The sequence below is a fragment of the Sarcophilus harrisii genome, chromosome 4 (genome assembly GCF_902635505.1).
Source record: "Sarcophilus harrisii chromosome 4, mSarHar1.11, whole genome shotgun sequence".
Lineage (NCBI taxonomy): Eukaryota > Metazoa > Chordata > Mammalia > Dasyuromorphia > Dasyuridae > Sarcophilus > Sarcophilus harrisii.
This window is the reverse complement of record NC_045429.1, coordinates 72,062,183-72,552,197: the sequence shown is the minus strand read 5'-3', so window position 1 is coordinate 72,552,197 and position 490,015 is coordinate 72,062,183. Positions and strand designations below refer to the sequence as shown.

Sequence of the window (490,015 nt, the reverse complement as noted above, 5' to 3'; positions counted from 1 at the left end):
AAAAATTGAGGAAATATAAATAGGTTAAGAAGAAACACAATTCTTACTTTTGCAAATGATATGGTTTATTTGTAAAACTCTGGAAGGTCAATTAAAATCTAATAGAAACAATAACATAATACAAAATAAATCCACAAAATAATCAGTATTTCTATATAATATTAATAAAATCCAACAGGAAGATAGATAGAAATTCAATTTAAAATAACCAGAAACTGTAAAATACTTGTGGGTCTACTTACTGAGAAAAATACAAGAATTATTTGAGTACAGTTATAAAACTTTGCAGAAATAAAGATCAATCAAAATAGAGAAATACCAATTGGTCACTGATAGGAGGAGCCAATACAATAAAAATGACAGAACTACCTAAATTAATTTATTCAGTGTTCTATCAAGCTATTAAAGAATTTCTTTATTATTTAGAATTAAAAAAACAATAATGAAATTCATTTAAAGGCATAAAAGGTAAAAAAAGAAAAACTCCCAAGGGAAATAAAGAAATAATGTGAAAAGGAAAGAGTCCCAGTTTTAAATCTCAAATTATATTACAAAGTAGCAATTCTCAAAAAAATTTAGTACTGGTCTAAAAGTGCGATCTATCAGTAGAGCAGTGAAACATAACATCTAGAAGCAAACCAGCTTGGTAGTTTAGTTATATAAACCCAAAGACCTCACCTACTGGGTTTAGGATTATTTGGGTTTTTTTTTAACCACTCCATTGGCCCTTTTCCAATATCATTGTTTCTTTTTTAAAATAAGGAAAAGTGAAATTCTTCTTAGTATTCAAAGCACAAAAATTCTATAGATATTCTGGAATTATTTCATACTGGCTCTTAAAAACTGGTTGTTAAATTTTCACTGTAAATATTTATACCTTGGAACCAGACCTTAATTTATTGTTTTGTTGATTATCTAAACTTAAGAAAGTGACAAGAGAAAATATTAATAATACAGATTGAACTTTAAAAGTGTGTTGTGGATACATTTCCCCCCAGACAGCTGGTTATGACATTTACCAATACAACTCTGAATTTAACTGCCATCATACAAATTCATCATTACTATGCTACTTATTAATTATGAGAAAGACTGGACCAAATTCTTCCTTGTCTACATATGTTTTGAGCTTCTCCATAAGTTCAAAATAATGTCTAATGTTTACTTCAGCGAAAAAGAAATCATCTCTGTTGAACTCCTGATGTAGAAAGAGGAAATAAATACAAAAGACTTATCTAAAAGTAAATGTATATAGATAGATGATTTATGAATATGGGGGCAGGGTGAGGGTTGAATTTCCTAGTTTAAAAAAGAAGTTTGTTCAAAATGAAGTTTTTAAAGAACCTTTTGAAAAATTCTAGTAAGTTCTCTGACCTAGCATATGGTGTACAGAGCTGCTAGTGATGAAATAAAACACCAGGCAGAATGTTGGATCTGCTTTATTCTGTTAAGTGATTTAATACTAATGGGTTTGGGAGGTCACAGAGTACAGAAATATAGAACCGGAAAAGAATTTAAGAAGTTATTTAATCCACTCTCCCTCCTCCCCTTATAAAGAAGCTTTCACCAAGCATTCCAGACAGATGGGTATTGATCCCAGAATTCAATCCTAGCATCACCTTCTCTCTGTGTCCTCAAATAACTACCTGATTCCAACCCTTCTAAAGAGTGATCACTTGCTCTTGCATGAATGTGTAATGTATGCAATCCAAATTGGATTCTTCAGTCTGGCATTCAAGGCTTTCCATTAAATAGGTCCACCCTAAAAATCCAGATTCCTTTCTTGATATTCCCCAGCCTCACCCCTTCATTCCACTGAATCGCTGAGTTGGAAGAGACCCCAGAAACCATTTAGTTCAGCTGCTAAAGAAATGAGCCTTCCATCAGGCAGTCCTCTTGCTGTCCCCCTCCACACAGCCTGTTCATTTCTACTTCAATGACCTTACTCAAGCCTTTCTCCTTGATTAGAATGACCTTATAGCCCCTCTCCACAAAACCAAATCATATAATTTCACTACACACCATCATGAAATTCATCCCCTTCATAATACCTACCTAGAAGCCTACTCCATAACAAGTATTCTATTAACTCCAAATTTCCTCTAGTATAGTGATCTTTATACAGCTTTCTTACCTTTGTTTATGTATTGCCTTAGAATCATGGTCAAATGAGGACCACAAGACTGCCAGCTAGTACAGTGGCTAAAGGACTGGACTTGGAGTCGGGAGAAAACACTTAATCCTCCTCAGACATTCATTCTCATTTCCTCTTACCTGTGGCACCAAGAAGCTGTGGTAGGCGCAACAACCAAATCCCAGTAAAAATGCCTCAATAGATGAGCTAAAGCAAGTTGAGAACAACTCAGCCTGAAGAAACTTCACAAGTGAACTGGGGAACTGTCTATCCCAAGGACATGAAGTATTCCTTCCCCAGAGGAAAAAGTAGATGAGAACAATGTATTCCAAAGACTACAAAGGTGACTGAAACAGACGTGGTGAGAGCTTGGTCAGACATCAAAGATGCCAGTCATACACTGCAGCCAGGGCCATCACCAATCGTCCCGACTTTTGTCCTGCCACTGGACTTTGATGACTCTAGAAGAAACAGGGAGGCTGACAATTTTTGCAAGTTTGTCTCATATAAATCCAATTCACAAATCAAATGAGCCAAGAGTCAAGATATAACCCATGATGTCACTGATCCTCTTCAAAAACAAAGGACAACAATTAACTGGGTGATCCTGGGCAAGTTACCTATCCTAACGCCTCCATTTCCTTATATGTAAAAATGGGGACAATAATAACACCTCCCTTTGAGGATTGTTACAACATAACATATGTTATGAGAATAAAATGCTATATAAATATTATCTCATCTTATTCTAATAAATACTAACAAGGCAAGGGTATGTATTCAATGATCCCTTGAATTCCATGCCCAATCCACAATTCTATGATTTTATGCAAAGCTCATTTATTTACTCGCTGTAATTGATGCTCTGTGTAGAGATGACTATTGCTTTTTCAGCTTTTATTTAAAAAGCACCTACAATATGTCCAATTTGTTAATGTTCTTTGGAGGATACAGGAAAAAAATTATCAAATCAATCTTCCTAAAACTGAGATCTAACCAGACCACTTTTCCCCAACCCTCACCTTCAGTAAACTCCAGTTGCTTCCTATACAAATACAAATCCTTCATAAGTCGGTCCCTTCCCATCTTCTCAGTTTTCTTTACCTTATACCCTTCCACATAATCCAGAGATCTGGATTCCTTGCTTTTCTTCAAATAAGACACTCCACCTCTCAGTATTTTCACTGCTTATTCCCTGTGTCTGGAATTCTCTCTGCCTCTTGGGTTACCTAAGTGTCAGCTCAAATCTTACCTTCTATATGAAGCCTTTTTCAGTGTTTTTAATTTTAGTGTCTTCCTTCTGAGATAATCTTTACTTTTCCTATACATGTCATGACATAAATATGCATAATAGGCATCAAACATATGTAATATATATTATTTATATACACATCTGTGTGAGTATATAAATGCATATAAATATGCCTATATCTATATCCAAATCTCTGTTTCTTGTCTCTGTCTCTGCTTTCCAAAGTTCTTTGGGATGGGATTTCCTCCTCACTGATGGAGATGAATACCTTATTCCTCACCCAAGTCAAGGCATTCATTTCCACCTATGAGAAGTTCTCTATAAATTCCAATGATTATTATCAAGTTGTAGCATTATCTTCCAATTAAATTATAGGCCATGAAGTTAGCAGATATTAAATTTCTCTAGCATATGAAAAGCACTGTGCTAAATAGCTAGGGATACTAATAAAGAAAATGGACAGTCCTTGCCTTCAAAAAATTTACAATCTGATGGAGATACAGCATTCAGATAACCCTATCTGATATTAATATATGTGTATGTGGGAGTACATATATTATTATGTGGCATGTGTATATTATTTATACATATGGGTGTGTATACATACATACTTAAGGATATAACCCCCATCCCTAAGTCCACTGGGATGGGACTCTCTCCTCATCGTCCAACACTTTGTGTCCCTATTTGGGGTTTTCTTGGCAATGATACTGGAGAGGTTTGCCATTGCCTTCTCCAGTTCATTTTACAGATGAAGAAATTGAGGCAAAAGGGTTAAATGACTTGACCAGATCTGAACTCAGGAAAATGAATCTTCCTGACTCCAGGAGCAGCACTCTACTCTGCCACCTGGCTGCCCAGGTGCTATTATTATCTCTATTTTTCAGAGGAGGAAAGTGATCAGTATTGTCACCTCCCTGGTTCTGGATATTCTGCCTCTCAATGCAATCTAAGGTCATATTGACTTTTTTTTGATTGCCATATTCTATGACTGATTACTTTTTTACTCTAATAAGACTTTCTGACCTTTTTTTCATATAAACTGTATGTTTAGCCAAACCTCTCTCATCCTTTACTTGTGAATTTGATTTTTTTCAAGCTGGTTAAGACTTAACATTTAATATTATTAATTATGACTCATATTTAGCCATTCAACATATTTTTAAATCCTGTCATCCAATGCATTAACTATCCCTCCCAACTTTATTTCATCTTTAAATTTGATACTCAATGACGTCTATATCCAAGTTCTTGGTAAGATTTCAAGTAGCATAGCTCTAGGCATAGTCCCCTGAAGTATTCTACTCTAGACCTCTTTTTAAGTTAGCCTTTCAACCATTAATGAATGCTCTTTGGTTTTGACCATTCAAAAAGTTCTAAGGTTACCTAATTTATCCGTTATTGAACAAGTTTCAACTGGAATTTCTCTCTCTAAAACTGCCAATGATCTGTTAATTGCCGGATCTAATAGCCTCTTCTTTATCCTCATCCTTCTTGACCTAGGGGGATTTAAAAGGAGACACTCCTGCAAATACTAGTCTAGGGATAACTACCCTTGCTGAAAGATCATAGTAATACCCTAGCGGAAGAAAGCTCTATAATACTCCAGCTAAAGAAAACCATAACATACCATACATACCATGTCATGTAGACAAGCTGTAGGTTGAAAGTGGTGAAGAGTACAGCTGTTCAAGAGAGAACAAGTCAAGGGCATCTGGCGAACCACCTGTGAAGCTGGTAAAAAGGCAGCAGCTGAACGACTTACCGGGGCTAGTCTCTGAGAATCCCAGAAGCAGGTTCACCTTCTTGGCCCCAATTTGGCAGCAAAGGGGAGAGAAAGAAGGGAATAAGCATTTATATAGCACCTACTATATCCCAAATGCTGTGCTTTTGCTTTTGTTATTATTATTTTTTAACAAAAATGATTTCATTTGAGCTTCACAACAACTCTTTGAGGCAATGCTATTTATACATAAGGTAACTGAAGAAGACAAAGGTTGAGTAATTAGCCAGCTGATAAATATCTAAAGCAGTGGATTGGGAGATCAAGCTCAGCTAAACCATCTATTCATCAGAAACCAGTAAGGACCCAGGGATTCATCTCTCACTGATCCTGATGCTTTTGGGAGGTATCTTTGGGAGGACTTTCTGAAGAATGGACATGAAGATGCTACTATTCCAGAGTTGTGAGTTACCTTGGCCATATGTTTTCCCTAATTGTGTGCCTCAATATTACTGTACTTTCCACTTGTGGAGTTTGTGTGCCTTTGTGAAAGAGTACACCCCAACTTTTGGGAGGGGGATTTTTTGTAATTAGTGCTCTTGATCTGTAGATACTATTCCCAAAAGTTAATTAAGTTCAATGGTTGATTGTTAAGTGGCAAACCAGTAGGTATTTATGAGCTATATAGTATTAGGAGTAGTGACTCATGAAGATACCCCTAAAACTCCAGGTAACAGTTTCCTCTCTCCTCAAGACCCAACTTTTTAAAGCCAGTGTAAGTTAGGGAATTGGGACCAGAAAGGGTGCTGTATATATCTCTATATATGTTTGTATTTATACAAACACACACAAGTACGTACATTATACAGATTGTATATTTTACATATGCATATGTATATATACAAATATATGTATATATATTTCTACATCTATATATCTATTGCTCTATATAGTATCTCCAAAGTCTTAGTGCAGTTTTAGCTTTATCATCCTATATATGTATTTTTCTCCCCCTATATAATACGGACTCCTTAACAGCAGGAATTATTTCATTTTTGTACTTATACCCTTAGTACCTAGAATAATATCCTATTGTTTAAGAGCAAAATCTTTGTTCATCCTAAGCAGCTAACCTAGGGATTTTATATATAGTAGTCACCTAATTAGCTGAATGAGGTAGCTTTAAAAGCTGCTCAGTTTTATGTAAATAACAACTCAATATAATTAGTAAATTGATTTTCTGTCACCTTTCCAATTTCTTAGTCTTTTTAATAGCCTTTATGAATCTTTAGGGCTTATTTTTCCTACCCTTTCTCAGATAAAAGGTTCACAACCTTCTGCATCTATGAAGTACCTTTGTTCCAAAGTTTCTTCTAATAATTACCCAATCAACCCTTAGGAAAAGGAAAAGCACCATTATTTGTCATTTTGGTCTGACAAATGGGACAACTGAAGCCCAGGTCTAAGGGTGAGTTTATAAATCTCTACCCAAGATGTCCAGACCTTTGCTGGGTAATGTAAGGAGAAATATAAGATACAGTTCCTACTCTCAAGTACCTCACTGAAGAGATGACTAAATATGTGAAATAGTAAGAGACCAGTACAAGATGACTATTGAGTGGAGATTTGTCTTCAGATATGAGTTGAAGTAAATGGTATTGAAATCTTTTCTGACTCTGCTGAGGTCAGAGTCAACTTTAAATTATCCAGATTAAGATGAGTACATAACTAAATGCTAAATCGAGAGGGAATATTCAATATGTGTTTATACAATAGTTCTCAAACTTTTGGTTTCAGGACTCCTTTATATTTTTAACAATTATTGAGAATTCCCCCCAGGAGTTTTTGTTTATTTATTCATCCTATAATTTAATTGGCATAGGGAACTCCCAGTAATAAAATTCCCTCAAATGATGCAAATAAGCTGGTTCTTTTAATTTACCATTTTAGAAAGCTGAATTAGATTATCACTGAGAAGGCAGACCTATATGAGATCTCATAAATGACTATGGGGGTTATGAAATTATGATTTTTTATCAGTAAAGTTTGATTTGTGTATCTATTTTAAATACCTCTATACCCAGGATCATATAAAGATTTTTTGGGCAAAAAGAAGTTACAATGAAAGCGTTTAAGAAGCCCTGTGGAGAGATAGGAGACTGGAAAGATTGGCAGTTACTTCAGTATAAAGAACTTTAAATGACAAATAAAAAAAGGATTTTATATTTGATCCTAAAGAAAAGTAGCAAAGGCTTTGGGTAGAAGGTAGCACTTGAGCGCATTAAAGGAAAAAAGATTCTACAAAAGAAGAAGGAAAATATTCTGGGAATTGGGGATAGCAAGTCCAAAGACACACAAGATACATAGAGGAGAGAGGGAATGTTGTATGTAAATAATAATACTAATAACACATTCACATGAGAATTTTAATATTTGCAAAATGTTGTATAAATATTAGCTCATTTTGTACTCACAGTGGCCTACAAGGCCATTATTGCCAAGTTTGAAAAATGAGCACACATACAGGAGGTATCTGAGACTAGATTTGAACACCATATGCTGTACCATCTAGCAACATCAACAGCAAGAATAACAACAATCCAAATTTAAATAGAAGATTAAGATTTCCAAAATTACCTCACTCCATGAGCCTCAGTTTCCTCATCTGTAAAATGGGGAGTTTGGACTAAATGGTTTCTGAGTTTCTTTCCAATTCTAGATCAATAGTCCTATATTTTTGTGCTCCATTTTACTCATAAAAGCCCCAGAGAAAGGTAGTTTAAACATTTTTGTCCACTTCTTAGTGACCCTTTTTTCCTTTAAAACTTAACTCAAGCACCTGCTCCTACACAACACCTTTCTTGACTCCTCCAGAGGCTGGTGCCTTGCTCTCTCTGCAATCCATAATGGTTCTCCCTGGACAAACTGTTCCAAAGTGAGGAAGGCTCCATCTCCCTTGCAGCCTTCTAGGAATACCCTCTGAAGGTTTGGGGTAGCTTTCTCTAATATTATTGACATGAGACCCCATTCCAACATGTTTCCCCCACCGTTAACCTTCAGCAATCAGTGCCCAACTTCCTTTTATCTAAGAAATAAAAAGATTTCCTTTAATAGAAAAATATTGACTTAACAGACATAGCAAGAACAGAAATATAAACATTTTGCCCCAACATCTGGGGAAATACTCTCCTTTATTTCACCCAGGACCCTGGGAAGAGGAAGTCCAGACTGAATTAACTCCCTTGTAGCATTTGCTCCTCCAAGTTCATTTCCAAGTATGGAATAGCCTCTGGCCAAGTTCAAATTTCAGCTATTGCTGAACCGGACCCTAAAGGTGATTCCCTGGGGGCCTCAGTACAGAAAAGTAAGGAGGTTGGACCAGAGAGCCTCTGGGGCATGGCCAGGGTCCTGCCTTGGAGTCTACAGCTACAGTCCCCGCTGGCTCCTTCTCTGGATCTTCGAAATTCACAGGGTCATGGTTACTGCTAGTCTTGTTCCCATAAAACAGGAAAGTCAAGCAGAGTTGCATTGTAGCGGGCACTTCGGAGGCCTGAAGCATCTCTCCTCCTACTGAAGGCTGGTCCTCGTTTGTCCCCATAGAAGCCAGTCCAGAAAAACAACAAGCACAAGAGTGGCCCCCACCAAGCCTGGCCCCGGCTAAGCCTGACCCTGACTCTCGCTCTTGAAAGTATCCCCGTTCCTAAGTTTCTCTTTGCCCTGTGGTGAGCAGACTGGAACCATCCTCAGAAGGTCTGGGCAGGCTCTAAACCAGGGCACTTCAATCGCATGTCATCAAGCCCCAGCCTCTTTCCTTTAGAGAATCATCAGCCCCTGTTACAAATTATTTTCTATATGCATAAATGTATACATTATATCATCTGATAAGCTACAAGCTCACTGAGGGCAGAGGCTTGTGGTTTGATGTCTGTATTCCTGGTAGAGTACCAGGCATTCACCTAGGTGTGGGCACATGGGTACATGCGTATGCACACGGAACTTAATAATAATGATTGCTGATTGAGTCATTCATTGATTTTACAGAAGTGAAAAATGAGCTGAAATAGTTTTCCCGTGGTTCTGTAATGGTAGGTGTCAGAACTGGGACTCATGCCAGGTCTTCTGACTCCTGCAATAGTCTTTCAATGACACCATTTCTGGGGAGTCACAGTCAGTTGAACACACTTTCACTCTCAGTTCTCATGAATTAAAAAAAAATAAATCCTTCTCAAGACACATGGTGTCTTGAGACAAGAATGTCTTCCTGTTTGTGAACCCCACACTGCCACAACCTCTGCCCGGAGGCAGGTTCATTGGTTCTCCCCCTCTGTGATTGTCTAGGTGTCCAGGTTGCTACAAAAGATTCTGGAAGAAAGAGTAAAAGTTGGACACTTATTCAAGGAGTCTCACCTTGTAGTCTAAGAGCATCTCAGTAGAAGACAAATTTTCAAACTGGATTAATATTATATCCCCAGCCCTGATCTCTCTGGAGAACACAGGTTCACCAGGTCAATAAAATCAACCACCACATGAATGAATACTCCAAGTAATAATAATATAAGAAGAAGAAATAATAATAATATATTAATATTATATTAATAAGAAGAAGAAAAATGCAAATCAAAACAATCCTGAAGTTTCACTTCATGCCGTGCAAATCGGCAAAAATGACCCCAAAATTGCCAATAGTTAATGTTGTTGGATGGGGTTATACAATAATAAATGCACTAATACATTATTGGTGGAGTGGTGAAATGGTACAGTCTTTATAGAACATAATTGAAATTATACAAAATGATTAAGAGATTCCATTACTAGGCTTTTACAGCAAGGAAGTCTCCATATACACCAAAATATTTATTATACAGCAGTTTTTGTAATAGTAAAGAATGAGAAACCAAGTAGATGCCCCTCAATTGAGGAACAGCTAAACAAATTGTGCTACATGAATGTAATAGAATATTACTTTGTTATAAGAAATTATGTGTAGAATGAAAAGAAACAAGCATAGAAATGTCTAAATGAACTATAGAGAAACCACAACATAAATGGAAAGAATAACTATCCTTTCCCCTCAAAAATCAAAAGTAAATGTAACAAAATTATAAAGATCAAGAAGAATTTGAATAAAGAAATGTGAGAAAATACTCCCAAATCCACTTCTTTGTGAAGGTAGGAAATTCACAGTTGTTACACATTGCACATATATTTGAACTTTGTCAAGATATCAATTAGTTGTGCTGATTTTTTTTTCTCTTTAAAAATACTATTTGCAATATGGAATGGCTTTCTGGAAAGGGGAAGAAAAGACTTGGAATAATTGTAATGATGTAAAAAACAGAAGATTTGACTTTAAAACTTATTTTTAAAAATCAAAAGAATAGAACCAAACCATCCCTTACAGGCTTGCCCTTCAGGCGGTTTTGGCTGAAAGGAAGGAAAGTCTCAAAGGAAAGTCTCCTTGGCATTTCCTGGTTTATTAAGATTTTGTAATTAACCTTGATGGTACCAAAAGAGGACAAATCCACAATCCCATGTTCTCACTATCAGAGCAGTGCCAGCTCAACCTAGGGTCAAGCATCTCACAACCTTCAAAACCAGGTAAAAACCCATAAAAATGGTGTGTCCAGGACTGGCCTGTTTGGCTTTTTCCTACTTACTATATTCAAGTGAGAAGCCAAGAATTAAGCCCTTGCTGAGAAACACCTTAGTTATTTATGTGCCAATCAGGACTGGAACCATTGGCTCATTATTTTATAGTCTCACTATTGCTTCTGTCCTTGATATGTCCATTATTCCTGATTTTGGGTAATGGATGTTAGACCAGGCTATGACCCTGTGAGCTTTAAAGGATCAAGAGAGCAAGCAACCAGAAGGTCTGAGTACAGAACCTAGGCCATTTTTGTAGCCATACAGTCCATCTTGAAGATCCCAAGGAACAACCTTCAACCTTTGGGATCTAATCCATAGTATCTCCCAAGCAGTGAGAAGTGAACTTAGTCAAGTCAAGATTTATTTTCTAAGGGACTGAGGACAGAGTACATAATGATCTCTGGGTATGGGGCAACAAATGTTTATAATGCTTCCTCTTCTACATATCTACATAACAACTTTATGAAAACTAATCGATGTAAAATGATTAGTTGAAACTAGGCCAGTAATCACTAGAGGTTAACACACCAAATGTATTGGGGGAACACACCAAAATGCGGGTTCAATGTGAAACCACATCTGATACCTCTCAAGGGAAAGATGTAACTGTCCCAATGAAGTCTGAACTTGTTTACCGTAGCCTTCCTGTAGAAACAAAAGGAAATCCTGGTACCCACATCATGCTGCACCAGGGTGTCTGAATGCACAGAAATCCTGGACTAAACCTGTTCAAGAAACTCTGCCATTGAGGGAAGGATAGGAGTTGCCCCACTACATTGATTCAGATTCCAGCAGATGCTTGAAAAAATAAAATGTTTCCAGTGCTTAGACTTATGTTATTTCTTCTACTTAAGGACTGGGAGCTGAGGGGAGAAGAGGATGGGAGGGTGAGAAGTGGGAGTTAAGAGAAGAAGTCAACTCCTAATGCAGATGGCCCCTCCAGGGCCAACTAGCCCTTTGTGCAATATGGGAGGGGAACCCTAAATAATTATCTTGGAGACTAATTTCCCAGAATTCCCTGAATTCCAAATTATGTTATCATGGGGACTGACAATTTCCCAGGTCTCTTTCTTTGTTTTTTTTCTTTTTAAAATTATTTTATTGGTGCTTTTTCAGTATATAGAGTATCATAGTCATTTCCTACTCCCTTCAGAATGAGTTGTCCCTAGTGACAAAGGAAGCAATTAAGCAAAAACATCTGCTACAGAGGCAAAGTCTGATAATATATTCAATATGTCATCCTAGGAATCCCTCTGCACCTCAGCTGGGGAGGGCAGAGATGGACTACATTATCTCTTCTGCAGAACATTCATTCTTTGTTTTCCATTACTCATAGTTCAACTTCCTCTTAGTGATCTATTCATTTCCATTGTGTTGCTGTCATTGTACGTCATCTGCTTTTGGTTCTGATTATTTCTCTTCATCAGTTCATGCACATCTTCTCATGGTCCTCATGTTCACTCCCTCTTCCTACTCAGTCGGATTCCATTGTATAACAGAGTTTTTTTTAGCTGTTTTCCAATCAATGGGCACCCACTGTTTCCACTTCTATACTAACACAAAGAATGCTGTGACCTTTGTTCTTAAAGTCTGGCTATTTATCTATTGATTTTAGAAGAAACATGCTCTTAGGCAGTGGGTGGGGACACATTATTAGTCAGCTATTTTTGAAAAATAAGGATCAAAAGAATAATGGTGTCCAGGATTGAGGCTTCAGCTATGCTGCAGGTTCAAGGCTACCAAACACTGTCTGCCCAAATCTTCAAACTGCCCTTGCCAGGTACCCCCTGCTTTACAAACATTCACTCTTTTGATCCTCCACAGAGGGCTCATGGAGCCTTTTTTTCCTTTAAGGTATAGTTCAGGCATTATCTTGTACCTGAAACCTCCTGATTCTCCCCGCCCCTACAAAAAAAAACCTTGCATTTAACTACTTTATTTTATTGTTGTTTTTCAGTTGTTTTAGTTGTGTACAACTTTTCATGACCCCATTTGGGGTTTTCTTGGCAATGATATTGAAGTGATTTGTCACTTCCTTTTCCAGCTCATTTTACAGATGAGGAAACTAAGTCATACAGGCTTAAGTGACTTGTCCAGGGTCACATAGTCAATATCGGAAACTGAAATTGCAGATTTATATTTATTAACTTCACATTTTGCTGAATGTATTCATATGCACATGCACACATATATATGTATATTCATAGATGTTTCCATAGTAGAATATAAATTCATTAAAACAGGGATTGTTTCATTCTTTATATTTGTATTTCCAGCACAAATATTTGTGTTAGTAGTAATAGTAGGCACTTAATTAATATTGGTTTATTCATTGATTGAGGAATGAGTAAGGAGTCCAACAATTGTTTCTAAAGGGCCTAAAGTGAAGGGGGCTTGTCTATGCAACATAGAAAAGCAGATGAGGAAACTGGGCAAAATGGAATCTAGGAGCAGTAGATTGGTCATTAGGTTTTGTAGTTGAATTACAACAATGGTTTTTCATGCCTTAGGCTATGGTTAGAATCCATACTAAAACTATTATGGAAATGATGATAAATTTTTTATTGTCTTTGTTATTGATTTTTGGGTTTGTTGCTTTTGCTTCTAAGCCTTCTTCTTATTGAAAGGACTACCCCATACTGGAAGTACTCCCAGACAGCTAAAGCATTTGGTTTTGGTAGAGCATAGTTCCCTGTCCCCTGTGTACTATTTCTCCCAAGTACCTATGGAGTCCTTCAGACTTCTAGCTCTAAATTAAGGCAAAGAGGGGTGGTCTCCAATGGTTATGCAGAGGTAAGTACCCAGGACATCCTGTTTAAAAAATGAATTAAATTTGAGGATGCTAGCTAGCTGGGACTGAACTATGTAAGAAATTGTTTGGTGTCTTGGGCCAAGAAATTCTTTCTGAAACAGAAAAAGTCCATTCCAGCTAAGTCTTAGAGGACAGACTTGCTTAGGGAAAAAGGCTGAGGAAGGCTTCTCTTTAGGAAAGTCTCTCCCCCCAGTGTGCTGTCCAGGGCTGTTAAGGGTTTTCTTGAGGATTTTAAACCAAAAAAATGATCATAGATACCTGAGCTTATAATGAAAAGATAAGATTCATTGGAAGAATCATTGGAAAAATCATTGATGTTGGGAAAGACTTAAAGGAAAAATAAAAGGGGGTGGCAGAGAATGAGATGGAGAGAGTGTCATGGGAACAATGAATATGAGCTTGGACAGACTGTGAGAGATGGTCAAGGATAGAAGAGGTCTGTGGAGTCACAAAAAGTTAGACACAAACTGAATGATTAAACAATGACAAAAAAAAAAAAAATCTCAGCTCACTGATGATGAAATGGTATCCAGCTGACTTATGGAGATAAAGTCAGAAAGCTAAAAGAAGGGAAAAACACTACAAGCTTGTCCCCTGGACCTTCATGAACTAGGAGGACAATGCTGAAGGGCAGTCAGATTGACCTGCTAGAGACCTATGCTTCTGGTGGTTATTACACATCTGGCCAAGGCTAATTATTGAGTGGAGACCAGCCCATGAAAGCTCCACAGGGAGCAGCCCTGGGGCATTGGAGAAATGAGTTGTCCTTCCACATGAATACCTTGATTATGTATGTTTCATGGCTCTAGAACCAGTATGTCTTTAGCTCTGATCCATTAAGCATTTTAAATGAATAATTTAAAGACATCAAATTTGTGGAGGGGCAGTTAATGCGGATGCAAAACCAAACAAAAAAATATTTAGACTAGAATGATGCACTGAGTTGAAAATGAAATTTCATAGAGATACATTTAAACTCCTGTACCTGTGTTCAAAACAATAAATTGCAAAAGCACAGGATCATTGGCTCAATAAGTTTATTCAAAAAGACCTAGGAGTTTTAGCTGACTATAGACTCAATGTCTATAGTGGGATTTGGCTACCATAAAAAGGGAAAGGAAAGGATAAGCATTAATTAAGCACTTACTAAATGCCAGGCACTATACTGAGGGCTTTATAAATATCATTTCATTTGATCTTTACATCAACCCTGAAAGGTAGGTACTGTTATTATCCCAACTTTGCAGTTGAGGAAACTTAGGCAAATAGAGGTCACATCGCTAGCAAGTGTTTGAGAAAAGATCTGAATGCACATCTTCCTATTTCTGGGTCCAACACTCTCTCCACTGCACCACCAGTGACCAGCAAAAAGCCAATGCAAAGTTAGGCTGCATTAGCTTCCATTAGAATATCCATGCTGCCTTCACTCAGGCCATTCCTTGGGGAAATTTGAACTCCAACCCAGGAATAATCATGATCAAGGTTTTGCTTTATGCCTCCTAGAACCAATCAATATTCTGCTTTGCTTTCTGGCCGTCAGCTCCAAGCCATTCTCCTTGGGTGTAGCTTCCTCCTCTCCCCAAGTTCCTTCTTTTATGTTCTCTTACACTATTACAGTGTTAGCTGCTTAAGGAGAGAGCCTCCCAGCTTGCTTGCTTGCATTCATATCCTCAGGGCCTGGCCCTTTAAAAAATACATAATAAATGCTTTACCTAATGATCAATTAAAAGATGCAACGGTGTCCAGGACTATGGTGATGAAAGTTCTGACATAATCCAACCATTATAAGAGCCCTTTCCCTAGAAGAAGCCAAAGTCTGAACTGACCTGTACATTTTATGAAAGCTCTTGGTATTTGGAGAATATCCAGAAAATAGTGAACTAGGTCATGAAGACTTTTAAAATCATTCTCACATGAGTGAGCATCCATGGAGAGAACCAGGACTATTCTGACTCAGAAGAGAAAATTTAGGTGGGATGTAGCCTCAATCCCCAGATATTTTTGGACCGTCACTTGAAGGAAAGATTAAACTTATTTGCTCAGTCTCAAAGAACAGAACTAGGAACAATAGGTGGGAGTTATGGAGAGAGAGTTTTAAGTCTGAGATCAGGAAAGATTTCCTAATAATAAGGACTGACTAAAGTAGAAAGAGCAGTCCTGAAGGGCAGTAATTTCTCTCTCTCGAGATGCCTGATGGAAGGCCTGATGACCAGTAGGCAAAAATATTCTAGAGGGATGTCTTGCTTAGGTAAGGAGTACATTGGAATACTTTCCCAGGCAAGATTTTTAGAATTTCTCAACCCAAGGATGGAGCCTGGGGGATTATTCCACCCTCCTTCAGCCACATCCTTTAGGCAATGTGTTTTCCTTTATGATTTAGGTTTTCCTCTTGGATGTTCTTTTAAACCTGATTTCATCTGTATTAAAGTATTGGGTACTGGGAGAAATAATCACAATCTGATTTCTCCGTCCATACTGCAGTTAAAATATGTAAAGAATTATATAGAATTTAAAGTGTGATATAAATTATTATTATTAATTCAAACCCTTCTGAGGACAGTCTTAATCTCTGCAGCCCTGATTAGCACAAATCTAGTCCCATCAAATACTTGATGATTTTTTGATTGAATCTTAAGCCACCAGTGGGATTTGTAGGTTTTTCACCTATTTATTGGAACAATAAGATTGTTGTAGTTGTTTTCTTCTCCTTCGTTTTCCAAGAGGGCCAATGACAGCAGGAAGGTCATTTTTGGCTTGTAAGTTAATTGGATTTAAGTGAGGCAAAGCTGTGCACTCTCTTCTCTACAGTCATTGGATTCTAGTGGCAAGACAAGATGTGGTGGGAGACCCTAAACTTTTTAAGGAGCAATAAAGAAATGAAGGGGAAAGGCCTAATGTAATGAGCTGCTATCAGAATCAGGAAGAAGGCAAACCAGCACTTACACAGAAAAGAGAAGAATGGCTTGTTTCATCATTGGAAAATCTTACTACAGACTGACCCAAGTTTTAGAAAGACTCGAGTCTGAGCAGATCTTAAGGTTTGGAGTTCAGAGGAGCGTAGATTAAAACCTGGAAAAGACTTTTAAGGTCAGTTAGTCATAGGATCATATATTGAGAGTTAAAAGGGACTTTTGAGGTCAGCTTTATTGTGATTCATCTACAGTAACACAGCTAGGAAATGGAAGAACCAGGCTTCAGAATGATGTTCTCTGACTGCAAATCTCATGCTTTTCACACACCATGTGGTCATATAGGTAAAAAGCACAGATAGAAATCAGGTGAAAAGCTATGACTCCAAAAGTAATTGTCCCAATTCATGTTATTTCTATCTCCTTTAATATTGAGCCTAATCAGAATGTTTTCAGCCCTATGTGATGTGAATCCAGAAATCAGCTTATTCTCTCTTCTTTTTTAGAAAGTGCTAAAGCACTCATCCTGGGTACTTAGTTGCCCAGACTGTTATTACTGCCTTGATTAACATCTTTAGCATACCTATAATAGGAACCTAGGATCTCCCAAACTGAGTATCTCAAAGCAGTCTCAACATCCTTGTTCCCATCTTTATTTACCCTCATCCCCTGAAAAACCCCCATAGCTATATTTCCCCTATAAAAGATGTGTTTATGATGAAGATTTTTAATAAATCCTTTTCAGGACTAAGCCCTCTATAAGATGCTCTCTCCCTCCTCACAGTGTCTTCTCTTTAATGGCATCTTTGTCCTTACTAAAGCTAACTCTGGTTAGTCTGCCAAACTCTTCTATAGATTTAGCCTGCCAGTCGTGTCATACTCACACCTCATGGCATATTCCTTTAAAGGCTTCTTCCAAACCCCTCTAACTCTATTGTTCTCCCAAATGTATTTCATAGTTATCACTCCTTGTGCCTATTTTATCTTTTCATTTTTGTCTGTAACCTCTTCTCTTAAATAAAGTTACCTATTGTTAAGGAGAAAGTCATTGTGACTTTGTTACATGTGTATTTTGAACTAGAAATTACCACTCTGATTCATCACCATGGGTACCTTTAGAAGAATATAAAATATATCTACCATATGTAAAAATGGATGTGAGAAGGTATGTTTAGATAGGTAATATTTAGATCTAAGATTAGTGAATAATAATAATAATAAATACAATCACACAGTCTTATAGCCATCACAAAATACTCTACTTGGTAACAACACTGTAAGAAGAGGAATTAAAGTATTTGTGTCCCCATCTTACAGATAAAGAAATATAGAAATAATTTGCCTGTGACAAATCACATAGCTGATCTGTCAGAATTGAGATTAGTACCTAGATATGCTGTTTACAACTCCAGGACTTTTTCCACTACAATATGCTGGTTCCATTTCTGTATGGAAAATCTTGAATCTTGAGGAAGTAAATTCTGAGCAGAGCAAAAGCTAGCAATTGTGATGTCTTGGGCAAATAGTGCTAAATTAAGTAGTATTTAGTTTCGTAATTCAGGATTGAAAAAGAATATAAAAAAGTAATTTCAGCAAGTTTTGTTAAGTGGGAGGGATGATTTTCTTAAAGGCTTCACAGATGAGTGTTATTAACAATTCAAGAATGTGGCAGTTTCCTGTATCACTGATTATTTTTGTAAACTAAGTATTGGCCTCCTACTTACTAACCAGTTACCACGCTTCTTGGTATATCTCTTAAGTTTTTGCAATTAATTTCAGTGCCCAGAAACAAAAGTCCAGTCATTATGTCCCCATTATAATTCTATGAATGAGATATACTTTTGATCTCTTACTCATATAAGTCCCCAGATGCCAGAGCTACTGTAATAAAATCATCTCTTAGAGCAAGACCTAAGTTAAATTAGATTTTAAGATTCCTGAATAGAATTTTTCTACTCCTTATGGTTCTGTTATTTGGGTGTTGGGCCCTGCCATGCTTATAGAAAAATGTTGTTGCTCTAAAAAGAGCAACATATATATTTTTCTATATATATTATATATAATATATATTTTTCTATATGCTTATAGAAAGCTTACTTCCCTGCTCCTGCCACTAAAGAAAATGTTTAAAAGTCGTTGACCATTTTTACCTGTCTCAAAGTTTTCGCAGCCTCTTCATTCAGTGTACTAGAAACCACAGAATCTTAGAAACTATATGGTTACATTTCCTACCCAGTGTGTAATTCTTTTTTGCAATAAGCCTGGAGATAATCTAGCCTGTTACCTGATACCTCCAGTGATGGGGAACTCATTACTTAAAGAGTAGATTTTACTCTTAGACAACTATGTCTGTTAGAAAGTTCTTTCTAATGCTAGTCTGGAATCAGTCTTCTTGTAACTTCTATCCATTTGACCTAGTTTTATTCTTTGGAGCAACAAACTATTCCTTTCTACATAATTGTCCTCCAGATACTTAAAAGACTGTAATCATTTCTTTTCTTAGTCTTCTCTTATTTAGGCTGAACATTTCTAATTCTTCCAACTGTGAGTCAAGTGGTCAGTAAACATTTATTAAATACCTACTCTGTAAGGCTAATTGTACAATATTTCAGAGTCTGATTCTTTTTGTACAGCAAAATAACTGTTTGGACATGTATACTTATTTTTTATTTAATTTATACTTTAACATATTTAACATGTATTGGTCAACCTGCTATCTGGGGGAGGGGATGGGGAGAAGGAGGGAAAAAATTGGAACAAAAGGTTTGGCGATTGTCAATGCTGTAAAATTACCCATGCATATAACTTGTAAAAAAAAAAAGCTATAATAATAATAAAAAAGAAGAAGTAGTACTAAACCCCCCCCAAAAAAAAAGCCTACTGTGTGCCAGAAGCCATGCTAGAAGCACTGACTCCCACCCCAGCACTCAAACTGCTTAGCATCATAATTGCCCTTCTGTGAATATTTCCTGATTTGTCACCATATTATTTAAAGGACATCATAAAGAACTGAGAGAGGCAATATGTAGATAGAGAATTGACATATGTGTTTTGAATTTGACACATGATAGTTGTGTGACTCCGGGCAAAGTACTTCAAATTCTCAGGTCAATTCCCTAAGATTGTTCATGACAGAAAAGGGAGCAATCTGCATTGCTGGAGTTTCCTCCTGGGAAGTCCCTTATGCCAGTGAGAATGCAAGTCTCATTCCTATAACTTCACATATTCAACTGAACATAATACTCCATATGTGGTTTAACCACAACAGAATACAGTGGGAATATTACTTCTCTTGACCTGTTCACTATACTTTTTATTGATGCTGTTTTAGAATGTTAGGTCTCTTAGCAACTATATCATGTCATTGGCTCATATTAAGCTTGTGGTCAACTACAACTTACCACCTCATAGATCTTTTTTTCATATGAACTCCTGCCAACTTCTCTAGGTTTATGACCCTAGAGGGATGGCAGAATTATTAGAAAGAGCCTCAAAATGAACATGTTATCAGCCACAATCATTTTGATCTTTAAAAAAATAAGCATTCTGTTGACTGAATATGTCTCACATGCATATGTATATGTTCTTTTTAAAAATTATAATTAATCTTTTTATATCAACTATCTTGTATTATGCTTTTTAAATGTGTGTACATGCTATTGTGATAAAATACAAATTTATTAAAAGCTATTGTGTCTTTTCTCAATTAATTGATTCTAAGAGTACATCTTTTATCAAAGGGATCCTCAAACTTGAAGAGATTGAGAACCACCTTACTAGGCTTTAAAAGTTTCCTAACATGTTCCCTTATTCAGTGTCTCTGTGCCATTTATGGGCAAGGACTGGGAAAGAGTGGAGAGAAAAGAGATTCCAGATAGGAGGAGAGCTGACTAAAAAGAAGATCTCAATCTTCTGGGTCAATCAACCAATCAAAAAGAGTTGGGGGAGAGGGAAAGGAAGAGGAGAGGAGAAGAAAGAAGAGAGAAAGAGAAAAAGGGGGTAGAGAAAGAGAGACAAACAGAAAGAGACAAAGATAGATAGAGACAGAAAGATAGAGGGAGGGAGGGAGGAAGAGAGGGAGAGGGGGAGAGAGACAGAGACAGAGAGAGTCAGTGAGCAGAGAGCAGAGAGAGACAGAGACAGACAGAGACAGAGACAGAGAGACAGAGACAGACAGAGACAGAGAGACAGACAGAGACAGAGACACAGAGAGAGACAGAGACAGTGACAGAAAGACAGAGGGTGGGGGAGATAGAGACAGAAAGACTGAGAAAGAAAGAGAGGGACAGACAGAAAAGCAAAGGGAGACAGAGACAGAGATAGAGACAGAAAGACAGGGTGGGAGAGACAGAGACAGAGGGAGAGGGAGAGAGAGGAGGGAGGGAAAAAGGGAAGGAGAGAGAAGGAGAGGAAGAGGGAGATGTGTAGTATCTGGTGGAGAACAAAGACAGACTCTTAAAGTAGGAAGCCTTGTGTCCTGTGTGAAAGGGTTTCTGCAGTAGTTCCTGATCCCGGACAGGCAGCCAACTATTTGAAAGCCCAGGTTGAATTGTGTCTGGGTACAATGGAAGGCAGCCTTGAGGCTCATGAGGAGGAATTGCCTTATTGAGAACAGCTGCTCCAGCACTCGGAGATGCAATGAAGGGCCTGCTCCTTTAGCCCTCTGGCCAGATCCCATTGGCTCAGGTCCTTGGGAGCTCTAGCCAAGTCCAGTTCCATGAGGGATGCTTGTGTTTCTGGCCCACCAATGATGACCTTGGTGTATTGCTCCCTTTCTGGCTCCATGAGTAATGTTATAACACATTGCATTGGTATAAGCAACTACCATGCTTCTGAAAAGTCCCAGGAATGGAATGTCTTTTAATTCAATTAATTAATCAACCAGCAAATCAATCAATTAGCTAATAAATATTTATTAAGCACCTACTGAATGCTAAGAAGTATGCTAAGTACTAGGTATTTTTGAGTACAGTGTGCCATAATTATGCTAAACACATGACATATGAAACATAGCCTCTGTATTGATAGAATGGCCCTCAATAATCTTCTATTTTATCTATGGAGACAGAATTCCCCACACAAATGTAATGCTAAATACTATAATAATGAATATAAGGAAAAAAGAATCAGAGAACCATGGATATAGAGGTAGAAGGGACCTTAGAGACATCTTCTATAGGGGTTCTTAACTCAGGGGTCTGTGAACTAATTTTAAAAATATTTTGATAGCTATATTTTAATATAGGGGCAGCTAGTTAAGTGGCACAGTAGATGGAGCGCCAGTTCTGGGTCAAGAAGATTCATCTTTCTGAGTTCAAATCTGACCTCAGACATTTACTAGCTGTGTGACCCTGGGCAAGTCACTTTACCTTGTCTATCTCAATTTCCTCATCTCTTGAATGAACTGAAGAAGACAATGGAAAACCACTCCAGTATCTTTGTCAAGAAAACCCCAAATCAGCTCATAAAGAGCTGGACATAACTGAAACAATTTAACAAGAACAAATTTCCCATTATTTTAATTTAGTAGAGTTTTGCAATATTGATATTTTAAGGACAATAGGGGAAGGATTCAGATTTTCAGGAGAGAGATATCCTCGTTAGCTCTCAACACATATGGCTCCAGTTGCCTTCTCCAGTTGTTCCAATTTTTCTCAGTAGGGATAAGATGGGAAATTTTATAGTTATTATTCCCTTAACCTTGGCCACCCAATGATCACACTTTTAAGACTTCTCAAAAATTTCCCAGAAAAGGAAATGTTAGAGATTGAATAAGGGAAGTGATTTCAGAAGTTATGAATAATCCTATGATCTACAACATAAATTATGGATGCCCTTTGGCATGAACTAATCATTCCCTGATATTACAACTTGGATCCAGTCCTTAGGTAGCATAATCAAACACACAGGACAGAGATTAGATAGAAAGATAGAATCATGTCTTTCTCACCTCTTCTTCTTTCTCCCCCAAGTATCCTATGATTCTGTTAATGCAGTGTTTGGAAAGCTAATTTCTGAAATACTAGTAGCAAATATTCTGCATCTTCCCATTTCAATGTGTTGGTTGTCTTTTCTCATGCCTGTGGTCCAGTTTTCCTTATTTTCCATAAACATTCTGAGTTTTCATAAAAGAGAGCAGACTCTGAAAAACTCTAATGTCATTTTATGGAGAGAAATAAAGAAAATATTCCTCCTTGAAACAAAGAATGACTGGAAATGAACATCCCAAGCTGAGAGAATGAGACTCTAGAAACTTGAGGAAATTACTTTAGAAGCATAAATTATTTTTTAAAATTAAATTTCATTTTATTTTCAGGTCTTCATGCTCTGTCTCTCATCTGGCCACTCCTCCCCATCCCACTGAGAAAGCAAGAAAACTAAAATCCCCATTATAAACATATAAATCAAGAAAAAGAAATTTTCATTTTGGCCATGATCAAAAAGAAAAAAAAAGTCTCAATCCACTTTCTCAGTCTATCATCTCTCTACCATAAGATTAACAAGCAGGTTTCATCATCAATCCTTTGGACTTTAGTTGATTACTCAATCTTTCAAAGTAGTTTGTCTTTACAATATCATTGTCCATGTATAAATTGCTCTCCTGGTTCTACCCATTTCACTGTGTATCAATTTATATGAGCCTTCTCAGATTTCTCTGAAATCATTCTTTTCTTCAGTTTTTACAATACTATATAACATTCCATCACATTCCCATACCATAACTTGTTTAATCAGTTCCTCGTTGATTTGCATCCCCTCAAGTTACCAATTCTTTGTCAATCCCCTCCCAAAGAGTTATAAATATTTCATAAACTAGACTTTTATTTTTTCTTTATTAAAACTTTTTGTTTTTCAAAATATGCGTGGACAGTTCTTCAACATTAGCCTTTGCAAAACCTTGTGTTCCAACTTTCCCCCCCTTCTACCACTCCCTCGTCTAGATGGCAAGTAGTTCAATATATGTTAAACATGGTAGAAATATGTTAAATCCAATATATGCATACATATTCATACAATTATCTTGTCATACAAGAAAAATCAAATCAAAGCAGAAAAAAAAGAGAAGCAAAATAAAATGCAAGCAAATAACAACAAAAAGAGTGAAAATGCTATGTTGTGAACCACATTCATGAACTGGACTTTTTAAAAAAGCTCAGGAGAATTTTTGATTGAAGCCCCACATCCACTTCCCTCCTTTTACAGATGGAGAAACTATGATGTGACTGATCCAAGATCATACAAAATGTGACCAACCTGGCCCAGAAGTGCTCCTAAGGAGGCTGTGACTTGGTGGGAGGGACTGATCATGACCAAGCACAATCATTTAGAGGAACTGATCCATTGCAGGCAGCATTTGTTGTACTTCCTCTCTTTCTCCACCCCCACCTCCCTTCTTCCCCCCTTCTCTCAATAGGGTTACTAAAAGGTGAGGACACTTCCTGACAAGTTTACAACACAGAGAAGTCAGCTTGAAGAAGACTAGATCTCCTTAGGAGACCCACTTGAAAGAAAGGAAAAAAAAAAAAGCACTTGCTGTACAGGAGGAGACTCGGGGCATCAAGGAGAAACAGGAGGGAGCAGCCTTCCTCTGTGTCTTGTGCCCCTGCTCTGCCCTCTCAGAGTTATTCTTCAGGCACAGTTTGTGGTACCAGCCTCCCGGTCCTCGTCTGGCCATGTCCTTAGCCGAGGCAATCCGCCTTTGGAATGAAGGGGTGCTGGCAGCAGACAAGAAGGATTGGAGGGGGGCCTTGGAAGCCTTCACTGGAGTCCAGGACCCCCATTCCCGGATCTCCTTCAACATCGGCTGCGTCTACATGATTCTGGAAAACATCCAGGAGGCAGAAAAGGTGCGTAAAGGTGCTTCTGCTTTTGTGTTGACCGTGTGCAAGAGCTTGACTCGATGTAGGATGTCTCTTGTCCATCTCCAAACTGATTCCATCCACTGAGATCTGCCCTTTCTGGGAAGTCACCTTTTTCTGTTCCCACTTTTCTCAACTCCTCTTGTGCCACTTGGACCAGACCACATTTTACACTATCTCACATTAGTCTCTAATTCATCCAGCAATTATTAAGTTCCTATTGTGTACCGAACATCCTAGTAGGATGGGGGACTCATAAAAGTTGCCGGCAGATCCAGGTTGTCATGGAGTGGTGGAAAGAGTATAGTCAGAAAAGATCTGGTATTTATAAATAGTAAAAATGACGTGTTGGTATGGATGAGTCCATTTAACTTCTCTCATTTGTAAGCTCAAAAAACTTAACTAGGATAGGTCCCTTGGGCATTTGTCCCAAGTTACTATCATCCAGGAAAACATACTTTTGTGAGGCAGGGCACACATATTTTTTTTCTCTACACTGCAACCTGGAGACAAATATCCCTATATCTCATGGAGACTTGTGTTTGAGATTTTTATTGACTTTAGTACAAGGTGGGATTCCACCCCCTCACCTAGGACTACCTTTAGGAGCACATGAGAACTGGTGATCCTCTCGAGTTTCATAGCCACTGACTTAGAAAATCCCCATGGGGATGGAAGGGCAAAATGATCACCAACTTGGGGAGAGGGTTTGGAAAGCTGGAATCAGCAAAGCCTTTATGAAGGAGGTATCTCAGTGACTTCAAGCATTAAATTCATGCACAGATTGATGTGTGTAGATAGACAGCTCAGGTAGTCAAACAGGTGATCCAGAGGTACTCCAAAAATAGATTCTAGCTGTGAGATCTGTATATATTGTTTGGAGATTAGAGTGTTAACAGGCACGTTTGCTTCAAGATGAAAAATGGGTTTCTTCGATCAGTAGGATGATTTCTGAGAGGTCTGGAGAGACTTACATGAATTGATGATGCTGAGTGAAATGAGCAGAACCAGGAGATCATTATATACTTCAACAATAATACTATATGATGATCAATTCTGGTAGACATGGCTCTTCTCAACAATGAGATGATTCAGACAGTTCCAATGATCTTGTGAGGAAGAGAGCCATCTACACCCAGAAAAAGGACTGTGGGAACTGAGATCACAACATAGCATTTTCACTTTTTTTGTTGTTGTTTGCTTCATTTTGTTTTCTTTCTCATTTTTACTCCTTTTTGATCTGATTTTTCTTGTACAGCAAGATAATTTAAAAATTGTATAAAAAAGATAAAACAAAATTGCATTTTATTTTCTTTCTCATTTTTACTCCTTTTTGATTTGATTTTTCTTGTGCAGCAAGATAAATTTGTATAAAAATAATATATGTATACATATGTTAGATTTAACATATATATTTTACTATGTTTAACATATATTGGATTACTTGCCATCAAGGGGAGAGGGGAGCCGGATAGAAGGGAAATTTGGGACACAAGGTTTTGCAAGGGTCAATGTTGAAAAATTATCCATGCATATGTTTTGAAAATAAAAAGCTTTTAATAAAAAAAAAAAGAAAAGGGGGCCACTCAGAACAACAAAAAAAGTGGGGTTTTAGTAAATAGCAGTTGGTTCAAAGGACAAATAGTATGCAAAGGAAATGGTGAGTCCTTCTAGAAAGGAAATGTGTCAACCAGGAGAAAGTAGGAAGTTACGTAGAGAATATTTGGGTATCTATACTTATTGGTAATATTTTTAATTTAACCCCATGAGATACTTTTCATCAAAAGTTCAATAATGAAGAAGGTTATAATGTAAGTTTTTTTCTATGTGAGCATGTATGCATACATTCATTCATAGACAATACGCATTTTTGTATATGTGATTTTATGTATATATCCCTATTTTCCTTCTATTCCTAATTTTAAAAAATCTTCTTGAACTTCATTTTTCCTTCTCATTCACCTCTCTTATTGTCCTTTTAACCTATTGTCCTTCTTGAGTGTCCATTCTAACTTTATGCCTTTGTCTTCCTCAGAGGTAGCCATAAAAAAGCTGGCTACCTTTGCCCAGCCTCTAGATATCTTTCTTCCAGGTACCAGCCATCCTCAGTTCTCAGCCTAAAAGCCAGCTTGGCTCTTATCACCAGCTTCTTACTCTTGCATATCTATACATGAAACTATTTTCTCTCTCTTACAGGCCTTTACCAAGAGCATAAACCGAGACAAACATTTAGCAGTGGCTTATTTCCAACGAGGGATAGTCTTGTATAAGATGGAGAAGTAAGTCTTTGAGATCACACAATATTTGGAATGACATGAGGGTACTGATGTGGGTTTTACTCCATATCCATTAAAATTTTTTCCTATTTTCTATCAGTAAGTCTGCCTCTAGACTGCCTGAAATATGAGCACTTAATTATAGTTCACATTTCTATAGCTTTCTTTCCAAAGTCCTTTCCTCAATCATAATCCTCTGGAAGTATAGATGGTACAAGTGTTATTCCCATTTTACAAATAGAGTCACAGACTCACATAAGTTAGATCAAGATGACATAGCTAACAAGTATCAGAGCTGGGGCTAAAAACCAGGTTCTCTAAATCCAAATTCAGGGTCCATTTTACTACCAGCTGTTGCCTTTCTTGTCATGCAGCAAACTCAGCCATGGCAAATCCTGGAAGGAGCAGATTGTGATAAAGCCTGCTGCCTCAGAGATAGGAAGACTTGAATCCAAGTCTCACTGGAGCCACATATTTAGCTGAACCTAATTCAGTTCTCTAAGATTGTAAATTAGAGAAAGTGGCATCTCTGCAATATTAGAGGGAATTTTCTTACCAGAATTCTTTATGCCAATGAAATTATAGGACCAATAAAATGAACAAAATACTAGTATAATATTTAATCTAAATACAGGAAAGGAGAGAGGGAGGAGACATATTTGGAGCACAAGGTTTTGTAAAGGTTAATGTTGAAAACTATCTTTGTATGAATTTGGAAAAGCAAAATTTTATTAAAAAAAAAAAAGTACTGGTGTAGGGCTAATACCAGTGCTATGTTAACTATATTTTTATCTAGTCTGATTATATATTTAGGGTAGCTAGTCAGGCAGTGGACAGAACATTGAATATGGATTCAGGAAGACCTGATTTCAAATATCTATTAGCTGTGTAATCCTGGGCAGTCATTTTATTGCTCTTTGCCTCAATTTTCTCATCTGTAAAATGGAGATAATACTAGCACCTATCTTCCAGGGTCGTTGTGAAGACTGAATGATATAATATTTGGAAAATGCTCTGAAAACTCTAAAGTATTATATAAATGCAGCTATTATTATTGTTTGGAGGAATGTTTAGGGGAATGTTTTAGCTACATCTCTAATAGAGCTCTGTTTTAATGAGCCTTGCCATTAAAATCGCTTGAAAATCATGTCTCATTTCTGTCAAAATTTGCCTTTAGAACTTAAAGTTCTAAAAAAAGTTTTCTTAATTGTTCTGAAAGGGTTTGTTTCAGAAGCAGTCTGTAAAAGGCAGCTGTTGCTAGAGGCAACATCATCTGCTAAAGCAATTCCTATAACAATGCAGACCTTGAAGGAGCTTTTTGTGGGAGAGAAGTCTTTTTAAAAAAAATTAATGAAGACATAGAAGACAATCTTCATGTACAAAGAAACTTTTGAGTGGAGCTAGCAGGTGACAGACATGAGAGCTTCTGCCTCCATATGCCTGGTTTTCTCTGTTCTTTGACTAACCCAGAGGGAATCTTCAATTTTTAATGGGGGAAGTATGGGCTTGTACTCAGACAGATCTCTGGCATAAGGCCACATGTTCCAGTCCTAGCTCTGCCTTGTGTGACCTTGGGCATTTTTCTCAAAAGGAGGGTTGGATCTGATGCTCCGTAAAGTCTTCACTAGTTCAAACCGTCTCTAAGCTTTTACTGCTTTGGACCACATGACTGAGGTTCCATGTGGATTTATTTATACACTTTTGACATTTGGTTCATAAGATTAGGTTTGGGAATTTGTCGTTCAATGAGGTAAATTTCTTCCTCTCTTCCCTATTATGACATAATAGCAAATGTTCTTGCTCTGGGTACAGTAATTAAGTCAACACTACCCCTGCTCCTGAAAAGGGCATGTTCTTCAATTATTCTATACTTCTACTTAGCATCCCTGAGACTTTCCAGACCAAAACATCCTTCCCTAACCTTTCCTCTATGTGATGATTCCCATTATTAGTATGGAAACTTCTTGACCATCTCACTTCTGTATCTGTACCCCCAGTCCTTAAACTCAGAGTCTACACAGGATAATAATACTAACAATAGCCAACATTTATATAGGACTTTAAGGTTTTCAGCACCTTATACATCTTATCTAATTTGATCCTCATAATAACCCTGAGAAATGGGTACTTTTATTATCCCCATTTTATAGCTGAGGGAACTGAGACTAAGAGAGTAACTTGCCTAGGATCATAAAGTGTCTGGGTCGGAACTCGAACTCCTCTCTTCCTGGTTCTAAGTCCAACACCCTCTCCACTATGCCCCCAGTGACCACCTGCCCCTTGGAGCTTTTGCTCTGATGCCCCTGCTGAGGGTGTGCTGGCAGTATGGGTAGCACGGGACCAGCTGATTGGCTAAAGCAATTATCATAACCCCCTCATGGATGAAGGATTTCTTAGCCAGACACACTTTGGATTTGGGTACAGAAGAAAAAGAATGAGCTCACTGGGGTAGCAGGAGCCCAGCTTGGAGCCGTCAGCTCCCCAGCAGTTTTGTAAGGGAAGGAGGAGAGGAAGTATTAGAAGGGGGCGGGGGCGAGGTAGGGAGGAGCATCCTTCTTGTCTGCCTTTTGGATACAATGCTGGGATATATACAGTAGCAACGCCACCCGGGCTGCTGGGACACAGTCCGCCCACACACGTAGCATCTGAGTTCTATTTAGGAGCCTTTTATCGAGCTCCCTCAGACAGAGAACATCAGGAAACACAGATGTATGTCAATGCTGAGACCAAAGGGAAGAGGAGGAGAGAGGGAAGAAGAGGGCCCAGGAGAGGGAAGGGGAGAAGCTGGGTTGGGATGAGAAACGGAATGGTGGGGTCCCACAGAGCCAGCCTTCCAGAGGAAGGGCTACTTTGCCACCTGATAGGGACATTTATACGAGGGGATGACTAGGATGAATTGGGTTGGACATGAGAAAACTCTAGTTACTTTCTGTATTCCCTACCAGGGTGGGATGGCAATTGGTGATGGATCTCTGAGGAAATTGAAGTAAGCAGGGGAAAGTGACTCGGCCAGAGGCACACAGCTAGAAAGTCAGATCTGGTCAGATTTGAACTCGGGAAGCGGTGTCTGACTTCAGGTCTGGCACTCTATCCATGGCACCGCCTTGCTGCCCCACTGTTTGGTATATCTGGATTTCATAGTAAAGCACTTCAAGTCTGTCAGGTCAAACTGGCCGGGGAAATGGAGAAGCAGAGATTGGATACTAGTACATCAAAGTGGATCGAAAAGTAGCTAAATAGGAAGCGCTAGTACAGAAGTGGGGAACCTTTCTTTCTGCCAAGGGCAGATTTGGATATTTAGAATGTCATTCACAATACAAAAGTACCAGTTTAAAAATTCAAGCAGTGGGAGATGGCTGTATCTAGCTTCCGGCTCATCATCGCCTTTGGTTGCCCTGACAGGGTCAGACCGAGTGATTTCATGGGCCTTATGTGGTCTCCAGAGGTCTGGGCTGGGACTTGGGTTTTTTTTTTTTTTTTTCATTTTGAATGAAGAGTTAGAGGGACACACTCATGTGGCCAGGAATGATGCAAAGCCTGGAGAACAGAGAAAATTCAGTGGATGCTAGAGACAGGATGGGTCAAGCTGCAAGTCATCCCTTCAATTTAACACATACTTATAAATTAAGAGCTTTTTGAGGATTTGTCTTTTGTCTCTTTTTGTATTATTTGTGCTTACTTAGCACAGTGCTTGGCACATAGTATTTACTTAATAATGTTTATTGAAAGACCGATTCAATAAGCACCTACTATCTGCAATGAACAATTGAATATAGTTCTGAGAATATAAAGAACTAATGATATAAAGATGAAAAAGATGAGCTTCTACCCTTGAGGAACTTGCAATGTAGTAGGAAGGATGAAGAAAACACATGATGTCATATTGTATAAATGGATAGGAGAGATCAAAGCAGAGATATGGGATGGGAAAGAACACTTTTCATGTATCAGGGAGAACACTTTCCACATATCAAAGACTGGGAAAGTAAGTTTTCCATGTGTCAGAGATCTGGGATGGGAGAAGCAGCTTTATGGGGGAATCAACAAAGATTCATGGGATGGGTGCCATGAGCTGAAGGAAGAGAAAGAGTCCAACAGGTGGAGGTGTGGAGACAAGTCATTGCAGACAAATGACAGAATTACTAGAAAGGTAAAGGGGTTACAAAGGGCAGGCTAAGGTCCAAGAATTGCAAAGACGAGTTTGGCTCAAATGTAGACTGTGTTCAAAGAGCAGTATATGATAAGGCTGGACAGGGATTTTAGAGTCATACAGAGGGTGGGAAGGGGGAAATGTAGCAGCTAGAACTTCCTGGATTAGGAGTTTTGATTTGTTTTGCATTTGGTAGCCAGTAAGGGAATTCATTGCTGGAGACTTTGGAGCAAAAGCGTGATCTGGTATCTTTGTGATCTTTGTATGAGATGAACAGAAGAGTGATCTGGTAAAAAAAAAATTTTTTTTTGTATGAGATTAGGATTATATATGTACTGGAGAAGGAAGAGATTCAAGGCTGGGGTTCCAGTCAGGAGGCTACTATATTTATCTAGAGGAGGGGTAAGGAGATCCTGAACTAAGGAATCGGAACTTACCAACCTGGTCTTGCTGATAAGGAGAGGGGAAAGGCAGAGGTGCCTAAGTAGCAGCCTGACACAGTGGATAAAACCTGGAACATGCAGTCACAAAGAACTGGGTCCAGATCTTGCCTCACACACATTTCCTACTTGCATAACCCAGTTAAGTCACTTAACTGATCTAAGCCTCAGTTCCTTCATCTATAAAATGGTGATAAGAATAGTATATACTCTACAGGATTATTTTGGAGTCTATAAAGTCAAGTGTTGATGAGGATGATTGGGAGAAATACTGGCAAAGGAGAATAGACACAACTGATTGCCACCAAGTGGGAAAAGGGAATTTTGAATAGAGGGGAAAGTTGGATATCATGAAGTTGTTTGTTATTCAGGTTTTGGGGATATTTTTTAAAGTTATGTCCAACTCTCTGTGTCCTGTTTGAGGGTTTCTTGGCAGAAATACTGGAGTAGTTTGCCATTTCCTTCTCCAGCTTATTTTACAGATAAGGAAATCGAGGCAAACAGGATTAAGTGATTTGCCCAGCAATTTGCTAGTGTCAGAGACCAGATTTAAATTCAGGAAGCTGAGACTTCATAACTCCACTGTACCATCTAGCTGCCCATGAATTGTATTAAAAAGGTATAAAACAAAGTACTGTGTGATAATCTGAAGGGAAGCTCATTACCAAAGAGTGTAGTGGGTGGGGAAATCCAGAAAAGCTTCCTGCTTTCAACAGGAAACATGATTGAAGAACCTAGTTAAGAGCAAGTGCAAATACACCATCAGGGCATTGGGTGTGGATTGGTGGGAGAGGCTAGATTAAGACCAGACTAAAGTCTGAAGCAAAATAAACAATAATAACTGGCAAATATTAGTTAATATTTGTAAAAAGCACTGAGCATAGTGTTTGACATACAGTTGGTGCTATAGAAATGCTTATTCTTTCCCTCTCTCCTTTTATATAATATTTTAAAGTTTGCAAAAAGATGAACAAATGCCATCTTATTTTATCCTCACAACAAACCTGTGAAGTGTTATTATTATTATCCCATTTGAAAGATGAGGAAACTGAGGCAGATAGAATTTAAGTGACTTGCCAGAGTATCCTAGCTAGTAAAGGTCTGAGCTGAATTTGAAGTCAGGTTTTTCTGAGTTCTATATTTGCTGTGCTACCTACTTGCCCCAAACCAGTGAATGACTGGCTTAAGGCTTTCCCTGAGGTTCGCCTGGAAGGGGTACATATCTGTCCTGACTTTCAAAGTGGAGACATGGGCTGGCTCCCTTAGGGCACACAGGAATCTTCCATGTTGGATGCAGGAGGCAATGCTAACTACATCCATAGAGCAGATGATCCACTGAAGCCAGGATGGGTGTGTGACCTTCTTCCCAAGGTCTTGAAGTTGTCACTGTTCAAATAATTTCCCAGGGTTGGGGACTGGGAGACAAATAGCAGGATTTGGCCCAGAGTTATGATGGAAGCATTTTTATCAAGAATTTTCTCATTTTTTAAAAAGATATAAAGCAGACTTCTTACTTGGGTGGTTCATTAATCCAGTCTTTCCTTCTTTCACTTGGCACAGATCTGTGGATGTCCTGATGTGCCGGGGAATTGGATATAAGGATAGCTTACTGGGCTAATTCAATATCTCCATAAAGATAGGGACCCTGACACAGCAGAATTTGACTCACAGCTGAAATTAATTTGCCCACTAGGGAGAAAAAAAGAATTTTATTTGTAGGTTAATGATGAGAGTTTTCCCTCAGAGGACCCTTAGCTGTCTTATAAACAGTGACTGTAATATAGTAGAAATTGTATAGGACAAAGAATCAGGACACTCAGCTTCTAATCTAGGCTGTTGTTGTCTGTTCCCCTGTCCCCCACCCACCCTCGGTATTTCTGCCCCACTATCTTGGCTTGGTGATCCTGAACAGTTTACCCAATTTTTCTGAACTTGAAAGATGGTGAGAATGATAACTTCCTTCTTCTTACCTTAAGGTACACATAATGAGAGTAAATTCTATCATACTCTATGTATACACACAACTGCAGCTGATTTCACTGCTATAAGGACACCTGATCTGCAATTAATAGTTTGAGAGTTTCCTGGACATTGAATAGTCAAGGGTTTTGCTCCCAGAATCCCACAGCCAGAGGTCTACACTGACTCTGAGTCTGGCTCTGTAGCCGTTATGCTGCATTGCCTTATATTGAGGCTGAGGGATTAGACTTGGGGTTCCATTGGTATAAGGAACTCCAAGATAAAGAAAATCTTTCTACAGATGCATTTGACTCCTTCTGTGCAACTTCGAGTCTTAGAAAGTTGACTGAAAGTCTGTGAGATTAAATGATTTGCACAAGATCCCACAGCCAATGTGTCTCAGAAGTGAGACCTGAATTCACATCTTCCTGGCTGCAAGATCAGCTCTCTCTCCACTAAAATTCTATCAACTCTGTTATGTAATAATAACTAGCTTTCATATAGTGCTTTAAGCTTTGCAAAGTGCTTTATGAATATTATTAGATTTTTATCTTCACCACAGCCCTGGGAGGTAAAGGGCTTTTGTTATCACCATCTAACAAATGAGTAAATTGAGGCAAGCACATTGATTAGTTGCTTATTATGTATACATTTCAGGAAAGAACAAAGACACAATCTTAGGCACAATCTTATTAAAATTGCTTAATCAAAGAGCACTAGCCCTGGAATCAAGAGTCTCTTAATCCCAATTGCCTTGCCAAAAAAAAAAAAAAAAAGTTGCTTAATGAAAACATGAACAATCTTTATAACATTACTCATAAGACCTATCTTTATTTAACATCACAAAATCTTAGAATCAGAAGGGAATGATTTTTTGGGGGGAGGGGAGCCACAGGTTCAGCCTTTGAACCAATTCCAAATCTACCTAACTAGGTGATTGTCTAAGCCAAAGCTTTTTAAACTGTCATGTAAATGAATGTGAGGATTGTCAAATTATGATTTATTATTAGTAAATGTTTGACTTGTACCTATTTTATATACTTACATACCTGGGGTTGAGTAAAAATTTCTTGTGTGAAAAGGAGTCTCCAGTAGAAAAAGTTTAAGAAGCCTTGCTCTAGATTACATCTCTCCATCTTGTACATAAGAAAGACAGGAGAGCTGTTGTTAAATGTTTTACAAAAATCTAGCTTAACCATAAATATAGTATTTCCCTGATCCACCAGTCTAGTCAGTGCAACAAAAAAAGGAAATAATGTTAGTATTACATGATCTGTCCTTGAGAAGTCATGCTGGCTCTTTGTTATCCCCACTTCCTTTTTTCCAGATTTTTACCAACTACCCTTTAATATATTCTAAAGTTTTGCCAGGAGTCAAAGTTGAATTCAACACATGACAATTAACAGACTCCATTTTCTTCCCCTTTTTGAAAATTGAAGTCATGCTTGACTTTTCTCTGGGCCGGCAGCACCTCCCCTGTTTTATGTGATGTTTCAAAGGTGAGTTATAGGATGTTAGCAATTGTGACTCAGTCCTTTCAGGACCTCAGCTGGTGTTTGACCGAGCCGATCCCTGAGGTCTCCAAGGGCAGTTAAGTATCTTTCTCCTTACTGCCTTAATATTTCTGGTTATCTACTTCCCTTTAGTCATTCTTGGTCTGCCCTGTCCAGTCCAAAGATCATTTTCCTCAGTAAAGAAAACAGAAGTCACAGAAGAAAGAGGTATTTGTGGCTTTTTTCAGTCAGTTTTCAGTTATCTTGCTCTTCCTGAGCAATAATCCTTCCTATATCCTTTATTTTTGCCAATAAAACTAAAAACCCACCACTTTTTGTAATTGTCACAATGTGGTTTATTGTTGTTACTATTTCAGAAGATCTATGACTTTTTTTTTTATTAGTTTGGGAGCTCTTTCTGCTGAATTAGATTGCAGCCTTAGCACTCCATAGTAAAATGTCTTCATAAGGTGATATGGTCAAAAATATTCATTACTTGATCAGCTGTGAAGAACTTGGATCTTTTCGACAATGAGTGATTCAAGGCAATACACTTGTGATGGAAAGTGCCATCTAAATGCAGAGAGAAAACTATGGAGACTGAATGTGGATCAAAGCATAGTATTTTCACTTTTTGTTGTTGTTTGCTTGCTTGTTTTTTTCTTTCTTGTGTTTTTTGATTTGATTTTTTTTGCATAGCATGACAAATATGAAAATATGTTTAGAAGAAGTGCATATGTTTAACCTATATTAGATTGCTTGCTGTCTTGGGGAGAAGATAGAGAGGAGGAGAAGGAGAAAAATTTGGAACACAAGGTTTTGCAAAGATGAATTTTGAAAACTATCTTTGCATATATTTGGAAAAATAAAATACTATTAAATTTTTAAAAAAATTAATTCCCTCAGACAACCTTATTAAAAGTTAGCTGAATTGTCATTAGATAATAATTACAGGTCCCATACTGGAAGCTTTTCCAATTTGAGAGCATCTTCCAGGATTTGCATTTTTCCAACCTAATCTTTGAGGATCCAAGGCCATTTCCATGCCAAAATTGGAGATTAAAGTGTTCATGATGATAATTATGACAATACTGATATTAATAATAGTCACAAAAAGTAGAAAAAAATAATTCTGCTTCCTAGTTCCAAAAGTCAAATTCTTCCCACATTTAATTTTAGCACAAACTGACATGTATGCTACTTGATGAGTTACCTCCTACTTCTTCATGAACCACAAGGGACCTGCCTTCCTAACATAGTGGTTAATCAGGCAGAAGTGTACCTTGAGATTGGGATCCTATCTCTTGTTTCTTTTATATCCTTGATAAGACAGAAGTTATTGTTGTCCAGTCATTTCAGTCCTGTCTAATCCTTTGTGATCCCATTTGGGATTTTCTTGACAAAGATACTGGTTTGTCATTTCCTTCTCCAGCTCATTTTACAGATGAAGAAACTGAGGTAAACAGAGCTAAGTGACTTGCCCAGAGTCACATTGATAGTAAATGTCTGCTGCTACCAGTCTTACTGACCGAAGGCTCAGCACTCTATGTACCGTACCACCGAGCTGCCTCATAAAAGATTATATTTAAAAGTTACAACATTATCCTTGGATGAGTTATCATGTCATATTTAAAATACTTAAGATCTTACATTTGTGGTATTCCCACCCAACAGAGATTGTCCCTTGATGGGGATGGAGCCAGGGTTAGAACTTGGGGTTTCCTGACTCCTGGAGTTCTTGAAACCCACACTGCTACACTTTGATCCTAAACTAGCTGCCAAGTCCCTCTCAAAAGGGTCTCTTAGAAGGGCACATTTGACAGTTACCAAAAATATTGGCAAGGCCCATAGAGCAACCAGACTCCCGCCATGTTAGGCCATGAGATAAAATTTTGGGGAGAACTCTAGTAGTTGACAACATAGAAAAGGGCAGGTCATCTATTTCCCACTGTTTCAGATTGTAAAACACCCCATGTACTGGGCAGGGGCTAAAAAGGGACATTCTTAAACTTCTTGGGTGAGAAACATAGGAAATTCCACAGAAGACCCTGAGGCATCATAAAATCATCCGATTTTAGAACTGAAAGAGAATTTAAAGTTACGTCATCTAATCTAACCCACATGTTTTACAGATGAAAGAACTGATCATAAGATGATAGGTTAAAGGAATCTAGTCCTCCCATTATATAGATGAGGAACTGAGACCCAGAAAAGTTAATTCACCTTCCCAGCTTTACACAGATCATAAGAATTAGAGACAGGATTATAAGAAGGCTTGTTTCACTCCATTATATTCCCAGAAAAAAGGTAAAAAAGGGAATTGATTTGTCCAGGTCACACAGTAAGCAGAAGAGCCAAGATTCCTTTGGAAAAATCTAATAGAGTTGACAAAACTCAGCTCTCTGCTGTGACTCCAATCAGAGTAACCCAATAAATTGTCTTCGATTCGAGATGTCACTGAACAAAGACACAGACATAATAACTGTAAGCTTACTCTAGGGGTTACTGAATAACCTACATGTTACAGGGCCCCCATGTTTGACAATCCTGATACTTCAGGGTCCCAGGAAATTGGGTCTACCTGTATATCCTGGACCCCAGCAGCCCATAAGGGAGCCGGATGTTTCAATATAAGACTAAGCCATTCCTGAGTATTTAGGGATGCTGCAGTCATGAGCAGGGTCAGGTAAGGCTAGACACAGGGATTCCTTTGGAGTCAGGGGCTGAGGTATTCTGCGAGTGTCTCCAGCTTCATATCCCTCTTCCTCCTTCCAGATGAGGGAACCTGATCTTGTCAGCCCACATCCCTGATATTAATTCAATAATGATTGTAATAATAAGTGAGACTCTCCCATCCCCCAGATCATAGAGACCCATTCTCTAACACAGAAGCAAAGAACTTTGTTCTTTCTCCTTGTAAAGAACATATGCAAGAGGAAAGGAACAAAAATCAAGAGTCAAATAGATTACAGAATCCTTATTAAAAAGGCGGCGATGGTTGGTTGGTTGGTTGGTTGGTTGGTTTTTATAGAGAAAGCACAAAAAGGCTTCAAAGGCGGAGAAATGAGTGGGATCCAACAGAGGGAAAAAGCCCTGGGCAGGAGGGGGCTGTCTTTGCAACTTGGGTGCGCTGTCAGAGGGAGTGAGTGTGGGTGTCCACAGCCTTGGAGCTAAATCAGGCTGTGACATTTCTTGCTTGGCAAGGAGGCTCACTCTGACTCAGCTCTTTGACTCAGAGCACTAAGAAGGAAGATGGAAACAGTAGGGGAAGGGCGTGGGGAGGGGAGAAAGCTGCTGCCCCTTGACTTACAGTGAGTGGAGCCTCCAGCCAGCTTTGTGTAAGGGAGCCAAAATCAGGGCTGCTGGAAAGGGAGAAGCGTTTGTGCTGACAGGGAAAGACAGACTGACCTTGGGGTAACTTGAGACCCAAGAACAGCTTGAGAGGAAGGGAAGGAGCGAGCCCGGTGGGGGTGGGATGGGGGTGTTGTATAGCATCGCTGCTCGGCTTTGGTGAATAGGCCAGTCCAGAGCCAAGACATTCCTCCCTCTGGAGACCAGTGGGGATGACACGGGGAGGGACCTTCCCCTTGAATCCATGTTTGTTGGATCCAGTTCATATATTCAGTGTCATTATGACATAGCGGGTATAAGGAAGGGGGAAGGGAATAAGCATTTATTAAGTGTTTTTACAAATATATTTCCCCCGTATTACAGATGGGGAAACTGGGGCAGATAGGGGTTTGTTTTGTTTTGTTTTGTTTTATTTTGTTTTGTTTTTGCCCGGGGTCAAGCAGCTAGGAAGTGTCCGAAGGGACATCTGGCTTCAGGTTTTCCTGAGTCAGGAAAAGAAGAAGACTATAAATGTGAGGAAGGTGCTAATCTAGCTTGGAAGAGGGGATTTTCACACTAGGTTTATCAGTTGTTTGAGTCTTCGCGTCCCCATTTGGAGTTTTCTTGGCTAAGATACTGAAGTGGTTTACTGTTTCCTTCCCCGGCTCATTTTACAGATGAGGAAACAAACAGGGTTACACAGCTAGTAAGGGTCTGAGGATAGAATTTGAACTCAGGTCCTCACATCAGCGCTCTATCCATTGCATCCCCTAACAGGGGTCCTCAAACTTTTTAAATAGGGGCCCAGTTCACTGTCCCTCAGACTGTTGGAGGGCTGGACTATAGTAAAAACAAAAACTTTGTTTTGTGGGCCTTTAAATAAAGAAACTTCATAGCCCTGGGTGAGGGGGATAAACATCCTCAGCTGCTGCATCTGGCTGTGAGCTGTAGTTTGAGGACCCCTGCCCTAGAAATTCACTATGCCAGTGAAATGATAGGTTCAGTTCCCCCCCCCCCAGTTTGTTTTCAAATCACAGCAGGAAGGTGATGCCATGAGTTGCAAGTGAATTGGATTGAAGTGCGGGGGGCTGGGCCAGGTCCCCTGCCACACTTTCCCCTCCAGAGCCATCAGGGTCCAGTGGCAGATAGATGGCCCTGGGTGCAGTGGGACACCTTTGCCGTTTTTTCTCTACTCCTAAATGAATAGATGACACTGTATTCAATGCAAAGGGAGACCGAGGTTAAAAGATCCATTTCTGACCTTGAATTTAGAACCTGCTGGGAATGGAGGGTGGAATTCCAGGTCACGCAAATGAGCCTTGCTCCAGTTAGAATGTGATAGAGACCAAGGGCAGATCTAAATGAGTAAAGAGAAACTGGAGGAGGAAAAGGGGGGCTTGTGTGAGCACATACACACACTGGAAAAAGTGGGGAGAACATCCAAGAAGGTAAAGTGCCTTGAATTTGCTGACTAACCTTCTCTACTTGCAGATATGACTCAGCTCTTCAAGACTTGAAAGAAGCTTTGAGTCAGCTCCGAGGGAACCAGCTGATAGATTATAAGATCCTGGGGCTGCAGTTCAAGCTGTTTGCCTGTGAGGTAAGGGAGGGCAGTGGAAGGAAAAGACCTGAGGAGGGTAACAGCTACAATCTGTAAGAACTCTCTCTGGATCTCCCAGGGAACCCCTGCAGCAGTGTCTCCATAAAGAATAAAACTGTTTATACTTCACATAGGCTCCTAAGTGACTTTCCTCCACCCAAGAGTTTTCAGTGGCTATTGACAGCCCCTTGAAAAGAAAAACAAAAATAGATATGAAAAACAAGGTAAGTAGGCTGCTCAGGGGTTAGAGCACAAAGCCTGCCATTAGGAAAACCTGAGTTCAAATCCAGCTCCAGACAATGCACAGATAATCATTGCTGAAATCAGGATTTGAATTCAGGTCTCCATACTCTAGAGCAGCTAAGTAGCTCAGTGGATAGAATACCAGGTCTAGAGTCAGGAAAACTTGAATTCAAAGTTAACCTCAGAAACCCCAGGCATTTCACTTCATTCTGTCTGCCTCAGTTTCCTCATCTATAAAATGAGCTGGAGAAGAAAATGGCAAATCTTTCCAGTATCTTCACCAAGAAAATCCCAAATAGGGTCACAAAGAATCAGAAAAACAACTGAACAGCAACAAGAAACTCTAGTTTCATTGGATCAAGTATTGTTCTACAATCCATAGTCACAGCCCATGACTCCAACCCCGAATCTCCCTGTGTATCAAACACTTGGGGCTGTGTGACTACTACCTGTGCAAATCATCTCATCTGCTACCTCAGTTTCCTCAACTGTAAGATGACTATTGTGAGAGTCAATTGATATGATTTGTAAAGCACATAACACAGAAATAGGCACAAAGTAGGTAGTATATAAATGCTAGTTGTTAAAAAAAAGAAATATTCTTCAATTTGGAATTTAGAGGCATTCCCGATCTGGCTCCAGCCTGTATTTCAAGACTTTTTCCTTATTACTACCCTTCACTTTGCAGTCTGGTCAAACTGGGAAAAGGAAAGAGGAAAATAACAAGCTTTTATTAAGTGCTACTATGTGTTAAGGTGCTGTGTTAAGGTCTTTACAAGTATTAAAAAAATGTAATTTGCTTTTCCCAGATTTGGGCCCTTCATTTCCAGCTTCCATGTCCTTGCACAGGCTCCCTTCCTCCTATGCTTTGAATGCTCACTTCTGCTTCTTGGGTCTCCACACACACACACATACACACACACACACACACACACACACACACACACACACACACACACATCTTCCTTTAAGGCTCAGTTCAAATGGTACCATCTTCAATTTGTCTTTTCTAATTCTCCTACTGATTAGTGTCCTGTCCTCCTACCCCCAACAGAATCACTTTGTCTTTATTTTCTAAACATTGTGTATAGTCTTAATTGTGAACATGTGCTATTTCTACCTCCTTCCCCTTTCCTCTCCAAAAAAAAAATGGAAGGATCCTATCTTTTGTATCTGTGTCCCCAGTGTTTGGTGCATAATAGATGCTTGGCGAGTGTTTTACTAGTGAATGCAAAATATCTCTCTCTTCAAACAGGAAGAGTCAGGAAAAAGGTGTTGTTTTTAACTGAAAAAGAGGTTCAGGGAATCAGATCATTGTTCTGAGAGTAACTCACATCTATACAGATGTTTTTCACACCAGATCTGCGAGGATAGTAATGGGAATTGTATTGTCCACACTTTACAAATGAGGAAATCAAGCTTCCCAGACATGATGATGCTGATGCTGACTTGTCCCCCATGATAGCACAGTTAGTCACTTTTGGAATCAGGATTTGAACTCAGGTTTCCATATTGTAAGTCTAGTTCTATTGGGATTCCTTCCCCCATCTGGATAAGATATTATACTTTTTATACAGGTGAGAGTTTATTTTACTTTCTTTTTCAAATTAAACCTTTATACTTTCAAAACATATATATGTATAATTTTTAACATTTACCCTTGCAAAACCTTGTTCTAAATTTTTTTCCTTCCCTTCCCTCCCCCAGATGGCAAGAAATCCAATATATGTTAAACATGTGCAGTTCTTCTATACATATTTCCACAAATATCATGCTGCACAAGAAAAATCAGATTAAGAAGGAAAAAATGAGAAAGCAAATAAAATTCAAACAAACGACAACATGATTTTACATTCTTGCAAGGATGGGTGCCTAGCTGAAACTCCAAAGGCAACATTTTATTTCCTATAAAATAATGGGTTGTTCTAAAGTCACAGCCCATATAATCTCAATCCTAGTTCTCTAGTGTGTTTTCAAATCTGTACCATTGGTCAGAAGGATCCCTGTGGATCACTTAGCATCTCCCCACCTCTCCCCACTGCTGAAAGGACTCAAAGCACCCGCCTTTATGGAGGGTTTAACAATAGCCTTGTGCTCATTCATGAAGATCATGTCATCATATTTATCAGGAAGAGCTAAATGGTTTTGCTTCCCCGTGATCATGTGCTTTCTTCAGCCCACTCATCAACATGACACATACAGTTTTCTTTAAGACAGTCTACATCGTACGCAGTAACAGCAACATAGTGGGATGATCAGATTTGATAGACTTAGCTCTTCTCGGCAATACAAGGAGCTAAGACAGTTCCAAAAGATTCATGATGGAAAATGCCATCTGCATGCAAAGAAAGAACTATGGACTCTGAATACAGATCAAAGCATACAATTTTCACCTTTTTTCTTACTTGTGGTTTTCCCCTTTTGTTCTGATTCTTCTTTCACAACATGACTTGCGTGAAAATATGTTTTAATACCATTGTACATGTATAAACTTCTGTCAGATTGCTCGCTATCTTGTGGAGGGGGGAAGAAAAGAAATTGAAACTCAAAATCTTATAAAAGTGAAAGTTGAAAACAATCTTCATATGTAATTGAAAATAATAAAATACTATTGAGTGTGTGTGGGGGGGGGGGAGGGGAGACAGGTCTTTGAGAGACAGTATAGTATAATAAAAAAGAAGCCTGAAAATGGAGTCAAAGGACTGTGTTCAAATTTTGATTCTACTACTTTTACCTGATTGACCTTGTCGAGTTAATTAATCCCATCTGTAAAATGAGGAGGTCAGACAAGCTCATCTCTAAAGTCCTTTCCAGTTTTCTCTGTAGGATACTATGATCTTTATTTAGAAGAATCTCCAAGAAAAGCTTTTTCTTTTGTTTCTCAGGCATGAGAAACTGAGCTTTCCCATGTCTGATTCTAACCAGCCCTAAAAATAGAGCCTTCAGTGTCCTCCAAGAGCAGCCTGAGCTCCTGGGAATGTGTGTTTTGGATCAAGCTTTGCTGTTGGAGCTGGGAAGCTCACTTCACCACTCCATGGCCAAGGAGACTCAACTTCTCAGTTGGAATCAGTAGCTTTGGGAATGATTAGGCTAACAGAGCAACAAAACTGAACTCCATGGAAACACTATTCCACTGGGTTGGAGAAAACAACCAAATGGTATTTGATTTCTTAAAACCCAAGTTCTCCTTCCTTTGCAGATGTAGAGTAAAGGTTGGTCCCAGTGATTTCCCTGGAGCATATGTCAAATTAGGAGAGGGCAGCTGCTCCCCAGACTTGGCAGAAATGGACCCTGAAAGAGAGCTCAGAGCTCCACCATGACAGCCCATCCTCCTCCTATCCCTCCACTCTCCCCTCAAACTTTGCCCAGAGCTCCACCATACTGGTTGTACTGTTCCACAGGCATTTGCACAAGGCACCCAGCAACCTAGGAGGGGAAGCTCTCCAAGTCCTGAGACCCGCCATTGATAGACAACATTGATGTTGCAGGAGTTTTAAGTCCTTTACTCACTTATTTTCACGTACTCTCTTCCCAGTCCTATGAAGTCAAGAGGGGCCAAATATCCTGATTCATTTATAAATCAGACAGCTGAAGGGCTAAGAGAGCAATTAGGAATAAAAACCTTGTCTTTGAGTCCAACTCCTTGACTATTATGAAGGTACAGTGAGGATGAAAGGTAGTGAAGGGCTGCCTTGTAAAAGTGGGGTTTGACTTAATTAGACTTTTTGGGTCCAAAGGATGGAAGGAGCAGGAGCAATGAATTAAAACTGACTTTATGGGCCAATTTAGACTTGATCTCCAGAAAAACATCCTAACAATTTTAAACATCCTAAAGTGGAATCACCTCAAGAGTGATGGGTTCTCCCTCTGTGGAGATTTTCAAGCAGAGGCCAGTCAGTTATTGATATGTCAACCAATAGGTTGGGGCAGCTAGGTGGTGCAGTGGATAGAGCCCCGCAGGAAAACCTGAGTTCAAATTTGACCTCAGATACCTGCTGTGCGACTAAACAAGTTAGTTAATCTCTGTCTGACTCAGTTTCCTCATTTTAAAATGAACTAGAGAAGGAAATGGCAAAATGGTAATAATAACAGCATTTATCTCATAGGGATGTTGTGAGGATCAAATTAAATAACAATTGTATAGTGCTTGTGTCTGGTATATAATAAGTGCTTTACAAATATTAATTTTTATTGTTTTATGTCATAATGGGAATTTGTTTTGGTAGAATAAGTAGGAGAAAATAATCTGGAACCAGATTGTAAATGGCTTTAAATGCCGAGTGGTGAATTCTAGGATTCCAAGTATGGAAGGCAGCACCCCCATCTTTTCCAATAAATGCCTCAAAAGCATCTCTACCAAGTAGATATCCAGCCTATGCTGGATGAGGAATGTGAAAATGAAAGGGAGTTGAAGCCTGTGGTGATGGAGGAAAGGGAACAAGGATGAGATGGTGAAAAGGGTGAAGGAGACTAAGACTCCCAGCCATGGGGATGATCAAAAGGCCAGGTCAGGAGCAATTGCTCCTGATAGAGCCTGGACTTTTGAAAAGTCCCTGTGCTGGGGCTGGGGCTGGATTTGGGCATGGACATTTCTCTTTGACTTTTCACTTGTCATTCACAAGAATGACCCAAATCAGTAGTAATGACAAAAAAATTAGGGAAGACAATAGGCCAAAAGACGGTCCTTCTGCAAGCCACACGTCCTCTCAATGTGATCAATAAAAGGGCACGAGTAAGATCCAGAACTCAGCCACATTTCCTCTCCCAAGCAGTTTCCCCAGTCTATTGCACTAGTAGGTTTTTTGGACATTGTAAATGCAGACTTGGAGCGACCCGTGGCCATCTTTTGGCCAAGATGCCAAAGAGCAAAATTAGTCACTAGGAGCTTTAGCTTCCTTTCAACATTTTTTTTTGCTGAGGCAATTGAGGTGAAATGACTTGCCCAGGGTCACACAGCCAGGAAGTGTTAAGTGTCTGAGGTCAGATTTGAACTCAGGTTCTCCTGACTTCAAGGCTGGTACTCTATCCATTGTACCACCCAGCTGCCCTCTCTTTCAATGTCTTTAATGAAATTTATCATTAAGGCAATTCTTTTGACTTCCTGCATATTGGATTTTTCTACTCCATATTTTTGGATTAACATACCCCAAATTGACAGCATCTCTACACCCTTCTGTCCTCCCTTTGTAATTATGGCTCTGATCTTCAAGCTGATTCTGCTCATTTCTGGAAGTGATGTTGTTCCTCCCACAGGTGACCTCCATGGTCTTAAGTGCGGTACTGAGAACAACAAATGATGTACTTTTTCCTCCAATGGAGATCAAAATTCCATAATGGGATCCATGGGATGGACTCTGCCTTTTTTTTAAAAAAACAATATGGGCTACTCTCTGTTGCAAAATTCCCATTTCTATGGTTTCTATGTCTAAAGTACCCCCAAACTTAATGGAGACACTTCATGGTTTTCTAGGTGTTGTATAACATCGCTTTCATTCATGCGAAGAAAGAAGAATGGAAGAAAGCGGAGGAGCATTTGGCATTGGCCATGAGCATGAAGACAGAAGCTAGACACTCTAAAATTGACAAAGCTATGGAAGCTGTCTGGGTAAGGGTCCCTCTCGGCAAGACTGTGAATGGGCTTTTCAATGAATCTTCTTTCCTACCCTGGGAAAGGTGAAGACCAAATAATTTTGAAGGTGGTGACTTGAGTTCTTGGACCAAGGAATTTGTCTAACCAGAATGATTTCACAAAAAAAGTATTGAGTTTTAAAATGAAAATGAATCCTTCATTTAAGAGGAAGGAACAAGTCCTGTGATTTTATTGGCATAGACAGCTTCCTAGAGAGGAAACGCTTATCTATCAATGTAGGTTAGTACTCACACACTTGGGGAACTGCCCAGAGAAATTAAGTGATTTGCTCTGGTTCACATAGCCAGTTTGTGTTAGAGATAAGACTTAAACTTTGATTTTCTTGATTATGAGATCAACTATCTCACAAGTCACTAAAGAGTGAGGGGAGGGGGGGAATCCATAGCACTTCACTGTTCTCTCCAGATTTTCAGAAGAAAATCTTGAGTTTTGGAAAAGTAAATCCACCTCTGAATGTTGGGGTAAGTTCTTTCTGGCTGCCTCTACAACCGTTAAAAAAAATTGTGGTTGAGAATAGAGAGATCAAATCTGGATGAGAAGATGAATAGGGTGAAGGAAGGTCTTAGAGCTTAAAGTAAGGCTATTTAGCCTGTTTTGAATAGGTATAATTAGAATATTTAGGTATTAGGGTGGGGGGAGATGGTAGAAATAACCCAGATTTGGGTTTAAAGATGGCATAAAAATTTTAATTTCATTTATAAGGAATTGCCCTTAATAATTGCTCGTAGGGTAGTTTAGGATTATTAAGGAATGAAATCAATAAAAGTGTTGGGATCAGGTTAAAAGGTCTCTAAGACTTGGGGAGAGAGTTTAGTGTTATGTCTGGGTTCTGCCTCTGAATGAGAATGAGGAGAGCCTGGGGCCTTTCTGCATCCCTGAATCCCCCTGCAAAGAGAAGCTCAGCCACCTGATCATGTCAACAACACATATGATTTCTGTCCCATAGAAACAGAAGCTGTTTGATCCAGTGGTGATTCCTGTGGGAAAACTGTTCAGACCTAATGAGAAGCAGGTGGCTCAGCTGGCCAAGAAGGATTACTTGGGAAAAGCTACGGTAAGTCAGGGCAAGGACTCTGCTATAGGTCTTCTGTAGCCTGAATCACACAACAAGGTAGAACAGGCTCTGGAGGAAGCAGACATTTTCCTTGTGGTCATTGTCCTGGAGAAGGGACTAAGGGATGGGATGGGAAGTGAGGACTCATAGGATCACAGAATCAGAATTTCAGAGCTAGGATGGATCCCAGGACCTGCCCGCTGGGTTCCTTTTAGTTATACCTCCCAATCTGAGTTTGGGAGAAAATCAAATAAAGGACATTGAAAAGCCCAAGGAGGGCAACCAGAATGTGGACAGGTCTTAAGTCCATGCTACATAAGGACCAGCTCAAGGGAATCATAAGAGCTCTTCAGTTACTACACCATGTGAGAGAGGGGATAGACTTATGCTGTTCAATCCTAGGGCGTAATACTAGAAGTAACACGTACAAATTCTAAAGGAGCACATTTAGAGAGGAGAAAGTGAGGAAGGCTTTCCAAACATCCAGTGAACCCCCTGAGATAAACTCTTGGGAGAATATGGACAAGAGTCACAAAGGATGGACAGGTATGGGTGAATTGCTGGCTCTGTTATTAAATAGAACTCCCAATTCTTGTAATCATGGATTAAGTTGAGTAATTGAGTTAAAAAAAAAAAAAACTTTTTAATGATAATTAGAATTATCCAAAAGCGGAATGGGCTATCTCATTAGGCAGTAGTTTCCCTATCATTCTGTATGTCTTCAAGCACAAGCTGGATGATTATTTATTGTATATATTGTAGTAGGGTTTGTTTTAGTGTATTGTTGGACTAGAAGGGACTGTGATCCCGCCAAGCCTGTTATTCTCTAAAATTATGTAAAAATTAGTTACCCGTGGCTATTTGATTAGCTAAAAGGAAGACCAACTACGGCTGTGGCTGAAGAATGATAATGAATAGTTTTCTGAAATTCCTTTAACAAATACCTTGATGCTTTCATCTTCCCAACCTTCGGGTTACAATATTCACTTAATTGGTAGTAATCACAATTGAACACTAGAAACCAGCCCTTTCAGCTTTTTAAATCCCTTGAAATTTAGCTATGGTGAGCCTTTGGCCAGAACACTTGCATTATATAACTGGGCAGACCCAAGAATTTCTGACTTTGGCAGATTTGACTAAAATATTGATTGCTCTGATTTAGCTCTGAGTCCCCATCCCTGCCTGTGCAGCTTTTCCATGATACCATGAAAAAAGGTAGTCTTGGTCCCAAGGGGAATTTGTTTTAACTACTGAAATATATATCTGTGTGGCCAGTGACCCAAATCCTTGTTGTGAGAGCTGAATATCCAAGGGAGCTATATTTGAAGATTAATCCAGAGTAGCGAAAAAGAAGGAAAAACAATGTGAAGTCGGGGAGAGTAGAATCTTTATATATCCCTCTTCTCTGTTTCAGGTTGTAGCATCTGTGGTGGATCAAGACAGTTTCTCAGGATTTGCCCCTCTGCAACCCCAGGTGAGGTTCCCCTAAACTTTGTTCATTTGTATGGAGTTGTCCAAAATGGATATTTCTTGATTCAAAGCTCCAACAAGATGACATCTTGATGTTTTTGGTTACTCTCTGATCTTCATAATTTTTAAATGTCACTTGGCAAAGGGATTATAGCATCTAAATTCTTAATATGAAATCTTTCTGAAGCTGGATTTACTACTTAAGAGAAACTTAGCTTTGCTTTTCTTTGCCATCTATTTCTTGCCTCCCCTAAAAGCCCTTTCTTATTATCTATTCTCTCTAGAAAATTACCTGTTGAATAAAAAAGACTTTTCCTAGAAATCTCTTTTTCCTGATTTCTTCCCTGTCAGAGAATGATTAAGGGAATCTATTGGACACTTTGGATGAATAAAGTTCTCGGATATTTGGTCTCACTCATCTACAAAGCACAGAAGACACTGTGCAGATAATTTTTTTTTTGTTGTTTTTAAATTAAAATTTTTCCTTGAACAAAAATTTACCCTCTTTCCCTCCTACTCTTCCTACCACACCACAGAACACAAAAAAAATTAAATCTTTATAACAAATTTTTGCGTTGACCCTAATTTTTTTTAAAGTCTCAATCTCTATCCTGAGTCTATCACCTCTCTGCCAGGAGGTGGATAATTGTATGTTCCATTGATGACATGGTTGATCATTGTGTTAATCAGAGTTCTTAAGTTTTTCAAGGTTTTTTTTTTTTTTTTAACAATGTTGTTTTTAAATTGTTCTTCTGGTTGTTGTGTAGTTGATTTAACAAGCACACATCCAGGACTCCAAAGAAGAATAATTTCTATTCTCACTCAGGTAAAATAGAAGAGTTGGTTATGAACTGAACAACCTGAGTTTGGAATGTATACCACTGTTGTGTAGGGAAGAGACTTTGAATGGGAAATGAGACAAGTTAAGTGAATGTCAGGAGTAGGAAGACCCTCATTCTAAACTGGCATCTGAATCCATAGAATATTACTCTAGAGGCCAGAGTATTACTAACATGGAAAGTAGCCAAATACGTGGTGACTGAGAGAAGGGGAAAGAGAAGCAACAAGAGGCTTTTTTAATGTTTCTTTTTACAACTTATAAATGAAGTTTAAAAAAAAAAAAGAAATGCCCCATGGCATAGTTGAGAAAGTGTTTGACTTGGAATCATTTTCAAATCTTGACATTTGATAGCCACATCATGGCTATCATCCCTTAATTTCTTTGTCTTCAATTTCTTCATGTGTAAAAGAGGATGAATAAGAGCTGTGATAGCTACCTCTCAAGTTTGCTGTCAGGTTCAAAAATACAACTTAAAACAATATGCAAACTTTAGATCAAGCAAATCAACAAGTGCTTAATTAAAAACTAAATTTTTTTAAGTTGAAAGAGCTACAACTATTATTTTATAAAGCCAAATAAGAATAAAGGAGAAACTCTTAAGAGTAATGCCTCAGAGAAACATACCTAGCACAGACAAAGGAGTCATTAGGCAGTGGGAAAAATGTACCTGAAGCAGGGAGTTTCATGCTGTTGAATCAGGAATTGTCATATTTACCCTGGAGAAGAAAAGACTTGGATAGTGAGGGAGGAATTGGGCTTTTTCAGTTTGGTCCCAGAAGGTAGAACCCATAGCAATGGGTGAAAATTGCAAATAAGACAATTAGGCTCATTCATGACCATAAGAATGATCCCAAAGTGGAATGAGTTTAGAAGGTTGGTGGGTTCTCCCTTAGATGTGCCCAAGCACTACTTATGAGTATGTTCCTTTCATGGAGATTCTTTTCATGTGTTGTTGGACTACATAAAAGCCAAGTCTCTTCCAAATCTCAAATTCTGTGATTCTGTGACTGTTCTTTCCAAGAATTATTTTGAATACTTGGGAATGGTGTAAGCTGATGTCTTTAGAAGAAAATTCCTGGGACTTACCCCAAAAAAGGAACAAAGGTTAACTAACAAAATAACATTTCTAGGGAATCATGCAGGTTTTGACAAATGACTTAGCTAGAAGTTGAACTTGGCTTCAAATTGGTTTCAGCTTGGGTTAAACCTTTACTAAGAAAAGTTCGTGGGAGGTAATGCTTTCCAGTGTACATTGAGATTGCTGTTCTCTTCCCTAGGGAATTTCCTGATAGTCAGAAATACATTCTGTGGATTCCTGAGACTGGAAAAAAACTTGCATTATCATTAATAGTTTGCTCTCTCTTTTTCTTTCCCTCTCTCCCTTCCCTCTCTCTTTTTTAGTCTAACTCACAGAGTTGTTAAGAGGGAAGCAATTTGTAAATTTAGATGAATGAATTTTTATTAATTTAAATAATTTTGTTTCTTATTGTTTTTCCTTTCCTTTATTTATTATTATTCCTTTCTCTTCAACTCTCAATAGACAAATGAACCTCCCCCAAGACCCAAAACACCAGAAATCTTCAAGTAAGTACTATCAATAATACTTAAACCTAGAGAATAAATCAGTTCAAAGTCTCAAAGTAGACTTTATACTGTACTGTTGGAGAGCAAAAATGATTAATTTAAGAGCAATATTAAAATTAACTGGAATTTTGTTGGAGTTCAGACAAAACAGTTATGGAAATTCTTACACTTGGAATGGAAAGAAAGGAGACCTCAACTGGAGTCTAAGCATGCTCTAAATTTCAATATCTTAGGGGTAAAGCCCCAGCTACTCTACCCTAGGTATGACTGATCCTAGATTCAACACAACTGTGGGAAAACTGGACAACATTGTGGAGAAGGGAGGTTTGTATCTAGCACTAGCATCCAGTGGAAAGGATATTGGATGAAGATGTTGTCAAAACATAGCTGAACATTGAGCAAAAAACAATTGTCATCAACCACAAACCTACTGGGTGAACGTTCTTAGTACATATGAGAAGAGACGAGTACCTATGAGAAGATCTCCTTGCAACCCTCTTTTACCCCAGGAAAGTTTTCCCCAGCAAAGACAGGGTATCTGTCTATGGCAGGCCAGTGTCCCTAGTTCTCTCCTCTCCTACAGGGCCTTTTATCCCGAAGTCCAAGGTCCCTCCACTGTCTTCTCTCAATTGCTTGCCCCAAGGACCAGAGGTTTTAGTTGTGTTTCTGGTCTCTCTTCAGGGCCCTGGAAGGAGAGGCACACCGGGTGCTGTTTGAGTTTACACCCGAGACGTCAGAGGAGCTCCAAGTCTTGCCGGGAAACATTGTCTTTGTGCTGAAGAAAGGGAATGATAACTGGGCCACGGTTATGTTCAATGGGAAGGTACACAGTGTGACAGGGAGCTGGTTGTGTTGTTTGCATGGGCTCCTGTTGTCTGCCGCTCCACCTTGATCCTGGACAACCCAAAGGGCAATTTCCTGGATTTCCTTCTATTTTGTGGTGTATGGCTGTGTCGGCTCTGATCTCTCTTCTCTCTTTCATGTTTGCATTGTTATATTGCAGAAGGGACTTGTCCCCTGTAACTACCTGGAACCTGTTGAACTCCGGATCAGTTCTCAACTTCAAAACCAGGTAAAAGCATATTTGGGCTCAAAAGACTTAACTCTTGTCCCTCTTCCATCCAAAAATAGCTGCATGGGAAGGGGAGAGGAGATAGGATTCACATTGGACCTAATAGACACAATAAATACAAAACTGGGGGCATTGGTGGAATTTGTTACCGACTTTGTCGCTAATCTTACTGATTCACACTCGTAGTATAAATGTCAAATAGTGCTTTGGTGCCCACATGAATTCTCACCAAAATGTGGCTTTGCATTACTAGTCTTAGAGATTTATAACATGGCCTTTCCTAGACTTCCCTGTGATTGTGATGGGTTTTTTTTTTCAGGACTTCAAGAATGTGTGATGAATTAGATGTTCTTTGTGAATTATTGGACTAGAAAATTCATTATCTGATAGATGACTTGTAGAGGAACACCTTCAAATCTGCTCAATATAGTCTTGTTGCCAGCTCTATGCTGGAAATCTTTCTAGTTTTGTTGGATCTACCAGAGATGGCATTGTATTGATATGATCCCAGATCTTCTACATGCCGGGAGGTATCATCAGAGTAGGATTTTGGTGAAGGGAATATTGTGATTCTTACTTGGAAAAAATGAGTAGCCTATTTCCTTTCTCATTTGTCCTCTCTCTATTTAAGTCTTCCACAAAGCTGTCAAATTTATATTCCTAAATACATGTTGATCAAGAAACTCCAGTACATACCTTTAGGAATGAAATCAAAACTTGTCTGGTAATTAAAACTCTTCACAATAAGGCTCTTGCTTACCTGTCTGTGGTTATTGTGCATGGCTCACCTTTATACATTCTATATTTCAGCCAAACTGGTCTATTTGCTCCCCATTCCCTAGCTCCAACACATACATCAGCTCTCTGCCTTTGAAGTGGCTGTCTTCCATTCCTGAAAAGCTCCTCTTCTTCACCTCCATTTCTGAGAACCTCCAGTTTCCTTTAAGGCTGAAGCATAAGTGCTTCTTCCTACATAAGCTCCTTTCTTAACCCCTGTCCCATTAGTTACAGATGTACTATCTCCTGAAGTAATTGTAATTACTTCAATCCTCTTCAAAAATGAAGGACAGGCAAAAATAAGAACCAAACCAATTCCCTACAGTTATCTGTATCTGCATTGTTTCCATCCAATAGAAAGCAAGATTTTTAAGGAAAAGGACTATTCCCTTTTTGTCTGTTTCTCCAGGACCAGGGACAGTGCTTGTCACATATAGGTGGTTAATACATGTTTGTTGTCTGAAAGATACTAGAATAAAAAGAGAGACCAGAGGGAGAGGAAGGGCGAGAGGGAGAGATGGGGAGAGAGGGAGGGAAAGACAAAGAGAGACAGAGGGAGGGAAAGAGAGACACAAAAAGAGAAAAAGATAGTGAGTAAAGGGAGGATATAGAGAGAGAAATTTGACTCACCGTATTATATTGGAAGCCCCAATGAAAAAAGTGTTATTTTCCCCATTCTCTGAGACAAGCCTGCTCTCCCATTCTTCCCTGACTTCCCCTCTAGCTTTACTTGATCTCTCAGTGATTCTTCAAGCCCGTCTGACATAGAGTGCATTCTGATTTTTTAAGAGCATGCAATAAATTTGTTTTTTCTCAATTCAATTCAATAAGCACTTACTATATTGAAGGCATTTCTCAGATGCTAGGGATAGAAAGACAAAACAAAAGACCACTTGAGTCTTTCAATACTCTGCCATCCCCCTCAGAATCAGTTGGTCTCTGAATACTAGATTATGTGAAAATACTTTGACCGATTGTGCACCCTCTGAGAATGTGTGGAAATGTCTCCTTTTGCAAAGGATCGGAGCTCTGCTCCTGAGCTTGTGGGTATAGCCCCCATGGTACAGGGGTGGAATAAGTTGCACATCAAATGTCTCTGGCTGTAGTTGAAGGACGGGGAGCAATAGGGGTGCATTTGGTGGAGTTTCTAGTACTTGTTTCAGCCTCATTTACATTTTCCCCAGTTCAAACCTGCTCATCTCCATTCCAAATTTTTGTCCTCCTATCATTATTTCAACTATTCACTGAAATCACTTCTAGTTGGTCTCATCACTTAGAATTTTATTACAGAACTGACTGTCACTCACTTTCATGTCCAGGAGGAAACGTCTCCAAATTCTGACATCCCAGCACCACCCAATTCCAGAGCTCCTGTAAAGCCTCACCCAGCCTCAGGTTAGTGACTTTCTTAGAAAATTCCTTTCTGGGGCAGCTGGGTGGTGCAGTGGATAGAACACCAGTCCTGAAGTGAGGACCTGAGTGCAAATCTAGTCTCAGATACTTAACACTTCCTAGCTGTGTGACCCTGGGTCACTTAACCCCATTTGCCTGAGGGGAAAAAAAGAAGATTCCTTTCTATCCAAGAACTGAAGTCACCTGCAGCCAATAATTACACATCCTCTCTGCACGACTTTGAGTCAGCCCATGCATCCAATGTACTTTCTTATCTGGGAGGTGATCCCAGGTGATGTTTATAATATTCTATGAATATCCAGAACCAGCATCTTCATTTCTTGGACAATGTAGTTCCCCACAAGCCCCAAATCACTTGATGGAGGCCGTCATTCCTATCGCCCTACCACGCTTGACAAAGAATTCCAGCAAATACTTGGTTAATTTCCAGATCCTGAGTGTTAGGAAGTTACAACCCGGCATAATAGAGAACATTGGTTTTGGAGTTGGGAAAATCTGGCATCAAAATGTGATCTTGGGCAGGTTACCTCTGAGCTTTTATAAAAAATAAGATGATTGGACTAGTCATTTAGTCAAGTACAGACTAAAAAATGACTAGTGAAATCAATCTCAAATAGCAGGCTTTGGTTTTATATAATTCCACGAATTCCAAAGCCACTCTGATGTTAAATATCAGTTACTGGTTAAGTTTTTTGAGAGCAGAGGCTGGATCTATTTGAATATTGAGTGTGAAATTCTTGCATTTTAGGGATGTCAAAGGGCTTACTGCTTTCTGTGGGAAACTTGAGGAGCAAACAGAGTTTTTGAACTCTGAAGGGCTGCAAGAGTCCCTTAATGCTCATCAATATGATTCTATGTTCCTGGACAGAAGAATAGATTTGTATTACTTTGAAAAACTTTTCTAACAAAATAAAGCAAAAAAAGGGAGAATTTTAAGTAGATTGCTGGGGGAACCAAAATCCCCTGTTTAAAAAGCATCCTTAGATATAATAGACGATGGGGCAGCTAGATGGCTCAGTAGATGAAGCACTGGCTCTGGAGTCAAGAAGATCTTAATTCATATCTGATCTCAGATATATATAACACTTCCTAGCTGTATGACCCTGTGCAAGTCACTTAATCCCAATTACCTTGCAGAAAGAAAGAAAAGAAAGAAAGAAAGAGAGAGGGAGAAAGAAAGAAAAAAAAGAAAGAAAGAAGAGAGAAAGAAAGAAAGAAAGAAAGAAAGAAAGAAAGAAAGAAAGAAAGAAAGAAAGAGGGAGGGAGAAAGGGAGGGAGGAAGGGAGGGAGGAAGGAGAGGAGGAAAGGAGGAAGGGAGGGAGGGAGAAAGGAAAGAAGGAAAGGAGGAAGGGAGGGAGGGAGAAAGAAAGGAAGAAACAAAGGAAGGAAGGAAGGAAGAGTATGTTACAGATTAGCATATGGTCACACAGAAACCCTGACCCTGTGATTTTAAATCCAAAATTCTTTCAATACCACTGTGGCTAGCTAGCTAATTTCTAAAATTCTTTGGACTAAGTCAGGAAGAGATTGGAAGTAGGGCAGCTGTTGTCTGGGGAAGAAAAAGTCACCTAATTCAACTCTCTCATTTTTATAAATGAGGAAACAGATGACTTACGGGAAGTTAGCAGAATAACAGGGAATTGAGCCCACTTTATTTAACTCTCAGTTGAGTGTTTATGCTGAAGCAGGTCTCATGGTGACTTAAGCTTCAAAAACAATTGTCTTCTACATTTACCATTGACGGGAAAATAGAGAGGAAGTATTTTATTGGAAATAAAGACTGCGGCCTTTCTGAACAAATAGCCAGGGCTCCCTGAAGGCCCCATTGTGCATGGGATAGATGCTAGCCAGGTACAATTCACTGACTTGAGTTTTCTTATTTCTTTCCCTCCTGCATTTAGGCACGAAGCAACCAGAAGAGCAGATGGTAAAGTTTTTCTTTCTGGTTTCATCTGGGAGAACAGATCTGTTTGTTTGCCATAGGAACCAGTACTGAATGAGAGGAAGAAGCCAGTCCTAGGCTCCTAGAATATTACAGCTGGAAAGGAGCTTAGTCTACTTTTTTTTGCTTTTTTACCTTTTAGTCTTCTCCAATGATTTTTCAGATGAGGAAAGTGGAGTCAGGAGAAAAATGTCTTTCTTAAAAATGTCAAATAATGACAGTGTCAGACATAGAATTAGAACTCAGCTTCTTGGTTCCCACTCAGTATTCCTTGCATTACACCAACCAAATCAAGTCTTTGGATTGGGGGTTTCCCCAGCCCTTTGCAAACACATGTCCCAAAGGAATAGGTTTGGGATTCTTGGATGCTCAATAAACATTTATTAAGTAAATACTGACGATGTACCTGATTCTAACAGAGAGAATTCCTACACGAGATGGGAGATGAGAGATGAGTGCTAAGTTCCAAAACCACAATTCCAAGACATCTGATATTAAAACCTGGAATTCCCGAGGGCATTGTCAAGAGATCTATCTCTGGTAAAAACCTCTTGTTTTGACCTCCTCACAGGATCTAAAGCTCCGTGTCCCCACGTTGTACACCCTCAAAGTGCACTACAAGTACACAGTGGCCATGGAGGTTCGTCCTGGGCTTCCCTACAGTGAGATCTTGGACCTGGTGTGCAAGAAACTGGAGCTGCTCCCCAAGCACACCAAGCTGAGGTGCGTCCCTGTGCGGGGATGGAGGGAGATAGTGGCAGGGCAACCTGGCTGATGACCCTTTCTGGTGCCATTATGTCCTCTCACTTTACTTCTGACCCCTTAACAGCTATCGGCCTGGGGACGACAAGGACCTTGTCACCCTTTCAGAGGAAAACATGAAAACCGCATGGAGTGATGCAAAGAACTATTGCCTGACCCTCTGGTGTGAACACACAGTGGTAAGTAAAACATCATTCGATTCCATCATTCCACTTCCATCATTCTATTCACTCATCCTTCCTTTTAACCAAGATCATCATTCTTGATCTATTGCTTTCCACTAGAAATAACCCACCAGAATAACCTGTCCACTGACTTTTTATTTTAGCAGCTAGTAGCTAAAGGCCTGAGCCTGGAGTTAGGAAAATCTGAGTTCAAACTTGGGCTCAGACACTATTGGGTAATTTAACCTTTGTGCCTCAGTTTCCACAAATGTAAAATGAAGATAGCAAGATGATATGTTTGTAAAGCATTTAACATGGTGCCTAGCTCACAGTAGGTGCTATATAAATGCTTATTTCTTCTTTCCTACTTTTGAGATTGGGTCTCCCTATGTCACCCAGGTTTGAAATGCAGCGAGTGCTCATGAGTTGATTGATCTGCATGGATGGAAGCTTTTATTTGATTTTTCCAGCATGGCTGAGTTTGTTTCTCCTTAGGCAACATGGTGTAGGGGCAGTTAAGGGGTACAGTGGAAGTCAGGAAAACTCATGTTCCTGAGTTTAAATCTGGCCATAGAATACTTACTATCTGGGTGTAACCATGAACAAATCACTTAATTCTGTTTGCCTGTTTCCTCCTCTGTAAAATGATCTGGTGAAGTAAATGACAAACCAGTATTTTTACCAAAAAAACCCCAAATAGGGTCCTGAAGAGTCGGACATGATTAAAAAATTATTGAAAGACAACATGGTGGCCCTCTCTTCTAAGGGTCTTAGCATATTAATGGTGAATCCAACAAGCAGATTCAACTTAACCCTTTGCAGCTCAGGATCCTCACTTTCAAGGGCTTGACCGGATCATTCCTCGCTTCTCTTGAAATCTTAAGTTTATTGAAAACGCAATATCCCATGATGTCAGTTGCCACATTTGACTTTTTGTGTTTTAAAATCACTACCATATTTCATGGCCATGAATAATAATTTGAACATGACTTTAAAGACAAGAATTTCTTTTAAATTTAAAAAAAATTTCACTTAGAAGTATATTATTTTTTCCAATTACATATAATGATAGTTTTCTCAATACTCATTTTTGTAAGATTTTGAGTTACAAATTTTTTCCCTCTCTTCTTTATCTCTTCCCTCCCAAGATAATAAGCAATCTAAGTTATACATGTATATATACATTTCAAACACATTTCCATATTAGTCATGTTGTGAAAGAAAAAACAAAAGGGAAAAACCAAGAAAAAGAAAAAAACACACACAAAAAAAAGAATCAAAATAGTAAGCTTTGATCTGCATTCAGTCTCCATAGTTCTTTCTCTGGGTATGGATGGCATTTCCATGACAAGTGTTTTGTAATAATCTTGGATCACTGTATTGCTGAGAAGAGCTAAGTCTATTATAACCATCACACAATCTCGCTGTTACTGTGTACAATGTTCTCCTGGTTCTGTTCACATCACTCAGCACCAGTTCATGTTAAGTCTTTCCAAGCTTTTCTGAAAGCAGCCGGCTCATCGTTTCTTAAAGAACAATAGTATTCCATTACACTAAAATGCCACAACTTATTCAGCCATTCAAGTCAATAATTTCATCCCCTTTTACAGGGGATCACAGGCGTGCAGCATAAAAGGGAATCCCTGCTCCCTTTTACAGATCAGGAAACTGGAGCCCAAACAAATCTGGCCGTCTCCCCTAGGTCTTCCAAGTAATAAATAAGAAGATTGGGATTGGATTCTGCGTCCTGATTCCAACTTCTCTGATGTTTTCTTCTTCCTCCCGGGACATGACTATGACTATTCCCTGGCAAGGCCAGACCCGAGGACAAAACTCTCTGAAGAAGAAAGAACACAGTGAGCTCTTCCCAGCCAAAGATGTCACTGACCTCAGAGGGCAGGGGCAAGTTGCTCTATGACTTTAAGATAAACTGATACCTACAATTACCCTGAATCTGCAGCAGAGTCAAGAACTGAAGATTGGAGAAATCTCCATTTTTGTCCTTTGCTATGTGTCCAAGAAAGAGTTAATAAGGCTAGGCAGTAGGGAAATTGAGACTGAGAGAGATGAACTCATTTACCCAAGGTGAAAGGAAGGACTTTGCCTTCAACTGGCCATTACCCAAAATCCATCTGTCCTTCCTTCCTTCCTTCCTTCCTTCCTTCCTTCCTTTTTTTCCTTCCTTCCTTCCTTCCTTCCTTCTTTCCTTTTCTTCCTTCCTTCCTTCTTTCCTTTTCTTCCTTCCTTCCTTTTTTTCCTTTTCTTCCTTCCTTTTTTCCTTTTCTTCCTTCCTTTTTTCCTTTTCTTCCTTCCTCTTTTCCTTCCTTCCTTTTCTTCCTCCCTTCCCTCTATTCCTTTTTTCTTTCCATCCCTCCCTTCTTTCCTTACTTCTTCCCTCTCTTCTTTCTTTCTTCCTTTTCCCCCTTCCTCCCTCCCTTTCTCATACTTTGATGGATCTGTGTTTTCAATACTAGGGATACTTACCCCATTGGGACAGAACAAAATTCTTTTATCCACATGTTCTCCTGTTCTGTGACTCTTGTCTGTATTCTCCTTTGGATCTCCAGGGGTTAGAAAAATGGGATTTCTGACAGGGTCCAATATTTTGACCCTCTGGTGTTTCCAGTGTTGATGTAATCCTGTAACTCATATGTTTGGAAACCCTAAATCCCCTATAACCAGATTCTAGCTTATTTTCTTTGTGGAAGTGACAAGAACCAAATCCCTGAAAGAGATTTTTTTAAGAAAAGATTCTACAACCTTTAATCCATTTCCTTTCAATTAAAGCCAACTTGCTATTTCGACTAGATGAACCAAGCACAGACATTTTGAGGTTCTTCCATGGGACAGTTTCCTTTCTGATGACATCTCTCCAATATTGGAGAGAACTGACATCTCCAGCTCAAGCACAATTGTGAGAAACCCACCCAGGACTGTAACGCCTACTATGGAGTTATATTGGCCTACTATCCATTGATACCCACAGCTCTTCAATCTAGAAGCCTGAAATTGCTATTGAAAACTTAAGCAAATCTCTTCCCACTGTCTATTCTGCTTTTTGCTGCATTTTTAACCTATGGAACTTGCATTTATTCTTGCCTAGAAAAATTGCAATATGTGAACAAGTCTTCTGAAGAGCTTTGACTTGAAAGATATAGCTGGGACTAAAAATAAGTGTAGAAAACTAGGCAGGGGAGAATATTAATATACTCCACCAGCTTTATGCCAGCCAAAGAGTTGAGAAAACGTTTCTAGTGTTAAAGGAAATTTCCTTTCTCAGGTCCTTTTTTTCTTTTCCTTTCTCCATCCTTCACCCCCTATCCCCAAGATGAAGGAAGAGTTGATTTGGTGACATTTAACAGACAGAAATCTTTTGCAAAGAATATAGAGTGCGAAGAAATAGATTAAACACGAGATTGCAAAGGAGGAAGTTTTGTGAGGATAAAGGTAGAAAATGATAGTCCAATATTTGAATGAATCTGTGAATCATGGATATTGGTTGCTCTTTCCCATGATGCAAATAGCAATTATTCCATGGCCACCAATTCCAGCTGGCCCTCGTCTGTGTTTTCCTATAAGTTTGCTACACTGGGGGTAGGGGATAAGGGGGCACCCAATGTGTATGGAGGCTTTGTTCACTCTTCCTTGATGTAAAAGATACCAGAATGGTACACAAACCATTCATTTTGATGGATCTGTGTTTTCGATCCTGGGAATAGGGCAGATCACAATTCTTTTATCCACATGTTCTCCTATTCTGTAACTCATCTGTATTCTCTTTTGGATCTCCAAGAGTTATAAAAATGGAATTTCTGTCAGGGTCCAACATTTTAGCCCCATTGATGTTGATGAACCTGTGACTTGTTTTGGACACCTTACCTGCCCCACAACCAGGTCCTAGCTCACATGAGCTTGGAAAATTTTATTTATTAAATTTATTATAAATTAAATTATTATTTATTATGTTATATTAATATATAATATTATTATTTTATATTAATTATTATTTATTATAAATTAAATTTATTCATGAGCTTGGAAAATTGGCCTGATAAAATCAATATTATTATTTGGATCCAGTTTCCTTCCCCAGCTGAATGTAAATGGCACAAGCAAGGTCCCAGGTATAAGCAAATCCCTCTCTTCTAAAATTGAGGAGACTTTTACTTAGGCTTTTTCATCACCTGTCTTTTGACTGCAAACCCCCAGTTGTAATAAAATAATAGACTTTCTGACTCCCAGTTTCTTCATCTATAAACTGAGGATATAATAATGGCAACTACTTCACAAGTCAAAGGAAACCAGGCATGTGAAGCATTTTATAAACCTTAAAATATTTCATAAATGTAAGTAATTATCTGTGTTTTTATTGGTCAATACTCCCTCCATCGGTAGATAGCAGCCCATCCACACCTTCTCATTCTATATTACATGCTCACATCTATCTATGAATCCTTCAGGACTAGGAACAGTCCAAGAGTCAGGACAAAGTCAAACATTTTTAGCCCTACTGGTGTTTCTAATGTTTATTGAAATGATGTCTCAAGAAACTACCTGTCACTTTGACCATTTATCACACACAGACGACTGATATTTTGTGAAATGGTGACAGGAACTAAATTATTTTCAATAACTTTTTTTAATATTCCTGCTCTTTAATATTCCTTAAATATTTAATATTTTAAAAAATATTTTTTTAATATTCCTTAATATTCCTAAAGTCACTTCCCTTCAATTATAACCAACTTGCCATTTTGATTTGGTGTACTGAGTATTGCCACTAGTTCTATGGTCGGTTTTCTTTCTGGTGAGGTACAAGCTGGGGTAAATGGAACCTTTGGTCTTGCAGGGTGACCAAGGCTTTCTAGAAACAGCAGAAGAAGAAGAGACAGTAAATGGCAATATCCAAGTGACAGAATCTCAACAGAGAGAAGGAAAACAAGTTTTAGCACTCTTCAATTATGAATCTTCCCAACCAGAAGACCTGGAATTTCTGGCCGGAGATGTGATTATGGTATTGTCAAAAGGTAAGCTGGCTTTGTGTCCCCAATGGCTTGATTGAAAGTTCTTTTTCCATGATTAATTATATAATTTACTACCCATATTAGACCCCTAACCAAGTGCCCAAACAGTACAGGACAGATCATCTGCAAGCTTCCAGTTATATAAACTCCTACAAGAGTTAGAAGCCCAGATCAATAGACAAAAGCTTAGGAAATTTTGGGACAGACAAAAAAGTCCAAAAAAAGGAGCAGGAACAGCGATTTAGAATATACAGAGCCAAGGCTGAAGCTACTCAACCTCAGTTTCCCCATCTGTAAAATGGAGACAATAATGTCTGTAGTATCTACCTCAAGGGTGGTTGTAAGGCTGAAAGATATGTATCACTTGGTAATCTCAGAGGGACTTTGTCTAAAAATAAAAATTCTTGGGAGAGAAGGCTGATGGACTAAAAGGTCTGACAGTATTTTTGTTCTTCGTAGTAGGCGATTCCTATCTGAGGACCAACTTAGCTAAACTCAGAGGTTCATCACAAGGTTGGCTTCTGGTGATAAACTTTTGTGACTTATGTTTAGGGAGAATGGACCCATAGGGATGAAATAATGGAGCTAGAGGCAGTCTCAGCAAGTAGCAAAGACACCAAAACTGCACTCAGGAGGCCAAAGTTCAAATTTTGTCTGCTATTTATTGGCTTATGTGAATGAGCAAAAACAATCCCTCTGAATGTTTTTTTTTTTTTTTAATTTCCTGTAAAGTGGGAATGCTACTCAGATTTCCTGTACTGAAAGGCTATTGTGGGGGAAATAGTTTACATGTCTTAATATATTATATAAATGTGTTTGGGGGCTGTAGTCGTCAAGTTATTGGGGCTGTGGAGGCTGACTGCATGAGGAAGCTCTGGTCCCGAGACCGCCACCATGATCCATCCCCGTTCAAAGCCCCTCTTGCTTGCTTGAACCTTTGAGGAAGTGCACAAAGTCACCTCCAGGCCACAATATGGCTTCAGAAGAGGAGGATTTTAGTACTATGTAAATAAACACTATTTAGACCAGACAGCTCCAAGGGAGGTAACTGCTGGAAAAGCAAGAGAGTTGGAGGAGATCATCTCAAAGTTCCTGTTACCATTTTTTAATCCTTTGATAGATTCTCCTTCTCTCTTATATGCACATTCTAAATTCTTCAGATAGGAGTTAAGAGTTGAAGAATAGGGGAAAGGGGTGAAAAGAAACTGTAGAAATTAGTTCATACTACAATGATCTACATTTTCAATAAATAAGACTATTGTCTGCAGAGAAAATATCAGATCAGGGCTCTTAATGTTTGTCTGTCTTGGACCACTTTGGCAGTTCTGGGGAAACCCGAGCCCATTCTTTGAATTTTTAAGTACAATAACTAGAATTGTAGGGAAACCTGATTGTATAGAAAGTCATCAATTAAAAGGAACACAAGTGCCCTATTCCTGTTTACACCTTAATTTTTCCCTCTTAATCTCAAAACTTTTATCTGGGTAGTTATTCAAAATTAAAATTAGTCCTCTATCTACACAGAAGCATAGAGTTCATTTTTAAATTGGTGATGAGATCCCAGACCTATTTCACAGAGCTAAGTTTTAATAAACATAAACTGACTAGTTAATTTAGTTAAACTTTATTCGACATAAAAACATATTGGTCAGGAAATATATTCTCAGAAAAGATGTGTTTGATCGGTATCAAGGGCAAAGGATAACAAGCAGACATCCTGAGGGCTGTGCCAGTATCCTTGGAATATTAAGACCTCTAGGCCACTGGGTGACTCCTTTCTGAAGGTTTTATGGGAAGGTATAGTCACGAATTAAACAGGATAATGGGGATGGACTCAGCCCTTAGAACTCCGGGAAGCAGTAGCCACACGGAAAGATTATAATTGATAGAAATATCGAAATTGCTAATGTTCTTTTTATATGCACTAAAAACCATTGAACAATGCAAGGTTGTGAAGCTATTATTTCTTGGAGCAACTAGCACAACTTGTGAAGTTTTAAGAGTCTGTAACTATTTTCATTAATTTTGGGAATGAGTGGGGAAACTCCTACTAAATAAGCAGATCAATGATTTATGGGAGGAAGGCAGAGAACACTGAAAGATTAATAGTTGGTGTTTACATCATATTCGAAGATTTGCAAAGCTCATGTATTATCTCATTTCATCCTCACACCAGCCTTTTGCAATAGGTGTTATTGTCCTATTACAGATGAGGAAAAACTAGGACAGAAGTTAAAGTAGGCTAGTGACCTGCTAGAAGTCAGATACTGCCCGAGGCAGGATTTGAACTTGGGTATTTGTGCCACCAAATCCGGTCTCCGTCCCCACTCTGCCAGTTCACTGCTTGGGACTGTGGCTGGTTCTCTGTGTCATTATCTTCTACAGGGAAGGTTGCTAAATGTATAAATCCAAACAAAAAGTCAGTAACTTTGAATAAAACATCTTGAATGTTGCTCCTGAGGAAAAATCGTCTTAAATTGATACTTTTGTGGAAGCTAAAGGCTTCTATTTCTCCATTTCTAATTTTCCTTTTTCTTTTTTGGGGAAGGGCATGTCATCATGAAGTAATTTATTAATTTATTTAATGACCCGGCAGCATGTGATGCTCTTTGAGATGCTCATGATGTACTCCAAGTTGTCCACTAAGACTTTTTTTTTATCGTAATAAAGCAAGCTAAAGAGGGAGGTAGAAATGGACAGGTTTCCTCAAGGCAAATGAATAAATTTAGCTGGGAGAACATTCAGGAGAGGAAAAGTATGATATAAAGTGATTGAGCTTATTCTGTTGAGCTTGAAGGGAGAACTAGGAATAATGAGGAAAAACTGCAAAAAAAAAAACCATTTTAGTCAGAGCTGTCCACAAATGGACTGGTTCACCTTGAAAGATCATAAGGGTTTTCCCCTTGTTGGAGTTCTTGCAGCAAAAGCTGTATCAGCATTTGTTGAGCATGTTATAAATGGGGATTCTTTTTATGTGTGGACTGATCTAGGTGATTTCAGGGATCCCTGGCTTATTTTAAAATACTGGACTTCTGGGATGTGAAAAATGGATGGAGAGGACTAGGAAGTAATAATAAAGAGAAAGAGTGGATACTGTACATAAATACAGCCCCAGAGACAAGATGGTAGGGAAGGTATCTGGGGACACTTCTTGGAGCCGTGTTAGTTTGATGAGATGGATCAAGATCGCTTAGCTGCTGCCTTGTTTTAGTTGGCAATGGTGATAATCAGAAGACAGAACTTAAAAACAGTAGTACTAGGGCAGGGGAAAAACTGTCCAACCAACTGCTTCACATGTGAAGGTAGAAATGGCAGGAATTGCTGTCAAGGAAGTACCTGTATTGGATAGGGGAACTTTGGGAGATAATCATTAAGAAGAATTCAACAGTGAGAAGTCCATCCCTTTGGTACATGGCATATATTTTCAGTTTTTATATATATTCATCAGTTCTGTTGGTACTTTATCTTCCTCTAAAAGTATTTTTATATGGGATGGCTTCTGGGAAGATGAGGAAAAGGGGAAAATACTGGTGATAGAAAAAACGATAGCCATGTTTGTTTTCGGCATGAGGCAGATCTAAAAAAACCTACATTGATTTAATAAGCACCAAAAGAATACTTATTAGGGGATCCTACAGTCTACATCCCAAAGGTAGCATTATAATGAAGGATAAGTTACCATTGATTTTTAAGGGGAGTATTTCTTACCTAACTAAATCAAAACTTTTTTGGCATCTGGCTGAAATAAAATGTAATTTTTTCTAATATAAACATGACTAGTAATCTATTCTTCACTAAATTCTTCTTCAGTGTTGGTTAAGAACCCACGTTTTCCCTTTGAAAAGTAATTTCTTGAACTCCTAAATTTAAATCTTGGTAAAGCTAGGAACACCTTATTACTCAAACACTATGTCACACAGGCTTTTAACAATACACTTAAAAATTTGTTGCTCACTTCATAAAGGACTTCAGAGAATATCTAGTCTAACAGCCATATTTATAGCTGAAGAAACAGGCTCACAGAGAAGGGCAGCTTGTCCAAGGTTATCCACAAGGTAACTGAACCTATTTTCTATCCAATTTGCATTATTTTTCATCTTATCCCCTATTATTAAGTTTGTGGCATCTTGAATTCTGTTCCCATGGGTTTCCTACGTGTTCTCACATCTGGGCCATCTTTGTATTGCTATAAGTCAAGACATACTTCAGACCAAAACACATGTAAAAAACTTGAATGTGGCAATTGCTCCACCCTGTTTCTATTCAATGATATGTTTTTTCCACCTTTTTTCCCTAGTGAATGATGAATGGCTGGAAGGAGAATGCAATGGGAAAGTGGGCATTTTCCCAAAAGCTTTTGTTGAAGAATGTGCAGCTACAGGTCCAGAAGGCCAGGCTGTAAAAGCCTAGGCAAAGAAGTTGGAAAAGGAGTTCTGAGCATTTCCAAGATGTGTGATAACCGTTGTCCAGAGGAACGATGCCAGTTGGAGAATGTTAACCTGTTTTCCTTGTCAAGCTTTATCTGTTGTTTTTCTCCATTAAAATTCCTGTTACTTTAGCACTTGGGAACCTGGATAACGAGTGGAATTTCCAGGGAACAAGGCATTTGATCTGATCAAAACACACGGAGTCCTTGTTTCACAACATCAATTGCTAGCATCTCTTAGTCCACGAGGGTGTTAAGTATCAAGCCAGGTTCCTGAAGGTTCAAATATATGGAAGGCTCTATTAGTCAAGCAGTAAAAAGAAAGCAATTCTCAGGAAGCCAGAGTAATCGAGGTTAAAATCCTTATATTAAAATGTACAAAGCACCTTCTTCAGAAGTAGCTTGTACAAGCATGAGATAGGGAATTGAACACTTGTGTTGTCAATGTCACAGGGAATCCTAGGTGAGGAAAATCTATTAGTGCAAGTTGGCACCCCCTCTGCCACCTAAGAGTCTTAGAGGTCACCACACCATGAAGAGATTAAGTAACCAGCTCAGGTTCACAAAACCAGCATGTTTCTAGTGAAAGACCTGAAATAACCCTCGCCTTCTGGTTCTATGGACTCTCTCTTGATAAACATTTGTGCCTAGTCTCACAGCTGGCAAAAATACTGGGGAGGTGAGGGGTTGGAGGAGAGGAGAGGGGATTTCAGTCCACACCTTCCCAGTCATTTCACACTTTTCCATGTGACCACAATGCTTCTCTATTACCTTCATTTTAGTGATGAGCAAAGAAGTCTCAGAGAGACTGACTGATGTCCCACTCTTAAGAAACATCCAGAGCTCCTTCCAGCAGTCACTCTTTCTGCCATACCCATAAAGCTTTATTTTAGTTTCCTTGGTTTTGTTAAGAAAGTCAAAATGTTCATCTTTTAAATGTTATTTGTTTTCCCTTGCTGAGTTCATTCAAATCTGTTAAGCTCATCCCATTGAAAATTTTTCATGTTCAATGAACTACAATGGTAAAACATTGGTTTCCTAACAGTTTTAAAATAAATGAAGTGAAGCACTATAAACTGGAGCAGAAGGCCTGGGCCTACTGATCTCTTTTCATTTATTTCTTCTGATTGAGGTCTGAAGCTATCATCAACTTTTTTTTCTGAGTTACAAAGGTGTTTGTAATCTAAGAAGCAAATTCAGAAGTAAATCAACAGTGCCAAAAAAGGGAGGCATTCACGTTATTGTGATTCAATCATTAGGCTAGGAAAAAAGGGTAATTCTGGTTCAAACTACATGTCATCTTGGCTTGAAAAGTGAGATCCTAACTGTAAGAACAACTCAAAGCTTCTACACTAACATTGTGCCGTAGATCTTATTTAGGGAAATAGAGAGGCATATTTCTGTTTAAAAAAATAAAAATAAAAAAGGTAATTTTTAAAATTGGCAAAGACTTTGGAGACATAAATAGTTTCAATCCCTTCTTAAAAAAACAAAGTCCCATAGGGGTTAAGTATCTTGACCTAATCAGACACAGAAGTCTCCCCTTTAAACTTTAAAGCAAGAACATGGATCTAATTTGTGGATTCCTGACTTTTACTTAAGTCATCCCAAAGGGAATTAGTTGAAAAAAAAAAAAAAACAGTCTTTTACACATCCATTATGCTCCTTGGATTTAGTTAAAGCAGGTCCAACATTTGTGTACATTCAGGCTGTGACCCTTTTTGTTTTCCCCCAGAAAAACCACCTCATGGCATTTTATTTTGCTCTTTTTAAAGTCTATGTTAATGGTAGATGATTAGAAATGTTGGCTTTAAATATACTTAATTTCTAAGGTAGAAAAAAATGCAATCTACACACAGGTCTGGTTGGAGAGAACATGGTTTAATTAAAGGCAAAGCTGATTTTCAGCAGCTGCATGTCTTGCACAGACAGACAAAAACACAAAAGAAAGCTTACTACACAAACCAGTTTCTGCTGGGGGTCCCCTCCCCTTCTCATTACTCCACAATGAGTATGGTAGGATGGGGAACCCCACCCCAAGAACCAGAAAACATTCCGAACACCAGATTCTCATGCAGAAATGGGACTGTGGCTAGGACTTAGGGCACTGGCGGGAGTGAGATGGTGAACCTGGTTAGCTTGTCTAGGGTGCAAGAGTCAGTGACATTTCAAACACTGGAATGTTGCAGCTGCCTGGATGCACAGCTCAAACACACAAACTGGGGTAAGGTGGGCAGGGGGAAGAGAAAAGGAAGAGGCAGAGAGAGGGAAGGGCTGGAGAGAAGCACGGAAGGTTTTCATACTGCCACTGGGGTAGGGGCTTTTACCCTTTTGGAGACCTTTCAAAAATAAAAACAAAACACCATGTCAAACTCAGAGAGTGCTAATGCTGCAAGTGCCAGGGGAATCCAACCGTTCCCAGGGATGAGCGCTGTGCACCCCGCCCCTCTGCTCAGGCACGCGTGATGCCCGGGCTCCTGGCTGTGCTCTGCTCTGCAGCTATGTCCCAGCTCCGAGGTCCTGAATTACCTCATACCTACACGAGTGTGAGTGTGCAAGCACACAGACACCCTCACACACTGAAAAAAGGAAAAAAAAAAACAAAAAAAAAAAAACCCAGAAAAAAAAATCTTATCACCAGCACAGCAATTGGACATTTAGATTGTTTCCATAATTTTCCCATAAAATATTACTTTTCCAGGAAATGACTGACAGAATTGTTGTCCTTTTTTTTTCCTACATGAGAAAATTTCCAGTCTTCTTTCCCCCGAATAAATATCAAATAAAAAGTTTATTTCCCTTTCTTTGCGCCTTTTCCAAAATGGACTGCGTTGTTCTCTTCTGTGCACCCGAGATGCATGTGTCCATGGTGCCTTGAATTTCACTCTGGAGCTGGAAGGTTGGGGAGTGGCGCTGTGCAGGGGCCTGGGCAGCTGGGCCTGTGCCCCTTGGTTGGCTGTGCATATGCTGCTGCTTCCTGCCTATCTGGACCGTCTTCTGGGGTGGGCCCCCAACTGCTGGACCCCATGCTGCTTCTTGGTGAGATGTTGTACGTTAGGAATAAAAACTACTAGCATCCAGCATAGGGTAAAGGGAGAAATTCGGGGGGTGGGAGGAAGAGTAGGTGAATAGGATGGGGAAACAAAAACAAAACGGGAAAAAAAACCACACTGAAAGCTTCTACTACCTATTAAAATGGGTCAGGCCATGAATGGACAGACTAGCCTGGCTTCGGTGAGATTGCTTGCTATGCTACTGTAAAATGTACAGGAATCAAAAACGTTAATTTAAAACCCTACAGCAGTCACCTGCTTGCCCAGCACAGCCCCAGTACACACACTGTGTCCCCGATTGAAACTCGGAGTACCAACAGAGTGAAGGGCATTTCCTGCTGGATCCTCCAGGCCACGAAAGGGCCAGCCAGAGCTTTCTGAGTGAAAGGTGAGGTCATGTACTCTCCTTCTGGAAACACTTCCCCTGGCTGAGGAGACACGTTCCCCCATCCTGTCACCACCTACCTCGGACACGAGCAGTGAACGAGGTTTTCATTGCTACACACTGACTACAAGCACATCTGTGTATGGAAGAATTCAGTGTGATCTTTTACTACTGAGAGTAATAATAATAAAGATGTTTAGGAATAATTTTAACTACATTCTCAGTCAGCAAAGCAATCATTAATGGATTCCTATTTTATTCCCCAAAGAGGAAAAAAGGATTGAGAAGTTCCCATTGGCTTCTCCCTTCTGCCTTTCGTTCTCAGCTTTCCCTTCCCATGTGGCTGGGGACATGCACGATGGAGAAGGTGAGAGGCGGTGATATCAGGTAACCGAGTGAGACAAACAGCAGTTCCTCTCTCCCTCCCGGTGGGCCCCAGGGGAACGGGAGAGTTCCTGATGTTTTTTGTTGTTGCACTGCGAACATTTCGTGCACACTCAGCGGGCTGGTGGAACACTTACACCCTCTCCACAGCGAGAAACAGAAAAGAGGGCTGCCACCCGCAGGTTCCTGTGTGGGCCAGTCCTGCAAACCCAACATGCCACGGTTCATGGAGCCTTGGTTCACCAGGGTCACCAACTTGGCCTCAGTGCGGCGGGTTCAGGGTGCCTTGTCCACGCTGCTGCTTCTGCTTCTGCTGCATCAACAGCTGCTCCAGGGCGGAAGGTCCAGGGTGCATCATGGAACTGGACCAGATAGACTGAAAAACACAGCCCTCATTAGCCAAACAGGAAACCCCCAAGGCTCAGGCCCACTGTGATTTACAGTGACCAAGGAAAAGACCACCTGACAGCCCCATCCAGCAGCAGAGAATGATCTTTGGGAGTGCTGATCCAAAGAGAAAACTCCCTCAGGAGCCTCAGAACTGCCCTTGGATAACAACAGGAGGATTTTAGACAAAATGTTCCCCCTCAAACTTGGGATGAGAGGAAAACCTTTACTGTTTCTCTCCTCATCCCACCTCGCCACTAATGACATTTCCCAACAGGAAACTTGCCCGTTCAAGAGACTCATGAAACGTCACCAGTTCCCCCAACATTTCCATACATGTGCTTTACATCAACTCCTCCAGTATCTGTCTGCAAAAAATCCACCAGATCAATTTGCATTCCTCAAATCTACTCACCTTTAAGCTTTCCATAAGAACAGCGGAAGAATCCTCCATAGAAGGGCCATGGCCTGTCCAGGTTCCACTCGGAGTGCTGGCCTGGTGCCAGCTTGTCTCAGAGGCTGAGGATGTGGCTGGAAGATAATCAAAGCCAAATCCACCCATAGCTAGAGTGAAAAAAGAATTGAGTTCAAGAGTTTTATTTTTTGCCAGAAGGTGAGGAAGATCACAATCATGGTTCTTTAGTTATGTCATTAGCAATGAAAATCAGTTCTAACCTGGTTTATCTGTTTTCCAACGATCTGCAATCCTCCTATCCCTATTATCTGGAGTTCCGATGGGTCCAAAATTGGAGAATGGAACAGAATTATGGTTGTGTGTTGGAGGAGAACTTGGCAGACTACTCGGGTTAGAAGAGTGAGGAGACTGGCTGGCTGGTGTTGAATGATCTATTAAAAAATAATAATAAAGGAAACTACAGAATTTAAGTATTTCACAAACATAACATGATCTAAATTTTCCCACATATCTGAGCACTTAAATCATTGCATAAATACCCACAGGTCTTGGGGGACTAGGAATAAGGAAAGGAGCAGGTTAAACCCGATTACTTCATTTCAAAAGCAAGGAAATGATCAGATGCAACTGGTCCTATTCTCAAGGACATCCTAGAGGTATTACACTCTTGTATCTTCCACTCTTTGGGTGGAACAACTTTCACTTAGAAACCTCCAGAACACATCCTACCTAAATAATTTGACTGATTCTGAAGAAGTGGTCTAAGAAAACATCAAACAAGCTTGTCTTACCAGAAATCTATAGATAGATTGAAATATGTCCTATGTAGATATAATATAAACATCAACACACACACACACACACACTCTCTCTCTCTCACACACAATATGAATATAATAGAAATGTTAGATTAGAATAGATTTGGTATTTCTTTAGTTTTAAGAGCAATTCTTTATGTAAAGCACTCAGTATTCACAACCACAAAAGAGGAATGACATCTGAAATGCCCTATTATTCAAACTGTGTACAAATAACTCAAAATATGAGTAATTTATCTTTAACTACATGTCTAGCCAATCACTCCCTTGGCTATCAGGAAAGACAGGACCAGGGAGTCAAACAATTCTCCTGACTTTATACCTTCTAGAGATTTAATAAATTCTTGGCTAGTCCTGAGAAGTCAGTAGGAGTATCTACGTTTCTCTCTTTTATTCAGTTGTTTTGTGAGTCCATTTGGGATTTTCTTTGTAAAGATTGTGAAGTGGTTGGCTATTTCCTTTTCCAGCTCATTTCACAGAGGAAGAAATTAAGGCCAACAGAATTAAATGACTTGCCCAGGATGATCACGATCACACAGCTATGAAATGTCTTGAGTCCAGATTTAAACTTTGGTCTCCCTGACTCCAGGTCTAGAGCTCTAGCCACTGAACCAGTTAGGCTCAGCTCCAATCTGACTTTCTATTTGAGCTCTTTCCCAATTTCCCCCAGCTGTAGGAGCCTCCCTCCAAAAAAAAAAAAAAAAAAAAAAAAAAAAAAAAAAATCCTCAATTTATTTTGTAAATATTTAGAAATGGAGATTCTGTCTCCTTCAATTACATACTGGTTCTCTGAAAGCAGGCAATGGGTCCTACTCTCCCCTCCTCCCTGCCCCCTCTTTTTTGATCTGTGTATTCCCAGACTTAAGTACTGTCTGAATAATAGGAGATGCTTAAAAAAATGCATTGCTGGCTTTCACTTGATTTTGCTATGTAAGAGAACCTATCAGGTACCTTTCAGTTTCAGGGAGACTTCTTTTAAAATGACCCCATCTTACTTGAATCTCGTAACTATTTTTGTATAAAACTACAAAACAGTTTAATTATGTAATAAATACAGTTTCTAAATAGCTCAATGTGTACATGAAATACAAGATCTCTGTAATAAAATCATATTTCTTACCTGAACTGGCAGGAAGGGATGGAGACCACGGTGTCCCTTCAAAGAGAGAGTACAATGATGTTTCTTGATGGGTCATTGAGGGATTAACTTCTGCTTTTCCACTGGTACTTAGGTTTTTACCATATACTTCATTGAACATGCTGCTATTTGGGTATCTTTCCTGTGATTAAAAACAGAGACTAAATTATGAAAACACTATAAGATTTTCAAGATATAATATTAATTTCCTTGAAAGCCATTTCTAAGTTTTAAAAAAAATACACTTTCTTGAATGAATATATTTATCGTATGTTCAAAAACCCTGACACACTGGTCCCCACAAATTTAACTATTTTTCTGGATAATTATATTTTTCCTTTTTTTTTTTCATATCCCTGGCTTCCATCATGAGAAGAACCATCCAGCCACAAGAGTCAATTAAGTGAATTCTTTGACTGTGGAAAAAAGCCATAATTACAAGTGTGACATTAATGAGAACTGCCAAAGTACTCTCAGAAGTTCAATGAGAATCTCTAACTTGGTCCAAACAGGGAAGGTATAGAGAAGGTTGAGAAGCTAGAATAAACTTCTAGAAGATGATCAAACGAAGAAGGAAAAAATATGAAAAATGAAAAATTGAATAAACAAAAGTTAGGATTCTAAATTGTACTACAATGGTTTGAAATCTATCATCCTAAATTACAAGCTGTTATCTAGAGCATGCAAACAGATTTCTTAACTGTTAGCTTACCTGATTGAGAGAGAAGCCAGTGAGGGATAGGAAAGAAGAAGAATGAGACATGAGCTCTGAGGGTTTCTCCAACAGGGACTTCTTCAGAGACCAAAAAAGGAAAGATTTCATCAAGTTAGTTCTTGCATTTTTTCCCCTTATTAGTCTTACAATGTTACTGAGCGGAAGTCAAAAGCTACCACATCATCACAATATGGATATCCCATCTATCTTACCATAGGCCTAATGTCCACAAAGAAAAATTGTGAACAATTAGAAGATCTTACCATAAAGAACTAAATCAATGATTTGACACCAACATATGCAATAATATCATAGCTGAAGACTAACTCAAAGACAGACTGTTTCCTCCCACTACTTGAAAGCAAAATATAACTTCACACTTCAGATGATTTAATCTAGCACTAAGTTCTTGGCAAATATCAAAGTCATACTTCAAATATGGGTACCTCATCAGGTACCTAAAAGAGGACAATATGGAATATTTTCAAGAAAACAACCACCCCTTTTTAATTAATACTTTAGTCTACAATGAATTACTCCATAACTTTTTGGTTCACTTGAGTTTTTAGCAAATAGCATTATTATTAATGACTGAAAAAAAGGATCACCTTCATTAAATTTGCCAGTGTCTCTTTAGAGGTTAACTAAATAAGCTCAACAAATAAAAACAAGAGCTAAAAATTAGGCCAAACCTGACAGTCATATTTTTAATAAAATAAAAAAATAATCCAATTTCACTGGATATATACCAAGTCAATATTTATCAAGCACCTATATGCAAGGTATTTTCAGATTGAAAGCATCATCAAGTAACAAGTACAGAATAAACTGGTAAAGACTTTTGGGTTCCAAAAGTATTTGTTTCAAATGTCATGGAAAGGATGCATTAAAAGGTGATCAAGTAGGGACTCAACAAAATAAATTAAGAACACATTCATCTCAACCCTTCCTGATTACTTGGCTAAAAAAGGATGACAACCACTACGAAACAAATGAACAGAAAGGTCTGGTATTTAGAGAAAGAATAGGAAAACAAAAGTAGAGGAAAAAGAATGGAGAATCTCATGACAGGACATCTCCTAACCTTACTCTCTAGGTTATGGGGTGCATACATATTTGCTTCATGGCTAATTGCTTTTTCTTGCTATCCTAAAAACTGCTACCATAACAACAGACAAACAAAGAGGAACTGAAAATACTCTATCACTTCAGTGAGAATAATTCTTTAGCAGTTTTCAGGGTGAGGAGCAGAACCAATGGTATGAAGTCTCACCTTTAATGGGATCAAAATCATTTGTTTAAATAGCCCTTGCCTTTATTGTTCCTGGCCTATGGGAAAGGCAAACAAGTAGGGCTCAATCTTTTACTTAAAACTGTCATTTTTATATGGGTGAATATGGAGATTTGTGCTTTACACTCCCAACTCTCCAAAATGACAACAAACATTAAGAAGTTTAATGAGTGTTTAGAACCATATATTGTCCCTGAATATACATCTATTTGACAAATAACTCTACAACTCTTTCCCCTAGAAACTGTGTGGAGATAAACTTTTGAAAAATAAAGATCTCATGAATTGATTAAATTGATTTTAATCTACAGCTGTTTACCATTATAGAAGCTTGCCATGTACCCAATTATACTTAGTATTTACAAATAGAACTATTTCACATGTTTGTGCCTCGCCACACAGTGCCTCCCCCTGTCCCCCGATTCTGTTTAGGAATGAGTCTGACTTGAGTCCTTCTTCCCTCTCTCCTCCTCCCCCCCCCCCCCCCCCCCAAAAAAAATTAAGCAGCTAGATAGGAAGAAAATCCTCACATATGCAACTACTGTAGACTTCTCTATTCCAAACATTCTAAATTCATACCCTTTTTGGTCCAGAATAAATCACAAATTTCCTGTGACATATGAGTACATTTCAAGAATATTACTTTCCCTCAATAAGAGTAAAAAAATAAACTTTGAGTTTCTGGGAATCCAAGGTATAATTGCCAACTAAATAGTGAAACTGCTTTGCAATGTCATGCCTGCATGTGAAGGACTATAATAATTCTTTGTGGATGTCATGCCCACTTTAAATATTTCCTTATTCAAGCTACAGGTGAATTGAATATTTAGGGGGGATTTTGAGTTAGAAACTTGTTTCCATGCTTTCTCTCCTTCCTAGGTATAAGGATAATAAAGAAGTGCTGTTTAGAAACCCAAGGAAGAAGAAATCTCAATCTTTATGGATTTCAAATAAAGTCTCAGAAAAGGAGTCAGCGTTAGAGCAAGCAGCAGCAGAATTATGTCAAATACATACAAAGAGGCTTCGTCCAGGAAGAGAGGCGAGAGGCCCCAGCAGAGCTGGGTAAAGATCAGGAGGATTAGAAAAAATCAGCTCTTCCTCTTCCTCCAAGGCAGCCAGACTCTTTAACAGGTCCGGAGGAAGCAGAGGGGAGCTCTTGGGGTCCTAGTGACAGAAAGGAGCACAGTGAGATGCAGTAAGGGAGAAGGAGAAAAGCAGAGAAGAGGAGTGGTTTGAGCAAGAACATTGGTTGAAATGGAGACAGGATTAAGGGGAAAGAAAGAAGAAACTGAAAACAAGGTTTTTAGGCAAGGGAGAAGAAGAGGGTTCTAGTGGGTGGGAAACATGGTGATGCAGAGATGGTAAGCAGAGAACAAGACAACAGCCCAAACAGGAAGAGAGATGACAACAAGCACTGAGCAGAAACCCAGGCCATTGCCTTGATGGTGTGAGGAAAGGGACTGCAACTGTAAAATTAAAAACATGCTATAGATCCAGGGGCCTGGCAGCAAGTGAACTAGCAGGGGCACAAGCAGCTCCCCTTTACTCATGTCTGTGCAGGAGATGGGGCAAAGACAGGCAGTCATAAATAACCAGTTGACCCTGTTCCTATCAAGAAAACTTCTGGTTTAAAAAATGGAGTGATCCTATAATCCTGTTTTTACATAATACTCAAGTCAGCCCTATTGGGTTAGTCCCATGTCACTTATTTGTTGTTCTAAGATGCCATGTGCTACAAACGGATTTTCTGCCAGAACATCTTTACTATGGCAATAAAAATTGGTAAGGAATCATCACAACACTCCAACCTATCAGTTCTTTGGCACCAAATAATAGAACTGGATCCAAGTCCATGGTCCTAGGCCTTGGTTCTGCGGCTTTTGGTACAGCAGTTCCAAAGAGCTCTCCACAAACCAGGGCCTCTGACTGTGGAGATAAAAGCATGCTCACCTCGAATGGCATCCTGGGCACAGGGTCCTGCTCCGAAGGAAAGACTCCGGGGGGCCTTTTGCTGCGACGGTCCACATTGGCTTGCTGGGTCATCACTGCTCGGTTATCGGCCATGTTGTAACTGGGATCCCAGTAAAATTCTGGGACTTTGACTTCGGAGGAATTCTGGTTATATGGCTCCATGGTGAAAGGCTTCATTTTTTTCTCTAGAGGCTGCTGTTGCATTACAGGAGGTTGCAAGGACGGCTCAAACAGTTTCAGGGAGTCTTGGGTCTGCAGGTAGTAGGGCTGCTTCACAGGCATGATCTTCCCTAACGGACCTTGGACCTGAGGTGGATTCCACAGCTGTTTGGAAGCATCTGCCTGATACTGAAAATGAAATGGATTTTACCCAAGATAACTCTATCATGTTAATGTTGCTTCATGACAAAAAGGAAACTACAGAATCCATGGCATTTTAGACTACTGTAGATTCTTTTCAATGAATTACCTTATTGGTTTTTCAGTAGGGCTGAGCTTCCCAGAAACTGGGGAAGAGGGGGAAGGAGAATACTCTAGCTAGAAGGGACCAGAATTATACAGAAGAGCAAGCTGAGAGGCCTGGCCAAGGGGGAGGGCCTCACCAAAGGCACAGCCCAGACTTCTGGGCCTTCTCTTTCTATTCTGTCATGCTTACGTGTCTTTAGAGCATGAAGCTCCAAGGTGTTTAAGATCTCCCTCATGACCCCACCATCCCGGAGGTCGAGCTGTCTTGCCCCTCGTACAGACAGCACTGACAAAGTTGGCAGCTGTCAACCTCACTCATTCGACACCCTGAGATCAGGAAAGGTGCCATTTCTCCTGTTTCATGTAAACATATGCAAATATTAAGAGAAAACTCAAAAAAAAAAAAAAAAAGGCTTTAAAAGCAAAAGGGAAACAAGAAGAGACAGGAGTAGCAGGAAAAAACAGGAGCCAAGACTAAAGAATTCTTCCAGCATGAGGCCAAGCCCAGTTGGTCAGAAACTTTCTTAGATGAAATATGGCCTCTCTGTTGACTATCTCCCATTGACTCTGACCAGCTTATTTGTGCATCTTTGCAGGCTGTGCAGGGAGTGGCTTTTGCCTCCCTCCGTATCTTCAGTGCTTTGTCCGGTGCCTGCTATGAAGCAGACACTTAATAAACATTTCCTGACAAATTGTCGAATCCACGTCAGTGATGGGAAACATAGTATACAAATTAGTTTTAGTTAACTATTTCTTCCCTGTCACAGGTGTGCTGATGTAACTACTGCACTTTCCATTTAAATTTTACCTGTTGGAATCCAGAGTGATGAGGAGGGCTTTTCCCCAAAGCCTGCACAGCCTTTGTGGGAGACTGCTGTTGCTGAGCCAGGGCCTGGACCTGCAATTGGCCTGAAGACTGTGCTGTTGGCTGAGCTGGTAAAGATGAAAGGGATTGTTGAGAAGGTGGCTGTGACTGTTGAGGTCCCTGGTTCATTGGCCCTGGTCCAGAGGGCCGTTGCTGGCTGTAAGGAATGTGGGACTGTTTCCCAGCTTGCACCTGGTTTCCTGCTGGAGAGTGAGCTGTAGGCTGAAGATAGGTTCCTGGGACAGAAACACCAGCTGGGAAGGTGTAACCTGAGCCCATAGGGAATGCCACAGGAGGGGGGATAACATATGCTGGGGGTGGGAACCCTTTAAAATAGAAAAAAAGAAGATCGCTTAGCTCAAGGGAGCGAGTCCTCCAGAATGGCATGCAGAACAACATAAGAGAGGGCAGTTTGCCATTTTTCATCTCTAGCATCCAACAGATGAAATGATTTGATGAGATGAAGGCACAATGTATAATCAATTTTCATCTTATTCTCAAACATTACATAAAGAGTATGGGCAATTCTTCAGGAAACCTACTTTCTGAGAGTTTACTTATTGTTCAATTTTGACAATGATAAGCAGGAAATGCTCTTATGCTTTTTAAAGAAGTTTCTGCTGTCCATTGGTAGCAAAACTTAAATACTACATACAGATATTAGTACACAGAAAGGAATGTTACAAAACAAAGCTCCAAAGTATAAAGAAGATACTTTCTGACTTTGACATTTGGTGATAAAGAATTGACCCTGCATTTGTTCTCAAGAATACCCTTTCATACAATAAGAATTAGATAAAAAGATAAGCTGTATCACAGGACAAATATTTAATAACCACCTAGTATTATCTAAGGGATGATGCTAACTGACCCAGGGAGAAATTCAAGGATAAAGAAGATAATATTCCTTGCCCTCAAAAGAAGAGATTTCAGAGAATAAATGGTTTTACCTGGTCGACTGGGAAGGGGAGGGAAGGCTCCTGGGTGATGTATAGGGATGAACTGGGAATTGCTTGCCTGACTTGGGGTCTGAGTTACAGGTGTTTTTCTAGCTTCAGACACTGGGGTCTTCCTTAATTCAGTTTGAGATTTTACCTAAAACAGAAAGAAGCAACAGGACAATTTTTCTAAAATGCCGTTTAAAAATGCAAACTGGCAACTAACACTTAAAAGAAACTAAAAGTTAGGGTTGAAAAAGAAGGACCTACTTTTGAAGAAGGCATTTCAACTATCATTGCTCTAACATTTAAAATCAACAAACATTTAAATGTTTACCATAGGCAATGCATTATACAGTAGAATTATTTTTTAATCTAATTCACAGGCACTCAGAATGAGAAAACAATTAATGTTCCCCCCAAAATTACATGCTATCTGGACATAAATTTACATGCTATCTGGACATAAATTTACCCAACAAAAATTATCTACTTTTATACAAATCATTTTACTCATTCAGAGCATATAAAAATAACTATTTGATTTAGCCTCGGGTCAGTAAACTTCTACCCTTCAGACTGATTTGAAAGACCGCAAATTTGGTGATGGAAGGCAATGCAGAAATCTAGTCCAACTTGTTCATTTTGCAAATGAGGAAACTGAGGTTCAGAGAAGTGCCCTGCCTTGCCCAAAGGCACAGCTGGTGGGTGGCTCAGAGCCACACGGTTGGTTTTACATCCAGCACGTTCTGCTTCCCCACTGCTGCCTCTCACATGGCTCAGGCAAATTTTGTACCATCAAGCTCTGACCACCAGTCATTCCCCCTCACCTTCCCACCCTGACACCAACCTCCTCCAGACTGATGTCACAACTGTGTGCACACACAACTGGAGGGGTTCAGGTCTCAACAGCCAGAGCTGGGGTCCTTGACTCAACCCCTCGATTCAAAGTGGCACTTTAGATTCTCGGCAGTTTGGTTTATCAGTGGCAGGAGACTGATAGTAGCAGTGACAACAGAGTGCACAGGAGACTTGCAGAGATTCAGGGGGTGTTAAGTTTGACAAACATAAGCCACAGGCTGGGCAGGCAGGTTTGGGTTGGCTAGGAAATAAAAAAGGATAATCTCAAGCCTGGACCTGGGGGAGGAAAGTTGTAATAAAAGGCTGGCAAGTCAGATGCTTGTCTTTACTCCCAATTCTTGGCTCTCTAGTGCTTTGGTTGGCTGGTTCTTTCCCTTATTCCCACCTTACACCAAATCTCAAGGTTCCTGTTCTTACTTTAAGCTTGCAACAAAAGTTAACAAACCAGCATCAGAAAGAGTTAATTCAACAAATGAGAAGATTTATATGAACTGAAGCAAAGTGAAGTAAAAGCAGGAAGGGAAAATAAATATACAGTGCTCCAACAATGAAAATGGAAAAATAAAACATATATAAATAACTGAATTAAGTACAATCATAGTGATACAGGTTGGCTCTAAAGAAAACATTAAAAAAAAATGTACTTCCACATATGACATACTATCCAGTTTGATTGATCTTTTTTATTAGTTTTGCTGACATGGTTGGGGGTCAAAAACTCTGTTACAAAGTATAGCTGGGGTGGGTGGGGTAAAGGGGGTTGCATAAAGAGAAGAAAGAGGTAGAAGCATGTATGTATGTATGTATGTATGTATGTATATATATGAGTATATATCGCCTTCACATGTACACATGCAGAAATGAACATGATTTAAAAAAAAAAAAAAAACCCTTAAGATTATCAACAAAAATGGCAGAAAAAGCAAAAGATTTAGCTCAAGAACTAGCAATAAGGGTGTTCAGTTTAAATTGATTAAAGCTTAAAACTATATCTATGTTAAGAAAATTCAAGATTAATCTAGCAGTGATATTATACTCCCACATAAAACATTATGTCCTCCCAAGCTGTATTAAGTGAGGATGGATGTGTCAAGAATTCTCATGTCCGTCAACAAACTCTTTAAACAGTTAAGTGTAAAGAGACTATTAGAACTTTAATTTTATTTTTATAGGGATTTGGTGGTTCTATCTGGGAATCAGAGAAAAAAACTTCCACCATAATAGCACTTACAATTAGGATTTATACTTTCCAAGAAGACTACTCTATAGCTGCTAGTATAATAGACAACTAAGTCTATACCAAGTCTAAATTGTTGGCTAATTCATTGAAACCCAACAACTAGACTCAAATGGGGCCAAAAATCAGTGCTATTTGTATCCTTCTATAAACACAGACTGAATCAGAATCATACTCAAATTCTAAGCCCTACAAGGTTACTAAAGCAACCTCCTCCCACAGCTTTCCCTCTAGCTCCAATGTACCTTAGCCCTGAGTGGAAGACTGCAGATCGTCCTTTGGCCACCAGGCAGGATTGGGGCACAACTAAAGCTCTGGTTCCTGACAAGTCCTTCTTCTACATTTTATTCAAATGCATCTTACCTGCACCGCCACACTCTGCTTTCCCGTTTCCTGCAACTTCTCTAAGGTGCATTTCTTGGTCTCATTTTTCCTCTTGTTGTTGTCCTTCTTTCCATCACTTTTAGTAACTGCTATGCCTTTGCTATAGTCCCTTCTCACCTCTTTGGGTGGGTAGCTTCTTCCTTGTTCTCTGTTCACCTCTCGAGGCTTAATGTTCTCCTTGAAGGTGACCATGGGCTTCTCCGTGGTGTCACAGTTGGTGCTCACACTTCTGCCCGTAGATAGCACGGATTTTAGCCCTGGGCTCCCTTCCACAGGCAGGGACTCCACGAGGGATGCTTCTTGAAGAACAAGGTTCTCTTTGGCTTCACTGGAATCTTCTAGTAATAACTCTGGGATCTCTGTGATAAACAACAATTTCCCTACCTCATTTTCACATTGAATCAGCCTAAAAGAGAAGTAAAGATAAATCCATACATGAAAACTGCAAACCTACCAAGTCATAACTGAATTGTGTATAAAATTTAATAGCCAGTCAATGTAGCCCTACTATATATCCATGCTGCAAAGACCCAAATACAAGAATGTCTGGTTGAGTTAGCAAGTAAGTTCCAGTCACCCTGTGGCTTGAAGTATTCTTCTTCATCCTCCAGAGCTTTATACACCCACCCCACCCCCAGTCTGTTTTCTTTACTATACACACCCACAGCCCCACGTGTGTGTGTGTGTGTGTGTGTGTGTGTGTGTGTGTGTGTGTGTGACTGCATTGTGCATCAGGGGGAATATAAACTGGTCCCTGGTTAAATCTGGTATTATCATAAAAGTCAATTTCGATTTTGGTCTTTTCATTACAACTATAACCAGGCTAAAAACCATCTTCAACAAGGAGACAGGTAAAAAGGACACCAAAACCCTGGGGATAGATAGATACCTTGGCTGATTATCAGCAATCCATTTGCCTATGGAGATCAAACGTTGTTGGCGAATTCGCCACTGTTGTCCCTCTTTGTCTCCTGTAATCCCTTGGTGGCCTTTGGAGAAATCTAAGTTCCTAAAAAAACAGCGTAAGCAAACAGAAAACAAAATGAGCTGCAGACCTCATTTTGATCTTTTGCACAACATTTGTTGGGGAAACCTAATTTAAATGACTTCCGATTAAAAAAAAAAAAATGGTAACTATTTTTAGGAGATTCCTTATTCTGCTACAAACTGGCTGTATGACATGGGGCAAACTGCTTTAGCCCTGTATCATTAAGCTTCCTATAAAATGAGGTGATAGAACTAAATGACATCTTAAGTTCCTTTTATTTCTAAAATTCTGTGCTCTGCCCAAGGCGATGAACTCTCAGAATTTACTGAAGTTAATCAACTACACAACGTACAAATGATTAATTAGTGCAGAAAGAATTAAACTTTAATAATCCATTATATTAAAGCAATAGTTTTACTTCTCTCTTAGAGAAGTGCATGGAGCTGTAAGATTGCACTTCCATACCTTTTAATTTAACAAAGCTTTTTCCTGCATGCTAGTAATCTGGGATTTTGTATAACCCAATCAGATTATAACTCCCTTAGATTATACCTAGAGTATATAATCATGTAACTATGTAACTTGTTATTATGAGCCTCATTTTTAAGAAATACTGCTGATACTTCACAAGTATGAACACAGAAAGTATATAGAAATAACAAATGTGGGAGATAAATATATTATGAAAAAGAAAATCTTAATGACTATGCAACATCTATTAAGTAGATAGCTAAATATTTTTCTGGTCTTTGTCAACTCTAACATATGTTTGTTGTTTTTATCATTCAATCTTTTTCACCCACATCTAACTCTCTGTGACCTTGGTGTTTTCTTGAAAGAGATCCTAGAGTGGTTTTCCATTTTCTTCTCCAGCTCATTTTATAGATGAGGAAATTGAGGCAAACATTGAAGTGACTTGTCCAATGTCATATAGGTAGTGTCTGAAGCCAGTTTATAACTGAGAAAGATGAGTCTTCCCAAACCCCAGACCTGGCGCCCTATCTACTATGTCACTTAGCCTCCCAATTGTAATAAGTCGCCAAGAGCTAAAAATTGGATAGGAAAACCTTTAACATATACCTCACATAGGTAGTTATTTCCCTCTTACATGGTTTTGGTGAGTAAAAATCATAAACTTTGTGCAAATATTGGTAATTGAGAAGTCAAGTCTATACTTGTGGATTAATAGTACTAGTAAATCAGGAAAGAGGAGAGAGAGGATTCTCCCTTGGCTAAACCACTTTCATGAACAGATGAATAAATGAAAGAAAAGGCATTTTTTAAGCGATAACAATGTGCCAAACAATAAGCACTAATAAGGACCGGGAATACCAAAAACAAACAAAAAACAAACAAAAAACCAAGTTTTTGCTCCCTTGGAACTCATACTCTAATTGTGATAAGACAAGAAATAAAAGATGAGAATGATTTTTAATTTCCATGTCAATCATTTGTACCACATACTCCATAATATGTGAAAAATTTTTATTTTGACATTTCTCAAAAACTTTACTAACTTCCCTCTCGTCAGATCTAAATTTTCACTTTATCCAAGAAACCTTTCCCCATCCATATATATCTCTCAATTTTAGGATTTTCCCAAATCATCCTGTATATAATTTGTTTGTAAGGAGTCATTTGCATCTTAGCTCTCCTATCTGTAAACTCCTTAAAGTAAGGCTTTCTGCCTATCTATCCCCTTATGGGAATAAGGAGGAATAAAGAGAAGAGGAGAAAAACTGCATTTAGTACAGTTCTTAGCCCACCTATGGCAGGTGCTGAATAAACCTTTATTATCTATAAGAATGTTTAGTAAACTTCTCTTAAATAAAAGTAAATTTGTGGTTAATCCTTTGCCTGCCTATGCAAGTGGAATCTGAATGAATTAAGTTTTATTGTGTATAATACAGAACCAGATATCATGCATTTAAATTTTTAAAAAGAAAAAGGAAAGGGATGGGGAAAATAGCTGATGGAAAATATTAAGAACACTTCAAAACAACCAGGATACTAAGATATATTGTATTTACATTAAATGAATTATATTTTCTCATCTATACCCCTCTCTGAATAAAAATTTCCCATATTGCTCATTTTGCATACACGTTTTCCCATTTATGTTTACTAAATAGCTTTAATACTTGACTTTTAGAAGCTTCTTATTTCACAGTCAAGTTAATGCAGAGACAAAAGATAAAACCTGCCCTCAGAGGCTTAATTAAAACTAGACTAAATAAAATCCTTTAAAATTTCATGCTGTGCTTGCAGTATGCTTTACCACTATTACTGAAATTACCATGCTTTTATTATTATTACTGAAATTACATGAGAAATATAGCAAACAGATAATTCTCAAATGTATAATTTTTAATATTTATATTTCCTCAGTTTCTAGAAAAGCATAAAAATTATGCTCAATGTGAATTGCTTGTGATAAAACCAAACTATTTTCTCTTACATTCTATACTATATAATTGAGTATTTTCTATTTGTGTTATACTCCTGTTGTCATGTGTCATATATATAATCATAGTGTCATATAGTCATGTGTCAATGACCATGAGTCCTCACTATTAGGCTGCATCTATATAGTTTATAGTAGGGAGGCACATCAAAGTCCTCTCCCTCTCCACCAGAAATGATTTTTTCCTCTTCATTTTAATAATATCAACATTAATAACAATGCCACCTACCTGAAAGAAGGTCTTAGTGCTAAGAATCCCTGTAGCTCAAACTCTTCTGGAAGTGGAGTAGCTAAAAAGCAAATAAACAAATGAAAAAACTGACACAGGAAATTTATATTAATTCACTCTTATTAAAGAAACAAAAAAATTCAGAACATAGTATAGCTTGAGAAGTAAACAAATGATGAACTTCTTTTCAAAGGTTATATATAGTTATGGGTCTTTGCTCTAAAAAAAGAAAAAGAAAAAAGAAAAAACAGAACAATTTTCAAACACGTCAAAATGGTATTTACAAACACTATGCCTAACCTGAGAAGTTGGTAAATGGGAAACTAGAATTCTAGGTAACTAAAATGATTTCTCCAAACCAACATTTGCTACATCATAATGTATGGTGATTAAGTGGAAAGAATGAGAGAAGTATATGGATAATAAGTGAAGATCCATGGGATAACACTGGAGAACAATTTGTACCTGCTCAGAGCAAAGGATACACCTCTTGAGAAACTAAAGATTCAATTTAATAATTATTTATTCAAGCCTTTATTATTTACATGGCATCTGTAAAAGGCCTTATCCTCAAAGCTGAGCACACAAAAGGTGAAAATCAAAGACCTAGGTCTTTCAGGAGGTTACAAACAAACATATGAACCATACAGACAAAAACCCAAAATACAAATTAGAACATGACTCCTACAACTAAATTAGAGTAACCCCTAAGATTCATCAATTTGGCTTTAAAACTGTTATTATTTATTGAAAAACAGAAAAAAGTAGAAAAATTCTCACCATTTGTGCTGGAGAGATCTTCTTCATGGGGTTGGAAGCTGTTTAGAAGAGAGATCAGCCAGGGCCAAATGCTGGAAATCAAAGATATCATTTTTATATTTCTTGGAACTATATCCTGATCAACCATACAATTATCTCTATAGACCTTAGTTTCACATATTTCCCCCCCTCAATATAAAGCTTCTAATTCTCTAAAACAATATTTACAAGATCGTCTAGAAATAAGATGAATTTAAATGGTCCAATTTTCATAGTGGAAGCCTAAAAGACAAATGAAGAAACTAATCATTTTGGTTCAAATATTGAAAGCTGAATTTCACATGGAAAATTCTGCTTTATGACATCTCATTTAAGACTTTTAAAGCACTTTTTTCATATCATTTTTGAGCAATAAAGTTCTAATATCCTATGGATGTGATCATATAGGGCATGTGTTATTGCTTGTATAAATAAATATGCAATTTCTTCTTTAAATAATAATATCATTAGAGAACTAGAGTTGGAAGGAAATCCAAGTGCCAAACATTCGCATACTCTTATTGTACATAGGAAGAAAAACTCAGACCCCCCAGAGAAGTCACAACTTGCTCAAAGCCATAGAGGGTTATCAGCTGTTAGAGATGAAATTGAATCTCTGGCTATTAAAGTTATTGGTATTCTTCAAACACACACCAATATTTGAGTAGTGAGGAAAAAATGAAAATTTGACCAGAGCCCCTCCCTTGCTCCTGTGGCGCCCTGCCCCCTCCCTTCTCTTCCCTCCCCAGTGGCTCTTTTCTGGATTCTATTAAATGCCTATCTTGAAAAATGGGCATGAGGCAAATGATTAAACATCTTAAAGAATATACTCTGCTACTATAGTTAGTTTTCAAAACATCTTTCAATGTGAGTTTCTGCTGAAGATACTTGGGATGTAAGGTACCATAAAAACAAGAAACAGTTGCAAAACTTAATGGCTTTAAAAAGAATTTTCAGACTGCAATGAGGGACACAATGTTTTTATGGAAGAAAAATGAGTTCTCAAGAGAAAAAAATTATAGAAAACAGATTAATTTATTTGTGGGTACATTGCCTTGGAGTACTAATATTAATTTGCTTTCTACAAAGAAAAAAAAAATCTGCATAACATCAGTGTTCCTTGGGACAGAATTTATTCTCCCTAAGGGTGGGAATGGGGGAGAGAATCTATAAATTGAAAATGTATGGCCTAAATTATTTGAAGTCAAAGATACTTCGACTATGTACATGATTTTAATTCTCAAAACACAATTCAAAGTTATTTTCTCATCATTTCAAGCTGAAGTACATAAAGGGCTCTTCTGTTTAGTCTACTACCCTTTTATACAAGTTTAGCATAGTAGAGCTTGGATGAAAGGCATCAGCTACTTTACAGGGGAAAAAAAAAAGTCATTTTAGAAAAAAACTCTAAATTCCAGCTCACAAACACCAGACAATTCCCTGACAAATCACAGAATTCCAAACATTATTAATTACAGTTGCAAGAAGATTAAGTAGTTAAGTTGGAGAGAAGAGAGAACTGTATAAATCAGGATAGTAGAAAAAACAATTATATAGAAGAAGAGAACATACTCTATGAATGCCAATGAAGACAAAATTATCAAATTCACAGAATTATATACTACTAAGGCCTGCCTGTGAATCTGTCCAAAATGATAAAGACTAAAACTGCAAGCTTGAAAGATATAAAAGAATATAAATAGAATGACAATGGGATCTTAATCTTGGCTAGGTCAATTTTAGTAACTGAACACTGGTAAAGAGGTTTAAATTTTAGGTTACCAAACAAAAATCTATTTCCCAATCCTGTAAGAAAGAAAAGCTCGTTTTCATAATTTTTTTCCCCCTAAGAGTCTCCCATCACTTTGTATATAACCTTTAAATATTGGGGCTTCCTGGGAAAAATGACCAGGGGGCAAATCATATTTTAATTTATCACAATAAATTCAACAAAACTTAAATGTAGAAATGCTCTAAAGCTAGCAAGTAGGCAATCAGTCAACAATGACTTTACATTAAGTTTCTCTCCAAGCTACTTTTGAATATTAATAATAGTAACAGCAACAGCTTTTTGTGAACGATAAAGGGAAAAAATACACTTTTTCTATTTTCTGTAACTTCCAAATAGACATACTCAGGTGTTTTGTAAATGTTTAAGAAATAAACTTGAAAAATGGAAGTACTTCCCGCACCTTCCCCCAAGCTGGCAACAAGATGAATCATCTTTGAGGATAAAAGGGGGTAGGAGTGGGTCACATATTCTTAGGATGTTTTTACATCAGAAATTTTAAAAAAATATAAAAATAAAGTGTTCACTCCTCTTTTCCAAGAATATCCAAAACATTCAACACCATTTATTATTTAACCATTGTGGTGTTTTAGAATATTTATGAATATCATACAAATCAGAATTTCTCTTCACACCAACTTTTATTACACTTACTACTGTCTTTCATCAACCACAGCCTCCTGAAAGACACTGGGTCTAAGTTTGAGCCAGTCCATTGAGACCTTGACAGCAGGAAGGGGATATGCACTGCATGATTCCTCCTGATACTCATTCTGAAGAGGGCACTTGCACAGGATGCCAAGAAAAGAGACTTGGGGGGAGGGGAGAGAAAAAGAACACAAAGAGATGTGAAACAGTATGTCAATCCAAATAAATAAAGTAATTATTATTAACCTTTTGCTATATTCTGTTAAACTACAGAGAAAACACTAATGAGAGGCTAATGGAACCAATTGTGTTTCATGAGCATGAACATTGTTTAAAAAAAAAAACTTATTTAAAAGAAGTCACTCACTGCCACTATAATGAAAAAGACTAGCAACATTCCGTTTCTGATGTGTCCAACATAAGAGCTAGGAAAGGAACATACCAAATTTAGATATTTTAATACTCACTAAAGAGGGCCAATAGCTGCGTCCAACACAGTTGCTCATCCTGGCTATAACTGTGTTGTTCAGTTTCATTGCTAAAGTCACGTAGATGATGAAGTTGAAACAGGTTAATGACAGTGACGTGAACTAGCTGTTGAGAGTTGAATGCTTTTTGGAATAGCAATCTCTGAAAAACAGACAGGAATACTTGTATATGTAAAATCAAGAATAAGATCCATCTTTAACACAAGCAATTAAATTGGTTAAAATGTACTTATGGCTGCATAAATATGGCCAGAGAAGAAAATGGTTTCATTTTAAATCCTATTGCTGTAACTTTTAAAACTCAGTATTTTGATTTACACTGAAAGGGCTCATGCTGATTCTTGGCTGAAGAAATAAACTGTCAGAGAAGTGAAATTATATGAGAGGTTGATAATTAAACTGCCCTATAATACTTGCAGAAAAGGTGAGATTTTTAATATACATCTGAGAAGAAAATATAAGGGAAAATTTAGCATGGTTTTTTAGAGCTCAGGACCAATAAATAATTAAACAAACAAAGAAATATCCAAGAAACAATATTACAAGTTAATCAATAAAAACAGTACTCTCTTTTCTCCCACCCCTACCTCCAGGGTCTCAAAAGCCCACACCATAATCAATTTGCACAGGACTGTGACAACTTTGTATTTAGTACTAGAATTCATTATTTTTAAATTTAATCTTTAATTTTGGCAAAAATAATATAGTAAGGTGGGTTCCCCAAAACCTCACTTTGAAAATGTTTAAAAAATGATTTGAAATTCAACAATTCAACTTAAACGCTTTATAATGTTTATTGTCTTATAAACTATTTGCATATGGTTTTAGGAAAAGTGGAAATTTAGGAAAAGTGGAAAAAGAGGTGAGAAAAACATGGCTTCTTCACACAAGTCTGAGAATCAAGTCATTTAATGATCTGTAACCAAAATTTGAAAGCCAAAAAACCCAAAATAAGCAAAAGAAATCTTACTGTTAAGACTATCTCTAAGAGAAATTCTTTTAATGCTTCAATAACTAATCCCTCTCCTTCCCTTTTCTTCCCTCCCAATTCTTATGGTTTAAGATAGGCCTATCTTATGCAATGAGATTCACGTGAACAGGAATGTTTTTCATAGATTCAAAGCTGAATGGGACCTTCATAATCTATGAGAACTAAATTTCTAAAAATTTTTCCAAAAGAAGACTCCATGATCTCTCATTACAACCTACTTTAGTAATAGAAATAATGTTAAAATTTGGTTGGGCAGGGATTAGCCCACTAAAAATTAGCAGAAAAAGTAGGAGATGCTAAAAGCTTTGGTACAAATTTTAGTACTGAATGTATCCATCCCAATCAGCTTAGCATGGCACTTGTCCCAAAATTAGTTCTCTATCAATGTTTGTTGAATGATCATCATACACAATTTTGTGTGAATTGTCTTTGACCCTAAGACACTTGGAAGATAGGTAAGTTCTTCAGCCAGCTTTCAAGATCTTTGACATAAAAGACTATAATTAAATGTTTTTGTAGTTATATCAGAAGAAATAATTATGCAGCATTTCCCCAGACTTATTAAAAATATTCAGAATAAATATACACATGTAAAGAGGGGCAATATTGTACAAGACTGAATTTGGTTATTCTCTCAATAAATGCAAGAGATTGCATGCTAATTTCCTTCCCAATAAATTCATTCTACATCAAGTGAATATGTAAGTCGAACAAAGATCATTTAGCAAATGAGACAATTTGTATTTCCTCCTTACACACAAATCATGAACACTAGGACAGTCAAAAGCAATTCTTTAGAATGGTGGAACAGCCATATTCGTGGGATTAAGAAAGAAACTGTCCTTTGCATATATCTGTTATTTGGCAGTTCCCCAGTAAAAGAATTGCTTTCTTCCATGTTGGAACAAGAGGCTGTAATACTTTGTTATTGTGGGTCAGGATGAAATATTAAAATTAGGAGACCTTTCTTCAAGCTTAACCCAATCTCATATTTTTGGATTTAAAAATAATAAAAAATTTTGCTTCCTTGTGCTCTGACCTTAAACTGTTCCTCCAATTTCTCTCGAAGAGGGCTTAGCTTCTCTAAACTCTTGCTCAGATACACGTGACCATGGAATTTAATAAAGGCTTTGATGAAGTCAGAAACACCCCATCTAGTTTTCACCTCATCCCGGCTGTAACATAAAGGGGAAAAAGAAAACAAACAACAAACTTTTTTTAGTCTTAAATAGCAAAAATGACCATCTCTTAAAGGTTTCCAACACAAATTAGATCTTTATAAGCAAATGAAACAGTAGAGTCCTTTGTGGAACTGAGTGTATTTCTCAATAAAAACAGTATAAAATATGACCGAATGTACCTATATATCCCAATAGATGAAGTTTAGACATTTCTCTAATTTTCCCCTCCTTATCTACTCTACTGAACACATACAAATCGATTACACCGACACTTCATGCTAAAACAAAAACGTTAAGCAGATCAGATGAAGTTGTCTTATTTGTAAGCCTGAAAGTGCCATATGAATGTGAGATGTGAAAATGTAGCAAAGACAAAAATGTACAGCTAGGCCAACAATAGAGGAAAACAAAATGTGTCCCAAAAGAAGTTGGGCAAACCTTTCCAGTGCTTTAGAAAGTGCTTTTTGAAGATTAGTGGAGGCAGCTGGGAAAGGAAACTTCACAGCAATGCTTCTGCAGTAGTAGAAAATTGTGGTCAGATGGTCTCCTTTGGAAGAAGCTAAAATAGCCAATTGATTGTAAGGCTGACCTAAGGGAAGAAATATATCCTTAATTTATGAAGCTGTCAAGTATCTACCAGATATCAAGTATCTACAAGAAAGCAATCTTATAATTCAAACCCCAAATCTAGAAATTCCAAACTTATTATTCAACATGCAAATAAAGAATTTCATGAGCTAAGCATGGCCCTGTACAAGTGGCCTTGAAGAACATACATATGGAAAAGGTGTAGTCCAGAAAAAGAAAGTTGGATTTGGAACAAACAGGACAATTTGGCCCTCAGATATAGCTAGCTCTGCCACTTACTGTCCATGTGTGACCTTGAACAAGGCCCTTCATTTCTGGAGCCCTCAATGTTCTCACCTATAAAGAGGTGATTATGAATGCATTAGAAAATAAATGTTTGTGGACATAGCTTATGTGGAAATTTGTTTTGAGTATACAGGCTTGTAATGGGTTCTGTTTTTCTCATATTTTCAACTGGCACATTCCTGAATGATTAAAATAAAATTCTGCTAACTGGGGGAAAACAGAAGTTTAATTACAAATAAATAAATGGGTAGATAGTAGAGCTGAACTAGATAGCTTCCAGCCCTAAATTTAGGTTCCCAAAAAGCAGATTATACTTTCCTGCTTGTTATCTAACTGAAGTAGAGCAAATTATAAAGGACCCCAAAGTCTCAAAAGACCCTTTTTGGAGGAGCTAATTTGGTTAAGATGTAACTTAACAAGAACTGATAAAAAATGAGTAGTACTTAATTCTTGTTAAAACTTTCTTAATTCAAAAACCCTTAATTAAAAGGAATGTCATGATAAACAAAAACAATTTTACAGGCTTATAGTGGCAAGTACTTTAAAATTTCCAGGAGGAAAAAAAAAAAGAGAGAATTAAAACTAAAAGAAAATAATCCTTTCAGAGACCAAGGAAGTTAAAAGTTTTTAGAAACAGTTTGAGAACTGACTGAGGAACATCTACTTTATAACTTGTTTGATCAAAAATAAAATCCACCATTTGTTAATATGGTTAATAGTGACACAAATTTAGAAAGAAAAGTCATACAAGACCATAGGTTTAGAACTGAAAGAAACTTTAGATATTAATTAGTTCAATTCACACATTTTACAAATGAGGAAAACTGAGTCAAGAGAAAGGTGGGAATTTATGTAAAGCCACAAAAGCAAATGGAAAAGAGAGGATTTGAAACTAGGTGCATATCCAATATTTGTTTTCACTGTGCCACACACCCACATGTTAAGAAGAGGAACCAGATCTGTCTTCAGTAATAGAGAGAACTCCCTCTATCAATATAAGCTGACACCTTCTCTAAATTACAGTGTCAGAAAGTTATCCACAGCACTTGGAGTTTCAATGATTTGTCCAAGTCTTCCTGGCTTCAAGAATAGTTCTCTGTTCTCCAATACACAATGTCTCTCATAAATTATTGCTATGAAATTGAAAATAAGCCTTTAAAAATATTCAGGAGTAATTTCTTCATATGGAACAGGAATCCAACTGCTTTTTTAGTCTTAACAAGATGCAGACTCACCATTGGAGGGGACAAGCTGAGCTGCATGCCTATAGTAGGACTCTGCCTGGCTGGTCTGGTTTCTATAGCGGGCTAAAAGCAGGGGAAAAAAATATATATATTGAACAAACAAAACACTAAAACTTCCTTTCCTTTCCGAATTTCCCCAAATTGCCTGCCTAGTAGTTTAAAATTCTACAGACTATTAATATAATACAATTTACTTACGACTTATTACAGAGAGAGCATATAAATAGTTTAAAATAAATTAACTGTAGGATTATGTGTGAAGTGTCCATTTTCTTCTATTATTTGGGACATTCAGCATGTAACCAATTTTAAAGCTTACCTAGCCCCCATTTTCAGGTCCTCCAGTGTCATGCATCACCAGCTCCCATTATGGACTATGCTGGTGACCTGGAGCCGGCCCACAAGAAGGGGTGATTTTATATGGCACTTAAAAACAAAACAAAACAAAAAACACTATACAATATGATCTGGCAAATAGTTTATTTCTTTAAAATCTCAACGTGATTTTTAAAATGCCTCCAAATCCCTTTTGGGATATAAAGGATGTGTGTGCAAAAAATACAATTAAAGCAAGAACAACTCACAAACACACCACTTCTTTAGCCTCTCCTACAGATAGCAGAATCTCATGCTAATTTTTACATGACTCTTCATCGAGCCAATGCTATGGACATCAAAAGACCTTAAAAAAAATGCTAACTTAAATTCAATCTTTCCCTCACTTGCTATTTTAGGACAGCTAATACATAATCCTATAGTTAATTTATTTTATAACCATTTTAGGTCACCTTTAAAGGAATAGACAAGTTGCAGAAAAACAAGAGGAGTAAAGCACTCGGCTAAAATAAACACATAAGAAACAAATTCTTTTCTAAATGATATTTTGAAGGAAATAAAACTTTAAAAATTACTAATTCCTAGTGAATCAATAAATAGGAATAATAACCTAAGTTAGTTTCTAAAAGAAATAATAGAATGAGAAAAATCCTTTACTAGTCATAAAAGTGTAGCTTACTTAGACTATCTTAGGATATTTTGAAAAGTCTAACATTAACTTTTTTCTATTTACTATATACTTAAGAGCAACTCTGTCCCTTTGCTTAGTCTGCATAAGATTTTTATTGATGTGGAAGTTGCGTTTTTCAAGGACTTCTAGTTTAAGCCTATTCCGAAGTACTAAGAGATTCTACATTCCTTAAACACATTTCACATCACCCTCAATTCAGAATGCCTGGCTAAGTTGCCAGTTGGTTGAAGTAGACAGGTTTCTTTCTAGGATTATACTCCAAGGGAAAAAAAACGAGCATCTCAACGATCTTTTTACTTCAATGGCTCACCAATGTCTCCAAGGTGAACGAGGCAGTGCTGGCAGATATATGAGCAGGAGCTAGACTGTGGCTTCACTATGGCGCTGGTATGCGTCTGTTTATTGCTGATAATTCCCAACTGGGAAGACTTCACACGGCAAGGTAAATCTACATTAAATACTGTGCACAGCTCCTGTAACAACTAAAAGAGAGATAAAAATGACAGATTTAAAAGATGAAACATTTTTCCATAAAAGTTTCTACAAGTAATTATACAGTTTAAATATGACATACCTAGTAGAACACTGATTAAAAATCAGAAGAAAAACAGAAGAACCTGTATTTACTCATCAAAAACTAATTCTTCGTTCATTAATTTTTCAGAAATCCAGGAAAATATCCAAAGACATGAGTTCATGAAAAAAATGGCTTTCTGCAATTGTTAAAATTCTAAAATATCTATCTGCATACTTTTAATGAGTTTTGAAATCTTCCATAAAATTAAACTTAACCTCAGTAAACCACTAAGACATTTAAATAAAAATGATATAACAAAAAAATAAATCTAAGGCTTTTTGGAAAAAGCAAAAATCCTGGGAAAACATTTAGGTATGTATCTAGCTCATTGGAAACCACTTTTATTTATCACAAGTTATAAGCTGTCAGAGTGAATGGCATCTAATGATCTGTAGTATTCAGGAATTCATCGTACTTATAGACAGCACTTGCATTTAATACCCACCAAGTACCCAAAGACAAGGAATAAAAACAAAACAAAACTGAAATGAGATAGTTATGAGTTACGTTTAATAAAAACAGAAATCCAGAGGCAGTAAGAAAGGAAGATAATTATAGTGTCCATAGCAAACTGATAATAAAGCTGAAAAAAAAGCTAATATGATGAAAAGATTTAAAGCTGGAAGAGACTTTCTAAGTCACTGAGTTAAGGGCCCTCAGTTTTATACGTGAGCTACCACAAAGACAGGAACAAGTCATGGGATTTGTTCAAAGCCATCTAGTAAGCAGTGGGAAAACTAGGATTACATCCAATCTCATTTCCCACCTGGCTCAAGTCCTTTGGGACTTTTCTGACTCCATGACCTAAGAACTTGATGACTGCAAAACTTCATCACCAACTGACTCAATCTTGGTATTCATACTTCAACACTATTTACTGTCCCCCTAAAATGAGGGCAGAGGCATGAACTTCCAGAGACAAAGAGTTCATTTCCCCCTGGCTGCACTATGACAGAAAATCTCTCACTTCTCGACCTTCCTCCCATCCTTTCAGCTTACCTTTTGTGTATTTTCCCCAATTAGATTGTAAGCTCCTCAAGTGCAGGGACTCTCTCAGCCACAATTTTTATTTTCAGCACTTAGTACATTTCTTAGCATTTAGGCACACAATAAAGTTTTCTAACTTCAAATTCAGCACACTTTCACTGTATCATATTATCTCCTCAAGATATAAGGTTTCAAAAATCATCTCTCTTTGGCAGCTATCAATTATTCATGCCATTAAATTTATATGTATTTCTCTTAACTAATAGTCCCAGAAAAATCTATGTGGAAGTAATTTGGGATTTTATCCATAGAATGAAGCCTTAACCATAGACAATGCTGATTTTTACCAATACACATCACTTTCATGACATTTCTAGATTAATCTATACTTATTAAATGAACTTAAATTAAATGAATATTAAATGAACAAACTATATCATTAATAGAGAATAACTACAGTTGTTTTCTGTGATAACATTTGGAATTACAACTAATTCTGATAATGAAAAGTGGCATCCTCTTTAAAAATCCCACAATTTAATTATATTCAATTCAATAAACATTAAGTGTCTACCTCCTGGGTCCTGTTTATTCTGCTTTTTACTTATTAATGTTTCCTGGCTAGTAGTAGTAGTTCCTTCACAGAAAATAATCTGGGAGATTCTAAGTGGCCAGTCAATATAGAAAATTAGATGAATGCAGAGATGAATGGTAAAGATGATCTAAATAATCTGTCTACAACAAACATAAGACACACCATGCTAGGGAAATAGAAAATAAACCACAGTGCTTTTTTTCACGAAGCTTAACTAGAGATGTTATAATTGGGCAATCTTTTATACCATAAATAAAAATACAGTATAGTTCATAATGCTAATTGGAGGTTTCCTAAATCATTATGCTGTGGGCAAATTCCTGTTTCTATTTGAGTCTGACACCCATTGTTCTAGTGTGATAATGTGATTTGGGAGAAAGGTCCATAATTGATTTACCAGAGCAGGAACAGGAACAAAGAAAAGTATATAGAGAGTGTTATAGTATTCAGAAAATGCTGGAAAGATTATTTGAATTGGTTTGAAATGGAGAAGAAAAAAGAAGCATTTATGACTATATGAGTTTAAGATGACAGTAAAATATCCAATTAAAAATGAGAATCTAGTGGTTCAGGATTAATCTAAGGGCAGGAAAAAGATTTGTATTATTTCTAAGTCATCTGCATACTGGTGGTAATACAGCCTATTCTTTCTACATCACAACTTTCCCCACCATGGTTCCTATATATCCTAGGTCAGCATAAGAAATCAAAAGGGAATTTTATGGGAGTTCTATAGAAGCCACAAATGTGGAAAACAACAGATAACAGCCTATAACCAAATAGCTAACCCAAACTTACAATAAAATACTATACATACCCCATAGAAAAGAAAAAGAAATTTGAACAACTTCTCTGGAAAGGATGGCCAAAAAATTTTACATGGATTTTCCAGATGTGAGGGGAGTGTCTGGGGAAGATCAGGGAGAAATAAAAACTGACCCCCAAAATGGGGAAAAGCTCACTGTACAAGCTATGGGAAATGAAAGTAATGGTACCTTGATAGTACAGAAAAGTTAAGGGGGTTCGGACAAGGAAAAGTGAAGGAATGAGTAGTTGTCAGAACAGGAAAACATGCGACTCTGAAACCAAAGGAAGAAAGTATCTAGTAAGTGAAGTCAACAAGAAGGATACAGACTGGTAAAAGCCATAGTCTGTGACCATTGGCAAGCCAAGAGTGGACCTCTGAATGGGCAGCTCCAGGAGAATGATGGAGGCAAAAGTCTGACAAAAACAGAAGACAGGGTAAGCAGAAAAGTGCAATTAGGTATGGACAACTTGAGAAATGAAGAAGATAGATAAATGGGCCAAAATAAAATATCACACAGCTTTTTAGCACTGGAATGAGCGAGGAAGTCTCTAGGAAATGTAATTATAACCAGCTTGCAGGTTATCTAAGCACCTAATGAAACCATTATGTCACATACTGGGATACAGGAAAGAAACACTGGAAGAGATGATAAAAGGAATAACAGTGAAAGCAAATACTAGAGAAAAGAGGAAGAAACAGGAACTACCAGTGAAGGGTACAAATCACTTACCTCCTCTTCTATAATAAGAAACGGACAAGAATGGTGATATTTTAGGAATGTAATAGGGGAGGCAAGTAACACAGTAGATGTTCTTTAGTTCACTAAGAAACTTAAGATCACCTACTTCAGATTTGAGTAATAAGGGGCATTTTAAGGGGGATAGAGAGGGAGAGAGAGAAGGGAGAAGGAAAAGAAAGGAAGGGAAGAAAGGGTTTGAAATAACCACAGCAAAGAATGAGACATAGATGGGTATGTTCAACATGTATGATCAACTTGACTTCATGAGTCATAATTATTTGCTAGTTCTAGAGCAGGACCAGAAAAATCCAGTACCAAGAATTGGAAATCCATATGCTGAAAATAAAGAAAAGTAAAGGAAACTAGGGATTCTAGGGCAGCAATTGGTGAAATATTAAAGGGGCAGGTTATAGGGGTCAATGACAGAAGTGAAGGCAAACTGATAGAAACTGAAGTGGAATAAAGTAATGACTGCCAGGGGCCTAGAATTCACAATATGAGCAATAAGTACATATAACAGAGTATAATGGAATTTTAAACATTCTAGTTCTTAGAGGTAATACTTTTCTGTGAGATGATGATTTCTGTGGTGTAACTGTATCTATAAAAAGCTCAAGTAGAATTATAAGGCAACTTTTAGGATGAGAAAAGTTGAATAATTGTCTTTTTTTTTTTTTTTTTAAGAAGAATATTCAAGCTCTGAGAAGGTTGAGAAAGTTGGGGAAAATAATATGGAAATGGTAACAGCAATTATAATGCATTGGTGGGTAAATGGAAGGAACTGAAGATCAGATATTCTGAGTCTCTCAGTACATTGTTAAGAAATTAAGACCTTTGGCAATTGTTAATGCTGTAAAGTTACCCATGTATATATCCTGTAAATAAAAGGCTATTAAAAAAAAAAAAAAAGAAAAGAAAAGAAATTAAGACCTGGAAAAACCAGAGATTTGCCTTTGAAATCACATGAATAATCAGTAGCAAAACTGGAATTGGAACCCAGATCTCCCTAATCCCATCGATTATGCTACCCACTCCAACATAATGTCATCTATATAAAACCCCACCCCCCAAAAACTGCTAAGAACAAAGCCAAAAGCAAAAGCCTGAGTTGTGAAAGAGCTGTCATAGAGCTTTGCTATCACTCAGACTCTCCTTCAAGAAATTTCTCATTTTGAAAAGAATTACTTTATCTGATTTCTCAGCCTAGAACAGAATAAAAACCTCAAATTAGAAGATAGAAAAGAAGGTGAGTAGATTGGAAATCTCAAACTGGAAATAGGAAATAAGAGTTTAAAAAGCAAAAATATTCTACACTTAGGTATACTGACAAATATAAGTGTAGTAAGAGTTAACAGTAATCAAAGAAACACAAAAACTGCAACATATACAAGAACTCCACTCCACCCACTTCCCAGGATTTTAGGCTTTAGAAATTTAGGTTTATTTTGATCTGATTTTTCTTGCACAGCACAATGAATATGAAAATATGTTTAGAAGAATTATACATGTTTAACCTATACTGGATTGCTTGCTGTCTATGGCAAGGGGTAGAAGGAAGGTAGGGAGAAAAAAGGTATAATACAAGATTTTGCAACTTACTTTGCAAACTATCTTTGCACATATTTTGAAAAATAAAAAGCTATTAAAAAAAATGCAACCAAGAAAATATGGGCTTAAAAGTTCCATATATCATATTTTAATATTCTTAGAAGCTACTACCACCTAATAAAACAGTGTATTAAATGATATTCCCAATGGCGACTTGAAATCATCAAGATACACTAAAAGTAAGTTTATTGCCATCTGCTGAAGAAAGCATTGAATGGTCGGTCATAAGAAATAAACAGGGAATGCTATAAATATTATTTGTTTAGCAAAGCAATTGACACTCTTGTGGAAATAATGAAGAATTACACAGTATCCATAGAAAAAAATATAATTAGATAATTTGTAATTGGTTGAACAGCTTCTGACTCAAAGCAAAATATTAAATGGCTCAATGTCAATTTGGCAGGCAGTCTCCAGTGGACTGCTGCCTTAGGAGATTTGGGCTTAGACACAATACAGCTTAATATTTTTTTTATTAACAATGAATATGAAGATAGACATGCCATACTCATCAAGTCTGTAAATGACACAAAGCAAAGAGGATGAACTAATACATTAAAATGACTGTCAAAATAAGTCAAGATGTTCAAAGAGCACCAGACTGGACTCCCTAATATCAAATGCAACAGGTATAACATAAAATCTTATATATAGGTTCAAAAAAATTCTCTTTATAAGGTAAAGATGGAAAACCCATATTTAGATGACTATTTGTCTGTGTGTTTAAGCAACACAATACAGTATCCATAAGACTTATAAAGCCACCTCAGGTCCCAATGAAAGAAATGTAACTTCCAAGAATAGGTAATGATCATTTCTCTGTACTCGCATGTATAGTCAGACCATTTCTGAATTAGTGTTCAGTTCTGGGCATCACCATCTAAAACATTTATATGCTGGTGATTTTACAGAGGAAAGCTATAAGAATGGGAAAGAACCCCGATTCTATTCCATATGGACCTGTTAAAACAACTGGGGCTGTTTAGCATGCAGTAAAGATAATTATTTTCAAATTTTTTGATGGGTTGACGTGAAATATAGATGGAAGAACTAGAATATTAGATGGAAAAAGCATAGAGGAAAATGTAGGCTTGCTGTACTGAAAACTTTTCTATAAATTAGAGCCCTTTACGAATTAAATGGGCTGCCTCTCTTACTCAATAGAAGTCTTCAAAACAACCTGCCAGGTATTTTAGAGTAAAGAATAATATCAGATGTAGTTTGGACTAGAGGGTTATTGAGGCCCTTTCTAATTCTCAAATTCTGTGCTTCTGAGAAGAATACATTGAACTATAATTAGTTTTCATAAATGGATATAAAGTAATGGAAGTAGAACTAGGAAACACACACACAAACAAACACACACACACACACACAATGAATGGAAAGAAAAAAAAATTAAATAAAACTGAAACTATATAATACTAATGATCAAGTTTGATCAAGAATAATTTAAAGAAACAAACTATACTCTTTCCCTTTACTGCAGAACTGGAAAACTATGGAAATAAAACATCCCATAAATATTATTCTTGATTTATGTATTAGTTGATTTTGTTGAACTTTGTTACAATAGGAGAAAAAAGAAAATATTCATAAACATGATAGAAAAACACAAAAGAAATCAGTAAAAATTAATTAGAAGGTGGAATTACATAAAATATATTTTTTTCAATTCCACCAAAACCAACTTCAATTTTCGTTACTCAAGGTAAGTTGTAATTACACAAAAAATTCATTTCAACAGAACATCTGGTTCCTCAAAGATACCAGATAAAGTCTTATTTAAAAGTCAGTTTGGTAAATTATTTAGAAACAGCTGTTCCTGACATAGTTAAAGATATGGGGTGCGTGTGTGTGTGTAGAGAGAGATACACATACACACAAATATATAAAAGAGAAAGTGCTCACCTGCGCAAGAGTATTTTAATAATATTTGTACACTGTACAAGTTAACATAAAAAGATATTAAATTTCAAATACATCTACACAAAAACTGATTATATATTAAGGCATAAAAATCTCACAACTAAATGCAGAAAAGCAGATATATTAAATGCATCCTTTTCAGATCATGATGCAATAAATTAATAAAGGGCTGTGGAAACAAAAAACAAATCCTAAAAAATGAGAATTACTCGTAGAAACAATAATTTCATTAAAGAGAATGACAACAATTAAACAATACACCAAAATTTATAGGATGGAGCCAATACAACAACAACAGAGAAAATTTGAATCTTTAAATGCTTATATCAACAAAAGAAGGAAAGAATAGATCAATGAATTGGGGATGAAACTAAAAAAAACTTTTAGAAAAAGGGCAAATTAAAAACCCCAAATTAAATGACAAAATCCCCCCCAAAATCAAAGATATTAATAAAAATGAAAGAAAACCACTGAACTAATAAACCTAAGAGTTGCTTTGGGGAGGGGGACCAAATAAAACACACAAAAAATAGATAAAACCAATGGTTAAATCAATATTAAAAAAACTAAAGAGGAAAACCAAAATAACTATTAAAAATGACAAGGGTGACCACCACCAATAAAAAGGAAATTAGAGCAATCATCGGAAGCTATTTTGTCTAATTATATGCCAACAAATCTAACAATCTATATAAAATGGATATTTACAAAAATATAAATCACCCAAATTAACAGAAGAGGAAATAGAATTCTTAAATAATTCTATCTTAGAAGAAGAAATTGAACAAGTTCTCAATGCGAAAAAAATCCCCAGTACCAAAAGGATTCATAAATGAATTCTACCGAAACATTTAAAGAACAATTAGGAAAATTAGGTAAAAAGCCCCACCAAATTCCTTTTACAACACAAACATGATGCTAATACTTAAACCCAGAAGAGCAAAAACAGAGAAAAGACAGGTATAAACCAATTTCCTCAGTGAATATTAATGTAAAAACCTTAAATAAAATATAAGCAAGGAGATTAGAGCAACATATCACAAAGATCATACACCATGACCAGGTGGGATTTATACCAGAAATGTAGGGCTGGTTTAATAATAGGAAAAACATGAGAATAACTGACTTCATCAACAACACCCCTGCCCCCCCCCCCCCAAAAAAAAACCTAAAACTCAACAGTTATCAAATGCAGAAAAAGCTTTTAAAATTTAACTCATTCCTATTAAAAACATTAGAAAGCACAGGAATAAATGAAACTTTACTTAACATGATAAGTTATATGCATATAAACCATCATCAAGTATGTAAGTGCTAGAAGTCTTCCCAATAAGATCTAAGTTTACCCCTGAAGCAAGGATGCCCATCAATCACCAATATTGTACTAGAAATACTAGCTATGGCAATAAGACAATAAAAAGAGACTGAAGAAATTAAAAGACAATGAGGAATATTTTTTTGCAGATGAGATGATGGTATACTTAAAGAATCAATCAAAAAATTAGTTGAAATAGTTAACAAACTTAATTAAGTATTTATTTTAGTCAGAGTGAAAAGTAGCATGGAATAAGACAGGAAGACTTGAATTTAAGCTATGTCTGATACACAATGCCTAGAGAACTAGGTCTAAGTTACTTAGCCTTTCATTACTCTGCACAAGTCTCCAGGACCAAGTTACAGAGAAGATGCTGACCTGCATTCATAGAAGGAATATCCTAATGCAAAAGCTCTGCATGCCAATGAAAAATTATAGGTCCAGGCCCTATATCCCTATATTCACATAAGAAACAAACATTTAAGAAAACATAAGGAATGCTATAAGGCAATATTACACAAATAAATGTAAAGTGTTATATGAGGCTTGAGGAAAAAAGATCATTCCAGAAATTAAGAGGTAAGAAATCAACCATAGTTTCATGAAGAAAGTCACAAAGACACAGAAAGCTTTTGAGGTGGGGCAAGTGATCTAGATTGTATAGATTATAGAACAGGAGAAATGATATAACATGAAATAAGCCTAGAGATTTTCTAAAGCACTGAATAGCCAGCTAAAGTAGCAGGGATTTTATTCACTAGGTATGTTCTGAAGATTAATTTGGCAGCAACAATTAAGATAGACTAGAAAGATGAGACTGGAGGAAAGTTAAAAAACAAGTAAACTAAGAAGGTGATAAGATTTTATGCCATTAATGGTGGCAGTGGCAAAAGAAAGGAGATAATGCGATACAGGTGATATTGGGGATGGAGAACTGAAGCAACTGGCAGGGAGGGAAGAAAAAGAACCAAAGGTATCAACTTAGGTTTCAAAACTGAACGAGGGATGACTGGTGCTACTATCAAAATTAATAGTGAAATCACAAAGGAACAGATAGGGGAGGAAAAAGACATCCAATTTTGGACATGATGATTAATTTGAGACACCCAAACCAATGAAAACAGCTGCGTCATAGACCTATGTCCTTGTTCATAAGCTTGTACATCAATTTACAGTCTTACACTTTAGCAACTGTATGCTTCAAAAGGTTAGCTTACTGAAAAGGTCCTAATATTCTGGAAGGTAACTGGAATTATGCTAAATAATTAATGTACATATTCTTTGCTCTTAACTTTAACATTAAGTTAAGAGAACTTAATGTTCTCTATTAAGCCTATAATCTGAGAAGGTTAAAGAAACAAAATATTTACATATATATATAAATAAAACCCAAAATATTCCTATTTGTGTTATGAATGAAAACAAAAGTAACATTTCCTTTGATTGGGGAATAGTTAAAATAATTTGTGGTGCATGATAAATACTGTTTGATTAAGAAGTGTTTAAAAGGAAGCATAGAGAGAAGCATGAGAAGACTTCTGTGAACTGATACAAAGTCAACTAAGTAGAACCAGGAAAAATAATATGGACATTATTTATATAAACAATAGGAAATAAAATAATAAACACTGGCTGCTGTGTAATTAGAATGATGAGGGCAAGCTTGGCCCCAAAAAAAGAAATGAGGAAATTGGTAGGAGGAAGTAACTATGGGTGTGGAGCACGACATAAGCTGTGAGTCTTGGTTGATATGCTGGTTGGTTTTGCTAAACTGCTTTTTCTTCTCTTTCCTTTTACTGTTTGTTGCAAAAGACAAATAGCTTAGGGGAAGGGAGGGGCTAAAAGATTTACTTTAGAAATGAGGGTAATGAAAATAAAAACTCCAAAAAATATAGATCCTTTAGATGTTTAGCTAAAAGTGGGATTGTATAAAATTCATTTGAGAAAAATACTAAGTAGGACTATATTCTTAAAAGTGAAGAGTAAAGCCCACAAAATTTAAAGATTAAAGAATCAGATCTACCTCGTTAGCAACAATGCTAATAAATATTATCCATTTATTCTTAAGTGGAAAGATTTAATAAAATGATGGAAAACTATCTTCAAGGATTTGATACTAATTCCCCTTCCTCCAACAATTTCCAATTTAAAAACGATAGGGATCATATTTCAGCCCTGAAGTTAGAAGGCCCCGAGTTTAAATCTGGTCTCAGACACTTTTAACACTTCCTAGCTGTGTGACCTTGGGCAAGTCACTTAACTCCCAATTGCCAAGAAAAGAAAAATCTGGTCTCAGACACTTAACACTTCCTAGCTGTGTGACCTTGGGCAAGTCACTTAAACTCCAATTGCCGAGAAGAGAAGAGAAGAGAAGAGAAGAGAAGAGAAGAGAAGAGAAGAGAAGAGAAGAGAAGAGGAGAAAAAGATAGGAATCAAAGAAAATGTATCAGAGATAAACAGAAGCACAGGGATGACGTCATCAAAGAGCTTTCAGGACATGAATTTTATGCCCCTTATTGTGTCCAAAGCTACGTGAATGCATGCAAAAAGATACTAAATTATAAGAGAAATTATACATGAGACAAATACTTACTCTAAAGAATTCTTCTGATAATTTGAAATTCCATAGTCAAAAGTAAAAGAAGAATTTAAAGCACAAGCAAAATCTGGTGTTTTTCCCCCAAGACACTAAGGCTTACTAGAGAGAGAATTATAGAGGCTAAGGAAAGGTGAAGAACTAAAGATTATATATAATATATATTAATAAAATATATATAATTATAAACAAAAATATAGATAGAGTGAAGAAAAGGGAACACTTTTCCAATTCAAGACAATGGAAGGAGAACTACAATGAACTCATAAGAAAAGTTAGTTTACTAACTTGGGATTTAGTCTCCCAAATAAGAGACTGAACAGGTCACTAAGATATCTTCCAGTTCTAAAAACCTATATAGTCTAACTTGTAAAAAATGAATTTCATTGAAGAAATTCTATAGGAATTCACATGTTACAAGTTTCACTCTCTTGTACCATCACATGGCTCTACTTTCAGAGAACCATATCCACAATTTCACACTAACCATACTATTGTGGGGGAAGAGAGAAGGGAGATAATTACCTAAAGAAATGTTCTTAATCTATGCCCATTAGTTCTTTTCCACTGAAAAGCTATCTTACTATCCTTTTAGTGCAGTTATACACCTTTTTAAAAGTATATATCTATACAAATATCTGCATGCATCCACACAAGTATACATATTAATAAAAAGGTCTTTGCTTGTATTTCTTGTAGTTCATGTGATAAACTCATATATATCCTCACCTATACATTGTGTGATCCTTGTTCCGTTTAAAGTAACTTTGTAAATTCTGCTAAATATGATGGAAAGGGGGCACAGAGAACACAGTAAGTGAAAACTTTTAAAATATTTTATTTAGCAATTCCATGATCAAATTTAAAGGTTACAAAATAGAACTCACCTGAGTATAGAAGCCACTAGCTGCCTCTAAAAACAGAGAAAGATTTGCTTGAACTTCACTCCGATTAGGATTTGCTCGATTCTTTGCCTGGCCCTGTAGTGTTGTGATCTGATTCTTAAAGGCATGATTCCAGCTGAAAACAAAACGTAATTCTATTTGCTATAGCAGTGACTCACTGGGCAGACACTGGTCCCCCTGAGAACAAGAAAGAACTATTTGTTATAATTATAACATCCTTAACAGTGAAATTATATTAAAATTGTTCATTTGCTAAATAACTACCTAGTCTTCTTTGATCTAGTACAGAAATTACTGTGGAATATGAATAACACTAGTTAACTTTCAAAAACAGATTGTGGTATCAATTACTCATTATCTGTGGACAACACAACTAGTAATCCTTGGACAATTCTTTGTCCAAGGATATTCTTATAAAAGCTTGTTCCCAGGACTACAAGACCTCATTAGTGTTTTCCCCACAACATTCAAAGACTTAAATATTTCATCATGAAATTAATGATGAGCTACTCAAATCAAAGCGATTACTGCATTAATTCAGTTACACTAAGAATCAGAGTTAAGTGGGTTAAGAGCCTATTGAAGCCAAGATCTCTAAAAACAAGCCATGCCTTCAAGCAGAAGACTCACCAGGCACTCGTTGATCACATATGAAAGGCCAAAAGGATCAATAACATCATAAAGTTTTACTTAGAGAATCACACTAAAGATGGATTCTGCTAAGATATTCAGAGCATCTTTCATTTACTCTCTCCTCATCAATCTAAATCTGTAGGTCATGCATAGTGCACAAAACACCTGGGCACAGATATTTACAGTCTATCATGTTACCTCCTACTTCTACTGCTAAAAGGATCTGTCTTAATAAAAGTGTTCTGCAGGCTCTAAACAACTGTTCCCAAGAGCCTGGTAGGAAGACTTGGATGGTCCATTTCCTAAATCTCTTCATTCTATCCTTGAGTTCTATTTATGACTTTGATATAATGGCCAAAGATTTTTGTTGAAAGAATAAAAAAAATCAGCCCCTAATGTAGGTTTATTTTGACAGTTTAAAAAAAAAAAAAGTTTCTTCTACTAAACAGTACCCCAAATTTGAATACTTACAGATCCTGTTCCACTTTCTTGTCTAAAGCATACTCCAGATCAGTAACTAGCATTTTCTGGTACAGGTCCTGCAGAGCCTGCCTAGATGTCCAGACCTCAGCTGGACCCAGCTTGGAATCTGAGTAACAAAAATAAAAACAAAATCAGGTTGTTTAACTTGGTGTATAATAGCAATCATTTCATTCTCTTCCCCTTAGCAAGAAAAACTACCATTTATAATACACTATCACAAAAGAATAAGGATTTTTAACGAAATTTGTAAACTACTTTTAAAAAAATTCTAATAACTATATTACAATATAAATTGTGGGTGGTTGGAGAAGGTAGTAATCCCATTCATTTTATTTGACATGTTTAAAAACATTATTCTAAGGAGCCCAGAAGCTTTGCCAGAAAGTCTAAGGTATTTATAATATTAAAAAAATTTGAAATCTCTGCATCTCTATTCTTATACCACTAAATTTCCAAATTCTCAAGATAGAGGCTTAATCTAAACAATAACTGTAGGAAGTGGATAATGGATAAAGCTGACTTTAAAAGTTCTCCAGTTTGACTAGATAAGGTACAAATACCAAAACCTGAACTGCAGATCAGATAAGTTTCCATAAAAAGGCAAGAGAAGCTATATATACCCAAACTGAAGCTAAATGACACTTTAATTTACTGCTTTAAAGAATCATATGGCGAGAGAGACAGAGAGAGATGTGACTAACAAATGAAGAATAATCTCTGATTCTCACAAAATATCAAAACATCTCCAAAATAGGAATCAGCTGGCTATAATTCTGAAAATTCTAGCAATAACAAAGAAGAAAAAGAAATTAAAGGTTTAAGGATTGATAAAGAGGCAATAAAACCATACCTATTTGCTAATGGCAAGTTAGTTTACTCAGAAAAGCTTTCAGACTAATAAGTAATTAAGCTTCAACAAAAGCACAGACTACAAAATAAATCCTAAAAAAAAAAAATCAATAAATATGTGGAATAACAAAATTCTTGAGAAAGTTACAGAAAGAGAAATCTCTATCTAAAAGACTAAAAATGTGCAAAATATTTTGGGTTCAATTTATTTAAGTGCACAAAACATTGGGATGGATTCAATTACAAAATGCTTCTTTAAAACTAAAGGAATATTACATAGCTCTAATACTCATGGTTAAGCCATACCAATATGGCAAAAATAATAATAATATCAAAATTAACTTTCAATTTAATGCTACATCAAATTATCAATTTTCTAGAACTCGAGTAAATGTTAATCTTTTACAGAACTTGAGAACAAGTTCTATAAAAATTTATATAAAATATACCAAGCATATACCAAAGTATACCCAAAAACATATATTAAAATATACCACGTTCTACAAAATATATAATTCTATAAAAATTTTATAGAAATGGGACCCTTTTATAGAGCTTGATTAAATGTTAACATTTCATTTGGAAAGGAACCAAAGATCTATAAAATAAAAGGAAATTCTGAAATGGGGTAGGATCAAAGAGTGATAGAATTCCCATATTTCAGAAGTAGTCATCAAAACTATTTGATATTGGTTTAAAAAAAGGGGTGGCAGATCAATGAAATATCAGAAAAAAGAAAATTAAAAACAAGACATCTTCACCAAACCACCATATCTCATCTCAAACCAAATCTCATACTACAGTATCAGAGCCTTGATACAAACATCTCATCAGTTCCTTCTGTCCCTGGGATTTCTCTAACTGGAAAGCAAGTAGAAATCTCTTCCCAAAAAATCTCCATTTAAGAAGGGAGGGGTCCAGAAACATTCTTGGGATTCTACACTAAGTCAATTCCCTTTCACTTCACACCAAGCTCCCTGTAAATTTCTTCTTCCTTTTAGATGATAAGCTTCCTGAGGGCATAGACTATCTTTTCTGTATTTGTATCTCCAGCATATACAATATTATCAGTTAATAGATTCTTAATAAATGTTTATTGGATGACAATGTACCTAGTCTTGGATAAACTAAAAATGAAGCTATTTAAGAAAGAATTCTCTATTTGATAAACATTTCTGGAAAAACTGGAAAGTCATATGATAGAAATTAAGTTTAGATCAGCACTTTATACCTTATTCCATAAGGTACACCATACATTCTGATAGTGACCTTAATATTAAGAACATAACACTAAAAATTAGAATAGAAGCAAATGTTATGTCTCTTGCTGCTAAGGTAACAGACATATTCTTAACCAAAGAATAGGGGCAATTACAAAAGAAGAAATAACTTTGATTCCATGAAACTTATGCACAAATAAAATGGATGCACCCAAGACAAAGTTAAATGGGGGAGGGGAGAGGGAGAGAGGAGGGAGGAGGGAACCCCCCCCTGCCCACAAAAAAAAAAACTTTTCATCAACTTTCTCTAGTAAGGTTGGTATCCAAGATACATATGTAAAACATTAACAGTATGCTTGTGTGTATATATTTGTGTTCATCCTCCTTCTCTCTGTCTCTCCAAGTCATTCCCCAAAAGATGAGTGATCAAAGGATAATACTCTCAAAAGAATTGCAAACTATTAACACCCATAAGAAAGAATGCTGCAAATCACTAATAATAACAGAAACACACATCAAAATAACTCTGAGGGTTTTTTTTACCTCTCACCTGATAAAACCTGTCAAGGATGATAAAAGATGTGAATAGTAAATATTCACATAGGACCGTGGGAAGGATGGAGCACACTGGTACACTACTGTTGAAGTTGTGAATTGATACAACTATTGTGAAATACAATTTGGAATTATATAAAGTGATCATATAACTATACCTTTGACTCATGATTCCACTCTAGGCTTAAACCCTATGAGATCTTTGATAATAAAGTTCTCATATATGCTACAATATTTACGGCAATATTTTTTTACAAGATAAAAGAATCAGAGAACAATTAATCTGAATTTAAAATCTGAATTTATTAAAATATTTACTATGCTGTAAGAAATAATGATGAATTAAGAAAAATATGGAAAGATATAGCAAATGATAAAGAGATAAATAAGAAGAATCAAGAGGATAGGCACAATGAGCAAAATGATGTAACTGGAAAGACCCAATACATACATACATACGCATGCACATGCTAAATGAATGTTATAAAATGGCTCCAAAGAAATATAAGAACACACTCCATCCCATCCTACCTCTTTGCAGAAACGGGAGGTCCATGAGTATGGCACATCATAGATATTTTCACATTTTTTTGATGTACCAATCACTTTCACTCATTTTTTCCCCTTTTCTTTATTTGACTTTAAGTCTTATTTAGTATATGGGGGAAGAGAAGATACTGGGGGAAATTTTAATGATGGAAAAACATGAACGACATGAATAAAAACTGAATTTTAAAAATAAAAATTGGATTTAGCATTGCACGAGTGTTTCAAGTATATAATGAAATTATGTAAAATTCCCTGAAAGATGTAACAGATCTAAATTCAAAACAAGGCATGATGTATGGGAGACATTTAGTCCCCAAAGGTATCTGCCATAGTTCAAACTTAAGAGGTATTCCCTATAAATAGCAAACTCCTCTACATTCCCTGTTTGTAATTGATTGCATGAAGTTCCAGAACACTCCAAGTTCTGTTAAATGAATGTAGAAATATTCCAAAGAGTTAAGCCTAACTATCCAACAGCAAAAGGTAACAGAAAAAAGGAGTGGCAAGACTAACAACTTAGGCTAGTTTATAATAGTAGCAATTCTTCATGACATGTATTTTGGAGAAACTACACCTAGACAAATAACCAAGCCCAGAATTAAAAGGTACATAGGTCAGGCTGTAGTGCAGAGTTCTTTTAATGACCTCAAAATTTGTCCCTGAAGGAAAAACTTCCCTTTTTTTTTAATCACCACTATTCTCCACCAAAGCTATATAATTGAATGTGATATTATATCATCCTATGAAGAATTAAAGTTGTGAGTCATTCAAAAAGCAATATAAGGACAGAAAGGATATTGCCAGAGAGGTCAGACACCGCCCCTCCCCCTCCCCCCAAAAAAGAAAAAGAAAAAGATGGTCACATAATTACCAAATTGATTCATTGAAAGCACAGATCTGACCATGGAAGTCTCTACAAAATAAATTAATGGGTTTCCTACTACCTTAGGAATAAAACACACACACACACACAAAACCAACAACAACAACAAAAAACAAAAACAAATAAAACACAACAAAAACTTCCACTTGCCATTTAAAGGTCTGTGCCCCAATCTACTGTTTTGCTTTAATTCTTCAAAATATATCAAAAGTGGCATCTCTGAAAGAAGGATTTTTAGGATGCTACCAATTGTTAAACTTATTTCTTTCTCTCTCGAAACTACTCTATACCATTTTTGTATGTTTTCTATTTTTTTTTTTTTTTAATATAGTTGTTGTGTGTCCTCCTAGTTAAAGGTAAGTTCTTTGTAAACAAGGACAGTTTGGCTTTTTGCATCCTCTGCACAAAGTCCTACAGAATAGGCAATTAATAATTTTGAATTGAATGAAGCCAAAGTGAAGAATAAGAGTCCATGGACAGTTTAGGTATCCACATAATATCAAGAAGCCTAGAAGAAAGCCCTCAGCATGCTAGGTAAATCTAGTTGGAGGAAATGGACAAGAGTTATAAGGACAAGAAAGCTTAGACCTGGATAGGTTATGATGGTCAAATAAATGAAATCATAAACTTACTCAAGTCCATTTGACAGTGTATGCCTAAAAGTTTCTTGGTGTACTGGCTTTGCCCAGCAATAAAGATTACAAATGTCAAAATTTGGTTAGCAATGAAAAACACTGTGATGCCCTCATAATTATCATAGCTAACTTAGCTTTCTGCTCTAATGCTGCTGAATGCTTGAATGAAACCCTTCAAAAATGAGGAAGACATCTTAGCAGTCTTTTATGATGGAAAAATCTGCAATAGTCTATTCACAAATGATAAAGATTTTATATTCTTTCACGCATGTGATATTAAATGGACTTCTGGAATAGTTGAAAATTTTGTTTTCAGAATAAAATATAGCCCTGCCTCTCTCTTTCCCACCCTCCCAACTCTTGCTCTCCAGTAGAGTAATTATTTACTACACTCCAATTATTATTTAGGGAAATTTGAAAGACACAACAAACACAAGGATAGGATACTTCCTTCCTTCTTTCTTTCTTTCTTTCTTTCTTTCTTTCTTTCTTTCTTTCTTTCTTCTCATCAAGATTTTCTTTCCTTAATGTGGATAATAAAGGAACAACCACTTTCTAAGTAAGAGTACAACAAAGTACCGTATTATTTTTTTTTAATGCCTAGAATCTCTTTGACTATTCATACCTTTTATAGAAGTTTTAAATTGACTTACCAACAAGAATTCAAATTAAAATGAAACAAAATATTTAAAGAACAGCACGTTATATTTTTTTACTTTTGTAGAAGACTTAAATATTTCTTAATATCAATAATCAAAGAAAAGCGACACTTGAGTTAAGCTACAAAATAAAGACAAGCAATTACCTGTCATGTCAGCCTTCAGGACTTCTGCCTGCCTGCAAGAGAGAAAACAGTATAAGTTAGTAGGAAGCCAAAATTGACCAGTATAAATTAGAGAAAATTAAATTAAGTTAAATCACATAAGGAAACATTTTAAAAGCTGTGGGGAATAAAATTTTTTCAGGAGGAATATGAAAGAATAACAAAACTACTGTATATTTCTGAGTATAATTCCTGCAAAACCATGTGATTCCCCTCCCTGCTTTTTCCACCACCAAAAAATCAACACAAAATTCAAATCAATAAAATAAAGATCCTTAACATTGGAGCTAGCTGGTTGTTGTCTTTTGTTTCTGAAGAAGATCAAAATGACATCACTATGATAAAGTTAAGTTTGACTGTGGCTGATCAGACCAACATAAACTCAAGAATGCTCTGCCCCAGGTAGAGCACAAATAGTACCTATAAACATTTGGGGTGAATTCTCTAACTTCATGCATCTTACATTTTTTCTGGGCTTCTTCAATTCTGCTTTGCTCACAGAGCATCTTCTTTGATGAGCGTACATCACACTGGGCAGTCCTTTACCAGTGTCACCCATATCATATTGTCAATCGAGTGTCCTTGGTGGCTTTTTCTGACTACCGTGTGAGCTCTTGCCCTAGGAATTCTCCGTAAAATGTAGCTATATCACAGAAATACAGAGCTGAAAGTGACTTAAGTTGGAGAAGAGAAGTATTAGATTGTCTATCAAACTGGAGGTCTAATAGCATTGTGCTGACCTCATTGTTGTATGCTTGTAAGGCATTTAGACATAAGGTAGCAAGTAACTTGTGAAGACAAGGCTAGCTAACTTGTCTCAAGATCCTCTGAAAACAAAGTCCTCACCATTCCTGTACTTTGTGCAAATAGTTTAACATGAGAAGCAAGGTTTTGTCAATAAAAATACTGGTTAAATTCCCCCCTTCTTAACTATATTCCAACAAAACTAAGCTATTTGGTATGTGGATTCCAGGATTTTTTTTTTATCTGCTCTGGTGTATTAGCTGAACCTACCTATATGGGTTGGTCGGAGCTCCCTAAGAACTGTCTAACTTTTCTATTTGCATTCTAAACACTTAGCCTAATGCTTCATACCTAGTAAGCACTTAATACTTTTCATTCACTTAAGGGGAAAATGCTAGGTAACATAGTGGATGGAGAGCTGAGTTGGGACTCAAGTCAGTAAAACTTCAAATTCAACTTCAGACACTAACTTATTACTTGAGTGACCCAAGGCACCTCTGCCTGCCTCAATTTTCTCAACTGTAAAAATGAGGATAATAATAGCATCAACCTCCCAAGGTAAGTTCTATTATTATTGTGAGAATTAAATGAGATAGTTTGTAAAGTACTTAGCACAGTATCTGGCATATAGTAGATGGCTACATAAATACTAATTATTGTTACTGTTGTTTTCCATCTTACAAGGAATGCAACACAGTGATGATTTCCTATGATATGTGCAAGTCAAATATTGGCTTTTATAAGTCAAATTTCAACATGGTCAGGGTCTCCCAGTTTCAGTTAACTGAGGCTTACAAAACAGATGAGTTATCTTGTATTGCTTTAATGAACTTCAATATGAAGTATATTAATTCAATTTCAAAGTGGAAAAAAAAAAACTATTAAGTACCTACTTTTTTGGGTGGGCACCAGCAGACTGACAGACATGAGGAGTGGAATCCTAAAGGTTTCATGCAGAAGCCTGAACTTATCTTAAAGGAAGAGGTGGATTTTCTGAAGCAGAGGCTAAGGAGGGAATACATTTCAGACACAAAGAAAATCTTTGCAAAAAGAGACAGGAGATGGAATGTCATGAAGTACTACATTAAGTTGTATGTAGGATTCTAAAAACTAATCATATTTTATGCTTGAGGCAACAGGAGTAGACAGATATGACCAGATCTTTATTTAAAGATGACTGTGGTAACAGTGTTAAGATGGATGGACTAGAGTAGGGAGGGATCTAAGGCAGGGAAGCCAATTAGAAGAAGACTTTTGCAATATCTAGGTGGGAGGTGATAAGAATCTAAACCTTGTTAGTAATAGTAGGACTGTGTAAATAGAAATAAGTGTCCAAAGGGAGAGATGTTGTAAAGGTAGAAACAGCCAAGATCTAGCAAATGACTAGATAGAATAATCCTGTGGTTATATAAGTACCATATGGGAAAAAGGAGGGTTTTTCGTGAAAAAAAGAGTTCCATTTTAGACATAAAGAGTTCTGAGGCTTCCAAGACATTCAGTCTGTAATGTCCAATAGGCAAACGGTAATGCAGCTCTGAAGCTCAAGGTAAATGGAGATGGAGATATACAGTGTCCCAAAAATCTTAGCTCAGTTTGTAAGCCACATGACGTCTTGCACATATGGGAACATTCTGCACACAAATGAATAGTTAAACTGTTTCAAAGAGAAAACAGAGGAATAAAAAATTGGCCAGGCAGGACAAAACAGTGGGAAATATCCAGTTTGATGTGGCAAGCATGAAAAGACAGCAAAAGAGGATAAGACAGTCAGGTAGAAGGTGAACCAAGAGAGAAGGGGTTATTCTAGGAGAAAAGAGTGGTAACAGTATCAAAAGCTGCAGATAAACCGACAATTATGGTTATATTACTACAAAAGACTGCTTTTTAAGATTACTTACAGAAGTGCTCTCCTAAGAGACACTGGTGCAACTAAAGCTATTGATATAGTTAAAATATGCTCATTAAACCACATGCAAGGAAGTTTCTAACAGATAGCAAGGTGGGAGAATTGCCCATAGGTCTAAAGAACTTTTGATCAATCAACTGAAACTCTAACAGCTTCATCTTTGTATTACAATTGGGCAAGGTAAGAGGCAGCTACTCTGAAAAACCTATTAATGGCAATTTCATTATCAAAAAAAAAAAAAATTTTGATGAAAACAGTTTGTGGAAGAACTGTACTGGAATCTGAAATATGTACACATCCCATGTTTCATAGACAATAACAACTTCTATCAAAACACATTAAAAAATGAAAAACTTTTTTCCAATTATGTTTTGGCTATCAATGAATCAAGAGTTCTTCAGTTTATCAAAAGAATGCACATTTTATTATTATTCCTTATAAAGACAAAATATTGATCTTAATAAAAAGTTGGGGGGGAAAATGCTAAAAAAAAAAAAAAAAAAATTAGCAAATAACATTATCAATGGGCAGCTAGGCAGCACAGCAGATAGAGAGAGCATAAGGCCTGGAGTCAAAAACTGAGTTCAAATCTAACCTCACACACTATGTATCTTTGCCAAGAAAAGCTATTTAATGAAGTCACAAAGAGTTGGATATGATTAAAATGACTGAACAGCAGCAATATCAATGACATTATATTCCTTAGAACAATCCACCCATGAGAATGACATTATTACAGTTAATAATTCTAATTCTAAAAATTCTGAAGATGTATAAGTATCAGCACATGTAACACTTTATTATTACTCAGATGACATAAATTATAATTACATTTGAAAAACAAATAAGGTAAAAAATTATATGCCAAGATGCTTCATTGGAAGTGTCCGAAAAAGACTAAAACATTAAGAGGAAAGTGACAAATATTGGAATGACTATGGGAAACCAAATGTCATTTGTGCAAAGCAGTTGTGCAATTTACAACTATGCCCCAAAAGGTTACTAAACTATGCAAACTCTTTGAACAAAAAAAAATAGGGGAGGATATGGTAGTAGACAGAAACTGATTTTCAAAGCAGTTTTTCTGAAGATACCAAAAACTGGAAACTAAGAAGATGATCATCAATTGAGGAATACAGTATAATCAATGTAAAAGATTGCACTTTGCTGTAAAAAAAAAAAAAAAATAATGGAAATCAAGCCCCACCAGCCTTCCTCCTTGAGCTTGACTTCCCCAATTATGGTCCCAGGAAAGTCATCACGAAGAAACTCATCATCTGGCAAGATTGCATCAATAACCTTCTCGTCACTTCTTCAGTATTTTCAATACCCTTCACCCCTCTGACTGACCCTTCCCAAAGCCTCCATTTAAAAGAATTCCCAGGCCAGCAATCCTTCATTTTATCAAGCAGCTTCATTCTTACCCAGTCTCTCCTTCCCCTTCCCAACTTTTCAGCTTTCTTTTGTGTGATAACTTCTCTCACTAGAATGTGTAAAAGCTCCAGCAAGGCAGAGGTTATCTTTCTTTTTCTTATCACTATCTCTGGTCCTTAAAATGGCATATAACACATAATAGGTACTTAATAAATGTTTAATAAGACTTGTTTTTCTTTTAAAAATTGTTCATTTTGGGAAAGGAATGGGGACAGGGGAAAAGTAACAAATGCATGTTAAAAAAATTAAGTAGAGAATATATTATTTTGGTTTTGATAATTTTTTTAAAATGAAACCTTCCTTGATTTTATATTAGTTGGAAATGATTTTTCCTTTTGTACCAGGGATCCTTCACTTCCATGTATATTTCATAATTTAACCATTAATTAATATCTTGTTGGTGTGAATGGATACTACCATTCTAGAAAGTAACTGAAATGATTCAGAGAAAGGGATTAAAATGACCATATCCTTTGACAGAGATTCTACTATTAAATATATAACTCTCCTAAGGAATGCAATGATAAAAAAAAAAAAAAATTCCATATATATTTATATCCTATGGTACCAGATATGCCCATTAATTATGTAATAACTAAGTAAATTATATTATATAAATATAATACCATATTCCTTTGCTGTAAGGATTAACAAAATATGATCAATACAAAGGGTGGAAAATCTTATTATGAATTGATGCAAAGAGAATTAAGAGCCAAAAAAACAGTTACTATAACATACATGTACGTACAAACAGTAAGAAAAAAAATACTGAAAGTAAATGTTGCTTTGTCTAAACAAATCAAAGCAGCTAAAACAAAAAGAAACAGGGAAAAAAATCTTTGCATAATGTTTCTCTCTCACTTAAGGTCACATTTCTAAGATAATAGGAAGCCATTTTCCAATTAAGATGGTCAGAGGATAATAGTTAATTTTCAGAGGAAAAAAATCCCAGTTATCAAAAACCATATTAAAAAATGTTTAAAATCACAAATAAATATAGTGGCAGTTATATGATACCAGTAGAGCAGGGCCTTGAGTCAGAAGCCTCAGACTTTGACTGACTGTGGGCAAATCACTACTCCATCTGCCTCAGTTTCAACTGTAAAAATGGTAAGATAATAGCACTTACTTTTCAAAGTTGTGAGAATCAAATAAAATAGTTGTACAGCGTTTAGCAGAACAGCTGGAATAAAGACAGGAAGACTCATTTTCCTGAGTTCAAATCTGGCCCCAGACACATTAATTATCTCAGGAATTCCCCAGTCTAGGAGGAGCAGAAAAGGAACTTGAAAATAATCCATTCCTCATTCACTTTCATTATATCTAGCACCTAAACAAAAGCATACATTAGTTACTTATTGCCAAGTCAAGTGGGTAGTACAATGACTGCATTATACTGCGTAGTGGGCCTCCAGTCAGGAAGACTTGAGTTCAAATCTAGCTTCAGACACCAAGTAGGTATATGACCTGGACAAGTCACTCCACCCTGTTTGCTTCAGTTCCTCATCTGTAAAAAGAGCTGGAGAAGGCAATGTCAAAACTACTTCAGTAGTTTCAGTTAAGAAAACTCCAAATAGCTTCATGAAGAGTCAAACATAACTAAAATGACAGACAAAGCCCTTAACACAGTGCCTGGCACATAGTAGAAACTTAAATGCTTATTCCCTTTCCTAATTAGAAAAATGCAAATTTTAAAAAAACTTTGATCTTCTGTCTTACAGCTAGACAAAGCTGACCCAAAAAAGAAAATTAACAATTGCCTGAAAGACTGAGAGAAAACACATCTCACTGTTGGTAGACCTGTAAAAAATGGCCTATCAACTGTAGTGAGCAATTTGGGATTCTCATAAATGTTATTAAAATGAGCATATCTTTTAACCAAGTGAAACTACAAATAAATCTATCCTAAAGAGGTAGAAGAAAAAGGAAAAGAACTTATGTGTACAAAAATGCTCATAGTAGTTCTTTTGATGTAGCAACAAATTAGAAATATGATATGATACAGAAATGTGATGGAACATTACTGTGCTATAAATGATGAAAAGAGAAACCTGGCAATTGATGCAAACTGAAGAGAGCAAAACCAGGAGAACATCTTGTTCAATAACAATACTGTAAAAACAAACACTTCTGAAAGACTTTGAAATCATGATCAACACAATGACCAATACAAAATCCATTTCCTGATAAACATAGGAAAAAACGTAAGTGATGTTAAAAGATTTTTAAAATCTACTAAAAAATAAAAAGTAACTGAAATTAAATGACCTCTAAGGTTTCATTCTGGGAAAGAGTTGTGATGTTTGTGTAAATTTGTTTTTAGCAGCTCTGGCATCCCTCCATTACTGTTTTGCAGCCATGTATGGAGTCATATCTTTTTCTAATTCCCCTGTGGGTATCTCTTGTGTCAAACTGACTTTCAAGAAGGTCACTTTATTTATTCCAAATGAAATCAGAAATGAAAAAGCTACATACAGGTTCCTTTTGTGTTTTCTAGCTTCAGTATCATATACAACAATCACCACCAATAATAAAAAATCTCTATTCTCAGGAAAACACTAAAAGTTGCATGTATATTTCATTAGTAAAAAACATGAATTTCATGCTTGATTAAATATTCACTATAAAATATTTTAAAAATCTGATAGAACTCACAACAGGAATTGAAAATAATGCTATTTCTGCAAAAGTCTTTATTTTGTCACTTGCAACATCACCTGGGGTTTATTGCCTACATCCATAATTGAAGGAAAGGCTAAGTTTCTCTTAGAATTTGGTAAAAATAAATATTTCCCCTTCCTCCAAGTAGATGGACTCCCTGAAATCTATCCCTAGAACTTTAGAAATCTATAGATGCCAAGTAAAGAACCTCTGACATAAGTGGAAATTTCTTTTGGTAGCACTGCTTTAAGAGGTGTATGTGCGTGAATGTTTGCCTATGTGTGCATGTGTGTGTGCGTGTGTGCATGTGTGTGCATGCATGTGTGTTTAGTAACAATGACATGTAGGAAAAACAAAAATCAAATTTACAAGCAATGTAGGAAAGGTTTCTTTCAGAACAAGATTTTTTTTTTCCCCATGAGCACCTGGCAACCACCATATTGAAGCTTGGAAGAACTGATAGACTATTTATACCCTCCTCCAATGAAATACTAAGATGTAAAAGACTTCCTCCTGTAGAGCAATCAGAATATGGAATATTTAAATCTATAAAACTAGTTCATTTCAAAGAGGACTATTGTTGCTACATGTAGCAAGTACTGCATGCTCAGGCTAAGATACATATCCACAAAGTCTTAGCCAGCACCTTATTGTGCTGTGTAGCTGACACAAGGGTTTTTAAAGAACAAGAGTTTTAAAGAACAGAAAAGTTTAAGCAGAGCATAAATTTTGATGGGCTCTGCCATGCTGTAAAAGGGTTTGAGTGTAGTCTCCAAAACAGACTAAGTCAGTATTGTGAAGAGCCCAGCTGTGTTTAGAGAGGCTCATCATCAGTAGATTGGCTTGGTGAATTTTAATTTTGTCCATGGTAACCTATAAAACAAAGTTCTATAAAAATAGCCTTTGGCTATTTGCAGGATTTTCACCTCTGCAATGATAATGGCAAAGTACTATGAAAGAGGCAGAAAGTACTAAATCATATTGTCTGTACATAGTTTATAAACCTTCAATTTCAATACATGCTTCATTCACTTCTTTTTTCTGTTTTTATTTTTCTCTTTCTTCCATGGTTTTTCACTTTTATTTTGATTTTTCTTTCCTAACATGACTCATAAAGCAATGTGTATTAAAAAAAATTATTTTCAAAAACCATTTAATTTGACTGTACACCAAATGTGAGATCCTTGTTCACTAAGTGGATATGTTTTTGGATTTTATCTCAATAGATGCATTAAAAAAAAAAATCCCAAGAGTGATTTCATGAAAATGTAAAAACAGAGGGAAAAAATTGACAATCATATGATTTCTGTTAGTTTGGTTATTGATATAGTCATTATGCTAATTTTTTCCTAATATTGAACCAGTCTTGCATTCCTGGTACAAATCCTACTTGGTTCATGGTATATCATTCTGGTGATAATTTGCTGCCATCTTTTTGCTAATATTTTATTTAAGATTTTTTCATCAATATTCATTAAGAAAATTGGTCTATAATTTTTTCTGTCTTCATTGTACCTGGTTTAGTTATCAGCCCTATATTTGTGTCATAAAAGCAATTTGGTAGGACTCCTTTATCTATTTTCCCAAATTCCCAACTGCTGAAAAAGCTGAATCTTATCAATATTGACATTTTTTCCTTAACCAAAACAGAAGAGAGGAAAAAAAAAAAAAAGAGTTGTATCTGAATGGAAGGATAAGTCATTAATACTTCATCATACACTCTAGTGATTTCAATAAAGAGTTGAAAAATGTGAGGACAGCAAGAATTATATGGGAAATACTTGGAGAAAAAAGGGATAAGAGCTCAAAGCTTGCAAAATAGAAAATTCTCACACTCTTACATCATGAGCACTTTCTCTGAGAAAAGAATTGTTAAGCCTTGGACAACATGAGTACCAAAATAATATCACAAAAAATTTAAAATCCTAATTAATGGACAGGAAGATTTAATTGATGTGGGACTTATCCTTGAATAATCTATGTAGTCAGACCAATGAATTTTCAAAGTAAAGATCCCAATTAATAAAAAGCAAGAATAGTGAGAAGCTATATTATACCACTGAAACAACTCATCCTTGAATTAAATAGCCAAAGAGCACTGAGAAATGGGAAATGAACATCAGATGATAGCCACACAAATAACAATAACTTTATACATCAACTTAATATCTATAAATCTGTTACATGAGCATTAGAGTCCAGGAACTGCTTTAGCCAGCAAATATTTGATTGCTAGGTGAAAACAGGTAGCAACCATGGTTATCAATGGTTTACTACAAATATAAATTTGCTTGAAAATTTTTACAAAGAAGAATAATGAACTAACAAACAATATAATCTCATAAAGCAGAAACAGAGAAAGATAAAACCAGTTTATAAAAAGTTTGGCAAAGTATTCAATTATGCGAAATAATCCCAGACTTTATCTTTAACAAAAATAACTTATCAATAAGAAACCAACAACCCTGTTAACACAGTCTTCCATTTACATAAGTTCTTTGAGAGTCAATCTGGGAAATAAGAAGACTTTCATAGGTGATATTCAACAAGATTTTATCATCTCATTTACTTGATGATACAAAGTTAAGAACTCATTTTGCTTAATGATGATTATGAAAAAGGATTCAGTTCAGTAAAACAAACTATTACCTTATGGGCTCTTTCCCAACAGCCCTTCCCACAAATCAAAATGATTCAAAAAAATCCTTGAATGACCTAACAGGAAAAAACAAAAAACCTAACCCTATTCAACAGTCCTCTCATCATAAAATATCAGGTGAGGCATAAAACAGGAAGATGTATGCTCACCAAAGTTGTTCACCACCATAGTGGAGGATTTGCAACATAAAAGTCCAAGTTGAATAAGGTTTCTCTAGAGACGGGAAGTCCTCCAGATGCTCATACATGCAGATGACACTGTGTTGATTGCATCAAAGTCCAGAACACTGTAGAACTTCCTGGAAAAGATCTGTAAACCACTCAAAAGTTTAGCCCTAAGTATCACACAAGAATGACTAAATAAATGATCAATGCTGAAGTTACTGCATTTTCCAAGATGAATTGTCCAGTTTATGGCATATATTTAGATGAACTGCTTAAGAGTTTGTCTGCTAGTATGTATGTATGTACAGGACAGAAAGTACAAATAAACAAGAAGTGGGTCAAAGAATTGAAGAAAAGGATCAAAGTGCTATATAGAATATAATAGCCACTGAGCCATTAAAAATTAACACTATAGAGAGCAATGGAAGAATGAACACATGGTGGGTGTGAAACAGGCAGTCATATAAAATCAATAAGGAACTTCAAATAAGAAAATAAACTATTAAAGAATTTTATGCTAGTACTATCACAGTAACAGAATAATAAGATTTTCAACAGGCTGGGTGTGCTCCCTGTGGTAAACTTAGGGCAAAGCCAGTAGTCACAAAGGATGGGTCGTGTGTAATCTGCATTTTTGAAGGAAGCTCCAAAATCAATAGGATCACAGAATTATTTGAGCAAGTATACTTGTTAATGTGTACACATGACTTCTGCATATAAACACAAATCTAAAACTTTATATTATATTTAATGTCAACAGACAAGTCTATTTTTTCATGTTAAATGTTGGTGCTAAATAGTAATATATATGCCAAGGTTCAAATAAGCCACTGACCATTTTTAAAGAACTTAACTCATTGCTTATCCTTTATTTTGGCCAATAACAAATGCTTCAACAAGTCTACAAAATATTCATTAAGTTGTATCCAGACTCTCTTCTCATAAAGACCCAGAAGATACAAACTCACCTAATCAAAATTATATGAAGTCTTCCAATTTTAATTTTATTTAATCACAGATGCTCCTTTAACTTCAAATTTGTCATCTGTGGCTTAAATCCCCATCCACTTAGTCAACCTTAGGAGATTTAAATAAAAGGTGGTAGGGGAAATTGTGTGTTAGGTAGTTCTATGATATCGGTGTGAATACTCTTGTCAGTGAAAATCCTAATAGCATCACATCTTCACAGTCTGTATAATTTTCTCAGCTTTCTAAATTAATCCTCCATAAAGGACTTATACCTCAATCAACATGGAGAACTTTCTCATGTTCTAATAGTGAGGGTACTTGGGTTCTTCTACTTTCTTTAAATCTTAATGCACTGACCACACCACCTACTTTTCCACATGTCTTTTTTTCTCCACCTGTTTTCAGGTAGGTCATCTTTGGTTAACAGACTATGCAACAAATTTATATTTAACCTGGCATCTTTCTATTTCCTTTTGGCTCATCTTTAATTCTGACTGTTGTAAGGTCAAAGGATTTCATGATTACCAGTCATACAGCTTCATTAGGAGGAAAAATTGCACAAAGATATGCACTTTTTACAGCTAGTTAGGCATTTTTTTTTACACCTTCTCAAGTCTGATATTAAGATTAAATTCTTTCCCTCACTTTTCTAATTTTCCATCTATGGAGCCTAAAACACTCCCTCCCTCCCTCCCTAATTGTTTTAAAATTACTGGCTCTTAAGCTGTTGTCATGTGAACAATGGGTCTTGTTCAACCACTTTGTTTTTTTCTCATTATAATTGAATCATACTCTTTCAAATCTTTAAAGAATCTTAGGTGGAAAAAATTTAAAGTACTTAACATTTTAAAATTCTGCTAAGGAAAAAAAAAGAGGGAAGGGATGCAAAAGCAAAACCAATCTCCCCTCTCTCTCTTTTTTTTCCTTCTTCTTCCTTATGAGTATATTCTTTCAGTTTCACACTGTTCTAACAGAGACAAAGTCTAACAAGATAACAGCCTATCTCATTTTAATTCTCCGTTAGTGTTCAGTGTTCCTGGTACTTGAATATTTTCAACATGTATAAAGGTGTATATTACACAGCAGGATCCTTGTAGCAGGAGTAGTATCCTGTAAAAACAGATTGCTAGTTGCAACAATGACTCATGATTTACTTGGATTCAAGTGACTTTTAAAAATAGCAAATAAGAATATTAAAAACAAAAGCAATGCTGGAATGACAAAAGAAGATACATAAAATTCCAGAACAACAGAAAATGGTTTTGTTTCACAAAAGTAACTTCTGATGAAAGAGTTTAAAATAAAAAAGATGCTCTGTTAAGGTATGTTTTGGCCCTTGAATTCTATGGCATTAAGTCCATATTGATCCAATTTAATTCAGCAAATATTCAATTAAGGTTGTAAAAATTAGAAAACAATTTTTTTTTTTCAGGACTTTCTTTCAACTTTAATGGAACTCAATAGAAAATTTTACATAGAAGAGCCAATATCAAAGATGAATTTCAAGGAACTATATGTGGACAAATTATTTATCTTTTTCTTACATAGAAATGTATATCATATATTTCAGATTGACATCTGTAGAAAACAATTTTTAACTTCATAAATGTTAGTTATTATTATTAATCTATGTGAAAAGCTAGGTATTTACAAAATAAAAAACATAATCCCTGTCCTCAAGGAGTTTACAATCCAGCAAACATTTATTAAGGGACCACCAAAAGTAAACGGTGAACAGTGTTCCAGCTCTGTCACACAGAGGTGGAAGCCATGACATCACACAAATAATTAAACTGCAAGTGCCTTAACAAAACAAAGTGTCACTTCGTAACTATATATTTATATTTGAATTAATTCAAGCTAGAGATATACAGCCAATAAGAAAACAAATTTAATCTGACTATAACTAAATGTTAGGCTTCCACTAAATATAAGACTTGGAGATTTTTTTTATAACTTTACCAGTCAAAATTCTGATATAACAACTTTGAATATAAATGGTCTATCAGTGCTAAAAAGAGAATTATCCAAATAAATAGCTAAATGTCTTGCAAAATTATTATTTTGTTTTCCAAGGTAATAAATTACAAAACAAAAAATTAAGCAAAAACATCATAAAAGTATTGTAAAAATAATGTCAATATTGGACAAAATATCAGCTTCATATAGCAATTATCTAGCTAAAATAGTCACTGTCATCCCAATTAATATTTTCTTTTCTTATTCTAAGCCTAACATTCTACATTATACCATGTAAGAATATAAAATAAATACCAAACAGAATATACATAGAATTAGCTGAATACATTGGATTTAGAATCAAAATACTAGCGGTTCAAATAACTGGCTGTTTCTTACCTAAGGACTATTTACCATACTGCAAACCAGTTTCCTCATCTTTAAATGAAGGGGATTAAAAATTCTCTATGGACTAAATCCCAAGCTCCTGTCACTTACCAATATCTCTTAAAACAGGGCAAACCAACTACTATTAATTCTAATTTATTAATTCTAATTTTTCTTATTGTAATTTCTCAAGAAAATTGTTTCAAAAACAAATCTGAAACATGATCAAAAATTCCTTTTTAGTATAAATTGATTAATCAAACCAGAACAATGTGGATCAATCTCTTGTACACAATAGGCACAATATTCCAAGAACAAACATTACACTAGAAATTATATTACTGATTTTTATTCAAGATCCTATTTACTCCACGTTTTATCCTGGTGAAAATCTGGGACTATAAATTTTAGGTCCACCTCAATAGCACTATGTCAAAATGATTCTTGGTGCTCCCTCAAGTAGCAAATATGACTGCTAATAGGGAATCAGGCCAAACTTATTTGGTGGCACAATAACAAAAGGAAAAATGCTGGAATCAATAGCCCACATGCTGGCACTGAAAGAAAATGTACACAATTTTATTTCAAAAGATAGAGTATGTATATGCATATTTTTAAATTCATACAATTTCTTCCACATTTATTATAGCCTAGAATATGCTTCTTAAGCATGAGTTCAGCCAAGAAGCCCATCTTATAACTAAACTGAAACTTTAGGGTTCATCATGTCAATTATTTCTGTAATTATTCAACTTTTTTTAATAATTAAAATGGATTTGGGATGGAAAATGCCATCCCCATACAGAGAATAGAACTATGGAGACTGAATGCAAATTGAAGTAAATTATTTTTAGTTTTTTGTTGCTTTTTCTTTCTTATGGTTTTCCCCTTTTCATTATGACTTCTTTTACAACATGACTAATATGGAAATATGCTTAAAATGACTGCACGAGTAATAACCTATATCAGATTGCTTGCTATCTTGGGAAGGAGAAGATAAAATAAGGAAGGGAATATTTTGGGACTCAAAATCTTACAAAAAAAAAAAAAAAAAAGACTGTTGAAACCTATCTTTACATATAATTAGGAAAAAACTTAATAAAGTTTTTTTAAAAAATCTGTACTACCTCTCTAATTATGCACAATCTATTCAAGTTTTATGTGATCCTATAAAAATCCTTGTTCTTAGAAACGTTTTCTACAGAGGATTCATTCAATGTATTAGGAGATCATTCCTGCTTTCTCCTCATATTGTGAATGAAGATACTTTGCAGTGCTGTGGTTATGCCTTTAACCTCTCTTAAGCTAACCAATTTACCTTTTCTTCCTAGCACACATTTCCTTGATCACATCTTTTACTTCTATTGTTCCTTCAAAGCTCTCTTATCACCAATGTTGAAATCAGTTCATATCCACAAGGTTTCTCTCCATTGCATTTTATGTGGCACCTTAAATTCTTTGGAGAGCCCTATATGCCTCATCCAACTGACATATAACACCACCAGTAATTGTTATTTTTTTTTAAAAAGATACCATATGGTTTTGGAAATGCATTAGCAATGAGAAAAGAATTTCAAAGATATTGGAACAATAGCTTCAGCAAAATTGTAGACAATAAAATAAATCCTCAAAAAATCAATAGCATTTCCATATAATAATAAAACACAAGAAGCAATGTGCTTCCCCCCTCCCAAAATACTATATGTCATGTGGGATGGCTCTTAGAGAGGGGAAGGAAGACATTAGGTACTATGGTAATGTAAGAAACAGAAATCAAAACATGATAATTATACAAAGGACTCATGATGAAAACTGCTATCTACCTCCAGAGAAAAAGAAGAGAGTTTGAGATGCTATTAAAAAAATTATGTACTGTAATTGTGGACTTTTTAAAATTGCAGTGTTTGTTTTTAATACACATTGCTAGATGAATCATGTTGGAAGAGAAAAATCAGAGCAAAAGAGAAAAAGAGATAAACAGAAAAAAAGAAGTGAACAGGGGCAGCTAAGTGGCGCAGTGGATAGAACACCAGCCCTGAAATCAGGAGGACCTGAGTTTAAATCTAATCTCAGACACTTAACACTTCCTAGCTGTGTGACCCTAGGCAAGTCACTTAACCCCAATTGCCTCAGTTAAAAAAAAAAAAAGTGAATATAACATATGTTGATTTACATTCAGTTTCCATAGTTCTCTATGGATGCAGATGGCATTTTCTGTCCAAAGTCTATTGGGATTACTTTGGATCACAGAACCACTGAGAAGAACCAAGTTTTCATAGTTGATCATCACACATTATTGCTGTTAGTGTGTATAATATATTCCTGGCTCTGTTTGTTTCACTCAGCATCAGTTCATGTAAATCTTTCCAGGCCTTTTCATAATCAGCTTGAGCATCATTTTTTATAGAACAATAAGATTTCATTACCTTCATGTACCCATGTACTACAACTTGTTCAGTTATTTCCCAGTTGATGGGCATCCCCTCCTTTAACAATTCTTTGCTACCCCAAAAAAGAGCTGCTACAAACCTTTTTGCACATGTGGGTCCTTTTCCCTCCTTTATGATTTCCTTGGGATACAGACTCAGTAATGGCACTGCTGAGTCAAAGGATATACACACAGTTTTATAGCCCTTTGGACATAATTCCAGACTGCTCGCCAGAATGGTTGGATCATTGCACAACTTCACCAACAATGTATTACTGTATCAGTTTTCCCACATCCCCTATAATATTTATCATTATCTTTTTCTGTCATCTTAGCCAATCTGAGAGGTGTGGGGTGGTACCACAGAGTTGTTTTAATTTGCATTTCTCTGATCAATAATGATTCAGAGTATTTTTTTTCACATGACAACAGGTGGATTTAATTTCTTCATCTGAAAATTGTCTATTCATATCTTCTGACCATTTGTCAACTAAAGAATCATTTATATTCTTATAAATTTGACACAATTCTTTATATATTTTAGTTCACAATTACATTCCATCAAAGAAAAAGACACTAAGGGAATGTAATTGTGGACTAATTTTTTTTTTTTGCCCAAACAACCTTATTATTTCAGGATTGTGACCTAATAAAATACCTTACTAATATTATAATATATTGAATTTGAATGAATAGAGATTACTTATTGACATTTTTCAACATTCTTTTTTCATATGCTTCCAGTATTTATCCAGTGACCCACTGGGCTGCTATTATTTTAAAAAATAAATCAAAATATTTCTACAAAAATTTCATTTTTATATAAAACACTTTTTTTTTTACTTTGAAAATATTTTTTAAAATTCTGAACTCTGGGTAAAGATTGATACATTTTTTTTCACTTTATTTTTCTTGAAATTTTTTATTTGAAAGATTTGAAGGGAGCTAGAGGGGAGGGGACAACATAACTAATAGATATTTTGTGTGACTTCACATGTACAATGGGCATATTGCTTGCTTTTTCAATGGTTGGGGAGAAGCTTGTAGTTAACTTGTAGTTATTGTGTATACTGTTTTCTTGGCTGTTTACTCTATATCAGCTCATTTCTTTCCATGCTTCTCTGTATTCATCACATATTTCTTACAGTGCCGTAATATTTCATTACATTCCAGTACTACAATTTGTTTAACCAAAATTGCCCAATTGATGGGCATTTACTTTGTTTTGAATTTGAATCCTATAACAAAAAGGACTCCAATTATTTGAGTGTATAGGACTTTGTTCTTACTGATGGCTTCCTCAGGATATTTAGTAATACAATCTCTGATTCAAAGGACATGGACATTTTACTCATCTTCTTTGCATAATTTCAAATTGCTTTCCAAAATGGCTCTATCATTTCGTAGTTCCATCAACAATGTATTAATATGTTTATCATTCCACAATTCTTCCAACACTGACTTGCCATTTTTGGTCATTTCTGCAAATCTGCAGGTTTTATAAGGTCAAACTTTAAGTGTTGTTTTTGATTTACAAATCAATTTGGCTGATGGTTGTGAACGGCAACTCTTTTCTGAGAATTCTTAAATCATTGATTTGTACACACACATGTACAGATAATTCTTATAGACATTTTGTAAAGGTTGAAGGGAAATCATATAAGTTGATAATTATTGATGCTGCCTTAAGCACTCTTTTTTGTTATTATTAAGATTCAAAAAGTTTTCCATATATTTTATCTTTTTTTATTTCCAGTCACCATCATTTATCTCTTCCTCATTGTCCTAAAAATTGATCAGCAGACATCTCTTCTATATACACTTGGTTCAATCTGGTTATTCTTCCAATTTTTGTTCTCTTTAATATCACTTATACTTCAATATCTGGAACTCAGATTTAAAATTCTCTTCTCTACAGAGTAACAAATTGAAATTCATGGACAATGAACAGAACATCCTCAAGTAGGTTTAGGTTTGGTAACTAAGGAAAATACTTTTCTACCAGTCCCCAGCAGATGAACATGACATAGGTCTATTAACTACAACTAATCCTTCTCTTCTCTCAATGTTATGACCACCTTATAAACATTTTTTTTATAAGATTGAGGTCATCTAAAGTTAAGTTTCACAACTTCTCAGCCTCTACTCTTTCAAATCTCTTTGTAGCCCAGGGGTTCTTAATTAGGGTCTTTGAACTTAAATATTTGGCATCCTTTGTAATTTTGTGTATTTTATTAATTTTAAAAGATTGCTCTAAAGAATCCTTGGAAAACACAAAAAGGTTAAAATACCTCGATACATTCTCAAATTCATCTTTCCATCTATGACTTTGATACTATCCCCATTCTTGTCCTACATACTTGCTTTGTTAAACATCTCTTTATTTTGACTTCAATTTTTCCCAGAGCACTAAATTTTAAATGAAATTGAGTATTGTATCTAAAGAGGGCAACAAAGATGAGAATGAGACTCAAAATCATCTTATGTACATAAGGATCTTCTTGGTAGGGTCAAAGGAAGATCACAGAACGTAAAAAGGAGCCATGGCAATCATATGGTACAAATCCTTTTTAATGAGGAAACTGAGGGCCAACGAGAGGAAGAGATTTGTCCAAACTTAGTTACACAGGTACTAAATAACATCACTGGGCTTCAAGGAAATCCAAAAGTTTGTTCCCTACCTACCTCATAAAGTTGTGCTGTAGGACTCAAACATTCAAATCACTCAATGCATAGAAACTGGGGGAAAAACTAAGACATGATCCTTGCACTCAAATTAATTCCATAAAACAAAACCCACAATATTGCATAAATGAATTAGAAAGGTGCAAAACAAATGCTAAGACTGTGGGAGGATTGAGTGATGGAGGAAGTGATTATGGCTACAAGAGCTTCATGAAAGATTTAGAAAAGTGTTTCAATATACAGAAGCAGGGAAATAAGTCATTTTAGGAATAAAGAAAAAAAATGAGGCATTTGAAGTAGTCCAGTCTCAGAAGAAGGTAGAATAAATCTTAGGCATACTATATTTGTTTCTCTCTCCTAAACACTGAGCACAATGTACTGCACTTAATATCTGCTAAATAAATTAATTCATGTGGAAAGTATAATTATGAGGTAATATTAGTACTTCTCTATCAAGGTATTCTGATAAATCATTCTTGCTCCAGAGAAAAATCCGGACTGAAAAATAAACATTTTTGTAGCAACCAATTCATAGAGAGAAGGGAAAGGGAAAAAGATACAAAAAACAATCAGTTCTTGTATAATAAGGAGACAACAAAAATGAGAGAAGAAAACATAGATGATCAACTAAATGTTAAAATTATCTACTGAAAAAGTCTTCAAAATTCTGAATGAATTCATGCATAAAACACCAAGAAGTTCTATTTTAAAGGCCTGGAGAGACCTACATGAACTGATGCTGAGTGAAATGAGCAGGACCAGGAGATCATTATATACTTCAACAAACAATACTATTTGATGATCAATTCTGATGGACATGGCCCTCTTCAACAATAAGATGAACCAAATCAGTTCCAATAGAGCAGTAATGAATTGAACCAGCTACTTCCAGCGAAAAAACGCTGGGAAACGGGTATGAACCACTACATAGAATTCCCAATCCCTCTAATTTTGTCCACCTGCATTTTTGATTTCCTTCACAGATTAATTGTACATTATTTCAAAGTCCGATTCTTTTTGTACAGAAAAATAATTGTATGGACATGTATACATATATTGTATTTAATTTATACTCTAACATATTTAACATGTATTGGTCAACCTGCCATCTGGGGGTGAAGTGGGGAAAAATTGGAACAAAAGGTTTTGCAACTGTTAACGCTGAAAAATTACCCATGCATATATCTTGTAAATAAAAAGCTATAATAAAAAAAAAATTCTATCTAAAGCCAAAAGTTATATTGATATATGATATATTTCTCCCACAAAATTTTTCTAGCACCCTACATTTCCAACACTATCTCCTTTAAAACTATGTTTCAGCCATACAGGATTATCCTGAAATTTACTCCCACTGCATTCCATATTTTCCCACCTCTGTACCTTTGATCATTCTATTTCCTAAAAACTGGAATATTCATTGCTCATTTCACCACCAGAATACATAGGCCTATTCTCTAAAGTCCAACTCGGTTATCACTTCTTCCAAAAAGCCTCCAATGTTATCCCCCAATAACCTTTACCATCTAATACACCACTTGTTAATGATCTTTCTTCAGTGACCTCATCTAGCACATGGCCTTCAGCTTTGATAATAGTATTATTTGTTATTATGCTTGATAATGCAATGGACAAATTCTAAATTCTTAACAGCATGATCTACCTCTCTCTCTTCACCTCTACCTCTATCTGGCTCCCTTCAAAATAGCTCAAATCCCTCCTAATGCAGGAGGCATTTTCTAACCTGGTCCAGGCCAGCTCCCACCTTCCTACTTGTAGCTTTTTCTCCAAGATATATACAAATACTCTGTATATATCTCCTATTTCATAGTTCTTTGCATGTCTCCCAAACAAGGACATCAACTTTCTTTTAGGACAGTGACACCGTTTTTGTTTTTATTTGTCTCTCCAAAGCTTAGCCCACAGTGCCTGGCACATAGTGAGAAGTCAATGCTTATTGAATGACTATTCCAGGAACCAGTAGAATAACAGAGCTCTCATGCACTTATATCATACTTTACAGTAAAGTTAATTGTACATGTGTCATTCTTTCAGATAGTCAGGTGGCACGGGGAGAATAAAGCCCTGGGCACAAAATCAAAAGATGCATCTTTTTGAGTTCGTAGACACCTTATTAGTTGCATGATCCTGAGCAAATCACTTAGACTTGTTTGCTAAAGCTGTACAATGTAAAATGAGCTAGAGAAGGCAATGGCAAACCACTCCAGTGTCTTTGCCAAGAAAATTCCAAATGGGGTCATAGAGAACGAGACTTGACTGGAATCCTGAACAGCAACAACATTGTTCCTTATTCAATTTTAAAATTCTTGAGTATGCTATTCCTTACTTATTTGTATTTACATCTTTGCTAAGTGTACAGTCCAGGATGATACCTAGATTTTAAACCTGGGGTGAAATGAGAGAATACTGGTACTCCTAACAGTAATAGAGAAATTGGGGGTGAGGGTAGAAGGGTAATGAATTCAATTTTAAACATATTGAGTTTACGATTTCTATGGGACATTCACTTCAAGATAGCTAATGAGCAGTTAGAATTTGGTCAGGAGAGAAATTAGGGCTAGAGTAGATCTGGGTCATTTGCAAAGATAAGAGCAAATAATGAGATCACCAAGTGAAATAACAGAATGAAGAAGCCCAGAACTGAGTCTTGGGAGACACCCACCATAAGCAGGTATAAATGAACTGATAGAGGATCCATTAAAAGAGACTGAGAAGGACATAGAGCTCAAATCCAACTTAAGACACCATTTAATACTTCAGAGCTGTGTGACCCTGGGCAAGTCTTTTAACTCCAAATGCCTCAGGCAAAAAATGGGGTGTTGTGGGAGGGGAGAGACTGAGGACAGTCATAGAGGAAAATCAGTTCAAGATTGCAGAGATAACAAAAAAGGTGGGGGGGGGGGGGGGGGGAAGAACTGAGATATTGATATTTTTCTAATTTCTGGAGTGCATAGATACACTCTTACCTTTCCCCCCTGATATCTGCATTCCATCTTTTGTTTTTTAATGTGAGTAGCCTCATCCCCAAAATATATTCTTCACTTCCACCTCTTTGACTTCTCTCCAAAGTTACTAATGATTTCTTAACTGCCAAATTTAATGATTCTAGGGACAGCTAGGAGGTGCATCTGACCTCAGGCACTTTAACACTTCCTTCCTAGCTGTGTGACCCTGGGCAAGTCACTTAACCCCAATTGCCTGGGGGGTAGGGGGAGAATGGACAACTTTTTTTATATTACTTTAGCATATAGAAATTTTCATTTTATTTGATATTAAGTTCAAACTTTTTTAAAATTAAAAAAAGTTTTTTTAGATAAAAGGGAAATTTTTGTAGAAATATTTTGATTTTTTTTTTTTAATTATAGCAGTCCCAGTGGATTACTAGATAAAGACTGGAAACATGAAAAAAGAATGATGAAAAATGTATCAATAAATAATCTCAATATATTAGTTCAAATTGAATATAATGTAATCAGAAAATTAGTAAAAATAATTCATTAGTAATTCAAAACTTCAATAAAGTTATTTGCTGCTGGAGAAAGAACGAAACATGATGAGAGATATTAAATCCACAAATATAAACACAATAGCAACTCAAAATATTTTTTCTTCAACATTTATGATCAAAATGTGAAAACTGTGATGTAAAAAATATGAAAGCTGTGTGGTAAACCTGTTGATTTTTTTAAAGAGAAATAAGATCTAAAAATATTGATTCATTTATTTCTATTAATAAACAGAAAAGTAAACAAAACTTCATATTTAATAAATTATTACACTGCAAAAAAAAAAAAGGGGGGGGGGGAGTTCATACTATTCCAGAAACTTAATTTTGACATGCCAAAACAATTGTCAGGTGTGAGGAGATAATTACATTAAGTTAAAAATTATATTCATTTTAAACAACAGTTGTTGGTTGTCCATCTTGAAGAGGCCATGACTCCATGACATCAGGGAGTGACATATGTTATACAAGTGAATTAGATTTAAGTGAGGGAAGGCTGTGCAAAGTCACCAACTTCTCTCTCTCCTCTGGAGTTACATGAGTCCAGTGACTGGATGTAGAACAGGACAAGTGCGGATGACTCTGGATACAATGGGTGACTTGGCCTTTTCCCCCTTTAAAACACTTAGTCTCATTGGATACATAATATGTTTCTGATATTATTGCAGTTTTTTTTTAAACAAGTTACATTTTTTGCATTTAGATGAGACAATGTATATAATTTAGCAATTTTATTTGTAAGATATATACATAATGGTAAAGTGAAAGAATGAATATGCTTTTTTATAATGTTCCTCAAATGACCAATCTCCAAGATATATACAAATATACTGTATGTATCTCCTATTTCAGAGTTCTTTGCATGTCTCCCAAACAAGGACATCAACTTTCTTTTAGGAATAGTGACACTGTTTCTGTTTTTCTTTGTCTCTCCAAAGCTTAGCCCACAGTGCCTGGCACACAGTGAGAAGTCGATGTGGAAAGTATAATTATGAGGTGATATTAGTACTTCTCTATCAAGGATTCTTATAAATCATTGCTCCAGAGAAAATTCCGGATTGAAAAATAAACATTTTTGTAGCAACCAATTCATAGAGAGAAGGGAAAGGGAAAAAAGATACAAAAAAACAATCAGCTCTTGTATAATAAGGAGACAACAAAAATGAGAGAAGAAAATATAGCTGATCAACTAAGATGTCAAAATTATCTACTGAAAAAGTCTTCAAAATTCTGAATGAATTCATACATAATGGTATTAAGCATAAAATACCAAGCTCCTAAAGGCCTGGAGAGACTTACATGAACTGATGCTGAGTGAAATGAGCAGGACCAGGAGATCATTACATAAAGTTTCCTCGGGTTTTATCAGGAAAACACACTATAATAGGGTAATATTCATGTCCAAAAGAACAAATAGGCATAACATCTCCAAAAATAATTATTTCTCATCATTAATGTTTGGTAGGCCTCAGTTACAAGGGTATGTAATAACCTATAAAATAAAAAGGACCATCTTTAAACTGATTCCAATCTGACAAACAATGGAGCATCAGCTAAAAGTTTTATTATCACCGTTCCTTAGGAAGCAGCAACATGGTATATCCCTGGTAAAACAAGTTAAAATGAATTCTACAAATCATAAGCAAAACATACAACAGAAGTAGTAGCAACCTACAAAACTGAAGTTCCACAAAAGATTTTTCTTATAAAATACATCTTAGCAATGATAAAGGCCAGATTAAAATACATACATATACCTCGCTGTGTGACCCTGGACAAGTCACTTAACCCCAATTGCCTCAGCCCAAAACAAAAACATACATATAGATATAAGAAAATTGGTCATATCAAAAACTTTCACACCACCAAAATGCAAAGAAGCAAGCTAGGTGGTGTTGTAAGTAAAGCACTAGAACTGGTGTCAGGAAGACCCAAGTTGAAATCTTGCCCCAGACACATACTACGATATGTAATCCTGGACAAATCACTTGATATGTAATCCTGGACAAATCACTTAAGTTCTGACTCCTTCAGTTTCCTCATCTGCAAAATCGGGGACGGTAATGATAACATCTACCTCCCAGGGTTGTGAGAATAAAATGAGATATTAAAGCACCATACAAAAGCTAGTTGCTATTATTATTAGAAATCTATTATTTAAAAAAAAAAGAAAAAGAAATCTATTATTTCTTACCCTATGTAACTCTACTTCATATCCTCTTGTAATTCTTCAATAAAGAGGACCATGACATCAGGGAGGTGACAAGGGAAGTATACCAAAGAAACATAAGGTTATCCACTAGTTAATCCTTGCTTTTCATAATGTGACCAATCCACATCCTTTTCTGGTTATATGCCTTTGTAATAATATCCCTATCACTACTTTCTTCTGCAATATTTTCTTTATTGGTAATAATTAAACTGAAAATGTGTCTTATTCTATTTATACTACTGTCCATCATCTTTCCACCAAAAGATGGGAAGCATGAAAAGATTATCATCATTCTTCTGGAACTGGTCAGTCACTACGTTGACATTCTTAAGTCTTTCAAAGTGTCAGCATGACCAAACAATGCAAATTAGTTTTGCTTAACTATAGTCAGTTTTGCTATGTTTCAAAAAGAGAATTTTTTTTCAAACTCAATATATTAACAGAAATTTCTGAACCAAACAAGAAATCTCAAAATTGCTACTGTTTTCTTAAGAAAATCATGAACGAGCAGAGAAGTACACCACTTCACAATAATTCCAAGCTGAAATATTTCCAAGAGCCACTTCCATAAACAAATTTCAGGTCTTTGTCAAAGTAAAACTAGTCTAGAAATGGGCAGATCCTCACCATCTCTTTATCTTTATTTCTGGAAGTCCAGAGTTGGCGCCTTCTCAACTTCTTTGCATAGACTAGGCTAAAGAAGAAACCAAGTCCAATAACTTGCTATTATTTATTGTACCACTTATGTATGTTTTAAACATTTAATATGTGTAAAACTGCACTACTGTTTTTTTCCCAAGATTCCTATCGTTTTCAGTGTGTCATGACAAACTTTTTGTTTCTGAATTGTAGTATTCTTAATCCAATTTTTCTTTAGCTCTGTGATTTTAATCTATTTTGCACAATATCATGATCTAGGGGAAAACAGATGTTGAATTATAGCATAACTTGCTGTACCTACTTGTTTCTGTTTAGTTTTTAACAAGGGAAGGCTTTTATTGGGGGAGGGGAAGAAAGAAGAGAAGAGTTTTAGGGTTTTTTGAGGGGGGAAGAATAATGGCAATTTAGCTTTGCAAAACACTTAATATAAATATTATCTCATTTGTTCCTCATAATAACATTGGGAAACAGATGCTGCTATTATCTCCATTTTTGAGATGAGGAAACAAGACAGTAAGCAGTTGAATGACTTGTCAGAATTCTATAGACCTCTGGTCTTCAGGAATCTGGTGCAGTACTCCATCTCTTATACCATCTAGCTAGACAGGGCGAATCAAAAAAGAAGGAAAATAAATCAATGAAATACATTAAAAAAAAAAAGTCCCAAATAAACTAGGCAGTACTGGTATCAATACATTTAAGACAGATTTTAAAACAAAGCAAACAAACAAAACCACTTTTCATGATTGGTTAATGGCTTCATATGCAATATTTTGTGGAAATCTCAGGTTTAAGGGCTGTCAAATCTGTTTAAAAAAATTACTGAAAAGTAAAAATATGCTTCCATAAATTCATGCTCACTGTAATATGCCATTAGCAAGTAAGCAAACATTTATTATGAACTAGTGTGCAAAGCACTGTTTTGGTCCTCTTAAAGATTCTTTAAAGACAGGAATTTCAGTCAGTCCCTCATGGTACCTATAGTCTGGAGGGGAAAGAGTTGAGGGAATGACACATATAGAAATGAGTAAAAATCAAAAATACCTTAGTTCAAGTGGCATTAAACAAAAAAAGTTAGGAGGATCAGAGAAGACAATGGAAAAAGGGAACTTGTCTGAAGGATAAACATTCGCCAAACAAAAAGGGAACACAAAGATTTTCCAAGAATTGAGACCAGCATGAAGAAAAAGCAGTTTGTAGATGGTATGCCAAATGTCTAACAGGAAGCAGCATGACAAGGTGGGATATGTGCAGAGTGGCCAGACTATGAAAGGTCTTGGAACTTAGATAAGACTATGAACTTTATCAAGGAGGAAAGGAAACCAAAGAATTCTGAGCAGAAAAGCAAAATGACCAATCCAAGCTGTGGATTAAACCAGAAAAAGAATGGAGGCAGGAAGGTCAGAAAGCTACTGCAATGCTAGAAGCTTCTACCAGAGGGGTAACAGATGCAAGAGATATTTACATTATCTTACACCTTTACAAGGTGTCAAATATGTCAACAATTAACTGCAACAGGGGAATGCCAATAAAAATATTGTTTAACAAGTCTCAGTAAAAAAGAGAACAGAATACGAGAAATACCAGAAATTGCTTTATACAGTTATAAGCCAATAAAATTGAGAATTCAGAGGAAATTACCTATAAAAATACATTTTTAAAAGATATTACATGGAGTTTTTTTAACATGAGGAAAAAGTGCCTAACACTAAAAAAAAAGCTAACATTATTGTGCAATTAGAAATACCTGAAATTTTCCCAATAAATACAAAAGTAAATGCAAGCAAGAACACTTCACTTCCCTTTTATTTGGCAAAGTTTTAGAAATGTTAAAAATGAGAAAGAACTAAAACTAAAAAATAAGAATAAAACTATGCTTAACTATAGATGATTTAGTTGTGACTTAGGACATTTAAAGGGATTAACTAAGACAATAGCTTCAATAATGTAGATCCCAAAATATACCTACCAAAAAAATCAATATTAATATATAGTAATAAAAGGAAAGCAGTAATGAGAAAAATAAAAGAAATTCTATGTAAAACGCAACTACCAAAGTACAGTTCCAGTATAAATGAAGGAATGAAGATTTCAAACTACAATATAAAACAGGATGTAAGTAATTAAACTACTGAGTATAGGTAAAATTAAATAACTGTACACAATAACCAAATACCAATTAATAGGTATAGTCTACACAGCTTTTTGAAAACAGAAAATTGTTTACTAATACAGTGAGGAATGATTTGATTATAGGAATAATTTTGTGTTTGCTTATACCTTCCAGAATCAAGGAACAAACACAAAAGAAAACACCACTTCATAAAAAACTACAGCCAGCAACCTCTGACACCCATTTCTACAAGCAAACCTCTGTCTTTTTCAAGTAAAGTGCCAAATATATTATACACTTTCTGGTGCAATGGAGACTATGGGTGGTAAACATACCATTTTTTCCATCTTCTACCATGGTCAAGACCCTAAAGCAGGGGTTCTCAAACTACAGCCTGGGCCAGATGTGGCAGCTGAGGACGATTATCCCCCTCACCCAGAACTATGAAGTTTCTTTATTTAAAGGCCCACAAAACAAAGTTTTTGTTTTTACTATAGTCTGGGTCTCCAACAGTCTGAGGGACAGTGAACCGGTCCCCTATTTAAAAAGTTTGAGGACCCCTGCCCTAAAGCATCACCCACCCCACTTCCCAATTTTGGTCTAAGGCCATGGTTATTGCCATCATTGTAATATTTATTCACTTTTAAACTACTTAAGATATGTTAAAATGTCAATCTCTTTATTAAGTTCCTGTTTTTATATGTCAGTAAAGTTTTTGAGTACTGAGATCAAAGAAAAAAGGCCTTATATGTTCATCTAGGTAGTTAAGCAACATTTTCAGCACCAAAGAACTGAAAACAAAATAAATGTTCATCAACTGAGGAATGACTAAAACAACTTGTGATACATAATTTGATAAAATATTACTATGCTACAAGAAATAATGAATAAAGCAGCTTGGGAAGATTTATAGAAATGGATGTAAAATATGAAAGATATTATATACATAGTGACTACATAAATGTAAATGTACCAAAAAACAAACTTCATGGCGCAAAATTATAATGACACCTGATTAACAGAGAAAAGATGAGAATGCTATGATGTAGAACATTATATAGGTCAGACTTTTTCAATGTTGGCTAGCCTTTGCTTAATTTTTTCCTTTTTTTATTCTTTGTTTCCTCAGCTGCAAAATGGGAATGATAATAGCACCTACTACCTAGAGTTATTCAAATGATAATAATTATTATATAACTATAACAATATTGATAGCACTTTGCAAACTTTAAAGAATAAACATTCGCTTTTGTTATTATGAAACTGCTCTCAGAAATGTAAGTGATATAAAACAAAATATCAATATGCTATTGTTAAAAATTAAACTAAAAAGCAAAAAAAACAAAAAAAAAAAAGGGAAAAAAAGCAAAAAAAAAAAAAACAATCCAAACTTGGACAATGGAAGAGATAAAGCAATAAAAGAGGGAAAGAAAAGACTAAGATGAACTAAGAAGTAATATATAGAAAACATTTAAATGCCTATATTAGAAAAATCATTCCCAAAGAACTTTATCAAAGCCTTGAGATAAATATGTTCTATCTCCCTCAAAGGAAGAGTCAGAAGACAGAAAAATGTAACTTTAAGATTAATCTCACTAATGAGTATTGAATGCAAAAAAAAAAAGTTTAAATAAAAGTCTTTCAAGAAAACAACAGAAATAAATTGAAAAAAAGAATTTTATTTTGACCAAGTTTGATCGATACCAAAAACGTAAGGGAGAAAAGAAAAGAATTTCAGAATAAAAATACTCCTATAGAGAACTTGGAGGTATACTCTCTATTAAGCATCCAATTATTGGCAACAAATCTTAGCTGACTGGGAATGGTGTGACTATAATAGTATGACCCTGAAGCAGTCACCTGCCTCCTTGGGCCTCTTTTCTCAACTGGTTGAAAGGTACAATGGGACAATAATTTCACTATCTACTCTCAAAGGATTGTTTCTTAGGAAAATACTTTGCAGGTCCTAAGGCATTCTATACATGGCAATTAGTCAAAAAGAATTGATTAGTTTATTATAAGAAAGGAACCATGCTAAAATACTGAGGATACAAAAAATAGCAAAAACTGTCAAAAAGTTCACATTCTAGTGGAGAAGACAAAGGGTAATATACATCTCAAGGGAAAGGTGGGCACTAGCAGGGGAATTGGGGGAGGCAGGGCAGACTTAAAAGATCTTGTATGAGGTAGAATTTGAGCTGTGTCAAGACCCTTTATTCAATGAGCTGATGAAAGTCTTCCCAATCCTATTCAAAATATTCAAAATATACATCAGAGAAATACAAGCCATGTGCTTTGGAGGTTCCAAAGAAAAGATTAACAACTGGTAGGATATATAAGGCAGTGGGGAATAACAGTAAAAACTTTCTGGAAAAGATAAAATGGTATTCCAGGTATAGAAAACATAATGAGCAAAAGCACAGAGATGGGGAAACATGAGATATGTTTCCCCTCCAAGGTGCAAAGTTATCCAGCTTGAATGGACCTGTTTAATAACATTAAGGGAAAATCATGAAATAATGCTGAAGGAAGGGATAAGTATACCATATAGCACTTATTATATGTCAGGCACTATTAAGTGATTTCTACTAATTTTTTAAGCTTTTTATTTTCAAAACACATGCAGAGATAATTTTCAGTATTCACCTTTCCAAAACCTTGTGTTCCAAATTTTTTCCTCCCTTCCCCAACCCTCCCCAGATGGCAAAGTAATCCAATATAGGTTAAACATGTGCAATTCTTCTATATCTTCCCACAATTATCATGCTACAAGAAAAATCAGATCTAAAAGGGAAAAAAAGAGAGAAAGAAAATGAAATGCAAGAAAACGACAAAAAAAAAAATACCATCCGAACTCAGTCCCCACAGTCTTCTAGGTGTAGATGGCTCTCTCCATCATAAGACCATTGGAACTGGCCTGAAATCAATTCACTGTTGAAGTGAGCCATGTCTGTCCTAATTGATCAATCATCACATAATCTTATTGCTGTGTACAATGTTCTCTTGGTTCTGCTCATTTCACTTAGCATCAATTCATCTAAGTCTCTCCAGGTCTTTCTGAAATCATCCTGCAGATTGTTTCTTATAGAACAATAGCATTCCATAATATCTTTAGCCATTCTCCAACTGATGGGCATCTACTCAGTTTCCAGTTATTTGCCACGACAAGAAGGGCTGCTACAAACATTTCTGCATATGTGGGTCCTTTTCCCTTTTTTGTTATACTATTTATAATACATTTATTATACTACGTAATCAAATCAAATGTTTTTTCATTTGACTCTCACAATCCTAAGAGATTCTCAAAGGAAACTGTTGCTCATCCTTTGTTCTCAAAGAGGACTAATTCACGTTCAAGAAAACTGAGGCAAATAGAAGTTAAATGTCTTATCCAGAGTCTAAAGCCTTCTCGACTTCAGGCTCAGTACTTGATCCATGGTGCCATCAGTGCCTGGAAAGGGTGGCTTCAAAAACGCAGCACAGAATGCCTAGCAATAAGCCTGGATTTTTATTTAGAAGCCCATAGGAAGCTACTGAAGAATTCTGAACAGGGAAAACGACATATTTAGTTCCATTAAAGATATTAAAGAAAGTACCTGGTTTTAGTCTCTCCATTCTAAGAAGAAAACAAACAAGTCTTCAGAAATAACTAAATGATCTAAAAGCAAGAGAACACCATCTGTTCTGAAGACAAAAAGAGTTAAGATCATTTAGTTCTTTCAACAAGTAATCTATTCAGCATAACTCTTCTTCAGTACTCTGCTAGGAACAAAGGAGAGAAGGAATAGTTCAACTATATCATTTCCTGGTCTGTCTCAGGTCTAGAATACTGTGTTCAGTTCAGTTCACATTTACAATGTGGTCCCCTACTCAACTTTGTTTTGAACAATCTACCTTCCTTCAAACCCTACCCTGAAAGCCCCCCTCCTCTATAAAGTCTTTTCTGATCCAGTGCACTACCTTGTTAATACTCTTTCTTCCTCTTCAAATTATTTTAGTTTGCATTCATTTTTTTTGATGAACAGGTTATATCTTCCATATAGATTATGCACTCCTTAAGGACATGTAAATTATTTCATTTTCTTTTTGCTAGCCCAGATCTTAACATGTTATCTTGAATGTGGTTAAAATGTTTACTGAATTTCAATTTAAGGGAAAAAACTGAAAAGTCTGGAGTGTGTCCAGAGGATGGTTACTAGGATGATGAGGGGGGGCTGGGAACCATTCTCTATTATGGAAGATGGGTTGTTTTAGCTTGGAGAACTAAGGGAGAATATGAAAGCTGGCTTTAATTATTGTAAGGGTTGTCACATAAAGGGAAGTATCAACTTTGTTAATGTTTGATCTGAGAGCAAATGTTTAAAGCTATAGAGAAGATTTTCAAGCAACACAAAAAAATTAAAGTTCAAAAGTAGAAAGGACTGCCTCAGCAGGTATGCATTCTCTATTCAGTGAGAGCTCCCTGCCAAAGGATATAGATCCTCTCCAACTCTTGAGACTCTACTACATGATTTGGCAAAGCTAAGTAATAAAATAATAAGCACATAAATAGTTAAAGAGATAAAAAGCCAACTGGAACAAATTATCAGCAATCATTTAGGGCTTTGTTTTGTTTCAGGGTTTGTATTTATATCATTTATACATTAAATAACCAATTCCAAACTTTGCAATTATAACTGCATCAAAAAATTATAATATCTAACATTTTTATAGTCCTTACTAAATGTCAGACAACAACTTTGGGAGTTGTGCTATTATTACCCCCAGTTAACAGACAACAAAACTGAGATATATAGAAAATAAATTATTTGCCCATGTCCAGCCTAAGTGCCTAAAGCTGCATCTAAACTCAAGTCTTCTTGATTCCAACCCCAGTATATCAATTGGCTAACTCAAATGTGAACAAACTTAACTTGTTATAATTTTGAAGTTTCTCAGCAAAAAATCCAAGCTAAGAATTAGGTCTTAAGATTCTCTTATCAATTTAACAGAATATATTTCACTGATGGAGCATTATGCTACTTTGTCATAGCTATTAGAACAGCACAAATATTTTGGTTTTGTAATGTGTTTTTTCAGAATACAAATATATTATTATTTTTAACTGCTGACATATTACCACTTCAAGGCTTGTTGAAAATCATATCACATACATTATCCCATTTGATCCTAACAGACAAATTCTAAAATAAAAAGAAGTTTTAAAATCTTATTTAAAATAAAAAAGTGTTTAAAAATTCCATAAAATAGCCCTGGCTCTACCACTTACTGAGCAAAATATCAATCTTAGATACTATATCTGACTATCTACCCCAGTCATCTCCTTGCTATGATGTCTTGTTGCTGTTTCTTACAAATTCCTACACCACTATTCTGGGTGTTGAATGGTGCAGCAGTCAGCACAAATGTACATGGCTTACTGTATCCAACCCATCCTATACAATGTTTCATATTGTCCCCAAGAGTCTCAGCCATCTCCTTACCATCCTTGCCACATGCTTGTTCTCTGCCACCTCTGCCACCCCTTCCACCTCTTGCTCTAAAAATTGACTCATTTCTACCATTGTTTCTAGGGGGGAAAATGTCAAATGATTCTCTTGATCGCAACATGATTCTCAATATCCCTGTGAGTTCTCAAACCAAAATATACTTTTCCAGCCACCATGATTTAGATCTGTTGTTATTTGAATCAAGGACAGTCTTGCTCTAGCTGTATCCCTAGTACAAAGAAGCTTATAAGTCACTTAAACCTTCCTGTACATTAGTTTTCTCTCGTGTGTAACACAAGGTTAGACCACATGGACTTTCTTATTTCTTCCAGCTCTAAACTTCAAAACCTGAAGTCTTATCCATATAAATTCCGACACACAAAAATTCTCTGTGCCACTGTATATATATATATGGCCTTCAACTCAAGACTGGCTGAATCCAACCTTGGTGATGAGCCATTTAGCCAGGAAGGACAACAGCTTGAGGCCTACACCAGAAGTCTGTCCAGCACAGCTGAATGCATCAAAGCTTTTGAAATGTTTATACACCCTTGAAACATGGGTCACTCTTCCAAAAGTTCTAATAAAAATCAGAATAATGATGTGAAACCGTTCTTCATTCTTTTATTTTATGCCTCATAATTTCCGATCTGTTTGGAGAACCACACTTCTTTATACTTGAGACTTTACTTCCATGGAGATGGGAGTCAGTAGATCTGGATTCTAGTCTTGGATTTACCACTTATGAGCTATGTGAGGCTAATATGTAAAAAGGTAGTTCATTGGAGTGCTACCTGCCCCACAGGATTGTTTTGGATAATCAATGTAAAAGCAGAGAATAAGATATAAATGCTTTGTAACTAACTTTAAAGCTCAATGTGGGTGGTTAAATATTAATACTACTCCTGTAAAGTAAACAAGCGATAAATATTATCACTTACTTAGATAGGAAAACAGAGGCATAGAAAGATAAAGGAGTTGTCTCCAGACCACAACAAGCCTCAGAAAATGAACAAACTTTCTTTGATTCATCTAAATCAGAGTTGCAACATTTGATAGACTTTATATCATATAAAGTTACAAAATGGAAAATCTTTTAAGTTCACAGACCAAAAGATGTACAATGAAATGAGGAGCCATGTAAACAGGATTCAAGTTCTGATTCTACCACTAACTCAGTTAACCTTAAACAAGTCAGCTACGCCAAAATTTATTTCATCTATAAACTATCCTAACTCATTTACTGTAAGGATTTAATGAGACACTTAAAAGGATACATACTAAAAATTATACAATCATAAAAATGAAACTTGAAAAAAGTTCCCAGGATGCCCCTGCTCTGACTACTGTCATTTAAGTTATTCCTATAAAGCCAATTATTATACTATACTATCTGATGATTAAATATAGGCAGTCTAGAATTCTGAAAGAGATACCATTAGTAAGTAAGGATTCTCTTACCCTATTCTCCAAAGGACTCAATTGTCCTAGAAAAGTGCTATGAAGGATAGGCTTTTATTTTTATTCTCCAACTTCACATTCTCTACCAGGGATTCTTAAGCTTGGTTAAAAGTCCCATACTCTTCTGGCAGTCTGGCTGTGTAACCTTGGGCAAGTCACTTAAACCCAATTGTCTCAGCCCCCCACCCCACCCCAAAAAGTAGATAAAGTGCTAGTTCAAATTCAGTCTCAGATACTTACTAGCTCCAGGACTCTGGGCAAGTCACTTGTAATCCTATATTTGCCTCAGTTTCATCATCTGTGAAATGAGCGGGCCAAGGAAATGACAATTTCTACCAAGAAAACTCCAAAAACGGATCCTGAAGAGTCAGATCCAATTGAAATCACTAAACAACAATGACCTAAATTAATGGTCACACCATTAAAAAAAAATTAGGAGAACCAGATCATTTATGCTTTTATACCTAGAGCTTTTTATTGTCAAAATATATGCATAGTTTAACATTCCCTCTTGAAAAAACTTGTGTTCCAAATTTTTTCTCCTTCTCTTCCCCCAACCCCTCCCTCAGATGTCAAGTGATTCAATATATCTATATCTATATTTCCACAAATGCCATGCTGCACAAGAAAAATCAGATCCAAAAGGGGAAAAAAGCAAGCAAACAACAACAAAAAGTGAAAATACTATGTTGCACAGTCCACATTCAATCCTCATGGTCCTCTTTTTAGATGCAGATGCCTCTCTCTACCACAAGACTACTGGAATTGGCCTGAATCACCTCAATGTTGGAAGGAGCCACGTCCATCAGAATTGATCATTATATAGTCTTGTTGTTGCCATATATAATAATCTCCTGGTTCTATTCACTTCACTTAGCATCAGTTCATGTTAAGTCTCTCCTAGGCTTCCTGAAATAATCCTACTGATAGTTTCTTATAGGACAATAATATTCCATAACATTCATATATCATAACTTATTCAACTATTCCCAGATTGATGGACATCCACTCAGTTTTTAGTTCTTTGCTACTACAAAAAGGACTGCTATAAACATTTTTGAAAAATGGATTCTTTTCCCTTCTTATGATTTCCTTTGGATACAGGGCAGTAGAGATAATGCTGGATCAAAAGGTATACAGTTTGATAGCCCTTTGGGAATAGTTCCAGAGTGGTTGGATCAGTTCACAATTACACCAACAATGTATTAGTGTCCTAGGTTTTCCGAATTCCCTCCAACATTTATAGATGATGCCTTAATCAAGAAAGGAATAGAGATTATGGGGAAAAATAAATCATTTAGATATATGGTTGAAATGATTTTTAAATGAACTGAATGAAAAAAATCCATGTACTTAGAATAAGGTTAAGAAGGGAAATTATCAGCTGGGGAATAAAAAATGTTTTATTACATCTCTGATAAGGACCTGACTTCCAAGATATACAGAGAATTCAAATGTATACATATATAAATATGCACACATATACACATATGTATATATACATATACAACTGAAAGTCATTCTCCAATGAATAAGCTGGTGAAAGAGTAGGAAAAAATTCTCAAAAGAATTGCAATCCCATTCTTTATCACTAAAGAGAAATACAAAATTCTGATTTTTCCCTGGTGCCCAGAAAACTGAGAAAGATAACAAAAATCTGGGAATAGCTAAAGTTGGGATGATGGTGAAAGATCTGCCAAAGACACTAATAATTCACAAAGTGCTTTCAGGGTTAGAGAGCACTTTCCTCAAAATGGCTGTAGGAGGTAAGCAGTCTAATTTAATTAACCCCAAGGTCCCTAAGAAGAAGGTGGAAGTCCAGGGAAGTGCCTAGAGTTTGTCCTGTAGGCACCCAAATTAGTTAACTACAGGGAAGGAAGATTCAAGCTTGGGGGTCCAGATTTTAAATTCAAGTCTTTCCATTAGACTTAAATTACTTTGTGGACAAAAGTGGTTCTCCCACAGCCATCTTCTAGAGGCTGTAAGGTTACAAGTACACTTTTGCCCGTTATTTAGGAACCCAGAAATGCATGCTCTATCTTTAAAGCTGAGAGTCTACAAAGAGCCTCCTTCTATAGAAAGCTCTCCTTCATAAAAGAAGCTAAAGCCACTATCATCATGGTGGTTGCATTCATTTATTCATTCAATAAAAAAATAAACAAGACTGGTATATTAATAGTGCTGGGGAAGTTATGATTTGGTCAAATCATTCTGGAAAATGATTTGAAGTTATACCACAAAAGTGATTAAACTATATATAGCCTTTTAACATACTGCTATAGGCATATATACCTCAAATATATCAAAAAACAGAAGATTTCATATACACCAAATACCATTTCTTGTCTATTAATTATTTCCTACTCAACCTATATATACTTGAGCTGTAAATTCCTTGAGAGTAGGGATTGTTCTGCCTTTTTATTATCCTTAGCACTTAGCACTAGCAGATGCTTAATTAACATATACTGAGATGATATTATTGATAAGAGACTTCTCTCCATGAATCACCTTAGAGGAAAAAATGTAAGAAAAACATCATTCTCACAAAAATATGCTAATCAGTAAATATAACCCGGGACTATTTTTTCATGAGACAAAGTCAAAGGATCCCACAAAAAGTAATATAGTTAAAGGAAATTTTGTTTCTTCAAATTGCATCTCAATAGAGAAAATATCTTCTGTTTTAACACTAGCAATCTAGTCAACTTTTAAGATTTGTAAACCTCAAAGCATGCGCTCTTTTTCCGTATAAATAGTAAGTTATTTCACTCTTTTATTCCCAAATCCCTACCTCTTACCTCCATTTTCTATTTACCAATTCTTGCTAAACTATACCATATACTATAGTTACATATAAATTCTAGAGTTTATTTTGCCCAATTATACCTAGATTTTATATAGTTGACACTCAACATTTCCTGTTTTAAATGACTATTGTTCTAAGCAGTATCTTTTTCATTCTAGAAAGAAAGAAAGAAAGAAAGAAAGAAAGAAAGAAAGAAAGAAAGAAAAGGACAGCCTTTTTACTTGATGTGGTTGAATTTCAAAAGTAGGTAGTTACCTTAGTCTTATTATTACTGTTTCTCAAAAAAAGGGGCTGCAGGACTTTATATTAGGTTAAAAGGTATGATGAAATTCAATACAAAAATAGAATACAAAAATAATTCTTCAAGAGCAAAATACTGACTATCAATCAAATATTAAAAATAATGTGTACTTGAGAGATTAATAAACCAAATATGCTTAAAGGAAAATGAGAAATGTACTAATAATTTTGATTCATCAGACACAATTCAGACATCATTTTAATCTGAGCAAGACATTCACTTGAATTGAGATTTCTGGAAATAATGATGGCTAAAATATCTAATATAATTAGGGTATCTAGTTATATGTACTTCTAATTTAAGTTACTTCCCATTTACGTTTATTCAATTCTCTAGAGACTACTTATACTAATTCAATTAGTACATTCAATTATTAATAAAATACATTCAATTAATTCAATTAAAGCATAGCAAGTACTCATACTATATATTAGAAATTCTGCTAGGCACTAGGATACAAGGACAAAACTTATTAACATGCACATTAGTTAAGGCAGCTAGGTGGCGCAGTACACAGTACCAGAGAGGGAGTCAGGAAGACTCATCTTTGCAAGTGAAATCTACCCTCAAGACATTCAAAGCCCTGTTTGTCTTACTTTCCTCATCTGTAAAATGAACTGTAAAATGGCAAATCACTGCAGTATCTGTTAAGAAAACCCAAAATGACCTAACAAAGATTCAGACATGAGTGAACAATAGACTGTTTAATCAGTCTGTGTCTTGGGACTAGAATTCAAGTGCCCATCATTAAAGTGAAGGGGTACTACTTTTGCAAAAGTAATTTTAATGTACTAAAATTAGATCACATTAAAATGAAATTTGTCTAATAGATCATCATTCTCAACTTCTTTTTTATCACCATTAAAAAGTCTCAATACCTAAATCAGAACACGGTGCCAGACCCAGGAGAACAATATGCACAATATTATGCATGATATAAAGGACAACAACTGAAAAGCATCTGAACTGAAGATTAAAAGTCTGATTTTAGATCCAGGACATATTTCCCCTTCTTTGCTAACAAGTTAACAAGTACTTACGTGCCAGACATTAGGCTACTATCATTTGCAGAGGTTGCGTTTTTGGCTTTGCTTAATCTTTGTTTTATTTTTAAAGTAGGGCAGAGTTCATATGGGGAGGGGGGGAAATAGATCAGAAATCAACCATCAAGTATTTATTCGGTATGCACTGTGCTGTGCATTGTACTAAGCACTATGGATAAAAGTACACAAATGAGATGATGGTCCCTGACCCAAATATACATTCCACTGGAAAGTGCTAAATAAAATGAAAGGCATAAAACAGTTTTATTAAAGCTTTAACTGGAAAAACTTCTATGTGCTAAAGACACGAGTCCCATCTTCAAGCAGTGTGCAATATAGTTAGGGAAACAGGTCAAATAACCTTCTTAGAAAATCTAACACACAGGGTAACAACCACTAAGTGCCTCAATGAGAGAAGACACTTGAAGGAAGACAAGGGCATGGGTAAAGAGCACATAGAAGCCAAAAAAAAAACCCCAAAAAACAAACAAACAAACAAAAAAAGCCTGATCTGTTTAGGAGATAATCTGTAGAACAATTTAGTTAAAGTAGATAGAATTCAAAGTAGATAGTTGGGGGAAGGGGGATTATGGACTGGACAGTGCTATAAAGATCATATTGTGGAGTGCTTTGAATGTGAGGCAAGGGAATTTAAATTTTATTCTATGGTCAACAGAATGACAATGAAAGCTGCCATGTATGAGATAGTACTTTCAGGAGGTTAATCTGGCATTGGTACACAGGATTGATAGGGGAGTGAAGTAAAAGTGGATTAAAAGCAAAAAATAATAATAATAATAAACATATTAGTAGAAAATGCAGTAGTCCAAGTATAAGGCAAAGACTGGACTATGATTGCACTGGGAAAATAAAGTAAATTTTTAAAAAATACTTAAGAAAAAAAAATCTAAAGGACTTGGTGGATAAGGGATGAAAAAGAAAAAAATGCCATTCTTCTGTTACAGAATTATTATTCTGTAATAGAACATAGAAACCATGTTTTAAGCTCTAGAAAAGGACCTTCTCCTATAGGAAGGAATGAGAAATCATGAGAAAATGACTTCTCACCACAAAACCATAGTAAAAAGGGTAAAACTGCAGATGAGCTTTGACAGGAAGAAAGGTTAGATAGATTCAAGGCGTATTTATTAAATGTATTACCTTTGTTCCAAAAGAATTAGGATTAAAGTCTGCAAAAAACCCTTCGCTCTTAAAACATCAGTAAGACAAAATCTATTCTGAGCTCTGAGGAAAGCACCATGTAGAAAGCTGGAACCACTTAAAGCCACTAAAAATGTGGCCTAAAAATAAAATCCAATGCCTATAGAATGAAGAATGGCTGAATAAATTATAGTATATGTATATTACAGATTATTGTTCTATAAGAAACGATGAGCAAGATTATTTCAGAAAGGCCTGAAGAGATTTAGATGAACTGATGCTAAGGGAAGTGAGTAGAACCAAGAGAACATTGTACACAGCAACAAGATTGTGTGACGATCAATTCTGATGAACGGGGCTCTTTTCAACATTGAGGTGAATCAGACCAATTCCAATGGACTTATGATGGAGAGAGCCATCTGCACCCAGAGGACTGTGGGAACTGAGTATGGACCACAACTTAGTATTTTCACCCTTTTTTATTTTTTGCTGTTTGCTTGCTTTTTTCCCTTCTCATCTGATTTTTCTTGTGCAGCATGATGAATGTGGAAATATGTATAGAAGGACCACACAGGTTTAACATACATTGGATTATTTGCCAACTAGGGGAGGGGATGGGGAAAGGGAAAAAGAAAAACTTGAAACACAGGGTTTGAGCAAGGGTGAATGTTGAAAATTATATTTGTATATATTTCGAAAATAAAAGGCTTTTACTAAAAAAAAATACAACAAAGTCCGAATATAGACAATGTGGGAAAATTTGTTTTGCTCGACTATACAAGCTTTTCTTGCTTTACAATTGGTCATGTCTAGGACAGAGAGAGGTAATTGGTCATGGGACAGGGAGAGGTAAGTAAGAGGGCGAGGAGGATGCTCATCTTTAGGAAGGAAAAAAAATTTAATCAAAAAAAGAGAATGTCCAGAAACTAATTCTTGGAAGTATGTCTTCACAACAGGGGTAGTAAGAAGAAGCACAAGGTAGATAAAGAATAAAGTGGCCAGCAAGTTAGGAGAAGTATAATTCTATCATTGGGCAAATAACCAAGAAGCCAAAAGTATAGAGGGTTAGTTCAGAAGTGCCAAAAGGAGCAAAGCAAGAAAAATGAAGACTGAGGGAAAAAAACCAACAACCTTTTAGAAAAAGTGGAGAGAATAGCTTATATTTAAATAGAGAATGCTTTATTATTTACAAAGTACCTTTTATAATATATTTCATTTGATCCCAACAATTTGTGAGGAAGACACTACACTCAATTATTCCACACTAATTTTTTTTTTTTTTTTAATGAAGAAACTTAGGCTCAGAAAAGCTACATAGTCAGAAATGGTCTTCTAGCTCCAGATTCAGAATTCTAGCCAAAAATTTATCAAGTGGTAGAAATTGGAAGTCAGAATTCAGGCAGCTAAGGAGAGAAGGGATAAAGGGGGGGGGGGGGGAAGGGAGCCAAGTCAGTAACAGCCTTCTCTTGTTCAGTGCTAAGCATACAGTAAGCACTCAATTTTTTAAATCAAATTTAAGAATATGACCTAGAAAAGAAGGGAAATGGAATATTACTAGCTTGAGAGGATGGCAGAAACATGGGAATTTTTCCTGACCCCCCTTCCCCAAAACTTCAAAAGCATGTTTAAAGTTAGAAGGAAAAGTAGCCACAAGAGAGGAATAGAAGGGATGACTTCATGGAATAAATCCTTTTGAGGCATAAGAAAAAAAAAAAAAAAAACAGACATAAAAGCATAGGTAGAACAAAATGAAATTTCAGTGGTGTTAATATTAACCCTTCTAAACTACTATTCCCTTTAAATGTTTATCACCACCCCCAAAATTGTGATCTTGACTGCCTGTTCTATATCTTAAGTCCTAGTTTATGGGAGGGAAGGAAAGAACATAAGACACATACCAATAACCTGAAAAAAGTAACAATCTTTAGACTTATAACTCGGGGAGAGGAGGAAAGAGGATGCAACACTGAAGAAAATGATTATTTAGTTCAAAAGAAATCAACTAAAATGTTTGCTTAAGTAGCCACAACTTGCCTCCTCACAACAGTCAAAATGGAAATTTTAAAAGTGCATATTCTTCCAAGTGGCTTCCATGATGTTCTATTTATCAGCATATATTACCTATACAGGAGGATGATTAAAATGCTGGATTTGGAAACAGGGAAGACTAGACTTCAATTCAAAGTTAGATACTTAAAAATTAGTAAGCAATTCACTTAACATCTCTAAACTTTAGTTTCCTCATCTGTAAAAAATGGGGAGAATTATAGCACCTACTTCAAAAGACTGTTGTAGGACAAATTATTATCTATAAAAGTACTCTGCAAACCTTGTTGTTCTTTTTTTAAAAATGTCTATTACAACATTACTATCATTACTACAGAATTTCATCTATTTCTTGACGGGTTTTTTGTCTTTCCTCTGTCTGCTCCATATGCTAATGGCTCCCTGCAGCTTTAAGCAGAAAGTTTAGTTACAGATTTGAAGCTTTAAGAACTTGTGTAGTAAAGTGACAGAGATGAAACAAGAGGTGAAGTGACCTATAACCCTCACAACAGTCACTTGGCCTCACCAAGGCTCAGTTTCACTCATAAAATGAAGGAACTGGACTAGACAACTTCTGAGATCCCCTTTAGCTCTAAAACTGAATATTCTGAAGTCACTGTTAATTTCCATCGTCAAAATTTAACACAAATAATCAGGTTTGTTTGTATGCCTAAAAATACCTTTAGTTGCAGAATATTTTATGCCTATATGCTGAAATATCATGTATCTAACTCACCAAAAAGACATTCACTTTAAGAGTTTACCACCCTACCTGAAAGGTTGTACTCAAGAACTTATAGTTGGTTTCAAGAAGTGACAAATAATAGGAATTTTGAGACGGTTATTTGGATTAGTGAATCTGTGAAGCAGTTTTTCTTTATGCAAACCTAACATCTGAATGAAATCCTCAAACTTGGTGTCTCATTAGAGCTAACTGGTTTCAAACCTATCAATATGTATATCAGTAAACACAACACAATTATCTTATGCAGTCCCTAAAGTATCAAGTAACAGCTGTTAAAAAGTAAAGACATGCAGCAGTTTAGGACAGGAAGTACACAATTCTGAAGACAACTCAAACCACAAGGTAATTACTGCCAAACGGTCATTAAATCATACAGTGGACAACACCAAGACATTTTCTCTATGAAGATCTCTGACGCTCACTGTGAGATCTTAATCCCAACTTTTTTTCCCCCAATCCTCTCACACTCAGATCACTCAAAAGTTCTTCCCCTTCTAGGAATTAATTAACCTCTATTTTCTTTATATTTTCCCCTTCTCAACCGATTCTCCTGGCCTGTGTTAGCAGTCTCCCATTAAAAACATCTCTATTAACACTTCCTTCAGAGTTTCCTGTTACGGTACTTTACTTTATCCTTTTCCTCCTTTCCTCTAACAAAATAAAATCTCCATACCTTTTCAATCTCAAAGTCAATAATGTTGTTTTTCCCCTTTGATAAAAGGTTAAATCCTATTATAACAAAAGGCTTACAACAGAACCAAATCCAAGTGTAGCCTATTAACTTCAAGCAACATCCACTGGACTTGGATTTTAAAGCATGCTCTAGGGAAGAAGTGGGGGAGGAGGTGTAGAGCTGCCTAAACCAAAACACCAGCAACCAAACCACTTGCAAATCAAGCACCATACATTTTGATAGCAAAGTTTCTCACTAAGCCCAGCTATGTAGTTGCTCAAGGGAATTTACTGAGTTGCTAGAGGCATCATATATTTGCATCCCATTACAATATTTAATGAACGCTATTAACAAATGTTAAATGAAACAAAGAAACTGTCCCCTTCTGAGGGCTTGACCTTCCCCAGAGAGGTGCCTTTCCTTAGCACTTAGGTCTTCTTCCCTTCTTCCCCTCAAACAAGAGGCCTTCCTCTTTTCTGTCAAAAAATTCCCAGCCACAGGGGCAAGTAGGTGGCACAGGGAATAGAGTACCAGCCCTGAAGTCAGTAGGACCCAAGTTCAAATGTGTTCTCACACACTTAACACTTCTTATCTATGTGACCCTAGGCAAGTAACTTAACCCCAACTGCCTCAGCAAAAAATAAAATAAAATAAAATAAAATAGATCCCAGCTGCAGACTTTGTTTTTTGTTTAATTTTTTTTTAGTACATTTTATGTTATTTCAGATTGCCAAGCACTTACTATGTGCCAGACTAAGTGCTGAGCTCAAGGGAAAGCCAAGACAGTCCTACCCACAAGGACCATACATTCACATAATAGAAAGATGAAAACTTGAGGAGAGCGAGGGTGGGGAAAGTCCTCAAAGGCAAATGCGGAAGAAACTTTCAAGAGTGAAGCCAGGACAGAATATCAACCACAGTTGGCTCTTTTGATAAACTCTCTCTACCCTATCATCTCCCAATTCAGTTTTAATAAATCTTCCCTTGATCATACACAAGAATTCTTCCCATATTCCATTTAATAAAGTGAATCCCTTATATGAATTCTTATTCTTCTATCAGGGTAATTCCTTTAACTTAAAAATTCTCCTTTCCCATCCAAATTTCTAATAATTCATTAACGCTTTCAATTCACCTTTTTCTCTTTACCCTATTGTGACAAGAATCTTTCAAAATGACTCTTTCTAAAGTGTCACATTTTTAAATTTGCTGCTTCAATCCAACTAAGGGATCACTTCCTGCCATCTTTTTTTTAATTTAGCAGAAGAACACATTTCAAGAAACTTTACTCCATTTAATGTCTATAGATAGTAATTATGACAATCTATTTAAGATCTGACACCCCTATTTTTATTGGCACTACCCTCTGCTAGTCCATATAACATATTTTTACCAAAGTACTAGAAAAGAGCTCCTCCCCCTTTATCTTTTTACTCAATACACCTAAATGTGTAAGTATTGTTGTTCCCAAGTGATATTTAAATTCCTTCCCCACCCTTTACCCTAAAGGCTGGGTACATCTTAACATCATTTTGGAGACTTCCACAATATCTCAAGTCTCAACATCCCATCACACCAAAGTCTAGACTTGATCCTAGTTTTTGTAAAAATTCAATTGTGGTGCAAGTCTACAAAGATCAGCAGCAGTTATGCCATTTTAAAACTGCCCAGTCACTGTTCCACTACCATGGATAAAGGTAGGCAACAAAACTTCTGTTCCAGGAATCAAGGTCACCAAGAATGACCTCACACCCTCAAACATATTCAGCAATATTTAGCATCATCTGTGAGAACCTATAAAAGAAGTCTTAAAGTAATACTTTCTTAAACATTTTCCCTATCCACTTTTGGAGGAAAAAGCTCAAGACCACAAACTCTGCAACCTTTCTTCAATCCTTTTGTACCAATCTCTCAAATTCAATACCAATCTGCTTTAAAATTTGGTTAGCAAAATGGCACAAAATTGAGGAAATCATCTTTCAAAGGTCACCTCAAATTCACCCTGTCTACCTGGCAAGAACCAACTCCCAGGGCTCAAAAGGACTTTTAAGAGGTCATTGAGTTCGACCTGCTCATTTACTACATAAACTAAAACTGGGAAGCCCTGGACTAGAATAATACAGGTCTCTAAGACTCCTAAATCCAATGCTCTTTCCACTCAACTCACCCTTTCTTTTTAAAGACCAATTCCTGCGGTCCTCTTATTTTCTACATTTATTTCACAGGATCTTATTTCCAAGATAGCAAGGATCAAAGTCATCTAATCCAACCCCTTTATTTTTATATCAAGAAAAAGACAGAAACACGACTGACTTTTTAACCAATATCACAGAGGTAAAGCAGAACTTGACTCGGGGTCTTTCAGACCTCCCTATTATGGCTATTCTGTTGCCTCTAGTAATTCCCATTTTATTTCTCACTTTTTCAAAATACTAAAACAATCCCCAATTCCATTCTTACTGAATCTGCCACACAAGAATTGTTACCTAGTCCTTCAACGTGCTAGATGACAAATTTTTTTAAATCCTTTTTTCTAACCTCCCCCCCCATGTTAAAACTTTTCTTATTCCAGTAGCATTAAGGGACCCTGCTTTGCCCAAGTCACTTTCCCAGCAAACGTTCTCGGGCTTCCAGCCCCGGGGCACGCCGACACAGGAGACCCTGCCGTTTCTGCGGGCACTGCCCCGGGCCCCTCGCACAAGGGCGGGAGGCCCCCGACGACACCGGCTTCGCCTCTACTTGAGCCTGGGTGACCTTGGGCCAGTCACTGCGGGCCTCCTCCGTTCTCCTGTAAAAGGCAGGCAGGAGAGGAGCCGGCGCCGCTCGGCGGACCGCGCTCCCGCACAGGGGCGGCCGGAGCCGGCAGGCCCTCCCCCACCGCCGCACCTCCGCTCCATCGCTCCCGCCGCGGCGCCTCCAGCCTGGCCCTTCCAGCAGCCCAGCGCCGCTCCCCGCGGGCCCGGCCCCAGGACTCGGGAGCTGCCTCCCTCCGCAGGGGGCGACGTGCCCAGGCTCGGCAGCCCCGGGCTCGCCGCCTCTGCCCGTCCCTCCTGTCACCCTTCCCGGCACGTCCGTCTCCGGCCCCGGCGCCCACCCGCTCCGGGCCACACCGTGAATCACCCAAGTGCAAAGTCCTGGCTCCTCAGCTGGGGAAGACACCAAGTTTACAAGTCGCGCTCTGCCTCCTCTCCAGTCAAGTCCCCCGGGCCGCCCCCCTCTTTCCCGGTCCCTTCCCGGCCCCAAAAGAAGCGTGCGAGACCCCACCCCCTTTTATCCCCCCTACGTCACTCTACCTGAGCAGCCCAAGTTCCTCAGACTCCATCCAGCAGCCGCACATTGGCGACCCGGCCACCTCGGGATGGCTCCGGTGACCCTGAAGTCTGCCCCACGCCTCCCGGACCCGCCGTCCCTGCGACCGCTCGTCCCCGCTCCCCGACTACTCGCGAGTCTCCCTCGGTAGGGACCCCCCCCCCCCCAGTTATCCGTTCCTCCAAGAAGCTCCCCTCCCCAGGTGTGCGGATTCTCATCTGGAGAGCCCCTCCTCGGGCGGGTCCCCCGGCTCCCCGCCCCCGCCCCGGCCCCAGGCCGGAACCGGCGGGTGCCCCCCGGCTCCCCGAGCCGCCGCTGCCGCCCCCCAGGCGCCCCCACCCCGGGGGGCCGCCCGGGGGCTCCCCCAGCTCCGAAAGACTCCCCATCCCCCCAGCCGCTCCCTCCGGGCGGGTACCCGGCCCCGGCTCTCACCGGAGATACTGCGCGCTCTGCAGGCTCATCCTCCGCCGCCGCGTCTCCCCGCGAAGCGTCCGTGGGTCTCTCAGGCTCCTCGGAGCGGCCCCGCGGTACCGCTGGTGCTGGCGGCCGCCGCCATCTTCTCCTCCGGCTCCTCCTCGCCCGGCGGGAGGGGGGGTGAGTGAGGCGGTGAGGGGGGGGTGGGGGAGGGAGCGGATGAAGCTGCTCTCGCTGCCGCTCCGGCCCGTGGGGCGCAGGGACACTACGACCCAGGAGGGGGAGGGGGAGGGTCCTCGGGAGGGGGCGGGAGCACTGGGAGAGAGGAAGGAAACCGGAGGGAGCCGCTCTCGCGAGACTTTAGCCGCACCGGCCCCGCTGCCTGATTTCCGCCCTTCTGGAAAGATTTGGGGGCGTCCGGGGCCTGTGCCGCACTTGCGGACCCTCAGCGACCTATTAGTGGCGCTTATTCGCTTTCGGTTTTATCCTCCTCCCGCTTCCAGCGGGAAGGGGCAACCCCAGCCGCTCCGGGAACATCGAACCCGAAACAGTCTGGAGTTACACTCAAAACCTTCCCCCGTCTTTCTCTTCACCGCAGCCCAACCTCTCTTCCTATTTCCACTCCCCGACTCTTCCCCACCGGAAACGCCGCCTCTTCTTCCTACAGTTCCGTCCGCCGGTCCCCCGACGCTATTCTTCCCCTCGCGCGCTAGGGAGTGACGCGAGGGACCCCTCCTCCTCTTCTCCCCGGCCCCTCCCCCTGCACGCGGAGGGACTGTTGGAGGGGGTGGGGAGCCCGGCAGGAAAGGAAACGAAACCAATGGGATTGGAGGAGCGGCTGCCATGGCGACACGCGGCTGCGGTTGTATTGCCATAGTAACCAGTGTGTGGGGAGTGGAGGTGGGGAGAGGAGGAGGACCTTTACCGCGGCGAATGAGTTCCGGGGAAAACGCCCGTGTCTGTCCTCGGCTTTCCCCGAGTCCCGCGGCCTCACCTAGGGGATCGACCCCTCGGGAGTCTTCCCTCCCCCTCTCCTTCCTCCCACCCCAACCCCCGCTTGGCCTCCCCACTCCTCTCCTAGGCCGGGACGACCCTCCACTCCTCCAAGCTCCCGCAGGAAGGGGCGGGAGCGAGGCGGGGCAAGGCGGCGCTCTGGGGAAGACCGAGGGCTTCCCCGGAGTCGGCCTGCGGGAGGCGGGATCCCCGCATGGCTGCGGCTCGCGGGGTGCGAGGGGAGGGGGAAGCGCTGGGCACGTGGAGCCGCCCGGGCCCGGCCTCCCCGGGGTCGCAAGCGGAAACCTGAAGGACAAAAACGGCTTTAAAAGCGGGGGAGGAGGATCGCTTTTCCGAGTCGTTAACCCGGAGCTGGAGGGGAGGGTTAAGGGTCGGTCGGGGAGCCGCCTTGCGGTGGCAGAGATCAAGGTCAAAGTCACGGTGGAAGCCGCTTTCTGGGACTCTGTGGTCTTGGCCAGACTTTAAGGCTAAGTCACAGTTGATCGAAGCTCCGGGCAAAAAAGTGTCCCGTCCGCCTCAGTATCGAGGCTCCAGAGTGGCGAAAACCTGGGAAAGGGATTTCTTAAAAAAAAAAAAAAAAAAAAAAATATATATATATATATATATATATATATATATTACGTCGCCTCTCGGCCCTGGAAAGCAGAGGAGGAGGAAATGTGTCGATAGTAAAAAGCTGGAGGTGGAAAGTGGCTGCAGCCGCGCCGGGAAGCGAGTTTGAAGGACTCGGCACATAATTGACTTTCCTACACGCCCAGACACTTTGCTTACGCCTTTGCGGGAATTCAAAAGTTCCTGCGCTGCTTGGGGGAATCCGACTCTCCACGATCTGTTGGGTGGTTGTTTTTATAGGACTAACTGAAGGAATTTCCAAGGTCCTTCCCGTCCTGGTCGGCTTTTCTAAGTGTCCCAGATGTTTAAAGTCCAAACACAAGCGATTTGGAACGGGAAAAAAAAATCCCACTACAAGTCTGAAAGAAAAATTAGCGGCACAGTTAATAAAATGAGTTTAACGAGGCCTGGGTTCTGCTAAGGGATAGTGTCTGGGCATTTCCTGGGACTACCAGGCCGCGAAGGCCTCCCTTCGCGTGTGTCATCCGGGACGATTTCCAGCAGCCCCGTGCCCCCTGGCACCGCACGTGGGCACCGACTCATGGCGAAGAGAGCCATCTAGTGAGGCGGCTTGCTCAGAAAGGCACTCTGGGAGAAGTTCTGTAAAGCAGCTCACGTTTCCTCCCGAGTTTTTCTAATAAGGTATCGTGAATAATCCCCCTGGCAAATTGCATGTAAGAGTTTTGTTGGTAATGTTTTCTCAGATATTGTATTATAACAAAGAATAAGGGGGGAGGAGGGGAAGCTCGGTGAAACAACCTTACAATTCCAACTTTAGATGAAGTTTAACATACCAATAAAGTGCTATCTCAGCCAAAAAAACGTCCTTTCAGATCTCTAAGGGATCGACCTTGGTCATTGTAATTTCACAACATTCACTTTTTTTTTTTTTTTTTTAATTTACATTATTGTTCTCATGGTTCTGTTCAGGCACAGAGAATAAAATGATGAATTTAGGTTAAGTCCAAATACTAGTTTGGGGCAAGTTACCTTCAAGTAACTCCCAGCCTCAGTTTCTTCCATTGTAAAATGAAGGGGTTGAATTCAATAATTTACAAAGTAGTTTCTGGCTCCAACTCTATAATTCTAAATATTACATTTATATACCACAATTTGTTTTAATCAATTCCTAATTGACAGACATGTCCTTTGTTTCCAGTTCTTTCCTAATTAAAAAAAAAAATCCACAAATAATCTCTTGTCCTAAGCCATATTTTTAATCCAATCTCCTATTGTGCTCTCCATCAGTAAATATGTTGAATTTATATAAATTGTATTTGTATATATATTTTTTTATTATATAAAAGCAACTTTCTTCAAAAGAGGCAATTTGTTTTTCCCTTTGAATTCTTATGAAACTTCATTACAAGCAATTGGTGCTGGGACACTAAACTGTAGCCAAAAGATAACAAAGGAGAGACTGTCCAATTTCCTTTAGGCCTTCCCTTATTTAGTTTAGTCCCTGAATATATGTGCATATTCTCATGAGAAGTATCTTTAAGGGAACATTGAGAATGTATTTAGATTTCTTAATGCAAAATTTAGTTACTTCTTAATGCTTTGAATCATGTATGGACTCTCTACCACTTACAATTTCAAAAGTATAAAGCATTTGTAACTGCACCATTTGTCCTCATTAAAGAAAAGGGGAAAAAAATGATGTGCATGGATTATTTCCACAACCCTCCCCAGAAACCTCATCACAAACCCTAATCACCATTCCCATTAGAACTAAAAGATAAGCTATGCCCGCAGCTGTGACTGCATGGACTAGTGGAATATCAGAACATTAGAAATAAGTTTTTAAAGATCTTTTTGGAATCATTATTGTGACTAAAATTTAAAGCCCACAAATCTTTACAAAGTAAATAGTGTAAACACTCTTTAGTCACACACTAAACTTTCTAAAATTCTTGCTTCTACCTCATCAAATTGACAACCACATATGAAATTTTACCTAGTAATATAATTCATTATAATGTTCCATCTACATAGATTTAATGTTGACAAAGCATTAATGCATTTAGGTGCTTATTTTAATTTGGATGATAATTTTGAAGTTGTACATTCCTAGCCCTGAAAGTACAGTCACAGAACTAATACTGACTTCAACTCAACTTTAAGATTAGCCTAGTTTAAGTCAAGTGTTTATGCATTTTCCCCCTGTATTTTCTGGGACTTACTCCTAGGCAACATCTTGGATTATCTTTGGGGACCTGGATAATAATGGGCTGATGCAAAAGGCTTGTTTTTCAAGAAATAAAATTCCAAGTCATAAAAGAATTATTATTATTTCTTTCACATGCTGATGGACAAGGCCTATTAGCTGTCAATCAAAATTCATGTTGAAATCTGGACAGTACACATTATTTTGTTTACTTGGTCTTTCCTGGGCAGATGGTCAGGCCAACCAAACCTTGGATGATTACAGACCTATTCCAGGAGCTTCTACAAGATTTAGGGACTTGATACACTCAACCCAATGACATTCACAGAGGATCATCTGTAGGACTTATATACCCAAAGGGAGTCAGTATTATCTTTCCTCTCCTATGTGTGAAACCCAGAAGAGATTGAATGATTCATCTGGATAAATGAATGATTCATACTAGTTCAAATAGCAACCCCATGACAGTTTTTGAACTGGGAGGATCTAGCTCTCAATTACTGAGCTAAATTGGACTCAACAATCTTTCTGAGGTACTCTGCTAATAAGTTTGTTCGCTGATTCCTAAAATAATTATCTAGCCCCAAACCCACTGCCACCACTCCTCCCCTGAACAGGCAATTCTAATTTCAAGAGAAGTCATTTTAGGTCCAAATCTACCTTACTGGTCTGTGATCTAGGCATTAAGAAGTGACTAAATTTTGCATTAAGAAATCTAGATGGATTTTTTATAAGAGATTTCTTCAAATTCTTTGCTAAAATCTAGATACACAATCTCTACAATTTTCTTTCCCATAAATGGATGTCAAGTCAAGTTTTTCCAGTCTTGCTACACTTCTCTATTAATATATTGATTTTATTAAGGTCCTAATCAGTAATCTTAGTTAACAGCTAATAGCAATGTTGGGACATAGCCAAACTCCTAGAAGGAAGTAATAGATTGAGCACATAGAAGGTCCTAGAGACAAACTTTATTTAATTTAGATTTGCCTAGGGCAGGCTCTGGTGGTCCTACCTTTACAAATTCAATTGAAGGGATTAATATCCATAAATCAGAGACCAAGAGGGAAAAATTACAAAATTATATTAATTTTAAATTTGATAGAGATATCAGCTATAATCTGATCTAACTAATAATAGAAAGGAATCCCCACCTGAACATACCTGATTTGTGATCAGATTCTGTTAGAAGACCTCTAGAGTGACAACCCTCCTAATGTAGTCAGATTACATTTTTGGATAGTCCTTGTTAGAAACTTTTTTCTTTCTGAAAATCTTCCTTCAGTTTTCAACAGTTGCTCCTGATTCTGCCCTTGAGAGCTAAATAGAAAAATTAGCCAATCCTTCTTTCTCAAGATAGTTCTTTGAATACTTGAAGAACCCATAATCCCTCTAGTCTTCTTTTCTACAGGCTCCACCTTCTTAATTCCTTCAATTCTCAAATGCTATAAACCCTAGGACTTTCTTGTTCCTGGGTAAATTCTTCAGTTTATTGTTATCCCACAATCTGTGGAGCCATAATTAAGTGCTCCAGATGTGGTGTGATCAGGGGCAAAGTGTAAGATACTATTACATCCTTTTCCTTGGGAACTGGGCCTCTCAAGGAAGTCCAAGATCCTACTAGCATTTTCTTTGGCTACCCCAATCACATTGCTAATTTATATTCAATTTTCAATTCAACAGAATTCCCAGATCTTTTTCAGAACAAAAGAGGTCCAATCTGTCAATCAAAAAGCATTTAGGAAATGCTTTTCTATGTGCCAGGCAATGTTCTAAGTCCTGAGTCTTCAGAGACAGTAAAATGTAATCCCTACATCCTCATATGAAAATAACTATATACATCTGCAGGGCAGGTGGAAAGGAACAAGTTGAAGGTGTAGATATAGATATATATATAAATTATTTATTCATTTATATTTTTTATTTGCTTTTCATTCACTTATTTATTTCACTTATTTATTTGATTGTTTATTTATTTGTTTTGCTGAGGCAATTGGGGTTATGACTTGCCCACACAGCTAGGAAGTATTAATTGTCTGAGGTCACATTTGAACTCAGGTCCTCCTGATTTAAGGTCTGGTGCTCTATCCACTGTACCACCTAGCTGCCCCCTGAAAGTATATTTTTAAAGCTAATTTTTAAAAGCCCATTGTAAGATTTTATATTTATTCATACTGAATGTCTTCCTTACAGATTCAGCTTAATGAATACTCTAGCCTATCAATATAATTTCAGATCCTGTCAATTAGTAGTCATTCTGCATTTTTAACAAAATGTTATACTAAATTACCCAGAAAAAATAATTTACTGTGGCCTAAAATGCAGCTGAGCTAAAAGTATTTTCCTTTCCTATACTTTTCTAATTTTGGGAAAGAAAGTGATCTGTTACAAGATGACCCCTGGAAATTTCTTAGCATTTGGGATAATATCAATGACCAAAATCTTGCTGTTATGTCTCTGTAAGATCCTATCTAATTTGCCTCTCTCAGCCCTGCTTCTAGTTAAATCAACTTTCATTTCTACCACTACTGATTAATTATAATTACTTCCCATTTTCTTTTGAATAGCTTCTGCAGGGCCTGCCTTGTCTTGGTCAAAATAGATTGTGAAAAAGTGAAGAAATGATGCCTATTTTGTAGAAGTGGTGGAAAGAGGGAGGGAGAGAGGAAGGAAGAAAGGAGGAAACAACTTAGAGGTAAAGGACGCCTTAGGCCATACCATGTGTCTGTTTTTCTGTGTTCTGTTCCATCTCTGTATTGCCCAACAATTATCAGTTGAGTAAAACATGGAAACTTGTCAGAACATTGGCTCTTTCCTGTTCAACAGAGCCTTGACAAGGTGTGTATGTGTGCACCTCAGGCAAGGTTTGCCATTTGGCTCCCTGCAGAATTCACAGCTAAAGAAGAAATAAATTTATAGGAAGCAAAATGGACAATTTTGAGTATATAAAATTTAAAAGTTTACTTACAGGGCAGCTAGGTTGTGCAGTGGATAGAGCACAAGCTCTGAAGTCAGGAGGACCTGAGTTCAAATCTGGCCTCAGACACTTAAGACTTCCTAGCTGTGTGACCCTGGGCAAGTCACTTAACCCCAATTGCCTCAACAAGGAAAAAAAAAAACTTTATTTACAAATAAATCCAATTCAACAAAAATTAAAGGAGACTCAGGGAATAGGGGGAAATATTTTTACAGCAAATTTTCCTAATAAAAGTCTCATTTCTAGGATATATAGAGAGCTGATTCAAACTTATAAAAATAAGAGCCATTTCCCAATTGATAAATGGTCAAATGATATGAATAGGCAGTTTTCAGAGGAAGAAATTCAAGCTATTAAGAGGCACATGAAAAGACTTTTAAATCACTAATAGAGAATTGCAAATTCCAACAAATTGAGGTTTTAGCTTATACTTAACAGGTTGGCTAAGTTGACAAAAAGGGAAATGAGAAGGAGCTATGGGAAAACAAGTACCTTAATGCACTAATGGTAGAACTGTGAACTAGTCTACCCATTCTAGAAAGCAATTTGGAATTATTCCTCAAAGCTGTTAATCTACACATGCCCTTTGGACTAGCAATAAAGAGATCAAAGAAAAAGGGAGGAACATATATACAAAAATATTGCTGCCTTTTTGTTGTAGCAAAGAATTGGAAACTGAGGAGATGCCCATCAATTGATGATTGATTGAACAAATTAATTATGGTATGTAAATGTGTTGGAAAACTATAAGAAATGATAAAAGGGATGGTTCCAGAGAAACCTGGGAAGACTTCTATGAACTTATGCAAAGTAAAGTGAGCAGAACCAAGGGAACAATTTTTTTACAATAATCTTGTAAAGAGTGGCTTTGAAAGATTTTGGAACTCTGATCCATACAATAAGTCATAGTTCCAGAGGATAAAAGATAAAACAAGCTATCCTTGTTACAGGTGTGATAGCTTCAAGAGTACAGACTGAGGCATGGCTAATGTAGGAATTTGTTTTGTTTGTCCATACATGTTTGTAACGGATTTTGTTTTTCTTGCTCTTTTATTGGGGGAAGGAGTGAGAGGAGAGTTCAGAGGAAGAGAAGGAAACTCTGAAAATAAAGTTGAATTTAAAAAGAATGTTTTTATTGTATTCACAATTTGATACTAACTAGATAATGTAGGCAAAGTATTTAATAAGTAATATATAAATGGTAACTTTTTCTCATTCTCATCCTTTTCAATGGCATTCAGATAGAAACATTCTGGAACAAGTCATACCATCTTGCTATTATTCCTTATATTTAGTGTTCTTTGCATCTGGGAAAAATAACTGCTATTTAAGTTAATTACTTTGTTATTTTCTATATGCTTTACTATGTCTCAAGGAACATAGCATAAAATTAAGTATCACATGTCATGGAGAGAAACTTTGGGGCATGAAATTATTGTTTCTTATTGTTTCTCCTTTCATGTGGCATCCTAGACAGGTGTCCATACCTTATTTACCTCTGTACCTGGCATTTGCCTTTACCAATCTTTACCAATCCTCCTCTAATTCCCACAGCTAGACTTTTGAAGTAGCCAATGTCTTGCTTTGTATGATTAGAGGGATTCCGGGGAGAGCTTCCTAACCAAAAGAAAATCTCTCCCAACTAGGTGCCACACTTGAAAAATTCCACTATTAAAGATTCATTCTCACTGTCCTTTTCTAGCATATCTACTAGTGAAACTTAATGTGCCTGGGAAGTTTAACACATTAAGTTCTTATCAGATAGCTATATTTTCTTAATTATCTCATTAGTCTACCAAACTAAAAAAAGGCAAACCAAAAATATATCTATGATATTTTCCATATATTTTTTAAAAGTCCTTTAATTTATACTCATTATAGATTATGCTGGCTCTTATTCTTTGATAGATACTACTTTACATATTAAGAAAAAAAAGATATATTTCTGTGCCTTCAGGGTTTTTTTTAATAGAAATGAATATTGTACCTTATCAAAAACTTTTTCTACATATATTGTATTTTTTGTTCTTGTTGTCAGTTATTTTTATAGTTTTCCTAATAGTGAAGCAGTATTATATTGATTTTTTTGTTCTTGTTATTAATATATCAGTTATTTTATAATTTTCCTAATATTGAAGCAGTATATTCCTGGTATTAAATCCAGTCTGGTTTATGTGATATGTGTTATGTTGTGATATGTTGCTGTAGTGTCCTTGCTAATATTTTATTTTAAATATTTGTATCAGTGTTAATAGTAAGCATTTGTTAAACGCCTACTATGTTCCAGGCACTATATTGAGTCCTAGAAATACAAATATAAAAAAAGAAAGATAGTCCTTTGTACTGTTCTCTTCTTTAAAATATAATGGTTCTCTCTGAGTGCAGGTTTCTTAGGGAGGTTTTCTGGAGGCAGCCTTCATTTCAGTTAAAATTAATAATCACCCCAAATACAACCAGGTGTTAAAAGTTCAGATCTTTTATTGCTTCCTCCAAAATAGCCCGGTTAGTTTTCTTAGAGGCCTATCTTTCTGCTTGGTTCCAAGAGCTCCCTCCGAATGTCTCCAAATCCAAAGGTTTGTCCTTCAGCCTCCAGCCAGCACAAAGGTGGAAAATGGAATGAATCTCTTGTCACCTTGCCTGGAGCTGGGCAGCTCTCTGGAGAGCCTTTCAGACTAGCCTTGGTCTCAGTGGGGGAAGTGCAGGAGCCCAGCCACCACTGTGGTGTGAGATGAAGTGAATGACTCTGACTTGCCTCTGAGAGAGGGCTTCTGGCTCTCAATCTCCCAGAGTGCTCTGTGTCTGTCCCAGTGTGCTCTCTGGCCCTAAGAGCTTCTTGCTTATATGAGCTCTCTAAAGGTGTGAACACAAGCATTGTTTCTATCAGTTCCACTTAGTATCTTGTTTCTTCTGGCCCATAACATCTCCTTGTAAGATCAGATCAATCGTACTGAACCATGCTAAATTAGAGAATTATTGTCTCTATTAACTCTGAGTTAACACTTTGTAAGGATTCCAACAGTCCTTGCCTTCAAGGAGTTTACAATCTAATGGAGGACACCCTCCTCTTCTCCTCCTCCCCTCCTCCCCCCACAGGAAGGCTGGAAAGGGCTGGGAAGAGGAAAAGATGCTCAGCTGAGAGTAAAGGAATGTGAGGAAGGGGAAGAAGGGAAATGGTCAGAGACAGCATGGTGAAGAAGCCAAAGGAATTCTAAATAATTAAATGAGTGCAGTCCATGGGAAATGAGATGTCTAAGGAGTACATTACTAACTATTCAGGATATTAGTCCATACTTTTTCTTTTTTTTTTTTTCTTGGTTTAAGTAAAAAGTTCACATTTTGTATGATAGAAGAAATTTTGTAGGACTCTTTTCCTAACTTTTTTCAAATAATTTATGTAATATTGGAATTAAATGTTCTTTAAACCATGGAATTCACTTATAAATCCGTCTGATCCTAATTTGTTTTTTTTCCTTTGAGGGTTCATTTATGTTTTTTTTTTTTAATTTTTATTTGTCTTCTATTTCTTGTTTTGTTAATCTAGGTATTTTATATTTGTGTAAAAGTACATTTAGATGATCATTTTTATGATCATATTTTTTCTTTTATTTATTTATTTGATTACTTATTTATTTTATTGACAAAACATATGTATGGGTAATTTTTCAACATTGACCCTTGCAAAAACTTCTGTTCCAACTTTTCTCCGCCTTCCCTCCACCCCCTCCCCTAGATGGCAGGTAGTCTCATACATGTTAAATACAATATATGTGTACATATTTATACAGTTGTCTTGTTACACAAGAAGAATTGGATTTAGAAAGAAGGTAAAAATAACCTGGGAAGAAAAACAAAAATGCAAGCAAACAATAACAGAAAGCGTGTAAATGCTATATTGTGATTCACACTCATTTCCCAGTGTTCTCTCGCTGGGTGTAGCTGGTTCTGTTCATCACTGATCAATTGGAACTGATTTGGATCCTCTCATTGCTGAAGATATCCACTTCCATTAGAATTGATCCTCATGACCAAATGGGATAATATTTGTAAAGTACTTAGCACTGTACCTGAAATATAATATATTTTATAAAAAAGCTTATTCCCATTTAAAAAAATAAATAAATAAAAATAAAGTAAAAAATATATGCTTCAAAAAAAAAAAAAAAAAGAATTGATCCTCATATAGTATTGTTGTTGAAGTATATAATGATCTCTTGGTTCTGCTCATTTCACTTAGCATCAGTTCATGTAAGTCTTTCCAAGCCTCTCTGTATTCATCCTGCTGGTCATTTCTTATAGAACAATAATATTCCATAACAGTCATACTACAATTTATTCAGCCATTCTCCAATTGATGGACATCCATTCAATTACCAGTTTCTAGCCACTACAAACAGGGCTGCCACAAACATTCTTGCACATACAGGTCCCTTTCCCTTCTTTAATGTCTCTTTGGGATATAAGCCCAGTAGTAACACTGATGGATCAAAGGGTATGCATAGTTTGACAACTTCTTGAGTATAATTCCAAATTGCTCTCCAGAATGGCTGGATGCATTCACAATTCCACCAACAATGTATCAGTGTCCCAGTTTCCCTACATCCTCTCCAATATTCATCATTAACTTTTCCTGTCATCTTAGCTAATCAGACAGGTGTGTAGTGGTATCTCAGAATTGTCTTAATTTGCATTTCTCTGATCAATAATGATTTGGAACACCTTTTCATGTGGCTAGAAATAGTTTCAATTTTTTCATCTGAAAATTGTCTGTTCATATCCTTTAACCATTTATCAATTGGAGAATGGTTTGATTTCTTATAAATTAGTCAATTCTCTATATATTTTGGAAATGAGGCCTTTATCAGAATATGGTCATATATTTTAATGAAATGGTTCCTAACTAATTTTTCCCTTTCTCACTCACTTGTGCATCATGAGAAGTTTGAGAAGAAATGAAAAGGTTTAGAAAAAGCAGTTGAGATTATAAGTTTTTTATTTGTTGTGGACCCACTCAGCACAGTTTTGTTTTTTCCTAGCTTTCTTCAGCAGCCCATCAGTAGGAATGAAGACTCTGGATGGTGGGAGTAATCCAAGGCTGAGGCTGGGAGGCCAAGATTAGTAACAGGATAAGGGGCAAAGACTCTCTGAGTTGAACTAGTTCATCAATGGGTAAAAATGGAAAAGGAAGGAAAGGGTAACCAGAATATTAAAAGCTAATTAAGTTTAGCTGAATAAATTATATTAACTGAAAATCCTGGGATGCACAGCCCTAGGGCCTTGTAAATTGGATTGTTTTCCAAGGACATCACTCAACCTCTCTGTGCCCTGAGGGGATTTAGCCAGGTCCTTCAGTGGGAAGAGTACCAGAACTGAAAGTCAAGAACTGAGTTTGAATATGGCCTCAGACATTCGCTGTGTGACCTGACCTATGTGACCTGGACCAAAGAGGTCCAATGACATTGTGATGTTGGGTCAAGGTCCATTCTATGACTGATCAGTCCAATATGAATTGGGAAGGCTCTATCGCAAATGGGGCACAAATAGTCCATTTAAACATTTGGGATGGGGAAGTCCCTAAGTGTGCACATCTCACATTCTTTGTGCTCCTTCCATTCTCTTTGCCCATAAAGCACCCCACACAACTTTTTCTTTGCCTCAATTGCTACCTAGCCTTAATCACTGAATGGTGATTCAGACAAATGGAGACCTGTTGAAGACCTTAGCTTAAAAAGGCCAAGGTCTCCTGCTGCATCCAGGACCATCTCCAGTCGTCCTGATCTATCTCTGGTCACTGGACCCAGATGACTCAGGAGGGGAAAGTGAGGCAGGTGAGTCTGCCCAGCCCTCCCTCACTTAAATCCAATTCACTTGCATGTCACAGCATTCCCTCCCTGAAGTCATGGTCTGTAGAGGGCCGCAGAGAGTGGGGAAACTCTTGGTGAGGTATAAGACCCTTCAGCCCAGAGGGAACCTGGGGTTTGGCTCCCCATCTCCCCTAAGGGCTCTCGGCCTTCCTGAGAAGTCAGGGGTAATGACAATCTGTGTTGTGATTGAAGCAGAGTGATACCAGATAGCAAACTACGTACAGTAGCAAGTTGTTCATGTGGTCCCGCATGTGCAATATATACTTAGCGTATGCCCAATGTTTTTGTTACATAAAAGTATGAGGGTATATAGGGAGAATAATGGACTCCATTTTTCCACCATCCTCAGGTGTCCTGCTTCATCACTTCTCCACTAAGACAGTATATTTTAATCACCCCTGCGTGGGGACTCTAAAAAGCAACAGTACATTTTATCATCCCCAGCTTGGGGGCTCTAGAAAACAGTACACAACAATGGTCTTCTTCCAGAATGAAGGACAAACAACAACTCTACCCATTTATTCTAGTTATTCTTTAATCTATGTCAGACACTTACTGAAGAATTTAGAATCATCTTTTCTTCAAGAAGCTTTCAGTTTGCTTGAATAGACCTCGCATAATGTAGAAGTAAATATTCAACAATAATGATAATACCTAGACTAGATCCCTGACCTTTCCAATTTAAAGTACAAAGATCATTACATTTCATGTCCTCTTGCCTTGTGTTTGTTATCTAATTATTCTCTGAATAGCTAACAGAACTAATATTTATCTCTTTCCCCTTCTTCTTTAGCATTGATGTGCTTTCTCATATATAGCAAACATTTCTCTCCAAATACACATCCTAAGAGATCAAGACCAGCATGAATAACTTTTATTCCTGCATATTCATATTTGAATCTTTTCTATGTGGGTGATTATAATTGATTGCACTCAATCAGTATTCCAAGTGTAGTGGTTTTTTATTTAAAACAAATGATCAATAAATGTAATAATCACATTTCAATTTGTTGACTTACAATAGTAAATTTCTTGTTCCCCAAGTTCATTGGTTTAATTCATTTCTTACTGCTTTTTTGAATGCTTATTGACATTTATTAAATACTCAAGAATAGACAAGGAATCCTGCTCCTTCCTTTTCAAGTGTCTAATGCTCTCCAGCAATTACAGGTCAAAGGCATTGTCATGGTGCCTCCTCAGAACAGTCTGACCAGTGGTATTATCTGACCAAGTGTATATTGCCAGGAGAGAAAACTGCTTGCATCTGAAGTGAAGCTATCTTGTTTCATTAGCAGCTCTGTGTTTGAATGAGATTAAAGTCAAGATCTGTCTCATAGCAGAAGAATATAAGAAGGCTAATTTGGAACAAAAACAGCTGTTCTTGCTCTACTCACTCCCTTCTTCCTGCCTCCTTTAGAAAGACATACTGAAAAGACAGTTAATCTAATCCCTTTAATGCCAAGGTAGTCTGATATGTATCACTATTTAAAAAGGCTACAGTTACTAAATCTCTCTATTAAAGTACTCTAGTACTTTAATCTTCTGCCCCCAGGAGGACTTCCTGATTTTCACTTATGACTGTTTTAATTTTGTAATTACCATGCTGAATGTATCTGCTATGCTGTCAAGTCTAGAGACTTCTTTGTTTTTACTAAAGAATACACTAGAAAAACACCAGAATTGTTAATCTCCTGTGCCTCAATAATAATAATAATAATAATATCCCAGATTTTTATAAAGCTTTAAGGTTTACAAAAATCCTTTCTTCACAACAATCCCATGAAGTATTAGAAATTTTGCAGATGAGGAAACTGAAGCTTTCACAGCCAGTAAGTGCCAAAGACATGATCTAAAATCCAACTCTACAGATTCTAAAGATTAATATTCTTTCAATCCCATCTCTTTGTGATTTCACTCCTTGACCATCTTTCCCAGTCATAGATGTCTTTGATGACGTCTTTTTGACTACTTTTTGTGTAGTTCATTCTTTGTACTATACGCCAGCCTATAGGTGTCCATCATGCATCTTTCCACTGCCCTTTTGGTAACATATGATTTTGATTCTTCTGAGATCATAATGCCTCCTGATCTGCAACCATATTATATCAATAAGAGAATATTGATTTTTCCAGCAACAAACAATATGAAATTGATGCAAGTGTTATAATACCATTTCTCAAATAGGATCCAATGTATTATTACTAAACTAATTTCTGGGCATGTTATTCATTTGCAGTGCCTTCTCTCTCTCTCTCTCTCTCTCTCTCTCTCTCTCTCTCTCTCTTTCTCTCTCTCTCCCTCCCCCTCTCTCCCTCCCCCTCTCTCCCTCCCCCTTTCTCCCTCCCCCTCTCTCCCTCCCCCCTTCCTTCCGCTTCCCATCCTCTTCTCCCCTCCTTTTCCCCCACCTTCCCTTGCTCTTCAGCCCCACTTCAGAACAGTGATTTTATTGGTACAGGGAACTACAAATAGGAAACTCCCCTTATCAATGCAGAACTGTACCTGTTCTACAATTTATAGTTTAAGACAGTTGCCTAGGGATATTGAAAGGTTAAGTGACTTGCCCTGGGTTGCACAGCCAGTCTATGCAACTCACAATTAAAAGAATTGATGCATCCTCTGCTATTACAGTAGGAGAAAAAAGCCAAAAGGAACCTCCTACCTCTTATTTTTCTCAACCTTGTAATATAAAATTACCAGCTGCCTAAGTAAATAACAACCCCCTTTTTTCCTGTTCTTTCAAAGTTATCTTCTTTAGCACAGGCTATTTCCTCTTCTTTCCCTCTCCTTTCTTTTTTTTTTTTTTCCCTTTCCCTTCCCTCTGTTTATATAGGGTATCATATCCTTACCTTTTATATATATTTTGATTGTTGAAACCGAAGATATCTTGGGGTTTATAGGCTAAGACCATGACTTAAAGTGAAATCACTATGGCTCTTATTGATTAACCAACTATTGTTTGAGCCCTGATTGGCTCAGAGTAAACATAAATAGCAATTGTTTCTGTTTTGGCCAGAAATCCTGAGGGTATTATTCTCCTCCCAGGTTAATATAGCTATATCCATAGATACATACATACATGCACACATATCTATATCTATAAATCTATGTGTTTTAATAGTATTTTGCCTCATTTCTTCCCTAGCCTTAATCACTGGGTACAACCTCAGTCAAACTGAGACCTTAGCTTAAAAAGACTGCATCCATCCAAGGCTATCTCCTATCATCCTGATCCATATCTGGCCAATGGCCTAGAAGACTCTGGAAGAGAAAGTGAGGCAGGTAACTTTGCACAGCCTCCCTCACTGAAATCCAACTCACTTGGGTATCGTGGCAACCACTCCCTAATGCCATGGTCCTCTTCCAAAATGGAAGAACAAACAACAATTTCAATCCTACCCTTCCTATGTACCCATCTAATTCTATTCACCTCTTCTATTACATCCTTCAGAATCCTTCTTTTATTGTTAAATTTCCTTTCATTTTTGATTTCTCCCTTTTATGCTATTTCTATATTCTGGCATTCATGGAGAACAAATTTCTCCCAGAAGATATGGTAGTCTTGGCCATCTGATTGCACCTTGCATAATACATGATGCCCTGATCTGGAGGAATTGCATATTTTTTGTTCCCCATTGCCAACGGTAGACCCTTCTTCTGCAACTCCATTCACCATCCTCTCCATCTCTGAAGTTTATCTCTGAAGATTAAAATCAATCCAGACTCCACTGCTTTTAGATCACTCTCCCTCTTTCCTCCAGAAGTTCAGTACTTGACTGACCATCACCCCTCTTATGGCTTTGATTTCCTCCCTTCCCAATCTTGACCTTATATATAATCAGTTCAATATTACACTGTCTTATTTTTAATCTCTTAGTCTCTTCTCACAACTGATGCCTTGCAAAACTCCAGCCCTAAATTACAGAGGTCCTATGCACATGTTTATGAATGTTGGTCATGTAGCTATTAAGATTGAGCCCATATATACATTTGTGTTATCTGCTGTCAATTGAGTTCTCATTGTAGTAAAGCTATGTTTTTTATTCCTTCCTATTTAATTATCTCATTCTTTATATCAACCTTATCAAATATTGTTTCCCCCTCAAAATTCCCACCTTCCCCACAAAAATCCCACCTTCCCCACATAGTCCAACAAAATCTGTATTTTAGGAATATTGGAGGTATGGGGACCACTTAATAGGTTTTTGTGATAATTAAAACAAGAAGTGATGAAGAGGTAGAACTAACTCTGTGCACTAACCCAAGATGATGCTGCCTTGAGGTTAAGTCCCAGCCAAATATCTTTTGAAATGAAATTTTACAGGGCTTACTTGATAAAGATGTTAACTTCCCAGTTTTCTCACTTGTTCCTTCTTAAAGTGGGGAAATAGAGACAGTTCTTTTCCAGCCAAGAAAGTGATAAGAAATTACAGCTTTTAGGAGCTTTTTAGATTCCAGAATAAAACACCCAAAGAAAGAACACTGGGAAATGAATGTAAACTGCTTGCATTTTTGTTTTTTTTCCCAGGTTATTTTTTTACCTTCTGAATCCAATTCTTCCTGTGCAACAAGAGAACTGTTCAGTTCTGCACACATATATTGTATCTAGGATATATTGTAACATATTTAACTTGTATAGGACTACTTGCCATCTGGGGGAGGGGGTGAAGAGAGGGAGGGGAAAAGTAGGAACAGAAGTGAGTGCAAGGGATGATGTTGTAAAAAAAAAAATTACCCAGGCATGGGCTTTGTCAATAAAAAGTTATAATAAAAAAAATTAAAATTAAAAATAAAATAAAAGAATTAAAAAAATACTAACTCTGTTAAAAAAAAAAAGGGGGGATTCCAGAATAAAAAATGTCTACATGATCAGCTATGTACTATCCAGCCTAGAAGCAAGATTAAAACGTGAAATTGTTGATTACCAAAGAGGCAAATTAAATAAGAAGTCCATTTTGTATTTCTGTGTGTATTTTTGACAGATTATAAAATCACATTTTTATGAAAACTGAAGAAAAGATCCTTTCTCAATCTGGTTAACCCAAGGATTACTATGAGCATCTTGGACTTAGATGTAACATAAGGATAAACTGGATTTTAGTACATTATGTGCAAACAAGAATGTGGCATAGCTAAACTACAAAATATTCCTCCCAGAATTACTGAGGAAATCTCAGAATACTCTGTCTAGTTTTGAAGAACATGGCTTGAAGAAGATGGAAAGCCTGGGAAAGGATTCAAGAAACCTTGCTGTAAAGGAATGAAATATCAGGCCTAGGAATAAAGAAAAGTGAAAGAAAATTAGAATTATTTACCCTTTTGCCTTTCTCATTATTCCTATTTCCCTTTCTTTTCCTGTTTTCTTGTCTTTTTCTAGGCATTAGGACACTCAACCAACCCTCTCCAGTTTCATATTCATCTTTTAGGGTAGCCTCATGCCTTTGGAATGTAACCAGGCAGGAGCCATGAATCTTACTTTTTTGTTTTGTTTTGTTTTGTTTTGTAATGATGACAGAAAGGTGGGGAAGAGAATAAATAAGGAGAGTAAGGAAATAAGAGGTAAGAGGAGGGTAAAAAAAGAGAGAGGAAAGGAGAGAGAAAAAAGATGGGGAAAAGGGGAGGATGAAGGTAAGAAGTGAAGCAATAGGAGGAGAGAAAAAAAAAGGAACAAAAATTTAATAGGTTAGATCTTCATCTTCTAAAAATGTGAGTGCAGGCCTTTATGACTTCTGAAAATTCTAACACAAACATTCCTCAACTACAAAAGTTTTCATTCAAAGACTTATTTAAGGAAGGTGAAGCATATGACCAGGAGTTTTACAATTATCCATTTAAAGTTCTATTCTTTTTAAAATAAAAGCATTTCCTTTAGAATTATTTTTCTTTGATTGTCTTCTTGTCTTTACTAAGTTTGATGGGGGAAAAAGTACCACTGGAAAAAAACTAAAAACTGTGAATATGTGAGAATCAGTTTCCAAATAATGCTGTAGGTCTCCTGTATTCTCCACACTGTCCCCACTCCCACCTCTTAAAAAAGATAATCTCATAAGATCTGTGACTCCCTCCTAGACAAATTCAATGACTTTTTGTCAGTCCTCCTCAATAGATTTGTCATATTTGACACTAATGATCACTCCCTTTTTTCTTGAAACTCTCTTCTCCCAGTTAGCATTCATCAAACTTCTCAGAGTACTATGTTAGGATCTGGGTCAAAATCAAAATTGTTCTTGCCCTTAAGGAGCTAACAGTGTACTTGGAGAGAAAGGTGGAAGGATGGGACTAGAATGCCACCTACATAGATAAATCAATACAAAGGAAACATTACATATATATATATATATATATATATATATATATATATATATATACACACACACACACACACACACACACACACACACAGAATATTTTCTGAGGGGGGGCGGGAGAAAGAGGCTTAGGAAAAGCCTCCTTAGGTAGATAGTACCTGAATAGAACCTTGAAGGGCCTAGGAAGTGATGAAGGAATGCAACTTAAATGTTGAAATCTGTGAAACAGCAGGTGATGGAATGTTTGACAAATATGTCAAATACAGGTTAAGTTGAAAGGAACCTCAGAACAAAGGCACTAGGATTGAGTAGGATTGGGAAAGGCATCTTGCCAGAGGAGGGATTTCAGCTGAGAAGGAAGCCAGGAAATCTAGGAGGTAGAGGCAAGGAAAAAGATCATTTTCTAGTGAAAAGTCAATGAGTCTGGTCAAGAGGTACAAGGAGGATCCTAGGATGTGAGGAGGAAGGGTAGAAAGACCATATTGGAAGCTAAAAGGAGAATGGACTAATATGGAGTGATACTTGAAGCAGAGTAACAAAGCAGATTATTATGATAGTCCAGGTTTAGGGAAGGATGGAAATAAGCATGTGTTAAGCATCTGCTATGTGCCAGCCACTGTACCAAGCACTTTGCAAATATTCTTATTTAATCTTTGTAATAACCCTGCAAGATAACTTTTATTATTATCCTTTTTTTTTTTATACTGGAGGAAACTGAAGTTGACTTGGCCAGGATCATATAGCTAGTAAGGGTCTGAGCCTGGATTTCATCTCAAGTCTTCTTGACTTTAGATCCCATTCCTTTATGCCCTGAGCCACCTGGCAGCTTCAAGGTGATGAGAATCTGTCCTAGGGTGAGACATTCATGAGTCAGAGGTGAGGAGGGGGCATCTAGGAGAGATTTTGCAAAGATAGAATTGATAGATCTCTCACTTGAGGTGGGGGGTTGGTGATAAAGTGGAATTGAAAATTACCTCTAAGTTGTGAGCCTGGGTGATTTGAAAAGATAATGGTGTCCTAGATAGTAAATGGAAGGAGAGGAAAAGAATGAGTGGAGGGAAGATAATGACTTAGGTCAGAAGAGAACTTAAAACTGATTAAACAAATGGAGAGGCAATCGGCTGCTTAGAGGTAATAATTGAACCCACGAGTAAAAAGAAGTGAGCCCAGGATATCCTGAATGAAGATTTCAGCAAAGGATACCAGGAAGGAGCATTCAGATAGATAGGAATAGAATGAGGAGAGAATAATGTCACAAAAACTTGGAAGAGATTATCCAGGTAAAGAGGCTGATCAATTATTTGCATAAGGGGTAGAGAAAAAATTATCAGATCTGGAAAATAAAAAGCAGTTTCAATGGAATAGGGCAAAAACCAGGCTGCAGAGAATTTAGAAGAGATTGACAGGAAAAGAAACGGAGGCACTAATTGTTGATGGCTTTCTTAAAGAGTTTAGTCATAAAAGAGAGGAAATTATAAGTTGATATCCAGTGAGGATAGACTGAGGGTTTAGTTTTTTCACAGGAATGGATGCAGTGAAGCAATGACTGGAATATAGAAAACACAAGGAAAGTAATTTAATAATAATATAGAGAGACTGAAGTCAGATTGTTAGGATTTTAAATGCTAGGCAGATGGACAGATAGACATATGAGACAAAGAGAAAAAGGAAAGAGAGAGGGAGGGAGAAGAGACAGAGATACACAGAGTGGACCCAAAGAGAGATATATTAAGTGCTTAATAGTCAATGAAATTTGTATTTTATCTTGTAGCTAATTGGGAACAATTGAAGCTTCCTGAACAAGGAAGTGATATAATTGTACTTATGCTCTAGAATAATCAATTTGGCTGCTTCATAGATGATGAATTTAAGAGAAGAGAGGCTGGAGATAGGAAATTTTATTAGAAGACTATTTTAATTGTCCAGAAAAAAAATGGCAAAAGCCTGAACCAGAGTGATGTGAGTGGAGAGAAAAGGAAGAATAGGAGAGATATCTTCTGGTTCTTTTATCTTTTTAAAAGCTTTAAAAGAATAAAAGTTCTTCTTATTTCAGAACTGTGCACATAGCAAAAATTCAATTAATAGTTATGCAAATATAAATTGTCTACAGCTATATCCCCTAAACAGCCAGATTTTCTCCGATCTTGGAAGCGAGGCATGGTTGGGCCTGGTTAGTATCAAATGGAAGATTGCCTAAGAGTACTAGTTGTAGCTGTAAAAATGGTATGGCTGTTGTCTCAGTGGATAGAATACTGTGCCTGGAGTTAAGCCCTCGATTCAAATTTGACCTCAGATCCTTACTAGCAGTGTGATCCTGGGCAAGTCACTTAACTATTGTTTTAGTTAATTCATTGGAGAAGGAAATAGCAAATTGATTCAGAATTTTTTGCCAATGTAAACCCCATTTACCTTATTGGTGTGTTTTGGCTTAGGGAAACATCAAAAATTGGATAGGACTGAACAAAGTTAAAATTGAATGAATAGATGATTATGTTTGCAAATAATTACTGATTAATTTTTGGGATTTTTTTTCAGTAATAAAAACAATCACTTTATTTTTATTACTGATAGTGATGATTTACTATGAAAACATAATGGGATAACTGGAAGATTTTTAAAACTTTTATATTTGTTATTAGACTGTTAACTTCTTGAGGATAGGAACTGCTTTTATTTAATTTTTCCCCTTGATTTCTGTACTTAGGTATTAAGAACTAGAAAATACAAAGAAGCCATCCATCCTTCCCTTCCTTGCCTAGTGTAGGAAGGAATCATAAAGGTTTTGAGTTCAACCTGCTCATTTTATAAATGAGGAAACTGAGATTAAGACTAGGCAAGACTAAGTGATTTGTCCAAAGTTTAATCCAGAATTTCTGAGGGAATATTTGAACAGAGTTCTTCATAACTCCATTTTTTTTTTCTTATTTTTTTCCAATTTAGGGTACTCCAGTCATATATTTATATTTCATATATATTCCATCCAATCATAAATTTAGACCTGTAACAGACTTCAGAGGTCAGTACTACAAAGGTGTTTGTTGGCTGAGGGAGAACTATATATTTTTGGCTACCTCCAATAATGGAAATTCCATTATCTTTTTTGTAGCCTTTTAAAAGTCTTAAATACTTTTGAAACTCAAGGAATCCTTCGCTCTACCCAACTTTAATTTTATACTATAATGCAAATTCCTCTTTAGATTGGAGACAGAAAAGAAGAGGATTGGGAAAAGAGAGAGGGCCTCCCAAACAAGTCATACTTGCTGGACAACGCTGATACTCGATTCTAGAATTACAGCACGTGGGTTACAACGGCCTCATGCCCTCTGCTGGTGTTCAGCTGCACCCTACACTTTCCCTGCTAGATTGACCCAAGTGCATCCAGACACAGATGTTCAGTTATGATGTTCAGAACCTTGAGAACAAAGACAACTAAAGCTTTGACGAGTTTGTGCACTTTCATCACATTTCTTCTTTTTAGACCTATATACAAGTCTGTTCTATATACATCACACAGTATTCCTAAGTCCAGACTCTCTGTTTCTGGGACCTTGAAAACAGTGAATAATCTTGGAGTCTCTTCTTTTTGATCTCAGATGACTGGGTCTCATTAGCAGTAAGTCCCATCATTGGGCCTCATACTGTTGTTCTCCCGTCTGCTCCTTTATAAATTTTAAAATTTTGATTTAAAATTTAGATCAGGTGGTAGTTAGATTCAGTCTTCAGGTAGTCATTTGTTAAGGCCTGGTCTGGGCAATCAACCAAACAATAAATGAAGCTCTGATTTGTGATGTTTGTCAATTTCCCAGGTGTAAGTGCTCACCTTGAAAATTTAACAATTGGCTTTCAAAGCTTCTCTGAGTTGGCTCCAGCCATCCCTGGGACCAAGGATGAGCAAAATAATTCTAGCAAGAGCTTTAGGAAACTCTGGAGTATTTCCTCTCAGACTAAAGAATCTATATGTAGACAAGCAGCATTAGCTTCTAAGTAGACTTATGTGACCAGAATGCACATGTGGGAATCATCGTAGTCTAAAGCATGGAATGTACTAGAGTTCTAGTCTCTCCTCTGCCTATGGCTGTGTCCTTGAGCAAATAATTTAAACTCTGATTGCCTCAGTTTTCACATCTGTAAAATGAGCACAATAATAGCACCTCCATCTCAGAGTATTGTGAGGCTCAAATACAATAATGTTTGTAAGGTGCATTGTGAGCCATAAAATGCTATATAAATGCTATTATAATTTTTTAAATTTTAATAACTTTTTATAATTTATTTTTATTCCAGCATTCAACCTTTTAGTGTGCTAGCCATCTTTCTGAAATTATAAGTTGGAGAATAGCTATGGTTCTTCATTAGTGAAGGGAGCTCGCAGACTGGAGAGTTACCTGCACTGATGAAAATCACCTATCTAGGACATGTAAAGACACAAAATATACCTGTGTAGTCACATATACACACACGCCAACAGATGCACACAGACACTCATATGCATATAAATAGCATCTGCAGACATGTGTGTGTACATGCTGTATGGCTTTATTCTAAGGCTACTACTCCAGGCTGGAGGGTGAAACAACCTAATCAGGAGAATTGTTCTATTAGTAAGATCTTTTTGATGTTTCAATAACCAATCCCCTTTCAGTGGGGTCTAAAACCATATATGTAATGCCAAATTCTGTTCTACAGTACTATTGCAAAGTACCTTTCTATATATGTGCTATATATTAAATAAAAAATAAAATAAAGATCATTTATATGTGTAAATCTGCATATTCTCCAAATCTGAAGTCTTTAGTATCGCCATTATCTCTGAAGAATTAAACAGACTATCAATCCTTGCCTAAGAACTAACTAAACTTTCTTTCTCCACTTTTAAGATATATCAGAGTGAAGCTACCAAAGCACCTTCCATCTTCCATTGACTTGTATTCACTGTATTATCTACCTAGGACCAAAATTAACTTTGCAAGTTTACATCTGTGCTGCTAATAGCTCTTTTTTCAAAATAGGTCTATAATTCATGGGGTTTTTGAATGCATCTAATTTTCCTCTTGCATATGCACCCCCTATTCAATCATTTTCAGGGCAGATAGTTCACATACAGCTCTTGTAACATGCAGACACACATACTCATACTATATAATAAGGATTCTGAATCAAAGGTTTCAAGTCTGGATAAAGAGACATCTTCACAGAGAGCCCCAAACTTGAAAAGGAATGGAAAATAAAAGAAATGTCTCCCTGATCCTCCTGCTGCTCTTGCAGTGGAATTAGGATTCAGGGATGGAGACCACATCCAGTTGCCATGGAAATGATTGTGTGTCACAAATTTAGTACCATGACTTCATGGTGAAGGGGAACAGATGGTCTGGAAGGAAAAGAAGGACTTTGGTTAGCACAAATTATTTGAGGGGAAAGCAAGTCTTCTTTATTAAAGCTTTACCAGAACCCCTGAACAGTAAATGGCTTGGCCTGGGTGAAACTACAAAGCTTTATTTATTTATTTGCAGTAGCAAAGTATTTAGAATAAGGAAGTGCCTAGTTGTTCCTAAGCCTTTAGTAGAATTGTTCTCCTTAGGCTCCACTCATGCTTACACGACAACTTTGATAGCCACTTGGACCAATCAGTACTTCCTGAGGTCCTGAGGATCTCAGAGTCCTTATTTGCCCCTCATTTGCCTTACCTTCTACCAAGTATCATTTTAAGATATTTCTGAAGTGTAATTGAATTGAATTGAATTTTGGCCCTTAATATGGATTTCAATCATCTGCCTTTTTCTAATTAAGAACAACAAAATTCTATGGAACTCAAAAAGATAACGATAGATAAATTCAGCTAAAAGGGTTGAGTTCTTCACAATATGTGTGTCATCAGCTAATCCTAAGAGTTAACACCCTGACTATGAGTCTCAGTTGACAAGCCAAAGACTACAAAGTATTGTCTTTAGCAAATGAAAATCTTTTTCATAGTATTTTTTCCAATTATATGTAAAGACAATTTTTAGCATTCAATTTTTATAAAATTTTGAGTTCCAAATTTTTCTCCCTTCTTCCTTTCTCTCCTTTTCCTAAAATAGAAAGCAATTTGATTTAGGTTATATGTGTGTATTCATGTAAAACATATTTCTATATTAGTCACATTGTAAAAGAAGAAACAGACCAAAAAGAAACACACAAACACAAATGTAAAAACAGTATGCTTTGATCTGCATTGAGTCCATCAATTCTTTCTCTGGATGTGTACAGCATTTTCCATCATGAATCCTTTGGAATTGTCTTGGATATTTGTATTGTTAAAAGGAATGAAGTAATTCAGAGTTGATCATCACACATTGTAAACTATATTCTCCTAGTTCTGCTCATTTCACTTTGCATCAGTTCATGTAAGGCAGGTTTTTCTGAAATCTGCCTGTTCATCATTTCTTATAGTATTCCATTACATTCATGTAGCACAGCTTGTTCAGCCATTCTCCAATTAATGGACATCCCCTCAATTTCCAATTTTTTTTTTGGCCACCACAAAAGAGCTAGCAAATGAAAATCAAGTTGTAGATGGTTCTTAGGACTTTGATCTCCAGAGCTGCTAGACTGTGATCTTTTCACCATAATCCAGAGGACAATAAAATTTTTCTTTTAAATCATTTATTCATCCTTAGAAAAACACATCCTGTTTGGTGTGCAAGAAGCACTTAAGAGAACCCACTATTATTTGAGGTTGGCTATCTCAGTGAGGTGGTACTGTGGATTAGAGTACTTGACCAAGAGTCAGTAAAATCTGAGTTAAAAATCCGTCACTAGTTGTGTGACCCTGGACAAGTCATTTAACTCTATTTTCCTCAGTTACTCATCTATAAACTGAGCTGAAGAAGGAAATGGCATACTGCTCCAGTATCTTTGCCGAGAAAAACTCCAAATAGGGTCACAAAAAGCTATATATGACTAAAAACAACTGAACAATGAAAATTTCTTCCTCCCCCTTAAAAAAGCCATCATAAAAACATGGAACACAAGGTTTTGCATGGCAGAATGTTGAAAATTATCTATGCAAATGTTTTGAAAATAAAAAGCTTTAAAAAACAAAAGAAAGCCATCATATCCCAACTGCTTTTTAAATGGTACATGACACTAAACATATATGCATATTTCCTAAATTGGTTCTTCTAGAATTTCTTTATCTGTAAGCCTCCCAATACCTTCTCTCCCTCTTTCACCTATCTTGCCTTATATTTTAGTAAAAAAAAAAAAAAAAAATTAAGGCTTTTATTGTGAGCTCTTCATTTCCTCTTCTCTTTGACACCTCCAAACTTCTCTAGCCTTTACTCAGATGCCTTCTTCCTTACAAAGGGTAAATATTCCACTTCTAGGTTTGGGTCTATCGCTCATTTCTCTTCTAGAACTTTTCTCTATTCATCATTTCTTTCTTTTTCTATTTAAAAAATAGCTTCTTATTTTCAAAATATATGTAAAGATAGTTTTTAACATTCACCCTTGCAAAACTTATGTTCCAAATGTTTCTCCTCCCTTCCCCTTCTCCTTTCCTCTAGATAGCAAGTAATCCAATATATGTTAAACATGTGCAATTCTTCTATACATATTTCCATAATTATCATGCTGCATAAGAAAAATCAGATTAAAAGGGGGAAAATGAGAAAGGTAACAAAAAGCAAAAGCAAACAAAAAAAGTGGAAATTCTATGTTGTGATCCACATTCAGTTCCCACAGTCCTCTTTGTGGATACAGATATCCATCATTTCTTTCATCTTCTATCTCTCCACCCCTACTAGTTCTTTCTGCTCTGCCTATACACATTTTCAACCTTCCCCATTCTTAAAAAAAAAAAAAGCAAGCTTTTATATGCTATAACCTTAAGGCAATAGTCTTTTTCATTGATCTCTCTTTTCAATTAAAATTCTAGAAAAAGTCTTATTATTTGTTACTTTTACTTCTTTATTATGGGACTATAAATCCAGAGCTAGAAAGAGCCTCAGAAGTCAGATTGTTCAACCTCCTCGTTTAAAAATCGATTGGCTGCAGCCAATGAAGTGATTTTCCCAAGATCACATAGGTAATGAACATCACAGACATGTTTTGAACCCATGTCATCTGATTCCAATCAGTGTTTTTTTCTATCATGTCATACAACTTACCAATACTTCCCATTCTCCACAACCCTTGAAATCTGGTTACTGTCTTCCTCATGTAACTGAAGCTTCTTTCTCATGTTCACTAATAATCCCTTAGTTGCCAAATCTCAGTCTTTTCTCAGTCTTCTTCCTTTGTAACCTTCCTACAATATTTGACAATGCACTTCACCATATTATTGCCTCTCCCTCAGCTCCAATGATATTATTTTTTCCTTGTTCTCTTCTCTACTTGACAGTGTCTTTTTGTTCTGCTTCACTGGATTTCTACCCAATTCTTGTAAAAGACTTGAAAGCTTTCGTCCTTGGCCCTCCATTCTCTTCCTTGTCAACATCACACATTCCTGTGACTTCAATTACCACCCTGAATTTATATATCTACCTGAAGTCATAATAAGACCCAGACAGACTTTACTTTCCAATATATTACAAATATATTTGGTGATATAGTTATGTATCAAATATGAAGTACATAAAGCTATATACTTTGATTTAATAAATTTTTTAATAATGGTGATAATTTTTTTCCTTTTTAAATTATGTAAAATGTTTCAAGTAGCAAATATTTTTAAAATTAATCTGTCCCTCCTGTTTCCCCTCTATGAAGCAAATTAAAGAACAAAATTAAATCCCTCAGTAGATACATTCATAGTTCAACAAAACAAATTTGACATTAGCCATGTCTGAAAATGTATATTTATATATTTTTAAGTTCATCACCTCTCTACAATTTCATCTTCATTCTTTTGGATTCATGATTCATCATTGTGTTAATCAGAGTTCTAAAGTCTTTCAAAGATGTTTTGCTAGATGACTTTATTTTGTTGTATAAATTATTCTTTTAATTCATTTTCCTCTGAAGTTGGCCATTTCATCATTCTTATGGCATGATAATATTCCATTATATCTATATAAAATATTTTATAATGCTTTTTACTATATATCCCTTAAATAAAATTCTCTCTCCTATTAATTATGTGTGGTATTTCTTGCTTAAAATTTCCAAACAAGGAGTAATGTAATACTTCTCTTTTTTCTTACTTCCCAGAGGAAATATACCTGTAAAGCATACTTCTATGTTTGGAAGCATACTATATAAACCTAATGGAAGATTAATATTGGACACAGGAAAGAAAAAAAAAATCTCCCTTCTTTGACTTATAGATTTATGTGTAATTGACAGTATGTGTTTCTCATCAAAAGGAATTCTCTGAAGAGAAATTTTTTTTCTTTTTTCTTTTATTTGGATTCAGCAGATATCTGTCCTTCAGCCTCCTGGGAACTAAGAATCCTGATTTAAAGCCATATGTCTCCAAAGTTTTAGGTTCCAGAGAGCAATGGACCTTTAATTTAATTTTGTTATACTGTCAAGCCTTTAGCAGCAGGGGAGCAATGCTTCTAGTGTGCTCTACAGGTGAAGAATCCATTCCTTTGCCAAACTTATCAAAGACCTCCTTCCTTCCCTGAACCTCAAAAGCAGAGAGTGAATTAGTATCCTGAATAAAAATCACTTTATCTTATTCCTTTCTGATTCTGGAACTGTCTTCTTAAAAGAGGAACAATTCTGAAACTGCTGTAGATGTGGTTTAAAAAAATCACCACCACCCCTTTTTAGATAAACTTATGGGGAAAGTCAGACTGTATTAGGGAAAAATCTGGATCTCATAACAGATATAAGGCAATAAATGAGAAGTTATTATCTTCAAGCATGTACAACAAAACAGACTCATGATGGATTAATCAAGTGTTGCCAAATAATGTTCTTGGGGGAAGGACAAGTTTTAATAAACAAAATATATGTATCTAAATTAATGTATTCCTCTATTTAAATAAAGGATGAGTTTTTTAATAGGTTAAAAATTAGCCCCCCTTCCAAGTTGCTTAACAAATCCTTTCTTCAAAAGTAAGAAGATTTGCTTAAATCATGCATATCTTTAAATTTGCATGAATTAATTCTGAATGGGAGCAAAATTATTGTAATTATTGGTGTCTTATTTTTTATCTTCATAGGAATATAGGAAAGAACTTAACAGGAATAGAACTATGTACATACCTATCCTTCCTTTTATATGCTCTCTTGCTGGCACGAGTACTTTCTCAATTCTTACTAGTACTAACAGTTTGGGTCTCCACAACATGATTGATAAGACTTCTCTCGGGAATCTAAGGGACTCTGAAGATGATTTTCTAATGCAGGAATTCACAAGCACCTACTTTGGACAATATCCATAATTAAAAACTGATATTTTCTTTTATAACAAGACATATATGGAAATGTTTTGCATGACTCCATGTATACAACTTATATCAAATTGCTTTCTCAATGAGGAGAAGAGGGAGGGAGGAAGAGAGAGAATGTAGAACCCAATGTTTTAAAAAATAATGTTTAAAATTGCTTTTACACGTAACTGGGGAAAAATAAAATACTTAATAAAAATTGATATAATTAGCCAGATTTAATTGACTTTCAGAAATGGGTATTTTCTCTGGTATGTTTAGTATAAAACAGAACTACGAAAATAACATATGAAATGAGAACAATGTAAACAGAAAGAAAAATAAAATTGAATATTACATAATTATTATAATCAAGTTTGATCTTGGAGAAGACTTAAGAAAACACATCTGTGATCAGAGAAATGCAAATTAAGACAACTCTGAGATACCACTACACACCTGTCAGATTAGCTAAGATGACAGGAAAAGATAATGATGAATATTGGAGGGGATGTGGGGAAACTGGAACACTGATGCATTGTTGGTAGAGTTGTGAATGGATCCCGCCATTCTGGAGAGTTATTTGGAACTATGCTCAAAAAGTTATCAAACTGTAAATACCCTTTGATCCAGCAGTGTTACTACTGGGTTTATATCCCAAAAAGATCTTAAAGAAGGGAAAGGGACCTATATGTGCAAAAATGTTTGTGGCAGCCCTTTTTGTACTGGCAAGAAACTGGAAACTGAGTGGATGCCCATCAATTGGAGAATGGTTGGGTAAATTGTGGTATGTGAATGTTATGGAATATTATTGTTCTGTAAGAAATGACTAGCAGGATGAATACAGGGAAGCTTGGAGAGACTTACATGAACTGATGCTAAGTGAAATGAGTAGAACCAGGAGATCATTATACACTTACAACAACAATACTGAATGAGAATGTATTCTGATGGAAATGGATTTCTTCGACAGTGAGAAGATCTAATTTAGTTCCAATTGATCAATGATGGACAGAATCAGCTACACCCAGAGAAAGAACACTGGGAAATGAATGTGGACTGCTTGCATTTTTGTTTTTCTTCCCAGGTTATTTTTACCTTCTGAATCTGATTTTTCTTGTGCAACAAGAGAACTGTATGGATCTGTAGACATATATTGTATTTAAGAGATACTTTAACATGTTTAACATGTATGAGACTGCCTGCCATCTAAGGGAGGGTGTGGAGGGAGAGAAGGGAAAAGTTGGAACAGAAGTGAGTGAAAAGGACAATGTTGAAAAATTACCCAATGCATATGTTCTGTCAATAAAAAGCTATAATAATAATAAAAAAGAAAACACATCTCACATCCTTCATTATAGCAGTGGGGACAATGGCTACACTATGGATGTGTTGGTGGGGTTTGATAAACCATTTTTCTCTTTACTTTTTAATCTTTATTACCAGGAATGGCTGGGATAGAGGGAAGAATATTTGGAATTTAATGAGAAATAACAAGCAAAATCATTAATAAAGATGACATTTAAAAGATTAAATTACACATTACCTCAGACTTAGGGGTGGTCATTCATTGCCTTAGCACTTTCTGAATAACATGGTGTGGAGTTCTATCTCTTCTGCCAATCAAATTATACCAAGTCTCATATCAGAGAAAAAAAATAGTATGGTGTTTATTAGCTGACTTGGTATCATGACACATCTCTGGGTAGAAGATAGGGAAGAAAGGATGGGTAGATGGATGGATGGATGCTTATTTCATCAAGCAGGAAAACTAAAATGAGATGAAGGGGAGGTAAAGGTAAATTACTGAATCTCTTCAAAGTCAAATACAGTCAATAGCCTGTTATGTATGAGGTTCCCTGCCCTCAGGGAATTTACAATCCATTGAAAGTGATAACATAAAAACTAGTACAAATAGGACATAGAAGATAAATTAGAGATTTAAATTTGGAGGTAAATTTTAGCTGAGACTTGGAAGAAGGCAGGGAAGCCAGGAGGATGAGAAAGGAAGGGACAGGATTCCAAGAATAGTGGATAGCCAGTGAACATGTGTAGAAATGGGAAAACAAATATCTTTCAGAAGAAGAGCAAAGAGACCAGTGCCACTGGATTCTAAAACACGTGGTGGGAGTAAGTTGTAAAAAGGTATCCAGAGTGCTAACTTGGTCTTCACAAGATCTTAAGTGGCCTAAGTTTCAGGAAGTCATGTGACACCCCCCAGGAAGTAGGCAATGTTGCTGATCTTTTGTCAATGGTTGTTTCTTTTCAATCCATTCAATGAATTTCAAAATCAACAGGATGGGAAGTGTACCCATGGCTTTTTAGCTATATAATCCAGGTTCTACTTCTGTACTGGGCCATGCTTGATCCCCTTCTTGCAAAAACCAAATAAAAGCTTTCGCTCTAGCAAAATTATCTATAATTTTAAATGAGAGAAAATGGACATTCAACAAACTTGACTTACATGAACTGATTATATGATGACCAATTTTTATGGACATGGCTCTTGCAACAAGGAGGTGATTCAGACCAGTTCTGATGGTCTTAGGATGAAGAAAACCATCTGGACCTAGAGATTCCCATCAGTGGGAACTGAATGTGGCCCACAACATAATATTTTCACTCTTTTTGTTGTAGTTTGCTTGCATTTTGTTTTCTTTCTCATTTTTTTTTCCTTTTGGATCTGATATTTGCCAACTGAAGGAGAGGGTGAAAAGGAGGGGAAAATATTTAGATTTTTTTATAGGATTTTATAGGAGTAAATGTCAAAAATTATCCATGTATATATTTTGAAAATAAAAAGTTATAATTTTTAAAAATCAAAACAATCCACCTTGGCTCAAAAAAAAGGTACTCTCTTTTTATAAATGATGGAAACTAGTTTATCACCAACATTCCATCATCTAAATGACCTTAGTAGGTTGTTCAATGGATAGAGCATTCCTCTGAAGTTGAATCTGCCTCAGTTAGTTATATAGCTATATATATATATAAACTCTGAGCAAGTCACTTAATCCCTGTCCTTTTCAATTTCCTCACCTTTAAAATGGGAGTTATAATATTTTTAGCATTTATCTCCCAGAGTTTTGTAAGCCTCAAATGAGAAAAAGTGTGTAAAATGTTTTGTTGACTTTAAAGGACAATGTAACTGTCAACTATTATGATGAGATAAGGGTTAAAGGGGGATGTTCCTTGTTGAACTATGACCTTGGAATCACCATCTAATTCCTCCTTCTTAATGAGCCTCAAAATAACTCAATGTCAGATAGGTATTTAAAGACTTACTTTCTGAGAGAAATTGCTATCTCTCTTATAATAATAACCAATTGATGGGGGAAAGGAATACAGGTACTCCCCTTTTTTGTCCCCACCCCCCACCCCCATTCAGAGCCCAGTCTCTCAAGGCCATTTCTAATCTAGCCTAAAAATTTACCCCACCTAGATCATCTTATCTAGGTGTAATTCTTACTATTGTTCATTGTTCATTGACTGATGAATGTAGGATTCATTTGGCTGGATTGCTCAAGGTGGGGATAGTTTGTATTTAGAAATATTCTCTTTGTTCAAGAGACAAATATTTGTTTATATTTATGTATATGTTTAGAAATATTCTCTTTGTCTCTTTGACAAAATCAATCACCTCTCCAGCCCTTCATTAGAATAAGCCCATCCCTCATTATAATATTCATTCTCTCACTAATTAATTAATAAGAGTTGATTTCTGAATTTCTGTCTTTTGTGACCATTCACTCTTCCAAGAGTATAGAATCATTGAGAGATCTCTACAATTTGTCTTTGGTTTATGAGTAAAACCAAATGGCTGTCCTTTTATTAATTACTAACCATAATTAATAAAATTATTGTTACCTACCAAGAAATTAAATCTCTTGGACTTTTCATATACCGTATTTCCTTAAGTATGAGGAATTTTGAGGCAGTAACTAGGACATGGCAGACACACAGCATGCTTAGAATCCAGAAAACAGAAACCTGGTTTTTCTTGCTAGCTCCTAGAATAACGAAAATTTATATTTCAACTCTTTGATGAAGGCAGAGATGCGGAGGCTGCGCTCCAGGAGCAAATATTGAATTAGAATTGAAACTACTCTCATCAAAGCCTTCAGATACATCCAATTGATTGTTTGCTCCTATTTCCCATATCTTGAATCTCTTGTAGTAGACTTTTATGCCTATTTCCCTCCAGTCTCCCTCCAGCTTTCCCAAATCAAGGCTCTCAAGTTCTTATCCAAGATTATCTCGTTTGTGCCAATTTTCTTCTTTCTTTTGTTCCAACCTCCCTCCTCTCCCCCCCATAATTCTTTCTTTCTTTTTTTTTTTTTTTGATCAGCTATCTCTCTCACTCTCTACCACTCCCTCTCTCCATTCAAAGAACACACAGCTGGCTTCATGAGTCTTTTGTCTATTATCCTGTTTCCTGTCAATCAAACTATTTTCCATTAAAAATTTACATTTGAAAAACAATTCATTTGCATAAAGCAGCTCTTGTCTACAGACAAACCAGTACAACTAGATATTAAAATGTACAATGAGGATAATAATACATCATCTATCTCACAAGCTTGTTCTGGGGAAAGCATTTTGTCAATGTTAAAGAGCTAAAAGAATGTGTTATTATTGTTGCTGTTACTATAAATGGTGAGGTGTCAGTTCTATTTTGAATTACAGAGGATACAATCAGCATAAGTGTACATATGTCTATGGTTTATGAATTAATATTGGGGTAGATGTAAGGAGAGAGTGCAAACCTTTGGGTGGAAGGCTCTTAAAATATCTTTAAGAATTTCTTTTGGATTGAATTTTAGACCTTCTCAGCCCTTGGGTTAGGACCCTAGATAAGAAAGATAAAATACAGGACCAACTTTAGGCAAAATGATGAAATCTTCCCTGGTTCTAATCATCTTTCCCTCTCCATCTTTATTTTGTATTTCAGCATTCACATTGATCCTTCTGACAGTTCAGATTACAACCTTTTTTAAAATTTTATTTAATTTTTTTTTAATTAAAGCTCTTTGTTTTCAAAACATATGTATGGATAAGTTTCAACATTCCCCCTTGCAAAACCTTGTGTTTCAATTTCTTTCCTTCCTTTTCCCCTACTCCCTCTTATAGATGGCAAGTAATCCAATATATGTTAAACATATGTAATTCTTCTATGTATATTTCCACAATTAACATGTTGTACAAGAAAAATCAAAAAGAAAAAAATGAGAAAGAAAACAAAATGCAAGCAAATAACAACAAAAAGAGTGAAAATATTATGCACAACCTTTTTTTATAAGGGAAAATTTCTTTGAAAGAGAGGTGAAGAAAGGAAGAGAAAGGAAAAAAGGATGCAAGGAGAGAGAGGGAGAGGAGTGAGAAAGGAAGGAAGAAGAGGAATAAAGATGAAAGAAATAAGGGAAAGAGGAAGGGAGGGAAGAAGGAAGGAGGAAAAGAAAAGAGGAAAGAATGAGTAAGGGAAGGAAAACAGGGAGGAAAGAAGAATGGAAGGAGAAGAAGGAAATAAAAACTTAAGGAAGGAGGAAGGGAAGGAAGGAGGAAAAGGAAAAGAGAAGGAAAAATGAAAGGTAGGAAGAGAGAGAGGAAAGGAGGGAGGGAGAAAGAAAGGAGGAAGAGAGGGAAGGGAAAGCAAGGCAAAGAAGAAAAGAAATAGAAAAAATATGCTGAACATCAAATAATTCATACTACAGAAAACCCATATGAATATAATAATGAGATACTCTTTTGCTGCAGCACCCAAAGTGCTCAATATCATTAACTCAACATTAGGCAGTTATGTGGCACAATGATTAGCATCCTGGGCCTATAGTCAAAAAGACCCAAGTTCAAATCCAACTGCAGATATTTACTTGCTCAGTGAGCCTTAAGAAATAAGTTAACTTCTGATTACCTCAGTTTCTTCAGCTGTAAGATAGGCATAATAATACATTTTTCTCACAGGGTTGTTATAAGGATCTAATGAAATGATAATTGTTAAGTGCTTGGCATAGCATCTGGTACATAATAAGCATTTAATAAATGCTTATTCCTTTCCTTCCCTCCCATCTTAGAATTATAGAGAATGTAAGGAATGTAGGATTGGAAGGCTGACTGGAGAACTGAGCATTAACTCAATGTCAGATAATTTATAATGCAGAGAACTTTAATGTGTGTAGGAACTGAAGGGAAGTTTTCCTTCAGAATATTTTCTTCAATTTCATCCAGGGAAAGAAAGCCTTATAATTTTTGTAATTTTATATAATTCATAGCTTTTGATTTTCAAAATATATGCAAAGATAGTTTTCAACATTCACCCCTGAAAAACTTTATGTTCCAAATTTTTCTTTCTCCCTTGCCTCCATCCTCTCCCTTCAAGAAGAAGCAATCCAATATATATATTAAACATCTACAATTCTATACATATTTCCACATTTATAGTGATGCATAAGAAAAACCATATCAAAAAGGGAAAAAATGAGAAGGAAAAGGAAGAGCAAGCAAACAACAAAAATGATGAAAATACTATGTTGTTATCCACATTTAGTCCCCCTACTCCCTTTTCTGGATGCAGATGGTCCTCTCCATCAACAAGTCTATTGGGATTGACCTGAATCTGCTGAAAATCTGTTGAAAAAAGCTAAGTCCATCACAGTTAATCATCACGTAGTCTTGTTTTTGCTGTGTACAATGTTCTATTCACTTTGTTTGCCTCTATTCACTTCACTTAGCATCAGTTTATGTAAATCTCTCCAGGCCTCTCTGAAATCATCCTGCTGATCGTTTCTTATAGAACAATAATATTCTATAACATAATATAACATAACTTATTCAATCATTCCCCAACTGATGGGCATCCACTCAGTCTCCAGTTCCTTGCCATCCCACAAAAGGGGGTCCTTTTCACTCTTTTATGATCTTTTTGGGATATAGGGCCAATAGAGACACTGTTGGATCAAAGGGTATACACAAAAGCCTTATAATTGTGAAGGGGAAAAGCAATGGGCTACTGTGCAAAGAATGTTAGATTTAGAGCTAGAGAAACTGGGATTATAACTTTTTTTTATTAATTAAAGCTTTTATTTATAAAACATATGCATGGGTAATTTTTCAACATTGACCCTTGCAAAGCCTTCTGTTTCAAATTATCCCCTCCTTCCTTCCACTCCCTCCCCTAGATGGAAGATAGTCCAATACATGTTAAATATGTTAAAAATATATGTTAAATCTAACATATGTATACATATTTTTACAGTTATCTTGCTGCACAAGAAAAATCAGATCTAGAAAGAAAAAAAAAAACCCAAGAAAGAAAATAAAATGTAACAAACAAAAGCAGAGAGTAACAATGCTATGTTGTGGTACACACTCAGTTCCCACAGTCCTCTCTTTGGGTGTAGATGACTCTCTTCATCACTGAACAAGAGGAACTGGTTTGAATCATGGGATTATAATTTAAATGTCTATGGTCAGGGCCAGCTAGGTGGCAAAGTAATTAGAGAATTAGATCTCCAGTCAGCAGGAACTGAGTTCAAATCCAACCTCAGATACTTAGTGTGTGACCCTAGGCAATTTACCTCCTTAAACCCAATTACCTCCACAAAACAAACCTATTTCTATGGGTTTCAATTTCCTCATCTATGAAATGAATTCTGACAACTGGAGGATTAGGGAAAGCTTCATAGAAAAGATCATTCTGGAGCTGATCTTCAAATGAAGTTAAAAATTCTAAAGTGATAGGGAGCCCCTGAAGATCTTTAATCTTTGAATCTAAATGATCAGAAAGAATTAAAGACAAGTCTGATAGTCTTCCTTTTTTTTTCGAGATATCTTGTCTTCCTTTAGAAGCACTTAGTAAAGCTGGTTCTTGGACACCAAGCAAGGCTAGCTCTTTTCTAATGAATATTAAGGATTAGGACAATTCTATTTCCAATAAGTTATTGAAATTTTTAGCCTGAGATTTTTGGTTCATTTACAGCTAGTTTAAGAATCAAGTCTCTCCCTCTTCCCATCTGCTGCTGGCAGACTAAACTGTTATCTCTCCTACTCAATCAGTCTGAGGGAAAAGTGAGGCAGGTGACCTTGCACAGCTCTCTCTCACTTAAATCCAATTCACTTGCACGTCATGGCATCCTTTCCCTGATGTCATAGTCTTCCTTGAAAATGAAAGACAACAAATCAATCATTCTCACTGCACTCTAAAAGGGACATAGGTCTCTATTTGAAAAAGACATTCTCTTAGGTATAACTGGGCTTTAAACACTTCCACCTCCCTTTAAATTTTTTTTTAAACAGCTTATAAAATCCTCACCAGAACTATTCACCTGAAGCAGCCTTTATTCCAGCAAAGGACCAATGTTTTTCTGATGAGAATGAAGCCAGCAAGTCTTTTGATGGAAATATTTCTCATACTGCTTTTCTCTCTGCTTTGAATCCAATTTAATTGTTGCTAGTAAGGGCAGAGAAAAGAATCATGGACACTGTTATATTCCATGACTATAAATCCAAAAAATTAAGCTTTGGAATTCTACGATAAAACTTTTTTCAAGTATAAGGTATTAAAAGAGTTTGTACAGGTTTTGTAAGGTGCAAAAAGCATTTGTATTACACTTTTGATGATCTATATTAAAAAGCTCTCTCCCTCCTAAAGAAATTAATTTATAATAGTTATCTGTCCTATATTAGGAGTGGGAGTGGAAAATTACAGGCTGGAGAGAAATTACGATGGGAGATAGTTCAGATAAATGAAATCCATAAATAATCTCCAAATCTCATTTCAACCTAGTTTCAACCTTCTCCTTCCACTTTCTTTAAAAAAAAATAATTATAGATTAAAATGGCAAGTACTATATTGTGTTCTGTATACTATAGGCCTTTAATAAATGCCTTTTCTCTCTTCCTTGTTCTTTTTATTAGAAGTACTAATGAAGTTCTCAGTTTCAAAATAGCAGTGCATGCCATCCTTAACCTCTAAAAGAAACTGTTTAGATGAACTAGGGAATGTCTGTTAAGTAGTTGGGATTCTTTGGAGAAAATGTTTTTTAAAGATGATGAAGCTTACATCTTGCTAAAAATATCTAGATTGTGCATTGTATCTTCCATTTTGACATCCAAAAATGTTGCCATCATTCTCATTGAGAAGCAGTTTTTTAAAGAGAGAACAAAGCCCTTTTACAATTTGAATGGAAAAATTATAAGTCTGAGTTAGATTATGAAATGTGGCATTTGGAGGATCTGGATTTTTTCTCAAGGTATTATGTATTCGAAAGTGGATAGATGGAGGTGAGTTGCCGATTACTTTAAATTTATCCTTGAAGTTGTGAAGAAATGTGTAGAAAACAAAGAAGAAATGATTATATATCTACAGAGAACTCCAGAAGATCTTACGGATTTCTTTGTAAAGCAACATCTGTTTTCACAGAATGCTGTTAATACAACATAAAAAATATAAATATTTAAGATCTGCCTAAGCCAGGGGATCATTCGTAAGCTTTCGAGTTTCTCATGAGAGGCTCCTGACATCACCTTATACTGTGATTTCATTTGATAGGATTGCCCATCTTGATTGCCCATCTGTGATGAAATGGATAATTGATTTTAAAAAGAATAACTAGAACAAAGCAAACATATATAGACAGTAAATAATAATAATAGCTCTCGTTTCTATAGCAACCTAAGGATTGCAAAGAACTTTAAATGTTCTCATTTGTTCCTCACAACAATCCTGTGAGGTAGGTGTTATAATTATCTCCTTTTTACAAATAAGGAAACTGAAGCTAAGAGACTCGTCCAATTTCACATAGTAAGTGTCTGATAAAGATTTAAAATCAGATTTTCCTGACTCCAAGCTAGTACTCTATCTACTGTGCTAACTAGCTGCTTAGCTGGCTGTGAAGATAATATGGTCATATATTTACATTTGGAAGAGATCTTAGAGCAAGGGTTCCTAATCTGGGGTCATGAATTTGTTTTGATAACTATGTTTCAATAAAATTGGTTTTCTTTGTATGTTTCAATAGAATTGGTTTTCTTTGTATTCCTATATATTTTATTTTAAGTATTTAAAAATAATATTTGAAGAAGGGATCTTTCTGGTTTTCACAAGACTGACAGAGTGATCTGTGATACACAACAAAGCTAAGAACTCCTGCCTTAGAAGTTCAGCTCCATCACTCTACAGATAACAAAACTGAGACCTGAGGGATGAATTGACGTTGTGAAGGTCACTTGGGTTCTAAAGGGCAAATGTGAGACTTCATTCCAAGTCCATCCCTCTTTCCACTAAACTATATGCCTCGTAAATTCTGTCCCTTTAGAATCAGGCTCAGTATACATGCATTTTTGATACTTTGAACTCCATTTATAATACTTGAATTTATTTATTTCTTTAAATATTGCAAGGTGCTGTCCTTACAGCAAACTTGTGAAGTAAGTAATGTGACGTCTGGATGCCTTAGAATCAGCTGGAGTCAGGATAAGCAAAAGTCCTTGGTCTTTAGGGGAGAAGTGAAGAGGATGGACACAAGCTCTCCACAACCTCCCTTCTCTTCGTCCACTGTCAAAGTGACTCTGGCTTGTCTTATTCCACCCCTTAATCCCTCCTACAATTCTCTGTATATATCAAAAGATGGAGCCAGCACAGAGAGCCATTTTCCAAGCATATGCTATAGAGTATTGTCCAATGGGTAATTAGCCTTAAGTGCTCAGTTGTCTGATTCCAGTGCACCTATTCAGAGTTTCAGCCCTTTACAAAGTAATGCAAATATCATCAGAGTACTGTTTTGGAGCTGAGGAAACTAGAGGCCCAGAAACTTTGTTATTGCCTTAGTCACACCATTAAATAAGGGAGAGGACTAAGGCTGAAACACTAGCCTGAGGACACCAGGTCAGTACTCTTTCTAGAACAGGAAAGATTGGACAAAGCAACTGTTTGATATCAAGAAAAGAAAATGGGAGGTGATGGAAACTGCAACATTTATTTTGTAGTGAAAATGGACTTTTGGACAATAGGAAGAGACCTCAGAGAGCATCTAATACAACTTCCTCATTCACAGATGAGGAATCTTGATGCCCGGAGGGATTGAGATTTATCCAAAGTTATGTGGAGGAAAGTAGCAGGATGGGAATTTGAATCCAAGTTCTTTGATTTACAAATACTTTTTTCCCCCCTCAGTTTATTTTCAACAAAAAAAAAAACAATCATTTTACTTTACTATCTATAGGAACGAGAGGGAAGGAAAGAGGTAAAAAAAATTGGGACCCAAGGTTTTGCAAAGATGAATGTTGAAAACTATCTTCACAAGTATTTGGAAAAATAAAATATTCAACATTTTTTAAATAAAAAAAGAATTAGTTTTGAGCTCTTGCACTAACTTAGATTACTTGGATTAAAAGAGGCATCAAGTGAGAATATATTATATAAGTGTATATTTTGTTGTTCATATGTATGTATATACACACATATATACAAATATATTTATATGTCTGTATAGACAGTTGGGTGTTGTACTAGGCTTAATTAGGCCTCATACACTTATTAGCTGTGTGACTCTGATTTCACATGTTTTTATGGATATTTAATTTCATAATACCTTTTCCATACCTAACACTGAAAGCTGTTCTTTGTAATAAATAAGGAGGGAAAATTAGGAGCTCAATTATTTTTTATTATAAATTTAACATCAACAATAAGCATAGCTGTTTGACTCTGGATAAGTTACTTTACCCTGTTTGCTTCTGTTTCCTCATCTGCAAAATGATTTGAAGAAGGAAATGGCAAACCACTCCAGTATTTTTGCCAAGAAAATCCCAAATGGGATCATGAAGAGTCACACATAACTTAATAATGCCAACACATTTCTCTCTCTCTCTCTCTCTCTCTCTCTCTCTCTCTCTCTCTCTCTCTCTCTCTCTCTTTGTCTCTCTCTGTCTCTGTCTCTCTGTCTCTCTCTCTCTCTCCTACAGAGACTGAGAGATTATATAAAAATAGATGATTTACATTTCTGAAGTTAACAAATTAATCTAAATACAAGGCTGAAGCTATGTACTTGTTTGCAGACCTATAGCTTTATGTGAAACTCTTACAGCTTCTTTTCCCTTGAATATATGGAAACCATTAATTCATGTCCTGTAATATCCATTTTTCAGAGGACCAGGGCAATAGTTGACTGAAAAATCCTGAATAAATTGGTCAGTAGAAATAAATGAACACCTATAAAGGTCATTATCAATAAGAATGTGAGAGGTAGCCTGAAGGTGTTTGCATGGATTTGATAGAATGACAGATGATAATGGGCACATTAGAGTTCTAATAAAAATTTTATTCATTCAATTAACTTCCCTTTCAACTCAACAAACATTTATTAAATTGACTATGTAAAGGGAGGATCTACTGGGTTGAAAATATGTGGCTTAGGAAGATAAAAAGGAAGTCATCATTCAAGAAGAAGTCCTACACTAATCTGACAATGTTCATTTCCTTGGGATGTATTTTTTCTTCTCATACTGCCTAGGGACCCATGAAAACTATATGTTGTTATTGTTTAGTTGTGTCAGACTCTGGGTTTTTGTTTGTTTGTTTTTGGTGTCAGACTCTTTGTGACTCTAGTTAAAGTTTTCTTGGCAAAGATATTGGAATGGTTTGCCAATTCCTTCTCAAGCTAATTTTACAGATGAGCAAACTGAGATAAATGGGTGAAGTGACTTGTTCAGGGTCACACAGCTAATAAGCTGAAGCCAAATTTGAATTTAGGAATGTGGGTCTCCCTGACTGTAGATGAGGCACTCTACCCACTGGATCACCTAGCTGAGGATGCTCATTGTCATTGGATATAGTTTTTTTTTCCCCTTCCCCTACTGACTAGGGTCCCATGAAAAACTGTATAGTCTGAGACATTTTCAATCAATCATATGTTGAACACTTGTTAAATGTAAGGTATTATTTTTTAAAAATTAAGACAATGTACAAAGTCATATTAATGTCTAATTGCTTTAAAGATTATATCTTGTCTATTTTACACCATTCTTCTTTTTCCTCCTCTTCCTTCTTTTTTCTCTTATTCTATTTTTCTCCTTCTCTTCCTTCTTTTCTCTTCCTTCTCCTCTTCCTCTTCCTTCTTTTAAAAATTGAACAGCTAGTCAAGGCAAGACCATTCTAGTAATCTGCCTCTAAGGAAATCTACCAAACAGAGGTCCTCCTTATATAAATTCAAGTTAAGATTTGAAACTTTTTTTTTATCACCTACTCTAAATGTTATATTATCTTGTATATATTTCACATGTTCACTTGATCAAATTGCTCAAGAAGAATGGAAGGTAGCTAGCATTTATTAAACACCTTTTATGCACTGTGCTAAGCTCTTTACTGATACTATCTCTTATCCTTACAGCAACCTGAGAGTGGTGGTGATGGCAGGTACTATTCTTATTTCCATTTTAAAGTGGAGGAAACTGAGGCAGAGGTTAAGTGAATCAAGATTATACAGTGATTGTTTAAGGATAGATTTAAATGTTTTATTTATTGCGCCAATTAACTGCCTCAGACAGCTAAACCTATCCGTGTTGGTTTGATATTTGAACACAATTAAATGGAAAGGAATGGGCAAAAACATTTATAATTCCTACTGTGTACCAGGAACAGTGCTGAATGCTTTACAGATATATCATTTGATTCTTACAACAGCCCTGAAAGACAGGTGCTGTTATGTCACTAATAGACTTTTTGCTAAAAAAAAAAAATTTGTAGCTCAGGAAATGAAAGTGTTATCATTTTGGTTCTCATTTGTGAAGAACCAGTCCCTCTCTTTCTCTCTTTTTCCCTATCATTGGAATAACTTTGGCTTCTGGTGATGAAGCAGTTTCCAGTTGTTGGAAAGAATACTGACCATAGGGTCAGAAAATCTGAATTAAAGTCCTAGCACAAGTGCTTTCTAAGTTCCTTTACAAGTTACTTAGAGTTATCTCATCTGTGAAAGGGACTTCACAATAATTATGATATACCCATCACAGAGTTGTTTTGAGGAAAGACCTTTAAAAAAAAACACCAAAATCTCTCAAGTCGTATGGAAATATGGGTTATTTTTAATTCAGCCTTGGCAATATTGCTCTGGGTTCATAGCATAGCTTAAAGAGATGGAACAGTATATTGTTGGGGAAGGAATCTTGTCCCATCCTCACCTTTCCCCAACCCTCCAATCCCCTAGCAACCACTAGGTCATTGGTACAGCTTCAGAGATTTAAGTGGCAGAGTCTTAAAGAGGAACTCACCATTATTGATAGGATAGGACGCAAAAATAGATATGTGTGCTGCTATACAATAGTTTAGAATCATCAATGAAAAGGCAAAGAAAACCAAGAAAGTTATGTGCAATTTAAACCACAATACAATAGCATTTGAGTTGCATTTGAGAAAGAAGAAAGATTCCCGAATTAAAAAAAAAAAAAAATTTGTATTATGATTGGCCGAGAAAGCAGGATATGAAAACAATTTGGGGGTTGGGAATAAAATCAAACAGATGCAAACAGGAAATAAGGTCCACATCTTAACATGTAATGTTCATAGGCTTCCTGCCTTACTTCGTGCCTACTAGAAGAATCATTAAAGAAAAAACAAGAGAGAGAAAGCGGGCAGGAAGGGGAGAGACAGGGGAAGGAAAAGGAGTATCAGTTCAACTTCTGATCTTCCCGGTGCAGTAAGCGTTAAGGGGAGGAGAGGGATGACGCGGTTTGCGTCTGGAGCAGCTCCTTGGAGTCCACGGCATCCACAGCCTGAGCCTCGCCTTCCATTCTCCCTCTGCAGACACACCGAGACACAAAAGCCAGTGGGAGAGACCCAACAGCATCATGACCGAAACCACCAAGACCCATGTTATCCTTTTGGCTTGTGGTAGTTTCAATCCCATCACCAAGGGGCACATTCAGATGTTCGGTGAGTCTTCCTGCCCATCCCCACCTGACCCCCCCCCACCCCCGCCCCGAACGGTTTCCTCTCCTCTCCATACCTGTGTTTTCCAATGTGATTGAATCTGTGGGCGTGTATTCCACTAGGGTGGGCGCCACGGCTGCCTGCTTCTCCGGAGAAAGCCACATTTATTTATTGCAGGCCACATGAATGGATACGAAGAACGCCTTTCACAGGCTTGAACAGCATCTGCTTGGTCTGAGCTCAGTGTAAACGAGTGGGTGGCGGGGGATGGGAGAAGTCAGGTTGAGGAAAAGATGGTTAGTTCTGGACTCACAAATTCAGGTGGAATGGATCCATGGCAAGTTGGTTTGACTACTTGGTTCTGGGAACCCAGATGGCGTAGGCGTGGGACCAAGAGAAGGAAAGGGTTGTGGGGCAGTGGAATGGGGAGGATATTTGTTCAGGATGTACGGAGAGAGTGGAGTTAAATAATGTATTTGCACCAGGGACGAATGGACACACACGCACACGCACACACATCGGCAGCTGCTCAGGTTATCGAGATAGGAAGGAACATCAATTGAATCAATTGATTTAGAGGTTGGTAAAAAGTGGGAGCCAAACTAATAGAAAGAGAAGATTGGGGTGTCTACATAACAGCTGATTTGTTTGAGATTATTGGAGGTGGGAGGTGAGAGATGATGAGTCCTTCACTGATCCGGGTTTGGATTCTGGTATCAGCTGCATTGGAATGGGAGGGGTAGGATTGTCAGTAGTGGACAGCTCCTCGGGAGCGGGTGTTAATGGGATCAGTGAAGATAGTTGCGTCAGTGAAATGGGGATCTAAGGAATGGTTTGGAGTTTTGTGTTTTTGGTTTTTTTTAGTGTTGTTTATTTTTACTTAAAAGGTTGAGGGGATGGATGGGAGAAAGGAGAGAGAGAGAGAGAGAGAGAGAGAGAGAGAGAGAGAGAGAGAGAGAGAGAAAGAGAGAGAACAAGGGTCCATGGTTGTTTCGGTCTGGTGTTAGTGAGAAGGAGATCTGTGTCGGTAGAGGTCTCGATTCACTCTCAGCAGACGGGAGATTTCTCTAGACTCTTAGAGGATCTGGGCGGACCACAGAAATATAGTGTTTTAGGCCCTAAGGGTTTGTCGTAGTGATCCAACACTGAGAAGAAGTCGAGGACAGTAGTTAAGTGAGTTCTGTTCTCTGGGGAATGCCCGAGACCGGAAGAGGGTTTAAAAAGGACGGTGAAAGATTTGAGTCTGAGGCCCATTGACCTGGACCGCTAGAAGAATAGTCGCTATCCAGAGGCTTGGGTGCTGAAACACTGGGAGAGACGCAATATCGGGTCCATACACACGTGCTCACCACAGAGATCGGGTGGGGAGCAGTTTAATGTTAGAACACGGTCGTGTGTATGTATGTGTGTGTCTTTAAGGATCTTTTACAAAGCTCCATATGATAGCAGGAAAGACCTGGAATGTGAAAATAACTGTTTTGTGGAAAAACAAAGGGCTGATTCAGACCAACAGTATTAATTTAAAACAGAAGCTGGACAGAATGGATTAGAAAAGGTTCAATGAAAAAAATTCAAAGCCAGTTTCAGCAGCAAAGAGAATAGGAAGAGACATCCATTTCCCAGTACATTATACAAGCTTGAATTCCTTATAGATTCTCTCATTTTAAGTGCCTGATTATTATTAGGAAGCAATTGTAAAAATACCCAAGAAACAAAAGACTTCAGCAACAGGCTTTGATGCAAGTATAAAGAGTTATGTATAAGTAAACAGTGTAAGTGGAGAGGTAAAAGGGAGATGAGTACAAGAGAACTACCAGTCCTTATTTCCTCTTGTCTTGCCACTTCCTGTCAAGAAAATGTCTTTTTTTTTTTAGGTTCAAGTTGTAGATAGTATTTATGCTATTCTTCAACAGCTACATTTGGCAAGCTTATGGTTGTTTTTTGTTTGTTTTTGTTTAGAAAATATGACAAATGGATTAAAGAATATTTGCAGGAAGGTGATCTTTGTCTTATTTAAGGATTAGGTATGCTCAAAATATCTGTGATGACTCTGTTATTAGGGGAGAATAATTATTTAACCCTCTATGAGTTTACTCTACAAATTCAGAACATATATTGTAAGCACTACACTTTATAATGACTATGTACCCTTACTATTATCTTTATCCTAAACTACTCCAGCAAAAATTGATCAAGGAGTATAAGGATACCCATGACCAAAATTAAAAAAAAAAAGACACACTAAGGTGATCTTTGAGATGCATCAGATCCCTCAATTCTATAAGCTGATCTGGTCATGAACAATGTCCCAGTATTAGTCTTTAATTATGAATTACAGTATCTTTAAAATGAGAGTAAACTTAGGTTACAAAATTGCTGTGAGATCCATTTATAGATGACCATTTTGAGTCCTTGGAGTTCTTAGACTAAATTATATCTGCATGTGTGTGTGTGTGTGTGTGTGTGTGTGTGTGTGTGTGTGTTTGTGGGGGGGAAGAGAGAGAGAACAAACTTTGAGGGAACATAGATATGAAACACAAAGGATATACTGATGAAGAGAATATCCACATTAATGAAACTACATATCTACTGAAGTAATGAAGTATATATGTACATAAAGTGATATATATATATATATTATGTATACACATGCATATATGTATATGAATTTATAGCATATGTTCATAAATGTGACTATATCAGGTTTTACAAGTAGATTTTTAGTGAATTTTCCTTCTTTCACTTTTTTCTTGGTATATTCTTTATCTCTCATCCCCAGTTTTGCTCATCTCCTTCAACCATTCTATATTGATGAACTTCATTCTACTCTCTTGGCTTTTAGAATTTATCAGTGTCAGAAATCCTTTATAAGACAGAAAGTTTCTCCTTTCAGGGACAGAGAGCACCCTGGCTAGCTTGCTCTGACTTCTTCTCTGGATGACTATATGCCAAATCCAAGGTAAAAAACCAAGGGTTCTGTTATGGGGCTGCAGCACACTGGCCAGAGGATCAAGTTGCAGAGATGAAGGACTTTTGCATAGGGGACAATGAACAGCTGTTCACCTCCAGAGAGGACAGTAAAGAGGACTTGTAGTGTATAGTTGGATGTAGTTAGTTACAAAGAACTTGTGAAGGGAAGTTTGAATGAATAGTATTGGACATGGTTGTCAATGGAAGATGTTAGCAATATTTGGGGTATGTTAGGGTCCTTTTTTAGGTGCTTTAAAATGATACTTCAAAAAGATAAGACAGTAACTGCAATGATATCAAAGAATGTGCTGTGTAGCAAAAGCAGCAGGACAAATATATATATATATATGCAAAGAAAATAACATGTATTTTAAATTAATATAAAGAAGGTTGTGAGATCTGGGGAAAACATTTAAGAATAGAATAGAATTCTATTTTGTTAAATCCAATGGCAGTGTAATTATTGATTGACCTTGAGAACACATGATTCTACAGTCACTTTGTTTGTTCTCTCCTTCATTTCGATTTATCCTCAACAGAATAAAATGCTAAGGTACATCAATTAAATAAGATTATTTAAAATGAATTGCCCATTCCTAGAGAAACTAGTGTTTGTTTAATGAAGCTCTTTGTCTTCTATTTTATCACCTAAAGTTCATTTAAAATTTCATTTTATAAAATCACAATAATAAGAAGAGTAGTAAGATATTCTCCCAACAAAGTTGCATGAAGCTTATAACTAAACAAAACAAAGTTTCTCGCCATCCAAAGGATTAGTGCTTAACACATGGTAGGAAGTTAATAAATATTTATTGAATAAATTAACATTTTTTAAATGAAGTTATTTTCATTTCATTGCTCTTGTTTTTATTTCCAGCTTACTTTCTTGTAGGTCATATAATAGGGAATAAAAAAGAAATAGCATTTAGGAATAGATTATTTTAGGTTATGTTATTTTCAATTTCTGTTTAGCACTTAAATCATTCTTTACATTTTTCAAGGGACTTGGAAGGATCTTTATAGGTTGTTCCTTCAATGTTAAGAAAAATATTGGTATTTTTGTATCTGTTTGTTTGAAGGTTGTTAGGTTTTTGTTTGTTTTAACAAAGAAGCAGAGTTGGGAATTAGTGCCATGGGAGCTATAGCTACACGGCGCTACTCATTCAAAAACAGAAAGAAAACCCCAAATATTATTCAATATCCATATACACATAATAACCAAGAATATTTCAATCACAATGGTATAAGCTTGTGGAATGAACTTTCAGTGTCCTGAGAATGTAGAATTTCATGATCATTCCTGTGTTAGCTCAGTCTCAAATCAACTCCAACACTTACAAACCCTGAAATTGAAGTACTTAATGGTTAGTAAAAGTATTATATTGGTATAAGCAACTTTCATAGTAAAAATACTTTATTGATATAAGCCAACATTCTTTTTGTATTTGGATTCTATACCAGCCAACCAATTCCAAATCTTGAATGAAGTTGCAAGCCTAGGAGAATCTTTTGGGGTGGAGTGGGTAGGAAGAATAAGAGTTGGGGAGGACAAAGAGAAGTGGGCTTGACTGTGGAGTAAATAGTGGAGATAGAGGATTTGGTCAAGGTTGAAACATTTTGGATGCTTTAGTAATAACCAAATTACTAACTACACATTTAGTATCTTCCTCTATCCCAACAAATTCAAAACATTTTTAATTTTGAGGGGAAAAAAGTTGAATTAGTTATTTTGAACAGACAGAAATATGTACTGTTTCTCATGAAAAACAATGAAAGGAACTAGACACTTTGAGAGATTTCTTAAGTCACACAGTGAAGTAATAAAATTTATGATTAGAGAAGCTTGAATAGTTCGTCTATATCTATATGCTTGTGTGTGCATATAAATTCCAGAAGGAAGAAAACATCTTCTTCTGTTTTGTGTGTTTATTACAATATAACAGATCCTAAGGAGAAAAAGAAATCCCAAGTGATAATAACTTCTTACATGCTTTAACAACAAACTTTTGCATTCATTATCTTATTTGATACTAATAACAACCCTTTAAGATAAGATATGTAGATGATTTCATTTATTCAAAAACATGGAAATAATAGACAGGCATAGATGCTAAGCAGGCACCTGGAGTGCCTAACTTTTAACCTCATCTGTATCTCAAAATATTGAAATATATGGAGAAGGAAGACCCTCTCTACTTGGAATGTGTTTATTTTATAATTAACAAAGGTAATTCTTCAGTACTTTAAAGCAGAAGTGTCAAACTGGCAGTCCCTCAAACTAACAGCCTGAATCAGATTAAAATGTACTTGAAAATATGTAACTTATTAAATAAAAATACAATACAACATAGTTAATGTTAAAATTTTTGTTTTCTAAGTAAATATGAAATCTGCAGAGATCCATTTCTATTTGAGTTTAGCATCACATCATTAAAGAATCTGGAAATTCATCAATGTGGGTATTCTCTCCATGAATATAGGTCACAATCTATTCATTCCATTTTGATCCTATGGGTCTTTTGTCCATGTCTTCCGATACATCTTACATACTTCCATACACAACATAGATCTGAGGTCCCAGAATATCAAAAGAATATTGCTTTAAAAGAAACACCTCACAGATTTTTGTTTTAGGAAAAAACTTTGACAATTAACCAAGCACTCTCCATCCTGCTCTCTTCCTTTTATTCAATCTTGAGATTAATATATTATTCATTTTCAGTGTCTGCTTGAGATATAAGTACTAATGGATTAGCCCTGTGGACTGTCTATTTTACTGCATATCATAATCTAAGCAATAGACATTTTTTAAACTACTTGGTTTTTCTTGTTGGATTGTTATACCTGACTTTTGAGTAGTTGTAAGTCTACTGAGTAAGCTTTGCCATGCATCTGAGCTAGATGCTATCAACATAATATGATCTGCAAATAAGAACATTGGAAGAATTTCTATAGATAATATCTCTTCCATTTGGATTCTATGTTGCACGTTTTTCTTGACAGTGTTTTTCACTTTCAGAAAGTATATGCCTTTCTGTTTTATGCCTCACTTCATATTGATAATCTGAGGTTTATTCAAAAAGTAATCTGTTACATCTATCAGGGAATCTTGTATGTTTCACCCATATGAGGTACAAGAAGCACCTGAAAGGTTGTATTTTATTCTATCAAATCAAATACTTTTTTAGAGTGAATGAATAATAAGCATAGTGGATCTTGTATTTTCTGTTTACTGTTCTAGTTGTATATAGATTGATTTTGTATAATGTAAAAATATAATTTGCAAAAGCTTGCTTGATGCTTTCTAATGCCTTTCTTTATCAAAGATGTCCTTGATAAGTATATAGATCAGAGGTGTCAACACACAGGTAAAATTATCTGGGGGATTATTTAACAAAATAAATAAAAATATAATAGAACATAGATAATGTTAATATGTGGTTTTTAAGGCCTCCAGAGATCCTTATATCAGGTTTTGGAGCTGCCATTTCTATTTGAGTTTGTTACTACTGCTCTAGATCATTCTAAAGATTTGGTAGAGATGAGAAAAGATTAGTTATTGATGCTTTTTTGATGTCTTTTTTTGGGGGGGATATAATATTACCAGTGATTTCTTCTAAACTCTTGGTATAATACCTCTTGACAAGGACCAATTCCTCAGTCCCCTCAGGAACCTCCTCAAACATGGACCTTTTGTGTATTTCTCTGTTCTGAGGTTTATCTGTTTTCTTTAATGCTATTTCTAAACTTAGCTTATTCAAGATCAGTTCTAAATGTATTATATCTACTATTACTGATGGTAAAAATATAAAGAATGTTAGAGAAATTTTGGCAGATCTCTTCATCTGTTGATGCAGGAGCATACATTTTATCTTTGGAAGGGACATTAGAGACCTTGTTCAATTACCTTATTTTATAGATGATAAAAATTAAACCCATAAAATTTAAGTGACTTGCTCAAATTTGCATGGGTGAATAAGAAGCAGAGTCTGGATTTGAATCCAGGACCTCTCTTTCATTATGTTTTGTAATTCTCCTTAATGTTCTTGTGGTAAACTGACTTAGTTGAGTCTCATAATGGGTTTTATGCAAACTCATTTTCTTCTCCATTGCTTTTTGCTCTTATATTAGACAATAATTGCTCATAATTTTCATCACTCCTAACTATAAAATTTCACAAAGGAATTTATATTTTAAACTAGTATTGCATTTGCTATAATTCTTTACTTATCAAGGATCATGAAATCATAGAACTAGAACTGAAAGTGATCTTAGGGCACATTCAGTTTTACTTCCATTTTATTGATGAGAATACTGAGACCCAATACAATGCAATATGATATAAGAAAAATGAATTTAAAACTTAAGGGAACTCTTTGAGCTGCCCTCAAGTAGCTTACAACTTAGCAGAGGAAGACAACACATAAAAGAAAACTGAAAAGGGGTGGAAAAGACATGATGGTGGTGGAATAAGAATAAAGGAGTATAGCTTGTGAGAAATGAAAAGTTAATTGGGTTTCTTCAAACACTTTAAATGATGATTTTGGGAGAAATTTTTTCCTCCATTTTCTAGGTCACCAGTCAGAGGAACAGAGGCAACTGAGATTTTGTGACTTGTAAGTAACAAAACTGATGCACCTCTCTGTGATAATTATTTTCCTGGTGATGAGCTTTTCTTGAAGGGAGGCATGGAGAGGTATGATGATGATGGAGTGAAATCCAAAGAGGACAGCTGATATGACATAAAAAGAAGTTGAACGACTTGTCTAAGGTTTCATTGATACATTAATGTCAAGACTTGAATTCAGATCCCCTGATTCAAAATCCAATCCCCTTTCCTTTAATACTTTCCTACATGAAGTGATTTCTTGGTGCTTTTTTCCTCTTAATTTTGGCAATTTATAACAGAAAATGGTGACAATGTCAATCATATTTGACGATATGTGTCAATATTTGTTCATTTATCAATTTCTTTTTGGAGGGACATCATTAGCTTCTTAAAATAGTACAGGTTAGAGCTGTTTTTATTGTAGATCATATATTCTTATCATCTTTACCTCAATAATCTAGTGTTGATTAGCAGAACTGGAAATAACACATATGTATACCAGTAATTTTCTGTGTCAATTTTTTTTTATAAGTGATATTATGCAGTTATGTCCTATGCCTCCTGATTTTCTTCTTGAAGAAGTATGTTATGGTGTTGTCTATAAGCTTTTAGCCTCTTTTGTTTCCTGAGCTATATTTTCTAACATGGTTTCTGCCATCCTCCCCTACATCCAGCTTTCCATGATAGTCACTGAATGAAGCTATTTCATAAGGTGTATGTTAAAGTTACATTGATTTAAGTTAGAGGTCTTCATATAGTGATAGGTTCACAGATATGGAGCTTACACAGAATTGTTCTACCCCCTCTTCCTGTGAAACAGATTTTGGTGCATAAATTTCAATTATCTTTATAATGATCCTTTTTGCCTATGTTCATAATGAACATTGCAAGGTGAGATAACCAAGTATCTCATAAGATGCTGTTTCTTGTTGCCTTTGAATACATACTAAAATAAACTCTGCTGTGTTGTTTATTTGTCCTTTTTTGGAGAACCCATGAAAAAAATTGAAAAAAAATCTGAAAAAATTCCATTTATGACTTTTGAGATCCTTGTCCAATGGCCAACATTTTCTATTCTAGTAGTTAAACAGCTCTCCAATTCTCCATGCATATTTCTTCTCTATTCCCTAATTTTTTTTAACAAAAGGAGGGATGCTAAGGAATGCTTTACCTAAACTAAGAAGACTCTTGAAGGTTAGAACCATCCTCTAATTTAGTTGTAATTTTCTCATATCTTCTATTTTCTTTTATATTTAGAATGTAAAAAATTCCATTTATGACTTTTGAAATCCTTGTCCAATGGCCAACATTTTGAATATGAATTTGAATATGAATGATTGTGTTAATGCTTATAGACTGTCTAAAGGTTGTGAGATTCTTAGCATTCTCTGCTTCCTTTTCCACCATTATAGTACCATGGGCAGAAAATTACTGGAGGTAATTTTATATTTTTATTTCATGAGTTGCTGTAGCTAAAAATTTATCACTTAATTGCCAAACTAGTTTGGTTGAAATTTTTTATATGTGATCAATTGGGTTCTCAGGCATGATCTATGACCCAACCATTTTAAAAAACTTTTTTTTCTAGCATACCAGAACCTTTGAGCACTTATGTTCTACTAACAGGCTTCAAAACTTAGTATCACTTTCATAGTCTGATGAGGCAGATGAGTAGGGCTTTTGTGAGAGAGAAAGAGGAGCTTTTAATTTATTTTCCTTTGCAGTTTAGAATTTAAGACAAAAATGCCTATGTAATATGTTCTTTAAATATGAAAGTACAAAAGGATGTATTAGAAAGAATAATAACCTGGAAGGAACTGAGGCTCAAGTTCTAGTCCCTGATCATTCACTGTCACCTTAATTATATCCTTTCAATATTCTATAATTCAGTTCCACTTCTCTAAAATGAGGTGTTTGGATGAGATTGGAGATTCTCAAACTTTTATGTGTTATGGACTCTTTTGACAGTTTTGTGGAGTCTATGTAACCTTTCTCTAAATAATGTTTTTAAGAGCACCAAATGAAGTGCATAAGATTAAAAAAGAAACCAATTATACTGAAATGCAATTTTAGACATATTTTTAAAAATAAGTTAATGGCTCCCAAGTTAAGAATCCAAGGATTAGCTGATATCTAACTTCTTTTTCTGTTCTAATTTTCTTTGAGTTGGATGGTAATCTCCCCTATCAATTTCTTGTTTTTAAAATAAGTTTGCCAGAGGATTAGCATTTTGTTGTTAGTTTTTAAAATATACTTAAGGTTAAGATTATATCTGCAGAACAATTTAATTGGATTACAGAATGCAGAAGCAATTTGACCCATCCAGATATGATTTGCTTTGCCTTATTTGTATCACATGATTCTAGTGGCTAAACAGCTCTCCAATTCTCCATACATATTTCTCCTCTATTCCCTAATTTTTTTTTTTAACAAAAGGAGGGATGCTAAGGAATGCTTTACCTAAACTAAGAAGACTCTTGAAGGTTAGAACATTTGAAAGGAAATTATTGTAATTAAACTCTTAGCAGGATCCAGTTGGATTATTCTGAGCTTCATGTCCAAGAAAAGTGTGGAAATTCATTGACTTTATGGAAATTGGGCAATAAAAAAAGGAGGAAGGTTTTATCTTTTTTAGTAAAAATATAGAAGAATCCCTAAAGTTGATTACAAAGAACATTTTGAATCTCGGTAATATGATGCTGCTGACACAGTCCCCATAAGCAATTCTAGTAGCTGCCCCTCACCGTGGTAGCAGCCGTTAAACTTTAATGGATAACTTGAGTACTCAAACCTCTGGCTGTGATAGATTTCTTCTGATGGAAATAGCACAAATGATGCATGATAATTGGTGGTAAGCTCCAAACCCAAAGCCATGTCGCCTTAGGATGCCAGAATAACTATAATAAAAACTAAAAAACTTAGTCAATACACCAATTATTTTGTTCATAGAAATCATTCTGACTAATTTACAGCATCTCCCAATTTCATGTTCCCCTGATCCCACTGATTTTATGAGCTTTTTGTTGTTGTTAGCATTACGAGATTATTGTTAAGAGCAAAATCCTTTCCTTTCTAAGATAATTTCCAAATCAAGTAACAGATCACAACAAAGACAATGGAGATCTAAATAGGTTTCCTCCCTTTTCTTCCCTCTTCTCACATTTCATTTTAGTTGTTCAAATCCGTAATGCTTGAGCCTGTTTGGAGCTATCAGAATCAAGAGGATTACAAACTCACTGAATTGTTTCTTAATAAAAAAGTATTTTTAAAGTATACTAATTTTGTGCTATTTCTACACAAATCTATAAAACCAAACAGGAAAAAGGAACAATTTGGCTTATGGATGTTAAAATGCAGGAGAGCTGTTAAAATACATGGGAGCCACCTGACAGTGACTGCTGGAGTTCCAAACCAGAATGGATCTCCTCTTGTGAGAGGATGATACAAGGAGACAGAGAGGCTGTTGCATCGTCTGACCTCTCTCCTCTTGCCTCTGCCTCCAGTTTATGTCATTCCCAGTCTGCAACACCTGTGTCAGCAAAGGCTGCCCTGCAACTCCTTTAGATGTTATGATCCACAGCTGTGGAGGCTCTTGGAGAATTGACCTGTCCCTTAACATATGGGGATGAACTGAAGAGCAATACCTGTCAGCATTTGAGGGCAAAATTCCCTATTTTAATGACATTCTTTGATTTTGGAGGGGAAATGCCAAGGACAAAAGGAAAATATGTTTTATATTGCTTTATGGGTTGGTGTAACCAGAGATTAAGAGAACCTGTGTTATGGATGTCTAATACAAATAAAAGAGAAGTTTATGTATGGATAGGGGGTGAGATGTGATACACATAGATATATACACACATGTTCATATACCTCTACTTAAGTTTAAGTACTATAATCTTTATAACTCTTTCAGCCACTAGAACATTGTCCTGCATTGGATAGGTGCACAATAAGAATTTGATGATCGTGTTAAATACCTGTGTTCAGTCAGTGCTTTTAGTATTGTTGTTGTTGGTTTAAAGAATTAATTTTTGCCATGAATTGGTAATAAAAATCACAAAGAAAAAGAAAGAAGATCAAATCTTATTATAAATATATCATGGTAATAAAAATTCTTGAAGAAAATTTAATGTCCAAAAACTCACTAATTTTAAATAGTATTTAGTACAATAAAAGAAGTCACTAAATCCCAGATTTTGTTGTAATTGGACTTGCCCAATACAATGTTCATGCATTGTTATAGAGTACTTGGCTTTATTACTTGAACATCTTTGATATCCATTAAATGGCAACTAGGTGACACAGTGAATAAAGTACTAGTCCTAGAGTCAGGAAGACCTGAATTTGAACCAGGATTCAAACATTTCCTAACTGATCCTCTGCAAATCACCTAAACTGTTTGCCTCAGTTTCCTACTTGTAAAATGGACGTAGTAACAGCACTTACCTCCCATGGGTGTTGTGAGAGTCAAGTAAGATAACATTTGCAAAATACAATGCAGTACATAGCATACACTAGGTGGTCTATAAATACTTATTCCATTCCCCCTTTAAGATTCATTCATCACAGATGTACTGGGAGTCTGTAGCCTCTAAAGTGTTGTGGTATATACTGAGGAATGCAAAGATGAATGACATGACCTCTCCCCTCAAGTTCTTCTAATAAGAATAATAGGACATGTATACAATATGTGAAAAGATAATACAAGAGATGAAGTCGGTTCACCAGTAGAGTTTCTAGTCACTGTCAGTGAGTTGGTTTAAATGCATCTGAGCAATATAGCAGATAGATTCAAAAAAAGGGTTCTAGCCCCTAATTATTTTCACTAGCCTTCAAAGAGTGGAATACTGTCTTCCTTTTTTAAAGCTACACTTCCCCTCTAGCATACTTCAAATTCCCCTAGAATTAAATATTTTATTATGAAGCCAGCATCTATGAGAATAGACTTATTTTTATTATATTTTAAGCCTGTTTTCATATTTCTGCTAACTCATTGGCCATTATTTAGAGTCCCTAGACATTTGGAAATATCCTAAACTGGATATTATGTGTGTGGGCCTATGCATGGGTGTGCTTGCGTCAAATTTTTAAAAAGTGAGTTTTTTTTTTGGTCGGCCTAGTCCAGATTTCACCTATAGTCATCCTTATTTCCATCTGTGTAGCACTTTTTTTTTTTTATTTTGCGAAGCATATTAACATTGAATATTTTATTTGATCCTCACATAACAACTTGAAGTAGACAGCACGAAAATTATTGTCTCCATTATACAAATTAGGAAATTGAGGCTCAGAGAAGTTAATGACTCCCTTAAAGTCACATAGCTAGTTTATAGTAAAATGGAAGGACATTCATATTAAATGGGAAGATATTTATATATTTATAAAATGGGAGATTTTATAACTTCTTGTTCTTTCTGCTATGTTATAATGCCTAAGCATTTTCCCCCATTTCAATTAAGTTTAATTAAACAAACATTATATTACATTGGGCTTACAACAACAAAAATTAAACAGTTTTTGCATTCAAGGGGTCTATTTATGGAGGGAGGGTGGAAAAGAGAACATTTTGAACAGATAAATAAAGAAAAAGAGGAAGGAGAACGTGCTAATAATTCAAGATGTCATTAGGGAAGATTTCATTGAAGAGATGGCATTTAGCTAAATCTGGGAGAAAGATGATTCTAAGAGGTAACAATTGGAAGGATGTACTTTCCAGTTTGGAAGAACTCATGAACGTAAAGATGATCATATTTTTAGACCCAACGTTTATATCTGGTCCAAAAACTTGTCTTTGACAGGAGTTCTAAGAAAAGGTTTTTGAGTAGCAGGATTATCCTTCATAATATGGAAAGTTAAGAATGTAGTTGACATCAGTTGTGAAACAAAAATAACAAAAATTGAGGATAGTCAATGTTGGAATGATTATAGAAAATGGGCAAAAATAATGTATTATTAGTATGTCTGTGAATTAGTATAACCATTTTGCATAGCAGTTTGGAATTATGTAAAAAAAAGTAGCTAAAAAGTTCAAAACCTTTGAAATAGAGATCCACTGCTATGTATATACATTAAGGAGATAACTGACAAGAAGAAAGTCCTCATCTTATAAACATCAATATGTTTATAGTAGCATTTTTCATGTGTATATATGTGACAGCAAAGAACTAGAAACAAAATAGATGCTCATCGATTGAGGGATAGCTAAATCAATTGTTGTACATGAATGTAATGTGCTATAATCAATAATGACTCTAACAAAGAAAAATGGAAAGACTTTCACAAACTGTGAAATAAGTGAAATAAGCAGAGCCAAGAAAACAATCTATACAATGATGGTAACAGTGTAAATGGCAGAAACAAGAACCACAAATCAACCACAAATAAATGTAAAATTGCAATGAACAAATTTTGCTCTGAAGAAGACAGAAGAGAAAGACCTCTTCTCTCCTAACTAACTGTACCCCCAACACTTTTATGAATATAAGAGGTTCATTGGTGTGAAATATTCCACGTATTTTCAGATTTTTTAAAATCTATTGATCAGTTTTGCACATTTTTCTCTTATTTTTCATCCTTTTTTCTTCTTGCTCTTTTAAAAAAAAATTCTTTGTTATATTTTTTTAGTAATAGCAGAAATAGGTAATAAAAATAAAGTTAATTTTCAAAAATATTCAATTGGAGACCTTGGTCTCCAGATATTAACCAATGATCCAATAATCCAAGATATTAACCAATGTTTTAGCAATTATTTTTATTTACAATACTGTATTACAGATTGGGATTAACAAATTCCTTAAATTTATTCATTGATATTTAGCATATTAGTCCCTTTTTTTTTAGCTCTTTCAAGTTTTGAAGGCCACCCCTTTGTTTGACTATCTTGAATTTGATGAGTAAATCCATGTTCATCTTCTTCATCCTTCACTGATTTTATAGACACAAGGTAGATAGAATAATGGAAAGAGAGCAAGATTTGATGACTGAGAACCTGGATTCTAATTTTAAATCCTGACACTTATTTTCCATGAAAAACTTAAATAAGTCACAACTTTTTGAACCTCTATTTCTTTGTTTGTATAGTTAAGGAGGTGAACTAAATGACTAACCTCTAGAGCTCTCCCACCTCTACATCTGTCATTCTATGAATTAATGTTCCTTTCTTTTCTTCATGTCATATTTCCCAAGAAGTCAGGACCCTGGTAGGAATCTCCTTTTGCTGGCCAATTTTTGCTCTAATATTATCTGGGAGCATCTAGAGCACTAAATGTTACCATAGAGTATATTTTCATTCTAGAAATAAAACTGTGATGCTCCGCGTCTCTTAAATTATTAGTACACCTAAACCTTTCTCCACCACCCAAGTCATATCTCTCTGGGGTTGGGGAATTGGGTTTCGGCACTTGGCACTCTCCAACACTCTTCCTAACCTTTATCTCCTAACCCACAGAGAGGTGGAGTGCTCATTCCCATAATCACTGAGATTAAACTCCATCACTAACTATTCATGTTTCTCTTAAAATATTTATGTGTTGTTAAATATTTAGCAGTGTTTGGTACATCACATGAAATACTGAATCTTTAAAATAACTCACAAGTTGGATCTTTTTTTTTTTTCATTCAAAAAACTGCATCCATTTTAAATTTAAATTAAGAAAAAAGACAATAAAATATTGTGCATATAAATCACAGCTCTGATTATGCCATTTAGAATGAACCTATCTTGTTTGCTACCATTTTAATATTATTTACTTATTCTCCCTCCCAGTGAATCCATGCTTGTAGATAACATATGATTTTTCACATGCCACAAAGAATACTGATGAAAAGCAATGAGCAATTTTTTTCTCAGGGTTTTCAACTACTTCTCTAGTTCATTGATATGTTTAATAATACAACTCAGAATTTAGGAACTGAATTGTTAGTAGATAAGGTGTCTCTGTGCATTGGGTGCTTTGGGTGTCTCTGGGTCTGTTTCTTCATCTCAATATTGGGATTTCTGACACTAATTTAGATCAGCTAAATTGGGCGAGCAATGGATAGAGTGAAGGGCCTCAGACACTAGCTGTGTGACCCTAAGCAAGTCACTTAGCTCAGTTTACCTCAGTTTCCTCATCTATGAAATAAGAAAGAGAAGGAAATAACAAACCACTCCAAAATCTTTGCCAAGAAAACTCCAAATGGGGTCACATAGAGTTAGACAAACCGGAAATGACATCAAAACAAGAACAAAATTTCTTTCAAGGAATGCTTCTGAAGTGCTTTCACAATATGCTGGAAATACATTAGAAAAGTGGAATGTTACTTTTAAAATGAATATTAAAAAAATCCTAAAGTGATCTGTATGACTTTCTCTCTAGAAAGTGAATATAAGATTTAAATATGAAGATCTAACCTGTGCAGTAGAAAAAGAGCTATAAATTCTGTGAATTTACTCTACCTTGATCTCATGATTTATAGTTAGAAGGGATTTCAGGGTTTATCTAATCTAATTCCTTTATTTTCCAAATGAGGAAATAGGTAACTTGTCCATGATCACAAATAGTAAGTGATTATAACAGGGTTGGTATCTAGGTTCTCTAATTCCAAAAAAGATCTCTTTCCATTATGTCCATCCAGATATATATGTATATATATATACGCTAATTTTTGACAAGAGACTAAGGTCCAGCATTTTGAATTGTGTATTCACCAAGTTAATAAAGACTCAGAAAGCCTCTAGAAACATTTATCATGGTCTATTCTGAATTATAGTTATTATATATCTCATCTTCTGTACCAGATTGGAAACTCTTGATGGTAAGGGATTGTCATTTTTTTAAAAATGTTTTCTAATGAATAGTATATATAGTAGATATTTCAATGTTTCTGGAATTGGAACATGCATGATAAAAATCACAATGAGGAGCTGAAAGTGCATTCTCTCTTTACTCAGACATTTCTAAGTGCTTTAATTTAGAGAATATAACTCATCAGGTTAATACTAAACATTAAACATACTAAACAGCCTATTACTGACTATCAGTTATAACCCCTGTTCATGTTTCTAACTATCCCACATACAGTCATCTCTTCTATTTTATAGGGATTGGGGCACAGTGTTTCCATGATCTGGAAAATCTGCATAAGATTTTTTGGTCTTCTCTTTGTAGCAGAGAAATCTGAATTATCATGGTATTAAAAGATAAAATAAGTTGATATACAATACCAATCATATATTTTATGCATTTTGGAGTTTCTAAATTTTTTCTGTGTTTTTACATGTTGTTCTGTGTTTTCTGCAAAACTCCCCCCAAATTCCTATTTAATTTCTTATGCCAATCCCTGATGTATTGAAACTTTGAGAGAAAAAGTCACAATGTGGATGGGATAACTGTATATGTTTTATCTAGTTAGATCCAATAGCTATAGATGCTACCTGTGTCATCTTGGCCAACTGAATGTCCAATGTGGTCAGATAACTGTTGGGTTTCTTGCTCAATTAGGCAGCCTGGTATAGTTATGGTTTTACCAATAACTCAAGACAAATTATTTTTCCTGTCTGAGTCTCATTTTCTTCATCTAGAGCAAACATTCTAATGTATCCAAATAGCCCAATTGGTTCTCATGGGTAAGCTGAGCAGTATTTTTCATTTGGTTGCTTAGATGTAAGAAAAGTTGCCCCCAAATGAAGATGAATATTTACGACTCTTTCAAGAATACAGAATGGATTCCTCAGGCTATTTGGGGACCTGAATTATCTTGTTTGTCCAAAATAAATTGGATCATTGAAAAGGCTTCTTTTCACTTGGGGCATGTAGTTACAGCTCTTTCGAAATGTAAAACATGTATATATAAAAAAAGAAAACTTAACTGCTCTTTCTTCTCCATGTCTGCTTAATGCAGATGTAACATTATTGTCTGCTCCTTTATTACCTTTGCTACAGGAGGTTCACAGGTTTTTTAAAGTGTTTTCTTTTTTAAGTGTTTCATTTAAATCATTCACTACCGTACTCTTCCATCCAGTTGACCAATTGGATTCACCTGAAGATTCTAGGCTGGATGTGCCCTAGGATTGGTTTTCCCCAACAGGAAAGATCTTAAAGATAGAAACTCTCCCAATTCCAAGTTTCCTAATTGCTGAGCTCTTTGTTCTGAATACTTAAGTTTCTTATTCTTTCTTTTGCTTTTTATCTCTGAATATTTCTTGGTTCCTGACTAATTCCTTTCTTTGAACTTTGATGCTCTTTTCTGCCCGTTGTGGGCATTGACCTCTGGTGCCTGTTTTCTAATGGCGAGTTCATTCAATTTAATAAATGTTTGTTGTGTTTTCTGCATATATGGTGCTTTGCTGGCAGTTTTTAACAATTAACGATAGGGTAGGGACACTCTTTTAAATGTAACCATTATTAGCTTTTTATTCAATATTTTCTTAAGTCTAGACAATCAGCAAAATAATAAATTAGTCCTGATTTATAATGAGGGGAGTGATTATTTCTTTCTTATACTGAATTAGCACTAAAAAGTTTTCCATTTCCCCATCCAGAAATCAACCACTGTGGGAAATCTTGGGCAAGACTTTCCCAACCATCAAAGAGAGTAAAGAAATTCTAAGTCTGCTCCTTGTGTTTAGTCAGACAAATCTGGGGTAGAAATGGATTCCTTTTTGATGTGAATATTGGTAAGTCTCTGAACAAGACTGGGTGGTCATTGTTATATACTCCAAGACCCTCATTAGAATAGGTTCACCTCTCATTATAATACTTATTATTTCATTAATCTTTAGCCAGAGTTAATTTCCACACTTGAGAAAACCTACTCTTCCAAGGGTACATAAGTATTGAATAGGTTTCCATGATTAGTTTTTGGTCTGAGAGACAGCAAGATGCCCATCTTTTTATTAATTATTGCTAGCATGCTAAATCACTATTGATTAAAGTAATGTAAATTAATACAGCTCTGAGGTATCACCTCACACCTATCACATTCACTAAAATAATGATAAAGGATAGAGGGGATGAAAGACAACTGGGACACTAATGCATTATTGATGGAGTTGTAACCTGATCCAATCATTCTGGAGAGCATTTTGGGACTATGCCCAAAGGGCTATAAAACTGCATACCATTTGATCCAGCGGTGCCATTACTGGGTCTGTATCCCAAAGAAACCATAAAAGAGGGAAAAGGACCCACCTGGGCAAAAATGTTTGTAGCAGCCCTTTTTGTAGTGGCAAAGAATTGGAAAATGAGTGGATGCCCATCCATCTGGGAATGGTTGAATGAGTTAAGGTATATGAAAATAATGGAATGTTACTGTTGTATAAAAAATGATGAACAGACTGATTTTAGAAAAGCCTGGGAAGATTTACATGAACTGATGCCAAGTGACACAAGTAGAGCTAGGAAAACATTATACACAACAACAAGATTATGTGATGATAAACTGTGGTAGACTTGGCTTTTCTCAGCAATTCAGTGATCCAAGGCAATCCCAATAAACTTTGGCTAGAAAATGTCATCCACATCCAGAGAGAGAAGTAGAGAGACTGAATATGGATTAATATATACCATTTTCACCTTTTTCTTTTCTTGTATTTTCTTTTCTCATGGTTTTTGCCTTTTGTTTTAATTTTTTTCTGCAAACATGATTCATATGAAAATATGTAAAAAATGAATGTACATGTATAACCTAAAAAAAAAACAAAAATATTACTAGCATGATTAATACAATGATTGATTACGCAGAAATTATGTCTCTGGAACTTTTTAAATGTCATAGTAGGTTTAGAGTTTTCTGAGGTGTCAATGTTCAGACTGAAGATTTAACAATCTGCCCTGGTTAGCCCCTTGGAGATGGCTGAGCACACTCCTGTTCCATGAGCACTGTAGATAGAATGATGAAAAATGCCACATATCTTATTATTTGAATTAATTTCTCAACCCACTATTACTTAACACAGTACTCTATAGGAATAAACATTTAATGTTTGTTAAGTGGACTTTATTGAAAGAAATTTGATTTCTAATTATATTCCATATAATTATATTCTATAAATTTAAAAATAGAAGGGGCTTAGGAAGTTGTCTATTCTAACCCCAACCCTCACTCCACTTTACAAATAAGCCAAATGAGACCAAGAGAGGTTAAATAATAAGAGGTTATAATATTCCTTCATTAGCTCAAGAAATACTGAGTTCCTACTATGTGCAAGGAATATAAAGATCAACAAGATGTAATCCTGATGCCATGGACTTTATGCTGTAGTTGGAGAGATAAAATAATACATAGACAATTATAATACAAGGTAGTTTTTGTGTCTTAAATTGGGTTATTCTAGGATAATACTTCTCAAAGTGTGTGTCCTGAGGAACTTGAAAGCATCTCAGGGGATCTCGGAGGTTAAAAATTTTCATATTGATACTAAAATACTTTTATTTCTTAATACAGTAAACATTGATAAATATAACTCACATATAAAGAAGCTCTTGGGAGAGTCTTCAGTAATTTTTAAGAGTGTAAAAGGTTCTGAAACCCCAAAAGTTTAAAACCTGTTATTCTAGATCTAGGAAACTAAGAAAGCTATCCTGAACTCAGTTTCAGAGATTATGAAAATAACTGGTCAAACTCAAGTGTGTGTGTGTGTGTGTGTGTGTGTGTACCAAGGCACAGGACATTCCCTTTTTTTATTCCCAAATGCTAGCTCCCCTTCCCACCCCCAGGCTCCTTTCCCTATTAGCAGGAGTTTCTAAAAATGAGATAAGAAAGCCTGAAACTATCAAATGCTTAACAGAGAAGTGTTTCCCAGCTCAATCTAATCCCTGCCCCTTAAGGCGTTTACTTTCTTATCTTCTTTTGGGCCAGATAGCCTCCAACCCTGACCACCCGGTGGGTTTCAATTTTCTAATTTAAGTTTCATTTCTCCAATTTAATTTTTATAAGGTGGAAACCAGATGAATCCATTTCTCACAACTAGGACAGACATTCTTTTAATTTTAATTTAAGGGCTCCAAAAGCAACTCTTGTCCACATTGTAATTGTCACTTGTTCTACTTCCAAACCTTCACTCTGCCCCAACTTCTTTAACTTATAGCTCTTTCCTCTATGGCTACAACTTCAATACAGTCATAGAGTCACCTGTAGTGAGAATGAATTTATTTGATATCCCCTGACATTAAGAACAGAAGACTGGTCTGTAAGCTAGTAAACATTTCTTCTTGCTGTTCTCTGTGGGACTGTGATATAATGAAAAGAATATCTTACTTAGAGTCTGAGAAACTAGGTTTGAGAAATAGCTTCAGCTACTTAGTCATTGAGATCTTTATTAAAGCATTTAATCTCTCCAATATTCCCATTTCTTCATTTGTAAAATGGGAAAATTAACCCAATATCTGCCTCCTATGCTAAAATTGAGATAAATCATGATGAACAGGAAAGCCCTATAAAACGTCACCTATTACTTTAGAATATTCTTTAATTCAGAGGTAGCTAGGTGGCAAAGTGAATAGAAACCCTGGGCTTGGAATCAGGAAGATGAGTTCAAATCCAGTCTGTTTCCCCAACTGAAATGGGTTTAATAGCATCTATGTCCTTGAATTGTGAGGATCAAATGAAGTAATGTTGAGGTGTGGACCACATGTTGAGGTCTACATTTGGGGTACCTAAATGAAATTAGGGTTTAGTTAAGGTCTAGTGGCAGGTTTGGGGTACAGGGAGTCAAACAGAGTTCCCCTGCAACCCCCTTGGATTCGGCGCAAGGATACGGCGGTAAATGAGGTCTAGTAGCGGCGCGGAATTCCCAATAAAAGCATTTATTGGCCCTGAGAGCTAGATTAATAAAAGAGATTTATTATTGAGTCTAGGAGATAGGTGAAGGTAGAGATAAGGAGGGCACTGGACAGAGGGTCCAGTGGACATAGGGTCCTCACATGGCTGGCATGTTTGGAATCTCTGCAAAGAGGGGTTCCCAGTGCGGTCCTTTTAAGTCGGAGACTTAGCTCGAGGGGCTTTGGGGTGTAGCCCCAAAGTTGGCTTAGATCCGGGTGGGGCTGGGACAGGTCCAGATCTTCTATTGGAATTCAAAGGGACCAGGATTTGTGAGTCAAAGGGTAATTTACATTAGCTAGGGGGGTTGGGAATCAAAGATTGGAATCTTTCCTGCATCAGTAATATTTGTAAAAAAGAAAAACAAAAAAAACAAATCATAAGCACTCTTCAAGTCTTTCCTCCCCATCCACATCTAATTATTTGGGAAGTTCTGCTGACCTTAAAACCAACAATCTCTGGCCACTAAGCTGGGGTGAGATGTCTCCCCTTCTCATGAGCTGAATGAATGAATGAATGAATAAATAAATGAATTAGATAGACCCCAATTATGACACTTTTTCTTGGAACAATCTCATACAGAACCAATAGTGTGGCCATCCTAATGTCTGAGTCCTTTGAATAGACACAAGTCTTTTTTGCTATTTTTCAACTTGACCTTATCTCTGTAAACAGCCAGTTAGGATTTTTTTTTTTTTTTTTTAAATCCTCTTCTCATTTGCCTTGCTTTGAAAATTATGTGATTTACATATTCTTGATTCGGTTTCTCAGACTGCTCTCCCTGTGTAGTGCTGGACCTACATGTCTCTCTCCCTATGGGGCTCTCTCATTTGATGAAATATGTTTTTCTTCCAAACTCCCCTCCCCACCCCACCATGGACCTGACCCCTTTCTTTCTCCACTTCTTCTAATGAATTTCAAGGCAGTGAATGTCAGATTCAGCTGATAGTGCCAGAACTTTTTTTGTATCTGTATAGTCTTATTTCATCACCTGGAAAAGAATTTCTTATCCAGACTTCCAAAAGGCCCTTGACAATCTTTCCTAAAACTTTTAAAAGTAAGCTCTTCCATTTCTAACAATTTCTTCCATTTCCAGAGGAAATCCTAGCTGAAAACATTCTGAAATTTAAGGTATGTCCAGTCTGGGTGACCCCAGAATGAATCTTATGGCTTTAGATGTTGATTAGTTGATTTATCTAATGGGACATTAGGAAAAAAAAATAGAAATCCTTAAGGAAGATTTGGCCTTGGTGACAGTCCTTGCTCAGTAGATTTAAGCCTGGTTCTCTATCTATTCAGATCACCTGGGAGTTTGGAAATGGGGGATGAAAAGAGGGGGAAGTGGACTAGATAATGCCTTTCTGTGTGCAATCCAGTTCTATAGCCTTGGCCCTAAAGACATAAATTTCCATTTCCGGATTTAATAGCTTTAGGTTGAATGTAACTCCTTCCTCTTTTCAATGAGGCAGTTTCTATCCTCCCCCCCCCCCCCCCCAATCACCTTCTTTTACTTGCAAATTGGTTTGTTATTTCAGTCTGCAGTGATTTAAAAAAAAAAAAAAGTTCTCTTTACAGAATGCAGAAACAATATGTTTCTGGAGCCATAAAAAGGCTGGGGGTTGAGTGGGGAGGGTAAAGTGACTGAGGGGATAAAGGATGACTTTGTCTTTAAATAATCATTCTATTGTGAGGCTTGGATTTGGGGTTAGGTCAGAAGGTTCAGTAAGGAAAAAAAAAAAGGACTACATTCCTTATCTAGGGAAACAAGGGTTCCTTTCTCAGCTGCCTTTCCTTGGTCCCAGTCTCTAACTGTCCCCTAGGGCAAGAACAGTGGGTAACTTAGTAGCCTCTGGGGAAGACCAATTGGGAGTGGAAAGAATAAAGGCTTGAGAATTTGCAGAGCTGGGTTTTAGTCTCTAATTTACTTCCTGATCCTGGGCAAATCACCTAACTCTTCTGGACCTTCGTTTACCTGGCTATAAAATGAGACAATCCTATTAAATCAGTGTTTTATGGTTTTTGTTTTAAATCTAATACTGCTTCCAGGGGAAGGAGAAGGCAGGTGTACTGGTAGCAAGGAAGGAAGGGAATTTTCTAATGACACTTGTGATTTTCTAATGGTACAAGTCAAAATTAAACTATAACTGCCCTGAAGATCCAACAATCCAATGGGAATTTGGGGAACTTGTTCAATGGGAGAAAGTGGAATAGGAGAATGACAGACTGAAATATTTGGAGACAAGGCCCATGATTGGCTATGGATGGGCTCTATATTACCATCTTTTGATTTTGTTGCTCACATACCACTAGAGTCATGCCATGACTTTTAAGAGAATCCAGCCTCCCATTTTAAAGACTACTGTTTTAAATGATCTTAAGATCTATGACAATCCAAATGGTCAACATTTATTGAGCACTAAAAATTGGGTAACATGGGATGAAAGTACAGAAGAAATTTAATGGGATCTTTGATAATAATGGAAGAGTGGAAAGATTTTGGATTTAGAATTAAAAAGAGTTCAAATTCTAGATCTGCCATTTACTACTTATGTAGATATAGGCAAATTATTTATTCTTTTTGTGCTTCTATTTCTTCATCTGTAAAATGAAGTCATTGGATGGATTCCATGAGCTCAAAAATCCCAACTCTAAATCCTATGAACAATCTAATTGATTAAAAGTCAGAGATCTAAAGATAGAAATGTAAACCTGAAAGTCTACTGGATTTAAATCCTAGATATTATTGACTTTTTCTAAGGTTCACAATTTGATTCTGAAAACATTTATTGTTTGAATAGTGAACCCCTCAGGACTTTGATTCAAATCTGGGCTCTTATACTGATTTGGCTATTTGTCTCTGGGCAAGTTACTTTTCTCATTGTTCCAAGACTCTAATTTAAAAGTGCAAATTCTGATTTTATAGAAGGAGTTCCCTCGATGGGAATTCCCTATGTGAATAAAAATCACAGATTTGAAGGCAAAAAAAGGTGCAAGACATTATCCTGGGTGTTGGAGATGAAAAGATAGAAAACAATTCAGTTTCTGTCCACAAGGGGCTTATAGGTGCATTGGTATGAGCCATCTTTACAAGTAAGTAAAGATGTTAATAAATAGAAGAAATTAGGAAAGATGTGGTACAGCTGTGCTATGAAGGAACCTAGGATATGGCAGTCAGGAGGGAATTCATTGCAGACATGAGACCAGTTGTACAAAGTTACCATAATGGAAAATGGAGTATTGTTTACTGAGATAATACCCTGGGAACATTCTTTTTATTCCCACTAGAAGGTCAGTCATGTGTATGTGCGTGTATGTGTGTGTGTGTGCGTGAATGTGTTGGGAAGTAGGACTTCTCTTGGGTCAAGACAATTTGTAGATCTATCCTAGCTCATTAGGTCCCATTAATGTGTTTACTTTCCAATAGCCATAAGACATGATTATTTCAATGCAAAGGCATTGAAATTAGCATAGTCTAGTTGGAAGATATAAAATAGGACATTCTCTTCTTAATCTCCCGCATAATCCTTCACAGACATGCATCCTCTATCAATGGGAGAGGGAGCATATATATTCTCTGTTGCCCAGTGGTCTTACTACCTTCACTTTATGACTTGCTGAAGTCCTTAGATAAGATACTATCGTGCTCTTTCAGAAATAAGTAGAAACCTCCCTAGATATATATTTTTGGGTAGTCTTGACCCTGAAACCTATTATCTCCCAAGCAGCAAGGTCTCACCTCCACGTTCCAAAATCTTCTCAATTCTCCATATAGCAAGTTTAGATTCGGGAAGCAATGACCTGCATTCTCTCAACATGCACGTGTCTCCCATAACCCTGTGCTGCAGGATGCCCTTGCTAATGGGGTAGGAGAAGATACAGGACTCCTCAAGAGCGCAAGGTTTCCTTAAGCACTGACTTCTAAGATGTGACTGCCTTCAGAGAGGGGCCAGATTGCTTTCAGTAGTTGGGGAGGAGTGACGTCCTTACTTTGCTAGATTCTCCATGTCCTAGTAGTTGCCTTCTTCTGATGGCCAATACTTTATAATGTTATCATATCCTGTAGGAAATTTTTATATTCTCTCTTATCATGTTGATCACAACTACTAATTTGATCAGAAACTGCCTGATCCCCCCTCCTTTATAGTGGGGATAGATAGCAGGATAGTTTGAGTAGAATAAAGTGAACCAAGAAGACTAATTTGAAATAAAATTGGAAAGTCAGGGAGAATAAGATTGTGAAGAATTTTAAAATGCCAAGCTGAGAATTTTGTATTTTTATCCTAGAGGCAATAGGGAGCCATTGTATATATTTGAGTAGGGGGCTGACTAGTTATTTTCAGATTTTTTTTCCCCCTGTACCTTTTCTGGATTCTCTGACTGCCTGATTTATATTGGCCTCTGCTGAGAGCCTTGGCTGTCCTCATCAGGTTTTGTTTTTGTTTGTTTTTAAAGAATGGCTAAAAGGCAAAGGATCTGGGTAAATGCTCTACAGAGTTGTTATCAGGTTCTTCCTTGTGGTCTTAGAGACTTCCTGTGAATGTGTAGAGATTGTTAATGAACTGAGAAAAGTCTCTGGAAGGTAGGCTCAAGTCTGGAACAATTTGATCTTTTCCTCATTGCAGTCAAAGGTGACTTAAGTGCAAGTGTTAATACAAGTGACTGGCAGAAAGCCATCTTTCCCTATACTCTCTGGACAAAAGGCAGACATCAGGGCAAAGGACAGGAAGAAAGCCTTAAATCAAATTGCTAGACAGTAATTTCAGAGCAAACACATCTTTCCATATTAGGAAAAAAACAAATCTTTCTAAGGTGTAAATCCAAAAATAGCTCATATATGAATATTAGTTTTCTGTTGGTTTAGACCCCTTGGGAACACTTGATGATTGAGATAGAATGCTCTTGTTAATTTCTCTTTGGAAAAAGAGTCAGAATATGAAGCTGTTGGGGAAAAAAAACAACAACTGGGAGCTGTCCAGAGAAGGCCAAGTGCTGTTTTCTGGTCAATTATCATGTGGCATAGCAGAAAGAGCTGCTATTCTGGCTTGCTTTGTATCATTGCCTTCAATTTGTACCCTTTTTGCAATAATAATAGTTAGCATTTATATAGCACTTTTAAGGTTTGCAAATTCCTTACCAAATATTATTTCATTTTTTTTCATCCCCATCTTACTGATGAAGAAACTTTCAGGCAGAAGCTATAAGTGACTTGCTCAGTCACACTATTAATAAATGTCTAAGATCAAATTTAAACTTAGGTTTTCCTAATTCCAGATCCAGTGTTGTATCCACTGTGCCACCTGTTGATTTCTTTTTTCCCCCCTAATTTTAAAAAGCTGGTAAGCACTTAGTGTTAGGTGTTGGGGGCTTAGAAAGTTTCCATTAAATTAGAATAGTCCTGAGGGCCCGGAAAGTCAACATACATAGACATCTCTGATCAGAGACAGAAGAAGGTAAGGAATAAAGATTAATATATTAATAGATACCCTGACATTGGAGAGAAGTATTTCTCCATAGGTGGTCAATCAGGCTGTCAGGACATTTCTAATTAAAATCTAAACAAATATTTATTACTTCATCAACATTGCTTTATATGTTTATGAAATACAAAAAAAAAAAAAAAAAAAAGACAAAGAGCCTGTCTATAAGGTCCTTAAAGTCTCATTAGGTATATGTGACTGACAAACAAAACTTGGTAGTTTGGTGTCTCCATCAATATGCATACTCACCCTGTCCATTGAGAGCTGGCAAAGCTCTCCACATTTTATGTTGTGCAATTCTGTCCATTTCTTCTATAAATCTCCAACACAAAAGGCTTCTCCATCAGGTCCCAAATTGTGGGAGATCATCATAAATTTGGAACTGAAAGGGACCTTAGACATCATCTAATCCAAACTCCTCATTTAATAGATGAAGTCTTTGTTTCTTGGCAATCCATGAAATATATAGAATGAAGCCATAACAATATTAACTTTGATTAAGTACAAAAAGAAAGGCATTAAGGAGATGAGAAGTTTCAGAGTGAATTGGGAATTTGGGGAAGCCTTCACAGAAAAGTTATGACTTGTGCTGGATTTTGAAGGATGAGTAGAAATTACTGGAAAATAGTACAGGGGAAGAATACCAGCCGTGTAAGTGAAAACACAGAGGGAAATAGTGTCAGCCTGGCTCAGGACCTTGGAACTGGCCTGAACTAACTCTTCAAAGCAAATGGAAGACACCTTTCTTGAGACAGATTAGGTGCAGACTAATTTGTTTTATTTAACTATCCTTCTTCATTACAAGAGAAGTGCTATTGGAGCAAGGGTCCTCAAACTTTTTAATAGGGGGTCAGTTCACTGTCCCTCAGACTGTTGGAGGGCCGCACTATAGTAAAAACAAAAACTTTGTTTTGTGGGCCTTTAAATAAAGAAACTTCATAGCCCTGGGTGAGGGGGATAAACGTCCTCAGCTGCTGCATCTGGCCCATGGGCTGTAGTTTGAGGACCCTTGCTATGGTATGGGAGGAGAGTCACTAGGAAGTAATAGATATAAAAAAGTATTAATAAGTTTTTTCCCCCTAAATACAAAGAACATAAATAGAGCCAAGGGGATAAAGTACCTGGACATACCTAAGAAAAGGCAGACAAGACAAAAGTCAAGAAGCAGAGAGATTGGGAGAATAGGGGTGAGAATGGGTCTTTAGTGTGAGGGAACTTGGATAGCAAGCCTGCTAGATGTCCAGAGAAAAGTTTTCTACTTACTATTCTGAGGTGGAGAGAAGGAAATAAGAACTTTACATGCTAGTATAAAACATTATTTTCTTATTAATCTTTTTGGGAGTTGGGAATAATGATGAACAATTGATGTGTTATGTAACCTCACTCGTGTATATCTCACTTTAAAAGTTTAAAAAAGAACATCCCATTTGATCTTCATAACAACAGTGTGAGATACAGGCATTTTTGTCTCCCCATTATAGATGAGGACAATTAAGTTCAGAGAAGTTAAAGCAAATAATAAGTATAAGAAGCAAGATTTCAATCTAGATCTCTGCTGACTGTGCCTCTCCATTAAGCCATATTAACCTCTCTTAATAATAATAACTTAAATTTACATGGCATTTTATAGTCACAAAACATTTTCCCAAACTAATAATCTCACTTGAGCAGCACAATAGTCAAATGTTATTATCCTGATTTTACAGACATCATTTTGCTTATGGTTACTAGCTAGTGAATGGTAGAGGCAGCATTAGGTGCAAGATCTCTCAATTCCCAGTCTAATGCCAAAACAGGCTTCTCTCTTTGTCTCTCTTATTCATTCTTTCTCTGTGTTTCCTTTTCCTTCCTCTTTTTTTCTCTCTCCCACCCCTCCTTCTTTCTTTCTCCCCCTTGTCTCTCTCTCTCTCTTTCTTTCTCTCTCTCTCTCTGTGTGTGAGTCTCTCTGTCTCTGTCTCTGTCTCTCTCTCTTTCTCTCTTTGTCTCTCTGTCTCTCTCGCCCTCTCCCTCTCATATAATCTATAAAATGACAATAATATACCTGCTTCACAGATTGTTGTAAGAAAAGAACTTGTAAACTTGTAATTCTGGATAAATCATTAAGAATGTGCTAAGCCTGCCTAAAACATATATCTTAAACTAACATTTATTAAAGTTTAAAAACATGGTAAAGCTGGGCTGTTCCTTTTGGGACACTTTTATGTGTTTTTGCCTATATTTCTATGTAGAATTGGATCTGATTCAATTTAACAAAATTTTACCGAACACCTACGTGCTAGGCAATGTGCAGGTGCTAGGTATGTAAAGACAAAAATGAACCTACTCTCAAAGAGCTTATTTTCTTCTGGCAATTGAAGGGATTTAAAGGTAGCACAGAGTCTGGCATTTAATAAATGCTTTTTCATTCACTCATTTATTCACAAACATGTAGTACAAAAGAGAAGAATAAAACTTCTTTATCTTGAGTCTGATGGGTGGCTGGTAGCGCTAGGAAACAAGTTCTGTGTGTGTGTCAGAGAGTGATTTTGAACCATCAGCTGCTAGTCTCCTTTTAGTATAAGTCCAATCCAATTAAATTAATATTAGATATTTCATGAACCTGGTTGAGTTGGAAAGATTCCAACAGCAGGTCTGCACTCTAGATGCTATTTGTGATGTTGTGAATCTCTGTGCCTCAGTTTCTCCATCTATAAAATAAGAATGTTAAAACCTACTTCCTATTTCCAAGAAGACTAATGATAGAACTTGGAAGCAATTGCTTTAAGAAGGGCTGAAAAAGAAAAGCTTTGTGAACACCTTTTTTCCTTAATTAATCTACACTATTATCTAATTAGAGCTATTTAGGATGAAGCCTGCTTTTGATTCAGAAAGCTCAATTTTTCTGATAATCAGTGGATATATGCCCACATATCCACAGGCAAAGATTAACCTATTGAATCAGTTTTGGAATATTTTAGATTTCCTTATTACTCAACTAGGATTAGCCTAAATTAGAATAGCAAAGTAGCTAGAAAAGTCTTCCCAGTTTCAAAAGGCTAGAGAGAAAATTATTCTCCCACTGATGAGGTTGACCTGATTGAATATTTAGCTGCCCAGGAGGGATCCCACGGGAAGCTAATAACTCCATTACATGGGCTTATAAGTAAGCTGTGGGGAATTAAACCTGCATGAATTGCTAAAATAGACAATGCTGGTATCAGATCCGGCTCTAGCCTCATTCCTCCCAGCCCCCTTTTTTCCCCCTAATTTAGAGGAAGGTAGGTTTCTATTTACTATGGTTGTTTTTCAACCTTTGGAATTCTTCCTAAGTATAACTAGTAGAGAATAACTTGAGAATAAAGATGAAATGAATTAAACTTTCAAAGCAGCTGGGAAACTCTTTAGTATTTAGAAGAAAATAACTGGAAAGAACTGAATTATAGTCCCAACTCTGCATTTGACTATTTAATCCTCAGTAGACCCCTTCATTTTGGGGGGCTCACAGTTATTTCATTTGCAAAATAGAGTGTTTGGAGTAGGCAATTCTACATATTGAAAAGGAGATGCTGATGTACAATGATAGAGGCAGTGTGCTCTCTGAGAGCTCCTAGTACTAAAGAAGTCACAGATCTGGTTGCTTACTGGGTTGCTAGCTCTGGTCCTATATCAGGAAAATCTGAATTCAAATCTAGCCTTAGATACTTACTAGCTGTGTGACTGGAAAGTCACTTACCTGATGTCGACCTTAGGTTCTTCAACTGTAAAATAAAGAAAATAATAATATCTACCACCCAGAGTTATAGGGAGGCTCAAATGAGATAATATTTGTCAAATGTTTAGCACAGCGTCAGGCATACTCTAGTCACTTAATTAATAAGTTAAATATTTATAAACAAATAATTATATGAATAAATAATTGAAAATTATTAATAAATAAAATTAATAAATGCTTGTTTCCTTCCCTCTGATCTCTCTTTCTCATCTTCCCACCCATGGGCAGTGGAAAGATGTTGGATTGATAATCAGAGAACTTGAACAAATAGTTCAAATTAACTATTTGTATGACCATGGGCATATCACAAAGTACCTGGACCTCTTTGCTTATCTGTAAAATAAAGTAGTAGACTAGATAACTGCTAATGTTCTTCCAAGCTCTAAATCTATGAACCTATGGATTGATGATTCATAGAGCAAAGCTTTTTAAATTGTGGGTCATGGACTCATATGGATTTGTGTAACTGAATGTGGGGATCATGAAATTATGACTTATTGGCAAATGTTTGATTGTATACCTATTTTATTTGTTTATATTTGCATTTATGTGTTTGCTTTGCATACCTACTTTATATACTTATATATTTGTGATCATGTAAAAAATTCTAAAGTGAAAAGAAATTGAGTGTGGGAAAAGTTTAAGAAGCTCTGCTATAGAGTTCCTGGTAGCTCTGAAAAGTTTCTTGCTATCCTAGAAAATTTTATTTAATTATGATCAAACAAGGTATGGATGATAATGGACATGATTTTTTTAAATTTAAAGACTTTCATGCATTTGATTAACCTTTGGAATTTTTCTGTATGATAAAATATCTCCAATTTCTGGGTCAATGGCAGATGATTCTTCTGGACATTCATTTTTCACGTGATAGATAATTAGATTTTTGTTTTGAGGGAGATACTCTCTTAAATGCATCCATTCCAGTGAGTTTAGGTTTGGGAAATTCTGGATTATAGGGAGAGCTAGGTTCAAATCGCATCACTGAGATTAGCTGTGTGACCCTGGTCTAGTCACAATCTCTCTGAGTTTTCTTTCTTTATCTATAAAACAAAGGGATTGCAAGAAGTAGCCAAAATATATAAACAAACATTTCTTTTTTTAAAAATTGCAAATTTTGAACAACTAACATGTAAGAATGCTACTCCAAAACGTTAAAAATAATAATGTCCATCGTAAGAGACATTTAAATATTAATTTTCTTTTTAAGAAAATGACTCAAGAAACAGCTATGTAACACAGTGGATAAACCACCAGCCCTGAATTCAGGAGGACCTGAGTTCAAATGTGACCTCAGACACTTAATACTTCCTAGCTTGTGTGACCCTGGGCAAGTCTCTTAACCCCAATTGCTTTAGCAAAAAAAAAAAGACTTAAAAAGAAAAAAAATATCATCTTTGGACATAGTTTCTGATTGAACTGGGTTAATTTGTGCATCAACTGAATTACTTTGCTTTCTGACTTTTGTCTTTTCTATCTTCCTTCACTTCTCAGTTCCAACTCCTTTATCTCTGATCACATCACTCTTGTTGCTGAAAAAACTTAAATGGTTGCCTACTGAAAAAAGTCTAAATTCCATAGGTTGGCATTCTAGGCTTCCTACAATTTTGATCCAAACTAGCCTTCCAATCTGATCTCATAGGATTATCTTTTTGGGAAGTTGCAAAGTTTTTTAAACACAAATGTCTTCTTGATAGCTTCTGGCTCAACAAGCAAAGACATCTTAGTCACTTTATTTGTATAATTCCAGATGGCTTTTCAGAACAGTTGTGCCAATTCACAATTTTATCAATAGTGCATTAGTATTCCGGTCTTTCCATGCTACCTTAACATGGACTCTTCTTATGTTTTTGTCATCTTTGCCTAATTTCCAGGTGTGAAGTTGAAACTTCAGGGTTGTTTTGATTAATATGTCTCTTACAATGGACATTATTATTTTAAATGTTTTGGAGCAGCATTCTTACATATAGTTGTTCAAAATTTGCAATTTTTTTTCTGAGAAATGTTTGTTTATATATTTTGGCTACTTTTTGCAATTCCCTCGTTTGTAAAAGGAATTCTTCAAGTATAAGCAAGGTCAGATGACCTTTGAAACCTTTCTAAAACAGATTCTGTATGTCTCTGAAGGTCCATTCCAGTCTTAGGACCATCAAATTTATGACCCTATGATAATCTGTTTGAAAAACATTCTAATATTTGTGTACTGGTGATGTCAGTATTTCAACTAAATGTAAATGGTACTAAGGCTCCTTTGGGAATGATGAAGCACACTCCAAAGTGAAGAGGAATCCAAGATTTCCCAGTTATTCCAGTCTCATCCTCAAAGATGAGACCTCAGAATTCTGGGGGTGATCGTTGTTCCTCTTTCCTTCTTATCATCCAAAGCAACCCAGAAAAGTAAATTTTAAAAATACCTGTTATCCCTTCCAAAATACTCCAGATCAAGTTGGCTCTACAACAGTAAACAATGAAATCACAGGGCTCCAGAATAAACATATTGATCCTCCTTGTGGGGTAAGACAACAGATTGAAAACCAAAACAAGTCAAATACTCTGGAAATAAAATTAATGCAAATTGAAGCCTGAAGAAAGTTGTCAGCATCCTAGCATTTGTTGAATTGTTTGTTTCTTGGGTTATTTTGGAATCACAGTAATGCTGTTTCCCACAGCTTGGATGTGAATCACACAACTCCTTCTGGGACAAATGATTCTGTCCTAGTTTAAGCAGGTGATTATATAGAAAGAGGGAGGAGGGAAAGAGGCACTTCCCCGTGTAGGGAGCTGAGAATAGGAAGAAGGACAACACATTCTCTGTGCCAAAAATCACGTTAAGAATAGGACAAGTAATAAAGTAAAATAAAAGAATAGAACAAGTAATCATCTCTCCAAACGTAGATGAAGTCTGCATGGACTAGACATCTTCTACAAGCTTCATTCTATTTTGTTCCTATAATTCCATTACATAATTCCATTTTCTTTTCAAACTGCGTTTGCATTTCCACAGTCAAGTTAAATCAACAAGCATTTATTAGGCATCTAAAATGTGCCAGAAACTATCCTAAGAGAGGCAGGGATGCAGACCCTATTCTCAAGGACTTCAAAATCTAATGGGAGAGACATAGCTTTTGCCCAACATAGATCTTTTTATTATTATTATTATAGCTTTTTATTTACAAGTTACATGCATGGGTAATTTTACAGCATTGACAATTGCCAAACCTTTTGTTCCAAACTTTCCCCTCCTTCCCCCCACCCCCTCCCCTAAATGGCAGGTTGACCAATACATGTTAAATATATTAAAGTATAAATTAAATACAATATATGTATACATGTCCAAATAGTTATTTTGCTGTACAAAAAGAATCGGACTACAATTAGCCTGTGAAAGAAATAAAAAATGCAGGGGGACAAAAATAGAGGGATTGGGAATTCAATGTAATGGTTCATAGTCATTTCCCAGAGTTCTTTCGCTGGGTGTAGCTGATTCTATTCATTATTGAACAAATGGAACTGATTTGGTTTATCTCATTGTTGAAGAGGGCCATGTCCATCAGAATTGATCATCCTATAGTATTGTTGTTGAAGTATATAATGGTCTCCTGGTTCTCCTCATTTCACTTAGCATCAGTGTTCATGTAAGTCTCTCCAGGCCTTTCTGAAATCATCCTACTGGTCATTTCTTACAGAACAATAATATCCTATATTATTCATATACCACAATTTATTCAGCCAATCTCCAATTGATGGGCACCCACTCAGTTTCCAGTTTCTGGCCACTACAAAAAGACCTGCTGCAAACATTCTTGCATATGCAGGTCCCTTTCCCTTCTTTAAGATTTCTTTGGGATATAAGCCCAGTAGAGACACTGCTGGATCAAAGAGTATGCACAGTTTGATAACTTTTTGAGCATAGTTCCCAATCGCTCTCCAGAATGATTGGATGTATTCACAGTTCCACCAACAATGTATCAGTGCCCCTGTTTTCCCACATCCCCTCCAACATTCCGTATTATCTTTCCCTGTCATTCTAGCCAATCTGACAGGTATTTAGTGGTACCTCAGAATTGTCTTAGTTTGCATTTCTCTGATTAATAATGACTTGGAGCATCTTTTCATATGGCTAGAAATAGTTTCAATTTCTTCATCTGAGAATTGTCTGATCATATCCTTCCAACATAGATCTTTTCATTACTTTTTGCATGATCCACAACCTTAATTCTTCAGAGATCATAGCATTCCTATATGATATGATGGGGGGAAAACTGATATTAAAAAGATAAATCTGTGTTTCATTTAAGGTTGGGATGATCAAAATAATTTTGAACTCTCAAAGATAAATGAGCCTATTCTGTTCTTTCTGTTCAATTCTTCTCCATTTGTAATGTTTTACATATGTATGTACACATATTCATTGTGTATATACACACATATGTAAACATACATTGACAAATTCTGCAGTTATCTATTTGCAAATAATAGCTTGGACAATAGGCATTCTTCATCTACTTGATTATGGGTTGCATTTAGGAGACCCTACAGTACCGTTGGACTTGATAATCTACAACTTCATTCACAAACAAGTGCACTTGTAAAGCCTCTTAATTTATAATGCAGGTTTTTAACCTTTTTTGTGTCATGGATTGCTTTGGCAGCCTCATGTTGCTTTGGGCCCTCTTCAAAATAATGTTTTTAAATGAATAAATAAAATATAGAGGATTACAAAGTATACTGGAATATTGTGGTGTGTGTGTGTGTGTGTGTGTGTGTGTGTATTATGTTCAGGTATACCTTGGAGATTTTGCAGGTTTGGTTCCAGATCACTACCATAAAGCAGATATCTCAACAAGCAGAGTCATATGAATTTTTCTGGTTTTCCAGTGCATATTAAAGTTTATACTATACTGTAGTCTATTAAGAGTATTATATAATTTTATATCTATAGTATTATATCTAAAGATATCTAAGTCTAAAGGAACAATTTTATATCTAAAATATGATATACATACTTAATTTAAAAAATTATTTATTTGCATGACTTTGTATGTTTCTTCTTAATAGTGGGGGGGTGGGGAAGGAGAAAGGGAGAGATTCTGGAATTCAAAGTTTTAAAAACAAATGCAAAAAAATTTGTTTTACACGTAACTAGAAAAAATATTTTAAAAAGAAAAAAATACTTTATTGCTTAAAAAAAATTACTAACCATTATCTGAGCGTTCAGTGAGTTATAATCTTTTTGCTAGTGGAGGTTTTTGCCTCCATATCAATAGCTGCTAACTTCTCAGGGTGGTGATTTGCAGAAGGCCAAGGTAACTGTAGCAATTTCTTAAAATAAGATTATAAAATTTGCCACACTGATTGACTCTTCCTTTCACTTGAACATTTAGAGGACACTGTAGGTTCATTCATTGACCTAATTCCAAAAAATAACAGGGAATAGGGAGGTCCAAGGAGAGGGAGAGAGATAGGGGAATGGCCAGTTGGTGAGGCAGTCAGAACACACATAACATTTATTGATTAATTTTTCCATCTTACATGGACATGGTTTGTGGCGCCCCAATACAATGACAATAGCAGTTTCAAAGATCACTCACCAATAACAGATTATCACAACTGATTTAATAATAATGAAAAAGTTTGAAATATTGTTAAGAATTACCAAAATGTGATACAGAGAGATGATGTGAGCACATATTATTGGGAAAATGTCTCTGACTGACTTGCTTGATGAAAGATTATTCATTAAAAAAAGCCAAACCCACAATATCTGCAAAATGCAATAAAGCAAAGCACAATTAATTGAAGTATGATTGTATAATGTATATACGTTCACAGATCTCAGCTTAAGAATTCTGATCCACAAGGCATCCATTTTCAATTTAGACTCTATACTAATTCTCCACCATGACAAGGGTGAACACTTTTGGAAGCAGATGTCTCCCTTTCTTAACATAAATAAGTAAGAGATTGTCGAGATTATCTTTCAAGGAGTCTTGTATGTTCATTTTAATAGCATTACCTCTCCATCTCTTTATCCCTTTATGTGTCTATCTTGATTTAAAGACTTAAGAAAAAGAAGCTGAAGGTGGGGAAATAAAGCTTATAATTCAGTTGAAAAAGCACACTGTATTTGAAGCTACAGAACCTGGATTCAACCCTGAGTTCTGCCTGTGGGATCTTGGGTATGTAAGTCACTTAATCTCTTTGGAACTCAGTTTCTTCATAAGTAAAAGGAGAAGATTGGGCCAGACAGTCTCTGATGTCCTTTTCAGCTTTAGATATGTGATCTTAGGCTCCTTCCAGTTATATATTTTCTTTTAAAAATAATTATTTTATTGATATTAAAAAACCCCATTACCTTCATTTCTAAACATACTCCCTCATAGCCTACAATGAAATCTGTGTAACAAAGATAAAAAAAAAAGTTAAATGATTTCAACCCATGCAATGACTATATCTGATGATTTATCCTATACTTCCTTTCCATAGCCCCCCATCTCTCCTTAAATAAAGGGGAAAGTACATGTTCTTATTTTTTCTCCAAGTCCAATACGTGCCATGAAAATGACTTAGTGCTTCATAATAGAGTTCTTTTCATTTACAGTACTGTAGTCACTATATAGATTAGATTCTTACTTATAAAAATTCACAAACTTAATTGTATTTTCTTCTTCTAGTTTTTTAGTTTCTATTAGACCTTGACTCTTTGTTTTTCCCCTAATATTGTTCCCTGTATTGTTGCTGTTGTTCTGTCATGGCCAGCACTTTGTGACCCCATTTTCTTGATAGAGATATTGGAGTGATTTGCCATTTCCTCCTTCAGCTCATTTGACAGATGAGGAAACTGAGGCAAATATAGTAAAGTGACTTGCCCAGAGTCACAAAGCTAGTAAGTGTTTGAAGTTGGATTTGAACTCAGGAAGGTGCACCTACTATCTCACCTACTTGCACTAAAGCCTAAAAAAGACAGACCTATAAATAAAGAATTTAAGGTAATTCATTTATCTAAATGTATAATTTGGGGTAACAAACACAGGTTTAAACAGGGTAAATGTATAGCAGTTGGCTCTCTGAAAAAAATGTACGTATGTACCTTTTAATGTTTTATTTGCATTACTAATTTTTTCTCCACTATGCTCTCAAATGTAGACAGTCTACAAAAAGAAAATTAAGCATCTGCAGATTTACAAATGCTCACACTGAAAATTTAACACTGGGAAACTGGCCAGAGCATAGCATGGGGTTTGCCAAAAGAAGATCATGGGGTAAAGGAAGGGTGACATTAGAGTAGGAGGTAAAGGCTCACTTCTTAATCCCAAATCTATGGATATAACTTCAGGTGTCTTGAGCCTCTCACTGAGAAATACTAACCCAGGTGGGAGATCTGAATCTTTTTTTGTTGTTTATTCGTTTGTCTAACATTAGATCAGAACAATCAGGGACAAATATTAAAATGTGGACCTTGGAAAAGTTAGAGAAATTTGGGTCCCAGGAGGAATGGGGAGTTCTAAAGAATATTCCTTCTCCTCTCCAGTGCTGAAAGGTTCACATCTGGTGTTCACTTAAGGCCAGGTTCTCAGGCTGAGTTGCTCACATGGCTTCAGGGCTACATTCTTTCTGATGTCAACTTTCAGTGTTTATAGTGTCTAATGGTTTTATCCTTGAAATGATATCCCTCCTAAGGCCCACCCTATCTCAGGGTCATTTGCCAATATCAGGCTTTCAGATCTTATTAGAGGCAGCTGCCCTGCCCTCCCAAATCTTGGAGATCATCCAGTGGTAACTTTTTTTTTTTTTCCCAATAGTTTTTTATTTTTCCAAATATATGTAAAGATAGTTTTCAACATTCATTTTTGTAAAACTCTATGTTCTAAATTTTTCTCCTTCTCTCCTTACAGCAAGTAATTTAGTATAAATTAAATATGTGCAATCCTTTTAAACATATTTCCATATTTGTCATGTTGTGCAAGAAAAATCATATCAAAAAGGGGGAAAAAAATCCATGAGAAAGAGAACATATAAATAAAAAGGTGAAAATACTAGGCTTCAATGAATGTTCAGTCTCCATAGTTTTCTCTTGGCATTTCCATCCCAAGTCTCTTGGAAATGCCTTGAATCACAGTATTGTATAACTTTAAAAAGAAAGAAAAGAAACACATATGAGTGAAACTAAAACAAATTCTAGCCATTTCCAGAAGCATTCAGGGAGATACTTGGGCTGTAATACTGTACTCCAATAGGATCTGAATTTTGTCAGATGTAATTTATGATTCCTAATAGGAAAAAGTGACTACCTGTACCATTTAGCAAAAATGGCTCCATTGAGATTGTACTTTTTAAATTCATGGTATGATACAATCTCAGAATTTAAAAGTTGGCATATGGTCCAGTTCTTAACCCAAAGGAATATCCACTGTAACATCCCTGCCAAATTGTCAACCAGTCTCTGCTTGAAGAACTCTAAGGAGGGGAAATCCACAGCCTTCCCCTCAAGGTAGCTCATTCTATTTTCTGGCAGCTCTCATTTTTAGCAAGTTTTCTTGGCTTAAAATGTGTGTGTGTGTGTGTGTGTGTGTGTGTGTTCACGTGCAAAATTTCTATTCACCACTCCTAGTTCTTTCCTGTAGGGCCTAAAAAACCAGTCTAATTTCTTTTTTAAATAACAGCCAGAGACTGTTTAATGGGGGTGAAAACTGACTCCATATTCCACAGGGTGACTAACATCATTATAATGGCAGGCTGGTAGGAGTAAAACAATCTGATTGGAGAAGAGACCTGACTGGTAGTGGATTCACTCCTGTTGGCTATGAATCACAATGATTGGAAAGCATCATTTTAGGTGGAGCTGAAAAAGACCCTACAGTGTCTTTTTTTTTTTTTTTTTTTTAACCTACCGCTGTTGGTAATATTTTGTGGCCTGATTCTTTTCTTTTTTAATAAATTCATTTGTTCCTTTTGTTACTATTGGAATATAGAATGTGTTTTGGAGAGGTGGCTCTGAGGTGTTTTGTATTTCACAAATTACATGTACTGTGACCTTCTAGTCCTGACATGAGAGACTAAAAGACTTTTTTAGGAGCTATTTCATGAAAAATCTTACTCCTTTTCTGAGGAGAACCTTATAACTTCAAATTAGGACTTTAGATTTCTCTCAGCAGAATGAGTCATTGGAACAATGGGAGTGTAGGTCCTAGAGGCTAAGTTCCAACCCTTTTACCCAAAGGCAGGGGACCATAGGTGGGAAGTAGAGGAAAAAGTGCCCCTCTGAGTTACTGAGGAGGCTTGGTCTGGAAGAATTTTGATTCTACTTCTTTTTGAAGGAGAAGGGACAATGAGAGAACAGTCCTATGTGCTTCAGAAGGACATCAGTGTTACCCATATTTCTTCACAAGGGTAGTATGAGATACTTTGTCAAAAACTCTGATAAAATCTAAGTAAACTGTATTTATAGCATTCCCTTCATCTACTAGTTTAGTCATCCTTCCAAAAAAAGAAATGAGGTTAGGCTTGCATGACCTGTTCTTGAGGAAGCTGTGTTGGTTCTTTGTAAATACTTTCTAGATGTTGGCCAATCATCTCTTTAATGATATGTTCCATCATATCCTGAGGAATCAAGGTCAAGCTCATTAGTCTAGAGTTTGTAGACCCTCTTCTCATCCCCTTTTTCAAAATGTGCACATTTATCCATTTCCAGGCTTGTAGTACCTTTCCCATTTTCTATGATCACTGTTTTCCAATTATCCCTGTGCATCCACATTAGTTTTACCATACAGATCCTATTTTTCTTTCTCATTGAATTTTTTTTCCTTTGTGTCGTCAGATGTTCATTTTTCAGTATTTTCTATTCTTTTTTGACCCAGTCTTCTTATAGCAATTTAATCCACTGAATTCTACCTTATTTTCTTTTGAACTCTTTGATATCTACTTCCCCAACTTTAGGATGCATTTTTGATATCCTCTTCTCTATCACAAACTCTAGGAGTGAGTGGTCCCTTCCCCCTAGAGTTTCTCATTCCCTGCCCATTTTCACTCCAGAAATCAGTTCCTCTCTATTAATGAGAATCTGATTCAAAATAGAACTTTCCTCTTTTGGTTCCCATCCTTGGAAGGATGAAATTGTCACTAAGGAAAATCAAGAAATTATTATCTGCTTTTGGCAGAGAGAATTCTCCAGCAGATGTCTGGATAGTTGAATTTTCCCATTGCTATATTTAGCCTACCAGTGCCAGGTTTGTGATCTATTTCCCAAATTCATCTAGTTCTTCTTTTTGTCCAGGTGGCTTGGAGTATATTCCAATGACAAAATCACTTTTGTTTCTCCCTCCATTGATATTCATCCAAATATTTTCTGTCATGTGTTCCCTGTGTGGCTTCTCAATTTTCTCACATGAATTTTCATTCTTAATATATACAGTGTTGACACCATTCCTCTTCTCCTTGACCTATCCTGGCTTTTAAAAAATAAACTATATCTATCTAAAAATATGGGTTTCATCCTATCAAATCTTCTAAGAAATCAAACTTGCCTCTTTAAATTAGAAGTTCCAGTTTGTGTAGTTAAAAGGGGAGTGGTTGTTTTGTTCCTTGCTTTCCTTAGTTTGCTGCTTTACCATCATCTCATCCTCTATCTGAATTTTGTGCTTTTCTTTCCTTTTTGAACTTTTGGAGATGCAAAGATTTCCTTCTTTTTCTTTTTAACTTCTCTTCCTTCCTTTCCATATTCTTTCCTTGGCTTCTTGTCCCTCTTTCCTTCTCTTTTTCTTTCTTCATCTTTTTCTCTTTTCTTCCTCTCTTCCCTTCTTTTCTTTTCTCTTTTCCTTTTCCCCTCCTCTCTCAGTTTTGTTATCCCACCCTTCTCTTTTTCACCTCCACTTCCTTCTCTCTTCCCATTCTCTCACTAATTTTTTCCCTCTCTCTTTTTTCTTTCCCTTCTTTCTCCTTTCTTCTCCTCTCCTTCCTCTCTCTCTCTAATTTTTTTCTTCTCCTTCCTCTGTTCCTCTTCCTTTTTTTCTCTTCCTCCTATTCTTTTCTTCTTCTCTTCCTACTATTCATCCTCTCATTTTTCCTCCTCTTTCCCCTCTCCCCCTTCCCATTACTTTCACTGATGCCCAGCTGCCCAGCTTGATGAGAGATAATCTCTCATTTCTAAAGTCTCCTTCTCCATCCTGTGCTGTATTAGACCTTTTTCTCCCCACTTTCCCCCTTAGTTATTGCAACAGAACAGACATGGTACCTGATGAGATCTAAGCAGGATATATCTTAATGGACCTCAATCTGCAAGACCATTGCAAGAGAGTAAGCTTCTACCACCAGTCCCCTACTGAGGCAGGGAGACTGACTTCATTATACTCTTACCTCCTTTCTCCCCACGGTTATTAGTCACGTAAATGTCTTTAGTCTTTAAAAGGAATAGGGGCTACTAAACTTCTTGGCTTCTCTGCGATTCTCCTACTTCAGAGGGGAGGCAACACTTTATATTTTTGTTCTTTTTCTTTCGGGGATTTTCTTTGTTGACTAAAATCTATTTTTCCTACCTTTCTTATCATGGCTGCCCTGGGCTGGGGAGCATCCCACATTTGGATTGTTTGCAGATTACTTTTTCTCTATAGGAGAGTAATCATCTGAAAATAATTAAACCTTTCCACCGGACCTCTCCCTCTCTCAGAGCCAGCAACCCAAATAGAGGCCACAGTCAGCCAGGCAGTCCCCTCCCTCTCAATGAACCAAAATCCAAGCGGATACATCTTATTATCTTGGTCTTCTCTTCCCATACAACTACCAAAGCTAACAAAGCTGAGGATTCAGACTTTGCCAATCAGTCATCCTGGATGTATAACTTTATGTTTATCTTATGTAATACCTAACACCTTTGTGATAACATTTAGAAATTGCCTTTTTGAGGGGAAGACTGGGAGAGATGGGAAAAATAGAAACCCACAGAATCACAATTTCAGAGTTCATCTGTTCCAGTTTAAATCTGAAAAAAAATCTACCCTAGAGGTTCTTTACCTGAAGTCCATCGAAAGATTTCAGGAGATCTGGGATTTGAATTAGAAAAATTATATCTGTTTCAACAGAATTATTTTCCTTTGTAACCCAATATATTTTATTTGATGCATTCTCAAACATTCTGAGAAGAATTCTATAAGTTTTACTGGATTGTCAAAGTGATCCACCACAAAAACAAACAAACAAACCAAAAAAATCCAAAACAGTTAAGAACCCCTCTCCCCCTGTACACCATACCGGCTTTGCTGGAATCCTTTCAATGAAGGATCAGAGATGGTCTGATAATTGGTTGAAAAGAGATTTAGAAGCTCAGTTAGTCTACTCCACCCCCTTATCTTACAGATAAGGAACTGAGACCTGAAGAATTAAAGTCATTTATCAAAGATAGTAGTGGTAATAAAAAAAAAAAAAAAAAAACCAAGGTAGGATTCAAACCCAGGTCCTCTAATGCCAAAATGAGAATACCTTTCAGTATATCACTCTGCTTTTCCCACTGTACCACATTATACCCACGGTCTCCCAAGGCAGCACATTCCACTTGTGGACAATTCTAATTTTTAGGAAGGATTTGTTTTATTTTTCATATCAAGCCTAAATTTGCCTCTATTCAATTTCCAATTCCTACACTTTTGTTTTTCTCTTCCCTGGATAGATGAGCTTTGGAGACTTCAGTAGAGTCTTCCCCAAGAGCTTTCCCTCTCCTCTCCCTACCAGTTTTTTTTTTCACTCATGGAATTGGAATCCAAGTAGAGGGTTTAGATGAATAGGATTTAGATTTGTATGCAGTCCCAAAAGTCATCAACTTTAGTGGTTGATGTATGTTTGCTTATTTCAGGGATTCTCAAACTATGGCCAGTAGGCCAGATGCGGCAGCTGAGGACAATTATCCCCCTCACCCAGGGCTATGAGTTTCTTTATTTAAAGGCCCGCAAAACAAAGTTTTTGTTTTTACTATAGTCCGGCCCTCCAACAGTCTGAGGAACAGTGAACTGGCCCTTTTTAAGTGTTTAAAAAGTTTGAGGATCCCTGGTTGGTAAGATTAGCCAATAGTGACATGACTGTCACTAAATATAGAAAAATCCAATTCCATTTCATTCAAGAATTCAGTATAAACAAATATAAAGGATGAAATTGATCCCTAGAGGGTAGAGAAAGGTTGGACTTTGACTACTACCTGTCCCTGATAAGTTTACAGATTTGGGAGTGGGATGGGCTAACTCCAGAGACCTTGGCTTCCCCCTTAATGGAGGTCTTCAGTGGAAGGTTGTATGAATACTTGACAGTATGTTGAGAGAGGATTTCTGTTCAGATATTGATTTGAGTAGTAGACCCTTTTAGGTCACTTCCAACTTTGAGTTTCTTTAAGTTGTTTCTGTAAGTTGGCTACATTTTATGGTGAACTTACACAGAGCTAGCACTCACAAGGTGGTCAGAAAAAGCAATACAACACTCTCAGTCTCTCTTAAGAACTTTAGAATTGATTGCATGACATGGGAGACACTGGCACTGGACCACCCAGCATAGTGTGACCTTATCAAAGAAAGTGCTGTGCTCTGTGAACAAAACAGGATTGAATTAGCTCAGAAGAAAATGTTAGGTGCACAAAGTTAGAGAGTTCATCCCAAATGTTCATAGGGACTATTTGTGTTCTATCTGTGGCAGAGGATTCCAAGCTTGTGTTGGTCTGATCAGCCGTAATCAGACATGCTAACTTGCTCTACCATAGTGATGTCATTTTGGTCCTTTTTGAGAAGGAAGGACAACAACTAACCTATCAAGTTAGCTACAAATGCTTAGGTGGATTGGGAGTGGCAGTATTACACATGGAATGTTAGTGACTTTGATTCCATTTCTTCTATTTTGACTGTGTCCAAACAACTCTAACTTTCCAATCATTATTTTCATTCTTCTTCTTCTTCTTCTTCTTCCTTCTTCCTTCTTCCTTCTTCCTCCTTCTTCTTCCTCCTTCTTCTTCCTCCTTCTTCCTCCTCCTTCTTCCTCCTCCTTCTTCCTCCTCCTTCTTCCTCCTTTCTCCTTCTTTCTCCTTCTTCTTTCTTCTTCTTCTTTCTTCTTTTTCTTTCTTCTTCTTCCTTCTTTCTTCTTTCTTCTTTTTTCTTCCTCTCACCATTCCCTCTTCACCCAAAGGAGTAAACCGACTGGAGAAATAGTGATCAGAGAATTTTTTTTCCTCAGAGAGAAGAACCTTTCTAGTTCTTTTTCAACTTCTTTTGCCATTCAAGTCCTGGGAAAACCTCATTAAAACCAAAACAATTAATCAATAATAATTACACTGTAAAGTCAAACATTTTGAAGGTCATGAAAATTATGTATGTATAATGCAATGATTATACAGGATTCCAAAGGATTAATCATGCAACATAGTATATACATCCTATCAGAGAGGTGAGAGATTTAGGGTGCAGAATAAAAACTACATATATATTGGATACAGCCAATGAGGAAACTTATTTTGCTTGGCTATGTATATTTGTTAAAAGGCGTTTGCTCTTTTTATCTCTTTTTTCAGTAGAGTAAGGGGTGGGAATGAGAAAAATAGATTGCTGCTAATTAAACCAATGCAAAGTACAGAGGTGAGTATGTGTGTGTATGGGGGAGGGAAGTTGCCTGCTACAGATGTGTAATGTGGCAAGCACTTTTGGATGAGGTCACTGTATTATTAGTTTTGCTTAATTGTTTTGCTCTGTTATAAGAGACTTCTTATTAGGGAAGGGAGATAAATAGGTAAATGTTTGTAATTTTTAAAAAATGTAAAAATAATAAAACTTTAAAAAAATAGAATATAGGTCTGCAAGCTTCTGACTCACGTCCTTTTCTTAAATAGGATGACAACTAAAAATAATCCAGAGCAAATCTAATTTATTAGAAACTTCCTGGAAGGGAGATTTCAGAATCAATCTGTCTCTCTCTGTGTCTCTTTCTGTCTCTTTGTCTCTCTATTTTTCTATCTCCTTCTCTCTCTGTCTCTTTGGTTTTTTCTCTCTCTCAATTCTGTTAAAAGAAAGGATTCTGCCATGTTCTTCATTCAATTTAATGTAGTACATTTGTGGGTTTGAATTCTGACTCTACTGCTCATAACTTGTGCTATTCTGAGAAATCCACTTAATCTCTCGGGATCTCATTTCCTTATCTTTAAAATGAGGGAAATAAATTAGATAATCTCTAAAATGCTTTCCAAATTGATGATTTTTTTATTTTTTTTTTTTGCCATCATTCTTTCTCAAAAAGCTTAAGGTCACAGAGACTTGATTTAAGACCATTTGAACTTCCCAAATAATGGAAGTGTTGAGGTTATAAGGTATATGGTCAGACTTTCCATGTATCAGGCCACTAAAATGTTGAGGTTATTTACCAAAATGATAGGGGATGGGAATTATACCCTCAAAATGTATTGAACTTTTGGGCTGGAGTTGGTGGATTGTCTCAAAAAATTGGGTAGGCTTAGAACATCCTCCAAATCAAGAGGCAAAGATTTTATTATTGCTAAAAGTTTGATATTGCTAAATATCAAGAGAAGTTAACAAGGAAAGGGGTTTTAGCAATTAACAAGGGAAAAGACAAATTCCACTAGAGGAACTCACATTAACAAGGAGGAAGAAGCCTTTAAAGAATAACAAGTGGGAGATTATAGACCTAACTAACCCTAAAAGGAATTTAGACTCCTAATAGGGGTTAGCTGTTGTGACACTTAGCAAGTAGTAGCAGATCTATAGCATGAGCAGATGTTTTATAGGGGAAATACAACCTCCGGAGTTTGACTTGATTTTCGGCTTGGTTACAGTAAACTGTGAGGTTATGACAGAATTATCATTCTGGATGGAATGATAGGAAGGAACAAAGGCCTACTTAAGAACAAAAGGCTGAGACAGGCTTCCAGATTGTTTACAGTGATTCAGGTTTTCTCTGCAAGTGCTGGTCTGGCTATCCAGGATCTCATCAGAAGCTCCTTCTCAACTCACCTTAGCATCAATTGGTTCAATGAAGCAGTAAGGAAAAAGTACATTATAGAATTGTATCCAAGTCAGAAGATTTTGGAATAATCCCAGCTCAGATATTTACTATTTACTATTCACTTTCTTTCTTACCACCTCAGTTTTGTCACCAATAAAATGGGGTAACAATACTTTTACTAGCTACCTCATAGGTCTATGTACATCTTAAAGGATTATATGACAGTGAGTCATCTTTATTATCTTTTGTCAGACTTCTAAAGTCAACGAATTTCTTGGATTGATTAGACTTTGTAGGAAACTAGGCCACTTCACATTTCCCCTAAAAATTTTATTTTTTAAAAACATTTTTATTTAAAGTTTTGAGTTACAAATTCTTTCCTTTCCCTCTGCTCTCCCCTCCTTGAAATGGTAAGCAATCAGATATAGGTTATACGTGTGCAATTATGTAAAACATTTCCCTATTAGTCATTTTGTTCAAGAATACTTGAATTAAAAAAAAGAAAGTGAAAGATAGCATGCTTCAATCTGTATTCAATCAATATCAGTTCTTTCTCTGGAGGCGGATAGTATGCTTCACCATTAATCCTTTGGGATTGTCTTGGATCACTGTATTGCTGAAAATAGCTAAGTCATTCACAGTTCTTCTTTGAACAATATTGCTATTACTGTGTACAATGTTCTCCTGGTTTTGTTCACTTCACTATGCATCATCACTACACATTTTAATAGAAACTCTTTTGCCTCAGAGAGGGCTCTACTGGGAGATGGAATACAGCACATTCTCTCCATTATGCAGAGGCTGTCTTAGTGAACCTCAGGCTTCCTGTAAGGCTGAATTTGGTAATTGAGTTGGAACAAACGGATTCTTAGGCTGAAATATCCAATTAATGGCATAGTGGTAGTGTACAAGGGAATTGGAAAGGTAGTCACATTGTTTGGGCTGGTCTTGTTGAAACTATTTTTGGAGTATGCACAGATATCATTTTCTTACCTTAAAGTTCCCTATACTAATGAAAATCTCTCTTTGTAGACAATAGGGTGATATGTTAGATTAAACATCTAGAATTTATACTAGAGAATAAGAAGATCCAGGAGCTTATGATCTAATAAGGAGAGAAAAGATATACTAATCTAGTGAACTTCTGTTTATAAATAATCAACCCATATTTCTATTAGCATTTTGCAATGGACAAGGTGTTTTCCCTGCAAAAGTTATCTAATGTAAGTAGTATGAGTATTATTATCCTCATTTTCCATATGAGGAAACCAAGGCACTTAATTAAAATTGACTGAATTAAAAGTGACTTACCTATTGTCATTCTGTTAGTGTCAGAGATGAAACTAACTCAGGATAAGTTACTCAGGTCTTCCAATTCTGAGACCAGATCCTGTCTTTTATAACATACTGCCCTCTATAATTTTAGGTTCTAGGAACAAGTTTCCTTCTTGGATTCAAATAAGGATTAATGTTCTTCCTCTCTCCTCTCCATTTAGCTGAATTGTATTAATCCTTTAGACCTAAGTAAAATCCTTACTCTTTTATTCATTTTTCCAAATTACTCTTGTTCATAATGATATCTTTCTCATAGCTAATAGCAAATATTAATATAATATTCTGAAGTTTTCAAAGTATTGATTTGATATTATGAGATAGGTACTATTATTATTTCCATTTTACAGATGAAAAAACTGACTCAGTGATTAAGTGAATTGCCCAGGATTATTCAACTACGAAGTATTCAAGGGTAGATTTGAACTCCTATCTGCAAGATGAGTGTCCTATCCACTGCATTATTAGGATTTATGGCCCATACTACTCTTCAACAAATTCCATCAATCTGTATTGTTTGGGCTTCATGCACATACTCCTCAAGAATAGTTCTTGTCAATTTCCTGCCTTAGAAGATCTGTCCAAGATGCTAGAAGTTTTCTTTTGTCTTTTTAATTTATCACAGATACCAGTGTAATATTCAGGCTGTTTTTCATTTTATCTCACTGTTATTAGATAAGGAGTACTGCCTCTTCTTTTTTTCCTGAAAATAAAAGAGGGAAGGAAGGAAACATTTATTAAGTGCTTACTATGTGTCAGGCACTCTGTTGGGGGTACAAATAAAAGCAAAAAGAAAGCCAATTCCTGCCCTCAAGGAAGTAATATTCTTATAAGCAAGGGAAACGAAAAGGGGGTAGAATAGGGTGGATATGAAAATACCCTACTTGGAGTCATGATTTTGAAATCCAAAAAAGTCAAGAACAGGTCCTAGAGGGGAGTGAAAGTAGTCTGTCCTGAGCACATCCATAAAATGGAGTCCCCAGGAAGAACCTTCTAATGGGAGAAAGGAGTAAGCACTGTGGAGAAATCTAGAATGAGCTGACTATTGGAATGATGTAGGGTGAGGTGCCCTGAGGACTATGGGAAGTTCCAGGATAAAATGGCAAAAGAAATGTGGTTTTAAAGTCTAGAAAACTTGGAGCTAAGTTGTAAAAAGAATGCATCTTCATTCAAAAGTCATGATATCTTTAATTCTATATTTTATGCCTCTTCTCATGTGTATGTCATTATTAGGAATGTGCAATAATAAGCCTACTTGTGCTCCCATGCATTTTTCCATTACCCTTGAGGTCATCTGTAATTTTGAATCTTCTTAGCTTATGGTGTCCTACAATTCTTACCTGTAGCATCAAACACTAAAAAACCATGCATGTTTAAAAGATGGGATTTTGCATTTGAGATTATTAAAAATACTACAATATCTTCTCAAATGCAATCCAACTTTCTTTTCAAATTGTTTCAATTTATGTTCAACTTGCTTTTCTGGAGCTTTCGGGGAAAATAACATTGGAGAAGAAAGTGTTTTCTGTCCAATTATTAGGCATAGTGTGAGTAAAAGCTATTCTTCATCCACTTCTAGATCTTATTTTAGGACCTATTTGACATATCTTAAACTTTCCTAAGATGCAAAGATACAGGATAAATATCTTTATTTGTATCCATTTTCAATTTTTCAAAGTTAATAGTTTGCTTACATAGATCAGATTGGAGTTGTAAGTACCTTTTGCATCCTTCATTTATAGTTGATCATATACTTCTTTTTCCATCTTTAATATCTTTCCATATTTAATACTATTGTCACTATTTCTCTTTTTATATATTTATGCCTTATCTCTTCAAGTAGATGATAAATTCAATAAAGAAAAGGACCAGATCTTAGATAGTATAATGGGACAGAACTCTCCAGAAATATACTTGAGGCAAGGATTCTTACAACAACCTGTTAACTCAGTGGAATTGATAAGACAATGGTTATCTAATTTAGCATGGTGATTAATAGTTCTCAAGTTCAGTATGATTGATTTAATCTTACAACAAATAGTGGTTCCCTAGCTATATAATGATTGGCTTATGCTCAGGATGATGAATGAATTTAATTGTAATAGCGTATTTAAGAGGTCAGAGTCAGATCTAGAGGAGGACTGAAGAGACTTGAAGACAGAGACCCTTGTGGTGGCTGGCCTGTCCTCCTTCACTTCTCCACTGAGATCAAAGCCCTTCTGTAGGTCCCCCAAAAGATAGCTAGCTTTACTTTATAATATTAAATCATTTTCCCCCTTAAAATAACTTTGGAATGTAGATGCTATTATTATCCTTTTTTTTTTAACTGATGAAGAAACTTAGGCAGAGTGAAGGAAAGGAAAAATGAAAGGAAATAAGAGTTTAAGAAGCACCTACTATGTGCTAAGTGCTTTACAAATTTGATCTCATTTGATTTTAGTGATTAAATGATGTATGCAGGGTTATACAGTTAGTAATTGTTTGAGGTTAGATTTGAATTTAGATCTTTCTGAGTTCAGGACCAACATTCTATTCATTCTTGATAGATACTTTATGGTGAACCCCTATTAGGTAAATTTAAGAAGTGCTTAATGACCTAGGTAGGTATCCTAGCCCTTACAGGGATGGAGAGGGATTAGAGGCTAATTAACTAGGAATCTTTTATCCCTTGCTGGAATGAGTCAGATATGATTCAAGTTTAAAGAATAACTAATAACATCAAGGTTAGAGTCCCTGAGATTCCAGTTTCACTCTGAGGACCAGATGGAAAACGTGATTTCACTTCTGTGGCCAAACAGAGGGGGAGGTGTGTGTGTGTGTGTGTGTGTGTGTGTGTGTGTGTGTGTATAAAGGGGGGTGGTAATTGTCTAATTCTGGGAGAGGAGCAGGTGCTTTAAATAATAGTGATTTTTTTCAATAAAGGATCAGCCCAAGGCAAACTGAGATCTCTTTCACTTTTCATTGTGCTCTTCACCCAGATAAATGTTAAATGGTTCCCTTGCTGCTCATAGTTTCCTCCTTTCTTCACACTTAAAATAATAATGACAAACTAATCCTCCCATTCTTGATTTGGATTCCTCCCCATTTCATTAGGGAAGGGGGAGAAAAGAAGAGAATAAATGCTTCCCTCCCTTCTCCTCTTTCCCCCCTCCCCCCCAGCGGAGATCTCTCCATATGTCTGTTCAATTAAGATAAAAACAACAAAAACAAAGAACAATAACATTACCTTCCTATGTCTGCCTATTTCTCGCCATTTAGAAAAATAACCACAATAATAAAAATCCATTAAAAAAAAAAAAAAAAAAAAACTATTCCATCGTTTCACTGATGGTTTCCTTATACAAGATAACACTTAAGAACAAAAATCAAATTTTCTCCCTCTGGTGTCCTAAAAGGCGAGTGAGTAGAAAGGAACAAGACCATAGGATTATACATTTAGGACTGGAAATAACCTCCGGGATCACCTAGGATAACATGCTCATTTTACAGATAAGGAAAGTTCAGAGAGGTTAACTAACTCGTCTAAAATCACATGGATAGTAAATGACATGGGAAGAATTTAAACCAATTTCCTCTGACTCGACTACATTCAATAGGGAACTTCTGATAAACAAACATTTATTAGAAGTCTATGATCTGACAGGCACTGAGGATATAAAAACAGAAATTATGTTGTCTCTACCTCAAGGAGCTTAGTTTCTTCTTAATGAGATACAACATGTTTGCAGAAAAATACAAGGTTTAAATTTGGGCTCTGCTTACTAACTATGTGTAATGCTAGACAAGTCATTTCTGTTTGCCTTAGTTTTACAACTGTAAAAGTGGACATAATAATAGTACTAGCTAATAGAGAAAATAAGAGAATATTTGTAAAGTGTTTTGTAAAACTTAAAGCACTATATGAATGTCATTATTATTAGCTATAAGGCATTTTGAAGAGGGAACATGCATTAATAATTTGAAGTGATGTGGGAAGGATTCAAAAAAATTAGCATCTGAGTGGACCCTTCAAGGAAGAATTGGAGATGGTTGAAATGAGGAGAATATACATTCCTGGCATAGGAAATTGATGCCTAGGATTGTTGTTTTTGTTTGGTCTTCATACTTAAAGAGGACCATGACATCAAGGAGGTGATACCATGAAATGCAAGTGAATTGGATTTAAACGAGGAAGGGCTTTGCAAAGCCACTAGCTTACTTTCTCCTCCAGAGCCACTTGGGTCCAGTGGCAAGATAAAGATCAGGACGACTGGAGTAATCCTGGAAGCAGGGGGAGATCTTGACCTTTTTAAACTAAGGTCTTAAGAAGTCTGTTTGACTGAGCCAATCATTCATTCAGTGATTAAGGCTAGGCAAGAAAAAAAATGAGTCAAAGAATGGTTTCTTTTAAAGGCACAGCAGTGGGAGATAAGAGTGCTGAATTAGGAAAGGAGATTTGAAATCCATGTAGTATGTGTGAAGGAAAATAATATTAAATAAGTCTGGAAAAGTAGATGAAGTTAGGACCATAAATGACCTTAAATGCTGACCTGAAAGACTAGTTTGTATTTTATTTGTAAGCTTCTTGGGGGCAAGGATTGTCTCACGTGATTTCTGGCATATAATAGGTGCTAATAAACATTTGCCGATTGATTGTCCTAGAGACTGTAGAAAATCTCCTTGAAAGTTTTCAAGCAGGTCAGTGACATGCCTAAAGAGTTTAAGGGTGCAACAAAAAAGAAAATTCAGGGACACCAAATATTATAATTCATATCTACTTAACTCCATTATAAAAATCAGTTTGGAGTCATTGAAAATGTAAATTACAATGTGATAAAGATTTAGCATTAGCTGTAATGATGTTGGAGGATTAATGGATAATCATAGGATTTTAGATTTAGGCCTGGAAGGGACATAGAGGTCCCCCAGTCCAAAACTCTAATTTTACAAATGAGAAACTGAGATTAGGAGAGGTTAGGACTTGTCCAGGATCACACAGCAAAGAAATTTTTGAGAGGGGGATGTGAATCCAGGTCTTCCGAATTCCATATCCAGCACTCATTTATAGCCATGGTGGATTATTGGGGAAGACTTTTTGAAGAAAAGTGATTTAAAGTTATGTCTTGATGGGATAAAATAGCTTATGGTGGGCAGGAATAAGAAGACTCTTTATGCAGGTGGATCAACTCAGACAAAGGCTTAGAGGCAGGAGAGTGCAACTGCAGGGTTAAATTAAACATACTATTCATTAATAAAAGACTAAATGGCAAGTCTTCTTGTGCATTGCCATACTATTAATAAGCAAGAACCTTCTGTTGCTGTTATGGAAAGTTCAAATCTGGATGTCATGTTCCCTGAGTCTCCCAGAAATTCAGAGAAAGCAATAGAAAATTGATAGATTCAGAAGAAATGATTATTTTTAAAACTCTTTTTCTCTCTCACTCTTTATTTTTCTCTCTCTTCCAAGTATCATGAGGGCAGTCTGTTTTGCCAGAAAAGACATCAAAGACTTTAGGTCATCCTTATAAACTGAAGTTTTTTGGAAGTGTGCTACCTTATAAAAGAATTATCATTGAACATTTCAAAGAACTCCATATTATGAAAAGCAAACCATCTTCAGTTTGTGGCACCAGCTAGAGAGTCAGGGAGTCAGAGAACAAATACCAGTTCTGTCTATATAGCCTTATATATCTTCGTAAGGAGATGTTTAATTCAGACAAATCAATTAATTTCTCTGAACCTCAGTTTCCTTGTCTGCAAAATATGGATGATTAATATTGAGCTTGTAAGATTCTAGATGATATGGACTATGTTCTATTTATTTCTTTACGTTTCCTAGCACCTAGAGCACTGCTTTGATCTTTTGGGAGTTGGAGGGGAAAATCTAAACTTTTTGGTGTAGGGCAGGATTTCTTAAACTTTTCCCCCTTGCAACACTTTATTGTGCTAAGAAATTTTTATGCAATTCCATAGAATAGGCATACAAATCAAACATTTACTGACAATAAATATATAAATAAAAATAATTTTGTTTTTAAACAATTATACATATATATTATTAATATAATTTTACCATTTATTGACGATGGAAGGAAATTTGCATATTAATGAGAGAGATATGCTTGTTTATTTTTACATCAATAATTAAATCTTGGCAGAATCTTTGACACCTTTTACTATTGCCAAATTTTTGGCAACCCCCACATTCTGACCACATATGGGGTTGCAATTCACAGTTTAAAAAGTTTTGGTGTAGGGAACATCGAGTGTAGAAACGGTTTACCTCACTGCAGCTCAGACATTGTTCTAAAACATGCCATTTTAGGAATCTTGGATTGAGGCATTTGGTTGAGGTTAGATGACTTGGTTATGATCACATAACTAATATGTGTCAGAGATTTGTCTTTAAGCTAGTCCTCGATTCATAATGTTTTATATCTTACTTTGTGCGTAATAATGCTTAATAAATGTTTATTGAATGATTGAATGGTCTGATTGGTTATTAGGAGCACAGCCATTTTTTATTCATAGCATATTCAAGAACTGTCAAATGAAATGTTCTGTTTGGCCTCTGAGGGTAGAACTGTGAGCAATGGATGAAGGCTACAGAAAGGAAGATATAAGGACTTTTAAAAATACAGTAATAATTCCTCACAATTACAGATCTTGAAGAGGGATTGGATCCACCTGGTACAGTGCCTGATACATATCAGGTACATATCATTTAAAAAAAAAACTTATTGGAGAGATAGTGACTTCTTCAGGCCAAGGCAAAATGACTACTTGTCCTGGTAATCTCTGTTCAGGTTCCACAAATGGCCTCTGAGTTCTCTTCCAATTTGAGATTTTGGATAATCTGTACAGAATCCAGGTTTGCTTAGAAAGCCTGCCAGGAAAGAAAGGGAAGGTCATTTCAAACCACATCCTTTACTGGCATGCAGTAAATACAGGAAAAAAGGGAAGATACCAGGGGCAGGAATTGGCCAGAGGCCGTTGTGTTCTTGTGGTCAGTCCCATCTCAGAGAATTTAGGGAAAGCCCTATTTCTCTTGGTTTCTGGATTGCCTTTCCAAATAGGGACAGAACTCTTCATTCTTCTGTACTGACCATATGAAACATCTCTGTATTCCAAAGAAGAAGTCTGAGACAGTCATACATTTAGGGTTGGCAAGACAGATGTTTCTAGATTTCAGTCCTGACAGAGATCCACTCAGATTTCTCTATCTGCAATCACCAAAAGAGTGATATTTACAGAAATCTGCAACCAAGCCCTTTCTCTAGGGTAGAGTGGGAGGCTTGTGGATACAAAAGCCAAGTCCTTGGTTGGTGGGAGAAAGAGTTACTTTTTTTTTTTTTTTTCCTTTGCTGAAGCAATTGGGGTTAAGTAACTTGCCCTGGGTTAGGAAGTGTTAAGTTCTGAGACCACATTTGAACTCAGGTTCTCCTGACTTCAGACCTAGTGCGCTGTCCACTGTGCTACCTAGCTGCCCCCAAACTGACATTTTTCTAAAAAAAAAAAAAAATTATTTCTCCATTTTGAGATGCTGTGGGCTGTGACTCTCCTTATCTCATTAAGCTCCTTATTTGCAGTTTGAATTATAGAATGCTTCTTCTTTTTCTTCTTCTTCCTTTTTTTTTTTTTTTTTTTTTGGTGTTGTTCCTTGGTTTACTCAACTGTAAAATGGACTTAAATTTCTCTCTTCCCCAAGGATTTGGGGAAAGTAAAATTAACTGAATCTTGGGAAATATTTTGTTGGCCTCTGAGGGAAAATGTTGGCAAGAAGAAAGGATTTTTAAAAATCATTATTATTATAGCTTTTTATTGACAAAACATATGTATGGGTAATTTTTTAACATTGACCCTTGCAAAACCTTCTATTCCAACTTTCCTCTTTCCTTCCCCCCACCCCCTCCCCTAGATGGCAGGTAGTCCCATACATGTTAAATATGTTAAAGTATATGTTAAATACAATATATGTATACATATTTATAGTTATCTTGTTGCACAAGAAAAATTGGATTTAGAAAGAAGGTAAAAAATAACCTGGGAAGAAAAACAAAAATGCAAGCAAACAACCACAGAAAGAGTATAAATGCTATGTTGTGGTCCATACTCATTTCCCAGTATTCTTTTGCTGGGTGTAGCTTGTTCTGTTCATCACTGATCAATTGGAATTGATTTGGATCCTCTCATTGGTGAAGATAGCCATGTCCATCAGAATTGATCCCCATATAGTATTGTTGTTGAAGTATATAATGATCTCCTGGTTCTGCTCATTTCACTTAGCATCAGTTCCTTTAAGTCTCCCCAGGCCTCTCTGAAATCATTCTGCTGGTCATTTCTTACAGAACAATAATATTCCATAACATTCATATACCACAATTTACCCAGCCATTTTCCATTTGATGGGCATCCATTCAATTTCCAATTTCTGGCCCCTACAAAAAGGGCTGCCAAGAAGAAAGGATTTTTAAAAAGATTGAGTAGTCATTATAACTTTGAAAGAATATATGAAGTAGCATACCTTCACTTTTTAAGCAATCTACTAGTTGTATATGTGTATGTGTGTATGAATATATATGCAACACTTACAAAGCTTTGGAGATTCTCATCTTAACATTCTCAAAAGATGCCAGGTCTCCATGCAAGGGTATATATTTTCTACAAGGAACTAGGGATAACCCTGAGGGTCCTAGGTGAAAGTTATAGGCTTGAGCCTTTATTCTGATGTGTTCTCCCTAATGTTGATGATCAGTTTTTAATGCTTCTGTTTCATTTAACCAAGTAACACCCTTTAGCTTTATTTACTACCAGAATAAAGCAAGAACAAAGATATAGAGCCTTTACCCCCAACATGTAGGGATACACACACTTCCTGGGGAGGGTGGGCTCAAATTTTAAGCAATTTCAAAATGGATAGTACTCTACCAAGTTCATTTCCAGATTTCCAAAGATTTTCTCTGCTTTAGGTCTATGCTGGGTCAAGCTGATTCCTTAGGACTTCACTTTTCACCAGTTAGCTCTTGGCAAATCTTGGTATGAATTTTATCTCCCAGGCTTCTGGGGTCTGTGTGTATGTGTGTGTAATTTTGCATTTGAGACTATTGACATCTTAATACTCTACTTTAAATCTTAACTGTTTTGAAGGGAAGTGGTGGCAAAGAAAATAAGAACTCAATTGTCATAAGCAAAAACCAAAAATAAAACCTAAGCCTGTTTCATAGGTCTTTCTCTAACAGACAAAAATAGTAATTTTTTTTTTACACTGGAATCAAGGTTTCAGAACTGCCATTAAGAGGCTGTATAGCATAAAGAGAGGCAGAATGAGTTAATGGAAAGAGCTCTGGACTTAGGACCAAAAGTCCTTAGGTCCAGTGTATCCTGGTTCTGCCTCTTATTAGTCAAATGATCCTGGGTGAGTGACTTCAGGTTTCAGAGTATTGCTATTTTTGTTTGTGAAATGGGCATAGTAATCCTTATACTCCCCTGCAGGATTCTTGTAAAGAAAATCTTTTGTAAATTGTATCAAAATCTTTATGCATGTTCCCCTATTTGCAAATCAGCTCCCTGATTATCTCAACTCTGGACCTCCTCCTCTCCCAAACCTTTTCTTCAGTATTCTTTCTTTCCCTCTATCTCTCAATCCCATTTTCCAGCCTTTACTCATGAGCCAGAGCTTGACAAAGCAGAGAAAAGTACATTTTAGGTTGGTTCAGACCATTCTAGTCTTGGGATTCTTTAGTTCTGTCAGGAGAATAAAGCTCTTCAGAAGACCTAGGGTTGAATCCCATCTCTGCCAAATACTGTAGCCCTATAATACTGGGCAAATCACTTTGGTTCCCTGGGCTTCATTTCCTTATCTATAAAATAAGGAGATTAGAGCAAATGACATCTTTCAACTCTCTCTCCTGTCACTGAAAAATAATGACACTGGTTTAGATGATTTCTGAGAACTTAGATCTCAGGCCTGTGATCCCACAACATGGAGTCAAGAAGACCTCCAGAACTGACTTTACATGTAAAATTTGGTGTGTGATACATGTGTATACTAAGCCCATATTTTCTTAACCTGTCTATTCTACCCATCCTCCATATATACATATTTACATGTATGTGTGTTGTAGATGTAGACATATGTTGACAATATTAAAAGTACTCAGAGATAAATTTTCAAGGTTCTCAAAGAAGTAAGCATTCCAAAAGAATGGATCATAGTTAGTTATCAAAAGAAAAGAAAAAAAAAGGAAGATAAAGGAAAAGAAAAAAGATGACCGAAGATCTCAGCCTTTGTTGACCTGTGTTGCAGCCATCCTTGATAACAGCATGAAAAGGAAATACTCAGGCTTTTGTAGATGATTTTCTATAGCAGACCACATCTTTATACTTACACAAATTACAGAGTGGTGTAGAGAATAGAAGTTCTTGCTGTGTCTATTGATAATTACCAGGGAAAGCATTTAACAGAATAAAACACTACTTTAAAATCTCTTCTTGAACAAAGTATCTCACACAATAAAATTCTCTGACAGATGCAATACAGAAGAAACTTTGTTAAAGTATCCACTGAGTATTAACATTAAACAAGGTGCCAAGAGATAGGATCATAGAATTTAGGGTTCAAAGGATCCTCAAATGTCTGATGTTTTATGGAGGGAGAAATGAAGGCTCTGAGATATTAAATCACCTAGGTAGTAAGTAATAGAGCTTGGATTTAAATAAGTCCTCTGACTAAATTCAGTGTTTTGAGGGTCCCTATAAAGGCTTCCTACAACTTTTGGCATTCCTTTTAGTTAAGACCCAATCTCAAAAAGTCAAGTCTTAAAAAAAAAAAACAGATTAAATTGAAGAACTAATCTATTAACCCATGATTGCCTTAGCAGAAAGCAGAGACCGAAAGGAAAGGGAGCAGGACATATCGGTTTGTTTTTTTTTAAACGTCTGGTGACTGAGGATTGGACAGGAAGCATTGTTTGAAGGGAGGTATTTGGGGATACCAGGAGAAGATATTTGTCATAATGGTGAGGAAAAAAATGAAGCCTTCACCAGAAGGTTCTCTGGCAAGCTCCTTCCTAGCACATTCAAGTGTTTTTCCCCTGAGCAGTTTTCTGCAGCTACTTTCTGGTATCTGGAAGATAGAGTAAGATAATCCACTTAAGGCCATGGGCTTTCAAGACAAAGTGACAGCTTTGCAGGGAACTTAAATCTTGAACTTTAGACCTTGGCCCAGGGACCTTCTTGCCATTATGGAGGCATGACTATGACTGGCACAATGAAACAGTCAATGAAAGCTCCATGTTATACCCTACTTAGAGGCTGATCCTGAACCCCTTAAAGGCACCTGTTTTCACCTTTGCCTCTTTTGTTCTTTCCCACACATTTCAGACCACAAGAGTATTTACAGAGCATTTGTTCTTTGAAAATAGTTTGTTTGTTTTTTCTTTTTCATGTTTTCCCCCCCTTTGGTTTGATTTTTCTTGCACATGATGAATATGGAAATATGTTTAAAAGAATTGCATATATTTAATCTACATCAGATCATTTGCAGTCTTGGAGAGGGAGAAGGTAAAGGAGAAAAAGTTGGAACACAAAGTCTTACAAAATGATTGTGGAAAAATATCTCTACATGTATTTGAAAAAATGAAATACTATTGAAAATTTTTTTAAGTAAAGTAAAAACAAAAAAAAATAAACTTAGACACAAATATTCACATATATAAACAAGAGAAATGATTGTATGTGAAATTTTTAAAAAGTTTACATTGACCTTTTTTTTTTCTTTTTTTTCTTTAAAAGATAAATGCATGGGTAATTTTTCAGCATTGACAATTGCAAAACCTTTTGTTCCAACTTTTCCCCTCCTTCCCTTCACCCCTTCCTCCAGATGGCAGGTAAACCAATACATGTTCAATATGTTAAAGTATATGTTAAATACAATATATGTGTAGATATCCATAGTTATTTTGCTGCACTTACATTGATCTTAAGGTAATATCAGAATTATTCTTTTATTTTGTAACTTCTAAAATTTTTTTTTTCCTTTTCCAGTTTGATATTTATATTAATCAATAGAAAAACATTTATTATGCCCTTACTGTGGTAAGCGTTGGAGATAGAAAGGTAAAAAGCAGTTCCAGTTCTCAAGGAACTCATATTCTAATGAGGGAGACAACATGTAAGTAATTAGGTACTTACATGTTATAAACAAAATAATAATAATAGCTAACATTTATATAGTACCTACTATGTGCCAGACACTGTGCTAAGTGCTTTACAATTATTGGTAGGTGCCATTTTTATTATCCCTATTCTACAGATGAGATAACTGAGCTTAAATGACTAGCAAGGTATCAAATAGCTAGTAAGTATCTAAAGTGGGTTTTGAATTTTGGTCTCCTTAACTCCAGAGGTAAGGTTCTATCCACTGAAACCCTTCTTTTCCTCAAAGGAGAAGAGGAATAATCTCCAAGGGGAAGGCACTAGGAGTTGGGAGACTGGGAAAGGCCTTCTGCAGATGGCAGGATTTGAACTTGATCTTGAAAGAAGCCAAAGAAATTAAATTAGGGGTCAGGAGGAGAAATATTCTAAGGAGAGAGAGAGAGAGAGAGAGAGAGAGAGTAAAAAGCTACAGTTAGTATATAAATTATCTTGTTTCTCTACTTTTTTTTCTCCGTATCACTTCCTATAAGTCTTTCTGCATTTCTTTGTATTTCTTATTATTTCCTTTGGCACAGATATAATTTCTTCAAACATTTGTTAGTTTGGGGATAAGTGGGTTGTTTCTGTGTTCCATATAATAATGCAATCTTGAATGAATTTTTTGTCATTATATATGATGCTCCTAGGGAACATGGTTTTTTTTGTTGTTGTTGTTTTACTGTCAATAAATATTTTGGGGTTTGTTCTTGTGGCATGATTGGGTCAAAAGGCACAAGCAGTTTTTTTTAGCTCATATTATATAAATTGCCTTTTAAAAGTCTATCAGTTGACAGCTCTACCAGCAAGATATATCTGTTTTCCCATAGCATCACCAACAATGAATTTGGTCTTTCTTAACTATATTTGTCATTTAACATTTGTATATTAAACAAAAAAAATACAGAAATAAAATTCAGATAATCAGAAAGCCCTCTAAAAATTCTACTTAGCAGTCAGGCCAGTTAATCTAATCTTCCCATACTATACAAATTTTGATTAACATTTTCTCTAACTGATGGGACCTATTCTGACTTTGGAATTCAAGACGTTCTAGCTCCTATTTAGCTCAAAAGAAAAATGATTCCTGTATTTCCAGAATAGTCTCTTCTCTTCTTCTCCCCTTTCGAATTGTTCTTTCAATGTCTGAGTTGCAATCTCACATTCAATTTTAGCCCCTTGATTGATGATTCCTATTTGTTACTCTACTATCAGTGCATTAGTTTTAGCCACTATTTAATGGGGTGCCAAGTGGTGTGGTGGATGGAGTACCAGATTTGGAGTCAAGAAGAGTCATCTTCATGAGTTCAAATATGGCCTCTAACACTTACTAATTGTGTGGCTCTGAGCAAATCACTTAACTCCGTTTACCTCAGTTTCCTCATCTGAAAAAAAAATGGGCTGGAGAAGGAAATGGCAAACCATTTCAATATCTTTGCCAAGAAAAACCCAAATGGGGTCATAAAAGTCATATACAACTGAAAAGGTACTGAACAAAAATGAAAGGAACAGTAATGTTTCCTTCCCCCAGGAGAATCACTAGATAAACTCTATAGGGACGGATATATGACACATGATGTGAAAGCTACAGTCTTTCCCTTCCCTCCTTCCTCCCATGACAGATTATACAGTTATATTTCTCTGATTAATTATCTTGACTCAGCTTCAAATATTACTCATTTTCTTTCTTGTTTCACCTCCTAAGTTTCTGATTCCTTCTTGCTACTTTCATTTCTTTTGATTTTGCCACTCCTTGTATTTTGTTTGATATCTTCTCAAATCCCCAAGTTCAAGAGACAACAATTTTTTTTTTTTTTTTTATCATTTACTGGTCCGGGAAAAACATATTCCTTTTGTGTCTGGATCCTACTAGGGCTGTCATTTGTACTGAATTAGGGCTGAATAGGATCTAGAATCCATCTAGTTCAACCTGTCCTTAAAAAAAAAAATCCTCTCCACAACATATCTGACAGCTGCTTATCCAGCCCTTTGCTATAGATTAAAAGTCCTCCTCCTGGCTACCTAAATCTTAATTCAATTATATCCCTCTGGTTTATGCTCATAGAAATTTCCTGTATTGTCTCTTCTCTATTTTGATCTCACAACCTGCATCTAGCCCAAATCCTTTCAAATAGCTTAACTCATTTTTGCTATATGCTTCCAATCTTAAACAACTCATCTAAATTTTAAATCCTAGCTTTCTATACTTTCTCATCCCTGAAATGCCCCATATATATTTTTTTCATCTCCACCCCTTGAGTCATTTATCCCACATCCAAACTGGAATCTGAAATAACTATCCCCCTCCACTCAGAGCAGCATCTGTTCAGGCCCTAGTTTGCCTTTACTGACTGACTGGCTCATAAAGTTCTCCCAGGTTTTACAAGACAAATTTGGTCTATTCATTTATTCAGTAATTTTGTCTTTGATGAGAAAGAAATCTTCAGAGAAGAGCAGGGGAAGCTCCCCATAAACCTAAAACCTGTCAGCAAATTGTACTAAAAGAGGAGGGAACCTCTAGTCAAGGGCTGTATGAGACAGGTGATAGACCCACTTTGAATTATATGCTTATGGAAACTCATATTCTGAAGGGAATCCAGAGGCCCTCTAGTCCAATCTACATCTGAACCAGAATTCCTCCTAAAATTTCCCCAAGTAATTGGTTTCTATGGAAGGCATCTCTGCTCCACATGGTATGAATTTTATTGGATTTTTCTTGGTCCCTTAATAAGCTCTTTTATCCTGATTTCATTTCAAAGGAATGTTTGGTGGTACCCTGTCTTTGCAGAAAGAGGGACTACACAATCAAGAATCTTAAGAATTCAGGGTTAGATTGGTGATAATCAGGAAAAACACTCTTTAGAATAATAGCTTTAGGTCAAGTGGTAGAGTTTTTGTCAACTTCTTGTTTTTTCCGAGTAGAAATTTCTTTTCTTCTTAGCATTTTATACTTTTAAGGAAGATGGGAATTCTGTTAAGAAGAGAACATTTCAATGACCAGAAACAATGTGAAGTCATTTAGGGAATAAAGAACAAAGTAAGAAAATCAAGAGGATTAAACAGCATAAAAAAACTGGGAATTTTCGGAGGAGATTCTATTCCCTGAGCCTAAGGGAAAGGGGACAACTTAGCTGGTCCTTAAATCTTAGGAAGCTGATGTTTCTCCATGAATCCTCTGGAATTTGACCACTATTGACCAGTTACTAAGTTTTTCAAAGTTTTTAATCTTTATAATGATTGAATGGGACATTGACAAATGGGGCCTGGCCAATGCATCATTTGAATGTCAACTGTGAAGCTTCTTTTTTTGTTTTTGTTGTTTAAATGACTGTTCTTAAAGGTAATACTCCTTCCTTATTCACATCCTCAGCCCACATGAAGCAGGACTACAGCTTGATAATATTCTGGCTAATTTTTCTTAGTTTCCAAATCCAAACTAACCTTGCACAGAGACAACAAAGGACATTTGCCAGAATCTTATAAATAGCAGAGAGTGAAAATGGGGACACTTGATGAAAATTCCCTGGTCCCCTAAATACCAGTAAATTGTTTGTGTGTTGAGGTATATATGTTCTGGAAGGATGGGCTGAGAGAGATATGGATGTGAGAGATTGATGTTTCAATTATTTTTTAATTATATTAATTTTTTTCAATTAAAAAAAAAAACTATGTTCTCTTTCCCCTAACTCTCCTAATTAAAAAAAAAAAAAAAAAAAAAAAAAAAAACCAAGAAAAGAAAAGAAAGAAAAACAAAACTCTTCTAACAAATATACATAGTCAAGCAAACATGGACAGCTCCTCCCCACTGAAGGCAGTAGTGTCAGGTTGGAGCCCAGGATGCTGAGGTTGGGCATGGGGTCAAGAGGTTATTCCTGCAGGACAATGTGGTTGCAGCATATAGTCTCCTGGCTCCCAAAACAGTAGTACTGGAAGGACCAGAGAGTAGCCAGTGTGCCTAACAAGAGAAGCAGCAGCAGGAACAGTGGTGGTGTGAGTAGTGGGGGGAAGAGGGAGCTCAGATGGAGGCTGTGGTGGAGAAGGACCCAGTATTCCTGGCAGTCCTAAGCACTCAGTGATGGCCAGACCTCTGAATAGTGGAGAGATTGGAACCAAAGCTTCTGCCTCCACATCCAGGGAAGCTTAGGCATTATGGAGAGAGGGGAAAAATAAAGGTAGGGGTTTCTCTCCAAAAGTGAGTTAGGTCAAGAAGGGAGGAGCTCTGCTGGGCTGGGCTGAATTGGCTTCTTTCTTCACAGCTGGAAGCCCCACTTGCCCCTTTGGGGAACTGGGTGGGGAAAGGATTGTTAGGTTGCAGACTAGAGATGTATGCCTTATGGGAAAAATTTGATCAGGAAGCATCATTTTTGCCACTGATCATGTCTTCTGGAATCAGTTAACAACAAGTACCTATGTACCACTGTTTCGCAAAATGGATAAACCTATTCATAATTTCATCATCATTCTCCCTTCTAATTTTAACTGCATGTGTTTTGTTTATGTGAAAACTTTTTTTAATTTCATGTAATCAAAACTGCCTGTTTTCTTTTCTATGATCCTATCTTTTGTTCAGTCATGAATACTTCTACTACCCATAGAACTCAAAGGTTATTTCTTGTTTGCTCTTCTACTGACATTGAAATTCTATGAAAAACCTGACATACCTAGCTTTGCAGTTAACTCAGTCAATCATCTTATTTAGAGCTAAAAAAAGTACTTGTCCCATAAGGGAAAAAAAAAAAAAAGGATCAGATTTGTTCTGCTTGGCCCCAGGGGGCAGAACTAGCAGTAATGGGAGAAGTTGCCAAGAGACAAATTTAGATTTGCTATAAGGAAAGTCTTCCTAACAATTAATACTAACACAAACTAGAATGGAATGTGATAGGAGGTCGTAGCAGGTCCCATTTGTCACCGGCTTTTGACCCTACATGAACCTTACCTTACTGTATTCCCTTCCTTGTTCTGCACTGCAGCCAAACTGGGCTACTCACTGCCTTTTGGGGATTATATTCCTGCTTCAAACCACTCATCAATCCAGCCTCCACACCATTACTATTTCTTCTGCCTGGGACACTCCTTCCTTGGAGGCCTGCCAGCAAAAACTAGATTAAATCCTTATCAGGTATATTGAAAAAAGGATTCTTTTTCAAGCAGGAAGTGGATGAGATAAATCCTAGGGTTCCTTCTGATTTCTAAAATGCAGCATCAAGAGTGATCACTTCATATTACAGATGAGAAAATTGAGATGTACAGATAAGAAATGAGTTGACAGTATTGGAGACCCAGGTCCTCTACTTTCAAACCCAGTAATAATTCTGCTACTCCATGCACAGTAGAGACTCTGTATCTTGTTTTAGTCGTGGCAGCTACTTTGGCATGAGCTCTGTGGATGAAGCTCACTGGGAGTGGAAAGATTTCTATGATTTGCCCTGAGTAATTATTCTTTTCCTGATCTCTTGACTATCTCATACAAGCCCTGTTTTTAAAATTCTCTTGCAGAATGTCCAAGTCAAATGCATTCTTCCACTTTCTAAAATCTAGCCCCCTTTAAAATCAGCTATCAAAGATGCATCTAATCTCTGCCCTTACCTACCCATATATGGACAGTCTCCTTGCTTCCCAGACTGGCCCTTTTTTGGATAGCACTATTATTATTTGCTGTTGCTTCAGTGCCAACAGCACACTCAGCACTCTATGAAAACATGCAAAGACACAGCCCTTGTTTGCCCCAGAGCCTCACTGGGTAAGTTAAACAGACAACAGGCAGGCATCAAATACACCAGTGGAGAAGACATTTAAAAAATCTCAGCAGGGGCGTGCAGCAAAAACATTTTAAAAGTCTTTTTCTTTCTTTCTTTTTTTTTTTTTTTTTTTTTTTTTTTTGCCTTCAGCAAAAGGGTGACAGAGACGTGCTTTTCCTCTTCCCTGTTGGTATGACCATTTAAGGTTGCCTGACTGGTTCCTTTGTGGGCAGACAAAAGGACTGATCTCCTAGATGGGAACTGGATTGGCTTTCCCTTTTTTATTCCTCCCTGGAACCCAGCAGATAGCAAGCAGGCATACTGTGTGCACTCAGGACCAAATATTGCCAATCAGTCATATAAGACCCGCTTCTGTAGCATCATTTCAAATTTTAAGAATAGAAGAATTTTCACTCCTTTGGGAAAATCACATAATCTCTGGAAGTGACTCCACATGGGGCCAGTTCTAGGTTCCAGAAGTTACTTATTTGACCCTGGTCTCTTTACTACCTAAGAATTCCTCATTATTACATACAAGGATAAAGATCAGGGCTGGGACTGTAATTATATATTCCTGCAGGAGAAAAGTTCTTTTACCAGTGCAAGTAAATTGGACCTTCACAGTAAGAGAGTTGCCTAAAATACTGAAAGGCTAAATGATTTGTGCAGTATTTTCCAGAAAAGTCTGAGGTGATATTTTAACCCAGGTTTTCCTGGTTTCCGAGATTAGCTTCTATCTACTGCTCCATTCATCCTCTCATAATTACTTGTGAAGAATGTAAACTCTGTATAAAATTATTAGAGTATGCAGTTAGTTGAGTTTCTCTTCTGAGTGGTCAAGATGAATACAATTTTAAATGCATTTCTTCTTGGACTGAGGGTGTAATCATGGCCAAGAAGTCCAGATTAAAAGGGACAGACAAAGTGAGGTGGTAAGAGGGGAAATAGACAGACAGACACAAACAGAGAACTCTAAGACAATGTATGGTGGTATGTGGAGTAGCACATGTGATTTTGCTGTGTCATTGCATTTGACATTTTGTGGAATACTCCAGGTGACTAGAAGAAGAAGAAGAAAAATAGCTTGCATTTTTATGGATTTTAAATTTTCAAAGTACTTTACAAACTAACCCCAGCTCAATACACTTACTATAGGCAACATCTCCGCAAAGAGTAGCTTTCACAATTCTGGAGCTAGCAAAGAAATATTTGGATGATGAAAATGCAGAAAGATCCAATGAACCTCCAAGGCTGAAAATACTTAAAAATCCATGAAGATATATATATATATATATATAAATAGATAAGAGTAAATGAATTCTTCATAGGTGAGATACAGTTTCAACTCAACAAAAGAAAGAATAATTTTACCAGTCATCTGCTTTTAATAATCTCTAGAGTTGCAAGTGCTAAAAGTCAAAAGATATAAGGAGTGAGGGATCAGTGGCTCTGCAGCCTCCCATCAGCCTTCTCCTTTGTCCTGATCTCCTGAATTCCACTTCTCTCTTTTCTCAATCTTTCCACATTCATGCAATGATGCTGGCTCAGAAGTTTGTCAGCCAATCAGACTTTATCTTCTTAACTTTTCTATTACTGTTGAGGGCCCCACTGGCCTCCCAATCACCCAGGTTTCTATAAATAGAAAGGCTAGCTGTTGTAAAGGTCTGTAGATTTTTCCTTTATAACACTCCTTATATATAGCTGTTTCTCTCCTTGGATGTGACTACCATCTTGGTGCAGGACCTCATCACCTTACACTTAGACTATTGCCACAACTACTCACCACTCAACTGTCAAAATATTCTTTCTAAAGCACAGGTCTGACCAAGTCATCTTCCTACTAAATCAACTCTAGTAGCTCTCTACCACCTCTGGGATCAAATATAAAATCCTTTATTTGGCTTTCAAAGCCCTTCATAATCTTCCCCCAGCTTTCTACCTTCCTAGTTTTTCTTATACCTTACCCCATCTCCTGCTACACACATGCACATGCAAAGTCTGCTGACTCTGAGTATTGATATGGGCTATCCCCTATGCTTAGAACTCTCCCCTTCTTCTTCACCATTTCCTAGCTTTCCTGAAGTCCTAGCTAAAATTCTATCTTCTACAAAAAACTTTTCCTAATCCTCCTTAATTCTAGTATCTTTCTTCTGTTGTTTATTTCCAATTTGTCTTGAATATAGCTTATTTGTATATAGTTGTTTTGATATTGTCTCCCCCCCATCTCAATTAAGTTGTGAACTTCTTGAGAATAGAGCATGTGCCTGGTATATAGTAGTACCTTAATAAATATTTACTGATTATTCCAGGGCTACCACTTCACTCATCTGGGAATAGAATAAATAATACATAGACTATTCTTTGAAAAGACTAGTTACAGGGAGTCCATATTTGATTCAATGTTCCCATTATTCCTTTTTTCATAAAGACCTAGCTTGGGATCAAGATGCTCATTCCTGAAATCCTATATGAGAGCTTTGCTCTGAGAAAATGCTCTGATCTAAATAAATAAAAGAGTAAGGACTGAAACAGTTCACATAAAAAATTCAATAAAGTAGGGATAGCTGACATCGATATAGTATTTTTCAAAGTACTTTGCCCACATTAGCTCATTGGAGTCCCATAGTGTTTCTGTAAGATGGGTGGTATTATTGTCATATTTGCAAATGAGAAAACTGAGGCCCAGGAAAGCTATTAATTGTTCAAAGTCAAAGAGTTACTAAATGACAGAATTGAATCTTACAAATCCAAATTTATTTTTTAAAGTAATTTTTATTGACATATCTTATTTCACATCACCCACATTTGTCCTTAAATTCTTTTTCCTACCTCTGGTCAGAGAGCTATTTGAAATGATTTTTTAAAAAGACAAAAAGAAGGGACAGCTAGATGGTGCAGTGGATAGAGCACCAGCCCTGAAATCAGGAGGACCTAAGTTCAAATCTGACCTCAGTCACTTCAGATTTCCTAGCTGTGTGACTTTGGGCAAGTCATTTAACCCCAATTGCCTCAGTAAAAACAAACAAGCAAAAGAACAAGAAGAAAATACAGTGAAACCAGTGGAACCAGTGTCATCTTACAGATCAGGAAACTGAGGAATAAGAAAATGAAGTGACTTTTCAATGGAGAATATTGTGGCAATAGTCTTAAGTGTGAGGTGATGATGACCTGCACCAATCAGTGTAAGATCTGATGCTAGACGTAGTGTTTCACTTTTATAGATTGTCATTTCTGCAAAGGAAAAGAGATGGTATCTTCTCTTTTCTCTAGAGTAAAGCTTGTTCTTAATAATTTTGAAAAATTCAGTTTTTATTGTTTTATGGTGGTGATTCTTTCTCATTCCATTGTCATATTTTTCTTTTGACTTTATTTCCTTCATTGTGCATCAGTTCATGTAATTCTTTTTTATGTAAAATGAGGTTACTGAATTAGATGAAGTCTAAGGTCTTTCATGCCTCTTTTCAACAATGAGGCAATTGAGGCCAGTTCCAATGATCTTGTGATGAAGAGAGCTATCTACACCCAGAGAGAGGATTGTGGGAACTGAGTGGGGATTGCAACATAATATTATCACTCTTTTTGTTGTTTGCTTGAATTTTGTTTTCTTTCTCATTTTTTTCCTTTTTAATTTTTCTTGTGCAGAAAAATAATTGTATAAATATTTTTTGCATATATTGGATTTAACATATGTTTTTAATATGTTTAACATATATTGGATTACTTGCCATCTAGGGGAAGGGGTGGGAGGAAAAGAGGAAAAAATTGGAATACAAGAGTCAGTGTTGAAAAATTATCCATGTACATGTTTTGAAAATAAAAAACTTTAATAAATAAATATGTATATATATAAAGTTTAAGGTCCTTTCCAAATCTATGTTTGTTAGCCTAGGTTAGCTGATGTCTATATCTGACTCTAAGTTTTCTCTGTGATATAAAATAGGGAGAGAGCTTTCCAAGAAAATGAATTAAAGTCAAGGAATACAAAGCCAAATAATGGGTAGAAGAGACAAGTAGGAGACTGGTTTGACAGAATAAAGAGTTGGATTTGTTTGTTTTTAAGAGTAAGTTTGGAAAAAGAAATTGGGATCATGTGTTGCTAAATTGGGGATGGACCTTTGAAAACCATAGTCTAAATCATTCATTTTACAGTCAGGAAACTGAGGATCAGAGAGTAAAGTGACTTTTCTGGTGTCATATTACTATTCAGTGTTAAAGTGAGAGTAAAACCCATTTTCCCTGACTTTCAAGACCATATTTTGTCTAATCTAATCCTAACTAAACATTAAATTAAGCACTTTCCATAGTCAAGATCACTATGAAAAGGACTGGGGATATATGGAAAGCAAGCATAAGAAAATAGTGCCTGCCCTCAAGGAGTATATACTCTACTGGAATTTTCATGATAGTCACATTGTTATCACTGTCATTTCATGAAAATATAACCAAATTTTATTTCATCTTTATTCAGATTACTTATTTTTGACACAGAGGCAGTTTTAGACTCAATTTGATCATGAATGCAGAAGAAAATATTGGTGTTTGACATTTCCTGAACCTCCATCTTTGGAGGCTTTTGCTTTTCATTCTCTCCCTTGGAGGACTCAGCCACTCTCATGACTTCAAGTAGCACTTGTCTGATTGTCTACTGGACATTTCTACTTGGATGTCTCAAAATCAATAGGACCCATAACACAGCTCATAATGTTCTCCACCAAACCAGCCCTCACTTCCAATGACATCTGTAAGTATTATTCTCCTAGTCACACAGATCTCAGCTCTTACAACCATCTTTAATGCATTTCTTGCCTCAATCAGTTCCTTCCTGTAGGCAATCTTAGGTTTGGAAATAGCTCTTGTGTCAGCTCTTTTTTACCATCCCCATTGCTGCTACCTCAGTCCAGATCCTCATCACTTTGTAAAGGTTTGTCTGAATGTAGAGCCTCCTAAGTCACTTCTGCATCTCCCTCTAGCTCTTGTTCCCTCTCAAATCAGGCCTTTATATTCAAACTCAAATAACACATAGACTATTTTAATTTCCATTAAAGTCAACCCTAGAAGGAAGCCATGTGGAAATAATAGATGGAATCAGGAAGACTTCAATTCCGTTGGATAGGGGGTTAACCATGGGCAAGTAAATTCCTTGAGTTCTTTGAATCTCAATTAAAAGTACAATAATATATGGAGTCCTCACTTCATAGGATTATTGAGAGGTTCAGATGAGATAATATATGTGAAGTGCTTTGCAGACCTTTAACCATTATATGAACGTCACCTATTACAATGAGTCTAACCCCATCCTATTTGTTCAATCTTATTTCCCACTTCTAGCTCACATGAAATGTCTGCCTTAGTCATGTCAGTCTTCTCAGTATCCCACAAACACACTATACCTACTGTTCTCTCCATTCATTCCTATCTCAGTGTGGGAATGAACTACTCATGATTTTCCCATTACCTAGAACACCTAACCTTCTTTTCCATATATCCAAATCCTACTAATCCTTAAAAGTCCAAGTCAAATATTATCTCCCTTATGAAATTTTGCCTCACTGCTCTGGGATTCCCAGGTACACTCTTCTATCACCCCTTATCCCTATCCTCCTCTTCGATGACCCTGCATTTAGCATTTCATTATTTCTTGTCCTTTATTATTCAATAGTGGCTCATGGTGTTAGACTTTTTTCTACAATTAGATTGTAAGCTCCTTGAAGGAAGTAGGTACCTCTTTGAACATAGCAGTCCCTGAGTGCCTAATATTGTGCTAAAAACATAATAAAGACCTTGAACTTGATCTAGTAGACAGTTTAAAGTTGAAAGATATCTGGGATCGGCTTATTACCACTTTCCCCAGCATCACACCCCCTACAAATGGCTATCAGTCTCTGCTCACACACCTCCAGTGATGGAGTTCACCTCCCAAACCAGCACATGATATTTTTAGAGAGCTATAAATCATTATAGTCTGTCCTTTCCATCCCCAAAGGCTTACTTTTTAAAAAATGATTCTGAGCTTAAAGGAATATATTCTTAGCTAAACAGAAAACTTGGCTTCAGAACAATTCATTTCCCAAGAGAAAGACAAATTGTTGGAGTTGGAAAGGGCAGCAAGTCAAATGAATGTGGTTTTGTTTTATTTTTAAGATAGAATGGAGCTTCTTTACACAGATTTCCCCTGAAATGCTCTTTACCCTGGCTGGAGGGCCATGGCTAACTTTCTCTGCCTGCCCCTTCTCCCTAGCACTGATACAGCACCACACAATTTAGTGTTTATTTATTTACTTATTGCTTTCTTGTTCAATTCATGGTAGTTGGCTTGTCTCTACAACAAGAATATAAGTTCTTCAAGGGCAGTAGATAGCTTTTCTTCTTCTGTATCTTAGTAAAGTTCCTAGAATAGTTCTGAACATATGAGAGGACCTTGGATGCCAAGACTTGATTGAGGAAGCAGTTGAGATCTAGAGGACAGTTACTTAAAGCTAAAAGGCGCTAGTGGTACAATGGATATTATCCTAGACTTTGAGTCAGGATGATGAGTTCAAAACTAACCTCAGCCACTTATTGACTGCAATCCTAGGCAAATCATTTACCTCCATTTACCTAAATTCTCTAATCTGTAAACTGGGGATAATAATAGTATTTACCTCCTGGTGCAGGGTTGTCCTGAGGATAAAATAAGATATTGTAAAGTATTTTGAGATCTTTAAAGTGCTATGTAAGTGCTAGTTACTGTTTACTATTAATTACTATGCAGAGAGGGCAGCAAGCTATTGGGGATAGAAACTGGATTTGATGTTGAGATAGAGCAGAGTTTGAAAGTTACCTCTGATACAGATGGCCTCACTAAACTTCTACTCATTTTCCTCATCTGTACAATGAGGGGATTGGATTAAATTACTTAGAGGTCCCTTCTAGCTCTGGATCTGTGATGTAACTTTATTTTTTTATTTTAAAAACTGTTTTTTGGAGGCAGTTGGAGCTAAATGATTTGTTCAGGGTTACACAGCTGGTAAATGTCATGATTTAATGATGCTTATACCACAGGGTATGCATCTGGTATCAGAGCCATTCATTGGTGGGCTGGGAGACAACCAAGGCTCTGCCTCATTACCATCAGTTAAGGTTCCATTCTTGAGTTTGAGATCTGGCCCACCACCTCGAGGATCCCATTACTCTCCTCTCAGGGCTTGTTTTCCTCCCCATAGGACTAGATTCTGATAGAAAGGCTACTATTCTCTCCTTATATGATGTTCTGATTACTCTAAGCTACCATCATTACACAGATATGTCCTTTTCTCCTTCAAATGAATTTGAACCAAGTACAATAATTCTTGATTATGGTTCTAGTTTTTTTTTTTTTTTTAAATTGTGGTTATTCTTGAGGGCCCTTTACTATTAAATAAAGTGATCTTAAAAAGTATCACGTAAATCTCAGCTATTGTTATCATTGAAAATATTATTATTGTGAGATCCCTAAGTCACATGGCAATTGTATCCTAGGTGTATGTCAATTAGTCTATCAGGTATTTATTAAGTATCTACTATCTGTTGGCTGCTAAGTGGTTCAATGTATAAAGTACAAGGTCTGGAGTCAGGAAGCCCTGAATTAAAATATGACCTCAGACATTTATTAGCTATGTGATTCCAGGGAAGTCACTTAACTCCTATATGCCTCAGTTCCTCATTTATAAAATGGAAGCACACTAAAGAAGAAAAATATCTTTGCCAAGAAAACCCCATGAACCAAAAATCCATAGGGTCACCTAGAGTCAAACATAACTAAGTGATTGAACAACAAGCATGATACTTTAAGGCTTATAAAAATCTCCTTTGATTCTCACAACCAGATAAATGTCTAAATGGGAAACATTTTACAAAATAACTAAAAATACAATGGAATATAGATAATTTTAATGTTTTTGTGAGCCAATATATGGCCTACGGGGATGCTTATGTATAGCTTAGTGGCCTCTTTTTCTATTTAAGCACTATATAAATGTTAACTATTATTGTTGTTGTTATTATCATTGAGTTTGATACCACTCTACTACTACCTCTTATATTTCTTAAGGATGCAAATAATGTTGGAGTTGTTGATCTGTTTTTAAGTCAAAACCAACTTCGTCGTCTTAGCATGTCCTCAATAAGTAGGAGGTAAGAGGGGCTTCCTTTACCTCTACTGTAGCAATATAAACTCTTCAGCTTGACATTTAAAATTCTCCACAATCTTGTGACAATCTATTTTTCCATACTTATTTCAAATGATTCCCTTTCACAGACTCTGTAGTCCAATCAAACTCACCCACTCACTGTTCCTCATACATTTCAGTCATTCATTCCCCATGCCTGCTCTGTACTACCTCCTGACCTTGAGGTCTCAGGTAATCCTTTAATTCCTTCAAGGATCAACTCAGATGCTACTTCCCATAGGTGACCTTTCTGATCTTAATAAATTCTTATAAGGATGGTTTCAGAAAAACCTGAAAAGTCTTATGTGAACTGATGTCTGAGCAGAACCAGAAAGAACATTGTACACAGTCATAGCTACATTGTAACAATGATCAACTGTGAAAGACTTAGCTTTCTAAACAGTGAACTATGACAATTCCGAAGGAACCATAATGAAAAATGCTATCCACCTCCAGTGATAGAACTGATGAACTGCTTATAGACTGACAATGAATTTCCTTAAGTTGTTACTGCTTCGACCTCCCTCAATTTATTGTATTTATTGATCAGTTACATGTTGATATTGTATCTCCTAGTAGAATATAAGGATCTTGAGGTCAGGAGCTATTTCATTATTGTCTTTCTAGTCCACATACTTGGTACAGTGCTTTGAATAATAACTGGCACTGAAATAAGTGTTTGTTGATTTGAATTAGACAAATAAGGGAGTGAAATAGCTTTTCAACTTCATTGTATAGTCCTTACTGGAAAGCTTATCTGGAAGATTATGAAATTCATTTAGAACGTCCTAGAAATGGTAGCATACGAGGGCATAGTAAAATGATTTCATTTGAGAATTCAATTGGAGTTTCCAAAAAGAGTGATATTTTACTTATATATTACTTGAACAAATATTTGTTAATTTCCTATTACAGACAAAGTGCCATAGTGCTCACTGTGGTGGGGAATACCAAGAATACCTAGAAATTCTTCTAAGAATTCACAAAACTAGTAGAAGACCCTAGTAGATCATAGATTTAATATCTAAGAAACCTTAGAGGTAAATCTAACCCCTCATTTTACAGTTGAGGAAAATGAAGCCCAGAGAGGTTATATCTACATAATGTCCAATAAGTAGTAGTCAGCATTTAGACTTTTGTCCTATCACTCCAAATCCAGCCCTTTTTCTACTATATTATGAAATGTAATCTGTACATGTACAGATAGTTCTTGCTTTAAGCAAATATGCATTACATAAATGAAACTTTACCTGAAGAATTCTGAAAGATATCTACATGCCAAAAAAAAAACACACACACACACACACATACACACACACACAACAAAAGCACTTTATTAACTTTACTGTACAATTCAGTGCTCTTGTTCTCTCTACTTCTGCCCTCCCCATCTACCACCCCCCCCCCAAAGAAAAAATCAACAACAAAAACAAACCCCTCCAAGGGAAAGCAGAAGAACAGATATGTGGAAAGATTGCCATCACCACAGCTGCCCTGCCGGATGTGGGACTTGGCTTCAACCTTCACTACCAAGAGAGGAGACCTTTGATCCAGTCTGCCCACTTACCTGTGTTTCAGTCCAGGTATCCTTTGACCATTTATCAATTGGGGAATGTCTCTTATTTTTATAAATTTGACTCAGTTCTAGACAGTATACATTTGAGAAATGAGGCCTTTATCAGAGAAACTTGTGGTAAAATTTTTTGATATTACTTCAATTTCTGTGGTACCTTTTAGGAAAACATAGTTTCCCTGACTCTCTTTTAATTAGATCTGTTTGGGGTTTTGCTTTGTCTGAGATCATAATTGCTACTTCTACCCTTTTTAACTTCAACTCAAGCATATTATATTCTGTTCTAGTCCTTTATTTTAATTCTTCGTGGGTCTTTTTGATTCAAATGTGCCTTTTGTAAACAATATTTTGTTGGATTCTGTTTTCTAATCCATTTTGCTATCTGCTTCAATTTGAGAGCTCATCCCATTCACATCCACAGTTATAATTACTAATTGTATATCCTACCATCCCATTATCTTCTTTTTTCTCCTCCTTCTTCTCCTTTTCCTCTTCCTCCTCTTTCTTTTCTTCCTCTTCCTTTTCCTCTTCCTCTTCCCTCCTCCTCCTTCTCCTTTCTTTCTTTCTTTATCTCTTTTTCTCTTGCTCTTGCTCTCGCTCTGTCTCTCTCCTCCTCAAAAATCTAACTATTGCCTCCATAAACCCCCATCCTCTTTATTATTCTCTTTTCTTTTCTCTTTCCCTCTTTCTTATCTCCTCCCCCTCCTATTTCTTATTGGGTAAATTACATTTCTATACACAATTGTGTGTGTGTAAGTGTGTGTGTGTGTGTGTGTGTGTATGTGTGTGTGTGTGTGTGTGTGTTTATTCTTCCCTCTTTGAACCAATTGCAAGGAGAATGAGATTCAAGCATGGCCTTCAAATCCTCTTTTCCCCTGCATTGTAACTTCCTTGTGCAGTTCTTTTATTTTAGAAAATTTTGCTTATTCTACCTCTCCCTTCCCCCTTCTCCCAGGGCATCCCTCTTTCTCAGCCCTTCATTTTTTTGGAGATCATTCCAACATAATCAACTCACATCCATCCACTAATTATGTGAACACCTTTTAACTGCCCAAATAATGATCAAGTTCTTAGGAGTTACAATTATAATCTTCTTATACAGGAATGTATACAGTTTAATTTTAATAAATCTCTTTTGGTTTCTCTTTTCTATTTACCTTTTTTATACTTCTATTGAGTCTTCTGTTTGAATGTCAGATTTTCTATTGAGGTCTGATCTTTTCATTGAGAATATTTCCACTAAATCTCCATTTTTTTTTTTCCTCTTAAATGATTATACTCTGTTTTGCTGGGTAGATAATTCTTGATTGTAATACTAGCTCTTTTGTCTTCTGGAATGTCATATTCCAAGCCCTTTGCTTTTTTTTTTTTTTTTTTTGTGCAGATGCTGCAAAATCTTGTGTGAACCTGACTGTGACTCCACAATTTATGGATTTTTCTTTCTAGCTATTTGAAATTATATATAATATTTCAAATAGCCAGAAAGAAAAATTCATATATATATATATACCTCGGAGCTCTAGTATTTAGCTATAATATTCTTTGGAGTTTTCATTTTGGGATCTTTTTCAGGAGGCGATTAGTAAATTATTTATTTCATCTCCTAATTTTTTTTTTTTTTGCCTTTTTTCTTTTTTCCTGTTAAGCCAATTCTTTTGTAATGATATTGGTTTCTTTTGTATTTTATGCCCTTTAAAAAAAAACGACATGTTAATTCTTTTTTCATATTTTTTGTATCACTTTCATTTGTTTTCCCAATTTTTCCTTTATTACTCATCTCTTTCTTGAATTCTTCCTGGAATTCTTGTTAGACTTGTGTTCAACTAGTTTTTTTTTCAGGTTTTGCTTGCTCTATTTTCAAATTGTTGTCTTCTGAGTTTATGTTTTGGTCTTCTCTGAAAATGTGGTAGCCTTTTATGATCAGATTTTTTTGTTGTTGTTGCTTTTGTTTGCTCATTTTCTTAATCTATTTCTTGATTTTTTACTTTATGCTAAAATTGGGTTGTGCTTACCTAAGAGTGGGAAAGCATCCCAAGTTTCAGGCTTTTTCATGTTATTATTTTCAGAGATAGTTTTGGGAGTCTACAAGTTTTGGATACTTCTTCTTTTTCTTTTTCTTCTTCTTCTTCTTCTTTTTTTTTTTTTTTTTTTCTGAGGCAATTGGGATTAATTGACACCCCAGGGTCACACAGCCAGGAAATGTTAAGTGTCTAAGGTCAGATTTGAACTCAAGTCCTCCTGACTTCAGGACTGGTGCTCTATCCATTGTGCCACCTAACTGCCCCTGGTACTTCTAAGGTAGTATGATCCTGGAAGAAATGTGGTCACTGTTCTCTTGGTCTGCACTCTATCTGATCTTTACTTAGGAAGGGCATCTGGTCCTCTGCCACCACAAGCTTTGGAATTGTAACCAGAGTCCCTCCTTTCTTGTGACTGACCACCAGCACTCCTCTCTGCCCCAGGACTATGACCCAGAACTGTCTCTTACCTCCTTACCTTTATCTCTCCAATACCCAAATTTTCATTAATGCTATTCCTTTTGGAATATTTCAATAAGATAATGAAATTATTTATAAAACATTCCACATACCCTTTGAAAAACTTTTGGTACCTCAAATTGGGCACCTCTGTGATAGATAGAGGTTCCAGGAAAATAGAGAAAAGCTTATTCCTTTCTGGAAAAAAAAAAAAATAGGGAAAGCACAGAACAAGGAGTTAGCCTAGAAAAAGAGAAGTTCATGAATTTGTGCTGGGAACGTCAATCAGTTAACAAATATTTATTAAATGCTTACTTTTGCCAGGGCAAAAGCAGTCCCTGCTTCCAAAGAGCTCACAATCTAATAGAACAGACACACAAGATATATGAAAGTAAGATAAGTGAATGAGGACATAGAACAATTCTGAAGATGAATCTATTTCTCAGTGAAATCTACCTTATTGAGGTGAGGTGAGGTTACCTTCTGAAGAAGGCGTGGGTTGAGACTGGGAGGGGAACAAGAAGACTTGCCAGCTACATTATCTTCAAACTGTAAATAAAATGACTCCACAGGGCTATTATTCCACTTATATTAGCTCTTGTCTTTCCCGTTTGAACAGATCTCTGATGAATTGTCTTTATGTACAAGTGGTGCACACAATCTGTAGCAATGAGAACCTGAATTTACTAGCATTTTTTCTTCTCCAAAGAGAGGTTTTGACTATAGAGAGAGATTCCTATTTTAGCCAGACTCCTCCCAGGGAGGCTTAAGGCAAATCAACATCTCTAGAATAATGCATAATAATCAGCCTTGACACTGGTCCTCTTCACTGAGGTGTTAGGAGGATTACAGAATTAATACTTTAATACCTTTGGAGGAATAATTTCCCCCAAATGGAAAGGCATTATTACTGCATTATAGATGCTTAATCCTAAACTCTGAGCAGGACAAATGACTTGAGAAAGCTTTCCAGATTATTAAAGGCCTTTAAAATCTGTCATTACATCTACAAGGCAAGTCTAACTTTTGTTTGTTGTTTTTTCTGTTCTTTCATTTTTTTTTTTTTTTTTTACCATGATGGCACATATAGCTAAGAAATTGAGATCTAACAATTAGAATCACTGAATGTCAGTGTCAGATGTTATTTTTCAGATGAGAAAAAAGAGATTTGAAGAGGAGATCCCTTAGGACTATAATAGGGCTCAGAATCAGAAGGAAGCTTTGGATTCTGAGGTTCATTAGGTGAGGGGATTTGCCTAAGGTCACATGCCTAGTAAATGAAAGAATCAGGTTTTCAACTCAGTTGGAATTCTATTCCAGTACTCTTTCCACAACATCAAAGTTCATGTCTAAATGAAATGTCTGTCTAATGAGCTGTTTGTCCTTTGTTCTGGAAGAGGACCAGGATACAAGGAGGTGATGCTGTGACATGCAAGTGAATTGGATTTAAGTGAGGGAGGCTGTGCAAAGTCACCTGCTTCATTTTCCCCTTCAGAGCCATCTGGGTCCAGTGGCCAGATATAAATCAGGATGAGAGGAAATGGCTCTGGAATCCCTAAAGAGAGGCTGGAGACAAGGAGCCAATTGACTGGGATCTACTAGGGAACCAGTCTAAGAGCTTCAGGTCTATCTTATGTTTGAGTAAAGCAAGACTTTTGTTTCCTGTGTCCTGTGTCCTGTGTTCAAGGTAAAGTCCTAGGGGCAGGAAGGGAAGGAATCTTGTGTCCCCTTGGACGAGGTCCAAAGTTTGGGAAAGCGTAGTCTAATATAAATCTGGGGAGAGTGACTGAAGACATTTGAGTAGTGATTAAAAGTCTAGAAAAGAGTCAGGGGTAGGAAGCTAATCCAGTATAAGATCTGGGAGGGAGACATGCTCCAAGCCACATGAAGGACATTCACCTAGAGAACAGATAAGGAATATGAGACTCAATGGTAAGAGTAACTAAGAGAAGCCAAGAGATGCTTGGAATCCTGGCTCCTACCTGGGACCTGCATGCACAAAGCTGGCTTAGAATTTAGGCTTACTTGCTCCCAGAATGATGCTCTGTTCTCTTCTTCAAATTGTTTTTTTTTTTTTTTTCTTTTATGATCTGCTAATACAGTTCCATAGGGCTACTTAGCACTCTATAGTTTGAAAGGGAGTTAAGGTCACTTCTATAAAGACATCCCACTTCTGCTCCCCTCCACCCCATGGCCATATCTCCAACTCTAGGGCTTTTAAAGTCCAAATGGGCTCAGAATAACCATTCTTAGGATGATAGTATTCTGAGTTGAGAGGGATCTTCAACAGCTTTTAGTCATAGGATCATAGATGGAGAGCTGGTAGGGGACTGAGTCTAGTCCCAAAGAAGCCTTCTCTGGGCTTAAAGGAAGGCACGGAGAGGTTGCTTTCATGTCACATAACTGATAAATTGTCTAAGGCAGGATTTGAACTCAGGTCTTCCTGACTCTAAGTCTAATGTCAACATTATACAGCATGATGTCACATTTTCCTCATTTTATAGATGAGGAATCTGAGTCCCAAAGAGGGTAAGAGATGCATTAAAAGTAGTAGAAGAGCTTGAAAGTAAAGAACTTGATTCTAAATACAGCGTTCTTTCAACTGAACAGTGCTGCCTTCTCCTCTATTTGGGGGCTTCCTTTAGGCATTAGACTGCCTGCCTTCAAAACCTTCTCCCATTTTTCTGTTAAAGCATTTTTGCTTTGACTTAATCCATTCCTGCTGATTCAGTTACTTAACTAACAAAGATTATGAGTCCACCATTATCTGATGGGCACTGTACTGGGATACAAAGACAAGGGGTACCTTCCCTCAGGAAGCTCAAATTTTATTGGGGAAAACAACATAGATCTATAGATCTTGAAATGAAAGGGACCTTAGAAATCATCTAGCAAAAACCCTTTATTTTACAGGTGGAGAAACTGAGAGCTTGAAAAATTAAGTGACACAGCTGAAGTTGCACAACTCTTAAGTGGTGGACCTCAGGCCCTCTGAATCCAAACACAGAGTCTGACACAGTAAATGATTAATAAATGATTGTCCTTTCTTCCTCTCTCCCTTCTTTCCTCCCTCCTTCCCTTTTTCCCTTCCTCCCTTCATCCTTTTTTCCTTTTGTCCCTTCCTCCTTCCTTCCTTCCTTCCTTCCTTCCTTCCTTCCTTCCTTCCTTCCTTCCTTCCTTCCTTCCTTCTTTCCTTCTTCCTTCCTTCTTTACATCCTTTATTCATCCTTCTTTTCCCCTCCCTTCTCAGTTTTTTCTAATTTATACAAAAGTATACAAAGTAAATACAAGGTTATTTTTAGGTCAGGAAAGTGCTACCAGTTGATAAACCAGAAAAGTTAGCTCCCTGGGTGAATATATGATGCTAATGCACACAAGGTCACAGATATGATCCCTGTGTGGTATGCAGTTACAATTTGATTTTATTTTACCATCATGGATTCCCCTCTTTAATCTGAGCAGTTTACATTCCAAATGCCTTAATAGCTGGGGTTAGAGAGTGTGGATAAAGTCAGTGGGAAGCTTCTCATGTCTCCACTGGAAGAAACTCAAAGTTCTTGCTTTGAGTGTGTTGGTGTTCTTTTAAGAAGTAATGCAAGTTTAGCTTTATTAATTAATATCCAAATGACCAGAGAGGATCTCTTCCTGAACCTTGTGCCTTTTTATGGACTTAGGGTTTCACTTAGAAGATGGGTTCCCAATAGGGCAGTTGTTTTTAACTTTTTTGGAGGGGCCATGGATTTTTTTTGCAGTTTGAAGAGACCTAAGGACCCTTTTTAAAAATACTGCTTTTAAATGCGTAAAATGAAGTGCATAATATTACAAACCAAGTACGAATAAGTATTTACATAAGAATAAGTATTTGTATAAGTATTTCTACTTTAAAAGTATTATATTGAAATACAGATGTAAATATTCATATATATTTTTAAAAAACCAAGTTCACAGCCTCCAGGTTAAGGATGACCAAATCAATTTGAGGTAAACAAAGAAGGAATGGGACCTGGGCTTCGAGCCAGCATGGATAAAAAGCAATCTAGCTTCTTTAAAAAAAAAAAAAAAAAAAAAAACATTTAAAGCCATTCTGTGAAGAAGTCTCACATAGAAGAAGGATGAGTTTCTGTCATCCTAGGAGCAACAAGGCCCAGAAGAGGAAGTCATACTCCAAACATGTCCCAGGTGTTTTCATAGGAAGATCAATGACTCTTTTTTACTAGCTCCTTAGACTCATCAAGATTTCAGATACCAGAATTCAAGCTGGGGCAGGTCAGAGCCACCATTGCTGAGTTACTTGAGTCCTATTCACCCAGACCTTTCCCTAATCATTCCAATTCATGAAGACTTTCCAAGGCCCTCTTCATGATCACAAAAGACACCTCTTTTCTGGCCTTGTAAATCAAAAGGCTTCAGGGTGGTAGTTTCTAGTTTGCTTCAAAGATGGAAGAAAATGTTCTAGCAATCTATTCCTCAAGAAGCTCACTCCAGCCCTGCAAATTCTAGCACTGAAAATATTCTCTATCCCAGCAACCTCCTTCTCAGATTGGATGACTCCTCCTAGAGCCTTCATTTTAAGGCAGCCTATCAGACCTGCAGTCTCCATTTTTTTAGGTCACCCTCACCTCAATCCTCCTTTTGGGGCTCTCTCCCCCCATTAGAATGTAACTTCCTAGAAAGCAGTAATTGTTTTTCATTCTACTTGTATTTGTATTCCCAGTGTTTAACACAGCTTCTATCACATAATGAGTGACTAATAAATGCTAATTGAGAGATATTGATAAATAAGATCTCAGGGCATGGATCAGGTAGCCAAAGCAAACATTTGTATGTGATCTATATCCTCTCAGCCTCCTTGAACTTCATTAGAGGGGCACAGTGAATTTGAAGTAGAGCTCCTGGTTAATTTACATTCTTTTGGGGTGGGAGTGGAGGGCTGGGTGGAGTATCACTTTAAAGAAAAGCGACTTTTAAATAATTACCTGATTTGGTCATGGATATTCAGGGAAAGAGTACTTTGTAGAGGAGGAGAGGGAGAGGAATCAAGTATTTAAATATTAGAGGCTTTTATTGTGGTTCTGAGCATTCTCTCCAAGTGTTCCTGATTAAAATAAAAACAGTAGCTATAAATGGAAAGTGTCTCAAGTCCAAGAATACAAGACAGCATCCTGGAGAGTAGGATAATATTTTAGTATGAATTAATTCAATTTCATTTCTTTAACAGTCATATATTAACTGCTTCCTAAGTGCTAGGCCCTACTCTCAAGAAACTTATATCCTACAGATCTTTATTCGTAAATGGAAAAACTGGGGCACATTATGAGGAAGTGACTTTTTTTAGAATTGTCAGTTGCAAGAATTGACAGAAAATTCTAGTCTCGAGGCTCCATCAGTCACACAGAGCAACCCACCCCTACCAATAAAACTAAAGGATTGGGTGTGGTCTAGTTGGGATCAGGAAGGAGATCTGTTGGGCATAATGATTCTGGTTCCCTGGGCATTAGATCATTTGCTATATAAGGAATACTAAGTCTCTTCTCCTCAGGCAGTGTTTCCACTGCCCAGTTTATCATTGCACAGACTGGCTCTTGGCCTAGGTTGAGTTAGTACCTTTCAACATGTTTGAACAGAGAGTTCTCTTGGAACTAGAAGGTTTGGGCCAAGCAGGTGTTTAAGAAAACCTTCCTGCCTGGCAGAGGTTGGGACCATCCCTAATTGCAGAAATATTCCCAATTACCTCCAGCATTCACTTCTGGTTTTATGTGGATGTGGCTGCTAGAAGAACTGACTTGTGTTGGTGAAATCTCTACTGAGATGCAATCCCCACAACAGAGATTTGCTAGAATAACTGGGGATTTGGGAATTCAGGGATCCCAGGCTGGAATTTCAGCTTAAGAAACTGAGAGACCTCTTTTAAAAAATACTTTAATTCTTCAACTAATAGACATTTACTTTCTCTCCCTCCCATCCTCACTCCATTAAAAAGAAACAACTTTATAGTAAATATTTATAGTCAAGCAAACACATTCATACTGGTCATATCTAAAAATGTGTGCCTCCCCCTGCATCTTGAGTCCATCCCCTGGTAGTATATTTCCCCTTTGGAAACACAGCCACTGCCTTGATGAGAGTTCTGAAATCCTTCAAAATTGTTTGTCATTACAGTGTTGCTATTATATAAATATATAAATTGGATGTTGTCTAGTTGGGATTGGGAAGGAGATCTGTTAGACATCATGATTCTGGTTCCTTGGGCATTGGATCATTGGTTCTTGGTTCTGCTCACTTTATTCTCTATCAATTAATACAAGTCTTTTCAGATTTCTCAGAAACCATCCTTTTAATCGTACTATAACATATTCATGTTCTAGTCATATGCCATCATTTATTCAACCATTCCCTAACAGATGGGCATCTCTTAATTTTCTTTTTTTTTTTTTTTTTTACCATTACAAAAACGCTATTATAAATGTTTGTACACCTGGGTCTTTCCCTTCTTTCTTCGATCTCTTTGGGGTATAATGGTATCAAGGACTCAGCCTGCTCTATTATGTAATTTAACCTTACTCGATGTGCTGATAATTCTCCACTTCCTGAAGCTATAGTTCTTTTGGAATGCTTTTACTTTCAGAAACATAAATGCTAAAAGTGCTTTGCCTTAGCATCACCTTTCACTTGTGAATCTTACCTTGTTCTAGATATTAATGAATGCTATCGCCATCTCTGCAAGGTAGCTAAACATCAACTCAGTGGTTTACAGATTGGCCACCCAGAAAGGCAAGGACTGAACCTCTTACTTAAACTTCTGTTTTATTTGTACATGGGGTACCCTGTTAGCTGAGGATTGTAATAGAAATGGAAAGAAGGAAGGAGAAACTGATGCAGAACCAGTAGAATAATTTACATTATCACCATATTAGATCATAAGATTTTAAGTCTGGGACTGCAAAGGGCCTCAGAAGACATCTAGTCTAGTCCCTTCATTTTACAACTGAAGAAGTCGAGTTGAAACCCTGGGAGGTTGTGACCTACAGTCTCACATCAGAGGCAAACTCCAGATCCCTTTGATTCTAAGATTTGTTCTCTGTTCACTGTAATTTGCTGCCTGACCCAAGTAAAAGAAAACAATCTTGAAAACCTGAAGAATTCTGATCAATGCAGGAATAGGGAAGTGTGCCTCTCAGCCAAGAGAGGTAGTAGATAATAGGTATGGAGTGAAACGGATGTTATCAGTCATGGCCAATATCTTGATTTGTTTTGCTTACTTGTAATTCTTTGTTGCCAGGGAAGGTCATGTTGCCTAGGTAGGAGTCTGTGGGAAATGATATCAAAGTTAAAAGAAAGTGTCAATAAAGTATTTTTTTTTTTTTAATTTAAGAGATAGCATCCCTGCTTTCAAAATCTAGGGAGGAAGAACAGGCAGATTTAGCCAAGCAGGTGCTTTATTGAACAATCTCTAAATCAAAATTGACTGAAACAAAGACTCCCTGAAGTGGAGTCCTGGGCACTCATCTCTTGTCTTGCTTAGTTTAAGCTAAAACAATTATCTCATAAACCAAAATCAGATTAGACTATCCCAGAGGGCAATCACCTATTTGCCCCATGGCCTGAAGAGTAATGTAATTTTGATATTTTTAAAGGGATGAGGTTAGAAAGAAGAGCCTTTAGAAACTCACTTTAGTTCTTGATGGTAAATGTGGCATTATGGGAGCAAGAATACAGCCACACCAGAAAATAGGGCACACCTTGCCTTCCATATCTCCAACCTTCCTTACCTAGTCCAAGATTTACCTTTGACTGCTTCCTCAATCAGCTGACCAACAATAAGATAATAAGCTTTTGCTATATTCCAGACAAAATGCTAAACACTGGAACACACAGACACACACAAAGCATTCTGCCCTCAGGGAACTTACCCCAGATTTCTAAAATTCTCATTTTTTTTCTATGTGATCAAGATTAGTAGAAATAAATTCATTCTTAAACAGGGTGAAAATGATGAACTCTGAGATTATTTTCCATATTCTCTGTTTATATCTCATGTACACAGATATTTATATGCTGTCTTTTCCCTTAGAATGTGGTCTTCTTGAGAGCAAGGATTATGTTTTTGGTTTTTGTCTTTCTTTGTATATCTCCCCCATACCTCCCACCTCCATGCTTATCACAGTGTCTAGCACATAGTAAATGCTTAATACCTGCTTATTAACTGATTAATGTATTATCCTGCTAAGGGTATTTGCATTTCACAAAATCTCAAGTGTTGGGAGGCTTTGGGAAACATTTACTCTAATGTGTACTTAAGTGGTAATCTTCTAATCAGTAGACATCAGAAGTGGTCATTCAGTCTTTGCTTGAAGACATCTGTGAATAAGAACCCATTACTTCTTTTTTATTTTTTTTTATTTTTATTAAAGCTTTTTATTTACAAAACATATGCATGGGTAATTTTTCAGCACTGACCCTTGCAAAACTTTCTGTTCCAAATTTTTCTCTCCTTCCTCCCTACCCTCTCCCCTAGATGGCAGATTGTCTAATACATGTTAAATATGTTAAAATATATGTTAAATCCAATATCTGTATATACATATTTATACAGTTGCTGCACAAGAACAATCGGAACCTATTACTTCTTGAAGCAGTCCATTCCACTGTTGGCTAGCTCTAGTATTTAGGAAGTTTTCCTTATGACTTAGTTACTGAGGTAACTAACCAGTTGTGTACAGCAGATAGTGTTGGGTTTGAGAGTCAGGAAGGTCAGAATTTGAATTCTGTTTCAATTACTAACTAACTAGGTGAGTCACTTGATCCAGCAGTTTCAGTTTCTTTCTCTATAAAAAGAGGATGATAATAGTGGATAATTGTGAGTTTCAAATGAGATCACATGTGAAGCTTCCCTTAATCCATAATTCCATGTCTTCATTAGGAAGTCACTGTTGCTCCCTCTCCACCTTGAGGATCAAAAGTCTTGGTTTTGCCATAGACTTTCTTGCTCAGTGGCCCTCTGAGAGAGTCTGACTTCAGAGTAGGACTTCATTCTGGTTTGGGTTACATCCCCTCCCCCCAAAAAAAGACTCCTATCAAGTCTTTAGAGGAGGTAAAACTCCCATTGCCTCTATTAAGGAATATGCTTTTTACAAATTGCTTCTGCATCTTAAAATGACATCCATTTTGATAGGTTTTCTTATATTTAGTTTTCAGCAAGAGGGTCAACCTATTCGATGAAATCAGTAATAAGGAAATTATGTGCTTATTCTTTGGGCCCCTGTGAAAAATCTAAAATTTTTTCATAATATGCTCAAAACACCCACACTTTTAAATTCTTTAGGCAGATAAACATGTGAGGACAGCTCAGGTCTCTGTAAACACGCCGGCAATACCAGCATCTCTTAAATCACTGTGCTTGGTAATTCAAACCTTTGGAAAATGTCCTCCTCCTTCCACTCCCTGGCCCCCCTCCCCATGCCAAGATGCAGAAATGGTTTTCCATCACAAGATTAGTGCAATTGGGAACATTTATAGTGCGTGGTTCCTAAGCTATTAACAATTTAAAAGCAAAGGCAGAAATGAGTAATCACTGTCAGCAGAGACACAGCTTGGGTACATTTTTGCTCTACTACATCTAGAAATATAATTTCAATAACCTGAAAATTGATGACAATTTTCAAATATTGATGGCATTTCTCAAATGGTGGTTCTCCTACTTTACTAGCTCTGTGTGCTAAAGAATAAAGGGGACTTATACCCAGAAGTGACAAATTCTAGAGTTAAAAGCCAGACCAATTTCCCACCCCAATAAAGGTATTCCCTATACTGCACTTCTGACAAGTGTTTGAAGACTTTTAATAATAGGAAACTCATCCTGGTGACATATTTCACACATGTTCCCTTCTTTCAAGTTATTCAGCTACCATTCTGGTTCATACCCTCATCACTTCTCATCTGAACTAATCCTCTCTGAACAATTCCTCTGAACTATTCCAATAGCAGAGGAAACAAGTATTTATACTAGTTGTATATTCCTGGGCAAGTCACCTACTCTCTGCCTTAGTTTCCTCAACTGTAAAATGGAGATCATAATAATATCTACTTTTCAGGATTATGAAGAAAAAATAAAATAGATAATATATTTAAAGCCCCTAGCAGAGTATCTGAGATCAGATTTGAACTCATATTTTCCTGATTCCAAGCCTAGCGCTCTACCCACTAAATCACCTAGCCGCCTCCCTCCCCAGCCCACTCTTTCCTCCACACAGATGCCAAAAAGATATTGCTAAAGCACAAGTTTGACCATGTCACTCTCTTGATCAATAAACAAAGCAATAAAAATCAATAATTCAATGATTTTCTATTGCCTCTAGGATCAAATACAAATACATCTGGCTGACATTCAAAGTCCTTCACAACCTAGCTCCAACTTATCTTTCTAATGTGCTACTTTCCTTCATATATCCTTTGGTGCTTTTATCCACATAATAGATTGTCATTATGTGACACAGATTGTCTCTCTGGCTGAAGTGCACTCTCTCCTCTCTTATATTTCTTAGAATCTCTAGTTCTCTTTAAAGCCCAGTTCCAATGACACCCCCTCCATTGGCTTCTAGTGCATCCTCACAATCACATTACCTTGAATTTATTTTATATATACTTATTCTAAGTGTAAATTGTCTCCCTCTGTAGAATGTAAGTTCACTGAGGCCAGAGAATGCTTCACTTTGTCTTTATATGCAAATACCTGGCACCTAGTAGGTGCTTAATCAAATACAATTGATCGATTACTTGATAAGGCATCCCATTTTTATTTTGGACAGCTCAAAGAAAGCAAAAATTCTGTCTGGTTGGTGGAAATCTGCCCTTTTTTTTGCCATCTCTACCTTCTGCTAATAAATATATTCTTATAACTCCTCCATGTAAATTCTCATTCTTTATGCTACACAGAATAAAGGTAATTTCTCTTACACACTAGTCCTTCAGATGCTTATAGACAGTCATCATGGAAAGGATCAGAGATTAAGAATTAGGAGAAATTTTAAAGATCTAGTTCAAGGTAGGATCATTTAGTGTAGGGAGTGGCTACAATGCTGGATTTGGATTTAGGATGACCTGAATTCATACCCAGCTTTTGACATTTACTAGTTGTATGACACTTATGGCAAGTCGTTTAACCTCTTCCAGCCTTAGTTTCCCCTAGGGTAAAATGGGAATAATCATCCTACTTTCCAAAGATCAAATAAGATTATATTTATAAAGCTCTTAGTACAATGCATCTAATAGACACTTGATAAATACATCGTAGTATTAAGTATACATAGTAGACACTTAAATACTTGTTACCTTCCTTTCAACTTTCAATTTTGCAGAGTGGGAAACTGAGGCACAGGAAGCTTAAGTGACTTGCACAAACCTGAGTAGGGAGTAAGTAGCAGAGTCACAATTTCAATCCGTTTTCTCTGAATCAAAGCCCAGGAGTTGTATTTTCTTAAGCCTCACGATTTCTTTATGCATTCCTTGTGGGGTATTTTGGTTTTAAGTTCCTCCACTGTCCTGATCAGCCTCCTTTCTACCCATCCGTCTAGCTTGTCGGTATTCTTCATAACATGCAGCATTGGATGTACTTACTCAATCCAATTCACTTTCATGTCATGGTGTCACCTCCCTGATGTTATGGTTTTCTTTGAGAATAAAGGACAAATAACAGCAATGGATCTGGCATTAGAATGATCATCTTCTGCTTTCCCAATATTAACAATTCAGTCTAAAAAGTATTTATTAAGTGCCTACTATATACTAAGTATTGACTAAGCTGAGTGATAAGACATAATGAAATTGTCTTTTCCTTCTGTGGACTTTGTGGGAGGCATGCAACCCCATAAAGGGATTTTAGAGGAGGTGAGAAAAGAACATGCAACTGAGGGAACCTTGAAAAGTTTCTCCTAAGCCTTTTTAGGAAAAGAAGAAGGTGAATCTGAGAAGAAAGAGTTTTCTAGTCTTAAAGATGCAGCCTACACAAAGGAACTTTGCTGGGTGATGGCTGGATGATAATTTATTCTGTTCCAATGAGATCTATGAATATCTACTTTTCTATCTATGGTACATCTCTGGAGCTGGTGAAACAAAACAAAAATAAAAACCACAAATGGAAAGATTATCTGAACTGATTCTCTACATTTTTCAAAGTCTTTACCAGGGAAGAAGATTTATTATATCAGAAGAAGTCACCTTTCGAGCTATGGTGGTGATTTCAGGGTGTGTTGTAATTTCTCCAAGCACAAAAAGGACAGAGATTTTAGGCTGCGAGTTCCTCCCAGACAGAGAATCAGTCTCTTCTCCCCTGTCATCCTCCAGGACATCCAGGACAGCATGGCACACATATAAGCTTCCTAATAAAACACTGAACTTGCCTCCCTACAAAGTTACCTACAGGTGGAAATACTGTCTACCAGCAAAAGAATAGAGCAAAAGTGCAAACCAGTGCATCAGATGGACCCCCACCTAGCATCAGGTTAGATTGTACAAGGAGCATCTTGTCAGGATGTCAGGAGCATCTCCTGACACTATCACCAGGGGGCGCAGCACAGATGCGGACAGTTACAGTAGCTCCCACTCATTTTACTCAATATGTAGGATTATCTATCAAATCTTGCAAATTTGGGACATTTTTGTACTTTCCCATTCCGGTTTAAATTCTCTATTTTATTAGCTGACAGATCATCATCTCCTAGACTCTGACTCAATTCTAAGTTTCTTAGTAGGGGATTTCTGCTGAAATCTTACTGAGTCTGATTATTCTGTAGATAATAATAGTTTATATATAGAGGACCCATTTCTTATCCTAATCTGATAAAGTTGGCAATGAAAAGTTCTTTCCCCTTTTCAGATGAGAAACTAAGGCTCAGAGAAGGGAGGAAGGGGAAGGAGAAAAGAATTTACTATGTGTCTACTATGTGCCAGGCTAGCACTTTTAAAATATTATACTATCTCATTAGAAAAAGGGAGTAACTTGATAAAAATCACATACATCTAAGTGTAAGAATTGAAACTTTAACCCAAGTCTTTTGATTTTCAGCACACCATTTAAAAAAATCAAATTAAAATTTTTTTAACAAACAAAAATTTTATTTTCTTTTTGTATAATCATACAAAATTCCTACATTTCCATATCCAAAAAATAACTTCTTAATTTATACTGAGTTCATTATCTTTCTGTCAGGAAGTGGGTAGCATGATTCATTAAGAGTCCTCTGGAAATATACATTGATTAAGGTTATTCAGTCTCTAAGTTGATTGTTCATTCCATTTAATAACTCTACTTAATGGAGAAATTTCATTTTCTGTCCTAGGTACCTTAAAATTCTTAGGTATGGCAATAGCTCTCAAGTCCTACATATTCACTGTTTATAGAGGCGTAAAATTCCTGCTAATGTCCAATATGTGATCTACTGAACCCCAACCTTTACATTGGAAGGGCCATATGGTCTAGAAGAAAAGAACACTAGATTTCTAGTTAGAAGATCTAGATTTAAATGTCATCTTTGTCACTTTGTATTTTTGTGTTCACTATACAAGTCATTTAACCCTCTGGGGAAGTTTTCTTGTCTATGGAAGAGTGAAAGAGTCTTGAGCATAATATCTATTTAACCTAGCACAGTGCCTAGTACATAGTAGACCCTTAATAAATGTTTATTGATTTTTATAGGCTGATTTCAACTTCAGCTCTATGATCTCATGTAATTATTTTATTCAATAAGAATGTGGGTCAATAGAAAGAGGCAATTCTCTAAGAATTAGCAACTTGATATATTTGCAGCTGTTGAGTCCTTTCAGACATTTTCTGACTCATTTGTGTTTTCTTGACAAAGATACTGGAGCGGTTTGCCATTTCCTTCTCTAGCTCATCTTACAGATGAGGGAACTGAGGCAATCAGGATTAAGTGACTTGCCCAGGGTCACACAGTTATTAAATGCCAGAAGCTAGATTTGGATTCAGATTCTCCCCAACTTCAGCACTGGGATGTTATCCATCATTCTATATATTCATATAGGGCATAGGATCCTTTTAAAGAGTTTATAATTTTATTGGGTCTGCAGGGTGATAGTGGATAGATTGCTAGTTTGGAATCAAGAGAGAACACAATTAAAACCCTGTCTCTGACTTTGCATAACCTAATGACCATAGGCAAATCACTTAATCCCTCTGAGACTCAGTTTCCCCACCTAATAAATGAGGATAATAATATCAGTAAAACCTATTTCAGAGGATTGTTGTGAGGTTTAAATAAAATAATGTATACAAAACTGCAATTACAGCACTGCATAAAAATCAGGCATTATTATTGGAATGACAAGACATAAATATGAGAAGCAATTAGAAAATGTTGCAAGGCAGTATGTAATTAAACATCAGGGTGTTTGGTGCAGACTGTAAGATTGTTGTTGTTGTTTGTCCTTTGTTCTCCTTAGGAGATCTCAGAAGTAGGCAGGATGAATTTGGAAAGGTTTCACTGAGGCTGTAAGATGGGAGTCAGGACCTGATTGGCAGGAATATGGGAAGCATATTCTTGGTGAGAGCCAAATTATAGGCAGAGATTTGGGACTTGAGGGATGGGAGGGAGGTATGTGTGTGTGAAATTAATAAAAAAGAAAATGACCTGGTTGGATCAGGGCTCATATGAGACCCAGTTATCCTCTATCTTTGTTTCTGTCATTTTGGAGTTTGAAATTACTTAGTTCTTGTATCCTCTCTTAAGTTTCATTTTCTTCATCTGTAAAATGAAAGGATTGTATTAGATGAGAGGTGTAAAGTGTTCCACCTGCAAGCTGAATTGTCCCAATACTCCTGAGTGCTACTTGAACCAGAGTAAAGTGAAATTGGGAAATATTTAACAAACTAATAAAAATATAATAGATAGTCTTTATATGTGGGCAGTTAGGTGGGCTACTCTGACTAGATCATGGTGTTTGTTAAGCAGAGAAACGTATAAATGAGACTCAAAAGATAGGTTGGGACCAGATTGTAAAAGTCTTCAAATGCCAACTAGAGTAATTCGTATTTGATCCTAGAAGTTAATTAGGAGCCACTGAAATTTATTGATCAGAAGAGTACACAGTCAAACTTTTGTTTCAGGAACATGGCATAGGCAGCTATGTGGAGAGTAGATTGGAGAAGAGGGATCTGAAACAGGAAGAGCAATTAGGAAACTGTGCAATAGGCTGGTTGAAAGGCAATAAGGTATTGAATCAGGCTATGTGAGTAGAGAGAGGGAGACAGATGTCAGGGAGTTTGCCAGAGAAGGAGGTAGAAATGACAATATGTGGCAATTGATTTGATAGGTGTAGTGGGTAAGGGAGAGGAAGGAGATGATGGATGATTCCAAGGTCATGAGCCCAGATGACTGGAAAGAAGCCCTCCACAGAAATGGGGATATTTGGAAGACAGGTGGATTTTGAGGGTAAAAATAATGAGTTCTTTTCAGATATGTTGGGTTTGAGATAATTACAAGACATCTAGAGATATTTAATAGACAACTGGTGATGAAGGATGGAAATTCAGAGAAGTCAACTGCATAGAAGCCATTCCAAACCCGCAATCCAGATCCACAAATCCTCTGGCTTCCTTATGCTATGCTGTTTCTTTTTATTAAATTATAATTTTTTTAAAAAAAATTATTTATGTTTAATTTATGAAATAAAATAAATATTTTCATAATAGTGGGATTTTTTAAAAAAGATGATTTCAAATGAAACTGCAAATCTATTATGTATAACTTTCTATTCCTTTAAAATATGTAAAAACATTACATAAATCGTTCTTATTTTCTTCCCCCACCTTACAGATAGTACATTATACACAATGTGACATATATGTGTAAATATGTAAAATCAATCTATACATATTTCTATTTATCAGTTCTTTCTCTGGATGCAGTCAGCATCTTCCTTCAAAGGTCTTTTGTAGTTGACTCGGTTGGAGTACAATTTATTATTCTTCAGCTGATGCGAAAAAAGACTATAAACCTTTTTTTTTTTTTTAATAGTATTCAGTTTGAGGGACCTATGTTGAAAAGGAAAAAAGGATCATGGGATCATAGATATAAGTGGCAACTATTTTCAGAACTGTGTCCTGTGTCCCTGTAAAGAAACACTGGGCTTACTGGGTAGCTTACTTGAAAGGAATCAGTCCCTGTTTCCCCTTTACCCAATTTGAAATAGAATAAGCAAATATCTCTCACCCCTGACTCCCACCCTCCTAGAGGCTTCCATCCTTCATTCCTTCCTTCCTGACACCCACCCCTCAACCCTTAACACTCAAGGAGAACAATAAAACTGTATTGCAAAGCTCCAGAAATGTGCAAGGCTGTTATGCAAGGAATCTATGGCCGGAAGCAGCAGGGATAATGGAAGCATTAATAAGTGAGCAGGGGCATATTTATCAAAATGTGATAAGAGAAGCCCTAATCGCCAAGCTGCCCCCAAAATGCCTCATGGGAAAGCCTAATGCTTCAGCCTGGCTCGGCACCGGACCATGAGCCTCGTCCTTTTGTGCCTAGGGTCAGAGCTGGAATACCAAGGGCAGGAAAGGCCTTTTCCCACCCTCATCTTCGAAGAATGTTTGCCTAGGAATCCCCAGGACTCACAGATTCTGGGGGGACGAGGTTGGCGCTTAGTGTCTATAATCCTATGATTCTTTTTTTCCTTTCAATACAGGTCCCTCAAACTGCATTTTCTTTTTTGGGTGTGATTTGTTCTCTGTTTGTCTCTGTTTCTGTCTCTGTCCTTCTCTGTCTTTCTTTGTCTCTCTCAATTCCTGTTTCTGTCTCTTTCTGTTTCTATCTCTCTGTCTCTCCCTGTCTTTCTTTTTCTCTCTCTTTCTGTCTCTCTCTCCTTCCTTTTCCTCTCTCTTCACTGTCTCCTTCTCCTTCTTTCCCTCTCCCTGGCTTCCTCCTCCTTTTCTCTTCTCATTGTCCTCTTCCTTCTGCCTGTTCTCTTTCTCTCCTGTTTCTCCCTCCCCCTCTCTCCCTGTCTTTCCCCTTCTGACCCTCCCTTTCTGTACCTCCCCTCCCTTTCCTGTCTCTTTCTCTCTGCCTCTCCCCCCCTCCCCCCAAGGGTTACTAACAGCACACAGATGTATTTTTACATTTATTTACTATACAGACTCTCACACCCTATAAACATGTATACAGCCCCACCCATGATGCATCTATTTGGCTGAGGGGTGACTTAGGATAATTACATCTTTCTAGCCAAGCTGTTTCCCTGGGGTTCTGGGAGAGACTATTTTCCATATCTGTTGCAGACAGAACAAGAGGGAACAGGCCTGTGAAGGCTGAGAGATGCACAGTAGTATTGCTAACAGTGAAAATTCCCAACCTGGCAAATGAGTTAAGCATCAAAAGGAAATCTGCTTTGGGGGTGGTCCTTAGGAATTAGATGGATTCTCTGGGATGTTTCCTCCGGGATTGTCTGAGTTATTTCGGGTTAACTCCTGTGAGTGGGGAAGTGACTAGACACTCTTGTAGGTGCACTTCTTTCAACACAGGTGTTCTGTGGATTATGACATCATTCAGGTTTGGGCTCAGGTTCACCTTCACAGGTCACAGAGGCACACTCTACTCAAGGAGAAGTGGGTGCTGGGTGGTCCTATAGGGACTCATCTAGAGATCCTTAATCTCATTTTAAGCCTCTCCTGTATTTCTTTATATTCAACCCCTGCTTTTCTCTTCTTTCACTTGTTATCTACATGATGAGTGCTTCTTTCTTTCTTTTTTTAAGCATTCAGTGCTTTTTAATATGCATATTTTCTATGATTAATATTACATCCTTTCTTGTCTCATTTAACCCTGCAGTGCATCCTGGATTATAATAAGGCAAAACAGACAGCTGAACAAGACACAACTGTATTTGTCCTGGTCAATAAAAAAAATCAATAGCATGAGATAGGGCAGGGAACATTTCAAAGTCTAACAGTTCTGGGCATCCTGTAGAAATTGTCAGTTTGCTTATTTGTTAATTGGAAAATAAAAAATACAAAGAAAAGGAAATGCTCTTCTGTTGTGAACTCTCCCCAAGATATTTATGGCTAGGGAAGAGAGATATAGGCCAGCCTTGAGGAGATGAGAGGGAACCTATATAATGTTTGTGAGGATCCATACTCATATGGACTCATAAAAAATGGCAGATTTAGAATCAAGAGACCTTGGTTGAAGGTTCAGCACTGCTACTTTTAGTTTATATTTCCTTGGACCACTCTTAACCTCTCTGTGCCTCAGTTTACTTAGCTATGAAATGAAGACTAAAATAGAAGACTTGTAAGATTAGCTCTAACTCTATGGTCCCCAGTCTCTTCTAGAATATAAGAGCCAGAAGCTTAGTAAGGGGGGAGGGAGGGAGGAGAAATCAAGGGGACATAATGACCCGATGGAACAGATACAGTTACAGGGGAGAGGAAGACCAGAAGAAAGATGTCATTGTGCATCCTATCTCTTAAGAAGGCTTAATCATGAGCCTGATGCAATAGGGACATCTGAGTCACCCTCCAAACAGAACAGAGCAGAACATCCTCCGGGAAGGAAGGGAGGGTCTGAGCTTTCTGCTTACATTCCAGCCTTCTTCGTTCCCTTTGACCTACCCACCCTTCCCAGTGAGTCTCTACAGGTCTCTCTGCCTCCCCAGTGATCTCTCTCTCTGCTTTTCATCCTACTTTGCTGTCTCCTTTATTCTTTTTCAGTTTTTCTTCCTTTTTCTTTTATTCTATCCCTTCTGCATCATTCCCTCAGTGAATTAGAAGTCAGACTTTGATAGAATTCCATAATGACCTCCCTTCTTTTCTCTGATACATGTTTCATGACCATGGCTGCAATGTATATCTGTCCTCTTTAAGGTGATCTTCCCCTTCTCATACAGAGAAACATCCCATCCTCCTCTCACTTCCTTCTACCCTAATTCAGCATCTTCTGTTGGATTCAGCACCAACATTAGGGGCGAGAAGATGTATGAGAGACTAGGACTGGAAAGAGTTCCAGGGAGGATCCTCGCTAAAACTTTGAATTTTGGGCTTTAGTCCATGAATCAGGGCTGGATCCTGAATGAACCTCAGGGGAAAGATGGAAAGCGAGGAGAGAGCAAGGAAGGCCTGGGTCAAACTGTTCGCCTGAAAAAAAACTTGGGTGAGTTGAGCCATGGGCTTGAAGCCGAGGGTCCTGGGAGGAGGACTAAAGCTTCCCCCGCATTCTTGACTCTAGAGGCTTGGACAGATGTCAGGAGGAGAGGAATTTTAGTCAACATTGAATTGTCTTTACCTCTATCAACCCTCACTGCTACAGATGAACTCTAAAATCAATAATTCTTAACCTTGTGGGATGTCCTCAACCCTTCAGGTTTAACAAAGCCCATGGGGATCCCCTATAAAAATAATGATGCTTTTAAATTTTTAAAAAATTGAATAAATGGAGGAAATTTTTCTGGTTTTTGTATCTGAAGCAAAATCTTAAAAAGTGTCACTCCCTTTAGGACATCTCTTTTTCTTAACACATTGAGCAGTAACATCTCTTGTGCCTCTGGTGGGCTGACTCAGAATCTGCAGAAGTCCTCAGAGACTGAAATTCAACCAGTGTTAGGTCCAATGGGGGTGAGAGGGCTGCGAGCTATTCCCAGGTATAAGAACCAGAGGTCTCAGATAAGAGTATGGGTCATTGATTTGCATTTAGACAAATCATACAGTTCATCCTTTCTGTCCACTAACATTTGTAATCAGGAAAAATCTAGTTAAAATCAGCTTCTAGGGTCAGCCTCAAAGTGGAAAGAAAGTCAAAAAAGGGTAATGTACATTGACAGAAAGAAAGGACTTTATGGTCATCTAGTCAACTTCTCCCTGCCTCTTTTCTACTCCCATTTTACAGATGAAGAAACAGAGGACCATAGAGGTTAATTGAACTGCTAAAAATAATAGGTAGCAGAATTAGGGTTGAAAAACTAGATTGTAACTGATGACTACAAATCCTTTACCCTTTCCACTTTGTAGACTGACGGATCATTACAGAGGGGGTTGAAAAAGAGGAATTCTCTCAATTCCAGGATCCCCAATTGTCTTTGGATCTGAATTTCTGTCTGCCTTGTGACTGTTAAGGGATTGAAAAAGGGAAAAAGGGAAAGAGGAGAAACATTCAGTTCTTCCCAAAAGACAGCAATAAGGTGGTAGTTGACTATGCTCTTATTTTATACCTCTCTGAGGAATGACCTAGTGATGATGACAAGTGATGACCTAGTAGTAAATGTTGTTTTAAAAAAGCCTTTGTAAGCCAAATAGGTAGGTACTTACATAATATGAATTAAGAGTGTAAAGGACCTTTCCTAGAAAGTTACCTGCCTTAATATCTAAAATTCTCACCACTCCAACCATTCCTTGATAGTCTCCTGGAGACTTCTTCATTTTAATTAGATTAAAGCATTCATTTATATAGATTAATTCATCAGAATAAAAGATCAGGATTTATAAAAGAAACCCTGAGTTATATCATTGCTGGACTAGGATAAAAGCTGTTTTAGTGGAATAGAATTAGGGTTATAGAATATAATCCCAATTGTCCTAGAGAATGAGTTTTTAACATGGGGTCCACAATCTACCAAGGACTCCACGAATAGATATCAGGGGGTCTGTATATTTGGTTGGGAAAACAAATTACATCCTTACTTTCACCACTTTCTAATTAAAAACTAGTACTTTTTTTTTGGGGGGGGGGAGGCAATTGGAGTTAAGTGACTTGCCCAGCCAGGACGTATTCAGTGACTGAGGCCAGATTTGAACTCAGTTCTTCCTGACTTCACGGCTGGTGCTCTATCCACTATACCAACTAGCTGCCCAAAAATTAGTACTTCTTTCAATTATTTAAAAACATTATTCTGTGAAGGGATTTATATTCTTCACCAGATTGCCAATGAGTTCATGACACAAAAAGTGCTGTGAACCCCTGCCCTAGAGAATGGGGGAAAATTCTGATTGAAGTATTGCTAAAGTATTAGATAATAGATGGTAGCCAGTAGAAAAGGGCTGGCATTAGATTTGTCTGAGCTACTTGGGTGCTGGGAATGATCTCTTTCACATTCAGAAAAGTGTCTAGTCATTTCAAGGAATCTGCAACAGGTACAATTTCTGCGCCAGGAATCCTATGATGTGGGGTTGAGAGGGGATTTGGAAGAACCATAGCCTTGCTTTTGAATTAAAAAAATCAACTCCATAACTCTAAGATAAAAGAGATGTGGCAAGAATGGCAGGTATTCTGAAAAAAGATTTGAGGTATTTGGTGGACTGCAAACTCAATGAGTTATCAGTGTCAGCCAGACCACAGATGCACTCTTGGGATCTCTCAGGATTGACATAGCTTTCAGGAACAGGGAGGTGATAATCGCATTATACTCTACCTTTGTCAGCAGAGTATTGTGTTCAGTTCTGAGCATCATAGTTTAAGAAGGACATTGACAAGTTTAGGGATATACAAAGGAGGTGGTGATGGGCCTTAAATTGATGATCTTAAGATGAAGGATACTGGGGTTTGATCTGGCCAAGAGAAGACTTGAGGGAACATGATAGCTGAGTTTAAGTATTTGAAGGGTTGTCACGTGGAGGAGATGCTATATTTGTTCTGTTGGGCCCAGAAAACACAACCAGGACTCATACATGGAAAACACCATTTTAGACCTGAATTCTTAAGGATTATGAGGGGATCCAAAGTGGAATGCGCTGCCCCGAAAGATGGTAGCTTCTCGTTTCATGAATAACTTCAAGCAGAACCTGGATGGACCTATGATGGGTATATTGTAATAGGGATTCCTTTGTTTATGGATTGGACTAAAGGGCTGCTGAGGTACTTTATTGTGCTCACTTTCTGTGATTCTATGACCAAAGAATTCATTGATTTAGAGTTGGAAAGAATTTTAGAGACTGTCTGGTCCAACTCCCTCATTTTACAGATGAAGCAATAGAAGACCAGAACAGTTGAATGATTGTCTAAAGTCACACAACTAACAAGTAAAAAAGCCAAGATTTGAACACAAATTCCGACTCCAAATTTAGCAGTCCTGGCTTCTCTCTGAGGAAAATGTGTGAATATTTACAATTAATAATGAAGGCTCATCTTCCCGAGTTTGATTCTGCTTCAGACATTAGCCATGTGAGCCTGAACAAGTCACTTCACTCTATTTGCCTCAGTTTCCTTATCTGTAAAATGAGATGGAGAAGGAAATGGCAAATCCCTTCAGTGTCTTGGCCAAGAAAACCCCAAATGGGGTCATGAAGAGTTGAACACAATTGAACAAAATACACAAAAGGGCCCTTTCTGAAACTTGTACTTGGAGCCTCAGAGTCCGATGATGAAATCTCTAGACTTTAGCCAAAGGGAGCAAAGCTCATTCCTGGTTCTTGTGGTAGAGCCAGGACATGGTGTCTCCTTGAAGAGGCCTATGAGATCTAGTGATTCATTCTTTCCAGGAACTCCTAAGATCCAGTGCTGCTGGGTAGCCAGATTTCTCAGGCTGAGCACGGCTTGGTCTTCCACCCCTACCCCTACCCCTAAATAGGGCCCCCTGCTTATAATGCCTGGCCTGGGCTAGCCTCTCAGCTTCCTATTTGGAGAAATAACTGGCTGTTCTCATTCTGCCCCAAGAGAAGCTGACGCTGATGTAAAACCAACCATGAGGACTTGGCAGAAAAAATGTCTGAGCCGATGTCACAACAAAGCAAAATCCAACTGTTCAATGCCAGCCTCTTGGAAGCCCAAAGGAAAGTGTAGGGTGGGAGTGAGATGGAAAGGAAGGAAGAAAATCAACAGTGAAAAACACAGTGGAATAAGAGAAAACTAGCACAGAAAGGATTATTTTTAGTTTAAGTTCCTTGGGTGTCATTCCCCAGAGAATGCCCATATGATTTTTAAATGTCCCTGTCATCTCAGGAAACCCACTAATGGGTCTATACAGAAAAAATGTTGGTGCTGGACAAACAGGCCCACCTACAGGAATGTGGTACTAATGTAAATCCCAAAATAGTTACAGGATATATAAAAATGTAGCTGGAAGAGAAAGATTCCCATTCACCTTTCTATCACTACCACTGGGGGACTGAGTGGCCGAGTTATATATGAGTGGGGCTAATTTAGCCATCGGTGATTATACTGTCACCGGCTACTCTGATGCTGATTGACAACTTAGCCAGTCAATGTCTGGGAGCACAGGGGTGTATGAGGATATTGATTGCATGCTGCTCTTCTTGTTGCTCCTCTCCATTGATTCAGATTAGGTCCCTGGCAGCAGTTTCAATATTCAAAGCATCTTTTATTGCCCTGGAAATATTCCATCAAGGCTTTGCACTGTTGCATGAGTGTCTGTCAGGTCACCTTTTAAGTAATTGGGGATAGGAGTCAGGGACAGGAACCTTGGCCAGCCTCAAATTGGGAAATGCCCCAGTAGGATGACAATTCTGAACAAATCTGTTTTTTGTCTTTTCACAGACAGGAAAGATGCTCAATCACTTCTAAGCAGTTAAACAAGCTTCCCTCTATAAAGCTACAGGAAGGCAGAGACAGACTTGGAGAAGATGAAAGGCCAGATAGTAAAAAAGACTAAATGGGATTCACTTCCAATCATGTTTATTGCATACCTACTTTTTGTAAACAGGTAGCTAGATGGCCCAATGGGTAGAGCTCCTCCCTAGTGTCAGGAAAAGCTGAATTCAAATCCAACCTCAGACAATTTACTAATTGTGTGATCCTGAACAAGATACTTAATGTTGTTTGCCTCAGTTTGCATAAAATGAACAGGAGAAGGAAATGGCAAATCATTCCAAAGAAAATTCCAAATGGGATCACAGAGAGTTAGACATGACTAATAACAACTCAATAATAACACTTTTCGCAAGGCCAAAGTAGCCTAGAGTAATGAACAGAGAGCCAAGCCTTGGAGTCGGTACTTCGGTTCAAGTCCTGCCTTTGACACATACTGGTCATGTTACCCTGAATAGGTCACTTAACCTATCTAGACCCTGGACAATCCTCTGAGACTGGAAGTTTCAATGAAGTCTTAGCTCTGCTTTTGGTGGAAGATATTCCTCAAGCGAGAGTCCCAGAAGAAATTAAGTCCCAGGTATGGACCAAAGGGGGGAAAAAACCATCCAAGGCACTATCCTGGATTAGTGGTGCAGATATAAAAGCAGAAAATTCCTGTCCTCAATGACCTAACATTTTACAGGGGAAGGGGTGGAAAAATGCAACACTTGCTCAGATAAAGGAGAAAGAACTAAAGAGAACATCCAGAAAAGGCCCTCTGTGAAAGGAGATGCTCAAGCCAAGCCTTGATTCCTTAGCAGAGCTTAGGGTAGAGACAGAGATAAGGAGGAAATACATTCCAAGTATGGGGAAAAGCCACCACAAGGGCATAGAGTCGGGAGAGGAAATATTAAGGGTAGATAATAAAGAGACCAGCCAAAAGAGAGACAATATGGCTCTGAGTCTCAGTTTCCTTATCCATAAATTGAAGAGATTGAGTTAGATGAATTCTTAAGTTTCTTCTAGCTCTAAGATCCTATGATAGCATTCTAGAAGCTTGTGGGTCATGATTAAGTGCTCCTGAGCACTAAATGATTCACTAATTGATGCAGCAAAATAATAATGATGGTCAAAGTTATCTCAACTATAGAAGTAATGGAAAACACAATACATGATTTCATTTTAGTTTAATTTTTAAGTGCTTTTCAAAACCAGCACAATTTGAAATTCTATTTTATTTATTTTTTAAGTGAAAATGAGCTCAATTATCTGGCAGACAAGCTGGATATGAATAAACTCCTCTGAGAGGATAATAGGAGATGAAATACGATTTTATTTTGAGTCTCCAGTCCATATATAATGCCTTGTACTTCTTTGCAAGCCTTCCTTGGAGATTTTCAGAGCCCATTTATTCAATCGAATCATCTCAGCATTAAAGCAGCCTCAAGAAGAGCTTACAAGTTGCTGTTTTTTCCATTTTTTATTCTGGCAAAGGATGAGAATAGGTGTTTACTCCAAGTGTTCATGGATACTAGTCTGCATTTGTTAGTTGCCAGTGCTTACAATGGAAGAGAAGAGGAAGCAAGGAACAAGCTATCTTGGGAGGTGGTGAGCTCTTTGCCTGGCAGTCAGAAAGGACTCTCAGAGTCAAGGAGAGGCTGTAGGAACATTTGTTGGTGATACCATAAGGGGATTTTGACTCAGGTAAGAGCTGGACTGGTCAACTTTTAAGGCCTTTCCAGTGCTGAGATTGGCAGTATGGAACCCCAATTCTTATGCTAGAAAAAGCAATGAGCAAAAGTTGCAAAGTGACCAATTAAAGCTTAATGTTGTGGGGGGGGGGGGCAGGAGGGATGAACAGTAAGAATCATCTGAAAGTGGAATGACTGTCTGGATTTTCCCTTTCATTGGGGGTCTTTGAACGCAGATGAGGGGAATTTTTATCTGCCATGTTCTAGGATGGGGCTGCCATCAGCAGTGGCAGCCTCTCTACTGCTCCACATGCCAACATAATATCCACACCCCACCAGAATTCCTTCTCAGGAGCTTCATCATCAGTTTCCTTCTTGCACCCTTTCCTATTTCCACACTAGGTAACAATAACCACAATAAAAGTTCATTTTCCCTATTATCTTACAGTTACAAAGCCCATTTCACATGACAACCTTTAGGAGATAGAAGAAGAATGAATGACCTATCTAAGGTCACATAGCTAATAGTGATGATGATAATAACAATAGATAGCATTTATAAAATGCTTTAAGATGTATAAAGTATTTGACAAATTATCATTTTATCCTTGCAACAGCCCTTAGAGGGCAGACAGAGATTAAATGATTTGCCCAGGAATCACAGAGACAGTAAGTATCTGAGGTTAACCTTGAATTCAGATTTTCCTGACTTTAGATCCAGTATTTTGTCCACTACTTGGCTCAGCTACCTAGTAAATGGCAGAATCAAGTTTTGAATTCAAGTCTTTAGATCTTTTCCCATTGTACTATCCTACCTGTCAACGTGAGCTCAAGATTCTGGGGGGTAAATGAAAAAAAGCTATTTCTCAGAAATAGATTGGAGAGTCCTCATCAACTTTATGTCTAAGATGCCTTGTTACTCTCCCATTGTTAGACTAGGGTTCCTTTGTTCAGTGTCATGTCAAAAGCATCTTGAACTCATGGCTCCTCTGTTTCTTTCTCCCTACTCTCAGCATCACCTTCCACATTTCACAAATTCTTTTGAGGACCCAAGTAGTGAGAAGAATATTAGGAGAGATGCTTTTGATTTTAAGCCAGTTCCAATTAGGATGCTTTTCTCCTGCTACTTTCTGGGGCCATATTTATTAGTATCTCCTCAAGAAACAAGCCCCTTCTTGTGTCCCACTTTCCCATAGCTGTTCCCCCTAGGAAAACATTAGCCCCCAACTTTAGGAGAGCAGCAACCGAAGGGGTAGGAAGACGCTGAAATTGGCAGAGCTACTTTTCCTCCCTCTCCTGCATTCATAATCTCATTGTGCATTCACTTTGGGAGCTCATAGTTTAGTATAAACATGTAAGAGACAGCAAATCACACCAACACAGGATTTTATAGCATGCCCTGTTAAAATATGTCGAGGTATTTTAAAAGCAAGATGAGTCTCAAAAAGCAAATGCATTCACCATATAGCCAACAATAGAAACGTTAAGTAAAGAGGCTTTAACATTGGTTAAATTGGTTGGCCTCCTCATCCTTTCTTTTATCCCTCATGCCCTCCATCCCCCTATAGCAAAGCAATTGCCAAATTATATTGACTCCTCATCATTTATCATATCTGTCTCTTCTCTTTATTCATGTGCCCACCGCCTCTTACCTGGACTATTGAAATAGCCTCCTAATTGGGCTCTCTTCTTCTAGACTTCCCCCCCATTAATCCGTCTTCTGCACAGCTGCCAAATTGATATTCCTAAGACTCAGGTCTGGCTCTGTTACTTTCCCTTTTCAAACACCTTCAGGGGTTCCCTGTTAAGATGAGTCTCAAAAAGCAAATGCATTCACCATATAGCCAACAATAGAAACGTTAAGTAAAGAGGCTTTAACATTGGTTAAATTGGTTGGCCTCCTCATCCTTTCTTTTATCCCTCATGCCCTCCATCCCCCTATAGCAAAGCAATTGCCAAATTATATTGACTCCTCATCATTTATCATATCTGTCTCTTCTCTTTATTCATGTGCCCACCGCCTCTTACCTGGACTATTGAAATAGCCTCCTAATTGGGCTCTCTTCTTCTAGACTTCCCCCCCATTAATCCGTCTTCTGCACAGCTGCCAAATTGATATTCCTAAGACTCAGGTCTGGCTCTGTTACTTTCCCTTTTCAAACACCTTCAGGGGTTCCCTGTTATCTCTAGTATAAAATATAAACTTTTCAACTTTGCATAAAAATCCTCCACATTTAGCTCCAACTGAAACTTTCCAGAGACATTAAATATTATTTCTTTTCACAAATTCAGAATTACAGGCAAACATCTATTAGTTTTCTCTAAAACCAATGTTTGATCTCATGATCAGATGACATGTTTTTGAAATACTTCACAAAGTACATGGCACACAATATTTGCTCCCTTTCTTTCTCTTCCTACCTCTATATTTTTATATATGGGCTGTCCCTTATCTCTGGAATAATGTCTCATCTGCTTCTAGGAATCCTTGACACCCCTCAAAACACAATTTCATCTTCATTCTCACATGAAACTGATCTTTTCAATTGTTCTTTCTCCCTCTCTCTCTCCTCCATCTCTCTCTGTGTCTATGTCTGTCTCTTTGTCTTCATCTCTGTCTCTGATTGTCTGTCTTTGTGTCTCTTACCATTCTTCCCTCCCCACTCATTCCTCTCCTTTTCTTTCTCAACTTAGTTTGTAGAATGTAAACTTCTTAGGGGAAAATTCTTTACCCTCAGGAGGTAATTAAAAAATGTTTAAATTAGTCCCTGGTGTTTTCATATGGCTGTTGCCTGACATTACTTTATTGGTCTTATGGTGGTCATTATCAAACACAACTCTATCGGGTATAAGATTATGAAGCCCCTCTTCTGGCATTAGTTGGAGTTCTTAGCCAAAATCTCATACATTATTCACAAAAAGAGAAATAGACTCTGCCTTTGTGCTTTTAGCTTAAAGCCTAGGATATTTTTTGGCCTAGCTCTTTTAAAAAAGCAAAACTTTAATACATGTAGACATTGGAAAATATAGATTTTCCTCCCATTAGAAGAGGTTTATCTTTTTTTGTGACCTTTGGCTGGAATGGTCATTTCCTTTTCAGAAGATTCTTTGCCACAGGTATTAAGCTCACTGGAATACAGTTTGCCTCAGTAAACTAGAACATTTAAGCTTAATCATATTTTTAGCTCATATTCATTGCTTACTTTGGGAATCAAGATTTCTAATCATGAGTTCCTTCTGAGACCTACCTCTGACTCAAGATTAGAAATTCCTTCTTGCTTTTTACTTAATTTTTGATTTTTAGTTAATTTTCAATTGCTCATCAGATTTTATCAATATTAGTTTAGAGAGCACTTTGCCAGAAAAGTAGTATGTGCTATGTGAGTCGAGAGTCCAAAAATTCATCATGAAAATGAATAAGAAAGGAAAAAAATATTTCCTGGAAACAAATGCTAAGCTTAGGTAGCAAAGTTATTATCTTCTCTTTCTTGGACACATTATTGCCTTTATTAAGTATACATAGCTGGGTAGAATTTTTCCAGGCTTTAAGCCTATATCACATATAGATGGAAAAACTAATGTTAAAAAGTTAAATAATTTGCCCAAAATAGTATACCTACATATAAACGTACACATATCTGTATCTACATCTGACAGTGTCAGAATATGAATTAAGGTCACTTGGCTCTAAATCCTGTACACCATATTGATTCTTAAATTGGATGAGTTGGTTCTGAAAAAGGCACACTAACTCACATAAATAAAAAATAAGGGCAGGATTTCCATTGTTTCAGGGGAAGAGGTCCCTACTTCATATATTACATTGAGCATTCCTGTTGTAAAGCCCAATATCTCTCCAAAAGAAAAAAAAAGTAAAAAAAAAAAGTCTTAAAACTAGTAAGAAAAAAAATTTGGTTTTCTATGTCAGAAAGAAATTTGGTCCCTACAGAGCTTCCTAGGTTATAAGTAACTCTTCCTTAAGTCATCTAAGACCTTGGATCGCCTTTAATTTATCCCTTCACACACAGGTGAGAAACTCTCTTATATGAAAAACTTTTCCATGATTACCTCAGCACATAAGGTCAGCCAATTGGTCCTGGTCCAAATGTCTCTTTCTACAGAGGACACACCAAAATTTCTATAGAGATTCCTGTACCATAGGCATCCTCTTAGAGATCTAGGCAAATTTCCTGAGTCCTGATTGCAAAGGGAATCTGAAATTTCCCCATATGGATCCCTGTTCCTTCAAGGACACTCCTACTTGAATTCCAAACTTATCCAATGACAGTACAAGTAGGCTCATCTAGAGAAAACAGCAAACAAGATAAAAAAAAAATCCAAACAAGGGTGAAGCCACTAAGAAAAAAAGAATGAGCACTTAAGGATTAATTACTTGGATTTTCTTGGTAAACAACACTTTCCCCGTGGATTTGTAAAACAAATCTCTTATAATAATATAAGCAGAACAGGTCTTTTAAAAAAAAATAAAAGGAACATTTCTCAACTAGGTACCAGCATTTTAGTGATGCAAAGTTCATACTTCTCATATTAACCTTAATTTAATTATTACACATGATTCAATAACAAAGCAAGTAATAGTACTTAAACAGTCAAAGTAATCTATAAAGGTAATAGTTTGCAAAAATCATTTCAAATGAAACTGACTTATATGGGAAACATACACCCTGCGGAGGGAAATGACTATAATTTCAACCAAAAATAAAAAGAGAAGAAAATTGCTATTTCCTCCCCTCTTTTCCCAAGAGTAAAAATCCTAGGTGGAGAATCTATCCAGGCAAGCTCACATTTGGGAAGGGCCCAGTTTCATCCTGGATGAGCCCCTACCTGTAATGATTCTTCTGACCTCATTCTCCCAAAGTGAAGTTGGCTATCTTTCCTGCTGATGGTTCTAGGAGAACCCTGAGGAAGTTCTCAAACATCTTGGTCTTTTGACACTTTATGCTTTTAAAAATTACTTAAGACCTGAAAGACCTATTGTTTATGTAGGTTGTACCTATTGATAGTTACTACATTAGAAATTAAAAATGATAACATTTTAAAGTATTTGCTAATCCATTAAAATAAAAATAATATTGCATGGTGACATAAATGTTTTATGAAAATAAGTATATTTTCCCAAACAAAAAAAAATAGCAAAAAGAGCTGCATTGTTTTACATATTTTAAAAATCTCATTAATCATAGACACAGATGGATTCTTCTATCTACTTCTGTATTCGATCTGTCACAATATGTTGTTTTACTTAAAGTATATGAAAAAAAACTGGCCTGACACAGATATGTAATTGGAAAAGGAAGTCTATTTTTATAAGCAAATAATATCTTAGTATTATTATGAAAATAGTTTTAGATCCTCTGAAAGGGTCCTGGGGATCCCCAAGTGTCTTCAGAACATACTTCTGGAAATGATGCTTTTGAACATTTTGAAAATCCCACTGTTAGCTGCCAATAATTAATACTCTAGTTTCATTTAATTAATTAAAATCACTTAGCATTGATTTACAAGATGAATATTTACTTTGGACATATAGAAAGAACAGAAGTATAAACATCTTTCCCTAAGCACCTAGTGGAAACATTTTCTTTTATACCATTTTGGGGGGAGTTATTCATATTTAATATAATTTCTTCATAGTATCAGTCCCATCAAATTCAAACTCTGGTTCAATGTTTTTGCTGTATCAGGCCATGTACCCTGATGATTTTGTCAATGTTGAGCAGGCTGGCTATAAATACTGGCATAGATCCGATTCCCAAATCTTAGGTAGGCACACTCTCTTGACCTTCCAAATCTCCCAAGGTTGTTAACATTAATCAACCTGAAATAGAAGAACAAATGAGGAGACAAAGAACCAAGTTCTATATTTGCCAGAGCTCATGCCTGCCTTGGATTGGAGAGGACCCCCAAAACGCCTCCCTTACAGCATTGTTTTTCTTTTCTCATCAGAATGCAACCAAGCAGGAAGGAGTCAGAGCCCAAAATGCTTACTGGTGATTTTTAAGGTTATTTCCCCAGCAAGAAAGGGGAATATGCTGGTTAATACACACAACTTCTGTTCATTTCATCTGTGCTTATGCAGTTGCATTTTCTCTGGTTGGTGGCTTTAGCTCCCACCTTGGTATCCCTCAGATAAGGAGGCATGGCTACCAGTAGACAGACTCAGTTTACTTTTAATCCATGGATATTTGAAGGTTGTCAGGAAAGGTGATTTTAATGCCTTGCTAATGGCCAAATAGCTAAGGTATATCTAAAACAAATAAAGAAAGATACTCTGAAAGTACTTGATAGGGTTGATTCAGTTGCCAATTACTGTTTGATACCAGATTGGGGATGCAGAATCCTTGTATCCATGTAGGCTCCAGAAAACAGTTGTCATTTTTAAATTTATTGTGTTATAGTGTCTAGTACTATCTACTACTAGATAGCTTTAAATGTGAAAAGGAGGAAGATAGGGGAAAGAATGCATTTTTCATACTCCTTTATTTCTCATCCTCTCTCATCTTAAATAGCAGAGAGAAAGAAAATGGCTAATGTTTACCATTTGCTCCATTGCTTTTATTGGAATGAATGGCTGGGGAAGAGATAAGATACATAACAAAGGTGCACTCTCAAACCCAGAGCCTAATCTGGAGGTTGGCGGATGTCAGTTATTGAATAAATATTTATTGAGTACCTATGGGCATGGTCTGGCACTAAGGGAGATGCAAAGATTAGATACTAAAAGCCAACATTTATAGAGTCTTTTAGAGATACTTAAAACATGCCATTCCATTCTTACAACAACTCTGTGGGATAGTAATTATCCTTATTTAGCAGATGGGGAAACTAAGGCTCATAGAAATTAAAGATCTTGCCCAGATAACTCAGTCAATGAGTGTCTAATTTTCTAATTCCAAATCCAATTCTATTGCCCTTATACTGTCCTGCCTCTGATAATATGCTTTGTCTACCTTGAGTTCGGCTGATAACTAGTTAATAACAAGGGCATATATTTACACAGCATCTAAGGTTTACAAAACACTATCATTGCCTCTACCCTGAGAGGTAAATAATGAAAGTATTGGAGTCTGGTCAGACTGGATCCCTTCCTTTCCTTCAGAGGAATAAAGGAGACATGGAGACAGAAATAGTCAGAATGACTGATGAGTCCATTAAGTGCAGCCCCAGATAGCGAGGCAATTCTACAAAGCCCCTGCTTACCTTTTCCTGGCTTACTCAAGACTGGTATATCCAGTAGCTGGACTCTGCTTTCTCTAGATCAATGGTGTGTTTATAAAAGGCCCTAGCCCTTGTCTACCTCAGGATTAAACCCACAGGCCCTGAGCCACTCTCACCTACTGAATTCTGGGCCCAATCGATCGCCTGGACTCTAGTATGTATTCACTTCTCTGGGAAGTAATTCTAATATCAAGATCTCGGATGCTGGAGAGCAGCCAGATCACGTGAATCCTTTTTATCTTTGTCTCTGGGATAACATCAATATAGCCCATGTTTAGACAAACTGAATGTGAGGCTCTGAATCTGTGCCTTGAAATTCTGGCAAAATGAAAAAAAAAAAAAATGAGGTCTTAGGTTGAATGACTCTTTGTGGTCATACAGATAGTAGATGTTGGGCTATTTTTTACATGTTCAAGTGTAGTCTAAGCAAAGGACTATTGGAGATCAAAGGAAGTGCTCCAAAGGAATTCTTGGAAAAGGAATGGGCCATCAATTGAATGGGCAGTGTAAGAAGGCTTTGTATAGCTCTGTTCCATGTTATGTCCTTGTCATCTGAGGCTGGGGAGAGAGGATTTTTTTTTTTCTTTTCTTTCTTTAAAATAATTTTTTGTCCATCACTTAAACTTCTCCCAATATTCTCCCTCTTTTCTCTCTCCCTCCCCTATCAGAAAGCCTTTCCATGGGAAATAGAAATTTTTTAAAGAGAAAACAGCAAAACCAATCCATACAACAAAAACAAAAACAAACAAACAAACAAAAAACTGGATATACATGCAACATTCTTCACCTAGAGATCACATCCACCTCTGCAAAGGAACTGGGGAATATGCCTTCATCTATCCCTTTTTAAGGATGTACTTGCACTGAAATTTTGCAACACTGACAATTGTTTTGTGGTTGTTCTTTTAAATTTATGTTGCTATATGGTTTTTTTTTCAGCTCTGCTTACTTTAGTTTGTATCTGTTCATATTTCAACCTGTATCAGTTCATATTTCAATTTGTATCAGTTTATATTTTCAGGCTTCTTTATATTCAGAAGATCTGAGTTCAAATGTAGCCTCAGAAAAATGACTTACTATATGATCCTGGACAAGTCACTTAATGTCTTCCTGTCTGTTTCTTCCTCTGTAAAATGAGGATAATAATAGCAATAATATCTCCCAGGTTGTGGCGAGAATCAAATGAGGTAATATTTTAAAAAGCACTCAGTAAATTTTAAAGATATATATAGATATATAAATGCTAGCTATTGCTATTCATGATGATTGTGTTATTTCTTCACATATCACCATTTGTTAATTATTTTCCAATCAATGAGCTTCTACTTTGTTTCTAGTTCTTTGCTACCACAAAAAGTGCTGTTATAAATATTTTTGGTGCATATGGAGATTTTTTTCTTTTTAATCAGCAACCTCTCTGGCATATCCTTAATATTGCAAAATCTCTCAGTCAAAAGAAATGGACATGTTAGTAATTTTACTTATGCCTCAAGGAATTCTAGGAGCTATAAATCACCGACTGTCTGAGAGGGATCTTAGACATCAACTAGTTCCACTTACTCATTTTACAGATGAAATATCTGAGAATAAGGAAGGGAACAGGGCTTGCTTAAGGTCACAGAGCCAGCCAGTAGGAGAGAGATTTGAAATAGTGTTCTTATTCCTCTTGGTGCCTTTGTAATCTCATTTCACTGATTTTCTCTCTCTCTCTCTCTCTCTTACTATTTCTCTCTCTCTCTCTTTCTCTCAGTCTCTGTCTCTCACTTTTTTTTCTTGATATATACATACACTCATATGGCCACATATATATGTGTTTTATACATATACAAGTATGTATATATCTATGTGTGTATATATAATTAATTTCCACCCAATTTGACATGTACATGTCAAACCAACTTTTTAACAGTTTGTGTTGCAAATACTATTCTTCCCTCATTCCCCTCTCCTCTTTTTCCTCCCTGAGACAATAGGCCTGGAGAAATCTATTGCAAATATTATTATCTATGTTTTTACAAATGAGAACACTGAGGCACACGGAAGAAAAGTTGACCAAGGTGGCTGAGCCAAGGCTAGATCCTGATTCCCATGCCTTTGGTCTTGTCCATTATGCAACAATCCAAGATGGTGTATATGGGAGTCCATGGAGCATATATACACATGGATCTGTTCGTGCGTATGGATGTGTAATCAGGACATTTTTTTCTTTTTTAATAACTTTTTATTGACAGAGCCCATGCCAGGGTAATTTTTTACAACATTATCCCTTGCACTCACTTCTGTTCCAACTTTTCCCCTCCCTCCCTCCACCCCCCCCCATATGGCAAGCAGTCCTATACATGTTAAATAGATTACAGTATATCCTAGATACAATATATGTATGCAGAACCAAACAGTTCTCTTGTTGCTCAGGGAAAATTGGATTCAGAAGGTAAAAATAACCTGGGAAGAAAAACAAAAATGCAAACAGTTTACATTCATTTCCCAGTGTTCTTTCTTTGGGTGTAGCTGCTTCTGTCCATCATTGATCAATTGAACCTGAGTTAGATCTCTTTGTCGAAGAAATCCACTTCCATCAGAATACATCCTCATACAGTATCGTTGTTGAAGTGCATAATGATCTCCTGGTTCTACTCATTTCACTTAGCATCAGTTCATGTCTCTCCAAACCTCTCTGTATTCATCCTGCTGACAGGACATATTTTTGATCATGTGGAGGATTCTTTGACCTTCCCCTCTTCACTTCCCCAGATATCAACTTCTGGGTACAGGACAGGCCCTTGCTCCGATCATGGACCTGATTTCAGGGTCTGCCTGCTAGTGCAACTCCATCTGAATCAGGTTTTGGAAGATGTGGCAAAGGAAGAAGGAAAGAATATCCCAGAGCTTGTTAAGTTGAGTTTCTGCAAGTCTTCAGCAGATGGAGGCAGTGGTTCTAGGTTCACTGAGAGTGAAATGGTTTCTTAGTTTCTGAGGAGAGGGGGTAGGAGAGAGAGGAGAAGGAAGGAAACTATTGGTCAATAGCATTTTTAATCTCCCTTCCAAGATTCTGCAATATGACCTAATGGATTCCCACCTCCACCCCCATTTTAGGGGAATTTCCTTTTTCAGAGACTGGAAGTTGACTTTTCTGGTTTCTAACTACCAGAACTGGACAGGGATGATTCTCTTAGAGCTGGTCTGGTTTCTAAAGACCTAAAGCAATTTAATCCCCTCTTTTTTTTTTTTTTAATTTAATAGCCTTTTATTTACAGGTTATATGCATGGATAACTTTACAGCGTTAACAATTGCCAAACCTCTTGTTCCAATTTTTCACCTCTTACCCCCCACTCCCTCCCCTAGATGGCAGGATGACCAGTAGATGTTAAATACATTAAAATATAAATTAGATACATAAAAAGTATACATGACCAAAACATTATTTTGCTGAATAAAAAGAATCAGACTCTGAAATATTGTACAATTAGCTTGTGAAGGAAATCAAAAATGCAGGTGGGCATAAATATAGGGATTGGGAATTCAATGTAATGGTTTTTAGTCATCTCCCAGAGTTCTTTTTCTGGGCATAGCTGGTTCAGTTCATTACTGCTCCATTGGAAATGATTTGGTTGATCTCGTTGCTGAGGATGGCCTGGTCCATCAGAACTGGTCATCATATAGTATTGTTGTTGAAGTATATAATGATCTCTTGGTCCTGCTCATTTCGCTCAGCATCAGTTCGTGTTAAGTCTCTCCAGGCCTTTCTGAAATCATCCTGTTGGTCATTTCTTACAGAACAGTAATATTCCAAACTATTCATATACCACAATTTATTCAGCCATTCTCCAACTGATGGACATCCATTCAGTTTCCAGTTTCTAGCCACTACAAAAAGGGCTGCCACAAACATTCGTGCACATACAGGTCCCTTTCCCTTCTTTATAATCTCTTTGGGGTATAAGCAATCCCCTCTTTTTTATGAGGGACTTTTCCCTCTGATCTTAGCAAACTCATTCATCTTTCTGGGCCCCAGTTTCCTCATCTCTCAAGGAGAAAATTGGATTGGATGATCTCTAAGTTCCCTTCTAACTGTAAAGCCCTATGATTTTCCCTGCCATTAGTCCTCCTGAAATCTTTCAAATCAGATACTAGGCCACAGAGACAGTTTCTTTCTTCCTTGATGCCAGTATTTTCACCTTGACTAGGGAGGGCTGAGGCAAAGATGCAGCCTGCAAACCTAAAAGAAAGTCTTGTATTTGAAGGCCAAGAGTGGGATATGCAACAAAAATCAGGGGATTTGATGTCAGAGGGTCTGGGGCCAGAACTTGGTTTGGTACTTCCTGCCTGTGCATCCTCAGGAAAAAACAACAACAACAACAACAAAAAAAACTTGTTGGGCCTCAGTTTCCTAAAATGTTAAACAAAGGGATAGTTAGACCGGATGTTCAGCTCAGTTCTAAATCCTGATTCAAAAACCAATTAGCATCTATCCTAGGCCTGCTATTTGTGTCCCAGATCTCTCCTGGGACTTAGGTCTACTAAGTACTATGCAGCTCTCTGATATACTACATTGGTAGACAGAGTTCTTACATTAGGAGGGCTTCATGATGGTAGATGGATCAGGAAGTGAAGTTTGACCTGCTATAGGGAAGGCTTGGAGCTTCCATTGTACAGTAACCCACAGCAGTCAAAATTTCTTTTTTTTTTATTATAGCTTTTTATTTACAAGTTATAAGCATGGATAATTTTACAGCATTAATAACTGTCAAATCTTTTGTTCCAATTTTTCCCCTCCTTCCCCCCCATCTCCCCCCCCCCCCCCCATGGCAGGTTGACCAATACATGTTAAGTATGTTAAACTATAAATTAAATACAATATACTTTAAGTATACATGTCCTAACAGTTATTTTGAGCAGTCAAAATTTTCAAAAGCAGAGGAGCCCAATTATCCAACCCTTCCAGGATACACAAATGCCTTATCCAAGCTCTGCCAAACAGCCCTAGAAATTTCCATTTTTGAGTCACCCTTTAAGACCTCAATTACAGTACAAATTTGTGACATAGAAAGTATAATAATATTCATGACCTTGAATGAGTGTTATTTGATATCCAGGGATGTGCTGGTAAATGCTTAGCAATTGGCTCTCTGAAGGAACAAATATGCCCAAGATTAACTTTTTTTTGGAGGGGGGAGCGATTGGGGATTGTCCAGGTTCACATAAGCTAATAAGTGTCTGAAACTGGATTTAAATTCAGGTCCTCCTAACTCCAGGACTGGTCTTCTATTCACTGTGCTACCTAGCCACCCCACCAAGATACACTTTTAAGTTTAAACTATAATCAGGCAACTAATCAATATTAAGTGCCTGTTATGGCCAGGCATTTTGCTAAGTGCTAGGGATACAAAAGGAGGCAAAAAGACAATTTCTGCCCTTAAGAAACTCACAATCTAATTATTATAATAATTTAATAGCCTGCATAATTAACATTTTTCTCCATCACTTTTTAAATCTAGAAATCAATAAAATAATAAATGAAGCCTTGATTTATAGCTTTTCCCAATTTCTGAGGTATAAATACTCTTACCGAAAGCATAATATGTGCTAGCACCAACTAGCACTTCTCTTCAAATATCTAATAAACGAATCGCTTAGAGATCAGGGCTCAAAAGACATGGGAAACTGAAAAGGCAATGAGATAAGAAGGAGTATTATAAGACCATAATGCCACTAGACCTAGACTAGCATGGAGGGGACTCAGTGGTCACCTAGTCCAGCACTATTATTTTACAGATGAAGAGACTGAGGTCCATGGAAGTTAGGTGAAGCACCCAGGTAGGATTTGAATCCAGGTCCAAAGCATGGGATACTGCAAATGAAGATGATCTTGGGTTTTGAAGTCAAGAGGGAAGTTCTGGGTGATTAGAATACCTCGAGCCAACAAGGTACGGTGGTTTTGATAAACAGGAAAGGGGAACTGACAATAGAAATGGTCTGTGTTGTAGCCAAGCATGGCTTCATAAAGCAACATATTATAGTGAAATAAATACAGAACTTTCCAGCGGATCAAGGATCAAGCCCTGTCTCTGACTCACCTAGCTACATGACTGTAAGCAGATGACTTAACCTCTCCAGCCCTCAGCTTGCTCATTTGTAAAATAGGGATAATAATACACTATTCTAATAATACTCTCCATCTCACTTGGGTGTTTTGAAGAAAGCATTTTTTGAATGGTAAAGAGTCCTAGAAACATGAGTGATTATATGGTTTTTCCTACAATCAGTCCTGTGCTTGATGACTCAAGTAAAAGTTCCTAAGCTCAGACTTCCTGTCCCTAAATTGAGGCTGCAGAGCATGTTTGGGGTCAGGGGTCCCTCTAGTTCAGGGACCACTAGCAGCTCTGTGAACAGAACTGGGATTAGATTTGGGAAACAGGTCTGACCTTGACCATGGTGGTAAAGTGGAAGTAAAGTTTGGCCAGCAAATTGTCTCCATGGATAGGAAAGGAAAAGTAGCTAAGGAGAAAAGTGTGGGAGAGAATGGTTTTCTTTCAGAAACAAGACCCTCTGGATCTCCTCCTCTAAGTACTCTGCCCCCTACTCCCCTCTTCTCTAAGCTATAGATGATCAGTGACTTCAGAGATATGGTGGGAGTAAGGAAGCCACCAGTTCAGACAGACTCTCCTCCCCCAACCACAAAGCTGCCTCATTGTTCACATGCCTGCCTGTGACCTCTCTGGAAATGAATTCCAGATTCTGGGGAGGAATGTCCCTGGGAACTGGAGCGTGTGGGCACACAAAGGCCAGTGGGTCAGGGGATTGTGGGCCTCTGACGTCACAGGCACTCCTGGCTTATGGTGATTGGGGCAGAGAGCCCCACAAAGTCCTTGCAAGAAACTGAGTGACCTTCAGGGGGCAACATAAACTGACCAAAAGCACAATAACTCGAGCTGATTTCTCTTTCCCAGCCCACTCCAGGTGGCTGTTGAAGACACAAATGCTTTCTTTTGGAATCAAGGGCTAAAAGCTCTTGGGTACTTAGAATTTCATCCGGTTGCTTAATTCACTTGGTAACTAGAATATCATTTGGCCGGTGCAGCTGTGATTTGTTTTATTTGGATTAAAGAGGAAAAAGCTTTCCTGCACATGGAGACTCCTTTCCATTCTCTGTCCTCCCCTCACTCCACCTAAAGGACCAGGAGAAGTGCCTGGGAAGTTCCCTAAAGCTAATCCATAACACCAGTTGTGACTATCAGCTCACATTTCAGTGGCAGTTCCAGAAACTATTATTGAAACTCTGCCTAACAATTTTGCTTAACTTCATCCTTCTGAAATTTCAGTGAACGAAGATGTGGATTCAACTTATAAGTAGGGAATAGCACTGCCTGGGATGGTAATTGGGCAAAATTAAGATGAACTTTCTATGCTTTTAAAAAATTCTATCACAAATTGATTGATAAACATTTATTAAGCACCCACTATGTGCCACGAATCTTACTAAGCACTGTGGATACAAAAAAAGCCAAAAAGTAGTCCCTTGTCTCAAGGAGCTAAAAAGAGGAGACAACTTGAAAAGGAAAAAAAAAAAAAAAGCATGTATACAAATACATACATACATATACATACACACATATAAATGTATGTGTGTGTGTATATAGGATTAATTAAGGGTAATCCCAGAGAGGGGGCACTGCTATTTAGGGAAACCAGGAAAGACTTTTTGTCAAAGATAGGATTATAGCTGGGACTTGAAGGAAGCCAGAGAAACCAAAAGCAGAGATATGGAAGAAATCAATTGCAAACAGGGACTAGCCAGTCAGTAAAAATTCATGAAGCAAGAGATAAGAATGTCTTGTTTAAGGCACAGGAAGGAAGCTGGTATATGGATCACAGAGCATGGGGGGTTGGAACAGAAGGGGAAGAATTTGTAAGGAACAAGAACTGGAAAGATTGACAGAAGCAACATATCTATAAAATATGCTAGATTGTAAGCTCCTTGAGGGTAGAGACTACGTTTTGTTAATCTTTATATCAATTACAGCCATCCTCACCCCTTGCTATATTATAAGACATTTTGCTCAGCAAGTTTTTTGAAAGAAAGAATGAATAAATGAATGAAATTATAAAATCCCAGAGGATGTCACAGATTTAAACTCAGAGAAAGTAGGAAATAAAAAATTGAGGATTTAAAATGGTTGTATTTATATACATGAAAAAGTCACATTTTAAGCAGGGAATTGGAATTTGAGAATGTTTGAATATTGGGCATAAGAACAGTACTATAGAAAAACAGAATGCTCAGCACATGGTAGATGTTCAATAAATATTTATTGACAAAATGACTGGATGGAACAAAAATGGACATACCCTTTGTTTATATTATTCCAAACCCTCTGGATTTAAAGTTGATACTATTTACAACAGTGATTGCTATTGTCAAGTATTGCTGAAAAAGCCAGTAGTCTTTTGGATGGTAGACACATAACCATTTGTGAAGACCGAGTTAGCATCCTGGATACCTTAGAATCAGCCGGAGTCAGGATAAGCAAAAGTCCTTGGTCTTTATTCTTGGTCTTAGGGGTAGAAGAAGTGAAGGGAATGGATACAGCAATCTCCACACCTCCTTTCTCTTCCTCTCCCACCAAAAAGTGACTCTGGCTTGTCTTACTCCACCCTCTAATCCCTCCCACAATTCTCTGTATAGAGACAGCACAGAATGGTGGGAAGGGCCATTTCCAAGCATATGCTTATAGAGTATTGTCCATTCGGTAATTAGCCTTAAGTGCTCAGTTGTCCGATCCCAGTGCATCAACTCAAGAGTTCCAGCCCTTTATAACCATTCATCAGCTTCTTCAGAATCCTTCAAATCTCAGTTAAAATCTTAGCTTCTACAGGAAAGCTTTTGCTATCTCTTTTAATTCTGGGTCCTTTTATCTATTATCTGCCATTTATCCTGTATATATCTTGTCTGTACATACTTATTTGTATGTTATTTACCCTCCTTAGATTGTGAGCTCCTCAAGAGCAGGAACTAGCCTTTCTCTGTATTCCCCTTGCTTAGCACAGTGCCTGGCATATAATTGGTGCTTAATGAGTGCTTATTGATTGGCTGATTATATAGGTAACTCTAAAATCTATACATTCAGCCTTCATCCCTGTTGTGAGTTCTAGTCCCACATTTTAACTGAATGTTGGACATCTTCTGGATGTCCCACAGATACCTCAAAATCAACATGTTTTAATCCCAACTATTTCTTTCAACAAAAGCATCCAAAACAAAACCCACTCTGTTTGTCTCAGTTTCCACAAGCATATAATGGACATAATAATAGCATCTCCCTTGCAGGATTGCTGTTAGGATTAAAGGAGATAATATTTGTAAAAAGTACTCAGCACTGTGCCTGGCACATAATATGTGCTATATAAATACTTATTCTTATCCCTTTCTCCCTAAATCTATCCTTCCTCCTAATCCCCCCCCCCCATTTCTATTCTTTCAGTCATCCAGTTCACAACTTAGGAATCAGTCTTCAACCCTCTAACCTCACCAGAGACCCGTGTCTAATTAGCTGTCAAGTCCTGTTAATTCTTTCTCTCTCTCTGATCTTTTGCATCTGTCTCCTTCTCTCTGCTCCCGCATTCTTGTTCAGATCCTTATAGCTCCTCACCTGGAATACTGCTGGGGTTCTCCATTGATCTCCCAGTCTTCCATCCCATTGTCCCCATGGCTGTTGAATGAAACTTCCTAAGGCACAGGTTTGGCCATAACACTCGCCTGCTGGAGGACCCCCAGCAATTTTATCTGGATGATTTTATCTATTTTATCTGGGATAAAATACATCCTTCCCAGTCTGGCCCCGGGCTAGCTTTCCAGACTGATTAGATATTACTTCCATTAGCCTGCTTTGTGGTCAAGCCCAAATGGCTTACTGCCTCCTAACTCATCCCTTTCCATAGCTTGTGCTGAAGCATTCTCCTCAGCTCGGGGGCCATCTCCTTTGAGATACCTATCCTGATTTCCCCAGTTGTTAGCATTTCCTCCTCCCCTCTATTTTGTATTTAGTCATGTCTGACTCTCTCTAAACCCATTTGGGGTTTTCTTGGCAGAGATACTAGAGTGCTTTGCCATTTCTTTCTGCAACTCATTTTACAGATCAGGAAACTGAGGCAAATAGGATTAAGTGACTTGCTCAGCTGTGTGTCTGAAACTGTATTTGAACTCAGGAACATAAGACTTCCTGACTTTAGGCTGGTACTTTATCTAAATATATTCTATATTTCTTTATCTGTGAACAAGTTGTAACCTCCCCTAGTAGAATATAGGTAAAGTCCTTGAGACAGGGACTGGCTCATTTTTATCATTGTGTACATGGAAAGCCTTTTGTTGACCTTAAAACTCTAAATAAATTTAGCTATTATGATTACTAAAGATAAGGGTGGAAAGGAAGGGTAGGGTCAGAGCATGAAGGGCTTTGAATATTGCACCAAGACATTTGGCCATAATTCAACAGTCAGCATGGAGACCAATGAAGTCATGTGGATAGAGGCTTGGTGGGATATTATTCTCCTCCCATTCTCTCTTTTAATCAAAGAGAGAGCTGATTTCCCCCTACATGCCTTTGCATAAATTGTCTCCTATTTCTAACATGTATTCCCTCTTTACTTCTGCCTCAAATAAAGGGTTCTTTCCTTCAGAACATAGTTTGTACAGTTTCCAATTACCCAAGGTTGTTGGTGCAGTGGATGGGCCTGGAATCAGGAAGGCCTGAGTTCAAATCCAGTCTCAGATACTTAAGCTATGTGACCCTGATAACAGGATTAAGTGTTGATTTAACAGTTCACCTCTTAACCTTAGTCTGCCTCAGTTTCCTCACCTATAAAATAGGAATGCTAAGAGTTTCTACCTCACAAGGTCATGAGGATCAAATGAGATGATATTTATAAAGTCCTCAGTATAGTGCCTGGCACATAGTAACAATATACATGCTTATTTCCTTCTCCTCCCCTCTCTAGTTCCCTTTGCTGATTTCCCCACGTTATTGATACATACTGTCTTGAAGTTCTTTACATTATTTCATATAATATTTGTCTTTATGTGTACATGTAACACTGCCCCAAGAGAAAGTATGCATCTTTAGGAGAGGACTTATTTTGTCTTTGCATATCCAGTGCTTATTGTAGTGCTTTATACATAGTATGTGCTAAATAAATGAACAGACAAATAAATAGATCTAGATAGTCAACCAAATTATCCAGGTAGTAGTAGTGATAGTTTGATAGTTTGTCCTTCCCTTCCCTTCCCTTCCCTTCCCTTCCCTTCCCTTCCCTTCCCTTCCCTTCCTTTCTTTTCCCTTCCCTTCCCTTCTCTTTCTTCTTCTTCATCCTCTTCTTCTTGTTGTTCTTCTTCTTATTCTTCTTGTTGTTCTTCTCTCTCTTTCTCTTTCTTATTAATACACATTGTTTTATGAATAATGTTGGGAGAGAAAAATCAGAACAAACGGAAAAAGCCATGGAAGAGAAAAAAAAAAAACAGAAAAAAGAAGTGAACAATAGCATGTGTTGATTTACATTCAATCTCCATAATACTTCTTCTGGATGCAGATGGCATTTTTTTATTCAAAATTTATTGTGATTGCTTTGGACTGTCCTTTATTTTCAAAGATGACCAGGATATCAGGGAGGGGAGCCATGATATGCAAGTGAATTTGATTTAAGTGAGCGAGGGCTGTGCAAGGTCAACTATCTCACTTCCCCTCCAGAGCTATCTGGGTCCAGTGGCCAGAGAGAGATCAGGATTACTGGAAGGGGCCCTCCATGTAGTAGGAGCCCTTGAGCCTTGTTAAACTAAGATCTTTCCCAGGTCACAGTTTGACTGAGGCAACGCCCACTCGGTGATTAAGGTTTCAAGCCCTGATTTACAAGCTATTCCCTATTTCTGAGATATAAATGGTCACACTGAAAATCTGAGACATTTGATCTTTAATAGACTCTCCAGTCAGAGCTGGTTCCAATACATCACTGAATAAAGTCCAAGTTTAACCAGGGGTCAGAAATAATTAGTCACATGTGTCAGCTCAAAGGGCTGCTCCATCTTCCTATTTCCCTTCAATGAACTTCAATTGGATTATTCCCCACAAGTGTCAACACTAAGTCTTTGAAAATAGAGGCCTCTAAATAATGGTAAGAGGGCCCAGAATCAGGTTCTGATTTGGAAGCCAGGAAGGAAAAACATGAAGCAGCAGGTAGGAGGAATGTCCTATGTGACCCACAATCAGAAGGAGACCCATGATCAGAAGGGGACCAGAAATCAGAAGGGGCCTGCACAGGGGAAGAGTGGGAGCAAGAATTTTCCAGAAGACAATTAGCTGGCAGCGCCCCTCACCCCCAACCAGTGTAGTTCTTCTCAATGCCAGAACACTCAAGTTGGGAAGCATAAGATAGAATTTAATTCACTGGCACAACCAGGGCAGTGAGGGTGCAACCGGTGGAATGCTAGACCTAGAGCCAGAAAATTCATCTTCCTGAATTCAAATCTGGCCTCAGACACTATCTGTGTGACCTTGAACAAGTCAGCTAATCCTGATTGCCTCCAAAAAAGGGCAGGGGGTGGGGGTGGGATGGAGGGGAGAATGAAAAACAGGAGAACATACATAGTGACTATAATGAAGTCAACAGCAACAAAAAACACTATAATAAAACTTCCTGTTATTTGGCACAGTGGAAGGCTTACCGTATCTGGGATCAGAAGACTTGTGTTCATGTAGATTTTTTGTATTTATGAGCAAATCTTTTAGCTTCCTTTTATCATCTATAAAATAATGTGGAATATTGTATAGTTAGTAAGACTTGAGTGATACACATATGATTTTGCTAATTTTTTTTCTTTTGTAATCTTTATTTAAGGGAATTGGGGGGATAGGGGAAAGAGAAGAGAATCAGAAATGAGTATGACATAAAAGCAGATGGCCTCTGTAAAATTAAAAGAAAATTTTTTTAAAAAATTAAAAGGAGAGAAAAATCAGAAAGAGACCATTGTACTTTCTGAAGTCTTATTAAATCTGTTCACATACTGGCCTTCTTAGAAAGTGAGCAATGGAGACAGAATGACCAATATGGCCCAAGGCAGGTTATTTGGAAGGATCTGGAAAAAAAAAGGCATGGGTTTAATTGAGATGAGTGGTCTAATAAAGGTATAATCTTAAAGACAGCCTCCTGTGGGACTCCAGAGGGAAGGCCTGGCTGGCTGCTGCAGGTGCAAGCCTCTAAGCAGATGGAATAGGTCATATTCTGCACCAGCTGCAGCTTGTAAGAAGATTTCAAGGGCAGCTTAAGACTTGGGGCTAGTAAAGGAAGCTGATGAAGAGGTCACAGGAGTCTCAGATGCTGTGGTTAAGCCCCTGAAGCTTAGAGGCAAGGTAGTAACTTAAGAATGCTTTGGAACTCCCATGGCCTTAATTAGAGGCCTTCATTCTTACTTAATTTGAGCCACCTTTTCACTTTTCTCCTCCTTTAGGGTGGGAAAGGCCAGGAAACCCTCTGTCCATTTCTTTGATGTCCTAGATACAGAGCTTTGAGCCTGTCTGGGGTGAATGTTGACAGTTCATGGAACATCCCTACTATTGTTTTAGGAATGTGGCAAATGGAGAAATAGCTGGCAATGCTAGAAAGTGATGAGAAACAAAAGGGTGAATCTATTCCTTTAAGAACATGTTAAAAGGGCAAAAATAGAGGAAAATGAAAAAATGAAAGAAAAGATTTTTCTTTTAAGCACTTTGTATATATCACGTATCATAGATCTGGGAGCTATCTTCAGTGACAAAAGTTTACTCTTTGAGCGTCAAAGTGATTGATTGACTTTGCTAGTAACGGTCAAGAGATAAGACATGATAGTATCAGTTAAAAACAAAGATAAAGACTTTTAATAAGAGAGTAAATAGGAGCTAAGGAGTCTAGTTTTAATGAGATTGCCTCAATAATACCGTCCAAAAAACAAACGGCTGGACAAAGTAAAAATAAATGAAATCATAGATTCTCAAAGGAACAGAAAGGGATGGGAGCAGGGAAATAAACATTTATGAAATAATAGTATATGCCACATCCTTTATAAATATTATCTCATTTGTTCCTTATGACAACCTTGGGAGATACGTGCTATGATTATCATGCATATTTTACAGGTGAAGAAACTGAGGCAGACAGAAGTTTAATGACTAGCCCAGGACCATGTGACTAATAAGTGTCTGAGGACCAGATTTGAACTGACTCCAGACCCACCACATCACCTAGTTGCCTTTGACAGAGGATTCTCTTCCATTTCCGTTATTTTCATTTCTATTCATTCACTAGTAGTGTTATTGCCATCCACAAAGATCATTCCAGTCTCCTTCTCTCCCCATTGTCTCTGCCATCAAGAGCAGACTGTTCCCTGAGGCTCATGGAGGGTCCTGCTCTTGAGGTCAAGTTCCCAGAAAGAAGGACCTTGCCATGCTTGCCATGAAATTTCACAGAAGCCCTCTCCTAACTCCTGAAGCTTAGGCCCCTGCTTCTTACCTTGAAATCCCTGATGCTAAAGTCCTCAGTATGTTTGCCAAATGGCAGAATTTGAATAGCTAGGCTGGTATTTTTATCCCAGAAACCAAATGGCCAGATTTTTTCCCTTAGGTTTTGATTTTAGTAGATCCTTGCCACCTAGAGACCTTGCCAGCTGGCCCTGCCTCAACCACTTCTTCAAATAATACTACATGTGAACAGACTTGAGGAAAGGAAATAGAACAAAAAATAATAACAATAATGTAGAAATCCCATAAAGTAGAAGAAAAAAATTTATTAGCTAATGCACAAATATAAAGGGAAGGCTAATATAACCAATAAATTAAATTAAATAAAAGATCCAGGGAATAAAATTTCTATAGAAATTCATGCTGAAGCACTACTAACAGTGAAGTAAGAAATACCAAAGGATAAAACAAATTAAATAATAAATGATTTTAAAAATATATGAAGAACGGGCAGCTAGGTGGTGCAGTGGATAGAGTACCAGCCCTGAAGTCAAGAGAACCTGAATTCAAATCTAGTCTCAGACCCCTAGCACTTCCTAGCTGTGTGACCCTGGACAAGTCACTTAGCCCCAATTGCAGAAGAAGAAGAAAGAAAAGAAGGAAAAGGAGAAGAAGAAGAAGAAGAAGAAGGAAAAGAAGAAGAAGAAAGAGAAGAAGAAGAAAGAGAAGAAGAAGAAGGAAAAGAAGAAGAAGGAAAAGAAGAAGAAGGAGAAGAAGAAGAAGAAGAAGGAAAAGAAGAAGAAGAAGAAGAAGAAGAATTTTATCTGAAGAATCTTCTTTAGTTAGTAAAAAAAGTATGGGATGAGATAAAGTAACAATTAGAAAAAAAATACCAAGCAACATAGAATATTTAAAGTCATCAGAGGAATAGCCAAATATTGCAGAATAAATGGAAGCAAATGAAGATCAATGGACAATGAAAATAAAATGATAGAACATACTCAGAGTTATGGATCTTAAATAGTAGCAAATGGTTAAAAAGCAAATATCATAAGCAATGGAGACACATTAGAAGTTTTCTCAATAAATAGAGCAGTAAAGCAAGAATTCCACTTTCCCTGCTATTATTTGATATTGTTGGAGAAATTCTAGCAATGCCAATAAAATAAGAAAGATAATGTAAAGGTTTAAAGCTAGGCAAAGTAGAAGCAAAACCATTCTTATTTGCTAATGGCACAATGATTTACTTTTTAAAATCCTAGACAGGATTGCCCACTAGATAGTGGGCAAATAAATTAATTGAGATAATGATTCCGGCAAAGTATTGGAAAATGAGGGCAATATAAAAACAAAAGATGGCATCAATTATTTAAAGCAATGAATGGATTTTTAGTACAAAGTAATAGGCTTGGAATGTAGACCAAAATGTCCAAAATATATTCATTTGAGATTCCTAAGGAGAGGGAAAAGGGGAGAAATTATACTTCATGTAAAGAGCTAATAAGAGAAAAATTTCCCAAGTGCCTGTCTGGGGTGAAGTCTAAAAGAAGTCAGAGGACTCTACAAGTAGAGAAATTAAAAAGTTTTTGTACAAACAAAACTAATGCAGACAAGATTAGAAGGGAAGCAATAAACTGGGAAAATATTTTTACAGTCAAAGGTTCTGATAAAGGCCTCATTTCCAAAATATATAGAGAATTAACTCTAATTTATAAAAAAATCAAGCCATTCTCCAATTGAAAATGGTCAAAGGATATGAACAGACAATTCTCAGATGAAGAAATTGAAACTATTTCTAGTCATATGAAAAGATGATCCAAGTCATTATTAATCAGAGAAATGCAAATTAAGACAACTCTAAGATATCACTACACACCTGTCAGATTGGCTAAGATGACAGGAAAAAATAATGATGATTGTTGGAGGGGATGCGGGAAAACTGGGACATTGATGCATTGTTGGTGGAGTTGTGAACGAATCCAACCATTCTGGAGAGTACTTTAGAACTGTGCTCAAAAAGTTATCAAACAGTGCATACCCTTTGATCCAGCAGTGTTACTACTGGGCTTATATCCCAAAGAGATCATAAAGAAGGGAAAGGGACATGTATGTGCACGAATGTTTGTGGCAGCCCTCTTTGTAGTGGCTAGAAACTGGAAACTGAGTGGATGCCCATCAGTTGGAGAATGGCTGAATATATTGTGGTATATGAATATTATGGAATATTATTGTTCTGTAAGAAATGACCAACAGGATGATTTTCAGAAAGGCCTGAGAGACTTACACGAACTGACGCTGAGAGAAATGAGCAGGACCAGGAAATCATTATATACTTCAACAACAATACTATATGATGACCAGTTCTGACGGACCTGGCCATCCTCAGCAATGAGATCAACCAAATCATTTCCAATGGAGCAGTAATGAACTGAACCAGCTACCCAGAGAAAGAACCTGGTGATGACTAAAACCATTACATTGAATTCCCAATCCCTATATTTATGCCCACCTGCATTTTTTATTTCCTTCACAAGCAAATTGTACAATATTTCAGAGTCTGATTCTTTTTGTACAGCAAAATAACGTCATGGTCATGTATACTTATTGTGTATCTAATTTATATTTTAATATATTTAACATCTACTGGTCATCCTGCCATCTGGGGGAGGGGGTAGGGGTAAGAGGTGAAAAATTGGAACAAGAGGTTTGGCAATTGTTAATGCTGTAAAGTTACCCATACATATAATCTGTAAATAAAAGGCTATTAAATAATATATATATAAGTCTCTTAGTTATATTATTATAACATTTCAAAATGATCAAGACAAAAGAAGATACTTAAAAGTTTTAAAAGTTAAAAAGGAATTATCTATAAAAAATAAAAAACCTTCAAAAATAGTAATAATATGGAGAAAAAAATTGCAAGTATTAAAAGCCCAAAGTAAGGTATAAGAAATTTTAATTTTACACTTTTGAGCATGTTAATTCCTTTTTTATTATAACTTTTTATTGACAAAACATATGCATGGGTAATTTTTCAACATTGATCCTTGCAAAAACTTCTGTTCCAACTTTTCCCCTCCTTCCCTCCATCTCCTCCCCTAGATGGCAGGTAGTCCTATAAATGTTAAATATGTTAAAGTATATGTTAAACACAATATATGTGTACATATTTATACAGTTATCTTGTTGCAGAAGAAAAATCTGGTTTAGAAAGAAGGTTATTTTTACCTTTTCTTCTGGGAAGAAAAACAAAAATGCAAGCAAACAATAACAGAAAGCGTGTAAATGCTATGTGGTGGTTCACACTCATTTCCCAGTGTTCTTTCACTGAGTGTAGTTGGTTCTGTTCACTACCGATCAATTGGAATTGATTTGGATCCTCACATTGCCAAAGATAGACATTTCCATCAGAAATGATCCTCATATTGTATTGTTGTTGAAGTGCATAATGATCTTCTGGTTCTGCTTATTTCACTTAGCATCTGTTCATGTAAGTCTCTCCAAGCTTCTCTGTATTCATCCTGCTGGTCATGTCTTACAGAACAATAATATTCCATAACATTCATATACCATAATTTACTCAGCCATTCTCCAATTAATGGACATCCATTCAATTTCCAGCTTTTCTAGTCACCACAAAAAGGGCTGCCACAAACACTTTTGCACATACAGGTCCCTTTCCCTTCTTTAAAATTTCTTTGGGATATAAACCCAGTAGTAACACTGCTGGATCAAAGGGTATGCACAGTTTGATTGCTTTTTGAGTATAGTTCCAAATCACTCTCCAGAATAGTTGGATCCTTTCACAACTTCACCAACAATGCATTAGTGTCCCCGTTTTCCCACGTCCCCTCCAACACATATCATTATCTTTTCCTGTCATCTTAGTCAATCTGACAAGTGTGTAATGGTATCTCAGAGGTGTTTTAATTTGCAGTTCTCTGATCAATAATGATTTCGGAGACCTTTTCATATACTCGAAATAGTTTCAATTTCATCATCTGAAAATTGTTTTTCATAGCCTTTGACCATTTATCAATTGGAGAATGGCTTGATTTCTTATGAATTAGAGTCAATTCTCTATATATTTTAGAAATGAGACCTTTATCAAAAACTTTAACTGTAAAATTGTTTTCCCAGTTTATTGCTTCCCTTCTAAACTTGTCTGCATTAGTTTTGTTTGTACAAATGTGATATAATCAAATTTTCTATTTTGTGATCAATGATGATCTCTGGTTCTTCTTTAGTCACAAATTTCTTCCTCCTCCACAGGTCTGAGAGGCAAACTATCCTATATTCTTCCAATTTATTTATAATCTCATTCTTTATACCTAAATCATGAACCTATTTTGATCTTATCTTGGTGTACGGTGTTAAATGTCCTAGGTTAAGTGCCTAGTTTCTGACGTACTAATTTCCAATTTTCCCAGAAGTTTTTGTCAAATAGTGAATTCTTATCCCAAAAGCTGGAGTTTGTCAAACACTAGATTGCTATAGTTATTGACTATTTTGTCCTGTGAACCTAACCTACTCCACTAATCAACTAGTCTATTTGTTAGTCAATACCAAATGGTTTCAGTGACCACTGCTTTATAATATAGTTTTAGATCAGGTACAGCTAGGCCACCTTCATTTGCTTTTTTTTTTTCATTAGTTCTCTTGAAAGTCTTGACCTTTTGTTCTTTCAGATGAATTTTGTTATTATTTTTTCTTGGTCATTAAAATAGTTTCTTGGGAGTCTGGTTGATATAGCACTAAATAAATAGATTAAGTAGTATTGTCATCTTTATTATATTATTTATATATATATTTATTATATTCGCTCAACCTATCCAAGAGTACTTAATATTTTTCCAATAGTTTAGATCTGACTTTATTTGTGTGGAAAGTGTTTTGTAGTTTTGCTCATATAGTTCCTGACTTTCCCTTGGCAGATAGAGTCCCAAATATTTTATACTATGGACAGTTATTTCAAATGGAATTTCTCTTTGTATCTCTTGCTATTGGATTTTGTTAGTGATGTATAAAAATACTGAGGATTTATGTGGATTTATTTTGTATCCTGCAACTTTGCTAAAGTTGTAGATTATTTCTAATAGTTTTTGGTAGACTCTCTGAGTTGATTTCTCTCTGGGGTTTAGTAGACTCTCTGGGGTTCTCTAAGTATACCATCATATCATCTGCAAAGAGTGATAATTTGGTTTCCTCATTACCTACTCTAATTCCTTTAATCTCTTTTTCATCTCCTATAGCTGAAGCTAGCATTTCTAATACAATATTAAATAGTAATAGTGATAGTGGGCAACCTTGTTTCACTCCTGATTTTATTGGGAATGGTTCCAGTTTATCACCATTACATATGATGCTTACTGATGGTTTTAAATAGATGCTACTGACTATTTTAAGGAAAAGTCCATTTATTCTTATACTCTCTAGTGTTTGTTTGGTTTTTTAAAATAGGAATAGGTGTTGGATTTTATCAAATGTTGAGCATGTTATCTCAAAAGGTAATTCAAAGACAAAAGATAATCATTCAAAAGTCAACAAAACTTCAAAGAATTTATCAGTAAAAATCTATGTAGGAAAAAGTCCCAGGTAAGCAGGTGAGGAGAAACTCCAAATGAACAGAATGTATTCTTATTTTAAGTCAGCTACTTTTTATAGATAAGATCATGAATTAAAGGATATAAAAGTTAGTAATTGAATGAAAACAAATTTGAGATACAAATACAATTTTGATATAGTACGATTAACAAAAATACAAAGTTTATACACATATATATACATATATGAGTACATATATTTATATGTATATATCTTTGGTCTAAATTTATAATTTAATTGAAATAGAGAATTTCTAATGAGGAAATTTCTTCTACCAATATAGACCAGTTATAGTAGAATAAGTATCATACTAAAAATAGTATTGGACAATGGAACATATACTCATTTTGGATTTAGAAAAGCAGTTTATTCAAATCTTGCTTCTGATAATTACTAGCAGTGTCACCATTGACCTTCAGTTTATTCATATTTAAACTGAAAATAATAATACTGATATCTTTACCTAATAGAGTTTTTGTGAGGATCAAAAGTAATACTGTGTATAAAGCAGCTACCACTAGTAAGAATAAGAGGAGGAAAAAAATACCTAAAGACAAACCAAGTTTTACATTTGTAATTATAAATATGTAAATATGAATGGTCTGAATTCCCCTATTAAAATAAAAAGGAGAATAGATTTTAAAATCCATCAAATGTGGTTATAGAAAACTCAATTCAAAAGAATCTAGATATTAAAATTAAGAGTCTGTTTTAAATGTCATACAACTACAAGATCAAAACAATAGGAATATCAAAATAAAGTTAAATTCAAATTGGAAAACATCAAAAAATACAGGCAAGAGTATTATGTGACCACTGAAGAAACAATAGATAACAAATGTTTAATCATTTTTTATGTATGTGTACTGAATAATTCAACAGTTAATAATATTGAGAAATATTAACATTACAAAAATAATAATAAGAAGAGGACATTTTTAGCATTCATTTTCAGAATATGCCAATCAGTAAAAAAGATCAACAGTGAAGAAATTCCAAATCTGAACTGCTGAATTTAATGAGCTAGAAATGGCAGCAACATGAAGAGAACTAAGAGGAAGAAAGAAGAAATACATATTTTAATCAAACACAAGTGGAACAACCCACAAAACTGAGCATATCATTACTTACAAAGAAGCTGTTCTCAATTTCAAAAAGGCAGCATTTAAACATACTGTATTTTTAGATCATGATGCAATGAATTTAGAAATAAACAACATGAATAAAAGATATAAGGCTACTCTGATGGATCCATGATATTACTGATGTGGATATTTCCTCTAATGGTGCTGAATGCAACCCATTCAAGCTTATTAATCCTTTACAATTTCCTTTCATGTCCTTCCATAATTTTGCAACAAGATTTCCATCCTCCATTCTGAATTCCTTTTTTGTATTTCTTTGACATTGCATCTAACCTAATAGGATAGTCCAACTGTCCAGTTATCTCCAATTCTTGATATATGATTAGCTCATCTTTTTTTTTCCCCAGTCTTACATTTTTGGATATTGTTTATGATGCCACTGAGCAATTTTTCAATTGTAATATGTTGTAGGCTGATTACACCCACATGGAATCTTAAAAAAAGATATTAAAAATAATTGCCTTAAAAAAGAAAACAACACCCCACAAGAATGTTATAAAGTTAACAATATTATTAATAGAACATATCACAATCCATAAACTGAAGCCAAAACTAGTCTTAGAACAAACAATTTAGTGCTGACAGCAATAAGAAAGGTTAACAACTACTTCAATTAATTTGTAGCTAAAGATACCATCTAAGGAACAAAGGAAAAGACCAAACCAAAGTTAAAAAAAAAAAGAAAGATAATAAGGTTGAGCAAATTTTATAGAGTTAAAAACTTTAAAAGAAATTAAATTAATAAACAAGGCCTAGAACTGATTTTTTAGAAAAACCAATAAACTTTATAAATAAACTATTAGCAAAGTGTGGGGGTGAGGAGAAACAAGAGAAGTCACCAAAATTAAAAATGAAAATGTAGAGCTATAATCACAAAAAAATAAGGATAACAGCAGGGAATATAATTTATAATTATATGCTAATTAGAGTACTTAAATAAAATTAATGATTTTTACAAAAATATGAATGTCAAATATTAGTGAGAAGATATAAGATAATATAAAAGACCAGTCTTAGAGTAGAAAATAAAGCGATTTTTCTATAATTTACTTTCTAAAAACACTGGCACAGAGAGGTTAATGATTAAAATTTTGTCAAGTTTTCAAAGAATAAATAATCCTTATGTTCCATACATAATTCAAAAAAAAAAAAAAAAAGGCAGAGGACTATCTAATACTTTTTATTAAGATAAAATTTGATATTGATTTTGGAACTTTATAAAGATAACACCTAAAAGGAGCTATTAATTCATTTACCTAATCAACATGGATATAAAATTGCTAAGGCAAATACTAGCTTATAGAATATAGCAATATGTTTTTTTAATTGTCTGTCATGACTAAGAAGGATTTGTATGAATTATACAAGTCTAATTCAATATTAGAAAAATCATGAAATGATATGGTAATATTTTTTTTAATTCATATGATTATATTAAGTGATAGGAGACTTTTGTCACAATCCAAAATTCATGTATACTTTAAAAAATATGGCCAAAGAATAGGAATAAATTCATTTTTCTACCATATGATAAAAGTATCTACTCAGACTTCCTTGAAACAAAGGTGACCATATTTATTTATCATAATATTAGAAATTTTAATACTTTTAATAATATAGAAAATAATATAGAAAATATCATAATTATAATAATAGGTAACATTTATATAGTGTTTTAAAGTTAATAAAATGCTTTACAAATATTAGCTCATTTGATTCTCAGAACAACTCTGAAAGAGGTAGGTGCTACTATTATTTTCATTTTTCAATGGAGGAAACTGAGGCAAAGAGAAGTTTAAGTGATTCACTGGGTTACTTAATTAATATCTGAAATCAACTTTGAATTCAGGTCTTCCTAACTGGAGAGCATTGAACGATTTAGTTGCCTCTATTATATTAAAGCAAAGGCTCTTATACCCTATATCAGAATAAAAGTTTTTAACTCCCCCCCCCCCTTTTTTTTCCTGTCATGGATTCCTTTGACAACTTGGTGAATCTATGGATTCTTTCTCAGAATAATATTTTTAAAGGCACAAAATAAAATACATAAAATTACAGAGACAATTATATTGAAATACAGTTACCAATGTTTCTTTTTTTTTTTTAATTCATAGACTCTAGATTGAGAATTTCTATATTGATGGGATTAACACTGGAAATGGGGGAAAAAAATCTAAATACCATATCTGAAGATGATAGTATACTAAAAATTTCAATCTAACCAAAGACTGAGATAAGAATTCAACTAGCCTGAAGATACAACATGAATCCATAATAGTCACTCATTTTTAATATATAGACCAAGAAAATACTACATTTAAAAGAACACCCATTCACAATAAAATTAAATATTTAGGAATGAATTTGCCTAGACACACACCCTTTTTAATGACATCTATAAAAATGAATGATAGTTATGAGAGCTAAGTAACTTGTGGGACATTAAATTTTATGAATGGGTCAAATGAAGATAATTTTAAAAAAGACAATTCCCAAATTAAATTTATAGATTTAATGCAGTATCAATAAAAATGCCCATTGGTTTCTTTATAAATACTGCATTAAAAAATTGCAAAATTTACAAAGAAAAATAAATTGTCAAGAATATCAAAGGACATTTTTTTAAATTAAGAAAAGGGACTTGGTTTTCCAAATTTTAAAACCTGATAAGTTTTCAAAAGATGGTACCATCAATTAATCAATAAGCATTTATTAAGAGCATGCTGTGAACCAAGCACTCTGCTAAGTGCTGGGGATGCAGAAACAAAGGTAAAACAGTCCTTTCCTTCAAGGAACTTAACATGCTAAAGATGCAGACAATATGTGCACAAGTAAATATTGTTAGAATATATATACATATATATATATGATGTACTCTACTGAATAAATAGAAGAAATTATTGAGAATTTGGTAGATTGATTTGATTATATAATTTGATATACAATTTCCTGTGCAATAAAAACAATAATTAAAATAAAAAGAAAATGTGACATGGGGCTAAAAATGTAAATACAATTGTCAGCTATCTAAATGCCCCTTAATGATGCTAATGATGGCTGTCAGGATTTGGGTAGCAGTTGAACTTGACTTCTGTGATTCTTCTAACTAAAACTCTCCTGTTATCTTTCATAGTAGTATTTTACTGAAATACCATTTTAATAGTGTTATTTCTTTCTTTTTTTTTTTTTTGGAACAATTTTTCTTCTCTTTATTTGATGTTTAAATTCTCTAGTCAGTCAGTCAAAAAATATTTGTAAAGTACCAACTATGTGCCAGAGGCTCTTATCTTTTCGTTTTTTATGAACTTCCTTTGGCAATCTGGTGCAGCTAATGAGCCCTGCTCAGAATAATGGCTTTAAATGCTTTTCAGAGGCAGCTAAGAGGTATAGTATACAGAGAACTGGCTCAGGAAAAAGGATGACTTGAATATAAATCTAGCTTCAGACACTACTAGCTACGGGAGCCCAAACAAGTCAATTACTTTCTGTCACTCTCAATTTGCTCATCTGTAAGTTAAAATAATAAAAATACTAGGATTGTTGTGAAGATTAAATAAGGTAATATTTGTGGAATACTTTACAAATCTTGCAGTACCATTTTAATTAGATATTATTACAAAATAAAATTTATAGGATTAGAAAGAAACCAATTGTATTGAAATATAATGAATATATATGCATATGTATATTTTAAATTTACAGACCCAAAGTAAGATTCCTGCCCTATAGGCAGATATTATCAGTCCTTTTTTTACAGAGCAGGAAAATGAAGTAAAAAGACACACAGGCCCTTCTGAAATCCCATCCTAGAGTACTGCCGTGCACTTTGGGGAATGTCTTAGGACCAATGAGAGGTACTGGTCTCTTGACTTCTCTTTCCAGCTGAACTTTGCTCCAAGGGATGGTACCTTGTGCTTCTACTGAAAAACCCCACTACTGTTGGGGGGAGGGGAGAGGTATTTATAGTCACCCACCATTTAATCCCTTGATGGACTTTCCAAGAGATATTCATCCCTCAAAGCTGGGTTCTTAGTTCTTTTTTTTTTTATTTTATTTTATTTTTATTATAATAACTTTTTATTGACAGAACCCATGCCAGGATGATTTTTTACAACATTATCCCTTGCACTTCTGTTCCGATTTTTCCCCTCTCTCCCTCCACCCCCTCCCCTAGATGGCAAGCAGTCCTATATATGTTAACTATGTGGCAGTATATCTTAGATACAATATATGTGTGCAGAACCGAACAGTTCTCTTGTTGCACAGGGAGAATTGGATTCAGAAGGTAAAAATAACCTGGGAAGAAAAACAAAAATGCAAACAGTTTACATTCATTTCGCTGGGTTCTTATTTCAAACAATCCTACTACTCAACTCGCAGCAAGATTGGCTACTCAGATTTTAAGCTCTAGGTCTCTCCCATTTGCTCTGGTCTGTGAGTGAGTGGAGAAAAAAGAAGTGGGTCAGATTTTGTCTCTGTCTAACCCTATCCCTTTCACATGTAAATGAACACACCCTTTCAAACTTCAAAGTCAAAATTTGAAAGAGGCAAGGTCTTAGGTCACTTTGTCTTTGTTACCTGCCCCTTTCATTATTTAATTCCATTCAGTTTGAATTGAGGTTTCCCTCATCAAGTCTCTTTTTCAGCTTCATAGATATGAGATTGGTTTCCCCTCCCTAGTTAATCCTAGAAATGCTTTCAACCAACTCACAAGCCCTTCTCCAGATTGACTTTTCCCAGTATCTTCTTTCCAACATTGTCTCAGCTTTGTACTATTCCCTTCTGTTAACATAGATTAAGGGAAAAAAAATAGATTATATGTGAACATCAGAGCCATAATGAGCAAATTTTGTTCCTAATAATAATATGAGGAGAGGACCAGTTGGCCTGTATATCATTATATTTATCTGTTGTTTGCAGAGTGGGGTGGAAGGGACCCTACCCCAGGACAGTGGGAAGTATCTTCACTGCTAATGGGAAAGGAAATATTCCCTAAATAAGACCACCATGAGTTAGATGAATAGGGAAGGAACCAAACTATGGGGAAGTGTTGCAGGTACTCTCTAACTTTTACATTTGGGGGGCAGACCCCTGTGACCCCATCCTATTTACATCTCTGGAATAAGTGCAAAAGTACCTATGAATTCCTGCATCCTCATATTCATCACTGAGATACTGATGACCTCTCTGGTTATCACATTTTGTCAGTTCCGGAAAAGAAGGCTTCACAGTAAGACAGACAGGTGTCCATAGGTTAGATATGTCGCCATGGGCTCTTAAACTATTTGAAACAGCTCCATTTACCCTAGCACAAATGTGTTCAATCGACCCACACCCTAGTTTAATCAATACCAAGAATCAGGGGACAAAGCGGACATTTCCTGCATTCAAAGCTCTTTCCCATCCATCATAGACACCCTTGGCAACTCAGCTGTCGTTTTTAAAACAGGCTGACATTCACCTAACTGTCCTTGATCTTGACTTTCCCAAAGCTCCTCAGATCTCCTCACCAGGCTCTTGTTGAAAAGACAGGAAACTGGGGACTGAGTTATTACTGTGGAATCTTGGTCTCCAGAGATGGGTTCACTCACCGAAGAGAGCCAGCTTTATATGACTGTGGCTGGCTCTTTTCCAGGGAGGTGATGATGGGTGACCATAAAGTGATAACAAAACAAAATTTCTTGTTCTTGATACTCTCACCTTGCTTGACAAACTGCAGCTCTTTTCCCTCTTTAAAGCATTAACCCTCCACTCCCTTCCAAAAGGTTGTATGCTTGCCTAGAATAGGATAAATGTCTTGACTTGAACAGGGTCTGCCATGTTGTTTTCTCAGGGCATTGTGTATTGCTAGTTTTGTTTAAGAAAAACAGTACAATGCAGTGAGAAAAGAACAGGGCTTGGAGTCAAGGAATCCTGGATTCAAATCCTACCCTTGCAATGTATTACCTAGATGATAACGGGAAAATCTGAACCTCAGTTTTTTCATTGATAATTTGGGGATAATGATATCCGAGGCATCTAATTTGATGTTGTAATATGCATTTGTAGTACTTTGCAAATGTTAAAGCATTTATAGATAGCATTATCATCTTTATCATATCCAATAATTGTCTTTAAAAGGAAAATATCCCTAATGTTGAAGAATTGTTCATGTCCAAATAAAAAGTTTTAGTAAAAAAAGAAAAGTATCCACCAGAAACAAAGCTGGAATTATCACCATTGTATGTCTATGCCATCTCCATAAACAAAAATTGGGTTTCTTATATTCCTGCGCAATTCGTGCATTGTCTATGCACAGACACACATGGGGATATTATATTTTTGCCATATACGTCATATTAAAAAATTTGAATTCTTCTCTTAATAAGAAATCTCTGATGTGGTGAATTTTGTTTAAATAAATTTTATTGATGCCTTCTGTTTACAACACAGTTATATATATATATATATATATATATATATATATATATACACTCTCCCACCTTTACCCACCAAAAAAATTAGTGAGCCTTTTTAATAAGAAAGAAAATTAAGCAAACAACCCATGCAGTAACCTTTTCTCACAACATAGGCTCCTACCTCTCTTTTGAAAGGAGAGAATCACATTTCATTGTTTGTTCTTGAGGACCAAGGCTGATCATTATAATTGCTAGATGGTAAGCGCTTAATAAATGTTTGTTGACTTAATGACTTATTTTCATTTCTATTAGTGTAGACACTGTGGTTTTGATTCTTTCTGTTCTATATCAGTTCATTCAAGCCTGCCCGTGTATCTCTGAATTCTCATATTTGTTGTTTCTGATTATATTCATGTATTGTAGTTTTTTTTAGCTATTCCCAATCAATGGATGCTCACTTTGTTTCCTAGTTTTTGCTTCAAGAAAAAATGATATAAAGATTTTGGTAAATGTGGGGACTTCTCTGACTTTGGAGATAGACATGTTGTGATACATTTTAGCTCAAAAGGAAGGGGTGTGTGTATTTTAAACTAATGAGTTTCTAAATAGGGCATTTAAAATCAAGGCAAAGCTGTCACCTGATACTGGCACACATTCTATGATGCAAGGAAGCTAAAACAGATTTTCTTACCATTTTGTCTCTTCCCCCACCTCATCCTGCAACAAATCATCCATCCACTTGCTCACCTACTTATTCAAACTTTGTTACAGTTTGTTGAGTTCTAAAATGATCAACTCAAATATTTAACGAGTCTCTGAGGAAAAATATTTATGCTCTTTATTCCTTTTTGATTCTTTTTTTTACCATTCAATATTCTGAAACTCCAAAGAGCAGATCTTCTTGTCACAATGAATGAGTTCTGTGGAGGGCTAAAGCCTTTGGGGAGGGGTTTGAAGGGGGAGGAGGAGACGGTTTTTCCTGGAGAAAGCTACTCTGATTGATTTTCCTCCCTCACCATCTCTGAGAAGTCTGTCAAAAGTGACAGTTGGGTAACTGAAGGTCATAAATCATCCACCAGCTGCTAAGACAAAGAGAGCCAGATTCTCTCAAGCTAGGGACAGGTGAGAGCAAATGGGATCGGCAATAATGAGAGAATTAATGTGCACTCTTTTTTCTTCCTAATTGTCTGTTTGGTGTTACTAACAGCAGCAGGGGAACAATTGGGAGGAAATCCAGGAGGCATTTTTCTCTTTCTGGGGAAGAAAAAGAGGGTGATCTTGTTATAAGTGATGCTATGGAAGAACTGAAAAGGAAGAGAGCTGGGTGGGACTGGGGGGGAGGATAGCTCAGCTGGCTAGAATACCAGCTTATCAATTGGAGGTTTCCAATATAATTCCTACCCAAGCCAGTCAGTTTTGCATAAAAAGAAGGCCCTCGCTGCAGTCGTGGCCTATCTGCTCCTTGCTATAAAGAGTCTATTTTGCAAAATCTCACAAAATAAACTCTTATTCAAGTCAGTTCTAGGCTAAGAAGAGGATCATGAGAAAGAAGGGACAAACTGATTGTCCCTATGGAAAAATCTGTTCAACTCATGCGCTCTGCTAATGGGAAGCAAAGATGATAGGGAAGACGTTGTTTTACATCTATGCTCCATCATCCAAAGAGCTAGTTTTGTGTTGTATTGTATTCGTCCACCACACCTGCTCTAGTGTGGCCCTCATGAGATGGTCAGCAAGCATTTATTAAGTGTTTACCCTGTGCCAGGGGGTACAAAGAAGGGCAAAATCATGACCCCTGCCCTCAAGGAGCTTACATTCAAACTGGGGAGACTACATGCAAAAAATTGGATATTCAAGATACTTTCAAAATAGACGGAAGACAATCTCAGAGGAAAGTTCTAAAAGTGGATTAGAAATGGAACTAGAGAAGACTTCTTGCAGAAGGTCAGATTGATCACTGATTTTTAGCTATAATCAGAAAATTGTAGAGATTATCTCATCCAAACTCTTTCATTTGACCAGAAAATGGAAATCAGCAAGCACCAGGTTCCAGTGCTTTTTTAATCTACGTATCCTACTGGCTTCTGCCTTGTTAGTCCAATCAGAACAGGTATAATCTCTAGTCTATGTGATGGCCCTTTAACTATCTAACAAAACTACAATATCTTCTCTGCACCTTTTCTTCCTTAGTCCATACACCCCAATTTCCTGACTACAATACCCTTCAGGAATCCAGAGGCAATAAACTTAGGCTACTAGTGAATGTGAAAATTAGTTTCTCTGCCATAAATAATAAGAGAAAGCATTCAGAAGTAGCAGAAAGTTGCAGCAGAAGTGTCTGGGCTATTTGATCAATGAATAAAATAACATATGAGGCACCTTTGATAATGGGTAAGGATGTTGCTTATGTGGAATGTAGGAAACTTCTGGGACAAGGTAGGATATAGCAGCTTGGGGATGATCAGCATCAAGCAGTGAAGGGTATATGAATTTACTTTGCATAAATATTGTACATGTTATATTATGTATCATGTATGAATGTATTTATAAAAACATATATGGCATGTGTGATATACAAAGGCTGTGAATTTTTTTTATCTGGAGGAGAAATGTTGCAAGTATTGAAGCATTTTCCCTTTTCCCTATCTTTTCTTTTATTCTCTTAAGTTTTAAAAATTCCTTTTGCTTTTATATTTATTTCTATAAAGAGAATTATAGTTTTAGAGTTATTGTAGTTATTTCTTGTTCAATGATCTCTCACTTTCTTTGCCTACTATTTCTTGTTTGAATAATTTAGGAAAACAAAGTGTGCTCATGGACTCCAAGGTATGCTTGATGATGGTTTAGTGTTGGTAATTGTGAGGCACCATAGAACAGATCAGGAGTCAATAATATATTCTACTAAGATGACAGGCCAGGTTTAGTGGTAAGTGTTGGATGCAAAGCACTTTGTAGACCTTGAGGTACTTTAGAAGTGGAAATTATGATTGACATCATAGGAGTGTCAGTGTGGTACAATGGATCTTGAGCTGGTCTCAGAGTCAGGAAGCCATGGGTTCAAATCCTGTCTCTGACACATCTTGGCTTAGTAACCTTGGGTAGGTCACTTCTTACTGCCATAAGTAGCTCTTAATGCATCTGAGTCCTGAAGAAGGTACCAACTAGAGAGAGTTTCCTCATCCCAGAATTCCCTGAACAATAGAAATCAGACTTCATTCCTTTCCTTTTATCATTATCCTTTATGGTACCTAGCAGAGAACTTTGAACAAAATAGCTACAATAAAATTTATTGCAAAATGAATGAATGAATAAATGCTCAGCCTGGCAAGAAAAACCAAGGGGAGTTCTCCATTCTAATTCATTTAGTTTATCCCAGACTCATTTAATCTCTTTGGCTGCTGTGCTACTTCCTTTAATTTTCTAGGGCTTAATTTCCCTATAACTTATAATGTCTGCAAATCTAAACCTGACCATTTCCCACAAATAATGAAAATCAAGGAGAGAATGGAACTCTAGCTGTGAATGGATTTGGAAGGGGTCATTCTTAATTCCCATTGAAAAGAAAAAATTGACTTAGCATGATGTGTCAATCACAGGGTTGTCTCCAATAACTCCCCAGAAGGAGAGAGTTGATTACACATGTCAGCCAAACTCGCTGTGTTGCCAGGAGGTAGACAGGGCATGTCTGTCCTATGCATTTTTATTAATGGACAGCCATTCAGTGTTTTCTCTCATCCCCAGGCAGGCTGTAGTGGCCCTATCATAGCACAGATTAATAGGGAAGCTACATTTCCTTGGATCCACACTCCTTTCTTCCTGAGCTTTGATCTTGAATTTCTGCCTAAAGCCTGAGGAATGGATTGGGCAAATCAGTGCAGCTCAGTTGAGGCTCTCAAGGCGAGGGGAGAGAAATAAATCAGTTAGACCACCCAGAAAGTGATTCCGAATTGAATATTAAAAAAAGATGAATTTGGCCCTTTCTCCACTCTAGAATTGACAAGTATGAAGAAAACACAGATTTGGAAGCCCTGGCATCCTTTTTAATTTTAATCAGCCCCACTTACCACCCCCAAGCAGAACCACAGAGATGACTCTTGTCATTCTGCCAGGCTTTCAAAAAGACTTCTGGAAATGCTGCTAATTTCAGGATACCCCAAACTCTACAGAAGCTACTTCCAAACAATGATCTCTTTCTCTGTCTCTGTCTCTCTCTCTTTTTGTCCTTCTCTGTCTCTCTCTCTCTTTTTGTCCTTCTCTGTCTCTGTCTCTCTCTCTCTTTTTGTCCTTCTCTGTCTCTCTCTCTTTTTGTCCTTCTCTGTCTCTCTCTCTCTTTTTCTCTCTCTCTCTCTCTCTCTCTCTCTCTCTCTCTCTTTCTCTCTCTCTCTCTCTCTCTCTCTCTCTCTCTCTCTCTCTCTTTCTCTCTCTCTCTCTCTCACACACACACACACACACACACACACACACACACACACAACCACTAGCTCAGTTACTTGTGGCAGTAGGGAGGAATACTTAGAAATAATTCCAGGATTCTTGGTAGTTGACAAACTATTAACCCCACTTTATATAACATACAGAAAAAAGTAATTTCCCCCTTATCTTTAGGCTTCATGCAATCACAATTTCTTTTTAGAGGAAGTGAAGCAATTAAATTATAAATAACCCGGTCTTTTCTCCTTTGGTTCAGCTCTGTGCTATTTTAAAAGTTATTCATGCTTTATGCTTTTGATTCTAGTCTTTTCCCTGTTTTACCTTCCCCGCATCCCATACACTTCTCTTGTCACCACTGAACCTTCCCTGGCAGCAAAGAAAAATAATTAAATTAAGCTAAGCAACAAGACAATTATCTAACATCATACGCAACATTCCATAGTTGCAATCCCACACCTCTCTAGGAAGAACAGGGGAAAATATATTTCATCATCTGTTCTTCTAGAACAAGAAAGGTCATTCCATTTAATCTGAGTTGGCTGCAGTTGAATGCTGTTTTCACTTAGATTATTATTGTTAATGGATATGTAATTCTGATCATTTTGCTCTTCTGTTCCTCTAAATTCCTGCTATCCATCTTTTCTTCCAGAGCAAAAACATTCTATTTCATTGACATGCCACAATTTGTTCAGCCAGGCTCCAAATGATGGATACCCAGAATTAGAATTTCAGAATCAGAAAAGACTTCAGTGGCCTTCTGGTTTAATTCATGCTGTAAAAAATCTGTCCTACATCATAGATCACAAGTTCATCCATTGCTTAAAAATCCCCAGTGAGGGACGGCACCCTGACTCCCAAGGCAGCCTATCCACTTGGGGATAAACTCCTGAAAAAAAAAAAAAAAGCTTAAGTTTGCTTCTTTATATCTTTTATCCACTGTTTTTACTTTTGCTTTCTGGGGCCAAATAGAATTTATGTCATGTGATATGCCTTCAAATACTTCCAGATAACTTTGATGCCTTACCTACATCTTCTCTTCTTAAGTCTAGTTGTAACTACTTCCTTCAATCAATTCTCATGTGGTATCAATCCCAAGTCTTTTGCCATCCTGATTTCTCAGTTCTGTATGCTTCCAGTCTCTTAATGCCCTTTGGAAAATATGGTACTAAGACTTGAACACAGTATTCCAGACATGCTTGACCTTTTGGTGCATCCCAAGATTGAATCAGCTTTTCCCACTGCTCTGTCACACTATTGATTCCTTAAGCTTACAGTCCAGTGAAGCCTTTATCTCTCTTTCTCTTTTTTTTTTCATATCAACTGCTATCTAGCTATTTCTCAACCTTCTTTCATTTGTGTGTTTGTCCCCATGTTTGAGGCAGCTAGGTGGCTCAGTAGAGAGAGAACTAAGCTTGAGTTCAAATCCAATTTTAAACATTTACTAGCTGGTATCATTGGTCAAATTATCTAACCCTATTTGCTGGAGAAGAAAATAGCAAATCATTTCAGTATCTTTGCCAAGAAAACCCCATAGTTCACAGGATCATGAGGAGTTGGACATGACAGAACAATATTTCACATTATGTAATTCAATTAAATTTTCTACACTGTGGAGATCTCTTTTTGTGTTTGTTATACTTCTTTTTGCATTTTTTCTAATTTTTTTCTACTTCTCTGTGTTATCTTTTTCTCTGCCTCACTATGTCCTTAAAGACCAAATCCATGTGAAGACCTCTATTTTATAATAATACTTATGTTATTCTTATTTCTCTCTATATATTTTAGAGTCCCTAATTTTCCAGCCAATTCCTATCTTATTCCTTTCCATGTATTCTGTGATACCAACATATTGGATCTTGTCCTTACAAAACCATGTTTTGTTTAGAGATGTGAAGGAACAGAATCTGCAACTTCTTTTAGGAAGTTGAAAATTTACCATCTTTCTTTGGAGGAGGAAATAGAGGTTTAACTTTTGCAGGAAAAGGGGTATGTTTTGTTCCAATTCAGAAGTATGCATAGCCCTCTAGAGGGAGTGAGTTCCCCATCACTAAAGGTGATTGAGAGCCACTTTTTGAGGAGATTGTGGAAGAGATTTCTGTTCAGGTGCAAGGTAGATTTGATAAACCATGAGATGTGTTCCAACTCTCAATTTCTGTTACTCTTTGAGGACTGTGAAATTTCGTCGTATCACAAAGAATACTTGTCAAAAATGTCTTGGGAAGGACTAGAGTTTTTAAGGAGTAAAACTGAGCTCTCATGGTGCTCCTCCTCCCTGGGTCCCTTCTCCCTTCCAAAGAGCCCACCCTCTAGACATCCCAATCCCTCAAATTGTGGGAAAAGGAGGCTTATGGCTTTGGGGATGTGTCTCATGCCTTTGGAGGCAAAGATGGTTGCCATATGGGAAGCATATTGCCCACGGAGGAAATATGCCTTCATTGGATGTCAGAGCTCTAGGACAAAATATTTCATCTAAATTTGTCAGAGCTCCAAGAACTACTTCAGCTTTTACCATTTTGGAGCCCAAAATGAACCTGAGAAGTGTCCTTTATTTTCTTCTTTTTTAGTTTAATTTTTTTATTCTGAATTTAGCAATTAAACTAGGTAGAGTCGTCCATGAACAGAGTGTCAGATCTTGGATAACAATAGACTCCATCTCCCAGTATTTGGATGGACATTGCAGATTGACAATGAATTAATCTGGAATTGAAGAGAAAGTGAAGTGGAAGCTAGATTTTCTTTAGGAAATTACAAAATTCTTTTTAATTTTCTTTAGCAAACTGAAAATAGTAGTTTTCTTTTTTGATTAACTCATTTCAGTTATATAAAAAACCTTTGAAATTTGTTTTTGATGAGTTTTCTCATCTGAATAATTATGGTGAGCAATCAACATCTCTTTCATGCTTAAGAATGGTGGGTTTTTTTACTCAGTTCTATAGGAATTTAAGAAAACTTCCAATAATACAGACTTACAGTTTTAAAATAGATTTCTTGTATTAAGTTTCCTCTGAGCTGCAACATGTTGCTCTACTTTTGTTGTTTTTCAGTCATATATGACTCTTCATTTCCACATTTGGGATTTTCCTGGCAAAGATACAGCAGTGGTTTGCCATTTCCTTCTCCAGCTTATTTTATAGATGAAGAAACTGAGGCAAATAAGGTTAAGTGATTTGCCTGGAGACAGCTAGTAAATGGTTGAGGTAGATTTGAATTCAGGTCTTCTTAATTGTCCATTCCCTTAAATATGCCTTTATTCACTCTTGGGTCCAAATCCTTTTGCTTGGGAGACTAGGAGCTCTGATCCCTAAACTTTTTGAATCATTAATAATCAATAAACATTTATTAAACACCTACTATATGTCAGGCATTGTGCTAAATATTCGAATCATAAAAGTTGTATTGAAAAGGTTAGAATAGTACATTTCAAAAAAAGGAAAATGAACGATTCTTGAACTCTAAGAACCCAAAGTATTTATTTCCATTGCAATCACCTTTTCTTTTCTTTAGAAAGAGCCAGGGATTATTTGCACAAGACTGGAAGGTTTATTGTGATTGGTGGAATTGTTTCTCCTGTCCACGACTCCTATGGAAAACAGGTAGGTTCTATCTCCTTTGACCTGTTTTTCTTGCTCTGCCTCTGACAGAAAAAGCTGGCACAATAATTAAGGTTTTGTGAAGAGTAAAAACATGGGAACTCCCATCCCAGTCCTCATCTCTGAGCTGCAGTAGAACCTGATTGAAAGGGTAATGGGGCCAGCAGCTGGGAGAAAGCAGATGCCAGCCCCTTTTAGGGATGAGACATCAGCTTCAGAGTGCCAAGCTGAGTCAATCCTAATTAGGAGAGGACCCAGTGCACATGGTGAGCAGAAGTTGGGGTGGCTTCCAAACCTGAGGCAAATGCAACAATTTTGGGGGAGAGCCAGCAATACAAGAGTTAGCTTCCTTTCTGCAGACAAAAAAGCTCTGGGATTTGGACCCATGCTTTTCTGAAACCCAGTTTAGGAGACATATCTCTGTTTCTCCCCGCTGTGTGTCCCAGAAATACTCCACAGTTTGTTTGGTTTTTTTGGTTTGTTTTTTTAAGGAGTAAAACTGAGATTCCTTTGAGCTTTCATGGTGCTCCTCCTCCCTGGGTCCCTTCTCCCTTCCAATTCCATTGTCACCATCTGATTTGCCTGATGCAGAGCCAGACAATGGCCCAGATTGAACTGGGAGACAAAGAGGTGTTTGTTTGTTGGTCGGACATCATCCATGTGTTGGATATAGAGTACATTTGCTGAATAAATATTGACTAATGGGTGGGATTTTGTCCAGGGAATAGGTAATCTTCTGGATTTCTTTTTCTTTTTTCTTATTCCACTCCTATTCTAGCCCCAATGAGGGTATACAAATGAATAGATTTTGCTGATGATAGAAGTTCAACAAAATCCTTAGTCCAGGAAGAATGTCCTCTTGGTTTATATGATTTGGAATCAAATGTAATAATCCATGAGTTTGAGAGAAGGGAGAGTAGGAGAGCTCTGGAGGAATAGTCCCAAGGGTAGGGCATGTCCCCCATCCCCAGGATGCTCTCCTTCTTCATCCTGAATACATGGCTTTCTTCAGGACTCAGCCCAGATGCCTCTGCATCTCTGCAGGATGCTCTTTCCAAGTCTCTCTTAAATGCTAATGCCTTCCCCTCTCAGATACTGTCCACTGTGAGTATCTTGTTGGTACCAATTTAAGTACATGTTTCTTCTCGATTAGAATGTAAGCCCCTTGAGAGGACGGACTTTTTTTTTTTAACTTTTCCTTAGTATCCTAGTACTCAGATCCGGCCCATATGAAACATTTGGTTGATTTATTAACAGGCAATTTTCTAATGATTATTTTGTTCCTTTCCCAGGGCCTGGTGTCTAGCCGACATCGTCTGATCATGTGCCAACTGGCTGTCCAGTCTTCTGATTGGATCAGGTAGGATGGACCTGATTGCTGTCCTTCAATAGAGATGAATGTGGCAGGTAGCAAAGGGAATGGGAATGAGAGTGAGAGAGAGATAGACAGAGAGACACAGAGAAAGAAAGGAAGGAAGGAAGGAAGGAAGGAAGGAAGGAAGGAAGGAAGGAAGGAAGGAAGGAAGGAAGGAAAGAAAGAGGGAGAGAAAGAAAGAGAGAGAGAAAAAGAGAGAGAGAGACAGAGAAGAAGAGAGAGGGGGAAAGGGAGAGGAAGAGGAAGAAGGAGAAGAAGAGAGAGGGAAAGGGAAAGGGAGAGGGAAAGAGACCCTGAATTCTTCCATCTAGGCTATTCAGGAACTTCAAAGAAGAAGAATCAAATCCATTCATTCCATCCATTGGATATCTCCTCGCTACCCATATAGCCTGCCATTTTCCCATAGTCTAGATCCATGAAAAATATTTAAGATTGCAAATTGTGACCCCAAGATCCTAAGCTAACTTCTCTGTAGAAGAATCAAGATCACCATAGGTTTCAATCAAAGCTATCAGGTGATTTTCAGTGAGGCTTTTCTGGGCCAAGGTTGACTCCCATTCAGGGTTGGGGGTCACAGTGGTAGTATTTTTCTGAAGAATCGGTTATGGACCACAAGGATTCAGACCTGGCTTTTCTGGTCTGAAGGTACAAGGTTTGAAGAGGATAGCCATTAACCTCCCCACCTTCTCCTTCATTAGACAATCAAAACGCATATACCTCTGGTTAAGAGGAGAGACACTATTATCTATTAAGCTCACAGTATATAATTACAGAAAATTTCCACTAATTATACTAATTGTACACAAAAAAGTTTCCAGAGTTATAATTTGTATGAGAAGAGAGCCTTCTTATAATGGTATACTAATTATTTTGCAGTTCCTCTCCCAATGAAAGCAAAAATAAGTTGTACCTATAAGTTTCTGGGAAAGGAAAGGTGATAGGAAATTAAACTCAGTGGGAAGAAAATAGGAAGAAGAGTGAGTCCATTGAGATTTATACTGGGGAAGAGGAAAGATTAAAAAATAGTGATCATATATGTGTGTGTACCTATATTTGTGTGTGTATATATCAATACATGCATGCTTAGACACATACATGTATGTATGTATTGCTCATTCTTTTTCTCTTCCTCTCTCTGCCTCTTTCTGACTCTGTCTCTGTCTCTGTCTTTGTCTCTCTCAGTCTCTCTCTTTATTTACTCTCTTTCTGTCTTTCCTATCTCTGAATCTAAATTGATATTTCATCAATTCTCTGTGGGAGCTTGTCTTTTTTATTGTATTTCTTGGGGCTTAGATGTATGATTTCATCAGTGTAGAGAATCCGAACCCTGGATGGGGAATGGCTTCCACTGAAACAGACTGGTAATTCCCATAACTTAGAGTCTTCAGTATTACCTGGGATCATAGAGAGGTTAACTGATCTTCCTGGAGTCACACAGCTATTCTTTTTCTAGAGTAAAATTTCTAGAGTAAAAAAAAAAAAATTCTAGAGTTAAAAAAAAAAATTTCTAGAGTAAAAAAAAAGAAATTACCCCCTGACTTTTCTTTCCTGTGCTGAACTTCCATAAGAACCTTTATCTTTTTCAGCTAAAAAGCTTTAGACTTTTTGTTTATCCTCCTAAGATCCAGATAAGACAGATAGGATGCAGTCTTAGATGTCTGTCATATAAAACAGCCATGAGGGAGCCACGGAGAGAAATCAAGCCATCCCAACCCCTAGCTCTCTGCCTAGGAGCCCCAGCCAAGGTGGGTGGGGGCGGGAAAGGGGAGGTGATGGTTTGTAGTTTGGGGGAGAAATAACAAAACAAAACTAGGCTCAGGCTTATGAAATAGTTGTCTGATCCTGATAGATCTGAATGCACTGAGATCAATAGGGCTGGGCAGAGCCATAGAGACAGATGTCCAGCGCTCAGATGCCAAGGAAATGAGATCCAGGCTCCGGCTCCAGCAGGGAGGCTGTCTGGAGATGGCTCAGTGGGGGAGTCTGCTCTGCTGTGGTTCTGGTGTCTGCACATGTGCACGTCTCTGCATACGGTTCGGACAGGCAGGGATGTACATCTGTGTGTGTGTGTGTGTGTGTGTGTGTGTGTGTGTGCCCCCTTGGGTACGTGTGAAGTGGGGCCTGTGGTACGTGCATCCTCTCTAAGCGTTTTTAATTAGCAAGATCACATCTCTGGAAACCTCAGGTGGGGAGGGTAAAATCCTCAGCCACTAAGAAAACGTTTGAGAAACATCCCAATTTAGCAGCTCATTAGGTTTGCAATTAAGTCAGAGTGCTGTGTCAGGCCAGAGCACCCAGATGATCCCTGCTCACTTCACAACCTGGTAAGTGAGGCGAGGGGAAATGCTTGGAAGCCCTGCAGAACTCCTGAAGTCTCAGCTGGGAGGAGACAGCTCTGGGCCCCCAGACTCACCAGGGTTAGTGGGGAGGGGGCCCAGGAGCTGAATGCTAAAGGCTCCCACCTAGAGAAAGAAATCGGAGTCCTTAGAAAGGCACAGAAAGACAAATGGCAGGTGCTTTTCTTGGGGGACAACATCTTTTGGTAAGAAATTCAATGAGCCAGCCCACGAAAAGAAAAAACAGATAAATTCCAAAACAAGAGCAAGAAAACAAAAATTATTTTTTTTAATTTACCGAAAAAATTAAGTGAAATGAAACAAATCCATCCTAGCTAATCTCTTGGTTTTATATGAATGATGAAATTCCCAGGAATTTCATCCTAGTATATTTTTTCTTTCTTATAAATTTTCTTGTTTAGTTGTATAATTTCTCTCTGTCCTCTCTCCTCCAACTTCCTTTTCTTCTTCCTCCTCCTCCTCCTCTTCTTCCTCTCTGTCTCTGATTCTCTCTCACTGTCTATTTCTCTCTCTTTCTCTGTCTCTGTCTTTGTCTCTCTCTGTCTCTATCTCTCTCTGTTTCTGTCTGCCTCTCTCTCTCATTGTCTGTTTCTTTCTGTCTCTGTCCCTTTGTTTCTGTCTGCCTCTGTCTCTCTTTCATTGTCTGTTTCTCTCTGTCTCTTTATCTTTTTCTCTGTCTCTGTCTCTCTCTCCCTATTTCCCTCCCCTCTCTATCTGCTGTCTATCTAGTTGTCATCTCATCCTTCCTCCCTTCCCCTCCCCTAGGTTCTAAGTCAGTTGCTAATATAGAAATCATTATGAAAATCCTGGTTTTAAGGTCCAGGAATAGGCCACAGGAAAAAGGTAGGGATGTTTTGGGGTAGAAATGAAAGGAAGTTTCCTTCTGGTTCCTTGCAGGGTGGACCCCTGGGAGTGTTATCAGGACACGTGGCAGACAACCTGCAGCGTGCTAGAACACCATCGGGACCTCATGAAGGTGAGCAGCTACGGCAGCAGTCAGGCTCCCAGGCTCACTGTGGCCCGCAGCAGGGGCTAATAAATAACATACAGTTTCAGCAGGTAAGATGAGACTACAGGCTGAAAGAACCCACAATCTGGAGCAAAAAGAGTCCTCGGAGGCCATTTATTCTTATCCTTACTTTTCTTCTGAGGAAATCAAGACCCAGGGACTTTAAATGACCTGCCTAAAGTGAAAGGGCTAGTAAGCATCTTTTTTTTTTCCCATTTTTTTGAGATTGTATCTCCCCATCTTACCATGGCTGGAAGTACAGTACATTCCCAATACTGCTCCATTTGTCCAACCTGGAAGGATTGGCCCTTCCACAGGCACAGAGGCAGCCCTCCTTGGGTAGAGGTGGAAATACTCACCATATTAGTGCTGAACTCATTGCTTGAGCCCTACTGTGGCTAAGAATTCTTTTGGATGGATCCAGGGAATGGGCTGAAGGATATCACTGGCAAGAAGTGATTTAATTTTAGCACAGAGCATGAAAACATAAATCCTATGGATTGGGATCTGGAGAAAGCTAAGGAGCAGGAGAAGAAAGGAGGCTGGGACTGGGGGCTGAAGGTAGACCACCTTCTGGGCCCTGGTTTCTGTGGAGACTTTGAGTCAAACCCTTCTTTTCTGGCTACAATGCAGCTCTGGGCTGGGATCAGTTAAGGTACCATACTTATAGGACCCTATGGAGGATGGGAGGGAGAAAAAGGAAAAGAAGATTAGGGAAAGTCAGAAGGGAAGAGTCCAGTGAGCACAAATGGTGACAAAACAGGATATTTTGGGGAATATGACTTGCCAGGGGTCGCAGGCAATCAAAATCCAGAACTGTGTTGCCTATACAGGAAATCAGTCTCTTTACCCTCAACATTATCTGTCCTTGTAATGGGAGTTATATTTCCTACAATAAGAGACATAGTTCATAGATTACAGAAAGCTGGAGAATGTTGGATGATTCAACAGTAATTTTTTTTAATGTAAACAGAGAACATGTTTCCCTTCCTGTACCTGACCCCATTACATATTCCCCAAGTACCTTCTTTCTCTTTTGAAAGGAATTGGCTGAGGTAAGCTCAGATAATGTTTCTGTCCTAGACCTCATGCCCATAGAGATGTGACTATATACCTTTAATCAGACGCTTCCCTCAACTTTCTGACTTGTTGCCACTTATGGTGTTTGAGGAACAGGAGGAAAAGACAACCTAGAAGGAACTGTGGGGAGAGCCTCTCCATGGAGCCTTCTGTGGCTCCCTATTGCTATTATGGTAAAATAAAAATACCTCAGCCTGACTACCTTTCTAGACTTCTTTCACCTTCCTTCCAGTCACACCCTATACATCTTGGCCAAAATAGATTATCCAATTATTCTTTGAACTTAAAATTCTATGATCTTCCCTTTGGGTTTATCTATAAGATGCCTCTATCCATGGAGGTTATTTCCAGGAATATTTTCTGGGAAACTTTCTAGTCAGAAGTCTTCAAGGCTCATTTCCTTGTGAAGTCTTCCCTGATCTCCTTAGTTAGACTAGAAAAACTTCTGAAAGGCAGTGTGTTATGATAGAAAAAACACAGTCTCTTGAGTAAATCCTGTCCCTGTCACTTATGATTATCTATATGACCTCAGGTAAGTTGCCTAGCATTGCTCATCTATAAAATGAGGGGCTAGGAAAAGGTGTCCTTTAACGTCCTTTCTTTTTCTTAAATCTATGATCTCTTCCAATTCTCAAATTCTATAATTCTGTGAAATCCTGGTATGTCTCCATTCCAAATAGATCATGGGAACATGGATTTAGACCTGAAAGACTATTGCCAGGTCAGTTAGTCTGACTCTCTCTTTTTATAAGAGTAAACTGAGGCACAAAAAATTATTTTGAAATAAAACTTTTAGACTTTTTTAAAAAAAAAATAGTTCACGAAACCAGGAGAGGTTAGAAGGCCCAGTGCATAGACCACCAGCCTTGGAATTAGAAGGTCCTGAGTCCAAATCCAGCTTCAGACACTTAATGACAACTAGCTGTGTAGGCAAGTCACTTAACCCCAATTGCCCCCTCCCCCACACAAGTTCATGGATCCCCAAGTTAAGAACACTTACTATAGATCATACATACATATGGCAGACCTTAAATAGTCATTCTGGTTCAACTAGATCAAAGGGAAGGATGTGGATTGATCAGGAAGGAAGGGAGGAGGCAAGGAGCCACGACAGCAGTGGGAGCTAGAACTACATGGCAGAAAGCTGGGAGACACCACTGGGCTCTGCAATGGTTGACATAGGGATGATGAAGTCCTGAATGGTGTTTTGGACCAAGAGAAATGAAAGAATTGATCCCTGAGGCAAGCAGTGGAAGGCTCCGGTAGAGATTAGTTTGGCTCCACAGTCCCACCCTTTGGGGAGGTGGTCCAGTCAGAAATCCAAGTTATGTCAAGCTCCTGAGACCCACCCTCTGTAGAAATCCCAGTCATGTCCCTGAGGTCCCATTTTCCCTATAAAACCATCCCATGGCTGCTGCCTCTCTATAGATCAGCCCACCACAGCACTCTGCCTTTTTTCTCTTCCTCCATGCCATATGGAATCTCCCTTATCTCCACTATGCTTCCCAACCCCACTTCTCCTCCTTACGGCTGACTAGCTCTTTGGGGATGCTACGTCCCTTTCAGGATTTATCCTGCCAGCTAAGGGCAAGCCCCAACCCAAGCTTGCCCAACCAAGGGCAAGCTATGAGTTAACTCATAGCTAACTGTGAGTTCTATTGAAGAACTTGTCTTTCATATGCTCTCCCACTCTGTTTCTCATATTTACCATTCCCAGTATTTATTGCATCCCTTCATTTTGTCTGTAACCCATTACTCTAAATAAATCTGTTTTGCCAAAGAGAATATTGCCATTGTGAATTCTCCACATGACTGAACCCCAACTTTTGGTACCAAATTCTACATTAAAGGTCACATCAGGGAGGAGGGAATAAGCATTTATATAGTACCTACTGTGAGCAAGGCACTCTGCTAAAGTATTTTACACACATTATCTCATTTGATCCTCACCATAATGCTGGAAGGTAAGTCCTATTATTATTCCCATCCAGTATCTCTACCAAGAAAATCCCCAATGGGCTCACAAAAAGTCAGACGTGACCAAAATGACAAAACCACAAAGCTATTCGAAGCCCCATTTGGAACATAAAGTCAATGGTCTTCCTTCCGGGGCAATTCTGCCGAAATCCCAGCTGCTTCCAGGTTCCTCGATATCATTTCTTCCCCCCACCCCATCCCCATTTCAGGTGCCTCAATCCAGACTGAATCAATTCCTGCTGGAGCCTTGAGGAAATGTCCAAAAGCCTCAGCTGCAGCAGTGACAGACAGGCAGGAAAATGTAAGTCACCCCTGCCCAGGGAGGAGAGTCTGGGGCCTCTCCTCGGAGCTCCCGGCCCTCTGCAGTAACAGCCACCAGCCAGAGCTCTTGGCTGGGCCATAGAGGCCCACCTGAGAAACAGAGTGCCGATGTTAGTGGTTCACACCTGCATTTGGAGAGGAGCCCGGGACAGCTGCGCTCACGCGCTTCACAACAGCAGGACTGGTGAGAAATTGAATATGTGTCGAGATCTTAAGCGAGAATGGGGGTGGAACTGGGTGCTGGGAACAGAGAGCTGGGAACCATTTCTTTTTCCCCTCCAGCATCTGGATTGATCTTCTCTGGGAAGAACAAGCCAAAAGGATCTTATTTTTCATAAGGAGTGAGCTAGAGAAAAAGTTAAACTTACCTAAATATTAGACTGATTATTAAAAAAAAAAAAAAAAAAACCCAAACACCTATTTCCAGGATCAGGTGATCTCAGCAAATAAATTCCCATAATTAAGGGTGAATATCAGGGATGGTAAAACGCTGCTACTCCTTCCTCTCACCTGGAAAATCACTGCCCTGTGGGGACATATGTGTGTATTTTGCCTATGTAGGTAGGTTATGTATGTTGTGATATTGTTCACAGAGACATAAATATATAATAATTCACTAGGGTCTCCTCCACCACCGTTCTCCAAGGGAGGCTTTGATTTATGTCACAAGCAGATCCTCTACTCTCGTCAAAGTATCAGACTAAAATTATATCTATCTGCCACCCCCCCAAATATTGTTAGTCTAAGGAAAATAATTTTTAGGTTCAAGCTGTGCCCTTGATTGCTATCCCTTAGCAGGGAAGGCACGGTCCAGGTTACATATCCGAGGCTTGTCTCACCTCACAAAGACTGCCTGCAGTGAAGTAAATGAACCCACTTATCCTAGTTGATAGTACATAGAAATCAGAGAAAATATACAGATGAAAATATACCAGACAATACACTGAATAAATGAGCTCCCTCTCACTGAGAATGAGAAATTTCCACTTCAGTGAGAGAGTCCCAAGTCTCATTACAAGGGAAAATATTCAAAAAATATCAGGGCAGGAAACTGGGGATGGAGACATGTTTGGACCATGGTTCCTCTATATTGCCTTGTTCCCAGTCTTTTCTCCTTTCAGAGACCTTTTCCTGAAGGAAATCTGGAGCCAGAAAAAAGTCTCTTTCAAGTTCTCAAGTACATTCTTTGTGATATTGGGTTTTTGCTTTTCTGAACTTCAGTTTCCTCACTTTCTGTAAAATGTAGGCCCTTGAAGTCCCTTCTAATTGTAAATCTCTGCTTCCATGATCTGTTTGGAGTTGAATCATATCTCTGGCCCAAAAGGGACCCATGGTAGCTAACACCCAGAAGTCACTGAATAAATGCTTACTTTTCCATCTGTCTGGGAAGATTCAATAGCTAGGCTGCTTTCAGGGATGCGTGTAGAGGATATACTCCCTGAAGGTCACTCCCGGTCCCTGGGCTACTTAGAATCTTCTTGTGTTAGACTGGACATCTGGCCAAAAAGATCTGATCTTCCCCGATAGAAAAATTATACTGTACCAAGTCAGTAGCCTCATGGTCAAGGCTTCCAAGGAAGGAGAATAAAAAGAATAAAGTTGCCCCACAGTTTCCATCTTATTAATAGTTACTCTAATAATAATTTATTCTGGCTCACCAAAAAGGAAAATACTTGTTGTATTTCAAGAAAGGCAAGTCTCTACCTGTCTTACTACTTTTTCTTATGTCTCCTTTATTAGGTCATCATCCAGTTCTCATCTTACGCCCCAAATTGTGGGTAGTCCCCCAGAATCTGTCTTGCTTTTTCTTCTCTCCTTTCTTACACTCTATTCACTGGTGATCTCGTCTGTTCCTATGGGTCTTAAATTAGCTCACTTTTGAAGTGAAATTTCCCATATGGAGATGGCACCCAAATCTACTCAGCATTAATCTCTCCCCTGAATTCCAGTCCTACATTTTATTTCCTGTTAGAAATCTCTACTTCTCTCCCAATGACATCTCTACCCCCACCTTTTGTCACTTTTGTCAATTTACTGCCACTCTGCGATTTGTTTTGATTTGCATTTCTTTTTTTGATGACTTGGAAATATTCTTGTTTGTATATATGTATGTGTGTGTGTGTTGTTAATAGTTTGTAGTTCTTTTGAGATTTGTTTGCTCATATCCAATCCTCTCTTATCCATTGAAGGAAGAGCTAATTTATGTTAGCTTTTTATATAACTTGCATGTTAGTCCTTTATCAAAAATAGTTGATGCAAAGATTTTCCCCCCAAATGGTAATTTCTCTTCTTATCCTCTCTACACTGATTTCCATTACAAAAGCAATTTAAATATGGCATCTTTCTGAAATGTTCACATTTCCTTGTGTTGGGGTACTACCATCTTTAACAGTTCCACATTCCCTGTTCTTCACAACATCTCTGCCATCCAGCCCCTTCTCTCCACTCATGGAGTCACCACCATAGTTCACATCTTCATAAAAACAATAATCTCTCACCTGGTTGGTTTATAAGACAGGGAAGGACCACATGGATGGTTTCTTGGGTACTGGGGCTTAATAGATAATGAAGCTCCCTCTACTAATATAGTACCATACCTCCTCTGCAATGTATAGGTTTAGAGTTTCCTAGAACACCAAAAGCTTCTTTGCCTAGCCCAATTGTTAGAGACAGAATTTGAAGGAAGGTCCTCATGGTTTTGAGAACAGTTCTCCAACCACTATGCCAGAAGTTGTAAGATGTTGAAATAACATTTCAGTGAATAAACCCACCTCCAATTTCTCCTCTCTCCTGTCCCTGCATCATACCACAGCCAAAATAATCTTCCTAAGATACATCTCATCATGTCATTCCCTTGCTCCAGTGACTTCCAAATGCCTTTAGGATAGATCCAAAACAAGAAGCAAGCTTCTCAACCTTCCACAATGTCAGTCCAGCTTATCTTTTTAGTCTTATTTCATATTACTCTTTGTCACATGCACTAAGTTTGAACCCTTCACAAAATATCTTGGGGTTCACAGGGGGGATTTCTTTTTCTCTCTTTCCTCCTTATTATTCTATTTTTAAAAAATGAAACAATTATTTTCTTTTATCCTGTGTAGTGTTATTTTATTATTCTCTTGAAATACAGTTTTAGAGTCCCACATTTTGTTAAAGCTATCAGGAATCAAATGAGCTACTTGACAATGCCTTAAATCCAAATCATTCTGGTTTTCATTGACTGTCCAACAATAAGTCCCAGCCTAAGGCTTACTTGGTCATTTTTGAGGGTTTTTTGGGCTCAGAATGTCAATAGCAATTATTTCTGTCTTGACCAGAAACCTTGAGGGTCTTCCCCTCCTATATTAATTTTTTTTAACTAGGTAAAAGAGGCCATTTTTTGCTTCATTTCTTACCTAGTCTTAATCACTGAATGACATTGCCTCAGATAAATTGAGACCCGGGAAAGACCTTAGCTCCAAAAGGTCAATCTCTCACTGTATCCAAGGCCATCTCCAGTCACCCTGATCTATATCTTGCCACTGGACCCAGATGGTTCTGGAGGAAAGAGTGAGGCAGGTGACTTTGCAGTCCTCCCTCACTTAAATCCAACTGACTTAGAAATGAAGACATTGTCTTCCTGAAGTCATTGGTCCTCTTCAAGAAGGACAAACAACAACAACAAGTTTCAGTCAAATGGAATCACTAGCCAGTCCTTGAACTTGACATTCTGGCTTCTACCTCTTTACCCCAATCCATCTTCCATACTGCTTCCTCTCCAATTCTGTCAGAGTTTTTTCAAGCTCAGCTCATGTATCACCAACTCATGAAGCCTTCATGCTAGTACTTTCTCCCCCATTCAAATTACCTTCTATTTTATTTATTTGTGTACATGTTGTATCCCCTCAATTAAATGTATGCTCTTTGACAACAGAAACTCTGCTTTTTTTTGTTTTGTTTTTATATCCATGGTGCCTTGAGCTTAGCTGGTGTTTAATAAATATTTACTGAAATAAATTGAGAAGTAGCACCAATAATAATAATTGTTATTATATAATTCATATATAAGTATAAATATAATAAATGCATTATAATAAAATTATAATATATATGAACTTTAAAGTAAAAAATTATTATCATAGCTGGCTTTTCTATAGAGCCTGCTGTGAGCTGAATACTGTGCTAACACTTTATAATTATTATCTCATTTGACCCTCACAAGAACCCTGGGAGATAGGCGCTAGTATTATTTCCATTTTTACAGATTAGGAAACTGAGGCAAATAGAAATTGGTTACTTTTCCCAAGTTTCATGGCTAGTAAGTCTTTGAGGTTGGGTTTGAATTCAGGATTTCCTGACTTCTAGCGTAGCATTCTATCCATAATGCCACTTAGCTGCCATAATATTAAATAATCAATAAATCAAAAATTCTTTGCAGTTGATTTTGGATTGTATCCTCACATACATACATGAGTGTGCTCACCTCCGTACCAGCTTCTAACTTCTGGTTTGAGGGACAGAAGTGCTACTTTAGACTTTTAATCAGTGGTCCTCGGTTCAAGTCCAGACAATCTTGGGCAAATCCTTTCACAAACTCTTTGAAGCGCTACCACATCTATAACACAAAATAATCCATCTACTACCTAAAAATTCTTTAGTGATCTTATTGACTCTTGAATTTTTTCCTGTTCTCTAGAGAGTGACTGGCTGCATCCTTTCCAATGTCAACACACCTTCCATGACCCCGGTGATTGGACAGCCACAACACGAGACACCCCAGCCCATTTATCAGAACAACAATGTCCCTACTAAGCCCACTGCAGGTAGGTCCTGACCCAGAGGGGGAAACCTTGAAAGATTTTTGAAATTTAAAAGTATACCAAGAAAATGATTCCAGAATTGGATCTTACAGAGGGTGGAGGGAAAGCAAGAAAACTTATCTGCATCTGGAACAGGAAAGGGAATATTTTTAGAGCGCCAACACTATTGGTGCTGTACCATTTAAATCATTATTTGCAAGTATTTCTGTAAGTTAAATATATTAGTGTTGATTCTCTTCTGGTAGATACCATGAACTTAGATAACTCTAAAAGAAAACCTTTAAAAGGTTTCTCTAGATCTCCCCATCCATGTTCCCTTTGCTTCACACTGTTGTCAGTAATTTCTGTACTGATAAGTCACAGAATTGGAGACTAGAATAAAGATTTGGAAGGCCATGTAATTAAATCCTCATCTAAAACATGAGTCCTGCTCCCACATTCTTGATTTGTGACACCTCCACTTAAAGACCTCCTATGAAGGGAAGTCTCATTCATGTGTCTGTGTTTAACAGTGTGTCATAGTCAAGAAGTGGCAGGGGTGGGTACATGAACATTTATTTGGGATTTTGTGGGTTTTGGTAGGGGTTTTCAAGTCTTGTTTAGAGTTTACTGATTCACAGTGAAAGATAGCATTTGTCCCCTGGACTATCTCTAATGTCTCCAGGATATGGCAACTGTATTTTCAGCCAACTAATATTAAATAAATACTAGGGTGATAAAGTAGGAGATGGGAAGACTAAGATCCCTCTCCCTTATGCATCTGAATCCCAAAACTGTACTATTGAGGAAAAGGCTCCAGGAAATCTCAGTCCTGATTGAGGAGAATTGGTCGCATCTGTCATTGTCTCTAGAACATGGAATCCTCAGGGTTTGGAGGGTACCTTTTCCAGGATAGCTCCCTGATATGGTTTCTGAATATCAAGCCAAAAACCCCCAACAAATTGCCTTATGAAATATATTATAAGTACCTTAGTTTAGATATGGTCATTTATAAGTATAACTGTGATTCAGTTTGTCCTTCATTAGAGAATCCTACAACCTCCATAGACATGAAGAATGTATCTTGTCCAATCTCTTCTCAATCTTCTTTCTCAAGAAATTGATCAAGGTCACTCTACTAATTATTTTGTGGGAAAACTAGGAATGAAACCAATTTTCCTGACTTTTAAGCCACAGTTTTGTCTGCTAGTCCATTCAGTTTACCCTTACCTGGGGTCAGGAATATTTTTAAAATATACTTTTAAACTCAATACAAATTGCCAAGATTTATATTGGATTTATATTGAAATGTTTCAGTCAAACCAGGATATCTGATCACCTCAAGCTATAAAGCTTGTGTAAAAGGAGTTTTTAGGACTTTGCAAAAGATGAGATGAACATGTCTTTAGCTATAAGGTAGATTTTTAGATGATATGCAATACTTGAGAAATAATGCATAAACTGTGCTTCAGAGTCCAAGAGTCTTGTATCTGAGAAGGGAATAAGCATTTATGTTGCACCTACTATGTACCAGACACTGTGCTAAGCTGCTGACAAATATTCCTTCATTTGATCCTGACAGCAAGTCTATGAGATAGACTTGCTATAATTATTCCATTTTAGAGATGAGGAGACAGACAAAGAGAGTAACAAATAGAGTCACACACAACAAGTAAGTGCCTGAGACCTGATTTGAATTCAGATCATCCAGTCTCTCTGCCTAGTGCTTTATACTTTAGATAGATAGACAGACAAACAGACATGTATGTATATATAGATATATATATGTATATATTTTCCCACCAATGGAGGGGAGGGAAGGGAACTTTTTCATCACATTCTCTTTTCCCTCTTCTTTCTTTCTCCCACAAGCCAATCTTGGTATGTTATTCTGTTAGATGTTTCCTTGGAGTCCGTCACCATCCTTCTTTCTTCCACAGCAAAGATCCTGGGGAAGGTGGGAGAAAGCCTGAGCCGAATTTGTTGTGTCCGTCCGCCGGTGGAACGTTTCACTTTTGTTGGTAAGTGGCAAAGAGCCTGCTCTCCCCACCTCCTGTTCTGGGCTTCCCTCCCTTTTCCTCGATGCTCCTTTCCTTTCTTCTCTCTGCCGTTCCTTTTCTCTGCTTTCAGTCCCCATCACTGAGAGAGGAGACTCTATCTCCATAGATCCCCCATACAACTGAAGGCCTCTCCGGGAGACACACGAGTTCTGCCTCTCAGAACTCTTGATACCGAGCCAGTATCACAGCTTTTGATGATCTAAGATCAGGTGTGGCCACTGGTGGACGCAAAGAAAAGGGGCTAGATTCCCCTCACAGAACTGACAGAAGCAGACTGTCGGCTCCCTGGGAAAACCTTGTTTACTCCAGGACTGAGAGCAGGGGTAGATGCTGAGACAGCTCAGTCTTGTGTTCTGGAAATCCAACAATTAACTCAGGCGGACCGAGGAAGTCGAATTTTCTCTCTTGGCCCTTTGGCAGTGTTTCTGTTCTTTCTCAGATTTCTAACCTCAAACCTCTAGGACTGGGATTAAATAGAATTTGATAATTGAGGAGGATGGCAGGTGACCAAGACAGGTGTGTGTGTGCATGTGCATGCATTTACCTGAGAAAAACAAAGAGATGTCTAAAGTGTCCTCATGGATCCTTGCCACAAGGAAAGGCAAACCCTATCCCAAACACCACCAGAGTCTCTAAAAAAAAAAAAAAGAAAAAAAAAAGATATTTCCTTATTGATCTTTATGGGTTGTTTCCTCTGTGCCATGGGCATTATTCATGTGGGCAGCTCCCTTCCCTGTGGGGAAAAGGGAAAGGAAACCTGAGGACTGTCATCCTAAACGTTGTGTTTTCCTGTCACTGGTTCAGTAGTTTGGGACGTGCTCCATCTGAGGGATCCGATTATTTTAAGCCTTGAGGGGAGTCTCCTATCCGGGTCTCTCCTGGTCTCCTTAGACCTTCCGATAAGTACGTCGGGTGCCTTAGAGAGACCTGAAGACGGGCTCTCTCTGGAGCTTCCTCCTGATATCTTCTCTTTCCGCAGATGAGAACGCCAACCTCGGCACAGTGATGCGATATGAAGAGATCGGTAAGTGGGATGGGGAAGGGAAGGAGAGTTTCGGGAGGTCGAACCCAGAAACAACTCAAACCTAGAGCTGGGGTGGCCAATATTTAATCACAGAAGTCAGCTGTTTCTTCAGTCAGCGAGTCCGTCACTGAACATTTAAGTAAGAACCTACTGTGTGTCAGGCACTCTGCTAAGTGCTGAGGAAAGGTAAAAGATAGTCCCTCCTTTCAATTCAATGCAAACAACTGTGGGAACACAGCTGTGGAAATGATCGGCGGAGGGAAGGTACTAAAATTAAGGGCTCTTGGGAAAGGCTTCCTATGAAAGGTGGGATTTTACCTGGGACTGAGAGTCAGGAGGCAGAGATGGAAGGGAGATATTCCCCCCTTCCTTTTTAGTTGTGATTTTAAGGCAGCTCCATAAATAGAGGAGTGGGTCCGGAATTCAAATTTGGCCTTAGACACTTGCTAACCATGTGACTCTGGGCAAATCATTTAACCCTGTTTGCCTCAAGCCTCTGGAGAAGGGTCACAAGAATTGGACATCACTGAACCACAAAAACACAGAAGTCAAGGCAAGGGGAATAGGGCAGAGCAGTTTGTGTTTGCAGTAATGACTACTTCAGAAAAGTCTTTTTTTCTCCCTCCCCCCAAAGCCAACGGATACTTTTTTCCCCCAAGGTCATATTCCCAAGCTATCTCCCCGAGACAACCCAGAGCCCTGGAGTTTGGCCAGATCCAGAGGTGCTGAAGTGCCCATATTCATATACAATTTTTACTTAGCTCTCTCTCAAGTATGAGAACTGAAAATCAGGTTTTAGTGTGAGCACAAAACTAACTTCCTTACCTCCAGCGGCTTTGGAAAACATACAGATAAACCTAGAAAAATAATATCTTTCACATTCTACATCAGGAATAAGCAGTATTTAAAGAAGGGATGATGGGGGACGCGGAGTTGTCTGTTACATCCACAGGAACTGACAAGCCATACCATATCCTTATTCCTCCAACTGAAAGAATGCACCAACTACCTCTTGCTCCCCCATACACACATATAAACACTGTCTTATAACCAGTGATCACAGCCCCCACCCCGAGTACCATTTACTTTTGTAAAACAGGTTTGCACTGGAGAGGAAGTATGCTTTGCAGCTTTGGACAAAGCGCTTCGCTTTCTCTGCGCCTCAGTTTGACCATCTATGGAATGAGGGTGTTGGGTCGTATTTCTTCTTCCAGCCCCAACTTTCTATAATTCTGTGAAGGGCTCGGATCAGGCTTTGTATCTATTTAAAAGAGGTCATTCAGGTCTCAGTAGCAATCTGGTTACTATTTTTGCAGTAGTAACTATTTTCTTTCCCTGGCTTAAGTTGGACACAATAAATGAGGGTTCACCTGCTGCTGGGCTTTCTATTTTTTCTTCTCCTTTGATCAATTAATCAACAAGCATTTGTCAAGTGTCTTCTGTATCCCAGTCATTGTGCTAGACACTGGAGATACAAATATAAAAGTGATCGCTACTCCCTGCCCTCAAGGGGCATACTGTCTAATAGATGAACTTCTTACATTCTTGTCTGAATAACCACAACCTCCTACTCCCCTAGGAGTCCTTTAGAACACCAGAAGATGTAAGAATGGACAGAAGTCAAGAGAATAAGATAGAAAGAGCTGACAAACATTCCTCTTTTCCGGTTTCCTCTCTTCAGAGTCCCTTACTGAAGAAATGGTCCTTTCCTAGCATGTTCCCCCACAGTTCAGAGCATTGTTTAGAGAGGACCTTGTTCTTCCTTGCACAAAGGGCAAGTTTGCCAATAGATGTCAAATGGTTCTACTTCCCTCCATCCTAAGCAGCTGCTGCAGCAGAAAAACTAAATAATTTGACCAAGGTATGTTGGTGGTGAAGCTGGGCAGTGAAATCCACCATTTCCAGCTTTCCTAGAGCAAACCATCTTTTAATTTACTATTCAGCCCTGCTTTAGCTGAGATTCAGGCAGGAAGTAGGTGCGTAGGAGAGAAATACAATTACAAAGGCTATTTATCCAGATCTGGGTATTTTTTTTTTTTTACTTCAAGGTTAACTCTTTATTTCTTACATAAAAAGTATTCATTAAATGATCATTCATTCATTCATGAAAAGGGTAACTAGAATTGTCAGTCCAGGGACTAGGCTTTTTTGGGAGGAGAGTATCAAGGGAGAAAGTCTGCTATGAATACCATAGATTCTAGATTTAAGAATCATGTAGTTCAAACAATCCTTTCATTTTCATTCAAAAGAAGAACCGATCAAGAGAATTAATGAAAAAAAATACAAAGAAAGGTGGCCTAACAGTATCAAATGTAAAACTATATTATAAAGCAGCAGCATCAAAACCACTTGGTATTGGCTAAAAAAAAAAAAAATAAATGGTAGATCAATGTAGTAGGTTAGATACACATGACACAATAATCAATGACTATAGTAACCTAGAGGCCTCCAAACTCTGGCTTCTGGGATAAGATCTCACTATTTCACAAAAGTTACTGGGAAAATTGGAAAATAATGTTAGAAACTCAGCATAGACCTATATTTCACACCCCATACCAAAATAAGGTAAAAATGGGCATATGGTTTAGGCATAAAGGATACCATAAGCATATTAGGAGAGTGAATTTACCTATCAGATCTTTGGAGAAGGAAGGAATTTATGACCAAAGAAGAACCTGAGAACATTATGAAATGCAAAATGGACAGCTTTGATTACATTAAATCAAAAGAAGAAATGATCTCAATAGGGAAAGTCATTTCCCAAAGTCCCATAGCAACTCACATTGAGCTGGAACTAGAATCCAGATCTCCAACCCTATCCTGCCCATTCTCAGACTTCTAACATCAGCCTGTCCAATAAAACGATAGAAAAAGTCACTTGTTGATGTTTCCAGTCCCAGAATTTGATTTTTCTTTCGCAGTGAATAAAAAGGCAAAACCTGCTTACAATCTTCTCTCAATCAGCATCTGTGGTCCCCTTTTCATTGTACCTCTCCAGAAGATTGCTCCCCTGGGGGCTCCCCCAGACCAAAGGTGCAAATGCACACCTTTTCTCTCTAGCTGGAAGGCTTCCTAATCCTAATTCTATTGGGTGGAACCGCTGCTGCCCTCCAGTGATCACAGGTGGGATTGTGCACAGAGAGCTGGTCCTCTGCTAGCCTCTCGTTTTCCCCCAAAAAGCCGACACAACATTGCTTTAGCTCTGAGAAGAGGCTGGAAGCTCTCACTTTTATTTTCTTCTTTAAAATCTCTCACATTATTCCAGGGTAAGAGACCGAATCACTGGCTCGATACAGGAGAAAGAATAATATTAATGGGTAGAGAGGACGCTGAGAGAGACTGATTTCCCTGGAGAGCTTTCCAAATTTAGCTTCTAGAAAATCAGAATCACAGTCCCCAAAGGGCTCTGCAGGTAGTTAACCCTGCCTGACTGAATGGAGCAAAAGGAACGCCATGGGGACCATAGAAAGAAGGGTCCCCGCTGGGATTCTCTCCCTTTGGCTCAGGGCAGGGCCATGGCAGCTGGCTGGGAGGAAAGACTTTTGCTGGTGCACTCCCTCTGAAATGAGCATCCTCGGAGCATCTCCTGAGGCTGCCAGTGGAAGCCTCCATCATTGGATTGTCCAGGGCAATATTCCAAGAGTAGCTGAATTCAAACGGGGGATCAGACAAGGCAATCAGGGTGGTGCAGTGGGTTACCCAGTCTGCCCTGAGTTCTAGTCCCAGTTCTACCGCTTAATAACTGTGTGATCTTGGGGAAGACATTTCATCTGGGTTTTATTTATTTCATCTGCAAAATACTAGACTTGACCTCTAAGGATCGGGCCATTTCTAAGAGCCGATGTTCCAGCCCCACTTTGAAGATAAAAACTTAGATTCTAGGAATTTTAGGTCTCCAAAGGACTTTAGAAACAAGCTTAATTTAATTTTTAGATTTTTCTTTTTACAGTTTTTATAATTATTGTTTTAAGAGGTAGCTGGGTGTTACAGTGGATAGCTCACTAGATTTGGAATCGGAAAGATTTGCGTTCAGTTCGGCCTCAGACACTTACTAAATATGAGACTCTGAGCAAGATGCTTATTAAACTGTTCTCAGACTCATTTTCCTTAGAACATGGGGATAACAATAATAGCTCCTGCCATAAACCAGAGGTTAAAGCTCTGGACTTGGTCAGATTTGTGTTGAAATCCAGGTGTGCTCGTGACTACCTATGTGAGCTTGGACAAATAATATCACCTTCCTGATGCCTCGGTTTCCTTATCTGTAAAAGGGGAAGTTAGACAAGGTAATTTTTGAAGTCCTTCACAGCTCTAAAGCGATTATCCTCCAGTTCTAGGGATGTTTAGCTTAAAGGAGATGTATATGTAAGAGATGTGTGAATTGGAGTTGTTAGGATTATGATTTTCCATAGGCAGGGGTTTCTGGGGGGGCTTCCACTCATCTGGGGTCATCTCTACAAAGGTTCCTCTGACTCCAGAGCAGCAAGGCTGGCCAGAGGGGCCCGTCCGGGGAGGGGGAAGGACCTGAATGGATCCTCAGAGGAAGTCACCCAGAGTTGAATGGATTCCTCTGTTTCCCTTGCTCTCTGTTCCTTTTCCAAAGTCTTGTTTCTTCTCCCCAGAACTCCGCATCTTGCTGCTCTGTGGCAGTGACCTCCTGGAATCCTTCTGTATCCCTGGGCTATGGAATGAGGCTGATGTGAGTAAGATGCTGCTGCCCCGGTGGGAAGGGGTGTCAGGGCAAAGGGAAAGGGGGGCTCTTCCTTGTTCCCTCCCTTCCCCCATCTCCCTCAATGTTCACTTGGGCTTTTCTCACCTACTCTGACCTTTCCTTTGACATTATGTTCCCAGGAACATTCACACAGCTTCCTCTCCTGTTCAATCTGTACACATCCTCCTCCTTCTCCTCCTCCTCCTTCTCTGATAAATGAGGGGGTCGGGCTCTAAATCTGCAGTCCTGTGACCCTTCTCTTCCTCCTCCTCCTCCTCCTCCTCACACAACATCCGTCAGGGTCCTGGGAAAAGCATGATCTGCCTTGGAAACATCTCATTTGGAAACAAAAACAGCCTCACACCAGGGGGAGTCCAAAGCCCCCACACCAGGACACAATCTTCTCCTTCCTCCTCTGTTCTTTAGTAATGATAATAGCTAGCTTTTATATAAGAATTTAAGATGGGCAAAGCACATTCCACAGATTATCCTTACAACAGGCCTGGGAGGACTCATTTTACAGATAAGGAAACTGAGGCAGAGTTGTCTTGTCCAGAGTCATACTAGTGTGTCTCTGAAACCGGATTTGAACTCAAATCATGCTGATTCCAGATCTAGGCCACCTAGAAATCTACCTCTAATTCCTTTTCTCTACCTCACCATTCCCATTCCCTCACATGTCCCTCCAGCAGGGAGATCCCTTTTGAAAAGGGCTGCTCTCACCTTAGTATATACCCCTGCCTGGGAGGCAAAGGGAAGGATAGAAAAGGAATAGCCAATATAGGGTGAGTGGGACTTCTCTGCTTTGGACTTGAGGAAATTCAAATGAGATCCTATTTGGTAAATGGGATAATATTCATAAAGCGTTAGCGCATTGCCCGGTATTCGCCCCTATTCCACTGGAGTCCACTCTGCCTGTTTTAAAATAAGAAGGTCCAGCTCCCCTTTCCCACCAAAAAATGTTTTTGCCAGACCCAGCTTGACTGTGTTAATATACCCAGATATTCCTTCTGCAAGTCTTTGCTTTACTTACTCAATGCGTACTAAGCAGTAAACACAGTAAGATGAAGGAGTCAAACATGACCCAATGTGATTTTATAGGTTAATACACAGCCTGATTCTTATGGATGAGATCCTTATAGATGGAATTTATGGTTGGGATCCTTATAGATGGGGTCCTTATGGTTGGGATCCTTATAAATGGGATCCTCATGGTTGGGATCCTTATAGATGGGATCCTTATGGTTGGGATCCTTATAGATGGGGTCTTTATGGTTGGGATCCTTGTAGATGGGGTCTTTATGGTTGGGATCCTTGTAGATGGGATCCTTATGGTTGGGATCCTTATAGATGGGATCCTTATGGTTGGGATCCTTATAGATGGGGTCTTTATGGTTGGGATCCTTATGGTTGGGATCCTTATAGATGGAATCCTTATGATTGGGATTTTTGTAGATAGGATCTTTATGAATGGGGTCTTTATAGATGGAATCCTTATGGATGGGATCCTTATGGATGGTTTGGTTGCCCATTTAGTGGCCTATATCTCAGCACTATTATTATAATGAATATTAGATTATAAATTCCTTGAGAGCAAATAGTATCTTTTTAAATCTTTTTATCCCTCATTTTTTGCACTGGGGCAAGAAACCCTTGGGTGCAGTTCATAAAACTGGGCATACCATTAAAAATGACATTAGAAGGAGAAGGGGTATAACCAGTGTCTCAAAGGCATTTTCACTTTTCAGACTGGGCGTGTTTTCAATGGCACAGAGAGCTCCTGATAAGGAAACTCTCCTGGCCAACATAGATGGACACCCATTTTTATACTTCAAGACCCTATGTATGACAGGGGTGAACAGCCAGTATGTGACTGAGGAGTGCCATGGACCCAGATCTTCTTTATCTCCTAGTTTTGACTCTCCCGTTAAAGACTGTAAATCTTTGTAAGGATATAGGACTAAAAAAAAAACAAAATTAAAAGATGATCTGGTCACAATGGCAAGAGTCAGGAAGAAATAGCTGATGGTGGTCCCTGACTCCTGCAGTAGTATCCTTGTGATTCAGAAGGACACTGCACACTGGGGAAACCAGTCCTATGGGATGGGCAGACATGGAGCCTACATCACTGGAGGGAATGAGCTCAATAGCCATTGGAGTATTGGGCCATGTCCAGCAATTGCCTGACTACTTTGCACTAATTGGATACTTAAATGCTGGCTGGACTAATTGAATTTATACAAAATAGAAGACATAATCCTCGCTCTCAGGCGACTTACAGTTTAGACAAACAAAGAATACTGAACTAATAATACAGTATAATGCAGTTTGTGCTGACACAATTAGTGCTCAAGGAATTCTGGGGAGTAAGAGGATTTGGGGTGGAAGTGAGAAGAGAAGGCTATGATTTGAGAGGAAAATTAAGGTCGAGGAACTTTTAATGTCTACTTCTAGTTTCGTTGGAAATGTTTTGAGTCTAACCCTAAAGAAATTACACCATTTGGGTCCACCACACCCCTCTCCACTCTGCTTCCCCCAATGTTTTTGTTAAAAGAAAAAAAAATACTTGACCCTCCTTCCTTTCTTTAGTTCTGGGTTTAGTGTTTTAATTAACTATCCCTCCTTCCATTAACTTCAAAGGATCCTTCGAAGGTAAAAGGCAATGTTTGCCAAGTTCTGCAAGAGTGATTGGAGGAGACTTCTCATATAGGGCAGGCTGCAGCTGTCATCCCAACCTCCTTGCTCTGGGGCATCTATGGGAGGAATAATAACAATAAAAACTGATATTTATACAGATTTAGAAAACTTTCTCAAAGTGGAAGGGCTGCTTTAGGAAGGAGTTTCCTCTGCCTTAGAAACTTCATTTGAAACCATAAATGAATGTAGAATTCAACCAAAAGATATTGGACAACTATTGAAAAGGCTGCTAGCACTCATTCCAAATCAATTATTTCCCCCTTTTTCTATCATTTTCTTTTTTTCTGATTACACATATATGTTCATCTTTTAAAAATACAAATTTCTTTATGAATCATCTTGGTCAAGCTTTTTAAATTGGACTCGTGATCTTTTATCAACATGGGTGCAAAATATATTCAACATCTCCTGTCCCCCCAAAACCGTTCTCCTCTCTGTTTTCAGTTGTTGAGATTCCACAGAGTCTACATGAGGATGCTCTTAGCATCCCTTTCTATAAAGTACCTCATACTTACTGTATGTACATGTATGTGATTTTATGCACATGGATATATATATGTATGTGTGTGCATGTGCCTGTGTTTTTTGCCCCCTACAGAAGGTAAGGTACTCGAAGGCAAGGAGTATTTTATTTTTGTCATTGTGTGCTCAGTGCCTGACATGTGCTAGGCACTTCATAAATGGCGGTCAGTTCATTCATTGGATAGTCCCTATTATAGCACCACTGTGCCCTATCATCCTATATAACTCTGTTCCTTTTCTTGCTAAGAAGATAACAATCCTTTGTCGTTACTCAGTTGTTCTAGTTGTTTCAGTCGTGACCACTCTTTGTGACTTCATTTACGGTTTTCTTCACAACAGTTTGCCAGTTCCTTTTCCAACTCATTTTACAGATGAGGAAACTGAGGCAAACAGAGTGAATTGACTTGCCCAGAATAACACTAAGAGTCTGAGGCCAGATTTGAACCCAGGAGGATGATTCTTTGTGCCTATGACCCAGCACTTTATCCACTGAGTTATCTAGCTATCTTATTAAAGCTAATTTTAAATATTTTTAAAAATAGGAATTGTGTGAATCAGATAGCTTGATAATCAGGACATGGCATAAATTTCTAGTGGGGGTGTGGAGGTCTCTCTATTCTGTTAGCAGAACCTTCCACAGATGGTCTGCTCAGTTTGTTTGGAGGGTGGGGAGAGGAGGAATCTAGTTTTGAGTGCCTTTCCCACTGAGATGACCTCTGTCTACTTTGTAGATATCCTGTATATATCTGGTTGTTTATATATTGTCTTAAACTTTAGAACATGAGCCCTTGAGGAAGGATAATGTTCTTGCCTTTATCTTCCTGATGCTTAGCACAGTGCTGCCCTTGAAGCGAGCCTTTAAAGTAATAGTTCACTAACTGGCTGAAACCATTTATTATGTTATGTTATGTTATGTTATATCATGCTCCTACAGGAGCAACTTGCCTGTTCTTCCAATTCCATAGGAGGTTACCCCCTGTGACTCTTTTGGTACATAATTCTTCATCAGAAATACTGTAACCTATTTATATCCATCTTACATCTCTTCATTATTCTTTGGCTGACTTACAGCTTTAATTCTTTGAATGCCGGTTTTTCACAATTTACAGCCATGTACCATCAGCAGAAGAATATTGGTTTTCTTAAAATGGGCTTTTTTTATTTCCAGGAAGAATATTGAGGTCAATGAGAGACCTACTTACTTTCCCAAATGCAATCCCACTTGCCCCACACTCCTCCTGGAGAGCAATCTTGGCCAATTTCATTTTTCCTCCGATGTCTCTGTCCAGGACTGATGGATCAGGACTATGGGAAGTCCATCTAAATATAAATTGCTTTCTGAACAAATGTCATTCTACCTGGTTTTCTTTGTGTGGACAGTGAAGCTGAATTCTTCTGAGTGACTATGGATCTAATTGGGGAGGCTCTACAATGTTCAATGAAACTCAGTTTAGTGAAGCTTAAGTAAGACAGGTCTGGGATTAGAGTTATGGTTTCATTATCCCAGGTGAAGAATAGTCAGAAAATGTCAATGCAACTTCTTTGCAATTCAGCCTTGAAAATTTTTGCCTGGGGCACTGAGAGGCTAAGTGACTTAATTAGGGCCAGCATATATCAGAGGGAGAACTCAAACCCAAGGTCTTCAAGGCAGCTCTCTATCTTCCATGTCCCATGACTGTTCATTCATCAAGCACTTTCTATATCCAAAGCATTGTATTAGGTGCAGGAAATAGAAAGATAAACATGAGCCCTGTCTTCAGAATACTTGCATTCTATTAAGGAGACACAATAGCTATAAAATCAGAATGCCCAAGGAAAAGAACACTATTAGTGGGGAGGGGGTTAGGAACACAGGTGAGAAGGTCCAAGGAAGAAATGGCCCTGAAACTGAGGAAAAAAGATAACAGGGGGGCTGAGTCTAATACATAAGCTTTAGTAGATTGGAACTGAACTGAGACTTTTGGACATGTAGTATGTAAAGTGTTTTGCTGACCTTAGAATTCTATTTCATTGTTAAGCCAGGATTATTATCCTTGAAGGAAAAGAGGATTCTGGGAAGTGGAAATGAAGAAGGCAGAGGATCCTTGCCTAAAACCTTGTATGAGTGTACATGGGCAGGAGAAGGACTACCGTGTTTAAGAAAGGCTTCATAGCATGGTTTGATGGGTGTAATGAATTTGTGATTGGGACTTGTACAAAATAAGGGTGGAAAGGTAGATAAAAGCCAACATGTTGGCTTAAATGTTGGGAAGAATTTGTATTTTATCCTATAGCCAACATGTTTGCTTAACTGTTGGGTAAAGAATTTGTATTTTATCCTAGAGGCCATGGGGAACTACTGAAGATTCCAAGTGATGTGGTCTCTTAGGCAGATGATTTTGGTAGCTTTGTGGAGGACAAGTTGAAGAAGGGAAGAGACTGGAAATGGGGAGATCAATTAGGAGACAATCACAGCAGTCCACCAAAGAGACAACAAGGATCTGAACAAGGGTGGGGTAACATTATGGGAGGGCAGAGAAGCTTGGATTTGAGAAATTTTGTAAAAATAGAATTGACAAGGCTTGGCACCTGGGGGATTACAGAGAACAAAGAGCCAGATATGATTCAGATTATCATCCATCTGAGTGACAGGAAGGAGAGTGCTGATCCCACCAAAAATGGAGAAGTTTGGAGAAATGACATAGGAGAGAAGATAATTCCATTTGGGGGCATTTTGAGTTTGAGATAACCAGGAAGAAACAGCCAGAAAATGGTTGGTGATGTGGTGGACTGGAGTTTAGGAGAGAGATTAGGACTGGATATACAAATTTGAGATTATTATCTTCATGGGGAAAAAACCTTTTGGAGATTGTTTTCTACTAGAATAGACTCAAGAGTGTAGTGTCATCTCCACATCAAAATGAAGGACCGTGGCGGGACCAGAGTGGAGATTACACATATGAGGTATCTAACAAATATATGTTCAGCACCTTGGACACATTTCATGGAGAGGTACCTAAGAAGAAAGACAGGAAAGAAATGAGCACTGCTTAAGTACCTACTATATGCCAGGAACTGTGCTAAATACTTTACAAACATTGTCCCATTTGATTTTTCACAACAACCCTGGAAGCCTCTGACTGCTATTATTATCCCCATTTTACGGAATGAAGACAGACATTAGGTTGTGGAGGCAAAATCTGGACACAGGACTTTCGGACCCACTACAGTCAGGTCTAGAGTCAGACTCATCTCCCTGAGATCAAATCATACAGCCATTTACTAGCTGTGTGACTCTGGGGAAGTCACTTCACCCTGTCTATCTCAATTTCCTCATCTGTAAAATGAACTGCAGAAGGAAATGGCAAACCACTAGAGTATCTTTCCCAAGAAAACCCCCAATAGAGTCAGAGATGACTGAAAAATGACTAACCAACCCCAGCTTTCTGACTCCGGATCCAGAGCTCTGTCCACTGAGCCACCTAGATGTCTGGGATTATCTGACTAATTGATACCTCCTAGAAGGTTCTGGTTCAAAGCATCCACTCTCCCTTCAATGAGGGCTTTTCCCCTCTTAATAGCGGCCATCTGGCAAGCTTATCAGATGGAGATAGAGCCGCTGCTAGGGAAAAGGAGAGGCGGCCGGAATGTAATGAGATCATTGGAGAGGACCGCCATTGTAACTGAAGCCCCCAGGAGAACCGTGCAACCCCAAGCCCTAGATAGGAGAGGGCTCCGAAAGCCTGGATGATCCGGACCGCAGCAGGGAAGTTGCTTCTTGGAAGCTCTCCAAGGTCCTGCCTCCCGCAGCCCTCCCACATCCTCTCTGAGGTCCTCGGAACCAGCAGGGAGGGAAGCCACGAGTTCAAACAGGTCTGCGAGAAGCAGAAGCCTCTCCACCCTTGGATAATGAATGGGTAAAGGGGAGAGCGGGTGGCCTGCCCTGAACCCAGACGGAGAACAAGATGAGACAGAGCCTGTACCCGATCATAAAAATACCGAGTCTTGCTTCAGCCGGGCAACAAACAGACCCTCGCCCTCTGTGGCTCGGGCTCGGGCTCCCTCAAATGAGCCTGCCTTACACGGGTATAATTACAGGTTTATAGACCCAGAAGGAGAAGGGACCCAGAAGCCATCTAGTCCAAGCAAGCAACGGGGCAGACTGGTTAGAAGTGACTTTGTCCCATACTGACTGCGACCCCTGAATATGTCGCTTAACCGCTTAATATTCCAGCACAGGGAGGAAACCCATGTTACGGCTCATTTTCAAGTACAGCAGATTAAAATGCAACTGGGAAATATTTAACCAAATAACTAAAAACAGATAGTGTGAATAGGTGATTTTTCAAGTCATTATTCAGCCTTTAGGGATTCTTGCATATGGCTAAGGGGCTCCCTTTCTACTTTAGTTTGACACCATGGTTCTAGGGATCTCTCTAAAAGCCCAAGTTTCAAGGCAGGTGCCAGTCTATATTGGTAGAGGTAGTTCCTTATCATTATTTACTAAATCATAGGTCTGATTCTTTCAAAACCAGCTACATAATTATTTACACATATATACATTTATACATAGATGAATATTCTAGACATATAGATAATCTACTTAGATGATCTAGAAAAATAGATAATTATGGATATATATTAGATGAATTGACTCATGGGAGGAGAAGTTTGTCATTGAAGTATAATATAGAACATTTAGAAGTAGATAGAAGTTTGGGAAACAGTTCACATGCCTAACCTAGAGGCATAGTAGTGAAGGGGAACATCAGTTAGCTGGACATCTGCTGGACCTCTCTCTTGGCCAAAAACAAAGCCACAAACAATTTCTTGCCTTGAAATTTCAACCTTCAAAAGATGGAGGAGAAAAAAAATTTTACATGATAATTTTGTTGTATATTTGAAAGAAATAGAAAGTTGTGAGTAGTAGATGTGCAGTTTCATCTTTTTTTATTATACCAAATTACGGAAATGCTTGTTTTATTCCATAAATTGAAATTTTAAAAAAGCAAAAAAAAATGCAATAACAATAAAGTCCAACCTTATATTTAAAAAAAAACCCACGGAGGAAAGAATTATGGGAATTACTCTTCTGAACCTGATTCCTATCAAAAAGGAAAAATTGGATGCAGAAGTAGAAATGATGGGAACCTTGCAAGGGAAGAGATCACTCCATCCTAGAATTTCCACTAGAGAAAGAGAGGAAAATCAGACATGCATCTGAAATTTGGATATGTTCTCTTTCATAAGGGTCAGAGAAAAGATAGGTAGGACTCTATGGCTGTTTCTGTCTACATTCACTTCTATATACCTCTGGGGGCAGGTAGGTGGTACAGGGCTCAAAGCCTGGAGTCAGAAAGAACTTAGTTTGGGTGTGTTAGCTTAAGCAAATCATTTCACCCTATTTGCTTCAGTTTCCTCATCTATAAAATGAGCTGAAAAAAAGACATAGCAAACTACTCCAGCATCTTTGCCAAGAAGACTCCAAATGGGATCATGAAGAGTCGGACATGACTCAACAGCTGTTAACAGCACTCCTGAGAAGAACAGTACAGTACACAGCATGTTTATGTAGTGCTTTTTAACCAATAATTTTGTGCATGATTATCTGGTAAGTGGAGTTTTCATCCCAATGAGGAAAATGAATTAAGACGTAGATCAGAAGTTACTTTAGAATGGGAAGGAACTTGAGAGCATGTTGAATTAGTTTTTACAAATGGTGGAACTGGGACAGCGAGATGGCTCTGAAGTCGGGAAGACTGAGTTTAAATTTGCGTCAGACTTACTACTGGTGTGATCATGAGAGAGTCATTTAATTCTTGACTCTGAAAAAAGGGGGGAAAATGATGGCCCTGAGGCCCAGAAAAAGGAACTGCCTTTTCTAGCACATCCAAAGTTACAAATAGGGACAGTCTGGGACTGTTTCTCCTTCCTGCCTTGCCCTCTCCTACCATATACCAACAAATGACCTCATTCTAGAATTACTTAATATATCAGACCCATTTCTTCATCAGTCAGTCAATTAGCAAGCCTTTATTAACCACCTATTATGTGTCAGTCTATAAAAAAGCACTGGAAATAGTTTAAAAAAAAAAGGCAAAAAGCAATTCCTGCTCTCAGGGATCATCCATTCTAAAGGGGGAGATTGCATGTAAAGAATTAGTTAAGGTGCATACAGACTAGAAAGAAAGTAATCTCAGAGGAAAGGGTGGACTAGGAATAGTGTCCTGCAGAAGATGAGACTTGGGCTGTGTTTTGAAGGAAATTAAGGAAGCTTAAGAGATTGGAAGGGAGGTCTGAGCATCCCTGTCATGGGGTATACCATTTGCTATTTGAGGTCTATCATAAAATGAAAGCCTGGCAGACATTAACCAGGAATTACAGAGCATGGGGCTCCCTGACCTTTTGAAGTCCAAAAGCTTTGTCATTAAATTGTCTCAACACAGTTCAACAGGTTTAAGACAAAACCCCCAACTTCTTACGAGCTCAAGCAATCATGAATGCTGTGATCCCAGAATCAAGGCTTTACAGATTTGGGTGGGGTTTTAGGGGTCCTCCAGTCCACCCCACATCCTCTTTCTAACAAAGAGGACAAATAGCCATTTGTGGGAAGACCAGAGAAGGGACCCATTATCTCCTAGGGCAGCCCATTAGCTTCTTGGATGGCTAAGAAATTTTTTCTTACAGTAAGTCCAAACTTGTGAAAGTTTAAATCATTCTTCTAATTCTGCCTTTGTGAGGAGCCAAGAAGCACAAGTCTAATCTCTGTTCCAAGTACTTGAAGAGAGATATCATGTCCCCATTGGGTCTTCTCTCCTCTAGGTAAAACATTCTTATTTCCTTCTTGGATATGTCAGGAATCTTAGGGCCTTTCATTACCCTGGATTTTCTGCTTTAGACATTGTTCAACTGGATAATAATTCTTCTTAAAAATTGGTAACCAGAGTAGAACACAACATTCCAGAACAGGAAAGAAAGGAGGGAACAAGCATTTATTAAGCACCTACTATGTGCCAAGCACGGTGCCAAGTGCTTTACAAATATTATCTCAGTCTTCCCAGGACAAAACACAATGACTCACTGTCTTATTCCTGGAAGCTATGCATCTCAATTCAAACTTTGCAGGGACTTAAATCATGCTATTGATTTTCATTGAGCTCGCTTTACCCCATATGTTTCCATAGATTCCCCCCTGAGGCAATTGGGGTTAAGTGACTTGCCCAGGGTCACATAGCTAAGAAGTGTTAGATTAGAACTCAGGTCCTCCTGACTTCAGGCTGGTGCTCTATCCACTGAGCCACCCAGCTGCCCCTCCATAGTTCTTTTTCTGACAAATTGCTACTTCCCATTCCTCCCCCAGTTGATTTTTTTTTTTATCCAACTGTCATATTTTGCATTTTCCCTATCTTATCCAATTTCACCCAGTGTTCTGGCCTAAACAGTAGTCACTTAAGCTCTCCATATTCTGCTTGCACACTCTCTCTCTGACCTTATTTTACACCAAATCTCTCATCCTATTACAGGTTTCATGTTTCCCACTGAGAGAAGAAAATATTATCTGGAGGCAGTGGGACATAATAGATAGAATTCCTCAGCAATGGCTCTGAGCCATTCACTTACCTCCCTAGACCTCAGGATCCTTGTCTAAAATGGCCTCATTGCATCTATGGTGATCCTTGTCATGAGGCTCTCAAATAAAATAATATATAAAAAGAGCTTTGAAATCTCACAGCATTATATAAATATCTGTTATGACTACTGCTATTATTTTTTGCATCTTTAGCTAAGTCAGAACAAGGAACTAACCAAAGGAAATAAACACAGGAAGAGCCCAGAGGCACCATCCATTCCAAAAAAAAATTCCAAGACCCCAGGACAGAATGAGGAAAGGCAAAGATTCCGCTATTTAGGCTTGTGTGGTTTGTATCAGACAATTTAACTCAGGCCAGGAAACTTGCTGGACACTTCCACCCCCCGGATAAGTCAGCTGAGCTGATAAGGTCTTGTGTGAACTTACTAGTTCCTGGGAGGGAGGCTCAGCTTCCAGCTGCCTGGGAACTCCATTCCTTGTGTGAAAGGGCAGGGTTTAAAAAAAAAATCCAGGCTTATGACATGAACCTGGAATCCCCCTGTTCTTCCCCAGGCTCCGGCCATGGATGGGAATGCAAAGGATTTCCTCTGGGATTCTGAACTCAAAGACAAATGAAAGCGTTTGTATGCACGCAGACAAATACGAGGTCAAGAGGTGGGGAGATTTTGCCTCTCCTTCTTCCTTGCAGGTGATTCAGAGAGAAGGTTTGGCAGGGGGAAGTAGATGTGTCATTCTGAAAGCCCCTGGCGTCCCCTCAGAGGGTTTCTGAGGGTTTTTAAATTTCGCTATGAAACGTGGACATCGCCACCTTGAGCCGGGACAGGAGTAGCCTTTCATTGCTCACTCCTCATCCAGATTCTTCTCTATTGAAACAGGACAGAATAATCATCGACACAAACTTAAACTGTGAGAAGTAAAGAAGTAGAAGCATGTTACAGTCCAGTGCTATTGACAGCATCCATTGTTTGGTGTTTTAAGAGATTTGGAACCCCCTTCCCCACCTCCCCCTCACACACACCCTTTTTGTGCTGGGGCAATGGGACTTTGTAGGAACAAACAAACCATACAGGTCTGTGGCTCTGGGCAGAGTGCTGGGGGTGGTTGGGTGTGAGTTAAGGAAGCTAAGACAGGATCACTGTAGGATCTAAAGCTTCCTCCAATTCCAGAGGGTGAGCCCTGATAGTCTACTTGCCCAAAAGGATGATGATGTAATATAATAATGAATTATTATATATGATATATAATAATATTGATTGATAATAATATATATAACATAATATTGATTGTATAACAATAATTATTGATATCAATAATATTGATAATAGCAATAATATAATATTACACTAATATAACAGTTAACACATTTATATAGCACTTACTATATGCTAAAGGCTTTACAATTATTGCCTCATTTGATTTTTTACAATCACCCTGGAAGGTGGGTGCTATTATAACCCCCATTGTAGAGATGAGGAAAAATGAGGTTAAATGATTTGTCCAGAGTCACACAGTCAGTAAGTACCTGAGACGTGCACTCAAGTTTTTCTGTATCATCTATCCGGCAGCAAGGCTGCTTGTTCCTTCTTTATTGCATGGATCTGGCTCTTTTCTCCCATTCCTACCACAAATGTGCAGTTGAGAGCCACCCTCCCCTCCCCCCCAAATTTGGACAAGGGGAGAAGAAATACTAAGTTGTACCCAAGTGTGCGTGGAGCGGGTGCCTAAGTGCTTGGTCTACATGTCCCTGGAAAAATGACTAAAGTGTATGATAGATGATTTTTGAATCTAACATAAGTAGGATTTTTTTTGGAGGTAGGAGCACAGGCTCCTAGAATACTGGGCAAGAGTAAGATGGTGGGTGAGGGGCTAGGATCCAAATAAGACATTTTCTTATCATTGTCCAACCAGACCAAAGAAATCTGCTCTCCCAGGAAGGACCAAAGCCTTAACTTTGGTTTTAGCCTCTGGATCGCTGTGACCTGAGCTAAGGAGAGAATAGAATGGGAAGATAAATGTAGGGAGCCAGGAGACCTCAGCCCGCATCTAGTCCAACTCCAGCAACCTATGGATAAGGAACCTGACCCCTGCCAAGCTTAGTGACTTTCCAAAGCTTAGTCTGAGTGACATAAGTGGGATTAGAAGCCATGTCTTTTGCTCCCAGAATCAGTATTCTTTCTTCTTTACCTCAGATCAACTGAATAAGCATTTAGTACATACCTACCATGTGCCAGACACCGTGCCCGCCCCCTGGGAGACATGTGCCAAACTCATGAGCTCATTGGTATGGGCAGTTGTTGGCTCTTCTTACCCTTCTGCCTCCGCTGGGTGAGCAGAGACCTGTCCTGCAGAGGCTCCCACTGCAGGGAGGGACCAGGGAGGGAGCCCTGATTCACTCCAGGTGTGCCCAGCCACTGAGTCAGCACCAGGGGGCGGGGAAAGGAATCTGGAAGCTCCCTCCAATTTGCATTCCAACCAAAGCACCCATGAACCCATTACCTCCGTGACACCCCCACTCACTAAGGTACAGAGGAAACCCCCTCCAAGGTGGGCAAGGAGGTTTCCCCTGAGCTAAAGCAAGATTTGGGGGCAGCGGCGAGTAGTGGGAAGACCTGGTTCTGAGTTCTGGTCCTGACACTCTAGCTGTCTGACACGGGGAAGTGTTTCTGAACATTGGGCTCCTAGATGCAAAATTCCCATAGTTACACCTGCGGTGTTCAAATGGAAGGGTGACTGTGATAATCAAAAGAGATAATGAATAGAAAGCACTTTGCCACTTTATAGTTCTCTCTGTGTGTCTGTCTATGTGTGTCTCTGTCTCTGTCTCTGTCTCTCTCTCTCTCTTTCTGTCTCTCTCTGTCTCTGTCTCTCTCTGTTTCTCTGTCTGTCTCTCTCTGTCTCTGTCTCTCTCTATTTCTCTCTCTCTCTCTCTCTCTCTCTCTCTCTCTCTCTCTCTCTCTCCCCCCTCCCCCATACTTGCTACCCTCTACTCCCAAGCTATCATGCAGGCACACTAGATTGCATGGTGTGAAGAGCCAATGATAAGAACTCCTATCCCTCAGATATGTTGGTTCCTGAAATTCCACCAGGAGAAGTTTATTCCTTTGCAAATGACCCCCAGATACTAACAGCTGCCATTTTACAGCACACTAGAGATTACACAGAGCTCTGCTCACAACAGCGCTGGGAAGTAGGTAGTACAGGTGTTAGTAACCCCATTTTATGAAAATAATAGCTAAATGGCACTTTCAGAAGTAAGGTTTGTAATTTTACATATTTTAACTCATTTTAAAGGTGAGGAAAAATGAGGTTGGGCCAAAGGAAGTGATTTACCATGGCAGTGGAGCCACCAATTGCATCTGAATAAATTGTTAAGAGAAATGTGGAAATAAGATGTAGTCTAGAATAAGCTTCTTTAACTGTGGGTCTCAACCCCTTATGGGGTCATGGGTAACTGAATGTAGGGGCCACAAAATTATGGTTTATTATCAGTTTTGCATATTTATTTTATCTACCTATATATCTGGGTCACAAAAATTTCCCAGAGCAAAAAGGGTTTGGAAAAAAAAAGGTGGGAAAAGTTTAAAACTACCTGCTTTGGTAACATGGAGACTGGGGAACCAGGAGAAGAAGGATGCAAAAAGGGGCTGGGGAGAGCAGTAAGAAAAGTCTTTGCCCCTTTCCCAGTCCTCCCCCCTGCAAAGAACAAACATCTGGAAAATCAGCAGTGAGTGGCTATCAGGGAAGGCTCTGTTGGAGGTGTCCAAGGGAAGAGGAGAGAGTTGAGAAAAATAGAAATGCCCGGATTGATCTTGGTGAATTCATGGGTTCCCAGCCTTGGGTAACTCCATGACCTTAGTGTAGTCTCTGTATGGAATGGCCCCCGCCCGGCTAACTCCTGCCCTTGTATAATCAAGTTTGACCTCCATGGGAGAACCAGCCTTCCAGATGACTGGCCACGGGCTTGGAAACAAAAATAACTGAGCTCTTGGGTGCAGACTCCCAGAGTTCTGTCCTAGCCCTTAGCCCAGGAAGGAGCGTGCTGCCGTGAAGTATTCTGTAAGCCTTACAGTGCCACATAAATTCTAGTTATTATTATGTGCACTTTACCCTCTGGCTACGGATGAAGTCATCATGTGCAGAAAGCTTGCCCAGCTGCAGCCAGGTGCTAGAGCTCTAGCTCTCAGGGTTAATTCTTCCCATGGAACTATGCACCTTGTGGCTCTGCAATAAATACCTGTGGACTGATGGTTCACATTAATCCACAAATTGGGACGTGAGCTTGATTTAGTTATGTGTGCTGGGACTTCCCAGGGGGCAGCCCTGGCTTCCTCTGTAGCTCTCATGCCTTGCATGGAGCAGACCCTGCCTCAATGGCTCAGGGATCACCTATCCACACACACCCTAATCAGGTCACTGTATGGGAGGTAGTACCATGTAATGAAAAGAACGCTAGATTTGAGGTCTAAGGACATGGTTAGAATCTGTACCTATGTATAAAGCCAATAATGTGTTAAATGTTTTAAAATCTTAAAATAATTAATAAATTTTGCTATAATTATCATCATTATTTTAATGGCTTTGAGAAAAGCCTCTCTAAAAAAATTAGTTTCCTCAACTATAAAATGAGAGTCTAGTAACTAGTAACCTCTAAGGTCCTATGATTATCCCCATTCTACAGATGAAAAAACTGGGGTTAAGCGCTTAAGTGACTACTTGCCCAAGATCACAAAGTTAGTGTCTGAGGAAGTATTTGAAATAAGGTCTTCCCCTTCACCTAGCTGCTGCTGGGCCAATAAAAATTCCAGTTTGTGTTGTTAATAAGTCCCTTAAATCATTAACGTCTCAGTGGTCCTCCCTTTTAGGTCTGGACCAGAGCTATCTCCTATAAGATCTCAAAACTGAATGTGGGGTTGTGACATCATGATTTTTTTCACTAAATGTTTGATTTGTATGCCTATTTTATATACCCATATATATTCAAGAATCCTTGGTCTAGGGTACCGTTTGGTTCCATTCTTTGTTTCCATCCATTTTAAAGAGCGCATTTAATAAGTTCCATTAATCCATTGCCACTGGCCCTGGATGACTCTAGAAGGGAGAGTAAGTTCATGACTTTGTGCAATTCTGCCTCACTTAAATTCAATTTATGCCTAAGTCAAGATATCACCCCGTGATGTCATTGGTCCTCTTCGAAAATAAGGACAAACAACTGCAGCCATAATTCGCTCCATCCATCCCACATCTATGTGGGAAGAGGTAGATCTGCCCCCAAACATCCCAGTCTCTTCATTCCCTACCCGTTCCCAAATTATTCTTTATGCATATGAATCAAAAAATCAGCTCAACTTCGCACAGACTCTGCTGTGATTGCTGCTGGCAGTGCGATGCTGTGTTTTGGTTTTCCCCGTAAGCTTAAACCTCCGCTTTCCTCCTTCCCTTCAGGAGCTCCCTGTAGCCAAACTGTGTCTTTATCCGCAGCCTCTCCCAGCTTCAATCTCAACCATTGGAGAGTTTAGCATAGCTCCTGTCACAATAAAATAGTCTTAATAAAATAAAAGTCTTTTTTATTTTATATTTTTATATATTTATTATATATATTATATGTTTTTATATTTATATATATATATATATTATATTTATATAAAAGGCAGTAAAAAGGGCTTTTTACATCACGCAATCTATTGTGCCTGCATGATAGCTTGGGAGTAGAGGATAGCAAGTATGTGAGTATGTGGAGAGAGAGAGAGAGAGAAAGAGGAGAAGAGAGGAGAAGAGAGGAGAGGAGAGGAGAGGAGAGGAGGAGGGAGAGAGAGGGAAGGAGAGGGAGAGAGAAGGAGGGAAGCAAAGGGAGAGGGAGAAGGAGAGGAGAGGAGAGGAGACAGAGACAGACAGAGCAAGAGAGAGACAGAGACAAAAAATAAAAATTAAATTAAATTAAAAAAAAAAACTTAGACGTTGAGAAAAATGTTGAAATGCATATGGCGCAGTGAGCTGGCACCCCTCTGTTTCCATTGCTAGAGCTTTGAGACGAGGGGCGAAGTTGGCCGAGCTGCCCAAGAATCTCCCCGCTCCCCCCCACCCCCGCGTTTCCCCCGGCGTGTCCGGGCTGCCCTGACCCCGAGCGCTCGGGCTGCCGCAGTCCACAAGGGCAGCCGGGGCCCCAGCGCCCCAAAGCCTCCTTTGATGTCCTTCAAACGTCACTCATCTTAGAGACTGATCCCGTTTCCCTCCTTCTGTCATCTTCTTTGTGTGGGCCTCCTTTGCAAGGGTGGGGGGGGGGAGCTAGCCAGCTGCTGGGGTAGACAAATAACACATCCAGAGGATGGCCCAGCCCTGAGGGTCCCCAGCTTCCCTAAAAACTCAGACCAGGGGGTTCCTCCCTCGTGAAGCCTCACCTGCCCCCGACCCCCACCCCGGGCAGTATCCACCTCTTACAAGTAACTCGCATCACTTTGCCTTTGCTTTGTCCTTCCCTCTCTTTGCACCTGTCTCACCCCCCACTAGAACGCAAGTTCCTTGAGGACAAGAAACAATTCTTTTTTGTCTTTGATATGTGGCCTGGACTAAATAGAAAGTTAGATGAGGTTCTGGGCTTGGAGTCACCTGAGTTCAAATCCAGTTGCAAATACTCATTGCTGTGTGAGGCTGGGAAAGTCACTTTACCCTCTGTTTGTCATAGTTTCCTCATCTGTAAAATGGGGCTAAGAATAGCACCTCCCTTTCAGGTCATTGATAAGATACTATATGTAAAGCACTTAGCACAGTGCCTAGAACATAGTAAGGACTATGTAAATCTTAGTCTCCCTCCTTTCCTCCCTTTACCTCCTTCCCTTCCTTCATCTCTCCTTCCCTCCCTTTCTCCTTCCCTTTCTTCCTCCTTCCCTCCCTTCCTTTACCTCCTTCCCTCTCTTCCTTTATCTCCTTTCCTCTTTTCTTCCTTCCTTCCCTCCCTTCCTCCCTCTCTCCCTTCTTTCCTCCCTCCCTTCCTTCTTTGCATTGCTTCAGATGGAAGTGATAGTTGGTGACTTTGGAATTGTGGTGGTACCTCGGGATGCCGCAGACACAGACCAGATCATGAACCATTCCTCCATACTCCGCAAGTACAAGGTGAGTCATGCATCTTCTTAATGAGGGCAGGTCTCCTCCCTGCCCTAACCCAGATGTTCATCTTCCACATGTCCTGGAGCTCGGGAGGGGAAGGGAACTCCAGGTACTTGGGCCAGGTGGTTAGCAACCGACTTCTCTGCTCTATCCTCAGAACAACATCCTGGTGGTGAAGGATGACATCAACCATCCCATGTCCATTGTCAGCTCCACCAAGAGCAGGTAAGTGTGACTATCTGTACGATGGCAAGCTTGGGGTCTGGAGGTCCTACGTTCACATCCCAGCTCTGCTACTTGATACTTGTGTGACCTTAAACAAGTCACCTCAACATCTCCATGGGTCTAGTTTCCTCATCTATAAAATGAACAAACTGAACTAAATGAGCTTTAAGGTCTCCAATAGCCCCAATTCTCTGTGACTCTCTGGTGAGGGACGAAAGTGACCCCTTCTCAGCAAGGTGACCTTGTCTGTCCCACATGTTCCCATCCAAGAGAGGACAGGACGGCTGAAATCCTTACATCCAACATCATTTCTTGACATCATTCATTTGATCTCATCATTTGTGCTTCCCAAAAAAATTACCCATGAGCTGACTTGGGGTGATTTCAACAGAGCCCTGCCCAGGAGAGGAATAGGTTGCCATCACCCCTAAGATTCTTGCTGTCTTCTATCAAGTTTCCAGTGTAACAAAGTGCTCGTGTTAACAGTACTCGATCATGTTGTATCCATTCAGATCATGGAGGCCCAGGGATTTAGATAAACCCCACTATTTCCTCACCCCCATTGCAGTAAAGTGGGGGTTCTGCCTCAGGCAGAGCTCTACAAAAGACTCCAGGAATCCTGAACCATTTCAGATTTATTCTCTTAGAGCCCTTGCCTCTACCATGCATCCCATCAGGAGACGGTGTATCATAACGGATAGAAGAGACTTGGGGCAAGGAAACAGGGGAAGCAATCTTGCCTCAGTTATTTTCCTTGTGTGGTCATGGGAGGGGCAGCTAGATAGTGCGGTGGGTAAAGCAACTGGCCAGAGGGAGTTCAAATCCGACCTAAAACATTTACTAGCTATATAACTTTGGACAAGTCATTTACCTCTGTTTGTACCAGTTTCTTTGTCTGTAAAATAAGATAGAGAAGGAAATGGCCAACCATTCCATTATCCCCTGCAAGAAAACCCCCAAAAGGGAGTCATAAAGAGTCAGATGTGGCTGAACAGCAACAACATAATCATGGGGGAAATCTCTGAACTGATCAAAGCCTGTTTCCTCATCAGTACAACAAGGATATCATTGCTTGCACTATCTCACAAAATTGTTGTGAAGACCAAGCCTTAAAAATGCAGGAGGGAAATCTGGGGTATTTTTCTTAAAGTGACTGCAGATGATTTCTGGACTGCAAAGTAAAACCAAACTCTCAACATCTTCTCAACAAACGCAAGAAGGACGGGAACCCATTGACCATTTCTCTCCCATGCAAACCAACCACCAGCCAGTGAGGGAAAACCCACGGGAGGCACAAATCTTTTCCGATGTTGTGTGGAGTGTTCAGGCCAGTCTGATGTGCCACCATAGGCTTCGAAGTACATATGAGGGTATTCTATTCACCTCAAGCCTGGGGCGATGGGATCCTTCCTGACCTAGAGTGTCTGGGGTTCCCTTCCTGCTCTTCCATGTGTATGAGTTGTGTGCATTCCTTGAGGGTCAATCACTCAGGTCAGTCTCAGGACAGTCTGTCCAGTCCGAATGTACACATGGAGGCCGATCATTTGGCAGAGTCTGTATTTATTTGTTGCTATGGGGGGGGGGGTGTGGGGACCTGCTAAAGCATGAGAAGGTAGCTTCAGGACAGGATCTGTGATGATAAACCTCAGTTAGTCTTTCTAGGACCCACGTGCCCCAAGTGGTCAAACCGAGGCTTCTCTGACTGCACTGCAGAGCATTTGCCTGGGGCAGTAAATGGCTACCTCCAGTTACAATTTGCTGTATCTCAGATTCCCATGTCATTGAGAGAAAGGGAGAGGAGACAGAGAAAGCTGGGGAGAAAGACACAGAGAGAGACAGAGAGACAGAGAGGGAGAGAGAGACAGAGACAGAGACACACAGAGAGACAGAGGGAGAGATTGAGAGGCAGAGAGAGAAACAGAGACAAAGAGAGAGGAAGAAACAGAGACAGAGAGAGAGGGAGAGAGAGAGAGATTAAGAGGCAGAAAGAAGGAGACAGAGGGAGAGATCGAGAGGCAGAGAAACAGAGAGACAAAGACAGAGAGAGAAAGAGACAGACAGAGAGAAACAGAGAGAGACAGAAAGAGACAGAGAGAGACAGAGGAAATTCAATGTGAATCCAAGTAGTGTCAGCTAAATAAAATTGTGCAATATGTGGAGTTGATGTCTGCCCTCCAGGCCCCTCAGGTCCTGTCTATGCTCTTCTCCCTCTGTAGCCTCCCCACCCTCCACAGGAGCTCAGTGCTTCTTTAGCTTCTCTACTACTCATTGGAAGAAAAGAGCTCTAATAAGATTTTAATAATTCATCATTAATTATTCTAATTTGTGAATTCTCCCAGGAGTATTTGCTTTCCAGAAAAGATCAGACAGGGAGAGGAACCCAAAGGAAAGCGTCTCTAATGCCGGAATTTCCATTTTAGGCCCCGCTGAACTGGGGGAGAACGGGCAGGCGCTTGCTCTGCCTCCTGTGGGGGGGGGGCAGCTGGAGTTCCCCTGCCGGGCTGGCCCCCTGGGCTCTCCATCCTCTCCAGCCTGTGACCTCCCCTTCTCCCCATCCTTGCCTCCCCCTTCTCCACCCTGAGGAGGTTCTGACCGGGCTTTGTCCTTATTTCCCACAGACTGGCCCTGCAGCACGGGGACGGACACGTTGTGGACTACCTAACCCAGCCCGTCATTGACTACATCCTCAAGAGCCAGCTGTATATCAATGCCTCCGGATAGACCCTATTGTTCCTGCCCCCAGCCCCTTTATACCCCCAACCCTGTTACTGCAGCAACTCAGCCCTTGTGCTTTCTTCTCCTCCTGTTCTCAGCCATTCTTCCGGTCTGTCTGTCTGTCCATCTGTTTCTCTCTCCCTGCCCCTTGGTCTTTCACTGTCCCCCCACTGGTCTGTCCTTCTCACTTGCTGACTGTAATACCCCCAGGACAGGGCTGTGCAGGAACCTCGGTACTTGGTACAAGGAGCCCCTTCCCTGGGCATCTTTGGACAGCCTTTCTGCTTGTTCCCTGGTTGGGCGTGGACCACAGTCGGGGAGGGCAAAGTGCTGCCCAGAGAGGTATTTTGATGTCCGTTTCCCAGCATGCTCTAGGGAGGCGGCTCTGGTGCCCACCTTCCCAGCATGCTCTAGGGTGGTGGCTCTGGCCCTCGCCCTCCTAGCATGCCCTTTGTCCCAAAGGGCCGGCCTTTTTCCCCTCCCACTTCTCATAGACCTTAGATGAAATTGGTGTCTATGGTTCTTTTTCTTTGATCTCATTTCTTCGGCATTCCTTCTGTTTTGATGCGCTGCTGCATTCAGCCTCAGCTCTCATTACTGGGGAGCCCAGCCCTTCCAGGGACACCCCCAAATATGAACCTCAAGCAGTGAGGTGGAACACTCTTTTTTTGGCCAGGAGTGAACCACTTGGGTTTTGAAGTCCCAGAAGATAGAAAATTTCTACAATTGTGAAGTCTGGAAATGAGTTTTCCCCAGGACTTTGAACCTATCTCTGCAGGTTTTAGTTTTGGGAGATGATTTTCCTGCTCCAAAACTGAATCATGGCTGAACCTCTATTTTAAACAAAGCCGGTCCTCACACATTTTGGAAGGTCCAACCATAGAGCTTTTGGTTATAAATGGAATGAGAACTAGTGGGAAGGGTGGGGACTGCCAGTCAAAAAGTGTTTGTGGAGCACCCACTTCCTTCAGCTCATTGTACTAAGCCCGTCTACACCAAACTTAGGCACACGCCTGGATCACTTATGCCGGGTAAAATCCTAATAATGCAGCAATTTCTAAAATAAATAAGTTAAGTGGTCATCCAGCCTTGGATATCCTTGAGAATCTGGTTCTTCTATGGCCCATGTCTAATGTTATAACGCTTTCCTCTGTGTATAAGACACTCAGATAAGGATAATGAATCCATAAGCTCAATGACACGGGCACCTCTTTCACTAGTACAGATTATGACCTATTAACATCATATCATGATCTTGAGAAAAAATTAAACAAAAACACAATGACCCTAATCCTGGTTGGGATATCCAGGGTTAAACTTTTTTTTTGGTGGGGTAGAAATAGCATCCTAGTGTTTCTGTAAGGCTAGGTTAAGGACTTCTAGGGAATTTAAGAAACATCAGTTGTCATCTGGATTAAATCTGCCTTAACAGGAACATTATTCACATAATAGGGCTCTCCATGGGAGCACTGAGCCTTCAGGAAACCCATTTAGATGCATGGATTCAAGTTCCCTCTTCCATTTCCTCTCTACTGTTCACTCTTGAAGGGGCTCAAGGCCAGTTTCCAAAATCATGGAGTCTGCTTAGAGAGACTGTCCATTCCTCTACTTGGTTTCCTATCTTGGGCAAATCTGGTTGACTGTGAAGAAGGGTCTTACAACAATGGAGCCTTTTCATCAAAATTCCTTGTCAGTGATGGCTTTTGAGTCTGGAAGGGAGGGAAATCCAAGAACAATTAGTTGGTCAATACATTGTCTCCTTGGATATAAACTTACATGTTCATGACTATAATTAAGATTATTTCAGGCCAGTTTTCTTAGAACACATGGGGATGGGGGAGGACATAAACTTAAGTCAGATAAAGAGAAACTGAAAAAAGAGAAAGTTTCATCTTCCATCCCACAAATACATTGGGGTATAGGGAAAAATTGTGAAGACAGAAAGAACCTTAGAGATTATCTAATCCAAGTTAACCCTACTTAAGCAGAAGACAGACTAGCAAGGTACTAAGTTTATCCAGAAGTAATGTAAACCCAATGGAAATGAGGCTGATACCAGGGGAACTGGAGTTTCCAACCAGCAAGGATTTCTTGATTATGAGTAGATGAAAGGAAGATGATGAGGGTCCATCACTAGGAACAAAACTTCTTAAGACCTAGCTATGAGTCAAATGGGCAGTTCCATGATGAAGTAGATACCTTGTTCTATCTTTTAAGCTCCTAAGAATATAGGTATGAAGCCAGAAAGGATCCCAATGATCATATAGTTGAATTTCTTCATCTTTTAAGTGAGGAAACAGGGAATTTAATAATTTGCCCAAAGTCATGAAAGAGGGAAATATGGGAAGAGGGATTTGAACCTAGGTTCAATATGACTTTATAGATGGTATTTTCCCAGTGTATTATGCTGCAGGTCTCAGGCAGGGCTCAAACTCCATTTGCTCTTCCCTCCTCTCATTAAGGAGCAATAATCGGTGTAGAGGAAACATGAAGGCATGTTACAGATGGAGGAAGTAGATCAAATAAAGTTCCAGAAAAGAGAATCAGGTCAGAACTGACTCTGGGATGGAAGGAGAAAGAGCAAGCTGGAAAGAACTCCCTTATTATCAAAGTTTTTCAAAGAAAAATTAGTGCAGAACCACCACATTCTCCTCTCTCTATCCCTTTCTTCACTCCCATTTTCAAGCTCCTTATTCATTAAGAATGATAAGAACATTACTCTTGTCTCACAATGGGACTTGTTGATAGGATCCAGTCACAGTCAATGCTAAGGGGAGGGTCTAGAGGCCTTGATAAAGGCCCTGCAAGAGAATGACCACCAGGCCATGTGAATCTGGTCTTTGCTTCCTCGGCTTACCTGAGGTGGGACCCGAGACTGGATGAGAAAGGTGGGAACTGAAATGACAGTCACAGAGGCTCGCCAGTCTCATTTCTTGCCAACAAGCAGGAAACTGCCATCAGATGAGGTCCCCTTCTCTCATCCTTTCCTCCAAAAATAAAAATAGCTGTTAGAGCAGATGAGGACCCATCCACTCATCCCTCCTCACGAGAGATCTCCGGAGGGAATTTGTGCTGCTCACCGGTACCTCAGGGCTCCTCCGGTAACCTCTGAGATCTCACCGCTCCTCTCGTTCACGGGAGTCCATCATGGACACGGAAAAGGAATTTCTCTATTTGTCCAGTGCCTGATAATTCTGAGCTAATCTCTTCTGGACGAGTGGCAGATCCTGCTGTGTGCATTTCCAACCGTTCACCATTGGGCTCTGGTCTCATCCTCGAGCTATTTCAAAGAAATAGCAGAGGTCCTTCCTGGTAGGAATAAATAATCATATTTCTCAGTTTCTAAATGGCAGCAAACAGTAGAGAAAATAAGGAACAATCTTACTCTAGCAACATGAACTTACCCTTAACCCTTCACACATGCACATGTGCGCACACACATAAACACACACACAATTTCATGGAATTAAGAAAATAGATCCCAGTATTTTATTTTCTCCAATAAGAGAATAATAGGAAAATAATTGGGTAGACCAGTTGGCCATATCTGGATGTATGGGATTAATGATCAACTTTGTAGTTCATCTAATTTAGGACAGCATGCCTTAGGAACATAGCATTGTGGTGATGATTATGAATACACCATGACTCATCTTATTGACATCTTCATCTAGCTGCACAGTAAAAGTCCACCATGTCGTTTCTTTTGTAGTTTAAGTTTAGAGGGGCCTATGAATATTTTCTGGGAGGTTAGAAATGAGCTGCGGTTCAGTCCCTCCTCATTCTTCAGCCCAAATCACAGGGCCCAGAACGTGGTTAAGTTTTAAAGGTCTCTAGGATTGGTACAGGGAGGGAAGAGCTTTCTTCAATTCACATGTTGATCACTGACGCTGCCATGTTAACAGTAAGATTTGTTTTCCTGAAACCAATTCATTAAAAAAAAATGACATTCAAGTTACAAGATCATTTCACAGTGAAATATTTTGAGTAAAATATTGTTGCTAAAGATGGTCATGGACAAAAGTTTTATCGGCAAAATGTTTCAATTCTATAATAAACAAGATGATGCTACCGGTTTCTTGTTTTACTTCTGCTCAAGTCAAGGAATTGGATCGTGGTTTAGATTACGCTTTAGTGGACTGCATTGGACTGCTTGAAAGATCGCCTTTTCACTTTACTTAAAGGAATATTACATTACATGTCTCTCTTTGTACAGGGAAACAAAGTTTTAGACAGTAGTTGTATAAACAAAACAATAAACTTAAACATGAACTAAGTTTGGAGACCCCTCAATAAGAGAACTGGTTGATTTTCCTTTATAGGGACTTGCAGCTGTACTTAATGCAATTTTTTTTTGCCCAAATTCAATTATTTGCACACACGTGAGCGTATTAATCTACATTAAAATATATACTAGATGTCTATCGTGGGCAATGTTTATATTGCCTTGCCCACTCTAACACTCATCAATCAACAAACATTTATTAAGCATCTGGTAACAGGTTAAGAACTAATGTCCAAAGCCAATTGGAAAATTTATTTATTATGGATATGTTTACCCTTCTATTTGCAATGTTAATTATCTGTGATGAGACACATGATTAAAGATATTCAAGTAGGAGAGTGCTAGTTCAGCTTGCCTTCATAATGAAACCTAAGACTTATGATAATTAAAACCTTTTAGGTACTACTAAAACACAATAACCACTACAATCATTCCATTATATTTGTTTTTAATAATTTTGGCACAGAAATAAACAAAATGGTTCTATTTAATAATTACTCTTCTCCACTGTAGACATTAACTCGCATTTGGACTTTATATCACATATATGCTTGGCTAAATGCCAAATTTTGGTCCAGAAGTTGGCAGTTCTTTTAGCTAGATGAAAATGATGTCAGCCACTTGACTGGTGTAGTATTATCCATTTCAGTTCAGAACAACCATTCTTATATTACTGTTTTGATTTTAAAGCAGGCCATTTTAACATCATGATTAGCTCATTTTAACATGTATTATATTAGTGTGTCCCTGATAGGTCCCATCAATGATGAATAAAATATTAAGTCATTCACTTTTGTGATGCTCCTATTCTCAAAATAACAGTTTATTTATTTAGCCAGTAGCTTCTATTTTCAGTAGGGCACATCAAATTCAGATTGGCACATCAAAATGGTGTTTGGTAAGCCATCTATAATTTATATTGTTTACTCCTTTGTTCCCAAAGCTAAATGTTGACTCTTGAGTATCTAATGAGGAAAGAATATCAAATCATCTTTGAGATAATCTACTAATTTTCTGACTTTTGATAAAAATTTTAGCCAGTTGATGGTTATTAATTGTGGCAAATAGTTATTTGTGCTTTTATAATTAGCTTGAGGAGTTGGGTTGCTTACGGAGACTGTATAACCACCTGTTAACTAGAAGGAAAGCATAGACCTAACCTTTGAGGGGAATATTCTCTACAACTGATAAAACTGAGCCACAGTCATTTCCAGTACTATAACAAGAATTAGAAAAAGGCACAGGAAGCACATTTATGCTATTTGTCACTTGCTACAAACATGAGACTAGATTACATCTCATTTTACTTCTTTTTATCTTCTCATCTTTTAAGAGAAATAAAAAAAAACCATAGCCTGGGATATTAACTTTCACCCAAGACAAAGTACAATGGTCAAAAGTACCATTCATCAGTGCCTGGTTTATGTGATCATACACTTTCTCCCAATTTCTCAGCCCAAGGGCATATGCATAATTAATATCACAGAAAATTTATTCCCTCAAATGCATGACATCCTGTAGCTACCAGATATTCTGCTTTGATCATGTTCCAAAAGTCAGGAAATCATACATGTCAATTTTTAACTCCTTTAGGAAATAGTTCCCTTGAAATGGCCTGGAGAGGTGATTAGTTTGTCCTAGAAACAAAATTCTGTCATTCCGTTATAAGAAATATCAAACAGCAAAATTCTTTTCCAACTGGAAGAAAATCCACAAAGCAGGATCAGGAGCTAGAACTAGAGGACCAAAGGACCTCTCTAATTGCAGAAGTACTTTCTAGTTGTTAAATTCTTGTATCTGTAGTTGAGAGTATATAAATCAGGAAGTGACAATAGGCAGCTTATTCAATACCTCTTTATTTTAAAAATGTCCATTAAAAGTGAAGGGGGAAAAGATGGTGGGAAGAGGAAAGGCAGCACCAAAAAGTCTTTCAAGATTGAGGCAGAGCTACATCCAGGTAAGTACTCCACCAAACACTGTGCAGGACAGACAAGATCTTCTACTCAGCTCAGTCTAAGGAGGGAGCATCCTTTGGTATATTGACAAAAGGAGGTCCACAAAATACATATTGAAACCTGGAATTTTAAAGGGGATGTCAAAGAAAGGATAACTTGATTCTCTAGATAGCTTTGAGCTCTCTCAACATTTGAGCTACATATTTTATCAGTTTGAACCAAAAAGTTTCCCTTTTCTGTTTCTTTAATAGCTAATGCAATCTGCCTCATTTGGCAGGAGGGTAAAAGCTATTGCCCACTCAGGCTGGAGAGCTTCCTGAGGCAACAGGATCACTAAACAGTAGGACTCTGAGTACCACCAGAACTAAGCAGCCCACTTTCCCTCTGTCCCATTATCCATCTGGTTTAGAAGTGAGTTTAAGTGCTACCCTCACGAGGAGAGAGGGAAGAGTACCAAAGGGTAAAAGTCTTGCATTGGATGCCAAGAGGTAACAGTATTTCATTGGGTTTTGTTCCCTCTTTTGACACTAGGATGACTTTTAAAAGCTGGATAAACTTGGAGAATTCTTTTTTGCCCACGGAGGTTCAGATTATTAGATACATCTAAGAATGATTATGTTTTCAAACGAGTCTCTTGAAAGTATTCTTCACCTCAGGACGTTTCTGTCGAGCTAAAACTACATTTTTCACCTGGGTCAAATAGAATTAGGGGCGAGGGAACATGGGCACAAAGGTCAGTCAGAGAGCAGGTTCAAACCTGCTACAAGAAGGGGGGGGGGGATCTGGCTTTCACTAGACCTGGGACTCGGGAGAAAAGCACCCTGAGCTGGACTCCCGGGGATGGGACTGGATGGGCCAGAGCAAGATGCAAGGACGGTAATCATCGGGAACTGGGCTCTCCTCTCTCCGGTTTTTTTGCCCTTAGGCAAAGCCCAATGTGCCTGTTAATTATGGCTTTGCCCCTTTGATTGGGCCATTGCACCGTGTGCTAATCCTCCCCCTGTCCTGGGGTCCCGGCTGCTCCATCAGTCTCGTGCCGTTTGATTCATTCCCCAACATGATTCGTACCCAACATCACACATCCAGCCAGACCTCTGGCCGCTCCAGTCACAGCGCTGGGACCAGGTCAGTTCAGTTAAGTCCAATTGTGCCTCCCCCCACCCCCGGACCAGCCTGAGCCCCGGACTCCGGGGCCGAGGCCTGAGAACCGCGGCGGCGGAGGAGGAGTCTCTGGGACGCTTCACTGCTGCTCCAGAGCCTGTGTGTTGTAGCAGCCCGGGGGCAGGTTGTTGCGGATGTCCTCCAAGTTCTTGACGTCGGCCAGGATCCCGGCGATGTTCGCCTCCAAGGACCGAAGATGGCCTTGCTGCTTCCGAACTCTGTCCTCCAGTTCCAGCATCTGGGGCCGAAGCTGGGTGTTTATCTGATTTCTGGCTCTGCTGAAGTTCTGTTCTAGCAAGAGTAAGCCTTCTTCATCCACTCCGCCCGGCTGGTCTGTTCCAGGGAATAGGAAAAGAGTCAACCAGGAAATTTTACAGCCAGATTTCTCTCAATACACGCGGGGCCTTTTTTATCTTCCACCATTTCCTTTCCATGTGAGTGATAGTAGCTGCCCCACTGGGGACCTAACTGGCCAGTTCCAGTTGGGCAATGCAATTCAGCTCGCTGCTTCTTTATTTCCTTCCTTCCTTCCTTCCTCCCTCCCTCCTTTCCTTCCTCCCTTCCTTCTTTCTTTCTTTCCCTTTTTCCTTCCCTCCTTCTCTCCCTTCCTTCCTTCCTTCCTCCCTCCCTTCTTTCCTTCCTTCCCTCCCTCCCTCTCTTTCTTCTTTCCTCCCTCCCTCCCTTCCTCTCTTCTTTCCTCCCTCTCTCCCTCCCTCCTTCCCTTCCTCCCTTCCTTCTTTCTTTCCTTTCTTCCTTCCTCCATTCTTTTCTTCCTTCCTCCATTCTTTTCTTCCTTCCTTTCTTCTTTCCTTCATTCTTTTATTGTTTCCTTCCTTTCTTCTTTCCTTCATTCTTTTATTCCTTCCTTCCTCCCTTCCTTTCTTCTTTCCTTTATTTCTTCCTTCTTCCCTCCCTTTTTCCATCCCTCCTTTCTGTCCCTTTCTCCATCTTCTCCCTCTGTTCATAAAGAGAATCATACCCTTCCCTGCAGGTACTCTACCCAAAGGAATATCAATTTTCATCACTGAAACCTTACAAGATATCTTGGGGTGTATGATTTAAGATTTCTTTTTTAACCTCAAATCACTCTGGCTCTCATTGCTGGGCTAATAATGGATTCCAGAACAAGCCTTACCTGGTCCTTGTTTGGTTTCTGATGGCTCAGAGTGAATGCAAATAGCAATTTTTGCTGTTCTGTCTAGAACCCTGAAGTCTTCTCCTCCCAGATTGATTTTATTTTATCATTTGACTGATTAAAAGAGGCCATTCTTTGCCTCATTTTTACCTAGTCTTAATCACAAAATGGGCTTAGCTTCAGGGAAATTGAAATCTGTGAAAGGCCTTAGCTTAACTAGGCCAAAGTGTCCCCTTTCATCCAGGGCCATCTGCGTCCTCCTGATCTGGACCCAGATGGCTCAGGAGGTGACTTTGCACAGGCCTTCCTCACTTAAATCTAATTTACTCTATAAGCCACGAGAATTCCTTCCTGATGTCATGGTTCCCTTTAAGAATGACGGACCAAGAATCCATCATGTTCTTGAGACCAATGGGACTCCAGACTTTCTAAAGCAAGAACCTTCAAGAAAGTACAGTTTTGTATGGTCCCTTTTAGAGACAGATTGGGCTGAATTGAGAGATTCAGGTCTGCCCATAAAACCCCAGAGTCTGTTCAAAACTATCAGCCTCATGGAACCAATAGCCCAATCCACCAAGGGTTATAGATCTAGAATTGTAAGGTCATTTGGTCCAATTTGCCCTCAATTTACAGATGATGGGGAAATTCCAGAGAAAGTTAAACTGTCAGGCTTGTACAATCCACACAATCCTGACTTTTCTCCGGAGCAGCCCCAACTCACCTTTGATGCTGTCAAGACCCACCTTCCTCCTCTCCTTCAGTCTGATCTGCTGGTACCCAAGAACATCCCAACTACTGGACTACGCCTTGCTTGATCCCCAGGGAACCAGTAACTGGCTTCCTCCACAAGGCTCACTCCCTTGCCTCTGATATGCTTTTTAGATTATCCAGCTTCCAGTACTTAGCCATCAAGGAAGAATGTCCACTCCACAACAGGCAGCTGGGCTTAGTTATTACCACCTTTCTACTGCTTAACCTCAAGTTTGTTGTGTTGCTGTTTATTCGTTTTAAGTCATGTCCAACTCTTTGTGACCCCATTTAGGGTTTTCTTGGGAGATACTGGAGTGGTTTGCCATTTCCTTCTCCAGGTCCTTTTACAGATGAGGAAACTGAGGTAAACAGGGTTAAGGGACTTGTCCAGGATCACAAAACTAGTAGGTACCTGAGGCTTAGTTTGAACTTGGGTCCTTCTGACTCTAGGTTTGGTGTGCTTTCCACTGTGCTATTCAGCTACCCATTGACCCCCCAAGTTATCCCCTTAATTTGAAACTTTTTTTAGATTTGTTTTAATTAAAGCTTTTTATTTTCAAAACATCTGCATAGATAATTTTTCAAGATTGACTCTTGCAAAACCTTGTTTCAAACTTCTCCCCCTTCCCCCCAATCTTCTTCCCTAGATGGCAAGTAATATATGTTAAATATGTTAAAAAATATGTAAAAAAATTTTTTAATCTCTAGATGGGGGGAAGTTATAGCAATATGTTTAGGCAGGTAATCTAACAAAAGAGCTACTCAAAAATGATGAGGTTTTTGTCCCAATCCAAAATGCCACCAGTGCTCTGGACTCAAGGTCACCTCTATCCTATAGTTCCTGAATTCTTTGCAGGGAAACTATTGCTGCTTGTCCTTAGCAGCTTGTAAGCAAATCTCTAAGGTTTAGGGTTTTGCAGAGGTCAGTGTTTGGGAGATGGATCCCAGCTGTTCGGGAAAGGAAGCCTCTGACTGGAAATCTAGGGAATCCAATAAAATTCTGTTCAGTTGGATAAGAGTGTCATTTGAATTCAAGTCAGGTTCTCCCCACAAGCCATCCTGTGACAGGAATACCAGCCTGAACAGCACCTGGCCAGAGCAGGCTGGTTTAAATAAGCTATAGCAGCCTTAGGACAATTCAAGCTACCTCCGGAAACACCCATTCCTTCCTGACCTGTGCTACATAAAGGGAAAATAAATAAAACCTAACTCCTAGGATTCATGTTGGGGGTTGGAAGGTGGAGATGTTAAAAGTACTATGTGTCTTATGACCATCTGTCATGATCTGAGGAAAGCAGTTTCATATAAGAGACAGAGGGCTAAACTTGGAGTCAATTAATCACCAAACATTTATTAAGCATCTACTATGTACCAGGGACTGGAATAATCAGGAAGAACTGGATGCAAATCCTGCCTATGATCCTTAGCTGTGTGTGCTCATGGACAGCCTCAGTTCCTTACCAATACTATGTGTAGCATTTATTGCAAACAGAGCTATAATTAGGAATTTTTGCTTTTGGATCAAAAACAGCAAATTGTGCCCCAAAGCAAATGATATAAATTAGCTCTCATTGAATTGGGGGTGAATAGGTAACTGGGGAGAGGATATTGCCCTGTAGGAGGGATGCAGGACACTGGCATGAAGCTCCTAGGGAGGCCATAAGTACTAAGAATGTAACTTCCTATTTTAATTATTCTTATTTTTTAAGTTGTTTCTATGATACTGAAGAGCTAATGACACCTTCCAAATTCAGCATCTTGAGACAGAGACCATCAACCTGTCCTAGTTTCAGTGGGACTTAAATTGAGATTTTATAGATAGATAGATAGATAGATAGATAGACAGATAGATAGATATAGATATATGTAAGGCACTTTGCAAAACTCAAAACATTATTTAATGTTGATTATTAAGGTGGAAAGAGTTGGCCTGGCAGTCAAAGGACATGAAATTGTGTTTTTCATGCAATTTTGGACAAGTCTCTTTCTCTCTCTCAGCCTTAGCTGAAAATTATTGGACCAGATGAAACTTAAGGTCCCTTCTAGCTCTGATATTCTTTGACTAACCTCTCTGAGCCTGGGTTTCCTTATTTGTAAAATGGGGAGAATAATGCTAAGTATCCAAACAAAATGTTTTGTAAATCTTGACATGCTATCTTAATAGAATTACTTTTAAATAAAACAACTTTTTATTTGTGAAATTTAAGCTGCTATCCAATAGGCAAAATCAAGTTCATTGAAATCTAGGTGAATTTAAATAAGAGCAATCAACAGCCATTCCTATTTCTGCTTCCAAAGTATTAAGGAATCATTTGATGTGTTACTGCTTCCAAAACACAAACTCTTTAATGGAATAATCCTGGGCACAAGGAATAAATATTTATTATTATAAATATTATTATGAATAAATATTTATTGGCTCTAACCCAGACTCTACTAGAGGAATTGTTTGATGTTAAGAGATATCAGACTAGGCCAATGACTAATAACAAATTGGAAAATTAACACTCTTTCAGATTCTTGATGTCAAGCTATAGAAAATCACATTTACATTTGTTTGACTGCAGTGGGAAAATGTGGAGCAGCTGGGTGGGACATTGGGCTTAAAATCAAAGACTCCTCTTCTTGAGTTCAAATCTGACTTCTGAGATTGATTAGCTGTGTGATCCTAGGCAAGTCACTTAACCTTGTTTGCTTCTATTTCCTCATCTTCAAAATGAGCTCGAGAAAGAAATGGCAAACTACTCCACAGTATCTGCCAGGAAAATCCCAAATGGGGTCACAAATAATCAAAGATAACTGAAAATGACTAAACAACAACAATAATACTGGGAAAATATAAGAGACTAAATCTAAATGCTCTTGGAATCTCTCCTGAGTCATTATATTCTAGTAATGACTAGTCTTGGCTTAACAGAAAAGACCAAATAATAATCCAATTTCAGTTCAAACTAAATTGAAAACCAATCTCCTATTTAGATTGGTACGATCCCCTAGAACATGTTGCTCCTCGAGTTCCATAGTGTCTAGAAATTCTTCTTTCCACTCAAAATGTTCAGGACCAGAAGTATCCCACTAACCTTCTGTGTTTTTCCCCAAACTACCCATAGGTACTTTGAGTCTATCCTGGACCTTCTTCCCTTTTTTCCCCTGTATTTTCTTTCCTAGTAATCTTATTTGCTTTCGTAGGTTCAATAATCATTTCAAAAAGGTGACTCTCACATCAAAAATTCAGCCTTCATTTCTCTTCTAAATTTCAGTCCTATAGCATTATCTCTTGGATATTCTAAATGACCCATTGGCATCTAAAAACCAACAAGTCCAAAACAGAACCCATTATGTTTTTCTGTAAATCCTATTCCACAGTTTCCTGTTATGTGGAAGCTACTGCCACCTTTCTAGTCAATAAGGGTCACCATCTTATAGCTATTATAGAGACTTCCCTCTCCCTTGGTGCCCATATGCAATCAACTGCTAACTGTTAATTCAATTTCCAGGTCTCAATTTCCATTCTCATAGACGTTCTCCCAGCCAAGATCCTCATCACCTCAGACCTAGACTATGATCATTTCTCCTACTTGATTTTCCTGCTTCCAGTTTCTCCTTTTTCCAATCTACCATTTTCTTCACAACTGCCAATCATGCTCCTGCCCAAAAACGTCTAGTGACTTTCTAGCCTTGTTTCTTATTACTTTATTTCATGGAATCTATAATCTAGCTAAACGGCATTATTATTTGTCAAATATAACAGTCTTTCTCCTGCTTCTAACCCCCATGCCCAGAAATCTACTTCTTTCTCAACTCCACCTCTTACAGACCCTTCTCTCCTTTCAAGACAGCATGGATGTTACCTCCTCCATAAAGTCTTTCCTCATTCCTTCTGTGATCAAAGCATCTTGTATATACTTATCTGTGTAACTATTATATTTTCCCACTGATACGCAAGCTTCTTGAGAGCCCATATGGTTCTGTTTATATCTTTCTGTTCTAACAGAGTACCTCCCAATCAGTAGAGAATAAATATTTCTTGAATGGAGAATCCAGTGTTTTCTCCAATAGACCATTCAAAGCACTAATATGCTGGAAGAGCACTTTACATACCTATTAGACTCAGGATGCTGTCCAAGGCATTGAGTGTATCTTGGATGGCAAACCCTGCATTTTGGGCTCTGGTATTAGCCCCTTGCGCTTCCTGAATCACCTGAAGAGCAGAAAACATGGATGACTTAGGGAGGTGGTTAATGGGCTGATTTCACAAGCTCTTTCACAAGTCAGCCTCTGGAAACTTACCCTCTGCACAGCATCCCCATCCTGACCAAACTCCAGCTCCTTCCTTCCAAGCTCTCCTTCCACATCCCGGATCCCGCTGCTCAGAGTGGCCATTCCCTTCTCAAGTGCCAAGGCTGCATCTGCTGTTGTGTTTGCGTCTAAGTTCAATCTCCCTATCTCCTGGGAGGAGAAATGGAGCCATGGATGAGAGGGGAGTTATTCACAAGGCAAGAAAACAACCCCGAGATGAATTAGGAAGACAAACAGCTGCAGCTGACCCTTGAAGACATGAACTAGATCTGCTGAGAAAGGCCGGTTTTGGGAACACATCCATCCCCAGGCTTGGTTTCAAACAAGTCACTTTGGGGTCTGTCAAGGACTGGAAGGGTGTCAACAACATGACTGTGTTCCTGTCTCAGCTTGACCGTTAATGGAACAATAAACATGTTGGGGAAACGATGGGAAAACAGAAAAGAAGGAAAACAAATCTACATTTCTCTGTGTCCTGCTGCCTGATTCCTTTGGGATGCCTCTTGGGTTTCAGTGGGGAGTCAGATCTGCTTCATCTTGGAGGCTAATATGAGCTAATATAATCTAGGAGCTATTACCTCTGTACAGAAGTCTAGCTCAACATCAGTCAGATCAATAAGCACTTGGGAAAAGCACTGAACTACAGCGGACCCGGTGCCAGGTGCTATAGAAGGAAAATTATATTTATATGGTCTTTGCTCATGACATAGCTTTGGATATTGTTTCCATAGGTAACACAACCTGGAAAGAGATGGATCACAATCTCTTCCTAATAGAAGACCTAGTACAGCTAAATAGTGTAGAGGTCAAGAGCTCTGAGTGGGTGAGTGGAAGGGATCTCTGCTCCCTGTCTGTCTCTGTATCTCTCTCTCTCTCTCTCTCTCTTTCTCTCCCTGTCTCTATCTCTGTCTCTGTCTGACTCTTCCTGTGTCTCTATGTCTCTGTCTCTGTATCTCTTTGTCTCTCTCTGAATCTCTCTGTCTCTCTCTCCCTGTCTCTGTGTCTGTCCATCTCTCTTTCCCCCCTCTATCTCTATTTCTCTCTGTCTCTCTTACCACTTGATGAAATAAGGGCTTAAATGACCACCATCTCCTCCTGGTAAGAGATTAAACATGAGAGATAAGCTCCCAGTTGGAATCTCAAGTTCTGAAATCAAGACAGCCATATAACTCTCATCTAGATAAATTATACCTGCTTGAATGCCTGGAACTAGAATCCCATGTGTATAAAACCAATGTGAGAATCTTTTGGGTCCAATCCTATTGAGGAAAGGGACATGAGGAAAGGGACACAAATGATGTCCTTTCTGTCAGAGCTGGTGACGAGCCTGTCTCTCCCCCAAGAAGAGGTCAGCCACATGGACATGGGCTAGACAAGGTCTCAATTTCATTTAGGAGCCCAAATGGGGCAGACCCAACTTCCTCTCCCATCCTTCTCCAGGGTCCCTGCCCCCCTCTCCCCTGCCCAGAATATCAATAACTCACCTGCTCAATATTATCAGCGATCTCTAGCGCCTCTCCTGCCATGCTCTTTGCCCGCCTGGCATCTGCAGCAGCACTGCCCAGGGCCCTCTCTGCCTGCCCTGTTTTGTCATCGGCCTCTGCAACCATCTGACTGATAAAGGGGAGTCTCCTCATAGCATTTTCTGCTTCTGTTTTCCGATCCTCGACCTGCAGATCAAATTCTGAGATGGGAGAAGAGAGTTCCCTGAGTCCAAGGGATTACTAATGATTTAATGGAAGAGTCTAAAAATCAGGGGACACAATTTCTTTTTTTTTTTCTTTTTTTTAAAATATAGCTTTTTATTGACAGAACATATGCATGGGTAATTTTTCAGCATTGACAATTGCAAAACCTTTTGTTCCAATTTTTCCCCTCCTTCCCCCCACCCTCCCACAGATGGCAGGTAGATCAATATATGTTAAGTATGTTAAAGTATATGTTAAATACAATATATGCATACATAGGAGACACAATTAAAGAAATATTTTCTTTGAGACCTAAACTCCTTTTTGTTAGGATTTTTTTTTAATTTCTGAGGCAGTCGTCCCTCAGGTTGGAGCTGATATTTCAAAATAAATCAAATGTATTGTTTTAGTTTCTCTAAACATTCAAACAGCTCCCATCTACCCACCTACCTGCATTCAAAAGGGACAACTGAGGCAAATAATTGGCTCTACCCAAGGCCACACAGGTTGTGAACAGACAAAAGTTTAGAATTTATAACTCTAAATACTTGAAACTTATATTCCTGAGCCTCCTTGCTAAGAAACAAAGGGAGACGTCATGGTAGAGTATATACAGAACTGGTTTCAGAAATAGGAAGACCTGAGTTCAAATACCACCAGACACACATTGATCATGTAAACCTGGGCAAATCACCTGATCTCTAAGTGCCCCAAACAAACTTCTAAGACTATGAGTGGGTTCTGATCTGCAATGATAAAGATTGTTCAATCAATCCATGAAAAAGCATTTATAAGGGCTAATTCTTTTTGTACAGCAAAACAACGTTTTGGTCATGTATACTTATTGTGTATCTAATTTATATTTTAATATATTTAACATCTACTGGTCATCCTGCCATCTGGGGGAGGGGGTGGGGGGGTAAGAGGTGAAAAATTGGAACAAGAGGTTTGGCAATTGTTAATGCTGTAAAGTTACCCATGTATATATCCTGTAAATAAAAGGCTATTAAATAAAAAAAATAAATTTAAAAAAAAAAAAGGGCTAATAGTGTATACTCATGAAGCTACAGGACAGGTCTGAATAAAAAAAAATAGGTGGGAGAAAGAACAGGTGGGCTTGGGTGGGAAAGGAGTAATTGGTAGAGAATCTAAATAAAGGAGCTTCTGGGAAGGTTTTTCTTTTCTCTGGTTGAACAATAATTTCCTACTGTTTCCCATGCTAATGAAGCAGGCTAACGGCATCACCAGGGAGCAATGGTAGCTATTTCTGGGAACAGTAACAAGCATTTTCTACCGTGACAAATTAGACCCAACTCTAGTTCCAGCAAAGATAAAGAATTCAGAAACAGCAGGGCTCAATAGATAGAGTGCTGGACCTGGGGTCTGTCAAACCTGGCTGGAATCCTTACTCTGATATTATATATGCAGCCTTGAACATCCTTCCTCATCTGTAAAAAGGGAATAATGGTACCTAGAGTATACACTCTCAAGACGCAGATTTGATGATGTATGTAAAAAAAAAACTTAGCAAATCTATGTAGATATTAACTATTATAATTTTGATTAGATTAATAATGACTCAGAGACTCTGTAATAGAACTGTCTATTTCTGACACAGGCTGGACAAATAGGGTTAAGGGACTTGCCCAGGTCCACGTGGCTATTAAGCATCTGAAGCTACATTTGAACTCAGATCCTCCTGACGCCAGGGCCAGAGTCACTTAGCTGCCAGGTTGTTGTTTAAGAGTGGACACAGCTGTTGCAAATCTGCTTTAGAAAAGAGAGTTTTTTTATACCAATAAAATCATGGTTCTGGATTTAAAAAAAAAAATTAAAGACTCACCCCTAAGGTTTTTTAAAATGCTCTCCACTTCATAAAAAGTTGCATTGCCCATGCTCAGGGCCTCCTGGGCTCTGCTCTTAGCAAGATTGGCACGGGAAAGCAGCTGATCCGATTTCTGTAAATAGTCAGGTACAACCTAGATTAGAGGCACCCTAGAAGCGCATTCCGACCAAACAAAATTAACCCGGACGCATTTCTCTTTCATGATAACAGAATGCCATAATTCACTGCACAGGAACACGAAAACAGATGAAATCTCCCACTCTCTGGGAAAGGACAAAACACTGGATGGCTCGAAGACACAGACGCGGGGACAAAACAAAATCAGTCAGGTTTTGAAAACCTCATCTTGCAAATTATTAAATAAAATCTCGCTATTAAGGGTAAAGGCTGGGGAGTGTTATTTCTCCTTATCAGAATATGAAGAAGTTTTTAAAAATGGTCTGAAGACTCCTTTGTGCTTTCTATCATTGTTGTATATCTGTGTTTTTGATGTACTTAAGATTTGAGGTATTTAAAGAATACTATTTCCTCTATTTCCTTTCTAATACCACTCTATTTTGGACATTTAAGAATCAATAGCTAACTAGATAATGAACTTATTGCCCTTAACTTTTCCTTTATTGATTCATGATACATTTATTAAAATATAATAAATTATCATAGGCTGTCAAACTCCAGTTTTCTCTAATAAAGCTGTATTTGTCTTTCAAATAAATAAAATCCCACAAATTTAAACCCCTAGCACAGCTAGTGGACAGATTCCCAAACTAAATGTCAAAAGGCCCAGATTCTATTCCCAAATCTGGATACTGACTCATTGGGTAGTTCTAGGTGACTAACATTATGATTATGTTTGTCCCCCAGCCTAGATACAAGTAGGCTCAATTTCAAAACATCTTTAGATAGAAATCTGAGTCAAAAAAAGCCATTGTGCTGCTGATGGGTCATTTGGTCCATATTTGTTTGGGATTTGGTATCAGAAGCCTGGGTTCAAATCCTGACTCTATCACTCACTAGCTATATGCCAGTTTAGGGAAGTCATTCAAGGCTCTCTGAGTCTCAGTTTCATCTGTAAAATGGGGATAATAAATCAGATTTGAATGACTTTATTAAGCAATGCTGTCATGAATAAAGCCTGGTATACCTTATAGTGATATATATATATATATATATATATATATATATATAATAAAGACTGTTTAGAGAATAAATTAAATAAAGACTTACCCTTAAGGTTTTTAAAAATGTTCTCACCCAAAATGCTCATAAATCATTCTCAGTGGAAGTGACGTACCTGTCTCTCCTTCTCTCCATCCTGCAAAAGCTGCTCTGTTTCTTTCTCCCAGTTTCCCAGGTGATCTTGCAAATTCTTGTATTCCGTTATGTGCCTTGTTACCAGACTAGACAGAGAGTCAGCTTTCTGTCTGATTCTCTTTGTTTCCATCTGAAATCACAGGGACATCAAGAAACCTTACTTTCCTGCTAGAGGAAAGAAGTCATTCTGTAGGACAGAGACATAGGTAATGCAGAGTTGGGGGATAGAGAAAGCTATGAACCCAAAGTGACATGAATTTAAATCTGGCTCCAGATAATTATTAGATATGTAATTCTGAGCAAATCATTTAATCACTGCCTGCCTCAGTTTCCTCAGTTGTAAAATGGGGATTATTACAGCACCTCCCTCCCAGAGTCCCAGATAATATTTGGGTAGCACAGTACCTGACACAGGGTGGGTACTTAATAAATACTTCTTTCCCCCCTGCTCTTCCCCCTATGACAAGGACCAGTCTGTAGGACCTTGCAAAGACGTGACTGTCTAGAAATAGGAGCAATATACAAAAGGAGTGAAAAAGCTAAGAGTAAGCACTGGCCCCAGGGCAAAGAAAAGTGGGCTCCAAAAACATCAGAGAAACTTTCCATCTTCTTGGGTTCTTCATATAAATCTGTGCCTGTGCCAAAATCACCAAGTCACTGTTTTTGTTTGTTTGATGTCTATGTTTATAGCTCCTTAGAGGACCTCCCGGGGAAAAATGTAAGAGAAAGGAGCAGATAGATTAGGGGGAGGGAAGGTGGACCCCAAGCAAAGATTGCAGGAAGAATAGACTTTTTCTGAAGCAAACAAGCTTTGCAAGCCATCTCTTAGGTCAAATAGAAGCAACCCTTTTTTAGTTAGGATACAGGAAAAATTAAACCTTCCCTAGTAATTAATTTGCCACAGTTCCCACTGGTCCCTGGGATCTGGGAAAAGGGCGGCCACTGTATCAGACACTGTGAAATTATAATGACCAGTTTTGGCCCCTAAGAAGAGATATGAGAAGCCAGGTGGAATCATGTGGCTGTGGAGCATTGCATAGAGTGTCAGATTTTTTCCATGGGTAGATTAGTTTTGTTGAACTATTCTCCCCCCCTCCCCTTTTTTTTTTTTTAATTCTTTGTTATGAGGGCTGGTTTTCTGGGAAAGAGAGTAAGAAAGGATGGATCAGAAAATGAAGGTGAAATATTTTTTAAAAAGATAACAATGCTTCTTGTTTTCTCATTTTTTCTTTTTTGATTTGATTTTTCTTGTGCAGCATGATAAATGTAGAAATATGTATAAGAGAATTGTATATGTTTATCATATATTGAATTACTTGCTGTTTGGGGAGGGGTTGGGGGAAGGGAGGGAGAAAAATTTGGAAGACAAGATTTTGCAAGGGTGAATGTTGAGAAGTATTTTGAAAATAAAAAGCTATTATTAAAAAAAAAAGCAATAATTGCCTTTCTATATATTCTCACTGCTTAGCATACTCTGTTGCACATTGTTGTTTGTTATTTATTCATTTCTGTCATGTTTAATTCTTCATGATTCCATTTGGGGTTCTCTTAGCCAAGACACTGGAGTGGTTTTCCTTTTTCTTCTGCAGTTTATTTTATAGATAAGGAAACTGAGGTAAATAGGATGAAAGTGACTTGCTCAGTGTCACCCAGTCAGTTTGTCAACTGGTAGTAAAAATTTATTTTATTTATTCTAAAAATGCTTGTTGGCTGTTGACTGTTGATAAAACTTTATTTTATTTATTTTTAAAAATGCTTGGTGATTGTTGACTGTCAGTGAAAATTTATTTTATTTATTTTAAAAATGCTTGTTGGCTGTTGATTGTCTATAAAATTTTATTTTATTTATTTTTTAAATGCTTGTTGATTGTTGACTGTCAGTGAAAACTTATTTTATTTATTTTTTAAAATGCTTGGTGATTGTTGACTGTCAGTGAAAATTTATTTTATTTATTTTTTAAATGCTTGTTGATTGTTGACTGTCAGTGAAAACTTATTTTATTTATTTTAAAAATGCTTGTTGGCTGTTGACTGTCAATAAAACTTTATTTTATTTTTTTAAATACTTGTTGATTGTTGACCAACAGTAAAAATTTATTTTTTTGAAAAATCAGCTTTTAAGTTCACAATTTGCCACTTCTAAGAGATCAAGGCTTTGTCATGTCTTTCTCAAAATTTTGTTCATACAAGGTAGATTGAAAAAAGAGCATCCTTTGGACTTGAGGGAATATACACTAGGGGAATGGCATCCCCAGAAGATGAGAAGAAGAGCTGTGTGTTTCTGCTGTTTGCTGCCTCCAGTTTGTGCCTGGGGTCCCTCTCACCTGGAAAGCCTGGTTAGTGATCTGGGGATATTGAGGCATGGAGTTCAGGAGCCTCAGGCTCTGCTGGTAGGATCTCTCTGTTTCAGCGTCAGCTTGACCGGTCTCCCTCTGCAACTGCTGGGCCAGGGATTTAGCTTCTTCAAATCTACAGAAAGAGACCATCAGGAGAATTTGCAATGGATAGAACTCTAGCTTTGGAATCAAGATAATCAGAATTCAAATCCTGCCTCAGACACTTACCAGCTATGTGAATGGACAAGTTATATCCTTTCCGTCAGCCTCGATTTCCCTAAATGGATATAATATAGCACTTATATCCCAGGGTTTTTTAATAAGGTTTTTATAAGGATCAAGTAAGGTAATATTTGTTTGGGGTTTTTTTGTGTATTTTTGTTTTTAGGGTTTTGTTTTCTTTTTTGAATGATGCAATTTGGGGTTAAGTGACTTGCCCAGGATCACACAGCTAGGAAATGTTAAGTGTCTGAGGTCAGATTTGAACTGAGGTCCTCCTGACTTCAGGGCTGGTGCTCTATCCAGTAAAGTAATATTTGTAAAAGTGCTTTCCAAACTTTAAAGAGCTATATCAATGTTACTGTTAACTACTATACACAAGAGTTTTATTATTATCTCATCTAGAAAGAATCAGACTTGCTAGGTTCTCATAAAAAAAAAAAGTCTTCCCTTTTTCTCTATCCCTGTCCCTTCCAATAATTGGTATAGTGAATTCAAACTTACTTTCCCATAAGCCCCTGTACCACAGAGCTATCCACATTGCTGCTTCCTACTCCTTCAATCACAGCTTTGCGAACCAGTTCCAAGGCTTGGTCAGAATAATCCCTGGTTTCCCCAGCCAGTCGTTCCATCTCATTAGCCGACTTTACATGACTGAAAGGTAAGAATTTGAAATCCCATTAGAGTTCTCATAAACAAAGGTTGAAACATTTGCCTTCTTCCTTTTGATCTTTCATGGAAATCAAAGGAAAGGGAATGGCAGAGCAGACTAGCCTTAGAAAGATAAGTAGAAAAGTGAATAACTACCTCAGAGTAGATATAATAGAGCATCCTTTAAATAACAGAAACAGGTGTATCATAAGCATCATAACAAGAGTGCTACTTGAATCATCTAACTAGGAAATAATGACATAAATAAAACTACAATAGGATTTAGATGATATCATTATGTGGTTTTCTAAATTCAGTAGGTACCTGCAGAGATCTGTACATGAAGTTTAATGGCCCCCCTTCTGTTTGAATCTGATACCAGTATTCTGGAGAACAATCGTAAAATGAAGAATCAAGAAATTTCCCCTCTTGGCAGTATCATATGTATGTATGAAAATATCTGATTTCAAGATCTTTCATTATTCAATAGTTAAAACCTGAGGACTTGTACTCAATGCCTTGTTTTAAATGATAGAAATTGCCATCTAACAGACTCATCCAACATAGCCATCAAGAACCCAGTTCATCACAATGAGCATCCCAGGAGGGCTTTGGGGAAAACACACACACAAGAAGAAGATGGGAATATTATCTACTATCCAGATTGTGAGATGGAATTAGAAAATGAGCCCACAAAACTCATCTATTCTTGGAGAGATACCACAAATGGACACATTAGGCCCAGAACTGAGCAGCAGGAGAATGGACTGGATTGCCTTTGAGAAATTGCAAATAAGTTTGATGACCTCAAACTTCTCCCTAATACAAAGGCCCAGCTTGTAAATTCTAATAGTCTACTAGTATTATTGTATGGTTGTTAATCCTAAAGTCTCTAATTAGACATGAGTATTCCTCAGAGGATTATGAAGAAGTATATAATGTACTTAAGTTAACTACAAATAAGAAATAAGGAAATACTAAGAAGATTCGTAGTCTATTTACTATTCAAATAAAGAGAAGATAGGTTGGGGATGTATCAACAATGAGGGATGAAGTAGGGATAGCTCAGGTCCTCTTCCAGCATACTTGCAAAACTAAGTCAAAGTGAGGCAAGTTGTTCATCCTTTCCAATTGAGTGTCTCCTATAGGGCAAATTTGTAGGAGAATATGCACAAGAGAGTGATGGACTAGACAGGGGCGGGATTGGAGGGAACATTGACAATGGAGAGATCATGGATCCATCATAGTATTTTTAAAAGGTTCAATGAGCTCCTAAATGTCATACAGTTAGACACAGAGGCAGACTCTAAACCCAGGACAATGCAGCATGCTAGATGAGAATAACAACAATATACTATGTCCTGTTTCTTGAATACAGTAGGTATTAATAAAAGTTTGCTAAATGAGTGAAAGTCACAGATCCCTTCAACATACAGAAATATTGATTCTGTATAATCTCTCTAAAGTGAGTGATTTCCTCCAACTCAAGGCTCTTTTTTATACCAAGAAGCTTCTCACGATGTCTCTGCCAGATTATTTTTTTCTCCCGTTAGTCCACTCCTAAACTGGGCCTGACTCCAAAGAAACCTTTGTCAACAAAATCATCCCAGATGTTCTTCCTGCCCTTCCCCCCAAAAGCCGAGTGAAGTTTTGCAGGGATAGCTCACCCTGTAGAAGTCCAAACCAGCCCCCTTGGACTGACTCAGCTCCATAGGAGATCAACTGAGTTTCCCCCCACCTGTTGAGCATCACACTAAGACTCTGAGAAGGACTCTCAAAAGCTGCAGGAGCCCTGCCATATGTTTTCCAGCAGTCATCAGGCCCCTGTCAAGCTTGTCTGATTGTAGGGTTGGCCCCCAACCAGACTGCCTGGTCATTACTTGTTGATACTTGTTCCTGGGCTTAGTTGGAATAGAGCATTTGAGTCCCCTCAGGCTACAGAGAGTTCTTTCCCAAAAGCTCATTCATTCCAATTCCAGGTGGCCCCAGGAGCTGGGCCCTGCAAGTACATAACCCACGAGTCACACTTGGAGCAGCTGGGAACAAAATGCTCCCAGCCTTTATCCCAGAACCGTTCCTTATAAAAGGAAACATCTGTAGGTTGCACTACCACTGGGACGCTTAATCTGGGGTCTGTGAACTTTTTAAACACTTTCATAACTATTTCAATAGAATTAGCTTTCTTTGTAATCCTAAATATTTTAATATATTCATTTAAAGACATTGTTCTGAAATGGGGATCATTGGTTTTATCAGATTGTCAAAGATATCTATGATCCAAAAAAAAAAAAAGGTAAGAACTCCTACATTATTGTATATCTGAAGAACTCCAGCCCTTTAAAAAACAACAACAACAACAACAACAACAAAAACCCCAAGCATTCAGATCCACAAAGAGGCAGGTGGATGGTTGTTCAGTCCAGGACAAGATCGACCAGAGAGCCCTTGTGGTTAAATCTCCAGTTTGGGTGAGTCAGCCTCCAGGTTAATACCTCCAAATGTGACTCACCTGTCTGCTAAACTCCAGGCTTCTTGGGCTAGTGTTTTAAAGCTGTTTGGTCCTTCATACTGGTCTGAAGGTGGAATATTCTGGAGGGAAGAATAGAAAGGTCTTATGTTCTACCATTTAACCATTCTACCACAGAAACGAGGAATCTGACTCTAGCATCATTCCAGTTGGTGCTATTCCATCCTTATGGCACAGGGTATATCTCCATATCTCAACTTGACCCAGTCAATCCGAATTCCCTAACACAGCATCTGATCCTTGATCCTTGTGTTTCCCATCTCCCCACCACTGCCTCCTTCCCTCAGATCAAATAACATAATTCAATTGATCCTATCCTGCCTCTACAGAATTGGATGTGTACCTCAATTCCTCAAGGGTCTGTGATTTTGACAATATAGTAGTCAAACCTAGTAATGAGCCTCTTAAAAATCAGCTAGGTCGGCCCCCAAATAATTGACATCACAGTTCATCAATTGATCCTGGACTCAAGCCTTTCCATCTTTGTCTGGTCCACTTCAGCTTGCATTCATCTGCCATTGTCTTTGAGAATCCACAATCACTACCCTACCACAACGAATCACATTGGAGAACTCTAGTGGAACATTAATCTGGGTTTGCCTCTTGCAGAGAAAAGCACAAAACCCTCATCAGAACAATTTTCACAATTCCACTGTCTTATTTGACCAACTTTTTGGACCAAGCAGAAAGAAGGGAGAGGAGGTAGAAGCTCAGCATGGAGAGTGAAATAAGAGGGGTTACAGAATAGTAAAGAATCTGGGATCTGATGGAGAAAAAAGAACCCAAAAGGTAGGGATGGAAGGCTTATAAGAAAGAAAATTCCAAGGCTGAGAGATGACAGGAAAAAACTCAGAGCAAAGATTAGAAAGGATCGGGGAAGACGTGGAAGTGGTCAAGTGAATAAAGTTGGGTCTTCTACTGAGAAGCTCACCTACAAGCCTCAGAACACAGATGAACTTACAGTATTGCTTAGGGATGTTTTGCTTTCCTCCAAACTCAATCTCATCTTGGCAATCAGTCTCCGGGTATCCTGGACTTGGCTTTGATACTGATTCCCCAAGGCCAGCATTCTGTTCGCCATCATCTTCAGTTCATCCAGTCGTGATTGGTAATTGGTCTCTTGGGCCCTTGCCTTATCCAGGCGGAGCTTCAGGGACCTACTGGAGCCTGGACATATATAAAGGGACAGAGTAACTCATTCCTGGGTTGGTCATTATGAAATCAGTAGGCTTAACAAAGAGAAGTTCATTAGGATAATAGGATTACAAAAGATACAAATGTCCTCTGATTATCGTGCTTGCATACTGGGTCAAAAAGGCCTTAACAGTTCTTCATTTTCCAAAGAGGATCATGAGATCATAGATTCAAACACATTTTATGCATGAGAAAACTGAGGCCCTCTGAGGTTAAGTAATTTGCCAATGATCAATAAATCAACAAGTGTTTATTTATTATTGCAACATGGGAGACCCTGGTCATACCCCCAAAAAAAGTAATAATCCCTGCCCTCAAGGAACTTATATTCTTTAGAGAGATTACTCTGTAGTTTCTGTAGAAACTATACTATGTATACACTCAGAGAATAGATTTGTATAGAAGAAATACAAAATAAATATCAAGTAATTAGAAAAGAACACTAGCAGCAGGGAAAGAGACAGGTCAGGAGAATAGAAAGTAATACTTGAGTTATATCTTGAAGGAAGAGACCAATTCTGTGAGGTAGAGGTAAAGCAGAAGTGCCTTCCAGAGGCTAGGGATGGCCAGAATTGGAAGAAGGCAGATCATGTGTGAGAAAAAGAGAGAGGGTCACTTTGACTGGACCACTGGCCATGGTACTTAGGGTAGTACTTAGGTTAGAGCCATATTGTAAAGAATTTTAAATGCCCGAGAGAAGGGTTTGTGCCAGAGTCAATAGGGAGCCATTGTAGTTTATTGAGGAGGGGAGTAACATGGTCAGATCTAGAGTTAAGGACAAACACATCATTAAAATTACCTAAGAAGCAAATGGCAGAGCTGAAATTTGAATCCAGATCTGTGGTTCCAAATTCAGCCCATTTTACAGGGGACTGTGCTGCCTCAAGGATAAAGGCTTGAGACTCAGGGCCCTAGAGATACTGATCCAAGCAGAGACACTCCACTGCATAGAACTACCTCCCCATAGTGACCTTTCCTTCCCTTTTCTGTCTAAAGGAAAGGGAAATTGTTCTTCATTACCTTCAGAGATCTGAGCTTCTCGCAGAATGTCCTGAAGGGTCCCCTCCGCTGCCTTCAACCTGCCTTCCAGTTCTGCATTGGGTAGGGACCCACCACCAGCCTGTATCTTCAAAACTAGAGCCTCCAGGCTCTGCAGTTGCTGCAAGAACTGGTCCAGCTGAAACCAGCATGGGAGATAGGATCAGAACACAGAGGGAAACCAAGATTTCCCAGTCACCCTTGAGACTAGAACCTATTGAGAAATTCTGAAACACTTCTGTCCAGAGTTCAGCTTGTTCTACATTTGAGGTTCCTTTGGGACCCTGAAGAACAAATATTTACATTCTTCTCTGAGCTTTGGAGAGATATCTGGAGAGCATTTGTGTTATGACTTCTCAAATTAATTTACATTGTATTGATTTATATTCGAATTGCATTCCTTAAAAAATAACATACACAGAAAGGGCTGTGGGACCTTAAATACCATTTCATTAATACCACTATCAAGTAGTCAGAAAGAACTCCAGCTGCTCCCACCAGAGCATCTCCCACCCATCCATCACTGAAGTTCTTATTATCCTTGAAATCCTTGTGGACTTTAAACAGGAAATACTCTGGGTGGCAGGTAACATTAGGAAAAGAGCTTACTTACCTGAATCTTCACTTGGTTGTAGCAAGTTGGACAGTTGGTTAATGCTGAATGATCACAACTGACACCCCCAAATCCCGGCTTGCAGATGCAGCTCCCATCACTTCGACACCTTTGGGGCTCAGATCCCACTGAGTTGCAGTTGCAAGCTAGAGAAAATAGAGGGACAATAAAGGAAAAATCTTAAACAAGGTTAACTTCAGGAGGGAAAAAAAGAGCTATGAAAAATAAATATGAAGAATGTCAGGTCACTGGATAAAGAATTCTTGCCCCTTTCTGGTCCAGATAATACCTGTTTCTGCTTTCTACTTATCAGCAGAAATCTACTTCTCAAACAGGCATATTTCCAGAAAGAAGATCCATACACTAATACTGCAACAGTCTGTCTCTCAGTCTCTTATTGCCTACCCTAGACCACTACTCTTTTCCCACTATATTATTTTTCTTGGTGATTCTATTATCATCTCTAAATCTACATATGTGGCCCTAATCTTTCTCTTGACTTCCAGCCCCTCACATCTCCAACTGCCTATTAGACATCTTGAATGAGATGTCATCTTACAGATATCTTAACCTCAACATGTCCAAACCTGAATCTATTATCTACTCCTCAACCTTCCCTCTTTCTAATTGCACTATAATTGTCAAGGATCATCTCTGTTCTCCCAATCACTCAGGAGTCATCCTCCAATTCTCACTCTCTCCCACTTCCCATCCCCATTTCCATTCTGCTGTGATGTCCAACCTTTATAACGTCTCATTTATACCTCTTTCTTTATGTGGCTGCCATCACTTGGGACAGTTTCTCACACCTACATGGCTGCAATAACCTGCAGTTTGTCCCTCTCCTTCAATTCTCTTCCCATTCCAGGTCATCTTTCACTCAGTTGTCAAAATGATCTTCCTATTCAATAAATTCCACTATCTCCCTACTACCTCCAAGAAGTGATATAAAATCCTCTTTTAAAGCCCTTTAGAACCTGGTGCCTTTTGTACCACATAAAAGTAGATTTCTTCTCAAACTAACAAGAAATGATCTGATCCAATGATTTCAGAAAGTCCTGAAGAGACTTACATGAACTAATACTAAGTGAAATGAGTAGAACCAAAAGAGCCTTATATACAACAAGAAGATTAGGTGAAGTTCAATTCTGATGGACTTGGCTCTTTTCAACAATAAGGTGATTCAGGCCAATTCCAAAAGACTTGGGATGGACAAAGCCATCTGCATCCAGAGAGAGGACTATGGGGATTGAATATGGATCACAATATAGTATTTTCACCATTTTTGTTTGCTTGCTTGGTTTTTTCTCTCTTATTTTTTTCTTTTTGATCTGATTTTTCTTATGCAGCATGATAAATGTAGAAATATGTTTAAAAGAATTGCACATATTTAATCTATATTGGATTATTTGCTGTCTAAGAGAGGGAAGAAGTGAGAGGAAGGGAAAAATATGAAAAGCAGGGTTTTGCCATTGTGAATGTTGAAGACTATCTTTGAAAAATAAAAAGCTATTGTAAATTTAAAAAAGAAATAATCTGATGCAGGAGATCCCCGGAGGATTCATTTTCATTGGCAATATTTGGGGACCCATACAGGTGTCAGGTTATTTTCAGTTATATGATCTATAGGAGTTGGAAGGGACCCAGATGCCATTTATTCAAATTCCCTTATTATAAAAACAAGGAAATTGAAGACAGGGGTGATTAAGTGATTTATATCACATAGGAGGTAATAGTCAGAGGGAAATTCTGAGGGCAGATTCCAGAGCTGATGCTTTCCCATTATCTTTAGCCATGACATCTCTGATACACAGGGTCCCCTGTAAACATGTGGGATTCTCTAAGGGGAATTAGGGATTCTGACAAGTCCAGAAGTCCAAGGACCATTTAGGCCTTGATTATTTCACCAAGACCCTGTGGACCAGGTATATAATTTAGAGTCTGGATACTCCAAGTCATAAAATCAAGTTCCAACTTAAACACTGAACTCATTACTAGCCTTAACACCAACATGCAATAAGTAAGACTTGAAAGGACAGAGTAGAATAAATAGACAGGGAGTGTAGTGGTTAGACTGCTGGGGTCTGCAATCAGGAGGTCCCAAGTTCCAATCCGACCTCAGACACTGACTAGTTGTGTGACTCTGGGTTCCAATCCTCCTGCTAACACTTAAGAGCTGTGTGATCTTGGGTAGTAATTTAACCTCTCTGAACCTCAGTTCCTTCATCTGTAAGGGAATTAGACTTGATAGCTTCTAGAATCCTTTCCAGCTTTAAATCTATGATCTTGTGAGGAATGATAGATAATAATTCCTTTCATCTGAAATAACAACTCACATTTATATAAGAGCCTTAAAGGTTTACAAAGCTTTTATCTTTCAACAATCCTGTGAGTCGGGTAGTATCCAAAACAGCGGCGCAGGATTAGACTTAGGAATCCTTTAAGATACTTGACTAAAAACGGAATCTTTCCAAGGGAAGCTTTGAGAGTCACTCATACCGCAGCCCAGTTGTGCTAACTTCCTGCAAGGGTCTCTTAAACCACCTTATTAGATACACCCTGTCCCTCTCTCAGCTTTCCTTTGTATTGCCTTATTCTGGAGCCATTTATGACTCTCCCCCAACAGGTTTGGCAGCCACTTTCCACTTTACCTGCCTCAGGATTATACCCAAGCTATGGCCCCTTTTTATCTCCTCTTCCCTTTAGGAATGTAAACCTGGCTTCCTCAAGCTCCTCACCCAGTTTTAACCCATTAGAGACCCTGTAATTCCCTGCTAGAATTCTGCTCTGCAATGCCCCAGCCCTCTTGGAGGATTCCTAATTAGCAATAAATCAGCAAGTTTTTATTAAGTAGCTATTATGTGCCAGGAACTTTGTTAAACTCTGGGGAAACAACTAAAATAAGAATAAAAAATAATAACAAATAGATTCTGCCTTCAAGGGACTTACATTTCAATGCAGGAGGTTCCTACAAAATGGGGAATGAACAGTTATTTCAGGGGAAAAGTACGGGTTGCCACAGAGGGGGCAGGGAATGAGAAAGGTCTCTTGCTAAAAAGAGGGAAATGATAGGAAAAAGATGAAAGCGGTTTCAGGTCTAAATCGGTCAGGGAGATCACAAGGGATTAGTTGCTGTACTTTGGGAACTCCATATTCCTTGCCTGGTCATTCCAATATTTTCTTTCCCCTGTTTCTATGCACAACTTGCATTCAGATACATACACACACACACACACACACACACACACAAGTACCATCAAATCCTCCAGGGTCACATTCCTACCCCGACACTTGTCCGCTGGATTAGTAGCCAGAGGATTCCCAAAGTAGCCCTCTTTGCATTGGTCACAATGGAAGCCAGCTGTATTATAAATGCATTTCAGGCATTCCCCTGTCAAGTGATCACATTTTCCAGGTGCACTGGGGTCAATATTGTTGTTGCACTGACAGGGCTGGCAGGGTCTTACAGGACCATTTTCACCAAAGGGGTCTCCAAAGTAGCCATCAGCACAGAGCTCACAGCGAGCACCTGGGAAGGGACAGAGAAGCAAAAACAACCATTAGCAAGTCCAGAGCAAGGCTCTTAAAAGATCAGAAAAAGCTGAGGTGACTGGGGTCATTCCAAGGATACAAGCCCACACTGGCACTGAAACAATGGTAATCTGAACCCCGTGTTGGGGAAAGAGCATAGAGCAGTCATAAAGAAGCTGAACGGAGAGTTGTAGGGTTTGAAGAACTCATGGTAAGGGTGAGAAACCTGCAAAATATGACTGGAACTCCAAAGAATAAAGGTTAAGGAAACTCCTAAGAATGAGTATAGGGACTGGTTCTGGGTCAAGAACAAGGGAGGACAGGTAGATGAGTAGAGCATTGCACTGGTACCCTTTCAAAGTTGGGAGAAAGCAAGGCAAGCATGGGGCAAACTTTTGGGAAGACATGGACCAGATTCTCCCAAGATGCTCAGGGAGAAATGGACCATGATCTGCGATCTGCATGGTTGGAGGAAACTCCCAAATAAGATTGTAGTTCCATTTGAGTATTTGAAAGAATGACTTTGGGAGGCAATATGGGATAATAAAGAGTGTTAAACACTGCTGATGAATATAGTGTCATGGGACCTAAGTTCAGATCTTGACTCTTCCATGAATTATTTGTGTGACAAATCTAAAGTGACAAAATATTTTCCTTTCTGTGTCTGTTGCCTCAGCTGTAGAGTAAGAGAGTTAGACTAGATGACATCCAAGGTCTCTCCCAGGATGCTAGGTGGCTGGCTCAGTGGCTAGAGTATTGGAGTTGGAGTCAGAAAGCCTCATTTTCCTGAATTCAAATGTGACCTAAGACACGTACTAACTGTGTGACTCTGGACAAGTCTGTCTCAGTTTCCTCATCTATAAAATAAACTGGAGAAAGAAATGGTAAGCCACTCCAGTACCTTTGCCAAAAAGGTACTGGCCCCAAAAAGGGGCCACAAAGAATCAGAAATAATTGAACAACAACATGTCTTCGACCTCAAATCTATGATCTTATGATCATTCTTTGAGACTGAAAATAGGCAAATGCTATTCTGATTTAAAAAGGGGGCCACTGACTTTCCTGTCATTTGAAGTATTCAAGTGGAGGTTGGAAAGTCAGTTCTTAAGGATAGTGTAGATATGACTCACGTTTTGTGTGCAAGTTGGATTAGAGAACTCTGAATTCCTTAATAATCCTATCTATAGAATGGGGATTTAGAAACTGGAAAAGACTTTAGACATAATTGGGTCGAACACCCTCATTTTTATGGATAAGGGCATTAAGACCCAGAGATGAACAAGTGGTTCATCTAATGTCATATGGAGAATAAACCACAGAATTGAGATTTGAACTAGGGATCTTGCCCTCTAGACCCAGTGCTCTTTGCAATTTGAATTGTACCTAATGCACCTATGTTGTACCAACAAAAAGCGGTGGGAAAGAGATTAGAAGCTATAAAAGTTGGTAAATTCCTTAGAAATTGGTGTTGTTTATGCAGTGTCATTCTTGTCAGAAGAGAAATCAGCTAGGTCATAAAGGGAGCATGGCCATTACCAGTGATCCCTTGCGGGCAGTTATTGCAGACAACTTCCTCTGTTTCTGGCATCACGGAGCAGCTGAAGCCATTTTGACAAGGGCATGGCTTGCAGTTGCGTGGGTCCTGGGGATCATTATAGAAACCAATGGGGCAGTCAGCACAGTCAATGTCTGGGTTTTCATCTCCTGAATAACAATCTCCTGGAAAACACAGGAAAAGGACAGAGAAATGAGTAAAAGTAAGTATTAAATCAACTGAAATGACTTTTCTGTAACCTGCATGGAGCTTGTGAACAAAACCTGCTAAGAAAAATCTGCATCCCCAAGCTCTCCCCAAACTCCATCAAGGGAACAACCAGCACTTTTCACTAAAGTGCCAAGTGGAGATAGACCCATCCTTTGCCCAAATCTAGGACCATTCTCACCCTTCTGCCCAGGCTAAGAACATTAGCTATAACTTGCCACATTCAGCTAGTATTCATATCCTCTTTGGTCCTTCTGTAAAATTCCTACAACCTAATTATAACTATAGAGACGATTATAACTACTGAGATATTGGGTATCTAAATGGCATGATGGGTAGAGCACTGGGCTTGGAACCAGGAAAACTCATCTTCATGAGTTCAAATCCAGCCTCAGATATGAACTAGTTGTGAAATCCTGGACAAGTCACTTAACTCTGCTTACCTCAGTTTCCTCATTTGTAAAATGAGCTAGAGAAGGAAATGGCAAACTACCCCATTATCTCTGCCAAGAAAACCCCCAGTGGGGTCACAAAGAGTCAGACATAACTAAATAACTCGATACCAGTTCTTCCACCAAAACTGAACCATGACAAACATATTCTGCAGTATAATTCCTTTGCATAGAATTTCCATAATTGAACCAAACTGATGGAATATTCTTTAACTATTTCACTTTATTCTTTTTCTATCAACAGATATTATTATCAGGCACAATTCGCATCCTTTAACAATCCCAAAATCCTTCATATAGCTAGATAGAGATATGTACACACACACACATATATACACACATACATACATACAGTATCACAATATATACCCATATATATTTACATACACACATGTAGTCACATATAAAATATATATGTGTGTGTATATTATACTTTTATTGTACATCTGTACCCCTATATTTATCACTACACACACACATACACACACATATATGGTATATGTGATATGTATATATATAAAAATGCATACAAATATATCTATCTATCCCCTTAATCACCTATGCTACCTCCAAAAAGTTGGTTTAGTTTCTCTCACCAGTGTCTGGGTCGCAAGCTCCTCCACCTGGACAGTTACATGGTATACAACTTCCAAAAGGCCCAAGTTTGGCAGAGTCTCTTTTGTATCCAGGGGCACACTCTTGGCAGAATTGTCCCTTATACCCAGCAGGACACACACATTTTTCAACCCATAGTGCTGGGGTCCCAGAGATGGGACGAGCTGAGATCAGGGTCACGTTGTCAATGTATCCTGTGCCTAAAATACCAAGAAATCAGTCAAAAAAAGAATATGCCTGGAAAAAGAGCAGGGACCATAAGAATGAAAGTTAGATCTAGCATTTGATTTTCTTTTCCTTTGTTCCAGATCAAAATTACTACCATTCAAAAAAAATGAACTTGAATTATAAATTATAATGGCCAAGTTTGATTTAGGAGAAGAATTGAGAAACTGTATCTCCCTCACTTTTTTGAAGAGGTGGAGGACTATAAGCATGGAATATTGCGTGCATGAATGTATGTATGTGTGTATATGTAGTTTATGTTATGCTACATATGTATATAGTACATATATTGAGATAGTATTTGTAAAGCTCTTTATAAACATCAAAACAATATAAAATGCTAACTATTATTAACAATTATTGTATTATTATAATTGATTGGTTTTCTTGAACTGCACCGGGTAAAGAAGTTGGTGGGGATATATTTGAAAGTGAAGGTGAAATAAAAGCAAAAAAATAAAAAAAATTTTTTAAGTGGCTATCATTCATTTTTTTCTGTCATAGTAATGGTATAGTTCCCTTAGGGAAGAAAGATAATGGTCCAAAACACCAAAAACCACTGCTTTGTCTTTGCCTTATTCAATAACCATCTGTCCATTACTAATCAGAGATTTAGATTTGAGAGTACTAAACACAGATGTTATATTGAAATTTTGGGGTTAGATGAGAACACTGAGACAGAATATAAATTGGAGAAGAAGGCTAAGGGCAAAGCTTTAGGAAATGCTGACATTTAAAGAAAAAATAGGAGGAAGAAGAATTAATTAAGAAGGTCAAAGGGAGAGAGGAAGAACCAGTGAACTTCAGTATCATGGAAATCAAGGGAAGAGACAATGTCAGGCTATTTAAGGGGCAAGGCCTGAAAAGAGTCCTTTGGATTTAATCATTGCTAACTTTAGAGAGAACAGTTTCAGCCCATCAGAGGGGATAGAATTCATATTGCTGGGATTTAAGAAGTGAGTGGATATTAAGTGGACTACTCCTTATAGAATTTTAGCAGAAAAAGGAAGGAAAGAAATGTAATGATAGTATAAGAGAATAGTAATTCGAGAACATTTTTAAAAAGGGATTGGGAAGACTTGAGCATGTTAGTGGGAAGGATAAAAATGTCAGAGATAGGGGGATGATTGATTTCATGAAGTCCCCAAAGGATAATGTGATCAAGGGCATACCATGGAAAAGGAAAAAAAAATCTTTTCATCCCTTTGAGAAAGAGTGTAAGGAAGAGAAGACAGGTGAGAAAACACATGTTTGGAGGTTTGGAAGAGAAGAATTGAAGGAGCTTACATCAGATAACCTCAAGATTCTAAATCAAGAAATAGGAGGGCTCATCACTTCTGAATGAGGAGCACCAGCTAAGGCTGAGAACTTAAGGATAATGAAAAAGGAAATTATTTGCCAATTCTGTGAGAAATGAGACAAAGAATCTATAGATGAAGAATAAATGGACTGATAAATAGCACTGAGGGCCAAACTGGGATCTGGAGAAAGACATCAAATGCAACCAGCATGATTTTTGTGATTTCTGCTAATTGTAATAATCTGAACAGGAAAACCTAATCAAACAACGAAATGGAGTCAGAATTCAGAAAACCTGTTAGGGAAGCAACAGTTTGATAAGGGATACTAGACCAGGAATCAGAAGGCTTGAGTTCTCTGTTCTGCTACTCACTAGTTGTATTTTTGACAAGCTACTACCTTCCTAGGACTCAATGTCCTCATCTGTAAATTTCATCTTTAAAATTTCTTGTAACCCTAAAATTCCATAATTACTTGAATTATATGATTTTGGGTCAATCTGCTAAAATACTTGCATGTTTTGAAGAAGGTCTGTGCTTATGAAAATATCCAAAGATTCACTAACTTGAGCCCAGGAAAGCGAAACAATGATGGTTTCACATGTGATATTTAGACTTTGAGAATTCTATTTTTATGCCTTTGAAAAGTTGAAACAGGCAACTAAACTATCAATTTGTAGAATCAGACCAAAGGAGAACTGACCAAAAGTTGGAAATGTATAAATCCTGACAGTCTTGCTTACAACATGTCAATCTATAAGCTCAATAGAGTATCTCTGTAGTCTTCTTCAAGGCATTGTATTGTATCTAATTTTATGCTAAAATTATCTAAATATTCATGGAGATTCTGAGGAGCTTCCACTATGGAAACCACCTCACATGAGAAAAGAAATTAAATAAACTAGAGATCACTCTATAATCCTATTTGTTTATTCAGATCAGCTCAATTCAAGGCTAAAAACTCCAGAGTTTGCATGACTCTCTCTAAATGGTTCTTCAGATGTGAACAGGGTTTATGTGACCATTTATAGATAAATATACCTCTCTAGAAATTGGTAGGTGACTGTATATAGAGATCAAAAGGAGAGTCAACATGACATAGTGAATCAAGCCCTGTAGTCAAGAGGAAGAACAATCTGGTAAATTATTATGAATTCAGACATATTTGTCTAAAAATCAAGAAGAGGAAAATTCCTCTTTTGTCCTATTATGCTCAGCTGACAAAAATAAAAAAGGAACATAAATACTAACAATATTATGGCATTTCCACAGAATATGACTACATTTTTTTCATTCTGGTAGATCTCTTCGAAGAAATCTTTCATTGGTGAGTTCCTCCTAGAACCTCCACTTTGAGCAACCATCCTTTCTTTACTCCTTTTCCTGACTTTGCCATCAATGCCATTCACCTTCCCCAGCCTTTTGTCTTCCCCAAGAAGAATATAAGCTCCTTGAGGAAACTATTTTTTTGTTGCTTGTATTTATATTCCTGATGTTTAGCTCAGTATCTGATACATACAAAGTACTTGATACATGTTTGTTGTTTTAACTAGGGTTTTAAACATTTCTATTGAATCATAAATTGATACTTTTGGTAATTGTATCTCTTCCCTACTTGCATTTCAAGAAGACCACAAACGGGAACAAAGGAATTGGGTATATATTTTGTAGGAACATTTTGGCTGCTAATTTGCGGAAGTTCCCCTGAAAATGTTCCTCCAGACTTATTAGTCACTTACTATAATCTCCATATGTAGCTCTGATCCAGAGGGCTGTCAGATTCCGTAATAATCTGCGGTACTCAAAATAACTCAGCTGAGGTTTCCATTTACTGCTTGGATGTTCAGTCAGTCTGTATGTTTAAAAACCAAAAGTTTGTTGTTGTTTTTTAAAATCATTTTCCCCACAGCCTTGCTGATTATAAACCAAACCTTAAAATTTGGGAACAGAAACTGAACAGTGTAGTCCTATACAAACACTCAGATAAAAGTTAGCGCTTTAAAAATATTCCTTGATTTGAACTAAGTTGAAGGTAAAACGCTTTTGCTAACAGTTTGCTCACATACAGGAGATGAGTTTTAGGACTGAGTGCAGTGCCCTTTTGTGCCCAGGACTCTTACTTCATAAATTACCTTTTTACCTTTCTACCTTCCATCACCATTGCTGGTTACCCCACTCACTACAGTTCATTTCATTCCCCAGCAGCTTGCTTCAGGATGCAACACTTGTCCCCTCCTCCTCACCCCCTTCCAGTTCTGAAACCATAATCAAATCAACTCTTTCATTGTTCCTAGAAAGGGTGTGAATATCCACTTCCTTATGGCTCCATTCACCATTCCTGTACCCTTCCAAGTCCCTGGTCATCACTCCCTAACATGTTGTTTCTCCCCATTAAAATATAAGTTCTTTGAGTGCAAGGACAATCTTCACTTTTGGAGGTATGTTTCTAAAACTCAGCACAAAATCATTGCTTATTTACCACATAGTAAATGCTCAATAAATTATTTTTTCATTGATTTATAATCAGTCAACAAATATTTGTCAAACCCTTTCTATGTACTAAGCACTTCACTAAGCACATTCAGTGATGAAGAAGTGATCACAGGCAACCCTGCATAATTCTGCTTACTTGAACGTGTATGTCTTGGTGATTCCACATGGCAGGGTCTTCCCAAATGGCATTAAAGGGGCTGAGACACGAAGACCAGCTCCCTCCAGAATCACATCATGGGTAGATGGGTGCCTTCCTCCTCGGTCCACACGGTAGTCAAAAGAGAGACTCTGTCCATAACTCACCTGTTGGTTTCCAAGAAATTTGGCTATAAAGTAAAATGTCATGGGAAAAGAAAGAATTAGTGATGAAATTGCACAAGGAAACATCATTTTGAAGGGAGAGAGGGAGAAAAGGGAGAAAAAAAGTATTTAAAGAGAACTTGGATCTGGGAGTTCAATGAGAACTCTCCATACTCCTTCTATCAGAGGTCAACACCTCTGCAACTTAAGGTTTTCCAGAAAATGCTAAGAAGTTCAATGTTTTCCCCAAAGTTGCAAAAGCATAACTCAGATGCAATCTTCCTCATTCAAAGACCTCTTTATCCCCTGGGCCACATTGCCTCTAAAGCATTGATATTATTTCTAAATATTATTATATCAATAATAATTGATATTATTTCTAATGCATTGATATCTATTTCTAGATATTGTTCTAGAAAATAATTATTTCTATTGTTCTAGTAGAACAATATCATTGTTCTGTTAAGACACAGAGTCGTAGTAGTAGAACACTTAATGACTGGACTTCGATATTTCTCCTCTTCAGTTCATCAACTTGATTTTCATAGCTTGTAGAAGTTAGTTACCCTTTGAATAAATGCCCTGCTTTACGTACCAGGAGCTACAAAATAGATAGGGTCAGATCTCCTGGCTGTACTAAATATATCATGGTGGCGTTGAGACCACTGAAGTGGTGCCGGCGCTCTGTTTCTGTGGACAGCCTTCCAGCCATCGACATCTAGAAAACAAGCAGATAAAAAAGGTTTCACTTAGGATGCTTCTAACTACAGAGTTGTAACTAGCCCGGGGTGACTGGAGTTTTGTGAAAGGATGGCAACATTCAGAGGGAGCAGCAGCCTTCCTCCCTGGGTTATTGCCACTCCCGTACCTCACCTCAAAATCATAGCAAGTTGATGTACTCATTTTATTTATACGATTAGAGCCCCAGCAAGGCAAAATCATCCAGGTGGTAGAAGGAGAAACTCCAGCTTAGGGAACATGGTAAGATCTCAAAGGATCCCCAAAACATTTCTGGAAGATGTGTTAGTGATCATGAGTTGCTTTGGGGGAATATAACAAGGACAGACAGATATAACAAAGTACAGGTAGATCTTGATTAGTGCAAATAATGAATCTCCCAGAGTGGTCATATATTCAAATCTATAATCTCCAAAGTTATAGTCATATGAAATATGGTAATTGGTTCCAGCCTAATGAAAATATGCAGTGCAAATTTAAATAATGGGACCACTTCATGGGATTCATTATTCACACTAATAGGAAATTAGTTGTATGCTAACTTTTTGATTTTTTTAAAATTAAAATCTGGTGGGAATCTAAAAATAACTCAATGTAAGTAAACCGTTCACCTGTGAATTCTTCCAAATATCAGGATATTTTATTATTATTATTATTCAGTATTCTGAAGCAATAACATATCAAAGGACAACTTCATTTATCAATCAAGCAGGAGACCACATCTTGATTGTGGAAAAACCCAGTTGATTTGGTGGCAAAGGCCCTGAGTTTAAGCTTTGGTTCTCTATGTGACCTTGATGTTCTGGCCCTTCATTTGCTCATCTGTAAAATAGGGGGAAGGGATGTTGGGCTAAGTGACCCACAAGTTCATTTCTGCTCAAAACTTATGATCTTTCCTAAAGAAATGTACTCCTAGGGTATCTATGAATACACCTTTCCTGGGAAACTGAAGCAATTAAGAGCTTTTACCTCGATGGAAAGTAGAAGTGATCTTGTAGACACTGTAAACTCCAGAACTGCTGCAGGTGGCTGAGTGGCCATAGCAGAAACACTGAGTGCATCCTTCAGGGTTGTCTTTGTCCAGATGATAGTAACCAGGCCGACACCTAGAAGAGTCATTTCAGAAATTGGTAACCTTGCTGCAGGTTATCTCTTGGTCGATGTAAAGAGTCTGAAAGCTGGTTCACCCATAATATCTTCCCCCTTCCTTCCTTCTCACCAATCCCTGACAGTTCTGGAAGAAGAAACCTGTCCACATTAGTAAAAGTACCTCTTCTTATTGTAAGAGTCCCTCCCTCTGACTGGCAATCAAGCCCCAAGAAGAATGCTTTTAGAGAAAGTGCCTATTTCCCCCTAGGGGAAGCCTCTCCTGCACTGCCAAGGCCCATCCATAGAATAAGGTCAAGTTAACCTCAGGGGCTTAGTCACTGACCCAACTTTGACATTTTGAATGCTCTGCCAGACAGGACTTGCCTTTTCTACACTTGAAGGAGTGAAGCAGAAACTGGAAATACACAAAAGCTTAAGAAATGGGTGGGAAGATATAGAATCGGAGTTAGGTTCTTGAAGGTTCTTATGGTGAATGAAGGGAATGGGTAAGAAATTCTCTGACCACCCAGTTCCTTATCATAACTCGGATGGCAGTGGGATCTCATTCCACCAACCACTGCTCCCTAGCATGGACCCCGAAACTGAGAGGAGATGTATGACCAAAGTCCAAGCCCCAAATGCACTAAGATTGCAAAAATGGCCAAGGGTGGATGCATGACCTTCAAGAAAGCGGTGGACAGAACCTTTGTCCTCCCCTTTCCTTCCTCCCCCATCTCTACTTTCCAGGGAAAGAACTAAGAGAGATGCATTGAGAGCAGCAGCCATGATGGAAACCACATTCTCCCCCTGCCTCCCACCAAGCTTCTGTGATGAGACCTCAAAGTAAAATTGGCAGGTGGGGTGCTTTTGTTTGTCTATGTTTGAACTGAGAGATAGTGTGACATAGTGGATGGCTGGTTATCTATCCTTAGAGAAAGCAAGACCTAGTTTCAAGCTGTAACAGTGGATAAAACCTTTAACCTCTTATTTTCCCAGGGAACTTTTCTTGTCAGTCTGTAGCAAAGGAGGAAGTTCTATGAATTTTTCTCTATACTGACGAAATATGAGAGGGAAAGAGACAGAGAAAAACAAAGAAAAAAGGAAGGAAGGAAAGAAGGAAGGAAGATATGGAAGGAGAGAGGAAGGAAAAAGGAAGAAGGAAGGAAGGCTGGAAAGAAAGAGGAAGAAGGGAAGAAAGAAGAAAAGAAAAAGAAAGAAAAAAGGGAGGGAAGGAGGAAGGAAGGAAGGAACAAAGGAAAGAGAAAGAGAGAAAGAAAGGAAGAGAGGAAGAAATAAAAAAAAGATTTTTTACTATAATAAAGCAAAAATTGCTTTTCTCCTTGCTCTTAGTTTAGCAACAAAGAACCCTTTAAAATGCAGGCTAGGAATTCACTAAGAGTTTCCTTTACCTTGGGTACAAGTGATTGGATGGATGCCAAAGGAAGGCGTTTTACTTTTAAGAAAATGAGAGGAGAAGGGAAGTCTTTCCCTCTGATAGAACACCACATCTCTCTACTAATAATCCCTAGGGAGGGAGAAATGTTAAACCCAAGCACAACTTGTACCTGAGGAGTGTCCTGCAATAGCAAGCTTAGGGTGGATCCCACCACATTGCTCCACCTGCCCTAACATGGCTTAGCTCCCAAGAGGCTTTGACAGCTTTGTCTAGTTCATGTTTATGCATGTTGTGTGTGTGTGTGTGTGTGTGTACACATGTAAGTGGGACTGCTTTTGTAATATACCAGTACACCCCCCATGTATATATGTATATAATATTTATAATACTATATACAATACTATATATGAAATGTAGTATTGTACATAGTATTATAAATATTATATACATATATATGTATATATATATGCCAAATATCAAAGCTGGGATTGGGGTATATACATATATATATATATATATATATATATATATATATATATAAAACCGTATATATGTTTCTTTTCTATACATAGTGGATGGACAGCTAAGGCCATATGTGGTGATATCCTTCTATAAGAATTTTCAAAACATGTATGACTAAGTCAATCTTTATAGATAATAAATAAGTATAGAGCACTCATGCTCTCATGGGTTCATTAAATTGGTATCAAAGTATGTGTGAGGGGAAAGACAGTGATAGAGGAGAAATTTTGGGGCTTTGAGAATGAAGACTCTTAAAATAAATGGCCTGGTTGGGTGGCACTCGTGCTCACCTCCAAAACCTGCTCTGGGGGAGGCTAAGGCTGATGACTCTTGAGCTCAGGGGCTTTACATTCTTCAGGGTCCCCATTAAGTCTTTACTAAGTTCAGCACCAATATGGTGAGTTCTAGGAGCAGAGTCTCCAAGCTACCTAAGGAGGAGTAACTGGAGAGCTTCCATGTCAATCAGTTTTGGGACTGAGCATGTGAGTGGCCACTGTGCTTCTAGCCTGGGTGAGAGAAGGAGGCTCATTATCAAAAATGGAGGAGGTCTGGGGGGAATGACCCTTGCAGACCAGAAGTCCCGACCAAGGTTGATTTAAGAGCCAAATATTTTTCAAGGGCTCAGGTGGAAGCCATGCAGAAAGGTAGAGTCAGGAGATTGATTCTCTTGCTCATCACCAAGGAGATCTTACTGCTAATTCAACAGACTCAATGCACAACCACAGACCTATCACAGCGTTCTCCAGTGACTGAAGCCTTGCAGACACATTGACCTGAATCACAGCTCCCTGTGCTACCGACTGGATCGCAGTCACATTTGGAATCTCTGGAAAAGAAAAGGCAAAGTACTGATTCATAAATGCACAGTAATTATATGCATAAAATCACCAAGGCAAGGCCATGTTTCCTACTGTTCTTAGGGTTAAAAATCCCACTTCCTCTAGGAGACCTGGTACCAGGCCTACCATCAGGAAGTAAGTTCCAGATTCAGCTCAAATATGTACTAGCTGTGAGACCCTGGACATGTCACTTAACCCTATTTACTTCAGTTTCTTGTCTTTGAAATGAGCTAAAGAAGAAAATGGTAAAACACTCCAGTACCTTTGCCAAGAAAATACAAAACAGCTTAACAAGGAAATTCTAGAACTAAATCAACCACAAAATTGAAGGCAGTTAAAGTGGGGGGATAGATCTTTCTTAAGCATAAAGGGGGTTCTGAGATGCTTTGAAATCCCTAATGTTCCCCTTTTTTGAACAACTCAAAAGCCATGGGGAGAGGGGATCTGGGATTCTTTATTCTGAAGGGATCCCAGAGAACTCAACCCTATAAAGCCTAGGCCAGAAAGATCATAAACTCATCAAGTTTGTAATTGAAAGGAACCTTAGAGATAATCTGGTCCAACACATTCATTCCACCAATGAGTATAGTGAGATTCAGAGATTGAGTACTTGACTAAGATCATATAGGTAGGAAATAGCAGAGTAACATCACTGATTTAGAGTACAGGGCACTCTCCACCGCACTATTCTGCCTTTCCAGGTACAATTTGACCCTGGCAGAATAAAGCAGAATGACGATTTTACTCCTTCTGTACATTCTGAATTTAACCCAATATTTCACTTTTTTAGTTGTCATATAACCCAATTCCTGAGACTTTGACATGCCTCTGCCATCGTGTAGTATGAAGGTATTTCAATCCAAATATAACATTTTACTTTTATCCCTATTCAATTCCATCTTATTAGATTTAGTCTCAGGTTACAGCTTGCTATCCCACGTGTTAGCTAACCTTCCCAGATTTGTCATCTGCAACACTGACAAGTATGTCTTTATCCAAGTCACTGATTATAATCCTTAGGAACACAAACCCAAGGACACATAATCCAACACAATTAATCTTTAGTAAATGTTTAAATGGATTAAATAATAATCATGATATGTCATCAACATTTATTGTCTTTTCACATGGTTTTATAAAATGACTCATCTTGTAGATACTTTACTCAAATAATCTATTTACCTTGAACATTATTAGCAACAACAACAATATACTATTATTCAAAATCAGAATTAAAGAATCTGAGGGATGGATGGGATACTCAAAGCCACTTAGTCCAAGAGAATGGCCATTATCGATAACTGTTATTATTGATGATTATAATACTAGCATTTATATAGCACTTTTAGGTGTATGGAGCATTCTGCATATGTTATCTCATTTGATCTTTACAAAAATCCTGTGAGGGAGCTACTATTATTATTCTCCTCTATAAGATGAGGCTGGGAAATGCTAAATGATGTTTCCCAGATCACACAGCTATTAAGTGTCTGAGGGCAGATTTGAACTCAGGAATAGGAATCTTCTTGACTCCACTATGGCACCACCCAGTGGTTTCCCCATAACAAGTCTGATGAGTGGTCAGCCAATCTCTGCCTGAAGGCCTTCAGTGAAGGGAAACCCACCTCCCAAAGCATTCTCCTTTTGAACTGTTCAGTTGATAAATTAATCAATACACAACTTTTCCAGTGGAAGCAGCTATATTTCCAGGACCCCACAATTGGTTTGGTTGGATGGTTCTAAAATAGGGACACTGTTTAGGGAGCAGTTGTCAAGTGATCCCTAACAAAGGATAAATGACAAGATCTCTAAGACCCAACCCTATTGTTGTGGTTTGAAGTTAGGAAGAGCAGCCCTGAGGCTTAACTAAACAGGAATCAAGCAACAAATGCTTTTTGAACTGGCCTGGTCCAAATTTGAATCCTTAGAATCCAAAGGGATTCAGAGGGTCAAGGATGTCAAACTCCATTTGAATCGTCCATAAAGTAGTATATTAATAATTCCACACACTGGCCTACATTGAAGCTTTAAAGGAGAATAAATAGTTAACTGCTAATAAAATGATTAACCAAGTGTTCTAGGCTAAAGAAAATATGTCAGGTAGACAAGTCCTGGAGAACTTGGAGAACCACCTTTGAGAAATCATCAGTCTTTTGGTGACGTTGATGACAAAAAGACATAGCCGTTATCATCCCATTCCCAAATCACTGAACATTTTCCTGAGACCTCCAATGTCTGTGAGAGGTGAAGGCGCTGGACTCACACCAGAAGACTAGTCCAAGAATAAATCAGGAATATAGAATGTGGCTTTGGCCAAAACTCAAAAACACCCCCATGTCTTAAAGATCGCTTTAATGAAAATTCAATATAGGAACAAGGGTCTTCTGGCCTTGATACATCTTGAGCCTGGCTCTTGAAGCCACATTAAAGGTTTTCCTGTAGTTTGGGTATGTATGACTAGGGTTACCTCTAAGCACAAGAGGTACTGGCAAGTCTGGGCTACTTTCAGAGGGTGTTTCAGCACATGGGTATTTAGTCATCACTTCTCTAGGGTTGGGTGTTGAGAAAGAGGGAGCCTGTGGTAAAAGGAGATGGAAACCTATCTTTGGGTTCATCTTTTGCCAAACCCCTAACCTCATCTGCGCTGTAAAAGTTCTATCCTTTGCACTTCTGGTTAGTGGTAGAATATTGTGGTAAAGAAAGATCAGACCTTGGTTTGTCTAAGAAAAAGTAATAATCTCTTCTTGGGATTTGAAGTTTTCTGATCATAATTTTCCTCTCTTTCTTCCTGCAAATATTAGGGAGGTCCCTAATTAGGGGGTAGGATTATAACTCCCCATTTTTAGACTTTTTCTTTTCTTTCCCTCATTTGTACAATCCATTTATTAACTCCTAAGTAAGTGATTAAAATTTAATTTCCATCTTGTCATTTGTGAGGTAGAGAGTATTGCAGGGAAAATGCTAAATTTAGATATAGCTGAATCTTACTCCTTCACATACTATCAGTCTACCTTTTGCATTGCTTCTGTTCATCTGTAAAGGAAGGCTTCAGTCTCTAGGACATAGGACTATTGTGGCAGCTAAATGGAGAAATAGAAGGAGTCAGAAAGATCTGAGTTCAAATCCAACCTCAGCTATTTATTAGCTGTGTGACCAAGGGAAACTCATTGACCTCTGCCTTAGCTTCCTCATCTGTAAAATGGGGATCATAATAAAATCTATCTCCCAGGGTTGTTGTGAGAATCAAATGAGATAATCCTAATAAAGTGTTTTGCAAACTTTAAAAAACTATATAAAGGCAAGCTGTCATGATTGATTGTGACTATGAAAGTGCTTTGTAAGAGGTGCTATATACAGTGTTAAGTATTTTCATTTTCTTCAGCTGTTGGAAAAGCTATGGAATGATGAATGGCAGAAGGGAATAAGCATCCATTAAGCACCAACTGTATGCCAGGCACCATGATAAGTTCTTTACAAAGTTTTTATTTGATTTTTACAGCAAACTTGAGAGGTAGGTGTTCATTGGATAAAGTCCAAGAGTAGAAATTTATCCTGGTAATAAAGATAAGAGAGGAATCAAGGAACCTGTAAAAGAACCAGATTTTGAAGGACTACATAGTACAGTTTAGGAGACTGACAGCAAGCCTTAAACCCATAAAATTCCAGGTTCAAGGAAACTTCTGACACATAGTACTTGTGGGGCAAATTGCCTAACAGTTTGGGCTCTGGGAATCTTGCTAACACTGTGAAGTGCAGAGAAAGTACCAAGCTCATTCCTCACCTGGGAATTCTCCATACTGATGAAATTTTAGGACAATTACTCTCCCTATCTCTATCCCATCAAATTTCTGAAAGTTTTCTCAATGACCCTCCCTAGCTCTGTCTTGAGAGAAACTTACTTTAATTGTCTATTTCGACTGCATCCAGCTTCAGTGAGAGTGAATCCTGGCTGGCACTGGTCACATCTGTCTCCCATCACACCTGGCTTACAATTGCATCTTCCATGGTTATCACACCGTGAGCTAAGAGAGCCTGTAAAGGTGGACAAGAAGAGAGAAAAGTGGGAGCAAATGTTTGATTAATTTACATGGCAAGAAAAGACAGTTAACCCTTTATTAAGACTCAAAAAGAATTCAATAGTAATCAACAGTGTTGTCTCTAATGATTGTTTTACATATTATAATTATTGTTGTCTCTAATTATTATTAATCAAGGCACATGAGGAATTTAGAAGTACACTAATCCATTTGGGCAACATTTCCCAAATTATGTAGTGTAAAGTTCTGATGTTCCATATATCAGAAATAGGTATCCTCTGAGAGAATAATGATGCTAGTGTATTTTCAAGTCTAAAACATTCCATATAAAATTGTCTGTCAAATATTCTTACTTTGTGTAGAAAATTTGAGATATTAAAAAAATTATTAAGGGCCTACTACGTTCCAGGCATATTCTAAGACAAAAGACAGTTCCTGCTGTCATGGAGCTTATAGGGCTAATTAGGGTAGCTGCCATTTGAATGGACAAGAGGATGAAGGCAAATGATGTTGTGGAGATAGAATTGATAAGGCTTGGCAACAGAGAGATATGGATGGGATGAAAGAAAGAGATGCATTAAGAATGACTCTAAAGATGGGAACCAGGGAGACAGAAAATAGTGATACCCTTAACAAAAAAGAAACATTTGGAAGAGAGGCAGGTTGGGGAGGAATGAAAGAAAAGAATGAATTGTATTTTAGACATGTAAAGGTCATATCAAATCAACTTCCTGAAGACAGTCTTGTGTCATAGAAAGAAAACAAAACAAAAGGCTTGAATTTAGAGAACTGGATTCTTCTTCCAGCTCTGGCATTCACTTGCTGTTCAACTTTGGATAAACCATTTAACCTTTTTGGGCTTTGATTACTTCATCTCTAAAATGAGGTCAATAATATTATGACTTTGCTACCTTCCTTGTCATGCAGATCGAGTGAGATAAAGTATGTAACAATTCTTTGAAAAATATAAAGCACTAAACAAGACATATATGTTATGAATATGAATATCTAATTGCATAAGTACTAAGAACCTAAGGAAAAAAGTACAAGATGGTCACTGGATACTTTTGTTTGGACTTAGTGAACAAGACACATATGGGTAGTGAATATCTTTTCTGTTGATTTGCTCTGTGACTTTGGTTTCCTGTATAATTAAGATGGTTATGTACAGATAGCACAGAGATGGCTTTAAGGATTAGTAAGTATTTGAATAAATGAAAGATAGCTTTAAACTCCTTGCCAAGACACTAAAAAGTGTAATTTGGGAAGGAAAGATGTGTCCTGTTTCCATACTCCAGGAAAAACCAACATGGCAGGAGTTTGGTCTCCGGTATCATCCTTGACCTCTTTATTCAAATATCTTCTTTAATGCTTTTGAAGATTTGGGTTTTCCAAAGGAGAAAAATGACTTCCCCACTTCCCCTTTTTTCCAGAGGCAAGAGACTAAAAATGTACTACACTACATATAACGTTGAACCTTTTCCCTAAGTTAGTTTTTCTGAACTTTTTTCCCCTTCTTTTTTGTTCTTTGTTAGGAGATAGAGGCAATACGGACTTCATAGCAAACAGACAGCTGCTCCCAAAGAAAGGAAGACCTGACCTTGAATTATGTCTCTGACGAACACTGACTTTGTGATCCCGAGTAATGGTTCATTTGATACCTCTGTGATGTAGGCATCAGGCAACCAAGTGGCTCAGTGGATAGAGCAATGGGCTAGGAATCGGGAAGACTCAGCTTTGTGAGTTCAAATCCAACTTGACACTTACTAACTGTGTGACCCTGGGCAAGTCACTGAACCCTATATCCTCATCTGTAAAGCCCAGTTTCCTCATCTGTAAAAGGGATAGAAGAAGGAAATGACAAACTATTCCAATATGTCAAGAAAACCTCCTAATATATCTCAAATCTTTCACTAATATAAAGAATAACTACATCTCATCCCCCACCTCTTTTTAATAGCACAACTTTTTAAATATATATATATTTTTAAAGTTAGTTTTATTCTTCCTGTGGGGAGAAAAGGACACACGCAATGAAAAAATGAGAGAATGGTAAAGAAAAAAAAAAAAAGCATTGTCATATTCTGTTGGGCCGCAAGTTACTCATTTGTTCCTTGAATACTGAATTTGTCATCCCGCCAAACACTCCAGCTGAGCCAATTAAATTCCTAATTACATTCATACTGATGTTTTATTCAGATGACCCAGCTCCTATGATTCACTGTGCCGCAGTATAGCCTCAAGGGATATGGGCTCTTCAGGGAGGTGGAGGTTAAATGCTTCTTTAAGAACGATAACCAGGTTTTTCTTTCTCCATCCAAAGGCTCACTGAAGCCACAGAGTCTGAGCGCTGCTTTAAAACCCCCACACTGGAGAAATCTGAAAATAAACTGCATCATGGCAAGACCCCAGAGAGAGACTCTAAGGGTCCCAGCTCACATCCTCACTGGGCAACTCCAACTTTCTCAAATCACAGATCTGGAACCAGAAAGACTTTTACGGGTTCAATCCTCTCATTTTACATATAAGGAACCAAAGGTCCACATAGTTAAATGATTCATCCCAAATTACAGAGGTAGTTAGTAGTAGATCAGGGTTCAAATCTGAGTCTGAAACCATCACCCTTTCTACACGATTGTTTCTTATCATACAGCTCATTGAGAGGCCCAGGGTCTTTAATAGGTGACTCTATAACAAGACTTTAGCCATTTTCAAATTCTTTCAAGCAACTGACTTGGATCAGTTCTTCTAGGCTAGATTCAATCACTGCTTCTGTTGACTCCTATTGCATCTGAGGCTGAATACCAGGTATGTCCCAGAAATTAATTCAGATCATAATATATGTTAGAGCAAAAGGGGGAAAAGGAGCAATATCTAGAAAGATAGGGTCATGACCAAGACATTGACTAAGGAACTCTACCATCATTCCCAAAGGGCTAATTCCTTTGTCAAGGAATCAAGGTCAAGGAAAGGGTAGTCATTGTTCAGTCATTTCAATCATGTCTGGACTCTTTGTGACTCCATTTCTTTTCTTAGTTTTTTGGCAAAGAGATTGCCTTACCTTTTTCTAGCTCATTTTACTGATGAGGAACTGAGGTAAAAGGGTTTAAATGGCTTACTCAGGGTCACACAGTATCTGAGGCCAAATTTTAAGTCAGGAAGATGAGTCTTCCTAACTCCGCTCAGTACTCTATCCACTGTAAAACCTACCTGTCCAGGTAGTAAACCCTAAGTCAACCCTGAGAGTGTCAAAGAAAGAAGAGGCCAGTCAGTGAACAAGCATTTTTAAATGCTTACTAGGTGCTGGACATTGTGCTAAGCTGCAAGGATACAAAGAAAGGGATGAAAAAATGGACCCTTCTCTTAAGGAACACAGATTCTAAGAGAAGAGAGCATGTAAAAAATTGCACATGCAAGATATAAAATATAAATGAAAGAAATTATAGACTCGGGGTCTGGAATGTTGATGATGATGTGAATAACATTATACCAAAACAACAGGAAGAAGAAGAATCCATGGCCATACAAGGAATGGAGAGGATCATAAGAGATAAAATAGACAATTTTAATTACATGAAATTTAGAATTTTTTTTGCATGAACAAAAGGAATGGATGGGATATGGGTAGAGAAGATATGGGAGGGAAGGATAGGCTTGGAACTCACAAAGAAGCCCAAATCATATCATCCATACCTTTCGTGTTGCAATTGCAAGGCAAGCAGCGGTCTCTGTCTCTCAGGCGGTAAAATCCATCCTTGCACCTCTCACAGTGTACACCAGCTGTATTGTCATTACAGTTGAGACAACGGAATCCTTTTCCTGTCCTTCTTTGCAGCTCTTGATCAAAGACACATTGCCTTGATTTCCCATTACAATCACAAACTAAGAAGAGAAAAAAATTTAGCAGTGTTAGAGAAAGAATACGGGACTAATTGTCTTTAAAAAGTGGAAAGAACATCATTTCTAGAGACAGAAGTTCTGGATTCAGATCCTTTTCTGGTACTTAGTATGAGAATTTGGAAAGTTACTTAAATTCCTTGGGTTTCAGTGCCCTCATCTATATTACAAAAGGGTGGCTCTAGCTGGGTATACTAAGGTCCCTCCTATTTTAGGATATGACCTTATTTCTTGGGCTTTCTAAGAAAATGTCACCATTAGTCTGACTTGGGTTATACCATCTTCTCATCATCCCTTTTCCATCATGAAAAAAGCTGCTTTTTAATTTTTGTAGTAAGGGTTCTTTTCTTCTGTTCTCTGATCTCTTTAGGAGTATAGAGAGGCAGCTAGTGGTACAATGAGAGTTAGAAAATTGTGTCCAGAGTTAGAAGAACTTGAGTTTAAATCCAGTCTCAGACACTAGTTGTGTGACCCTGACTTAGATATTTAGCTTCTGTCTGTTTCAATTAACTGAACTGTAAAATGGATATAATTATATCTCCCTCTCAGGCTGTTATGTGGATAACAGATGAGATAATATTTGCAAAAGCACTTAACATATTGCTGGCAATTAGTTGGTGCTATTTATGTGCACTTATTTCCCTATATGCCTAGTAGTAGTATTATTGGGTCAAAGGTTATGCAACATTTTTAGTAACTTCTGGGAAATAGTTCCAAATGGTATTCCAAAATAGTGCCAAATAAATTCACAACTCCTCCAAATTTCATTAACATGCTATTTTTGTTCCATAGTCCCGCTAATATTTTCCTTCTATGTCCTTCATTTTCCGGTTATGTCCACTCAGTCAGTCTGAAGAATGTAATGTCAAACCTGAATTACATTAATTTGCATTTCTCTAATTATTAGTGATATCACAGCATTTTTTTTCATATTATTGATAGCTTGGCTCTTTTTCTTAGAAAAACTACAGTCATATTCTTTGACTATTTATTAATATTATAATAACTATTATAATAATTAATTAATTATAATTAAAATTAATTAATTATTATTGAATATTATTAATTAATTATTGAGAATGGCTCTTGTTTTTAAAATTTTGAATCTATCTCATTTATATCTGGAAAATGGGACTCTTATTAGAGAAACTTTCTGAAAAGATTTTCCCTCTTATTTTTCTAATTTTGGCTACATTGATTTTGTTTGTGCAAAAACTTTTTAATTTTGTACATTTTACATTTTATCTATTCTGATGCTCTTATTAGGTCACGAACTCTTCCTTGTGCAAAAATGAAAAACATAATTTTTTCTTTGCTCTTCTAATGTTTACAATGTCACCTTTTCTATATGTAACACATCCATTTAGAGCTTTCTTTAGTTTAAGGCAAAACTTCTTAAACTGGGGATTGTGACCTAAGGATATAACTAAATGTAGGAGTTGTGAAAAATTTTGGCAACAGTAAAAGGTATCAAATATTCTGCCACGATTCAATTATTTATGTAAAAATAAACAAGTACATCGATCTCATTAGTATGAATTTGCTTTCATCTTTAATAAGTGGAAAATTATATGTATACAAAAGAATTGTTTTAAAATAAATTTATTTATGATTTATTATCAGATTATAATCAGTTTGATTTATACACCCATAGATCCATGACCATCTAAGAATTTCTCAGGTGAAAAGGGCTCACAAGTAGAAAAAGTTTAAGAAGTCCTGGTCTAAGGTATGAGAAGGTGGTCAAATCTTTTTAGTCATTTAGTTAGCAAACATTTATTTAATGATTTAATGCCTATTATGTGCCAGGCACTGTGGTAAGGGCTAGGGCTACAGAGCGAGAGAGCGAGAGAGAGAGAGAGAGAGAGAGAGGCAAAAAGATAGCTCCTGCCCTCAAAAAGCTTACGACACTCTATTTACAATCTCTCCAGGATTTATTATTTATACTTATGTATCAAAGGGGCTAGCTGACCCTGACCTTATGGTCAGAGCAGATTTAAACCAGTTGGAGCCAGTCTTATGGTTTCTTTGAAAACTTCCCATGGCTATAACTAGAACCTGCTGTTCTGACCAGATGTTATCACTTCCCAAGCTTTTCCAGCCTTCTCTGTGGACTTTTGACTATTTTGCAAAACAACTTTATGTAACAGTTTCAAGAGACTGTGCTTTCCATGAGATTCCCTCCCTGATGAAATGTTTTTAAATGTTACTCCTTCTGCTCTTCCTGGACATCCCAGTATTTTGGTGCTACATGGTGTCTTAAATTGCAATTTTCTTACCTAGATTAAAGATTTTTGTTGTTATTACTTTAGTAGTCCCTTTTATTTCAGATTGGCAGTTGTATAATATAAGAGACTGCCTTATAATGTGGATAGAGAGCTGTCTTTGAATTTAGGAAGACCTGGATTGAAGGCTTGTGTTATTTGTATTGACTGTTCAATCTTGAGGAAATCATTTAATTTCTCAGCACTCTAGGAATTCTCTAAAATGATAGCTACAGAGAAGTTGTTGACCTGCACAAGTATTTTCCTAATCTGGAAATTCCTTTTATACTGATGAAATCATAGGTACCTATTATACCTTAGTAGAATATTATGATCATATTGAGGGCAAAAACTATATTATTTTTCATCTTTATAATCTTAATAATATTGTAGGCACTTGAAAAATGTTGAACTGGACTGTTTCCCTTCATTTCTTTACCTCTCAACTTTTCCTAGTTTGGACCCTTTTCCCCTTCTGCCATCTTTGCTGAATTCTACACAAAGAAATTTTATATTAATCAAACTCCAGAAATTGTTCTAGAATATTTATAAATAACTGGATGATAGAAGGTACTTTCCCATGGTCAGATATCAGCTTTACGAAAATCATTTTGACAACCCCATTCTTATCTCTGACAAGAAAGGATCCATTCCCCAGTCAAGAACACATAAATTAACTGGATTTAATCCGAGATTTCTATCTCTCTATCTGAAATCACTGTATATTAATTATCTTGATACCAATTAAATGTTTTTAGTTGACTTGTGGGTGGGAATCATATCTAATCTATGCTTTATTCAATCCCTCTGGCATACAAGGATTTATTATTATAATAACAATAATAATGCCCAGTATCTGACCCCAAGGTACTTCTTAGAAAAGACAAGCCCCACACAGATCCCTCCCATTACCCCACACAGTGATACCTAGACCAGATCAAAGTGGCTGGAAATCTTTTTTTCCAAACAATGAAGCAAGATGTACAGAATCCCTGAGGGATCTCTCCACAGACACTCCCCCCCTCACTAAAACACTCAATGAACAGGTTAGGACAGGAAGCAGAATGTTGTAATCCCCCACTCCATCCTACAGAGCAATGAAGGCAGGCAGAAAATGACTCCTAGAGCTTCTTTGGGACCCAGAACGAGAATAATTACTTATCCCAATGCCTCAATTCATCCCAACATCTCTGGTTCTCATTCCAAATGAAGAAAGTCATTCTTTCTGAATGTCAAAACATTTAACACAATGGCATTAATATCATAAATTGAGCCCAAATGGGCCCTCTTTTTATGGATCCTTTTTATTAGTAAAAGCATGTAATATTTTCAAATTGGGATGATATAATTTCATATGGAAAAACTTCAAACAAAGGTAATATAACTTCTTGCTTTTGGGATTCATTCTGGTTTTTTCCCCATTTATACAAAAATATTCCTTCCAATCAGTAACGCCACTGGCCTTTTTATATCATTTTGAAAATCTGGTTCCCTGAACGCAGCAAAAGTAGGAAAGCACTAAGTCAAACATGTCTTCCCTTCAAACTTTCCTGATTCTTTTCAGGGCACAAACATTCTTCTAGTCTCCAAGTTCACAACCTTGAAGTCAGCCTTGATTCTTTCTGATGAGGAATAGGTGATATCATGGAATTAAAATGCTTTATAAACCTAAAAATACCACATAAAGTAAGTTATTATTTAATTTATTATTGTTATTACTTCTCACTCACCCTTCATTTCCAATCAATTCAGTTATTTAGTCCTGTGTGACTCTTGGTGACACCAGGTCCCTTTATTTTCCACTATCTCCCAAGGTCTGTCCAAGCTCATGCTCATTTCAATGACACTATAAATCTCATCCTCTCATCTCATCTCATCTCATCCTTCTCCTTTTGTCTTCAGTCTTTCCTAGCATCAGCATCTTTTCCAATGAGTCCCAGCTTCTCATTATGTGGCCAAAGTATTTAAACTTCAGCTTCATATTTGACCTTCCAATGAATAGCCTGAATAAATTTCTTTAAGTATTGACTTTGTTTTAATCTGATCTACTTGCTGAGCAAGGGACTCTCAGAAGTCTTCTCCAGCACCACAAAGTGAACACATTGATCCTGTGGCTTCATAGTCCAACTCTCACAGCCATACATTGCTTCTGAAAAAACATAGCTTTGCCTATACAGACCTTTGCTGGCAAGGTGATATTTCTGCTTTTTTTAGGATGCTGTCCAAATCTGCCACCGATTTCTTTCTGAGGATCGAGCACCTTTTCATTTCACAGCTATAGTCATTATCTACAGAGATGTTTGAGCCCAAGAATATAAAATCTGATACTGCTTCCATTTCTTCTCCCAATTTCTCTTCCAATCCATTGCAGTCTTATAAATTCTAACTCAATATCTTTTGGCTCTATTCCCTTTCTTCACTCACTTAGCTACCACCCTGAACCAGGCCCTCATTACCTCTTAACTGAAATATTTCAACAGCCTCCTAATTGGTCTCTCTGCTTAAAAAAATCCATCCTCCAATCCATCCTGCACATAGCTGCCAAACCAATATTCCTAAATCATGGTCTAATCACAATATCCACCTACTTAAAAATCATTAGTGGCTCCCTAGTGATATAACCAGATGGGTCTAGAGTCAGAAAGACAGCTCAAACCCCAACTCAAACACTTACTGGCTGTGTGATCCTGAGTAAACCACTTAACAAAAAAATCTCTGTCTGCCTCCGTTTCCTCATCTGTAAAATGAGGATTAATAATAGCCCCTATCGACCTGTATGTGCACGAGTGTTTGTGGCAGCCCTTTTTGTGGTGGCTAGAAACTGGAAACTGAATGGATGTCCATCAGTTGGAGAATGGCTGAATAAATTGTGGTATATGAATATTATGGAATATTACTCTTCTGTAAGAAATGATGATTTCAGATTCAGGATGATTTCAGAAAGGCCTGGAGAGACTTACATGAACTGATGCTGAGTGAAATGAGCAGGACCAGGAGATCATTATATACTTCAACAGCAATACTATATGATGACCAGTTCTGATGGATCTGGCCATCCTCAGCAACGAGATCAACCAAATCATTTCCAATGGAGCAGTAATGAACTGAACCAGCTATGCCCAGAAAAAGAACTCTGGGAGATGACTAAAAACCATTACATTGAATTCCCAATCCCTATATTTATGCCCACCTGCATTTTTGATTTCCTTCATAAGCTAATTGTACAATATTTCAGAGTCTGATTCTTTTTGTACAGCAAAATAACGGTTTGGTCATGTATACTTATTGTGTATCTAATTTATATTTTAATGTACTTAACATCTACTGGTCATCCTGCCATCTGGGGGAGGGGATGGGGGATAAGAGGTGAAAAAATGGGAACAAGAGGTTTGGCAATTGTTAATGCTGTAAAGTTACCCATGCATATATCCTGTAAATAAAAGGCTATTAAATAAAAAACAATAATAATAATAATAGCCCCTATCTAGCAAGAGTACTATGCAAATCAAATGAGATAAACTTTATAAAGTACCTGAAATGGAATAATCATTTAATAAACACTTGTTTCCTTATTTCCTATTGCCTCTATCAAAAAATTTAAAATTCTCAGCCTGGCATTGGAAATTTTCCACAATATAGTTTTCACCTGTTTTTTGAATCATCACATTCTCTCTGTTTCAGTCAAACTGGATCACTTTGCATCATCTAACTCCTTGCCTTTATACAGATGTCCCCCCTAGGTTTGAAAATGCCCTCCTTTCTCACTTCCACCTCTTGTTTCCTTTACATCACAGCCCTTCTCTACATGAACTCTTTCCTAAAGTCTCCCCACCCACCTCCAGTCTCATACTCAATTATTCCTTTCTGCCTCTAAAAATGTTTTATATATATTTTATATTTACTTATCCATGTATTTATTGCATCCCCAGTAGTCAGTCAACAATACAATAAGCATTTATTTAATCCCTGCTGGGTACCAGAACCTGGCTAAATTCTAGGAATACAAAGAAAGGACAGACCCAGCTCTTAAGGAGCTCACAAGTCTAATGGGGAGACTGCATGCAAAAAACTATATATAACCAAGATAAAGACAGGAAAAATTGAAGATAATTAACAGAGGGAAGACACTAACATTAAGGGGGATGAGGAAAGGCTATTTGGGGGAGTGAAATTTGAGCTGGAATTTAAAGGAAGCCAATAGAATGAGAGCTCCTTGAGGCTGAGGGCCTTTTTTCTCCTTTTTTTCCCTTGGTATTCTCCAAATATATCTGCTCATAGTATGCATTAAATAAAAACTGTTTCATTGGATCTTACAAGAAAGAAAAATGTCTAGCAAGCTTCCATTCTCCAGAAAGCTTAGGTCAAATGAGTTCTAATAAAGCAGATACTATTATTTGGTAGAAACACACACACACACACACACACACACACAAATTTCAAAAGTTTTGCCATCATTGTCCCATTTCCAAATTTCATAGCTTTGACCTCCTTTTAACACCAGGGTTTCAGTAATCTATTCTATTTTGTTACCAGATATGCTCATTTCTTTGTTCAAAAGTCTTTCAAGTTTATACCTTCTTAATATTTCAGACTATTTCCATCTTATTCTGGGCCTTTATAACCATACTTCAATAAAGAACTAGTGTAATGCCCCACTTTCCTATTCTTGAATCTCTTGATTAATAAATCTTGACCAATTTATCAATTTTATCAGATTTATCAATTAAGAGATTATTCTTAACTTTGAAGAGAGCATTTTAAATTGAAGGATGAATTCAGGAGCCAGATTGTGTATAGTTTAGAAGAGAATAACAGGAGAGGAAATAAAAGCCCTGAGTATAGATGGAGCCCTGCCTCTTTCATTCCTACTCAGATGCTACTCAACAAAATTTAGGAAATTATAAAGATTTGCTGGCTGAATCCACTCTAAATTTATGCTAATCAATCTTAACTGGGTTCTCCCTTGACCTCTAGTGAATAGAGAAAAGGAGATCTATATGAGAAAAATTTTCAGTGTAGAAAAGACAAGATTTGGCAATGGATTGAACACGTGGAATAAGTGAGAATGAGAAGTCAAGAATGATAGTGAGGTTTCAAGTTCGGTTTTAATTGACTAGGAACTATAGTAATAGAAAAGTTTGGGAGAGAGAAGGGTTTGGGAAGAAAGGTAAGGATTTTTCTTTTGTCAGTTTTGAGTTTGAGATGATTATAAGGCATTCAGCTCAAGATGTTCCCAAGCATTGTGAGAATTCAGGACAAGAGTTTAGAAGAGAGATTAAGACTCCGTATGTAGACCTGAAAATCTTCTGCAAACATACAATAATTGAACTTATGGGAATTTAAAAGGTCACCAAGTGAGATGTATAGAGGGGAACAAGAAAATGGCCTAAGACAAAGATTTGGGGGATACCCGGTAATTAATGAATGTGACAAAGGTAAAAAAAATCAATGAAGCAGAGGTCAGATCTCTCAGAGGAGATCCAAGAGGAGCAGAGATATAAAAATTAGTGAGGAGTAAACATTCAGAAGGAGAAAGTGATCAACAGCATCAAATGAGGTTATGAGACTAAGGAGAAGCAATAATCAGTTTATCAATTAAGAGATTTAGAAGAATTTAGAAGAGAATAACAGAAGAAGTAGAAGCACTGAGGATAGCTGATATAAATCTGAGAAGAATAGACATACAAGATGATAACTAGTGGGTTAAAAATCTCTATGATTGAGAGATGATTTTTTAAGGATGGTGGAAACATGGGCATATTCATAGATGCAGAGAAGGAACCCGTAGTTAAGAAGAAACTGAAGATAAGAAAAAGAGAAGGGATAATCATGGAGACAATCTGCTTGAAAAAACAGGTAGAGTTGGAATCAAGGGTATATGTAAAGACATCGGCCTTGGCAAAGAAAAAGCACAGATGAAATCAGATCGCATAAAGGAATACATAGTAGGGGGAGATATCAGTGATTGATAGAGAGAGGAGAAAAGGGACCTCACACTGAATATTTTTTTTTTTTTTAGTGAAATAAAAGTGAGGTCTTTAGTAGAAGGGATAGAATGAAGAGAATATCTTGAGAGGTTTGGGGAAATTTTTGGAACAGCTACTACAGAGAATGGGATAGTGAACAAATCAGAAAGGAAAATTATTTCCTTGCTTCACTGATGGTCTAGATCATATCTAATACAATCTGATCTGTTTTGACATAATCTTTGATCCCCAAAGCCCTTATTATTATCATTATTGCTATTATTATCTACAAAAATTCACGATTCCTTTCCTGCTCTCCTTTACTCTCATTCAATTCCCATTCCTACTTTCACCTTATTGGTACTTCCCTCCAAAAATTATATTGTACATATTTTGGATATACTTAGATGTATACATGTGGGACTTTTCCTATAGAATGTAAGCTCCTTGAGGCCAAAGATTATTTCATTTTTGTCTTTGTACCCTTAGTATGCAGAGATACTTAATAAATGCTTATTAATTGATATAACATAGTAATGTGGAATATCCCATTCTGAACCATGCTAATAACCATAGAAGAATGATCTGTGTATTGAGCAGAAATAATAAATTAAAGGACTAGAGGTAATATTCTTAAATTTTATTTCATATACATACATATATGTTTGATGTTAACTGAATGAATAAAAGTGGGACAGGACAACAGATTAGAAATGGGACATTTTTTCCACATGCATTCTATTCTCATGTCAAGGGAAGTTTTGGTCTATGAGTGGAAACTTGGCTGATACAAAACTTCTCTACTTTTCCCAGAGCAGAGCAAGCACCTGTACATACAAGAATCACCTGGAAGTTTAGGGCCTCCCCCTCCCCTTGAAATTTCCCCAGCCCAACACACAAAGTTTTCATTGTCTCTGCATGGAGAGCATTCAGTGGGAGAGGTCTCTTTCCACACAGACTTATGTTAGGATTGGGATGGGAGGGATAACAAGAGGAAAATTGACATTTTCCAACAGAGAAGTCTAAAGGAATTTGATAAATGCACCAGACAGATGCTTCCAGCAATAATAATCAGCATTGGAGGGAGGGAGAGAAAGAGAGACAGAGAGACAGAGTGAGAGAGAGAGAGAGAGAAAGACAGACAGACACACACACACACACAGAGACAGAGGGAGAGGGAGAGAAGGAGGGAGGGAGGAAGAGACAGAGAGAGACAGAGAGGGGAAGAGGGAGGGGAAAAGGGACAGGGAAAGGGAGGGAGGCAAGGAGGGAAGGAGGGAGAAAGGAAAGGAGGGAAGGAGAGAGGGAGACAAAGAGGGAGGGAGAGAGGGAGGGAAGAAGAGAGAGATACAGAGACAGAGACACAGAAACGGCAACACAGAGACACAGAGACAGGGAGAGACAGAGAGAGAAACAGAGACAAAGAGACAAACAGAGATATAGAGAAAGAGACCGAGAAAGGGGGGGTGGGGCAGAGAGGTAGAGACAGAGACAGAGAGAGAGAAATACAAAGAGAAGCAGACACAGAGAGAGACAGTTAGACAGACAGAGACAGAGGCAGAATGAGAGACACAGAGAAAGAGAAGTGGGGAACCATCCATCTGTGAGACTGGAGTTGGGACAACATGTTCTGCTGGGGGAAGGGAGGCTATGAGATAAGTTTGTATTTATCTGGCAGGCTTGGCAGGTAGGGTACTTGGCCAGTTTGCGGCACTATCTCAGATGTTTGGAATTCAAATGTCATGTTTGAACCTGACAACGTGTGTGTGTGTGCCGGCTAAAGATTACATGGAACGCTTGCTCAGTACACTACCACTTTCTTAAGTTAATATAAGAGAAGCAGCCACGTCATGCTGTGGTTTGCCTGAAATCTTCCTGAAAGATGAATGGAAGCATGAAATCATTTGAAGGGACAAACACATTTCTCCTTATTTAGTAGGGAGATGGGCTGCCTAACCTCCCTAAAACGATCCCTGGTCCCTTCCACCCCTACTTGAGATGCAGAAGCTGCCTCTCTTCTCTTTAATTTCAACTCTCACAAAATCACGGCTGGAGTCATCTCCCATGGCATCTAGACGTTTTTTAACAGGCTTTCTCTCCTTTGTCCCTGTCAGTTTGCTCTTGCTTCTTGACTTCCCCTGACTCCTTTAGGCATCAGGAGGAAGAGAAGCATAACAGATGGTACAATAAGGGAGAAGAATAATTTGTTTAGAAGGAGCTGTCCTAATGACCAGAGAGATTTATCTGTTCCTAACTACCTGGAATTTTCCAGTGCCGAATCCTTTTGGAAGGGAATTTTCTCCTTTCTTTGATTTCGTGACTTTTCAATTACTTTAATGATCTGAAAAACAGAGGCTGAAAATTCTATAATTTTACATGACTTTAAATACCTAATATGTCCCTTTGCATTGTATGGTGGGAATTGTATTGACACTGGAGTGAGAAGGCACTTGCTTAACACTTCTCATCCAAGTGACCTTGAATACTGAACTTCCCCAGCCCCAGTTATAAGAGTACTGAACTTGGTGGCTTCTGAGGGCACTAAGGTTAATTCATTTAGCCAACTTCAATCAGCTTCTTTATTGAAAAAGACATTTTAACTTCTGTATTCTATTCATAATCAGAATTATGGGCAGGGGAACCTGCTTTGGATGTTGGCTGCCAAAGTATCAGGTAAATTCCAGAACAGGAATTCTATTTTACTAATCAAAGAAACCAAGCTAGTTTAACTGTCTAATCCCAGATGGAATTCTAAGTGGCAGAAAATGGGAAATATGATCTTTTTAGCTCTTGACTGACTAAAATCATTGAGACAGGACAAAATATAGCACTTTCATTTTGAATCTTGTTGCTATTGAGAGACTCCAGTTTTTAGTAAGCTGTTTCCAGGCAAGTTATTATACTTTGTTGCGGCAATGTTCAGAGGTAGTTCCTGCCCTGGGGAGAGTGGAGGACATCCCTACTATTACAATCACTTCCTCCCTTCTCCCCCCAAGTCCAGTCAAAAGTAGTAGGAGAAAGAAAAAGGAAGTCTCTTAGTGATAGGGATGGGAACACAGGGAATTTATTAAATTTATTTGTTAAATTATTATTTATTAAATTTATTAAATATCTAATGTGTGTGAGACATTGTATTTTATAAATATTATCTCATTTGATCAGCACAGTTCAATGATGTGAGTACTGTTAAGTTATTTGCCCAGCTAACAAGTATCTGAGGATGATTGGAATTCAGATTTACCTGTCCTGAGATTCACCCCTCTATGCTTAGGGAATGGAGACCACAACTCTAGTCTAGGTAAGTGGTGAGAAGTGAGATTTTTAAAAATCCCCCTTTTCCTTCACTCAGTGTCACTGAATCACAGAAGCTCAGGCCAGAAGGAGCCTCGGACACCATCCAGTCCCATCCTTGCCCAACCAAATGGTCATTCCACGAGTGGTCATTCAACATGCAGTTGAATACCTACCATGAAAGGGAATCCCTCAATTGGCTAATTTAGACAAAACATATTTTATCTTTAATATATCTAATAAAACATGTTCTAAAATAATTAAGGCAAATAGAACTTTTTCCACTATAATGCATAAGTCTTCTTAATTTTCCCATTTCTATAGAGGGTATCATCATCTTCAAAGTTACCCAGGCTTACAATATAGGTGTCATAATCAACTCCTCATTCTGTCTCGATACCCATATTTCATCTTACAAGGCTTGCCAATTTTACCTTCATAACCCCTTTCTCCTCTCTTTTAATTAGGCTACCAACCTGGTGGAAGCCCTTATTACCTCACAACTATTGAGGTCTCCCTATCACACATCCATCCACTCCATCCATCCTTCATTTAGTTGCCAAATTGATCCTAAACTGCAGCTCCGATGTAAGTTTCCCTCCTACTCCCTAACTTTCTGTGTAACTTTCTAGTTTTCTTGTACCTTACACCCCACTATGTATTCTTTAATCCAGTAACACCGGGTACCTTTCATTTCCTGAAAGAAGACATTCCATCTGCTCTCTCCAAAGATGATCACTGGCTGTTCCCCACACCTAGAACATTCTTCCTTCTCATCTCTGCCTTCTGATACTTTTCAGGTCCTAGCCAAAATCTAAGCCTTTCCCAACCTTTCTAAATTCTAGGACTTTCTTTCTATCAATTATCTCCAACTTATTCCTATATAGCTTATTTGTATGTAGTTGTTTACTTATTGTCTTTCCTATTAAACAAAATTCCTTGATAGCAATTAGTAAATATTTATTAAACACTTGCCCTAGGCAGTTAGGTGGTCCAGTGGATAGAGTGCCAGACCTAGAGTCAAAATATTCATCTTTTCCTGAGTTCACATCTAGCCTCAGACACTTGTTATGTGATCCTGAGCAAGTGCTTTAACATCGTAGTTTCTCAATTATAAAATGAGAAGAAGAAAATATCAAACCATTCCAGTATCAGTAACAACAATAACAACAGCATTGTGCTAAATGCTAGATTTGCCAAAAAAAAAAAAAAAAAGTGTTAAAAGAGAGCCTACATGTTCTCAAGAAGCTTACAATCTATCTAGAACTAATTTTAGCTTTTCTTTGTATCCATGACATTTAGCCTAGGACATAATAAGTACTTGATAAATATTTGTTGACTGACTGTAGGGCTGTACACACAAACACACACCTAACAACTACTGACTATAGAAACAGATTTCTGTTTCCTATGAAATTTCTACACAATGGGGAAAAAGTAAACAAAACATTTTGTTTTACTAAGTAAAATTACTTATTTAGTAGTAAGTATTCAAGGAATAGATCCACAAAGGGTGAATTTTATAGATGGCTTAGAGTGATTAATACTATGTGCCATTTGCAAAGCAGTTAGAGTGCAATGGCTCTCTTGGAGGAGAGGAATAAGGTTTTGTTTAGTTTTTCCAGTGGTACCCAATCCCCTGACTCCATTTGGGGTTTTCTTATCAAGGATACTAACATGATTTTCCATTTCCTTCTCCAGCTCATTTTACAGATGAGGAAACTGATGCAAACAGGGTTAAGTGACTTGCCCCAGGACTATACAGCCAATAAGTTTTTGAGACCACATTTGAGCTCAGGAAGATGAGTCTTCCTGACTCCAAGTTACAATATAGGTGTCATAATCAACTCCTCATTCTGTCTCGATACCCATATTTCATCTTACAAGGCTTGCCAATTTTACCTTCATAACCCCTTTCTCCCCTCCTCTATCCACTGGGTCACCTCCCTGCTCTAGAAAGAAGTTGACAGAAGGGAATTTAAATGTTATGAAAAAATAATTTAAATCAACAAATTTTTTTTTAATGGAATAAAAAGGAGTCAGAATTCCATGCCATTTGGAAGCGGCAAGGGATACAAAGAAAATTAAGAGAAATATTGTGAATGAAGAACACAAAGAGGGAAGGGGTTTGATTTTTATTTTATCTTCAGTTTAGTGTTTTTAACTTTCAAGAAGAAAATTTACACAAAAAGATTAAATCATCAAAGTATATTCACAAATGTGTTCTTTTCAAAAACATAATAAATAATTTACTTCTTCTTTAATCATTTTTGACATTTTACCAACTAAAATCTTTCTCCTTATGCATTTTCTAACTCGTTAGCACCATATATTTCTCCTCAAGGATGATGTTGGTTTACACTTTGAAAGGCAGACAGATCATGAATAATGAATTGAGTTTTTACTGTCAATAAATTTACAAATATGCAGGTTGTGATGGTTTAAAAAAAATGTGTTGGGAAAGATGTGTGTGGTATGAAATTTATAAGGATTAAAGGCAACAGCATGATTCTACTCTTGACATGCTTCCTTTCATTTCCCTGGCATCCAAAAATTATGCTTTTACTGGTATCTGTTAGATTTGTACTCTTCCACACTAGAAATTCATAGTCCATGCTTTATTCAGTCAGGTCTCTCTCACCCATTCCTGACATCTCCTTTCCCATGATCTATCCATAGTTGGAGGACCATCAGCAACACCTGAGCAAGATAGCCAGGTAGACTTCACAATGATCTAAGTTCAAAGTCACTTAATTTTTCCCAGACTCAGTTTCTATGTCTCTAAAATGAGGGTTGTAACTGATGACTTCCAAGGTTGTTTCCAACTCTAAATCTATGATCCAGTGATCACTCTGAAACCTCTGGTTGTCACCTGAGCAGTCTTGATATGTAAAGGGCCACCCAAGTATCCACAAAATACCAAATAAAGAATGATGAGACCTTGCCATACCCTAAGTGTGCCAATTTCAGGAGGACAGTCTCTCACAAGACTATCAACTCTTTTCTTCCTTCTGCTGTGACCTAAAGATCATCACACCTGAGGCTCAACCATCTCTCCTACAGCAAGCAAAGGATCTGTTGTGTTTGAGAATCAGAGAAATATTTTTTGAGAGCCAGAGAAATACCTTAAATACCACTTCCCTTCTGTGCCTCCTTCCTAATTCCACTCCCATGCCTCCAGGTATCCCTAGTTAGATCTTACACTTTTCTTAAATTCATACACTAAATGTGAACTAAAATGCACCAGTAATCAAGGTCTATTGCTTTTAATATTATGGGTCAGAAGGCTACCACTTTTGTTCTATGTTAGGCAAAAACCCCTGCTCTCAAGGAGTTGAAGGGAAGACAATGTATAGATTGAAGCTATAGGTAGAGGCTAAATTGGAAATTAGTTCAAAGGAAAATCACTAAGATTAAGGAGGACTAGGAAAGGGTACTTGCAAAAAAATGGAACTTCAGCTGAAACTTAAAGGAGCCCAGGAATTAGAGATGAAGAAAGAGAGCATTCTAGGCAAGGGGATGGCCAGAGGAAAGTTAGAATTGGGCAATGGAGTGTCAAGTATGAGAAACAGCATGGAAGCCAGTATCACTGGATTGCAGAGTGTATAAGCAGATGGAAAGTATAAGAAGATCAAGGATGGGAGGACAGTGGGGCAGATGAGGAAGAGCTTTAAAAGCCAAAACAAAGATTTTATATTTGTTCTTGGACAAAACTGAAAGCCACTGGAGTTTATTGAGTAGAGGGTGCCCCGGTAAGTTGATTCGAATGCCTATAGATATTTTTCACTTATTTTCCCTGTAACAAGGGAGTTTGAAAGCCATCATCTTAAAAAAATAGACTAGGCAGCCATATGAAAGGAATGATTTCTTACAGTATTGCCTGCAGGAAATCCACTAGGAAGCTAAACTAGACTTCTGAACATACTGTAGAGCTACAGATACAATCAGGGCTTTTTTAAAAAAATGCTATTTGAATTTAATTTCTATGACCAGGAAGTGGGAGGAAGCAAGAGAATACACCTTAGTTATACAGGCTTGCTCCTGCTACTCCCATTTCTGCTTCTGGTCCAAGGATAGCTCCACATTTGTATTTCTTTCAAGTTAACTTCACTGACTCAAGTAATGGTGGAAACATTTCAGTTGCTGCTTCTTGTCACTACCTGGCCAGGTCTAATTGACTAATGTGGGATGTCTCTGATGTGGGATCTTGCAGTGCTGAAACCCTTCTGGACCAGAAGCAGAAATGAGTGACTTGAAACAGTAGCAGGTATGCATAAAGCTTACCTCAGGGGGAACTGAGGCTGGTATATCAGCTGTAATAATGACTGGGACCTGAAAGATACCAGGCCATATAAAACACAACTCTGATTATGTCAAAAGAAAATAAAATATTATCTCCTAAGCATGGCATACAATATCTTATATGATCTGACCTCAGTTTGCCAGTGAAATCTAGAGTAAAGATGGGTGATTTTGGACTTAGAAGTCCTGAGGGGAAAAAATCCAAGTTTTTGGTATTTAATAAAAAGACTGGAATTTAAGAATACCTTGAAGGACCAAGCAAATTTTTGGGTTAATTTCCATATTTGGTCTTTCTCATGCTAAATTAATTAACTTAATTAGTGTTTGATTAAATTATTGTGAACTTATTTGGGACAATTTCATTTTTGTCATTGTTTCTGCTGACACTTAGCACAGGACCTTTATTACTTATTGTAAGTCTTTAATAAATGTTTATTGAAATGAATGTCATCCTTGCTTTTAGACTGCAGACTTCTTGAGGACAATGCACTAATCTGGAAACATTTATCACTGTTCCTCAATTGGTTGTTATGGACTGAGTCACTTGGTCTATTTTAGGATGGGTTATTCCTACACCACAAACATGAATAAACATGGGAGGAGACATAATCATTTTCGGTCATTCTTTGGTCAACATCCTCCATCGCCAAGCAGACTTTATATTTAATATTAACCCTTTATATTTTGAGCTCTTTAAAAGCACTGTTTTTCATGGTGGTGGAAGGTAGCAGTTCTTTAGAAGAAGGTCACTATGTTAATTCTACAAAAGTGTCTGAATAACTGGGGCTTTGGTATCCTAGCTTTAGACAAAGTCAATTTTGTTTAGCTAGATCAGCATCTTATGAAATTTTGAAAATGGATTAAAATACAATTTTACATAAACACTAGAAATAAACAGAAGATGTTATTATCATGGTATTCTCCCCCTGGCTCTGACTCAAATGAGGGATGCCAGAATTCTTGCTCCATAATTTCTAGATCACTATTCTACCACTGAACAATCTTTCCTCTTAAAGATATTTATGCCATCTGACAGGGGCACTCTACTCAACCAATTAAGCAACAAGCATATGTTAAAATCCTACCATGTGCTAGGCACTGTGCTGGAGATACAAAGAAAAATGAAGATAATCCATGCTCTCAAAGAGCTTACATTCTATATTCTAACCAACTGGTCTATTCGCTATTCCCCATCCTCACTCCAGATTTTCTTATCCTTGTTTCTTTGCTCCTGCTATTCCTTCTGCCATGAATAGCCAACCCTTATCTTTCCCGTCTCTCCAGTTTCCACCAGTCAAAACTTATACATTTCAAATGGTCTAGTTCAAATGCCCTCCCCTCCAGAAATCTCTACCTACTCTACACTAGCAGAGCACCTTCTACATCCTTTAAGAACTCACCCTCCACTAATGCCCCACTTTAATGTCTCACCATAAAATTTTAAGATGATTTAAAATTCTCAAAGGCAAAAGCAGCAGAGCAAAATCTCTAACAAAGCCTATCACGTTGAAAAAGCTTTAAATACAGACTTGGTGGAAAGACTGGTTCATTTAATTTAGAAAAGTTCATTACCAGAAGATTGACTTCCTGGTGATTTTTACCCCCCTATAAAAACTATACAGAGACATGGAAATGGGAAATGAGTGTGTGTGTGTGTGTGTGTGTGTGCGCGCGCGCGAGAGCGCGCAGAACAGTAAATAAGATAGTAGATTAAATAACAAAGCACAGGAGGGAGGGAAGGGAATTAGTAAGTCATGGAGGGGTTATTTGGCTGGTCATCAGACCAAGGATTGGATCTCTTCCCTGACACACACCTCCCACACAAAAACACACAATAATTAGTCCAGGAACAAAGACCCTCTTGAGATAATTTACTCATTATTGCACTGAAACCTAGCACTATTCTGATCATCTCAACTTTGCCTCAATTGTGCTATACTCAATATGGCCCCAGGCTTCTGAGTTTCTTTTAAATGTCAGGTAGAGGGATGAGAACAAGGACTGGCAATACATCTGCTTTGCCCTTCCATAATGTACTTTCCTTCCTACCTCTTGGGAGTGTTGTCAAATTACCTTTCCTTTGCAACTATTAACAGCTTGATAATCTACTGCCACACAGTTCCACTCAGAGATTCTGGGATTCAAAGCTGTCTAGGCTGAAACACCTTGCCTGGAGATTATGCCTGAAATCCTCATGCCCATGTCAGCCCTGTCCCTCCATTGTTCTTCTGGTCTTCTCTACCCTTCCATTGTATCCTTTTCAATAAACTGTACTTCCTATTAGACTTACTCTCCCTTGAAATTATTTTGTATTTACTTATAAATTTATAGATAAATTTACTTATTTGTCATTTCTTCCTAATAGAATGCAGATTCCTTGAGGGAAAGAAATGTTTCATTCTGATTTTGCAACTCCAGAATTCAGAGCATTAGCAACTAAGATCAGGATAGGCTTTCAGTTAAGGTGGCCTTTGAAGTAAATCTTAAAGGAAATCTGGAATTTAAAGAGGCAGTGATAAGAGAGGAGTACATTCTTAGTGCAAGGGGGCAAATAGATGAAGTAGACAGAGCATCAGGTCTGGAGTCAGAAACACCTGAGTTCAAATACAACCTCAAGCACTTATTAATTATGTGGCCATGGACAAGTCATTTAACCCTGTTTGCTTCAGTATAGTTTTTAGAGGGCTGGACTTTGAAATTAGGAAAAACTGAGTAGAAACTCCCTATCCCTATGATCCCAGCCAAGTGTTTGAAGCTCTCTCAACCTCAGTTTCTTTCTGTAAACATGAGGATAAAAATGGGGCTGATGCAAGGATCAAATGAGATAAAGCACTTTGTAAAACTTGAAAGTCTTATCTAAATGTTAACTGCTGTTATTGCAATAAAAATCATTACGTTGCATTTTGTGAAGGTGTGCCTAGCAAAAGAAAACTGGAAGTTTTTAAAAGACCTGTCAGCACTGAATAAATCCAGAATGTGTATCTCCCTAGTTAATGCCGCTTCTCTGCAGGGTAAAGATCCTGCCTTTTATCATTCTTTCATTTTGGGGGGAGGATTTGGACAGTGAAAACATAGTATCTTAACTTTGGAACTAGAAGGAATCTTAGAGGTGATCTAATCCAGTTTCTTAACTCTACAGTTGAGTGAATCAAGGCACAACCCTCCCAGGGTTACACAACTAGTAAGTAGGTCCGGTCCTCTGAATCCAAAGCCAGCCCATTTCTGAACATTTTTTCCAGGACTACGATATGAACACTTTCACATGGGTCAAGGACACCAATAGACACAGAATCACACACCCAGAGGCATTATCTAAATTTTTGTCTTTGGTTGGAGCTCAACTGTTCATTATGTCATTTATCCAGAGGCCATATTAGTCCACCGTAGAGTAATGGCGAAATGACCTAATAAACTTCATTCATTACTAGAGAGGATGCCAGAGTCTAAGACATACTACTCAGTAAGAGAGGAGTCAAGTCTAGTCATTGTAAAAGAATTCCAGCCTCAAAGGAGATTTTTCCACTGTTCAAGAACCATTACAAATTAAAGTGGGAGAAAAATTTCCATCATTCTGCTAACCTGACTTTGATTGTCCAGACTTTACCATAAACACAGCTGTACCCAATGACAACATTCTTCCACATTTCCTTGATCTGTTTACTTGTTAGAAGGGCTTAACTAAATCTACAGACCTATCTACTCATTGCCGGCTCACATTCTAACCTCATCCTATCTCTAATTTAGACAAGGTCAAGTCTAATGAGAGAGACAGGAAGGCTGAGAGATGAAATGCTATCTAATTCCAAAGAATTCCAATCTGTTTCAGATCTTGCATTTCTTCCAATAGGAAGAAATGTCCCTCAGCCCTAGAAATAATCCCCCAAGTTTTTGCTCTTGTGGGGATCAGGAACATCCAGCTACAAGGGACAAAAATGTTGTTGCTGAAATTTGAAGCAAGTGGCCATGTGCCCATATCAGCATGTCTTTAAATAGTATATCGATATTTCTTAAAAATCATAGGATCAATTTGATTTGATTTTTTTGTACAGCAAGATAATTGTATAAATATGTATGCATATATTGGATTTAACATATATTTCTACCATGTTTAGTATATATTGGACTGCTTGACATCTAGGGGAGGAGGTGGGAGAAGGGGGAAGAAATGGAATGCAAGGTTTTACAAGAGTTAATGTCAAAGAATTATCCATGCATACATTTTGAAAAATAAAAAGCTTTAATAAAATTTTAAAATATTATAGGATCTCAGAGTTGTCAGGGACCTCAGAAGTCATGTATCTGAGTAGGGATCTACTCTACGGTATTGTCGACAAACAATCATTCAGTCTACTAAAAGTTCTCCCAGGGATGGTGACAGCCCATTCTACTTCTGAATGGTTCTAATTTTTAGTAAGTTTCCTCCCTATAGACCAATATATCATGACATATTTGCTTGAACCAAACATAATAGTAATAACAAATTTATATTACATTTTGAGATTCACAAAGGGTTTTATATATATATTTTATATATATATATATATATATATATATATATATATCCCTGAAGAGATAAGTACTATTATTATCCCCATTTTTCAGATGATGATGATGATGATAATAATACTAATAATAAAATTATGATAATAGCTAATATTTATATAGTACTTATTATATACCAGACATGGTGTTAAGTGTTTTCCAATTATTATCTCATTTGATTCTCATAACAGCTCTGGGATATAGGTGCTAAATTCATTCCTGATTTTACAGATGAGAAAACTGAGGTAAAAACAAATGAAGTGACTTGCCCAGAGTCACACAACTAGTAAGTGTGCAATGATGGATTCAAACTCAAGTTTTTCACTGTCTTCTGGGTTTCCTAAGGTAGGGATTCCCTTAGCCAGTTGTTATATCCATGATTCTGTTCCCCTGTTTATCAATGTGCCTGCTCCAAAGTCACTCATTTGGGACTTTAAGACCTTAAGTGATGAATGTTTCATCTTGTTTGTATCATGGACTCTATTGGTAGAGACTCTGAAGCCTCCTTCCTTCTCTGAATCACGTTTTTAATGCATAAAATTGAAAAGGAAACAAATCGTTTTGAAATACAGCTATCAAATTTAAAACAAAACAAAGTTCATAGAGCTCTGGATAAGAGCAACTTTCCTACAGAGAAAAGATAATTATCACTTAGGTTTTTTTGAGTTCTGAAATTTACATCTTATGATAAACGCTGAAATCTATGGAGAAAGATAATTCCAAAAGATTTGAGATAGAGAATGCCATCTGCATCCAGAGAGAGAATTGTAGAGACTGAATGTGGATCAAAGCTTAATATTTTCACTGGGTTTTTTGTTTGCTTGTTTTTTATTTTCTTTCTTGTGTTTTTTTTCATTTTGTTCTAATTTTTTTTTCACATCATGACTAATATGGAAATGTTTAAAACGATTGTAAACATATAACATATCATTTTGCTTGCTGTCTTGGGGAAGGGAAAAGGGAGGAAGAAAAAAATCTGGAACATAAAATCTTACAAAAATGAATGTTGAAAACTATTTTTACATATATTTGGAAAAATAGAATACTATTGAGGAAAAAATGAAGTCATGGAGAGATCTAGAAATGTTTCCAAGCCCAACTTAGTAAATTGAAGGGATGTGTGTGCTGTCTGTTTCTTCTCTCTTCACTTCCTCCTCAGCCTTCTGCAATCAGGCTTCCATCTCTACCATGCTCCTGAAACTTTCTTAATATTCTCTTATTACAAACTTGATTGCAGAATTCAGTAACTTCTTCTTCATTCTTATTCTTCTGGACATCTCTTTGAAATTTGACTCTGTAGAATATCCCCTCTCTCTACAAACTCACTCTTCCCTTCTACACCCCTATAGTTTATCCTAAATTTTCTTAAGCAGTTATTTCATTGGTTCAGTCAAAAAAATTATTAAGTCCTTGTTCTCAAAAAGCTTCCATTCTATTTCTATCTCTATCATTTTCTTTTCTTCCTTCCATTCCCTAGCCATGGCTGTTCTCTGAAATTCATTCCTGGATTCTGCTCTTCTTTCTGGCCATCATCTCTATGCTGTTGTCTTCTGACTGTCTTCTTAATGCTTTTTGATGGTTGCAAAACTGACAACTTACCAATAAAATGTAGGTGACTGAAGTGTAATCCATTAGACACACTTTTTCTCAATTATCTATTTAAAGATTTTCTGAAAATGACTGGTATCCCTATAACTATTGCTTGTGACATATACTCAGTGGTATTGGGGATATTACGAGTGTGGATAAAACAAAATCAAATGCTGTTTATAGTTGACTTTAAGTCAAGTTTGTATTGGAGATTTGAGATTTGATTTATTTATAAACCACTGATTAATTCAATGAGCACTTATTGAGCAATAAATACATAGAAAAATGAAATATTCCATGTCCTCAAGGAGCTTGCTTTCTCTTGGAATGGGGATGGGGAACATGAATATATATAAGTAAATACAACATTCACATACACACACATACAAAATAAATATAAAGTCATTTAGGGGCATGAGAAGAAGGGAGAGTTGGTGATCTGGATAGGACCTTGTGAGGTAAATGGCACTTAAAATGAACTTTGAAAAATGATAGTGATTATGTGAGATGGAGATGAAGAGGGAGTATATTCCAGGCATAGGAAGCAGCCTGTCCAAAGGAAACAAGACTAAAAATGGAGTTTTGCTTATGTGGAAGAACAAGAGACCAGTTTGGATGCAACAAAGAGAAGAGAGTGAAGGAAATGTAAGAGACCCAGGAGGATAAGATGGAACCAGACTATGAGAGTATCTAAATGCCAAACAGAAAAGTCTGTGTTATGTCCTGAATGGAGTTGGAGCTTTCTGAACAAGAGAATGACAGATCCCTTTTGGCTTTAGGAAGATCCCTTTGGCAACTCTGTAGAGAATAAATGAGAGACACAATTAAGGGGTTATTATGATGGGCCAGGCAACAGGTCAGGCTGATGATTTCATGAGTAGAGAGACAGGGACATGTGTAACAGACAAAAGGGAGAATTTTCTGGCTATGAGAATTTTTCATCACTTAAACTGAATACCAAGAGAAATTGTCAAGTTTTTTTCGTATGTTTGGGATGGAAATATATCGGTCATCTAAAGTGCTTTGCAATGTTATATATATGGTAACTATTAACTGGAGAGAATAAGTAGGCAACGTGAAGGAAGATGCTATCTTCCTCTAGAGAAAGAAGTAATAAATAGAAGGATTTAAAATATGCTTTTACAAATGTGGATATAGGGAAGGGTGGTGAGAAAGTGAGAAAAAAAATAAAAAGCACACACTAGAGAACAAAAGTAAACCTAGAAGGAAGCGCAGAAAAGCAGGTAGCTTTGAAAACAATGCATAGGAATTATTGCATAGTTCTGGGGGTTTTTTTTAAGTGAACAATCTGATATGGGATTCATGGCTATATGATGAATTCTTTTTTATGTTGTGAGGTGTGTATAGAAATATTCTAATATTTTAGCTTTTTGTCTTTAAGTTCAAAATGAATTAAAATTTTTTTTAAATAAGTAAACATTGCTAATAGCCAGGATAAATCTGAATGAATCACTACTTTTAATCAATTAGCAATTAAGTACTTATTGATAATAATATTATTATTTATCTAGAATTTTAAGGTTTTACAGCTATTATCTAATTTCATCCTCATAGTAACCTTTGTGAGCTAAATGCTATAAACATCCCCATTTGGGAAAGGAATCTGAGGCTGAATGAGGTTAGTTGATTTATTCTGGGTCACACAAGTGATAAAATTTGATTCAGGCCTTCCTGACTTTAAGTCCAGTGATCTGTTCACTGTTAGCATTTAAGGAGCTTACCTTCTACTGAGGCAAAAAACATGTAAGCATGTAAATTTGCTCATCTATAATGCAGGCCTTGAGAAGAACAGAGGTGACTCAAATATCTGGAAAATAATTGAAAGTCTCATTCTAAGTCAAAGAATAAATTTGTCTTTGCAAGGGTAAATGGCCCACAAATGGGTAGGATATCAGTCAAGTCAAAAATATAAGTAAAAATCAAATTTAAAAAATTTTATGTCAAGCCAGACAATAACCATTTGTTAAATGCCTACTGTGTGCTAGGTACTCTGTTAAACATTTGGGATACAAAGAAAAGCAAAAGTAGTCCTTGCTTCAAGGAGTTCAGACTCCAGTAGAGGAAACATGAAATAACTACTACATATTGTGACATTTAAAAAATTTGAAAATTGTGGTTTCTAAGTAATTAATCATTTTATTAACAATTCTAAAATAAAAAAAAATTCTAGAATATTATTAATAAAAGAATGATCATTTGGCTGGCTCTCTTAGACCAAGACAAATCATGGCACCTACTCATCATTTTTATGGCCTTGGGAAGGTGAGTATTCCTGAAAGTGGAAATCAACTCTGATTGGTTAACAATTAATGAGAGAATGAATATTATAAGGAGAAGCAGATTATTCTAATGAGGGGTTGAGGGATATGACTTTACTTCTAAATCACCCCCAGACTTGGACAATGTACTCAAAGGATATATTCCCCACCCAAACCTGAGTAGACCCCTCTTGGGTTGGGTCTAAACAAGAATGAGGAGCAAACTAATCTAATATCTTATAAGCAATGTCCTTCAGACACTGACTTGGCCCAGTAGGAATAAGGTTTCAGAGAGGGAAAAAAAGAAAGATAGGATTTATCACCAATATTGACAATTAGTTATTTAATAATCTTTCTCTCAGTACATACAAATTATATGCAGAATAGACGGAAGGTGTTCAATAGAAAGAAGGCTCTAGCATTTAGAAGGATTAGGAAAGGCTTCAAATAAAATGGGATTGTATCCAGGACTAGAAAAAAGCCCATGATCTCTCACCAAATTCTGTTTCCAAGCAGTACCTTAGCAGTGATTCTGGGTTCTTGAATGTTGTACCAGAAGAAAGCTAGCTTTGGCATATAAATGGTTCCAGCTTTGCAGCTTTTAAAGAAAGACAGCATAGATGATAGCATTCTGGACTTGGGGTCTGGAAGACCTGAATTCAAATCCTGCCTCAGACACTTACTAGCTATGGGATCTTATGCAAATATTTAAAACTGTCTGAGCCTTGGTTTCTGCTTCTGTAAAATGGGTTTAATAATGACAGTACCTGTTTCCCAGGGCCATTGTGAGAATCAAATGAAATAGTGTATGTGACGTGTTTTGTAAGCCCAGAGACCAATCTAGCAAATTTTGGGAAGACTCAGTGTGAGAAGACTAGTTATCAAATGCTAATTTTTTAAAGCCACCTGTTTAAAGCCATAGTCACTTCATGAGTTGATTCTTCATGAGCCCATTTAGGGTTTTCTTGGCTAGAGATTTGCCATTTCCTTCTGACCAGCTCATTTTACAGATGAGGAAACTGAAGCAAACAGGTAGTTAGTAGCTTGTCTAGAGTACTAGAGCTTGTTAATGTCTTGTCTAAAGTAACACAGTTAGTTAACGGCAGAGGATCAGGTCTTCCCACTTTTGTCTATGTTTGACCATTTCCTTCTAGAAGGTACAAGCTAACCCACCCTCACTTTAAATGGTATCATTTCTGATGAGCCACTTGCACTGCTTGTGCCACTGGACTACTTATTTCAAATCTCTCTAATTCCACTGGCAGAGTCATCCCTGCCTATGATGTAGACACAGAGCAGTGGGCAAGGTTCCCTAGTATGAGTCTGAACCAGATTACAGTAAAATTAGGAAATATTTGACAAAATAAGCAAAAATACAATGGAGCTTCCAAGATATTCTAATGGCACTATGAGAGACAAGCACTATTATCTCTTCTTCATGCTACAAGTCTTTCTCCTTCTACTTCCCAAAGAACAGATGATGAAAGAAATGAGGTGAACCTGAACATCGGTTCCATTTCCATTTTCTGTGTTAGGTCCCAAGGTAGAAATGTTAGAAGTCGATCAAATCTTGACAATATACAAAGTAACTATAACCCTGTGCTGTTGAAAGAAGAAAGAACACTGGGTTTGGAATCCAAAGGACCTGGTTCAGATCTAGCCTCTGCCTCAATGATGCCAAAAATCAGTTGGCCAAGTATTTAAGTTCTCTGGCCTCGGTTTCTGGACTCATCCTTGAAGACTCAAAATCTATGATCGCAGCTCATTTTCTTTGGCAATACTATCCCATTGATTATCTGTGACCTATACCACTAACTCACAGCTGAATGAGAGCTTAAGGCATCATTTGGTCCAATCCTTTCAGTTAAGCAACTTGCCAGGGTCACACAGGCAGAAATCACTTGCTGTTATATACAAAAATGTGCAAGGAATGATATAGCAGAGGGGACAAAAATACAAACAAACATGGAATGATAAAGAAAAGTGTCCAAAATTTGCACATGTACAGTGTCAAATCCTATGTGTTTGAATATCAGATGAAAATAAGTTCCTCTTCCACCTTTGGTAGAGGAATAGTTAGATATAGAGGAAGACCTGATCTGCTGTCACTGACTAGCTGTAATACTTTGGACAAGACATTAACTAGTTGTATTACTTCAGACAAGTCATTAACTAGTTGTATTACTTTGGACAAGTCACTAACTAGCTGCAGTACTTTGGACAAGACACTAATTAGCTATCATGTTTTGGACAAGATATTAGCTATATTACTTTGGACAAGTCACATTTTCTGGCTGATCAACTCTTCCATGGTAAAATGAAGGGACTGATTTAGATAATGTCTAAAGTTCTCTGCTTGACACTTCACAGATGTCCTCCACAGAGATGAGACCCCTTATCCCAGTCTCATGAAAAAAAATACACCTTTCTAATGGCCCACCGAACCACTCCAATATAAGTCATTTTTAGCTTTCCAAAGATGATGAGTTGGTCTTTAGTTCCCACATTATACTAGCATATGCGGAGGCAATATGGACTATTAGGTTTGGAATCAGGAAGATTTACGGCTTCAGATCCTACATCAGACACTTAACCTATTTAAATCATACCCAATAGATAGAGTACTGATCCTAGAGTCATTCACTGATTGTATGAGCCTGGACTTAACCGCTGGCTGACTCAGTTTCCTCACCTGTAAATGGAGATGATAATAACAGCCAACCTTTCAGAGCTGCTGTGAGGATTAAATGAAATAATAATTATAAAGCTTAACTTTAATGTGTTCTTCCAGACTATTTTAAAACCATGAAAAATCTGAACTAGTAGACAGTAGACAGAGTGCTAATCCTAGAGTCAGATTCAGTCTCATACACTTGTTGTATGAGCCTGGACTTAACCTCTGCCTGACTCAGTTTCCTCATCTGTAAAACAGAGATGATAACAACAGCCTACCTTTCAGAGCGGCTGTGAGGATCAAATGAAATAGTAATTGTAAAGCTCTCAGCACAGTGCCTTGCACATGGTAAGTGCTAAATAACTGCTAGCTGTGATGATAACCGCATATAATCACTGCAATACGGCACTGTAAGGTGGCCCAGGCATTTTTCACATAAGAACTGGTAAGCTTGGGAGTTCTGGTATTAGGATCTCTATTTTATAGATAAGGAAATTGAGACTCAGATATGTTAAGTTACTTGTCTGACCTCATAGGGCTAGTAAATATCAGAGCTGGGAGTACAAATATACAATGTCACGCCAACCTGTGTAATTATGTATTCATTTATGAAGTCAACCTCCTCACTGTCAATAAAAACACCGTTACATATTGTTATGCTTGACATAATCATAATATGAGTTTCTAGGCGTGTGTGAAAGTCCTTCGAAAAGTAGAAAGCGTTATGCAAATGTAAGGAACTGTTGTTATTATTCTAAAGTCCAATTTTCTGCCCCAAACAAGGCATTGAAATTCCAGAAAGTCTCTTGAAAAGTTTTTTTCCCCCCTAATCTTTTTCAGGTTCACACCCACTGAAAATATTCCAAAATCCTTTTTAAAAATCCATAATGAAAGGGATTTACATACCAGCAAGTTACTGATTAAGCTAGGGATCCTAGACCCTAGGAACTTAGGAGAAATGAGAAAAACTTTCATTTGGCCCTACGCATTAGATTCACATCTTAAAATCACACCCTAACATGTTAGTTTTTCCCTCCTTCCAAGTAGAATACCAGGGCAGTCCCTGAGGAGAAAGGAAGAGGGCTGTCCCGAAAAGGATCCTGAGAGATTTAGAACCTTTGGGGTGCATGTGTCTCAGGGAGGAAGCAGGAAAATTTCCCTCCACCCCCAGTTTCAAACTAAAACTTTACCTGCTTTCGTAACTCACCTTCCTTCCTAGACGTGCTCAGGGCTGCAGGCAGAAGGAAAAAGAAGCAGAAACAGCTCAGCCAGAGCAGAGACATCCCAAAGGAGGAAGGGGGGAGTCCAGGTGTTCTGGACCCAAAGAAAGCCTCCTGGACCCAGCAGGGACAGCAGGGAAGCCGCTGGGAGTGCTGGCTGGAGCCGCTCCGTGATGTGCACTCAGGTTTCTGCTGTGTCTTCCTTTTCCCCGATCAGGTGGTTATATCGACTCCTCTACCTGACTCAGTCCTGACAGGAAGAAAAAGTGTGTTTCATAATGTGACTCACCTTGTGAATAAGGAGGCCCAGCCCTCGGGAGGCAGACAAACATACATACATCTACACCCTCACTCACTCACACACAGACTTAGAAGTTCCTTAAGCCAGCCGCCATGCTCCTCCTCAAACCACAAAAATAGCACATACCTGGACAGGGCTCAGGGAGGAGAGGGAAGGAGAAGGGAGTCTGGGTGCTCCCTGTCTGAGGGTATTAGCTCCCTCAGGCCTCTCCTTTTCAATCCTAGGGGCCAGTGCTCACCACAAAACTCCAGAGCTCCCCCAAGTACCTCCGGCTTTGCTCAGGGAGCCAGTTCATTTCCAGGATCTTCTCTTGCCAGAGTAGTGGGAGAAAAGGATATTTTTCAGTTGGGATTCTGGGACAAGGTCAGAAATAGACCATATAGACCCTGGATCACAGCTAGAAGGACCTAGAGAGATGGTATCAGACCTGCTACTATTTCAGGGGTTCAGGGTTATTAGAGTGTGAGTCAAAGAGTTTCATTTGATAATCATAGAAAAGACAGGGATTATTCACCTGGGGTCCATCAAGAGGTGATAGGATTGTGTGTGTGTGTGTGTGTGTGTGTGTGTATAAATAAGTGTACATATATACAGAGAGAGAAAGAATGTATTTCTATATGCATATCTCTATCTACATGTATATACATATGTATACATACATGTATATATACATGCATATAACTATGTGTATACATACATACAAACATATAGATAGATAATTATTTCAATATAATTGGTTTCCTTTGCAATTCTATATATTTTATTGTATGCATTTAAAAGGAATATTCTGAAAAGTCCATAAGTTACAACATATTGCTAAAAGGATCAAAAATCCAAAAAAGTTTAAGAACACATGTTCAAAAGAACTCCCCCCCCACTGTCCTTCCTCCTGACGTCACAAAAACCCAGAACTAAATTTACCTCCATGAGCTGACAGGAAAATCCACAAAGTCTGAAAGGAAAGGATTTGGAATCAGAGGACTGGTGTGGCTTCTGTATGTTGTCTCCCCCATTAGATTATAAGCTTCTTGAGAACAGGAATGGGTATCTGATGATTTCCTCTCCTTGCTTTGTAGCTCTGGTGCCTAGTCCACTGTCTGATAAAAAGTAAGTGCTTAATAAATGCTTGCTGACTTGACTTGGGTTTTCTGCTTTGACCTCCCTACAAGAGTCACTTAAACTCTCTGGGTCTCAGTTCTATTATCTGAAAAATAATAGTGTTTGCTATACCTCTAAGATCCCACCGAGCTCTAAACCTGTGATCCTATCGCCCCTTTGCCTCTAACCATATTGCTTTCATCATTTCCCTTTTGTGGAGCTTTACTTCTTCATCAAGACCCATTCATTTCCAATATTCTATGATTCTAACACTCTATGCTTATGTTCAAGTTCAAGAAAATCAGTAGTTTTTATAAAAACAGGACGGGACCGTTATGGCTAGACACTAGGTGATGTCAAACAGACAAACAGATAAACTAACCAAAGACTTTGGAGTTTTAGTGGCCTGCAAACTCAACATGAGTCAACAGTGTGACACGACAGACAAAAATGCCAACTCAGTCAGTCTTGGGTTGCATCCTAAGATTATGGCCAGGAGAGAGCTAATAATCTCCTTGAATTTTGCACTGATCTAACTACACCTGAAGTACTGCATTCTGTCTCGGCCACCATCGTTCAGGCAAGAGATTGACAACCTAGATCTAGTCCAGAAAAGGACAAGCAGACAAGACAATGTTATAGGAAGATCACGTGAAGGATTGGGGCAGAGAGAGCTAGGAAAAGAGAATGCTGGAGGGGAGAAGGGAAGGAAGGGTAGTTGTATTCAAGTTTTTGAAGGACTGCCCTTTGAAAGAAAGACTAGATCTGCCTCCCTTGGCTTCAGAAAGCCAAACTAAGAACAATGGATGGAAGTTTCAGAGAGGCAGATTTTGGCTCCAGAAAAACAAATACTTCCTCCTACTTAAAAATATCCAAAGTGGAATGGGTCAGAGCCAAGAGCAACAGGATCCCCTTTGCTGGAAAGCTCTTAGAGGCTGGATGACCAGTCCTTTTGAATGTTGTAAAAGGAAATCCTTGGACTAGGCAAGCTCTGGGGTCCTGTTCAACTCTCAACATTCTGGGAAATAATCTCTCAGGTTCTCTTTGCTTCTAAAATTCCATGACTCTAAAATGTGAACAGAGCTCTCCCCCAGGTCTCAGACCAACTGCCCCAACCCTTCAAATATAGGATGGGATAATTTCGGTAACACAGTGACTGGTAAATGAACAGTAACACTTTTGTGCCATCTTTGTCCTCTTAAAACTTAAAAACCAAGCTCCATCAAGGCAGATCTTTTCCCTTTTTCTCCCACAATTTTTCTCCTGCTCTTACCCCAAAATTCAAACAAACAAATGAAAATTCTTTTCTGGTAGTTCAGTGGACAGAGAGCTTAGCCTAGATTCAGGAAGATCTCAGTTCAAATTTGGCTCAGTCACTTACTAGCTATGGAACCTGAATCTTACACTTAAACGCACTTTGCCTCAGTTTCCTCAACTGTAAAATGAGAATATTATTGGCACCTGGCTCCCAGGGTTGTTGTGAGGATTAAATGAAAAGCTCAGCATTGATTCCCTAAGTAGCAAAAAGTCACTGACCTTCAGGAGTGACCTTCTGGACTCAGACTAGCAGATCTTAAGAGGAGGATTTATTTAGTAGACATACTGCATCTGGACTTGAACTTGGTGGGAAATAAGCGCTTTGCACTTATTCTCCTCACAGATTAAGGTGGCATAGGGGAGAATATATCCTCAAAGTATTGGGAGGAAAATCTGTAAATTTGTTCATGCTATAGCCTTGAAAAAATATACTTTTGCAAAAGCTAACTGATGTGAATTGATTAAATGAAACTAGGGCATTATCCACTGATACCCAGCAGTGTGAGGAACACAACTAGTGGGGGTTCAAGCCATGGCATTGTAGGAAAAAAAAGCCCTTCAAAGTATCAAAAGACCCTGAGGAGCAAATATAGCTAGTCTGTCTCTGGGATAGCAAGGCAAAGTATACTTGCCATTTTAAAAAAGTTTCTCATTCCCCTTCCAATCTGGTTCCAACTTCTGGACTTCAAGACTATGCTTCTGTTGCTAACTCATTCATAACCTCCTCATCCCAGAGCATCCAATCATCCCTGTGACTTCACCCTGAACTATCCCTTAATAGGCCTCCATTTCTCCCATCGGTGAGTTCCTCCTGGGGGCTTCCATTTTGTGGAAAGGCCCAAGTTAGTACTCATTACCTTTCCAACCCTATTCTAGATTTCTAGGCTTGTATCTTAATTTCTTCAAACCTCTTTTGAGCGCCTTCTTATGAAGTCTTATCTTTGGAATATAATCTCCTTAAGGTCAGGAACTATCTTGCTTTTCTATTTGTATCATTAACATTTAGAACTGGTCTTTGTATATAGTAAATACTAATAATTGCACATTCATTCAGCTTATTTTCTCTCTTAAGCATTTTTGTATTTAAAATTACAAATCTGGGCTCTTTAAGAAAAAATTAATGGGAAGACAGAGTCTCTAATATTGATTTACTTTAATTAACAATTGCCTCCCAGAAAACAAAAAGCAAATTTGTCTTTTCATTGAAATCCAAAAGGATCCGGGTTTAGTTTTTTCCTATATCTAAAGGTAAATCTCTCATCTCTGCCTTGCAGAAGACCTCCTTTCTTTTATAGCATTGGGCTACCTTCTATAGATTTTTCTAAATCCAGGTAACCCTGGATTACCATTTCTCTCTTTAAATGATTTTGTATTACTGGGAATGTACTTAACATTTCCTTATCTATGTAAATGATATCTTCCCAGTGAAACATATGAGAGTATAGACTGCTTATTTTTTTTTTTTCCTTTGTGTTTCTGGGGCCTCGCATAAAACCTTGAAGTGACACAGTGAATAAAGTGCTGGGAATGAAGACCCAAGTTAAAATCTGACTTATTAACTGTATTCCTGCACAAGACACTAAACTTGCTGTTTGCCTCAGTTTTCTCCACTGTAAAATGTGGATAATAATATTATCTACCTTCCAAGGCAGTCGTGAGGATGAAATGAAACAAGAGTTGTACAGCATTGTGGCACATATAGGCACTTAATAAATGCTTATTTCTTTCCTAGTGTTTGATAAGTGATTCTTGAATTTGAAACACATGTAAGAAATAAAATGCTTCAATCCCGGTGCATAACTCAAACTCAGCTATAAAAATACACCTTTGTCTCTGAGATAGCTCCTAGATTCCACTATGAATTCATTTTATTCTGCTAGTTCTCTTTAGATAAGCTCCTCTAAGACAGTTCTGGGGCTATATGTATAAATGCCACCCAGGCAGCTAAGTAGGTATATAATACCACCAAGCTTCACACAGGGGCCCTGAAAGGAGCAGCTTCTGTCCATTGGAACTAGGTCTTTGGCATTTTAAAAGTAAGGCTACCTGTGTTCTCTGTCTCTCTGCCTCTGTATATGTCTGTGTCTCTCTTTCTCTATACCTCTATTAGTCTCTGTCTGTCTCTCTCTGTCTCTCTTTGTCTCCCTCTGTGTCTGTCTATCTGTCTCTTCCTCTGTATCTCTTTCTGTCTGTGTGTCTATCTCTGTGTTTCTGTCTTTCTCTGTGTTTGTCTGTCTCTCTGTCTCTTTCTGAATCGCTTTCTCTCTCTCTGTATCTCTCTCTATCCATCTCTGTATCTGTCTTTCTCTGTATCTCTCTATGTGTCACTCTGCCTCTTTATCTCTCTTTTTATCTGCCTATCTTTCTCTGTGTCTATCTTTCTCTCTGTGTCTGTCTGTATCGCTCTGTTGTGCTATATTTATCTCTCTGTATCTCTGCCTATCTTTGTCTGCCTAATTCTATCTCTTTGTCTCTTCCTCTGTTTGTCTCTCTCTGTGTCTGTTTGTCTGTCTATGTGTGTGTCTGATCTGTGTCTGTCTCTGTTTGTTTCTGTCTTTCTCCTCTCTCTCCCCCTCCCCTTCTCCTTCCTCTCCCTCTCCCCCCTTCCCCCTCTCTCTCCCTCCTCTCCCCCTCTCCCCCTCCCCCTCTCCTTCTTCCTCTCCTCTCTCTCTCTCTCTTTCTCTCTCTCCTTCCCTCCTTCTCTCCCTCTCCCCCTTCCCCTCTTCCTTTCCCTCTCCCTTTCCCCCTCCCTCTCTCCTTCTTCCTCTCCTTCTCTCTCTCTCTCTCTCTCTCTCTCTCTCTCTCTCTCTCTCTCTCTCTCTCTCTCTCTCTTCCTCCCTCTCTCCCTCCCTCGCTCTCTTTCTCTCTCTTTCCCTTTAAGAGTTCAGAAGTTAAACTGCCTCTTATTCTAAGAAATCAACACTTGGATTTTCTTTCTAATCTTTTAGAATGTTTGGACATTCATATGGAGATTAATTCCAAGTGCTGACTGGGATACTTTTAACAGTTCAGCAGTTCTAAAAAAGAAAGCAAGAAAAGCACTTGGGTATTTCTGAAAGGTGTGGCCAGGATGAATTATGGACAGCTCTGAAAATCCCCTTTGTCCAGTTTTGTTTGTTTCTCAGTCATCTCCCCAGGAGCATTCTTTTTTTTATTATTATTATTCTGGATTTGACTGTGTGGTATAAGAAAGAGCACTAACTTTAGAATCAGCACCTGGGTTCATATCCTGTGGTTGGCCTCTAAGATCCTCAGATTGCAGAGAAAGCTGTGCATTTCTGCTACACACAACTTAGTTTTCTTTTTCTTTTTGTTTTATTGGTTTTTTTAAGCACATATCAAATTGAATCAGTGGTCACAAACATATTCTATTTTTTTTTTTTTTTTGCATCCAAGGGACACAATTTTTTCAATGCAATTTAACGAATTCCATAATCCTCCTCTTCCCCTCAAAACCCCCCAAAAAGAAAATTATCAAGATATATTGATTTTTACTTTAAAGATCTACGATTACCTTAATTAACTTTGAAAGAGAATGCATGGAATGCTGCCCATTTTCAAACTCCCTTGTGATTTTTTTTTTAAATTGAAGCACAAGTTTTTAAAGGACCAGCCAATAAAAGGCAATACTACTAAAGCTGGAGCAGTTCTTTCCCTTTCAAGATTCCCCTCTTCATTAATTAATTATGTCAATATTTGCATAATAACTCAGAGCTTAAAATCATGCAAGCAAAAAACTCAAACCAATTACCCTCTCTGGTCCTTTACTTCAGTCAAGGAAAATGCCCATAAATGGAAACACTTCATTGTTTTCCCAGATCAGCTGGTGAAGTTCTCTCCATTGGATGCTCTCCAAGATACAGTATTCTCTGACCAATGCCAAGGTTATAAGTAAGTATCCACTTTAGGGAGAGACTTATAATAATTTGCCTGCAATCAAGGTTCAAGTTACTAATGGAGCCAAGAGTAAGACGCCAGGAATCCCAGAGCATACCTGTAACTTACAGCAGGGGTGGGGAATTTTAATTCCATTAAGAGTCATTGACTCATGGGGGGAAAATCAACCCAGGCCATATACAAAAAAAGCAACTTAAATTTTATTCTTTTCCCCTTAGAGAAACACACTGTAAATCATTCAACTGTAAATTAGCATCAAGGGACTTTGTCCTATTTGGTCCCAAAGGGGAGAATGGATGGAAGTTGCAAAAATTGAAAACTGAATTTAAGAAAAACACCACCAACAACAAAAATTAGTCAGCCAAAAGCAACCCAGATGAGGGTTTATTTGGGAGGTAGTAAGTTCCCCCAATAAAAGCTGACTAACCATTTATATTGTAGAAGATACTCTTGCTCAGGTATAGGTTGGACTTTTTAGTCTATGGACTTCCAAGTATCATGACCTGTTATCCACTGCCCTTTGAAATGTTCATTTGAAAATAGAAAGATGAGTCTTCTTAACTCCAAGCCCAGCATTCTATCCACTTTGATACCTAGTTGCCTCACCTTGGTTATATCACTAATTAAGTATCAAAGGCAGGATTTTAATCGAGATCTTCCTGAATCCATTTAAAAAAAAAAAAAAAAAAAGCAAACCTCCAACACTTAATATATAGCTGCGGCTTAATAAATGCTAGTTTACTGATCAAGAGAGATTGAGTGTGTATTTTATGGATGGGGAGGGGGAAGGGAGAGGGGTATAAATGAAGCAGATTGGTGCAGGTAGTAAAAAAAAAAAAAAGTGTATGGAGCTTGAGGTCAAGAAAACCTGGGATATAGTCTTTTTCTGTTTCTTCAACAGCAAAATGAAATAATACTTGTCTTCCCTGCCTTACAGGAATATTATGAGGAAGGTATGTTGCAAACTCTAAAGTACTATATAAACATAAGTTTTATTTTTGCCAGCCCCCCTACTCATTTAATAAACATTAATTAAATACCTATTGAATGCAGAATATTGTTCTGGAAGAGATATGAAATTCAGAGAAGATGAACTCTCTCCTTAAGGAATTTATAATTTAGTGGAGGAAGAACACAAACACAGATAACTAACTATAATACATAATACATCATCATCATAATTATTAAATAATGAAAATAGCTGACATTTAGATAGCACTTTAAAATTTACAACATATGTTAACTCATTTGCTCCTCACAAAATCAGGAGCCAGTATTGTGCTCATTTTTCAGATGAGGAAACTGAAGCATTTAACTGACAGGTTAAGTGATTTGCCCAGAGTAACACTGACAATAAATGTCTGAGACAATATTCAAACTCAATTCTTCCTTACTCCAAGTCCCACTTTCCATCCACTGTGATTCAGAGTAGTAAAGACCAGTGTTAGGTGAAATCTGAGAGGGAAAAAAATTGAAGCTTCTCTATAGACCTAAACATCTCCTCCCCATTAAGAAGACTTTGATTCAGACTTCCTGGCTAAACATTGAGTTAAAAGACTTCAAACAGTATCCCTTCGAAGAATATACATCTAAATTAATCTAAAGTAAACACGTTAGTTTTCCTATAATTTTACCATCAATCTGTTCCTGGGATTAGTTATTCATTTTCTTTGTACTTCACCTTTTTCCTGCTTCCCTGGACAGCTACTGCAAGTCCTCATCTCTTGACATCTATCCCATCATTCCTCAGATAGCTTTCTTCTTGCTATCCTATCATCAGTCCAAGACTAAGAACACCTTCTTCAAACAACCAGTCTCTCCTGCTCTCCAAAGTGGTCTGAGCTATGTTGTTAATTAGAAGTTAAAAGCAGTTCAGAGTGGCTTAAATGTCCAATCACTTTATCCCAAGATTCAAATATTCTGAGAATTAGTTAAAGAAAAAAATCCCCAAATATTCCACTGCTATGTTGCAATCAAATTAAAGATTAGATCCAGCTTTTGTTTCATAGGCGATATGGAATTATGCAACACTTGGAAAGAATGAATGAATGTTGATTACTTCCTATGTGCAAAGCATTGGGCAGATAAATGGAAAACAATCCCTACCATCAAGGAGTTCCCTTTCTAATAGGGAGAGAAAACAGGTTATAGGAAATTTCATCAACAGAGTGAAGGCTTCATGATCCTCAGGGTGCAATGCCAAAGATATGGTGATATTTCCACTGATTAAACCAGGTCCATTTTTTATTTCAAGTCATTTTTCAGTGCCAAGGATTTTGGTGGCCAAAACTTTTTTCTTAGGTCACCAGTAGCTATGGCCACTGAGGAAAAAACGGATACAGAACCTGCAAAAGTAATTATCATATTGAATCTCATTAGATTGGAAGCTCCTCGAGGACAGGAAATTTCTTTTGCCTCTTTTTGTATTCCCAGTGCCTGGAACATTTTTGTTGTTGTCATTGTTGCTGTTGTTGAGTAATTTTTCAGTCATGCTTCTTTGTGACTCCATTTGGGGTTTTCTTGGCAGAGATACTGAAGTATTTGTTATTTTCCAGCTCATTTTACAGATAAGGAAACTGAACTTACAGAGTCAAGTGACTTGCCCAACCGTCACACAGCTAATAAGTGTCTGAGGCAGCATTTGAACTCAGGTCTTCGTGACTTCAGGTTCAGTGTTTTATTCACTTTGCTACCTAGCTGCCCTCCTGACACATAGTAGGCACTTATTAAGTGTTTACTGGTTTATTTATTAATGTCCACAAGAATTAATTTCCTACTTCACATATTTAACCTATATCGGGTTGCTCACTCTCTTGAAGAGGGAAGAAGTAAGGAAGAAAATGAGGGAGAAAAACTGAGAACACAAAGTTTTACAAAAATGAATGTTGACAACTACCTTTACATGTATTTGGAAAAATAAAATGTAATTGAAAAAAAAGAAAAGAATTCATTTCCTATCTTATGGTTGTCAGGACTTGGACTGAAACAGGATTGGTGATCTGGAGGTTACTATAATTCTCATGGATGGCAGTCAATTGGTTTTGGTAATATCAAGGATGGTTGAGTCACTTCTCCATAAAAGCTGTTCCCTATCAGTGATGAAATGGAAGCATGACTTATGGTCTGGGAGAGCTAGTCCCAATGTTCTTCCATTCAGGATCCTGTATCCTGAGGGTCTGAGAGGAGGTGGTCATTAAGCTCTGACTCAATTATAAATGCAGTCTCCTCTTTCTCCCCCAAAGTGTTTTGTTGCTTCAGCTACTCTGGCTTTGCCCATCTCCTCAGCAGGAGTCCGCCAACAAATGGGGGAGAGGGAATGGCTGGCTTCTTCTCTGGATGTTGTCTGCAAAGATTGGGCAGGAAGTAAGGTAAATAAATGGTCTGGAAACTATTGCTCTTGCCAAAGTTCTTGGACTTACTGGCACATCAGTGGCAACTGATCAGTATTAAGGTTCCTTGTGGTGAGGGTCACATTAATACTGGTTGCAGTGGATACCAGTGGTCTACCTTAGATGTAGCATTAAATTTTTATGGAAAAGATGAACACCTTAATGCACTAAATTTAAGACTTTTTCACATTCTGCCTGATGTGGACAAAAAAGAGTTTTGTCTGCTTATGGTATAATGGAGAACCTCCCAAGGTTCATCAAACCTGACCACCACTATCCATTCCTTACATTTCATGTGAGGACAAAAAAATAACATCAGAAGGAATCTAAGATATATAGTTGGAGATTAGACAAAAAAAAAAAAATCTAAGACCTTCAGGGAAGGGATGATATTTTTGTCAGTGCTACCACTTGATCAAAGAGAGAAAGATAGTTTTACAAAGTAAATTCTGCTTTCCCCAAATCAAAGGCATGCATCAGACTTATTTCTGACATTCTTCTCCTTCTCTGTTACAAATTCTAAAATTAGCCTGTCACTTCTCTTCAAGGTTCCCACCATTCCTATTTCAATTCTTTCTATCCCTAGTCAATAACCTATAATTCCGACATTTTAAATTTTAATCCAAAAATCCAAATCCTGTTTTTAGACATCATCATCTTAACCAGGGCCCAGGGAAGCTGTTATTCCGGATCTGAATCTGACTAACAAAGCAGAACTAACTGCTCAAGTAGTAATGATGGGAACCTCAAGGGGAAAATGACCAACCCATATTAAAATTAATGGTACAGAAAGAAGGAAAAAGAAGGAAGTCAAGCATAGCTTGACACTCAACTTAGATTTTGAGAGAGTGAATTTCAAAGGGTTTGGAGAAAGAATAAAACAAGATCCATGGCCTAAAACTCTATAGAAATAGCTGATCCAAGAGAAATAGGAAGAGCTCAATAATTAAATTCTAAAGACACAAATGTAAAAAATTCTGTTAAGAAAGGGGGTTGTTCAAAGAGATCATTATTTAAAGAGATATATAAGGACTGTATGGACCAATTTTTATTTTTAAGAGATGTATAAAGAAGATAGAGACAAAGGTAGGTATTAACCAATGAATGTAAAAATGTGGCATAGTAAGAATAGTAAAAGTCAAATGTGGAAATATATTTAATATGATTATACATGTATGTATACATGTATTATACATGCATAACCTATATCAGATTGATTAATATCTTGGGGAGGAAGAAGGGGAAGGAGAGAGGGAAAAATGGAAATCAAAACCTTATAAAAGTAAATGTCAAAAACTAATAAATTTTTCAAAAAAAGAATACTATCAGTCAGTCAATAAACATTTACTGTGTACCAGGCACTGTGCTAAGTCTCAGCAATACAAAGAAAGACAAAAAAAGTTTCTACCCTCAAGAAGTTCTCATTCTGATGGATTTAGAAAATGTAGGGAACCAGGTACACAGAAAATACTTACAGAGTAGATAAAGATAATCCAAAAGCAGAAGGCCTTAACAGCTCAGGAGGGATGGAGAAAGGACTCCTTTAGAAGGTGAGGTTTAAGTGGACACTTGTAGGAAACTTGAAGGCAGGAACAAGAGGGCAGAGCATTCTAGGCATGGCAGACAACCAATACAAAGGATGAAGATGGAAGATGGAGTGTTTGTTTGAGGACCTGCAAAAAGGCCAGAGTTGCTGGATGGCTGAGTGCATGGAGGAGAGGAAGATGGGATAAGACTGGAGAGTTGGGAAGAAGCCTAGAGTCTCAGCACCAGAGAACTTAATATTTGATCTCGGAGGTGATAGAGAGCCACAAAAGCCAGTACTTAGCATCAGGACCAAGAAAGCTCAGAAGAACTGAAGTTGATGCTGAAGGCTGATGACCTTTTATTTTAAAGTTTATTTTAAAAAGCATCTTAGATACAGAACAACAAAGGAAAGACAGAATCATTGATGAGCCTAAGCAGGCAATTATTTTTCTTGGTCTACCCAGAATAATCTTTAGAGTGGGAAGGGGTAAAGACTGGAATTGTGCTTTCAATGTTATAGGAAACTCCCTTTGCGGAAAAGAGGAAGGGAGGAAGAAAATTAAGACCTCAAAATTTTTTTCAAAAAATAAATGGTGAATTCCAAAAGAATTGTGATGGAAAATGCTATCCACACCCAGAGAAAGAACTAAGGAGACTGAATGCAGTACTATTTTCAAGAATACTTGAAGCTTACTATTTTTACTTTTTAAAAAAATTTTGATTTTTTTTGTTTTTTCTTTCTCCTGGTTTTTTCCTTTTGTTCCGATTCTTCCTTCTTTACATGACTAATATAGAAATATGTTTAACATGATTGTACATGTATAGCTTATATCAAATTGTTTGCTGGCTTGGGGAGGGGAAAGGAAAGGGAAGGAGGGAGAAAAATTTGAAACTCAAAATTTTGCAAAAATGAATAAATGAATATTGAAAACCAAGTTTACATGTAATTGGAAAAAATTAAATAATATTAAGTGAAAAAAATTAAAATTAACATTGGGGTTGCTTGGTGGTACAGTAGATAGAGCACCAGCCCTGGGTCAGGAGAACCTGAATTCAAATCCTAAGTGTGGTGGTCTTCAGCAAGATATTTAGCCCTGATTGCCTTGCAAAAAAATAAAAATTGGATTTACATGTAATTGAGAAAAAATAAAATATTATAAAAAAAGAAAAGAATTTCTTTCCACCAATGCAGGTCAACATGACCTCTGCAATTTATATTCTTTTATTCTTATTTTTAGAATTAATATATTCTAATTCTTGTCTGGAACACCCATGTTAAGTGATTTGCTCTAGGGTCATATGGCTGGTATGTGTATGTGTATGTGTGTATATATATATATATATATATATATATATATATATATATATATGAAGTGAGATTTGAATTTTTGTCTTCCTGCTTTTAAAACTAGCTCTCTAGTGACTAGATGACAAGCAATCTCAGCGACTGAGAATACTAGACAAGAAAAGATAACAAAAAGTTGAGACTCAAGTTAAGTAAGGAATGGTTAAAAAAAAGCAGCTAACCATCTTGGATGAGGCCCCAGATGAATCCCGTTGAGGGATATTGAAAGAACTGGCAGATGTGATGACACTGAGCCCCTAAGTGCTATTTGAAAAAAAAAAAATCAACATGAACAGGATGGGTCCTGCAAGCCTAGAAGTGGGCAGATGTGGTCCTGATTCAAAGGAATGAGGGTGGAGTCTTCCAACCATGGGTCATTGGATTAGGTTGTATTATTAAAGGCATGGAGTTTTAAACATGACAAATAACCATGTTAATCTAATACTTTAATGTTTGCAAAGTGTTTTTCTCACAAGAACCCTGTGAGATTTGGAGTGTAAATATTATGATAAGCGAACCCATGGGATTTAGGATTGCCGTTAAGTGGGGGAGTTCATCCATTAACCAATCTAGGACTTAGTAGATAGATAAATCCTGGAGAGTAATTTGAGGCACATATAGGGAAATATCTAGGCTCTCAGAATGAATCTGTATTCCTCATTCAAAGCTTACACTCGACACACTCTGCCAAATAGCCTCCATTATTAGCCCCATTTCTTAGATCCTAAATCCTAAGAAATTAAGCATCTAAGATGATGTGTGAACACAGATCTCTTAAGTCCTAGTCTAGTATCCTTTACCCTAAGCAACACTGCCTCTCAAAAATTATTTTGAAAAGTAAGCAGAATGCATAGACTATTATTATACCATAATGAACAACAAATGGGAAGATTTCAGGAAACTATGGGAAAACCCAGGTCAGTTGATGGAAGGAAACCAAAACAGAGCCAATTACACAGCATATATGGTTACTCCAGCAATGTAAATTAAGAAAACAGTAAAAGGCAACCAAACATAAGTAAAATATAATAGACACCATTGACTCCAAAAGATAAAAGATAAAAGATACATCTTTCCTTTCCAATAATGGCAAACTACAAAAGTGATAAGTAAAAATGCAATTGACTACATTGAATGGTTTTATCAACTGTTGGTTTTTCCTATTGTAACAGTAAAATGGGGTGGTTATTTTCTGGGAAATGACTAATATGTCAAAATGAAAAGGAATGAATAAAAAAAGAAGCAAAGAAAGGAATTGGTGGTTTCACCCAACATCGCTTCCTCCAGAAGAGATCACATCAGATCTGCTACATTTCCTTTTTTTTTTTTTTCACAAAAATATTAGGCTGGTAGGCTAGGGGAAAACTTGAGTGTTATTCCTGGATTTAAACAAATCATTTGACAAAGTCTGTATTGCATACTCATGAACAAGGTGGAGCATTTTGAACTAGAGTGATAGAAAAGTTGGGTAGTTTCAGAATTGGTTTAATGGTGTAGACCCCAAGAAGTACTTATAAATAGGTTGGCATATCTTGAGCTTACCCAGAGACCTTCTTGATCTCAGTGTCCTCAGGATTGGACCAGAATAAAGAACACATGCTACTCCACACACCCAAGTGATGCTGAATCAGATTAAAATGCAATTGAGAAATACTTTTTAAAAATAAAAATATTATAAAATATAGATATAACATTTTAAAACTATACCAACATGTAACCTTCATGGATCTGTTGGTACAGATTAATGGCCCCTGTTATGTTTTGTTTTTTGCACTTGATCCCACTGGACTGATTGTTTTTCTTCATAGTTACAAGGTTCTATCACAAGTCAAGCACAAATAGTCAATATGAACATTTTGGAGTGGAAATGTTTCCAAACTTGGGCATTGTGTATTTCTTTTAAACTACTGCAATCTCTAACTCTACAGTCAATTTGGAGGGAGACATCTGGTAGGTCCTTGACCCTGTGTTATTTAACATTTTTACCAATGACCTAGATGAAGGCATAGATGGCATTCTGGTCAAATTTGCCTGCGCCACAAACTAGAAGAGAGAGCTATCACACCTTTCTCCACTTTGAGAGCTCTATACTTAATTATAGTGGCCCACTAAGGGACTAAAGTATTGGTCTGAATCTATTAAGATGAAGTTTAATAGGATAAGCATGAAGCCCAACACTTGAGTTTGAGAAATCATTTGTTCAAATACAGGAGAGAGGAGACATAATTCAACCAGAATTCAAGTGAAAATGATCTAGGGTTGTGAATGGATAGCAGTCCAGTCTCCCTCAGTAGTGTGACACACAAATACCCTTAGGCTTAATGTCCAGAATGAAGGAGCATTTCATCCTGGTGAGATAAAGTTATTTGGAGCATTGCGTTATTCTAAGAAAGAGTTTGACAAGTTTCAGCATGTCCAAATGAACATAATCACAATGGCAGAGGATGTGCCAGGAGAGGATTTCATAATATTCCTCTTCATCAACTCTGCTGTCCAGGAAAACTGAATTGTTAGCCAAGCTTCAAACTTGATACTTTATCTCTTGCTAATGTGCATTCATAAAATTGCCTTCCATACTTAGAATGTATTTTCTCACCTTACTTTTGCTTCTCAGAAATCCTTGCTTAGTTCAGATACCAATTCTCATTTTCTCTGCTCTCTCCAGTTTGTCTTATCTAAAATTAAAACTACCACTAGATCCAATAGATACTGGAGTATTGTACCCTTTTGTCTCTTTACTCAGTTTTTAGACCCATAAAGGCAGATAGGGTCCAGTCCTAAGGGAACTGGCCACCTAAAAAAAAAGTCAGATTCCTTTTCTCACATTTTTTTGGTTCTTTTACTCATTCCTCGAGAGCTCTGGGATAAAATTATTTACCATTTAATTTTGACTCATATCAAGTTTCCCCAAAATAGGGAATAAGAAGATAACTTACTATATAATCAGGTGTGGGGTAGGGATTTGTTTTTTATTCCTGAAATGCTGAAAGAAATGCTTTACATAAAAGGCTCTCATAAGCTGACATAGAAATTTTAAATAAGTTAAATAAGCGTCAGTAATAACTATTGCTACACTTTATTAGGAAGCTGAGATTTAAAATCAGTAAAATATAAAGTCCCTTTTATAAAAAAATTGCATTTCACATTTCACCTTGATTTTGCACTATTCCCTACATAGTAGATGTCTTTTGGAAAACAAGAATAGGGTTTGTGCTCATTATTCTCAATAGCACTTTACCAATTTCTGGAAAACTTATTGAAGTGCAGACAATACTGATGGTGGACCTAATATTGTGAAGCTTCTTAAACACACAAAATATCTCCAAGCATGGTACATTCATCCAGAGATCTTTGTTTAATCATTTAGGATCTAGCAAAGAAAGCATCCAGGAGCCTAGGTTGAAGGTCATTTAGCTAAGCCCCCCTGCCCTAGCTGTCATGTCAGAGGAAATGATATTTTGCTATTGGGGGCAGGGCCACCTGTCCCACTAAGTCCCAGAGATGTTACCTAGAGAGTTTAAAGAAGAGAAACAAAGATGGACTCATTGCTTTCTTAAACACCCACTGTCATCAGCCCTTATGGCTCAGGTGCCAGTAAAAGGATTGCTTCTTATCCTCAAAGTACCTGAATTATTCAGAGCTAAGTCACATTAGGCCATCAGGAAAGAACCAATGGCTTCATCAAACTCAAAGTGCCCAAGATCTGAGTTGGCTCCTTGGTCCACTGGGAGCAGGCAGGACAGCCTTGTATATATCAATTCAAGCATGTTCTTTCTCCTGGGATTATCTTTTTTATACTTATTTGTGTGCATATTGCCTCACCGAGTAGAATGTTAGCTACCTGATATCAGAAACATTTATTTTCATCTTTGTGATCTCAGCACTTTAGCACAGTATTTTTGGGGTGGCTAGGTGATGTAGTAGATAGAGCCCAAGATCTGGAGTCAGGAAGCCCTGAGTTCAAATCTTACCTCAGCCACTGACTAGCTGGGAGGCCCTGTGCAAGTCATTTCACCCTGTCACCTCAGTTTCCTCATTTGTAAAATGTGCTGGAGAAGGAAGTGGCAAATTAGTCCAGTATTTCTGCCAAGAAAACCCCAAATGGGATCATGAAGATTTGATTATGATTGAACAATAATAAAAGCACAATATCTAACATATAGTTGGTGTTTAATAAATGTTTATTAAACTAATTGTTCAAAGGCTTTATGGTATAGTGGAAAGAACAGAGGTTCTGGAATCAGAGGACCTATCTTCTAAACCTAATTCCAACACTTACTATCTGTATGATGTTGGTCAAGTCATTTAACTTCTAGACCTAAATTTCTTTATCTGTAAAATGAAGGGATTCTACTCTACTATACTAAGGTCTCTTCCAACTCTAAATCTATTACCTTATAGTTGAGGAAAATGGGGATTTTAGTCTGGAGAAGAGAGGTTTAAGTGGGACATGGTAAGTATCTGAAAGATTGTTTTCTAAAAGGGCAATTAGACTTAGTCAAGAGGATAGAACTCACAGTGCAGTGTTAAGAGTAATTGTTGAATAAGATTGAGGGCAGTTCTAACGATCTTGTGATGGAGAGAGCCATCTACACCCAGAGAGAGAGGAGTATGGGGACTGAGTGTGGATCAAAACATAGCATTTTCACTCTTTTTGTTGTTGTTTGCTTGCATTTTGTTTTCTTTCTCATTTTTTTTTCCTTTTTGATCTGATTTTTTCTTTGCAGCATGATAACTATATATATATATATATATATATACACACACACATATATTGAATTCAACATACATTTCTAACATATTTAACATATATTGAATTACCTGTCATCTAGGGGAGGAGGCAGAGGAAGGGGAGAAATTTTGGAACACAAGGCTTTGCAAGGGTCAATGTTGAAAAATTATCCATGCATGTGTTTTGAAAATAAAAAGCTTTAATTAAAAAAAAAAAGTAATTGTTGAACCTTTGATCTGTGTCACATTGGGCAAGTTATTTCAGGCAAGCAGCTGGGGCCTTAGTTTCCTTAGCTGGACCAGATTAGGGTTCTTAAAGTAGGCTCTGCAAACACACACACACACACACATATGCATATATGTATGTATATATATACATACATATATAGACATAGGTTTTTAATGTATTTTTATATAATTGTTTTCTTTTGTAAGATATTATTTTATTTTATGTATTTAAAAACATCATTATAAAAAAAGCATGTATAGGCTTCTGTCTTCCAAAGGGGTCTCTGACAAAAAAAAAAATGGTACAAAATTCCTGGATTAGTCAATTCATGCACTAGAAAAATAGAAGTAGTGAGTAAAAGTCTTAGGGAAGAAGATCTAAATTGAAGTTAAAGAAAAACTTTATTACTGAATGAGGATGAACGGAAAGGCAGCTGTTGTTCTGGCCAGCTATGTAAGGTTTTGTAAATCCTAAATCATTATGTTGTTGTTCTTATGAAACCTGCTGCACTAATTAACTCATTTACCCTAGGGGTACTACAGTGCCCCAAAGGTTCCCAGTTTCCCTCCTTTTAACAGGAAGGAGTTTGTTTTGTATGACATGAGTTCAATCTCAATCTCTCTAAACCCCCATTGTAGGAAAATGCTTAACATTTAGACAGAGATTGGGCTCTTTGCCTAATTTTGTATTTCTATCTCTTTCTAGTCAATATCTGACCACTTTATGATTGAGGCAAAATTCACTATATTGGAAATGTTTGGATACCAAGCAAAATAACAGATTATATTATAGCATCTATAGATGGACAGGCACCAGGGAAGAGAAATAATCCCAGGACTGGTCATACATGTTCACTTATTATAAAAATCAGATTCTCTTTCCCTCATTATATGTATAATTATTGCTGTTCTGTCATTTCAGTAATATCCAACTCTTTGTGACCCATTTGGGCTTTTTTTTTGCCTCAGATCCTGGAGGTGTTGCCATTTCCTTCTCCAACTCATTTAACAGATGGGGAAACTGAGGTAAATAGGCTTTAGTGACTTGCCTAGGGTCACATAGCTTGAAGTATCTGAGGCTAGATTTGAACTCAGGCCCACAGCTCTATTTAATGAGTCATCTATCTTCCATGTGTATGGAAAAAGAGAGAGAGAGAATGAGTTATTGTTTAATCATTCAGTAGTGTTCTTCTGTTCATGGTTATAATATGCTAGGTCTTTCTATTCTCCACTATCTCCCAAAGTTTAGCTTAAAAAATTAAATATATATATGTGTGTGTGTGTGTGTGTGTGTGTATAAAATGTATATAAACACACTTTATATGTGTGTATATATATTCATATATATATATACACACACATATATATAAAGTGTGTATATATACACATGTGTATACACATTTTTGTGGTAATTATGTATATATTTATTATACAAGTTGTGGTTATGTTAAGGTACATACACACACACACACACACACACACACATATATATATATATATATATACAGATACCTGCATATTTGTAGCATACATGTATTATATAAATTGTATTTATGTTATATAATATATACATACAACTACACACATATTTGCACCATATATGTATATATTTAGTATACAAATTGTATGTAGGTTACATAATATAAAATATATACATATGTATACATATATATTTGTGGCAACTATGTATATATTATTATATTTATGTTATATATATATATGTAACACGTATTTATACATGTATTTGTTATATATGTATATGTGTATATATAATACATATTATATAGATATGTATATCTATATAATATAGCATGTATGCATACATATTCACAAACTTGTCAGTGTTTGATCCTAATCTTTATTATAGTTTCTAACAGTGTGTTCAATATGGAAGCGAGCATTACAAGTTTTTAGTTCTAAGATCTTTTCTGGAGCCCATCCTGTGAAAATCGCGTATTTTAAAATCAGTCGGAGTCAGGAATTCAGGTTAGGGGAAAATCGTCAGTCTTTATTCTCAGTGAAGAAGGATCAGAGATGGAAGATAATCGGCGATAACAATTTGTGCAGCTGAGTCAAGAAGCTAGCTAGACCAGAAGCCACACGACCAGTAGCTAGGAGTATGGAACCCAGGCCCAAACTCTCCCACCTTCCCTTCCTGTCTCTCTCTGCCTCCACCCACCAAAATCGTCATTTCCTATATAACACATCAGGACTTGCACAGAGAGTGGGCAGGGACCATTCTTTATCCAAGCATGTATATTAATAGAGTATAGCCCAATTACTATTTAGCCTCACGTACTTGGGACCTCAGTGCATCAACTCAAACCTCAGCCCATTATACCATCTTACATTTGGCCACTTCCTTGCTGTATAGTATAATGACTATGGCCACACTATCCAGATTGTACATAATCATATAAGTTTTTGAGGTAAGCTGGGGCAGATATGGTGAGCATTTAGATGAGAAACCCCCTGGAAATACAGGGTTGGGACTTAATAAACAGAGTGCTGTGCTTTAGTCACAGGATCCAAAATCTGATCATGTTTTCTTAGACCAGGCTGGATTCAATATCTTTTAAGGCTCCAAGGAGTGAGTAAATCTAAATCTATGCTCTTGTAACTAATTCAAAGAACAGGTGATATATTTTGGTCCAAAACTTTCAGTGAAGAAAGAAAAGTCAAATTTGAAAAAGAATGAAGCATCCTTAGGAAGGCATCATGGCAGCGCTAAAAGCAGCTGGCCTTGAATCAAGACAATCTGACTCTCAATCCCTGCCTCTGACACTCATTGACTGTGTTACTTTTCTGTAAGTTTAGGTCAGAGATGTTAAAGAGCCAGTCTACAACAGCTCTGGAGAGTGTGATCTGAAATAGATTAAAATGCAATTGAAAAATATTTAACATATTTAAATATATTTATTTAGGAAATACTTAACAAACAAATAAAAATACAATAGAACACAATGTTGATATGTTGCTTTTTAAGTCAATATGCTACCAGGGATCCTTAGGTACAGTTTAGTAGTTCAGTTTCTTTTTGAGTTTGAATGTTTTAAGACTATAAATTGCAGAGGAGGTACCAACCTACATGGGTAGAGGGAGTTCCCTATCTAGAATTTGCTAAACAAATGAAATTGCAGAGCCCGTCCCTATTCTCATAATTGTACGTTAGTGACAGAAGGAAAGTTTCCTGTACTCAGAGTCACTCAGCAGGACCTAGCCCCATTATTATGTACGCATGTACAAATCCATGAATTTCAGGGGA

The 490,015-nt window shown here is 37.5% G+C and overlaps 4 protein-coding genes across 12 annotated transcripts; 2 read left to right on the top strand and 2 right to left on the bottom strand.

Annotated features, from left to right (window-relative positions):
* The first annotated feature begins 23,907 nt into the window (after window positions 1-23,907).
* NCF2 (neutrophil cytosolic factor 2) lies at window positions 23,908-67,084 on the top strand. The gene is made up of 15 exons (XM_012547726.3): window positions 23,908-24,326; window positions 26,535-26,617; window positions 39,478-39,586; window positions 45,300-45,434; window positions 46,426-46,533; window positions 47,948-48,007; window positions 50,385-50,428; window positions 51,110-51,251; window positions 51,432-51,500; window positions 53,597-53,672; window positions 55,592-55,617; window positions 56,204-56,355; window positions 56,462-56,573; window positions 61,408-61,585; window positions 65,880-67,084. The coding sequence occupies exons 1-15, from the start codon at window positions 24,153-24,155 to the stop codon at window positions 65,990-65,992; spliced, it is 1,581 nt and encodes a 526-aa protein (XP_012403180.1). The 5' UTR covers window positions 23,908-24,152; the 3' UTR covers window positions 65,993-67,084.
* A 784-nt stretch (window positions 67,085-67,868) lies between these two features.
* SMG7 (SMG7 nonsense mediated mRNA decay factor) lies at window positions 67,869-158,942 on the bottom strand. Of its 7 annotated transcripts, none has more exons than XM_031937016.1 (23): window positions 158,704-158,942; window positions 112,707-112,738; window positions 107,199-107,316; window positions 106,077-106,209; window positions 94,346-94,517; window positions 93,000-93,071; window positions 91,330-91,480; window positions 90,750-90,885; window positions 88,699-88,861; window positions 88,238-88,394; window positions 85,777-85,847; window positions 84,997-85,057; window positions 82,205-82,324; window positions 81,295-81,721; window positions 78,846-78,990; window positions 77,839-78,221; window positions 76,545-76,913; window positions 75,609-75,758; window positions 73,301-73,381; window positions 72,571-72,730; window positions 70,893-71,063; window positions 70,633-70,781; window positions 67,869-70,206 (listed from the first exon to the last, which is right to left on the bottom strand). In XM_031937016.1, the coding sequence occupies exons 1-23, from the start codon at window positions 158,730-158,732 to the stop codon at window positions 70,093-70,095; spliced, it is 3,564 nt and encodes a 1,187-aa protein (XP_031792876.1). In that variant the 5' UTR covers window positions 158,733-158,942; the 3' UTR covers window positions 67,869-70,092. The 7 variants fall into 7 exon arrangements, with proteins under 7 accessions (XP_031792876.1, XP_031792877.1, XP_023357587.1 ...); XM_031937017.1 differs by lacking the exon at window positions 158,704-158,942 and adding an exon at window positions 122,281-123,929 and having other exon boundaries at window positions 81,433-81,721; XM_023501819.2 differs by lacking the exon at window positions 158,704-158,942 and adding an exon at window positions 122,281-123,928.
* A 1,386-nt stretch (window positions 158,943-160,328) lies between these two features.
* NMNAT2 (nicotinamide nucleotide adenylyltransferase 2) lies at window positions 160,329-394,655 on the top strand. Of its 2 annotated transcripts, XM_003767494.4 has the most exons (12): window positions 160,329-160,953; window positions 202,774-202,902; window positions 348,977-349,065; window positions 350,355-350,422; window positions 353,692-353,770; window positions 361,857-361,983; window positions 363,900-363,980; window positions 364,999-365,043; window positions 369,666-369,742; window positions 387,549-387,650; window positions 387,802-387,869; window positions 390,488-394,655. In XM_003767494.4, the coding sequence occupies exons 2-12, from the start codon at window positions 202,818-202,820 to the stop codon at window positions 390,588-390,590; spliced, it is 924 nt and encodes a 307-aa protein (XP_003767542.1). In that variant the 5' UTR covers window positions 160,329-160,953; window positions 202,774-202,817; the 3' UTR covers window positions 390,591-394,655. The 2 variants fall into 2 exon arrangements, with proteins under 2 accessions (XP_003767542.1, XP_031792880.1); XM_031937020.1 differs by lacking the exons at window positions 160,329-160,953; window positions 202,774-202,902; window positions 348,977-349,065 and adding an exon at window positions 349,844-350,166.
* A 2,052-nt stretch (window positions 394,656-396,707) lies between these two features.
* LAMC2 (laminin subunit gamma 2) lies at window positions 396,708-477,357 on the bottom strand. Of its 2 annotated transcripts, XM_031937019.1 has the most exons (25): window positions 477,212-477,357; window positions 470,140-470,315; window positions 468,905-469,167; window positions 440,586-440,774; window positions 436,755-436,887; window positions 432,744-432,842; window positions 429,979-430,115; window positions 428,867-428,989; window positions 428,108-428,297; window positions 427,218-427,330; window positions 423,937-424,155; window positions 422,663-422,845; window positions 420,879-421,124; window positions 417,596-417,741; window positions 416,965-417,121; window positions 415,712-415,917; window positions 414,733-414,812; window positions 412,077-412,226; window positions 411,342-411,486; window positions 408,998-409,147; window positions 407,701-407,815; window positions 405,654-405,853; window positions 404,161-404,319; window positions 403,972-404,071; window positions 396,708-398,318 (listed from the first exon to the last, which is right to left on the bottom strand). In XM_031937019.1, the coding sequence occupies exons 3-25, from the start codon at window positions 468,978-468,980 to the stop codon at window positions 398,065-398,067; spliced, it is 3,570 nt and encodes a 1,189-aa protein (XP_031792879.1). In that variant the 5' UTR covers window positions 468,981-469,167; window positions 470,140-470,315; window positions 477,212-477,357; the 3' UTR covers window positions 396,708-398,064. The 2 variants fall into 2 exon arrangements, with proteins under 2 accessions (XP_031792879.1, XP_012403174.2); XM_012547720.3 differs by lacking the exons at window positions 470,140-470,315; window positions 477,212-477,357 and adding an exon at window positions 469,345-469,725.
* Window positions 477,358-490,015: the final 12,658 nt, after the last annotated feature.

What these genes read in the sequence shown, in the direction of transcription:
- NCF2 (XM_012547726.3), top strand. Translation starts at nt 24,153, where the DNA reads ATGTCCTTAGCCGAGGCAATCCGCCTTTGGAATGAAGGGGTGCTGGCA. An exon ending in GTCTTGTATAAGATGGAGAA is followed by an intron (nt 26,618 to 39,477) that starts GTAAGTCTTTGA and finishes CTCTACTTGCAG; the next exon opens with ATATGACTCAGCTCTTCAAG. An exon ending in AAGCTATGGAAGCTGTCTGG is followed by an intron (nt 45,435 to 46,425) that starts GTAAGGGTCCCT and finishes TCTGTCCCATAG; the next exon opens with AAACAGAAGCTGTTTGATCC.
- SMG7 (XM_023501819.2), bottom strand. Translation starts at nt 122,378, where the DNA reads ATGTATGAGCATCTGGAGGACTTCCCGTCTCTAGAGAAACCTTATTCA. An exon ending in GCACTAAGACCTTCTTTCAG is followed by an intron (nt 82,325 to 84,996) that starts GTAGGTGGCATT and finishes CTGTTTTTTTAG; the next exon opens with GAACTTAGATTTCTCCAAAG. An exon ending in CTGGCTTCTCTCTCAATCAG is followed by an intron (nt 72,731 to 73,300) that starts GTAAGCTAACAG and finishes TTTTAATCACAG; the next exon opens with GAAAGATACCCAAATAGCAG.
- NMNAT2 (XM_003767494.4), top strand. Translation starts at nt 202,818, where the DNA reads ATGACCGAAACCACCAAGACCCATGTTATCCTTTTGGCTTGTGGTAGT. An exon ending in CCCTACTAAGCCCACTGCAG is followed by an intron (nt 361,984 to 363,899) that starts GTAGGTCCTGAC and finishes TTTCTTCCACAG; the next exon opens with CAAAGATCCTGGGGAAGGTG. An exon ending in GGAACGTTTCACTTTTGTTG is followed by an intron (nt 363,981 to 364,998) that starts GTAAGTGGCAAA and finishes CTCTTTCCGCAG; the next exon opens with ATGAGAACGCCAACCTCGGC.
- LAMC2 (XM_031937019.1), bottom strand. Translation starts at nt 468,980, where the DNA reads ATGTCTCTGCTCTGGCTGAGCTGTTTCTGCTTCTTTTTCCTTCTGCCT. An exon ending in GCCTGGAGTTTAGCAGACAG is followed by an intron (nt 412,227 to 414,732) that starts GTGAGTCACATT and finishes CTTACCTTTCAG; the next exon opens with TCATGTAAAGTCGGCTAATG. An exon ending in CAGCATCCTGAGTCTAATAG is followed by an intron (nt 398,319 to 403,971) that starts GTATGTAAAGTG and finishes TCCCTGGAACAG; the next exon opens with ACCAGCCGGGCGGAGTGGAT.